A 536,773-nucleotide genomic window follows, 5' to 3' on the forward strand; every position below is an offset into this window, starting at 1 on the left:
TTTGGAAATATATATTTTAAAATCTGGTGTATATATTCCCACACATCCTTTAATGTTCTTAGAACCGTCTGAATATGTTTTAAGGTAATCACAATGCGAGTTTCTTAAATATGTTTATCTTTACCCCTACATAGTCATGTATAGGAGACGCGTGAAACGCATCAAGCATCTGCATTCACAGTGAAAGCAGATGAACTACAGTGTGTGGATAGGCGATAAACGGTGGGGGGAAAAGTACTCCATATCAACTTATGTCTTTATTTCCAGGCAAAAAGTAGTCCAAACCATTTATCAAAAAATAACAAAATAAAATACACAAATCATCAAGTAGGTAAAAATTACACATCCGCCACATATATCCTAATATATATAAAAAAGCTAAAAGTATCACTAATATCACTCTATTTTGCAGTTGTCAGAGCTCCTAAGTTGTTAGAGACATACAAGTGGCACATACATTTATAAATGATTTTTTATATCTATATAGAGATATCTATGTATAACTATATCTATCTAGAAATGTATGTCTGTATATACATGTTCTAAAATAATAGTTTTTAAAAAATCCATTAATGGCCAACCAAAAATAGGTGAGGGTCTAACGTATATTGCAAAGTGAAAACAATCCAAGACATTGTTTAATATTTATTACAGTGAATCTGTGTGAGTTAAATGCCTAATTGTCATTTTTGTGTTATGTGAAAATTCAGTTCACAATAATAAAAGAACACTTTCCCCACCATATTTTATGTGGAAAACACATTTCACCCATGTGGGTTCTAAAGAGAATAAATAATACATTTCAAATTTTTTCACAAGTTTGGCTTCAACGCAGTCCCCGGCCTGTATGAGTTTTCATGTGACTGTTCAAATTATCCCTTCGACTGAATCTTCTCCCACATGTTTGACAAGGAAAAGGCTTCTCACTTGTATGAATCGTCTTGTGACGATTTAAAATACTCATTTGACAGAAACTTCTTCCACATGACTGGCATGAAAAAGGCTTCTCACCTGTATGAATCGTCTTGTGACGATTTAAAATACTCATTTGACAGAAACTCTTTCCACATGACTGACATGAAAAAGGCTTCTCACCTGTATGAGTTCTTTTGTGGTCCTTTAAATGACCATGTCGAGAGAATCTCTTTCCGCATAACTGGCATGAAAAAGGTCTCTCACCTGTATGAGTTGTCTTGTGACATTTTAAAATATAACTTAGAAAAAAACTTTTTCCGCATATTTCACATGAAAAACGTCTCTCACCAGTGTGAGTTCTGTAATGGTTTTTCAATTTATACTGTTGTGTGTAACATCTCCCACAAACATCACATTTGAAAGATCTTTTCTTTGTACAGGTACCAGACTGACTCTCTGACACAGAGGAGCTGCTTCCTTCCTGATCTTTGCTCTCAACCACTGGAGAGATATGAAGGGAAAGCTGCTCTGTTCTTCTCTCTTCTTCATTCATATCATCTTCCTGAAGAGTAGGAGTCTCAATCAAAGCAGCAAACTGCTTCTGGACAAGCTGCTCTCCCTCCTGACTGCTGCAGAGGTTCTTCTGGTCCTGTCCAGTTGGTAAATGTTCTGGTGGCTGCTGTTCATGTTGAAGCACTGAAGACTCTAGTTCCTCTTTTCTTACATATGTTAGTGGATATTCTATTTGCTCATGTTTGAGAAGTGCAGGTTCTGGTTCCTCCTCTTCTTTTTTAATCCATTTTGGTTCTAGTTCCATATGTTCCTCTTCAGTCCACTGATGTTGTTTCTGGTCATAACTGGACCTACTTGCCAGGCTCCAGACTCGTTTAATGGCAGAAGCTTCTTCCTCATTGGAGACACTTGGCTGTTGGAGGTCTGTGGGAACAAAGGATGACATCATTAATATAATTTAATTGATGACTATCTCATGGATCAGCCTGGTTTTTCCTGGAGATTCTGGTCTGTAGGCATCATCCAGTTAATAACAAATATGTTTGTAGAGTTTAATAGAAAAGCAGGTAAAGTGTCCACCACACTAAATTACAGCTGTGGCAAAAATGCTCTAAAGATATTAATCCAGAAGTACAGTTTCATACAGATATTATTTTTACAATTAGATGTTTAATTTTAGGGCATTCATACAGTAAAGAACTCATCTTACCTTAAGATAATAGATTTTTAATTTTACGTGTAACCTCACTTTTTAAAGTTGATCAGACTGTGTAGAAACTTAAGTCAGTAAAATATGGCATTCTGTTTCTCTGGCTTATAAATGTGATGAGTAAACCTATAACGTAAACCACTGCTCCGACTGTGCATCTAGATTAGTAACTGGAAGTGTGAGAGATGAGGTTGGATGAGTTTCTCTCAACAACACACTCTGAGGGAGATGGTGGGTGTTACGACCCGTCTAGGGGTGGCCAGATCATAACATGAAAGGTCCCTCCTCGTCCCATCCCAAACAGCCAACACATACAAAGTTAAACATTTTACAATGATATTTATTAAAAAATATATGTTTGATTTAAATATAACAAAAATGGAGCATATAACTTCAGAATGAGCTAGTGCCAAAACAACAAACAAAAGGAACTATCTAAATAATAATCAACTTACCTAACCGAAAATAAATAAACCAAATGACAAAAACTTACCTCCCTAACTAAAAAAACAGAAAGAACTAAGGCAACATAAATGGCAGCTCACTCCTACAAACTCCAAACCAAGATGTTGAACAAACAAAACAAACAATGTGGCCGGTTGAGATGAGCAGAGGAGGGATCTTCCAGCAAGTCCACGTCAGCCGCTTTTATACTCCTCACATCCGGGAAGCCACCAATCGGACGTCCCCCGTCGTCCTCCAGGCACCAATCAAAAACAAGTACCTGCACACTCATTTACATAATAACATTTAACAACTCCAGTCGTAACAGTGGTGCAGGACAAAACATCTCCAGGTCTCCCTGGCCAGGTCCCAATGCTGCACCTTACACCCCCCTATGAAGTGTGGACTCAGTCAAACAGCACACAAGGGTTTCAGTCTGTAGATTTCAAGCGTGCAAACATTTGAGAATTGGGACAGTTCGCTCCTGCGTGTTCTAACTTCGCCATCCAAAATGGTGGGACTAGTCACTGTTTAGGTATTTGTGCTCCTAAAAAGTACAACTACAACCAAAAATTGACTTTATATGTACATTATAGGTATTTTTTGCTGGAGATATTTGATTGTTTAAATGTGTTTTGTTATAACTTCAATCAATCAATTTTATTTATAAATCACCCTTCACACTAAAAGCAGCGTACAGATCAATAAAAAACAAACACCCTGAAAATGCACAGGCTAAGCAAAAATGAGTCACTTCAGGAAATACAATTAAAAAGATGGGTCTTGAGCCCTGTCTTAAAGACAACAACGTTTTCTGGAGCCCTCAAGTTCTCTGGCAGACCGTTCCACAAACGAGGACCAAACACTGGAAAGAAGTTTCACCCTAAGTGTGTGTTCTGACTCTGGGAACAGTTAATAGTTCGGTGCCAGAGGACCTCAGGGTCTGCAGGAGTTCGTAAGGTAATAGCAGCTCTGCAAGATAAGATGGTGAAAGACCATTAAGAGATTTAAAAAAACAGTAAACGAATCTCAAAATCAATCTTGAGACATACTAGGAGCCAATGCAACGATTTTAAAACAGATGTGATGTGAGCCTGTCTTCTGGTCTTGGTTAGCATTCGGGCAACAGAGCTTTTATTCATGCCAAAACCTCTGTCGCTTTGGGTCTTCTGCTTGGGTCTTGCCCCATGCTGAAGCCAGTGTGTTTGACTGGATTCCCCCGCTGGACACAAGTTGCCAATGGCCGACGGTGAACCAATGGCTGGAGGATCACTGACCACATTGTGAACCACAGGCGCAGGGGTGGAACTCCTGGGTTGTTTGTCAACCTCTACAGGTATGGTGTCAGTCAGCTGTGCAGTGGTCACCGTCTGAGTCTGGTCAATCACCACGGTGTCCATGAAGTTCTCCGCGTCCTGTGTCCTACGTAGCATTAATACTTTACGCTCCAGTTCAGTAACCTTCTCAAAAAGTGAGAAACAGCCTGGCATCTTGCTGGAGAAGTTTCAAAAGCCATTGGAAGAGACTTGATCACAGATGACTGCCACTTCTCGTTGGGTTTACTCTCAGCTGACGTGGCACATAGTCCAGTTTTCCAGACGGCTTCTAGTACAAAATAATTTGTTTGTTAGTATTTGCTTCCAAAGCTGACCGTACAGTCCTCTTTCAGCTCATAATCACCTGTTCGCCCCAAATTCTTAAAGGTTTACGCAGCTTTGTGTAGTGCCACCATGTTGAATACAGAGCAAAATTTGATTTAATCACATGTTCAGCAAAGTGAAAAACAATTATTTCAATTCTTTACTGTTAAAAAGTGACCTTTTTCTCTCTTTTGCAACAGATACAGCTTGCTCTGTGAACATTGCCATATTTCCAAGTTGGCAAAAAATACACATTAAAATGCATCAATATACAATTTAAAAGTCTTGAGGATTTTGCATTTTTAGCATCAGCTGGTCTGAGAAGGGATTACAGCTTTGCTCTGCGAGATCAGGGCTGTGCAACCTCTGCAGCTCCAGACATGCAATTGGCGCTGTGGCTCAATTATTATAAGAAACAATGAAATATTGCACGTTTTTTGTTTCATACATTTGTTCTGTGCCCCTATGAAAAAAACAACACAGCTCATCCTTCCTCCCTTCTCTCTTTCCTAATAACCTTCACCGCAGTAATCAGACCTGGAGGTGTGTGGACGGACATCATGCAATTATTTATTTTAGCATTTACAAAATTACGTACGAGCTTATAAATGAAGAATTTACACACTATATTCCAGAATTTACAGCACTGATAATACTTGGAAATATATATTTAGTCACGGGGCTTGAATGATCTCCATCAGGTTTTCAGAGACTCATAAACAATTTTTCTGTTGCAACATTTTGTCCTGAGCTCCAAAACTATCAGCCTCTGTAGCATCAGAGCTAGCAGCTAAAGCAGTTTCTGTTCAGCCCCGTTTAGCAGCAGCTGGAGCTGCAGCAACTATCGCCGCTGACGGATCTCTGCTGTCTTCAGTGAAAACATCAGCACCTTTATCCAGACCTACCAGAACTTTGTCTCTGCAGCTCCGAACCGACTCTGTGTAGCTTAATTTCTGGTTTCCAGTTGATCCCCATCATCCTGCGCTGAGCATCGAGCTCTTCCTCGTAGCAAATGATGGTTTTTTCAACCTCGGTGAAGATTTCTTGAGCAGCAGCAGTTAGTCTCTCTCTGATAAACTCTCTGAGATGCTGAGCTGAAGACATGGTTGCTGAAATATTAGCAGGAATGGGACAATGCAGCAGTTTTCTAGCTTAGCGTATGCTAGCTTCTGCTTCTTTTCTGTCATTGCGGATCGGAAGCAACTTTAAGCTATACCGCCACCTACTGTACATGAGTGTGTAGCAACATGTTATATTTTGAAGAAGAATAAATAATGCTTTACTTAATCTGTAAATATCCACTATGTTTTCTTCATTTCCCAACATTCCTGTCCTCCTAACCATTCTTCTCAATCTCTCCCGTTCTCCTCAACCTACTGAAGGTTTGGTATAACTGCCACAATTTCTGCTGTAAAAACAGATAATTGGCCTGATAATTGTTTGGAAATATATATTTCAAAATCTGGTGTATATATTCCCACACATCCTTTAATGTTCTTAGAACCATCTGAATATATTTAAGGTAATCACAATGTGAGTTTCTTAAATATGTCTATCTTTACCCCTACTTCATTTGAATTCCAATCATTTTTCATTTTATGAAGTCTCATGTCTATATTTACCTCATTAAATAGTCAAGGAGGAACAACACTAATCAGATTAAACTTCATTATTTCCTTGTTCTCTAATCCATACATTTTAGCGCATTTTTCTACAATCCACCCAAATCCACAACTATGGAAATTTGAATATTCCCAACAGTTTTGTAAAATTGTTGAAGTTACATTTTGTTCTATAATTTCCATCCTATATAGAGATAATTGTATTCATCTCATTTCCATTGGAGTCTCTCCAGTCTCTATTAAAAGACCATTAATAGGTGTCGTTTTCACTTTAAGACTCGGTAGTTGTGGGTTTAAGTATTGTTAGCAATCTCTTCCAGTAACATAATTACTCAGCAATATTTTTATTTTTCCTGTCGATGTAACATTTTTTACCATTTATTAAAAAAATAAAATACACAAATCATCAAGTAGGTAAAAATTACACATCTGCCACAAATCGCATAAACAGTTATTCCAAAATCTATAAAAAAGCTAAAAGTATCTCTTTTGTTCACAGATATGCTCTAAAATTTGAAAAAATCCAATAATGGCCATCCAAAAATAGCTGAGGGTCTAATGTGTTTTGCAAAGTGAAAACAATCCAAGACATTGTTTAATATTTATTACAGTGAATCTGTGCGAGTTAAATGCCGAATTGTCACTTTTGTATTATGTGAAAATTCAGTTCACAATAATAAAAGAACACTTTCCCCACCTTAATTTATGTGGAAAACACATTTCACCATGTGGGTTCTAAAGAGAATAAGTAATACATTTCAAATTTTTTCACAAGTTTGGCTTCAACGAAGTCCCCGGCCTGTATGAGTTTTTATGTGGCTGTTCAAATTATCCCTTCGACTGAATCTTCTTCCACATGTTTGACAAGGAAAAGGCTTCTCACCTGTATGAGTTCTTTTGTGGTCCTTTAAATGACCAAGTCGAGAGAATCTCTTTCCGCATAACTGGCATGAAAAAGGTCTCTCACCTGTATGAGTGGTCTTGTGACATTTAAAATATAACTTAGAGAAAAACTTTTTCCGCATATTTCACATGAAAAACGTCTCTCACCAGTGTGAGTTTTGTAATGGTTTTTCAATTTATACTGTTGTGTGTAAAATCTCCCACAAATGTCACATTTGAAAGATCTTTTCTTTGTACTGGTACCAGACTGACTCTCTGACACAGAGGAGCTGCTTCCTTCCTGATCTTTGCTCTCAACCAGTGGAGAGATATGAAGGGAAAACTGCTCTGTTTTTGTCTCTTCTTCATTCATATCATCTTCCTGAAAAGTAGAAGTCTCAGTCAAAGCAGCAAACTGCTTCTGGACAAGCTGTTCTCCCTCCTGACAGCTGTAGAGGTTCTTCTGGTCCTGTCCAGTTAGTAAATGTTCTGGTGGCTGCTGTTCATGTTGAAGCACTGAAAACTCTAGTTCCTCTTTTCTTACATATGTTAGTGGATATTCTATTTCCTCATGTTTGAGAAGTGCAGGTTCTGGTTCCTCCTCTTCTTTTTTAATCCATTTTGGTTCTGGTTCCATCTGTTCCTCTTCAGTCCACTTATGTTGTTTCTGGTCCTGACTGGATCTAATTGCCAGGCTAAAGACTTGTTGGATGGCTGAAGCTTTGTCCTCATTGGAGACACTTGGCTGTTGGAGGTCTGTGGGAACAAAGGATGACATCATTAATATAATTTAATTGATGACTATCTCATGGATCAGCCTGGTTTCTCCTGGAGATTCTGGTCTGTAGGCATCATACGGTTAAAATCAATTATGTTTGTAGGGTTTAACGGAAAATCAAGTAAAGTGTCCACCACACTAAATTACAGCTGTGGCAAAAATGTTCTAAAAATTTTAATCCAGAAGTACAGTTTCATACAGGATTACAGCTTTGCTCTGCGAGATCAGGGCTGTGCAACATCTGCAGCTCCAGACCTGCAATAGGCTCTGTGGCTCAATTATAATAAAAAACAATGAAATATTGCACGTTTTCTGTTTCATACATTTGTTCTGTGCCCCTATTAAAAAAACAACACAGCACATCGTTCCTCCCTTCTCTCCTTCATAATAACCTTCAGTGAACTCTTCAAAATGGTTGAAGTTACATTTTCTTCTATAACTTCCATCCAATATAGAGATAATTGTATTCATCTGATTTCCATTGGAGTCTCAACAGTCTCTATTAAAATAACATTAATAGGTGTCGTTTTCACTTTAAGACTCTGTAGTTGTGGGTTTAAGTATAAATCTCTTCCAGTAACATAATTACTCAGTAATATTTTTATATTCCCTGTCGATGTAACATTTTTTAATACAAAAACACAATGGATCACAAATTGGTGCAATAACGCCCCTAAATGAACTACAGTGTGTGGATAGGCAATAAACGGGGGGGAAAAAAAGTACTCCATATCAATTCATGTCTTTATTTCCAGACAAAAAGTAGTCCAAACCATTTATCAAAAAATAACAAAATAAAGTACACAAATCATCAAGTAGGTAAAAAATTACACATCCGCCACATATATCCTAATATATATAAAAAAGCTAAAAGTATCACTAATATCACTGTACTTTGCAGTTGTCAGAGCTCCTAAGTTGTTAGAGACATACAAGTGGCACATACATTTATAAATGATTTTTTATATCTATATAGAGATATCTATACATAACTATATATAAATATACAGTATATCTATACATATATGCTCTAAAATAATCATTTTTTAAAAATCCATTAATGGGCAACAAAAATAGCTGAGGGTCTAATGTGTTTTGCAAAGTGAAAACAATCCAAGACATTGTTTAATATTTATTACAGTGAATCTGTGTGAGTTAAATGCCTACTTGTCAATTTTGTGTTTTATGAAAATTCAGTTCACAATAATAAAAGAACACTTTCCCCACCGTATCTTATGTCGAAAACACATTTCACCCATGTGAGTTCTAAAGAGAATAAGTAATACATTTCAAATTTTCTCACAAGTCTGGCTTCAACGCAGTCCCCGGCCTGTATGAATTTTCATGTGACTGTTCAAAGCATCCCTTCGACTGAATCTTCTCCCACATGTTTGACAAGGAAAAGGCTTCTCACTTGTATGAATCGTCTTGTGACGTTTTAAAATTCTCATTTGACAGAAACTTTTTCCACATGACTGGCATGAAAAAGGCCTCTCCCCAGTATGAATTTTCTTGTGGTCATTTAAAGTACTACTTCGAGTAAAACTTCTTCCACATGACTGGCATGAAAAAATCTTCTCACCTGTGTGAATTTTCTTGTGACGATTTAAAACACTAATTTGACAGAAACTCTTTCCACATGACTGACATGAAAAAGGCTTCTCACCTGTATGAGTTCTTTTGTGGTCCTTTAAATTACCAAGTCGAGAGAATCTCTTTCCGCATAACTGGCATGAAAAAGGTTTCTCACCTGTATGAGTTGTCTTGTGACATTTTAAAATATAACTTAGAGAAAAACTTTTTCCGCATATTTCACATGAAAAAGGTCTCTCACCAGTGTGAGTTTTGTAATGGTTTTTCAATTTACACAGTTGTCTGTAACATCTCCCACAAATGTCACATTTGAAAGATCTTTTCTTTGTACTGGTATCAGACTGACTCTCTGACACAGAGGAGCTGCTTCCTTCCTGATCTTTGCTCTCAACCACTGGAGAGATATGAAGGGAAAGCTGCTCTGTTCTCTCTTCTTCACTTGTATCTTCCTGAAGAGTAGAAGTCTCAATCAAAGCAGCAAACTGCTTCTGGACAAGCTGCTCTCCCTCCTGACTGCTGCAGAGGTTCTTCTGGTCCTGTCCAGTTGGTAAATGTTCTGGTGGCTGCTGTTCATGTTGAAGCACTGAAGACTCTAGTTCCTCTTTTCTTACATATGTTAGTGGATATTCTATTTCCTCATGTTTGAGCAGTGCAGGTTCTGGTTCCTCCTCTTCTTTTTTAATCCATTTTGGTTCTGGTTCCATATGTTCCTCTTCAGTCCACTGATGTTGTTTCTGGTCATAACTGGATCTACTTGCCAGGCTCCAGACTCGTTTAATGGCAGAAGCTTCCTCCTCATTGGAGACACTAGGCTGTTGGAGGTCTGTGGGAACAAAGGATGACATCATTAATATAATTTAATTGATGACTATCTCATGGATCAGCCTGGATTTTCCTGGAGATTCCGGTCTGTAGGCATCATCCAGTTAATATCAAATAAGTTTGTAGAGTTTAACGGAAAAGCAGGTAAAGTGTCCACCACACTAAATTACAGCTGTGGCAAAAATGCTCTAAAGATTTTAATCCAGAGGTACAGTTTCAAACAGATATTTTTTTTACAATTAGATGTTTAATTTTAGGGCATTCATACAGTACAGAACTCATCTTACATTAAGACAATAGATTTTTAATTTTACGTGTAACCTCACATTTTAAAGTTGTTCAGACTGTGTAGAAGTTTAATCAGTAAAACATGGCATTCTGTTTCTCTGGCTTATAAATGTGATGAGACACCAAGACTTGTTTCACTAATCTGGTGTTCAAAAGAAGAAAGAGAAGAGAGCATTTTCTCTAAGGCAGATATGTTGATGTTCAAAAGGAAGTGGATCCAAGAATATACTGAAATGACTTGCCTGAAATGTAAACCTATAAAGTAAACCACTGCTCCGACTGTGCATCTAGATTAGTAACTGGAAGTGTGAGCAATGAGGTTGGATGAGTTTCTCTCAACAACACACTCTGAGGGAGATGGTGGTGCAGGACAAAACATCTCCAGGTCTCCCTGGAGAAACACTGGAAAGAAGTTTCACCCTAAGTGTGTGTTCTGACTCTGGGAACAGTTAATAGTTCGGTGCCAGAGGACCTCAGGGTCTGCAGGAGTACGTAAGGTAATAGCAGCTCTGCAAGATAAGATGGTGAAAGACCATTAAGAGATTTAAAAAAACAGTAAACGAATCTTAAAATCAATCTTGAGACATACTAGGAGCCAATGCAACGATTTTAAAACAGATGTGATGTGAGCCTGTCTTCTGGTCTTGGTTAGCATTCGGGCAGCAGAGCTGCCAAAACCTCTGTCGCTTTGGGTCTTCTGCTTGGGTCTTGCCCCATGCTGAAGCCAGTGTGTTTGACTGGATTCCCCCGCTGGACACAAGTTGTCAATGGCTGACGGTGAACCAATGGCTGGAGGATCACATTGTGAACCACAGGCGCAGGGGTGGAACTCATGGGTTGTTTGTCAACCTCTACAGGTATGGTGTCAGTCAGCTGTGCAGTGGTCACCGTCTGACTCTGGTCAATCACCACGGTGTCCATGAAGTTCTCCGCGTCCTGTGTCCTACGTAGCATTAATATTTTACGCTCCAGTTCAGTAACTTTCTCAAAATGTGAGAAACAGCCTGGCATCTTGCTGGAGAAGTTTCAAAAGCCATTGGAAGAGACTTGATCACAGATGACTGCCACTTCTCGTTGGGTTTACTCTCAGCTGACGTGGCACATAGTCCAGTTTTCCAGACGGCTTCCAGTACAAAATAATTTGTTTGTTAGTATTTGCTTCCAAAGCTGACCGTACAGTCCTCTTTCAGCTCATAATCACCTGTTCGTCCCAAATTCTTAAAGGTTTACGCAGCTTTGTGTAGTGCCACCATGTTGAATACAGAGCAAAATTTGATTTAATCACATGTTCAGCAAAGTGAAAAACAATTATTTCAATTCTTTACTGTTAAAAAGTGACCTTTTTCTCTCTTTTGCAACAGATACAGCTTGCTCTGTGAACATTGCCATATTTCCAAGTTGGCAAAAAATACACATTAAAATGCATCAATATACAATTTAAAAGTCTTGAGGATTTTGCATTTTTAGCATCAGCTGGTCTGAGAAGGGATTACAGCTTTGCTCTGCGAGATCAGGGCTGTGCAACCTCTGCAGCTCCAGACATGCAATTGGCGCTGTGGCTCAATTATTATAAGAAACAATGAAATATTGCACGTTTTTTGTTTCATACTTTTGTTCTGTGCCCCTATGAAAAAAAACAACACAGCTCATCCTTCCTCCCTTCTCTCTTTCCTAATAACCTTCACCGCAGTAATCAGACCTGGAGGTGTGTCGACGGACATCATGCAATTATTTATTTTAGCATTTACAAAATTACGTATGAGCTTATAAATGAAGAATTTACACACTATATTCCAGAATTTACAGCACTGATAAGACTTGAAAAATATATATTTAGTCACGGGGCTTGAATGATCTCCATCTGGTTTTCAGAGACTCATAAACAATTTTTCTGTTGCAACATTTTGTCCTGAGCTCCAAAACTATCAGCCTCTGTAGCATCAGAGCTAGCAGCTAAAGCAGTTTCTGTTCAGCCCCGTTTAGCAGCAGCTGGAGCTGCAGCAACTATCGCCGCTGACGGATCTCTGCTGTCTTCAGTGAAAACATCAGCACCTTTATCCAGACCTACCAGAACTTTGTCTCTGCAGCTCCGAACCGACTCTGTGTAGCTTAATTTCTGGTTTCCAGTTGATCCGCATCATCCTGCGCTGAGCATCGAGCTCTTCCTCGTAGCAAATGATGGTTTTTTCAACCTCGGTGAAGATTTCTTGAGCAGCAGCAGTTAGTCTCTCTCTGATAAACTCTCTGAGATGCTGAGCTGAAGACATGGTTGCTGAAATATTAGCAGGAATGGGACAATGCAGCAGTTTTCTAGCTTAGCGTATGCTAGCTTCTTCTTCTTTTCTATCATGGCGGATCGGAAGCAACTTTAAGCTATACCGCCACCTACTGTACATGAGTGTGTAGCAACATTACATGCATTAAATTTAGTTTTTTTTAAATGTTGTATTTTGAAGAAGAATAAATAATGCTTTACTTAATCTGTAAATATCCACTATGTTTTCTTCATTTCCCAACATTCCTGTCCTCCTAACCATTCTTCTCAATCTCTCCCGTTCTCCTCAACCTACTGAAGGTTTGGTATAACTGCCACAATTTCTGCTGTTAAAACAGATAATTGGTCTGATAATTGTTTGGAAATATATATTTCAAAATCTGGTATATATATTCCCACACATCCTTTTATATTCTCAGAACCATCTGAATATATATAAGGTAATCACAATGTGAGTTTCTTAAATATGTCTGTCTTTACTTGAATTCCAATCATTTTTCATTTTATGAAGTCTCATGTCTATATTTACCTCATTAAATAGTCAAGGAGGAACAACACTAATCAGATTAAACTTCATCATTTCCTTGTTCTCTAATCCATACATTTTAGCGCATTTTTCTACAATCCACCCAAATCCATAACTATGGAAATTTGGATCTTCCCAACAGTTTTGTAAAATTGTTGAAGTTACATTTTGTTCTATAATTTCCATCCTATATAGAGATAATTGTATTCATCTCATTTCCATTGGAGTCTCTCCAGTCTCTATTAAAAGACCATTAATAGGTGTCGTTTTCACTTTAAGACTCGGTAGTTGTGGGTTTAAGTATTGTTAGCAATCTCTTCCAGTAACATAATTACTCAGCAATATTTTTATATTTCCTGTCGATGTAACATTTTTTACCATTTATTAAAAAAATAAAATACACAAATCATCAAGTAGGTAAAAATTACACATCTGCCACAAATCGCATAAACAGTTATTCCAAAATCTATAAAAAAGCTAAAAGTATCTCTTTTGTTCACAGATATGCTCTAAAATTTGAAAAACTCCATTAATGGGCAACCAAAAATAGCTGAGGGTCTAATGTGTTTTGCAAAGTGAAAACAATCCAAGACATTGTTTAATATTTATTACAGTGAATCTGTGTGAGTTAAATGCCTAATTGTCACTTTTGTGTTTTATGAAAATTCAGTTCACAATAATAAAAGAACACTTTCCCCACCATATTTTATGTGGAAAACACATTTCACCATGTGAGTTCTAAAGAGAATAAGTAATACATTTCAAATTTTTTCACAAGTTTGGCTTCAACGCAGTCCCCGGCCTGTATGAATTTTCATGTGACTGTTCAAAGCATCCCTTCGATTGAATCTTCTCCCACATGTTTGACAAGGAAAAGGCTTCTCACTTGTATGAATCGTCTTGTGACGATTTAAAATTCTCATTTGACAGAAACTTTTTCCACATGACTGGCATGAAAAAAGCCCCTCACCTGTATGAATTTTCTTGTGGTCATTTAAAGTACTACTTCGAGTAAAACGTTTTCCACATGACTGGCATGAAAAAAGCTTCTCACCAGTATGAATTTTCTTGTGGTCATTTAAATGACTACTTCGAGTAAAACTTCTTCCACAAGACTGGCATGAAAAAGGCTTCTCACCCGTATGAATTCTTTTGTGGTACTTTAAATTACAACGTCGAGAGAATCTCTTTCCGCATAACTGGCATGAAAAAGGTCTCTCACCTGTATGAGTGGTCTTGTGACATTTTAAAATATTACTTCGAGAAAAACTTTTTCCGCATATTTCACATGAAAAACGTCTCTCACCAGTGTGAGTTTTGTAATGGTTTTTCAATTTATACTGTCGTGTGTAACATCTCCCACAAATGTCACATTTGAAAGATCTTTTCTTTGTACTGGTACCAGACTGACTCTCTGACACAGAGGAGCTGCTTCCTTCCTGATCTTTTCTCTCAACCACTGGAGAGATATGAAGGGAAAGCTGCTCTGCTCTTCTCTCTTCTTCATTCATATCATCTTCCTGAAGAGTAGAAGTCTCAATCAAAGCAGCAAACTGCTTCTGGACAAGCTGCTCTCCCTCCTGACTGCTGCAGAGGTTCTTCTGGTCCTGTCCAGTTGGTAAATGTTCTGGTGGCTGCTGTTCATGTTGAAGCACTGAAGAATCTAGCTCCTCCTTTCTTACGTATATTAGTCGATATTCTATTTCCTCATGTTTGAGCAGTGTAGGTTCTGGTTTGTTTTCTTCTTTTTTAATCCTTTTTGGTTCTGGTTCCATCTGTACCTCTTCAGTCCACTGATGTTCTGCTTCTTTCTGGTCCTGACTGGACCTACTTGCCAGGCTCCAGACTCGTTTAATGGCAGAAGCTTCCTCCTCATTGGAGACACTTGGCTGTTGGAGGTCTGTGGGAACAAAGGATGACATCATTAATACACTGCCTGGCCCAAAAAAAAAAGTCGCCACCTGGATTTAACTAAGCAAATATGTACAAGCCTCCTATTGGATAAGTACTGCATAGGCGATTATCTTTCAGCTGGCAACAAGTTATTTAACCCCAGCTGATGCAATGAGTAACTCCTCATTTCTTAAACAACCATGGCAAAAGACACATCCTGTGGTCGTGGAAAAGACGTTAGTCTGTTTAAGAAGGGTCAAATCATTGGCATGCATCAAGCAGAGAAAACATCTAAGGAGGTTGCAGAAACTACTAGAATTGGGTTAAGAACTGTCCAACGCATCATTAAAAACTGGAAGGATGGTGGGGAACCATCGTCTTCCAGGAAGAAATGTGGTCGGAAAAAAATCCTGAATGATCGTGATCGGCGATTACTTAAACGTTTGGTCAAATCAAATCGAAGAAAAACAGCAGAACTCAGGAGTATGTTTAATTGTGAACGCAAAAGCATTTCCACACGCACAATGCGAAGGGAACTCAAGGGGTTGGGATTGAACAGCTGTATAGCCGTAAGAAAACCTCTAATCAGTAAGGCTAACCAGAAAAAAAGGCTTCAGTTTGCTAGGGAGCATAAAGATTGGACTCTGGAGGAATGGAAGAGGGTCATGTGGTCTGATGAGTCCAGATTTACCCTGTTCCAGAGTGATGGGCGCATCAGGGTAAGAAGAGAGGCAGGTGAAGTGATGCACCCATGATGCCTAGTGCCTACTGTACAAGCCTGTGGGGGCAGTGCTATGATCTGGGGTTGCTGCAGTTGGTCAGGTCTAGGTTCAGCAACATTGTGGCCCAAAGAATGAGGTCAGCTGACTAGCTGAATATACTGAATGACCAGGTTATTCCATCAATGGATTTTGTCTTCCCAAATGGAACGGGCATATTCCAAGATGACAATGCCAGGATTCATCGGGCTCACATTGTGAAAGAGTGGTTCAGGGAGCATGAGACATCTTTTTCACACATGGATTGGCCACCACAGAGTCCAGACCTTAACCCCATTGAGAATCTTTGGGATGTGCTGGAGAAGGCTTTGCGCAGTGGTCAGACTCTCCCATCATCAATACAAGACCTTGGTGAAAGATTAATGCAACACTGGATGGAAATAAATCTTGTGACACTGCAGAAGCTTATTGAAACAATGCCACAGCGAATGCAGGCTGTAATCAGAGCTAAAGGCGGTCCAACAAAATATTAGAGAGTGCGACCATTTTTTGGTGGCGACTTTTTTTTTGGCCAGGCAGTGTATAATTTAATTGATGACTATCTCATGGATCAGCCTGGTTTTTCCTGGAGATTCCGGTCTGTAGGCATCATCCAGTTAATATCAAATAGGTTTGTAGAGTTTAACGGAAAAGCAGGTAAAGTGTCCACCACACTAAATTACAGCTGTGGCAAAAATGCTCTAAAGATTTTAATCCAGAAGTACAGTTTCATACTGATACTTTTTTTACAATTAGATGTTTAACTTTAGGGCATTCATACAGTAAAGAACTCATCTTACCTTAAGGCAATAGATTTTTAATTTTACGTGTAACCTCACTTTTTAAAGTTGATCAGATTGTTATGGGGCCCAAAATTCTTGACAACGCCCAAGGAACAGGAATGAATCTAAAACCTGCAGGACATTTAATGTTGAGCAACTGTGTTGGAGAGTTCTGGACTTTGCAATTCCAACTCCATCATTCTTACATACTTGTTATATATTTGTTTCATGTGCAAATTCAGTTTACCATAATGAAAGACATTTTTCATCCCATATTTCATGCGAAAACCGTATCTCACCCATGTGGGTTCTCCTGAGTATATCTAAATGATCAATTTCACAGAAAACTTTTCCACAAGTTTGGCTTCAAAACGGCCTTTGACTTGTATGAGTTTTCATGTGACAAATTACTTATTTTGTGAGAAACTGTTTCCGGATGACTGGCATGAAAAAGGCAGTTCACCTGAATGACTTTTCTTATGACGATTTAAACTTCTAGTTTCACATGAAAAAGGCCTCCCATTTGTATGAGATTTCTTGTGGTAATTTAATTGACTCAGTTTAGAAAAACTTTTTCCACATGATTCACATGAAAAAGGCTCCTCACCTGCATAAATACTCCTGTGGCGATATAAATTGTGAATGTGAGAGAAGGTTTTTCCGCAAGACTGACATGAAAAAGGCTTCTCACCTGTATGAATTTTCTTGTGGACTTTTAAATCACAAATTTGTGAGAAACCTTTTCCGCATGTTTCACATGAAATATTCTCACCAGTGTGAGTTCTGTAATGTTTTTTCAACATCCACTGTCGTGTGTAACATATTCCACAAACATCACATTTAAAAGATCTTTTCTTTGTACTGGTACCAGCCTGACTCTCTGAGTCAGAGGAGCTGCTTCCTTCCTGATTTTTGCTCTCAATCACTGGAGAGTTTTGAAGGGAAAGCTGCTCTGTTCTCTCTTCTTCACTTGTATCTTCCTGAAGAGTAGAAGTCTGAATCAAAGCAGCAAACTGTTTCTGGACAAGCTGCTCTCTCTCCTGATTGCTGCAGAGGTTCTTCTGGTCCAGTCCAGTTGGTACATGTTCTGGTGGCTGCTGTTCATGTTGAAGCACGGAAGAATCTAGCTCCTCTTTTCTTACGTATTTTAGTGGATATTCTATTTGCTCATGATTGAGCAGTGCAGGTTCTGGTTCCTTCCCTTCTTCTTTAATCCATTTTGGTTCTGGTTCCATCTGTTCCTCTTCAGTCCACTGATGTTCTGCTTCTTTCTGGTCCTGACTGGACCCATTTGCCAGGCTACAGACTTGTTGGATGGCAAAAGCTTCTTCCTCATTGGAGACACTTGGCTGTTGGAGGTCTGTGGGAACAAAGGATGACATCATTAATATAATTTAATTGATAACTATCTCATGGATCAGCCTGGTTTTTCCTGGAGATTCTGGTCTGTAGGCATCATACGGTTAATCTAAAATTAGTTTATAGAATTTAACTAAAAATCAGGTGAAGTCTTCCTCACTAAATTTGAGCTGTGGGCGAAATGTTAAGATTTCAACTACATTCATATTTTAACCCAGAAGTACAGTTTCATACAGATTTTAAATTTCTTTCACAATTAAACGTTTAATCTTTCGGTCTTTATACAGTGACGAACTCGACCTACATTAGACATGTGTTTAATCTCACATCATTTCCATAAACAAGGCAAATGTGTTGATATTAAAAATGACATGGATCCAAGAAAAGATAGAAAAAACTGGCCTAAAATTAAAACCCATTCATTATTGCTCAAACTGCGCACATAGGGAAACAACTGAATTTATGAGAGTTGAGGCTGGATGAGTTTATCTCAACACCACACAGTGAGGAGGATGGTGGAGCAGGTCAACACATCTCCAGGTCTCTCTGTAAGAGAACTGCAGCCAAGAGGAACATCCTGGAGGCATCAGGTCTCCATAGCAACCATCAGACACTGCATTCATGAAAACTGGATGTTTGAGAGACATAACGCAAAGAAATAATTTCCTGTCATCACTGTTGGAGACACCTGATCCATTTAACTTAAACATGTCCCACAGAACAAATTTGGAGTGACAGAGAGATATTTCAGAAATGTAGATGTGAAGAAAACCATTTGCATGTTTCTACTTGGACAGTTTACCAGTCTCCTTATATAACTGGTCTGGACCCCTGAACTGAAGTGAGAACACTACATTAATGTTTTTACCAGTCCTTTAGACTGATTTTATTTTTTACATTTAACAATAAATTAAAATGAAGATGATGCACTTTTAGCTTCAGCTGAATAGAGATCACGGGCAGAAATCCCAGGAGGCTCGGGGGGATCTGGACCCCCGTCAATCTTAGAAAAGTCTAGAATTGTGCCTCCCTAAAAAGTTTTTATTTCACTTCATTTATTTATTTCAAACATCATAGAAATATAAGATCACATGCATGAACAAGGAATGCAAAAGTAGGCCTGTCATGATAAATCTAGCTGAACTATTGTCTCAGAAATTATTGCAATAAACAATAGTATTGTTTGAAGACCATTTTAAACTGTAATAACTGTAATGCAAGCACATTCTGCCAAAAATAAATACACTTTATGTTTAAAAGAACACTTAACACTGGAACTGGTAAACAAAATAAACAAAACAACCAAAAGCAAAAATAAAATGGACTCTCAGTCGCCATTACAAAATGCACTTCAATAAAAAGTAAACACAACATAAAACCAAAATGGAAATAAAAACTACATTCAACCAAAAGAGTACAGATTATGAAGTCTGTATACTATATCAAATTTAAAATTTTTGGTTCCCTCTCCGGTCAATGATTCAGTCCAATGTGTAGGAGGAGCAATAACTGCGCTGAACGGTACAGGCTCTCAGAGCCGCTAAAGTCAGGAGCTAGCTGTGGCTCTCCAGCACAAACAAAAGCCCCTCCAGTAAGTAAATACTTACAGCAAAAGACATGTAACACCTTTTATTTACTTTCACTGCTCAAGAGGAAGAAACCCATTAACAATTGCTGGGTTGCAGACACGTGACCCGGATGCCGTGCAAAATTCAGATGGGGGTCAGGAAGTGAATTTCTCCAGTTGAGGACAGAACATAATAGATACGAAGCAGAGACCTAAAAAACAGAGCAAGCCTCAAAAAAAACCTAATGGAAATACTCGCAAAGCAAGCCGAGCAGAGCTGAGCCCAGCCGGTGGAAAAGGGGCATAATGTATATTACCTTACTGTCCAAGTGTCTAAGTAAGTGTCCAATAAAATATCTGAAAATACAATTTAAACAATGTTATCCTTAACTGTTAGAAAGTGGGCTCTCCAAGCTCTGGCACTGCAACTCCGGTTTATAGCCATAGATTGTCGATCCACTTTTCTTCTCTTTTGTTGATCTGCCTCATTGGAAATAAAAACTGGCTACATTGCTTTAATAGACTTGAGCTTTTTTGTCAAAGGTAGCAAATGTTTCAGTCATATTTTGCTCTCTAACTTTTACGTCAATGAGAAGAGTTTGAAACGGGCGGGAGGGGCTGAGCGTTACAACTAGCTGACAGCTCTGTGTGGGAGCCGAGAGAGAAAACAGAAAAACTGAAAGGTATGCTTTTATTTCTTGCCATCATCAATTTTTTTAAAACCACAAAAAATTTAATATTTGTCCTTAAAATCCCTGGTGCTTTCATCGTTACGTTTAAGTTACGATACTTCCAAGCAGGGGCGGAAATTCAGGGGGGGCAGGAGGGGCTGCGGATGGGAGGCAGAGTATGACTTCATGGATCCAAGCCTTTATCACGTCAGAGCTGGAGAAAGCGGCCCTCTCCTGTTGAGTATGATGTATGTAGGATTATATAGTATGGTGCCCCAGTCAATGTTGACTCATGGTTGCTAAAAACCTTACAAGACCGACTGATTTTAGTGACATAGTGGGTGTAAAATATTGAATAAAATGTGCTACAGGACTGGTTTTATTTACATTTAACTTTCTGACACACAAAATTACAAGTGGATCGTCCATATTGTCTCCAAGTGTATTCTGGGTAAAGCTGGTCACCGGCCGTCCACCAATGTCATCATCAGTCACTTGGCAACAGATGGCAAACTAGCTAGAGCATTTCTACAGACTAAGTTAACATGAGTGGAGCTCCAAAGTGGAAAGGATGGAAAAAACAGAGCAAGGAAAAGCCAAAAACTGAACGCATATTTTGTTCCTCGTCTTGGGAGACGAACCGAACCCTTTTGTTGGCAGCGATTCAGACCCGTCAAAACTGGCAGCCCAGCGAAGGAGCTGGACTAGTTACAGGTAGCAACTCTGACATTATTCACAAATGTGAGTTAACTGTAGACTGATTGTAAACTGGATCAGCCGAGCCGCCGAGCTTACGTCCCCTTTTCTCTCTGTCGGTGGTACAGCGGTGATGTCAGGGACAGACGGCTGAGTTATAGTCGCTTTCAGCAGTTCGGGTTGAGCGTTTTTGAGCCAAGACAGCAGTATGGTGTTTATAGTTAAGGTTTTCATTGGAGCCGCCTTGAAGAGCATCTTCCAGATCGTCTAGTTTGTGCGAACGGCAGCGCGTGATCCGTACCAAGTTACAAACATCCAGATGTGCGCGAGGTGCTGCGACATACTGCGCATGCGGCGCGAGCCGCTGCGTTCCTGCTTCAACGCGTCAACAATAAACCTAGCTTCAGCAGTTGCTAGCTGCTCCAGGCTCTGAGTTGAAATTGATAAAGTGTCAAAATGATCCGAACCCATCCGCGGTTCGTTGTTGTACTTCATGACAGGTGGATTTTGAATGACAGTTTCTCTCTGTGGTGGTGAAACTTGTAAGATCCGCTGTTGCGGGCATGTCTATGTTGTAAAGTTAAATTATCATGAGCTTTATTATTTGGGTATAAATGACCCGGTCATTAGCCCCGCCCCCCGGCTGACTTTTTCAGTTAGTGCTTCCAAGATTTTCATTAGTTCTGCATACATATAGGTTCTCAGTCAACCAGGACATGGCAATAAAAAATGTTTATAAATAAAGCAACTTAACAAGTTATAATTTAAATAACACATAACTTGTATCGAGAGCCACAATAATAAATCTACATTTATGGGAAATTTGATCAAGTGGAGTTACTCATTAAAACTTGTTTTTATTTAGAGCCTTAAGTTTTTGTAAAGGTGTAGCAGAGATTAGATCTGTGACACTGAACCAAACTCATAATTAAACATTTAAATATTAGTTTGACTAAATATGGGTCTCAACAGTTTGTTTACTGAAAAAGACTCGTTTGATGTGCATTGCCACTTGCAAGTCATTTTTAGTCTTTCAACCTGAATACATAAAAACTTTTTAAATCGCATTTTACAATATATGTAACTTTGAGGAACTCCCCTTGTTTATGGTCCCCCCAATAATGAAATGGGATTTCCCCCCATGATAGATAGGACCACAGGTTTGATCTGCTAAATCAGGGCTGTACAACCTGCAACTCCAGACCTGCAAGTGGCGCAATTATTACAATAAACAATGAATTATTACCCTTAATTGATTAATCCATTTATTCTGTGCTCCTATGAAAAACAACACAACTCGTCCTGTGTCTCCCCCTCCCCTTCCTAATAACCTCCACTGCTCTACTCTGACCTGGATGTGTGTGGATTATTATTTTTTTTAAGATTTACAAAATCACGTATCAGCTTACAAATGAATACTTTACACCTTATATTCCAGATTTCCAGCATTATAACAATTGGAGTAATATACTTAGTCAGGGAGCTTGACTCAAACACGTTTTCTGTTTGTCCTGAGCTACAAAACTATCAACCTCTGTAGCATCAGAGCTAGCAGCTAAAAACAGTTCCTGTTCAGACCCGTTGAGAAGCAACTGGAGCTGCAGCAAATATCTGTCTGCAGAGAAAGCATCAGCAACTTTATCCAGACCTACCAGAACTTTGTCTCTGCAGCTCCGATCCAATTCTGTGCAGCTTTATTTGTGGTTTCCAGTTGATCCCCATCATTCTGGGCTCAGCTTCCTTCTGGACAAGCTGCTCTCCCTCCTGACTGCTGCAGAGGTCCTTCTGGTCCTGTCCAGTTGGTAAATGTTCTGGTGGTTGCTGTTCAAGTTGAAGCCCTGAAGAATCTAGCTCCTCCTTTCTTACGTATATTAGTGGATATTCTATTTCCTCATGATTGAGCAGTGTAGGTTCTGGTTTGTTTTCTTCTTTTTTAATCCTTTTTGGTTCTGGTTCCATCTGTACCTCTTCAGTCCACTGATCTTCTGCTTCTTTCTGGTCCTGACTGGACTGAATTGCCAGGCTCCAGACTTGTTGGATGCCAGGAGCTTCCTCCTCATTGGAGACACTTGGCTGTTGGAGGTCTGTGGGAACAAAAAACGACATAATTCATATAATTTAATTGGTGACTATCTCATGGATCAGCCTGGTTTGTCCTGGAGATGGTGGCCTGTTTTGTAGAGTTTAACTGAAAAGCAAGTCAAGTAACCGCCTCACAAAACTTTTCTTCAATAGCTTCTAGGTCATGTATTTTTTCCTCTTTCCTACTTAACCCTCTGATGCGTAAGTGGGTCCTTTTTGACCCAGTGAGGTCATCTTTTTGCAATATCTTTGTAATGAAAAGTCTTCATCACTTTATATTCCAGGTACAGTGAACCCTCGTTTTTCGCAGGGGTTGCGTTGCGAAAAGAACCATTTAACTATAAAATAATCATTTTACTCATCAATACGAAGTACAGTAGGACAAATTGTGACTCGTGTATTTCACTGTGCCTCTGACTGTGACACTGCGGCCTGACTCCGCTCTCCAGTGGCTTTTTCTTCTGAAGCCTGAGGTGCAGGTGTGTTTTTTCGAGAGAAGAACATAATTATCGGTAGTTGTTGTCACTCTTTTTTCTTCTGGGCAAAAATATTTGCCAAAATTTGCCAAGCTGTATTAAGTATATTTAAATACCGTAACGTTATTGGCACACAGGTAGAGAAGAAGCACGAAGACTGTTTAGCCAATCAGGACGCAGAACACAATGCACTGTGAAGAAAAACTGAACAAAAAACTCTGCGAAGCAGCAAAGCCGTGAAAGATGAACCGTGTTATAGCAAGGGTTCACTGTATTAAAATTTTTAATTTACCTTTTAAGAAATATTCTGTTTTATGTTACTACCCCATTCTTCAGCGAGTGGGTCAAAAATGACCTGCATTAATTTCCTATGGAATTTAATGGGGAATTTTTGTTTCTTACCAACTGTGACTGTCAGAAAAACATTTGTCTGTGAACCATACACACTGAGTCCTAAGTGTCACCCCTGAGTAATGATACTTTACACAGCAAGAACTTTTACATATTATCTCTTTTTTTTTTTTTTTATCTCACAAATGTGTGCGTGAGTCAATCATGAATACTGACAGTGTTATTGTCCCGAATCAACATATTAGCCTTTTTTGAAGTTAGTTAACACTAGTTATCCAACCAAGCTAGGTGACATTACTGTCTATATTTTATTGTGCATGTGTATTATTTGTGTGTGCGCGTCTGTGTGTGTCTGACACCGTGGATGATGTGTTGAATGACAAGCAAAACCTGTTAATCAATGTGTTCAAGGCTCTTTCTTTTATCATCTCAATAAATAAAATAAAATTCATAGCCATATAAATGAATGCATAAATAAATGAGCTAGAAAAGAATGGAGTGCCTTCTCCAGGCCAAGGGGGATGTTCTGCCCCAAGTAGAGGAGTTTAGGTATCTTGGGATATTGTTCACAAATGAGGGAAAAATGGAGCGGGAGATCATAAAAACTATTTTATGTAAAGCGCTTGATTTACCAGTTGATCCAAGTTCCTACCCTCATCTATGGTCATGAGCTTTGGGTCACATACGAAAGAACGAGATCACAGATACAAGCGGCTGAAATGAGTCTTCTCCATAGGGTGTCTGGGCTCTCCTTTAGAGATAGGGTGAGAAGCTCGATCATCCAGGAGGGACTCAGAGTAGAGCCGCTGCTCCTTCATGTCGAGAGGAGCCAGTTGAGGTGGCTCGGGCATCTGGTTAGGATGCCTCGATGGTGAGGTGTTCTGGGCCCACTCTCACAGGGAGGAGGCTCTGGAAGACTCAGGGCACGACTAGGTTTCCCTGCTGGCCTGGAAATGCCTTGGATTTCCCCGAAGTTGCTGGAACAAGTGGCTAGGGAGAGCGAAGTCTGGGCCTCCCTACTTAGGCTGCTGACCCCACGACCTGACCCCGGATAAGCAGAAGAAGATGGATGGATGGATGGACAAATAAATGCACAAATACATATACACATAGCAGTAATGTTAACTAGAACATGACCTTTCTCACATATGTACTGCTCACACACATAATGGATATTGACATTATCCCATTGTTGTAAAATTGCCATTTCATTTTAAAATATTCTACAAACTGTCACAAATGTTCTACAAATGAAAATATTTCAAACAAGAAATAATTCTTGTGTGAAATAAAACACTGTAGAAAGTATTATCCAAAGCATTATTTTGAATTAAAATGACAAAAGTAGCATAAAAACACATTGATTGCAACACGGGTCAAAAAAGACCCACTCACGGAAGACTGTATGGTCAATCACTCACGCATCAGAGGATTAAGGAAAGTTTCTGCTTGAGTCATAGGTTTGTGGTCCATTTCTATCCTAATGAAAAAGATTATAAAACTTCAGATACTTCATAACGAGATATAACATACATAGAAAAACTTCACGAAAGCCTCATATTATAGCAGAAAGAACGATGGACACCGTAAGAAAGGCGTACAGGATTCAATTATGCCGCATGAACTGATTATTGCGAGGAAACGCAAAAGAAAAAAAATCCCCATGTCCTTTAGGGGGCTCCGTAGTGTGGACGGACAGCATGTAGTTATTTTTTTTAAGATTTAAAAAAATCACATATGAGATTATAAATGAAAAATTTACACTTTGTATTCCAAATTTCCATCATTAATAACAATTGGGGTCATATATCAGTCATGGGGCTTGACTCATAAACACGTTTGTGCTAGCCTCTGTAGCTAGCAGCTAAAGCAGTTTCTGTTCAGCCCCGTTTAGCAGCAGCTGGAGCTGCAGCAACTATCGCCGCGGACGGATCTCTGCTGTCTTCAGTGAAAACATCAGCACCTTTATCCAGACCTACCAGAACTTTGTCTCTGCAGCTCCGAACCGACTCTGTGTAGCTTAATTTCTGGTTTCCAGTTGATCCCCATCATCCTGCGCTGAGCATCGAGCTCTTCCTCGTAGCAAATGATGGTTTTTTCAACCTCGGTGAAGATTTCTTGAGCAGCAGCAGTTAGTCTCTCTCTGATAAACTCTCTGAGATGCTGAGCTGAAGACATGGTTGCTGAAATATTAGCAGGAATGGGACAATGCAGCAGTTTTCTAGCTTAACCCATGCGGTCTTCTTCTTCTTCGTTGTTTTCTTGGCGGCTAATATACAACGAAATTGTTGCAATACTGCCCCCTGCTGAACTGGTGTGTGGACAGGCAATAAACGGGGGAAAAACAATTTCGTATTAATTGATAAGTCTTTATTGAGACAAAAAGTAGTCCATACCCCTTAGAAAAAAATAAATAAAATATTTAAATCATCAAGTAAGAAAAGACACATCCATCGCAAAGCAGATAAACAATTATTCAAATAGTTTTTAAAAAATCTAGAAATATATCAAAAATTGGTATTTATTGCAATTGTCAATGTTTTTATTTTTAAGATGTTTGATACATCCAACTTTTGGATGTATCAAACATCTTGTAAAGGGTCACACAGACAAAAAGTAATGACAGCAACTCCCTCCGCAGTGGGAGCCAATATTTCTGGCTCCCTGGGAGCAGGGATGAATCTAAAACCTGCAGGATATTAAATGTTGAAGAATTGGGCTGGAGACCTCTGGAGTAGGCAGTTCCAACCTGATCATTCTGATGTATTTCAGAGTACTTGAGACTCTAAAATGGTGTCTATTTTAACAATTCAAATACCTAATGTACCGTAATACACACGAACATATTTAGTGGAAATAATTTTGGCACAACTAAAGAAACTAACATCAAATGTTTTCCTTATATCTGCTATTGGGGTACAGCCAGTCAGCAGAAAAAAAAGTCTGGCTTTTGGATTTACTACTTTGCAAATGTAGGCAAGTAGCAGGTCAAGTAACATAACACCTCAATATCTGAACTTACACATCAGTTGAAATCGTCTTGAATATTCTATAGTCCTTTTTTAGCAAACTCGATAGTATAATTACCAAATTTCTCTGGAATGGGAAGGCCCCTCGTATACGCACTCAATTCTTACAAAGACTTAAAAGGCTTGGGGGGATGGCCTTGCCAAATTTTAGATATTATTATTGGGCTTCAAATATTAGACTTTTTAGATATTGGCTCCAGTCAGATAGCCCTTCTTCTCCAGCTTGGCTTGTTATGAAGGCCAACTCTGTAAAACCTGTGTCCTTGGCAGCCTTACTACATTCACCATTACAGTCCTCAACTAAACCGTATACTTCTTCTAATAAAATAGTTGATGCATCCTTGAGGCTGTGGATGCAATTTAGACGGCATTTTGGCTTGCAATCTCTTTCTGTCTATTCCCCTATAGCCTCAAATCATACCTTTCAGCCGTCTCTCACAGATGGTATCTTCCTGTCGTGGCGGAGAACAGGAATTTCAACTTTTCATGATATGTATATTGATAATACTTTTGCCTCATTCCAACAAATCTCTGAAAAGTTTGATATCCCGCGCCATCATTTCTTTAGATACTTGCAAGTGCGCAGCTTTGTCCGCTCTACTTATTCAAATTTTCACACCCTTCCCAAAGATTCACCTTTAGACATTTTTCTAAAACCTACTGTCAAATTGAAAGGAGCCATATCTTTTATTTACAATCAAATCATGCTTCTACCCCCACAAACCCTGAATTCCTATAGATCACTTTGGGAGGAAGACCTTGGACAGACCATTTCAGAGGATCTTTGGACACTAATCCTGTCATTGGTGCATAAGTCCTCTATTTGTGCCAGACATAATCTAATTCAATGCAAACTTGTGTATCGCACTTATTATACTAAAGCACGTCTGGCCAAGTTTTACACCAACGTTTCTTCTGCCTGCGATAGATGCCAACATTCTCCAGCCAATTTTATCCACACTATCTGGCTTTGCCCTCAGCTTTCTAACTATTGGTCCAAAGTTTTGCTATTCTGTCGGAAATTTTTGACAAGAAATTGGAGCTTGACCCCTTGACTGCTTTGTTTGGAGTTGCACCTCCACAGTCCACCCTGTCCTCCTTTCAGAAATCCTCCTTGGCTTTCTTGACTTTTTTGGCACGGAGAGTGATTATAATAAAATGGAAGTCGCCTCAACCTCCAGCATATACCCACTGGCTTTGAGATACACTGTATTTCATTAAACTTGAGAAAATCTGTTTTACTTTAGGAGGCTCTTCTACGAGATTTTTGGGTTTGTGGAGCCCCTTATTAAGAACCCTTAGATTAATTTCCCTAATATTCCAGACTGATAAGGTAGTACGTATGTAGCTGATGTTTATTATTCTAATCAATATCTCTTTTTCTTTCATCTTTCTTGAGTTAAGTTTGGCTGATACATTAACAGTGTCCTCTGGCACCTGATTTTTTTTAAATTTATTTATTTTTAATTTTTTCTTGTTTTTCGAGTGTGTGTTTGTATGGGTTGAGGGAAAGAAATGTACATATATTTAGTATTGTGGTCCTTTTTATTTTATTTGTTTATCTTATGATGTATCTGTTTCTGTCCGCCAACGCAATATGTTTACTTTGACTTGATCCATTTTATGTATTTCGTGTAGGTGTATATATGTGGGTATAATTGGGCTTGTTCTAGCACAATTATGTTTGTATTTAAAGGTACACTGTAACTGTATAAGTATTGCATTACCTTTACACTGTACCTCATGTTAAAGCATAAATACATTTTGGAAAAAAAAACTCATCCTACATTAAGACAATGTGTTTTTAATCCCACTTTAATTAGTAAAACATGGCATTCTGGTTCTCTGGAATATAAATGTGATGAGACACCAAGACTTCTTTCACTAAACTACTGTTCAAAAGAAGAAAGAAGAGGGAAGGACTGCTGCAGAGGTCCTTCTGGTCCTGTCCAGTTGGTAAATGTTCTGGTGGCTGCTGTTCAAGTTGAAGCCCTGAAGAATCTAGCTCCTCCTTTCTTACGTATATTAGTGGATATTCTATTTCCTCATGATTGAGCAGTGCAGGTTCTGGTTCCTCCTCTTCTTTTTTAATCCATTTTGGTTCTGGTTCCATATGTTCCTCTTCAGTCCACTGATGTTGTTTCTGGTCATAACTGGATCTACTTGCCAGGCTCCAGACTCGTTTAATGGCAGAAGCTTCTTCCTCATTGGAGACACTTGGCTGTTGGAGGTCTGTGGGAACAAAGGATGACATCATTAATATAATTTAATTGATGACTATCTCATGGATCAGCCTGGTTTTTCCTGGAGATTCCGGTCTGTAGGCATCATACGGTTAATATCAAATAAGTTTGTAGAGTTTAATGGAAAAGCAGGTAAAGTGTCCACCACACTAAATTACAGCTGTGGCAAAAATGCTCTAAAGATATTAATCCAGAAGTACAGTTTCAAACAGATATTATTTTTACAATTAGATGTTTAACTTTAGGGCATTCACACAGTAAAGAAATCATCTTACCTTAAGACAATAGATTTTTAATTTTACGTGTAACCTCACATTTTAAAGTTGTTCAGACTGTGTAGAAGTTTAATCAGTAAAACATGACATTCTGTTTCTCTGGCTTATAAATGTGATGAGACACCAAAACTTGTTTCACTAATCTGCTGTTCAAAAGAAGAAAGAGAAGAGAGCATTTTCTATAAGGCAGATATATTGATGTTCAAAAGGAAGTGGATCCAAGAATATACTGAAATGACTTGCCTGAAATGTAAACCTATTAATTACTGCTCCAATTGTGCATCTAGATTAGTAACTGGAAGTGTGAGAGATGAGGCTGGATGAGTTTCTCTCAACAACACACTCTGAGGGAGATAGTGGTGCAGGACAAAACATCTCCAGGTCTCCCTGGCCCGGTCCCAATGCTCAGACTGCACCTTACACCCCTCTATGAAATGTGGACTCAGTCGAAGTGTACATACAGAGTACGTAGATTATAAGCTTGCAAACATTTGAGAATTGGGAAAGAATTTGAGAAATTATTCTGACTTTGTAATCCAAAATGGAAGGACTGGTCACAGTTTAGGTATTTGTCCTCCTAAAAAAATGACTGCCAAAAAAAAAAAAAACATACTAGGAATTTTTGCTTACAAATGAAGAACATACACTTTGCATTCCATAATTGCCTGCACTGATAATAATTGAAGTAATATATTTAATTACGGGGCTTGAATGATGTCCATCTGGTTGTCAGAGACTCGTAAACACGTTTTCTGTTGCAACATTTTGTCTTGAGCTACAAACCTATCAAACTCTGTAGCATCAGAGCTACAGTTCCTGAAGCTGCAGCAACTATTGCCGCTGACGGATCTCTGCTGTCTTCAGTGAAAACATCAGCACCTTTATCCAGACCTACCAGAACTTTGTCTCTGCAGCTCCGAACCGACTCTGTGTAGCTTAATTTCTGGTTTCCAGTTGATCCCCATCATCCTGCGCTGAGCATCGAGCTCTTCCTCGTAGCAAATGATGGTGCAATACCGTCCCCGACTGTAGTGGAGTGTGGACAGCCGAAAATCAAGTAAAAGAAGCAACTTATTATTAATTCATAAATCTTTATTACAAGACAAAATGTAGTCCATCCAATTTAGAAAAAAAATAAATACACAAATCATTAAGTAAAAAACATCACAAGGCAGATAAACAATGACTAATAGTTAAAAATGTTAGAAATATCTAATTTCACTATATGTTGCAGTTGTGAAGTTGTTTAATACATTCAATCAGCACAAATTTTTACATGAAATTCTTCAGGAAAACATTAAAAGTTGGTATGCTACTCATGGCAAACAGTTGACTTGCAGAAGTTCATCGTGGAAATCTGAGGAGGATTCTGAAAGCGTCCTGATTGGCTACTTGCAGTTTCTTCATCATAGTTTTACTGTATTTACACCACAGATGAGCTATATACAACGCGGTGCAATATGTTTCAAAAAGGAACATTTTAACCTTAACTGGACAGATGCTAATTTTCAGTGCCAATACATTAGCTTGCATACAGGAAGGAAACGTTATGATAATCCCAAAGGCTTTTGACCGACAGGGGTTCATTTTTATATAAATAGAACAAATATTACTGCCTCTGTCTATAATATAATTTTTTGTTTTACTTGGTTATAGCAGTACAAATTAAAAGTTACCATTCCCAGATCAAAAAGCAAAGATCCATATTTACTCAACAGCCCTGTGGATCTGTATTAAATGGTTTGCTCCTGCTTAGTGAACTTGTAGGCAACAGTGTTCAGCAGCAGCCAAAGACTACAACGACTGACTGGAACAATGCAGCCAAGAAAATAACATCCAGGTTTTCAAAGAAGAGAAAAAAAGAAAAGGACAAATGAAAGGGTTTCTCTTTATAAGTAACTTTGTCTATAAGAAACATGGATAGACTGTAGTTTGAATCCAAGAGGCTCCCAGACCTCTTGCTCCTCCTCACCAGGCTTTATGCTACACTGTGTGGTAGGAGACAAGGAGCCCAGCAGGTAACTGAAGTAATGGTCACACGATGACAGGAGACGGCGCTTCTCCCTCTTATGGAGATTGCGTAGTGAGACGACAGTCGCTAGCTCTCATCCAGCCGAACAAAAGACACAATTCATGCATGTGACATTTCTAGCTCATACACCTATAGACGCTATGCAAGAAAGTTGGAAACCTTTCATCTTTTTTTGTTATCGCTATCGTGTGCCAGGTGTTCAGTTCAGCCAGAGTGGAAGAAAATTGACGCTTTTAGCTCCCTGTGTGTTTAGCCGCTACCAATAAAATGAGAGGGAGGAAATAGCAGGAGGCACGGGAGTGAAACTTTTTCTCATCCAGTTTCTTTGTAGAAGGAGAGACAATAAAAACAAAGAAGTAATATTATAGCCATCATTTTATTATTAAGCATATATTTATTTACTGCTGATTGATTTATTGTTTATCATGAGAACCCTTCTCACCTGTATGACTTATCTTGTGATGATTTAAGTTTCTAAGACGAGTGAAATTCTTTCTGCATGACTGGCATGAAAAGGCCTCTCCCCAGTATGAATTTTCTTGTGACGATTTAAATGACCACTTCGAATGAAACGTTTTCCACAAGACTGGCATGAAAAAGGTCTCTCCCCAGTATGAATTTTCTTGTGACGATTTAAATCACTACGTTGAGTGAAACTCTTTCCACATGACTGGCATGAAAAAGGTCTCTCGCCGGTATGAAATTTCTTGTGGTCACTTAAATGACTAATTCGAGAGAAACTTTTTCCACAAGACTGGCATGAAAAAGGCCTCTCACCTGTATGAATTTTCTTGTGACGAATTACATTTGTCATATTAGTGAAACTTTTTCCACATGTTTCACATGAAAAAGGCCTCTCACCTGTATGAATTTTCTTGTGACGAATTACATTTCTCATATTAGAGAAACTTTTTCCACATGTTTCACATGAAAAAGGCCTCTCACCTGTATGAATTTTCTTGTGACGAATTACATTTGTCATATTAGAGAAACTTTCTCCACATGTTTCACATGAAAAAGGTTTCTCACCTGTATGAATTTTCTTGTGACGATAAAAATTACTAATATGAGAAAAACCTTTTCCACATGAGTGGCATGAAAAAGGTCTCTCACCAGTGTGAGTTCTGTAATGGTTTAAAAAATTACTCTGTTGTGGGAAACATCTCCCACAAATGTCACATTTGAAAGATCTTTTCTTTGTACTGGTACCAGACTGACTCTCTGACTCAGAGGAGCTGCTTCCTTCCTGATCTTTGCTCTCAACCACTGGAGAGATATGAAGGGAAAGCTGCTCAGTTCTTCTCTCTTCTTCATTCATATCATCTTCCTGAAGAGTAGAAGTCTCAATCAAAGCAGCAAACTGCTTCTGGACAAGCTGCTCTCCCTCCTGACTGCTGCAGAGGTTCTTCTGGTCCTGTCCAGTTGGTAAATGTTCTGGTGGCTGCTGTTCATGTTGAAGCACTGAACAATCCAACTCCTCTTTTTTTACATTTGTTAGTGGATAATCCAATTCCTCATGTTTGAGCAGTGCAGGTTCTGGTTCCTCCTCTTCTTCTTTAATCCATTTTGGTTCTGGTTCCATCTGTACCTCTTCAGTCCACTGATGTTCTGCTTCTTTCTGATCCTGACTGGACCTACTTGCCAGGCTACAGACTTGTTGGATGGCAGAAGCTTCTTCCTCATTGGAGACACTTGGCTGTTGGAGGTCTGTGGGAACAAAGGATGACATCATTAATATAATTTAATTGATAACTATCTCATGGATCAGCCTGGATTTTCCTGGAGATTCTGGTCTGTAAGCATCATATAGTTCATATAAAATTGGTTTGTAGATTTTAACTAAAAAGCAGGTGACGTGTCCTCCACATTAATTTGCTGACATGGCAAAAATGTTTAAAAGATTTCAAATACATTCAGATTTTAATCTAGAAGAACAGTTTCATACATATTTTTTATTTACAATTTAATGTTTAATTTTCAGGCATTCATACCATTGAAGATCTCAAAATACATTAACAAAATATGTTTTTAATCTCACTTGTAACCTTATGTCTAGCCTCACTTTTTAAAGTTGACCAGACTGTGTAGGAATTTAATTTAGTGAAACATCACAGTCTGGTTCTCTGGGTTATAAATATGATGAGACAGAGACGCGTTTCTCTAAGCCACTATTCAAAAAAGAAAGAGTAGACATCATTTCCTTAACAAAGGCAGATGTGTTGATGTTCAAGAGGAAGTGGATGCAAGAAAAGATCAAAAGGACTGGCCTAACATTGAAACCTATTCATTATCGCTCTGACTGTACATTTAGTTTAGTAACTGATTGTGTGAGAGTTGAGGCTGGATGAGTTTATCTCAACACCACACACTGAGGAGGATGGTGGAGCAGGTCAACACATCTCCAGGTCTCTCTGTAAGAGAACTGCAGCCAAGAGGAACATCCTGGAGGCATCAGGTCTCCATAGCAACCATCAGACACTGCATTCATGAAAACTGGATGTTTGAGAGACATAACGCAAAGAAATAATTTCCTGTAATCAGTTGGAATCATTTGATCTATTTAACTTGACTATGTCCCACACTACTAATGAGCAGCAACAGAGACATATTTCATTAAACACATTTGAGAAATATAGATTTGGACAAAATCATTTGCATGTTTCTACTTTGACACAGTTTGCCCATTTCCCTGTAGAACTGGTCTGGGTCCCTGAACTGAAGCGATAACAGTAAATATTTTGTTTTACTAGAACTAACTGATATCTTAGTCCAGCTTTATTTTCTTAACTTCAAGAATTAAATAAAATGCAGATTTATCGTTTTTATCTGATATATCAGGGCTGTGCAACTTGCAGCGCTGGACCTGCAAGTGCCTCTGTGGCTCAATTAATATAAGAAACAAACAAATATTCTCCTATTGTGTTTCATCCCTTTGTTCCGCGTCTCCATCATAATACTCTCCACTGCTCTGACTTACAAAGTCATGTATGAGTTTACAAATTAAGCATTTACACCTTGTATTCCGGATTTCCATCATTAATAACAATTGGGGTCATATATCAGTCATGGGGCTTGACTCATAAACACGTTTGTGCTAGCCTCTGTAGCTAGCAGCTAAAACAGTTTCTGTTCAGCCCCGTTTAGCAGCAGCTGGAGCTGCAGCAACTATCGCCGCTGACGGATCTCTGCTGTCTTCAGTGAAAACATCAGCACCTTTATCCAGACCTACCAGAACTTTGTCTCTGCAGCTCCGAACCGACTCGGTGTAGCTTAATTTCTGGTTTCCAGTTGATCCCCATCATCCTGCGCTGAGCATCGAGCTCTTCCTCGTAGCAAATGATGGTTTTTTCAACCTCGGTGAAGATTTCTTGAGCAGCAGCAGTTAGTCTCTCTCTGATAAACTCTCTGAGATGCTGAGCTGAAGACATGGTTGCTGAAATATTAGCAGGAATGGGACAATGCAGCAGTTTTCTAGCTTAGGCCATGCACAATTCTTCTTCGATGTTTTTGGAAATTAGCAAACAAGGAAATTGGTGCAATACCGCCCCCGACTGTAGTGGAGTGTGGACAGCCGAAAAACAGGTTAAAGAAACAAGGCAAGGCAAGGCAAGGCAAGTTTATTTATATAGCACTTTAAAACAGTACCACTGACCAAAGTGCTGTACAATCACAAGATTAAACAAATAAAGATCAAAATTAAAACACATAAAAACCAACAATGCAGTGACATAAAACACTCTATATAATACATAAACATACCCAGATAAATACAGAAAAGCAGCATCTCAAACTGAATCAAAGGCCAACCGAAAAAGGTAAGTCTTAAGAGCAGATTTAAAAATTGCTAAGGAGGGGGCCTGTTTTACCAACATAGGTAAAGAATTCCAAAGTTTGGGAGCTGCAACAGCAAACGCCCTGTCTCCTCTCTGCCTCCTGGAAGTCCTTGGCACCTCCAGGTTCATTTGGCTCGCTGATCTAAGAGCTCGAGGAGGACAGTGTATATGTAGCAGCTCAGAGAGATAGGAGGGAGCAAGGCCATTTAAAGATTTAAATACAAATAAAAGAATCTTAAAATGCACTCTGAAATGTACCGGCAGCCAGTGCAGAGAATATAAAATCGGGGTAACATGTTCTCTCTGCCGCGATCCAGTTAAGAGCCGAGCAGCCGCATTCTGGACCAGCTGAAGACGGGACAAAGAAGACTGGCTGACACCCACATATAAGGAGTTACAGTAATCCAGTCGTGTTGTGATAAAAGCATGGATTAATATTTCAAAATAATCCACTGGTACAATATTCCTAATCTTAGCAAGCCGTCTCAAATGGAAAAAGCTCGTTTTCACAACGGCTCTGATTTGTTTATCCAACTTAAAATTTGCGTCCATTACAAAGCCCAAATTTGTAACAAATGGCTTTACGTAATGTGATAGCGGACCCAAATCCACAGGAGTGGACTTGCAGGTAGTACCAGGGTCAAAAATAATAACTTCCGTCTTTCTTTCATTAAAATTCAAAAAATTCAGAGCCATCCAAGTTTTTATGTCATCAAGGCACTCCATTAAAATTGGAACTGTATTGACTCCCTTACGATTGAGAGGCACATAAATTTGTGTATCATCCGCATAGCAATGAAAAGCAATATTATGTTTCCTAAATATTGACCCAAGGGGAAGCAAATATAAAGAAAACAAAAGAGGTCCAAGTATCGAGCCCTGCGGTACTCCACACAATAAAGGAGCAGACGATGATCTAAAATCATCTATGTCAACACAGAAAGACCTATCCGTCAAATACGACCTAAGCCACACTAAGACTGTGCCTTTGAGACCTACCAACTTAGTATTAATTCATAAATCTTTATTACGAGACAAAATGTAGTCCATCCAATTTAGAAAAAAAATAAATACACAAATCATCAAGTAAAAATAATCACAAGGCAGATAAACAATGACTAATAGTTAAAAATGTTAGAAATATCTAATTTCACCATATGTTGCAGTTGTGAAGTTGTTTAATACATCCCATCAGCACAAATTTTTACAGGGGTTCAATTTTATATAAATAGAAAAAATATTACTGCCTCTGTCTATAATATAATTTTTTATTTTACTTGTTTTTAGCAGTAAAAATTAAAAGTTACCATTCCCAGATCAAAAAGCAAAGATCCATATTTACTGAACAGCCCTGTGGATCTGTATTAAATGGTTTGCTCCTGCTTAGTGAACTTGTAGGCAACAGTGTTCAGCAGCAGCCAAAGACTACGACGACTGACTGGAACAATGCAGTCAAGAAAATAACATCCAGGTTTTCAAAGAAGAGAAAAAAAGAAAAAGACAAATGAAAGGGTTTCTCTTTATCAGTAACTTTGTCTATAAGAAACATGGATAAACTGCAGTTTGAATCCAAGAGGCTCCCAGACCTCTTGCTCCTCCTCACCAGGCTTTATGCTACACTGTGTGGTAGGAGACAAGGAGCCCAGCAGGTAACTGAAGTAATGGTCACACGATGACAGGAGACGGCGCTTCTCCCTCTTATGGAGATTGCGGGGTGAGAAGAGAGTCGCTAGCTCTCATCCAGCTGAGCAAAAGACACAATTCATGCATGTGACATTTCTAGCTCATACACCTATAGACGCTATGCAAGAAAGTTGGAAACCTTTCATCTTTTGTTGTTATCATCGCAATCGTGTGCCAGGTGTTCGGTTCAGCCAGACTGGAAGAAAATTTACACTTTTAGCTCCCTGTGTGTTTAGCCGCTACCAATAAAATGAGAGGGGAGGGAATAGCAGGAGGCACGGGAGTGAAACTTTTTCTCATCCAGTTTCTTTGTAGAAGGAGAGACGATAAAAACAAAGAAGTAATATTATAGCCATCATTTTATTATTAAGCTCATATTTATGTACTGCTGATTAATTTATTGTTTATCGTGAAAACCCTTCTCACCTGTATGACTTATCTTGTGACGATTTAAGTTTGTAAGACGAGTGAAATTCTTTCCGCATGACTGGCATGAAAAAGGTTTCTCACCTGTATGAATTTTCTTGTGACTATTTAGATGACTATGTTGAGAGAAATTCTTTCCGCATGACTGGCATGAAAAAGGTTTCTCCCCAGTATGAATATTCCTGTGACGATAAAAATTACTAATATGAGAAAAACCTTTTCCACATGATTGGCATGAAAAAGGTCTCTCACCAGTGTGAGTTCTGTAATGGTTTAAAAAATTACTCTGTTGTGGGAAACATCTACCACAAATGTCACATTTGAAAGATCTTTTCTTTGTACTGGTATCAGCCTGACTACCTGACACAGAGGAGCTTCTTCCTTCCTGATCTTTGCTCTCAACCAGTGGAGAGATATGAAGGGAAAACTGCTCTGTTTTTGTCTCGACTTCATTCATATCATCTTCCTGAAGAGTAGAAGTCTCAGTCAAAGCAGCAAACTGCTTCTGGACAAGCTGCTCTCCCTCCTGACTGCTGCAGAGGTTCTTCTGGTCCTGTCCAGTTGGTAAATGTTCTGGTGGCTGCTGTTCATGTTGAAGCACTGAACAATCTAACTCCTCTTTTTTTACATTTGTTAGTGGATAATTCACTTCCTCATGTTTGAGCAGTGCAGGTTCTGGTTCGTTCACTTCTTCTTTAATCCATTTTGGTTCTGGTTCCATCTGTACCTCTTCAGTCCACTGATGTTCTGCTTCTTTCTGACTGGACCTACTTGCCAGGCTACAGACTTGTTGGATGGCAGAAGCTTCTTCCTCACTGGAGACACTTGGCTGTTGGAGGTCTGTGGGAACAAAGGATGACATCATTAATATAATTTAATTGATAACTATCTCATGGATCAGCCTGAACTTTCCTGGAGATTCTGGTCTGTAAGCATCATATAGTTCATATAAAATTGGTTTGTAGATTTTAACTAAAAAGCAGGTGACGTGTCCTCCACATTAATTTGCTGACATGGCAAAAATGTTTAAAAGATTTCAAATACATTCAGATTTTAATCTAGAAGAACAGTTTCATACATATTTTTTATTTACAATTTAATGTTTAATTTTCAGGCATTCATACCATTGAAGATCTCAAAATACATTAACAAAATATGTTTTTAATCTCACTTGTAACCTTATGTCTAGCCTCACTTTTTAAAGTTGACCAGACTGTGTAGGAATTTAATTTAGTGAAACATCACAGTCTGGTTCTCTGGGTTATAAATATGATGAGACAGAGACGCGTTTCTCTAAGCCACTATTCAAAAAAGAAAGAGTAGACATCATTTCCTTAACAAAGGCAGATGTGTTGATGTTCAAGAGGAAGTGGATGCAAGAAAAGATCAAAAGGACTGGCCTAACATTGAAACCTATTCATTATCGCTCTGACTGTACATTTAGTTTAGTAACTGATTGTGTGAGAGTTGAGGCTGGATGAGTTTATCTCAACACCACACACTGAGGAGGATGGTGGAGCAGGTCAACACATCTCCAGGTCTCTCTGTAAGAGAACTGCAGCCAAGAGGAACATCCTGGAGGCATCAGGTCTCCATAGCAACCATCAGACACTGCATTCATGAAAACTGGATGTTTGAGAGACATAACGCAAAGAAATAATTTCCTGTAATCAGTTGGAATCATTTGATCTATTTAACTTGACTATGTCCCACACTACTAATGAGCAGCAACAGAGACATATTTCATTAAACACATTTGAGAAATATAGATTTGGACAAAATCATTTGCATGTTTCTACTTTGACACAGTTTGCCCATTTCCCTGTAGAACTGGTCTGGGTCCCTGAACTGAAGCGATAACAGTAAATATTTTGTTTTACTAGAACTAACTGATATCTTAGTCCAGCTTTATTTTCTTAACTTCAAGAATTAAATAAAATGCAGATTTATCGTTTTTATCTGCTATATCAGGGCTGTGCAACTTGCAGCGCTGGACCTGCAAGTGCCTCTGTGGCTCAATTAATATAAGAAACAAACAAATATTCTCCTATTGTGTTTCATCCCTTTGTTCCGCGTCTCCATCATAATACTCTCCACTGCTCTGACTTACAAAGTCATGTATGAGTTTACAAATTAAGCATTTACACCTTGTATTCCGGATTTCCATCATTAATAACAATTGGGGTCATATATCAGTCATGGGGCTTGACTCATAAACACGTTTGTGCTAGCCTCTGTAGCTAGCAGCTAAAACAGTTTCTGTTCAGCCCCGTTTAGCAGCAGCTGGAGCTGCAGCAACTATCGCCGCTGACGGATCTCTGCTGTCTTCAGTGAAAACATCAGCACCTTTATCCAGACCTACCAGAACTTTGTCTCTGCAGCTCCGAACCGACTCGGTGTAGCTTAATTTCTGGTTTCCAGTTGATCCCCATCATCCTGCGCTGAGCATCGAGCTCTTCCTCGTAGCAAATGATGGTTTTTTCAACCTCGGTGAAGATTTCTTGAGCAGCAGCAGTTAGTCTCTCTCTGATAAACTCTCTGAGATGCTGAGCTGAAGACATGGTTGCTGAAATATTAGCAGGAATGGGACAATGCAGCAGTTTTCTAGCTTAGGCCATGCACAATTCTTCTTCGATGTTTTTGGAAATTGGCAAACAAGGAAATTGGTGCAATACCGCCCCCGACTGTAGTGGAGTGTGGACAGCCGAAAAACAGGTTAAAGAAACAAGGCAAGGCAAGGCAAGGCAAGTTTATTTATATAGCACTTTAAAACAGTACCACTGACCAAAGTGCTGTACAATCACAAGATTAAACAAATAAAGATCAAAATTAAAACACATAAAAACCAACAATGCAGTGACATAAAACACTCTATATAATACATAAACATACCCAGATAAATACAGAAAAGCAGCATCTCAAACTGAATCAAAGGCCAACCGAAAAAGGTAAGTCTTAAGAGCAGATTTAAAAATTGCTAAGGAGGGGGCCTGTTTTACCAACATAGGTAAAGAATTCCAAAGTTTGGGAGCTGCAACAGCAAACGCCCTGTCTCCTCTCTGCCTCCTGGAAGTCCTTGGCACCTCCAGGTTCATTTGGCTCGCTGATCTAAGAGCTCGAGGAGGACAGTGTATATGTAGCAGCTCAGAGAGATAGGAGGGAGCAAGGCCATTTAAAGATTTAAATACAAATAAAAGAATCTTAAAATGCACTCTGAAATGTACCGGCAGCCAGTGCAGAGAATATAAAATCGGGGTAACATGTTCTCTCTGCCGCGATCCAGTTAAGAGCCGAGCAGCCGCATTCTGGACCAGCTGAAGACGGGACAAAGAAGACTGGCTGACACCCACATATAAGGAGTTACAGTAATCCAGTCGTGTTGTGATAAAAGCATGGATTAATATTTCAAAATAATCCACTGGTACAATATTCCTAATCTTAGCAAGCCGTCTCAAATGGAAAAAGCTCGTTTTCACAACGGCTCTGATTTGTTTATCCAACTTAAAATTTGCGTCCATTACAAAGCCCAAATTTGTAACAAATGGCTTTACGTAATGTGATAGCGGACCCAAATCCACAGGAGTGGACTTGCAGGTAGTACCAGGGTCAAAAATAATAACTTCCGTCTTTCTTTCATTAAAATTCAAAAAATTCAGAGCCATCCAAGTTTTTATGTCATCAAGGCACTCCATTAAAATTGGAACTGTATTGACTCCCTTACGATTGAGAGGCACATAAATTTGTGTATCATCCGCATAGCAATGAAAAGCAATATTATGTTTCCTAAATATTGACCCAAGGGGAAGCAAATATAAAGAAAACAAAAGAGGTCCAAGTATCGAGCCCTGCGGTACTCCACACAATAAAGGAGCAGACGATGATCTAAAATCATCTATGTCAACACAGAAAGACCTATCCGTCAAATACGACCTAAGCCACACTAAGACTGTGCCTTTGAGACCTACCAACTTAGTATTAATTCATAAATCTTTATTACGAGACAAAATGTAGTCCATCCAATTTAGAAAAAAAATAAATACACAAATCATCAAGTAAAAATAATCACAAGGCAGATAAACAATGACTAATAGTTAAAAATGTTAGAAATATCTAATTTCACCATATGTTGCAGTTGTGAAGTTGTTTAATACATCCCATCAGCACAAATTTTTACAGGGGTTCAATTTTATATAAATAGAAAAAATATTACTGCCTCTGTCTATAATATAATTTTTTATTTTACTTGTTTTTAGCAGTAAAAATTAAAAGTTACCATTCCCAGATCAAAAAGCAAAGATCCATATTTACTGAACAGCCCTGTGGATCTGTATTAAATGGTTTGCTCCTGCTTAGTGAACTTGTAGGCAACAGTGTTCAGCAGCAGCCAAAGACTACGACGACTGACTGGAACAATGCAGTCAAGAAAATAACATCCAGGTTTTCAAAGAAGAGAAAAAAAGAAAAAGACAAATGAAAGGGTTTCTCTTTATCAGTAACTTTGTCTATAAGAAACATGGATAAACTGCAGTTTGAATCCAAGAGGCTCCCAGACCTCTTGCTCCTCCTCACCAGGCTTTATGCTACACTGTGTGGTAGGAGACAAGGAGCCCAGCAGGTAACTGAAGTAATGGTCACACGATGACAGGAGACGGCGCTTCTCCCTCTTATGGAGATTGCGGGGTGAGAAGAGAGTCGCTAGCTCTCATCCAGCTGAGCAAAAGACACAATTCATGCATGTGACATTTCTAGCTCATACACCTATAGACGCTATGCAAGAAAGTTGGAAACCTTTCATCTTTTGTTGTTATCATCGCAATCGTGTGCCAGGTGTTCGGTTCAGCCAGACTGGAAGAAAATTTACACTTTTAGCTCCCTGTGTGTTTAGCCGCTACCAATAAAATGAGAGGGGAGGGAATAGCAGGAGGCACGGGAGTGAAACTTTTTCTCATCCAGTTTCTTTGTAGAAGGAGAGACGATAAAAACAAAGAAGTAATATTATAGCCATCATTTTATTATTAAGCTCATATTTATGTACTGCTGATTAATTTATTGTTTATCGTGAAAACCCTTCTCACCTGTATGACTTATCTTGTGACGATTTAAGTTTGTAAGACGAGTGAAATTCTTTCCGCATGACTGGCATGAAAAAGGTTTCTCACCTGTATGAATTTTCTTGTGACTATTTAGATGACTATGTTGAGAGAAATTCTTTCCGCATGACTGGCATGAAAAAGGTTTCTCCCCAGTATGAATATTCCTGTGACGATAAAAATTACTAATATGAGAAAAACCTTTTCCACATGATTGGCATGAAAAAGGTCTCTCACCAGTGTGAGTTCTGTAATGGTTTAAAAAATTACTCTGTTGTGGGAAACATCTACCACAAATGTCACATTTGAAAGATCTTTTCTTTGTACTGGTATCAGCCTGACTACCTGACACAGAGGAGCTTCTTCCTTCCTGATCTTTGCTCTCAACCAGTGGAGAGATATGAAGGGAAAACTGCTCTGTTTTTGTCTCGACTTCATTCATATCATCTTCCTGAAGAGTAGAAGTCTCAGTCAAAGCAGCAAACTGCTTCTGGACAAGCTGCTCTCCCTCCTGACTGCTGCAGAGGTTCTTCTGGTCCTGTCCAGTTGGTAAATGTTCTGGTGGCTGCTGTTCATGTTGAAGCACTGAACAATCTAACTCCTCTTTTTTTACATTTGTTAGTGGATAATTCACTTCCTCATGTTTGAGCAGTGCAGGTTCTGGTTCGTTCACTTCTTCTTTAATCCATTTTGGTTCTGGTTCCATCTGTACCTCTTCAGTCCACTGATGTTCTGCTTCTTTCTGACTGGACCTACTTGCCAGGCTACAGACTTGTTGGATGGCAGAAGCTTCTTCCTCACTGGAGACACTTGGCTGTTGGAGGTCTGTGGGAACAAAGGATGACATCATTAATATAATTTAATTGATAACTATCTCATGGATCAGCCTGAACTTTCCTGGAGATTCTGGTCTGTAAGCATCATATAGTTCATATAAAATTGGTTTGTAGATTTTAACTAAAAAGCAGGTGACGTGTCCTCCACATTAATTTGCTGACATGGCAAAAATGTTTAAAAGATTTCAAATACATTCAGATTTTAATCTAGAAGAACAGTTTCATACATATTTTTTATTTACAATTTAATGTTTAATTTTCAGGCATTCATACCATTGAAGATCTCAAAATACATTAACAAAATATGTTTTTAATCTCACTTGTAACCTTATGTCTAGCCTCACTTTTTAAAGTTGACCAGACTGTGTAGGAATTTAATTTAGTGAAACATCACAGTCTGGTTCTCTGGGTTATAAATATGATGAGACAGAGACGCGTTTCTCTAAGCCACTATTCAAAAAAGAAAGAGTAGACATCATTTCCTTAACAAAGGCAGATGTGTTGATGTTCAAGAGGAAGTGGATGCAAGAAAAGATCAAAAGGACTGGCCTAACATTGAAACCTATTCATTATCGCTCTGACTGTACATTTAGTTTAGTAACTGATTGTGTGAGAGTTGAGGCTGGATGAGTTTATCTCAACACCACACACTGAGGAGGATGGTGGAGCAGGTCAACACATCTCCAGGTCTCTCTGTAAGAGAACTGCAGCCAAGAGGAACATCCTGGAGGCATCAGGTCTCCATAGCAACCATCAGACACTGCATTCATGAAAACTGGATGTTTGAGAGACATAACGCAAAGAAATAATTTCCTGTAATCAGTTGGAATCATTTGATCTATTTAACTTGACTATGTCCCACACTACTAATGAGCAGCAACAGAGACATATTTCATTAAACACATTTGAGAAATATAGATTTGGACAAAATCATTTGCATGTTTCTACTTTGACACAGTTTGCCCATTTCCCTGTAGAACTGGTCTGGGTCCCTGAACTGAAGCGATAACAGTAAATATTTTGTTTTACTAGAACTAACTGATATCTTAGTCCAGCTTTATTTTCTTAACTTCAAGAATTAAATAAAATGCAGATTTATCGTTTTTATCTGCTATATCAGGGCTGTGCAACTTGCAGCGCTGGACCTGCAAGTGCCTCTGTGGCTCAATTAATATAAGAAACAAACAAATATTCTCCTATTGTGTTTCATCCCTTTGTTCCGCGTCTCCATCATAATACTCTCCACTGCTCTGACTTACAAAGTCATGTATGAGTTTACAAATTAAGCATTTACACCTTGTATTCCGGATTTCCATCATTAATAACAATTGGGGTCATATATCAGTCATGGGGCTTGACTCATAAACACGTTTGTGCTAGCCTCTGTAGCTAGCAGCTAAAACAGTTTCTGTTCAGCCCCGTTTAGCAGCAGCTGGAGCTGCAGCAACTATCGCCGCTGACGGATCTCTGCTGTCTTCAGTGAAAACATCAGCACCTTTATCCAGACCTACCAGAACTTTGTCTCTGCAGCTCCGAACCGACTCGGTGTAGCTTAATTTCTGGTTTCCAGTTGATCCCCATCATCCTGCGCTGAGCATCGAGCTCTTCCTCGTAGCAAATGATGGTTTTTTCAACCTCGGTGAAGATTTCTTGAGCAGCAGCAGTTAGTCTCTCTCTGATAAACTCTCTGAGATGCTGAGCTGAAGACATGGTTGCTGAAATATTAGCAGGAATGGGACAATGCAGCAGTTTTCTAGCTTAGGCCATGCACAATTCTTCTTCGATGTTTTTGGAAATTGGCAAACAAGGAAATTGGTGCAATACCGCCCCCGACTGTAGTGGAGTGTGGACAGCCGAAAAACAGGTTAAAGAAACAAGGCAAGGCAAGGCAAGGCAAGTTTATTTATATAGCACTTTAAAACAGTACCACTGACCAAAGTGCTGTACAATCACAAGATTAAACAAATAAAGATCAAAATTAAAACACATAAAAACCAACAATGCAGTGACATAAAACACTCTATATAATACATAAACATACCCAGATAAATACAGAAAAGCAGCATCTCAAACTGAATCAAAGGCCAACCGAAAAAGGTAAGTCTTAAGAGCAGATTTAAAAATTGCTAAGGAGGGGGCCTGTTTTACCAACATAGGTAAAGAATTCCAAAGTTTGGGAGCTGCAACAGCAAACGCCCTGTCTCCTCTCTGCCTCCTGGAAGTCCTTGGCACCTCCAGGTTCATTTGGCTCGCTGATCTAAGAGCTCGAGGAGGACAGTGTATATGTAGCAGCTCAGAGAGATAGGAGGGAGCAAGGCCATTTAAAGATTTAAATACAAATAAAAGAATCTTAAAATGCACTCTGAAATGTACCGGCAGCCAGTGCAGAGAATATAAAATCGGGGTAACATGTTCTCTCTGCCGCGATCCAGTTAAGAGCCGAGCAGCCGCATTCTGGACCAGCTGAAGACGGGACAAAGAAGACTGGCTGACACCCACATATAAGGAGTTACAGTAATCCAGTCGTGTTGTGATAAAAGCATGGATTAATATTTCAAAATAATCCACTGGTACAATATTCCTAATCTTAGCAAGCCGTCTCAAATGGAAAAAGCTCGTTTTCACAACGGCTCTGATTTGTTTATCCAACTTAAAATTTGCGTCCATTACAAAGCCCAAATTTGTAACAAATGGCTTTACGTAATGTGATAGCGGACCCAAATCCACAGGAGTGGACTTGCAGGTAGTACCAGGGTCAAAAATAATAACTTCCGTCTTTCTTTCATTAAAATTCAAAAAATTCAGAGCCATCCAAGTTTTTATGTCATCAAGGCACTCCATTAAAATTGGAACTGTATTGACTCCCTTACGATTGAGAGGCACATAAATTTGTGTATCATCCGCATAGCAATGAAAAGCAATATTATGTTTCCTAAATATTGACCCAAGGGGAAGCAAATATAAAGAAAACAAAAGAGGTCCAAGTATCGAGCCCTGCGGTACTCCACACAATAAAGGAGCAGACGATGATCTAAAATCATCTATGTCAACACAGAAAGACCTATCCGTCAAATACGACCTAAGCCACACTAAGACTGTGCCTTTGAGACCTACCAACTTAGTATTAATTCATAAATCTTTATTACGAGACAAAATGTAGTCCATCCAATTTAGAAAAAAAATAAATACACAAATCATCAAGTAAAAATAATCACAAGGCAGATAAACAATGACTAATAGTTAAAAATGTTAGAAATATCTAATTTCACCATATGTTGCAGTTGTGAAGTTGTTTAATACATCCCATCAGCACAAATTTTTACAGGGGTTCAATTTTATATAAATAGAAAAAATATTACTGCCTCTGTCTATAATATAATTTTTTATTTTACTTGTTTTTAGCAGTAAAAATTAAAAGTTACCATTCCCAGATCAAAAAGCAAAGATCCATATTTACTGAACAGCCCTGTGGATCTGTATTAAATGGTTTGCTCCTGCTTAGTGAACTTGTAGGCAACAGTGTTCAGCAGCAGCCAAAGACTACGACGACTGACTGGAACAATGCAGTCAAGAAAATAACATCCAGGTTTTCAAAGAAGAGAAAAAAAGAAAAAGACAAATGAAAGGGTTTCTCTTTATCAGTAACTTTGTCTATAAGAAACATGGATAAACTGCAGTTTGAATCCAAGAGGCTCCCAGACCTCTTGCTCCTCCTCACCAGGCTTTATGCTACACTGTGTGGTAGGAGACAAGGAGCCCAGCAGGTAACTGAAGTAATGGTCACACGATGACAGGAGACGGCGCTTCTCCCTCTTATGGAGATTGCGGGGTGAGAAGAGAGTCGCTAGCTCTCATCCAGCTGAGCAAAAGACACAATTCATGCATGTGACATTTCTAGCTCATACACCTATAGACGCTATGCAAGAAAGTTGGAAACCTTTCATCTTTTGTTGTTATCATCGCAATCGTGTGCCAGGTGTTCGGTTCAGCCAGACTGGAAGAAAATTTACACTTTTAGCTCCCTGTGTGTTTAGCCGCTACCAATAAAATGAGAGGGGAGGGAATAGCAGGAGGCACGGGAGTGAAACTTTTTCTCATCCAGTTTCTTTGTAGAAGGAGAGACGATAAAAACAAAGAAGTAATATTATAGCCATCATTTTATTATTAAGCTCATATTTATGTACTGCTGATTAATTTATTGTTTATCGTGAAAACCCTTCTCACCTGTATGACTTATCTTGTGACGATTTAAGTTTGTAAGACGAGTGAAATTCTTTCCGCATGACTGGCATGAAAAAGGTTTCTCACCTGTATGAATTTTCTTGTGACTATTTAGATGACTATGTTGAGAGAAATTCTTTCCGCATGACTGGCATGAAAAAGGTTTCTCCCCAGTATGAATATTCCTGTGACGATAAAAATTACTAATATGAGAAAAACCTTTTCCACATGATTGGCATGAAAAAGGTCTCTCACCAGTGTGAGTTCTGTAATGGTTTAAAAAATTACTCTGTTGTGGGAAACATCTACCACAAATGTCACATTTGAAAGATCTTTTCTTTGTACTGGTATCAGCCTGACTACCTGACACAGAGGAGCTGCTTCCTTCCTGATCTTTGCTCTCAACCAGTGGAGAGATATGAAGGGAAAGCTGCTCTGTTTTTGTCTCGACTTCATTCATATCATCTTCCTGAAGAGTAGAAGTCTCAGTCAAAGCAGCAAACTGCTTCTGGACAAGCTGCTCTCCCTCCTGACTGCTGCAGAGGTTCTTCTGGTCCTGTCCAGTTGGTAAATGTTCTGGTGGCTGCTGTTCATGTTGAAGCACTGAACAATCTAACTCCTCTTTTTTTACATTTGTTAGTGGATAATTCACTTCCTCATGTTTGAGCAGTGCAGGTTCTGGTTCGTTCTCTTCTTCTTTAATCCATTTTGGTTCTGGTTCCATCTGTACCTCTTCAGTCCACTGATGTTCTGCTTCTTTCTGACTGGACCTACTTGCCAGGCTACAGACTTGTTGGATGGCAGAAGCTTCTTCCTCACTGGAGACACTTGGCTGTTGGAGGTCTGTGGGAACAAAGGATGACATCATTAATATAATTTAATTGATAACTATCTCATGGATCAGCCTGAACTTTCCTGGAGATTCTGGTCTGTAAGCATCATATAGTTCATATAAAATTGGTTTGTAGATTTTAACTAAAAAGCAGGTGACGTGTCCTCCACATTAATTTGCTGACATGGCAAAAATGTTTAAAAGATTTCAAATACATTCAGATTTTAATCTAGAAGAACAGTTTCATACATATTTTTTATTTACAATTTAATGTTTAATTTTCAGGCATTCATACCATTGAAGATCTCAAAATACATTAACAAAATATGTTTTTAATCTCACTTGTAACCTTATGTCTAGCCTCACTTTTTAAAGTTGACCAGACTGTGTAGGAATTTAATTTAGTGAAACATCACAGTCTGGTTCTCTGGGTTATAAATATGATGAGACAGAGACGCGTTTCTCTAAGCCACTATTCAAAAAAGAAAGAGTAGACATCATTTCCTTAACAAAGGCAGATGTGTTGATGTTCAAGAGGAAGTGGATGCAAGAAAAGATCAAAAGGACTGGCCTAACATTGAAACCTATTCATTATCGCTCTGACTGTACATTTAGTTTAGTAACTGATTGTGTGAGAGTTGAGGCTGGATGAGTTTATCTCAACACCACACACTGAGGAGGATGGTGGAGCAGGTCAACACATCTCCAGGTCTCTCTGTAAGAGAACTGCAGCCAAGAGGAACATCCTGGAGGCATCAGGTCTCCATAGCAACCATCAGACACTGCATTCATGAAAACTGGATGTTTGAGAGACATAACGCAAAGAAATAATTTCCTGTAATCAGTTGGAATCATTTGATCTATTTAACTTGACTATGTCCCACACTACTAATGAGCAGCAACAGAGACATATTTCATTAAACACATTTGAGAAATATAGATTTGGACAAAATCATTTGCATGTTTCTACTTTGACACAGTTTGCCCATTTCCCTGTAGAACTGGTCTGGGTCCCTGAACTGAAGCGATAACAGTAAATATTTTGTTTTACTAGAACTAACTGATATCTTAGTCCAGCTTTATTTTCTTAACTTCAAGAATTAAATAAAATGCAGATTTATCGTTTTTATCTGATATATCAGGGCTGTGCAACTTGCAGCGCTGGACCTGCAAGTGCCTCTGTGGCTCAATTAATATAAGAAACAAACAAATATTCTCCTATTGTGTTTCATCCCTTTGTTCCGCGTCTCCATAATAATACAGGTCCTTCTCAAAATATTAGCATATTGTGATAAAGTTCATTATTTTCTATAATGTAATGATAAAAATTTAACATTCATATACTTTAGATTCATTGCACACTAACTGAAATATTTCAGGTCGTTTATTGTCTTAATACGGATGATTTTGGCATACAGCTCATGAAAACCCAAAATTCCTATCTCACAAAATTAGCATATTTCATCCGACCAATAAAAGAAAAGTGTTTTTAATACAAAAAAAGTCAACCTTCAAATAATTATGTACAGTTATGCACTGAATACTTTGTCGGGAATCCTTTTGCAGAAAAGACTGCTTCAATGAGGCGTGGCATGGAGGCAATCAGCCTGTGGCACTGCTGAGGTGTTATGGAGGCCCAGTAAAAGTGCGGCAAACTAGCGGTATTGTAGAGGGCCGCACTGGGTTAACGCGGTGAATTTCAGACTGTCCGACGCGTGCTTCAATACACTCCAAGTCGCTTCAGGTTGTTGTTGCAATCATCAATTTATTCCACTTGACTGTCATACTTCAGATTTTACATGGACTGACACATACTGCCCAGGCTAAACCATACGATGTGGCTAACAATAAGCGACATTACAACACGGTCAACAGAAATTATGACCACCACCGGCGCACCCACTTCCTCATACATACAAATCAGCGCGCCAGTATGGCTCCCATTCATACCTTAGTGACAGTCACGCCCACCTCGACACACCCACCACCCAGGTGTCAAAGCCGTGTGGTCCTGCCACATCAGTAACTGCTCATTTCAACCATAAGGCTCTTACACCCAGGATGCTTCGATAGCAGCCGTTAGCTCATCCAGAGTGTTGGGTCTTGCGTCTCTCAACTTTCTCTTCACAATAGCCCACAGATTCTCTACGGGGTTCAGGTCAGGAGAGTTGGCAGGCCAATTGAGCACAGTGATACCATGGTCAGTAAATCATTTACCAGTAATTTTGGCACTGTGAGCAGGTGCCAGGTCGGGCTGAAAAATGAAATCTTCATCTCCATAAAGCTTTTCAGCAGATGAAGTGCTCCAAAATCTCCTGATAGATAGCTGCATTGACCCTGCCCTTGATAAAACACAGTGGACCAACACCAGCAGCTTACATGGCACCCCAGACCATCACTGACTGTGGGTACTTGACACTGGACATCTGGCATTTCCTTCTCCCCAGTCTTCCTCCAGACTCTGGCACCTTGATTTCCGAATGACATGCAAAATTTGCTTTCATCCGAAAAAAGTACTTTGGACCACTGAGCAACAGTGCAGTGATGCTTCTCTGTAGCCCAGGTCAGGCGCCTCTGCCGCTGTTTCTGGTTTAAAAGTGGCTTGACCTGGGGAATGCGGCACCTGTAGTCCATTTCCTGCACACGCCTGTGCACGGTGGCTCTGGATGTTTCTACTCCAGACTCAGTCCACTGCTTCCGCAGGTCCCCCAAGGTCTGGAATCGGTCCTTCTCCACAATCTTCCTCAGGGTCCGGTCACCTCTTCTCGTTGTGCAGCGTTTTCTGCCACACTTTTTCCTTCCCACAGACTTCCCACTGAGGTGCCTTGATACAGCACTCTGGGAACAGCCTGTTCGTTCAGAAATATCTTTCTGTGTCATACCCTCTTGCTCGAGGGTGTCAATGATGGCCTTCTGGACAGCAGTCAGGTCGGCAGTCTTACCCAGGATTGGGGTTTTGAGTGATGAACCAAGCTGGGAGTTTTAAAGGCCTCGGGAATCTTTTGCAGGTGTTTAGAGTTCATTCGTTGCTTCAGATGATTAGGTTCATAGCTCCTTTAGAGACCCCTTTCATAATATGCTAATTTTGTGAGATAGGAATTTTGGGTTTTCATGAGCTGTATGCAAAAATCATCCGTATTAAGACAATAAAAGACCTGAAATATTTCAGTTAATATGCAATGAATCTAAAATATATGAATGTTCAATTTCTATCATTACATTATGGAAAATAATGAACTTTATCACAATATGCTAATATTTTGAGAAGGACCTGTACTCTCCACTGCTCTGACTTACAAAATCATGTATGAGTTTACAAATTAAGCATTTACACCTTGTATTCCGGATTTCCATCATAAATAATAATTGGGGTCATATATCAGTCATGGGGCTTGACTCATAAACACGTTTGTGCTAGCCTCTGTAGCTAGCAGCTAAAACAGTTTCTGTTCAGCCCCGTTTAGCAGCAGCTGGAGCTGCAGCAACTATCGCCGCTGACGGATCTCTGCTGTCTTCAGTGAAAACATCAGCACCTTTATCCAGACCTACCAGAACTTTGTCTCTGCAGCTCCGAACCGACTCTGTGTAGCTTAATTTCTGGTTTCCAGTTGATCCCCATCATCCTGCGCTGAGCATCGAGCTCTTCCTCGTAGCAAATGATGGTTTTTTCAACCTCGGTGAAGATTTCTTGAGCAGCAGCAGTTAGTCTCTCTCTGATAAACTCTCTGAGATGCTGAGCTGAAGACATGGTTGCTGAAATATTAGCAGGAATGGGACAATGCAGCAGTTTTCTAGCTTAGGCCATGCACAATTCTTCTTCGATGTTTTTGGAAATTGGCAAACAAGGAAATTGGTGCAATACCGCCCCCGACTGAAGTGGAGTGTGGACAGCCGAAAAACAGGTTAAAGAAACAACTTAGTATTAATTCATAAATCTTTATTACGAGACAAAATGTAGTCCATCCAATTTAGAAAAAAAATAAATACACAAATCATCAAGTAAAAAACATCACAAACAATGACTAATAGTTAAAAATGTTAGAAATATCTAATTTCACCATATGTTGCAGTTGTGAAGTTGTTTAATACATCCAATCAGCACAAATTTTTACAGGGGTTCAATTTTATATAAATAGAAAAAATATTACTGCCTCTGTCTATAATATAATTTTTTGTTTTACTTGTTTTTAGCAGTAAAAATTAAAAGTTACCATTCCCAGATCAAAAAGCAAAGATCCATATTTACTGAACAGCCCTGTGGATCTGTATTAAATGGTTTGCTCCTGCTTAGTGAACTTGTAGGCAACAGTGTTCAGCAGCAGCCAAAGACTACAACGACTGACTGGAACAATGCAGTCAAGAAAATAACATCCAGGTTTTCAAAGAAGAGAAAAAAAAGAAAAAGACAAATGAAAGGGTTTCTCTTTATCAGTAACTTTGTCTATAAGAAACATGGATAGACTGTAGTTTGAATCCAAGAGGCTCCCAGACCTCTTGCTGCTCCTCACCAGGCTTTATGCTACACTGTGTGGTAGGAGACAAGGAGCCCAGCAGGTAACTGAACTAATGGTCACACGATGACAGGAGACGGCGCTTCTCCCTCTTATGGAGATTGCGTAGTGAGACGACTGTCGCTAGCTCTCATCCAGCTGAGCAAAAGACACAATTCATGCATGTGACATTTCTAGCTCATACACCTATAGACGCTATGCAAGAAAGCTGGAAACCTTTCATCTTTTGTTGTTATCATCGCTATCGTGTGCCAGGTGTTCAGTTCAGCCAGAGTGGAAGAAAATTTACACTTTTAGCTCCCTGTGTGTTTAGCCGCTACCAATAAAATGAGAGGGGAGGGAATAGCAGGAGGCACGGGAGTTAAACTTTTTCTCATCCAGTTTCTTTGTAGAAGGAGAGACGATGAAAACAAAGAAGTAATATTATAGCCATCATTTTATTATTAAGCTCATATTTATGTACTGCTGATTAATTTATTGTTTATTGTGAAAACCCTTCTCACATGTATGACTTATCTTGTGGGCATTTAAATGACTAATTCGAATGAAATGTTTTCCACATGACAGGCATGAAAAAGGCTTCTCACCTGTATGAATTGTCTTGTGGTCATTTAAAGTACTACTTCGAGTAAACGTTCTTCCACAAGACTGGCATGAAAAAGGCCTCTCCCCAGTATGAATTTTCTTGTGTTCATTTAAATTACTACTTCGAGTAAACGTTCTTCCACAAGACTGGCATGAAAAAGGCCTCTCCCCAGTATGAATTTTCTTGTGGTCATTTAAAGTACTACTTCGAGTAAATCTTCTTCCACAAGAGTGGCATGAAAAAGGCCTCTCACCTGTATGAGTTTTCTTGTGACGATTTAAAACACTAATTCGAGAGAAACTTTCTCCACAAGACTGGCATGAAAAAGGTCTCTCACCAGTGTGAGTTCTGTAATGGTTTAAAAAATGACTCTGTTTTGGGTAACATCTCCCACAAATGTCACATTTGAAAGATCTTTTCTTTGTGCCAGTATCAGCCTGACTGTCTGACACAGAGGAGCTGCTTCCTTCCTGATCTTTGCTCTCAACCACTGGAGAGATATGAAGGGAAAGCTGCTCTGTTTTTGTCTCTTCTTCATTCATATCATCTTCCTGAAGAGTAGAAGTCTCAATCAAAGCAGCAAACTGCTTCTGGACAAGCTGCTCTCCCTCCTGACTGCTGCAGAGGTTCTTCTGGTCCAGTCCATTTGGTAAATGTTCTGGTGGTTGCTGTTCATGTTGAAGCACTGAACAATCTAACTCCTCGTTTTTTACATTTGTTAGTGGATAATCCAATTCCTCATGTTTGAGCAGTGCAGGTTCTGGTTCGTTCTCTTCTTCTTTAATCCATTTTGGTTCTGGTTCCATCTGTACCTCTTCAGTCCACTGATGTTCTGCTTCTTTCTGATCCTGACTGGACCTACTTGCCAGGCTACAGACTTGTTGGATGGCAGAAGCTTCTTCCTCATTGGAGACACTTGGCTGTTGGAGGTCTGTGGGAACAAAGGATGACATCATTAATATAATTTAATTGATAACTATCTCATGGATCAGCCTGGATTTTCCTGGAGATTCTGGTCTGTAAGCATCATATAGTTCATATAAAATTGGTTTGTAGATTTTAACTAAAAAGCAGGTGACGTGTCCTCCACATTAATTTGCTGACATGGCAAAAATGTTTAAAAGATTTCAAATACATTCAGATTTTAATCTAGAAGATCAGTTTCATACATATTTTTTATTTACAATTTAATGTTTAATTTTCAGGCATTCATACCATTGAAGATCTCAAAATACATTAACAAAATATGTTTTTAATCTCACTTGTAACCTTATGTCTAGCCTCACTTTTTAATGTTGACCAGACTGTGTAGGAATTTAATTTAGTAAAACATGACAGCCTGGTTCTCTGGGTTATAAATATGATGAGACAGAGACGCGTTTCTCTAAGCCACTATTCAAAAAAGAAAGAGTAGACATCATTTCCTTAACAAAGGCAGATGTGTTGATGTTCAAGAGGAAGTGGATGCAAGAAAAGATCAAAAGGACTGGCCTAACATTGAAACCTATTCACTATCGCTCTGACTGTACATTTAGTTTAGTAACTGATTGTGTGAGAGTTGAGGCTGGATGAGTTTATCTCAACACCACACACTGAGGAGGATGGTGGAGCAGGTCAACACATCTCCAGGTCTCTCTGTAAGAGAACTGCAGCCAAGAGGAACATCCTGGAGGCATCAGGTCTCCATAGCAACCATCAGACACTGCATTCATGAAAACTGGATGTTTGAGAGACATAACGCAAAGAAATAATTTCCTGTAATCAGTTGGAATCATTTGATCTATTTAACTTGACTATGTCCCACACTACTAATGAGCAGCGACAGAGACATATTTCATTAAACACATTTGAGAAATATAGATTTGGACAAAATCATTTGCATGTTTCTACTTTGACACAGTTTGCCCATTTCCCTGTAGAACTGGTCTGGGTCCCTGAACTGAAGCGATAACAGTAAATAATTTGTTTAACTAGAACTAACTGATATCTTAGCCCAGCTTTATTTTCTTAACTCTAAGAATTAAATAAAATGCAGATTTATCGTTTTTATCTGCTATATCAGGGCTGTGCAACTTGCAGCGCTGGACCTGCAAGTGCCTCTGTGGCTCAATTAATATAAGAAACAAACAAATATTCTCCTATTGTGTTTCATCCCTTTGTTCCGCATCTCCATCATAATACTCTCCACTGCTCTGACTTACAAAATCATGTATGAGTTTACAAATTAAGCATTTACACCTTGTATTCCGGTCTTGTGCGCTATTCAGTTCCCCTGCGAAAATCTGTTCCCCCTGTGTCGGGAGCGCGCATTGCAGCCGGAGAGGCGGATTTGACCATTTTCACGGCGCTTCTGATCGATTTCTCGGTAAAAACAACTCAGTGAATCATGTCAAGCTTGTAACATTTAGTTTAATCGGCAGCTGTTGTTTGCAAAATTGTAAAAATAATTAAATAAACGAGGTCTTTTTACGCTGTTTTGTGTTATTTTAAACGCCAAGAGAATCGGTCTTTTTCTAACTTTTGTCACTTACGCCTGACAGAAATAAAAGTCAGTCACCAAAACACAGTTTTTCAACACTTAGTGTGTATTTATAATTTTTCATTGCTGATATAAGACGATTGCTGAAAGCATGGCACAAATATTAAGACTTCCTGAAAAGACGAGAGCGTGGACTTTCTGGTAAATGCCGTTCTAATGTAAAATATGACAGATTACTGTAGTAAGGAAATTTCTAGTTTACTACAGGCTATCACACATAACAATTTTTGAGAATTTGGCAACAGTTGCCCTTTATTCCCAAACGTTATGGGGGGAGGAGAGTAGAGAATGAATATTTCAGCTGCCTGAAATAATCTGTTCCCCCTCCATAACATGGGAACAAATTAATTCACCAACAAGTCTTTAACTCTGTTTATTCCTCTTATCATCAACAATGAATCCTGTGAATTTGGTAACATTTGCTCTTTATTTGACAAAGTTATGAGGGGGGAACCATATATTTTAGTAACCTAATATAATCCGTTCCCCCTCCATAACATGGGGAGAAAATAAGCAAATCCTGTGAATTTTGAAACTGTTGGTCATTATTTGTCTATATATCGTTTGAAGCAATTAATTATTTGATATTTTGAAATCTAAGATGGTTATAATAAATATTACTGTTGATTTGATTATCTTTATGTAATGTATGCTCTGTTTAAATGTGTATCTTCCAAGTTACAAATATGTTGCAGATTTTACATCTAACAATGCACCTTACAATATAAACACATACGGTGTTTTCTAGAAAGTCAAAAATCACGTGGTGCTGTTGCTCCAATCAATTATGCAAATGTGCAGGTGTTGGGCAGATTGTTCGTCACGTTTTGCTTTAAGTTAAGCCAACTATTTGAGTAAGTCTACACTTTTCTTAAATATGGACAGTGTTGAATATGAAACGCTCTTTAACTATAAAGTTAAAGGCGAATATCCACCGCAGTCAACGAAGGAAAGAAAATATGTCATTGGAAGGAAAGCCTCGTCGTACAAGATTGAAGGTAATTATCTTTATCTTCCAGATTGATGCATTGACGGTAACCTCTACTTTAATATGTAGCAAATAGTGGAATGCATAAGTTATCTAAAAACAGTTAGATAACATTCAATGTTTTTTTGTTATTGATTTTTCTGCTGCATTTAATTTCGATTAATATGTGTGCACACACGAACGTTACTCCACGTTATAATGCAGGAATAACGCACAATGTTCTTGACTGCAGTTGTTATTCATGTGAATTACACTTGTACTCAGTTCTATTTCTAAGTTGTGTTGTAGATTTATTCATCAATAAAAGAAACAAAATCTAGCAAAGTGGACAATTGTGAATAAAAACCATTACGTCAACAAATTCACAGACATTACTCCTTCAAATGAGCACTGTTTATTTTTTTCTCCAAAAGTAAAATTTTAAAATAAATATGCATTTGATAATGTCTTTCTTCATGTTCTGTTTGTTGCATGCTTCTTGTTTCAACTTCTATGTATAACTCAGTAGTAGTAGTATACATTTGCATATTTGTAGAATTATAAATGTATTTTAATAATAGAATTTCATGCTTCGGTCATATTTTTATTGGTGTTCTTTATCTTTTCCAAGGAAATGACCTCTTCTACGTTAAACACAAAGGCAATTTGTCCTCAACAAAGGTCAAAGTTGTTAAAGGTGCTGAGGAAGCCGAAAGAATATTTGTTGACTCCCATGCCAGCCCTACAGGTGCACATTGTGGACAAACAAAAACAACAGATGCCATCTCAAGGAGATTTTATTGGCCAGGAATGTCTGTGGACATCAAGAAATGGGTATGTTACATAAGCAGTGGACTAAATAAATAATTTTCTTTCGTAATACCAAATACAAGATTTAAATTTTAGGAAAATAAATGTGTAAGCCTTATTTGTTTTACCAATATGAAACTATAATTGTCCAATAATGTCAACTTTGCATGTCTTAAATTCTTGTTGGTTTTTGTGTTTCACTCACTTCCCAGGTCTCTGAGTGCTCATCCTGTCAGGCCAGTGCCCCAGCACTGAAACAGCCATCAGATTATACTCCCATAAAGGTAAATAATTCATAGTAAAAAGAAACAGTTTTAGTGAGACTACATGGTAGTGTGCAGCAGTGCAGTGGTTGGTTCTCCTGCTTTGTCCATGTTCTCACAAAGGGCCTACATTTTGAACAAGTTGATGTATAAAATTAAGGAATGTATTTTTATTATACTAAACATTTTACAATATACTGAGAACATATTATTTTAGCTTGACAAAATACTGCTTATGAAGCTGCTACCCCCGCGACACGACCCCGGATAAAGCGGAGGAAAATGAATGGATGGATGGATATACTGCTTTCAAAGATTTTCCTGTTCTATTTTTTTTTTTATTTATTTATCTATTAAATCTTTCATTTAAGGTTACCCATCCCTTTGAATTAATTGGGATGGACCTCATTGGAAAACTGGCCGAAACAAAATCTGGACACAAGTATATTTGTGTCATGATTGACTATTTTACGAAGTGGCCACAGGCATATCCACTAAAGAGTAAATCAGCACCTGAAGTTACGGAATGCATAATTAAGTTTGTGCATCAGTTTGAAGCCCCCAAAAGGATTTTGACAGACCAAGGACGAGAATTTGTAAATTCTGTAAGTATTTATTTTGAATCTCTTAGAGAAATTTAACACAATGAATGTCCTCCTTCACACTATTTTGTTCGATATGTTGTTTAAATATGCAGTCTATTTTGTCAGAGTTAATTGTTTATAAATTTTCAGATAAACCAAGAAGTGTGCAAAATTCTCAATATCAAACGAAGTCTGTGTTCCCCATACCATCCCCAAACAAATGGGTTGGTTGAAAAAATGAATGGGACCATTCAAAGGTGAGTACTATCTCTAATCTATACATTTTCAAAGAAAGATCACAAAACAAGACGTGTATTGGCTAAACTACTTACAAAATAAGGCTAATTGTAAGAAATCACGTGTTATGTGTGACATCTTACACTTTTCATGTATTTTAGAGCTCTGAGGAAGGTTGTGGATGGCCATCCACACACCTGGGAGGAGTATTTGGATGCTGTGATGTTTGGGATACGCACCAAAAAACGAATAACCACACAGTATTCCCCATACTTCCTCATGTTCGGAAGAGAGGCACGCTATCCCTCGGAAGTCCCTGAACATTACATGGTAGGGTTATGGTCAATCTTTCCATTTCATGGTATTGTATTTAAGTAAAAAATTCTATTTTTCAGTTACCACTTGAGTTTCTTCAAAAACATTTAATGTTTTCTTGCATAGTCAGGAAGACTTTGCATCTGAATTAAATTTCAGTGAGGTCATGAATTTATGTAAAGCATCTACTTTAAGTGCATCTTTCACAAAGGACTTTATTCTGAAAAGGTTTTCAGAATTTTTTCTATAAATGTGAAAATTGTGTAAACCATTTCAAGAGACATTGTCAGTATACTCTTTTCCAGAATATATTGTGATATCTCACTGTAGCATGCCATAAATATGATGAGTGTATACTTTCTAAATGACAGATTTGAACTGACACTTGAAATATTAATTTTGTGTTGAAAGATTGACGGTGCTGTGGAGGACATCGTTGGAGTGGAGGAGTTGGCAGAGGACGTCAAAATACAAGAAAGCCTGAGGAGCATTGTCAGCGACAGTGTTTCCAAAAAACAGGAGAAAGCAAAGGGCAGAGGACAACACATTGGCACTGTGTTTAAACCTGGTGACCGAGTGTGGAGGCAGAACATACGCAGTCAGCAGAGAAAAGGTGGGAAATTGGATGTTGGTTTTCTCTGACCCTTTACAGTCATCAGTATCCAAGGCAAAAATGCAGATATTCAAGATGATAACGGTGTGATATTCCGGAAGATAAACACTGACCATCTGAAAATCTGCATTAGAGAGAGTCCCCGACTGCCACATTGTTTAAAAAATCAAGGAAGCAAAATAAATTTTGCTCAACCCCTGGCTGATGCAGCACTACCGCCTTATGATCCAGCATCACCCCCCTCTGCTCCAGCATCACCCCCCTCTGCTCCAGCATCACCCCCCTCTGCTCCAGCATCACCCCCCTCTGCTCCAGTATCACCCCCCTCTGCTCCAGCATCACCCCCCTCTGCTCCAGTATCACCCCCCTCTGCTCCAGCATTATCCCCCTCTGCTCCAGTATCACCCCCCTCTGCTCCAGCATCACCCCCCTCTGCTCCAGCATCACCCCTCTCTGCTCCAGCATTATCCCCCTCTGCTCCAGTATCACCCCCCTCTGCTCCAGCATCACCCCTCTCTGCTCCAGTATCACCCCCCTCTGCTCCAGCATTATCCCCCTCTGCTCCAGTATCACCCCCCTCTGCTCCAGTATCACCCCCCTCTGCTCCAGCATTATCCCCCTCTGCTCCAGTATCACCCCCCTCTGCTCCAGCATCACCCCTCTCTGCTCCAGCATCACCCCTCTCTGCTCCAGTATCACCCCCCTCTGCTCCAGTATCACCCCCCTCTGCTCCAGCATTATCCCTCTCTGCTCCAGTATCACCCCCCTCTGCTCCAGCATCACCCCCCTCTGCTCCAGCATTATCCCCCTCTGCTCCAGCATCACCCCTCTCTGCTCCAGCATCACCCCTCTCTGCTCCAGTATCACCCCCCTCTGCTCCAGTATCACCCCCCTCTGCTCCAGCATCACCCCTCTCTGCTCCAGTATCACCCCCCTCTGCTCCAGCATCACCCCCCTCTGCTCCAGCATTATCCCCCTCTGCTCCAGCATCACCCCTCTCTGCTCCAGCATTATCCCCCTCTGCTCCAGCATCACCCCCCTCTGCTCCAGCATCACCCCCCTCTGCTCCAGCATTATCCCCCTCTGCTCCAGCATTATCCCCCTCTGCTCCAGCATCACCCCCCTCTGCTCCAGCATTATCCCCCTCTGCTCCAGCATCACCGCCCTCTGCTCCAGCATCATCTCCCTCTGCTCCAGCATCACCCCCCTCTGCTCCAGCATCACCCCCCTCTGTTCCAGCATTATCCCCCTCTGCTCCAGCATCACCCCCCTCTGCTCCAGCATCACCCCCCTCTGCTCCAGTATCACCCCCCTCTGCTCCAGCATCACCCCCCTCTGCTCCAGCATCACCCCCCTCTGCTCCAGCATCATCTCCCCCTGCTCCATCATCTGCTACCCAGAGAAAATCTCTAGCAGAGAAATGTACATTTTATTTTAAATTCACAAAAACTGTCTGTCTTTGTACTAATATGCTTTCGTCTTGTTTTAATGAAAGGAATAATTTCAGTCAGTCAGTGCAACAAACTGCTTGCTTTATTATTAATTCCTATGTAAAAAATAGCTGTATGAATCAGTGAAGTTAATACTTCCTCAGACTCCAATCATATGATTTGCATAATATGGATAACATATCAAATGTTTTGTAAAATTAAATGAAATGGGTGTCATGACAATGAAACTAATCTTTAACTTTTTATTTGTTTTCCACTCCTCACCCCATCCTCATCATCAGATGTGCATGATGCTTTTACTGGAAAAAACGTCTTTGTCCTTCTGTCAAAAGTGAATATTATAAGTTGTTTTACTTTGACATTAATAAAATTGGTCCTGACATGGAACTGGAGAGTCAGGTAGGTACAATGACTACATTGTTTTCAAATATCACAGCTGTTACAGTATTTAACTAATCTTTTTTCTTGTAATACATTTGCAGTCTATTAATGCATTTCTGGCCGTCATCGTGAAGGAATACAACAGCAAGAACAAGACAGGCTGTGTTCATAGATTCATTTGCAGTGACAGCAATGTGGCAGGGAAAAAGTCCTAGATTAAAAAAGGTAGATCTTACACATTCCACTGTGCTTCTGTGTTACTCTTCCATGTGTTATTAGTATTTTGGAATCGATGAAAAGAAAATGTTTTGACTTTTATATGATTTTACAGATTTTTCTGTATCACCTATAAAAAAGTATAATCTCAGTGCCATGTGTGTGTTACTAAACATATTTTGTTCTTGATATGAAAAAATCTATGTTTTTTTTTATTATTCACAGATGAACCCAATGAATTATGAAATAATTCTGGGAATCAACAATCAACACCACCACTGGACTTTAGTGGTAATAAATGTTTTTATACTCTAAAAACAATCTATATCATACTTATCTCATAGACAAAAACCACATGAAAACTGTCGAATGCCCACTTTCTAGGTGATCTACCCACAAGACAAAAAGTCTTTGTTCTTGAATCCACTGGGGGAATCAAAACAAGACATCCAGAAATGCTTGCAAATCACAAGGTATGGTTAAAAATTTAAGTTTAACTCAAGTATGAAAATCAAATAAAGTTGTTCTTATTAATATATCTATATTTACAGGGCATTTATGAGGAAGAAGGGGTGCAATGTCTCACGTTGGACATGTGACACAGTCAAGCATCCAAAACAACAGGATACTACATCATGTGGTGTATTTTCACTGAAGGTGCATACATATTGTCACACAGTGTATGACTTTAGGATTTTGATATATATTTTGAGACATGTACAGTGAATTACTTACTTTGTTACTTAAATTTAAAGACATTAAATGAAGCTGTTCATTTCAGTTTGCAGAAAAAATCCTGTCAAAAGAGGTTGTGGATTTTCCTGTTTCCAGAGAGGCGGTCGACAGCATGAGGTTGGAAATTGCTGTGAGACTAATCCTTAACAGTGGTGAGGATAACATTAATATTCTTATTTTGAGTGTTTATGACAATTGTTATCATGATTACTATTATTTGTATGTTTGGCTAAAACATCTGTACTTAGCAAAACTTAATACATTAACATGGACTCTGAAAACATTTATTTAAGGAAATTGTTTGTCTACAAATTAATAAGTACAATCATTTCATCTTCTATATTTTTTTCATAAATAACTGTGTTGGTGCTTAGCACATCCTGTGTAATAGTTTTATACACACACAAACACACATATATACGGGCACGATTGTACATGTATAATCGTGTGTGTGTGTGTTTTTATACTTTTGTTGTTAACAGAGGACCTAAAAGACTTGTGTCACTTCTGTGGAGAGATGGAAAGTGACACGGATGTGAACTGGGTAGGAAAGTTTTTAGAATTATTCAAAGACTTAGTGTTAGTAAACTAAATGAAGAGGACAAGTTTTATCTAATCTTATCTTGCGTAAACAAGCTATGATATGATCCTCCAGCAGTTGGAATATAAGGGAATCTAAAATGATTGATTATATATTGTAATTGTAAAGACATATTTTTCTAAAAAAAATCTGATATTTTTGGTTTCTTTCCTAGATCCAGTGTGACGTGTGTCTGAGGTGGTTCCATCATGCGTGTGTGGGAAGCCCACCAACTGAAAAAACATATCACTGTTTTGCGTGTTTGCCTTAGTTGCCTTTGTTCCTGAGTTTGCTGTGGTGTGCTTGTTTATGTATGTTGTTTAAAGGTTAATAAATTACATTTTGAAAACTGTTTGATATTTATACTTACAAGACTTTGATATAAGGCAGCTATGGAAAAAAGTTTAAATCCCAAGGCCCCTTATAACTTTGTCAAATAAAGAGCAAATGTTACCAAATTCACAGGATTCATTGTTGATGATAAGAGGAATAAACAGAGTTAAAGACTTGTTGGTGAATTAATTTGTTCCCATGTTATGGAGGGGGAACAGATTATTTCAGGCAGCTGAAATATTCATTCTCTACTCTCCTCCCCCCATAACGTTTGGGAATAAAGGGCAACTGTTGCCAAATTCTCAAAAATTGTTATGTGTGATAGCCTGTAGTAAACTAGAAATTTCCTTACTACAGTAATCTGTCATATTTTACATTAGAACGGCATTTACCAGAAAGTCCACGCTCTCGTCTTTTCAGGAAGTCTTAATATTTGTGCCATGCTTTCAGCAATCGTCTTATATCAGCAATGAAAAATTATAAATACACACTAAACTGTGTTTTGGTGACTGACTTTTATTTCTGTCAGGCGTAAGTGACAAAAGTTAGAAAAAGACCGATTCTCTTGGCGTTTAAAATAACACAAAACAGCGTAAAAAGACCTCGTTTATTTAATTATTTTTACAATTTTGCAAACAACAGCTGCCGATTAAACTAAATGTTACAAGCTTGACATGATTCACTGAGTTGTTTTTACCGAGAAATCGATCAGAAGCGCCGTGAAAATGGTCAAATCCGCCTCTCCGGCTGCAATGCGCGCTCCCGACACAGGGGGGCAGATTTTCGCAGGGGAACTGAATAGCGCACAAGACCGGATTTCCATCATTAATAACAATTGGGGTCATATATTAGTCATGGGGCTTGACTCATAAACACGTTTGTGCTAGCCTCTGTAGCTAGCAGCTAAAACAGTTTCTGTTCAGCCCCGTTTAGCAGCAGCTGGAGCTGCAGCAACTATCGCCGCTGACGGATCTCTGCTGTCTTCAGTGAAAACATCAGCACCTTTATCCAGACCTACCAGAACTTTGTCTCTGCAGCTCCGAACCGACTCTGTGTAGCTTAATTTCTGGTTTCCAGTTGATCCCCATCATCCTGCGCTGAGCATCGAGCTCTTCCTCGTAGCAAATGATGGTTTTTTCAACCTCGGTGAAGATTTCTTGAGCAGCAGCAGTTAGTCTCTCTCTGATAAACTCTCTGAGATGCTGAGCTGAAGACATGGTTGCTGAAATATTAGCAGGAATGGGACAATGCAGCAGTTTTCTAGCTTAGGCCATGCACAATTCTTCTTCGATGTTTTTGGAAATTAGCAAACAAGGAAATTGGTGCAAAACCGCCCCCGACTGTAGTGGAGTGTGGACAGCCGAAAAACAGGTTAAAGAAACAACTTAGTATTAATTCATAAATCTTTATTACGAGACAAAAAGTAGTCCATCCAATTTAGAAAAAAAATAAATACACAAATCATCAAGTAAAAATAATCACCAGGCAGATAAACAATGACTAATAGTTAAAAATGTTAGAAATATCTAATTTCACCATATGTTGCAGTTGTGAAGTTGTTTAATACATCCAATCAGCACAAATTTTTACAGGGGTTCACTATTATATAAATAGAAAAAATATTACTGCCTCTGTCTATAATATAATTTTTTATTTTACTTGTTTTTAGCAGTAAAAATTAAAAGTTACCATTCCCAGATCAAAAAGCAAAGATCCATATTTACTGAACAGCCCTGTGGATCTGTATTAAATGGTTTGCTCCTGCTTAGTGAACTTGTAGGCAACAGTGTTCAGCAGCAGCCAAAGACTACAACGACTGACTGGAACAATGCAGTCAAGAAAATAACATCCAGGTTTTCAAAGAAGAGAAAAGAAGAAAAAGACAAATGAAAGGGTTTCTCTTTATAAGTAACTTTGTCTATAAGAAACATGGATAGACTGTAGTTTGAATCCAAGAGGCTCCCAGACCTCTTGCTCCTCCTCACCAGGCTTTATGCTACACTGTGTGGTAGGAGACAAGGAGCCCAGCAGGTAACTGAAGTAATGGTCACACGATGACAGGAGACGGCGCTTCTCCCTCTTATGGAGATTGCATAGTGAGACGACAGTCGCTAGCTCTCATCCAGCCGAGCAAAAGACACAATTCATGCATGTCACATTTCCAGCTCATACACGCGGGGTTTATAGACGCTATGCAAGAACGTTGGAATCCTTTCATCTTTAGTTGCCATTATCGCTATCGATAATGGCTGAACCTGTGCCAGGTGTTCGGTTCAGCCAGAGTGGAAGAAAATTGACGCTTTTAGCTCCCTGTGTGTTTAGCCGCTACCAATAAAACGAGAGGGGAGGGAATAGCAGGAGGCACGGGAGTGAAACTTTTTCTCATCCAGTTTCTTCATAGGAGAGACGATAAAAACAAAGAAGTAATATTATAGCCATCATTTTATTATTAAGCTCATATTTATTTACTGCTGATTGATTTATTGTTTATCATGAAAACCCTTCTCACCTGTATGACTTATCTTGTGATGATTTAAGTTTCTAAGACGAGTGAAATTTTTCCGCATGACTGGCATGAAAAGGTTTCTCACCTGTATGAATGTTCTTGTGACGATTTAAATGACCACTTCGAATGAAACGTTTTCCACAAGTCTGGCATGAAAAAGGCCTCTCCCCAGTATGAATTTTCTTGTGACGATTTAAATCACTACGTTGTGAGAAACTCTTTCCACATGATTGGCATGAAAAAGGCCTCTCACCTGTATGAATTTTCTTGTGGTTATTTAAATGACTAATTCGACAGAAACCTTTTCCACAACACTGGCATGAAAAAGGTCTCTCACCTGTATGAATTTTCTTGTGGTCATTTAAAGTACTAATTTGAGAGAAACTTTTTCCACAAGACTGGCATGAAAAAGGTTTCTCACCTGTATGAATTTTCGTGTGACAAATTACATTTCTCATATTAGTGAAACTTTTTCCACATGTTTCACATGAAAAAGGCCTCTCACCTGTATGAATTTTCTTGTGACGATAAAAATTACTAATATGAGAAAAATCTTTTCCACATGATTGGCATGAAAAAGGTCTCTCACCAGTGTGAGTTCTGCAATGGTTTAAAAAATGACTCTGTTGTGAGTAACATCTCCCACAAATGTCACATTTGAAAGATCTTTTCTTTGTACTGGTACCAGACTGACTCTCTGACTCAGAGGAGCTGCTTCCTTCCTGATCTTTGCTCTCAACCACTGGAGAGATATGAAGGGAAAACTGCTCTGTTTTTGTCTCTTCTTCATTCATATCATCTTCCTGAAGAGTAGAAGTCTCAATCAAAGCAGCAAACTGCTTCTGGACAAGCTGCTCTCCCTCCTGACTGCTGCAGAGGTTCTTCTGGTCCTGTCCAGTTGGTAAATGTTCTGGTGGCTCCTGTTCATGTTGAAGCACGGAACAATCTAACTCCTCGTTTTTTACATTTGTTAGTGGATAATCCAATTCCTCATGTTTCAGCAGTGCAGGTTCTGGTTCCTCCTCTTCTTTAATCCATTTAGATTCTGGTTCCTCCTCTTCCTCTTTAATCCTGTTAGGTTCTGGTACATTCACTTCTTCTTTAATCCATTTTGGTTCTGGTTCCATCTGTACCTCTTCAGTCCACTGATGTTCTGCTTCTTTCTGGTCCTGACTGGACCTACTTGCCAGGCTACAGACTTGTTGGATGGCAGAAGCTTCTTCCTCATTGGAGACACTTGGCTGTTGGAGGTCTGTGGGAACAAAGGATGACATCATTAATATAATTTAATTGATAACTATCCCATGGATCAGCCTGAACTTTCCTGGAGATTCTGGTCTGTAAGCATCATATAGTTCATATAAAATTGGTTTGTAGATGTTAACTAAAAAGCAGGTGACGTGTCCTCCACATTAATTTGCTGACATGGCAAAAATGTTTAAAAGATTTCAAATACATTCAGATTTTAATCTAGAAGAACAGTTTCATATATACTTTTCATTTACAATTTAATGTTTAATTTTCAGGCATTCATACCATTGAAGATCTCAAAATACATTAAAAAAATATGTTTTTAATCTCACTTGTAACCTTATGTCTAGCCTCACTATTTAAAGTTGACCAGACTGTGTAGGAATTTAATTTAGTGAAACATGACAGCCTGGTTCTCTGGGTTATAAATATGATGAGACAGAGACGCGTTTCTCTAAGCCACTATTCAAAAAAGAAAGAGTAGACATCATTTCCTTAACAAAGGCAGATGTGTTGATGTTCAAGAGGAAGTGGATGCAAGAAAAGATCAAAAGGACTGGCCTAACATTGAAACCTATTCACTATCGCTCTGACTGTACATTTAGTTTAGTAACTGATTGTGTGAGAGTTGAGGCTGGATGAGTTTATCTCAACACCACACACTGAGGAGGATGGTGGAGCAGGTCAACACATCTCCAGGTCTCTCTGTAAGAGAACTGCAGCCAAGAGGAACATCCTGGAGGCATCAGGTCTCCATAGCAACCATCAGACACTGCATTCATGAAAACTGGATGTTTGAGAGACATAACGCAAAGAAATAATTTCCTGTAATCAGTTGGAATCATTTGATCTATTTAACTTGACTATGTCCCACACTACTAATGAGCAGCGACAGAGAGATATTTCATTAAACACATTTGAGAAATATAGATTTGGACAAAATCATTTGCATGTTTCTACTTTGACACAGTTTGCCCATTTCCCTGTAGAACTGGTCTGGGTCCCTGAACTGAAGCGATAACAGTAAATAATTTGTTTAACTAGAACTAACTGATATCTTAGTCCAGCTTTATTTTCTTAACTTTAAGAATGAAATAAAATGCAGATTTATCGTTTTTATCTGCTATATCAGGGCTGTGCAACTTGCAGCGCTGGACCTGCAAGTGCCTCTGTGGCTCAATTAATATAAGAAACAAACAAATATTCTCCTATTGTGTTTCATCCCTTTGTTCCGCGTCTCCATCATAATACTCTCCACTGCTCTGACTTACAAAATCATGTATGAGTTTACAAATTAAGCATTTACACCTTGTATTCTGGATTTCCATCATTAATAACAATTGGGGTCATATATCAGTCATGGGGCTTGACTCATAAACACGTTTGTGCTAGCCTCTGTAGCTAGCAGCTAAAACAGTTTCTGTTCAGCCCCGTTTAGCAGCAGCTGGAGCTGCAGCAACTATCGCCGCTGACGGATCTCTGCTGTCTTCAGTGAAAACATCAGCACCTTTATCCAGACCTACCAGAACTTTGTCTCTGCAGCTCCGAACCGACTCTGTGTAGCTTAATTTCTGGTTTCCAGTTGATCCCCATCATCCTGCGCTGAGCATCGAGCTCTTCCTCGTAGCAAATGATGGTTTTTTCAACCTCGGTGAAGATTTCTTGAGCAGCAGCAGTTAGTCTCTCTCTGATAAACTCTCTGAGATGCTGAGCTGAAGACATGGTTGCTGAAATATTAGCAGGAATGGGACAATGCAGCAGTTTTCTAGCTTAGGCCATGCACAATTCTTCTTCGATGTTTTTGGAAATTAGCAAACAAGGAAATTGGTGCAATACCGCCCCCGACTGTAGTGGAGTGTGGACAGCCGAAAAACAGGTTAAAGAAACAACTTAGTATTAATTCATAAATCTTTATTACGAGACAAAATGTAGTCCATCCAATTTAGAAAAAAAATAAATACACAAATCATCAAGTAAAAATAATCACAAGGCTGATAAACAATGACTAATAGTTAAAAATGTTAGAAATATCTAATTTCACCATATGTTGCAGTTGTGAAGTTGTTTAATACATCCAATCAGCACAAATTTTTACATGAAATTCTTCAGGAAAACATTAAAAGTTGGTATGCTACTCATGGCAAACAGTTGACTTGCAGAAGTTCATTGTGGAAATCTGAGGAGGATTCTGAAAGCGTCCTGATTGGCTACTTGCAGTTTCTTCATCATAGTTTTACTGTAGTTACACCACAGATGAGCTATATACAACGCGGTGCAATATGTTTCAAAAAGGAACATTTTAACCTTAACTGGACAGATGCTAATTTTCAGTGCCAATACATTAGCTTGCATACAGGAAGGAAACGTTATGATAATCCCAAAGGCTTTTGACCGACAGGGGTTCATTTTTATATAAATAGAACAAATATTACTGCCTCTGTCTGTAATATAATTTTTGTTTTACTTGTTTTTAGCAGTAAAAATTAAAAGTTACCATTCCCAGATCAAAAAGCAAAGATCCTTATTTACTGAACAGCCCTGTGGATCTGTATTAAATGGTTTGCTCCTGCTTAGTGAACTTGTAGGCAACAGTGTTCAGCAGCAGCCAAAGACTACAACGACTGACTGGAACAATGCAGTCAAGAAAATAACATCCAGGTTTTCAAAGAAGAGAAAAAAAGAAAAGGACAAATGAAAGGGTTTCTCTTTATAAGTAACTTTGTCTATAAGAAACATGGATAAACTGCAGTTTGAATCCAAGAGGCTCCCAGACCTCTTGCTCCTCCTCACCAGGCTTTATGCTACACTGTGTGGTAGGAGACAAGGAGCCCAGCAGGTAACTGAAGTAATGGTCACACGATGACAGGAGACGGCGCTTCTCCCTCTTATGGAGATTGCATAGTGAGACGACAGTCGCTAGCTCTCATCCAGCTGAGCAAAAGACACAATTCATGCATGTGACATTTCTAGCTCATACACCTATAGACGCTATGCAAGAAAGTTGGAAACCTTTCATCTTTTGTTGTTATCATCGCTATCGTGTGCCAGGTGTTCAGTTCAGCCAGAGTGGAAGAAAATTTACACTTTTAGCTCCCTGTGTGTTTAGCCGCTACCAATAAAATGAGAGGGGAGGGAATAGCAGGAGGCACGGGAGTGAAACTTTTTCTCATCCAGTTTCTTTGTAGAAGGAGAGACGATAAAAACAAAGAAGTAATATTATAGCCATCATTTTATTATTAAGCTCATATTTATGTACTGCTGATTAATTTATTGTTTATCGTGAAAACCCTTCTCACCTGTATGACTTATCTTGTGGGCATTTAAATGACTAATTCGAATGAAACGTTTTCCACATGACAGGCATGAAAAAGGCTTCTCACCTGTATGAATCGTCTTGTGGTCATTTAAAGTACTACTTCGAGTAAACGTTCTTCCACAAGACTGGCATGAAAAAGGCCTCTCCCCAGTATGAATTTTCTTGTGTTCATTTAAATTACTACTTCGAGTAAACCTTCTTCCACAAGACTGGCATGAAAATGGCCTCTCCCCAGTATGAATTTTCTTGTGGTCATTTAAAGTACTACTTCGAGTAAACCTTCTTCCACAAGACTGGCATGAAAAAGGCCTCTCCCCAGTATGAGTTTTCTTGTGACGATTTAAAACACTAATTTGAGAGAAACTCTTTCCACATGATTGGCATGAAAAAGGTCTCTCCCCCGTATGAGTTTTCTTGTGACGATTTAAATCACTACGTTGAGAGAAACTCTTTCCACATGATTGGCATGAAAAAGGTCTCTCCCCCGTATGAATTTTCTTGTGGTCATTTAAAGTACTTATTCGAGAGAAACTTTTTCCACAAGACTGGCACGAAAAAGGCCTCTCACCTGTATGAATTTTCTTGTGACGAATTACATTTCTCATATTAGAGAAACTTTTTCCACATGTTTCACATGAAAAAGGCCTCTCACCTGTATGAATTTTCTTGTGACGAATTACATTTCTCATATTAGAGAAACTTTTTCCACATGTTTCACATGAAAAAGGCCTCTCACCTGTATGAATTTTCTTGTGACGAATTACATTTCTCATATTAGAGAAACTTTTTCCACATGTTTCACATGAAAAAGGCCTCTCACCTGTATGAATTTTCTTGTGACGATAAAAATGACTAATATGAGAAAAACCCTTTCCACATGATTGGCATGAAAAAGGTCTCTCACCAGTGTGAGTTCTGTAATGGTTTAAAAAATGACTCTGTTGTGGGTAACATCTCCCACAAATGTCACATTTGAAAGATCTTTTCTTTGTGCCAGTATCAGCCTGACTGTCTGACACAGAGGAGCTGCTTCCTTCCTGATCTTTGCTCTCAACCACTGGAGAGATATGAAGGGAAAGCTGCTCTGTTTTTGTCTCTTCTTCATTCATATCATCTTCCTGAAGAGTAGAAGTCTCAATCAAAGCAGCAAACTGCTTCTGGACAAGCTGCTCTCCCTCCTGACTGCTGCAGAGGTTCTTCTGGTCCTGTCCAGTTGGTAAATGTTCTGGTGGCTGCTGTTCATGTTGAAGCACTGAACAATCTAACTCCTCGTTTTTTACATTTGTTAGTGGATAATCCAATTCCTCATGTTTGAGCAGTGCAGGTTGTGGTTCGTTCACTTCTTCTTTAATCCATTTTGATTCTGGTTCCATCTGTACCTCTTCAGTCCACTGATGTTCTGCTTCTTTCTGGTCCTGACTGGACCTACTTGCCAGGCTACAGACTTGTTGGATGGCAGAAGCTTCTTCCTCATTGGAGACACTTGGCTGTTGGAGGTCTGTGGGAACAAAGGATGACATCATTAATATAATTTAATTGATAACTATCTCATGGATCAGCCTGAACTTTCCTGGAGATTCTGGTCTGTAAGCATCATATAGTTCATATAAAATTAGTTTGTAGATTTTAACTAAAAAGCAGGTGACGTGTCCTCCACATTAATTTGCTGACATGGCAAAAATGTTTAAAAGATTTCAAATACATTCAGATTTTAATCTAGAAGAACAGTTTCATATATATTTTTTATTTACAATTTAATGTTTAATTTTCAGGCATTCATACCATTGAAGATCTCAAAATACATTAAGACAATGTGTTTTTAATCTCACTTGAAACCTATATCTAGCCTCACTTTTTAAAGTTGACCAGACTGTGTAGGAATTTAATTTAGTAAAACATGACAGTCTGGTTCTCTGAGTTATAAATATGAGGAGACAGAGACGCGTTTCTCTAAGCCACTATTCAAAAAAGAAAGAGTAGACATCATTTCCTTAACAAAGGCAGATGTGTTGATGTTCAAGAGGAAGTGGATGCAAGAAAAGATCAAAAGGACTGGCCTAACATTGAAACCTATTCATTATCGCTCTGACTGTACATTTAGCTTAGTAACTGACTGTGTGAGAGTTGAGGCTGGATGAGTTTATCTCAACACCACACACTGAGGAGGATGGTGGAGCAGGTCAACACATCTCCAGGTCTCTCTGTAAGAGAACTGCAGCCAAGAGGAACATCCTGGAGGCATCAGGTCTCCATAGCAACCATCAGACACTGCATTCATGAAAACTGGATGTTTGAGAGACATAACGCAAAGAAATAATTTCCTGTAATCAGTTGGAATCATTTGATCTATTTAACTTGACTATGTCCCACACTACTAATGAGCAGCGACAGAGAGATATTTCATTAAACACATTTGAGAAATATAGATTTGGACAAAATCATTTGCATGTTTCTACTTTGACACAGTTTGCCCATTTCCCTGTAGAACTGGTCTGGGTCCCTGAACTGAAGCGATAACAGTAAATATTTTGTTTTACTAGAAGTAACTGAGATCTTAGTCCAGCTTTATTTTCTTAACTTCAAGAATTAAATAAAATGCAGATTTATCGTTTTTATCTGCTATATCAGGGCTGTGCAACTTGCAGCGCTGGACCTGCAAGTGCCTCTGTGGCTCAATTAATATAAGAAACAAACAAATATTCTCCTATTGTGTTTCATCCCTTTGTTCCGCGTCTCCATCATAATACAGGTCCTTCTCAAAATATTAGCATATTGTGATAAAGTTCATTATTTTCTATAATGTAATGATAAAAATTGAACATTCATATATTTTAGATTCATTGCATAATAACTGAAATATTTCAGGTCGTTTATTGTCTTAATACGGATGATTTTGGCATACAGCTCATGAAAACCCAAAATTCCTATCTCACAAAATTAGCATATTTCATCCGACCAATAAAAGAAAAGTGTTTTCAATACAAAAAAAGTCAACCTTCAAATAATTATGTACAGTTGTGCACTCAATACTTGGAATCCTTTTGCAGAAAAGACTGCTTCAATGAGGCGTGGCCTGGAGGCAATCAGCCTGTGGCACTGCTGAGGTGTTATGGAGGCCCAGGATGCTTCGATAGCGGCCTTTAGCTCATCCAGAGTGTTGGGTCTTGCGTCTCTCAACTTTCTCTTCACAATATCCCACAGATTCTCTATGGGGTTCAGGTCAGGAGAGTTGGCAGGCCAATTGAGCACAGTGATACCATGGTCAGTAAACCATTTACCAGTGATTTTGGCACTGTGAGCAGGTGCCAGGTCGTGCTGAAAAATGAAATCTTCATCTCCATAAAGCTTTTCAGCAGATGGAAGCATGAAGTGCTCCAAAATCTCCTGATAGATAGCTGCATTGACCCTGCCCTTGATAAAACACAGTGGACCAACACCAGCAGCTGACATGGCACCCCAGACCATCACTGACTGTGGGTACTTGACACTGGACATCTGGCATTTCCTTCTCCCCAGTCTTCCTCCAGACTCTGGCACCTTGATTTCCGAATGACATGCAAAATTTGCTTTCATCTGAAAAAAGTACTTTGGACCACTGAGCAACAGTCCAGTGCTGCTTCTCTGTAGCCCAGGTCAGGCGCCTCTGCCGCTGTTTCTGGTTTAAAAGTGGCTTGACCTGGGGAATGCGGCACCTGTAGTCCATTTCCTGCACACGCCTGTGCACGGTGGCTCTGGATGTTTCTACTCCAGACTCAGTCCACTGCTTCCGCAGGTCCCCCAAGGTCTGGAATCGGTCCTTCTCCACAATCTTCCTCAGGGTCCGGTCACCTCTTCTCGTTGTGCAGCGTTTTCTGCCACACTTTTCCCTTCCCACAGACTTCCCACTGAGGTGCCTTGATACAGCACTCTGGGAACAGCCTGTTCGTTCAGAAATATCTTTCTGTGTCATACCCTCTTGCTCGAGGGTGTCAATGATGGCCTTCTGGACAGCAGTCAGGTCGGCAGTCTTACCCCTGATTGGGGTTTTGAGTGATGAACCAAGCTGGGAGTTTTAAAGGCCTCAGGAATCTTTTGCAGGTGTTTAGAGTTCATTCGTTGCTTCAGATGATTAGGTTCATAGCTCCTTCAGAGACCCCTTTCATAATATGCTAATTTTGTGAGATAGGAATATTGGGTTTTCATGAGCTGTATGAAAAAATAATCTGTATTAAGACAATAAAAGACCTGAAATATTTCAGTTATTATGCAATGAATCTAAAATATATGAATGTTCAATTTTTATCATTACATTATGGAAAATAATGAACTTTATCACAATATGCTAATATTTTGAGAAGGACTTGTACTCTCCACTGCTCTGACTTACAAAATCATGTATGAGTTTACAAATTAAGCATTTACACCTTGTATTCCGGATTTCCATCATTAATAACATTTGGGGTCATATATTAGTCATGGGGCTTGACTCATAAACACGTTTGTGCTAGCCTCTGTAGCTAGCAGCTAAAACAGTTTCTGTTCAGCCCCGTTTAGCAGCAGCTGGAGCTGCAGCAGCTGGAGCTGCAGCAACTATCGCCGCTGACGGATCTCTGCTGTCTTCAGTGAAAACATCAGCACCTTTATCCAGACCTACCAGAACTTTGTCTCTGCTGCTCCGAACCGACTCTGTGTAGCTTAATTTCTGGTTTCCAGTTGATCCCCATCATCCTGCGCTGAGCATCGAGCTCTTCCTCGTAGCAAATGATGGTTTTTTCAACCTCGGTGAAGATTTCTTGAGCAGCAGCAGTTAGTCTCTCTCTGATAAACTCTCTGAGATGCTGAGCTGAAGACATGGTTGCTGAAATATTAGCAGGGATGGGACAATGCAGCAGTTTTCTAGCTTAGGCCATGCACAATTCTTCTTCGATGTTTTTGGAAATTAGCAAACAAGGAAATTGGTGCAATACCGCCCCCGACTGTAGTGGAGTGTGGACAGCCGAAAAACAGGTTAAAGAAACAACTTAGTATTAATTCATAAATCTTTATTACGAGACAAAATGTAGTCCATCCAATTTAGAAAAAAAATAAATACACAAATCATTAAGTAAAGATAATCACAAGGCAGATAAACAATGACTAATAGTTAAAAATGTTAGAAATATCTAATTTCACCATATGTTGCAGTTGTGAAGTTGTTTAATACATCCAATCAGCACAAATTTTTACAGGGATTCAATTTTATATAAATAGAAAAACTATTACTGCCTCTGTCTATAATATAATTTTTGTTTTACTTGTTTTTAGCAGTAAAAATTAAAAGTTACCATTCCCAGATCAAAAAGCAAAGATCCATATTTACTGAACAGCCCTGTGGATCTGTATTAAATGGTTTGCTCCTGCTTAGTGAACTTGTAGGCAACAGTGTTCAGCAGCAGCCAAAGACTACAACGACTGACTGGAACAATGCAGTCAAGAAAATAACATCCAGGTTTTCAAAGAAGAGAAAAAAAGAAAAAGACAAATGAAAGGGTTTCTCTTTATAAGTAACTTTGTCTATAAGAAACATGGATAGACTGTAGTTTGAATCTAAGAGGCTCCCAGACCTCTTGCTCCTCCTCACCAGGCTTTATGCTACACTGTGTGGTAGGAGACAAGGAGCCCAGCAGGTAACTGAAGTAATGGTCACACGATGACAGGAGACGGCGCTTCTCCCTCTTATGGAGATTGCATAGTGAGACGACAGTCGCTAGCTCTCATCCAGCTGAGCAAAAGACACAATTCATGCATGTGACATTTCTAGCTCATACACCTATAGACGCTATGCAAGAAAGCTGGAAACCTTTCATCTTTTGTTGCTATCATCGCTATCGTGTGCCAGGTGTTCAGTTCAGCCAGAGTGGAAGAAAATTTACACTTTTAGCTCCCTGTGTGTTTAGCCGCTACCAATAAAATGAGAGGGGAGGGAATAGCAGGAGGCACGGGAGTGAAACTTTTTCTCATCCAGTTTCTTTGTAGAAGGAGAGACGATGAAAACAAAGAAGTAATATTATAGCCATCATTTTATTATTAAGCTCATATTTATGTACTGCTGATTAATTTATTGTTTATTGTGAAAACCCTTCTCACATGTATGACTTATCTTGTGGGCATTTAAATGACTAATTCGAATGAAATGTTTTCCACATGACAGGCATGAAAAAGGCTTCTCACCTGTATGAATTGTCTTGTGGTCATTTAAAGTACTACTTCGAGTAAACGTTCTTCCACAAGACTGGCATGAAAAAGGCCTCTCCCCAGTATGAATTTTCTTGTGTTCATTTAAATTACTACTTCGAGTAAACGTTCTTCCACAAGACTGGCATGAAAAAGGCCTCTCCCCAGTATGAATTTTCTTGTGGTCATTTAAAGTACTACTTCGAGTAAATCTTCTTCCACAAGAGTGGCATGAAAAAGGCCTCTCACCTGTATGAGTTTTCTTGTGACGATTTAAAACACTAATTCGAGAGAAACTTTCTCAACAAGACTGGCATGAAAAAGGTCTCTCACCAGTGTGAGTTCTGTAATGGTTTAAAAAATGACTCTGTTTTGGGAAACATCTCCCACAAATGTCACATTTGAAAGATCTTTTCTTTGTGCCAGTATCAGCCTGACTGTCTGACACAGAGGAGCTGCATCCTTCCTGATCTTTGCTCTCAACCACTGGAGAGATATGAAGGGAAAGCTGCTCTGTTTTTGTCTCTTCTTCATTCATATCATCTTCCTGAAGAGTAGAAGTCTCAATCAAAGCAGCAAACTGCTTCTGGACAAGCTGCTCTCCCTCCTGACTGCTGCAGAGGTTCTTCTGGTCCAGTCCAGTTGGTAAATGTTCTGGTGGTTGCTGTTCATGTTGAAGCACTGAACAATCTAACTCCTCGTTTTTTACATTTGTTAGTGGATAATCCAATTCCTCATGTTTGAGCAGTGCAGGTTCTGGTTCGTTCTCTTCTTCTTTAATCCATTTTGGTTCTGGTTCCATCTGTACCTCTTCAGTCCACTGATGTTCTGCTTCTTTCTGGTCCTGACTGGACCTACTTGCCAGGCTACAGACTTGTTGGATGGCAGAAGCTTCTTCCTCATTGGAGACACTTGGCTGTTGGAGGTCTGTGGGAACAAAGGATGACATCATTAATATAATTTAATTGATAACTATCTCATGGATCAGCCTGGATTTTCCTGGAGATTCTGGTCTGTAAGCATCATATAGTTCATATAAAATTGGTTTGTAGATTTTAACTAAAAAGCAGGTGACGTGTCCTCCACATTAATTTGCTGACATGGCAAAAATGTTTAAAAGATTTCAAATACATTCAGATTTTAATCTAGAAGATCAGTTTCATACATATTTTTTATTTACAATTTAATGTTTAATTTTCAGGCATTCATACCATTGAAGATCTCAAAATACATTAACAAAATATGTTTTTAATCTCACTTGTAACCTTATGTCTAGCCTCACTTTTTAATGTTGACCAGACTGTGTAGGAATTTAATTTAGTAAAACATGACAGCCTGGTTCTCTGGGTTATAAATATGATGAGACAGAGACGCGTTTCTCTAAGCCACTATTCAAAAAAGAAAGAGTAGACATCATTTCCTTAACAAAGGCAGATGTGTTGATGTTCAAGAGGAAGTAGATGCAAGAAAAGATCAAAAGGACTGGCCTAACATTGAAACCTATTCACTATCGCTCTGACTGTACATTTAGTTTAGTAACTGATTGTGTGAGAGTTGAGGCTGGATGAGTTTATCTCAACACCACACACTGAGGAGGATGGTGGAGCAGGTCAACACATCTCCAGGTCTCTCTGTAAGAGAACTGCAGCCAAGAGGAACATCCTGGAGGCATCAGGTCTCCATAGCAACCATCAGACACTGCATTCATGAAAACTGGATGTTTGAGAGACATAACGCAAAGAAATAATTTCCTGTAATCAGTTGGAATCATTTGATCTATTTAACTTGACTATGTCCCACACTACTAATGAGCAGCGACAGAGACATATTTCATTAAACACATTTGAGAAATATAGATTTGGACAAAATCATTTGCATGTTTCTACTTTGACACAGTTTGCCCATTTCCCTGTAGAACTGGTCTGGGTCCCTGAACTGAAGCGATAACAGTAAATAATTTGTTTAACTAGAACTAACTGATATCTTAGCCCAGCTTTATTTTCTTAACTCTAAGAATTAAATAAAATGCAGATTTATCGTTTTTATCTGCTATATCAGGGCTGTGCAACTTGCAGCGCTGGACCTGCAAGTGCCTCTGTGGCTCAATTAATATAAGAAACAAACAAATATTCTCCTATTGTGTTTCATCCCTTTGTTCCGCGTCTCCATCATAATACTCTCCACTGCTCTGACTTACAAAATCATGTATGAGTTTACAAATTAAGCATTTACACCTTGTATTCCGGATTTCCATCATTAATAACAATTGGGGTCATATATCAGTCATGGGGCTTGACTCATAAACACGTTTGTGCTAGCCTCTGTAGCTAGCAGCTAAAACAGTTTCTGTTCAGCCCCGTTTAGCAGCAGCTGGAGCTGCAGCAACTATCGCCGCTGACGGATCTCTGCTGTCTTCAGTGAAAACATCAGCACCTTTATCCAGACCTACCAGAACTTTGTCTCTGCAGCTCCGAACCGACTCTGTGTAGCTTAATTTCTGGTTTCCAGTTTATCCCCATCATCCTGCGCTGAGCATCGAGCTCTTCCTCGTAGCAAATGATGGTTTTTTCAACCTCGGTGAAGATTTCTTGAGCAGCAGCAGTTAGTCTCTCTCTGATAAACTCTCTGAGATGCTGAGCTGAAGACATGGTTGCTGAAATATTAGCAGGAATGGGACAATGCAGCAGTTTTCTAGCTTAGGCCATGCACAATTCTTCTTCGATGTTTTTGGAAATTAGCAAACAAGGAAATTGGTGCAATACCGCCCCCGACTGAAGTGGAGTGTGGACAGCCGAAAAACAGGTTAAAGAAACAACTTAGTATTAATTCATAAATCTTTATTACGAGACAAAATGTAGTCCATCCAATTTAGAAAAAAAAATAAATACACAAATCATCAAGTAAAAAACATCACAAGGCAGATAAACAATGACTAATAGTTAAAAATGTTAGAAATATCTAATTTCACCATATGTTGCAGTTGTGAAGTTGTTTAATACATCCCATCAGCACAAATTTTTACATGAAATTCTTCAGGAAAACATTAAAAGTTGGTATGCTACTCATGGCAAACAGATGACTTGCAGAAGTTCATTGTGGAAATCTGAGGAGGATTCTGAAAGCGTCCTGATTGGCTACTTGCAGTTTCTTCATCATAGTTTTACTGTAGTTACACCACAGATGAACTATATACAACGCGGTGCAATATGTTTCAAAAAGGAACATTTTAACCTTAACTGGACAGATGCTAATTTTCAGTGCCAATACATTAGCTTGCATACAGGAAGGAAACGTTATGATAATCCCAAAGGCTTTTGACCGACAGGGGTTTATTTTTTATATAAATAGAAAAAATATTACTGCCTCTGTCTATAATATAATTTTTTGTTTTACTTGTTTTTAGCAGTAAAAATTAAAAGTTACCATTCCCAGATCAAAAAGCAAAGATCCATATTTACTGAACAGCCCTGTGGATCTGTATTAAATGGTTTGCTCCTGCTTAGTGAACTTGTAGGCAACAGTGTTCAGCAGCAGCCAAAGACTACAACGACTGACTGGAACAATGCAGTCAAGAAAATAACATCCAGGTTTTCAAAGAAGAGAAAAGAAGAAAAAGACAAATGAAAGGGTTTCTCTTTATCAGTAACTTTGTCTATAAGAAACATGGATAGACTGCAGTTTGAATCCAAGAGGCTCCCAGACCTCTTGCTCCTCCTCACCAGGCTTTATGCTACACTGTGTGGTAGGAGACAAGGAGCCCAGCAGGTAACTGAAGTAATGGTCACACGATGACAGGAGACGGCGCTTCTCCCTCTTATGGAGATTGCGGGGTGAGAAGAGAGTCGCTAGCTCTCATCCAGCTGAGCAAAAGACACAATTCATGCATGTGACATTTCTAGCTCATACACTTATAGACGCTATGCAAGAAAGTTGGAAACCTTTCATCTTTTGTTGTTATCATCGCTATCGTGTGCCAGGTGTTCGGTTCAGCCAGAGTGGAAGAAAATTGACGCTTTTAGCTCCCTGTGTGTTTAGCCGCTACCAATAAAACGAGAGGGGAGGGAATAGCAGGAGGCACGGGAGTGAAACTTTTTCTCATCCAGTTTCTTTGTAGAAGGAGAGACGATGAAAACAAAGAAGTAATATTATAGCCATCATTTTAATATTAAGCATATATTTATTTACTGTTGATTAATTTATAGTTTGTCGTGGAAATCCTTTTCAAATGTATGACATCTCTTGTGACGATTTAAATGACAAATTTGAGTGAAACTCTTTCCACATGACTGGCATAAAAAAGGTTTCTCAGCTGTATGACACTTGTTGTGACGTTCTAAGTGACCCAGTCTAGAGAAATTCTTTCCGCATGACGGGCATGAAAAAGGCCTCTCTCCTGTATGAGTTTTCTTGTGGCGATGTAAATGACTAATTTGAGAAAAGGTTCTTCCGCATGATTGGCATGAAAAAGGTTTCTCACCTGTATGAATTCTCTTGTGGCGATTAAAATGACTAATTCGAATGAAACGTTTTCCACAAGACTGGCATGAAAAAGGCCTCTCCCCCGTATGACTTTTCTTGTGGTCATTTAAAGTACTACTTCGAGTAAAACATCTTCCACAAGACTGGCATGAAAAAGGCCTCTCACCTGTATGAGTTTTCTTGTGGTCATTTAAAGTACTACTTCGAGTAAACCTTCTTCCACAAGACTGGCATGAAAAAGGCCTCTCACCTGTATGAGTTTTCTTGTGACGATTTAAATCCCTAAGTTGAGAGAAACTCTTTCCACATGATTGGCATGAAAAAGGTCTCTCACCTGTATGAATTTTCTTGTGACGAATTACATTTCTCATATTAGAGAAACTTTTTCCACATGTTTCACATGAAAAAGGTCTCTCACCAGTGTGAGTTTTGTAATGGTTTTTCAATTTACACAGTTGTCTGTAACATCTCCCACAAATGTCACATTTGAAAGATCTTTTCTTTGTGCCAGTATCAGCCTGACTGTCTGACACAGAGGAGCTGCTTCCTTCCTGATCTTTGCTCTCAACCAGTGGAGAGATATGAAGGGAAAGCTGCTCTGTTCTTCTCTCTTCTTCATTCATATCATCTTCCTGAAGAGTAGAAGTCTCAGTCAAAGCAGCAAACTGCTTCTGGACAAGCTGCTCTCCCTCCTGACTGCTGCAGAGATTCTTCTGGTCCTGTCCAGTTGGTAAATGTTCTGGTGGCTGCTGTTCATGTTGAAGCACTGAACAATCTAACTCCTCGTTTTTTACATTTGTTAGTGGATAATCCAATTCCTCATGTTTGAGCAGTGCAGGTTCTGGTTCCTCCTCTTCTTCTTTAATCCATTTTGGTTCTGGTTCCATCTGTACCTCTTCAGTCCACTGATGTTCTGCTTCTTTCTGGTCCTGACTGGACCTACTTGCCAGGCTACAGACTTGTTGGATGGCAGAAGCTTCTTCCTCATTGGAGACACTTGGCTGTTGGAGGTCTGTGGGAACAAAGGATGACATCATTAATATAATTTAATTGATAACTATCTCATGGATCAGCCTGAACTTTCCTGGAGATTCTGGTCTGTAAGCATCATATAGTTCATATAAAATTGGTTTGTAGATTTTAACTAAAAAGCAGGTGACGTGTCCTCCACATTAATTTGCTGACATGGCAAAAATGTTAAAAAGATTTCAAATACATTCAGATTTTAATCTAGAAGAACAGTTTCATACATATTTTTTATTTACAATTTAATGTTTAATTTTCAGGCATTCATACCATTGAAGATCTCAAAATACATTAACAAAATATGTTTTTAATCTCACTTGTAACCTTATGTCTAGCCTCACTATTTAAAGTTGACCAGACTGTGTAGGAATTTAATTTAGTAAAACATGACAGCCTGGTTCTCTGGGTTATAAATATGAGGAGACAGAGACGCGTTTCTCTAAGCCACTATTCAAAAAAGAAAGAGTAGACATCATTTCCTTAACAAAGGCAGATGTGTTGATGTTCAAGAGGAAGTAGATGCAAGAAAAGATCAAAAGGACTGGCCTAACATTGAAACCTATTCATTATCGCTCTGACTGTACATTTAGTTTAGTAACTGATTGTGTGAGAGTTGAGGCTGGATGAGTTTATCTCAACACCACACACTGAGGAGGATGGTGGAGCAGGTCAACACATCTCCAGGTCTCTCTGTAAGAGAACTGCAGCCAAGAGGAACATCCTGGAGGCATCAGGTCTCCATAGCAACCATCAGACACTGCATTCATGAAAACTGGATGTTTGAGAGACATAACGCAAAGAAATAATTTCCTGTAATCAGTTGGAATCATTTGATCTATTTAACTTGACTATGTCCCACACTACTAATGAGCAGCGACAGAGAGATATTTCATTAAACACATTTGAGAAATATAGATTTGGACAAAATCATTTGCATGTTTCTACTTTGACACAGTTTGCCCATTTCCCTGTAGAACTGGTCTGGGTCCCTGAACTGAAGCGATAACAGTAAATAATTTGTTTAACTAGAACTAACTGATATCTTAGTCCAGCTTTATTTTCTTAACTTCAAGAATGAAATAAAATGCAGATTTATCGTTTTTATCTGCTATATCAGGGCTGTGCAACTTGCAGCGCTGGACCTGCAAGTGCCTCTGTGGCTCAATTAATATAAGAAACAAACAAATATTCTCCTATTGTGTTTCATCCCTTTGTTCCGCGTCTCCATCATAATACTCTCCACTGCTCTGACTTACAAAATCATGTATGAGTTTACAAATTAAGCATTTACACCTTGTATTCCGGATTTCCATCATTAACAACAATTGGGGTCATATATCAGTCATGGGGCTTGACTCATAAACACGTTTGTGCTAGCCTCTGTAGCTAGCAGCTAAAACAGTTTCTGTTCAGCCCCGTTTAGCAGCAGCTGGAGCTGCAGCAACTATCGCCGCTGACGGATCTCTGCTGTCTTCAGTGAAAACATCAGCACCTTTATCCAGACCTACCAGAACTTTGTCTCTGCAGCTCCGAACCGACTCTGTGTAGCTTAATTTCTGGTTTCCAGTTGATCCCCATCATCCTGCGCTGAGCATCGAGCTCTTCCTCGTAGCAAATGATGGTTTTTTCAACCTCGGTGAAGATTTCTTGAGCAGCAGCAGTTAGTCTCTCTCTGATAAACTCTCTGAGATGCTGAGCTGAAGACATGGTTGCTGAAATATTAGCAGGAATGGGACAATGCAGCAGTTTTCTAGCTTAGGCCATGCACAATTCTTCTTCGATGTTTTTGGAAATTAGCAAACAAGGAAATTGGTGCAATACCGCCCCCGACTGCAGTGGAGTGTGGACAGCCGAAAAACAGGTTAAAGAAACAACTTAGTATTAATTCATAAATCTTTATTACGAGACAAAATGTAGTCCATCCAATTTAGAAAAAAATAAATACACAAATCATCAAGTAAAAATAATCACAAGGCAGATAAACAATGACTAATAGTTAAAAATGTTAGAAATATCTAATTTCACCATATGTTGCAGTTGTGAAGTTGTTTAATACATCCAATCAGCACAAATTTTTACAGGGGTTCAATTTTATATAAATAGAACAAATATTATTGCCTCTGTCTATAATATAATTTGTTATTTTACTTGTTTTTAGCAGTAAAAATTAAAAGTTACCATTCCCAGATCAAAAAGCAAAGATCCATATTTACTGAACAGCCCTGTGGATCTGTATTAAATGGTTTGCTCCTGCTTAGTGAACTTGTAGGCAACAGTGTTCAGCAGCAGCCAAAGACTACAACGACTGACTGGAACAATGCAGTCAAGAAAATAACATCCAGGTTTTCAAAGAAGAGAAAAGAAGAAAAAGACAAATGAAAGGGTTTCTCTTTATCAGTAACTTTGTCTATAAGAAACATGGATAGACTGTAGTTTGAATCCAAGAGGCTCCCAGACCTCTTGCTCCTCCTCACCAGGCTTTATGCTACACTGTGTGGTAGGAGACAAGGAGCCCAGCAGGTAACTGAAGTAATGGTCACACGATGACAGGAGACGGCGCTTCTCCCTCTTATGGAGATTGCGGGGTGAGAAGAGAGTCGCTAGCTCTCATCCAGCTGAGCAAAAGACACAATTCATGCATGTGACATTTCTAGCTCATACACTTATAGACGCTATGCAAGAAAGTTGGAAACCTTTCATCTTTTGTTGCTATCATCGCTATCGTGTGCCAGGTGTTCGGTTCAGCCAGAGTGGAAGAAAATTTACACTTTTAGCTCCCTGTGTGTTTAGCCGCTACCAATAAAATGAGAGGGGAGGGAATAGCAGGAGGCACGGGAGTGAAACTTTTTCTCATCCAGTTTCTTTGTAGAAGGAGAGACGATGAAAACAAAGAAGTAATATTATAGCCATCATTTTATTATTAAGCATATATTTATTTACTGTTGATTAATTTATAGTTTGTCGTGGAAATCCTTTTCAAATGTATGACATCTCTTGTGACGATTTAAATGACAAATTTGAGTGAAACTCTTTCCACATGACTGGCATAAAAAAGGTTTCTCACCTGTATGACACTTGTTGTGACGTTCTAAGTGACCCAGTCTAGAGAAATTCTTTCCGCATGATGGGCATGAAAAAGGCCTCTCTCCTGTATGAGTTTTCTTGTGGCGATATAAATTACTAATTTGAGAAAAGGTTCTTCCGCATGATTGGCATGAAAAAGGTTTCTCACCTGTATGAATTCTCTTGTGGCGATTAAAATCTCTTGTTAGAGAGAAAATTTTTCCACATGTTTCACACGAAAAATGTCTCTGACTAGTGTGGGTTCTGTAATGGTTTTTCAAGTTACAATGATGTGTATAATATCGCCCACAAATGTCACATTTGAAAGATTTTTCCTTTGTGCCAGCACCAGACTTACTCTCCGACACAGGGCAGCTGCTTCCTTCCTGAATTTTGCTCTCAATCACCGGAGAGATATGAAGGGAAAGCTGCTCTATTTTTGTCTCTTCTTCATTCATATCATCTTCCTGAAGAGTAGAAGTCTCAATCAAAGCAGCAAACTGCTTCTGGACAAGCTGCTCTCCCTCCTGACTGCTGCAGAGGTTCTTCTGGTCCTGTCCAGTTGGTAAATGTTCTGGTGGCTGCTGTTCATGTTGAAGCACTGAACAATCTAACTCCTCTTTTTTTACATTTGTTAGTGGATAATCCACTTCCTCATGTTTGAGCAGTGCAGGTTCTGGTTCCTCCTCTTCTTTAATCCATTTAGATTCTGGTTCCTCCTCTTCCTCTTTAATCCAGTTAGGTTCTGGTACATTCACTTCTTCTTTAATCCATTTTGGTTCTGGTTCCATCTGTACCTCTTCAGTCCACTGATGTTCTGCTTCTTTCTGATCCTGACTGGACCTACTTGCCAGGCTACAGACTTGTTGGATGGCAGAAGCTTCTTCCTCATTGGAGACACTTGGCTGTTGGAGGTCTGTGGGAACAAAGGATGACATCATTAATATAATTTAATTGATAACTATCTCATGGATCAGCCTGGATTTTCCTGGAGATTCTGGTCTGTAAGCATCATATAGTTCATATAAAATTAGTTTGTAGATGTTAACTAAAAAGCAGGTGACGTGTCCTCCACATTAATTTGCTGACATGGCAAAAATGTTTAAAAGATTTCAAATACATTCAGATTTTAATCTAGAAGAACAGTTTCATACATATTTTTTATTTACAATTTAATGTTTAATTTTCAGGCATTCATACCATTGAAGATCTCAAAATACATTAACAAAATATGTTTTTAATCTCACTTGTAACCTTATGTCTAGCCTCACTTTTTAAAGTTGACCAGACTGTGTAGGAATTTAATTTAGTAAAACATGACAGCCTGGTTCTCTGGGTTATAAATATGAGGAGACAGAGACGCGTTTCTCTAAGCCACTATTCAAAAAAGAAAGAGTAGACATCATTTCCTTAACAAAGGCAGATGTGTTGATGTTCAAGAGGAAGTAGATGCAAGAAAAGATCAAAAGGACTGGCCTAACATTGAAACCTATTCATTATCGCTCTGACTGTACATTTAGTTTAGTAACTGATTGTGTGAGAGTTGAGGCTGGATGAGTTTATCTCAACACCACACACTGAGGAGGATGGTGGAGCAGGTCAACACATCTCCAGGTCTCTCTGTAAGAGAACTGCAGCCAAGAGGAACATCCTGGAGGCATCAGGTCTCCATAGCAACCATCAGACACTGCATTCATGAAAACTGGATGTTTGAGAGACATAACGCAAAGAAATAATTTCCTGTAATCAGTTGGAATCATTTGATCTATTTAACTTGACTATGTCCCACACTACTAATGAGCAGCGACAGAGAGATATTTCATTAAACACATTTGAGAAATATAGATTTGGACAAAATCATTTGCATGTTTCTACTTTGACACAGTTTGCCCATTTCCTTTATGTCGTTATTTATTTCTTCCGTTTCTTATGTGCCCCAATGAAAAAATAACAGCTCATTCCGCGTCTCCATCATAATACTCTCCACTGCTCTGACTTACAAAGTCATGTATGAGTTTACAAATTAAGCATTTACACCTTGTATTCCGGATTTCCATCATTAACAACAATTGGGGTCATATATTAGTCATGGGGCTTGACTCATAAACACGTTTGTGCTAGCCTCTGTAGCTAGCAGCTAAAGCAGTTTCTGTTCAGCCCCGTTTAGCAGCAGCTGGAGCTGCAGCAACTATCGCCGCTGACGGATCTCTGCTGTCTTCAGTGAAAACATCAGCACCTTTATCCAGACCTACCAGAACTTTGTCTCTGCAGCTCCGAACCGACTCTGTGTAGCTTAATTTCTGGTTTCCAGTTGATCCCCATCATCCTGCGCTGAGCATCGAGCTCTTCCTCGTAGCAAATGATGGTTTTTTCAACCTCGGTGAAGATTTCTTGAGCAGCAGCAGTTAGTCTCTCTCTGATAAAATCTCTGAGATGCTGAGCTGAAGACATGGTTGCTGAAATATTAGCAGGAATGGGACAATGCAGCAGTTTTCTAGCTTAGCTTATGCTAGCTTCTTCTTCTTCGATGTTTTCTTTGCGGTTGATGTAGAACGAAATTGGTGCAATACCGCCCCCTACTGAACCGGAGTGTGGACAGGCGATAAATAGGGAAGAAAAAACAACTTTGTATTAATTAATCTTTATTTCGAGACAAAAAGTAGTCCATGCCATTTAGAAAAAAAATGAAATGCACCAATCATCAAGTAAAAAACCCCATCACAAAGCAGATAAACAATTATTCCAATAGTTTAAAAAAGCTAGAAATATATCTAATATATGTTTATGTCAGGTGTCAGAGCTTTTATTAAGTTGTTTGTTACATCCAAGCAGCACATAAATTTACACATGAAATTCCTCAGCAAAACATGAAAAGTTGGTATGCTACTCATGACAAACATTTGATTTGAAGACGTTCATTGTGGAAATTTTAGGAGGATTCTGAAAGCGTCCTGATTGGCTACTTGCAGTTTCTTCATCATAGTTTTACTGTAGTTACACCACAGATGAACTTAAGGCACAACGCAGTGCCTTAAGTTCCAAAAAGAAACATTTTAACCGTATCTGCACATTTGCTAATTTTCAGTGCCAACATTTCAGCTTGCATACAGGGGGGAAAGTTAGGACACGTCTAAGGGTCTTTGATCGATAAGGTTTTTTTTAGGTTTTTTTATAAATAGAAAAATAGTAGGGCCTCTGTCAATAATATTGCTTTTTGTTTTACTTGTTTTTAGCAGTAAGAATTAAGTTACCATTCTGAGATCAAAAGCAAACCTCCATATTTACTGAACACCCCTGTGGATCTGCTTAGTGGACTTGAAGGTAACAGTGTTCGGCAGCAGCCAAAGACTACAACAGGTTTACTCAAATCCAGTCCTCAAGAGCTACCACATGCAACTTTCAGATGCATCCCTGCTCCAACACACCAGGATCAAATGAATGGCTCATTACCAGACCTGTTCTGAGCTGATATGTTGGAGTAAAACAAACAGAGCAAATACTGAGACACAAGCTGTTTATGCAAGTGGATTTTAATTACTGTTGTTTACTGTTCAGTCCAACAGATGAATAATTCCTTTAAGAAGCTTTTATCTCCTGGTGTTCCCTCAATGCTGCACGTCACAGAATGTGTGTTTAGGTGTCATAAATTATCACATGTTGAACAACTTTATCAGTTATTCTCTCTTTGTGCATCAGATTCAGCGGGTCACAAGCTCGCGTTGATTAAGTCCCTGCCCTTTGTACACACCGCCCGTTGCTACTACCGTTTGGATGGTTCAGTGAGGTCCTCGGATCGGCCCCGCCGGGGGTCGGCCACGGCCCCTGGCGGAGCGCCGAGAAGACGATCAAACTTGACTATCTAGAGTCAAGTTTGACTCTAGATAGTCAACTCTAGATAGGAGTGTCTAGTAATCACTCCTTTAATTACTAGACATCACATAAAAAATGCATCCAAGAAGTCCGACTCGAATTTGGAATGTTGGAAGCAACATAACGGCTTTATTTTGGAGTTGAGCCTCCAAAAAGTCAACAACACATGAAATTGGCTCACGTCCACAGTGAAACGACTGTTATTTAATGTGTCAGAACTCAACAAAATGTGTTCAAGAATGCTAAAAAAAAAAACTGGTTTTACTTTTTCCAACTTAAAGAATCATTTGGTATTTTATTACAGTCTTTGCTGCTAAGAACAGCACAGAGTGAAAAACAGCAAATGAAGGCTAGGCGTAAATTCACTCATTAAGCTTCATCCAAACAGCGCTCATTCAACTATGCTGCATGGGGAAGCAGTGTTAACTTCTCAATCAAAAATTACTGATTTGCTACAAAGGGGAAGATGTGATGACAGAAAAGCAAATGGCATTACGCAGAAAAATTGCAACATAATCCAAAAACTAGTGCACTTCATGGAGACCAGTTTTACCAGTCCTTTGGGAACAACTATAACCACCTGCTAAGAAGCATACTACAACAGTCTACTATGGGACTTTCAGGCAGACCCTAGTAGCTTGGATTTTTCTGATGCCATTTTACCGGTTGGCTGTCATAGGACTTCTCTCTCAGTGGACGTCTCCACAGAGATCAATCTGTTTCTACCACAATCAGTGCAGCCTTAACAAGGACTAAACATCATACCAACAAAGACTCTAACCTCACTACGCTAGTCAAAATGCTAATTACAAAAATTCCAACTAGTCCAGAGGCCCCGGTCTGGAACGGGACCAAAGCACTACCTACAGTTACTTAATTTGGTCTTAAGTAACCAAATTTCAAATGTAAAAACTGAGATGTATTTTATCTAGGTGATGTAGAACACTTGAGACTTTGAAACACATAAAACTGCCTATTTTGATAGTTAAACACCAAATATACCTTAAGTGTAAACAAGTCTTGGCATGACTGCAGTAGCCAAAATCCAAGGTCTTTCTCATCTCGGCTATTGGGGAAAGGAAAGGAAAATTACTGACACTTATGGATTGGCTGCTTTGCAAACATCAGATATATAGAGTTTGCAAACATCAGTTATATATCAAGTAGCATCTCACTTAGGCATTTCAGTTTCCCGTCTAATATTGTCTTTTGAATATTTTATTAATATGCGCAACAGAAAGAAAACATTAATAGACGTCTCCCAACTAATCAGGGGTCGACGGTGGTATGAAAAAGACATTTGTCCATTAGGTCCAAACTGCTGATGTTCACAGACTCAGAGAGGTTTCCTAAGACCTGGTCCGAAAGGTGTGATAAACCAAATATCCCAAACCTCACTCCTAACCATGTTTAAACAGAATTTCTGCCTTTTCCTTTTCTGATATATTTTCTGATATAAGAAAAGCTTTAATATGTATAATAATATGTATAATAAAAAATCTGTGTGAGATAAATGACTATTTCTCACTTATGTGTTTTTGTTTCTTGTGGTAATCCAATTTACTAGCATACATGAAACGCTTTCCGCAAATTTCACATGGAAAATCCCTCTTACTTGTGTGTATTTTCATGTGTGTGTTTAAATGATGAATCCGAGAGAAGCTTTTTCCGCATGTTAGACATGGAAAAGGCTTCTCACCTGTGTGGATGCTCTGGTGTTTATGTAAATGATCAATTCGAGAGAAGCTTTTTCCACATTTTTGACATGAAAAAGGCTTCTCACCTGTGTGGATTCTTTTGTGAACATTCAAATTTGCACCAATTGTAAAACATTTTCCACATGTTTCACATGAAAAAGGCTTCTCACCTGTATGAAGTTTCTTGTGCAGCTTAAAATAAAAACCGTGAGAGAAAGTTTTCCCACACGTATCGCATGTAAAACTCTTCTCACCTGTATGAATTCTCTTATGAACGTTTAAACATTCCATTCGAGCAAAGGTTTTTCCACATTTTTGACAAGAAAAAGGCCTTTCACCTGTGTGGCTTCTCTTGTGCTCATTTAATCTATACATTTGGCTGAAACTTTTACCACATGTTTGACAAGAAAAAGGCTTCTCACCATTATGGGCTCTGTAATGCCTTTCCAAGTTGCACTGACTTATAAGACTTCTCCCACAAAGATCACATGTGAAAGACCTTTGCTTTTTGTTAGTAAGAGACTGACTCTTTGACACAGAGCAGCTGCTTCCTTCCTGATCATTGCTTTCAACTCCAGGAGAAATTTGAAAGGAAAGCTGCTCAGTTGTTTTTTCTTGTTCACTGAAATCGCCTTCCTGAAGAGCGGATGTTTCCATCACAGAAACATCCTGTTTCTGGACAAGCAGCTTTCCCTCCTGACTGCTGCAGAGGTTCGCAGAGGTGCTTCCGGCCCTGTCTACTTCGTAAATATTCTCTTCATGTTTAAGCACTGAAATATCTACTTCCTCATTTGTTCCATGTATTGACAGAGATTCTGGTTCTTTTTCTTCCTTAATCTGTTTAGTTTCTGGATCTTTCCATTCTTGAACCAGTTCTGGGCCCTTCTTTTCTTCTTTAATCCATGGATGTTCTGGTTCCCTTTTTTCAGTCACTGGAGCTTCTGCTTCCTCCTGGTCATGACTGGACCTCTGCCACTGGTGACAGACATGGTGGACGGTTGAAGCTTTCTCCTCAAAGGAAACTTGTGGCTTTTGGAAGTCTGTGGGGAAAAATGAAGACAGCATTAATATAATTAAATTGATTACTGTCTCATTCATCAGCCTGCTTGTTCATTGAGATCTCTTGCTGTAGGTGTGAGATGGTTAGTTCAAAATTACTTTGTAGTGTTTAATTGAAAAATAGGAGAAGCTTGCAGGTTAACGTGTCATCCACACTAAATGGCAGCTCTGGTAAAGATCTTTAAAATATTTAAATAAATCCTGATTTTATTCCAGCACCAAAATTTCATACCTAAAAAATATTGAACAACTAAACCTGTAATTTGAGAGTATTTATTCAGTGTTAAACTCACACCACATTTAGAAACCTTTAACAAAATTGCCACTGCCATAGCTGTTGTCACCACAAACAATTCGACTATACACTTACTCTGACTTATACAGTTTAATCAAAATATTGCTTGAATCACAGAGAATAACTGTACATCGCAGTCAGGGACCACAAGGACAAAATAGCTGAGATCTGACAAATACCCCTTTTTAATTAAAAAGAATTAAGAGTATGAAAATATTTTAATACAATCAATAAGGTGGTACTTAGCATTTTTGTTGCATGTAAACCTTGAGCAAAAATGAACAGGAAATTGTAAAATCACAGAAAGGAGATATTCAGGCGCCTGAGTCGCCATAAAGTCAGGGCATTGAGAGAACTGGGGTTGCCTGACTGTTGAAGGCAGAATGTAGATAATTTGAGGACGTGTGTGTGTGTGTGTGTGTGCGTGGGTGTGTATTTACTGGGCCCCTCTGACCTGAGAGTCAGGAAGGAATTCAGCACTTGGCAAGAAGAAAGATTATTTAGTTGTGTTTAAGCAGTCATGTTGGCTGATAGGAAACAGATGTTATTCCAAGAGAAATCTCACAGGAGTCCAACAAGAGATCTGTGTCAGCCAAACAAAGGACTGGATTGGTCGAGAATTATAAACACACACACACACACACACACACACACACACACACACACACACACAAGCTCAGAGACAAACATGCACCACTCAGTATGGAAAGCTGAAGGCTCTCTGAGATTTGTGTGAAATGTAACTTGTATTTTGAGAGTAGGCACGTCATTGGCCAGTAAAGCAGACAGAAAAAGTTTTGTGTGAGAATCTTTTTTTTTTTGCCATATTTTTCACTTCTTATAGAAGCATCTAGTTTTATTTTGAGTAAATTAAACAGAGATCTACAAATACAGATTACCACTGAAAACATTTTTAGCTTTAATAAGATGTATGAAAGTCTTAATTAGAAGTGGCACAGTAGGGCTGGGCAATATGGCGTAGGTTTCATTTGTGGGATAGTAATTATGTTATTAATTAATAATCATAGCTATGCAGTTTCAGTCAGTGTAATGTTTCAGATCATTCTGATCTGGAAAGAATGTGTTTCTGTAACATAGCAAACCACCCTGGCCTGAAAAGTCAGGAAGCAATTCAGATTTGGAGAGATGTGGAAATAACAATCACAAAAGTGCTGCAATCAATTTTGAAATCTCCCAGCTGTGGACTATTCCTGGAAATGTTCACTAGACTCCAGCAAGAGATTTGGATCAGCTAAAGAATGGAGTGAAGAACTACACACACAAACACACACAAGGCAGACAGGCTCTGGCATAAATACGCCCTACTCTATGTGACAGTCGGCGGTTCTGAAAGATTTGACCCTAAGATTGACCCTAAGAACTCTTTCTGCTTCATCTGGCCCAGATAAAACAGATAGAAACTGTGTGAAGATTAATCTTAGTTATTTGCCATTTTCACTCCCCTACATCTACCCAACATATTCACTGAATCACTGTCACTGTGGCTCTGGTACCTTCACTTTGAATTAAGTCTACTTTGACCCAAATGTTAACATTTGCACTTGATCTTTAGAATGATGCAAAAAATTTATTCTGTTTTCATTTGAGATTTAAGATCATTTCTAGAATCTGCTCCCAGTCTGCTGCATAGAAATGTATTTCTAAATCTCAAATGAGTAAAACCTAGCAGCAGGTACTGTTGTGGTCGATCAGGACCAAAACCTGCAAATTCAAGCTATTTATTGGTTTTGACTATATGCCTGAAATCAGCCGCTGGCTGCAGAACCACCAGAATCATCTACATTCTGCTAGTGTTCAAACCTGCAGAGAACCAAAGTTTCACTGGTAGCTCAGAGCTTCATACCCATTCTGTTGCGATTAGTGTGGGAATTCCAGGAGATATCCAGCAGTCTGGGTTCTTCCTGGTACCAGACCACAGTAGCTCCAAGTTCTGGTTCCTCTGTATCGTCTTTAATCTGAAGATGAGCAGGTTCCTCCATAATGTCTTGTATCTTTGGAGGTTCTGGCTCCTCTTTTATCTCTAGAGGTTCTGGTTCCTGTTTAATCTGTAAAGGTTCTGACTCCTGAATGGAGCTCCTCCGCTGGTTCCAGATCTGTGGCTCAGGAAGAACTTCCTCTTTGATGCTGACATGTTGCTTTCGCTGATCTGTATTTAGAAAAAAAGGTCCAGACAGTTAAGAATGTTTGGTGAAATATTCATGGAGGAACAGAGCTTGAGGTTTCTCTAGATTTGAGCAAAATACACTTAACAATATCTGGACCTATGGAGTCTCCTGGACTGAACAGCTGCCCTTTTTACTGGTTACCATGGCAACATCTATAGAGGTTAACATTAAAAGGTTAAAAAGTCAGGATGAAACATTGTTATCAGCAAGATGCTCAAACTGAGATGCATCAGGATGTGATGGTGATATTAATTTGAAGCTCAAACGTAACTATTTGCTCTGACTTAAAGCTCAGTTTTTAATTATATTTTTAGAATCAGAACTGTAAGCAAAATAAAATAAAGGTTTGAGATTCACAACAAATTCCCACCACGAGTGCATTTGATGCGTTTCCACAAATAGAATAAATATTTAGGTTATAATATCAAATAATTCAGTTATGTAGTTCCAAAAACAATCATTTTTACTACAAATGTAGAGAACAAATAAATTAAAAGGAGTGACAAGATAGTAATAACTACCGTACTCAGACTTATTTTCAGAAAAATATGAAACAATACTCAAGTCGCTTCAGAATAGCAGACATTTATGAATGAATAACAAAACTATCTCAATTAGCATTACATTGATGCAAAAACATAACCTGCAGTAAAATAGCAAATATATCAGTGTACTGTAGAACCAAAAACAAAGAAAATCAAGCTCACACCGCAGATTTTATTCTCTTCTCAGTTTTGTAAACATCTGTAAACTATGGAGGAATTTAAAAGTGGCTAACAAGGAACATCTGAATAGGAAATGACACACAGGACTCTGATTCTTCATTTACTCATAAACCAAACGAGAGAGATTTTTAATACACATCTGCGGAACCAGAACATTACATTAACATCTTTCCAGAAATCCAAAATCTCTCCTTCTATATGTGACATCAGTTTTTTATAGAGTCTCAGTTCTACTGGTGTGTATTGGGAAGCTTTGACCAGTTACTGGACTTAATTTGCGTAGCAATTCTGGCTCCGTTTTACACCGGATGTATAATTTAGAAGTTCCAAGAATTAGGAGTCGACTTCCTGGAATTAAATCTGCTCCATCAGAAGAACTATTAGTCAAACTGTTTGTTCCTTATCTGTCCAAACAGAGATTCTTTCCCAAGTCCTGGTTTCTGGCCCAGTTCCTTCGCAGACGAGCAGGGGAAATGATGGATACCAGAACTTTCTTCTTGTACATCAGCTTAAAACTAACATCTTTCCTCTCTTCTTATTCCACACCTCTCCAAATCTGAATTCCTTCCTGACTTTTAGGTCAGATTGACCCAGTCCATTTGACACAGTCCATTTCTTTTAGGTTAAAACGTATCTTAGTGCGAACCAGCCAAACAACATAATTTTTTATTTTATGTACCCCTCCAGGGGGTCTTTTGTGGGCTCTGGTGTCCCTTATATGACAGCAGGCTGACAGGAAACGGGGAAGGGGAGGGGGGAAGACATGCGGCAAATATCGTCGGGTCCGGGAGTCGAACCCGCAGGACTCAAGGCCTCCAAATATGGGTCGCACTATCCACTACGCCACCACGGCACGCTCCAAACAACATAATTTGTAACTATTAATATAATTATATTCCTCTACAAAATCATGGTGACCTCACATCCTGGATGTTATGCTGTGCCTATTGTCTTTTATTGGATTTTTATTCTTAACCTTAAAGTTATTGTTGACTTTTTGTTCCTCCATAAATTACTGAAATTGTTTTTACTGTCCAACACAAGTGCAGAGTCGTTAAATGCAGCAGAATAGGCCTTTAGCCTCGCTCAACTAGATACAAACTTTAGCATCTGCTAAAGTCAACAGCTGGACGGTGTTATGCCGAGAAACGCGTCTCCTGTCGCGGGAGCGCGCATCGCTCTAAACTCTCGCATATTGATGAGAAAACGGACTGAAATATGACCGAAGACGAAACTTTTAAAGATATTCGTAACATTATCACGTTTCTTAACCATGTAAGCCCTAAAACGGTGGGTTTTATTTCGAAGATTAATTGAAATAAATACGGTTTTTACACTTTTATTGAGACATATGAGTTGAACGTTTTTCAGTCAGAGTCTGATGAAAATGTTTTCCGCAGTTGGTTTGAAATTCCCCGATTTTTCTTTTAACACCATAATGGCTTAAAGCATTACAAAGCAGAAGCCCGTTATATAGAACATTTTATATCATCCTCAATAATGCAGGGGGATGCATTTTAATTTTTGAGCCTGCCAATATTTGTCTATTGTCCTGTTGATATGAAACTTATAGCAGAAGCTCAGAGAACAAGTGTCATTACGTAGAAAAGGTGAAATTCCTCTTAGCTCTTCATTTCTTCAAGTTAGCAGGGGGATGCATTTTTTGGCATAGAAAATTATTAGCTTGCCAATATATGCAGGCCCTAAATATTTTCCCCAAATATAATTCTGTTGATATAAAACTTATACCAGCAGTTAAGGGAAAAAAATGTGATTATGTAGAAAAAGTTATTTCACTCTTAACTCTTTATTTCTCCATGTTAGCAGGAGATGCATTTTACAGCAAAGCCTATTATTAGCCTGCTGATATCTGCATGCCCTCTCTATTTTCCTCAAATATTATCCTATTGATATTTGAAGAAACGTGATAATGTTACAAGTATCTTTAAAAGTTTCGTCTTCGGTCATATTTCAGTCCGTTTTCTCATCAATATGCGAGTTTAGAGCGATGCGCGCTCCCGCGACAGGAGACGCGTTTCTCCCAAATGGGCTCAGGAGGGCTGGGTGCTGGTTCCCCTCTCCAGCTGACGTGGGGTACACCCTGGACAGGTCGCCAGTCTGTCGCAGAACAGCCGCCATAATAACACCAAAATCTCAACCAAGAACTTGATTTTAAATCTCTTTGATTTTCGGAGCCTGAACTAGCCTGGGGCCGTAGCTTCTTACCGATTCGGTTGAGTTTTATCTGAGGTTTCCAGCAGATTTCCAGCAGTTTGATGTCGTCCTCGTAGCGGATGATGGTTTTTTCAACCTCGGTGAAGATTTCTTCAGCAGCAGCAGTTAGTCGCTCTCTGATAAACTCCCTCAGATACTGAACTGTAGACATGGTTGCTGAAACTACTGAAATATTCAGCTGAGGTACAACAACACAACCGCCTTCCAGCCGCGTCCTTCTTGCTTAACACAAAAGAAAAAAGGAGTCGGGGTTTATGGAGCCTACCAAGCTCCGCCCACAACCGACCTACAAAATCCCACGTGACTCACAATCTCACAAACAAAGCCTCGCGGCGCGTTGTTTCTACGTAAACATGATTTGATTATTATGGAAGAGGATTAGGGCCACTGAAAAAAAAAAAAAAAAAAAAAATTATGGCCCAGAAATCAAAAATCTCAGAATTCTCATGTAAATGCGGGGGAGGATTAGTGCGTCATTTCTACCGGATTTTCACAATATATCAGCTACTACAATGGGCAGAGGAACTAACAAGTTCATGTCATCTTTTTTGGATGAGATCAAGGTGTTTGAGCCTCCAACATTGTTCACGTCACAGCAAAATGCTTTCATTCTATGAGGAAAACGGCAGATCTACACACCCATCATGGGAACCCAAACTTCTTGAGATCAAGATCTACTTTTTCTCTCCCCAGCCGGCTGAGATCTACCTCATGACACGAAGACATAGAAATTGTAAATTAAACTCTATTTACTTATTTTATATGCAAATATACATCAGTTATAGAGAACCTACTACAGTTTCTTCCTCAGTGAGACTCTGTCACTGGGAGCAGGTTACTGGTTTCTCAGTCACAAGCTGGTTGCAAACCTGAGGCCAGCAGGTGTCAGTCAGTTATGGTAGATCTGAACTTTGACCTCAATATGAGAAGCTACAGCCTGATAGGAGGAGCCAAAGAGCTCTGTAAAGGTAAAGGCAAATCTTCTGAAGTTGGGATATAATTCATTTAATTTCACATAATTACCGCGGTAGAAGCCATTTGTTTGTTAAAATTTTATGAAATATATTTGTTCTATTTGATGTTTGTTGTGAATGACGTAAACTCACAAACGATCGAGGTAATTAGTCCAACGTTTAGAAACTACAGCGGCTGTAATGCGCCACAGCAAAGGGAAACAAAGGTAAAATAACCTGAACAGGTGATCAACTCAAAACCACTCCTACCTTTTTACTCTCTCTCTCTCTGTAGTTTAAGCACACCTGTTACCGTGGCAACCGCCTGCGCCCCGCAAGACGAGCAAAGATTACATTAAAAACATAACATTCAGTCCGTTACGGTATCAAGTTTCCAGGCTTGATATTTATTTCTCGATTATTAATCAGCGCTTCCCTGAACACAGCGATGGTTGATTGACTAGCAGAGCAGGAGTTTAAATTAGCTAGTCGGTCTTTGAGTCGCCTTTTTTGTTGTTGTTGTTAATTTAACGCAGCCCTGCTCTACATCAATAAAGCTGTGGACAAGGTCACTGATGCCTATTGTTCTTGCAAGGCTGGGTAAATCAGGCATTCATCGTTTTGTAGGTAAGGTCCATCCCGCTTGGTGCCACATTGAGACAAACAAGCTGATTGGTCCATTTCCGCCCCCTGCTGGACTGAACCGGAATAGCATTTTGGCCGCAAAAATAGACTACATTCTCTGAACGTAGTCCAAAACGTTTCTAAACGGAAGTTTCTTTCTAAACTTATTTCTAGAATGTCTATCTTATTTTAATCAATACTGTTTTCTACAGTAAAATGTGTTTATTTTACTGGTTACAATATCTGAATCCTCTATGCTTTTAAAATCTGTCTTCCTGGAAGGCTACACAGGGACATGACTCAGTAGCAAATTAGCTATTGCTATAAACATGTATTCATAGCATCTAGGTCTATTTAAGAGCCAATATTGAATGTATTTGACCTTGTTAAAAAATAACCATATAAAAAAATATTTACTGTGTTTTGGACATAAAAGACTGTTAGAACAGCAAAGCATCAGTTTGTTTCTGTGGGTTTAAGCCACCATCTTGTAAAAGGCAACCCACTCTAAATTCACATTCTTTGCATTCCAACATACTAAATTACATACGTTAGTCCTGTGACTGATCAATAGATTAAGAATCAATTGCCCAAACAGTTATTGATTTCTGTTTCAGCAAATTGATAAGACATTACATTAGAAAAGATGCCGTCACTTTGTAAGTAATCAGCAATCATTTCCGGATTTTTATCTATTAAGCAGAGCTTACTTAAAGCTTGTACCCATAGAGACAATGCCAAGTGTTTAACCCCTGACAAATTTTAATTTTACCTTAATACCTTTGATCTGCAAAAAGAACTTGAAGAACTAGAACCCAGATTATTGTGAAGTGCCTGGTAATAACCATCCCCTCGTTCTAAGCCTTGTTTCGTAGAGACTCTCTGATCTCGGCTATTGAGAAGCGATTGCTTGCTGGAGTTTTGAACTCTGTTGAAGTTTGAGACAATAGGATCTGATTTTACCCAATGGCTAATGTCTGGAAGAGTGGCCAAAATGGTCTGAACGGCTTCGTTTACATCCTCAGTTCCCATTTCAAAACTACAATTCTAAAACAATGCAACCGCTCCTTCTGTTCGCCAATTTCTCCGGTTGAAATTAAACCAGAAAAATGAAGTTCAATGGTAGAAATCTTAGACAGAGATCTGGAAGGAGATGAGAATCAAGCTGAAGCTAAAGATTTATTGGTTCATGCCAGAAAAACTTTGATGAAAACAAACAGTATTCATGTATTTAAATTCAACATTTCTTGAAAAAGTTTAACTTAATTTTTTTTTTTTACAGTAACATGAAAAACTTAACTGTTCTAACATTTTGGTTTTCACAAGTCTAAAACAAATGTTTCAAATATGTGAAAAAGTTAAACACTTTGAACAAAAACATTTGAAAATCAAATGAACAAACTTTGTAAATTTGAAACACATCAACAACAATCAGTAGTTTGTTACAATCCTCAAAACTGAAAGCAGAAACTTTGATCTATTTAAAATCTACAAAAAAACAAAATCAACAAAAGGTAACTTAGTTTAAACAACATTGTTGGAGATCAACTTTCACTCAGTCTTCTTTAGAACCATGCTTTGGATCATTTAGGCTCAAAAAACAAAATCCTCTCAGTACAGCTCTATGGAAATCAAGATTTCAGTAACGTTAAAGTCTGGCCTTTGACTAGGCCATTTGAACCCTACAATTGTTTTGGTGTTGTTGTCCTGTTGATGACCCAGATTGGACCAAGCTTCAGCTGCTTGACAGATGGACCCACATTTGGTTCAAGAAGAGTTTGGGACAAAGACGATTGTTGAACCAATCAACAAGCCCACATCATCAGCTTCCACCACCATGCTGGATAATATCTACGAAGCATTTGTTTTCCTCAAGCAAACATTTCTCAAAACTCTCTGCAGCTTTTCACATCAAAAATTGAAAAAGTTTAAACAGCATATACATCTTTATATGCACTGAAATATACAGAGGAAATTGTACAATCTTGAGACGACCTCAAAATCAGAGGACTTCATTATCTCCACTATTAAGAGTGCAGCCAATCAGCAGCAAGGGAAATAAATGGTGCTTATACAGTGGCTGCTTTGCAAATACCAGCCAATAGTGTGTCCAGTAGCACTTTGTCAAACTATTTTAGCCTCCCATGCAGCATTTCTTTTAAATACTTCATAGATACTCCCTATGAAAACAAGAATCTGTAAATAGGCATAACCTGAATAACGTGAGTGGACTGTAGCACAAAATCTGACATTTGTTCATAAATTCTGCTGATGTTCACAGACATAGAAGTCTCTTAAGACTTGGTGAAAAAAGCCCTTCCTAGTCCAGTATAAAGATTCAAATAAACGATCAAAAAAATGACTACAACTCCACAATGATATAATATTCTTCAACTGGCAAAATAACATGGAAGGCTAAATTAGCAAAAAATTAAAGTTCTCTTCCTTAACTTGCAAAATATATAGTATTTAGGAATATCAAACTAATGTGTGATAACCTACAATTTAACGCTGAACAAAAAGCAGTCTAAATTCTATCAATACAAAGTTTTTGAGAATAAACTAATGACACCAGACAGCAGAGGCCTTTCAACCTAAACAAACAAAAACACACTGGTATATAACGAAATAATCATGGCTACAAACAAAAAATTAACCCAGAAAACTGGAAGACTAAACCAGGTTCCGATGAAACCACAACAACAAGCAACCACAAACAATTGGCTATTTAGCGGAACATCTGGGGCACTACTCAGAAGTGCCACAAAATTACTTCATTTTCATAAACTGAAAACTGCAAAGAAAGTTTAAATATTTATAATGTTAACTGTGTGTGAGAGTCAAATGTCTCCCTCTCACTGTTATGTTTTAGTTTCATGTGGGAAATCAGATTACCAAGACGGAGAAAATGTTGTCCGCATGTCTGGCATGAAAAACTTTTTTGTTGTGTGTGAGTTTTCCTGTGAACATTCAAATTACTTTTTCGAGTGAAACTTTTTCCACATGTCTGACAAGAGAATGGCCTCTCATTTGTGTGGATTCGTCTGTGGACATTTAAGTCCGAGCTCTGAATAAAAGATTTTCCACATGTGTCACAAAAAAAAGGCCTATCACCTGTATGAATTTTCTTGTGAAGCCTTAAATGACTAATTCGAGAGAAACGTTTTTCACATGTTTCGCATGAGAAAGGCTTCTCACCTGTATGAATTTTCTTGTGAAAATTTAGATGATCTACTCGAGTGAAACTTTTTCCACACGTTTCACATAAAAAAGGCTTCCTACATGTGTGGGTTCTGTAAAACTGTGCCTGTGCCTCATTATGAGAATGACTCTCTGAAACAGTGGAGCTGCTTCCTTCCTTATCTTTGCTCTCAACTACAGGAAATATCTGAAAGGAGAGCTGCTCAGTTTGTGGTCCTCCATCACTCATGCCATCTTCCTGAAGAGTAGAAGTATCCATCAAAGCAACAAACAGCTTTTGGACAAGATGTTGTCCCTCCTGACTGCTGCATAGGTCATTCTGGTCCTGCCTGGTTGGTAAATGTTCTGGTCCATGCTGTTCATGTTGAAGCACTGAATAATCTGGTTCCTTCTTTTCTACAATTATCAGTTGAGGTTCTGATTCCTCCTCTTCCTTAATCCATGTATTTCCTTGAATGTCCTGTTCATCAATCAGTGGTGATTTGGGGTCCTCATCTTCCTCTTTAATACATGGAGGTCGTGGTTCCCTTAGTTCTCCAGTCCATTGATGTCCTGATTCCTCCTGGTCATGACTGGACCTCCTCCCCTGGTTACGAACCTGTTGGATGGCAAAAGTTTTCTCCTCAATGGAGAAATGTGGCTGTTGGAGGTCTGTGGGGATAAAGGAAGAGATCATTAATATAATTTAATTGATGACTGCTTTATGCATCAGCCTGGTTGTTCTTGGAGATCCGAGACTGTTGGCATCACACAGTTCATCTAAACTTAGTTTGTAGTGCTTATTTATTTTCAGGAAAAACTGTCCACACTAATTGGCAGCCCTGGCACAGATGTTTAAAAAATGTAAGATAAATTCTGATTGTATTACAGTAAAAAGAACAATTAAGCCTCTAATTTTGAGACATTTATTCAGTGGCGAACTTTGTTACAGTAACTGATGCCACAAACAGTTCCTACACAATAAACGTAACTGAAGTATTTAAAACCTCAATTTTTAAAGTTGACCAGACAGTGTAGGAACTTTAATTAGTAAAGCATATTATTCTTTGGAGTGTAAATATGACATTTGTGGCATGGCTGATGACTAACAACATTCTTCAGGATCTACAAGGTCCTGAATGAGCTTATTAATGAAGAATTTACAGAACTTGCTGCACTTGGCCGAAATACTTATTCTGCTGGCCATCTGCACCACTATTCTCTGCATGAAAATGCAAAGACAACAGTCTTCCCAGCAACCTTCATGTGTCCAAAACAGAATATATTATAGATCAGACCTAAAACAATCCAAACGCACCCGGTCCGAGCAAGATCCAACTCAGCCAATTAACTTTAATTAGAGGCCCGAACTCGAAGTAAACCTACATAAGAAAGAAAAGTGCCACATTTACTACATTCCATGAAGCCAAAGTATATCTTCCTGTTGTCAACTACCAGCTTAAAAATACTTCCAAACCTTTGATTTTACCTCTGCTAGCACAGTAGTCTATTACTTAACATATTCCAGGTCCATTTCGTCGCTTATTGTAACTGCAGTAAACATCCTCTGGGATGTGTGATTGATGGGAGCGGAGCCAGGTGTGCATTAGTTGTGCAATGCGCTGCGCTTGTTACAATCTAATTAACTTCTGCACTGCTTTTCTTTTTTTCTTCAGCAGGATAAAGTACTTACTTTTCTATTTAGCCTTTCATAAATAGCTAAAAACTAATTACATTGTGCATTCGCATCTAGTACTATCTGTGCTGTCATATGCTTATTAAAATGCGTCACAGAAGCCAAGTTGGGTCAGATTCAGCTCAGGCGACACATCTAAAATCTACAACAGGCTTGATGTGAATCAGAAAGCTACACATGTAGCCCCAGCCATGTAGCAGCAACATAACCTCTCTCTCTGGAACATGATGAACATGATGAACCCAAGCAGTGTGACTCACATTACAGTAAACATACACAGCAGTATAAGTTAATGTGGGTCTGAATTTTGCTATTAATTGAACAGTTTGTCTGAAAACATTTACTATTATTTCGGGCATCGTTTGCATTAACATAATTAATTATGGGGCTTAAATTGTTTTCAGAGACTCTAACAAACATTTTCTAATCATGCAGCTACATTTTGTCCTGGGCTGCAAAACACCGAACCTCTGTAGCATCGCAGCTAAAAACAGTTCGTGTTCAGCCCTGATCTGACCTACTTTATCCGGACCTACCAGAACTTTGTCTGTGCGGCTCCGAACCGATTCTGTTGAGCTTTATTTGTTGCTGCAAGTTGATCCCCATCATCCTGCGCTGAGCATCGAGCTCTTCCTCGTAGCAAATGATGGTTTTTTCAACCTCGGTGAAGATTTCTTGAGCAGCAGCAGTTAGTCTCTCTCTGATAAACTCTCTGAGATGCTGAGCTGAAGACATGGTTGCTGAAATATTAGCAGGAATGGGACAATGCAGCAGTTTTCTGATGAGTTAACAAAAGCTGCAGCTGGCGCCGTTTTATTTTCTTTAATTTCTTTTTTTTTTCCTGTTTTTTTTTTACTTCCGCTCGGGTCACACTGAGACAAAAGGCTGATTGGTCCATTTACCACCCCTTGCTGGGCTGGAGTGGAACTGCAGCTTGTCAGCAAAACAACACATTAGCTGAACTGGACCTTTAGTGCATGTTTCAGTCTTCATTCTATCCTAATGTGTTACATTCTAATAACCAAACAAAACCCGCTTTTAGTTCCCTGTATAACTGTTGCTTCTTTTTACAACTGATGTTCTTAACTGTCCTTTTACTTTTACTTGGTGGCTTTGAAGCTGTAGTTAAAGATTATTCACTTTTATCTTTGACGCTGCTTGAAATAATGTTTCCACTGACTGTGAATGAGATGCAGCAAAACAGCACAATTCTCAGTTTATTATTAAAAACAGGTTTTCAATAATAATAGGAAATACTGATTGATTGTTTCCAGTCAATCAGAAACCAACAAAGTCCACCTGAAACACTAGCCTTCATTTGTCTGTCTGTGTTTCCATAGTGCTGGCTGCCACGGCAACACAGTTTTATATATTTATTTATTTCGAAGAGACAAAAAGTAAAAACAGGGAAAAGTAATAAAACACATGATCATGCCCATTTCAATCATTATTACATAATTTGTTAGAAAAGGAACCCTTCTCATACCCATCAACTTCCAAATATTTAAATCTCCCCAGGAAAACTCTTAAATTCGTCCCATGTTGAATGACATGCTAACCTCACATTCTCAACCTCAAATGTAAAATTATACATTTTTAATATCAACAATAGTATGTTTGGTCTTTGAGACGCCCACCCTATACAACATATTTCCCCATAAGCTCATTTTTGAACTGCTTTTCAACTTAAATTTATAATTTAATACATTCCATAAATCTACTCCACACACTGATGTACAAAAAACTCTTTCTGGGTGTTCTAATACATTATTTCTTTTTTTAAATTTCCTTTTCCTCTTAAATTATAACCCCCTAATTTGTCACAAAACGTTTTTTGAATATTGTGTGGACGTTGATGGTTTCTTACTGTTGGTTTTATGATGATTTAACTCTGAGCAGGAGAGTCGATCAGAACTCTATGGAGAAACTGGATCATGTGGTTATGTTGATGTATTTCCCATATAAAATATTCTGGAAGTGTTCATGTATAAATCAAAGCTTTATTTATTTTTATACAAAACACACAAACACAGAAATGATAAAATAATAATTTGGTTTACACAGATTCATTCTCTATATATTAATGAAACAATAATAAACATTTCCTGGACCCATTGTCATGTAAGAACGAAACATTCCTGTAGGGGGCAGCATCCCATCACCAACACAGCTTAACAGTGAAGATTTGACATGACAGTTTTATTCTGAATGTTTTCCGCCTAAGAATTAACAAAACATGTAACCAGCTTAAGTCCACATAAGACAATATATGTTGTCTCATTAATAAATATTAATTTAATTGGTAAATTAATATATTATCAATTTGTTGGTAATTAGTAATATTATAATTGGTCATATTCATTGGTAAATGAGTTAAAACAATAACATTATCAATGCACTGATTTCACTTTTTCAACTTGAGGAGTAGTATGTCGTTTTATTTCTGAGTTCAAAGCCTGAAAGTGGAAACAGTAAATATTCTTGTGCTGATCAGCTGTTTTAAAGAAAATCGGACTTTAAGAAAAACCAGTGCTTACAATCTCTACCTATTGATTTATATGCAGTTTAGAAACAAAATAACGACAATCAAGAACAAATCTGTTGCAGGATTAAGATTCTGCATCAAACCCACAGAACCTTACGTGGGTTCTGTCTATTTGGGTTCACAGAACTCTGCATGGCATGCAAACCCAACCCAAATTCCAGCGTGTAGCGGCTCAGTGAATGTGGTCTGGACTCTGTGGATCAGAGTCATGGATTCAGAGACGCCGTAGAAGGACAGAACACCTGCTCTGTGATCCAGGTACACTCCGACTCTGGAGGAAAACGGACTTGAAATGGAGGTCCAAATGTTGTTGTGACCAAATTTATAATGGGTTTGGTGACAATCTAAAGCCCAAGATTTGTCATTACCTCCAAATAAGCTTTCATTCCCACTTCCTGCTCTGCTGATATTCTTGTATGCGACTGCTACATAAACTCTCCCTCTTTTCTCCACCTCCCAGTAACAACGTCCAGTGAAACTCTCTTTACTCAGAACTTGGCGCCAGTGAGTGAATCTTTCTGGGTGACTAGAATAAGACTGATGTTGAGCCTTTCTTGTCACCTTCCTGTTTTCCCTTGACAACACCAGCCATTTGTGAGCTGTGTTTGGATCCAGAGTGATTTCACACGAATATTTTAAGTATCCATCTCTGCTAGCTGGTTCTGATTCTGACAGTAGAACATCCACCTCAGTGAGTGTCAGTGAGCTTTGTTTCCACGTTTCTCTCAGGACGTCCTGTAGTTCAGCTCTAAGCTCTGACACAGCTGCTGTCACGTCCTCAAAGTGTCTCAGACGACGAACCTTGATGCTGGATGAGTGTGTAGACTCACTGAGTGCTGGCAGTGAGGGGTAGTTGAGGAGAAACTGGTTGTGATCCTCTGTGTGTGAGAGCTGCTCCAGCTCAGCGTCTTTCCTCTTCAGCTCAGTGATCTCCTGCTCCAGCTTCTCCTGAACATCTTTGACTCGACTCACTTCAGTTTCCTGCTGGGATCTGATCTGCTGCTTCACATCAGAGCTTCTTTTCTGGAGGAGACGGATCAGCTCAGTGAAGATCTTCTCACTGTCCTCCACTGTTTTATCAGCAGAGTGATTGATGGCCTCCACCTCCTGTTGAAGCAGATTCATGTCTTTCTCTTTTTCCTGGAGCACTTGTTGGATTTTCTTTTGTTTCTCCTCCAGCTCTCTTTGCCTCTCAGTCCTTTCTGCTGCAGCTGACACTGTGTCATGACCTTTATGTTCCTCTATTAAACACAAACTACAGATACACTTCTGATCAGTGCGGCAGAACATTTTCTTCACCTCATTATGACGAGAGCAGATGTTCTCCTGGAGGTTCTTGGACGGCTCCACCAGCTTGTGTTTCTTAAATGCAGATGAATCATAATGAGGCTGAAGGTGTTTCTCACAGTAAGAGGCCAGACAGACTAAACAGGACTTGATGGCTTTCAGTTTTCTTCCAGTACAGAAATCACAGGCCACATCTTCAGGTCCAGCATAGCAGTGGTCAGCAGCAGTAGCTTGGAGTCCAGTCTTCTTCATCTGATCCACTAATGCTGCAAAGACGGTGTTTTTCTTCAAAACAGGCCTCGGTGTGAATGTTTCCCTGCACTGAGGACAGCTGTAGATTCCTTTTTGATCCTCTTTATCCCAGTGGGATTTAATGCAGTTCATACAGTAACTGTGTCCACAGGGAATAGTTACTGGACTCTTCAGTAGATCCAGACAGATGGAACAGGATAGGGTTTCTTGATTCAGCGGATTCTCCTCCATTTCTCTTCTCAGTTACAGAGACTGTGTGATTATGCCTTTGAGAAAAAGTGTTGTGAGCTGTTGTTTGTTCAGAAGAATGTAGTCTTGCAGGTCTTACACTTATTTACAGGGTGGTAACGCCCATCCAACCTCTGGTTTTGCAGGAAGGATTTAGACAGACTGGAGCTGCTGAGAAGAGGTGATTAACGAGGGAAATATTTGTGTTTCAAATAATGTTTTCCATTTCTAGACCAGCTCAGAGCTTTGTTTATTCTCGAGATATAATCTCGATGCTAAATATGATGCTACCCCCACAGATAGCATCATATTTAGCTAAAGGTTATTTGATATTTATCAGTTAAAAATATGACTGATACTGTCATAATCAATGCAGATGGAAGAAGATCCAAATGCAGAGAAACTGGGGTGACAAACTGATTTGAAGATTTAATGAAGAAATAAGAACAAAAACTTACAAAAAAACCATTGGAGCACAGGGAGCCAGAGGAGAACAAAACTCCCCCAGAAATCCAGGGAAAATAGACAGCAGTGTAACACGAGGAAGAGACAGGATTAAAAGGGACATAATGGAAGCAGTTGGCAACCATGTGGAAGCAATTTAACTGTTGAAACAGCTTTTTCAATGATTTTACTGACGAATGGAAGGTTGGAGATCAGCCTGTGATTCTGCAGTAGTGATTTGTCCAGAATATTCTTTTTTATCAGTGATTTGATAACTGCTGTTTTTAAAGCCTGGGGGAAAACAGCTGATGAGAAAATGAGAGAATCAGATCATTTTCAATGACAGGCGGTACTTTCTTAAGGAAAGCTGTGGGTATGATATTTTTTCTGCATTTGTTATGTCTGGGCATAGCATTGGTATTGGATTTAGCATTAACCCTCAAATTTTTAACATTTTCTCTGCAAAGAAGTTGGCAAATACACCAACCATCAACCCACATCAACCTTTGGAGACAAAACCAGGAAAGGAGATTATTATTGATTTCACAGACATGGTAGTGCAAGTGAGAGGATGCAGGTATGTGCTGATGTGTAGTACCTCAAAAGGCACTAAAACGTTCACATGATTACTCTGGATGGCATGAGGGTTGGCCTACCAAAAGAGAGGACAGTAAGTCAGTGATCAAATATCTCATTAGCTATTATATTTCAAGACACAATTTTCCTGAAAAGGTGAGATCTGACAATGAGACAGATCTCATTGCAAAATCAGGATTTGCAGCAGGTTTAAACAATGTTGAAGCATGCATTTGGTACAGTCTACCATCTCCTGTCACGTAGAAAAGTGGAGAGAATGAATCAAACCATAAAAACCAGAATGGCAAAAATATGTGCACAGACCTTGGTTGACGCTTTTCAACCAAGGTCGCGCTGATGTCTGCTAGGTGTTCTGTCAACCAGGCCACTGGTTTTACTCCTCACAAGCTCCAAACCAGGAGGCTTTTTCCAGGGCCCTTGACGAAACTACCAGGGCTTGACTCACAAAGCATTTTTTAGTGAACTTCAGACCTTGGTTGCAGCGTTCTCAAGACAAGTGGCCAACAAACAACAGGCTCCTTGAAGTCAGCGTGCAGCAGTGGAATCACAGCGCCCACTAACTGAGGTCCAGGAGAAGCTCCAGGTCCAAAGTTCTGAACCAGCTGGTGCAGAATTAACAGCACCAGACTTGTACTTTAGAATAATCCCCTCTTGTGGTGTAGAGGTGTCAGGGCAATCTACCCTAGTGGCAACCATGTTGGGTTGCTGGTTTGATCCCCACTCCACCCGCCTCTGTCATTGTGTTACTGCCTGCTGGTGGGGATGCATGGCGGCCTCACTTCTGTCAGAGAGGATAATCTGACAGAATCTGCCAGCCAACATCAGCTTGTGTGCAGGAATGGGTGAATCACTGTAGTGTGACTTGATAAGGTGCTATACAAGTACAAAGTTATTTACCCTAGACATTGAAGAAAGAAGTCAACAATAGACAGTGCTGGAGTGGAGGAGGTGAAACGGTGGTCTTTCTCCAATGGAAATGGACTGCAGGGTTTGGCTTATTGTCAGCAATAATTGTAAAAAAAATTTTGGCTTTGTGATTTCAAAGGTGTTTGATCCATTTGACACTTTATTCACATCAGGTTGAGGTGATCTCTTAGCAGAGATCAAAAGGGGAAATAATTGTGTATTAATTCTATAATTTTATTGATTTTATATATAGGGTGTGCAGGTTAAAGGTTAACTTGAGGTCTCACTGTTCACAGTGCGTCCTGTCCTCCACCAACTGCAGTCTGTAAGATAGGATAAACAACTCCATATTAGGCACAGAGAGCATCTTTGAGAACCTTTCTGTTATACAGCTGGGGGTGCAGGACAATATATTAAAGGGTGAAGTCCCCGTTTGATCAGGTCACTTTGCAGCCGAGCTGAGATGGTGTTTCTCTGTGTAAGTGTGATCTCCAAAGATATATCGTTGCATTTATTGGAATAAATTGGTTGATGATTTCATTCATTGATTGTCCTTTTTCCTCACTCCAACAAACTCAGAGGAGAATAAGTGTTATCTCTGTCCGTTCTGACCTTCAAGACATCCACCTCAGTGAGTTTCGCTGAGGTTTTTGTCCACATGTCTCCTAAGATGTCCTGCAGTTTATCTCTGACATAGCTGCTGCCAGTGTGAGTTTTATTTCCTTAACTGATCTTTTTGATAAAACCGGTTTGTTCTCCCAGTCACAAAATGTTTGTTTATACCAGCCTCTGATCTGCCAATCTGAACATGAAAGAACAAGGAAACAACTTTTTTGACAGACTGGATCTGCTGCATTCAGGGGAAGAAAGTAGAGGCTAATTAAAACAGAAACTTGTCATTGTATTTATTTCGAGAGGCTAAGATTATCTAACATATTCTAAAAGCTACTTTACATTTATTGTTTTCCAAAGATGTTAGCTTTTTTACTTTGAGTTTAAATCTTAAATTCTTTAGGTTTGGACCACTGCAGTTTATGAGAAAATATGTGATTAGGCTCTGCTTGCAGTTATTTTATGCTGAGGTTTCTCTCTTACTCTGGCTGGGATAGCAGGGATAACAATGTCAGGAATTTAAGTTCCTCCTTCATTAAAAGACAGACTTTCATGCCAAAACTAATTTTAGCTGATAGAATGTGCATCTTTTAATTATTTCTTTCCCACGTCTTTCTAAAAATAGAATACAATTCTCAGGAGCAGCTGAGAATTGCAAGTACATGCTTTTTTAAGAAGTAGCTTGTATTCTCAGGAATAGCTTGTACTTGAATAACGCTTATCTAATCCAGCGGAGCACAAAGCACTTCACACTACATTCAGTGATTCACCCATTTATACACAAAATCACACACTGATAAAGAAACAACTCACAGTGGATTTTGTTTGTTTGGGTTGCTTGCACTAAATATAAACCGAACCAAAGTCCAGCCAGTAGCGTCTGAGTGAATCTGGTCTGGACTCTGGAGGAGAGTCATGGTTTTAGAAATGCTGTACTGTGGTGGATGCTCCTCCCACCACCACATCGTGTTAGTATTTTTTCTTTATATTACATTACAGTTTATACGTTTAAGTTAGTTATTTCATTTACACATATATTTTCTAATGGGTGCACACTTTATTTAATGTTTGTCTGAATGGTTTATTTACACTTGTCTTTTGTTTGAGGTGCTGCTGAGACAAACCAGCTGGAGGAGGAAACCTGGAGCATACCATTTGTTTTTGAAAGACTGAAGGGGGAAGACTTGTTTCAAGTTGTTTTTATTTAGTTAATTTTGTCACTTAAATATTCACTTATTGTTTCTGCTAAGTAAGAGTTAGTTTTGCTTTATTTATTTCATAGAATGCTTTAGTTAATTTTGTATTTATTTGTTCTTTTGTTATGTCGTGCCTCCCTCATGTGGTAGATTTAGGTTACTCCACCCCTATTTAAGCAGCCTTTTGTTCTTTGTTGGCAGGTCAGTTTTGTTTGTGTTCAGTTAGAATTCAGTTGACCTCAGTTAAATTGGGCCCAAAATTGTTATTTATTCTTTGACTTATTTTTGCATTAAATCTTTATGTTTTGTTTGCTATTTTGGAATAATTAAATTGAATTTTTGCTACTTTGAACATTTTTTTGTCCTCGTTTGAGTCTGGTCCCTCACAGTTGGTGCCAGGAGTGGGATCTTTTTCCAAAATGCCTGGAAAGGGAAGAGGACGAACAAGAGGAGAACCCTTTTCTGAACTGGATGAAAGAGTGGCTGTTGAGGAAGGTGGAGCTGTTGGTGGAGTGTTTGACATGGAAGAGGAGAGGAGTGAACCAACACTAGCAGACTTGGCCAACCTTCTCAGAGCCCACATGGGACATCAGAAGGCCAAAGAGGATCACTGGACCAGAGAAACTGCTAAGCAACAACAGAAATTTGAGGAACTACAACAACAGTTCAGATTGTTTAAAAGGGAGAGCCAACCTGAGACCACTCCCACTGCTCCACAGACATCACCAGTGCGGCCTACACAACCACCAGATCCTGGAGTGGCAGCTTCACCTCAACATAGTCAATCAGGTGACCTATATTCACAGGCGCATGTTTCTCATGCACCTAAATTACAAAAATTGAGTGAAGAAGAGGACATTGAACATTTTCTCATTACTTTTGAAAGAATAGCTGCTGCCTGCAGGTGGCCAAGGACTGACTGGGCTTTCCATTTAATACCTCTGCTAACAGGCAAAGCTAGAAGTGCCTTTGTGCACATGGATGTTGATTTGTCTATGAACTATGATCAAGTTAAATTAGCTGTTTTGCAGAAGTATGACATTAACAGTGAAACCTACAGGCAAAGATTCCGCTTGCTTCAGGTGGAGCCAGAAGAAACTCCAAAGGAGCTCTACATAAGGCTGAAGGAGTTGTATATCAAATGGGTGCAACCTAATGGTAAGACAGTTGAACAAATCAATGAAATAATGATTCTTGAACAATATTTAAGAATGTTGTCACCAGAACTTCAGGTTTGGATAAAAGAACATAATCCAAAGACTGCAAAGGAGGCTGCTGAACTGGCTGATGTGTTTGTGGCTGTGAGGAGGAAGAACTCTTGGGCTTTTCAAAGCTGGAAAAAAGATGGCCGCCATCAATCTCCAGCCCAACCAGTTTCAGCTGTGGGTAAACTACCTGAAAAAGAGAGATTTGGCTCAAAAGGTCAATGGAAAAAACCCACTTGTTTCTTATGTGGACAGGTGGGTCATACTAAACCAATGTGTCCTCAAAATGCTGTCAAGTTGTCCCAGATGTGTTTTGTGCCCAGGAAAGAGACTCAAAATGTTGGAGCAATGAATCAATTAATGGAGACCTTTGTGGAGCTCAACGGTCAGGCACTGAGGGCCCTGATTGATACAGGGAGTACACGGACTTTGGTCCAGCGCAGGTACATCTCACCCCAGCTTGTTTGCACCAGTGAGACCGTTCCAATCTGCTGCGTCCATGGTGACAGAAAACAATATCCAATAAAAATATGACTGATACTGTCATAATCAATGCAGATGGAAGAAGATCCAAATGCAGAGAAACTGGGGTGACAAACTGATTTGAAGATTTAATGAAGAAATAAGAACAAAAACTTACAAAAAAACCATTGGAGCACAGGGAGCCAGAGGAGAACAAAACTCCCCCAGAAATCCAGGGAAAATAGACAGCAGTGTAACACGAGGAAGAGACAGGATTAAAAGGGACATAATGGAAGCAGTTGGCAACCATGTGGAAGCAATTTAACTGTTGAAACAGCTTTTTCAATGATTTTACTGACGAATGGAAGGTTGGAGATCAGCCTGTGATTCTGCAGTAGTGATTTGTCCAGAATATTCTTTTTTATCAGTGATTTGATAACTGCTGTTTTTAAAGCCTGGGGGAAAACAGCTGATGAGAAAATGAGAGAATCAGATCATTTTCAATGACAGGCGGTACTTTCTTAAGGAAAGCTGTGGGTATGATATTTTTTCTGCATTTGTTATGTCTAGGCATAGCATTGGTATTGGATTTAGCATTAACCCTCAAATTTTTAACATTTTCTCTGCAAAGAATTTGGCAAATACACCAACCATCAACCCACATCAACCTTTGGAGACAAAACCAGGAAAGGAGATTATTATTGATTTCACAGACATGGTAGTGCAAGTGAGAGGATGCAGGTATGTGGGATGTGTAGTACCTCAAAAGGCACTAAAACGTTCACATGATTACTCTGGATGGCATGAGGGTTGGCCTACCAAAAGAGAGGACAGTAAGTCAGTGATCAAATATCTCATTAGCTATTATATTTCAAGACACAATTTTCCTGAAAAGGTGAGATCTGACAATGAGACAGATCTCATTGCAAAATCAGGATTTGCAGCAGGTTTAAACAATGTTGAAGCATGCATTTGGTACAGTCTACCATCTCCTGTCACGTAGAAAAGTGGAGAGAATGAATCAAACCAGATTGGCAAAAATATGTGCACAGACCTTGGTTGACGCTTTTCAACCAAGGTCGCGCTGATGTCTGCTAGGTGTTCTGTCAACCAGGCCACTGGTTTTACTCCTCACAAGCTCCAAACCAGGAGGCTTTTTCCAGGGCCCTTGACGAAACTACCAGGGCTTGACTCACAAAGCATTTTTTAGTGAACTTCAGACCTTGGTTGCAGCGTTCTCAAGACAAGTGGCCAACAAACAACAGGCTCCTTGAAGTCAGCGTGCAGCAGTGGAATCACAGCGCCCACTAACTGAGGTCCAGGAGAAGCTCCAGGTCCAAAGTTCTGAACCAGCTGGTGCAGAATTAACAGCACCAGACTTGTACTTTAGAATAATCCCCTCTTGTGGTGTAGAGGTGTCAGGGCAATCTACCCTAGTGGCAACCATGTTGGGTTGCTGGTTTGATCCCCACTCCACCCGCCTCTGTCATTGTGTTACTGCCTGCTGGTGGGGATGCATGGCGGCCTCACTTCTGTCAGAGAGGATAATCTGACAGAATCTGCCAGCCAACATCAGCTTGTGTGCAGGAACACCTCCGATGTCATCACCCTCAGCACAGGCTCCCCTCAGGGCTGCGTCCTGAGCCCTCTGCTGTTCACTCTGATGACACACGACTGCGTCCCCAGGTTCGCCACCAACCACATCGTGAAGTTCGCGGACGACATAACGGTGGTGGGCCTCATCAGAGACGACAACGACCTGGACTACAGAGAGGAGGTGGAGCAGCTGGTGGACTGGTGCAGAGACAACAGCCTGATCCTGAACGTTGACAAGACGAAGGAGATGATCATCGACTTCAGGAAGAACCGGCCCAGCCACGCTCCACTGCTCATCAACAGCTCGGCTGTGGAGGTGGTCAGCAGCACCAAATTCCTGGGGGTGCACATCACTAACGACCTCACCTGGACTGTGAACACCACGTCTCTGGCCAAGAGGGCACAGAAACGTTTGTATTTCCTGCGGAGGATGAGAAGAGCCCACCTGCCCCCGCCCATCCTCAAGATGTTCTACAGAAGCACCATAGAGAGCATTCTGACCAGCTGCCTCTCTGTGTGGTGTGGAAGCTGCAGCGCCTCCGACTGGAAGAACGTGAGGAGAGTGGTGCGGACAGCAGAAAGGATCATCGGGCCCCCCTTCCCTCCATCCAGGACATTTCATCCCAGCACTGCGTGTCCCGAGGCCGAAACATCGTCAGTGACCCCTCACACCCCCACCATGGACTGTTCTCCCTGCTGCCCTCTGGAAAGAGGTTCCGCAGCATCCGGTGCAGGACCACCAGGTTCCGAAACAGCTTTTTCCCACTTGCTATCAGACTGCTGAACTCTTAACTGGACTGCACTTAAAATCTGGTCTCCACTTTATACCTTGCACATGTACAGAGCTAAATAACTTATATTTTACTGTCATTCCTGCACTTTATATTCTATATTTATATTCATATTTTATACTGTATTTTATTTTATTCTGGAGTAACCTCACAACATTGAAAGCTCAAAACATTGTCCTGAGCCGTATGCAACGAAATTTCGTTCTGTATTCACCATGTGCATGCAAAATGACAATAAAGTCAGTCTAAGTCTAAGTCTAAGAATGGGTGAATCACTGTAGTGTGACTTGATAAGGTGCTATACAAGTACAAAGTTATTTACCCTAGACATTGAAGAAAGAAGTCAACAATAGACAGTGCTGGAGTGGAGGAGGTGAAACGGTGGTCTTTCTCCAATGGAAATGGACTGCAGGGTTTGGCTTATTGTCAGCAATAATTGTAAAAAAAATTTTGGCTTTGTGATTTCAAAGGTGTTTGATCCATTTGACACTTTATTCACATCAGGTTGAGGTGATCTCTTAGCAGAGATCAAAAGGGGAAATAATTGTGTATTAATTCTATAATTTTATTGATTTTATATATAGGGTGTGCAGGTTAAAGGTTAACTTGAGGTCTCACTGTTCACAGTGCGTCCTGTCCTCCACCAACTGCAGTCTGTAAGATAGGATAAACAACTCCATATTAGGCACAGAGAGCATCTTTGAGAACCTTTCTGTTATACAGCTGGGGGTGCAGGACAATATATTAAAGGGTGAAGTCCCCGTTTGATCAGGTCACTTTGCAGCCAAGCTGAGATGGTGTTTCTCTGTGTAAGTGTGATCTCCAAAGATATATCGTTGCATTTATTGGAATAAATTGGTTGATGATTTCATTCATTGATTGTCCTTTTTCCTCACTCCAACAAACTCAGAGGAGAATAAGTGTTATCTCTGTCCGTTCTGACCTTCAAGACATCCACCTCAGTGAGTTTCGCTGAGGTTTTTGTCCACATGTCTCCCAAGATGTCCTACAGTTTATCTCTGACATAGCTGCTGCCAGTGTGAGTTTTATTTCCTTAACTGATCTTTTTGATAAAACCGGTTTGTTCTCCCAGTCACAAAATGTTTGTTTATACCAGCCTCTGATCTGCCAATCTGAACATGAAAGAACAAGGAAACAACTTTTTTGACAGACTGGATCTGCTGCATTCAGGGGAAGAAAGTAGAGGCTAATTAAAACAGAAACTTGTCATTGTATTTATTTCGAGAGGCTAAGATTATCTAACATATTCTAAAAGCTACTTTACATTTATTGTTTTCCAAAGATGTTAGCTTTTTTACTTTGAGTTTAAATCTTAAATTCTTTAGGTTTGGACCACTGCAGTTTATGAGAAAATATGTGATTAGGCTCTGCTTGCAGTTATTTTATGCTGAGGTTTCTCTCTTACTCTGGCTGGGATAGCAGGGATAACAATGTCAGGAATTTAAGTTCCTCCTTCATTAAAAGACAGACTTTCATGCCAAAACTAATTTTAGCTGATAGAATGTGCATCTTTTAATTATTTCTTTCCCACGTCTTTCTAAAAATAGAATACAATTCTCAGGAGCAGCTGAGAATTGCAAGTACATGCTTTTTTAAGAAGTAGCTTGTATTCTCAGGAATAGCTTGTACTTGAATAACGCTTATCTAATCCAGCGGAGCACAAAGCACTTCACACTACATTCAGTGATTCACCCATTTATACACAAAATCACACACTGATAAAGAAACAACTCACAGTGGATTTTGTTTGTTTGGGTTGCTTGCACTAAATATAAACCGAACCAAAGTCCAGCCAGTAGCGTCTGAGTGAATCTGGTCTGGACTCTGGAGGAGAGTCATGGTTTTAGAAACACTGTAGAATGACAGAAAATACTCTCTGTGATCCAGGTACACTCCGTCTCTGGAGGAAACTGGACCTGAGAGGGTGGTCCAGATGTTGTTGTGACCAAACTTAAAACCATTTTCTTCCAGGCTGCTGAAAATGAAGTTGGTCATTGTTCAGAAAATAAGTCAAGTGCAACTTTTCGGACCGGAGTGACAGGAGACCACAGTTCTGCTCTGCTGCTGCCCAAGAAGTCCAGGATAATGTTTTGTCTCACTGTTCTTTTCACTTTTGCAGCTAAGGTACAATTCATAATTTTTTGTTGTTATTGTTTTTAATGCAATTTATTTGCAACATCTTATTATTCAGCATAAGCAGTTTTTTGTCAGTGTTTGCTGTGAACATTTCTAAAAAAGCCTGTAAGTTGCTGTAAAACATTCTCACCTCCTTCCTATAATGTCACAGCAACCAGTTTAAGCCAACTTGATTTTCAACATGTTGAACTTGACTTTGGAAAATTAACCAACGTCATGCAACTTTTGGGTTCTGCGACGGACTGGCGACCTGTCCATGGTGTACCCCGCCTCTCGCCTGAAACGTTCGCTGGTGATAGGAACCAGCACCCTCCTGACCCCATTAGGGACATGGGTGGTAGAAAATGGATGGATGGATGCAACTCTTGGCTTGCATGTGATTTCACACAGACATTTTAAGAATCCAGCTCTGCTATTTGGTTCTGGTGCCGACAGTAAAACATCCATCCAAGTGCCATCAGTGGACTTTTTGTCCATGTGCCTCTCTGCATGTCGTGTAGTTTATCTCAGACTTCAGACACAGCTGCTATCAGTAACAGAATGAGTTTTATTTCCTTGAACAATAAACCGATTTTATTTCCCCATGAAACAAAAAGAATGTTACTTATCTGTTTCCCAGTCACAAAATGTTTAAACCCATCTCTTGCAAATTTGAACGAGAAAACAAATCTTGTTTATTGGTTCCAAAATCAGACAAAACTTTTTGGTTTTGTTCTGATTTCAGAAAGGTCAATAACATAACTAAACCTGGTTCATACCCTCTGCCTCTTATGGATGACTGTATTGACCAAACTGGAAATGCTAAATTCATCAGTAAGATAGACCTACTGAAGGGTGATTGGCAGGTCCCTTTATCTAAAAAGACACAAAAAATCTGTCTTCTTTACACCTCATGGTTTGAATTCATACTCATACATAATTCATATTCATTCCAGTTTCCAGTTGAGGAATGGGCTGGGAACTTTTGACAAATAAAGTTGTTGGGCATTTAGAGGGTTGTGCTGTGTATTTGGATGACATTGTTGTGTATTCAGGTACCTGGTCTTCTCTCCTGGAACGACATTGTTTGACCTTCTGGCAGATGTATAGCTCCAGTGAATGCAGCCAAATGATTTTTATTTTATTTATGTAATTGATGCCAGTCACGTTGGTACAGGGGGGAGTCCTTTTGGAAATGGGTGGTTTTTCAATTAAAAGATTTCTTTTCTAAGAAATTTAATAGACATCAGCTGAATTACTCAGTTATTGAAAAAGAGACCCTTCCTCTTATTTGGTCTTTACAACATTTAGTGGTCTATGTGGGTTCAGGGCCTTTACAGAACATTAGTATACAGTTAGATATGTTATCACTTTCTAACATTTTGCTTTATGGTTGGCTTTCCTCACAGAACTGAGGAATAGTTAGAGAAAACAGTTTAAGTTGAGACATGAAGAGTTAGAGCTGAACAGCAATACAAAATGTTTGGAGCTCCTGGAAGTTTGGATCCATGTAGATTTATTTTATATTTATAGGACATACAGCACACAAATACAGAAATAATACAATGAGCATTTTATTTACAGTGATTAAACAAAGATTTATTCTACATTACCAATAGTAATAAAGCAATAATAAATAATATCTGTACTCAAAGTCATGCAACAACCCAACCTTCCTGTAAAAGGCAGGGGTGTCCAAAGTCGGTCCTTGAGGGCTGGCATCCTGCATGATTTAATTCTAGTTATTACCTTCTCAGCATGTCAATGTTCTGCAGAGGCCTGCTAATAAGCCATCATTAGCAGGCCCCTGCTTGCTTGTGTTTAACCAACATGCAGGATCCCAGGCCTTGAGGACTGATTTTGGACACCACTGCTTTACTCCTATTTGGCAGAGGATAGAGAACTGCAGGCTGGGAAAAAGCCCACTTTCAAAGGGCAGTATTATATGTTGCTCAGCCACATAGTGCCATTTTACAAGCATAATCAAATAACTATGTTACCTTAATTTGTTACAGAAATACTACATATCAAACATAACTTAAAAGAAATTTGACTTCCTAATTTAAAGCCTTGAAATTATGCGTCTGTCTCTTTAAAAACTCCTGTTCTTTCTGCCTTCAGGAAGTCATCACAACATGGCTCCTCTATAGGCTTTACTGAGAAGTAGCTTGTACAATGAGCTAAGTAGCTGTGCAGTTCCACCAGATGTTTGCTAATTGCTGCTGGCTAGTCTAAAGGAGTTCAGTTAAAGAGTCGTGGTAGTGCTGCGCCTCGAAGGCGGAGCTAGGTCCACCCAGGTGTTTTGCACAGCTGAATATCTGCCATGGAGACTAAAGGATTTCTCAAACATGCAAGAAAGAATCAAGATAAAACTCCAGGTACATCTTTGATAAGTGAATAACAATATAACATGATGTAAAACTCAAAACGTCTATATTACATAGTACTGTCCCTTTAAGAAAAGTTGCACATTGCACAAAGCAAACGTCTGTGACAATCATCCATTTTCTAGTGTTTTCAGTGAAGTGATGTTTCTTGCTATGTCTAATGAGGTGAACAGGGGGAAGGAGGAATGCATGCTATTCATATTATATCTGTTTGTGTCTGACTGTATGACGGTAATGGTGGGAAAATGTTTGTTGCTGTGTATGTTTGTGATGATGTACTTTTTGTGACACATCTATTAATTCAACTTGGAAAATGTAATGACATGAAAGAAATGATCCCTTTGGGAAAATAAAGTAATCTATCAATCTATCAATCAATCGTCTCTTATAAACATCCAAATTAAAAGCAGAAACTTTGATCCATTTAAAATACACATACATAAAATAAAATGTAAAATGTATTGAAGTTCAGTTTACAGATATGAGCAAAAGATGGACCGAATTTTTTTTTCTAGAAGAGTTTAATACAAAGAAGACTTCATATTGAACTAATGCGTTTAAAACAAGCCCACATCATCAGTCCTCCATCACCAAGCTGAACTACATCTATAAGGCATCTACACAGTTATGACATTTTATTTCCAAACTTGACGCCAAACTCAGCTCCCTAAGCTGCATTTTTATATTGTAGATATGCTCGTATCCCTAATAGCAGAGGTGAATCAGTCAACCACAGTATGAAAAAGGTGTTTGTCCATGAGGTCCAAGTTGCTGCTATTTACAGACTTGGAGAGGTTTCCTATAACCTGGTTTAGTCAATTTTCTTTTTCTAATATACTTTGCAAAGATAACTACTACCAGGAAAAGTTAAAGTATTTATAATAGTTAATCTATGTGACAGTCAAGTGTTTTTGTTTAATGTGTAAATTCAATTTCCATACATTAATGAAGCTTTTTCCACATGTTTCACATGTAAAAGGTTTCTCACCTGTGTGAATTTTTCTGTGATCATTCAAATTTGAACTTGTTTTAAAACATTTTCCACATATGTTGCAAGAAAAAGATCTTTCACCCGTGTGAATTTTCGAGTGTACATTTAAATGATCAATTCGAGAGAAAGTTTTTCCACATGCTTTACATAAAAAAGGTCTCTCACCTGTATGATTTCTCTTGTGACTGATTAAACTACTAATTTGAAAGAAACTCTGTCCGCAAGTTTGACAAGAGAAAGGCTTCTCACCTGTATGAATTCTCTTATGAATGGTTAAACTACACATGTGAGAGAAACTTTTTCCACATGTTTGACAAGGAAAAGGCTTCTCATCTGTATGAGTTCTCTTGTGGACATTTAAATTACCAATTCGAGAGAAACATTTTCCACACGACTGGCATGAAAAAGGCTTGTCACCTGTGTGAGTTCTCTCGTGGACATTTAAATCACCAATTCGAGAGAAACATTTTCCACAAGACTGGCATGAAAAAGGCTTTTCACCTGTATGAGTTCTCTCGTGGACATTTAAATCACCAATTCGAGTGAAACTTTTTCCACATGACTGACACGAAAAAGGCTTCTCCCCTGTATGAATTTTCTTGTGTCGTTTTAAAGCACTAATTTTAGGGAAACCTTCTCCACACGAATCACATGAAAAAGGCCATTCACCAGTGTGGGTTCTGTAATGGTTATTTAAGTTATCCTGATTTTTATACCATCTTCCACAAATGTCACATTTGAAAGACCTTTTCTTTGTGTCAATATGAGACTGACTCCATGATACAGAAGAGCTGCTTCCTGCCTGATCTTTGCTCTCAATTACATTAGATATATCAAAGGAAAACTCCTCAAGTTTTGGTTCTCTAATCAAATTACCTTCCTGAAGAGTAGAAGTCTCAATCAAAGCACCAAACTGCTTCTGGACAAGCTGCTCTCCCTCCCGATTTCTGCAGAGATCTTTCTGGTCCTGTCCAGTTGGTAAATGTTCTGGTGGCTGCTGTTCATGTCGAACCACTGAAGGATCTGGTTCCTCATTTCCTTCATTTATCAGTGGAGATTCTGTGTTATCCTCTTCTTTTTTAATCCATTCAGAATATTCCCATTGTTCAATAAGTGGAAGACCTGATTCCTCCTCTTTCTCAATATTACATGGATGCCCTGGTTCTGATGGTTTAACCTGCAATTGTTCCGGGTCGACCTCTTCCTCTTTAATCTGTTTAGGTTCTGCTTCCTCCTTGTCATGACTGGATCTCCTCCTGTGGTGAAATACCTGGGGGATGGCAGACATTTCCTCCTAAATGGAGATTTGTGACTTTTGGAAGTCTGTGGGGACAATGGGAGATATCATTAATATAATTAAATTGATGACTGTTTCATTCATCAGTCTGGAGGTCCAGGACCTCCAGGAACCTCATGAAGAACTGTCCTCCCAGCAACTGTCACGTGTCCACAACAGAAAAATTTATGTGAATCAAAAAGCTGCACATGTGACTGCAGCCAGGTAGCAGCAAGATAGCTGTCGTCTCTTTAAAGCAGTGGCCAGTATACATTTTTGAAGGTACAGCTGGCCACACACCCCTATATTACACATACTTTCTCTGAAACACATACATAATGAACAAAGGCAGTAAGACTCACATTGCACATATTTTACTATACATACATGCCAATGCAATTTACACTGAGTTTAAATTTTGATGATAAATAAACGTTTGTCTGAAAACACTACTAAGACCATTGGTAGCATTGATATGTTTAATCCGTGGATATAAATGAACTCCATGTGGTTTTTCAGAGACTAACACATTTTCTGTTTGTGCTGCAACATTTTAGCTTGAGCTACAAAGCTATCAACCTTTGTAGCATCGGAGCTAGCAGCTAAAAACAGAGGCTACAGAAATATCGCCGCTAACGGATCTCGGTCTGCAGTGAACGCATCAGAACCTTTATCCAGACCTACCAGAACTTTATTTCTGCAGCTCCGACCCGATTCTGTGGAGCTTTATTTGTGGTTTCCAGTCAATCCGGTCATCATCCTGCGCTGAGCATCGAGCTCTTCCTCGTAGCAAATGATGGTTTTTTCAACCTCGGTGAAGATTTCTTGAGCAGCAGCAGTTAGTCTCTCTCTGATAAACTCTGAGATGCTGAGCTGAAGACATGGTTGCTGAAATATTCAGATGAGATACAACACAATCGTCCTTCTGCTAAGACAATACAAGCTGCTGCCTTTTTGTTTTACTTCAGCTTGAGGTCACAATGAGAGAAACAAGCTGATTGTCCCACTTCCGCCCTCTGCAGGTTTGGACTGGAACAGCAGCCTGGCAGCAAAAACAAACTCTCATTAATGGAACAGACGTTAACCAAGAATACTTGCTTCTTTAAAATGTATTTTCCCACAATCCTCATATGTGTTACATTCTAATGTGGAAACAAAATTTGTGTAGAACAAATAGAAATTTGTTTGTGCTACATTTGTGCAGATAAAATGTTCATTTGTGCCACTATAATTTTAAAGATATTAATAAAAAAAGGTTTCCAGAGAGCAGAGGTTAACCAGCCACCACACACCTACTCCCCACGTTAACATAATTAAGCATAGTTACAGCCTGCATCCATAGAGACAATATTGAGACAGTGTTCATCTGCAGACAATCTGAAGCAACTGAACCCTGATTTTCCATCAATCTGGGGCCTCTAAAGTGAGTCACAATGAAGCTGGCTACTCATCTCAAACACCAACACCTAAAACAGCTTTTTCTATAAACCTAATGCTCACTGGAAACTTTGCTATCTGCAAACATTTAGAATGAAAGTAAACTGTCTTCATGTATTTTAAACATTTATTTCATGTCTCAGACTATAAATTTCTTTTTTTACAAAATGAAGTGCTAAACTATTCCAACATTTTGATTTTCACCATAAAAATCGCAAAATGAATGCATCATGTGTGAAATTAAGTGAAGCATTGTGAAGAGAAGCACTGAGAAGTAAAACGAACAAACTATAAACATAAAACATGTCAACAACCATCAGTATGGTGTTACAAACCTCGAAACTGAAACCAGGAACTTCGATGCATTTAAAACACACAAAAAAATAACATGAAGCCCATTTCAAATAAATTAGTACAATTTTCAGAGATCAACAGAAGGTAGAAAAGCTTCAACAGCATCATTGTTATAGTGCAATGATGCTATAACATTATGCAGTCTTCTTTTGAACCCTGCTTTAGACTAAAAAAAATATTTAGCACAAATCTCTGGACATCCTGACCAGTTCACGAATTGCTTAAATCCACAAATACTTTAGACTCTCAAAATACTTAAAACTGCCTATTTTAACATTTCAAACACCAAATATACTTTGATGTTTGATCACCAAAGTATATAGTAGTAGTACTAGAAACTGTCCCGGAACAACAGAAACCGTTTCTTGGTTGTTCTGATAAACAGTTTCAGAACAACCACAAAAGCGAACAAAGTTTTTCCTAACCTCTAATATTGGGGGTACAACATATCAGTAGAAAGGAAAATAAATTGTGTTTCTGGATTAGCCGTTTTGCAAATGGCGGCCTATAGCATGCCAAGTAGTTTTAAATCTATTTAAGCTTCCTTACAAGCATTTTCTGTAGAACATTTTATATGCTGTGTTTGTTTTTTGTGGAGATTCAGTTTTCCAGGATTAATGAAAGCTTTTCCACATATTTCACATGAAAAAGGCCTCTCACCTGTATGAGTTTTCTTGTGGAGATTTAAATTACTAATGTGAGAGAAACTTTTTCCACATGTTTGACAAGGAAAAGGCCTCTCGCCTGTGTGAGTTCTTCTATGAACATTCAAATTTGAAACATTTACAAAACATTTTCCACATGTTTCACAAGAAAAAGGTTTTTCACCTGTGTGAGTTTTCATGTGAAGATTTAAATGACTAATTTGAGAGAAACATTTTCCGCATGATTTGCATAAAAACGGTTTCTCACCTGAGTGTGTTCTCTGATGTACATTTAAATAATGAATCAGGGAGAAACGTTTTCCACATTTTTGACATGAATAAAACTTCTCACCTGTGTGTATCTTCTTGTGGAAATTTAAATTAACAACATGAGAGAAACTTTTCCCACATAATTGGCATAAAAAGGGCTTCTCACCTGTATGGGCTCTCTTGTGTGCATTTAAATGTTGAATTATAGAGAAACTTTTTCCACACATTTGACATGAAAAACACCTCTCGCCTGTATGATATTTTTTGTGTACATTTAAATTACAATTTAGAGAAAAACTTTTCCCACATGTTTTGCATGTAAAGGGTCTTTCTCCAGTATGAAGTTTTTTGTGCACATTTAAATGACCAATTTGAGAGAAGCATTTACCGCATGTTTCACATGAAAAAGGTCTCTCACCTGTGTGTATTCTCATGTGAACATTCAAAGTTGCTTTCTTTAAGAACAATTTTCCACATGTTTCACAAGAAAAACGCCTCTCACCTTTGTGGGTTCTGTAATGCTTAACCAGGTTGCACTGATTTTTAAGACTTCTCCCACAAATATCACATTTGAAAGAACTTTTCTTTGTGTCAGTATGAGACTGACTCTCAGACACAGTGTAGGTGCTTTCTTCTTGATCTTTGCTCTCGACTACAGGAGAGATATGAAGGGAAAGCTGCTCAGTTCTTGGTTCCTCTTCAGTCAAGCCATCTGCCTGAAGAGTAGAAGTCTCCATCGAAGCAACAATCTGCTTCTGGACAAGCGGCTCTCTCTCCTGACTACCGTGGACGTCCATCTGGTTATGTCTACATGGTAAATGTTCTAGTTCCGGTTTTTCACAGGGAAGTGCAGAAGTATCTGTTTTGTCCTTTTCTTTGTTGATCAGTGGTGGTTCTGGTTCTTTTTTTCCTTCTTTCAGTGGAAGTTCTGGTTCCATCTGTACGTTTTCAGTCCACTGATGTCCTACTTCCTCCTCGTTGTGACTGGTCTTCCTCCCTTGGTGACAGACCTGCTGGATGGCAAAAGTTCCCTCTTTGGAGACACGTGGCTTCTGGAGGTCTGTGGAGACAAAGGAAGTGATCATTAAGCTAATTGAATTGGTCACTGTCTCATGCATCTACCTGGCTGTTCCTGATGATCCTGGACTGTAAGCACCACTTTTTGCATCTTAACTTATTTTGTAATGCTTAATTGAAGAGAAGGTGACGTTTGCAGTGTAAAGTGTCATCCACACATTGGCAGTCCTGGTAAAGATGATCAAGAGATTTAAGTTAAATTTATATTTTTTGCTGCAGCAGCACAAATTCACACCAAATTTAATTTGAGGACATTTATTCCCCAAACTTGCCCATATCTACAGCCCATTGCAAGTTTCTATCTACTTCACAATTGTTGAGTTTTGCTCGGACCACATGGGAACTACAACCACTGTGGAAGCTCAAACCTGGTGTTTCAGTGAAGTTACCCACTGCTGCTACCTCTGAACTTAGACAGACCGAATGAATTGAACGGAGATGGTGAGATCTCTGTTACACGCTTAATGGAGAATCATGCATTTATGCATGATTTTCACATTAGTTAACCCCAGTTATCCATTTCATACAGGGGGACAGTTCGTGGTGAGTTTGACTTGTCCTGCAACACTTTAATCTGAGTTGCAACACTATAAAACTTCGTAGCATCAAAGCCAGCAGCTAAAAAATGTTCAGCCCCGTTTAGCAGCAGCTGGAGCTGCAGCAACTATCGCCGCTGACGGATCTCTGCTGTCTTCAGTGAAAACATCAGCACCTTTATCCAGACCTACCAGAACTTTGTCTCTGCAGCTCCGAACCGACTCTGTGTAGCTTAATTTCTGGTTTCCAGTTGATCCCCATCATCCTGCGCTGAGCATCGAGCTCTTCCTCGTAGCAAATGATGGTTTTTTCAACCTCGGTGAAGATTTCTTGAGCAGCAGCAGTTAGTCTCTCTCTGATAAACTCTCTGAGATGCTGAGCTGAAGACATGGTTGCTGAAATATTCAGTTTAAATACGATAACACAACCATCTTCCAGCTCAGCCCACACAAACTGCTGAGGCCATTTTTTGTTTAACTTCCGCTTGGTGTCATGTTGAGACAAAGCAGTTGATTGGTCCATTTCCGCCCCTGCTGGACTGGAGTGGAACCGCAGATTGGCAGAGAAGGACCTCGCTGCAGCAAACAGAAAGGGGCGGGGACGGACCACTGTCAGTCTCATACCTTATTTGGAACAACACAACTAATCTAATTACATTACTAAATCAGAATACCATAAAGTCTTTATTATTTACTATTAATTTCGGGATTTCTGGCACCGTAAAAGATAAATTATCTTATAAAACACCATATTTTTTTATTTTCTTAAGGATGTAGAGCTAATTAAATGACATAAATAAGACCTGAAAGTGATTCCAGTTTCACTTGATGGCCAACCTGTTGAAACTGTGGCAAATTTTAAATTCCTTGTGTCATTCCTGGACAGTCAGCTCAACTTTGCTGACAACACTGTATCTTTAAGAACTGGACAATTTGGAGAATCGTTTAAGCTAAATTACAAGAAAAACAACAACAAAAAAAACCCCATCAAAATTCTCAGTTATTTTGACGCTTAAAAAAAACAGACTTTCAACTAATCAAAAACTTGGAATTGTGGAAGATCTGCTGACTATAAATTATATTTGCACAAGGATCCCTAGCAAATATGCCACATTATGTACTGTTGTTTTGTTTTTGCAAAACTTCTGTGACTGTCATCTCATTATTATTTTTCATTTATGCTCTCCCTAGATAATCCCCTGTTGCTATGCAAACATTTATATGTGCTGTTATTCAGGGTTACAAAAAACAAAACAAAATAAAAACAAATGAAGTATGTGGATGACTTAAAAGGGGAGCATTTGACTTATAAAAATATGTTTTTTTACATTCTCTCTTTCTATATACATATATCTCCATGCATCCATCCATTTTCTAACACCCTTGTCCCTTGTGGGGTCAGGAGGTGCTGGTGCCTATCTCCAGCGAACGTTTCAGGCGAAAGGCGGGGTCAACCTGGAATTGGACCAGATTTGGACAAAAGAATTGGAGAAGATTTGACTCATTCTAAAAAAAAACAAACAAACAAAAAAAACAGTATTCAAATGTGCAACAGGTAGCCTGGATGCACTGATGCAGCAGAGCCAGTGACTGTGAGGGAGGAAATAAAGGCAGTTTACCTACAGCAACTGCACTTTTATTTGATAATAATATATCTATACATCTGTTTTGGTGGCAAAAATGACCCTCGTTGGACACGTCGCCAGTCTGTCGCAGGGCAACACAGAGACAGGAAAAAACCATGCACACACACACACACCTAGGGAGAATTTGGAGAAACCAATTAACCTGACAGTCATGTTTTTGGACTGTGGGAGGAAGCCGGAGTACCTGGAGAGAACCCACCATGCACAGGGAGAACATGCTATATACATATATATATCATCAGCTTTTTCTAAAAACATAAAAGTCAAAGGAAGCTGCATACAGAGTAATTTATTGTAATTTTTCTCATGTTTACAAAAATCTTTTTCTGCACAGCTCTCTGGATTTCGGTAAGTTTGAAGTCTTGCCTTTGACTAGGCCTGGAATCTCCAACCCAAGTCCTGAAGATCTATTGCCCTGCAGGTTTTAGATGCATCCCTGCTCCAACACACCTGATGAATGGCTCATTAGTTGACAGCATGGTGAAGACGAATTCAATCATTTGATTAATCTGTGTTGGAGCAGGGATGCATCTAAACCTTGCAGGACAGTAGACATTGAGGACTAGGGAAGGAGATCCCTGGACTAGGCCATTCCAACACTGTTATTCTTTTCTTGTCCTGCTGGTGACACAGTTTGGACCAAGTTGGACCAAGGTCCTCGAGTCATATGATGAATTGTTACAGACCCATTCCACATTAAAAATGCCCTCCCTGTGTGGCTTCTCGTGTGTATATTTAAGTAATGAATTTGAGGGTAAACTTTTCCACAGATTTTGCAAATGGCTCCTTAACGTGTATGAATTCTCTTGTGAACATTTAAACTACTAGTTTGAGAGAAGCTTTTTCCACATGTTTCACAAGAAAAGGGCCTCTCACCTGTGTGAACTTTCTTGTGTGTATTCAAAGAACTAAGTTGAGTGAATTTTTTTCCGCATACTTGGCATGAAAATGGTTTCTCACCTGTATGAATTCTCATGTGGACCTTTAAACTGCAAAACTGAGTGAATTTTTTTCTGCATGACTGGCATGAAAAGGGTTTCACACCTGTATGAATGTTCTTGTGCCGTTTTAAAATGCTAATCTGAGTGAATTTTTTTCTGCATACTTGGCATGAAAAAGGTTTCTCACCTGTATGAATTCTCATGTGGACTTTTAAATTACAAACTTGAGAGAATGTTTTTTTACACACTTGGCATGAAAAGGGTTTCTCGCCTGTATGAACTCTCTTATGGACATTTAAATTACCAACATGAGAGAAGCATTTACTGCATGTTTCACATGAAAAAGGCCTTTCAGTTATATGGGTTCTGCAATGTGTTTTAAAGTTAAGGTGATTTTCAAAACATTTCCCACAAACATCACATTTGAAAGACCTTTTCTTTGTGTCAGTATGAGGCTGACTCTCAGAAACAGTGAAGCTGCTTCCTTCCTGATCTTTGCTCTCAATTACATTAGAGATGCAGTCAGTTTTTGGTTCTCTACTCAAATCACCCTCCTGATAATTAGAAGTATCCATAAAAGCAACAATCTGCTTCTGGACAAGCTGCTCTCCCTCCTGACTGCTGCAGAGGTCCTTCTTCTCCTGTCCAATTGGTAAATGTTCTGGTTCCTGCTGTTCTTGTTTAAGGAGTGAATAATCTGGTTCCTCATTTTCCTCATAAATAAATGGATGTTCTGGTTCCTCCTCTCTAGTCCCTTTAGGTTCTATTTTCCAATGATCTTCTATCAGTGGAGGCTCTGTGTCCTGTTCTTCTTGTTTAATCAGTGGAGGTTCTGGTTCCATCTGTTCATCTTCAGTCCACTGAAGTCCTGCTTCCTCCTGGTCATGACTGGACATCATCCCATGGATATAGACCTGTTGAATGGCAGAAGTTTTCTCCTCAATGGAGAAATGTGGATTTTGGAGGTCTGTGGGGGCAAATGAAGACATCATTAATATAATTAAATTGATGACCGTCTCATGCACCAGCCTGATTTGTCCTGATGATCCTGGATTGTGAGAAAGTCAAATAAATCTCACAACACTGTCTATATGGGTGTAGTGACGGACTCAGGCCTGAATCGTCAGAGTCACGTAAAGACAGTTATAAAATTGACCTTCTATCACCTGTAGAACATTTCCAGGATTAAAGGACTAATGTCCCAGCAAGGTCTAGAGAAACTTGTTGATTACTGCAACAGTGTCTCCAAAGGTCTGCCTAAAAAAATGTATTAAACAGCTGCAGTTGATCCAGAATGCTGCTGCTTGGGTTCTCAGCAAAGCCAAGATGATAGAGCACATCACATTGGTTCTAAAGTCCTTCCACTGGATCCATGTACCTCAGAGAATATACTTTAAAACACTGTTTTGGTTTATAAATCACTGAATGTCTTAGCACCAAAATACATTAAAGATATGTTGTTGTTGTATCAACCTTCCAGATCACTTCTGGTTCTGGTCTGCTCTGCATCTCAAACCAGATCCAGTTCAGTTGGAATAACAAGGATCTTTCTCAGAGATCCAGCATTGATTTTGGTTCATCAGTGATGAACCAGTTTCCCGGAAAGCGCAGAGCTTCATATAATGACTCTGTTAAGCTTCATGTGGGGATTCCAGCAGATATGTAACAGACTTCGGTGCTCCTGGTTACAAAACTGTGGGTCAGTCTGAACTTCCTCTTTGTTGCAGACATGTTGCTGTGGCTGGTCTGTAGGAACAAAGAGACAGATTTGCTTTGAAGTAAAGATCTGGATAGTTAAGAATGTTTGGCGAAACATTCATGGAGCAAAATCTGAAATGTAGATTTCAGCATCATCGACTGAACAGTGTCTGGACCTATGGAGTCTCCTACGCACTCAATAGGTGTCTGCTTCACTGGTTACCATAGTAACATCTATAGTGTCTAGACCAGGGGTCTCAAACTCCAGGCCTCGAGGGCCGCAGTCCTGCAGTTTTTAGATGTGCCACAGGTACAAAACACTGGAATGAAATGGCTTAATTACCTCCTCCTTGTGTAGATCAGTTCTCCAGAGCCTTGCTAATGACTTAATTATTCTATTCAGGTGGTGCAGCAGAGGCACATCTAAAAGTTGCAGGACTGCGACCCTCGAGGACTGGAGTTTGAGACCCCTGGTCTAGCGTGTCCACTTCAAAAGTTTTGTGACAGGTTATTATCTGAGCATGTGATTGTCCATCACACGCTCAGACTCAGAGGCAGCAGGATGTGATGGTAAACATTAGTTCAGAATCCAGGTGATAAACCCTGAAGGACTGGAATTTTGGCATCCCTGGTTCAAAGAAATTTAATTCTGCGCTAAGGAACTGAATGGTTTTGTTTCATGTGTTGGAATCCTGAACGATGCTGAAGTTAGCAACTGATCTGGTGTTTGACTAAAGGGATATTCTGCTCCTTTACAGTACTTACTATGCTCTGGTCAAAGGTAATAAGACTTAGATTACTCAACAATGACCTGGATTGTTTTAGAATGAAAACTGGAAGCAAAGGAAAAGAAAACACTTGTGATTTACAACAAATTTCCTAAAAAGATAGAATACTGCTTTTTTTCTTTTATCTCTCTTTCTTAAAGATGGCTGTCTCTGTTTTCGGGACTACTGCGGAACCACTGGAGATTATGGTGTAAAGAAGTATTTTATATAATCAAGAGTATGAGGGACAGTCTTGAGCATGCTTTTCATGAGACTGAAGTACAATAGCAGCGTCTTCAGTTAGAGGCTATAGCAGTTGTTACAACAACATATAATTTCTTCTTGGGATCAATAAGACATTTCTTAATCAAATTAAAAAGTGCATTTTATGAGTTTTCAAAAATATGAATGTTCACTTAATATCAAACGAGTTTGCCATTTTGACTCCTAAAATAATACGAGTTTGACTACAAGTGTAAATTAAAACTGCAAGCACCGTTGGGGTGATGATGATCAGTCACTGACAGTTTGGTGCCTCTGTGACTTTCTGTGTAGAAGATATAACAGTTTCGTGGCGAATAGGCGAACTTTGACCCATGGCAATGCCCCTTGAGCATGAACGAAAACTCACCGTTTTTCTAACTTTTAATCGGACATGTCTAATGAACAATCTGACCAAGTTTGAAGTTGATCGATCAAAATCCCTAGGAGGAGTTTGATCAAATGAAGAGGCTGCAAATGGCCAAAATGGAGTCAATCTAAAATGGCCGACTTCCTGTTTGACTTGCACTATGAAATTATTTGTATTTTCGATGCGTCTTGGGGAGCTCTACAAGTGTACCAAATTTCATGTCTCTACGATAAACTAAGGTCAATGCGGAGGATATTTTGAAAGTTGACCGGTGGCGCTGTCCAGCCATTTCTTGTAACGACCTTAAAATACGTAATTTTCACGCAGACTTGACGCGTCCGCCAAGTCTGGTGAGTTTTTGAATATGATAAAGCCCCCCCAACCCTAATTCATCTGGTGGAACCATAATAAGATTAAGAAACAATAGGCCTTCGTAGCGCTTCGCTGCTCGGGCCTAAAAATGTACTTATTTAATTTTCCCTGCAAGTTAATGACTCGATGCAATCTGCTGGGTTTACATTGATATAAACTTTTTCATCCATTTTTAATAATTAACTGAGACTATTTGATAACTAGGATCAATTGGAACGTGATTGAAGTGAAATTTGTTTTTAGTAAAGCTGCTGAACTGAATACAAACTTTGGCATGTGCTAAAGCTAGCAGCTGGACGGTGCTAACAGCTACCATGGTAACAGGGGAAAAACAACATTCATTATTATTTTATTACTTTCTCTATGATATTCGGAGCCTGGTCTAGCCGGCTTCTGTTACTTCTTACCGACTCTGGTGAGTTTTATCTGAGGTTTCCAGTAAGTTTCCAGCAGTTTGATGTCTTCCTCATAGCGGACGATGGTTTTCTCAACCTCCGTGAAGATTTCTTCGGCAGCAGCAGTTAGTCGCTCTCTGATAAACTCTCTCAGATGCTTAACTGAAGACATGGTTAATTAAATATTCAGCTGAGACACAGCACAACCGTTTTCCAATCGAGTCCACACAAGTTGCTGCTGAAGCCTTTTTGTTTTACTTCCGCCGGAAATGAGACAAAGTAGCTGATTGGTCCATTCACCACCCCTGCTGGACTGGAGTGGAACCGCAACGTGGTAAAAATAAATAAATAAATAAATAAATAAATAAATAAATAAATAAATAAATAAATAAATAAATAAATAAATAAATAAATAAATAAATAAATAAAAATAAATAAATAAATAAATAATGGAGCAGATATTAACCAAGAATAGTTTCTACAGTAAGTTATTTTCAGCTGTTTCAGTGCTTGTTTCCGAGTCTTACTATCCTCATATGTGTTACATTCTAATAATACTTGTGGGGACGTGAGTCAGTGTTTATTTCCACCTTTAATTCTTCAAGGATATCTGTCACTTGTTTTTTGAACTAATGTTTCTACAACTGTACTACATTTACCTAGCTTTAAAGCTACATTAAAATATTATTCACATTGCACATATCTTAGAACAGACACAGAAAGGCAAATTTTAATTTACGTTGTTTTATTTTGGTAGAAATGATAATGTCACTTTGTAATGAGTCAAAAATAATTTCTGGATTTGTGTTTAGACCTCTTCTTTACTCTATATGTAAGACGGCAAATGTTCTCCCTCTGAGAAATGTTTTTATCAATAATTTGGTATATGGACAATTAATTAAAAAATGGTCAGACTTAATTTTACAATTTAAAACATTATGCTGTATTATGGCAAACCATGTTACTGTATTTTTACAATGAGGCTTTGTCAACCAGAGCTATTGATAATTTCTTATAAGTTTCTTTACAGTGCCTATCAGCTCTGCTGAAGCTATTTTATTGCACTTTATATCTTTGTTTTATGTTTGGTTTTGTCTCTATATATTTTTTGATATTTGATATAAATCCATATAACTGCTTCATCACAATTCCTCATGTTGGAACATTTTTTAGTATTTCCTTGCAATACTGACTTGATGTTCTTTTTTATGACAAAGACAGATGGCTGATGAAGATTTTATTATCAATCCAAATGAAAAACAACTTTTAAATTTGACTTTATATTTATAGACACAAAACACAACCACAGAAATAATTAATTCGGAATTGTATTTACAGTGATTAAAACACATATTCCTTCCCTATAACTAATAATAATAAATCAATATCAAACAACCCTAGATTCAATGCCATGTAAAACCGCAATCGTCCTGTAGGGGGCAGCATCCCATCACTAACAGAGCTAACCAGTGAAGACATGTGACAGCTTTCCCCCCCCTGAAGTTTCTCCTTTAAAAAATCAACAAGACATGAAATCAGCTTAGATCCCCAGAGACGATATTGTCTCATGTCTGTCAGGACTCAACAAAATATATCAAAACAAAATTTTAATCAAAAAACATTTTTCACTTTTTCAATCAGAGGAATAATTTGTCATTTTATTACTGAGTTCACAGTTTTTACCACTAAAAGCAACAAGGAGTGAAAGATAGCAAATAGTCTCGTGTTAATCAGCTGTTTTAGAGATGTATGTAGAAAAAATAACAAATTCAACAGAACCAAATTCAAAGACATCAGGTTTGAAGACACACAAGTCCTGATAATCTCTGACTATTGATGTCTGATTAATTTAGACACAAAACAAAAACAATCAAGAAAATCTGTTAGAGAATTAAAAATCTGCTTGAAATTCACAGAATTTTTTGGATTCTGTCTATTTGGGTTCACAGAGCTCTGCATAACATGCAAAACCAATCCAGAGCCCGGCATGTAGCGGCTCAGTGAATGTGGTCTGGACTCTGTGGATCAGAGTCATGGTGTCAGAGACGCTGTAGAAGGACAGAATACCTGCTCTGTGATCCAGGAACACTCCGAGTCTGGAGGAACGAGGACCTGAGATGGATTTCCAAATGTTGTTGTGACCAAATTTAAAATTGTGTAAACAACAATCTAATGCCCATGATTTGTCATTAGCTCCAAATAAACTTTTATTACTTCTTCCTGCTCTGATCATACTGTTGTAAGCAACTGCTACATAAATTCTCCCTTTCCTCTCCACCTCCCAGTAACAACATCCAGTCAGACTTTCTCTACTCAGGACCTGTCGCCATTGAGTGAATCTTTCTGGGTGACTAGGAAGAAACTGAGGTTCACCCATCCTTTTCACCTTTCTGTCCCCTTGTGATAGTACCAGCCATGAATTTGCAGTGTTTGGATTTAGTGTGAGGTCACATGAAAGTCTTAAAAATCCAGCTCTGCTTTTTGGTTCTCGTTCTGACAGTGAAACATCCACCTCAGTGAGACTCAGTGAGCTTCCTCTCCATGGGTCTCTCAGAATGTCCTGTAGTTCAACTTGGAGCTCTGACACAGATGCTATGACATCCTCAAAGTATCTTAGAGGATGAATATTGATGCTGGATGAGTTTGTAGACTCACTAAATACTGAAACGGAACTGTAACCGCTGAGAAACCGATTGTGATCCTCTATCTTTGAGAGCTGCTTCAGCTCAGCGTCTTTCCTCTTCAGCTCAGTGATCTCCTGCTCGAGCTTCTCCTGAAGATCTTTGACTTGACTCACTTCAGTTTCCTGCTGGGATCTGATCTGCTGCTTCGCATCAGAGCTTCTTTTCTGGAGGAGATAGATCAGCTCAGTGAAGATCTTCTCACTGTCCTCCACTGCTTTATCAGCAGAGTGATTGATGTCCTCCACCTCCTGTTGAAGCAGCTTCATGTCTTCCTCTCTGTCCTGGATTCTCTGCTTGATGTTTCCTCGTCTCTCCTTCAGCTCTCTCTGTCTCTCAGTCCATTCTACTGAAGCTGACACTGTGTCGTGGCCTTGATGCTCATCCATTAAACAGAAGCTACAGATACACTTCTGGTCAGTGCGGCAGAACATCTTCATCACATGATCATGCTTAGAGCAAATGTTCTTCTTGAGGTTCTTGGTGGGCTCCACCAGGTGATGTTGCTTAAATGTGTCTGAATTATAATGAGACTGAAGATGATTCTCACAGTAAGAGGCCAGACAGACTAAACAGGACTTGATGGCTTTCAGTTTTGTTCCAGTGCAGAAATCACAGGCCACATCTTTAGGTCCAGCACAGCAGTGGTCAGCAGGGGTAGCTTGGAGTCCGGTCTTCTTCAGGTCCTCCACTACAGTTGCAAACACAATGTTTTTCTTCAAAGCAGGCCTTGGTGTGAATGTCTCCCGGCACTGAGGGCAGCTGTATATTCTCTTCATATCCTCCACATTCCAGTGTCTTTTAATACAGTTCATACAGTAGCTGTGTCCACAGGGAATAGTCACCGGATCCTTCAGTAGATCCAGGCAGATAGAACAGGAGAATGTTTCTCGGTCCAGCTTATTCTGCTCCATTTCTGCTCTCAGTCACAGTGACTGTGTGAGTTTGACTTCCAGAAAATGTGCTCTGAGCATTTATTCCTTCAGAAGAATGTAGACTCTCAAGTCTTATACTAATTTGCATAATGGTAACACCCACCTTCAACCGTCAAGTCTAAAGGAAGAATGTGGATAGACTGGAGCAACTGTGAGGAAGTGGTTAAACAGAGACACGTTTTTCAATAATGTTTGTTTTTACCAGACCCACTGACGGTCTTGCCCATTTGAGATGCGACCTCACAGACTACATTAAATAAACAGCAAAATATCATTTGATATTTAAAAGTTAAAGATATGACTGACACTGCATTCTGACCCATGATTTGGTTGTTCATTCTTTCTTCTCGAGAAAAATTAGTCATTGTTAATGATTTCATCACTATGCATGATATCAACAACAGAAACATGGTTTGACATCTTTCAGTTCAGTTTCTGTGCTCACCATGGTACTGAGATGGCCCGTGTCAAAGTGTTTAATGAGATCCACATAAATGCAAACTGTGAAAGAACCACAGTGATGGTATTGTTGAACCTCAGTTCAGCAAATGAAACTGTCGTCCATGACATTATTAAAGTGACTGCAGAGTTGAGTTGTACAGTACTTGACAGGTGTAAGTCTTACCTAAAAGACAGGGATTCTTTGTGTTAGCAGGTAGATTTTTATCAGAGTGTAAAGATAAGACATGTGGACCTTGGTAAGCTGGGATTGGAGGCACTGAACCTCCAGGTTTCAAAACAAGACCGGAGACTGCTGGATTCGTTTTCTGCCTTTCATTGAACTAAGATAACATTTTGGGATTTCATTGAAATTGACAAACTATGTTGAACAAACTGACTTGACTGACTGATGTTATGGATTCTGTGTTTTCCTCTATCTCTTTTATCTACTGACTCGTACACTGCTGCTGCTAACATAACCACATCACATAAGACTTGTGACAGTCACACATAAAGAAACTGAAACTGATTGACTACCCTTTAGGAAGGAGTGTCAGGATCTGTGTTTTTCTGTGTGTTTATTTTGAGTTTCCTGTGTGTCTGTGTCTCCGTGTTGTCCTGTCTCCCTTTGATTAGTCCCCAGGTGTTTCTCGTTCCCTGATTACCTCTTGTGTATTTAGTGTCACCTGTGTCTCTGTGTCTTTGTCGGGTCCTTGTCGATATTTGCCGCTCTTGGCATTTGTTTGTTCCGTGTGCCCAGTCTGTTTTCTCGTCCCTCGTTTACCGGTTGCTACCGGCGTCGAGCCCTGGCTTCAGCTCGGCCATGCTGCCCGGCTTTGGGACCGTTTTTGGACTGTGTTTATTTCATGGATTATTATTAAACCGCCATATCTCATCTCATCCTGAGCCTGCTGCGTTTTCCTCACCACCATACACCACCATTTCATGACAAGGAGAGGAGAACAATAAATGCTAAACTTGGATACTTTTTGTTGTAGAAGTGCATAATAATTTTTATCATATGTATTTTTAATTTTACAAAATTAGACTAGTTGCAACTACAACATTGGTCTGAAATCCAAACTTACTTGCCCACCTAGTATTTATGAAGTACAGCTTAGGTTACACAAAGTGGCGAGCCAGCCAGGAGGATTCACTACACCAAAAATATTCAGTGTATTCCTCACGCACCAAAACCATAACCGTTAAAATTATATATAGTAAAATCACAGTCCAGTATGAACATGTATTTTTAAAGACCAAGGATTGCATTGAAAGATTTCGCCAGTGGCACATTGACAAAATAAACACTTTACAATGCAAAAGACAAAACATTACTTCAAAGAAGTAATGTCTTCAAAGAAGTAATGTCTCATCAATTTTTGACTGATTAACCCATTCAATCTTGATTCTTAATCTATTTATCTGTTCCCACATTGATCACTTAATAATTTGGAGTAGCAAAATGGCAAACCGGGAGCATGTTGCCACTCACAAAATGGAATATTTTTGTTTTGCTTTTTATCGCCCCGCAAGGGGTCTTTTTGTGGGCTCTAGTGTCCCTTTTTATAAAATAGGCTGACAGGAAAGGGGGAAAGACATGCGGTAAACGTCGTCGGGTCCGGGAGTCAAACCCGCGACAGCCGCGTCGAGGCTTTGTTGCCTCTGAATGTGGGTCGCGCTAACCCCTCCGCCACCACGGCATGCCCCTTGTTTTGCTTTTTAATCAATTTCCTTGAAGCTTGGAACACCGTAAGTAACAATATTAGCTGTTTATGAATGTCATTAACCTGCTGCGGTGGACTATGCTGTTGATGAAAAGCCATGTTTAAAATATTTAGCATTTAGAGCTACCTGTATCTTTAGCTTGAATAAATGTGAGGATTTAGGTTTCTGTATTGTTTTTTGGTTTATCTAGTCCCCGTGGCTGTCTTGCCCTTGATTGTTCCCAGCTGTATTTTGTGTTCCCTGATTACTCTCTGTGTATTTAACCTCACCTGTGTCCCCTGCTCCCTGTCGAATCCTTGTCGTGTGTCTACTGTGGTATCATTGTTCATCGCTGACTTGTTCAAGTGCTACCAGTGCCTGAGTTCCTAGCCTCACTGCTCACCTGTGCTGCCTGGATTTCTGTTCACTCTTTGTGTTCATCATTAAAACTATCACTTTTCATCACAGCCTGTGTTCAACTGTGTCCATCCTCACCACAAAGCCTACAACTCATGACAATAAAACTTTTCTAAATGGAGAAAGCGCATGTCACATAATTAAATATGACCTTTTTATCAAGCCTATCAGTACAACTATCAGTAGTGTTGTATTGATAGCCTATTTATAGGCTACCAATACAACAGTGTAGCAATAGTCTATGCCACAGGTGTCAAACTCCAGTCCTCAAGGGCCGCTGTCCTGCAGTTTTTAGATGTGCCACAGGTACAAAACACTGAAATGAAATGGCTTAATTACCTCCTCTTTGTGTAGATCAGTTCTCCAGAGCCTTGCTAATGACCTAATTATTCTATTCAGGTGTGGTGCAGCAGAGGCACATCTAAAAGTTGCAGGACAGCGGCCCTTGAGGACTGGAGTTTGACACCCCTGGTCTATGCTATCGATACACTGTTGATAGCAGAGGCTCTGTGCCCTGTTTGTACCCAAGGACAGGCAAGCTTGTGTTACCACACTGTTGATGATCAAATTGGTATCAGCTGTGCTGCCTGGCCCGTGGCCAGACTCGGTGAAGCTGCGTTTCTCAGGTCTGGAACAACCATCAGCTATTATGCTTCTCCCTCAGTGTGGTTTCAACAGCAGCCTCGGAGAACCTGTAGTTATAAGGTTCTTTCTGCAGAATTCTGAGCAAACCATGATCAAGGTATATTCCTTTGATCGAACAGTGCAATACAGTCGCCTGCATAGTTTTGATGTCCAAAGGTCCTGCAGTTCCAGAAACAACCTCGCTCCGCCAGCGAAGAAAGAGGTTTGCACACGGTCTCTCCTATGTTACCCTCCTGGGTGGCACACAGACAAACAGCTCAGGACTGAGATTCAATTTAAGACTGAGGAACTCTAAGGATCAAAATAAAAATATAAACACTGATTCATCCAAAACAACTTTTAATGGACTGATGGACACAACCTATTTATCTAAGACTTTTCACACAGGAGAATCTGTATAAGACCATGACTCAACATTTTCATCAAGACAACAGATCAGGATTGTTTTCCAGAGACATTGTTCAGTTTGTTAAAACAAAGCTGGAAAACTTCACCTTCACTAAAGTAACATCCACTGAAGGCAAGTCCAGCTTTTTCCTTTGACTTAATCTATTTCTAACTCTTTGCAGATTATAACACAATACTTGTTTGTATGTCCATGTCAGACTTCTCAGAACCTTATTTTTTCTACATAGTAAGACTTTACTGCATGGTTTACACATTAACACTAATGTAACCAACTTTCTGAGATTTCCTGGGCCACAAACCAAGACCCACATCCTGCAGAGCGTTGCTAAACTGCTGCATTGCCTTCTGGTAGCGCCCAGCAGCCATCTTGGATGCCTGATAAGTCGCTGTGGTGGCACCAGGACCCGAAACAGGAGTGTTTAGCTGTAAAAGAAGAAAAAGTAGCTTACTGAGGACCTTTAATATTACTGAATAACTGAGAAGTTCACTGTCCTTATAAATTTGAAGAGAGACATCTAGTCAGTCATGTTGTGCCCTTGAATGTTGACAGTGGCAGCATTAGAACGTCTTCGGGTTTGAAGATGGCAGATGCTGCTGTTCAACTGATCAACCCAAAAGGTAAGGAAAGTATTTTAAGACAAAATATATTTTGTATTTTCATTTAATGGTGGCTTTAACCTGGCTCTTGAATTGGAAGAGACGGCTTATATCTTCTTGAAGAAATAAAGTATAGATGGCTAATCATGAGCTTCTCTGAGTCGGACAAGTTCTAGTCTGTACTTTTCTTGTCTGCAGATCTTACAGACAAGTATTTGAACCTACTTAGACAATTTTACTGAGCTTAACAACAACAATCCAGAAAAGCTTCTTAGGGGCGATAATGGTGGTGGATCATACTTTATCCTTGCATGTAATTTTAACTGAAAGCAAGAGCTCTCTCCTCACTTTATTCCTTCAAAAAGAGCTTAGTTGTTATTTTTCTTTTTCTGTTCTGTTATTATTCTTTGAGCACCCTCTGAGGGTTTTATTGTAACTTCCAGTGCTCTTGACTCAACCAACTCAATCACAAATTTTAGCAGAGAGAATTTTATTCCAGTTTAAACAAGAGGTAAAGGAATCTTCAAGAGTTGAAGAGAAGAGTCTGGAAGAGTCTGAAACTCTTCTCTGATTTGGCAATCAGCCTTCACTGATTGCCAAAGCAGCAAAATGCCTGAAGGTATCACTTCCAGGAACAAACAAACCTGTTCATAAATTACCTACTGATGCATGAAATCTTGAGAGATCTTGTGCAACGCACCTGTAACTACCAGAGAAAACAGCTGTTTTCCCAGAAGTAACAGGCTGTCAGGAGTCTAACTTCTTCTTTTATGCAACTCAAGACAAGTTTCTTTGTAAAGCACATTTCAGCAACATGGCAGTTTACATGATAGAATAAATCTAACATTAAATGCTGCTTCTCCTTGCCCCCAATGCTGCTGAATTTCCCCACTGTGAGACAGTAACGAACCTTTCTATTTCTGACTTTTCTACTAAAAATCGTCAGCTGAGAGACAGGGTTGATTAGACACTAATTTCCTCCATAAAATCACGACTTGTTACTGAAAACTATGTCTTTCAGTTCTTCCTTTCCCACGTTTATGAAAAAATATATAAAGTTTTAGGAAGTAAGAAGCAACATTTTAATGATTCAGTAGTTTATGCTGTTTGTTTGGGTTTACAGAACTCTGAATTAGATTTTAACCCAACCAGATGTGAGTGTTGTCTGTAACTTAGAAGATACCTGCTCTGTGACCCAGGTGCACTCTGACCCTGAAGGTTGGGATAATGTTGTGGCCAAATTTAAAACTATTTTAGTGACAATCTTTTTTGTTTTTATGACCAAATTTACAATCAATTCCACTTCCGGCTTTGCTGACACTGTTGACTGTGTGACTCTCAGGATGTCGTGTATTTTCTCTCTTTGACCTCTGACACAGCTGCTGCTGTCAGTTACTGTCAATGTGGGACTTTCTACTAATCAACAAACTGATCTCTGTCCAACGAGTCACAAAGAATGCAACCAGTCGGGTCCTGTAGTCACGAAATGCTTTTCAACTTTCACCTTTTATTTGTCAATCTGAACAATAAGAAACAAGGAAACGCTTTTAAACGCCGGATGCTCCACATTTGAGAAAGAGCTAAGACAGAAACTTGAAACTTTATTAATTTTTTTTATTCTCAGACTGAAGAGTTCATAATTACTAAGTAATTCACTATTTGTTTTATTTAGTCTTTATCTTGAGCATCAGATAAATGTTCATTCAGTGAAACTGCAGTAGTTTCTGTTATCACCTTGTTTTCCAGCCTCAGCCAGCAGCTGAACAGGAAGCGTCTGCATATTCGTGACGCCCTCCCTGAATCTTTGCTCCTCCCTGTAAAGCTGCTGATCTCCTCCAGAGTTTGTTCACCGAAACTCCAGTTCACACAAACATCGCCTGCTCTTCCAGCTGGGCGGACCTCTCTGCTGCTCAAACCTTCAAGACAGAAGAAAAAATATTACGTCACAGTTCTTTTGAAAATTTAAGAAACCAAAGGAAATAGTCACACACTTTTCATGCTGTAATGTTTTTTATGTGAAACATATATGGCTCATAAGATGGGTTACTGGAGATGATTTTTTTAAAAAGAGATGCATAATTTTTATTTATTTATTTGTTTTTGTATTCCATAAGATTCCTATTTAATTTGATCTCAGGTCTAAGAAAATATTGCTCCTTTGGATGAGAAAATGTGAAATTACGACTTTCTATCTCTTAAATGTGATGTTAAATCTCATATTTATGAATGTAAATCTCATATTTATGACTTTATGAGTTTCCATCTCATTGTAAGTTGAATTTATGACTTCTTGTTGGGCTTTTATTTTTTAATTTATGGTAGAAATGGATTTCCATATTTAAATTCACATTGAAACACAAACGTTTTGGCTTCATATACTTGCTTTTACATTTATGTGTGTGGCTGTCTTGTAGCATTACAATGGTGTTGCAGTTCTATTGCCGAAACTTGTCACGGTTCCAGAACGTGTCATTTTTAGGGAATTACCCTTACAAAAAAATCCCAAGAAATTCACATGCGGTCTAATCTCCTTCCAACGAATCACAAAGAATGCAACCTGTTGGGTCCTGTAGTCACGCGATGCTTTTCAACTTTCACCTTTTATCTCTCAATCTGAACTATAAGTAACAAGGTAACAAATTCACATGTAGTGGAAACATGTGAATGTTTAATTTCATGGGATTTTTTGTAAGGGTTGGCATGTTGTAAAAATGGTCGTTGGTTTCAGGTGAACCTACAGCCGAGGAGCAGCTGCTGTCGTCTGTAGAGGGACGGCAGGTGCTTGACCCGAGCCAGACGGCGGGTCACGGCTCTGCCCAGGTGACCCGTGTGGCTCAGCCTGCCCACTGTCAGGCTGTGCAGGTAAATCGGCTCCACCAGTTGAGAAAGGAGCGCCCCCTGGAGGCCAGCCACACTCCATCTATCAAAACAGTTTTTATTTTATTTTACTGGACATTTTTTATTTTATTTTACTGGACATTTAGGTGCAATAGAATATTGAAATACACAATGAATATAATCACTTTGCAATTTTGTCTGTGCAGGACATGCTGGCCATGCAGACATGTTGACCCAGTGACACTCCGGTCCATTTCTGATTGGTTCTGGTTGAGACGAGAGGCAGAGTCCCCTCGCCACCATTCACCTTCATCCTGAGGTGGCAGCGAAACCTCCTGCTGGGATCTGACAGAGAAGAAAACCAGTTCAGACCAAAATGGTCTCATCCACTGCTAACATTTCTTCTACGTTCTCCTCACTTAAAGGAAAACTGCAAACAGCTGAAACACTGACTAGAAACCCACCTGTTTAGATTTGCTCTTGAACCATAATAAATGAAACCAACATGATGACTTTGTATTCTTGTGTTTTTATCATGTGAAGCACTTTGGACTGCCTTGTTGCTGAAATGTTCTAGACAAATAAACTCGACTTATTCCTTTTCTTAATGGGTTTTATGGGATTTCTCACATGCGGGTGCGGTTTCGTACGGGCAGTTGAGTCGAGCATCTCCACACGGCGACAAGCTGACGTACATGTGGAATCGGATTCCCTCCCGCAGTCGGAAACGGTGAGTCGAGTCTTTATCTGGAACGAATATCGACGGGTCCTGCCCCTCCGTTCGCTGCTCACTTCAGGGACAAAATACTAAAAGATATTTTATTCTTTTACGTTTTACAGCCTAAAACAAAATTTAAGTGGTGAAAGATTAGACCTGTGTAGAGCTGCTGGAACATATATGATGTGTGTTGATGAATTTTATGATGCACTCAACAAAATGTTATGTTTGTTTCTCAAATTGGTGACTGTGTGATGCTTTTATTTCTATTTTTATGATGTAAAGCACTTTGAACTGCCTTGTTGCAGAAATGTGCTACACAAATAAACTAAACAGATTTTTGGTAAAATAGGTAAGGTAATTTTTATATATATATAACATTTTCAGCAACTAGGCATTTCAAAGTGATTTACATGAGCTAGAAGGAAATACAAACAAAACAGTACACCAAAGGAAAGAGCAAAAAGAGTAAAAACAAAACAAAAAGTAGCCATAAAACTAAATGTTGATTCTCCATGTTTGATTCTGTGAAGTAAATGGTGCTAAATGTTGATCTAAAGTATAAAAACTAAATGTTCCTGTTCTGGAAGTAGTTTTGGTGGATTCTAAGTTTGTTCTAATTCCTGTTCTGGGTTTCTGAGTAATTATAAGCACTCCATAATTTATAAGATAGAAGTAGTTTCTCTGGAAAAACTAATACGAGTTTCTCTGCATAATAATCTAAAGCATTATGTTGGTCTGTGTACTCCACAATTTCTAAAAGTAGTAAAATAACCTAGACAGACAAGGCAAGAAATTAATTCAAATAATACAGATTTGCTAAATCTTTATCATATTAACTTTTTTGATGCTCAAATCCAAACCTTTGATCATCTCCATGTTTGATAAAGTTGAGCTGACAGGAAGAAAACAGATTTTACCAAAGCAGCAGCTCCAGCTGAGAGTAGAAGAACAGAACCAGCGCCCGTCTGCTGAGAACCTCGGCGTGGCAATCTCTCAGAGTCCATCCGTCTTCATTCAGTCTGTCCGAGTCCAAACACTTTGTCCCCGTGGCCAGAGACACAACCTGGGCTGATCCGAGGTCAAATCCTGAGAATAAAAGAGGAAAATGAGATAAAAACGGGGGTGAATATGCAGGTGATGGGCTGACAGAGTGTTAAATTTGACAGGAAGGTGGACTGAGCTAAATTCTGGATGAAAAACTGTCAGATGCTACAAAACACATGACTGGGGAAGATGGGCAAAACTTTTTATAATGGGCCAGTCAAAGTAAGGCCTACTTACAAAAGATCTGTGGAAAAACTTGAAAACTGATGTTCACTGATGCTCTGCATCCAATCTGACTGACCGTAAGTTTAGATCTCTTTCTGTGAAGCTGGCGCCGATATAAATACTCGTCATTTAAAGATTTGTATTAGCAAAAATATAATGACAAAGAACTCTATTTAGGTGGGAAGATGGAAAGTATTACGTCTTCAGTTGTTTTGTAATATTAATGGCAATCATTTTAAATACTTAAATACCTGATCTGTCTTAAAATTTCATTTGGCAGATTTGAAGTGAGTCACAGTTGAAAACCATGAATTGAAAGATGATAATGTCAGAAAAAAAGTCAACTGCTGTAGAAAAACAGAAATGATCAAAGGTTAGAGAGGCAAAGAAAAACCAAAACTGATCAAATCAGACGAAAAAGAGCAACTGCAGAAGAGTTTTTGACACGTAGAGCATCTGACGACACCTACAGGACAGAGCAACCTACTGCAAAAGAAAAGACCAAAATCCAAATACTGAGAGTCAAAGAGAAACATGGAAGCCAAGACAACCTGAAGCTAAAAGCTAAAGATAAATTTTGAAAAATTATTCTGTTAATTTAATGTGAGAGCTTCTGCAGGATCAGGTTTCAGATTCCTGGGTTTGTTTTCTCTCACCTCGGGTCATTACGATGCCGGCCAGCACCTTGTGACGGCTGTGAGAGGAAGAGGAGCAGCCGTCACTGAGCTGGGAGTATTTCTCTCTCACTAGGCGGTAGATTGATTCTGCAAAAAACTGCAGAAGAAGAAATGTTACAGCTGACAGAAGAGCATGCACAAAAAACATGTTCTTGTCTTCTTGAGGTCAAATATGTATTTATTATAATCCGACCACCAGAATCTCTGTAAATTGAGAAACTTATCAAACTTTATTTATTATCTTTTAATGATGCCTGCCTCATTTTGGAAACATAGTTCCTGAATGAAAAATAATGTTAGATCTGAATGTACCAGTGGTGCGAATACTTAAATCTTTAACTGTACAATTTTAACAAAATACGTAAGAGAAGCAACTGAGGCTGCCAATAAATCTGGGAAGGGTTGAAAGGTCATTTCTAAATAATTTGCCATTCATCGTTTTACGGGGAAAAAGTTCATTCATAAACTGAAAACGTTTGTGCAAAAACACAAAATCTTACCAAGTATTTTATTTAGTTTTTAGATATCGTATTACATTCTAAATAAGAGAAAATTAACTTATACATAACTTTTGAGAAAGAAACAGGAGCTTGTTTTAAGGCAGTAATTCCTTAATGTTGTCAAGAAAATCCGAGCTCATCCCACTTCCCCATGCTGGAGATTTTAGTTTAACAGTAATAATAAATAAAGTTATCTTTAAAATGAATCACTCAAGTGACATCAAGGCCCAGCAGTAGACTTAAGTGTCAATAAAGTTAGTTTAACAGTAATAATAAATAAAGTTATCTTTAAAATGAATCACTCAAGTGACATCAAGGCCCAACAGTAGACTTAAGTGTCAATAAAATAAATCTGGTTGTGTGTGTTGTTTTTGTCTCATGCAAACTTTGCTTTAATTCTACTTTTTTCTATCTAATCATAAGAAATCATAGTCAGTCAGAGAGAGTCATTAAACAGGAAAAGCAGGTTTCCTGGAAAAAGAGGAAGTAAGTTTCCAGCCTGCAGATTTATAAAAATAGCTGAGACTATTTCTTATTTTAAAACATGAAAGTTTTAAAGAATGAAATCTAAAACATTTTGGGTAATTTGATAAGATTCAAAGTAAAATACTTATATTAATATTGGTTTACTTGTAATAATATTTACACGTACATTTGTGGGAACACTTACAAGAAAAACAAGTAACTGTAACTTTGGCATCAAATAATTAGAATCATGGATTATTCTTGGTTTCTTTTCAGAAAACATCTGTAATAACTCACATTAGGATTATAATGAGAGTAATTAATAAGTTATGGTTATAAAATCATAAATGAATGATAAATCAGAGAAGCTGAAGAAAATAAATGTGATATAAGTTATGGTTATAAAATTATAAATGAATGCTAGATCAGAGAAGCTAAAGAAAATAAATGTGATTTTGACATTGAACTTGAAATGGTGTAAAAGGTGTAACTGCAATTAAACATCACTAATATGTTGTAGGTAGATAGTAGGTGAAAGGTGAAAGGAAGGGAAAAAGGGGAACTAACAGGAGAGCAGAGATGATCACCGCCTTATTTAGGTAAAAGGTTGTGCAGGCAATGGACATAGGAGGTTGAGCAACTCTGAGACATTAGCACAGACTTCAGGACATAATGTCTGAAGGACAGTGATGGATGTGAGATCATCTGTCTAAGCAGACAGCCAATGAAAACGCACCAAAAGGGTGGATAAACCCTATATAAGGTGGGTGCAAAAGAGGAACCTTTTGTTGGATCCTCCGGGCAGCTTCGAGCCAAGAGATGGACAAAGAACTCTGCAGCTGAAGAAGAGCCGGAGCCACAGAGCCGAAGACTGTCCCGCTCATGGAGACCAACCGGTCAGGCCCACAACCTGTGGCTTCACATCGCACTTCTCTCATCAGCTGGGTTCAGACCCCAAAGACAAAGATGAAGACAAAGGCAAAGACAAAGAAGAAGAACTGGTGCCTTTTTTCCTGCCAGCACCAAGTCCTGTGTGACCTCACCATCCATGCGGAGAGGAGGCTCATCAGACCTGCGGAGATCCTGACCTTCATCGATCAACTTCCTCCTCCTGCTGCAGCACCTTCTTCATCATTAGACCTACAGAGATTCCTGCCTTCGCCGATCAACATCTTCCTCCTGCTGCAGCACCTTCTTCATCATCAAGCCAGGTCTGGGGTTCGAAACGTCAAACTCCGTCCGTCTCTCTCAAAGGTTCCTTTTTTTTTAGTTCTTAGTATCAGCAGTAGGGAAAGATAGACTAGATGATTGATTTTACTTATTTGATTATTTCTGCTACTGAATTAAGCTGTACTGACCCTTGCAAAAATGCCTTACTAATAAAATATTTAGCATAAAGAAAATCTAAAAGATGTTGTGGACATTCAGTTAATGAGTCACCTTAAAGTTCTTTGATGGTTGTAAAATAGCTGTGATGTTTGATTCTGGAGAGGAAAAAGTTTAAAATGTTTTTAGGTTGCTGGTAGCCCAAATTTAAAACGTCATCCTTGGGACTCACCCGAGTCACTAAAACCTACCTGGTTCAATAAGAAATGCAAGTTGTAAAATAGAGAACGAGCGACCGTTAACAGGTGTGCTCTGTGAAACTAGTTGGCTGTAGGCTGCTCAGTCTGGCTAATTCACAGGGGGAAGAAGGGTGGGACACCTGGATGTAGGCCGTCAGAAAACCAGGCGAATCGTTTCTCGAAACCAGCTTAAACAGAGTTTACTTCAGTTCTGGACAGGGTAAATCCCGGCAGATTTAGGAAACTCAATTAACCCGTTAGAAGGAGAGCTGGTAGCACATCTCCCCTCTCAGAAGAGGAAGTAGAGAGTGAGACAGTAGAGACAGAAAGGAGGGGGGGGGTGTTGCGCAACAACAAGTGGCGCCCAACGTGGGGCGGCGCACAACTGAGTAGGCGGGCCCCAAAGACACCAAGTCAGTGAAAACAGATGTGAGACTCTGAATAGCTCACTTGGGTCACTAACTCTTAGGGAAGAGAGTTAGTGGTGACTGATAAGGCCATCAGTCACAACCCTCGCAGTAACTGTATGGCATACAGGTGAGGGAGAGCTTCTACTGAGGATAAATGACCGGATCCAGACAGTGAAGCTAGTAGCCAACATAGTCTAGACCCATCCCTGCTCGAAAGCGCAAAGAGAGGCTTTGGGGGATAGACAACTCGAACCGACAGAGAGACGGAGTGATGGATGATCACTTCGAGGAGGAAAATCTGGGGAAGAAACCGGAGGAAGCCGGCCGCCCAGATCGTTTGGAGAAAGAGGAGACCTCAACAGAACTGCATCAGTTTCTGCACAGTTACTGTGACTCAGACCTGAAGCAAGTGGGGAAGTTGGTTCCAAGAATGAGGAACTGAAACATCAACCCCTGACAAAGAAAAGTTGGCTCACTCTTGCTGGAGTGGATCGTGATGTCATGTTGACAAGAAAAGAAAAGACCAGCCTGCAAGCATGCACAAGAAACACAGAAAAGTATCATCAGCTGACGATGGATGAGGAAGCACACCGCGTCCTCCACTGCAGCCATCGAGAAGACATCCGGCAACAGAGGAACAAACACCAGCAGCTGACATCATCACACAGACGCAGACATGGTTAAAGACATCCTGCTGGACCCGGAGCTTGAAATTGGGCCAGCACAACCCACCAGTAAGAAACGACCGCAAGCGACATCTGAGGAGCCAAGACAACTGGAATGGACAGTCCACACCGATGGATCCAGAAAGGGGTCCGACCAGTCGGCATACTGGGGATTTATTCTGAAGCAAGACGGCAAAGAGAGATGCCGTCAGAAAGGAAAAGCTCTCGGTAGTGCTCAAGCCGGAGAAGTGACGGCAGTACTGGAAGGATTGCTGGAGCTGGTGAAAAGGAAAATCAAGAGTGCCAGGTTAGTAACTGACAGTTACTACTGTGCTCAGGCCCTTAGAGAGGACTTGGCCATTTGAAGAAAATGGTTTCGAGACTGCAAAGGGCAAGCCCGTGGCACACAAAGATTTGTGGAAGAAGAAAGCAGAACTGAGGCTCCGCCCGAAACTTGAGGTGCAGCGACAAGGCGCACACCTGAGAAGAAGCCCTATGGAGGGGCAAAGATGACGACCTTTCGTGCCACTAAGAAAGGTTGTCTCTGCCGGTGTCGAGGTGGGACAGAACACCTAAGGACAGGTGGTCCTAGAGTAGCACGGGGAGCAGGTAGTACGGTGCGTGCATAAGGCCCTCGAATATGCAGGCGTGCTACACCCCCGTGAAGAACTGAGCAAGCAGGACTGCTGGATGTCCCTTCAGCCCATCCGATGCAGCTGTGTGACTTTGAGGTATGTGGTCGATACGCAGGGCACCCAGGGCAGCGGATGGAAGGTTTGTTCATCAAGAGCACAGTCCCATGGGGTTCAGTCTGCATGGATGTAGCAGAGCCAATGGGGACAACAAGAAAGAGAGGTGAGAAGTACCTCTTGGTGCTGATGGACACAGTGACAACTGCTAGAAGAGCAGGTCTTCCCCTGCAGAGGAACTCCGTTCACGTCACAGAAAGCAGGGAGGCGAAGACACTTCTCCTTTTTGCTCAGAGAAGAAAAAGGGAAGTTGCAGCTCGAAGTGTCACTGAAAACAGGGCAGAGAGTTTGGATTAAAGCTCAAGATAGGCCTGCAGCTACGGGGATCAAGCTGAGATTCAACGCCCGAGATTTTGAAAAGCAAGTACTAAACTTCAACACAGTACTACTGATGAAGAAAGGGGTCCATGAGGAAGCAGTGCTCAAGCCAGTTCTTAGCTACAGCAAACCAGAACATTACGAGAAGATGGCCAGAGAATCAAGCACCATGCCATCCTACAGTAGACTGGCCACTATTACAGGAAGGTTGCCGTTCAAAGAACAACTTCAAGGCTTTGGACTGGGAGGGCCGTGAAGAAATTGGACTATGCTAAAGAAGAACTCCTGTCACCACCTGATGGATTAAAATGGAAAAGGATCATGATTACGGATAAAGTGTCATGATGCTTATGCTTTTTGCTTTGCTCTGCTGAACAGCCAGAATTTTTTTTTTTTTTGAGGCCTTCTGTCTCAGCCCATCTTCCCTTCCCTAAAGAACCATCCCACATCCTGAAGAACCGACAGTTCATCCAACGAAGGTTCCTGTAGAAGAATCAGAGCGATCCAAGTTTTCTTCGACATTCATCACCTCATGGGGGAAATCAAAACTCCAAGGAGGGGGTGTCAAGAGAAGTGGAGTTTTGATGACTACACTGAGCCCTCTGTGACAACTGAGGATGAAGAATCTGCATCTTCACATCCCAGACGAACCTCTTCTCTTTCCAGGGGATGAGGACGGCGAACTGCAGGAGGGTGATGGACTCCCAGCATGTGAAAGGTCTGACCTCGTGGAGGGGGTGTCAAGAAAATCCGAGCTCATCCCACTTCCCCATGCTGGAGATTTTAGTTTAACAGTAATAATAAATAAAGTTATCTTTAAAATGAATCACTCAAGTGACATCAAGGCCCAGCAGTAGACTTAAGTGTCAATAAAGTTAGTTTAACAGTAATAATAAATAAAGTTATCTTTAAAATGAATCACTCAAGTGACATCAAGGCCCAACAGTAGACTTAAGTGTCAATAAAATAAATCTGGTTGTGTGTGTTGTTTTTGTCTCATGCAAACTTTGCTTTAATTCTACTTTTTTCTATCTAATCATAAGAAATCATAGTCAGTCAGAGAGAGTCATTAAACAGGAAAAGCAGGTTTCCTGGAAAAAGAGGAAGTAAGTTTCCAGCCTGCAGATTTATAAAAATAGCTGAGACTATTTCTTATTTTAAAACATGAAAGTTTTAAAGAATGAAATCTAAAACATTTTGGGTAATTTGATAAGATTCAAAGTAAAATACTTATATTAATATTGGTTTACTTGTAATAATATTTACACGTACATTTGTGGGAACACTTACAAGAAAAACAAGTAACTGTAACTTTGGCATCAAATAATTAGAATCATGGATTATTCTTGGTTTCTTTTCAGAAAACATCTGTAATAACTCACATTAGGATTATAATAAGTATAATTAATAAGTTATGGTTATAAAATCATAAATGAATGATAAATCAGAGAAGCTGAAGAAAATAAATGTGATATAAGTTATGGTTATAAAATTATAAATGAATGCTAGATCAGAGAAGCTAAAGAAAATAAATGTGATTTTGACATTGAACTTGAAATGGTGTAAAAGGTGTAACTGCAATTAAACATCACTAATATGTTGTAGGTAGATAGTAGGTGAAAGGTGAAAGGAAGGGAAAAAGGGGAACTAACAGGAGAGCAGAGATGATCACCGCCTTATTTAGGTAAAAGGTTGTGCAGGCAATGGACATAGGAGGTTGAGCAACTCTGAGACATTAGCACAGACTTCAGGACATAATGTCTGAAGGACAGTGATGGATGTGAGATCATCTGTCTAAGCAGACAGCCAATGAAAACGCACCAAAAGGGTGGATAAACCCTATATAAGGTGGGTGCAAAAGAGGAACCTTTTGTTGGATCCTCCGGGCAGCTTCGAGCCAAGAGATGGACAAAGAACTCTGCAGCTGAAGAAGAGCCGGAGCCACAGAGCCGAAGACTGTCCCGCTCATGGAGACCAACCGGTCAGGCCCACAACCTGTGGCTTCACATCGCACTTCTCTCATCAGCTGGGTTCAGACCCCAAAGACAAAGATGAAGACAAAGGCAAAGACAAAGAAGAAGAACTGGTGCCTTTTTTCCTGCCAGCACCAAGTCCTGTGTGACCTCACCATCCATGCGGAGAGGAGGCTCATCAGACCTGCGGAGATCCTGACCTTCATCGATCAACTTCCTCCTCCTGCTGCAGCACCTTCTTCATCATTAGACCTACAGAGATTCCTGCCTTCGCCGATCAACATCTTCCTCCTGCTGCAGCACCTTCTTCATCATCAAGCCAGGTCTGGGGTTCGAAACGTCAAACTCCGTCCGTCTCTCTCAAAGGTTCCTTTTTTTTTAGTTCTTAGTATCAGCAGTAGGGAAAGATAGACTAGATGATTGATTTTACTTATTTGATTATTTCTGCTACTGAATTAAGCTGTACTGACCCTTGCAAAAATGCCTTACTAATAAAATATTTAGCATAAAGAAAATCTAAAAGATGTTGTGGACATTCAGTTAATGAGTCACCTTAAAGTTCTTTGATGGTTGTAAAATAGCTGTGATGTTTGATTCTGGAGAGGAAAAAGTTTAAAATGTTTTTAGGTTGCTGGTAGCCCAAATTTAAAACGTCATCCTTGGGACTCACCCGAGTCACTAAAACCTACCTGGTTCAATAAGAAATGCAAGTTGTAAAATAGAGAACGAGCGACCGTTAACAGGTGTGCTCTGTGAAACTAGTTGGCTGTAGGCTGCTCAGTCTGGCTAATTCACAGGGGGAAGAAGGGTGGGACACCTGGATGTAGGCCGTCAGAAAACCAGGCGAATCGTTTCTCGAAACCAGCTTAAACAGAGTTTACTTCAGTTCTGGACAGGGTAAATCCCGGCAGATTTAGGAAACTCAATTAACCCGTTAGAAGGAGAGCTGGTAGCACATCTCCCCTCTCAGAAGAGGAAGTAGAGAGTGAGACAGTAGAGACAGAAAGGAGGGGGGGGGTGTTGCGCAACAACAATGTTTATAAAAAAAGTGCTCAAGACATTTTTTGCTATTATAAGTGTAATAATCTACCAGTGAAACATTTTTCATCTTGATTAAGGAATTATTGACTATATCTTTTTGAAAAGCTGTTAGTGAGTTTCTCCTATTCCAAGTTTACTAAGCTATTTGCAGAAGAAACTAAACCAAACATACTTGGTAAGATTTGGTATTTTTGCAGCGTGATTATAAATAAAACTATATTTTCTCTGATTCTCAGTGTTTTCTGTCAGATAAACAATTATCTGATGATCATTTTGCCCTTCACACCATCTTCCTGCTCCACACGCGTCTCCTTGGTCTGCTGCTGCTGCTCCATCCCTAATGCGCTGCAGTAATGTTCATTAATGCGTCGCGCTGCCTGACGGACACTGAAGCAGGGAATAAACAGACTCAGGACGCTCTGCACAAAGCTTGCAGCTTTTTTAAGTTTTCTGATTTAGACCATTAAATTTAGACCGCTTTATCTCTTTCAGCCTGTAATAAACTTTCTATATATTTTTGATTTCAAGTATTAGATCCACATACTTCCACTCTGGAGTTGCCCAAGGTGAGAGGCGTCGGGCAGGAGTGGGCATACTTGTTGCTCCCCATCTCGGCGCCTGTACGTTGGGGTTTACCCCGGTGAACGAGAGGGTAGCATCCCTCCGCCTACGGGTGGGGGGACGGGTTCTGACTGTCGTTTGTGCTTACGGGCCGAACGACAGTTCAGATTACCCACCCTTTTTGGAGTCCTTAGAGGGGGTACTGGAGAGTGCTCCTCCTGGGGACTCCCTTGTTCTGCTGGGGGACTTCAACGCTCACGTGGGCAATGACAGTGAGACCTGGAGGGGCGTGGTTGGGAGGAACGGCCCGCCCGACCTGAACTCGAGCGGTGTTCTGTTGCTGGACTTCTGTGCTCGCCATGGATTGTCCATAACGAACACCATGTTCAAGCATAAGGGTGTCCATATGTGCACTTGGCACCAGGACACCCTAGGCCGCAGTTCGATGATCGACTTTGTCATCGTTTCATCGGATCTGCGGCCGTATGTCTTGGACACTCGGGTGAAGAGAGGTGCGGAGCTGTCCACTGACCACTACCTGGTGGTGAGTTGGCTCCGGTGGTGGGGGCGAAAGCCGGTCAGACCTGGCAGGCCCAAACGTGTTGTGAGGGTCTGCTGGGAACGTCTGGCGGAATCCCCTGTGAGACGGAGCTTTAACTCCCATCTCCGGCAAAACTTCGAACACGTCCCGGGGGAGGTGGGGGACATGGAGTCTGAGTGGACCGTGTTCCGTGCCTCCATTGTCGAGGCGGCCGATCGGAGCTGTGGCCGCAAGGTTGTCGGTGCCTGTCGCGGCGGCAACCCTCGAACCCGCTGGTGGACACCTTCGGTGAGGGATGCCGTCAGGCTGAAGAAGGAGTCCTATCGGGCCTTTTTGGCCTGTGGGACTCCGGAAGCAGCTGATGGGTACCGGCGGGCGAAGCGGCATGCGGCTCGGGCGGTTGCTGAGGCAAAAACCCGGGCGTGGGAGGAGTTTGGAGAGGCCATGGAGAAAGACTTCCGTACGGCTTCGAGGCGATTCTGGTCCACCATCCGGCGTCTCAGGGGGGGGAAGCGGTGCAGCACCAACACTGTTTATAGTGGGGATGGTGTGCTGCTGACCTCTACTCGGGACGTTGTGGGCCGGTGGGCAGAGTACTTCGAAGACCTCCTCAATCCCACCAACATGCCTTCCACTGAGGAAGCGGAGCCTGGGGACTCTGGGTTAGGCTCTCCAATCTCTGGGGACGAGGTCGCCGAGGTGGTTAAAAAGCTCCTCGGTGGCAGGGCCCCGGGGGTGGATGAGATCCGCCCGGAGTTTCTTAAGGCTCTGGATGTTGTAGGGTTGTGTTGGTTGACGCGACTCTGCAATGTCGCATGGACATCGGGGGCAGTTCCCCTGGATTGGCAGACTGGGGTGGTGGTCCCCCTGTTCAAAAAGGGGGACCGGAGGGTGTGCTCCAATTATAGAGGGGTCACACTCTTAAGCCTCCCTGGCAAGGTCTATTCAGGGGTCCTGGAGAGGAGGGTCCGTCGGATAGTCGAACCTCGGATTCAGGAAGAGCAGTGTGGTTTTCGTCCTGGTCGTGGAACGCTGGACCAGCTCTACACCCTCGGCAGGGTCCTGGAGGGTGCATGGGAGTTCGCCCAACCAGTCTACATGTGTTTTGTGGACCTGGAGAAGGCGTTCGACCGTGTCCCTCGGGGAGCCCTGTGGGGGGTTCTCCGGGAGTATGGGGTACCGGGCCCTTTGATACGGGCTGTCAGGTCCCTGTATGACCGGTGTCAGAGTCTGGTCCGCATTGCCGGCAGTAAGTCGGGCTCGTTTCCGGTGAGAGTTGGACTCCGCCAGGGCTGCCCTTTGTCACCGATTCTGTTCATCACTTTCATGGACAGAATTTCTAGGCGCAGCCAAGGTGTTGAGGGGATCCGATTTGGTGGCCTTAGGATCTCATCTCTGCTTTTTGCAGACGATGTGGTCCTTTTGGCTTCATCAGATCGTGATCTGCAGCTCTCGCTGGAGCGGTTCGCAGCCGAGTGTGACGCGGCCGGGATGAGGATCAGTGCCTCCAAATCCGAGGCCATGGTCTTGAGCCGGAAAAGGGTAGAGTGCCTTCTCCGGGTCAGGGGGGGTGTCCTGCCCCAAGTGGAGGAGTTTAAGTATCTCGGGATCTTGTTCACGAATGGGGGAAGAAGGGAGCGGGAGATCGACAGGCGGATTGGCGCAGCGTCTGCTGTCAAGCGGGCGCTGTACCGGTCCGTCGTGGTGAAGAGAGAGCTGAGCCAAAAAGCGAAGCTCTCGATTTACCGGTCGATCTACGTTCCCACCCTCATCTATGGTCATGAGCTTTGGGTCATGACCGAAAGAACGAGATCGCGGATACAAGCGGCCGAAATGGGTTTTCTCCGTAGGGTGGCTGGGCTCTCCCTTAGAGATAGGGTGAGAAGCTCAGTCATCCGGGAGGGACTCAGAGTAGAGCCGCTGCTCCTTCACATCGAGAGGAGCCAGTTGAGGTGGCTCGGGCATCTGGTCAGGATGCCTCCTAGACGCCTCCCTGGTGAGGTGTTCCGGGCACGTCCCACCGGGAGGAGGCCCCGGGGAAGACCCAGGACACGCTGGAGGGACTATGTCTCTCGGCTGGCCTGGGAACGCCTCGGGATTCCCCCGGAGGAGCTAGAAGAAGTGGCTGGGGAGAGGGAAGTCTGGGCCTCCCTTCTGAAGCTGCTACCCCCGCGACCCGACCTCGGATAAGCGGAAGAAGATGGATGGATGGATGGATGGTATTAGATCTGTACAGACACAGGATATTTTAAAATCACTACTGAAGACTCACTTTTATGAACTGGCTTTATACATGTTACAGTTGTTTGTTTGTTTGTTCCTGTTGTTTTATTGCCTTTTAAAAAATTTTTTTGATTTGGTTGTGCCACTGATATGTATTTTTCTTGTTTGCATTTATTTTGTGAAGCACTTTGTGCAGTTTGAGCCGTTGGAAATGAGCAATATAAATAAATTTGATGGTGTGCAAAAGACTCACATTAACATGTTATGCAACATGTAACTAGTTACATTTACTCGATTACATTAACCTGAATAACTTTTATGAAAAATGTACTTTTAGCAGTATTTATACCATGCTATACTTTTTACTTTTACTTGAGTAACTTTATTATAAAATATTGCTACTTTTACTTGAGCAAAATTTCTGGATTTTCTACCCACTGAATGAAAATCAAACATGTTTTAACCAAAACTTCAGCAGACCTAAACACACACCTGCAGTTTCTGTTAAAGTTTCATAAGATTTCTGTTGATTTGGAAAAATTGTATTTTGCCTGATTTTGTAATTTTTTGATACTTAATATCTGAATTATTGTAAACCAGAATTTCCACTTAACTTTTTGGTCCATCTGATGATGTAATTTTAAAATACTGAATAACTGATAAGTTGATCGATTACTCAGTACTTGAGTAGACTTTTGTACCAAATATTTTTTTACTCTTATTTGAGTAATTTCTTGGATAACTACTCTTTACTTTTACTGGAGTAAAGATATGTTGAAGTCTTGCTGCTCTTGCTTGAGGACAGTTTTTACACCCACCTCTGCATCACAACAGTTATGAACATGAATCTTCATGAAAGTCGTCATGAAGTGTCATTTGTTTCTTTCAATGCAACTTTGCATTAAAAGTGTGCTTAATCTTCCAAAAGACACTTAGTGAAAACTGACTCTTTCATGTTTATGTCAGTGTTATGCACGCTCCTTCAAACAAACGGTTACCAATTTCACATTGACTTTTGACATTGTTTTGCACATTTGAGCCACATCCCACCTCAGCCTCTGGGAATCAACATGAGAATAGGGACATTTCGGCTCATAATGAAGCTGTTTAGATGCTGCAGAGGAGCAGACATGACACCGTCCACCATCCTCAGGGCCAAACTGAGGATGGCGTGCCATGCACCTCAGACTCATCTAACTGGACAGTTTAGGAAAGTGGAAAACGTTGAAGAGACGAAGGTCAAACTCACATCAGGGCATGAAGTTGATTCTGTGCTTCAAGGTGAGTAAAATGTGTCTGTAATGCTTTACACTGCAAAAACACAAAATCTGAACCAAGTATTTTTGTCTATCTTACTAAACTTGACATAAGATAAAACTAACTTACATGTAACTTTTCATCAACATATAGGAGCTTTTTTTAGTCAGTGAAATCTTAATATTGATGAAAAAGTTCTAGTTCCATTGGCAGATTATTTAACTTATAGCAAGATATTTTCCCCATGTTATAAATGAAATAATCTTCCAATGGAACTAGAACTTTTTCATCAATTTAACAATTATTTTCTGTAATTGTAAGTTAGTTTTGTCTTATTTCTACTGTACTAAGATATGTGCACTAGAAACTAGACCAAAAATACTTGGTAAAATTGTGTGTTTTTGCAGTGTAGCAGGGCTTCATCAAAATTTCATATTCTTCATGGTTGTTTATAAAGTCTGAGAAACATTTAATGTCTTTTTAAATCACCCTGAGGTTGCTTCTACAACCTTGCTACTTTTAATTGTTTTTTAAGAAATAAATCTTTGGAATTTCCTAAACCATATTTTAAGCAAAAAAGTCCAAACCCAAATAACTGCAAATAGGAAATAAAGAAGTTGCTATTTCAATTTATGGATGCAAACTCGACTAAAAACCTTCCTGTTTGGAATTGTATTTGAAACGTAATCAATTACAAATTTATTGATGGAACTTGACTTAATGTCGTGTTTTGATTATTGATTCTATGTTGCTTTGTGTTTCTGTGTTTGATATGATGTAAAGCACTTTGAAATGCCTTGCTGCTGAAATGTGCTATACAAATAAAATTTGATTGTTTGATTGATAAATTGATCTTTAATCTTGAGCAAAATAAAACACAGCACCGAATAGAATAAATGGTAAACTCACCAATCAGCTGTCATGATTGGGGACAACTGATCCCCAAGAGGTTGCCAGAGGACAACCTATTTTTGTCCTCTTGCAAAAATAGGTTGAAATTCCTAAATTTATGTTTTTAACTGTCTGTATAAACATACTCTGGCTCCTTCCTGGTGACAGATTAGATTTATTAACAAATACTTTGCGTTTTACTAGCAAAAGAAACCTAAATTCAGATGTGCCTACCTGAGGTAGCTGACATTCAGTCCTGCCTCCAGGCAGGGTGATCAGTTTCCTCTCTGGCTTCAGGTTTATGCTGTAAAGAGCCTGAAGGGCTGCAGCCGCCGCCTGAATCTTGGCCTGATTTTTACTGTGAGCGCAACCTTCAAACACCTTCCCTTCCAGTCTGACCACCATGATGAAGTTCCTCACTGGCGTACCGTGGACTCTCTCCACCTGACACAGGTATCTGAGTCCCGGTCGCAGCTCGTTGAGCATCGCCACCGGATTCAGCTGCCCTTTTGGACTTGCTGAGGAAACTAAGTCCAGGGTGAAATTACGAGTTTTTCTGTTCTTGTTGACGTTGGGAAACATTTCCGTCTTTGTCGTCTTGTTGTGCAGGAAATTACAGTTTTCAAGCAGCGACGGTTCGAACTCTGCTAGGAAAGAATCTGCAGTGAAATCAAAGTTCTCCATGACGGTGTGAGTCTGAGAGAAGTTCGGGAACTGGATGAAGGACTGCAGAGCCAGCTCAGCTGCTCTCATCTTCGCCTGCTTTTTTGAGGCTCCCTGACCCTCAAAGTGGAAACCGTCAACCTCCACTCCCACAGAGAACACCGGGGCGTGCAGAGGGCCGCTTTTAGACTCGACCTGATACTGCAAGCCGGGTCGTAACTGGTTGAGCTGCACCACTGCGTTCCTCTGAGACTCTGTCCAGGCTGATGTTTTACAACATGGCTGCTTCTGGAAACACCACCGACCTTTCCCAAACAGAAACGATGGATTTCTCTGCTCATGTTTGGAGGAAACAGCACAAACTGCTGATGGCTGATATCTGCTGAAAAAGTCACGAATCCCAATCACTTCTCTATTCTCTTTCACCTCTAAACTGGTCTCCCCTGTTGTGAAATAAAAACACAGAGCATCAATATATTATGAGGTATTTTTCAGTTTATATTTCGAAAACATTTATCTGTGTAAAATGTGAATTTTCATCTGAGAAAAAGGAAAAACTCACTTGATTTTTCAGCAGCTTTGGCTGGATTTGCAGCAGTTTCACAGAGTTTTGAGGTTCTGTTGAGGGTTGATACCAAATCACTCCACCCTGAATCAGAAAAACAAAAACATGACAGTTTTTAAAAGTAAATTTGGATTTTCCCCAGTGAACTGGAGGCATTTATGTCTACACCAGTAATAAATACATTATTTTAAGGCTTATTGTGTATCTTTACCTGTGGCTGCATTAAGCATGAAGGTACTGAACATCTAACTTTAAAAACTTTGCATGAATTAAATTGATTATTTTTTTATTGTTGTCAATCAACATTGTTAAGTCAGGATTTGTACAGAATCTTTCCTCTTGTATCATCATCCTAAATCTTATTTTTCTTATTTTACAGCTGAGCTAGAGGGAAAAACACTGCAAATACAACTTCCTTTATAAATCACTAAACCAGTGACCCAATTTGGTCCAGATTAGATTTGTCTCCTGCCCAGACACAGTCTGATATTTCTGCTTGTTGAAGGAAATTATTCTCTGACTCCTGGAAAGAGTTTGTATGACATTGAGGTTATTTGGTTGCTGTCATTTGGTGTGAGCGAGTGCAGGGTTGATTTTCTTGTTAGACTCTGTGTTGTCGATTCATTCAGCAACTTTTAGATGAGCCACTGATCCAAGAAAATGAATCAAACTGACTAATCACTTCCTCGGTTGGCTGTGAAGTCCTCCAGAGTCCTGTTACTGATCTCATTATTTATACAGATGTGTTGATGCAGAGATGCGTCTCAAAGTTTCAGGCATGAAGATGAAGACTGTTTGTCTTAATTTTCCCAGTTTATTTCTCCACACATTCATATTTTGTTCCTTGACTACATTATTTAACACCCAGCTGTGATGGCCGAGCGGTTAAGGCGTTGGATTAGAAATCCAATGGGGTTTCCCCACGTAGGTTCGAATCCTGCTCACAGCGATTTTAGACTACAGGGTCCAACACACCTGAATTCATTTAGCTACTAATCAAGGGAGAGCATCCAGCAGCTCTGAAAATCTCCTGATGTTGTTTATGACTACAGTGACTTTTTACATCCATGTTCTGATCGTTTGCCATGTATCACAATATTCAGCTGTGATGGCCGAGCGGTTAAGGCGTTGGATTAGAAATCCAATGGGGCTTCCCCGCGCAGGTTCGAATCCAGCTCCCAGCGATTTTAGACTATAGGGTCCAACATATATGAATTTGTTTAACAACTAATGGATGGAGAGCATCTGAGATCTCTTGGTTTAGTTCAAAGTTTCCTTCATTACTCCAGTGACTTATTACATTCATCTTTTGCTCCTTGGTTACATGTTAGAATATGCAGCTGTGATGGCCGAGAGGTTAAGGCGTTGGATTAGAAATCCAATGGGGTTTCCCCGCGTAGGTTCAAATCCTGCTCACAGCGATTTTAGACTCCAGGGTCCACCATATCTGAGCTATTTGTTTGGTTGATGAAAAGCTGCAGAAAAACCATGGTTTATTTCAGATTTCATTTTCAGTAATACGTTCACTTGTTGCTTATTGAGTACATGTCAAGGCATACAGCTGTGATGGCCGAGAGGTTAAGGCGTTGGATTTGAAATCCAATGGGGTTTCCCCGCGTAGGTTCAAATCCTGCTCACAGCGATTTTATACTACAGGGTCCAACACACTTGATGCTGTTTAACAGATTAAGGGAGAGCATCTGAGATCTCCCGATTCAGGTCATGTTTGTTTTTATTACTTCAGTGACATTTTACATCCACATTCTGATCGTTCGCTACATATCACAATATCCAGCTGTGATGGCCGAGCGTTTAAGGCGTTGGATTTGAAATCCAATGGGGCTTACCCGCGCAGGTTCGAATCCTGCTCACAGCGATATTAGACTTTAGGGTCCAACATATATGAATTTGTTTAACAACTAATGAATGGAGAGCATCTGAGATCTCGTGGTTTAGTTCAAAGTTGCCTTCATTACTCCAGTGACTTATGACATTCATCTTTTGCTCCTTGGTTACATAATAGACTATCCAGCTGTGATGGCTGAGTGGGCAAAGCGTTAGATTTGAACTCCAATGGGGTTTCCCCGCGCAGGTTCAAATCCTGCTCACAGTGATTTAAGACTACAGGCTGCAACACATCTGAAGATATGTTGATCAGATTAAGGGAGAGCATCTGAGATCTCGTGGTTTAGTTCAAGATTGCCTTTATTATTCCAATGACTTGTTACATCCACGTTCTGATCGTTGGCTACATTTAACAATATCCAGCTGTGATGGCTGAGCGGTTAAGGCGTTGGATTAGAAATCCAATGGGGTTTCCCCACGTAGGTTCGAATCCTGCTCACAGCGTTTTTATGCTACAGGGTCCAACACACTTGATGCTGTTTAACAGATCGAGGGAGAGCATCTGAGATCTCCTTATGTAGTTTGTTTGTCTTTAATACAAACATCCACATTCTGATCGTTCGCTACATATCACAATATCCAGCTGTGATGGCCGAGCGGTTAAGGCGTTGGATTAGAAATCCAATGGGGTTTCCCCACGTAGGTTCGAATCCTGCTCACAGCGATTTCAGACTACAGGGTCCAACACACCTGAATTTATTTAGCTACTAATCAAGGGAGAGCATCCAACAGCTCTGAAAATCTCCTGATTTTGTTTATTACTTCAGTGACCTTTTACATCCATGTTCTGATTGTTCGCTACATATCACAATATCCAGCAGTGATGGCCGAGCGGTTAAGGCATTGGATTAGAAATCCAATGGGGTTTCCCGCGTAGGTTCGAATCCTGCTCACAGCGATTTTAGACTCCAGGGTCCACCATATCTGAGCTATTTGTTTGGTTGATGAAAAGCTGCAGAAAAACCATGGTTTATTTCAGATTTCATTTTCAGTAATACGTTCACTTGTTGCTTGTTGAGTACATGTCAAGGCATCCAGCTGTGATGGCCGAGAGGTTAAGGCGTTGGATTTGAAATCCAATGGGGTTTCCCCGCGCAGGTTCAAATCCTGCTCACAGCGATTTTATACTACAGGGTCCAACACACTTGATGCTGTTTAACAGATCGAGGGAGAGCATCTGAGATCTCCTTATGTAGTTTATGTTTGTCTTTAATACTTCAGTGACTGTTCACATCCACATTCTGATCGTTCGCTACATATCACAATATCCAGCTGTGATGGCCGAGCGGTTAAGGCGTTGGATTAGAAATCCAATGGGGTTTCCCCACGTAGGTTCAAATCCTGCTCACAGCTTTTTTATACAACAGGTTCCAACACACCTGAAGCTGTTAACAGATTAAGGGAGAGTATCTGAGATCTCCCGATTCGGGTCAAATTTGTTTTTATTACGTCACTGACTTGTTACATCCACGTTCTGATCGTTGGCAACTTTTCACAATGTCTTGCTGTGATGGCCGAGAGGTTAAGCCGTTGGATTAGAAATCCAGTGGGGTTTCCCGCGTAGGTTCGAATCCTGCTCACAGCGATTTTAGACTCCAGGGTCCACCATATCTGAGCTATTTGTTTGGTTGATGAAAAGCTGCAGAAAAACCATGGTTTATTTCAGATTTCAGGTTCTGTAACAAGTTCACTTGTTGCTTCTTGATTACATGTCAAGGCATCCAGCTGTGATGGCCGAGCGGTTAAGGCGTTGGATTTGAAATCCAATGGGGTTTCCCCGCGCAGGTTCAAATCCTGCTCACAGCGATTTTATACAACAGGTTCCACCACACCTGAAGCTGTTAACAGATTAAGGGAGAGTAATTGAGATCTCGTGGTTTAGTTCAAGATTTCCTTTATTATTCCAATGACTTGTTACATCCACGTTCTGATCGTTGGCTACATTTCACAATATCCAGCTGTGATGGCCGAGAGGTTAAGGCGTTGGATTTGAAATCCAATGGGGTTTCCCCGCGTAGGTTCAAATCCTGCTCACAGCGATTTTATGCTACAGGGTCCAACACACTTGATGCTGTTTAACAGATCGAGGGAGAGCATCTGAGATCTCCTGATGTAGTTTATGTTTGTCTTTAATACAAACATCCACATTCTGATCGTTCGCTACATATCACAATATCCAGCTGTGATGGCCGAGCGGTTAAGGCATTGGATTAGAAATCCAATGGGGTTTCCCGCGTAGGTTTGAATCCTGCTCACAGCGGTTTTAGACTACAGGTTCCAACACACCTGAATTTTTTTAATAACTAATGAATAGAGAGCATCTCAGATCTGTTGGTTTAGTTCAAAGTTGCCTTCATTACTCCAGTGACTTATTACATTCATCTTTTGCTCCTTGGTTACCTATTAGACTATCCAGCTGTGATGGCCGAGCGGTTAAGGCGTTGGATTTGAAATCCAATGGGGTTTCCCCGCGCAGGTTCAAATCCTGCTCACAGCGATTTTATACAACAGGTTCCACCACACCTGAAGCTGTTAACAGATTAAGGGAGAGTAATTGAGATCTCGTGGTTTAGTTCAAGATTTCCTTTATTATTCCAATGACTTGTTACATCCACGTTCTGATCGTTGGCTACATTTCACAATATCCAGCTGTGATGGCCGAGAGGTTAAGGCGTTGGATTTGAAATCCAATGGGGTTTCCCCGCGTAGGTTCAAATCCTGCTCACAGCGATTTTATGCTACAGGGTCCAACACACTTGATGCTGTTTAACAGATCGAGGGAGAGCATCTGAGATCTCCTTATGTAGTTTATGTTTGTCTTTAATACAAACATCCACATTCTGATCGTTCGCTACATATCACAGTATCCAGCAGTGATGGCCGAGCGGTTAAGGCATTGGATTAGAAATCCAATGGGGTTTCCAGCGTAGGTTCGAATCCTGCTCACAGCGATTTTAGACTCCAGGGTCCACCATATCTGAGCTATTTGTTTGGTTGATGAAAAGCTGCAGAACAACCATGGTTTATTTCAGATTTCATGTTCTGTAATACGTTCACTTGATGCTTCTTGATTACATGTCAAGGCATCCAGCTGTGATGGCCGAGAGGTTAAGGCGTTGGACTAGAAATCCAATGGGGTTTCCCCACGTAGGTTCAAATCCTGCTCACAGCGATTTTAGACTACAGGGTCCACCACACCTGAAGCTGTTGATCAGATTAAGGGAGAGCATCTGAGAACTCCTGGTTTAGTTCAAGATTTCCTTTATTACTCCAATGACTTGCTACATCCATCTTTTGCTCCTTGGTTACATAATAGAATATCAAGCTGTGATGGCTGTGCGGTTAAGGCGTTGGATTAGAAATCCAATGGGGTTTCCCCGCGCAGGTTCAAATCCTGCTCGCAGCGATTTTAGACTACAGGTTCCAACACACCTGAAGCTGTTAACAGATTAAGGGAGAGTATCTGAGATCTCCCGATTTAGGTCAAATTTGTTTTTATTACGTCACTGACTTGTTACATCCATGTTCTGATCGTTGGCAACATTTCACAATGGCTTGCTGTGATGGCCGAGCGGTTAAGTTGTTGGATTCGAAATCCAATTGGGTTTCCCTGCGCAGGTTCAAATCCTGCTCACAGCGATTTTAGACTACAGGTTCCAACACACTTGAAGCTGTTAACAGATTAAGGGAGAGTATCTGAGATCTCCCGATTTAGGTCAAATTTGTTTTTATTACGTCACTGACTTGCTACATCCATGTTCTGATCGTTGGCAACATTTCACAATGGCTTGCTGTGATGGCCGAGAGGTTAAGGCGTTGGATTCGAAATCCAATGGGGTTTCCCCGCGTAGGTTCGAATCCTGCTCACAGCGATTTTAGACTCCAGGGTCCACCATATCTGAGCTATTTGTTTGGTTGATGAAAAGCTGCAGAAAAACCATGGTTTATTTCAGATTTCATTTTCAGTAATACGTTCACTTGTTGCTTATTGAGTACATGTCAAGGCATCCAGCTGTGATGGCTGAGAGGTTAAGGCGTTGAATTTGAAATCCAATGGGGTTTCCCCGCGCAGGTTCAAATCCTGCTCACAGCGATTTTATACTACAGGGTCCAACACACTTGATGCTGTTTAACAGATCGAGGGAGAGCATCTGAGATCCCCTTATGTAGTTTATGTTTGTCTTTAATACTTCAGTGACTGTTCACATCCACATTCTGATCGTTCGCTACATATCACAATATCCAGCTGTGATGGCCGAGCGGTTAAGGCGTTGGATTAGAAATCCAATGGGGTTTCCCCACGTAGGTTCGAATCCTGCTCACAGCGATTTTAGACTACAGGTTCCAACACACCTGAATTTTTTTAACAACTAATGAATGGAGAGCATCTCAGATCTGTTGGTTTAGTTCAAAGTTGCGTTCATTACTCCAGTGACTTATTACATTCATCTTTTGCTCATTGGTTACCTATTAGACTATCCAGCTGTGATGGCCGAGCGGTTAAGGCGTTGGATTTGAAATCCAATGGGGTTTCCCCGCGCAGGTTCAAATCCTGCTCACAGCTATTTTATACAACAGGTTCCAACACACCTGAAGCTGTTAACAGATTAAGGGAGAGTATCTGAGATCTCCCGATTCGGGTCAAATTTGTTTTTATTACGTCACTGACTTGTTACATCCACGTTCTGATCGTTGGCAACTTTTCACAATGTCTTGCTGTGATGGCCGAGAGGTTAAGCCGTTGGATTAGAAATCCAGTGGGGTTTCCCGCGTAGGTTCGAATCCTGCTCACAGCGATTTTAGACTCCAGGGTCCACCATATCTGAGCTGTTTGATGAAAAGCTGCAGAAAAACCATGGTTTATTTCAGATTTCAGGTTCAGTAACAAGTTCACTTGTTGCTTCTTGATTACATGTCAAGGCATCCAGCTGTGATGGCCGAGAGGTTAAGGCGTTGGATTTGAAATCCAATGGGGTTTCCCCGCGTAGGTTCAAATCCTGCTCACAGCGATTTAAGACTACAGGCTGCAACACATCTGAAGATGTTGGTCAGATTAAGGGAGAGCATCTGAGATCTCGTGGTTTTGTTCAAGATTTCCTTTATTATTCCAATGACTTGTTACATCCACGTTCTGATCGTTGGCTACATTTCACAATATCCAGCTGTGATGGCCGAGAGGTTAAGGCGTTGGATTTGAAATCCAATGGGGTTTCCCCGGGTAGGTTCAAATCCTGCTCACAGCGATTTTATGCTACAGGGTCCAACACACTTGATGCTGTTTAACAGATCGAGGGAGAGCATCTGAGATCTCCTTATGTAGTTTATGTTTGTCTTTAATACAAACATCCACATTCTGATCGTTCGCCACATATCACAATATCCAGCTGTGATGGCCGAGCGGTTAAGGCATTGGATTAGAAATCCAATGGGGTTTCCCGCGTAGGTTCGAATCCTGCTCACAGCGATTTTAGACTACAGGTTCCAACACACCTGAATTTTTTTAACAACTAATGAATGGAGAGCATCTCAGATCTGTTGGTTTAGTTCAAAGTTGCCTTCATTACTCCAGTGACTTATTACATTCATCTTTTGCTCCTTGGTTACCTATTAGACTATCCAGCTGTGATGGCCGAGCGGTTAAGGCGTTGGATTTGAAATCCAATGGGGTTTCCCCGCGCAGGTTCAAATCCTGCTCACAGCGATTTTATGCTACAGGGTCCAACACACTTGATGCTGTTTAACAGATCGAGGGAGAGCATCTGAGATCTCCTTATGTAGTTTATGTTTGTCTTTAATACAAACATCCACATTCTGATCGTTCGCTACATATCACAATATCCAGCAGTGATGGCCGAGCGGTTAAGGCATTGGATTAGAAATCCAATGGGGTTTCCAGCGTAGGTTCGAATCCTGCTCACAGCTATTTTAGACTCCAGGGTCCACCATATCTGAGCTATTTGTTTGGTTGATGAAAAGCTGCAGAACAACCATGGTTTATTTCAGATTTCATGTTCTGTAATACGTTCACTTGATGCTTCTTGATTACATGTCAAGGCATCCAGCTGTGATGGCCGAGAGGTTAAGGCGTTGGACTAGAAATCCAATGGGGTTTCCCCACGTAGGTTCAAATCCTGCTCACAGCGATTTTAGACTACAGGGTCCACCACACCTGAAGCTGTTGATCAGATTAAGGGAGAGCATCTGAGAACTCCTGGTTTAGTTCAAGATTTCCTTTATTACTCCAATGACTTGCTACATCCATCTTTTGCTCCTTGGTTACATAATAGAATATCAAGCTGTGATGGCCGAGAGGTTAAGGCATTGGATTAGAAATCCAATGGGGTTTCCCGCGTCGGTTCGAATCCTGCTCACAGCGATTTTAGACTACAGGTTCCAACACACCTGAAGCTGTTAACAGATTAAGGGAGAGTATCTGAGATCTCCCGATTTAGGTCAAATTTGTTTTTATTACGTCACTGACTTGTTACATCCATGTTCTGATCGTTGGCAACATTTCACAATGGCTTGCTGTGATGGCCGAGAGGTTAAGGTGTTGGATTCGAAATCCAATGGGGTTTCCCCACGTAGGTTCGAATCCTGCTCACAGCGATTTTAGACTCCAGGGTCCACCATATCTGAGCTATTTGTTTGGTTGATGAAAAGCTGCAGAAAAACCATGGTTTATTTCAGATTTCATTTTCAGTAATACGTTCACTTGTTGCTTCTTGAGTACATGTCAAGGCATCCAGCTGTGATGGCCGAGAGGTTAAGGCGTTGGATTTGAAATCCAATGGGGTTTCCCCGCGTAGGTTCAAATCCTGCTCACAGCGATTTTATACTACAGGGTCCAACACACTTGATGCTGTTTAACAGATCGAGGGAGAGCATCTGAGATCCCCTTATGTAGTTTATGTTTGTCTTTAATACTTCAGTGACTGTTCACATCCACATTCTGATCGTTCGCTACATATCACAATATCCAGCTGTGATGGCCGAGCGGTTAAGGCGTTGGATTAGAAATCCAATGGGGTTTCCCCACGTAGGTTCAAATCCTGCTCACAGCGATTTTAGACTACAGGTTCCAACACACCTGAAGCTGTTAACAGATTAAGGGAGAGTATCTGAGATCTCCCGATTTAGGTCAAATTTGTTTTTATTACGTCACTGACTTGTTACATCCATGTTCTGATCGTTGGCAACATCTCACAATGGCTTGCTGTGATGGCCGAGAGGTTAAGGTGTTGGATTCGAAATCCAATGGGGTTTCCCCACGTAGGTTCGAATCCTGCTCACAGTGATTTTAGACTCCAGGGTCCACCATATCTGAGCTATTTGTTTGGTTGATGAAAAGCTGCAGAAAAACCATGGTTTATTTCAGATTTCATTTTCAGTAATACGTTCACTTGTTGCTTATTGAGTACATGTCAAGGCATCCAGCTGTGATGGCCGAGAGGTTAAGGCGTTGGATTTGAAATCCAATGGGGTTTCCCCGCGCAGGTTCAAATCCTGCTCACAGCGATTTTAGACTACAGGTTCCAACACACCTGATTTTTTTTAACAACTAATGAATGGAGAGCATCTCAGATCTCTTGGTGTAGTTCAAAGTTGCCTTCATTACTCCAGTGACTTATTACATTCATCTTTTGATCCTAATATTACCTATTAGAATATGCAGCTGTGATGGCCGAGCGGTTAAGGCGTTGGATTAGAAATCCAATGGGGTTTCCCCACGTAGGTTCGAATCCTGCTCACAGCGATTTTAGACTCCAGGGTCCACCATATCTGAGGTATTTGTTTGGTTGATGAAAAGCTGCAGAACAACCATGGTTTATTTCAGATTTCAGGTTCAGTAATACGTTCACTTGTTGCTTCTCGATTACATGTCAAGGCATCCAGCTGTGATGGATGCCTTACAGCGACTTTTTACTGTAAGAAGTTGTAGATCAAATAAATGAAAGTTTAAGTGTGACAGGTGTGTATTAGATTGCGATTAATTCTTATTTCCACATGAAACAAAAGCAGATATAAAATCCTGAACTAAAGATGACACAAACTCTTGTTTGTTGACTTTCACAGATGTTATCCTGCATTTACCAAATCTCAGTTTGTTCCCTTGGGTTCGATTTAATCTTCTGAAATTGATGCACAGATTTTAAAAAGTTGAACTCTCCGTGTTGTCAAGTATCATCAGGATCTTCTTTACCCCTTTTCACAACCTTTTTTATTCCACCTATGTGTTTCTTAGTATTTACAGAACCATCATTTACTCCCAGTTTTGGTCTCCATCTAATTCCACTTTCTCATCTGTTTTTAGAGGATTTTATCATCCCAATTAATTATTTCTTTCCAAAAATTGTCTTTTTCCTCATCCCTCCCCTTCCAACCACTTAAATCCCATCTATGTTTTTTTATGCAGATTTACGTAAGCTTTAAGCAGCTGTGATGGCCGAGAGGTTAAGGCGTTGGATTTGAAATCCAATGGGGTTTCCCCGCGCAGGTTCGAATCCTGCTCACAGCGAGTCATTTATAAATCATCCTGGGAAGGTTTTTGTATTAAAATGACCAGGATTTCAGAAAATACATCTTCTTAATATCACTTAGGAAGAAACTTTGCAAATGAAGTTTTTTCCTCACGTGTTTTGAATCCTGTTCACAGTGATTTCATCATATATTTGTCTATAAATGGACAGTATTGACAATACGTGGAAAATACAAATAATCTTTCTTAACACTGATACTTAAAAATTAAATATTATTCCAGACCCAGAGAGTTGAAATGATTTGAATAACTTTTTAAATGTCAGACATGTTGTGCTCCTGATTCTGAAACTGAGCTTAGAAATCTGAATAAGTTTTAATTATAGTTAATAATTATTGTGTTGTTTTTTAAATGAATTTCTATGTTTCTGGTGGTTTTCTTGTATAAGGTATACATTATTGCTATTATTTAAGGAGACTGGATAACTTCTTGAGCTCCAGTCTGCATGTTCTCCTTCTGAATTTGTGCGTTCTTCCTGGGTACTCTGGCTTCCTCAGGTAATGCAAACACAACAGTTACGTTAATCGGCTGCTCACTTGGGTAATTAATTTTAATGAATTATTTTTTCCTGTTTCTTGTCCAGACTGGCGACCCTAGAGGACTTGACCTCTGGCTTGGATCATGTTGGATTTATTTTTCCTCTGATTGAGAGGCAGGCACCTGTGATGGCCGAGCGGTTAACTCGACTCGAAATCTAATGGGGTTTCCCCGCGCAGGTTCGAATCCTGCTCACAATGATTTTAGACTGGGAGAATCAGTTGGTTTAAAACACTAAACCAATCAATTTTCTGTATATTAAAGTAAAACATGAATCGAGTTCTTCTGTCTTGTTTTATTTGCAAAGAATCCAAAGACTAAAACCAGTTTCTATCTGGATTTTTAATATTTATCTCAATAATATAAAAGTTACTCCAAGTGTCTGCATCCATTTCAGTCCTCTCTTCAGTTTCTCATCTCGCGTTGTTCCTTCCTTTATGTCCCTCCTTCAGGTTTTTATTCAGATGTAAACACTCGTAGCTGTGATGGCCGAGAGGTTAAGGCGTTGGACTCGAAATCCAATGGGGTTTCCCTGCGCAGGTTCGAATCCTGCTCACAGCGGAGTGGAAACTATTCTTTATCTGTTAAGCTGATGTCATATGAAGGTTTTACTCTGGGATGAAAAGATAAATCCATATCTGACTTCTGGTTGTGTTTGGGATAATTAAGTTAGACATGGTGGGAGGAAGTCCTGCTCTCGGTTTGGGGTCTGACAGCTGTGGATAATTTCATTTTCACACAACAATTAATGGCAAATTGTCTCATCTACCTGCAACCTGGACTGCCCTTCCACAAGGACACAGGAATGTGGAAACTTTTTGGATTAAGACCCATTTGCAGCGTTATGTTGTTTTTATAGACAGCCTCATTCAATAAATAATTTCATTTAGTGAAAGTTTCACTGGACGAATGCAATTAAAACATCTGACCTGTTCTATAATTGGTTCATTCATTCGTTCACCAGGCTATGAAATTATTGCTGCATCAAGCCGTCCCTCCATTTTTCATTAGAGTAATGATATTCTGAGACAGTTCTGTCCAAGCCTGTACATATTTTGTGCATATAAGTTAAATAAAGTCACATCTTGAGTTTAAACATTGCTGATAGTTGGAGAGATGCATCATAAACAGATTCAACGTCAGATAACACACCTCAGAGGAGTTGATGCAAATAATCTGAGCTTACTCACTGTGACACTTTTTAGGTGCAAATAAATGTTTGCTCTCCTAATCCTGATAAGAACTTTGTTCGCTGTGAGCAGGGCTTGAACCTGCGCAGGGAAACCCTATTGGATTTCGAATCCAACGCCTTAACCACTCGGCCATCACAGCTTCACGACACTGAAGGAATAAAATAATAAAATGAATCTATCCTCAGCAATGAGAACAGGATGTAGGTCACTCAGAGCACAAGTCAGCCAAGTTTTAATGTGGCTGTTAAAAGCATTAGAGTAGATGTGTTCTTAGTTACCATGACAACAGAAGGAAACCAAATGACCACTTTGTGTCGCATCTAATATTTTTGTAAGTAGATTTTCATTTAAAAGTTTGAGTTTTTGTCCTAATTTCTTTAATTTTGGTCCAGGGGCCGTACATGACATTTTAAACACCCTGTGGTCTAATGAGAGCAAACTTACATCTGTTCCAGAAAAACATAAGTCACTGCTTGTTAATGATTTCTAATTCTCTTATTTCTATTTAGTATCAGCGATTTCTAGGTTTAAATGCACCAGAGTTCTTCCTTTCCAAGCAATAAAAATATTGTTTTGCAGAGGATTTATGACATTATGTGGAATGAGCATGAAAACCATCGCGCTAATGTTCCCAGAGGAGTGAGGGCCATCGTAGCGCCCATCAGCGGGGGTGTGCGTTGAAACGCCTCAAAGGTCTGAAGGCAGCGATGGAGACACTTATCCAAAATACATCCCATCCATGAAAACGTCCAAACGCAGACAGACGCGGAGGACAGCAGCTGTTGGCCGGTAATCCTGCCTGAAAGCGGGACAATCCAATCATTTCCCCGAGACGCAGCGGCCAGCGAATAACAGCTCGTTCGTTTGACTTTAAAATGCAGCAGAAGGGTTTTTATTGCAGCCCAAACACTTTTTTCCCTAAAATCTCACAATGATCTCATGTTTTTATCTGTTTTACTAATTCAATCATGTCGTCACCTTGTCCAGCAGCGTCAGCTTTACGGAATTAATTTATTTTATTATGAAATGGAAGAAATCGTCCTTTCAAGTTGTTAAAAAAAGCAAAACAAAAATTGCTTTGCGTATTTATTTATTTAACTCGTGGAGTTTTTTCTATACCCGTTTTGATCAAATCATTAAATAAAATCGCCTTAAATGTGAATCTTCAGCAAAACCATATCAAATAAAACTGCTCAACTAAAATGCGTAAATCAACATTAAAACGCGATTTTCATTACATTTTCTGTGACTTTAACGGTTTCAGTTTTAATGATTAAAAATCTGAGTTGTGTTTTTAAAGTTGCATTTAAGTCTCTTATTTAAACCAGAAGGTTTTTGTTTTGAACAGGAATGAACTTCTGTTGTTTTCATATTATGGTGTTGCGTGACTCCGCTCCAGCAGAGGGCGCTGTGATGGCCGCGTGGGTAAGGCGTTGGATTCGAAATCCGATAGGGTTTAAAAGTTTGAGCAAGTTCAAACTCTGCTCACAGCGAAAGAAGCAGATTATCATAAAAAAAACATCTAAAATGATGTTTAATGTTGAGATTCTGCATCAACTTGATTGACCTTCTTGTAGAAATTTATGATTATTCACAATGCAATGATGGAGTAAATAAAATGTACAAATGAATGTGACCTGTTTAGCAGAACTTCTTGTTTTATGCAGAATATTTTTATTTCACAACAGAATCAAATGGATTTCTCTACAGGCTCAGAAAAAACCTTTCTTTCATCTGGCATGAAAATTTGATGATCTGTAGTCATTATTGTAATGAAAAGATGAAATTACACAGTTGGTGACATTTTATTTATTTTATGTGACTCTGAACTGAAAGATTTTTTTTAATCCTTGTGTCACAATAGTAATTTTCCTCAGTGAGAAAAAGATGCCGTCATTTGTAAAATACCTGCTGCAAACAGAAGCGTCAGATGTTTAAAAACCACATAATTTTATGGACTGTGCAGAGTAATGATTCCTGGAGGGCTTTGTTTAAAGGAAGCACTCATAAAAAGGTTGATGGGTCTTTAATAATAGTGGAAAAAGCTTAAAGCATTTAAAGTAAGAACTGGATGTGAAACTGCAGTCATGACGGAGTAATCTGTAGCTTTTAGAGGATCAACATGTGCAGAACAATGGCTGCTTCATCAAGCTGACCTGTAATTATGACTAATTCTGCTTCCAGCTTATCTCCATCAGATAATACGTTTATGCAAACAGCACACAGAAAATCCAGCATTTTGACTTTTGCTTCACAGATTTAACCTCTGAACTCCTTCTGCTCATCTGTTTAAACAGTGAAATATTAGATTGTTTTTAACAATCTGCAGAATAGTTCAGGATGAAAATTAATTATTGCTTTATATTATTCTGGTTTGTGGTGCATAAATATTAGATATTCCTTTTCTAAACTACTATTTGAAATTTCTCTGTGAGTTTGCTTAAATTTCCTCCCAACAAAAAGTTTCATCAGGTTGAATTAAATCAGATAAAATGTTTAAAAACATCCCAACAGACCCAAGTTCTCATTTTTTCCTCTGGCTGAGACGGTCTAACCTGCGTTTGGTTTCTGCACCTCAACTGCCAGTTCCAGTCATTCACCAGTTTATGGACAACATGATAGAAAAGTTTTCTGTTTTTCTATAAAGATCGTTGCACACCGTCAAGTTTGGCATCTTGGAGCAGAGCTCTGCATGCATGTCTCGGTGAGGAGGAATATTGCACGTAAATCACATTTTTCTTTTTAATTGATAACTGTGTGTTGATCATACAGCGTCTGTGAAGTCTCGTCATTTTTCTGAGCTGACAACTTTTCAACAAACCCTGAAGCCAATGTGATATTTTTGCCTCTTCTTCCACCTTCATTTTTATAAAACAGTCGCCTTCCTTCTGTTTTAGTTAAAACTGAATGAAACCTGTTGATTTGTTTGTTAACATGAATGAAATTTACCAAAATAGCAGCTGGAATTATGTTTCCTGCATACTTAAACTTTAACAACTAACAACAGCATCCAAAACCATATTTGACAGAGTGAAACATGAGTTTACAGATGCAGAAAACTGGATGGCGATGCTCAAAATATCGATGTTGATATTCATCATGCTGTAGAAAAACTAACATGCTTATAAATCAGACAAAAACTGAACTGAGTCCGACTGTAATACATTAACAACACGGGACTTTATTTACTGCAAAAACACAAAATCTCAAGTGTTTTTTCTAGTGAAAATATCTTAGTGCATTTGAAATAAGACAAAACTAACTTTGAAGTAAGAGTTTGTTTTAAGTCAATAATTTCTTAATATTTATAAAACGTTCTGGGTTCACTGGTAGATTATTTCATTTACAACATGGGAAAAATATGAAATAATCTGCTAATGAAACAAGAATCTTTTCATTAAGGAGATTTTGACCTAAAACAAACTCCTATGTCATTCCGAAAAGTTACTTGTAAATTAGTTTTTATTTTATTTTAAGTGTTCTAAGATATTTTCACTAGAAACTAGACCAAAAATATTTGGTAGGATTTTGTGTTTTTGCAGTGTTGGAGACCTAACAGCTTCAGAGGGAGAAACAAGTTTATCTTAGTTAAAAAAGTTTCATTTAAGTAATTAAGTTTATTGTAAACAAAGATTAATAAAAATGTTTCAAACAGACAAAGATCAGCCTGCAGAATCTCATTCTAACAGAAACTGGAATAATAACAGATGTAACGTTCAGTTCGACTCAGTGTGAGTTTAGATTCTTGACCAACCTTTGGCTTTCCTTCTCCTCTTCCTCCTCCTCTTCCTCCCGGACCTTCTGCTCACGTCACCATCTGACCGCTGCAGGCTCCTGCTGCAGGTCTCCTGCACCGGTGCCATCGCTTCTCCTTCTGATCGACACGCAACAAGAAAAACCTCCAAACTGTTTGGCAGAGAGGATGACTTCTCTCCCCGCCGCTCTGCTGCTGCTGGAGGCTTTAGCAGGCAGTGACATCATGAGGAGGAGGAGGAGGAGGAGGAAGTGGAGGTCACAACATTTTTGTTTTCAAATCTAAGAGCAGAAATCCATGTCTTCTTCTTCTTCTTTTGTTGAGTTCAAAGTTTCTGTTCTTTAAAGTTTTGTTCTGTTGCTTTGTGAGTTGCTTTCAGTTGCTTGAAACGTCCTTCAAGAACAAACAATAGTAAAAAGTCTCTTCTCTGCTCTGTTTGTGTTTTTGATGCAGAATTTCAGCTGCTTCATCCAGATTTAAAGTCGCAGCCAGTCGCTGCTGATCATCAGCAAAACAAAAGCCATTATTCTTTCTGCAGCATGTAGAAAAACCCAACAAACATTTAGGACCAGCTTCCTAGAAACAAATGTATCAACAAATTCACCGATGTCTTTTCTACACTGTTGGGCACGGTGGTGGAGGGATGGTGACTGAGGGATGCTTTTGTTTCCATGTTAAGGAAATGTTGGGCACATATTTCTAAAGATATTATCTCAGACATGGCAGGATATTATTCTCTTCTTTTATGATTTACATCTTGCCTTTAAAGTTTTCTTGAGTGAAAAAAATTAACCTGACAACAACAGATTTCATTTTTATACTGCAATACCTTCATTTTGAACAACTTTCCTAAACATTTTTTAACTTAACTTGCTTCCCGTATTAATAGAAATAATGCAAAACTCCACAGAAATATCCTCCATATGTGCAGCTAGAAAACTCTTTAAAATCCAGATCAACATTTTAATGAAGATTTAACAGAAGAGTCGAATTCCTAATTTTTATTTTATTTGTTTGACTGTATTACCATTTCTTGTACAATCATGTCACATTTCAGCTTGTATTTAATCAGTCACAGAGAAATAAAATCATATTTCAACTATTAGAAGTATCAGATAATATTGGACAAAAATGTAAAGTTTCTCCCACTGTGCAGCATTAAAGAAGCAAAACTTATTAAACTGTGAAAACATCACAAAATATTCAAACGTCTGATGAAAAAGATGAAAACTCATTTTCAGCAATGATTTCAATTAACAAATAGACCAATTCTCTCTTATTTAAAGTTAATTTTTATAGCTTCATTTATGGATAATCTTTTTGAGCTATAGGTTCCAGACATGTAAGTTTAAGATGATATAAGTTTGCAACAGGTGAAATGTGGGACAGAAAAATATTTTCAATCCTTAAAACTTTTACATTTTTTAAAATTTGTTGGTAATAATTTTCTAAGTCGGTGCAAAGTTTTTGAAAATACATGTAGACTATCTAGTTTTTTTCACCCTGATAAATGACACAATATGTGACACCAGACTATTTTCTCCTCTATTTGCATAATAATACGTGTTTTGCATAATCCTCTCTCCTTGTTCTCCGCTCCTTCGCCTCCAACCACCGCAGGTCGCTTAATCCCCGTCAATCATCTTCAACAAGTGGATCATCTCTGATAGAGCAACTTGTATTTGCATTTTTATTTACTTGTGTTTTATTGATAAATTGATTTTTAACCTTTTAAAAAACTTATCTTCTTTTCATTTTTAAATATTTATCTAGTTATTTAATTGTTTGTTTTGTGTCACTAACTCATGAAGTTATGCAGAAAAGTCTTTACAGATGATTCTATGCATATTTTGGATCAATTTGACAAAAGAAGTCACTACCAGGAATTTATTTTACTTTAATTTCTTTTATTTTTTATTTGGCTATTATTCATTTTTATTGTTTCTTTTTCCACATCATTTTTATTTTAATAGTTTCTGTATGTTTTTTTCTTTGCGCCATGGCTGGACATTAAAGCGTAAATGAGGCCAGGGTCGTTCTGAGTTATTAACTCGGCTGTGAAACATGCAGGAAAATCTTGCAGCAGACTCTCCCGATGCGACGCCGGGGGAATCAGAGGAAGCTGGCGATAAAGTCAGATGTTCTCACATATGAAGCACCTGGACGTTTCCACGGTGTGCAACCATTTCATGTAATGTGGTAAAAAAAACAATATGCGCTGTATCTCCTCCTGCCGCTTCCTGACATTCAAACTCAGATAAAGTAGATAAGATCACGCAGACACAACACAGAGGTTATTACTGCATCTGATGGGAAACACAGATTTCACAGATTGTTCAGCCTGTGGCTAAAACCCCGCAGGGCACAGGGAATGAGGTGTTGTATGAAATGAGCTCAGCGTCCCATCAAATCGCTCTTCGATGTTCTCCTCAGGCCAGACATTACGGAGCGCCGCTGTAAGAACCTTCTGCAGCCTTCAGGCGAACTTCCTGCCGCTTTGTCAAGCAGGTTTGGCTGCAACTGGCTGCATGAGAGCATGAACTGATCCCAAGTTTCTCACTGTTTGCTTTGAGTTTCTGTCCAGATTTTTGTTTTTCAAATACATTTAGAAGAATTTGAAGTGATTCTATCATCATTTAAAATGTTTTATTCCATAGGGAAATGGGGAAGGATGTGTGTGTTTATTTATTCTCTTGGTTTCATTCAGATTTAAGAAATCACTTAAACTATGCAGATGATACACAGCTTTACCTTATAAAACCAAACATGGAGAAGCAGCATCCAGCATTTGGAACAAACTTAAAAAAAACTGCAAAACTGATGAAACGCTGAGTTCCTTTAAATCAAGGTTAAAATCCCTCAACTTAAAAGTTTTTAGACTTAAAAGTAATTAAAAACCCTTAGACTTAAATAACTTTAAAGTGTTTTTCATACTTAAAAACCCTTCAATCAGAACCTGATTTTGATTTATGGATGATTTGTTTAGATTTAAATCAAGAATTTTTGTTAACGTTGTCTTTAAATGATAACAAGAACATTTATTAATATATTTGATGTATATTTTGATGACATTTGACAAAATGTCATGTTTGTGTCTTGTTTCATAATTGGTTATCATGTTTTTATCTTGCAAAGCGCTTTGATCTTTCTTATTCTAGTCAAGATCACAAATTAACTTATCAGCTCCAAATCTGTCTCTCTGTATTTTCCCCAGTTTTTGGTTTTATTGGTTTTAATGTGTTAAAAAAACAATCAAATAAGTTTTCTGCTCTCACTGAGCATCAACTCTGTATTTTAGGCTTTGCCTTAATTTCCTTTTGGTTTGTTTCTAACTGTCTGTCATGCATTTAATGTTAACCTTTTGAGACGTTTTGGGCTCATTGGGTTGGATATTAAAGAAATTCCAGTTTTTTCTGTTTAAACACTTAAACATTTCCACCAGACTCTGCATGCCAGTTGCATTGTGTCTTTTTGTGTTTGAGGCTGGAGCCCTAAAGTCAGCCACCCTTCACTGAACAGGCGTTGAGTTTAATTACGCCGTGAGAAAGTGACACCGTGATTAAGTTGATTAGATTTCATGAGTTTCTGAAAGGCGAACCGAATGGCTGATTAAGTATTTATTGTTGGTTTCCTCCATGACAGACCGGCAGATCAAATCTCACCTCCCAGCGGGGCTCACTGTGTGGAGCAATCCACCATCGGGTCACTGTGAACCGGGCGTCCGGCTGTCACTTTTAATCATGTTTACATCAGATGAGCCAACATAAAAATCCAGGGATTTATGCATAAACCAAACAGAAGAGCGTAAAGAAATATGATCAGCCTGGAAATATTAATACACAAGTTGGAACAATGACTCAATGTTAGGAGGATTACAGGTTATTGATGATCTACTGGAAATGGCGACATCTAGTGGTGACATTGTGTCATGCTGAGATTTTGTTGGTGTTTATTTAGCAAAAATGTGAAAGAAAAATTTGAACGTAAAAGTTTTTAGCCGTCTACGAGTTTCTGTAGGTCAATCAGTCATATTCAGTGAAAATTCACAAAGTGTTTTGTCAAGAAAAATGGCATGGGGTTGTGAGATCTTTCCAGGTTCTCGCAGAAAAGGTGCATAAAGGCCTGAAAAAGCAATCTTGTGAGATGATTAAAATAACAATTAAGTTGAATATGTATGAATACAATTGGTAATATGAGTATAAGTAATCACTGAATAACTTTCTGAAATGTATTCCTGCACAATGATCTGTAACAGTAACAACAATGGTTGATGATTTATAATAAGTAAGAGATATGATTTATAATGAGTAAGAGATATGGTTAAGTCTTAATGCATATCAAAGTTGTGATGATTTGAAATCAATTCAAATGTTTAATGTGTCGAATGTGTTTAATGGTTGTAATGAGAGAAAATAGTGAGTTATAGAAAAGAGAGGAGAATAAGGTTAAGTCAGCAGGATGGGTGCAGTCCTGCTGGCAGGAGATGTCGCAAGTGGGGGAAAGAGGGGACTTTCCACAAGACTCAGCAAACAGGGTGGGGACCGTCGGGGCTTTCCATGTAAAAAGCAGAAGTTCAGAAAAAAAAAAAAAAATAGTAAGACCAAGCTCCCAATACACATATATGGGAGTAAAAAGTATAAAAGAAGCCTGAAAAGAGGAAGCAACCGTTCTTAGTCCGCGGCGTTGGAGACGAGTCAACACGGAGAAGCAGATTGAGGAACAGCAGCGGACCGCACTTCGGAGCCACGGGGAAATCGAGACTCCGCGCCGCCAAGAAGGGACAAGATCCTACCGCCCCAGCCCTGGTTCCTGATTCGACCGTCGGCCCTGCCTCAACCCAACGATCTCAAACTCTGCAACAGACTTGGAGAAAAGACCAAGATCCCTGAGGGAGAAAGAGCTGGGTTTTTCAAAGGATTTGGACTCGTTCTGCTTGCGTCTATTCTGAGGAGGATTTTTCCACACAAGGACAAGAGACTCTGACCAAGGATTCTGGACGTCACTGTTGCCAAAGATCCACCATCACCTGGGTGTGAGTTGAATCTGCTCCCAAAAAGTTCATCTTAGGACTTGCGACATAGGTTAGGGATAAGAGTCAGGATAGTATGGTTATACATGTTGATTTTATTATACTGCTCTTGAATTATATACAATTGATTATTGATTTGTATGTCACTTATCCCTGCTTAAGCTTGCTTAATAAATTTATACTATAAAATTCTAATGAGGTTGGTGGACATTGGGATTATTTGAGTCATTTAACTAATTTTCAGTTCCTTTAATTGTGGTAAAACCAATGTGCATGATTCTAGTAAATAGGAGGCTTCATAATTTCCTTTGGTGAGGATAAATAATGACCCTGGGACTTATATCCAAGTCACTAAAATTAATCTAGCCGGTTCCAAGTGCGAGTTATATTTTCAGAAGGCGAGCTACCGTTAACAGAAGTGGTTATTGGAATTATGCAGCTGCGAGGGCTACTCAGCTGATTGTTTCTTAACTGTAAAGGGTCGTAGCTTCTGGATCGAAGGTAGTTAGAGCTAGACGAATCGCTTTAGCCACCAGTTTGAATAGATTATCTCTTATAGACCTCGTTCAGGGTAATACCCAGGGCTCAGAGATTTTCCGGACCTGTTAGACGGAGAACTGGTCAGTAGTCAGCCCAGGAGAGTTGTGAGCAGTGGGCGGGGCTGGCTATTGCATAATAACAGACAGTTTTTATTTCTTTGCCAGATGAATCCTTACCTCCTGTGCTCCTCTTACCTAAAACACATTAGCTGCCAAAACTTTCAGCTACGTAAATAAATCTGGTATTCCCCCAGTTCGTTACATGCAGGAAATAAATAAAAATAAGCAGCAAAATGCATCAATGTAACTCTGGAAATTTCACCTTGTAGTGCAATTTCATGTAGCAAAACCAAAAGTGAAATAGCCAAATATCAAAGTGAGGGAAGACACATATACCTAAAACACAGATATGGATCCTCAAGAGAGACTCACTGCATACATTGAGCAAAACTTGCTGTTTAAATCAAGACTCTTTCTGTGTGAAATAAATAAAGTTTGTCCTTAAATCAATGTGTAAATGTGTCTCTGAATCCCAATAGAGCATCGCTGGGTGACATCAAGATCAGATGTGTTCCCTTGATGTCACATCTTTTAAAAACACCACCAATCAGTTTTAAATTCTCAGAAATTGTGAACTGAACGAATGGATGTGTTCATCTGCACAACACTGCAGATCTACAAGCAGCTACATTAAAAAGGTCTCGAGGAAAATAAACCAGCAGCTAAATTTATGTTGCAACACTGGACAAATCTAATTTCACAGGTCTGCAGAAGGTCAAGACAAAAATTGAAGTTTATCAGGAGTGTCTTATGTAATTCTGGAGAAGATAAAATATTTGATTTCCCTTTCAGTTATAAAGACCACATTCTCCTTACATTTAATCATAGTAAAGTCTGACAAGAATGTATTGGGAAACGTCAACGTGAGCTAAACATATTGTTTTAAAAATCCTCAAAATAAGGAACCAAGAATTTATATGACTCAGTAAATATTTAAACTATTGTAAATGAGGAGACAAAGGTCAGACTTAAAGCCCTGCTGTTGATTCTACAGGCTATAACAAGTTGATATTCCTTCTTCCTCCTCTTAAACAAACCTTGAAGCTGGGAGGAAAAAACATCTGCTGACGGTGAAAGCTGATTGGCTGCAGCCTCTCTGCCCTGACACGTCATTCATAGATCAGAGCTCAACCCAGTTTCTGTTTTCAGGAAGTGAAACTCACACAGTCGCTGTGACTGAGAGCAGAAATGGACCAGAATCAGCCGGACCAAGAAACTCTCTCCTGTTCGATCTGCCTGGATCTACTGAAGGATCCGGTGACGATTCCCTGCGGACACAGCTACTGTATGAACTGTATTAACAGCTTCTGGGATGAAGGTGAGCAGAAGAAGAACTATCACTGTCCTCAATGCAGAGAGAGATTCACACCGAGGCCTGTTTTAAAGAAAAACACCATGCTAGCAGCTTTAGTGGAGCAGCTGAAGAAGACTGGACTCCAAGCTGCTCCTGCTGATCACTGCTATGCTGGACCTGACGATGTGGCCTGTGATTTCTGTACTGGAAGAAAACTGAAAGCCATCAAGTCCTGTTTAGTCTGTCTGGCCTCTTACTGTGAGAAACACCTTCAGCCTCATTATGATGTGGCTCCTTTAAAGAAACACAAGCTGGTGGAGCCGTCCAAGAACCTCCAGGAGAACATCTGCTCTAAGCATGATGAGGTGATGAAGATGTTCTGCCGCAAGGATAAGAAATGTATCTGTTATCTCTGCTCTGTGGATGAACATAAAGGTCATGACACAGTGTCAGTTGCAGCAGAAAGGACTGAGAGGCAGAGAGAGCTGGAGGAGAGACGAGGAAACATCCAGCAGAGAATCCAGGACAGAGAGAAAGATGTGAAGCTGCTTCAACAGGAGGTGGAGGCCATCAATCACTCTGCTGATAAAACAGTGGAGGACAGTGAGAAGATCTTCACTGAGCTGATCCGTCTCCTCCAGAAAAGAAGCTCTGATGTGAAGCAGCAGATCAGATCCCAGCAGGAAACTGAAGTGAGTCGAGTCAAAGATGTTCAGGAGAAGCTGGAGCAGGAGATCACTGAGCTGAAGAGGAAAGACGCTGAGCTGGAGCAGCTCTCACACACAGAGGATCACAACCAGTTTCTCCTCAACTACCCCTCACTGCCAGCACTCAGTGAGTCTACACACTCATCCAGCATCAACATCCGTCCTCTGAGACACTTTGAGGACGTGGCAGCAGCTGTGTCAGAGCTCAGAGAGAAACTACAGGACGTCCTGAGAGACTCATGGACAAACATCTCACTGATGGTCACTGAGGTGGGTGTTCTACTGTCAGAACCAGAATCAGGACCAGAACCAACGACAAGGGCTGGATTCTTAAAATATTCATGTAAAATCACTCTGGATCCAAACACAACTCACACAAAGCTGGTTCTATCAGAGGGGAACAGGAAGGTGACTTGGGTGGATCAACATCAGTCTTATTCAAGTCATCCAGACAGATTCACTAATTACTGGCAGGTTCTGAGTAAAGAGAGTTTAACTGGACATTGTTACTGGGAGGTGGAGTGGAGAGGGAACATACGCGTATCAGTCGCATACAAGAATATCAGCAGATCAGGAGGTGGGAATGAATGTATATTTGGACGCAATGACAAATCTTGGGCTTTACATTGTAACAGTTCCATATTTGGTCACGACGACATCTGGACCTCCATCTCAGGTCCAGTTTCCTCCAGAGTGGGAGTGTACCTGGATCACAGAGCAGGTATTCTGTCCTTCTACAGCGTCTCTGAATCCATGACTCTGATCCACAGAGTCCAGACCAGATTCACTGAGCCGCTACATGCTGGAGTTTTAGTTGGTAAAGAAAGTTCTGCAAAGTTCTGTAAACCCAAATAGATGGAATCCAGTTCAGTGAGTTCGATTCAGATTTTTATTTCTACAACAGATTTTTTTTACCTTTGTTGTTCTCTCTCTCTCTCTCTCTCTCTCTCTATATATATATATATATATATATATATATATATATACATATATAGCAGTTTAGCTTTCTTCATTAAGACAACTTGAGTTGTTTTAATGAAATGCAGAAAGTTTTCTCTTCATTATTACAATAAATTGTGAGTTGCTTTTGTCTGAAGTGCAAACACATTTCCTTTTCATTTGATTTTATAAAGCCGTCTGTCAGTGCAGTGAGAAATACCATGTTGCACAAAACCTCTGCTCTCTGGACCACAGAGCAGGTATTCTGTCCTACAGCGTCTCTGATTCTCCTACAGTCCAGACCAGATTCACTCAGCCGCTGCAGGCTGGGATCACATTTCATAGATCCACAGGAAGCGCTGCTTGATCATTAAGCATAATTAGGAAGCTGATGGCCAATAAATAATGATTTAATTAGGTTTTCTTATGAATTTAGAAAGAGTGGAATATATAAAGTTTTATTACTCTGGGATTTATTGAAAGATTTGCTGTCAGTTCACACTATTGGCCACTAGAGGTCACTGTCTTGTCTTTGCTTATTGTAAAATGTGTTTATAATCTTTTTGTAACATTAATGCTCATTTCCTCTTAGTAAAAACAAAACTTTCTTTTCCACATATTGATAAAACACATTTTTTATTTTTACATTTTGGTCACTTTTACTTAGTTTTACAGAAAATTGTATTTTTGAAATTCTTTTTGCAACCTTTGAAATGCAAAAGAAATTATGTTTAAAACTCCAAATTATTTTTTTGTTCTTGTGATGATTTTACAAATAAATGAATTCAGTTTTTATTAATTTACTTTATGTTTGCAGTGGGATCAGTTTGGATTTGCGTTTCTTCAGCTACAAATGAAAATTTTAATCTGTATTGTAGAAACAAACATGCACCATATAAAAAGTGTGAAAGGTGTTTTACTTTACTAATCTAAAACATGTTGAAATTAGTTTTTCGTTATAATTAATCACATTATTTACATACTTTTCTTCTTTTTATTAATAGTCACATTAATGCTTAATAATGCTTTTTTAAGAATTGGCAAAGTTTTAGTACTTTTTTGTGATTTAAATATTTTGTAATTATACACAATAATGATTTTTATTAAGGTATGGTTTGAGTGGAAAATATAAACTTCAGGATTACTAGTCAACCTGCTTTTATTTTGAAGAAAAATATTCGGTGTTTCGTTTTTCTCTGTCATACAGAAACTTGATAACCTTCAAGAGAAATATTTAAAAGGAGATATTTTTTATTCTAACGATTCTTTTTAATGATTTCACCAGTAGACATTTTGTTTGATTATTATTTAAATTTTAAATAAACGTCTAAATTACATCCCGTCGTTTTAGAGGCAGGACTCAATGTTTTGACGCTGAAGGCTCGCTGTGGATTAACTTTCAAAATAAAATGCTTGATTAAGTCGTTCTTGTTACATTGTTCTTTATTTACTTAAATATAAATAAATGTATTTATTTATTTTAATAGGTATAAAATATTTTTCCCATAATAGATTAGTGCTTTATTTATATAATCTGCTAATTTATTATTTATAAATAGATGCATTTCTATATCTATTTTAAAGCTATCCAATTGTACTTTCAGCTTCACTTATTTACTTTTTTATTAAAAGGTGCACAGTAATTTCTCACATTATACATTCTGCTTTATTCACATATAAATAAAAATATTATAAATTATTTTCTTAAAAAAGTATAAATGATTGTAGGAAGTAGCATAGAAAGAGGAAAGTAAAAACCAACAAAGATGAAAAAGAGGAAAAGAGGGGATGGAGAGAAAGAATATTGTGTATTTAACCTTATTGTGCGTGTATTATGACGTAATCGTCCCTCTGGGGTTAAATAGATTTTGTTTTAATTTAACTGAAGACAGATGAAAGAAGAAAGAGGAGAATAAAATGAAACAGAGGATCCTGTCCAAAGCTTTCTGCTTTTATTTCGAAGGGCTGATACTGTACTCCCGGGTGTCGGAGCTTTAACTTGCCTCACTTGTTTTTGAAAACCGAGCAGCTGAGCGGAGCACTGCGGATCGCTGCAGTCCTGCTCCGTCCTCTCCGGTTCCCCCACACCGACCCTCTCCTCCTCCTCCAGCCGCCGACAGCGCCTCATCCCTCCGTCTGCGGAGGAGCGCAGGAAGACCGATGTGCCGCGAGTGACCGCCTCTGCGGGGTTGCCCTTGACTCGGGGAGGACTTGGACGGGGCTGATGGAGGTGACATTGTGACGGAGCTGGAGCGCCGGGGATGCTGGCCGGGTCCTGGTCGGAGCAGCAGCAGCAGAGTCCCCGCTGAGGCTCAGGGGAGGTTGGGGGTGGAAGTAGGGAGGCCTGAGTGGTCTCCACCTCCGGATCAGATCCAGCCAGACACAAGGCAAGTGTGCATGAGCAGATAAACAAAAGCCACCCCAGGCTGGTGCGTCTGCACTGCAGATAAGCTGCAAGCTTCCTCTTCTAAACATGACGGGCAGCTGTGGTCTCGGACTGTGAGTTTTGGGTTGTAGAAGCGATGGCCGAACACGAGGAAGCGGAGTCTCTCAGGAAGGAGGACGAGGAACCGGCCGCCAACCTCAAATCCAAAAGTCTGCCCGTCTTAAACGAAGCAGCTCCCCAGGAGAAAACCTTACTGGACAGCTCGACCCGCTTGTCCATAGCAGCCGAGGAGAGCTCCGAGTTCATCCAGCTGCCGGCCCGGACCGAGTCTTTCCAGGCCGAGTCCCCAACCAGAAGCACCTACCTGCCAAAGCCCGGGAAGTCGGCTCTGAACAGGCCGAGCTCCTACCTGGACAACCCGGAGGTCCGGAGGAGTAAGTCCAGACTGGCTCAGATCCGCCTGCCGAGCAGGAAGTACCTGCGGCTCATCCTGCAGGACTCGCGCTGCTTCCTGTTCTGCATGTGCTACCTGACCTTCATCCAGTCGCTCATGGTGTCCGGCTACCTCAGCAGCGTCATCACCACCATCGAGAAGCGCTACAGCCTCCGCAGCTCGGAGTCGGGCCTCCTGGTCAGCTGCTTCGACATTGGGAGCCTCGTGGTTGTGGTCTTCATCAGCTACTTTGGCGGTCGGGGTCAAAGGCCACGCTGGTTGGCGGTTGGCGGGATCTTCATCGCCGTGGGCGCCGCTCTCTTCTCCTTACCTCATTTCATCTCCCCGGCCTACCAGATCCAGGAGCTGAACTCTTCCTCGGCCAACGAGGGGCTGTGCATGAACAGCAACGCCAGCGGCAGGGACCGGGTTGACATCACTTCCTGTCCTAGGGACCAGGACGGAAACGAGCACCGCCTGTATGTGGCGCTGTTCGTCATCGCGCAGATCCTGGTGGGGATGGGGTCCACGCCCATCTACACGCTGGGTCCCACGTACCTGGACGACAACGTGAAGAAGGAGAACGCGTCGCTCTACCTGGGTAAGGTTGCTTATCGCCTGGCCGTTGCCTTCCTTCGCAACTCCGCTCAAAACAAAATTCCTGCTTCCAGAACAGTCTGGCTTTTCTCCCCTTTACTCGAATTGTCTCTGGTCGGATTTTTCACCGGGCCAATCAGCATCAAAAGGAGAAGCTCGGAATGATGACGTCAATTTGCTGCTGTTTTAAAATTGTAGCTTTAGCAATGGCAGCGGAGGACGTAACGAAGCTTCCAAACATTGAATTAACATTTAACACCTGCATCCTTCGGATCGGCCCTTCTCTAGCAGAGTAGAATGGTTGCTTACTGCAGAGTCAACTTCCGGTAACCTTCATTGCTACGAAATGGCGCATTTACAAAGGCCACGGGATTTAAAACTGCACCACAGCCCGGGTTTCTCAACAGCTTAGAGTCCAGACCCTCTGCACGAAGAGGCGCTGATCTTAATGCGTTTTACTTGTTTTATTTAGAAGCCCAACTGCTCCAATATGTGGAGTTTCATTGGAGGTTTTACACCAGCTATCCCTCCCCAATATGGAGGCACAATGCCGTTCAGTCTCAGCTTACTTACTTTAACATGATTCCCAGTCGACATTGACTTATATCTTATTATAATCTCCCACAGTATTTAAAAGTAGTTCAACCTCACTGTCTGTTCACACAAATGAATCTCCTGGCGCCATGTTTAATTCCTAACAGGAAGTCGTGGTTCTTTTGAAGCATTGTGATTGGCTGACAGGTTTTAGCTTGGTGCTACACTGCCCCCTGTAGGTTTGGCATGTTTAAAACAACGCTCAGTAGCGTCATTCAGCAGGTTGGTGTGGATGAACACTTTTCTTAAACCGATCAGGTGCGGACGAGATTATTTAATATTATTATTTTATTTTAAGCCCAAGTCAATTCGCTTTCTCCCATTGACTTTGGTGCCTCTGGTAGATTTTATCCCGGGCCAATCAGCGAACAGAAGGAGAAGTTTTGAACGATGACGTTGATTTTCTGCATCCTATCTGCAGGGATTTACTCCTATTTTCTGCAGCAGGGTCCAGCTCTGATTTCAGGTGGTTTTAGAAAGCTCTTTGTTTCCTCTAAAATTTGCTCCACAAAGTTCTGCAGCTACTGTAAGCACATTCACATTCTACCCCAGAAATTCTCGCCCCAGTAGCCTCAAACAAACTCTGCGGTAATTAAACCAGCTAATGGGAGCAGGGTTCATGAAGGAGGCCGAGGGAGGTGGAGCGAACAGGGAGGTCTGCTGTGCTTCTCCTGTAGTCGGGGGCAAACATCTGAAATCCCATCAGAGGGTTGGACTCAGCTGGAACTACATGTTCTTTTGGAAATGACCAGAATAGTAACAAGGCTGAGTAAAGTCCGCAGGAATGGTCGAATTTATTTAATCCTGACCTGAAGTAGATATAATGCGTAAACGTATGCGAATGAGGAAATGCAAATGTAAAGCCAAGTTTGTTCTTAAGAGATTATCAAACCGCAGAATCTAACTTTCTGTGACTTCAGAAGCATTTCTAGGCGTCTACAATCCTCTTCGATTCTCAAATAGAGGGAAAGTAGAAACAGTAAATCACGTTATGAACTGTGAACAGACTATTGCAGTTTTAAACCTGACCTGCTGATTCTAACTTCAGACTTGTTTCATCTGAAATTGTGCTAAATAAAGAAAGTTGCTATATCAACAGCAGGGTGACTAATGTTAGCTGCAAATGTTCAGACATGACCTGATATAATAAATAAATAAACCTTTGCTTATTTATTTTTTCCTTAACATCCCAGTTGTTTTGTGTGTTTTTGCTATATTTTAATATTTACTAACTTATTATTATTTTATTAAATATTCGGCTTGCTTTCATTTTTAAATTTTGTTGTTCTTTCTTTTGTGCACATCGACAATAAAATGAATTCTGATTCTGATCTTTCAGTCAAACTTCTCTCTGAGCCGATCAATAGAGGACGGTGTTGAGTTTTAAACCTTCGCTGAGGTAAATAAGATCGGCTTTACAAACAAGTATTGACCGATCTCCAAAAATCAAGAATATTTTATTTATCGAGAACAGACAGGAAGTGCAGCTTCTACATCATTTTCTAATCACTTAAACAATGCTGGTTTTTTCAGATGAATCTTTCTTATAATTTTACCTTCAGAAACCCCAACGTTTTTAAAAGCATTGTTGTAAACAGAAGCAGCGCTTTGAAAACTTGGTGGTTCTGTTCATATCGGCCTGTCAGGGTCGGGAACTGGACCTGAGCTTTTACTGATTCTGTAAAAAGATACAGTCTGGAAATGGAACGTGTTTGTACTTTCAGACCTTTTTCTCTGTTTCTGTCTAAATATTGAAGAAAAATTAACTAAAAGTAAAAAAAACTTTGGTGTATTAATGATGCTTTTGTGTTTTTATCAGCGGTGCATTTAGTTTAGTATGTAAAAAAATGAAAAAGCTTTTCAGAGCAGCATGTCGGGTGTTTCGAGCTCTGGCTGCTGATAATAACTGTCCAGATTTACACTGTAGAGATTATTTGTTTTTAATTTTTACTATTATTCAACATTAATCTGAATGTAGGCTGTAAAGAGGAGCTGATTGTTTTAATATGGCAGCAGCAGAACGGGCTTAGCAGGGAGGTGCTGCGCTGTAATCCTGTTGTATTTCAAGCAAAATGTGTCACAGAACAGGCATTTCATTAAGACCCCAGAAACTGTGTCAGCCCAGAACAGCAGAAAAAAAAATCCTGTGCATCCGCTTTAAACGTCAGGGAACGCAGCACGGAAAGTAAGAACTGAACGCATCGCAAGTTTTCATAGTTTACTTATTTCTAAAGGTGATATTGACGTGAAATTTTCACCAAAAGTTGGTAAAAACCCAAGTAATCGATATATAGAAAGTAACCAAAACAAATGCATTCAGAAATTAACCCTTTAATGCCAAATGTATCATTTTGGATATATTATATCTCTAATAAAGTATTTTCCTTTTTATTATCGCAAAACAGATTTTTTTGGTAAAGGTTGTTAAATAAATATAAGTAGTCAGATGTAGTCTGAAAGTCTGATGTATTAATTATAATAGAAACAAATTTAGAAAACAATTTGAGTCAAAAATTATTTATTTTGTATAATGAAACACATTCAATACTTAATTTAAAAGAAAAATCTGAATATTCTGATAATTGTTTCATGTTATCAGGTTTCAACGGGTTAAGTTATGTGAAAATGACAAATTATTGAACTGATTTGGTTTCTTTCTTGGGTTATTACCAACATGTCATGTCAATAACACCTTTTGAAATATGTTTACTCTAAAAATGATGATGTGTTCAATACTTATTTTACCTGCTGCTTCATGTTTTACATCTAAAAACTGAAGCACCAACATTTTGTTACTAAATTTTCTGCAGCAGTTTTGACAAGTTCTGGTTATCATCATAACTATTTGTTCTGAAATTTGCAGGGTTTTAAGTCCAAAATGTTGTAATTTAAAGAAAAATAACAGATATGCATGAAAAGTGAGGCTGTTGGAAAGTGTCTGGCTGGTTTAGATGGTAAACTCTGCTAGTAAATCTCAAAACACTTTCTGAGAAGTTCTAGAGGAGAGCGGATCTGACATTATTTGAAAATGAAATTATGTATTAGTCTTTAAACTTGTGCAGACAGAGAGGAGAGTCGCTCTACCCGCCATGTTGGCCGGCTCCCAGAATGTTTTTGTCTTCCTTGATCCACTCGGCCCGTTTCCGTTCAGCTGCTTTTGTGGCCGGTGAATGCCAGAGTTTTTGTCTCCATTTGACAATCGGCGGCTGCTGGACGTCGCAGAGAGCTGCTGCAGACAGTTTGGCTCCAGAAACGCGTCGGTTAGGCTAACGGCTGCTGACAGCTTCTCCTGTACCTGGAACGGAGCTGAAAATCAGCTTTTAGTTTTTCATTTCACATCCGAACAGGAAGCAAGTTCTGTAGCTTTTCATATTATGAAATCAGTATTTAACCCAAAGTTTAATTATGAATGCATTTTCCTCAGTAGATAACCTCCAGATTACTGCCACATTAATTGGTTGACTGATTGATTGGGCCGATTATTTGCTATTTTTAAATAATCTGCTAGAAAAAGCCGATGAAGTAAAATTTTCAGAGTTAAATTTTAATTCAAAAGGAGACACAGAATAAACTCTTTAGCATATTTCTCAGTTTATTCCCATTTCATAGAAGCTTTTTTAAAGGTTTTACTTCACTAATAGGACGATTTGGGCTTTTTTAATATGTCGTTATTTATTACGTTTCACCTCTGAATTTGTAACTGTGCAGATTTAGCAAGGATCAGTGGTTAAGTCCTAAGTGCCTTGTCTTGTACATATCTAATTTTCTTAATAAATAACATTTTTTAGACTGCACTATGTTTAAGCAGATATTTGATCAGGTTATATCAACAGCAGCTCATTTAGAGCCTTGGGTTCTCCAGTCAGCAGGAATTCGGTTTTGCTGCCACTCTTTTGGTTTTTCATGCATTTTGTGAATTTCCTGGATGTGTTTTAAATGGTGGAACCTCTTTGCAGCTTTTACAGAGTTATTGTTTTATATCTGATGCATTGCATGAGTGGAAACCTGAAGTGTGTCTGAAATCGACACAAAGAGCTGACTGTACATTCATTGGCCTCTTATGCTACTTATCCTTCTGGGGTTATTACATTAGTTGCAGAGCTTGAGATAAGTGACGACAGATTATGGATTTATTTAATCTGGAGCCATATTGTGGAATGCTACACATACAGACAGTTTACTGACCTGCTTTACCTTTTTAAATCTTTTAAATGTAGAAGCAAGGAACAAATTTCCTGACACAGACTTGCGTTTAAACATATTTCGACTCTGAATCAAAGTGTGTTCTGATTTTTTTTTTCTGCAGAAAATGCTGACTGGGACAAAAGTTTTAAATAAAGAGTCATGTAAATCTTAAACCACATGGTTGAGCCTCCTGGGAGCATGGCCAGCAGCAGCACAAAGAGGCTTTTTATTTTCAGATCTGGGTTTTATGTTGGGCGACTCACACAAAGAATCCAGCTGCTGGTACGTTTGCATCAGCTTTTAGAGCTCTACAAACACTAACGGTTCTACTTTTAAAGGATTAGACCAGACGTTAGGAAGCAGAGGCCTCAGAGGTCTGGCTCAAAAACTTTTCAGGAACTTGGAACAAAAATTCAAATAATTTACCACCTGAAGACGATGTTTCAGCTCTACGAAACATTTACAGTTTTTACCAAAATGTTACGATTTCTTGTTGAACTTCTATCCTGCTGCTACTACATTTTAAAACCTTTTACTATAAAGTGGAAGTTCAAGTAGGTTTTCTTCCACTAAGCTTTCCAGTGAAAAGAAAATGTACACATGGCATCTTTGATTGTGCTTCCTGGTGAGACGGATCTTTAACCTGAATAACTAAAATGATCTAATTTTTTCCTCTTCCTGTAAAAATGCAGTAAAAACATTTCACTGCGTCTCATCCGACGTTGGCAGATCTCATCAAAATGTGTCTCCAGAGATATTTTCCTTGTTTCCACTGCCACAGTTTAAGAAACCACGACTTTACAGATCATTAGATACGACAGTTTTGTGTCAACATTTTGCACGTCAGCATCTCAACTGAAGTTCAGGTGAAATGAGAAAAGACAAAGTCACTGATCTTCCTCTCATTTTGGCCGATTTGAGCTTTTCTTTGTGTCGACCTCGATACGCGTCGGTGCCTGAAGGCTCGGCAGACGTCCGCCAGAATAATTCAGGACAATATTTCTTTGTGACCCCAATAAGAGACGCTCTGTTTGGCCGCCATGGAGGCAGGAATACTTTAAAAATGAATCTGTAGACGTGGAGCGGCCCTGACTGGCGTTAACAGAGCAGAACCGGGTTTTCTAGGTTCTGCTGCTCTGTACGGCGCTGTCATCAACAATACTCAGTAATGAACATCATCCAATGTTGCTGTTTAATTAGATTTAGGTTTAAAGTAGATTACAGCAGCTTTTGTTTTTGACTTGACTTTGATGAAGCTTTGTCAGAAGACACAGAAAGTTGTTCTTCTGTCAGTTAGATCCCATAAATAAGGAATTATTACAGAATGACCCATCATGGGGGAAGATGGATCAATAAATAAATGTGATTTCTGCAAGTCCCAAAACATGCAATGCATTTGTTACTTACTCTACCCTGAATACATGAATTATTAAAAAAAATATATACTTTGTGAGATTCTGACTTTGCTTAGTGAAGGACTTTTATTATCATCACAAAATATACATTAAACATCCATGAGATGCAATAATAATGTTTAACAGAATCCATAAAACATAAACTTTTCAGATTCTTAATATTCTAATATTTCTGATTTTAAAGCTGTGCAAGAAAAGTAATTTTTTTTTAAACGGTCCAAGAAAAGACAAAAAAGAATAACAAATGTAAAAAAAGTAAAACTGATATTTTGCTGCATGAAGCAGAAGGAAAGTTTTGATTCAGATGTAATTTGGTACAAATATACATCAGTGATGGAAACGCTGGAGATTCAATTAGCAAAGAGCTAGTTCATCTAGAACAGAGCATAAACTAGAGTGATGGTTTTATCAGGCGGTATCCTGAGCGTCTGACAGTCAAACAGAGACGCCAAGAAAACCTTCTGGATCAGGATCTGCAGCATTTACAGTCTAAATAAACATTTGTTTTTGAGCTTGTCACTATAAGCAATAAATAAATTAAGTGCATAATTAATTAAAATGAGCTCAATAATTTCCATTTGCATGATTTATCGTTTTTCTCTCTTTCAACCAAAAACTGGATGATAAAAGTTTTCAGTCTGATCAGGACAGTTTTGTTTCCGAGACTTCACAATTCATTTTATTTGTTGTTTCTGTTGTTTTGTTTATTTATTTTGGATATTTAAATTGTGAAAAGTCCAAAGAACTTTGCAGATCCGGAGCTGCAGACTTCTAGTTTGGATTTTCTAGGCAGCGTTTCCAGAACTTGACAGATTAAGTTTTCAGTTTTCACGAAGCCGACCTCATGGTGGATTCTCACGGTTTCCCTGGGAGTCGTTTGCCCAACACTGGGCCACTGTGTCATCTGTGTAGCCGAAATGTGGGGCAGTTACACGGCAGAACCCCCAGGCTCCATAATGACCCACAATGCAACAGTTATTTACCCCAACCAACCGGCTGAACAGCAGCGCTTCCAGTCCAGCCGACCAGCTTCAGTCACAGCTCCTTAAAAATCAGATTATTTATGGACTCATCAAATTACATTCCAGTCAGACTGCTGAAGCGTTTCTGAGCTAATCAAGTTTAATGCCCAGAAAGATGCACTTTTTTTTTTATTAAAAAGAGAATTTGTTTTTAACATTTTTTATTTTATTTATTTTATTAAATTTATTTTTTTAATTAAGAAATAAATTTCTTTTAATTAACATTCCTCTGTACTGGAGTGAACTATTTATTTGGTATTTATGTTGAAATCTTGCCCGTACTGTGCAGTATTTTCATTCTTTAATCTGTTTTTATGTATTTTTTATATTTGTTTGTGTGAGTCGTTGCTTTGCTGCCGTTTCACAGAAAGTTCTCCACTATGGGACAATAAATAATATTTATATTTTATTCTTCTAAATCTGTTCTGACCACAATCCACGTCCCATGGAGCTCACCTAAAATTCATAAATAGACTTTACTTCACAATCCTCTCATGCTGCGTGTAGCCCTGGTGCTTTTTCCTTCCACTAAACTTTCTGTGAATATGCATTATGACTTTTTAACAGTGCAGCTTTGTGACTCAGCCTCATGTCCAGCCCCTCCTTGCTCTGGTGGACGTTAAGTTACTCTAATGTATAAATGGTCAGCGGTCCCTTCTGCCCTGTTATTATGGTTTTCAGCCAACATGGAAACGTTTATGCTCAGTTAATCATCACTTAAACCAAGAAGTCCTTCATCATTGGAACACCGGACCCAAATAATTAAGAACTAATCTGACAAAATTATATTTTTCAGAGTTCTTGTTGGTATATTTAAATTATTTATGTTTATTTTAATGTTTATATTACAGTGAAGCACAAACTGTTGTAATAAATTGGCAAGTAAAGGAAATTCCTTCAATGTTTTTATAAACCATGAAGTTCCTGCAGTCTGGAAGGACTTGCATGGGAAAATGAAACATTTTTCTCTCAAACAGCTGTTTGTGCTCCGGTTCTCCTGCCCTGAATCGTCTTCATGTTTTCAGCTTCATCAGGACGCAGAGTTTCAGTTATTGCTTCAGTTTTATCAGTCGGTGTAAATGGACAGCAGAAAGAGTCAGAGCTCCTAATGGCTTCAGATAATCAGCCTGTTTTATTTCTTGCCTCTCTAGAACTTTCAATCTAGTGAAATCTGTGTAGGGTCTGTCCTAGGAGGAAGAATTGCATTGTAGTTTATATATTTGGGTCATTGTAGAGAGAAAATGGCTCGAATTTCCTGCAAAAAGTTTGCGAGTAATCTCAGAAATTTTCTATAAAAAAGCATTTCTGAGCTCCAAAAGTAAAAAAAAACTGCAGGCAAAAACTCAGAACGTTTGAGTTTTAATCTCAGAAATATTGTAGGAAAAAACTTCAAGAAGTAGAAAATGTGCAAGAAAAACTAAGATTTAGAAATCAATTTTAGAAATGTTAAAAAACTGGGAAGTTTCTCTGTTTCAAAAGTTGGAAATATTTGAGAAAAAACTCAGAGATTTGAGATTAATTTAGGAAATTTCAGCGTTTAATCTAAAAATTTCATTTTTGGGGGGTAATTTACTCCTTTTTTCTGTCCTCAGTGGCCCGACCTCTGTAAAACCTGCCTGAAACGACCCAAACCCAAACCAGGCCGCGTGGATTCACAGCCAAATGCATATCGGAGAGCAGAGCTGCTTCAGGAAATGATCCGTTTTAAATATCAGATCTGGTTTCTTTTGTACTTTGAGTCAAATTGTTAAGCTGTTGCCCCTGGCAACAAGAAATTCGTCAGGAAAGTCCTGGTCGGTTAAAAACATCAGGTTTCTTCTCAACAGTCCTCATGGGTTTTGATGCTGGAGTTGTGAACTGGTTGGTTGGTGACGTTGGACGCAGACTGCTGTGTCAGCGTTTCATTGTCTGCTCCCCGTTTCCATCTCGACCCGGTCGGCCCGTCTCACAAAGCCGCATGGCTCCTCGCTCAGCGTTTACTCTGACTGTTGTGCAGGAAAACTGCTGCGTGTCATAAATAAACCCGAGCGGAGAGGCAAACAGCCAGGGAAACATTAGCCGATTGAAAGCTTACAAGCTTTTTAGCTTGTTGAATGACTTTTGCATACAAACACGCAGCAGTTTAAAGTGACGCTTTACATTTCTGATCAGCTGAGGCTGCATGCATTCCCTGGTTCGGGCTCATCCAGGCCGTACGGCCGCAGCTGGAGGATCGAGGCTCTCCGCGCCTTCATGATGCAGCAGCAGCAGCAGCAGCAGCAGCAGCAGCAGCAGCAGCAGCAGCAGCAGCAGCAGCAGCAGCAGCAGCAGCAGCAGGGCTGACTTTAATCATTTTAGGGAACAGGAATGCACCGATTAATTGGGCCGAGTAACCAGGATCAGCAGATTCTGTGAAGGATCCTCTAACGCAGCATGTTGTTGGAAAGGAAGTTTTAAATGGTTGAAGATCCAAACGCAGCCGTTTAGATTAATGCTGAGGTGCAAAAAGATAAATGTCTGTCCTTAATGTTGCTGATTTTTACCTTAACTTATCACAATATTTTGTGGCCGAAATTTATTACAATAAGCAATAAATCTATTAATCACGTTAAATTAAAACAAACCCAATAATTTCCATTTCAATGATTTATCATTTTTTCTATTTTCTCTCCCTTTTCACCAAAAACTGGACGGCACAAGTCTTCAGTCTTTTTTTATAGGACAGTTTTGTTCACAGTGACTTCATAATTAATTTTATTTGTTGTTTTGTTTAATTATTTTAGATACTTAAATAGTCTTCATGGTTCATGGTGCAGCGCCCCCACAGGCGAGGAGGGGAACAGGTTTTTCAAAGGGTTTTGTTGCTTTTGCTCAGAGCAGCGAGAAAGAGCCGCAGCAGCTGAGAAGGTGGCAGTTTTGGCCCCTGATGGGGTGTGACCATTTCTGAAGAAAACCCCATGGAGTCAGAAATGAAGGTTTGTTTCTGCTGAAAACCAGCCCAACGTCATGGTGAAGGTTTTGGAGTTTGATTGTTTCCTTCATTTTAAAATACATCTAAAAATAGATTTTTGTTTTTACTCGGTTTCTGTTTGTCTGTTTTCAAAACTTCTCTGATGATCTGAAATATTTAATTATGAACAACCAAAAATATATTTTTCCTTAAAAAAGAAAAGACAGTCATTCCTTCTGAGTCTTATGACATAAAGTCACATTCAGTGAATTAAAATAGATTCATTTTATTTATTATAATAAAAGCACCTTTAAGCAGGTATTAAACAAACCCACATTAAAAATGTTTTTTTTTAATCTGATGTAATATTCTAATTTTAAATGTCATGTTTTCATTAGCTGTCAGCTGAAAATAATTATAATTAACAGAAATAAAGGCTTTCCAACATGCACCTTTGTGTAATGTAGATAATGTTTCACTTGGTGATATAAACGGCCTTCTCAGTAATATTTTATTGAATGGGTTTGGAGTGAACTCGTCTCCAGCAGAAGGTTGCATCGTTTTGGACCTGCTTTCAGCCAGAAGCTGGTTTCTCCAGCCTGGAAACATGAGTCACGCCGCAGCGCCGACTCAAACCAGATCCGACCAGATGGGACTGAATCTACCTGTTGTATAACAGGAAGCATGTTCAGATACTCTTTGTAACTCCAGCGCTCTGGATGCAGCGGTGAGGAGGTTATATTTATGCGCTTGAGGAGGAGATTATAGTTTGGATGTAAGGCTGTTATATCAGACTGTTTAACCTCTGAAGCGTATGGTCCTGGGAAAATAAGCAGAGGAGTCAGAAAACTGAACTAAAGGATAAATATATACATCTTTTCAGTGCAGAAGAGAAAAAAGCAAAGCAATTTTGCTGCAATAAGACAAGAGGAGAATGCTGCTATTAGCCCCGTTTAGCTCCTGTAAAACCCAAAATCATCATTTCAGATGAAATGTATTGTTTATTCAGTTCAAATATTTTGTTTTGATGCGTTTGGGATCAACTTCCTGCTGAACATCGAACTGTTCGGGTCTCAAGCATCTAGCTGTTGGTGTGATGTGCAGTTTATGGTTGTTTTTACTCCTGATAGACTCAGTTTGGTTGGGAACCAAAATTGCAACATTTGTTACATTTTTAGCTGCTGTGGTTATTTTATCTCTCTGCTCTGAGTCAAACCAATAAAACAATTTGAAAAACTTGTTCCCCTCCGAACCTGTGGGGGCGCTGCATCAAGAACTACGGAAGGAAACAACACAAAAAAGACTGAGTGCAATTTCCTTCTTCATGAAATGTATAAAGAAATGGAGTAGCGTCAGATTTTATTGGTCCTTGGATTTATCTTTTGCTGTTGGTAAAAGACCACGAGCCATTTCTCCCGCTAGCGTTAGGCTAGCTCGTTTGTTTTGGTTGTATTTACCCAGAATGCTCTGCTCTGTAGTCCACTTCCTTCTTTTGGAGGGATCTCCGATCTGCTTTGCATTAGTACCGCATCGGAGTTCACTTCAACAGAACCAAGAGTGAGATCGTCCCTCATAGATCGTGAATATTGTCACCAATACCTGATCTAGAATTTTCTTAAATATTGTGATCGATTAGATATTGTTATTGGATTGGTGCATCTCTAAAATGACTAAGATGTTAATGGAAATGAAGCGGTGGTCCAAGGTGGATAAAGAACCCAAAAATGATTGTACTCAGGTAAGAGCAGCACTACTTCAACATACTTTCACTCAAGAAAAAAAGTATTTGGTAAAAAGTCTATTTAAGTTTTGAGTAAGTCATCAAAATATCAGTCAACATAAACGTCATTTAATATTTAAAATTACATCATGAGATGGACCGAAATATAAAGTTTTGTGGAAAGTTTAGTATTTTAAGAATCACACTGAAAATTATTCATGTAAATAACATAATTACAAAAAATTGTAAATAGAAAAGTTTGTTTGAACAAACAACTTATGAAACTTTAACACAAACTGCAGATGTGATTCTGTGTCTGGTGAATTTCTGGTTAAAACATGTTTGTTTCTCATTCAGTGGGCAGAAAATCCAGATGTTTTTCTCAAGTAAGAGCAGAAATACTTCATAACAACATTACTGAAGTAAAAGTAAAGTACAATAATGCTACTTAAAATATTTTTTTTCCGAAAAAGTTACTTACGTAAATGTAGCTGAGTAAATGTAACTAGTTACTACCCAGCTCTGGAGGTGGTGTCAGGAAACCGGATCCTCTCTGCTGCTGACCTGTAATCGGGTCACGCTCCAGTCTTTTGATTGTGGCCGATGTTGACCTACATAGATTCAAAGAGAGACGATTAGGTTCCGGTCCGATTCCCTGCTCACACATTTCATCATAAATGACTCCATCATGGAGGGATGAGGGGACGGCCGGGCTGCAGAGTGGAGGCGGCGCTGCAGGAACCAGAGACCTGTTGGCTGGGATGGACGGGAACAATGAGGCTGAATATCAGGGAGCGATGAGGCTGAAAATCAGGGAACAATGAGGCTGAAAATCAGGGAACGATGAGGTGAAAATCAGGGAGCGATGAGGCTGAAAATCAGGGAACGATGAGGCTGAAAATCAGGGAACGATGAGGCTGAATATCGGGGAGCGATGAGGCTGAAAATCAGGGAACGATGAGGCTGAAAATCAGGGAACGATGAGGCTGAAAATCAGGGAACGATGAGGCTGAATATCGGGGAGCGATGAGGCTGAATATCAGGGAACAATGAGGCTGAAAATCAGGGAACGATGAGGCTGAATATCGGGGAGCGATGAGGCTGAAAATCAGGGAACGATGAGGCTGAAAATCAGGGAACGATGAGGCTGAAAATCAGGGAACGATGAGGCTGAATATCGGGGAGCGATGAGGCTGAATATCAGGGAACAATGAGGCTGAATATCAGGGAACGATGAGGCTGAATATCAGGGAACGATTAGGCTGAATATCAGGGAACGATGAGGCTGAATATCAGGGAACGATGAGGCTGAATATCAGGGAACGATGAGGCTGAATATCAGGGAACGATTAGGCTGAATATCAGGGAACGACGAGGCTGAATATCAGGGAACGATGAGGCTGAATATCAGGGAACGACGAGGCTGAATATCAGGGAACGATTAGGCTGAATATCAGGGAACGACGAGGCTGAATATCAGGGAACGACGAGGCTGAATATCAGGGAACGATGAGGCTGAATATCAGGGAACGATGAGGCTGAATATCAGGGAACGATGAGGCTGAATATCAGCTGCAACCGAGGCTCTTTACTCTCATCAGAGTTGGAGAGTAACTAGGTACATTTACTCGGTTACATTTACTTGAGTAATTTTAACTTTGAAATGTGTTTTAAACCAGAGGAAACATGAGAAGTCAAGCAAAGGAAATAAAATGCATAATTTGTGGTGTAAGTCCAGAACACATGAGAATCAGTTGGAGATTTTTTTTGTCCTTCTTATTTCGTGAAAAATGATTTTTTGGGAGATGTATGGGAGAAAAAACCTGCTGAGGTTTTGTTTTTCAGAAATGTGTACATGTGTGTTTTTATTTTATTTTGGCTTCACAAAACTCTGCACTGCTGCTATTTTTAATTTCTTTTGCAGCCTGACCTTCATGCTTACCTCAACATTAGAATAAACTAAATAAATCAGCCTGTGGTAAAGAGCTGCACTTAACTGTTGCTGTGTTGAAACTCCTGCATATTTAAAATGCAGGAAAATTATTAAAATCTTTAATTTCTGGTGTTTTTAGATCATAAAACTTTTTGTTTCTGATTGATTTTCTCACTAATTTTTGTTTGTGCCAATAAATGAATACATATCAACAAGCAGCAGAATTATTACAGAATCAGTTTATGATTTATTCCCTTTAAAGTGATTTGCAGGATTATTTATCTGCTGCAAAATGAGGATCCAGCATAAAAAACCATTTTAATTTCAATGTTTTATTACAAGGACAGAAAATACTGCATCGCTTGCCGTCTTTAGTCTCTGTCCGGATTATTTATCACGTTCCCCGTCCTGGGCGTTTGTCCGTCCTCACGTTTCTGTCAGCCTGGTTCTGTCTGATCCGACCCGACGCTCTGCAGCTCGTTGCGTAACGCGGCTGGAGGCCGACGCAGGGTTTCCCCTCGTTCCCCCGTCCAGGATTATCCTCCATGCTGCTGAAGGCCGAGCCGTCGGCGCAGGCCGTATGTTTTATCATCCCGAGCTTCGCTTGTCTGTCAGGGCATGCAGGAGGGCCAGGAAGCAGTTTGGTTCTGATTCTCTTGCATCATGAGACCGACCCAAATATAAAGCTGTTTCTGGGATATTTTCACAGTTTTAAGTTGAAAACTCAAAGCTGCTTCCTTGTTGAATAAATTAAATATTCTGTAGAATCTGTTGAATAATTTCTCCTCTTAGTGTTTTTAGTTTGCTCTTAGAATGACAAACATGTTGATTTGCTTTCTTCCCTTTAATAAAAGCAACACATGAAGTCTATTTATTTAACATGGAACATAAATCTGATTTCTGTCTGACTTTTTAAAACACAATTTCATCATTTTGAAAAGGATTTAAGATGTGCCAATTTATCATTTATCTATAATATTTCAGTTTTTGTCGTAAAATATAAAATGAATCATTTCTTGGTCTGTAAAATGTTTTTTAACCTTAGTTTAAATAAGGCAGGACTATAGAGATAAACTCTTTTTCTGGATCAATCTGGAGAGGAAAACTTTTACAAAAACTTTACATTTGATTATTTTTGGCCAAAAAATGTTTAAGCATGTTTTTGGTGTCACCAATAAAAATTAAATACTAAAAACCTTCAACTGCATTTCTCCACAACTTGTAAAATACAAAACTAAACAATTCATGTTTTACACAGCACAATAACATCAATAAATAAAAGCTGATTTACAACACAACACTTTCAAAATAAACGAGTTTTATCTTAAATTTTGCATTAATTGTGCATTTAATAAATTACTGACATATTTAAATCTTTTTTTTTGTTAATGTTTACAAATTCATTAAACTGACCATATATAAAAATAATTATTTAACTGTTTATTTGTTGAAATGTTGAACTTTTTGACCATATTACTGTTCATAACTTGAATTAAGATCAGTTTAGCAGTTTGACATCAAACTACTGAGATCCACTCAGTTGTACGAAAAATAAAAGTATTACAGAAATATCATAAAAATCCCCTTTTCTAAACAAATTAAAAATACAGAAAATAAGATGTTTTGTTGTTATAGGTGGAAAAAATCTGCATATGAAACTAAAACTACTTAAAACAAATTCCTTTATCCTGTTTTGTCTATTTGAAATGTATTAAGACGTCTGATCTAGATTTGTTGTTTTTGCTGAAAGAAAAGTATTTCAGAATTATCTAAGAAAGACTCAGGAGTCAGAAATAAAACCATTATTGAAAGTAGACCATCATCGGTGACATGAACCCAGTGCTCCCAGTGGGTTTACTGGACCGGTTAACTAAGCCTCAGTCTGGTTCTGTGCCTGGCCCAGCTTTGAGTTTTAAGTCACGCCATCACATTTTTGTGTTTGCTTTCAACCGGAGCCAGGGATTTATCTGCTTTAATTCCCTCTAATTGGAGAAATCTTAACTCCCAGCCTCCAGCCGGGCCCTTGTTGCTCCGTCATATGATCTGCACACATGACCGGCTCCTATTGTTTGAGTAGTCATGGTGTGAATTGTTGCATAAATCCAAAAAACAATTAGCAAATGTCACTGAGTTTATGAGCAAATTGATGTCAAAGGTCCTTTTCTGTAGTTCTGAGGAAGAAACTGATGTTTTCTCACATAAGACGCAGAAAATGGACGGTAGTCAGTAAACCCTATGTTGAACTCGAGGCTCAGGGGCCAAATCCGGCCCGCCATAACTTTTTATGTGGCCCCCTTGACTCCAGACACACAAACAGAACCTTAAAGGTAACATTTGTGTCTTTAAATATTATTTTATTAATCAAATAAAGCAGTTTTTACCTCTATAGTTCCAAGTTACATCAATCAGTTCCTCCAGTTTTTCCAGATTTTGCGATTAACAAAATGTCACATACTGTCATACATAAGTGGAAATATTAGAAAATTAGCACCACAAAATCTTTGATTTTCATTGCAAAAAAATCACAAAAACAAAAGTATTTTAATATTATATAACTTTAGGAAGAACTTAAAAAAATGCAGAGACAACTATTTATTAATATTTTCACGGCAACATGGGCTTAAAGTTTTATCACAATATTTTGTGGTACTATTGTTATGACAATAAAAGTGACAATAACCATTTATTGTGATTTGTATCACTAAACTTCACACAGCATCTGCATTTAATCATATTTTCACATTTATTTGTGTTAATTGAGGCTCTACTTGAACACAAAAGTGGATAAAATATTGAAACTAACAATCCCAACAATACAGATGGTTTTAGGGTGTTTAAAAAACCAGAACTAGAGGAAACAAGAACCAGAATTAATCTACTCTTTACCATTCTAGCTATAAATGTGTATTTGCGCCCCCTAGCGGCAGTAAAGGTAATAAATGCGTGTTTGTGTTTGTTTCTGCCCCCTGGTGGCGATGAAAACCGTAATAATTTAATGTTTATGTGTTTCTGCTTGCAGCCATCATGTATGTGATGGGAGCTCTGGGCCCGGCGGCCGGTTACCTGCTGGGCGGAGTCCTGATCGGGTTTTACGTCGACCCAAAGACCGTGGTGAACATCGACCAGAGCGACCCGCGCTTCATCGGCAACTGGTGAGACCAATCAGCTGCTCTGTTGGGGAGGAGGTCAAAGGTTACAGCAGGAAACATGTTTACCGTCAGACCCAGGGCTGAACTTCTCCTGGCCGCAGGATCCATGTTTTTACCAAAACAATAAACAAATAACTTCAGAATTTTCAAATACTTCGGTTTTTGTTCATATTCATAAAAATCCCAAAATATCTACACAAGTCACCTGAGATGGATGACGAGTGGCATATAAAATACGATGTTTACAAAACATGATTCATTTAAAGAAAAAAAAAGTCTGACCAAAGCAGGACGGAATATTTTAGGATTTATTTACTTTTGTAAATATGTTTAGTAAACATGTTTTTACAGGCCTGGGATTTAATTTGATCCCATCTTCATTTTATTTTACTGATTAACTTGAGATTTAAGTGAAAAAATAAGCAAAACTTTATGAAGAAAGTCCAGTTCTTAAATCATCCAACCGTCCGTCCATCCATCCGTCCATCCGTCCGTCCGTCCGTCCGTCCATCCATCCATCCATCCGAATTGAACAAAGCCGTTTTCTATGACGGTTTTCTTGTTTCTTTTCTGTTTCTGAAGCTCTAATCATTCTGAACTTTCCGTTTGGATGCGTTTCATAAATCGTTCTGTCGTTTCTCTGAACATGCCGCTGCTGATGATTCAGATGTTCAGAGCTGCTAGCGAAGCCGCCGTCTCTCCGCCTGCGTAGCCGGTGACTCAGCAGGAAGCGGCCGTCGGGCTTCCTGCATGAATTACAGCCGATGAAGGCAGGACGGGTGTTTGTGAACGGATCGGCTCATTTACGCCCAATAACATCCAGATCGCCTCTGTTCTCGCCTCGTGTCTCTGATCAGAGTTGAGGCTAGTCGCTTCACACCTGGGGTGGCGGCGTGTGTGTGTGTGTGTGTGTGTCTGTGTGTGTGTGTGTGTGTGTGTGTGTTTCCTGATCTCCCGTTGCTTCTGTAAATGAAAACAAACTGGAACATGTTGGTAATGTTCCTGCTAAATCTGCTCCCACTCTCCAGATTCAAAATGTTAATCTGAGGTGTTTTAAAAATGTTTGAGTCGCAATAATTTGGCTCCAATATTTAATATTCGTGCAGAAGTATTCATACCCCGTAAACTTCTTTGCATTTTATCACATTACAACCAAAATCTTCAGTTTTCACCTACCAGCAAAGAACGCTAAATCTTTCTGAGTTTTTATTTTTATTTTCCTTCCTTTTCACATTTCTGCACCACTTTGTGTTGGTCTATCACAGAAAATTATTTTTGTGTACAGAGGGTTTTTTTACAACAAAGTATTTGGGCCATACTATTAAAAAATGAAATAAAATCACAGGAATAAACCTGCATGAGAATAAAATCATAACATTATGAGAAATTAATAACTTTATCAGAATTCTCATAATTCTACAACTTTACTACAACTTTATTAATGTATTTCAACTTTATTCTCGTACAACTTGAGTGTATTATGAATCTTCATCTGGGTTTTTTTTAATTGTACCTCACAATTTAAAAATGATGTGAATGGTTATGAAATGTGATCTAACACCAGAGAGGCGTTTCTGGTTTCTGGTTTCTGGTTTGGACGACTGATTCGGTTCCTGTTCCCCAGGTGGAGCGGCTTCCTGCTGTGCGCCGTCGCCATGCTGCTGGTCATTTTCCCCATGTTCACCTTCCCCAAGAAGCTCCCTCCTCGGCACAAGAAGAAGAAGAGGAGGAAAAAGCTGAACCTGGACGACATGTCCAGCGACGACGACGTGCTGAAGGAGAAGAGCAACAACAGCAAGCAGCAGACGGTCGCCTCGTCCATGGGCTTCGGGAAGGACATCAAAGGTTTCAGCCGGCCGCCATCTTTCTTCTGTCTTAGAGACGCTTTCAAGAACAAAAAAATCTCTGCTGCGATGCAAAGTACCGAGAAAAAAACTAGTGGCTATAATTTCATATTCAGTTTCTTCAATGCTTTTTTCTATTAGTTGAGAGAAATAAGAGTTTAATTTCTTTGTTTGTAGCTTTAGTTCAGGTTTTGCACGGATTGAATCCTAATAAAGTGCAATTTAATGTTTGATTACAGCATAATATTAAAACATTATGTACAGTTGAAACCAGATATTTTCACACTTCTAGAAAAAAGATGCAAACATATTTTTTTTACTCATTATGTGAAGTTAAATCTTGCTAACGTTTAGTGTTTTAGGTTAATTACAATGACCAAGATTATTTCAATTGGCTAAATGCCAGAAAAATTAGCAAGAAATATACAGTATATATATATATTTTTTAGATATTTATTTTTATATTTAAGAATTTAATTTGAGCAGGAAGGTCATTTACCTTTTGAGCAATTGTTTCAACATAATCAATATTTATTATTATTAATGGTTTAATTACTTATTGATCTGTGAAACTGAAATAAAAATTTAATTATATTTTATACATAAAAAATGTTATTAAAATTAGGAGATTTTTTGTTAAATAAGTGTTTTGATCTCCTACCAGGTCATGTGTGTGAAATAAAACAGAAAATTTTGTTTTATTCTATTTTCCATTTCCTTACAACAAAATGTAGAAAACTCTCACAAAACATGATTAATAACAGTAATCAATAATGTCATATATATTTTATCTTTTTTTAGTTTCTTTATGTTAATTTTATCTCCAAAGTTTGGTGCTGGAAAAGTTTGAAAACTTACCTTGAAAATGCTTGATTTTCATTGAGCAGAAGAATTAGATTGGGAACAAACAGAGAACCAGTTTTAATTTGATATGAAGCAGACGTCATAATAAAATCTACATCCTTGATGTTTTGCAGATTTCCTCCTGCAGAACTTTATTATTTTTCCACAGATGATTTTTTTAGTAAAACCAGACCTTTTCTTCTCGTTGTCTTGCAGATCTTCCCAAAGCTGCGGTGAGGATCCTCAGCAACGTGACCTTCGTCTTCGTCAGCCTGTCCTACACGGCGGAGAGCGCCATCGTCACCGCCTTCATCACCTTCATCCCCAAATTCATCGAGTCGCAGTTCGGGATCCCGGCCTCCAACGCCAGCATCTACACCGGTGAGCTGGAGAACAGCACAGCGCTCCATGAGAACGGAAACGTTTCTTTATTTAACGTCTGAGATGCAGACAGCGGGACAACACCCTGCTCTGCTCTGCTCTGCTCCGCTCAGCTCATCTAAGCTGCTCTGCAGAGACGTCCAGGGCTGCAAGCCAGCAGTAATAATAAAGAAACTGCTGGTCTCCAAATGAAGGCGAGCACAGAGGAGACGGAGCTGCAGGACTGCTCTCCAAATATTCATAAAACTCCCACAAACAAACACAGATATGTACAAAAACATGCAGTTAAATCAGCATTTACACTGTTAAACTTCTTACACTTTATAAGATTTAAACTCAATTTACCTGCATGATTACAGGAAAGGTACCACTGAGAATTAGGGCCATACTAAGAAAACATAAAAAATAAAATTACATCAATAAAGCTGAAATAATACGAGAATAAAATTGTTATATATTTTTGAGAATAGAGTTGTAGAAAGTCGAAATATTTTGAGAATAAAGTCATAATTATATGAGATGAAACTCATAGTATTACGCGAATTAAATCAAAATATTACGATAAGTTATGACTTTTTTCTCGTAATATTTCAACTTTATTCTTGTAATATTATGACTTTTTAATAATATTTATATAACAAATAAGTATATATTTAATACTTTTATGTTTGACCACATGACCAATCCTCTCTTCTCCTCTTCCAGAAGATAAAAATAAACACGGGTTATTTAAAACACCAGTTTTACCTGTCAGAAACCAAAATGTTAAAACACCGACGTTAATTAATGCCGATACATTATGCACCGCTACTCCAAAATATCCCGACATAAATTAGAATAAATTTTGAATCTGTAGAGTTAATAAGTGTTGGTTAGCAGCATTGGGAATATTAAATTTTAGTCAAGCCATAATTAAATGTGGAAAATTCCAAGTTAGGAAAGAAAATAAGGCAGCAGTAGTGTGGAGCAGAAAAGATGTGTTTTTATTGTGACGTTGTGAAATAGTGAAGCATCACTAAATGAAGCTTCAGGCTTCGTTTCGGTGTATTTTCCAGCTAACCCAGCATGCAGCTGGTGACTTTTTCTTTGTTCCAGTTTGTTAAAACATCTGTTGTTAAATCCAAATAATGCTCAGAGTGGTTTTGTTTTTAGGGATAAAAATGTGGAGCGTCCATTTTAAAAGGAGGTTAAAGTGAAGCATGTTAGTCGCTGAATCTCTTCATGAAGTTTATAATTAAGTTAAACGTTTCTGAAAGATTCAGCTCATGAAGTCACACCTTGGGAGGCTTCTGTTATCTGAGATCTTTAAGCATTTGGTTGCATAACCGTCTCAGCTGGACCAGGAGTGGGCTGTGAAGTCGTGGTTTAATCTGCCACTCAGACACAGACACTTTGATTCCCACTTTATGCCCATCAGAGTAAAATCCGACCCAGAGATCAGCTTTTACATTTAAAAAGCTCTCCTGTCCTGAAACGTTGCATCTAATCCTCCATTTTAGCACATTTATTTTGGTACAGATTTCTAAAAATCCCAAAAATAAATAGCATTTTTTAATTGCTGTATAGTAATGTTGAGCTGAATGTTTTCAAAAAACCCAAACTTTAATGGAGGAAATACATATACTATGTATTATTTGCACCTGATTCTTATCCTGTTGAAGTAATTAAGCCAAAGCTGTACATAAGTCCTACATATTTGCATATAAAATAAAGAACTATCTAAATCTATCTAGAACTCCTTAAATAGAATCGATTTAGCATTAGCTGGTTCAAATTCTGTAAAAACTAAATCTCCTATTAAGTATTGTAAAGTGTCTTCGATTTAGTCTGTTATTTCATTCATTAGCATCTCTTGCTATCTAATTATTAATCAGTTCATCAAAAAGAACCTGCAAATGATCAAGTGTACACTAAAGGAATGCTATGTTACTGCATTTAGACAATAAAATGAACCGAATTGTTTGTTTATTTCCATATGTTATTGTATTTCTGATATTTTATATAAAAATGCTTATGTGGTTAAATGATCCGTTATCCGATTAATCAATAACTAAAATAATTGTAACTTAAAGCCCTAAAATATATATTTTTTATAAAGCCTATTGAAAATATCCCTAAAATATAAAGCTGATAATCCTACTTGATGTGCTATTGGTTGGCGTTTGTAAAAGCAGCCAATCCTAGAACAGCATTCATTTCCCTTGATGCTGATTGGCTGAGCCCTCAAGTTCGAAATAAGGAAGACCGTTGGTGTTAGCTTCTGCGGCTGCGCTGCGACGGTTTCTGCTGTGTTGATGCATATTAAGGTATATTTGGTGTTTTAACTTGTACGATAGGCCGTTATAAGCACTTTCTTCACTGTTGTGTTACAATGTTATTATTGTTATTATTGTGAAGTTATTACTGTCCTCAGTTGGTCCTTCAGCTCATATCGCCTGCTTGGTGTTGGTCGTGAACTGTGTGTCGGAAGCTGGAGGCTGTGTTCAGCTTTCAGGTTTCTAATTCACTGGAGGATTAATGACGCAGATTTTTATCTGTTTTCACCGGACATACTTCACACCGCCAGGCATTTGTGATATTAGCCACACTGACAGTCACTAAAAACTCATAAAACTGTTATCTTGTCAGAGTTACAAGATAATGTAACTTATCTAGTTTCTAGTGCAAATATCTTACTGCACTAGAAATAAGACAAAACTAATTTACACTTAACGTTTCAGCAAAATATAGGAACTTATTTTAAATCAGTAACTCATTAATGTTGATGAAAACGTCCTAGATCCACTGGCAGATTATTTATCTTACATGTTTTCATATAAGTGAAATAATTATTTTCCTATATCTGGCTGAAAAGTTATATTTTAGTTAGTTTTTATCTTATTTCAAGTGTATCTGCACTAGAAACTAGACCAAAAATACTTATCAAATTTGTGTTTTTGACATGTATTTAATTTATGGTCATCTTTAAACATTTTATTAGTTTACTAATAGAGGCTGATGGGATTTGATGCATGCAGGGAAGAAGCTGAGAGGCTCCACGCTCGCCGTCCTGCGTGGCCTCCCACTCGCTGTGTGCTGCCATGGTGATGCCTGGAGGCTGCGGCTGGGATCGCTCAGCTGGTGGCTGTTTAGGGCAAACTGACGGCTGCAAAAAAACAAAAGCAGCTTGGAAAAGTTGAACTTGACAGAAATTAATGGGAAAATGGATCAGAGCTCTCACATCACAGCTGGTTTGTCCAAAAGGAAACCAGATAGTAATTAAAAAATAAAAGCTCATGCAATAATAAAAGTAATGACTCGACAGACAAACATTTTCCCTTAAAACCCCCACAAAGTTTTGACAGAAACCACCTGAAACTGAAAAGAAGTTTTAACCGAAAAAACAAATCTAAAACTGAAAAACAATCTTGAATCCAAAAAGTAGTTTTGAGCATTTTTTTCCAGTTTCAAATATATGTATGTTTGTTTTATCAGTTTTAAATCTTTTTTTATTAAAACTTTTTTTCTGTTTCAAGTTTTTCTCTTTTGAACAAACTTTATGGCCCCAATTTAGCTCCATAAAAAACTAACAAACCGCCCTGGTGTTCCTCAGACCACATTTGTGCTTCCATCTCGGCCTTATTTACATTTATGATGGTCAGGGAAGAGAGTTGTAGTTATATTTTTGTCATTTCTAATTATTAATGAATTAAAATCCTACAAAAACATCTATCTTTGTGTTTGTAGGACAGGAAAGTAGAAGAGGTATCGCGTCCTGTCATATTAATGTAGAAACAGTTAAAGTCCTGCTTGTAAACAGGATTACTGCGCCTTTGTTTGAATTTAATTTAGATAAATTCATTGTTGTGTTTCTGTTTTCCTTCCTGGACAAACAGAGGCTTGGATTTACTATCTAGAAACAACATTTCCTGGGTAGTAAAATCAGAAATGACTGATATGTTCTCCATTTTACTCTCCTTTCTTTGGCTTTTAGCTATTTTTAGACATTTTTTGACTGTTGCAAAGCTTATATGTTGCATTTTATGCTCCAAAGTGACTTTTGAAGCACAAAAGCAAAAACTAAGGAACAGAACCAGAACAATACTTCTGTTGTCGGCCAGTTTCCCTAAAAATATTAATTTAGCTTCAAAACGTTTAAATTGTTTCTGCTTGTTTGATCTCTGACTGCAGAATGCAGAAACTAAGTTTCTACATTTCTATCACATTTTGCACATAAAAATAAACACGCTGTATTTGTGTTTGTGCATCAGATTAACAATGGACTTTACACTAAACACATCACATCCAGCAGAGAATTAGGAATTCAGATGCACAGACTCTGGTATGCAAACATCTTTGTGAATTTGCTCCACAGTGTTGTTAGTCCATTATTAACATGGTGCATCTGCAATTAAACAGCTAAATATAATTTGCACAAAAATGTACTTAATTCTGGATATTTTTAAGTTGTCTGACTTGTTTCTTGTTTCTGCTCCATTATTTTGTAAGTGAAAATTCACTGGACTCTCTTTAAAATGCATCATTAGGCTCAGCGGGCGGCGCCAGCCCGGTCTTCTGATGCTCTGGTACCGTTTTGTCCCCCAGGTGTGATCATTGTGCCCAGCGCCGGCGTGGGCATCGTGCTGGGCGGCTACATCATTAAGAAGCTGAAGCTGGGCGCTCGGGAGTCGGCCAAGCTGGCGATGATCTGCAGCGGCGTGTCGCTGCTCTGCTTCTCCACGCTCTTCATCGTGGGCTGCGAAAGCATCAACCTCGGAGGAATCAACATCCCCTACACCACCGGGTGAGGAGAGACGCAGAGACACACAGGGAGAGATGCTTAGAGATGTCGAGTCGTTTCAGACTCGACATCGTCATAATAAGGTTTTTTAAAATGTTTTCCTAATAAAAAATCAGAAAAGTGTGGCATGCATCTGTGTTCAGCCACCCTAATTTAGAAATAATTACACACTGCAAAATCATTCAAAGTATTTTTATCTAGTTTCTAGTGCAAATATCTTAAGACAAAACCAACTTACAAGTAACTTTTCAGCAAGATATAAGAGCTTGTTTTGAGTCAATTATTCCTTATTACGGATTTTTAAAAAGTCCCAGTTTTAAGTGAAAAAAGTTTTTTTTTTTCAGATATTTATTGTCATTTAAATCTTATTTTTAAGGAAAAAGCGAGGGATGGAAAATCTTTGGATTAAAAAGATTGTAGATTTAAATTTGAAGCTATGTTGCCGTGCTGCAGTGTAGCTGACTGACTGAAATACTTCTGCACTGGTTTCTGAATACAACCTGCAGACATTTTAAACAGCTTTTTGCTGTTTTTGCCTCACCTCTTCTCGCCTCCACTGGTAAACAGAAAAGGTTTTAATCTAATCCAGTTTGGCCCCTGGGTCCATTTTATTATCAGCTCATCTGTAAATTCGTGGAGTCTGCAGATCAGAGCAGAGATGCTGCATAACGAGTCGGTAAACGGAGGCGTTTTCTGTTTGGACGCAGCGTCTCTCAGGGAGATTACATGACTCAGATGGAGAGAGTCCAAGGACAGCTTGGGACAGACGCTCTGGATTGCTGCCGGGTCTTTTCACGTGTTTCTTCCTCCTTCATCCTGCCTTTCTCCTTTCATCTTTTCTTTCTCCTCCCTTCTTACTCTATGCTCAATCATTTTTTTTTGCTAAATCGTCACTAATTCACGTGTTTCTTGCTGCGTCCTGCTCATCTCCCCTGTTATTAGTCTTGCCTCTCAGTGTGTTTTCCTCTCTGCAGACCGACGCTCACCATGACTCAGAGGAACCTGACAGGAGGTTGTAACGTGAACTGTGGATGTAAAATCCACGAGTACGCGCCGGTCTGCGGCTCCGACGGGATCACGTACTTTAACCCCTGCCTGGCCGGCTGCGGCAGCGTGGCTAACGACACAAACGGGGTAAGAAACAGGGGTGGGAGGGGGGAAATGCACATGCAAATGATGTTTTACTATTAATATTTCAGCAGCAAACCTTAAAAATATGGAAATTAAAAAAGATAAGTCAAAAGCTTTGTCAGAAATACAGAAAAGTTTCTTTTTATTCTACTGAATACAAACTTAAAATAACAATTCCTGAAAAATGGACAGAAATAATTATAAAACATATGCAATCAAAGAATTTTAACAATAGGAACTGGTTGCAGAATTTTGTCAAAATTATACAGAAAGACCCGAATATTAGCATAATATGCCCTCTGGCATTAATATTATGTTAAATGTCTTCTAGCAAACATGCTTTTCTTGTCATCTAAAAGTTTTTGTCTTCATTGTGACTGGATGCTTTTGGGTCTTATTGGCAGATTTTCTAGAGTTCAGATAAATTGGTTCGTTTCCTGGAAACGGGTCAGGGATTAGGTAAAAATATCCAGAAAATTAACTTTAGCCAGCCTGTTACCTAGCAACCGCAGCCGAGCCCCAGAACGTTTGGTTTTCTGGTATTACTGTTGTATGCTCCGTACAATGGCAGCTGGAAAAGAAAAAGAGTTTTGTTGTTGACTTACCATCCAGAAATCACTTGCTGCATTGTTGGTTGTGCAGGAGGCTCCACTTCTGCTTTTCAAAGATGTATGATTGTATAATTGCGCATCTGTTTTCAGCCATTTTCATGTGAGTGTAAAGTTGAGTTTGGGGGCGTGGCCAGCAGCAGATTCTTTGGATTCTAAGGAAGTCATCATTAAAAACTCTAAATAAATGCTACATGTATTCCCACCATCAGATTATGTGTCTTGCTCCACACCTCGTCAGTCTTGTTTTCCTCGTGATATCTGAACCTCCAGATGTGTCGTTGTGTCGTTCAGATCAGGAACTACTCGGACTGCGCCTGCGTCCAGAGCCGCCAGGTCATAACGCCGTCGTCCGGCGGTCAGGGCAGCAACCAGCTGCAGCTCGTCATCGTCAAAACCTACCTGAACGAGAACGGCTACGCCGTTTCAGGGAAGTGCGACCGAACCTGCAACACCCTCATCCCCTTCCTCATCTTCCTCTTCATCGTCACGCTCATCACCGCCTGCGCCCAGCCCTCCGCCATCATCGTCACCCTCAGGTAATTCGCTTTCTCACTTGTGCTTCTGCTCGGTTATCAACAGAGCAACAGAGTTAAAAACTTTACAATGAAATACCCTGAAGCAGTGTACCATTTCGTTACGACCCCCTAGGTCGTAATGAAAACACTTTTGGGTCTCAAAAATTATCCATGTTAATGGAAAGTTACTTGGAAGGAAAAAGTGTGGGAACCCCCACCTTAACAGGGACAGTGAAGTATAGCAGTAAACACAAATTTTACCAAGTATTTTTGTCTAGTTTCTTGTGGAAATGGCTTAGAAAACTTGAAATGAGATAAAACTAACTTACAGTAACTATAACTATAACTCCTCTAACGCTTCAGCGAGATATAGGAGCTTGATTTAAGTCAGTGATTCCTTAATACTGATTGGAAAAACACTAGTTACACTATCAGATTATTTCACATATAATATTGAAAATAAGTGAAATAACGTGACAGTGGAACTAGAACTGGTAAGATTGTGTGTTTTTGCAGTGTAACACAGCGCTGCTTCTTGTTTTTTTTCTTAATTTTTACATTTCTGAGCGTTTTTGTGTTTTTGTGCTGCAGGTCTGTTGCAGAGCAGGAGCGACCGTTCGCTTTGGGGATGCAGTTTGTTCTCCTCAGGACTCTAGGTGAGCAAAAACAAACTCATTGTTTTCTTGTTGGTTAAGTTTTGTTGGGTTCTGTCTTCTCTTCACATAAATAACGAAATAATTCCTGAATCGATTCACAATGCTAAAAAATGTATTTTAATCTGCTTCATTCTTTTGTAAAATTTAATTTTAGATTATACTTTGATATTTCTTTATTTAAGAAAAAGCCAGGCGGCTACGCAAAGCTTTAAATAAATAATCTTTTTATTTACAGAAGCTGCTTTTCCTTTACAAATGTTTGCAAATCTTTGTCAATATTCCTCTGATGGCGAAAAATCAGTTTTGCAATTGCAGTGTTTCCATGAAATAAGTAACAGAGATAAAATCACACATGAATAAGTTTGATCACCTGATAAGACATTAAAAACATGCAAGCAATGATTATCCCACCACTTCCTGTTTTCTTCTTTGTGGTTTCCATCAGTGGTAACATTTGGTTGTCGATCATGTGACTCTCTTGCAAAATAAACCACATTTTAAACCACCTCATCATAGCATCATAACATTTTATCAACAGAACGAGAACTTTTGTGAAATTGGTGTGTTTCCTTTAGGAGAATTTATTTTCAAAATTTGAAGTTGTGCAGTTATGAAACGCAGCTTCTGTGTTTTCCTCTCGTCAGCCACATAATTCAAACAGAATCTCTAGACCGTCTGAAAAGAAAAATTGGTTTCTGAATCTTCCTCTTCCTCCCAGCCTACATCCCGACGCCCATCTACTTCGGCGCCGTCATCGACACCACCTGCATGCTGTGGCAGCAGGACTGCGGCGTTCACGGCTCCTGCTGGGAGTACGACGTCACCTCTCTGCGCTTCGTCTACTTCGGCCTGGCCGCCAGCCTCAAGTTCCTCGGCTTCCTCTTCATCTTCCTCACCTGGTACTCCATCAAGTACAAGGAGGAGCGGGTGGAGCGCTGGCTGAAGCGCCACCTGTCGCCTGTCGACACCGTGGGAAGCCTCGTGTGCCACCCGGGGGGCCACAAGGGCCACGCCCGCACCCGCTCCTGCCCCGTCAACATCCCCCGCACCGACCCCGCCGCGCCACACGCCGCTAACGCCCTCAACCGAGGCGTCAGCACGCAGAGTTGCCCCGGCAACGAGCTGAAAGCAATAACTCCTCCCCCTGCAGGTCCGACTGCAGCCGCCCCAGCCTCTACCCCGGCCCCGACCGCGGCCTCTACCCCGGCTCCGGCCTCTGCCCCGGCTCCGGCCCCAGCCCCGGCCTCTGCCCCGGCCCCTGCCCCGGCTCCGGCCCCTGCCCCGGCCTCGGCCCCTGCCCCGGCTCCGGCCCCTGCCCCGGCCTCGGCCCCTGCCCCGGGCCCGGCCCGCTCGCTGGAACACGTCTCAGTTCGGGTTTAAACCACCGGAGGCCCAGATTCATCCACATGTTTTAGTGAGCGGAAAGCTTTGAGCTTTTCTGACAAAAGAAGAGAAAAATCTGCTGGATTTCTTTGTGACATGGAGAAAAGCTCAGTCGGCTGTTTGGACGGACGGCGGTTCACTGCTCATAAACCCCCAACACTGCAAAAACACAAAATCTTACCAAGTATTTTTGGTCTGGTTTCTAGTCTGGTTGCAAATATATTTTTAGCTCTTAAAATAAGACAAAACTAACTTATAAGTAACTTATCAGCAAGACATAGGAGCTGGTTTTAATTCCTTAATTTTGATGGAAAAAATTGGCAGATTATCTCACTTATAATATGGGAAAAATGTTTTGTTATAAGTGAAATAATCTGCAAGTAAGAACCTTTCCTGCAATTTTAATACATTTTTGACTTAAAGTAAGCTCATATTTCTTGCTAAAACATTATTTTTATCTTATTTAAAGTGCACTAAAATATTTGCACTAGAAACCAGACCAGAAGTAAGATTTTGTTTTGCAGTGCGCCCTGGCTACTGGTGCCTTCTGTCGCCTCAATCCTCACATGAACAGAACAAGCAGAAATCTCCCCATCAGACTGCAGGACTCTCCCGAACGGATACCTCAGCTTTCTCCTCACTTCCTCCGTCTTCTTCTTCTTCTTCTTCATTTCTTCACCGTCACGCGAGCGATGTTCGTCCTCGTCTAAGAAAAACAAAAAAAAAACTCCTGGAAATGTGATACAGGATGATTCAGTGTTAGGAACTGGAAACCGATGGCATGGTGCTACTTGAAAACAGCGTTTAGAGTCCAGCTTTATGTTTGTTTCTGTTTTAAACGGGTCGGTCGGGCCTTTTGTTGCTCCGTACAACCCATCCGTACGTCTCAGCAGCCCAGCAAGCAGCTCACCCTGAACAGGATCAGCGTTTCTCCTCCAGTTCCAGGAAGGAAATAGCTGAGATATTTCAGACAGAACAGCAGCAGATGCACTGAAAACAAGCAGCTGATCTCCATGTGGCTCCAAATCAAGTTGTCTCTCTCAGCTGTGACAAGAAAAATGTCTGAAACAACGAGATTAAATTCTCTGCATCAGTTCGCTGCACTTCACCGCTCTCCTCTGGAGGGAAGTAAATATAGAAACCTCTTCATGACACTCCGGCGCTGCTAGTGATCGCAGAATAGGTTTAGCTCCACTGAGATGCTCTCCTCACCACACCACCTCATTTCTGCTCTAGCTGAACTTTATCGCCACCTGCAGGCCGATTTCTGCTCTTTGGTCTCAGCGGGTGAACAACAGCTTCATCACTCGGAGGGACTACAGAAGGAAATGAGCATTTTGCTAAATCCGGTATATTTATGACAATATTATACGTTCTTTAATATACAAGGACCAAAATAAAAATAAAATTCAATTCAAGCAATCAGCATAGCCAAGCTATACACAGGGTTTTGTTTTAGTCTTTTAAAGAGTATTAAAATTAGTAACTGACAGTGGTGGGCACTCTTTTGCTAATCTGCTAATGCGCTAATAGCAGAGCTAATTTCTCTTGTTTAGCATTTTTGCTAGCGCGCATAGCTTCCCCTGAATTAATTTTTCTGGATAAATTCTCAACCTCTGATTTATCTAGCTGTTCTGTAAATGTTTAATCGAATAAAGTTCAACTTTTATATTGAAGTTTTGTTTATGAACTTCATTTATGTAGATGTTTATCTACATGCTCTTATTTTGAAATAATTTATGCATTGATTTCTTTCCCTCACCTCTATTTTTCTTAAAGAAACTTTTTACAAGTACTGCAGCTCTCCAGTAAGCTCTTTAAAATCTGATCTGCAACAAACCGCCGACAAAAATCAGCAGCAGAGTTAGCAAAACTCAGCAACTATAAAAACTATAAAATTTGTTCCAAAGAATCACAACAGTCATCCTGAAGAGGGCGACATGCTACGCTGGGTCACTGACTTTAGCGTGTTAGCATTAGCTTCCTCTAAATACCATGTTAGTTTGTGGCACTAGCATTAGTGGAACTAATGTTTCTGATTAGCGTTTCAGTGTTAGCGTAGCTAGCTCTTTAGCTTGTGGTGCCCACCACAGGTGACTTCACAATATTTGTTCTGCAAAACTTTAAATTCAGAATTTTATTCACATGTTTCTGCTTAATATTATCTAATAAAATCACATTTAAATCTAAATGGTCTCTAAATTACAGGTAAAGACCAGCCTGGAACTGATTCTTTGCAATTATTGTCATAAAAGTAAACGATTCTGCTTTTTAATAACGGTAAAAAAAAATGTAAATATGTTTTTCAAAAACAGTTGAGAGAAATTCGGCCTGAAGTGATTTAGACAGGAGGGACGTGCTGTAGAGATTTCCAGGTTAGCAGCTGCAGCTCTGAGATCTTTCCACGCTGTCCCACTTCCCACAGCAGAATCCCAGTGTTCCCAGCTGTAACAGGAACTTCCTCAGGCTCTCTCCTGCTGAAGGTGTAAACAGGAACCATGAACAAAGTCCGGACCTCATTCCTCGGCACATTCCTCCAACATGTTTCAGTGTTTCTGGTGTAAAAACTGTGGATCCGTCTGCCTGAAAGAGATGATGGAGTTTTCCGTCATGAAGTCTTCAGGCAGAAACTGCTGATTTAAAAACAGTTAGATAAAAATCACGCCTGTAGGTTAGCTTCCTTACCAAAGCCCCAACTGAAATTTAATTGGATATTTTATTGATTTGTGAACACAAGGCCCAGATAAGGTTAATGTTTTGATTTTGTTTCTTCTTTTTTTGTTGTAAATCATTCAAAAACAGATTAATTTTGTTATTAGTTGCAAACATTTTCTATAAATCCTAAAATTGAAGGTGCACCATTGGTCCATCATCGCCCCCTGCTGAGTACAATCCCTACATTAGCAGGATAATCAAAACTAAATTAAAACATCATATGTAATCAAATGTTTCTGAATCTGAATCTTTTAAATTATCAGCACCGGGTGACTTTTTTTTGCGTGGAAATATAATGAACTGGATCCACTAAATGTGCCACATTTAAGGAAATCTGAACAACTCAACCATAAATTTTAAGATTTTTAAGTTTAGAACAAATTTGTGAAATTTATGAGATGAGTTAAATGTTGGCATTTTGTCTGTAAAATAAAAAACAGCATTTAAAATTTTCTGGAAATACAAATCTCTAAATAAAGTGTTTTCTGAGGACACCTGCTGGTCACGTTGGGAACTGCAGGCAGATTATCAGCAGAATTACATCTAATCTGTTTTACATTTATCATTTGAATTTATCTGCAAGTTTTCTTGTCTAAAAACAAAAGATTCAGTTGGAGAATGCAGACTGCTGTTTAGACGCTGCACAGTTGGAGATAAAAATACTTTTTCCTGCTGTAAAGACAGTTTAATTTTTAATATTTATAAATTCATTACTCAGTCCAGCTCTTTCGAAACAGAAAACTGCAGATAAATATCTAAATCTGAAGCTTCTGATGATAATTCAAACATTTATACTAGTTTTAAACTGAAGAACAGAAAACTGCAGTTTATTAATTAAGGTTTAGAAAGTTAGAACTTAAAAAATACTTTCAAATCGACATAATTTTTAAATAAAATATTCAAAATCATGATTACTTCCTCATTATTTGGACATTTTGCAATAGGTTCTATATTGATTAATAATCTGATATTTTCTTGATCTTGATAACTGAATTTTAGGACAATGAACAGATATTCATACTTTACCCTTAAAAATCAAATTTTTACAGCAACAATTTTAAAAATATAAATTTAGATTCTCTTATTGGAAAAGTCTGTTCTGCTCATTTCCATAACATGTTTTAATGTTTAAATTAAATTCCAATTTTTAGTTTCTGCCTTATTAAAAATCAGACAAACTTATTGAGTTTGATATATTTAAATTATTTTCTGCTGTTTTGATGAAGGTTTGCAGCTGCTTGTTGTGAATCAGCCATTATGCATCTGCACCATTTTATTGCCCCTTTAGGGTTTTAATTCCTTTAGAATTACCTGTTCCATGTTTTGTGCTGATTGTTTTGTTTAAAATTAATGTTTCTGCATCACTTTTCATTTTTGCAAGTTGAGATTTTAACCAAAAATCTGCAAAATGTCTCTAACTTTTTATTTTGGAGCAACGTGTTGCTGAGCTCAGCGTTCCGCCTGGATTAAAAAGTTTCTGGTTTTATTTTAATGCAGAAAAAATGAATCTAAACATTGATGCATATTTGTTCACAGACGCAGGATGAATGTCACATTCAATGCAACCGGAGATTTTAAGATCTGATGGAGCATTTTTGTCGTGTCTGAGACAGTGATCATCTCATAATGCTGTAAAAGAAGAAAAAATGAAACTTGATGCTTAGTTTCAGTGACACTTTAGAAGCAGAATGGAGTAAAATGTTCAGCACGACTGTCTTCGTGTAGAAAAGAGCAGGAAATAGAAACTTTTGTCACGTCTGTATTTAAACTGCTTCAGCTGCTCATGTCTCATTTTTTAAACGACGCTCACAGGATGAAGGATCTCATGTCTGAAAACTCATCAATAAAAACAACAACAAAGGTTTACAACGTTACGTTCTGCACCTCAAAAGTCAAATTTTTCTCTGTCGTTTCTGGTTCATCTCATCGTTTCCAGACTGATCAGGGATCAGACGTAGGTTAGTAGTTTTTCTTTTTTTTAAGAAGTCAGCATCCTATTTATTTTGGAGAAAAGTGTTTTTGACGCAGCACTGATGAGAGGCAGGATGCGGATGTTCACACCTGCCTCCGATTCTTGACTTCTGTTGATTAAAAATGTGACAAACTGAATAAAACAGTATTACAGAAAACCAGTTTTAATTGTATTTAATTATTTTAAAGTCTTTAAACAGCTGCCCTGTTTTAGTCTCAAAGTCTCTAAAGATTTTTGAAAATTCAGTTGAGGAAAAAAACGACCCTGTGTTTGGAAACAATTATCTAAAACTCAACGACTTCCTGTGTCACTGACAGTTTTCTTACCACTATTCAAAATGGGAAAGATAAAAGAACATGCTGTTCTTGTTTAGAAGTCAGGAAATTATTTCACCTAAACAGTCCCACATTAGATCCTAACAAAGTGTCACAAACAAAAGAAAACAAGGTTTCACCTTTTATTGGTTCCATTTTACAGACAAGCTTTCCATGAAAACCAAACAGTTTGGATGGCATGCATCAAGGCGTGTATAATTACATTGTTTGACTTTTTCCTCCTCCAACTTTTCCTCCTCAGCTTTTAAAAGCAGTTTGATATATAATATATATATGATACATACAGTGCAGGTTCCTTCAAGTGGCTCATTTTCCCTTAAATACTTTTATTCAGTCTCTTTAAATCAGTGATCTGCTTGTTCAGACTTCGTTCTGCTGCTACAAACTGGTCCTTCACTCATTCCTTCACCCAATTACAGGATTTATGTCACAGTAAAATCAAAACCAACCAAATATTACAGTAAACATGGTGTAAATTTAAGACAAGCTGTCCAAAAACGTGTAAAACAAAACGTGAATCATGGCTGAAATCTGAAAAGGCTCTTTTTAAAAACAGAAAAAAAAAAAAGATCTTTTTGTTCAACCAGACTTTAAGTTAATTTTGTATAAAAATGAATTCCCTCAAAGCGTCCAAAGACAAAAAGCCGTCTGGAAGCAGAACTCGGACGGCGTTGAGCAGCGGCGTGTGCAGAAGGCTGATGTTTGACTGCAGGTCCAGAGAGGAGCAGGACGTTTAAGGCTGGAGGAAAACCTGAAGAACGAGCAGAACAAACCCACTCATCCAGTGAACTTTAACCTTTTAAAGGTCAAACTCAAGCAGCTTTTCCTCAATTGAATACATTTAATCTTAAAAATACATCAATAATCAGTGAATGCTGCCTTGTATCGTCTGATTTTAGCTGATAATGAGTTCTGTGGTGGAACATTTTCATCAGATTATATTTATTATGACTTTATTAATCTGATGTCAAATAAATTACCAGATCATTTTTCCACCTCAATCCCATCTTTTGTTAGGAAAGCAGAACGGTTTCTTCTTTTTTGTCAAAACTTTTTCCATTTCTGGCTTGAGGATTAAAACTACTTGATCAATTTGACTGGCAGCCAATCAGATGCATTAAAATATTACATGGAAAAAAAACAAACTGCATATTAAATTGGCAAGAAGTGTGGCTACCACAGCTTTAGGAGCATTGGGAACACTGGTCTGTTCTCACCACTAGAGGTCTCTCTCTGCTGGACGATCTGAGTTTTGTAATTTGTAATCAAACATCATCTGGCTGTTATTTTTTGGTTTTAAACTTTTAATCCTCCTTCTTAACATCTTAAATCTGTATTTTTTGAGTCTCGCTGCTGTTTTTGTCCACACAGAGATCAGCTCAACATCAGAGACACTTTATCTGCTGCAGGAAGAGTTTTCTACCCGTTAGGAGACTTTCTGGATCAGGCATTTTTCTGGGTCGTGTTTATCCTCCAGATCTTCATCAGAGTCTGAAAACAGGACAGAAAACAGTCACTGCGACGATCCAAACGGCTTTAACAGAAAGACAAACCACATTCAAGAGGCTACAGGAAAGTTCTGGTTCTTCTCTCAGAAGTAAATGTTGGTTTAGGATAAGTGACCTGCTAGAGACTCGGGTGGAGAGTAAAACTGCCCGTCGGATAGAGGACCAGGACCCATGAGAGGAGCGCGCTCAACGGCGTCCAGGAACGACTGATATCCTGCAGACGGGACAAACGTCGTCAGCAGGTCTGACATGGAGTTCAGGTTGTTAATCTGCGGCTGACCAGCAGACTCACTGCTTTCGTCCTCGTTCTCCTGCGGCAGCACCTTGAAGTCGAGCAGCCAGGTTTCTATCCAGGCCAGGATGAAGGAGACGATGGGCAGCAGGTAACCGAAGGCGCCCTGGAGGAGCAGCTGCGCTCACAAACAAACCAACAAACCGTTTATGGAAATCAGAAATTCAGTTTACTGAATTTTTTTAAACTCAACTTTATACATTTTTTTTGTTAACATTCATCATAAAATCTAGATGATTTGACTGTTTTATTATCTGAAAGTTCCACAAAATATAAAGCAAATTGGCTTCCAATACAGCACTGATGCAAAAGGCTACTTAACTGTTAGCTTAGCATCTGGACAAACATATAAGCTGCTTCATAAAATGTGGAAGATTCAGATTTGTCTGAGCTAATATCACTTTAAGGTCCAGGATTTTAGTTTTTTTATGTTTGTTAATGGTCATAAAATGTCAGTCTTACGGCTTAATCTAAATATTTTAGAATATAAAATGTTGTATTTATTTAAATCAGTTTAATAGGTGGGTGAACACCGAGCTTTAATAAAGGTTGAGATTTTCTTTGGTAAAAACTGAAATAAGTCCCATGATCAGCAGAGATGGAAATATTTAGCAGGTCATAATAGAAACAGACTCTTTAATAAACCTGATATTGTATTAATATCTGATCAATTCATTCTAAAAATATTTGCATGAAGTTTTGGATCAGCAGCAGCAGCAGCTTTATTCTTCCTCTTACCTGAGATAAAATGACTTTAACAATCAGGAACGCACAGCTGACTGCAGTGGTTATCTGCACAATGAGAAAAACACACACAGTCTGTAATATGTATATGAATCCATCAAGCTTTTTGCAGGAACTTAAAATTAAAATAATTCAATAAAATAAACAAATATAGAAAATATGAAACACAAAAGCCGTAAACATCTTCACTTCCTTTTAGATGTGGCTAAAAAAAACAAAGTTGTACTTAGTTTGTTCGGATCTTTTCTCCATATATGTTTTGTAAAATAATCTGATTCTGTTCTAGTTTAAGTAATGAAAAACGGGCCTAAAGGCAGAAACACTTACAGCGACGGCCCACCAGTGACGCAGCTTACAGATGGCGTACGCCAGGATGAGAGCGGCGAACCTGAAGACGGCCAGCAGCTGCAAACAAGGAGTCAGGCAGTCAGATTAAACAAAAAGATAATAAAATAAAAAATAGAGTAAAAACTAGAGACGGCCTTACAAAAATGTCGAAGAAAGAGGCATGGTAGTCGTAGTGCAGCACTTCCTTCTCCAGCTGCGCCTGAACGCCTCCGCTCACCTGCAGCGGGAGAAACGGGAACCTTTTGGGTTTTTGCTCAATAAAATTATGTTAAATTATTAAACACTCTTAATATTTTCATCATATTACATGTAAAAGTTTGGCTCCAACCAAAAGCATCACTCAAAAATTAACAAACCCTAATTAGAAAGTATGATAAACATGTTTAATAGTAAATATATTTTAAAGTCTGCAGCTTTTCAAAACAGAGCAAATGTTTCCATCTAGATCTGCAACTAAATTATTTTACTGAAGAGTTGGAGCATTCAGACGATAAATCGGATTCAAACATTGACACATTCTGCAGATTTTTAATTAAGCCACCCATGTCTTTTTATACCATATTAGAAATACATTAAAATACGCAAATACATATATTTCTTTCAATAAGAAAAACATGTTATTGCCTAAAACGCAATAACAAACATTCCTTTAGTTTACTCTTAATCATCTGCAGATAAAATAATATTTCTAACAGCAGCATGTGAAAAGCTCACATGACGTAACACTGACAGTGTTACGGATTAGTTTTCAGATTAACTAGTTAAAACTTGGAAAGCAAAATGTTCTAATAAAATGTTTCTGTTTTATTTTTAATTTATTTGAGAGAATTTGAAGTGAAAACAAACTCTGAGTAAAATATTTACAGACAAACAAGTTTTAAATACTTTTTTTGTAAAATCTACATATATTTTGTACAGTTTTGGTTTAATTTCTGCTCTGAGTGAGTCGTTCTTTCAGCATACGGTCTGTGTTTGAGTCCCAATGCTCCAGTTAATGATTAATTGATTACTAAATTAGTTGATTATTTCAATAGTGGATTCATTTGAATTAATCCAGTTATTGGTTTCAGCATCTTGGGGACTTTATCCTTTTAGCCGGAGTACCCAGAGAGGAAATGCAAACTCCACGCAGAAAGACTGTAGGCCGGGATTCGAACCCAGAACCTTCCTACTGCAAGGCAGCAGAGCCACCAGCTGCGCCGCCCTTCTGATGTCAGAAAAGGAAGTAGCAGGTCAAAAAGTCACTAAAACTGTTTATAACAGAAGTAAATTCACTTCGGTCTGATGAGTCACTGCTGACGTCCAAACAAATCAAAAAAAGAAGTAATTTTGAGTTTTTTTCAGTGTTGGAGGTTGAACCAGTTGTAACTGGATCTTTTTAAGAGTCTGAGGAAAAAATCCCAAATATTTCCTCAATCTGAGCAGAAGCCTGACCTTGATCTGCTCCTCCACAGAAACCCTGACCTCCTTCTATCCAACCCCAGTCAGACGACCAAATCTGCAGCTCCAGTTTTTACAGCGAAGCTATAAACCCAACAAGGCAGACAGTAATTCAGCCTGTTCCTGGATGTGTGACAAGTAAATTATTTACTTAGTAAAATGGCTTCTAATTATATAAACTGACTTTTTTACAACATGAGCTCCTGTGACTTTGACTCTGAAGGTTTTATGTGTTTCAGACGACATAAAATTTGCATGGAGCCATTTTAGAAAGCAGCAGAACTGAACTATAAATCGTTCGCTTTGGTTTTTCAAAGTTCAGCTGCAAGATTAGTTACAATCAGTGATTCTTCAATTTGTTCCACGTTAAAAAGCTTTGAAAATGTTTGCTGCACAACAACAACACATTAACAGTAGGCCTGTCAAATAAGCAATAAATCTATTAATTGCATGATAAATACAATTTTTTTTTTTATTTTCTCTCTACCAAAAACTGACAAACGTCTTCAGTCTTGAGTTTCGGTCTTTGGACAACCTGGTTTACAGAAACTTCATAATTATTTTTATTTGCCGTTTCTGTTTATTTATTTTGAATATTTAAAATGAGCTTTGAGAATAGGTCCTTGTATTATTATGCCATTGCCATTGTATTACTTGAAAATGATTTTAAAGCAACAATATTATCATTTATAGCAATAACGTCTTTTCTTCTGGGAGTCAATAATTAACTCCAGTTTAGCTGGATATAATTTAAGCTGCAGTTTTAAATCTGCTAAAGTTTCTCTGGAAAGTTTTTGCTCAAAAACAACAAAATAATTTGTTTAAAATCAGTATTTTAGGACATGCAGTGTTTCCGACACACAGTGCAAAAACTCTTGTCTTACGTTTAGCTCAATAATCCAGAGCAGAGTGATGAACAAGAGGTCAAAGGTGACGAAGAGGCAGAATGTCCTCCGGACGTCTGAGATGCATTTCTTCTCCCCGGCTTCGTACGACTCCACCCTGGCAGACAGCGGCGTGCTGCTGACCGACCCCAGCCCTCTGCCGGTCAGCCGCGAATCGACGCTGCTGCACCTGCTGTCCATCGCTGGCCCCGCCCCCGGACAGGACAGGCCCCGCCCACTGCTCAGAACGGCGCTCTCACAGGCGGCAGCGGTGGGTCATGTGGCGGTTCGCAGTCAGTTTGTGGAGGAAAACGGCATCACAGCATCTGGAAGAATAAAAATGTTACATTTATTAGTTTTTTGTCAGAGTGTACATTTAAATTCTTCATAGTTCAGCTGAGTTGTGGTGTACCACAGGGATGTGTCCTTGGTCCCCTTCCATGCTCTATAACATTAACATGTTTTCTTTTAGTCATTTCAGTGATAAGCAGAGGATATTTTTCCATTTTCATACAAATAACAATTTAGTGTACATGCAAAAACAACAAAAACCCACCTACAGTTAGTATCTGTCGTTCTGAGACTAAATACTGAATGACTGTGTTTTCCCACCTTACAGTCCAGTAAACTCCACTTGATCAGGGACAATTATAGACCTTTAGTCTAAAGAAAATCAACTCAAATTAAGGTAAAATGTTCAAATATCTTATTTTGTCTCAAGATAATCTTAAATTTAGAAACATTTCGCTAACCACTGCAAATTCTAGATAGAAAAGAAACAGAATATCATCTGTCAGAGTTACAGTAGAGACAGAGGTACTGCTGCAGTTCTGCTTGAAAACTTATTTAAAACTAGTGATGTACATTTCCCTCAAACAAATGTTTCTAGTTTTACTTAATCAGTTTCTGTTTGAGTTCTATACTACATATGAAAATTAATAAACATGTAATAGCTTTGAATGCAAGAGAAATATGTTGAATATTTCAAACTTTATAGTTTAGTCCTTGAAATTAACTTCTTACTAAAATTAAAGATTTTTATTAAACAGAAGTATCATTGCTGTAACAATTGTTCAGCAGCAATAAGCTTAAAATTTTAATTTTTGGAACAAATACGGCTTCTGTTTCAAAATATAAGGTGCTGCTACTGTCCTTATGTTGCTACTGTCCTTATACTCTGAATAAAACTAGTGAGTCATTTCTTTGATTTAATATTTTAAAACACATAATTATACAGAAACCCAATACAGCAATCATAGCTACTGTTTCACCTCAGATAATGTTTTTCTGTTATTTAATTTAACCTTAAATAAATATAACCTTTAACAGCAATTTCCTCAAACCGTCAAGCTGCAGTTTCACCAAGTTTAGCTGGAATATTTATATTTTACATGAACAATGAAAGTATCTTTTCCTGTGACTCAGGAAGCTATTAGTGAAGCTGTAACTCCTCGGCTGTATTTGCTCAGCGCCTTGGGGAAGTGAAACTAGCTGTAATTTTGCATCAACTGTTAGCAGTTTTCATACAAAGTAACAAAAAATATGTTTCAAACTCCAACAGTGTTTTTGCTTATGATGCTGTTTCCTTCAGGTTCACAAAACCCACATTTTGCAAAAAATCTGAGACAAAAGCTTCAAATTTTTGCATAATAAAGACTTTTTTTAAAAGTCCCATATATATATATAATAAATATAATAGCAATAATACACAAAACCTATCGAGATCTGCATGATCCAAACCCAGATCTTGAACCAGTGAGATAAAACCAGAGCAATAAAACGGTTTTGATCTTCTCTCTCACATTATGAACAGTCAGTTTGTAGCTTCCTCTTCGTCCCTCTCAGCCCGCAGAGCAACGTTACGTTTTAACTGGTTTAACTCTGACATGGCCAACAAAATTCATCTTATTAATTTAATAGAAAATAAATCAATATTATGGATCCAAATTTGCTAAATTATGGTTGATTAAAGCTGCAATATGAGCTGCTGAGGTTTGACACAAATATTTCAGGCATTTTTAATTTTAAACATGTTATAAATTTAACAAAGTATCACAGTTGGACTCTTTTATTCTAACGCGTTCAGATAATTTGAAAAAGTTTGAAAAGAGACAAGCGTTCAGAAAGAGAACCGGTGAGCAGCTTTCCCAGCATCTGATGACCTAATTAAATATTCCCCAATGTGGGAAGTTACTGTTAATGAATTCATGTGATGAATTCGTTTCTACCAACAGGAAATATGACCTCTCAACTTCTCATTTGTGGCTGCATTCAGTCTTAAAACACGTGCTGAGCTTTCGTGGCTAATAAAAAACGTTTCAGTTGCAGGTTGGTTGATAAAGACGAGCTAGAAAATACAGACTGAAGTATGGATATTTATTTCCATGTTATTTTTGCACAACATAACAAATGTGAACTTTTTGAGAGAAAAATAAGTTTTTAGGAACATTAATAATAAAAAAAAGCCAAACATTTTTAATTTTTTTTTTTTGTAGCAGCTTTTGAGATGAGTCAGGAGAGGGGCTTGTGTGTGACAAGCAACACACACCTCCAAATTGCACCTTACCCAGAGGTGCTGGCTTCAGACAGACTGAAGGAAATTGTCAAAGAAAACTTCTACCATCATATCCAAAAACAGTAAGAGCATAAAAGAGTGAGCAGAAGCTCATAGAGATTTATATATATAAAACAAAAAACATTGGAGTTCAAAGAGTTGCTCTGGTGACAACTCTGAATAACCTCAGCTGCTGGAACGCTGCACTAAAACAAACACTGATCTAAAACATCTGAGGAGAAAACAATCCCAGTAAGGATGATGGTAGTGCAGGTGTAACTGGTTTGATCAAGCAGCTACTTTAACAAAACCGGATTGTCAGAAAAACATAAAAATAACTGGATGGAGGAGGAAGAACACAACAAGTACAACAGCTCTGATTTTTACTTTTAATATTATTACCTTAAGAGTTTTCTATTAAATGCTAGTGAAATAATACTGTAAGACAGTGGTGCCCAAACTTTGTGACATTAGGGCCAAAATGTTTTAATTTTTTTCTTTAAATTAAAACTGAAAAGATTTATTTATTAAGAAATTGACTGTGGACAATAATATACTAAATAGACGATATTTTAATAAAGAAAATATTTTAATAAGTAGGAAAGGAATCTGTAAATCATTCGATCCAAAATACCAACACAATCTTGAACAGTTGCTGTTTTAAATGGCAGGTAAATAAATATAATTAAAAAAATATTTGTCTGTAAAAATCTCAAATTGAAATTTGCTACATTCTTGAATTGTGGACCGACGGGCCAAACAAAACCATACAGAGGGCTGCAAATGGCCCCGGGGCCACACTTTGGACATCCCTGCTTTAAGAGATAACTACATGACAAGAGAAGAGCCTCAAACATTAACATAATTGTAATAATGTAGTAAATTAAGATGAAATATACTGACGTTGCTTCACGACTCAGCCTTCCAGGATGTGTCTGGACACACCTGTTTACCAGGTAACCAGGAACCTTGCAAAGCATTTTTACTGGGAGGGAACAGATTATAAAATTAAAACTGTGATTTCAGTATTCATGTAAACAAACTCTTTGAAAGTCTATATAGACCCAGATATTTTACATCAGGTTTAAAAATTAGGTTTATTTACATCTTCAGCAGCTGACGGATATAAACAAGCTGACAAGGCCTCTAAAAAAACACAACACTTCGGAATGTCCCTTTAAAGGGTCATCTGATCTGAGTCACCTGGCCAGGTAGGAAAACAAAAAGCGACTAAATAAACAGATAAAATGAGATTAACGACCCCTGATCAGCTCTCCGGCCGTTTTTACCTGCATCACTGGGCTCATTTGACAACTAGCTAGCAAGAAAGCGTCCTCCGGGTTTCCTTTAAATCTAATATTTGACTCCGTCACAACTCTTACCTGTTAGAGACGCTCAGACAGGATTTAATGTTCTCTGGATAAAACAGTCGGACGTGTTTTTGCGGCTGATTTCAGGCGCGGGGAGGCGGAGAAGTCATCTGTTTCCTCTTCGTCTGCTACTCTGGAAGGATGGAAGTCATGCTAGCAGGCAGGTTGGAGCAAAGGATTCTGGGAATTAAAGTCTGCAGCTGGAACCGGAAACGGCCTCAATGCAAGCGGCAGAGCCCTCTGGTGGAGAATAAATATCACTTATTTATTGCCTATTTATTCTTTTTTTATTTGCTATATATTCATTTGTTGATTTATTTTATATTTTATTTACTTTGTTTAATGTGTTTGTTGAATAAAATATGAATATATAATATAAATAAACTCTAAAAAAAGGTAGAGAGACTGTTTTAAGATGGACTATAAGGAGGTAATTAAAAGAAAATTGACTTTATGGAGGAGTCAGAGGAAAGGAGGAACCAGAGGTGATTATGCACTATATGAATCTATGTGGAACCCAAAAATACTAAACATTCTTTACACCAAAATGTCTTCTTTGTTCTGTTTATACAAGACAAGCTGTTTAAATGAATCACAATGAGGTTGTTTCTTTCTTCTAGTCTAAATTTTGGAAGGCAGTTTTATTTTGCTAGAAAATTAATTATATTCAATTCATATTTTTTTTCATCACACCTTGGAAAATCGTCAAACCAATTTTATGTATTTTTATGCATACATTTCAAGAATTTTTTTGAAAACTTTTTTATGAATCCAAAAAAAAATTTAAGTTTGAAAAATAACTGAGTTACATTTTTAGCATTTCATGACTAATTTTGTCCCAGTTGATGGGAGAAAAATAATGTTTATCAGAAAATCCATGGTGACAGAGGGAAGCTTCCGCTACAGACCTGGCAGCAGGTCTGCAGCGCCCTCTTCTGGTAGTTCACCTGATACCGCAGTTGAATAGTTATATTATTGTTCAGAGTCAGTTTATTGGAGTCAAAACCTTTAATATTTATGATGCACTCATTAAACTGTAAAATCTGACTTTTTTCAGATGAGCTATTGTTAAAAAAAATTATTAATAGCTTTATAAATCTGGTATAATCATAAAGAAAAACATTTCCAAGAAAAGTTCTGAAATTCAATTAAATTTAGGAATAGGAATATAACTGAACCTGTTTTGTGACAACATATCATGAATCTGCTAATATTCAGGAGTTTTTTTTTATTTCTAAACACCAACGATGCAAAACATGAAAATAAAGATTTTATTTCTGGACCCATAAAATACAGATATAGCCAAACAACTGAATGTCGGCAAATTTAAAAAAGGAAGAAATTAGTTTACATTTCTATTTGAAAAACCATGTTTAGAGGAAAGCAGCAGCAAACTTATACAACTGGCTTTCAAAATAAAAGCAAAGAGAACCAAACATTTTATTTCTGAGCGGTTTTTTTCTTCAGCTTGCAGAACTCGGCAGAATTTCTGTAGTTAAAAATCCAAACTCCAGCATGTAGCAGCTCAGTGAATGTGGTCTGGACTCTGTGGATCAGAGTCATGGTTTCAGAGATGCTGTAGAAGGACAGAATACCTGCTCTGTGATCCAGGTACACTCCGACTCTGGAGGAGCAAGAAACCGAGATGGAGGTTGGCTTTTTCTTGTGCCAAAATTCCTATTTGTCTTGGTAACAATACAAAGACCAAGATTTATTATTATACCCAAATTCACTTCCATTCCCCACTCTAAATATGTTTTTGTATCAAACGGCGATATAAATTACATTCCCTCTCCACTGCACCTCCCAGTAACAGCGTCCAGTCAGACTCTCTTTTCTCAGGACCTGGAAGCATTCAGGGAATCTACCTGGGTGACTTGGATAAGACTGGAGTTGATCTAGCACCGTTACCTTCCTGTTCTCCTCTGATAAATGCAGATTATTATGTAAAGTGTCTGGATCCATTGTGATTTCACATGAATATTTTAAGAATCCAGTCCTTGTTGTTGGTTCTGGTCCTGATTCTGGTTCTGACAGTAGAACACCCACCTCAGTGACCATCAGTGAGATGTTTGTCCATGAGTCTCTCAGGACGTCCTGTAGTTTCTCTCTGAGCTCTGACACAGCTGCTGCCACGTCCTCAAAGTGTCTCAGAGGACGGATGTTGATGCTGGATGAGTGTGTAGACTCACTGAGTGCTGGCAGTGAGGGGTAGTTGAGGAGAAACTGGTTGTGATCCTCTGTGTGTGAGAGCTGCTCCAGCTCAGCGTCTTTCCTCTTCAGCTCAGTGATCTCCTGCTCCAGCTTCTCCTGAACATCTTTGACTCGACTCACTTCAGTTTCCTGCTGGGATCTGATCTGCTGCTTCACATCAGAGCTTCTTTTCTGGAGGAGACGGATCAGCTCAGTGAAGATCTTCTCACTGTCCTCCACTGTTTTATCAGCAGAGTGATTGATGGCCTCCACCTCCTGTTGAAGCAGCTTCACATCTTTCTCTCTGTCCTGGATTCTCTGCTGGATGTTTCCTCGTCTCTCCTCCAGCTCTCTCTGCTTCTTGGTTCTTTCTGCTGCAGCCGAGACTGTCTTGTGGCCTTTATGTTCATGCAATAAACAGAAAGCACAGATACACTTCTGATCAGTGCAGCAGAACATCTTCATCACCTCATCATGCTTAGAGCAGATGTTCTCCTGGAGGTTCTTGGACGGCTCCACCAGCTTGTGTTTCTTTAAAGGAGCCACATCATAATGAGGCTGAAGGTGTTTCTCACAGTAAGAGGCCAGACAGACTAAACAGGACTTGATGGCTTTCAGTTTTCTTCCAGTACAGAAATCACAGGCCACATCTTCAGGTCCAGCATAGCGGTGATCAGCAGCAGCAGCTTGGAGTCCAGTCTTCTTTAGTTGCTCCACTAAAGCTGCTAACATGGTGTTTTTCTTTAAAACTGGTCTTTGTGCGAATGTCTCCCTGCACTGAGGGCAGCTGTGGATCCCTTTCTGATCCTCTTTATCCCAGTGGGTTGTAATGCAGTTCATACAGTAGCTGTCTCCACAGGGAATAGTTACCAGGTACTTCAGTAAATCCAGGCAGATGGAACAGGAGAAAGTTCTCGGTTAAAATGATCTCCTTTCTGCTCCATTTCTCGACAACAGTGAGTATTTTATTTATCAAAACAGAATCTATAATCAGTCCGATCTTAAATCAAATTATTAAACTACGAAATAAAAACTATCCGGTCTTATAAGCAGTCTATCACAGACAGACGACGTAGAGCCACTTTGTAAAAACACAAAACAAAACACTGTTTTCATACCCGCCGCCATAGCTTTTTGAGTCTGCGCACTACGCAGCCAGCACCAAATCACGTGACGTTGAAGAACCTCTTTTAGCTTAGCTAGCTAATAGCTCAGGAGAGAGGTAACCAAGCTGATATTTCTCCGAAAATTACATCAAAAATAAAAGTAATGTGTTTCGGTTCTCTTAATATGTTATTATGCATATATCAATGTAGTTTATTGAGGTCAAATCATTACAAGTCATTAAACAACTAGGGCAACTACTGGTTAGCTTTTAGCTTGTTGGATGTAAAACATAAACCGGAAGTGACGATGGTAGGCGTCTCTCACCTCATTTGCAATCACTGTTTATGTGCTCGAAGTATGAGAGAAAACAAGAAACTAACTTTTTTGTGATCAACTATTTATTCTTAAACATGTTTCACATTCACAAATATAAATAGCTAACAAGCTAACCGTTATTTTCTATTTCTAGAAAGGAAGTTGAGTTTATCTGAATACCTAATCTACCTGAGACCTTTAAAGGTGCAAAGACATTAAAAATGTGCTCTTATTTAATATATTAATTACTTCTGACCTGGATGAATATTTGTTTTGTATTTAATTTGGTAATATCTTTTTCTATACTCATTCTTCAGTGGCAACCTTTTTTGTTTTAAATGTCTTTTTGGTATGATTTATATTAAAAATAAAATGAATAAATAAATATCTTGTAGATTATCTTATTAGATGCAGACTAGTCTGTTGAAGATAATTTTCAATGATGATGAATTGCATCAACCAAAAATAGTGGATGTTTTTTGTGGATATTTTTTCTTTCCCACTATGAAAAAAAACATGTTTACAGATAAAAAAAACAATAAAGAAAGTGGAAATAGTTCTTTCCAAGACGTTTGCTGTGCATTGGGTTGCTGCCATGGTGAGTGTCCATCCAAAAGATATTTATATGCTAGAGGAGAAATTCCTGACTGCCCCCAGTGAGGATTTGTAAAGTCATCTTCACGTTTTAATATGGCCACTTCTCACATTAACAGTCATAAGATGTGGTGGAAAATGTTTATTTTACAACACACGCATGTAAGAGTGCATCTAAAATCAATGTTCCATGTAGTGCTTGCAAATGTAAACTGAATATGTTGAAAGTGGTGTTTGCCTGTGGAAACTAAAGATTAAAATGATGTTTGAAACAGGTACTGTCCACACGGACGCCGCCATTTTGAAATCCCAACTTCTTCGTCAATGGCAACTGCAACACTACTACTTTGGATGTGACGTCAAACCTGCTCCAAGTTCTGACTTCTGAGATAAAAGGAACAAAGCCTGAATGTTAAAACAAGGTATGTGACAAAAAAACCTTCCTCCTCACTTCTTATTTTCTCCAAGTGACCATAAAACTCAGTTTTACATCCTTCATGGAGACAAAGGAGGCTATTGTTGTGAAAAAGTTTAGATAAAAAATCGTGTCCAGTTTTTAAAATGACAGTTTTCACCTCGGCTTTCAGGCTACATTAGTTAAAACTCATGCATGCTCTGCATGACAGACTGCTGCAAAGTTAAATACTCTATAAAGGGCATTCATTGTCACAATCCTCAGGAAGTGGCATTGCTGCAAAATCTTGGTGCAGTTACCTTTTTCCTGAGATAAAGCCCTTTTTCTAAATGAGGTCATTAACTGATATTGCCTGCCAAGCTTGTGACAAAAAATAAAATATCTGTATGGTTTAACATAAAGTGTTTTATCATCAAAATAAAAAATGTAAACATGTTTTCTCTTTCAAAGAGTGTTGTTTACATGTCTGTAAAATTGATTTTAGCAGTTCAGTGTAGTATGATGATCAGTCCACCAGCAATAACGTTTTGATATGTCCTTTGCAGAAGGAATTCAACTGGATACCTGGCTGGACTTCAATACTTTTCCATCATGTGCCAGCTTTAAAAGTTTCTGATCAACTTCTGGATATTCCTACGGTAGGTAACGTAAAGCAATTCATTGTCCATATTGTCAAACATATTTTCCAAAATCACTTCCACATAATTCAGGATCAAATCGTATTCCTTGACCGGAATACAGACACAGATTACTGAATATTTACGTTGGATCCAGAGTTTCTTCAAAGATGCTTTACTTCACTTTGTTGACCTAAGAAAATGTTCCTTCCAATGCAGCAATCGTGTGCAAAAAAACCTGATTTCCTTCAGGAAGGGGGTTTTGTAAAAACATGTTGTCATGTATTCACACAGTGCAATTCCTCCTCTTGCTGCTCCTAGAAACTGAAAAGGAGTTGGTGAGGTGCATTCTGGGATTCAGAGTTTTATTCCACTGGCCCTGTTGTCTGTGTGGAGTGCAGTTCCACACAGTTGTAGGCACAACATATTTATGTATTTTTTAGAATTTTCTTTCAATTTAAATTAGACTAAGTAAAGAAAATAAAATAACAACATAAAGGCTAAAAAGAGACATCAGTACAATAAATCCCAGTCAACAATCTGAACAAAAATTTATTTGGGTTTACAGAACTCTGCAGAGTTTCCAATGTTCCAAATCCAAACTCCAGCGTGTAGCGGCTCAGTGAATCTGGTCTGGACTCTGTGGATCAGAGTCATGGATCCAGAGACGCTGTGGAAGGACAGAATACCTGCTCTGTGATCCAGGTACACTCCGACTCTGGAGGAACGAGGACCTGAGATGGAGGTCCAGATGTTCTTGTGGCCAAATTGATAACCTTTTTGGGAACACTTCAAAGCCCAGGATTTGTCATTACCTCCAAATTTACATTCATTCCCACTTCCTGCTTTGATATTGTTGTATGCAACTGCTACATAAATTTCACTCCCTCTCCACTCCACCTCCCAGTAACTACATCCAGTTAAACTCTCTTTACTCAGAACCTGACAGTAATCAGTGAATCTGTCTGGGTGACTTGGATAAGACTGATGTTGATCCATCACTGTCACCTTCCTCTTTCCCTCTGATAGCTTTAGATAAGTGTGAGCTGTGTTTGGATCCATTGTGATTTCACATGAATATTTTAAGAATCCAGCCCTTGTCGTTGGTTCTGGTTCTGGTTCTGGTTCTGACAGTAGAACATCCACCTCAGTGACCATCAGTGAGATGTTTGTCCATGAGTCTCTCAGGACGTCCTGTAGTTTCTCTCTGAGCTCTGACACAGCTGCTGCCACGTCCTCAAAGTGTCTCAGAGGACGGATGTTGATGCTGGATGAGTGTGTAGACTCACTGAGTGCTGGCAGTGAGGGGTAGTTGAGGAGAAACTGGTTGTGATCCTCTGTGTGTGAGAGCTGCTCCAGCTCAGCGTCTTTCCTCTTCAGCTCAGTGATCTCCTGCTCCAGCTTCTCCTGAACATCTTTGACTCGACTCACTTCAGTTTCCTGCTGGGATCTGATCTGCTGCTTCACATCAGATCTTCTTTTCTGGAGGAGACAGATCAGCTCAGTGAAGATCTTCTCACTGTCCTCCACTGTTTTATCAGCAGAGTGATTGATGGCCTCCACCTCCTGTTGAAGCAGCTTCACATCTTTCTCTCTGTCCTGGATTCTCTGCTGGATGTTTCCTCGTCTCTCCTCCAGCTCTCTCTGCCTCTCAGTCCTTTCTGCTGCAACTGACACTGTGTCATGACCTTTATGTTCATCCAGTAAACAGAGACTACAGATAAACGTCTGATCAGTGCGGCAGAACATCTTCATCACCTCATCATGCTTAGAGCAGATGTTCTCCTGGAGGTTCTTGGACGGCTCCACCAGCTTGTGTTTCTTTAAAGGAGCCACATCATAATGAGGCTGAAGGTGTTTCTCACAGTAAGAGGCCAGACAGACTAAACAGGACTTGATGGCTTTCAGTTTTCTTCCAGTGCAGGAATCACAGGCCACATCTTCAGGTCCAGCAGAACGGAGATCAGCAGCAGCAGCTTGGAGTCCAGTCTTCTTCAGTTGCCTGTTACGTCCACAAAGGGCACAACATACTTGAGGACACGAAGACAAAAATGAGGATTCAAAAGTAATTTTTATTTTCAATTCTCTCGAGCTTTTCTTTAAGATGGGCTTCTTTTGATTTTTCTGTGAAGAAAAAAGAGAATTAAATCCTCGGTTCCCCGTGTCCCAAAAAGAAAGAACACAAAAATCCCAAAGTATAAACAGAAAGTTGGACCTGATGAGCCGGTCAAAAAGAACAAAATGGTACAGCAGGGGGCCAACCCTATACAGGGCCGTCGAAGCCCCTGCTAGTACCGGACTACAAGAAAAAAGAAACTACTGTTAAAGAAAAATCGAAAACAAGACAACCGGTCCCACCAGGTCAAAAATTACAACAAAAAAACATCAACCAAACAAACAGCTAACCAAAACTACCGTGTGGCAGGCTGGAGACGTGCGCACTGCGTCAGAACGCATCCTGGGTGTTGGTTGGGAGTGGGCGTCGCCTTTACCTGGCGCAATCCAGCTTATTTATAGGCTGTCCAACAGCGTCACAAATTAACGGACCAATTACAAGAAAGAATTATCAAAACTCCAAAGTATATTAAACAACAACAACAAAAATCATACAACTAACTTCTATACAAAATAATCCAAGTGAAAAAAAATAGACAGAAATAAATACAATGTGCCGGAGCACATAACACCCCCACACAAAGACTCTGAATGGGGATTGAGGCAACCTTGAAAAAAAAAACTCAACCCATTCAGAAAAAGAAAGGTAAACAGACTAAAGTCGTGAAAGAGCGTCGGGTTGGAATGTCTGCAAACAGCGATCTACAAGACTGGATCAAATTAATGACATCAGCCTGCTTGAAAAAATCAAGGTGAGACAACAGGAGAGGTAAGTCCCCCAACACCTCCGAATTTGGAAACTGTCCTTCTGAGGCATCCGGGAAAAAGACGTCACCTTCAGGGTCAGCACTGGACAGCTCCTTCCGTGCGTCCGCACCGACGCATGAGACAGCTCGTCCACTGGAAACGCAACTCACCGCCTTAATCACAGAGGGCGCACGCTCGATGTAAGGCTCCAGCATGGTAACATGACATTGGCGTGACGCCCGCCTCCGATCAGGAGTAGAGACCACAGAATCACTAGCGCTGACCTTACTCTTGATCACATAAGGACCACTGTAGCGTGCTTGCAAGCTGGAACCAGGAACCGGAAGTAACACCAACACTTTGCCACCAGGCTCAAAAACCCTCACGGCCGCCTTTCTGTCAAATAACGACTTCATTTTAGCCTGTGCAGTTTGAAGATTTTCTTTGGCTATCTCGCACGCACGGCTCAGCTTCAGTCTAAAATCACTGACGTAGTCCAATAAATTTTGGTCAAATCTTTCACACAACCACTTCCCCTTCAATAGTCTTAAAGGACCACGAACAGTGTGAACAAAAACCATGTCCGACGGGCTAAACCCCAGAGACTCCTGAACCACTTCCCATATAGCAAACAGTTGTAAACGTACCCCTTCATCCCAGTCCTTTCCGAACGCCAAACAGTAGGTGCGAAGCATTGTTTTTAACGTTTGACGGAAACGCTCGAGTGCGCCCTGACTTTCCGGGTGATGGGCACAAGAATGACAGTGCTTTACGTCAAGTTGATTTAAAACCTGTGCAAATACTTTAGACATAAAGTTAGACCCCAAGAACTTACTCCCCGCTTTGGTTCGAGGCAACGGACCCACACAGTCAACCAATACTCGTTCAAATGGTTCAGAGATGGCTGGAATGGGATACAACGGAGCAAGAGGAATAGTCTGATTGGGTTTTCCAGATTTTTGACAGAAATGACACGAATTACAGTAGCGCACGACATCACTCTTCAACCCTGGCCAAAAGAAATGACGCAAAATGCGATCATAAGATTTCTGTATGCCAAGGTGACCAGCTAGTGGACTGTCATGTGCTAGTCGCAAAATCTCTGGTCGATATGGGGCTGGGACAACAATTTGTTTCATAATACTCCATTCTTCAACAGGGGAGACAGTCAAAGGCGTCCATTTACGCATCAAAACCCCATCATTTAAAAAATAACCAGTAGACATGAAGTCAGACTCATCAGTTAATGCATCGTTAAACAAAGATGCTAAGCTTTCGTCAGTTTTTTGGAGCGCCATCAGCTGCTGTCTGGACAATGACAGAGCCTTGACATCAAACATGTCCTCCTCCACACTTTTCTTTAATGGGACCTGTTCGGGTTCAGCGTTGCACAGAAAAGTTTCACTCAAATCCAGGTCATCAGTATCTTCCTCTTGTTGACGCCTAAGTGCTGCGCGCGTAACTGCGCACGACGCGAACACATCCGGGAAGATAAGAGCAAGCTCATCCGGACAGGTGCGCAACACCGGGACGGGTGTAACGTCTGGAGTAACTAACACTCGACCCCCAGCCAAATCGTTGCCCATGATCATGGAGACGCCGGGTATGGGGAAACTAGGGCGCACTCCAACCACAGCGTCACCAGACCACAGCTCAGACTGGATCACGACTTTGTGCAGAGGAACACCAAAGTCTTGCATGCCAAAACCACGAACCGGCACATCCGAACCAATAGCAGTGTCATCATCCAACGGCAAAATCCCCTCCAAAATAAAGGATTGAGAAGCAGCAGTATCCCGCAATATTTTTACAGGGATTTTCTCACCCGCAGGAGACACAGAAACAAATCCGTCCATAACGAAAGGCTTAAAATCAGCATACTCACAAGACTTTTTATTTGAATGTGACTGGGTAACGTGATTTACCGTTTGAACTAGAGCGACCGGCTTAGTGGTCTTCTTCTGTAAAACCGGACAATCGGCCACAATGTGCCCTCGCTTCTTACAATAAAAACACGTCACATGCGGTTTCAAATCCAACACAAGGTCTGACTGACATTCGACGCCATTGAGCGCAGCAGGTGTATCTGATTCCACGAGTGAAACAGATTTTACACACCCCTTCCCGTTATTGTCTGATCTGTTAAATATATCAAAAACATGTGATCGCTCAAAATTAGCTTTGTGCGTCAACATGTACTCATCAACGAGCACTGCCGCTTGCGACACGTCTGACACTTTATTTTCATTCAAGTAGGTGGTAACTCTGTCCGGCAAGCTATTTTTAAAATCTTCCATTAAAATAAGCTGCTTAAGTTGTACAAAATCCGCAACATTTTTAGCAGAGCACCAGCGATCAAAGAGAATTTCTTTGTCTCTAACAAATTCCACATAAGTCTGATTATACTGTTTCTTTAACTTACGAAATTTTTGGCGATAAGCCTCAGGCACTAATTCATACGCCCGCAAAATAGAATTTTTAACCTTGTCAAAATCAAGGCTATCTGCCACAGACAGAGACGCATATGCCTCTTGCGCTTTGCCACTTAATGTACACTGCAACAACAAAGTCCACACCTCTTTAGGCCATTTAAGTGTGAGCGCCACCCTTTCAAACAACGTGAAATATTTATCAACATCTCGCTCATTAAATGGAGGAACCAAGCGAACATTTTTACACACATCAAAATCATTTGATTGGGATTGCGAAGACGCAGCACCAAACTCAAGTTCTTTCAAACGCAGTTCGGCTTGTATCTCCACTTTCCTCTGTTCCAGATACAGCTCCTTCTCTCTCAAAGCAAGCCGGCCTAATTCAACTTCAAGTTCCTTCAAACGAACCGGATCATCTGGCCAAGAAGCTCTGGATGGAGACCCAACAAGACTTTTCGGTAAACTTGTAGCAGGAAAAATCCCAACCTCAACCAGTGCTGCCAACAACTCAGCCTCAATTGTTCCTCTTTTAGCACGTTTATTTACCGTAACCTTGAACTGATCGGCTACCAACAGCAACTGATCCTTTGTGCAGGTACCCAAGGACTCAAACGTGGGCTTCCTAACAAACTCATCCAGGTCAAACTCCATGTCTAGACCACAGAATCAAGCCACACTCCGCGCTAAAAGCCCACGCACAAACAAAAGCTACCAGAAAACCACGCCCACAATCTCAATTAAACCACCGCAACTCACACCAGCTGTTCCAAACTGCAGAGAAAAACCACACAACCGGAACAAACGCAAAACAAACTCAGGACACAACTAGGCGCTAAAGGTAAACCTTGTTTAGACGAGCCCCCATAAATATGTTACGTCCACAAAGGGCACAACATACTTGAGGACACGAAGACAAAAATGAGGATTCAAAAGTAATTTTTATTTTCAATTCTCTCGAGCTTTTCTTTAAGATGGGCTTCTTTTGATTTTTCTGTGAAGAAAAAAGAGAATTAAATCCTCGGTTCCCCGTGTCCCAAAAAGAAAGAACACAAAAATCCCAAAGTATAAACAGAAAGTTGGACCTGATGAGCCGGTCAAAAAGAACAAAATGGTACAGCAGGGGGCCAACCCTATACAGGGCCGTCGAAGCCCCTGCTAGTACCGGACTACAAGAAAAAAGAAACTACTGTTAAAGAAAAATCGAAAACAAGACAACCGGTCCCACCAGGTCAAAAATTACAACAAAAAAACATCAACCAAACAAACAGCTAACCAAAACTACCGTGTGGCAGGCTGGAGACGTGCGCACTGCGTCAGAACGCATCCTGGGTGTTGGTTGGGAGTGGGCGTCGCCTTTACCTGGCGCAATCCAGCTTATTTATAGGCTGTCCAACAGCGTCACAAATTAACGGACCAATTACAAGAAAGAATTATCAAAACTCCAAAGTATATTAAACAACAACAACAAAAATCATACAACTAACTTCTATACAAAATAATCCAAGTGAAAAAAAATAGACAGAAATAAATACAATGTGCCGGAGCACATAACATTGCCCCACTAAAGCTGCTAGCATGGTGTTTTTCTCCAGGTCAGGCCTCAGTGTAAAGGCTTTTCTGCACTGTGGACAGCTGTGAACTCCTTTCTGATCCTCTTTATCCCAGTGATCTTTAATACAGTTCATACAGTAGCTGTGTCCACAAGGTATACCCACTGGTTCCTTCAGTAGATCCAAACAGATCGGACAGGAGAAAGTTTCCCGGTCCAGCTGAACTGCCTGCTGCTCCATTTTCTCTCTGAGTCACAGTGACTGTGTGAGTTTCACTTCCTGGGAACAGAACAGGTTTTTTCTCTGATCGATGAATCACATGTCAGTGCAGAAAGGCTGCAACCAATAAGCTTTCAGCTTCAGGAGACGTTGGCTCCGCCCACCTCCAAGGCGCTCAGAGCAGGAATGAGATGGAGGAATATCAGGCTTCTGTTCCAGAGAGAAAGGCTTTTAAAGTAAAAAAGTCAAAGTTTAATAGTCATCTGTTCAAAACAACTGACTGAGTTACCAAATGTCAGATCTCTAAAATCTAATCTCTCTACAGAGAGATTAGATTTAAATGAGACTCATTGCTGCTGGAGAAATTAGATAACTGACTTGTATGATGGGAAACAATTAATTTAATTGCTCTATCTGCTGTTGAAGAGATAAAAAACCAACATATTTACTGTTTATTATTAAATTTATACGTTAGATAATTCAGTGTTATCTACCACATAAGGGCGTAAATCCCACCTCATTTTTTGGGGGGACAATAAACAGGAACATTTCTGAAGAGCAATTTTGTGGGAGTCGACAAAGTTACATTGAAATGCAACAAGCTGCAGGACCAAAGATGACTAGTAAATCACATCAAACGTGTTTTTCTTGGTAAGCAACCTGCTGAGAAGTAAAACTAAAATTCAGATGTTGCTTCTATATAAGTTTTGTTCAGTCTCACTGATCTAATCTCTGCTACACCTTTACAAAAATGTAAGGTTTTAAATAAAAGCAAGTTTTAATGAGTAACTCCTGTTAATAAAATTTCTCCTAAACTTTGATTTATTGTAATTTCTCCTCGTACAAGTTCTGGGCTAATTAAATTATAACTTAAGTTGCTTTATTTTTAAACCTTTTTTAGTTTTGTCATGTCCTGGATGACTGAGAACCAACAAGTAGATAGAAATGAATATCTGTGGAGTATCATAACTTAAACATAACACTTAAAGCACCAGGGTTTATATAGAAAACTTTCAGATTTTATTTTGTGGTTTTAAAGTCTCTACGTTGAAGACGGTGAGACATAAAGGCAGCTTTCTGTTTTTATTTATCTGTTCTCTCTTCTGTTCTCGGCTCCCAGACAAAGTGCTTTACAACGTAAAAACACAAAAGTTATAAAAGACACCACACTGTAAACATTATATTTTGCGAAGTTCCGTCGTTACACATCAAATGTTGATCAGTGTTTGTCTGTGTTAGCCTGGGAACACCTTTGGTGCTGACCAGAGGGAAGTCTGGGTCTCTCTGCTTAGGGTGCTGAACCCAGAACCCGACCCTGGACAAGCAGAAGACGATGGATGGATGGATGGATGGATGGAGTCATCAGTGTTAAAACAGCGACTGCAGCAGTTTGTGTGGATCTTTGAAAGGAGGATGAGTCTGTGCAAATCAAATCCTCACAACTGGCTGAACTTTCCACAAATTTTGCCGTTTTGGTTTGTTTCAAAGATCAGACTTCTGTCTCCGTATCTGGGGGTTTATTCTACTAAAGCATGTTTGTTTTCATCCCAATATATTTCAGCCTGATTGGAAAACATGGAGATCAGCAGCACCTTGTTGCTCCTGTTGTTCCTGTAGACATTAGGTGTGTTAGAGGTGAGTGTCTGTTTTCAGGTCTTTAGAGGTCAGAGAGGAATTGAACCCAGATTTAGAGCAGGAAGACCAGGGAGCCTTATCAGGTTTTTGCAACCTGCAGAATAAAGAGCAGAATTGGAAATTTAACCTTTGACAAAATCCCCTCCCAAAAAAGATGAGAAAAAATTGTGGTACCACCAAAAATCTAGCAAAGAAAAATAAAGTCTAGATCTCACTGGGAGCGACTTTCGCTGACGCACGCGGACCTTTTTATTTTGTTATCCCAACCAGACCTAAAACCAGCAAGATGCTGCACAAATAATCAGTTTTAAAACAGTGGAAATTTAGGATAATTTTTAACAATGAAATGACAGAAACTGTTCTGAAAAACCGTTTGATATATTTACTCTTTAATGCATTTATTAACAAACATAGTGGTTATGCTACAAACAATTTATTTTATTGATGAAAGTCAAAGAGACAGAACAGCAAACATTTATTTTCTTAATATAAATGAAAATTATTTAAAAGCAATGATCAGCGTCAGTTCAAAGGTGATATTAGTTTCAGTTTCATCTTTTATCACAATAAAGAAAACAGAAGAAAGTTCACTTCAATCTCAACTGATTTAAGGAAGAACAACATTTGTTCTGCAGAGCAGAGGAAGAGAAATTAGAACATAAAATTAATCAATACAAACATAAAAGCTAAACCATTAGGGCCCAGAAAAGTTTATATTTTCATGTAGAGAAATATTTCTGTCATACAAGAATGAAAGAAAAAAAGCACACAGAGAACGATATTTAAACCAGAAAAATAAAGAACAGAGCAGAGACATCAGAACAATGAATCCTGATCAACAATCAGACAAAAGAGAGAAAATCTAACTGGGTTTGTGGAACACAGCAGAGTCACCGTTGTTACAAACCAAAACTCCAGCATGTAGCGGCTCAGTGAATCTGGTCTGGACTCTGTGGATCAGAGTCATGGATTCAGAGACGCTGTAGAAGGACAGAATACCTGCTCTGTGATCCAGGTACACTCCCACTCTGGAGGAAACTGGACCTGATCTGGAGGTCCAGATGCTGTTGTGACCAAAACTAAAACTGGTTGAGTTACAATCTACAGCCCAAGATTTGTCATTACATCCAAATACACATTCTTTCCCACCTCCTGCTCTGCTGATATTCTTGTATGCGACTGATACAATAACTCTCCCTCTCCACTCCACCTCCCAGTAACAACGTCCAGTTATACTCTTTTTACTCAGAATACAAGTATAATGAGTGAATCTGTCCGGATGACTGGAAAAAATCAGATGGTGACCCATTTTTGCTATCTTCCTGTTTCCCTCTGATAGTGCCAGTTGTGTGTGAGCTGTGTTTGGATCCAGTGTGATTTCACATGAATATTTTAAGAATCCAGCTCTGCTCTTTGGTTCTGGTTCTGACAGTAGAACATCCACCTCAGTGACCATCAGTGAGATGTTTGTCCATGAGTCTCTCAGGACGTCCTGTAGTTTATCTCTGAGCTCTGACACAGCTGCTGCCACGTCCTCAAAGTGTCTCAGAGGACGGATGTTGATGCTGGATGAGTGTGTAGACTCACTGAGTGCTGGCAGTGAGGGGTAGTTGAGGAGAAACTGGTTGTGATCCTCTGTGTGTGAGAGCTGCTCCAGCTCAGCGTCTTTCCTCTTCAGCTCAGTGATCTCCTGCTCCAGCTTCTCCTGAACATCTTTGACTCGACTCACTTCAGTTTCCTGCTGGGATCTGATCTGCTGCTTCACATCAGAGCTTCTTTTCTGGAGGAGACGGATCAGCTCAGTGAAGATCTTCTCACTGTCCTCCACTGTTTTATCAGCAGAGTGATTGATGGCCTCCACCTCCTGTTGAAGCAGCTTCACATCTTTCTCTCTGTCCTGGATTCTCTGCTGGATGTTTCCTCGTCTCTCCTCCAGCTCTCTCTGCCTCTCGATCCTTTCTACTGCAGCTGACACTGTGTCATGACCTTTATGTTCATCCACTGGGCAGACATAGCAAATAAACTTCTGATCAGTGCGGCAGAACATCTTCATCACCTCATCATGCTTAGAGCAGATGTTCTCCTGGAGGTTCTTGGACGGCTCCACCAGCTTGTGACTCTTTAGTCCAGGGACATCATAATGAGGCTGAAGGTGTTTCTCACAGTAAGAGGCCAGACAGATTAAACAGGACTTGATGGCTTTCAGTTTTCTCCCAGTACAGAAATCACAGGCCACATCTTCAGGTCCAGCATAGCAGTGATCAGCAGCAGCAGCTTGGAGTCCAGTCTTCTTCAGCTGCTCCACTAAAGCTGCTAGCATGGTGCTCTTCTTTAAAACAGGCCTTGGTGTGAATGTCTCTCTGCATTGAGGACAGTGATAGTTCTTCTTCTGCTCACCTTCATCCCAGAAGCTGTTAATACAGTTCATACAGTAGCTGTGTCCGCAGGGAATCGTCACCGGATCCTTCAGTAGATCCAGGCAGATCGAACAGGAGAGAGTTTCTTGGTCCGGCTGATTCTGCTCCATTTCTGCTCTCAGTCACAGCGACTGTGTGAGTTTCACTTCCTGAAAACAGAAACTGGGTTGAGCTCTGATCTATGAATGACGTGTCAGGGCAGAGATGCTGCAGCCAATCAGCTTTCACCTTCAGCAGATTTTGGCTCCTCCCAGCTTCAAGGTGTGTTTAAGAGCAGGAAGAAGTGGGAGGAATATCAAATTTTTATTCCTGGAAGAGGAAAGCTTTTCAAGTTTAATAGTTAACAAAACATTGTTCTGTTCAAACGACTGACGGACTCATCATATTCATATCTGTTTATTTTGGTGTTGCTGATAATAAAACTTTATAAAACCTGTTAAACTTTTACACCACAAAGAGCTGACAGGCTCCAACAGAACATTTCTGGCTAAAGTCCAAGTCCTGGAGATTTTTAACTCCAACATCCAGCATAACTTTTCCAGTGTTGTTGACTTTATGAATAAAGATTTCAGGATAATTTCCCTGCAGGACTCGAGTTGGGCACCTTGGAGTCAGCTGTTCTCTTTGATCCTCTTGCTTCTCCTTATTCCTGCTCTGTAATAAATATTCAAAAGTTTTCATAAAATTATTTTAAATCAGAGGAGCAAGCAACATTCTTTGTCCCAAACAATTTTTTTCTTTTTAATCAGTTACACAAACTCTGTAAAGCAAAAGGTTTTTTTTCTGCTGAAAAAATATTGAAAAATTGATTCCTGCTTTCATCGCCTCTAACTTGGACGACTGTGGTTCTGCTCACATTGGTTTCAAACCATCATTGGTTTACAGTTGGTCCAAAATGCTGCAGCTTGTTTATTAACCAGTACCAGAAGGCCTGATAATCTCACTCCAGTTTTCTACTTTCAACTGGTTTCCTGTTTTTGCACTGATTTTAAAATTATTTTACTCACCTTTAAAGTTGTAAATGTTTTGGCTATGATTTATTTAACTAAACTATTCAAGCCATTTATCCTTAAAAGATCCCTTTGGTCATCCAACCAGATGTTTTTAGTGTAGCCTATGTCCATATTATAGAATAAAGATCAGGATTATGGTCTGGATCGTATTTATGATTTGATCTTGCACTTCTAGAGGTCAGCGTTTCACAGGTTTATGGGCAAAGATTCAATTTCTATCTGGTTTTGAAAGTGTTGGTTCAGTTGGGAATAAAACTATGAATTACTGTGCAAGGAAGTAAAATTTGCTGCTTTGCCGAACCGCAAATTACATTAAGTCAATTTCTTGCTTCCAAACATGCTCACCATTCCATGTCTGATGGACCATAATCATCAAACTAAGATGTTTTCAAAGTCATTCATTTGCTTGAGTCTATGTCTTGCTCCAGAAGCATACAGATTAAGAATACAGGGAGTAAAACTGTGGGGTCATGTTTCTTAGATGGGTATGGAGAAGTGAACAAGATCAGGTAGGTTATGAATTCTTTAGGTGTTATTTTCATGGTTGCAATGATAATTAATGCGCTATTGAAGCGTCTTCACAGTAAAGAAATATACAATATGAAGATGTGTGTTTAATTGCAGGAAGAAGCTGAATCCGATTCCCGTTTTCTGCTACCCCTGATGAAAGTCACTTATCTGGATGCAATCTCATTGTATATCTGTGATGAAGAACCAATCTATACTTCTCAGACATCCTGCAATCATTTGCAAAGACTTTGAAAATATTTTCAAATATTTTGGGCTTATCAAAGCAAAAGTCTTGCCACTATAAGTCTTGTTTTTTGACCTCAGTGGTCCAGAGGTGGGGGCAGAGGTAACAGATACACTTCTGATCAGTGCGGCAGAACATCTTCATCACCTCATCATGCTTAGAGCAGATGTTCTTCTGGAGGTTCTTGGACGGCTCCACCAGCTTGTGTTTCTTTAAAGGAGCCACATCATAATGAGGCTGAAGGTGTTTCTCACAGTAAGAGGCCAGACAGATTAAACAGGACTTGATGGCTTTCAGTTTTCTCCCAGTACAGAAATCACAGGCCACATCTTCAGGTCCAGCATAGCGGTGATCAGTAGGAGCAACTTGGAGTCCAGTCTTCTTCAGCTGCTCCACTAAAGCTGCTAGCATGGTGCTCTTCTTTAAAACAGGCCTCGGTGTGAATCTCTCTCTGCACTGATGGCAGCTGTGGATTCTTTTCTGATCCTTTTTATCCCAGTGGGTTTTAATACAATTCATACAGTAGCTGTGTCCACAGGGAATAGTCACTGGATCCCTCGGTAGATCCAATCAGATCGAACAGGAGAAATTTCTCAGTCCGGCTGATTCTGGTCCATTTCTGCTCTCAGTCACAGTGACTGTGTGAGTTTCACTGATTGATTGAGAACATTAACAGGTTTAAGCTCTAATCTATGAATCACATGTTAGCACAGAAAGGCTGCAGCCAATCAGCTTTCACCTTCAGCAGATGCCGGTCCCCCCAGCTTCAAGGTTTGTCTGAAAGCATGAAGAATGAGGGTTAATATTAGGCTCTGATCCCAGGAAGAGGGAGGCTCATAAAGTAATGAAGTTTAAAGTTTAACTGTCTTTCTAACAGTTTTCTGTTCAAAACATCTGACTTATTTACCAACCCACTGGTCTCTAACATGTAATCTCTGATGATCTTGCATCTTTTTAAAAAACCTACAAAACTTTTACGTGACTCTCAGCAGAGCCAGATTCCTGGAGATCTTTTTCTCAAACCTCCAGCAGAATTTTTCCATTATACTTGATTTGAATCTGTTTCTCATGATAAGAAAGGATTTTGGAGGAGTGTGAATACAATCTATGCAAACCTTCTAAATGTAATGTATTAGACATTAAATGAGTTTTAGTTTTATTACAATGTGTAAATCCTATCAACACAACCTGTTTTTGACAGTAACAAATGCAACATAACAAAATATCATACAATGTACCCGAAGATTCTGGGCCATACATCACATTGTGAGCATGTACCACAAACTATGTAAGAAGTGTGTTTCCTTGACACTAGCTGTGTTTCCATCAAGGCTTTTTGCAAACAGATTTATTCTCGCTTGAAGCGGTTTTTGAAATTTTCAAAAAAAATAAACAAACAAACAGTTGATGCACAAAATGGGAGATGGAATCCATCCATCCATTTTCTTACACCTTTATCCCGTTGGGGTCGGGGAGGTGCTGGTGCCTGTTTCCAGCCGTCAGCGGGCGAGAGGCGGGGTCAACCTGGACAGGTTGCCAGTCCATCGCAGGGCAACACAGAGACAGACAGGACTAACAACTAGGCACACACACACACACACACACCTAGGGAGAATTTAGAGAGACCAGTTAACCTGACAGTCATGTTTTTGGACTGTGGGAGGAAGCCGGAGAACCCGGAGAGAACCCACCATGCACAGGGAGAACATGCAGCTCTGTGCAGAAAGACACCAGGACCTTCTTGCTGCAAGGCAACAGTGCTACCATGTGCACCACTGTGCAGCCCTGACATGGACTCACTTTTGCTAAATAGGTGCTGATGTAGCAAACCTTCCTATCCACTGCTGGATGTGTGCACAGATCATTTCCAAGTCCAAACCTTGGATGTGATCCTGGAGTGTCCAGCTGGAGGCGCTCCTGACATTTTCTCTTTACAGACTGAACACAGTGCTGTTGTGATGTTCCTGATAAATCGGATCAGATGTCTATAATGTGCCTGCATACACATCAGAGAGTATGTGGTCACACACCTGTATTAAGTTGCTCTGCATTATTTTGTGCCAACTATTTACTGATGTCACAATGCCTTGACTCTGTAATAGTTAGTGAGTAATGACTGACCTTAATATTGGCTTGACGTTACACTTCCCTTTGTTTGCTGCATTTTCATCTGTTAGTTAGGAAATGATTCCCTTTCTTTACAGCAACAGTTACATCCATGTGAGGCTTATTGTATTTTTATGCTACTGGAACTTATGGAGGGTTTGATAAGAATGGAGCCTCAACCATTGTCATGGTTTTGAAGGTCTTTGTCCTGATGAAGCATTAGTTTCCAGACTTCAGGTAAGAAACCATGTGATAACCTAAGTACAGAAGGTGATGACTTTCTGCCTAGTTAGAACAGATCAGACTGAACAGACACTGAGGATGTTTTTTTTTGCTGTTCTCATTTTTGCAATAAATAACAAAGAGTTGCTTGAGATCAGTAACTACAGTAGAAGTTTGTTAGGAAAAACTCCTTTATCCTTCATTTAAATTTTTTTTATTGTAAGTCGGAATCACAAACAGAATCTGTTCAACTGATTTTTTTTCTGGGAACTGTTGTCTATTGTCTGGGTTTACTGTGTATGGATGCTGTTTCAGTTTTACGTCAGTTTTTTGCGTTAACACATTAGAATGTGTCAGAAAACAAACTGCAGCTCCCAGTGAAACACAGATGAGCCTCGAAGGTTATTGATGGTTTTCTTTCTTTAAACTTTTCCAACATGTGACATTCTCCACCCAAAAAATTGAATCTTACAGAAAAACTGTTGAAACCAGATCAACAGTCTCCCCTGCAGTTCTATAACTCACCACCAGGTGGCGACCAGCCAATGGTTTGTTCTAATGTGACTCCTTATTTGTTGACAAACTGAGCCTTACTTGTTTTTATACTTGTTTGTTTAAAAGTTTTAAAAAATATATTCCATTATTTAAAAAAGAAAATAGTTTTTTTGCAATAATGAAAAGAAAACTTTCCACATTTCTTTTTTATCAAGTTGTTTTATTGAAGGAAACCAGAGACAGAACAGCAGACATTTATTTTTCTGATCTACATCTAAAGAATTGAGGAGAAAACAGCATCAGTTCTAAGTTGATGTTAGCTCCACTTTCTTCTTTGGATTACAGAAAATAAAACAGAAGCAACTTCAGTTCACTTCAATCTCTTCTGATTTAAAACAACTTTCTGACGAACATAGGAAGAGAAACCAGAACATACAAATTCATCAATTCAAATATTAAAGCAAAACTATTAGAGCCAAGAGAAGATTAGATTTTCATCTGGAGAAATATTTCAGAGTTAAATTGATAGGTTTATTTTAATTCCTAACTAGCAAAGATTCAACCAGAGGCATAATTGTCTTTTCTGCAGAAAGGAGGGAAGACCCGAGACACGGAATACCGCTGTAAAACACTGTCTGGGATCAACTCTGCCAGATCTTTCTCTGCACTTGGCTTTATTAGAAAATACAAGGAAGGAGGTTGGGCCTTCTCACATAGTCACACAAAGAATTTGACCAATGACCTTTTTCTACAGGGTGCTCTGGAACCTTCTGTGGGCATGCCCTTAAAAGGGCATGGCTGACCACAACTAATCAGTTACACATGGAGCTGATAACACAGGAATGTGTAAAGTCTCTAGCCTCCAGGCAAACATCCTAAAAATGGTTAATAGTGTTTCACAGAAGAAAAGGAGTCACGTAAACATCAAACAAAATAATAATATGAAAACATAACCTTTCAAATAAACTGACAAGTAAATGAACTTAGATAATTTTTCTAACATAAATAATAGTGGAAGAAAATTTAGCTGGGTTTACAAATCTCTGCAGAACCTGCATTGTACCACACTAAAACTCCAGCATGTAGCGGCTCAGTGAATCTGGTGTGGACTCTGTGGATCAGAGTCATGGATTCAGAGACGCTGTAGAAGGACAGAATACCTGCTCTGTGATCCAGGTACACTCCGACTCTGGAGGAAACTGGACCTGAGATGGAGGTCCAGATGTTCTTGTGACCAAACTGATAACCATCTGAGTAACAATTTACAGCCCAGGATTTGTCATTACCTCCAAATTTACTTTCATTCCCATCTCCTGATCTGCTGATATTCTTGTATGCGACTGATACATGAATCCATGTCGCTCTCCACTCCACCTCCCAGTAACAACGTTCAGTCAGACTCTCTTTACTCAGAACCTGAAACCAAACGGTGAATCTGTCTGGATGACTAGAATAAGACTGATGGTGACCCATTTTTGTCACCTTCCTGTTTCCCTCTGACAGAACCAACTTTGTGTGAGCTGTGTTTGGATCCAGAGTGATTTCACATAAATATTTTAAGAATTCAGTCCTGCTCTTTGGTTCTGGTTCTGACAGTAGAACATCCACCTCAGTGACCATCAGTGAGATGTTTGTCCATGAGTCTCTCAGGACGTCTTGTAGTTTCTCTCTAAGCTCTGACACAGCTGCTGCCACGTCCTCAAAGTGTCTCAGAGGACGGATGTTGATGCTGGATGAGTGTGTAGACTCACTGAGTGCTGGCAGTGAGGGGTAGTTGAGGAGAAACTGGTTGTGATCCTCTGTGTGTGAGAGCTGCTCCAGCTCAGCGTCTTTCCTCTTCAGCTCAGTGATCTCCTGCTCCAGCTTCTCCTGAACATCTTTGACTCGACTCACTTCAGTTTCCTGCTGGGATCTGATCTGCTGCTTCACATCAGAGCTTCTTTTCTGGAGGAGACGGATCAGCTCAGTGAAGATCTTCTCACTGTCCTCCACTGTTTTATCAGCAGAGTGATTGATGGCCTCCACCTCCTGTTGAAGCAGCTTCACATCTTTCTCTCTGTCCTGGATTCTCTGCTGGATGTTTCCTCGTCTCTCCTCCAGCTCTCTCTGCCTCTCAGTCCTTTCTGCTGCAGCTGACACTGTGATGTGGCCTTTATGTTCATCCACAGAGCAGAGATAACAGATAAACTTCTGATCAGTGCGGCAGAACATCTTCATCACCTCATCATGTTTAGAGCAGATGTTCTCCTGGAGGTTCTTGGACGGCTCCACCAGCTTGTGTTTCTTTAAAGGAGCCACATCATAATGAGGCTGAAGGTGTTTCTCACAGTAAGAGGCCAGACAGAATAAACAGGACTTGATGGCTTTCAGTTTTCTTCCAGTACAGAAATCACAGGCCACATCTTCAGGTCCAGCATAGCAGTGGTCAGCCGGAGCAGCTTGGAGTCCAGTCTTCTTCAGTTGCTCCACTAAAGGTTCTAACATGGTGTTTTTCTTTGGGACAGGTCTTGGTGAGAAGGTCTCTCTGCACTGAGGGCAGCTGTAGTTTTTCTCATCACCTTCATCCCAGAAGCTGTTAATACAGTTCATACAGTAGCTGTGTCCGCAAGGAATCGTCACCGGATCCTTCAGTAAATCCAGGCAGATCGAACAGGAGAAAGTTTTTCGGTCTTGCAGATTTTGCTCCATTTCTGTTTTCAGTCACAGCGACTGTGTGAGTTTTGTTTCCTGGAAACATATACAGGATTAAGCTCTGATCTAGGAATCATGTTTCAGCGCAGAGAAGCTGCAGCCAATCAGTTTTCACCTTCATCAGGTTTTAGTTCCACCCAGCATCAAGGTTTGTTTGAGAGCAGGAAGAAGAGTGAGAGATATCAAGTTTTAATTCCAGGAAGACAAAGTCTTTGAAAGTATTACAGTTGAACAATGTCCACAAGAGTTTTCTGTTCATAACAACTGACTGAATCACCAAAACTCAGACATCTAAACTCTAATCTCTCCACAGTATCAGTTAATAAAATTAAAGAATCATTGTTGCTGCACAGACTGGATGTGTTTTAAGGGAAATCTGTTGAATTGGTCTGTCTAGATTCTCATTAGGAGTGTTTGGGTGCGTGTGTGTGTGTGTGTGTGGGTGCGTGTGGGTGTGTGTGCGTGTGTGTGTGTGTGTGTCTCCGTATTGTCCTGCGATGGACTGGTGATCTGTCCAGGTTCTGTCCACGCTGCAGATAAGCGCTCAACAGCAGCACGTTGGATGTTCAGGGTGACATTCTTTCACAAAAATGTAGTTTGTGGTCAGAAAAGTTGAGATAAAAATATTTTTGAAGCATATTTATGCCTCTACATACTGTAAACCTGTGGACAGAATATGAACAGGGAAGCCTGAGAAGACATTAAGTTGGCTGGAGTCAGTACTCTGCAGGCTGTGCTTAGAAATCTGATGTTTGCGTTTAGATATAAATGAATCTGAAAATAAAATGATCACGGCCGTAGTAAACCCACGGTTGAGCTTTATTTTATTCACAGCTGTGGAGCACTGCTGCAGCTTCCTGTCACTAAACTTCATGTAATTTTCATTTTACATTTGATGTAATTTTATTTTTATATGATTGTGGATGTGTATATCTGTTTGGTTGTTTATTTAGTTGTTTTTCTTTGTGGACCTCGAGTCTGAACCAAAGTTTTCTGATCACAAAACCTTTCAGTTTTTATAAGATATTTATTGCTTAAACACTTGAGATTGTTTAGAAGTTGTATTTTCTGTGGTTTTGTTATATTTATTGCTTAATATTGATCAGAGTCTCCATGCAGTGAAGACGGCTGATTTCTGATCAGTTTAACCAACGTTTGTTTATGCAAAACACTGAGTAAAAAACTGACATTCAAATCTGATCCTGGTCAGAAACTTCCTGTAACACTCTGATTACCAGAGCTGGAGAGTAACTAGTTACATTTACTCAATTACATTTACTTGAGTAACTTTTTGGAAAAAATGTGCCCTCAGAAGTATTTTTACTACGCTATACTTTTTATTTTTACTTGCGTAGTTTGATCAGTTACTCAGTACTTGAGTTACTTTTTACCAAATACTTTTTTACTCTTACTTGAATATTTTCTTGGATGGCTACTTTTACTTTTACTTGAGTAAAATATGTTGAAGTATTTCTACTCTTACCTGAGTACAGTCTTTGGGTTCTTTGTGCTGATTACGTCATGAGAGTTACAAACAAGTTCCCAGTGAACTTCTGTTTGGATCAGCACCGGTTCTGCCTTTCATTAAAGAAGAATCCTTCATTTGGAGGTTCTGCGTCTGGCCGGCCTTCTTATGGCATGTCTGAACCTTTTCTAAAGAGTTTAAAGCCCTGTGTCCAACAGACCAACACACTGAGCTAACACAATTAGCCCTCAGGCTCAGGCAGCTCATTCATGCATAAACTGACTTTCACAAAGCTGATTTAAGCAGTGATGTTTCTGTTAATACCTGATGACACAAACTATTTTAATCTTATCCATCTTCTTCTTTTAAGGCACCGTTCTGGTTGTAACTGGATAAGAAGTAGCTGCCAGGAAGTTCTGCATCCGCTCCCAGAAATGTAAATATGTGAGTATGCAAACTTTGATATTTTCTCCTTCTAACTTAGACAAAGCAGGCGCTGCATGCAGTTACGTTAGAGTCATTTGACTGTCAAATCATCTTGTGCTTTTCTCTGAAGAGCACAGGCTGCTTCTTTACAAATGTTTTCACACTGGACTGTTTTTCTGGATAGTAACACTAAACCTTTGCATATTTTAATGTGTGCAGACATATAATCTTTACCTACTGAATGTTTTTTCTCTGTTTCAAAAGATTTAGTCAATGTTTTTCTTTAAAAACTTGTTTGTTTGTTTCTGAGCATTTGATTCATCAAGGAAGTTCATGAATAGATGCTATCATACAAAAGAAGGAAGTGTTAACACACATTCACATGCAACCCCATCTGCAGACTCGGACAAATGTGTAAAAACCTTCAATAAATAAAATGTTTATTCCAGTAAAATACTTAGGTTTGCTTTACTTTCTGACTCTATTCACCACAGAGGACTTTGACAAGCTTCTCCAGAGATTTGACCTGATAGAAATGAAGGTTGATGGACTTGAGGTGAATGTTGAGGTGACATGTTGCCCCAATAAAACAGAACAAAATACTGACAATTCTTTATGACCGCCCAATAGCTGAGAATTTAACCATTCATGCTAATAATAACTCCAAACACAAACATGAAATTCTGAAAAATGACTTCAATCAACTGCTGAACACAACCGGAAATCTAAAGATAAGCAGTTGGTTGTTGGCTCAAGTTTGAAATGTTTCACAGCTTTGACCGTCTTGGGGATTATCTCCTACAATTATTAAACTGTCATAATCAATGCATAAAACAGATAAGAGTTCACTAAAGTCACTGAACAAAATTACCACATATTTTGGGATTTTATATAAAGTTAGTGTCAGAGCTTACGGCCTTTTACCTCAATCCCCAAATCTTCAAGAGTCAAATTTTACCAGAAAAACCTTTTACAGTTTAGTGAACCATGAAATATTTTAGGAAGCCTTATACCATCTTATGCTTTCTGTTCAAACATAAAAATAAAATTAGAAGGCGCTGATTGGGTTTTTAATTTTTTCTAAGCTCAACACGGCCTAAAACACCCAACAAGGCCGTAGAAATCACCTGCAGAGGCTTTCAGACTCGCTGGGTCTTAAACCTCAGTTTGACATAATAATAATGACAAACCATCTCTAACGCTTACAAGCTGGGGTTAAACTGGGATTTGGATGAAAATATGTTAAAACTGGGAGTGTTTGCTCATATCTGTGTCTCATTGATGAATCTGAGCAAAAAACTGTTAAAGACCAGAGCTGGAAAAATCAGGCTTTCAGGCTTTATGAACTGAAAATGACTCCACCTTTTCTCCCACTTTTAGAGACCAAGATATTTGTGAAAAAACGTCAAACCAAGTCGTCACTACAGAGGGTCAAAAGGACACATGACTGTTTATCATCCGGCAGCTTTACCGGGAACAAACCTGAGACTGTTCTCCTTTTTCTCACTTAGTTCTCAGTGAGAAGTGAGCAGATCTAGATTTGATTGTTGCTTCCTCATAATCTGTGGCGCTTTGTTTCCACATCATCCAACACCTGCAGATGTTCTGCCACTGAAGTTTCAGGAGCTCAGAAATAAATGACAAACCAAATAAAAGTCTTTTTCTCTCTTTATTGAGCAATGTAGTCAAGTCTTTCTGCTGGTATGGTAAAGTTTTTGCAAAACATACAACATTTAGTTGATTCAACCCACAACAAAAGAGTGATGAAGATAAATCTACGCATGAATAAAATGCTCAAGCCATTTTACAAACAGTAAATTACAGTTTACATGATTATTGTATTTGCTAAAACATTAGCAGTGGTATATTGTGTCATCTACATGAGCTAAAAACACAGAATGGAAACTTAAATGAAAACAATATTGCAATATACTGTATATTAGTGCTAATTACACCCAGTAACTGATAAAGAAGACAGACGTAATTAAAGTTTACTGAACTCCGCAGCGCTCCCACAGATGTAAAGCCAAACTCCAGCGTGCAGCGGCTCAGTGAATCTGGTCTGGACTTTGTGGAGGAGGGTCATGGTTTTAGAGACGCTGTAGAAGGACAGAATACCTGCTCTGTGGTCCAGGTACACTCCGACTCTGGAGGACTGAGGAACCGAGATGGAGCTTGCAGTGTTGTTGTGCCAAAACGTGAAACTATTTTGGTGACAATCTAAAGCCCAGGATTTGTCATTTCGACCAAATCCACATTCATTTCCTGCTCTGCTGATATTCTTGCATGAAGCGGCTATATAAGCCCCTCTCCCTCTCCACTCCACCTCCCAGTAACAGCGTCCAGTCAGACTCTCTCTGCTCAGAACCTGCCACCATGAAGTGAATCTTTCTGGATGACTGGAATAAGACTGAGGTTGATCCAAAGCTGTAACCTTCCTGTTCCCCTCTGATAGCTTTAGATAAGTGTGTGCTGTGTTTGGATTCAGAGTGATTTCACATGAATATTTTAAGAATTCATCTCTGCTCTTTGGTTCTGGTTCTGACAGTAGAACATCCACCTCAGTGACCATCAGTGAGATGTTTGTCCATGAGTCTCTCAGGACGTCCTGTAGTTTCTCTCTGAGCTCTGACACAGCTGCTGCCACGTCCTCAAAGTGTCTCAGAGGACGGATGTTGATGCTGGATGAGTGTGTAGACTCACTGAGTGCTGGCAGTGAGGGGTAGTTGAGGAGAAACTGGTTGTGATCCTCTGTGTGTGAGAGCTGCTCCAGCTCAGCGTCTTTCCTCTTCAGCTCAGTGATCTCCTGCTCCAGCTTCTCCTGAACATCTTTGACTCGACTCACTTCAGTTTCCTGCTGGAATCTGATCTGCTGCTTCACATCAGAGCTTCTTTTCTGGAGGAGACGGATCAGGCCAGTGAAGATCTTCTCACTGTCCTCCACTGTTTTATCAGCAGAGTGATTGATGGCCTCCACCTCCCATTGAAGCAGCTTCACATCTTTCTCTCTGTCCTGGATTCTCTGCTGGATGTTTCCTCGTCTCTCCTCCAGCTCTCTCTGCCTCTCAGTCCTTTCTGCTGCTGCTGTCACTGTGATGTGGCCTTTATGTTCATCCACAGAGCAGATGTTCTCCTGGAGGTTCTTGGACGGCTCCACCAGCTTGTGTTTCTTTAAAGGAGCCACATCATAATGAGGCTGAAGGTGTTTCTCACAGTAAGAGGCCAGACAGACTAAACAGGACTTGATGGCTTTCAGTTTTCTCCCAGTACAGAAATCACAGGCCACGTCTTCAGGTCCAGCATAGCGGTGATCAGCAGCAGCAGCTTGGACTCCAGTCTTCTTCAGCTGCTCCACTAAAGCTGCTAGCATGGTGTTTTTCTCCAGAACAGGCCTTGCTGTGAAGGTCTGCTCACACTGAGGGCAGCTGTTGCTTTTTTCCTCTTCATCCCAGTGGGTTATAATACAGTTCATACAGTAGCTGTGTCCACAGGGAATCGTCACCGGATCCTTCGGTAGATCCAGACAGATCGAACAGGAGAAGGGGTCCTGGTTCATCTGATCTCCTTTCTGCTCCATTTCTGCTCTATCTAATGGTGACTCTGTGCCTCTTCTGCAACACTGAGCTAGTATTTGCAGAAGCGTTGGTTCCTGTTTACAAATTGTTTGGCTGTGCAAAATGAATGAACCTTTGCAGCTCATAAATACCCGAGAGGCATGTTAATAGCCCTCATTTGCACACCTGACTTGGAGGCAAAGAGGAAAATATAACTAAACAATACCTACTGTGTGTTCAGAGAAAGAAGAACCATTAAAAACATCCCATTCGTTTAGGGAATTTGATGTTCTGGTTTCTGTTTAAAGTTTTGTTTCTCACACATCTCATCAGCTGTCAGTCATTTATTAATGTATATGAAAAACATTACTTTGAACTTCCTTATAATCCTATCCAGGAATACCGAGTAGTTTTGGCAGCATCCACACTTCTCTTGGAAAATGGAGAAGACAAACAGCAGCATGTTCTGTTCCCTGCTTGTGAGGCACTAAATCAACGTTCTTGATGCCAACAGGAAGTTTTTCTCAATAGATGCACAGAATTCATCCCACACCCAGGGTTCAGCATCCACAACAGTAACCTGCAGCGACCTGGTTGGTGCCTGTCGGTTCAGGTCAAAGCCCAGCGGTGGGGATGGATCCCCTGCATCGAACTGAACCGACAGGTACCAGGTCCGTTACCCTCGCACCCTGCTGCAGCACACTTCCTCGTTTTTCTAACTTACTGCAGAGCGTGCACGCCACCTTTCACTCCATCTGGACGGTTTGGAAGGTGTGTCTGCAGAGCAGGTCCACCTGCACAGGCATTCATGTGATCCCTCTATGAGGGCTCATTTTCAGAGAATACAGGATAAAGGCATCTGTAAAGTGGACTGGCGATCTGTCCAGGTGTCCCGCGCCTCTCCCCTGTTCACTTTGGGAAACCCTGTAAGGACAAGCATGTTGGATAAGGGATGGATAGATGCATTAAAAAAGCCACACTGCTTCCTCAGTTGTCGTCCACTTAGAGCAAACTTTCAAAATCACGGCTGGTGTAAAGAGGAACCAACAGACCTCTGGACTCAGCTCGTTCTGGAAGGCATGCCGCGGTCAAGGCCTTCTCATAAAGATGGCTGACTCCATTCTGGAGACTACTTGAGTATTTTCAAAATAATGTACAAGAAAATGATCTCAAAACTCACTTTTCATTCAGATTAACAATGTTTTTTTTATTATATGGGCATCACATATTAAAAAACATTAAGAATGAAATCAGTAGTTTCTTTCACTCTGAAAAGCAACAGATTACAATAAACCAGTGTTTATTTAGGCATCTTTGTCCCACAGCAGTGATTTCAGAATTTATTCATTCAGATTTAAATTAATAAAGTAAAGTTTCAACAGAAGATCTTGGCATCATTAGTGACAGTTTCTACAGCAGCTACATGTGTTTTGTTCTCTTAGTGTTTATTATTGTACCAGGAAGCAGCTACAGACTGAAAAGGCTGTTGATTATCGGTGAAGGCCTCAGCAGTAGAACCCGGCCATCCTCTCCGGCCGAGACGACTGGCAGGTGGAGGGCGGGGTGAAGACTTTGGGGTCGCTGATGCCCAGCTGCAGGCTGAGGAAGCGGGTGGAGGTGGTGACGGTGCTGTTCTTGGTGTAGGTCTCCTGCACCGGGTAGCAATCCTTCAGGGTGTAAATGCCAACCCAGGTCTCATCTGGAGGAAAAATGAGCAGATGGTACGAAGACCAGGAGATGAAGGAGAATTTAGCTGTTCATTCTGAAGTCTGTAACACTTTAAACAGAAAATTCAGCCAGAGTTTTAACATCAGGTTTAATTTTCCAGCTGCAAATGTCGCCCTCTGCTGGTGGACTGATAACATGCAGGCTAAAGAGCAAAATGCTACAAAAACATGCTAGGAACTGCAAAAACACAAAATCCTACCAAGTATTTTTAGTTTAGTTTCTAGTAAATATTATAGTACAGTTGAAATAAGACAAAACTAACTTACAAGTAACTTTTAAGAAAGACATATGAGCTTGTTTTAAGACTATAATTCTTTAATTTTTATGTAAAAGTACTAGTTCATTTTAACAAGACATTTTTCTCATGTTATAAGTGAATTTATCTGCCAATGGAACTGGTACTTTTTCATCAGTATTAAGGAATTGTTGACTTATAATCCTATATCTTACTGAAATGTTACATGTAAGTTAGTTTTGTCTTTTTTAAACTGTTCTAAGATATTTGCACTAGAAACTTGACCAAAAATACTTGGTAAGATTTTATGTTTTTGCAGTGCAGATTTGAACTGTTATGTATTATTTCTGTTATTATCTATTGATTTATTTTAGCTCAGTTTGGAGTCGTCTGAGAAGCAGCTGGTTCTGACCAACTACAGTGACTCAGCATTTAGTTCGTTTTCCCAGATTCAGTTCAGCCTTTATGTTTTTTCAGCTTGGCGTGGCGTTCTTACGCTGACGAGCCGGCTTCCTGTCCGACCACTCCTGCACCTCCACGTTGTCCCCGGGGCCTCCGATGAAGTACTGATCCTCGAAGGTGGAGTTAATCGGGATGTCGAAGGGATCCCAGGCCTCGGTCAGAGCCACCTTGGAGCACTCTTTGGTCTTCTGGTCGATCTGGAACATCACCTTGCTCTGGTACAGGTAGATGTACTCAAAAAACCTGCAAATACAAGAAAACAAAGGAGATTTGGAGTGCAAACATTAGTTGTCTGCAGTGCAATATATTTTTTGGAAAAGCTGCATTACAAGCATGTTTTTATTGGCTTTATTGAGTGCAGTGATGTCAAACCAAGCTGCACACTAAGCAAACTAACGCTGATTAAACAGGCTGAGCCTTTGTTTATCTGCCAGACGCCGTTTCACAACTCAGAGCCACAGAGACTTTGTGCTTGTTTACTCCTGCAGCGCCGCTGATTATTAGACAACAGACTCTGCAGAAATGCAGCCAGCAGAGGTCTGAACATGGAAGAAAGGTGATAAACATGTATTACTACAAACTAAAAACTTTGCTTATATTGTTGTAAGTGATTAATAATCAATAAATCAGCTATACTTAACATCAGCTTATCTATTTTTCACTTGGGAAGAAAATTAATTAGAAATTAGATTAGTTTTATGTATTTTTATTTGATAAACTTCTTCAACTTTTTCTCATATAATAATAAAAACTATTATTAGTTTTAGTGTATTATTAGTGTAGCACATAAAAACAGACGTTGTTTAATGAATTCAATAAACAGAAGCAAGATAACAATAAGAACAAGATAAATACAAACATAAGGTTAAAACAAAATAAAAATATACTCCAAAATAATCCATTTATTTTCCTCCTAAATAAAAAATAGAGTAATTTATTAATTATTATTTATTACCTGCCACAATATTAGCAAATTCTTAGTTCATATAATAACAGTAATAAGCTTATCTTAAAACAAGACTTATAATGAAGTTATTATTTTTATCAACTTTTATGTATGGGGAAATTTAAACATCCAAAGTGATCAAAGTTATAAAATAAAATAAATATTGACCGATAATAAATGTTTCTACAACAGGAAACTTTACCAGGATCTTCTGGGGACTTTATTAGTCATTTTCATTCAATGCTAAATATTTCTAACTGGTTGATTTTTAAATTTGTTTCCCGCGTTATAATTCAGTCGTATCACTTTAAAATAACTAACCTACAGAGTTTGGTGGCTGTGACAGAATCAGTTTCAGTTCTTGTTTTATTGCTGATAATTACAGATTTTAACGCCTGACATGTGGGAGGAGTTTTGACTCTGTTCTGTTTTAGTTTTTACGTGGAAAATCTGGTGGATAAATCAAAGTTTTTGGAGAAAAAAGATTCATATTTGAAACTTATCTGTGTCTCTAAGACAGATTCATTAAACCTCATCTTGGTTTACGACTAATTCACGTTTAGGAGTATCTTCATTTGTGATCTAGCAATTATTAATGAATCAACTGCAATATGTTGCTCTTTTGTTTATACAATCGGTGAATAAATACTGGTGTTTTTTAGTTATTCAACATGTTGATCAAATATTTGTTAGTTTAATATTTTTGCTACAACAAAAACACCAACTTGCTCAGTGGCATTGGAAATATTACCTGATTCAACTTTGTTAAATATTTTGGTCTTTTTCAGATACTTTAAATTGATATTTAAAGTGAACAAGTGTATATATTAACTTTAATTAGTTAAAATAACAAAATATGAGATAGATTTTTTTTTTGGAGCATTTACAATAGATTAAAACTCATCACCGAACCACGACTTGTTTGTACCTCTGACACGGAGTGTGTTTCTTGTGCTGCTGCAGGACTCGGATCCGCTGGTTCTGGCCGTCGTAGGACACCGCGGCCCGGCTGTTTCTGCCCGTGCTGTGGTCGTACAACACCCACTTTCCCTCCCACTGCAGCGGGGCGTCGCAAGGCTCGGCCGCCGGGGAGGCGTCCAGGCGGGGGAGGCCGAACCCAGAAACCCCGACGGCGGCCACAAACGCTAGCAAGAGTCGGTGCATTTTGCCCGGAGTCCCGTTATTCGCTCCGGTGGTAGCTGATGATGGAAACGGTCTGCAGGGGCTGCTGACAAGATAACCAAAATAAGCTGCAGCGCGACTTCCGGTAGAGTTATTTAGCTTTCAGAATAAAAGCATAGATTCGAAAAGTTGCCGTCATCAATGTAGTGAAATAAAATAAGAAAAAATAAATTAAAAAGGGTTTAAAAAAATGATTTAAATAGGTATATCAACATCTTGAAAAAGAAAATGTTTTACTCTTTAATGAGGAAAACCTGAGCGTTAATGAATTAAGAAAGATGTGAATGTAGGCCTGTCACGATAGCAAATTTTGCTGAGCGATTAATTGTCTCAAAAAATTATTGCGATAAACGATAATATTGTCTGAAGACCTTTTTACACTGATTTAATGGAAATGACGTAATAATGCATGCGATTTCCTGCCAAAGATAGATACACTTTATTTTCAAAAGAATATTTAACACTTGAGCTGATAAACTAAATAAACAAAACAACCAAAAACAAAATGGATTCTCAGTCTCCATTAACAAAAAATGTACTTGATAAAAACTAAACAACATAAAGCCAAAGTGGAAATAAATACTGCATTCAACCCAAAGAGTGCAGATTATGAAGTCTGTATATTATGTTGCCCTTCAGTAATAATTAGATTTAAATAGAGAAGACGGGCACATCGACTACCTGATGCAATAGTTCACACTACATGATTTTTTGCTCCTATTTTTCCCCATACAACAATCTTAGACCTTTGGTCTTTCTAAGATTGTGTGGTGTGTTACGGTAGATCCTCGTTGCCGCTCCGATCTAAATCAGGGGTTTTTCCCCGACTGGGAGCTTAACGCAGCCTGTTGAAAGTGACAGGCAGCCAATCAGAAAGCGCGGATTATCCTCTGAGCTTTCTGAGGGGAAATTACGTCGGGGAATCCCAAACAGCTGACACGGAGCAACCCGAAGTCCAGCCGACGTGGAAACAACATTAATGTTTATTCAACATGCAAAGAATATAGAAATGACAAGAGGAGGAGTTGGAGCGAAATTACTACCGCAGTTGATAAACCCGGTAACTTTTCAGCTGTTCTTCGTTAACGTGACGTAAATAGGTTCTAATGATTTTCATTCAGTCAGGACTTTACGCTGACACTAGCCACATGCATTGCAGGTAGATTGTAGTAAAGCATTGATTAATGCCTGGTTTTAAAATTAGTTCACTGAACTTGTAGCCATTATTTTGTGCCCATTGTTGGACACCACACGGCAGGAACGAACCGATCGAACCGTTATACCTAGGATTTCTGTCGGCTCATGTGTGGTCTGTCAGGTTTTGAAAATGGGCCGACAATCGGCCGACAGCTCTAAGATCGTGTCTCTGCGCTGGGCTTTACACTAAGGAAATGAGGAAGGGAGGGTCAGTGGAGAGCACTGGAGTTGAGCCTTTTTTCATTCGGTGTCATTAACAGAAAGAGAAAAAGGTCGGGAGAGACGATAATGCCGATAATTGAAATGACGTCGATAGTTTTAATTTATCGTACGATTAATCGATTTATCGTTTATCGCGACAGGCCTATGTGAATGCAACTTTTATATGTTCTTATTGAATAAAATTTTTAAAAATCAATAGTTATATATTGATATAAAGAATTACTATAATTAATGTTAAATAAATTATACTCATTTTAGAAATGTGCATTTTATAAGTTATTTGTAAATATTACTTTTGTATTTATTTTTTTTTAATAACACATTCAACATCAGAGAAGCTGGTTTGTAGTTCTGTCTAATATAATTTTATTTAAAATAAACTTTTTATTTTATTTCTTTATCTAACAAGGTGAATTATTAATAGCAACTTCTTATAATAACGACCTGGCGAGGAGGGAAGAACATATAGAACAAACCACTTTGGGGTTTTATTATTTTAAAATACATGAAAATATATATTTTAAAATACAAATACATGTAAACCAACTGGTATAAAAACTACTATTTTTAAGTTATGGAAAATAAATGACTTCATAAATATTTAAACGTAATGAAAAATCTTTTTTTCTACTGTAGTTCTTATTTACGCCATTAGGGGGCAAAGGTTTCCCACCTGTCTTCTGTCCAACGTCACGCTGCTGCGCGAAGAGATGATGTCACTTCCTGGGGACCCTACAGAGAGGGACAACATGGCGAACAAACAACGTGGGGAATGCACTTCTTTGGAGAAAAAGGCAGAAAATAAAAAAGGTGCCGATGATTTCAACTTGGCGCTGGATTCTAGCGACGATGAGGCACCGGAAGAAGTAACCTTTGAGGACTCGAAGGCCCGTGCCGTGGAGAGCCTGAAGCTGGCGCTGGACACGGCCAGAAGGTGGCTAACACTCAGTTATCTCCGAAGCTCCACCGAGTCACGGAACTCCGTTCAATACATTTCACCTTTTAGAGATTTCTTTGATAAATAACCGGAATTAAGACTGAAAGATCAACTTTATAAGACAATCAGATTTAACAATCAGTAACTCGTTTCATCGGCAGCGTCTAATTTAACTTATTTTAGTAATAATTAGAAATGTGTTAAACTCGAATTTAAACTTATAGGAGTTTGTATCAATTCAATTGTTTTTTGTTTCAAGAGAGAAGGAGCTGCTGAAGGAGAAAAGGAGGAAGAGACAAGAGTTTTTCCAGGAACAGAAGGTTTGTTTAACTTTTTTCTCTTGCATCATAAATATTTCATTTTTATATAAATTAGGAGTTCATTTTTACTCCATTACCGCAATGTGAAGCACAAACCTCAATAGTGGGTTTAGTTAGATTAGAAATACAATATTTATTCAGTGCTATATTATCTGATTTATTATTAGTTTTAATATTTTATTTTGAAAAGGTAAGGGAAAAACCCCTACAAAAGTATTTTATTAAGAAAAGTGCATTCATTTAATTAACCAGTTAATGTAGGCACATGGTTTCAGGAAACTAGTTGTGATACTGAAAATTGTGATAAACACTGGTTATAGTTCATCTTAATTTTAACTCCTTCAAAGTTTATTTTTCAATTATTTTTTTGAAACGAAACCTTTTTGTAGAGAATAAAGAAACATTAAATCAATTTTTTAAACATTTATTCCATTGTCCTCACAGAAGAAGAAACTCCTCTCAGCCGACGTGTTGGAGGAAATCGACTCGGTTCCTTCAAAGTGAGTAAAACTCCTGGACTCATTCAACCGTTTGTCGTTTCACTCGATGTTTAATTTTTTTTTTTCCTTTCAGGAAACAGAAACAGGCTGAGGATAAAGGTACGGTATAATCCTGTTGGATTGTAAATATTAATGTCTGTTAATCACTAATTCATGTTGTTCTCACTCAGATGAAGAGGAAGAGAAGAAGAAGAGGAAGACAAAGAAACCCACAGGAGTCAGAAAGTAGGAAACAAAGCTGTTAGTCTGATGATGCGTAAAAACATTTTTTAAAATCCAGGAAGTGAAATGAGGAACTCTCCTCCATCCTAACAGATTTCTGCTCATTTTAAATAAATCAGATCAGATTAACGTCTTTCCTCTGCTGCTCTGCCTCGCAGCCTGAAGGGGAGCTACACGGTTTCCACGGTGACGGATCGAGGGCAGAGCGACTACCAGCGGCAGGCGGCGGAGGATTTCATCCAGTCCAGATTGTACGGACCAGGAAGCTGCAGGAGCTCCAGTAAGAAGACGATCCTGTCAGACTTTTCTGATTCAAACCTAGAGATTGTTGAGATTTTTCTGGATTTTCTGACATGAATCCTTTGACGGCTGTTTTCAGTTTTTATTTGGTAAAACTTCTATAAGTGCAAGCTACACTCTGTGGCAGAAGTCTGCAAAGACGATGATCTGTCTCAATTTGAGCTTTGCTACAGAAACTTCCCGCCTCGTGTCTCCGAGGCGTCCATCTGGACGTCCCGCTGGGGACACGGCGGGGACATCCTCCGCGTTCAGGCTGACCTCCAGACTCTCAGGCTCACGCTTTGTTTTCCTCCTGCCAGATAACGAGATGCTGTCCCTGCAGAACAAGACGAGGGCGGATAAGAGTGCAGCCGTGCAGTTTGTTAAAAAGGACTGGGGTGCGTTCAAAAACACGATTAACGAGCCGCAAACAATGTTATAAATTCAATAGTTTAGGGTTTTTCATTATTGTTTAGTTTTATTTTATTGTGACTTTTTGTCTAATTCAGTTTAGTTTTTAGTGTCTGCTTGTTTTTATTAGTTACATGTTGCTCGGTTTCAGTTTAGTTTTTATTAGTTATAGTAGTATTAATTTTTTTCAGACTGGGTAATTTGTAGGGTTAGAGTCAGAGTGTTATTGTATTCTGATCATGTTTACATCAACTGGGTAATGAATAATAAACAAAAATGACAATTTTCAAAAACAATTTGTTCAACAATAAACCAACTCTGGAGTTTTATTTTAACTTTTGTTGTCACTATTATGGAGGATTATGGAGGCTGTAATTTACTGGTGATGTAAACTGGTTGTGTTGGGAAAAATAAATCAATTTCACGTCAATTTGAAAGGCTAATAAATCGATTCATAAACACAAAAATAGAAGATATTATATCTATAAGTTCAGTTTGGTTTTGTTTTATAAATGTATGATGTAATTCCAGTTAGTTAGAGGTTTTCCCCATTAATTACCATTTTTATTTCAGTTAACTAAAATGTTTTTTCAATTTCAGTTTTTATTTTAACTAGAAAGACCTTAATTTGACCTCTGCTCTGATTTTTGCAGCCTGTAAGGAGAAAGCTAAAGCAGAGAAGCTGAAGAAGAGGTGGATCCACAAGCAGCAGATTCCCACCAGCTGACCGGAACGTCAGGATGAAACCGCAGTGACTCATCCAACATGGCCGCCGTGACTCATCCAACATGGCCGCAGTGACTCATCCAACATGGCCGCCGTCAGAAAGCTGGAGGAAGAATCTGCTGGAGCTTCTTCACCTGAACTGAAAGTTTCAGAAAAACAAACCTGGATGGACTTTAAGCCTCGTTTCCGGACCGGAAGCTTCACATGGAGAAATGATCTAATGGTTCTGCTTATGACATGTAAATATTTTTTAACAATAAAGGTGAACTTTATACTTTATAAAAATCAAAGTTTTTAATCCATGAAAAATATTTATTGTCCTTGCTGGTCAGTGCTTTACATATTGCTGCTGGTTCTATAAACCAAAGTAATCTAATATTTCATACTTGTTGCTTTAAATCTTCCAGGGGTATGAATAATTTTGGACTCATCTCCATCTTTGTTTTTTTCATTCCAGCATTGATCCACACAATTGATGTTGGCGTGTCGCAATAATCAATTAATCACCTGATAAAATGATAAATCAATCATTTCCATTATGAGTTATGTTTTATAAGAGCCATTTTGTTTACAGAATCATAATCCATTTTATTTATGCTTTCAGTTGTAAGTTTATTTTATTTCTTTTATTGTTTTTGGTTGTAATATTTTGCAGCTTTCAGAGTCTGAGTGAACTTACATTATTATGTAATTATCAATATGTTACTTGAAAATGGCTTCAAAACATGAATATAGTTTAACACAATAATTTCAGGGACAATTTTATTCTGCCATCGTTATCATTTAAGGAATTGTTCTGGGTTATTGCAACTAATTCATAAAGTTTTGTAGTTTATTAAAATTTGGTTCAAAAAGTTTGAAAAACTTGGAATCTTGCAGCAGCAGCATTTTTCCAAATATTAACCTTCAGCATGAAAGTTAGAAAAATGTACAGGAAAATGTTAATATTTCCTCTTGAAAAAGTCCATCCATCAGTTTGAGCATAAATCATCTGTCAGTCCAAACATCATCGATACACAGACAGATTTATAAAATATGTTTTAGCATTGTAGCTTAAATGTCTGTTAGCTTGATGCTAACTGAGCAACAACTAAGATTTCTGGCAACGCAGCAATTCAAAGAATCTTTGAAGGAAAAAAAACAAAATTTCAACAAGTGAGTTTTTCTATAGTATTTTCAGAAGAGCAACATTTTCGTTAAAATCATTTCTGTCTGATTTCATTATGCAAAGCTTCATAAAGGGATTTTTCTGGATTATTTCTGGGATTAAACTGAGCAAAAAAAAGTTCTCGCTTCCAGCCTCATGCAGCATCCACACAAGTTGCTCTCATCATCATCATCATGGTTGTTTTTAATATAAATCTTTTCACCCTCACACAAATTGCACATTTTTTAATCATCTCCAATGGACACACAGTCAGCAGTGGACAACTTACTGGTTGACATCTTCCTGGCTAAAAGGAGGAGAACCGAAAGAAAGGAGACATCTAGCTGGATCTTACCACCACTTTACTATGGCATGCATAGGTTCAGACCTTACTCAGAAAGAGACAACAGACACTTCGTCTAAAGATTTCTTTTTTTTTTCTGACTGCTTGTGAGCTGCAAAAAATAAGGATAAAAAAAGAGGAAAACAGAAGATGATACAGAACAGATTAGTTCCACCTGGATGAGTTCTGGGAACCAGACGGATTAAAACACAGCGGAGCCGTTTCCTTCCAGAACCGATTGGTTTAAAGTCGCTGGACGCTCGGGCGACCCGTCGGGTTTTAGAAACGGTTTCTTTTCCTGCTCCTGTTGTTTTCAGAACATGATACTGCCACCACCGTGCTTTCCAGTCGGTTAAATCTCATCACTGCAGTCAGAAACTGGATGTTCGATTCAAAGAAGAGATGGTTTCGTTTTTCTGGAGCTGCTGCTTCTATATAAAGGTTCATCTAGATCTACGCTGACTTGGACCAGGAGCTGATGAATTCAGATGTTTATGATCAGATTCTTCAATCTGCAGTTTTAAAACCTCAAAGATAAAATATCATCCTTCATGAATTTCCTTTGGATTTGCTTCAACTTTCAGACCTGAGATCTGTACTTTGGAGCAGGATTAAGAGAAACTTTATTCACATTTTCATTGTTTTTATGATTTTGTTAAATATTCAGAATAAACACAGAAGAAACTGATTTAATTTAATGTTGGTTTATGTTGAGATGCACCTTCAGTAAACTAAAAAATGAATTCATCCGTTCATCTCTTGTTAATTTATCAAAGCTTTATGTATTTAATCATCATATATTCGTTAATTTCTCTTGAGTGTTAAAGATTTAATCAATGCTGGAGCAAAAAAAATGATCAAAAAGCTCAAATATCACATTTGACTTAATTATTTTATCTTCCATTCTGTTTTGGTTGCTTATGGTTCTGATCCGTTTGGCTCTGTTGACTTTAGCTCAGCGTTCATCTTTGGTCAAACCATAAAATTTGATGAATCTATCTGAAGTATTTCTGAGTTTTTCCCCATAAATGAATCCAGACCTGGAGAGTGAACTTCTTCCAAACATCTCCAGGATCTAAAAACGCTGAACAAATCCAAAGTTTGCATCATTTCTCTTCCTACATTTCACTCTTCAGTCTCAAACTTTAATTGTTATTAATGTTCTTTGAACTGGTTTAACTTTATCTTTGTTCCTTATTTTCATCAAAGTTGTTATGGATGAATTTAAACAGCATCAAACCATGAAAATGATTCATTTTATTAAATTTCTCCAATCTGCTATCAAAACATTAAAGAAGAAAAAAGCTCAGATTTTAGAAACTAAACAGTAACTAATGTTGATGGTGCAGAACCATCAAACTGTCAGAGGTTGGAAATAAATTCAGGATGTTTAAAAGATGAAAAACTGATTTAAAACCAAAAAGTTTCTCATTTGAACAACATATTAAAATTAACATGAAGTGTTTTGGCTACGAGTCTGAAAACTAAATTTAAAGTTTAAATTTAAACATGATTTTTATTAGAAATATAATAATCAGGATGAACACAGACTCTGGTTTGAGGTTTATTAAATAAATGTAATAATTATTACTTTGTAACAATGTAATAATTATTACATTATTACAAAGAGCTAATTGGCACAAAATGTAATGGTTCCTATGATTTTACTCCATTCTGCATTAATTACTTAATGCAGTTTTTGTGACGTTTTATTAGATTTTGAGCCAACTTTTGTTACATTGCTACATTGTGGCCATTTATGTTGAATTTTATCAATCTAGTTTTTATTTTAGGCAGTTGGAAAATACTTAAGTTAGTTTGGGACCAAAATCTGTAATTAATTTTTATATTTGGAATTGTGTAGATTATTTTTTTATAACTTCCAGATCCTCCTAATTATTTAAGAGATTAAGAAAACAACTAGCTGCAGCTCTAGAGGGATTTTTAAAAATAATTTCTTTTAACTTGTAAAATCAGATTAAGTTAACTTTCGTTTAAGGTTTCAAGAGATTTTTAGTTATTGTTTTCTCTACAGTTTTGCATATTTTTCAAACAATCAAGGTGGAAGTGAGCTCTTTCTTGGAAAAAATGTGGAACTTAAAGTCCGTTAAAGGGTAATCCTGCCTGGGAGTACAGGCCTCAGGTCTGTGGGTTCTGATCCTAACCGGGTTCTGATCCAAACCGGGTTCATGTGTACGGATATGAGGCACACATCAGCTGATTGGTTGGAGGAGAAACTAAACGCCACTCTGGCTCCTGAGTTCTTCGGGGTCAAAAAGCAGAAAATAAACCAGGAAAACAAACGATGGCTTTAAACAGCTTCACAGCCGAGAGCGCTGGGCCTGACGTAGTCGTCCCTTTACTGCCTGCTCAGAAACCCTGGAGCCAAACTGGACACAACCAGCCTGCTTCAGGGGTCTGCTGGTGTCAGGAAAAGTATTAAAGGTTTCTCTCTCTTTTTTATTATTTTGGTAACTAAATATGTCGCTCTATTGATATATTTCCACTTTGTAATATAGAAACGTTTACATGTACACACGCTGGTCACTGGGGAGTCGGTGGAATCGGGACCTTTATTATAATAAGTCGGTGGAACTCGCTCTGGCTGGCGCTCAACAAATATACTGTGAATGCAAGTAACAATAATTATAATGATAATTAGAATAATAATAATCATCATCATTATGGTCTGCACCATGCCTTGTAAACCTGGAAAACAAACAAACTAAAACCAAAACAAGAGGCGGCAGGTGACCCCTCCTCCACAGCGCCCCCTACCCACAAACTGCTCAAAAAAAAAACAAACAAACAAACAAAAAACTAAACAGAAGATTAAAAACGGGACAGTCGAGACTTGCAGATTCTCTCCGGCTTCCTCGAGTTCCCGAGTCCAAAGCGCCGGGCCTGCGCCGCGTCCCGGGGTGAGTGGAGGGTGGGGGGTGCAGAGAGGGTGGAGGGCTGCGATTGGCTGCGGCGGCAGAGCGCGTCCTCAGCGCTCACTGGGAACCTTTTTTTTTTTTTTCTTAAAGTTTGATCAGGTTTTTTTGTGTTTCGGCTTCGAGTCACGAGTTCGCCTCTCAGAGTATTTCTTTTATTTTGAAAGCCAACCCCCCCCCACTTCCTCTCCCTGTCAGAAGGATGCAAACATGGCCGCCTCTGAGAGACCAGGGTGAAGGTTATTATTTACGACGATGGAGGTGGTCGGTTCGTTTTAATGTGGCGATCTCTGAAGGTCCATCCAGAAACGACCTCTGACCCCGCCGGGTACTCCAGCAGCGAGGGGAGGAAGCTTTCTGGGTGAGCCTTCAGAGTGTGTGTGTGTGTGTGTGTGTGTGTGTGTGTGTGTACACGTGTGGCTAGTGCAGGTAATCGTCCACAGAGGCGAAGGCGCAGGAGCCGATGCCAGTCCGTGCCATGATGGCGAGGCACTGGGCGGCCTGGCCCACGGCCTGAGCCAGGGGGGGCTGCTTGGGGAGGTTGTGAGTCTCTGCAGACAAAAACACAGAAGAAGAGAAAAACAATGAATTAAAATAACACAACTCCAGATTTATGCTCAACATGTCGCCCGTAGTTTGCATCATGCAGAGCTTTTCTCTGATTCTGCTGCTCAACATTTAAATGTTGTTTTATGCTTTGCTAAAGTTTTTACAGCCCAGAAATCTGGTCTTTATGGAAGAGTAAGAAAAAAAATTATTGATAAAACTTAAATGGTTAAAGGAAAATCAGCAGAATGTGCCAGATTTTCTGATCAAGCATCAGAATAATCAATTAGTAAAATAATTGATATCTGAAGCTCTATAACAGCACCCTACTCCTGTACTCTGATCAGTCGGATCCGCCCGGTTCCGGCCCGGTTGGAGCGGACCCCCCCGGTTCCGGCCCGGTCGGAGCGGACCTACCTAATATTGCACTGTTGAGAGTGGAGCAGACCGGCTCTCTCTGGACGGCGTCCAGCTGGTAGCCCACCGGGCTGCTCCAGGGGTCGGAGTACGCCAGCAGGCTGAACGCATCCTGCAGCAGAACACAAGAAGAAGAAGAAGAGACGACCGGATCAGAACACAGAGGTTCTAACATCAGAACACGACCAGGTTCTGCAGAATCATCATCTACATGAAGATCAGAGTCTTTGTTGCTGCTCATGTTCTGGATGTTTTATAATCATCTGTTGAATCTCAAGACGGATTTAAAAACTGATGATTTCAATAAAAAAAATAATATTTTGGTTCCATTTTAAAGAACACAGTTTGTCCAAAATATTTGCTGGATTGTCTTTTTTTCCACAATGTAAAAACACCTTTTCTGCAGAAAACGGAAAAAATGTTGACATTTAGTTGAGAACAATCAGAGGAAGAGCAGTAAATAACCGGGTACGGTTTCCGAACCTTCAGCATCTTCTTGTTGGCGGAGTTCTTGCCGCATTCCCGGCGGAGGTGTTCGCTCATGCTCTGCAGCTCCCTGCCGAAGTGGATCATCCTCTCGATGGCCGCCTGGCTCCCGCCACACAGCTGCCTCTTGGACTGGGCCGACTCCACCTCTGCAGAACCGCGGCCGGTCCGTCATGCAAGACATGCAGAATTTACACGTCACCTCAGTGATTTGGAGCTTTTACAGTCCAGGGTTTAAAGAACAGCTATGACCAAACGGTTTCTGCTGTTTTGTTGCGTTTGGAGTATCTTACACGCAGCTCATCGTTACAGTCTGACGCTGGAAGAGAAGCTGCTAACATAGAAAGCTTCATTAATCAGGACTGAAACTCTCGACAGAAACCAGGCAGCAGCACGGATGCCGAATGTTGCGTTTAAGCATCGAACCCACCCATGTCTGCGTCGCAGTCGTCGGGCTCTGTGGCGTGTTTGGAGGTGCCGTTCAGAAAGCCGTTGGAGGAGGACTCGGTCACGCCGTTGGTGAAGTGGTCGACCTCCATGTCCACATCGTTACTGAGAGGAAACAGGAAGTGGAGTGAGAACGGCGACGCTGCGTTCCAGAGAACAAGGAAACAACCTGACATCTCATCTGAGATCATCTAAAGTGAAAATAATCCCTCTGTGAAAGAAAGCGCAACTCCACCACCAGACAAATTTAGAAAACAAAATGTAGGGCTGAACAGGGGTCAGAGGTCGTACCTGGTGAGGGGCTGCTGGCTGCGGCTGCCGTTCAGGCTGACCTCAGAGCCCTGCAGGGCGGCGCCAGAGCTGGGGGGGCAGGGCTTGTGACTGAGGGGGGAGGAGCTGTGGCTCTTATTGGACGTCACGCCGTTACAGCAGTTGCTGTCAAACCCTGCAGAGGAAAAAAAGACAAAGGTTGAAAATATTAAACAGCACATCATATAAATACATCAGCTCCACTTATATTCTCAACAAGGAGAGAAAAGTAATCCAAGTTTTTTTGTTGTAATTAATATTTTTATGGCTGTGTTATGTTAAATGCGTCATCCGTTGTGTGTGAAGCCCAGCTGATGGGGGTAATAAACTATAACCAGTAAACCTGCCGCGCCCAGCAGGGGGCGTACCTGTGAGGTAGGGCTGGGAGCTGCTGGCTTTGTGGCTGGGGCTGCTAAAGGGCCGGGGGGAGCCGGGGTAACTGTCCTGAGACTTGGGGCTGCGTCCCCCGAGACACCTCACCTCGCTGTCCGTCCCGTTCACCATCTCTATGAACTGTCTCACCCTGGAGACACAAAGGGGCGATCAAGGAGACGACATTTTAACTACTGACAAAAAATATAAAATCTGATTTTTAAGGAGAAGTTCTGGAATCAGGATCTGCATCCACATTGGTTATTTTACAGAAACGGCTCCTCTGAGTCGTACTTGAGCATAAAGAGGAGGTCTGGGTTCCTCTCCAGGAGGTTGGGGTACAGCTGCTGGGTGGTCTCGATGGCTTCGCCCATTCTACCCGACAACACCAACTTCTGGATCTCTGCAACCAACAAACACGTCAGTTAGAGGAGACATTTCCTTTGTTTCCATTAGAAACCCGTTCATGTTTTAGACGTTTCTAAACTGATGTAAATCAGAGTTCGTTCATTTTTCCCACAGAAAATTCAAGAGCTTTTCAAGAACATAAAGTCAGCAACAGCGAAAAAACCCAAATGATCTGAAAAAAACCATTTCAATTCACAAATAAATGACCATTTATTACCGTCATTAATAATGTGGACAATGGACAAGGTAAATGAAAACATTTTATGTTTTGAAATGTCTGTCGCACACCTGATTGCTCCGAGAACAAAACACTGATTTAATGTGTCCAATAATTAATCGAACTATTAGAAATAATTCATATCCTTTATTTTAAAACAATCCAAACAAATCGTATTAAAGTAAACGACCTTCCTGCTCAAATTGAATGCTTAAACACAAAATTAAAAAACAGTTACAAAAATATAATAAAAAATTGTTTTTGCAAAGTTTTCTGGCATTTATTCAGTGGAAAATATTCTGGAAATTTTAACTGAACTAAAGGAAGAAAAGTTTAGCGTCACACGAGAAAAAAAAAACAACTTTTAATTCAGTGTATGAAAATATCTGGGTTCAAATGTAAATTTAGACTTTTTATCACACGTTGCATTTTGAATATTAAACATGTTCAAGGCTTTGTAAAAAAAAAAAAATCAACACTTTAAAAACCTTGAAAACACAGAATTGAAATTCAAGCATTTTCAAGGACTCCAGGCAGCCACTTGAACCGTGTTAAATATCTGAGCCGTCAGCAGGATTCAGCAGAACCACCTGGAGCCCCGGTTACCTGGACCAGGAGAAAACGAGAACATTTCTCCTTTCTCTGTTGTGAAGAGAACATTTCCTGAGCTGCTCCCAGGCGGAGTAGGAAATAAACTCACTCTGTCTGTTTTTGATGGAGGCGAGTTCCTCGTGCACGGCCTGGTCGGTGGACTTGGCGAAGGCTTCGGCGGTGGCGCAGTAGCTGTGGTGCACCAGGTACGAAGCCACCATTCTGCAGAGAAACCAAACAGACTCAGCGGTTAGAGACTCGATGAAACTCCTTTAGATCTGTAGGGAAGCCCAAAGTCTCAATGTCACGAGATTATTCCAGCTCACAGCTGAAAAAACGGTGGGAGTTACCTGCTGTGTGTTGCAACGGATATCAGCCGTTTATTAGAGCTGTAACCATCAGGAGTGTAGGTGTGTTTTCACATGAGGAGTTTAAAACTAAGCCTGGTGCAATAAATCAATTAGTTGCTTGATAAATTGCATGGCCATTTGTTCCTGATTTCTCTTTAACCAAAAACTGGATCACAAAAGTTTCCAGTCTGCTGCATTGGTTCCAACTACAAACGTTTTTAAAAGGACAATTTGTTTACAGACACTTTTATTTATTTATTTAGCTATATGAAATGTCTTCCAGTGCTAAATGCTTGTTAGAAATGAAAGTTTATTGATCTTTAGAGGCTGTAGTTGAATTATTTTGCCGTCACCAGGAAATGAAGCCACCTTCGCGTCACTCAGAGGATTTATTTGACCATTTCAGAACCTGAAGGCTCATGATTTTCTCAAGATTTTCTGATTTACTCTTAAAAAGAATGAAACTGAAAGCAGAAACTAGTTTGCACCTTTTCTATTAGTCAACAGGAAAACTAGAAGCACATTACAGCTGAAAAACAGACCCATTAAAAACAGGAAGTCAGTTTGTAGGCAAAGGAAAGTCTGCATTTGTTCTCACTTCCACGTTGTTTTCCGACTCCAACTAAACTGACCAGCTGATTTCTTACATTTCTTCACAGAATCTTCTCTTAAAACAAAAGGTTTTCCTCTTTGTGTTACTAAAACAGGTCTGTTTGCACCCAGCCTCCCTTCCAGCTGAAATCTGCACCAAATGGAGATTTAATCGGTTCAGGACCAGCCGTCACTGCAGCAGCAGACTAATCCCATCAGTCCAGCAGATCCGACAACATCAGACTGATATCATGTAATCTGAACAGCAGCAGGCTAGTAATGCTCAACTAAAGCTACAACATAATAACCAGGAAAAAGTTCTAAAACACTTTTAAGAACCAGAAAACTGAACAAAGAACCTCTGAAACATCCAGAACAGAATAATTTGTCTTTGTTTCCTCCTCTGTTTAGCTTCAGTGGTTTAATCTTCTGCTTCAGGATGAATCACAACTATTCATGATCTTTAAAAAAAAAAAAAACCATAAAAAAAGTCCCCCATGTAGTCGAGCCAGAGAACAGAGAAATTTAGCGACATGTTGTTAAATCTACCCAGAAACACTTAAAACATCTGCTGTTCCTGCAGGAATCAGTAAAAGTTTATGATGTTTGAAATGACAGATTAGACGGAGAAATGAAATGTTCAAACAGTCAGTGAGTTTAAAGGATGACGCTTCATTAAAATTAGCAGATAACTGCATCATTAATGGAAAATATAAGAAAAGTCTTATACATAAGACATAATACGCCTTATATCTGAACCAGCAGCAGATGAAGATGCTTTGTTTGGACCAAAGCAGGGAGAAAGTTTCAACAGAAACAAAAGTGATAAATATCCGTCAGCCAGCAGCCATTTTGTGTGTGTAGACAAGCAGCACGGGGTCAAAGGTAAATCAACTTTCAACTGCTTCTTCACGTCAATTCAAAAATGTTTTATTTCAAACATGAATTTGTTCCATTATTTCACCTTTAACATGGGAAGAAAATCTTGTTATAAGAGACGATCTGCCAGTGAAACTGATACTTTCTCATCAGTGTCGACTGAAAAAGCTCCTACATTTTGCTGAACAGTTGGATATTTTTTTCTCGTTTCAAGTATACTAAGATATCTGCACTAGAAATTAGACTAAGAATACTTGGTGTGACTTTGTGTTTTTGCAGTGTGATGTCTACACTTTAAAACAGAAACGATGAAGGCAGGGTGAGAAGCCGCCCACTTTAGGAAACTAAAAAACTTTAGCAACTAAAAACAGCCACTATGATCAATGATTTGAATTCTGATTGTCCCATTAGTTTTTACATGACGACGGTTCCTACAAAACGTTCAGAGAAGGACTTTCAAGCTGTGAAAAGGTTTAAACGGGAAGAGTTTGGTGTTTGAAGCCCCTTACTTCTGGATCATGGACTGCCACTCGCCCTCCCGCTCTCCGATGGGGCATCTGTCGATCTGGGCCTGGATCTTCGTCCTCCACTCTCGCATGTAGTCCTCAATGTCAAAAACGAACGGGTGCTGGCCGAAGTTTGCGTCCACCACCTCGCCTGGCGTCTGAAGGCCGACGGTTGGGTACAGGTTTGGCTGCAGAGGACGCACACAGCCATGACGGGTTAAATGTAGGTAGAAGTGGAGGAAACTGTTAGGAATTTAATCTGGACAATAAATCAAAACAGGAAGTAATGAGAGGGAAAAACAGGAAAGAGGAAAACTGAGGAAATAACATTTTCACTGCAATTAACCTTAAAATACATAAAATACATCTTCAGCATAAAATCCAAAAATAAAACTGGGAGAGATGAGAAAAAAACAGGTCAGGAGTGGTAATTATTTTTTTAAAACAGAATAAAAACAAATGTTTGGTGTAGATTTTCTGTCAGGAAACTCTGATATCGTAAGGAACTTCAGATATACATGAACTTTATGCTGATGCATATTTATGGAATTAAATGTTCTTAAAATAGAACAGGAACATTTGTACTCAAAAATGAGCCTTTCCAAGATCCCAGAATGAATCTTGGAATAGTGGGAATTCAGACTGGGAAAGCTGGAGGTTCAGAATCCAATATGGCTGCTGTGCAGAAATTACAAAAAAGCTGCAAATATGAACTGCACATTTGCACTTAGTTTGCTTTTCATCAAACCACATGAGCTTCACTTGTTTACATTTATTTTTAGAAATGGGACAAAACACATTAATTAACATCTACATGTAAATACATGAGATTATAGCCAGATGGCTAATTATCATCCTATTGGCATGTTGAGGTTATAAAGACAGGACTAGAAAACACAAAACTACAGAATAAGAAATGCATAAAAAGAACCTTAAAATCAAAGTATTTATCTCATTAGAAGTGAGATAAATACATTGATATAGTTTGTTTTGCTAACAGCAGCTTAGAAAAGAAATCTGACTGATTCTCCAACCAGAACAAGACTGACTCCTGAAACAAAATTGAATGCAGCATAAATGCAGTGAATAAACGCTGGACGCGTCTCCGTCACACTCGTCTTTGTCACAGATCAGTTGCCAGAAAGGTCAGCCGTGCCGAGGTGACGCACTTCACTGCACAACTCTGGAGGAACATGAATGTCAGGCTCAGAGCCAAGTCTGTTGTGCAGCTCAATAGATCACTGTTGGGGCCAAGGCCACTTCTTCTCTGAGAAAACAGACCCTGTGTTTTCATTTTAACCCGAGCATGCAGGGGAAAAAAACCCTTTTCATTCTCAGCTCAGTTAATGAATGCATGAATGTCAAAGGAACCTCTGCCTGCTGGGTGTAGGAGTTCCTCACCATAACAAAGCAGGAGGAGGAGGATTGAAAAAGGGCAATAAAATCTCTAAACATTCAGTTTCAGACTAATTCCCACTGGGTCATGCAGTGATCCTCTGGGGTCTTTCGTACTCGTCTATGAAAGTCATGTCTATTGTCCTGGAAAAAGTTACTGTGGAGCCGCTACATACCAACAATAATATTTTTATAATCTGCAGTAAGGATATCCCCCTTTATGCCTCAATAAATAACATCTTTTAGGTTGGAGCTGCTTTGATTTGATCACGGCTCATAAATCCGTCATTCCCAACAACTCAACTGTCTTACACAAGAATAGGAGCTTAAGGTTTCAGAAAATATCAAAATTATACAGAATAAAGATTGTTTAAGTAGGAATTTTGACTCACTGGTGAGAAATTGCCACTTATGAATTTTTCATTTTTGGAAAAATCAGATTTCTTTTTGACCAACGCACTCCTCTGGGCTTCCGTAGTTTATGACAGCTCCCCCGGAGAAACTTTTTGGAAATATTGTTCTCATTTGTAATTTGTTTTTAAACTAAAATAAAATCGGAAATTGGATTTGGTAGAATTAAATAAAAATCAGAGATTTTACTTAACAGATAAAAAAACACTCCGTTCCCAAAGCGTATTAAGTAATTTTTAAAAAAGAAATTTAGACTGCATTTATTATCTCAAGTACAAAATGTAAAATACTTATATTTGAAAAATAACAAAAAGTGTAAAACATAAAAACTAGTGAGTTTGACTTTCTGACAAACCATTTTAGATGAATTATTAACAAAGCAGGTTGTTTTATACCAATCAGTAATATGCGAAGGATTTATTCTTGAATAAATAACATCAAATTAAAAATTTTCCATGAGCAGGAACATCAGATGGGTTCCTACTCAAAAGTTCAACTTTAAACCAAGTTATTTTACACAGATTCTCCGTCTTTAAACGCAGTTTGTGATTTCTGAAAGCTCCTTATGATTTGAAAAGATAAAAACTCAGTTATCTTAAAAATACTATTAAATCTCAGCATTATGATCAAATCTCTCTGATCCCTGGAGGTGGGATAATTCAGAGAACCATGATAAATGTCTCACCTTCTCGCCCCCCGTGGAACTACTTTTAAGCAAAATATTTTTCAATATTCACAATTTTTTTAAATAACTCGTACTCTTGAGTAATTTAAACAATGAGCAGTTTTACTATTAACTGAGGAAAGAGTATGGCACAGGGCTGTCACGTAAAAATGATGCCTGGGAAGAAAAACTAGTAAATAATGAAGAGCAAAGAGCTTTTAGTTCAACAAAAAGCTGAAAATATTAATAAATAAAACAAAAAGGATTCATTAAAAATTCAGCACTTCCAGCTTGTGGATCTCAGCACATTGTGATCCAACAGCTGACCAGAGCCAGAGGTCAATAACCAGAACGCAAAACATCCTCTGAACTAAAACTCCCACAAGTCGTCATAAAATCCACAGAATACAAGCAAATACAAACAACATCTGTTGAAACAGCCAAATAAACCATTAGCAAAGAAGAAAAAGCAACAGAAGCTGGTACTTACTGGCAAGTCTGTGAAGGCGATACCTGCAAAGAAAAAACAGAAAGTGTCAGCATAAACAAAAGTTTCCTCTCCATGTCGGAAAGCAGCAGAAGGCCTCAGTCTGTTTACATGGGATCATTATCTTTCAGCTGTAGCTTAATTTAATCAAAGCTGTGCAAACCAGGCAGACTGTTTCAGTCATGAAGAATAATCTGGTTTGCAGCTGAACACAGATTTCTACAGCGGAGAAATTTATCTGGAAATCTGGAATCTGTTCAGGAGAAACCAGAGTCGTCTTCTCTGCAGAAACACCCTGCAGTTCACCAGTTTAACATTTAACTAACTGGGTTTAAACCAGAGTTTGTGACTGGTTTGTGTCACTGCTGCAAATATGAGCTGAAGGATGCACAGCATAAGGAGAAGAAAACGTGACCATTTGATGTAAACGTGCTCAAAATGTTTTAAAGAATGGGAGCTCCAGCCATTTTATTTGTCTTCACGCTTCACAGAAACGTTGCTTCAGGGAGTTTTAAAGGTCTTTTTGGAAATTAGCTTCGGAGAGAAAACGACGCCCCCTGTGTTCATGTGGACGTATGGAGATCTCAGAAAAGACAACTGACCAACTGTTAATCAATAGTTAACAGTCGATTAATAGTTTATAAATTTGTTCCATTCAATTAACTGATGACATCCTCTCAGTGTTGTAGATTGGCCTCCATCCAAAAGCAGCAAGTTGTACAGGAAATAATCGTGGCAGAGGCATCCCAGAACAGCAAAACAGCAAAATGCACACCGTCTCTTTGTTCATGTTTTTTTTTTTTCCCCAAAACATCTTTTGGAAAAAATTACACGGGTCAATATTTGGCAAAGATGAATTTTTCTCTTTGGTATTTAAAGATCCTCTGGATTCAAAACAAATTCGTGTTTTTTAATTGCTTATCACTTAATTGTTAGCCAACCCATCAACTTCAGATTAACTCATTTGAGAACTTGCATTCCTACTTTATATTTAATTCAACAGAAACATTTCAACTCCGTTGGAACTTGGATCAAAGATTTATTTAAACATTTTTCCTCTGTGCAGAATTCAGGGAAGTCATTGTGGTAAATAACGTGTGAAGCTAAAACCAGAGAAAGTCTCAGAGCTCCAACCGATTTGATCTGCAGCTAAAAGCTTCAAGAAGACGACAAGCATTACAATCTGTCCCTTTCTGAGCTGAACAGAGCCGCAGGCAGCAGCGCATGTGACCAGGACAATCAGCCCATCATGGAGGTATGCAGCGCTATCTGGCTTTGCAGTAAAGAGACCCAGAGCCACATCAGTGCAGCTCCGCTGTTTGTTCCTTAAAGTGGACCCAAATCAACTTCATCTGCACTCACAATTATTGTTTTGTGTAAATATACAGACAGTTTTGCTTAATGCCAAACAATAAATCTTGACGTTCAGCTTAAATATGTTTTAAATATGTGATTCTCTCCTGCAGCCGGTGCAGATTCAGCCTTTTGACCAGATTCCCAGCAGCACAGAGAGAGAAGCAGCCGTTTGGTTTCAGGAAGTAAAACGCATCCAGTGAAACAACAGGAACGTAGTTATGGATCCTACAGCGGGCCAGAACGGGCCCAGAGCGGGGACACAGCGGGGAACAGAGCGGGACCAGAGCGGGGACCAGAGAGAGACCAGAACGGGGACCAGAGCGGGGACCAGAGAGAGACCAGAACGGGGACCAGAGCGAGACCAGAGCGGGGAACAGAGAGAGACCAGAACGGGGAACAGAGCGGGGAACAGAGAGAGACCAGAACGGGGACCAGAGCGGGGAACAGAGAGAGACCAGAACAGGGGCCAGAGCGGGACCAGAGCGGGACTCACCTAGGCTGTGGCCGTTCTTTGTGTAGAAGCAGGTGTTGTTGATGAGGTTAACGCAGCAGCCAATCACGTCGCCCGTTGTAAACGTGGGGCCGTAGGGTTGCCCGGTGCCGGATGAGCAGAAGGAGTGGCCGTCGTCGCCATGGTAACCATAAGAGTGCTTGTCCCAACCTGAAGGAAGAAAGCAAAACGAAGGTGAACGGTGGGAAGGCGAGACGCAGTGATGATGCAGTCAGACAACAGATTTCATCAACAGGAGGAAATCAAAAAGTAATAAACACTGGAAGTATTTAAAAAATATATAAAACTCTTGATGGCATCAGAATGAGGATCAAAGAGAGTGTCTGAAAGAAAACTGCTGAGGTTGCACCTGAATCAATCTGCATAATTATCAATGAGCAGCAGCCAGAAACTCTGCAGGGAAACAGAGAGTCCAAATATGTTGACGAGGCAAGAAAAATACCACAATTCATGCTTCAGCACGCTCCGCTGTCTTTAGTCATTAGAGGTCGTAATTGGTAACGGGACAAAAAGGCAGCATCAGAAACGTGGAGGGATTTACAGGCTGTATTACCGCTTCTGATAGTCTGGTAGATTCAGCTCAACTGGGGATCAAAGTTACAACATTTGTTACATTTTCAGCTGCTGTGGTTCTCAAACCAACCAAACCCTTTGAGAAACCTGTTCCCCTCCTCGCCTCTGGGGGCGCTGCACCAAGAATAACTAAAGGAAACGACAAAAACCTCTGAAGAAAACACCGAGTGCAACTTCCTTCTTCATTAAATGTAAGCAGACATGAAGTGGCGTCAGATTTTAGCAATTGGACGATTAGTCTTTGGTTAAAAAAAAAAAAAAAAAAAACACGAGATATTTCTACCACTAGCAGAAATGGCTCATGGTTTTTTTGTCTAGCATGTTTGTTTTAGTTTCATTTACCCAGAATGCCCTGCGCTGTAGTCTGCTTCCAGCTTTTAGAGCAGTCTCCGGTTCGCTCCGCATTCACATATCCATTCAAATCGCACCGGAGTTTAAAACCGAACACAGACCGAGGTTTGCAGGCAGACGAGAATTTGATTAGCATTCACACCTCAACAAACGAACCGGATTTTCTAGGCAAACGGACTGGAGTCGCATTAAGTGGACTAAACTGGGGTGGTGGGAATGATGAACCCCACATCTTGCTGAAGGACTCTTCTGGGTGATTCTACTAAAAAAAAGAAGATAAATAAACCTTTGCTGTTTTTACCTGGTATGTTCTTAATGATAAAACATACCATCCTATTCACATTCAGGTTTTCCTAAAATGAGGGTTTTCTAAACAATCCAACCTTATTTTACCCAGCAGCTAGCCTCTTTTAGTTGCATTTACCCAGAATGCAACTGGCTTTAGTTGAGCTAAAGCCTGAGCAGTTGACCTCATATGGCTGTTATTTGTGCCGTTCCTTTAACAGGTGTGTCCAGTGTTTCCTGTTGGTTTTTAATGAGTGACGAACATGTCCCAGTTTCCCTGAACTGGAGCTAAACTTGAACCAAGTCCATTGTCCTCTGAAGAGGACGCCACTTTCAGCCCCGCTGGCCTCAGGCCGCTGAGGCTGGACGTTCCAGCGCCGCAGCACAATGTAATCCAGCCCGGCCTGCATGCGGCTCTGCTGCAGCCGTTCTTCAGTTACCACTCCTTCATTAGCCTCCATCCATCTCTGGCCCCCCTGTTATCTCTGGGTGGGTCCAGTTTTAAACTAATGAAAGGCTGTCTGGGCTCCTGCTCGCTCTGATAACCTCGCTGGATGACGTTGATGAAGCGGTGCCGTGTCTTATGGACCCGCTCACAGGAGGAGAACCCTCTTATAGAAACAAGAAGTGGGTGACTGTCTTAGAACTGGATCAGAGCCGGGTTACGGCACCCAGAAATAACACCCAGGGTGAATTTAGGATCTATTTTGTTAATTTAAATCTGTAAAATTTGCTCCCTGAAAACACATAGTGCTCTTAAAAAAAAATTCACATGTGAGATAATTGTCAAGACTCCAGTTTCATAAAGAAGGGTGATTCTTACCACTAAACTTCATAGTAACTGCATTTAATCATATTAATGGTGCACTTATGGGACAAACGGTGGCGAAAATAAAGAATACAACAATAAATTGGCCCAGATTCCCTTTATCTTTACAAATCGGAGAACGGCCGACGTGAAGTCGATCTTATCTACTGATCTCATCTAAAACATCTAAAATTCATCCATTGTCCTTTTTTGAGAGGTTTGACTGACCGACCGGCCCACCAGGTCAGGTCTGCATGTTTATAGTTAACAATAGTCACTCCACTTTTATCAACTCAGCAACTTTCTTGCTATGTTTAGCAACATTTTAGAAGAGGGGAAAAAATTTAATAGAATCAGTATCAAAATGTCAGGCCTTTAAAAAAAAAAAAAAATCAGCAATCAACCAGAAAAGTGGAATTAGTGCACCACTAGAGAAAATAATTATTCCAGACAATACAATCAGTTTTTACAATTTTAAATACCAATAATGAGAATTTATATATTTTTAAAAAACTTATCTGGGCTGCACAATATTAGAAAATACTGCAATGACAATATCAAGTGAGATATTTCCTCTCTAATCTTCCTAATCCATGTGACCTTTAGCATTTGAGTCTAGTGTGAGTTTTGCAGCCATGACACTCTGTCCTACTAGCTAAATGTTGCATTAGCATAAATTATACAATTTCAGAATTTACTAACTAAACCAACAATTACTGCTCTCCAAACTGTCCTTTGCGATACAAATATTGTGATGACGATATATTCATGATTTATTGTGCAGCAACCCTGCTGACGGCAACAATAAAGCTCAGATTCAAAAGCTGACGTCTAATCCGCAGCTTTAGTGCGTTTCTGTTTATTTTCTGGGTAGTTTGAGTGAGAACACAGTCGGCTGAACGACTTTCCCTCGTTCGTCTTCCTGCTGTCTGCAGCAGCTCCTATAAACACCGTGTTCCAGCCTCGCCAACAGAGAACATGCAGATGTAATCAGATAATTGAAGTTTCCTCTCAAAGAGACGTTCCTCCTGCTCAGCAGAATCCTCACAAGCAGAAGAAAACCAACAATTACACACACAGTGAACTTACCAGGGAGTCTGTTCATATTTACACCCTGAGCTGAGAGGCCGATCCCCATGTAGCTGGAAGAAGAAACAACAAATAACTCAGTCCTGACATGTAAGACACAATGTTTATAGAGGACACAGAAGAATAAAAACGCTCCTATGGCTGCAGCTGCTTTGATTCCTGCTGCACTGACTTCAGTTCATCCCCGCTTACCTGAAGCTCTCAGCAGAGAGCCGTTATCACGGGCAAACATTCTGGTTCAAGACGGAGGACAAAATGGTTTAAAAAGGAACAAAGAGGGAAGATGAAACTCAAGTCAGTTTGTTTCAAAGTGTTGGCATCATCAGCACAAAGGTTAAACTAACTTAAGAAAAAAAATGTAAAAACCAAACAGAAAAATGCTTTTAAGGTTTTTTTTTAATGTAATTTTCAGTTGGTCTCAGTTTTTTTGTGGTTAACCAGATCAGTGAGCTAAACTCTTTTTTTTTTTTTTTTACACCAACATGTCTAAACATGTAGACCAGTGGTGTTCAACCTGCGGCTCCGGAGCCACAAGTGGCTCGTTGGACCTTCCACAGAGCTCTAAATGAAAACATGTAGGACCAACCATTTTTAAGAAAATATAGATAAAAACAGTAAATGCTGATTTTTGCAACTGAACTACATTGAATTTCAACAAGATTACCATAAAACTATTTTGCTAAACTATAAACCAGCATTTCTAACATTCTGTTCTGTTGCAGCCAAACTATGACTGAAACGTTGCTTTAAAACAAAAAACAATGTTTGAGATGAATTCTGTCTTAATGTTATAAGATTTTCTTCCACACCGAGACGCTTCAAACAAAGCCGACATGTTGGAGCATAAAACTGAACTGCAGCGTCGTTTTTATTTCCAGCGTTGCTCCAGAAAGCTTTGCAGCTTTTCTGCACTTCCTCCAACACATAACAACAGTTACACATCAAAACAGAAAAATCTTTGAGTCATGTATCATTTTTCTTAGATCCTAATGTTAGGCTCATCTTCAGAAAGTTGTGACACTTTATAAAAGTTAATGCAAAGCAAAGTTAGGGTTATAACCATACAAATATTTTTGTGTCTAATCACAAACATAACTCAGAACCAAACTATACAGATTCAGAGCTTTGATGTCAAGTCAGATAAACCAGAGTGGAGTGACAAGCAATATATTGCTTTTTGATTTTTCTTAGTCAGCGCTTCTCATTTCAGGTCCTCAGGCCCCCTGCCCTGCATGTTTTAGATGTGCCTCTGTTTCACAACAGCTGATCCAATGATTGCTTTAGGTGTTCCTCTGCTGCCACACACCTGGATTGAATCAATGGGTGATTAGCAGGCCTCTGTAGTACTTGATGCCTGCAGAAGAGGTAATGCAATCATTTGGATCAGCTGTTGTAAAATAGAAGCACATCTAAAGCCTGCAGAGCGGGGGGCGCGCGCCGCGAGGACTGGAATTGATAAGCACTGATCTAAGTGTTGTTTTTAATTTAATCTTTTTTTAACATGATTAAATAATTCCTTACCATTATTTTTGTTGTTTTTTAAGAGGATTTAAAACTCAATAATTTTGTGATGCTTAGCTCTAAAAACCACAGATTAAAAACTGGATGTTTCATTTCTGCAAACTCAAAATCTAATCCAGACATTTTGTTTGTTGCTTGCTGCATAATCTGGGAAGAAGTTGGAGATTACTGGCCTTTAATCTAACATAAAACATAACTTGTGCTTTTATTTTTCTAATAACTTATTAAAGAACAGTCCACCATCCCAGATGAGAATATTATTAGAGTTTGAAGGTATTTTTTTCATTTGGAGGGTCTGAAGCTAATTGCATGAGAACTCGGCAGGAGGAGCCGTTCTTCTTTTAAACATGCAAATTAAATCATTCTATTATCATTTCAGCTTAACAAGATAAAACTCTGCAGGACTAAAATAAACATTCTGATGCTTAATGTGAAACAGAGGGGATTTCTTTCCATCTAATAAATGTACTTTCACACAACTTGCAGAGTAACGATGACTAAACTTCTATAATGCAACAACTGCAGTAAAATCATTTCTTCCAACTGTAAGTTGACAGAAAACCTTTATGTCAATTAACTTTACAGTCAGTTTAAACTAGATCAAAGCCACACTTCTGCAATATTTAGCTGTCTCTTACCCATCTCGGCCTTTACTGATGATCTTCACCTCAAAGTAGTAGACACCGCAGGCGGCGGGGATGGGGTGGGTGGCCCGCACAGACGCAGCATCCTTAGGGGTTTTCCCATGACCTTGGAAGGAGTAAACAATGTTTTATTATTAAAAATAAATGTCTATCAGGTCAACCTCCTATAAATAAAGACGAAAAGCTTCTCCTCAACTACAGTAAAGCCTGCAGAGGGATTGTATGCAGATTTAAATTGATCGCTGAGGTGTTATCCTCACTGATAACGAGAAACCCAGATCACAGGTATCTGATCCAGCTTTCATCCCGTCACTACAGTTTGGACTCGGAGCCAAACCCACTAATAAACCTTTAACAAATCAGAGCAAGAAGTACTTTAAATGTTTTGCACAATAACCAAAAACATACATGAAGCTGAAATTATTTTTTACTGTAGCTGGTTCCTTTATCTCTAATCATTTTCTCCTGTCTTTGCTAAAAATGTGAGATTTCTATAATAAAACAAAAAGAAAATCAGATTCAACGCTTCTGGTTATTTAAAATAGACTTTCTCTGTAAGATGTGGTGAGTTTACATGTATGGTCTGAACCTCATGTACTGATTTGTGAACCTGCTCATGCTGGCGGTCTTTAAAGCTAACATTAGCTCAAGCAGCTGGATGAGTGCATCATTAGGGGTCAAATATCAGCCATGTTTACACGGCTGAATATTAGACAGGAGCCGTTTGGAGCCTTTGCAATATGTGGACAACAAATATTCCCAACATACTGAGTCATTGCAATGACGAAAGCAACAAAATATGCTACATTTACAGTTCAGGTGGTTGCTTTGTTTGTTTTGCTTTTTCTTTTTTTGCAATTAAATCACTTAAACCCAAACTACATGATGAGGATTTAATGTTCATATTATAGGAGGCTGCCTTCTGTGAGCAGTAAATGTCAGCTCTGCTCCAGGCTCAGATTGCAATAAAATACCTAAACCCACATGCAAATTTTTAGATTTGTTCTCCTGTCCAAAGCTTCTGAGATGGAGTCGCATTAAAGAAGCATTATTAATTAATTATTAATAAATGATTAAAGTTTGTAATCTTTCCAGTAAAAATAACTTATGTCTTCCAGGAGTGAGAGCAAGATTTGTTCTTGTTATAGTAAAACTGTTTCATTGTATTAAGTTGATAAAATAACTGGTTTTCAATATTTACTCCAATCTCTAAGCATTTTTATTTACAGTGCATTTGTGTAGTAAATCTGATGATTCAACAGTATATTACCAAATGCAACACAAAAATGTTATTTAGCATAAACACTAGAAGGATACATTTCTCCTTTATTAATTTCCTGTTTAGAAAATAAGTGCACACTAGAAAACTTTCTAGTGTTTTTTTCCAGGATTTCCAGATTTCTAATGATTTTACTGTAAATTGATATTTAACAGTGAAGCCTTAAGATTTGATAAAAGGCTTAGTAAAATACTTACAGACTAAATCCAAAACAAAAAAGCTTTATAAAGCAGATCCTAAACAAATAGGTCTTAATTAAAACTAATGACTTGCAAAACAATTTTATATAAAATCAGCAGATAATTGCAGATTTAAATCTGGAAATATGCTTTGCTCCCCGGAGATAAAAAAAATAAAAAATACAAGCTTTGTATTATTGTGTGTAAGGATGCTGAACATTTGCAAGCTTGCTATGTAGGATTGGAGTGAATTTGTTGTGGAAAGGGGGAAAATATTCTGGCTGCAACAAGGAAGAGGATGTGTGTGTGTGTGTGTGTGTGTGTGTGTGTGTGTGTGTGTGTGTGTGTGTGTGTGTGTGTGTGTGCAGAGGCCCGGTCAGACCCAGAATAGCAGAACACACCCAGGAAGCACAGTTGCACCTTTTTTTTTTTTAAAGCCCTAGCCTTTTCTTCTAGGCCTACACCTAAAACCTTCACTATGATAGCTTTGCTAGGCAACTAGCCCAACCAGGATGTCAGACAAGACACTTGATATTAAACCCTCAGCAGCAAGGAACTAATCTAACATGTCATCATGGAGGCTTGAACCTAACCTCGACATTTGACACTATTTTCTCACATTTCTAATCAACCTGTAATGCTAAATTAGCCTGCTACAGTTTGGCTTTTTCTGACCTGTCTGAAACAGATACAGTCTGTATTCAATCAAAAATGTTTATTCTGGTAGGTTATTTATTAAAGAATATGACAGGTCGACGGACTGTCAGCACAGGAAGCTTCACGGAGACAGTTAATGGGGTTGGCAGGCTGGTTAACTGGTAGCAGCGAAGCTAACGAGCAGGGAGGTGAATTTTGGCAGCGGCTGCACCTCGCCAGCTGGTCGGGTTGCAAGATGTCCTCTCCGCCTTGTTGTTGATCAGGCTACCCAGCCTACTTTGTTTTTAGCCACAAACAGCAGCTGCCTTCGCTAAGCTAGCTGTGAAGTTAGGCTAGCATGTTAGCATAAACTAAATAAAGTGACAAACTCTGAACGTGTCTTTTTGTCATACCTTTATAGTGAACGCGGAGGTTGTTCTGAGACAATCCGATGTAGCTAAACTTGTCCTTCGGGCTCCAGGAGCGTGGAAGCGGGGTCTCGTTTTCGTTAACGGCCGGATAGAGCCGTCGAAGTCGCTGGTTTAGCTCTTTTTCCTGCTCGTTCAGAGCCGAATCTCCGTGAACAACGACCGACATCAGAAACCCACAGCCCGTCGACTGTCCAGACATGGCTACCACACGGCTTTTGGTGAAGTGGCTTGTCAGTAACAAGCCAGAACTGCTGGAGTCGGTCAGTGTCGAGTTTTAAAGGGGGGTTAGCAAAGCTAGCTAGCTAGGAGGCTAAGCTAACTGGCTTCGCTGGTTCGTATTGAGGCTGCCAGAGCTGGTTAGCCTAGAAGCTAACCTGGCTAACGTGTTTAGCCGAACTGATCGCTGAAATGGCTCAGGTTGACATTAGCTGACACAAAGCCACAACATAGACACTACGGAGAACAATATCTGCAGGGAAGGATCTGATGAGAGCGGCTGAGACACAGACGAACGGGTCCGGGTGGATAGCAGGTAACAAAAGCGTTAGTCCAGGCGGATGGACTAAAGTATAATAAGCTCGGCTAGGCTCGATCTTTTGTTTGTTGTCGGAGCGTGTTCCGCGAGTCTGATTGGCTGAGAGCAGCTCCACTCACTTCCTATGGGAATGTGAAGTCAGTAACTGTGAATGTGCAAAAACAGATGAACAGACAAATCTGCAGTCAAAAAACCGAGCTGTACTTTTACAGTCAGAGACTGTTACGTTTTGTTGTCCCACTACTGCACTTGGTCTGTATTATAAACGTCAATACATCAAATTATTAATAATTAAACAAACTTTTTATATGACATGAATAAAAAGTCATTTTATTTGATTTATTCAAGTTTTCACCAATTATCCCTAATCCACATACATTGTTTGTTTTTCTTCCACTCAACTTTCCATTCAAATGCTTGGATGTTTTTTTAATATTTAACCAGTATGTAAACTGGTTTAAACTGCATTCCTCATTTGTCTGTCTGTCCTCATTCTTGTGTTGCATTTATTTGAGGTAGTTTAACTCTTGTAACGACAATTATCAGTCTTATTGTAAACCTCAGCTGAGCTTCAGTTATGTCAGACAGTTTAAAAGATGCCCCATCATGGCTTCTCAAAATAAATGTGTGCTGATAATATCTGATTTGGTTCTGGTTTCATTCGTCTGCTTCTTTTCGGACTCTTTCCGGCAACCAACCAGCTCAAACATGAACAGTACTTTGCTGTCTGAATGACAGAAAATCCTGAGGATGTTTAGATGTAAATTCATTACTTTTAGCTTACATGGACTTAGTTAATATGCACAATAATGACCTGAAGCACACAAGGAGGCCCCATCCAAATGGGTTAAGAACTAAATGAAGTTAAAACAATTCTGCTGTATTTCCCCCAGAATGACAGTAAAGACAAAAACTAATTGACTTAGGACTCCTAAGTCAACTCTCCTAAGTTAGGAGACTATTAGTTTTCTGCACAAGGTCAGAATGGTTTGGAAAATATTTTCCTTTAATAAATGAACTCATGATTTAAAAACTGAAATTAGTATTTGCTCAGATTATCTATCTCTAGTAACCAGAAACATCTTAAAGACATTATTTGGCCTTTAAAGCTCAGCTATGGTTTTCTAAAGGTAAACATCTTCTGCATCACCATTATTTTTGCAATGCTTGATGTTAAAAAGTTGCAAAAATTACTTTGAAAATGAAATTAATTGCTTAAAGACAGTCTAAAGTCAATGTGGAAGGGAAAGGTCTATAATCAATTAGACCAAAACTGCAATAGTGAAAGTGATGCAGGTACAACATATACATCTGGCGTTTTTAATCAAAGTAGTAAAGTGAGAATAACATCAGTCCTGCAGGTCGTCTTGTTGGGCCTGTTTGAGCCAAAACATTCTGGTGTGAATAATAAAAGTGAAGCACAGACAGAACGTTTCCTCCCTGTTTGGTTTAGCAGCCTGTGAATGTCCCTCACAACACAGCAGCATGTGGGAAAATTCATTTCATCACTATAAAGGAATGATGAAGTGATGTCTCACTCCCCGTTGGGAAACATTTGCTCGGATTTAGATCAGGACCTCTGGAAACAGGAGGGATTGATTCTAATCCGTGAGATCCATGAGCAAAAAGAGACCAGTTGTTCTGGGAACAGTTCTCGTGTTTGGAGAACGCGTCTGAAGGGGTGAAACTTTCCTAAAATGTTCCTGTGAATGAAAAAATAAACTTCTTGAAAAATAAATTACTTCCAAGCCTGCTAACTTGAATATTGGGATTTTTTTGAGAAAAATTTCTAGAGAAAATCTGAGAAGCATACTCAAAATATCTGAGTTTTTTGGGGGGAAATTTAGTCTTTTTTCTAACTACAATTACACTAATACTAATGCTAATCCACTCAGCTAATGCGGGGATAAAGATGTTGGAGAGCAGTGGATTGACCACAGCGCCCCCTGGTGGTTTAAGCTTATACTAAACGCCTGCACTAGAGAAAACAAGGTCAAACTTTGGATATATGATCAATTAAAACGACAGTGAACAAAACTGAGGACTTTTATAATTATTAAAACAATCTGTGTTTGTCAATAACTAGGAACTCCAAGCTAAACTACAAGCTGGATTGATCCAGATAAGATAAATGCTGATGGTCTTCAAAAAGGTTTATTTGTTGCATCTTCTTAGGCTCCAATCAGCTAACAGTATTCCAGTACTTGTAGAGGAGAAAGAGGAAGGCAGCCAGGAGAACAGCAGAGAGGATGTGTCTGGATGACTTGAAAAACAAGATGCCTTGGTTCAGTGTGCACACAAACACCAAGATGGTCGACATGACAACAAGCAGCAATCTGATCAGCTTTTCGAGGATAATCTGTGCTATGCTGTCTTCGTGTCTCACAATATCCATCTCTTGCTGCTGCTGCAGCTCCATCTTCAGGAGATGGCTCTGGCATTTTTCCAGCGCCTCCTACAGAACAGAAAAGATAAGATAAAGTGGAAATAACATTGTTGGAATGAAATCTGGTGCTGAACGCTAAATTGATAATATTGCAATAGTTGCATTATCAATGTCTAATACGTCTGATAAAATTCTCAATACTTTCACAGATCAGAACCGCATGGATCTGGAAAGGCTTTTAGCTCAGCTAGGTGAGTGGAATCAACTAACTCACTCACTCTTTGGTTGCCTAGCAACAACCTGTCGAGTAACTTGCACAGCAACAGTTTCATGCTGTGCCTCAAAACTGCTTAAAAATAAAACACAATGTTGTGGAACGAAAACTGTGGATAAAACAGAAACGATCACATCACCAGTTTGGCATATTTCAGATATAAAAACAACAAATCAATAGCTATTAAAGTCGACTAACATATCATGATAAGTTTTTCAGTCATATTGGGACCCCATGAAAAATTATTGTAGAAAAAGCTTCAAAGCATATTCATCTTTTACTGGAGCATCAAAATCTCAAACTGAACATGTTAGAAATATCAAGTGTTTAATTTGAATGGAAATAAAACTGAAGTTATCTGGATCTACAGAGGAACGATCTAGAGTCACCACACAGCTTCAGTTATTACAACTGGAAACTAAAGGTCAGCCTTCAGTCTGGGTGTGGTGATGGACTCAGACCTGAACATTCAGAGCAACATAAAGACAGTTACAAAGTCAGACTTCTAACACCTGAAGAACATTTCCAGGATTAAAGCAAGATGTGATTCTTTGAGCATAAATACCATGTACAACATAAGAGTCTCCCGTAGGGAATTAAAGGTACATTTTTAAAGAAAAAGTTGGAATTTTCAGAAAATCTGGAGTATTAAGGCAGGAAGTGAAACATGGTTCTCAGTGATGCATGAAAACCTTAACTGGTTGCTTACAGAAAACTCCTCTGCTTTGCTGTTATACCGAATGTCAATGATTTTCTTTGTGCTGCTTATCTCCTCTTTCAAGTTCGACGTTTCCCTCTGATGGAGCTCAGTCAGGTAAGCGAGTTCCCGCTCCAAACCATTCAGCCTGCCAACCCAAAACACCGCATCACGAAAACAAGTCAGAACTCTGAATTATGAGGTAAAAGTGAGAATTCTGATTATAATGTAGTCAATATTCAGAGGTTAAAGTCAAAATTCAGAAAAAAAGTTAGAAATCTGAGAGGAAAACTCTTAATTCTGAGATTAAAATCTGAATTCTTAGAAAAGTCAGAATTCTGAAAAACATTTTGACAAAAAATTCTTAATTCTGAGATTATAGTCAGGACTCTGAGGGAAAAGTCTGGTTCCTTTCTTTGTTTTTGCAGTGGCAGAACTGACCTTGACCTTTCTTCCTCCAGCGCATGCAGCATCTGGTTGTGGTCCCGCTGGTACTCGGTTCTCAAGGTTTTCAGGGATTTCTCGAGGTACTTATGGGTTTCTCTGATGTGCTGGATGTCAGTGAGCGCAGTATTCACAAGTGCGGTTTTGTTCTCACTGTGAGACTTCACAGTTTCCCTGGAAGAAGACCTGCTTCTGGTGCTGCTTGCCTGGAGCTTGTCTACAGAAGATGAGGATGACGAGTGCCTCCGGCCTCTAGCTTCACCTTCGTGGGTTTCATGCATGTCCTTCACTCTGCCAGACTTACGGATGGAGAAGGAGAATTTCACTGATTTAAATTTGTCTGTTAAAAATAAAACGCCTCCAAATGCATCAGCTTGTGTTGAGGGATAAATTTGTGTGATTCTTGAATTGGAGTCAGGAGCCGCACAAAATCAGTCCACCGGCCAATAAAGGCCCCCGCGCCCCACTTTGGACACCCTGGTATAGATTTGAGTAATTTTGTTGCCCCTTTCATCCCCCCAGATTTTCTTAGTTTGTTCCAAAAAATAATAAGATGCTTTTATTTTGATAATCCGGTGTTGAAGTCCTTCTTCACGTTATTTAAATGTGTTTAATATTAATTAATCTGCACAATATAGTGTTTAATTAAAAAAATTCAGCTCTTTTTTATAGCATCAATCAGACATGCTCAGCATCTCCGTTTTGAATCGTTTCCACCAACAAACAAAAACGGATCTGGAGACGAAAATGAGAAAAGCTGAACTGAATTATGATTTCACTCACCTGGCTTCAAACCGGATCATCCGAAACGGGTCAGGGTTCGGAAATGGATCATAGTTTGCGCCACCTGACTGACGCCGCTGAACTGTTGAACTACAGCCACGTTGCTAGGCAACAAATTGTTCGAGTTACAGTTGGAAAAAGGCGATTTATTGCTATAAAGGATCATTTTTAGCAGAAGAACATTGAAAAAGGATTTCTAACACACATGTCTACTTTTCTGAATAAAGAAATGGAAAAACAAAAATAATCGAGCCTTTGAGGAGCACAGGTAGGGAAATGAAATCCAGGTGTTAAAATAATGTGTCACAAGTAAACATGGGAAGTGACGTGTTAATTAAAAAAAACAGCTAAATGAAGAAAATGAGAGCAGATTTTAAACCAACTTCAGGACCGTATTTTTTCCAAGGATTAAATCTTTTCCTGAAATAATGAGGCAAAAAAGACCGACGGCCACTTCCTGTCCCCACATTAATAATTTCTTTTACAATAATGTGAATAATTTTGGAAGTATTGCTCAATTTATTGAACTTAAATTCTGTAAAGTTAGATTACATTTCAATCTTCTCCTTCCTTTTGTTTTCCAGATTTTTTGAATCGAGACTCTTCAGATTTGTATATTTTGTCGCCCTCTGCTGGTGCTTTAGGAGGATTGGTTGTTCGTCTTTCTGGTGTTTAATTTTAATAAATAAAAAAACTTCTAATTCAAATGAATTAAAACAATATTAAACTTTTAAATGTTCTTGTCATTCTTGCAGACAACATTAAAAACTGATTGACCACTGGCCTTCATTGTTCCAGTGTTTTTAAATGATTTGATTTGTTTTATTTCTACAGAGGCAGAAAACCCAAAATTATACTCAAGCAATAGTAGCACCACTTCAACATGTCTTTACTAAAGTAAAAGCAAAAAGTATCCATCCAAGAAATTATCTAAGTAAGACAAAAAAGTTATTTGATAAAAATTTTACTGGTCAAATGATCAATCATTTAATAGTTAAAAATTACATCATCAGACGGACCAAATTATAAGGTTAAGTGGAAATTTTGACATTTTAAGGATGAAAATCACAATAATTCATATAATTAATAAAAAAATAGCAAAATCAGGCAGAATAATTTTTTTTCCAAATCAGTTTCTTTCAGTTTCTGTGTGAAAGTTTGGGTAAAACATGTTTGTTTTTTAAAAACCCACCTGTTTAGGATTGTATTTGAAACTTAATCAATTATGGAATTTGACTTAATGTCGTGTTTTGATTATTGATTCTATCTTGCATTGTGTTTCTGTGTTTGATATGATGTGAAGCACTTTGAAATGCCTTACTGCTGAAACGTGCTATACAAATACAATTTGATTTGATTTGATTTGATTTTTATTTCAGTGGGTAGAAAATCCAGAAATCTTACCCAAGTAAGAGTAAAGATACTTCATAATAAAATTACTCAAATAAAAGTAAAACAAACAGTATAGCAAAAATACTGATAAAGTGAATTTTTTCAAAAAAAAGTCACTAAACTAATTGCAATTGAGTAAAAGTAACTAGTTACCCAACTCTGTATTTCCATAACTTCTGAAGGAAACACAGTTAATTGATTGTGCTATTAAATGGTTCCATGTTCCTGGAAAATACATTTAAACCCAAAGTTAATAAAAACAAATAATGTCCCACTGAACAACCAGCAAGTGCGACTGAATGTTTGACTCTCTTTGGCTGAAATGATGAAGTGGAAAAGTTCTGAGTTCAGAAATCAGAGCTGGTCATGGACTGATTACAGATCCGATCTGATCAGTCAGAATAATTCAGATGATCTCAACCAACCAGGGGGAAATCTTAGTAACCTTTGCTTTCTGCACACGGCCCAGTCTTTGGTGTCATACTGGTGATTTAGTCCCAGAATTTTATTTTTTGTTCACCTGTAACTGTTTATTTCTGTAAATATATAGTGGAGAGAAGGTGATTTCTCTGACTCACATCATGCACAAACACTGACAGCGGAAATCATCTGATGACATGGATTCATATTTTCTTGCACTTTCACTCTACACTCTGTAATCAGGAATTAAATATGCTTCCTTTGTGTGTGTGTGGGTGTGTGTGTGTGTGTGTGGGGGTGGGGGTGGGGTATCTGTGTGTGCATGTGTGTATGTGTGTGCGTGTGTGTGTGCATGTGTGTGTACATGTGTGTGTGTGCATCAGGCACTAATTGGACTGAATTTCACTGAGTAACAAAAGATCAGACTCGAAAATTCCAGCTCCGGTCTGCACAGGCTCGGCTTTGTTGTCGTTTCGCGGCTGTTTGCTGTGTTAACAGTTATCCCTTCATCTCTCTCTTGCTGTCGGAGTCTTTTTCGCCTTCCCTCTCTTTTTCTCCTGCAGCCCGTGAAAGGATTTGGTTCCCTCAACCTCGGCACAGTCACCTCAACTTGTGAGGAGCTTCAAAGCAAACTTTGAAATCGCCTTTTTAACCCAGGAATGGACTGTGGGTTTCCAGTGAAGTGGAGACTTGCGTCTCTCGATGTGAAGCTGGTTGAGGTTTAGGTAAGTCTGAGATGCTCGAGCTGCAGAACCTTGAGGATGTTAGCGGCGCCGGGCCCCACGCTGATGGGCTCGGTTCTGATGAGATGGAGTGTAAGATCTGCTACTCTGCGTATAATCTGGAGAGCTGCAGGCCGAAGGTCCTGGAGTGCCGCCACCGGCTTTGCTCCAAATGTCTCTGTAAGATCCTGGACCTGGGTGAGTCGCCGCCGGACGCCCTGGTGTGTCCGTTCTGTCGCTGTGCCACCAGGTTCCTGGAAGGGGCTGTGAGGAACCTGCCGGATGACTGCAGCCTGGTGGCGAGGCTGGCTCTGCAGAGCAGGAATCAGAGGAACCTCCGGATCCAGCCGGACTCTGAGGCGGAGCTGCTGCTCAGCCCGCGGCGCCTGAACGCCCTGATGGGGAACAACCCGTCCTACTCTGCCTCCAGCCTCCCCTACTCCAGCATCAGGAGCTCTCCTAACTTCGTAGTCATCACCTTCATGGAGCCTCCACCGGCCGCGGCCCAGGACCTCCGGGTCGGCTCCTGCAGACTGACCCGGGACTCATCCAGTTCGGACTCGCTGGCCTCCGCCTCCCAGCAGTGGACGGTGTGGACCTGCACGGCCCTGCTGTGCCAGACCTCGGCCCGGGTTCTGGTGTGGGTTCTGGGGCTGCTGTACTTCAGCTCGCTGCCCATGGGGGTCTACCTGCTCATCATGCAGCGGACCACGGTCGGGGTGCTGCTGGTGAGCCTGGTGCCCGCCAGCCTCGTCTTGATCCTCATCTACGGCTTCTGTCAGTGTGTCTGCTATGAGCTACGGCACTGCTTGCCACCGTGACGGGCAGAAGAACCGGGTCAATCACAGCTCTGAAAGTAATGTGGATGTTTCCGCCTTAGACACTGAGAGAACGACCTAAATAAACCTCATTTTTATCCCCTTTAGTCTCACTTCATAACCCAGTTACTAATTCTCTAAGGAATCTGCTTCAAAAACCTTTAAATATCCGTGGATTTGTTATCTTATTGTGTATCGATATAGATGAACCTTTTAATCGATTAGGACCTTTATTGATAGAAAAAAAGGAGGAATACATTTCTGTCAAAATATTGAGATCAATCTCAATTTCTGAGTTTGAATAGTTGAAAATCTCAAAGTTTTGTAGATTAATCTGATATTTTTGTATTTTTATCAGGCAAATTTTTGACTTTTGAAACTCTTAAATATCAACATTTTATATAAACATTTTTGGAGATTAATTTTTTTTATTATTATTATTATGACTTTTGGAGCTCAGAGATTTCTTTGTTTTTCCAGTAAAATTCTGGGACGATTTAATGATTAATCTCAGAATGTTTCTAGAAAAAAATCATAAAGTTCTGAGTTTGAAAAGTCAAAGATTTGCTAAAAATAAAAATCTCAGAAGTGTTGAGATTAACCTAATAATTTTTTTAGACTTTTTTTTGTTCTGAATTTGAAAGTCACAGATGTTAAACTTTTTAAACAGAGAAATTTCCAATTCTTTTCTAGAACATTTTGAGATTATTTGCAATAAATTTTAAAGTTAATTTCACATGGTTGATGAATGCAACTACCAATTTCAGGTTCAGTTAAGTGCTCTCGGCCGCCCCCTGCTGCCCAGGAGGCCACATGCAGCTCAGATGTAATTTACAGAATATTCAAGGTTCATATCTTCATGTGTTCACTTTGATTTTATTCTGACAGGCTATTTGTTTCACGGCAAAAATATTTATTTTATATTTAGTTAAAGTCTGATCGGTTTTGTTGTTTTTCATTGGTGCTTCTGTAATTACCTACATTTAATATGTAGTTACTTTATTTCAGTTTGGCTCTTTATTTCACACCATGGCGGATGGCAGTGCGTGTTTATGGTGAGACATAAATGAATGATGTTGCACTCCAATAAATAAGACAACAAACAACAAAACCTGACGTCATTGATCTGACACACAGCCAGAGAATCAGCTGAACGAGAAACTGCAAGCTGGCGGGAATTAAAGTCAATCAGATGGAAAGTGTAGCAAAGTTCCTTTCACAATAAAATAAATTAATAGTTTAAAAATGAAATGAAAATACATTGAAGAGATGAATACAATTCTGGATGCTCCTTTGATTCTGTAATTTGGTAAATTACTGTAATATCTTTTGTGAGACTATAAAAGACAGAATTTTGTCCCAAATTGATCAACAATGTGAGAAATGATAGAAAAGTAACAGGTTCTATTATCTTATTATTTTAAATTATTATTAATAATAATATTATGTGTTTTTGTTTTAGAATGACATTTTATTTTTGTTGGTCATTATTTTATGTAACCAACTCAGATTGTCGTCATAATAATACTTCAATAACAAGATTTACACTTTATTCACATTAATAATACAAATAAAACATTTTGCATTTTAGATTCGCATTATTTAGATTACATAAAGTTTCAACTCTTATTATTTCCCACTTTATTTAATTTCCCTTTGGGATTAACAAAGTGCTTTTGAATTTTTATTTTGTTTAAACGCAAACACGGAATTTTATTTTGAAACCCCAATCCGGAAATGGCCCTAGTTAATACAGGAAATTGACACCATGCTACACTAGGTGGAGCGCAGCGGCAGAGAGCCGTTAAGCAATGCTGGGCAGCCGGGAAGCAGGCGCCGCTGGCGGACAGGAAGAGGCCCCCGGGTCGGTGGGTCCCTCGGGGCCCCTGAACCCGGAGCACCGCGGGCAGGAGAGGCCTCCCGGCCGGGCAGGGTGGCGTGTCAGCGGGCTGGTCAGCTGGAGGCAGCATCGGGTCAGGACGTCAGCCCTGTTTGCTGCAGCCAACGCGGTGATCTGGTAGGAATCATGACGCAGCGACAAGCAAACCTGTTAAAACATCAAGATTTTAGATCAAATTTAAAATATGAAGCCGATCAACATGATGTTTAGATTCATTTATAAACTTGGTTTGAACAGTTTTCATTAAGAGTAAATATTCCCAAGTCTAATTTAAATAAAGTATACTGTTCTATAAATATTTTTAAGGAGTTCAAACGTTGATATTACAATAAATTAGTTTATTTTAATTTTAAAGTTGCATGCATTATTATGATGTGTGGTTGTAATAAATACTTAATAAAACTTTTAAAAAGTGTTTTGCTATTGAGAAATGTCACAGTTTTCCACTAACGGATAATAGTTTCATTATTCAGTTCAGCTCTAGGATAAGAACATTTTATATTATTATTACTTTAATAACTGATTATTCTGAAAATGAATACTTTAATCTGATAAACTGACATTTTCTACAAATTTTTAATTGAATTTACTTAACCTTATTTTTATACAATATTACAAATACATAACATATATAAATAAAAACTAATCATTCAATCTCTTTTTGAAATAAGAAAATAAACAATTTATTTACTGAAATTGAAAATTCAGTAACAGCTTTCCTTTAGTGAACACTAACAGCTGCAGCTAATCAATACGGTGTAGGTCTGGTGATTTATTTTTTGTGTTATTGATTAATAATTGGATGCAGGAGGTACTCAACAGGAGATTTTATTTAATTTTTTTCAGAATTTCAACCTGTAGGTGAAACTAAGACTATGCTACTTTCTGGGTATAACTTATTTACAGACAAAGAATTTTCATCTTAAAAGCAAAATGTAGTTTTTCTTTCTTACAGTTTTGGATTAATTATTGCTCTGATTCTTTTATTCTTTCAGCAAATAACTTATTTTAAAGTCTGTACACTCCAGTTAGTGATTAATTGATTGCTAAATTAGCGGACGATTACTTAAATAATCGATTAATCCGATTAATAATTTCAGTCCTAATCTCACTGACATGTTTTCTTTTGCACAATCTGTAAAGTTGCATTTAATAGAAAAAGTTTAATTTGGTCTTTTGTTTCCAAATGTCTTTATATTTGCTTAAAAAGAACATAAATTTTACACAAGTGGAAAAAAATATAATTTAGTTTAATGATAATTGATCAGACGTAGAAACTATAAAGTACTATATAAGTTTAAATGGTGTAACAAAAGTAACTGTTATTTGACTGAAACAATATTGTACAGGTATAAATATTAGCATGATGGTTTATTTAGCATTATCTCTTCTTTTTGCTCCTTTTTGAACAATAAAAACAATTTAAATGAGTTTATTGTGACACTTTTTTAAACCAAATTGCCTCTTTTGAACTAAAACTCAGACTTGTGTCTCTCCAGGTTTGTTGCCTTCAGTTCTTTTCGGATCTACAGCCTTATTTCCATCCTGTTGGTTCTGTTGGTCGTCACGGTAACCGCAAGAGACGCTGTTTGGACCAGGACCAAAGGTTTCTTTCCTCCGTCTATTATCTGCACACTTACACCTTTACAGAGACCGATGAGCCTAGCAGCCATGTTTGTAACTGTGGGAGGAAGCTGGAGTACCCAGAGAGAACCCACAGGGAGAACATGCAAACTCCACGCAGAAAATCACAGGACGGGATTTAAACCCAAAACCTTCTTGTTGCTAGGCAACTGCCCCACCGTGCATGAATTGATGTAATTTTTGGACATCATATCTCAGGTGCCAGTCATTAACACTCTGCATGCACATTGTTTCAGTGACATGTTAAGATTTCTTACCAAGTAAAGCAGAGCTGGAACGATTAATCAAGATGACTCGATTATTGAAATAATCATCAATTAATTTAGTAATCAATTAATTTTCACTAGAGAAATTATTGTTCTGCTTTTGAGACATTAAAAAACTCAAAAAGGGAAATTTTTTTCAGAAAAAATATGCCAAGACCAGAAATCAAGCAAAACTACGCAAATAATAAATGATTTTAATTTAAGACTTCAAAGTTTCTTGGTCTGTGAATCTTTTCTTCCCACAAATCTGAAAGTGGCAGCTTCAGCTTCGCCTGGATCAAATTCAGGAAGAAAAATCTCCCATGGAGAATCTTTTGCTGCGGCTGGAAATAAAATGATCATTTTCTTATTTAAAAAATGAATTGAATTATTAGTGTATTTGCACAATTTAATGTATTTATAATATTGTTTAAAAATAATTGGTTAGTTGAAAAATTTTCAGAATGTAATTTTTTAAAATCTGACTAATCACTGGACTGGATTTATTGATTGGTTGGTTCAGTGAATTGTTGATGGATCAATTAAATGAACTGTTCCTGTTAAGATGCTTAGCTGAGCTTCAGAAAGAATATTCTAAATATTCTAAAATACTTATAATTTTTAATGTCTCAAAACAAGTTTTCATGCTGACATTATTTATATTCTGTGTTCATATTTACTAAGAAATAGTAAAATTTTCATTGTCTTCCTGCAGTCATTAAACATTTCTATTACTTGGTCCAGTAATTGGGCCGTTTCTGGACGGGATTATGTCTCAGTGTTTGTTGTCAAAGGTTATAAAAGTTAAAATTAATCATCCTGAACATCCTTCTGTTAATTTTCTCTGGTTAGATGTTTCAAACTACAGGCAGGTCCAAACTCAGGTTCCTCCACTGTTAGATGATTTCATTCAATGTTTCCTCATTTTTATCCTGATGAGTAAAGTTGAGGCACTGAAACCTGAAACCTGTGGAGTCTCGTCGGTAATGCATTCCTCTTTAAAGAAGGAAAAATGACTCTACTTCTGCATTTAGTTCAGACATAAGAGCTGAAAGTCTGTAGCTTTTTATCCCCCTCATATTACCTGGATAAATGTGTTTTAGGTTGATTTTTTCATCATATTACTGTTGTTGTTGGTCATCTTTTCCATTAGTTGTCACTAATAAAAAACAACACTGATATATTTAAGGTAGTTAGATTATAAAGTACCATTTATGTTCAGAGCTGGATGGTAAATTCTGATTTTTCCTCCCACAGGAGCTCATGTGTGGCGCAGAGTGACCAGCAGGTAAGACAGGATTCAACCTCTGGACAAAAAACAGGAAATGTTTGTTTCACCTGGAAGAGTCAAAAATCCAGTCAGACTTTTCCCACAAGCAGCGGTGATGGGATAGCAGAGGCTGTTTGTACATTTTGACTGGATCAGAGAAAAACCCAAATGTGTCATTAAATCCCCAAATGAATCAAACGTTCATACTGAAGGTAAATATCTGATTCTTCACGGTGAAACGGATCCTGTTTGCTCTCAGGCTGCCTGATGTAAAAACCAAACACCTTGATTGAAACATGAAGCTGATCATGTTGACATCACATGAAGGAAGGTCTAACCGGATAAATGTGACTCCAAATTGGAGTTACATGATCCAGTAGGTGGAAGACGTCTAACTCTGCTGGACGGACAGAAACGCTGGGCTGCAGGGAGAATTGAGTTAATTTTCTTCAGCTGGATCAGAACACCGAGTGCAGAAAGCAAACTGAGACTTCTTCTGTCTTCTAATCGCTTCTTTTTGTTGTTTACATGTGTGAACATTATAACCTGGAGGAGGTTTTACCTCCATCATGCACAGATACAAAGCTGCTGCAGAGTTTGAAGGAAGGTCAGCCTGACCAGCTTTGTTTTAGCAGCTGAGGCAAATACTACGCACTAATCAGTAGCCACAAAGCTTTATCATGCAGACAGCAGCCCTGCATTGAAATGTCCATATTAGCAATTAAAAGCTATGAAAGGCAGGAGATAAAGATGTGGTGAATCAGGAGGAAGCTCACTCCCCTGGATAAAAATTAAGTTTTTAAATGAATTTATTAATCGTACTGAAGGAAGTTTTCACATTTTCTTCAGCAGGATTCATCAGAGGACGTAGTTTTTCTACAACTCTCCAGTCGTCCGTTCTTGTTCCTCTTCAGAGTTTCAGTCTGTCCCTGTTTGCTTGTTGGGATTTCTGGCCTTCTGAGTTTACTGCACTTTTATTACTTTGTGTGCAGAACTTTAAAAGTTCACACATTTACAGCTGCAAATTGAGCAGGACAGAAAAGTTTCATGGTGATTTTTAATTACAGAACAAAATATATTTCTAGTTAGGGCTGCATGGCGGCATAGTTGTACTGCAAAAGCACAAAATCAAGCATTTTTTGTTGTTGTTTCTAGCGTAAATATTTGAGTGCACTTCAAATAAAGCATCAGTTCCACTGCCAGACTTTTTCACATGGGAGAAATGTCTACCATAGGAACTAGTTCTATTTTAAATTGATATTAATTGTTTGTTTGATTGAAACAAACTCTTATATGTGGCTAAAAAGTTACTTGTTAGTTTTATTTTATTTCAGGTCTACTTAGATATTTGTAGCAGAAACTAAATATAGTTGGTGAGATTCTATGTTTTGCAGCGTTGCTCTGTTGCCTTGCAGAAAAAAGGTTTTGAGTTCAAATCCTGGCCTTTGTCTTTCTGTGTGGAGTTTGGTTGTGTGTCTCTGTTCCCCTGTGATGGGTCAGTGACCTCTGACCTCTTCCAATGGCTGCTGGAGACAGGCACCAGTTCCCCCTGTGACCCTGTGAGGACAAGCAGGTAGAGACTGAATGGATAAAAGTTGGTTTCAACGTTTCGATCCCTCAGAGCCTTCAGCTTGATTCTGCCTGCCACTTTAAAAATCAAGTAAAAACATCTTATCTTCTCACAAACCGCGTTTGTACTGAAGGTCAGAGCAGTTTCACAATCTGCAGCAGATTTAGTTTGAGAAATTTATAGAAGCTTCAGATCTGGCATCAGTTCGTGCTCTTATTAGATCTTTCTGAAATCTAATAGATCCATAAATAAGAGTTAATTTGATCAAAATGTAACCAGTTTATTTACATAAACTAGAGGAAGTCAGGTCCTGCATGCGATTCAGTCTAAATAAATGTTTAATTAGCTCAATGATCCTGGCTGCAGATTTTATTGATTTGGATTTGATTTCATAGATTAAATTTTTTAATACTTCCTGCAGACTTTTTATGCATAAATGTAACACTATGGCTCTCAGCTTCTGCGTTAAAATTCAGCGACTTTAGAGTTTGTGCAGCTAAAGACTTGATTGTCAAATGAGTCATAAATCTAAACAGGAAATCTGAGTAATGAACTGTAAATAAAAATGACTGTTAAAGTGTTGAATTGATCATATTTTTAATCATTTGTTCTGCTTATGATTACTTTTATTAACAGCTCACTTGTTACTCCAGAACATTTTGAGGTAAAAATCTAGAGAAATATACAGTTGCGTTTTGTTTCTGTTTTTACGTCAGACTTGCAGAAAATAACCTGATTTCCTGTTTATGAAGAAAACAAACGTTGGTCTGTGTGAGCAGATGTCCCAAACAGTCTGAAGTTTAGTTTTTTAAACATCCCTGACATCCTACGATGTTATCGTCCTGATATACACACACCAACAAATCCAGAGTAACACTTTTAAACATATTTATCTGTTTCCGTCTGAGGAAAGTGATTATTTTACTTTGTTTGACTATATTTGACTCTACTTTTTCATGCCTTTCTGTAACACTGTTTAAATAATTTGATTTAAATTGAACTGGTTTTGAATTGGCACGCAAATGACACAAAGGGATTGTTAACGCAGTGAGACGTTTTCCACTTGGATTCTATTAGAACGGATAGAAATAAAATGGATTCTGTTTATCTTGGTTAATCTGAAGATAAAGACCCTGAGCTGTTCGGACTTTGACGTTTTTGGATCTGAATTTATTATTTTTCTTTTAACAACACCTCACAGTAAGTCTTTCCTTTCTGACACAAACACAGATTTCATTGCATTTTTCACATCCTGCCCACCTAATTATACAGATTCATGACAACCTGGACTGCAGCTCCAGAGCTGATGGATCACATATGACCGTCTAATCTAATCCTCTGATCTGAGGCTGAATCATGTGATCAGCATAGAAACAACCAGAACAGAGACTCAACCTCTGAATGACTCACTGATTGGTCAGTTAGCAGATCGATTCATTGACAGTAAGTAAATATTCAGAGAAATATGTTTTTGCTGCTTCCATACAGTTAAACACTGAAAGTTTAATGAAAGCTACGATATTATGCTTACACTGCAAAAACTCTAAATATTTTTGGTCTAGTTTCTATTGCAAATTTCTTAATACACTTGAAATGTAACAAAACTATCTTACAAGCAACTTTTCAGTAATAAATAGATGTTTGTGTCAAGTTAATAATTCCTTAATATTGATGACAATGTATTTGTTCCTTTGGCAGATAAATTCACTTATAACAAGATATTTATCCCGAGTTAAAAGTGAAATAATTTGCCATCTTTTCCATCAATATTAAGGAATTATTTACTTAAAACAAGCTCCTATATTTTGATGAAAAGTTACATATAAGTTAGTTTTGTCTCATTTCTAATGTATTAAGATATTTTCGCTAGAAACTAGACCAGAAATACTTGATAAAATTGAGTGTTTTTGCAGTGCAGGATGGTTCCTGTGACTCCTCCTCCTCCATCCTTCAAACAAGATTTTCACCATATCTTCTTTACTGCTGCAAGTCACTGAACAGGTTGTTGCTAGGTAACCACATAGTGAGTGAGTTGCTAGGTAACCACAGTGAGTGAGTTAGTTGAAGCCACCTTTTTGCTTTGCTAGCTCTGACAGGTTGAGTGGCTAAAGCTTTTCCTCTGCCTACATCTCCCAGAGTGCCGTGCGGTTCTGGATTGTGAAATTATTCTATCAGAGGTTTTACCTATTGATGCTGATCATGTGTCTGTTGGGGTAGATATTGTTATTGACCTATTGTTCAGCCTTACTCCTCTCACCTTGGCCTGAGTTATGACCGTTGCTGAGTATCGCAGGCTGCTCTCCGTTGGAACGGCGTCCGGTGTTTGGTTCGTCCGTTCCTCCCGGACACAGCTGGCTGCTGGCTGGGATTCAGCAGAGGTGTCAGGGATTAGTGGGCGCCACGCTGGATGCAACACATCAGCCTCATGTAACAGACCGATGGGAGAGTTTGGGGTCAAGGATGATCCAGGTTGTGCTTGTTAAGAGATAAAAACAACATGGCTGCTGCTTTACAAAGACTGAAGTTGATCAGGTTGCCATGGAGACGGCTCTGTTGACGGTGGGAGGCCATTTGAACGAGCGCCACCCATTGTAGCGCCGTCTCTATGTCAGTGTGACATTTGGCTAGCAGGATGGGATTGTGCCGCCGCCACCTGCTGCTGTCGCTCCCTGTTGCATTGTGGGTAACTCTACTGGAGGCTTACAGCAAGTTCAGGAGATTAGCTGCTGATCCGAAATGCAAACTGACAGCTGCAGGATCGGAGCCATCTCTCTGTCTACGTGCCTTTTTATGTGCGTGTGGAAAAGCAAAAACCTGCTGGGGAAATCTTTAAAATTGACCTTATTTGGCTCGACTGCATTAATGCTAATAATGCTGCACAGCCTTCTACATGCAACACTTACTAAACAAACGGATTAATATTTTAATGTTTAATATACAACGTGAACCACAAACCCATTGTTGTAGATTTCTGATCTAGCAGATAAAAACTGATCTGATCATAATGCTGTAACACTTTGATTTAATTCACCGTTAAAGTAAAACTGTGAAGATAAAACACAAATTTAGTCCAAGTACTGTGCCAGCGCAAATCATAAGAAATTAATGTAATTGTTCTTCAGTCCAGGGGACACAGCAGGGGCCCGGACCTGTTCTTTGGGGCCGTGGCCCCTAACGGGCCCCGTCTAAAACCGCCCATGGTTTTCGTGTTTCAGCTCATTTCTTTGTGTTCAGTTTTCTTTAGATCTTTATTTCCTCCTCAGCTCATGTTCAGGCACATATTGGCAGATTAAAAGCTAAAATTTCATGTCAACAATATCAATATTAAATAGAATATCTTCTAAAGGAAATGTTGTGTAATATTCCCATACATTGAATTTCATGTAGTGATCTGTAGAAACTGCTAAAAACCAACACAAACTCGACTCCAAGGACACAAATCTCCAAGGAAAAACAGAAAACAAATCAGTTCTCTGAGCAGAAAACGACACAAAAACAAAGACCTAACATGACAGCAGGAGTGAAATAACTGTGTGACAGGTAGAGGGCGCTAGAGAGTATATCACAAATCTTTGTCCGTTGTGAAGTAATAGTTTATTTAAAGCAAGAGTAAAATATCAAACTGCCTTGAATACATTAGGATCTCGTTTTATAGGGAACCACGAGTAGTTATAAAAATAGACCTTATTTGGGAAATATTTATCTTAGATGTAAAAACAGTACAGTAATAATACTGTCGATTATTTAGTTTTTTAAAAATGGCGACCTCCAGGGTGACAATTATAACGAAAGATTGAAATTTTTTAAGTAATTATGAGTTTTGGGGTATCACAAACAGCAATTTCTTAGGTAAAAGGAAAATTGCAACACATTTAGGCCGACATGGATCCTTTTAAGCTGAAAAAGGAAGAGAGAAAAAGAATTTTTAATTTGCCACACATTGTAACTGAGGTCACCCAGACTTCAACACTGTAATGTTTTAACAGCAGTTTTTAAATTTGTCAGTATTTCTCTGGAAGTCCGTTCGGCCTGTAGCGGTTTGGATCTCCTCCGCTTCGTCCCCAGCGATTGGCCGCCTGATCGGCAGCTTCGTCTTCAGGACCCTGACCCTGACCGGTCCATTCGTCGTCTCTCTGAGATCACTGAAAAGGCAAATCCACAATATCACTATTCAGAAACAAACTTACAAAAATGAAACAAATTGATCTGTAGACGGTTTCATCCATTATTCCTGCCGGCTGTAAACAGAGCGCTGCTGTGTGACAGCTATGTTTTCTTTTAGCAGTCGATAAGCCGTTCACACAGAGGTTTAATCAGTAGCATGAACAACCACGCAAAAAATATCGGATTTTATCAAAAAATCTGAATTGAGCATCAAAACCTTCTGTCTGAATATTTAGGGGATTTTTCTCTGAAAATGTGGTTTTCTTGGGCTAAGATTTTTCACAAGGTGGATGAGATTTATATAAGTGTTATAAGAGGAAACCACATCAGTAATTAACATTTGAGTTATTTTTATATTGGTCCATGTTGTCCAGGGTTTGCATTACCATAAGACTGAGCTGCAGAATCATTCCACAAATTCTTGTTCTTAACATAAAACTGCAGTTTAATACTTTACATTTGAACAGTTCTGCACATGAATGCATCACATCACGAAACAATGATCTTAAAGTAATCATCTGGTCTCTCAGTCGGATCTACGTAGATTATAGATCTTTGCTGGAGTTTGACCTTTGAAGACTCTTTCTCACCTGATGACCTCTGCAGCCTCCTGGTCCTCTCTGCGCAGCGTCACAGTTTCCTCTGGCATGGAAATATTTATCACTGTTAATCCATTTGGTTTCTTCAGGTCCTGATAGGCTCTCCACATGTCATGAGCTCCTTAACAGAAAATAAATCATCAGATATTCATTGAATATAAACCTTAAGACTTTCAGTAACAACCCCAGGACTGACTGTCACATTTCCTACCTTGAGCAGCTTGAACAGGAAAATTATATCAATCAGCTTCAGATCCAGCCATGAAAATTAGAACAATTCCTGCTAAAAGCAGCTTCATTGTTGCAGAAGTCTGAAACCAAAATAAAGCTGGAAATACACCAACATATGCAGAGGGTTTGGGTAATTTTCTAAATTAAGTATTTACTTCTCAGACTGTGCAGACGTTTGGTAAAACCTCGAGGATTCGTTCTTCTAACTGCAGATACGGGTTCCTTTTATGGTCTGTGGCAACAAAATGGGCTGTATTTCAGAACCGAGGGAAATCCAGATTATTTTTTACAAGACCTGACTGGAGGAAGTGAACGGAGAGAGCATCACATCAACACAGAAACAAACCATGTTACCCTCGGGGTTTTTCTTTTTATTTGGTAGATTCAAGAACTGAGTCGTTATGATGCAGTTTTTCCACAGCAAGAAAAAGTGAAACTGGAACGGTGTGTAGGTGTGTGTGGGTGGGTGTGTGTGTGTGTGTGGGTGTGCGGGGGTAGGCGTGTGTGTGTGTGCGGGGGTAGGCGTGTGTGTGTGTGCGGGGGTAGGCGTGTGTGTGTGTGTGTGCAGGGGTAGGCGTGTGTGTGGGTGTGGGGGTGTGTGTGTGTGTGTGTGTGTGTGGGTGTGCGGGGGTACACGTGTGTGTGTGTGCGGGGGTAGGCGTGTGTGTGGGTGTGGGTGTGTGTGTGTGTGTGTGTCCCATTTAGGACCATTTCTAGCATATTTGAAGACCAGTGGCCCTTATGGAGGCCAAAGCCCAGTTCTAGTACAGAACCATGGACCCCCTTGTATAAGGTCAGGGTCAGGTTTAGTGAATTAAGTTTTGGTTAAGGTTAGGGTTAGGAATAGACTAGTAATGGTTAGAGTTAATGAAAATGTCTGTGTTAGTCATCATAAATATTTTATTTTATTGATATTACAGATAAAGTTTGCCAAAACTGGTTTATTCATTCTTCAAATTCATTTTTGTTCCGTCAGAAAGTTATTTTCTCCTGGCGTTTACTGATGTAAAAGTTTTGTCCTGTTGCTCTTGACAGTTGGCGGTTACCATAGCAACAGGTGACGGTCAGCTCCTCCCCTTTTTCTGTTGTTGTCTCTAACTGTGTTGTGCGTTAGGATCAGCTCTGTGTTTTCTTTACAAATGTTATATTTTAACATTTATCTCAGAGAAATGTAGTTATATACACAGTTTTATTTTGCCATGTTTTGTTTTTAACTGTTTGTGTGAATTTTAGCTGTGAACAGTTACTAACATTGACAGTAACAGAGAGTATTTACTTGACTATTGTACATTTTTGAGTATCTTCACTTTACTTGAGCATTTATTTTCTGAGAGACTTTCAGTTTCACTACATTTCAAAGACAATTATGTCACTTTCAACTTCACTTCATTTAAACCTGCCCTTTCGGCCATAACTTTGTTGGTTGTTTTTTTGTTTTGCTGTTTGTGGGACAAGAAAAAATCTCTCCTGCTTTTCCTTTTTCTTTTCTCTGGGATATTTTTAATTACAATAATAATAAAAAATAGCTGACTTTCCTAATTGCATATTTATGCTGAACTTTTTACAGATGCGTAGAGTTTTTGTAGCAGAATGGTTCTACATGAGTAGAAAATCCCCTCTGGATTAACCAGATTACCGCTCAGTCAGTAGCTTGTTTTGAGAGCGAGTGCCTCTGATTGGACCTCAGGATGGTCATTAAAACTGAGTAAATCTGACCTTTTTCTCTAAATATTTATAAAGAAAACTGTGAATAATGTCTAAAAATTTAATTATCCACAAAACATTATTCTATTATAGTTAAATTATGTGAATTGGTAAAATGTTAAAAAATATTTTTATATTCAGAAGTTTATAACCTCACGCTCACTAGCAGTGTAGCTCCTGTAATCAGTCCTTGTCCAAGTGTCACATCATGCAATTCAGACTCTAGCCACTAGATGGCAGTTCTCAAACTCAGTGATTTTGCATTAGTAATTTTACCCTTTTCTTCATGTCGTTGCGATATGAGTAAAATGCCCTGAGCAAAATGGCCGCCTTTTGCTTTGTCATAAGGAGCTCAGGTCTGGTTGTGTAACCTGGTTGTATTTCTCTTTTGTTATATTATTTGTATTTTCCTTACCTGACCGAAACACCTACAAAAAACTCTGTCATTGTTTTAACCGCGTTACTTTAAGATCTGAAGCCCCTCCTTTTTATTTCTTCTTCTGTGGTATTGTCTTTAAAAATTTTGCGCCCCTTAGATCCTCCCCTTAAAACATGTTTTGTTCTGTTCTAAATATTCTGTTGCGAGAAGGGAAGAAAATAGATTACAGTTAAATATACAAGATATTTTGGACAAAATTTCTATTTCTGAATATTTTTGTCCTTTAATGAAATACCTTAAGAAAACGGAATTGATAGAAAGGATATAATTTTTATTTATTTATTTTATTTTTTTATTTGGTGGGAGAATATATATACAGTTTTTTTTTATTCGCATCCTGATCCACACCAGTAGATGGCGGTAACGCACATCAGTAAGTTGTTTGCCAACCGCCATAAAAAAGAAGTCATGTTGCCCTGCGGGAGGAGTGTGTTCTGTTTATTTTTCCATCTAAATAATTTATAGATTCATTAAGTAATTTTTTGTTATGTACTTCTGCTTTGTGTAGGACTCGGAGCGGGAACCTATAACTCGGTTGTTTTCTGTTTGTTGTTCTCGTCAGAATAAATCCAGAAATCATCCATTTTAAAGACAAACCGTGTCCCGGCCTGATCACTCAATAAAACCAGCACAACGCAGAAAGGATCCGGTTAGATTTGCGCAGGTTAAACAGGTTATTCGGTTCCTCCAGGAAGCTGCAATCTCATAACTGAAGCACTTAATGCAAATTCATCTGTGGATGTTGCCTGGACTTCAGGTTTTCACCAGTCATTTAAACTTTTCCACAATCTGACCAATCACTTCCACCTTTTCTGTATTTTCTTCTTTTCTGACAAATCACTGCAACTCGGCTGAATTTGGACCAATCCCCTAAACCCCGTTCTTATTTAACTTCCTGTTTCACTACGTCTCTTGAAGATCTTTTGTAGGATTTGATTAGACTAACACCAGTTTATGTTAACTTGAATGACCAATAATAAATTCTTCTTTTGACATGATTTTATTGGCAATAATTGTGATATTTCAAGAAGGTATTTGAAAAATGTTATTTGCACTTTTAAATAGTATTGTGTTAAAATTCCAGTCTTTTCTTGGAAGGTTTATAGAATAGAATAGAATAGAATAGAATAGAATAGAATAGAATAGATGTACTTTATTCATCCCAGCAGCGATTTTAACTTTTTTATAAGCTTATTATGGCAAAGATATAGCATTAAGAAAATTTGCAGATTTCTCTGAAGTTATTTGAAAAGGAAGCCACAAAAACTGTAATTTTATGCTACAACAGTCACGAAAAAACATCCCATCATCCTGGAGGAACTGATTGTTAGGAGTGTGTGTGGACTGGGGATTTGCCCGGGATTTACTCTGCGTCTCATCCAATGGCTGCTGGATACGGGCTCCAGCCCCCTGTGACTGCATGGATAAATGGATTCAGACATACGGATGGATGGAGAAGTTGAACCTGCGGATAACATTGTCAGAATGTGAGACAGAGTTGTCCTCTCATCAGTCCATCCATCGCTGTCACTGGGAGACGTGTGTGTGTGTGTGTGTGTGTGTGTGTGTGTGGGGTCATGTTGATGTTGGGCAGGTGGGTGGGTGTTGTTGGTGGTGGCAGCTGTTTCATGAAGACCCCCCTCCACCCTGAGCCCCATTCCTCTGTACTCCTGACGGCTGCCGGGCGGAATGCAGCGTGACCCAGTTATTTTTAGACGAGCCCACTTGAAATACTCCAAGCTGGGTTTCATTGAGGATAAACAGAATCTGCTGTCAGACTGTCGCCTGCTTTGCCGTGATTTAGCTGCTGAAAAATCCTACCAGAAAACTTTGTTCTTGTAGTTCCTTCAACACCTCTGGAGGCTTGTGCTAACATCTGGAGATGTCTCCTGAAGATCGCGGGGCAGGACTAAGGTACAACGCTTTGCTATGACAAAGAGCTACTGTCTGATCGATACGTGATGCTTTTTGGTTTTTCTTGTCTTGTGAGCTCTTGGATTTGAGAGATTGGGGGATGATAAAACTGCTTCCATCGCACATCTTTATTCACCGTTGTTGAGCTTTTTATGCTTCGATGTAATTCCTGGAAGTTGGTTCCCTATAATTAGGATATTTATGACCTGGTTTCATGGTAGAACTAAAGCAGCGTTATTGCATCCCAGCTCTGCGTCTCCCCATCTCTCTGAAGTCTTGAGTTACTCGTAGGTTTTTGGTCTCCAGTGTCGACACTCGCTGGTTGGCTTTTCCTGTTGACGTTTACTGGGAATCAGATCAGCCCGTTCCGCCCGGTTACTGTATGTGTGTCTGTATGCAGAACATAAACAGGGATTAGTTGCATCAGAGGCAGGGTTGCTGTAGCAAATAACCACACAAACATGCGGGTAAACATATTAACACCCGCCTCCAAGCCGCATCATAAGATAACTCTGCTACCATTAGTCACATTGTTTGTCTTGGGTCTATTTTAGAAAGTGTCATGACCGGACTTGTCAGAGGCTGAGCCGTGCCGTCCTCTCTGTTGTTTCTGAGGTCCTGATAGGGTTAAACAGGATTTCCGTCCAGCAGCTGCTCCTCCCTTTGTCGCCTACGTCTGGCTACCAAGGATCAAACCCTGACGAGGTCCATCCTTTCACTTTAAATCTGGATTTACAAACAATTTCAGAACCAGCTTGGTTACAGAAAGAAGGAGCAGATGCTTTTCATCCGGCGCATGCAGCTCCAAGTGTTTTGCAGAATCATCCCTTCATGTTCGGCTACATCACGCTCTCTGGAAATCAGAGTCTAACAGGCGCGTGTGCTTGGAAGTCGTGCGGTGGGCCGGGTTTCAGCGGACATTTCGTCATAGGAGTTACTTGAGACGCCGACGTTTGGGTCAGGTGGGTGCATATGAGACACTTCGGCTTTTTGTGGCCACCTGTGTTTGTTTCCAGCAGCTTCTTAAGTAAAGTCCAGCAGCTTTTCTTTGAGGAAAGAAAAAGTCCTTCTAAGGTCTGTTCTGAGTCTCCAGAAAATGGAAACAGTTTGTACTTAAAAAACAAAACCTGTTTGTCAGATGTGCTAATATGGAAATTACATCTGGAACATGACATGTCAACTTAAATCAGATGTGTTGATGAAATCATTGAGAACCAACCAATAAACACTGTAGAAATATCTCTGCATTATATTATATATATTTAGACCAACATGCTGGTTGATAGTTTCTGTTCCTTTGCTTTCCTTTCCCATTAAATGCTCACCAGGTCCAGTGGGTCCGTGTTTGCCTGAATCCTCACTGCACCACTGCTGTGGTTCCTCCTGAAGTTCCTTCCTGTTAAAAGAAGCTGTTGCTGTCCACCGTCGCCCTCTGCTGACTCAGGATATGTTGTTGCACCATCTTTAAAAAGAATAAAATAGAATTTGGTTTTGTAAAGTGTCTTGAGAATAAGAAACCTATAAAAGGGCTAAAACAGCAAACAAAAAAGCTTGACCATTTGTGATGAGGTTTGTGGAGGAGGTCAGTGGCTGTGAGGTTCAGAATAAGCTGAAGGGGCTAAAGCCAGCTTCTAATTTAGCCAAAGCAAATAAATGGGAAAATAAGAAAATGCGTTGGCATTGGAGTTAAGTGGCCATTCTGTATGTTAGATTGGAGAGCTATGAATGCTCAGATTAGCCTGAGTTGTTGAGCAACTGATAGTCTGGCAACTTTAACCCCCCCGCAGCCCACCGCTCGCCCAATGAATGCTGGAGAGGCAGAAGCATCTCACCCTCCTGGACTTCAGGGTTTCAGTGATTTAGATAATGAATGGAAAGATGCAGCAGTTCGCACCACTAACTGAAAGGTTAGCAGCGCTAACACTAAGGAGCTAATTATAAACATTAGCTCCACTAATGCTAAGTAGTTATACTAACGTGATATTTATGGAAACTAATTCTAAAGCATCAAATACAACCATCACAAGACTAACACAAAGGCTCTGAAATGTTCATTTCTGCTTATAAAGTGCTAAACAGACATTGTATTTATCTGATGCTAATGCTAAAATGGAATACCAACATTGTATTTAGCAGGAGCTATACTAGAGTGCTATATCAACATGGTGTTTAGTAGAAGCTAGTGCTAAATTACAAAACCAACCTTGTATTTAGAAAATATGAATACTAAAGTGCTATATTAAGATTATATTAAGATTATGCTAAAGCGCTATATTAACAAGGCATTTAGCTAGAGCTAAAGCGCTACACCAACAAATGTATTTAGCTGGAGCTAATGCTTAATGATTATGTAAACAAGGTATTTAGCAGACGCTAATGCTAAAGCTCTAAATTCAACCATGTTGCCCAGGAGAACAGGAAGAGGCTCTGAAAACAATTCATATACAGTATGTACATGTTTGAATGTATTTGTATAAAAGTAACACCCAACTGTTCAGTGAAGTGTTGAATTCTTCTGTATTCATTATTCGCTCGTTTGTTGTAAACAGTTGGGGTGGAAAATGTTTGTGTTTAGTAAATATTTGCGCGTTTTGATTCAAGAACCACATTGATGTAAAACCTGAACTTCTTTGATTAATCACAGCAAATCCAATTAACTGAGTCTTATAAAAAATATATACAAACATCACCAACCAATAAACAACCATCTAAAGTGTAAGCAGTGAGTCGTAAAGACCAAGAGGAGATGACTGAGTTGTTGCTGCAACTTGATCTTCATGGTGATTTTGCAGCAGTTGTTCGCTGTTTCCAGGACAGCTGCTCACACAGGACAGGAAGTTTCCATCCTCAGCTGGACTTAAATTTAGTGCTTAGTCATTTCACGTGATGAACACGACCAGAACAACAGCTCGACAAATTTAAAAGGAACAATCAGGCATTAAGCCAGAAACAATTCCACTTGGCCTGGGTTAAACTACGCAGTTATCTTCTGTTCACTCTGTTCCCCACATATTGTATTTTAAACATAGTTTTAGCCAAAAAGTAACAACTCTTGATGTAATAAAATTTTTACATACATTAAAAAGCCTCTCATATATTTCATAGCTGACCTGGGGTTGGATCATTGTTCATCACAGCATGACCAGAGTATTATCACGTCCAGTGTGTTGGGTTGGCTTTGAAACAAGGACAGATGAAGGATCAACATTCCAGCGCCTGGATTTAAGGAGGAAACATGCCTTACATTTTACACTCTTACCTGGTTTTTCCCACACCAGTCACGGTTTATCCTTGTTATGTAAAATAAAAACACAAACTGATGCGAGGGAACTCCCAGGAAAGAAATGAAAGTTTTATATTTCAGCTGTCTCTGAATTCCCATCTTACTCTGGAAAAGTCCGTCTCCTCCCGGTTTCCGTCCGACTCCTGTTTTAGCAATCATCCTCCTGTTGTTTCATTGGACATGACTAAATTTAGTGGTGACACCGGATTTTGACAGGCTGTTTTACATGCACTAAATCCTCAGCTAAATATATGCATCAACATCAATTATGCAAAGAAAAAAACAGCAAGTGATGTTCATACACATCAGTTCAAGCCTTTCTTTCTGTTATTTATGATTTTCCACTTAGAGCTAATTAAAACATGACCATTGAGGTTATAGTATCACATCTGATCAATACAAACTGTTTTTAATAACAATAATTGTGCTTTTACATGTCTTTCAAAATTGTTTTTCCTACAGTTGCATTTTTATGGTGCATTCAAGTACATCGCTTGCATTGGATTATCTAAACATCAAAACACCTTAAAAGTGATGTATACATTTTTATTCTCAAATGTCTGCACAGTCTTGTTTAAAAAACATTTTTTATTTGTTTCTAATTATTAAAGGAACCAAAAACCTTGACTTTATTTTTTTTGTGTTACTACTCTAATATATACAAAGTTAAACTGCTTAATGTAATTTGGTAAAAATCTGTCCAATAATAAACAGACGCCTGTTTTATCGACATCAATCCCTGGTTGTGAAAAACCTTTTTAACAGTTCAGCCGTTTTGGATCCTCATGTGATGAAGGGACACATTTTCAGCTTCAGTGACTGATTCTGGTTCCTGGGTTTGTGTGATTCTAGTTGGGAGATCATTGATTCTGGGCAGGACAGCCGGTCCAGAACCGGGCCTCAGCTCGGTGACTCCCTGAGACTTTTCATCCAGGAGATGTCGGCGTTCAAACAGCAAAACCCTGGCAAGGTGAGGCTGACAACCTGGCAACCTGAGCTGGAGTTAAAATCAAAAAACAGAAAGAAATCAGAAAAACCAGGAGGAGGAGTGAGGATGTTCTGTTTGTGTTTTTTCTGCTGTAGTTCTGCCTGCTGGTTTGCAGCCTCTGCACCTTCTTCGCTGTGTTGGGTCGCTACGTTCCAGGAATCGTTATTTCCTATATCATATGTGAGTGAAGCGACCTGTCGCTCTTTTCTATTGATTTTATAATTATTGTTGCATCGATCGTTGTTGTTTCCTTCCTGTAGTGCTAGGTATTTTCCTGTGGCCTTTGATTTCATCTCAAGACAAAAGTTTGTGGCTGAAGCCAGTTCTGCAGAAGCTGGACTTCGGCATCGGGCAATTTTTTAATAAAATCAAGCAGAACCGTGGTAAGTACTAAACACTATTTTTCTTTAAAATAAGCAGACTTATTTGTAATCTGTTAAAGTCTGCAGGCCTTCTGGACATCTTTGACCTTTGGCTGATTTTTTAAATGATTTTACTCTGTAGTGGGGATAACATGCTCCCCTCTGCAAACCCGAACCTGAATATTGAATCCACATATTAAACAATAGCAGCCATAATGTATTTTTAGATAAATGCAGTATAACTTTATTCGTTTTTTGTAAAAACTTCTTCCCAATAAGCTCACAAATAAAGGAAAATATTCAATCCATGAAGATGTTTTTCATTGTCTTTTCTTTTTAAACAAAGTTGCATTTATTTGAATTTAATTTGATCCTTGATGATTCGATCTTTTCAGAGAAGAGACTCGTTCAGGCTGAGATGGAGAGAGAAGGCGTCGAATCCGACCTTTCTTCAATGTTTCCCAAGGTTTATAATTGATTTTCGCCTTTTGGATCTGATTCTGTTCACTAACAGGGTCCAGTTAGAACAACTGGAATTCACCACTTATGATCCTGATGAGTCTCGTTAGCTTGTTAAACCTCCAGCGGGAGTCGGGGGGGTTGTTGATCAAATATGTTCAAAGTCAGAGTTTTTTCCCTACATTTTATACAACTGACAGCTTTTAGTGCAAAAGGTAACATTTCTGTGTGTTTCTGGTGAGCCAGCTCGACTCCACGGTGTGTAAAGACATGTCGGTGTCAGATACTGAAGTGTCTGACGTGACCTGGACGGATAACGGCACCTTCAACCTGTCAGAGGGACACACTCCGCAGACGGAGAACTCGGAAGGTCAGAATAACAGAACCTGTTTATGTCTTTCTTAGTCTGTGGATCGTCAGTTTATTGACATTTCACAGGTTTGTCCTGCAAGAATATACACTTAGTGCCATCTAGTGGTGGAATTTAGATATTACAGCACATGCAGGCGACACAAAGCCTGGTTTTCTCTCAGTAACACGGCAACCTCTTAAGACTGAGTTGGTCTTTGAAAGCGCTGCTGGTATGTTCTCAAATTTCCAATTGATATTTCTGTTGATTAAAAATAATTCAGGTGTTTGTTAGAAAGCAGCATTTCTTTTATTGAGACTTTTATAACTTTGAGATAAATATTTTCTGAGAACATTTATTGTACATATATTTAAGTGCTGTATTGTTTGTTACTGTGTATTATTTCTGAAAGTCTGTATGTTCACAGCTCAGTTCTGCCCTCCTTCAGCTGGTGATGGAGGATGAAGACATGACAGTCCTGGTTGGTTATTCTGTGCTTCTTAATCATTTCTTGGTCCAACTCTGCTTCTTTCAGAACTTGATAAAGAGGAATTGTTCACTGCTGGTCTCCCAGATTTTCCTTCCCTTGATAACGGCACAACAACCAACGGTGACGACGACCTCAGTCTTGACCTTTCCTTACCTCCGCCTCAACAAATCAAATCAAAGCGATTGCCTCCTCCGTCACACGAAGGCCAACCGGGCGACAGCGCCCTGGAACTGGTCAACCAGCTGGCCGGCAACGTCATCGCCGCCGCCGTTACGTCCGCCATCCAGGAGAGGATAGAGGCCGCAGTCGGCTGCTTGGCTCTGAGCGAAGACCCCAAGAGGTCAAGGCCTCCGGATTCGAGCCGGCTGCTGGACCTGGCCGAGGAGTCTGACAGCGAGGTGGAGGACTTTGAGCTGCTGGACCAGTCTGAGCTGGAGCAACTGGAAGGGGAGCTGGGGTTGGTAGAGGAGAAGACGAAACCCAAAGAGGAGGAACCGGCCAAGACCGACAAACCAGCCTCGTCTGGATTCTTCTCTAAACTCCTCAGACGCCACTGATTGGTGAAAAGTTTGGCAGGGAGGGTAGATGGTCACGAAGGACAGTCAGAGTTTCTGTCACTTTTGGCTTCATTTTGAGGAGAAAATATTACAATTTGTATCTTCTAGAGCTAGCATTCACATTTGAAACATCTATTTCAGCACATGTGCAGCAGAGGCTCATTTACTTTAGTACAAATGTCGATCTCATCACGATGTGGAAGTTCTTAAAGGAAACAACCTGTGATTTGAGATCTGTCTGCAGTAAAACAGCCTGGATAAAGAAAAGGAAGCTAGGAATGTACAAGCCTATCATTGTTGTTCCACACTAGATTCTACAAAGTTTAAAAAGAACTTAAAAGCCTCACAGTAGGTCAGACCGTCAACCTTTAAACAAGTTAGTACTTGTTTTATGACATTTCTCATCAAATAAGTTTCTGCACCTCCACAGTCAGTGTAAGCCATCCTGCAGCAGCCAGTCAGAGGAAATCATGAACCTCAAAACAACATTTAATCTTTCTCAGGTGCTCATACTGAGGCCTTACAGTCTGAGGATGTTTTATGGCTGGTGCTGCAGGACTTCACATTATTAACATGCATTACAACTCTATCATAAACCCAATGTCACTTTCCTGCTCCTTATTTCTAACAACAATACTGCAGGTTTATCTTTGACAGGCAGGCCAAACTTATTGTTAAACTCTGAGCTTCTCTGTCTCTCACCGATCAGTACAGCAGATCCTGGGTGCAATTTGGAGGTGTGTGCATTGCTTCTCAACTGGGAACTCAACATATCCCAGTTTCCTTTAGCAAGGAGTCGGAGGTTACTGGGGTGCTTGTTCTCATGAATACTGTAGTGTGGATTACTCGTTGCCAAGAGGGAATTTATCAGGAGCAAAAATGACCAGAAATGTTGATGTGAAGAGAGTTGGAGTTTTATTCACCTTTTGCATGTTTTTCTTCTTCCATTTGGGTCTTGAATGCTTCTACAAGCAGCCTGAGCGCCTGAAAAATACACCCAACCATTTTTTGGCAATAATTTAAAGCTTTTTGGTGCCCAGAAAAAGAGTCATTTCAAAAACATACCCCGATTTTTAAATCACAATCAACAGGCACTGCACTGTTAGCAACCCCAGCTGAGCTCCAACACATTTGGTCAGCTGGCTTTCCCAATTCTTGTGCTGTACAATGGCTGCTGGAAAAGAGAAGTGTTTTGTTGTTGACGTGCCATCCAGAAACCACTTTGCTGCATTCTTGTTGGTTGTGCAGGAGGCTCCACTTCTGCTTTTTAAAGATGTACGGTTGTATAATTGCAGATCTGATTTCAGCCATTTTCAGGTGAGAGACTAACTGAGTTGGGGGGGCGTGGCCAGCAGTATCTTATCTGGATTTAAAGTAACAGGACGCGCCGAAACAGCTCATTGTGAAAGGAGATAAAAAATAGGCAGAACGGAGCAGAATAAAATGTCTTTATCTAAGAATGATTTTGTTAGATCTATCCTAACCTGCTCATGAAAACATAATTGACCACCTCTCATTTGGTGTGAAGCTGTTCTCCCTGGCTGCCAGCTTGCTTGTACCCTACAAAGTTCTTTCTTTTCGTCCAGTATGAGGTTGTGAAATTAGTTTTTTGAAAACAATACAGATAAGACACTGACTACTCATACTTACTCCACAGAAGCAATCCTAACCAGTCGCCTGAAATCTGGCTTAGTTCTTTCAACTACATTACCCAGAAATCCAAAGAAGTGAGCGAGTTAATGGTGACAATCACTGCATAGTTACATTTTTCAGGCTGAGATGAAAACGTTGTTCATGACTGGATGATTGATGATGAAGGTTTAAAGAAGATAATCAGGCTCATTGTATCTCCTGCGTTAGGATCTGAGTGTTCCTTACTTTATCAAACATTTTGCAGCTTTTTCACTTGTCTTTTGATGCAACGTGCAGCTGGTCTCAGAATAATATGCATGAATATCTAAAGAAACATCCAACAGAGGAACTTTAGGAGATTTTGTGGATTTATGGCGGAGAGCTGCTGGGACAGACGGGATCCCAGTGAGGAAAAACAGAGAAATTAGACTGACTGTGAATTCTGTTGGAACAATAAAAGAAACAAAGTTTGATAATATAATTGTACTGACTTTTATTATCCACAATATTATCCTCTTTCATTTGTTGTTTCATTTTTATTTTTGATATTTGTTTCACCTTATGATGTTAGTTCCAGCTGTGACAGTTTCTGCTTTAAACTGCAAGGTCATATGAATGCAAAATAATAATAAAGGATCAAGATTACATTGTTTTTTATTATTTGACCAAACAAATCCAGCAATTATTTCTGACCACATTAATCAGAAGTGATGCATCTCAATTATTTTACCAGCAGATGGCAGAAAATGGAAAACAAATTGACTTATTGTGACCCAGAATGAGGCGCGATAATGTGAAAACTCCCAGCCTGTATTTCCCCCAGGCCACTGATTGCTATTTATTAATTTCTGCCATAATTCAAAAGCTCAGCTGTGTGAATTTGGATTAGCTTACTGCATGGGATTTAAGGAAAAAATATGATTGAGGTGGAAAATAATTTAAAAATGCTAAAATTTAATGTACTTTAATGTCGTTCAAGTCATTAATTCAATAAATTATTTTAAAGCATCCTGTTTGATCTTAATTATATTTTTATTTGTAGACATGAGGGAATATTGTTGATTTTTATTTTAGTTTATCTAATTATATATATATATATATATATATATATATATATTTTTTTTTTTTTTTTTTTTTTTAAAGCCACCAATGACAAATGAGGGGATTTCCAGGAGTTATAGTTCTTCTTTCTAACTTGATCTAACATCAAAAAATTAAATGTCAACAAAACAAATACAAGAATAACAAGAAATCTCAGTTTGAGATGTTTATATTTTATTATTTCAGTGGGCTGCTGCTGCCAGTATTTTTGTCAGCAGATGGAAATCTTATGATCTTTGCTCCTCATAAAGATTTCTGTTGAGTTGCTGTTTAGGATGTTCACCACAAGGGGGAGCTGCAGACCCGGGAGCCTGTAATGTTGCTTAAATCTAAACAAACAAACAAAACATCGCAGTTTGACGGAATTAAAAACTAAATTTATAGAGTCATTACTCAGAAGTTAGGATTTAGTGACGTTTATAAGTTCTTGAGGTTTTCTATATTTTGTCATTAAGAAATGCTTTCTGAACTAAACTCCAGCATTTAAAAAAAAATCAGCATTTGGTTTTTTTAGATGGGGAGAAAATTTTATTATTATTATCCAGTAAATGTCTAAAAGAAGCTCATAATGAAATTTAATGGACAGTAGAACTGATTGACAGAAAACCTTCAGGTTGAGTCTTTACTCAAACAGAAACACGTCACATTTTACTGTGACCAAACCTGATCAACAGCTCTACTCTTGGTATTCCCACCATTTCCTGTCAGGTCACATATTTGCTTGTTCCTTCCCCTTCTGTGCTCAAGTTTAAATATAGGTATGACTCAACAGTCACAGTTACAGAAAACAGAAATGGAGCAGCAGGCAGTTCAGCTGGACCGAGAAACTTTCTCCTGTTCGATCTGTTTGGATCTACTGAAGGATCCGGTGACGATTCCCTGTGGACACAGCTACTGTATGAACTGTATTAACACCCACTGGGATGAACAGGATAAGAAAGGTATGTACAGCTGCCCTCAGTGCAGAAAAACCTTTATACCAAGGACTGTCCTGGAGAAAAACACCATGTTAGCTGCTTTAGTGGAGCAGCTGAAGAAGACTGGACTCCAAGCTGCTCCTGCTGATCACTGCTATGCTGGACCTGAAGATGTGGCCTGTGATTTCTGCACTGGGAGAAAACTGAAAGCCATCAAGTCCTGTTTAGTCTGTCTGGCCTCTTACTGTGAGAAACACCTTCAGCCTCATCATTATTCAGCAACTTTCAGGTACCACAAGCTGGTGGAGCCGTCCAAGAACCTCAAGGAGAACATCTGCTCTAAGCATGATGAGGTGATTAACATGTTCTGCCGCACTGATCAGAAGTGTATCTGTAGTCACTGCTTAATTAATGAACATGAAGGTCATGACACAGTGTCAGCTGCAGCAGAAAGGACTGAGAGGCAGAGAGAGCTGGAGGAGAGACAAGGAAACATCCAGCAGAGAATCCAGGACAGAGAGAAAGATGTGAAGCTGCTTCAACAGGAGGTGGAGGCCATCAATCACTCTGCTGATAAAACAGTGGAGGACAGTGAGAAGATCTTCACTGAGCTGATCCGTCTCCTCCAGAAAAGAAGCTCTGATGTGAAGCAGCAGATCAGATCCCAGCAGGAAACTGAAGTGAGTCGAGTCAAAGATGTTCAGGAGAAGCTGGAGCAGGAGATCACTGAGCTGAAGAGGAAAGACGCTGAGCTGGAGCAGCTCTCACACACAGAGGATCACAACCAGTTTCTCCTCAACTACCCCTCACTGCCAGCACTCAGTGAGTCTACACACTCATCCAGCATCAACATCCGTCCTCTGAGACACTTTGAGGACGTGGCAGCAGCTGTGTCAGAGCTCAGAGAGAAACTACAGGACGTCCTGAGAGACTCATATAAAATCATCTCACTGAAAATCAGGGAGGTGGGTGTTCTACTGCCAGAAGAAGAACCAAAGAGCAAATCTGACTTTTTAAGATATGCATGTAAAATCACATTGGATCCAAACACGGCTCACACACAGTTGGTGCTATCAGAAGGGAACAGGAAGGTGACATTGATGAATCAACCTCAGTCTTATTCAAGTCATCCAGGCAGATTCACTGGGTGTTGTCAGGTCCTGAGCAGAGAGAGTTTAACTGGACGTTGTTACTGGGAGGTGGAGTGGAGAGGGAGGGGAGGATTTGTAGCTGTTTCATACAATAATATCAGCAGAGCAGGAGGTGGGAATGAATGTGCATTTGGTCGGAATCACAAGTCTTGGGCGTTGGATTGTTACCAGAAAAAATATACATTTTTTCACAAGAACATCAAAACTCCTGTCTCAGGTCCAGTTTCCTCCAGAGTCGGAGTGTACCTGGATCACAGAGCAGGTATTCTGTCCTTCTACAGCATCTCTGAATCCATGACTCTGATCCACAGAGTCCAGACCAGATTCACTGAGCCGCTACACGCTGGGGTTTGGATTTATTACACCAAAGACGCTGCAGAGTTCTGTAAACTCAGATAGACTGAGTTTGAATTTCTCTGTGTTGAATTTTTCTGTGACGTGTTTTGTATTGCTGTTTTATGCATTTGGTTGTACTTGAACTAAGAAAAAAAACTGTGGAGAGTCACTTTCGTCTATTCTTAAAATTTTTGGACATGTTATTTTACACTGTTTGGAAATTCAAAGCAAATGTTTTCATTGCTGCTGTCTGGGGTTTCCAAACTTTTCAGCCTTGTGACTTAAAGTAACATAGCCAGAGATTGGCGACCTCATAAAATACATATAGTTATTTAATTGTATAAGTTTTTTAATGAATTTATTTTATAAAAATCATTTTGGATTATGTACTTTAATCACTTAAAATGCATATTACATTATTTAATGAGACACTTAATGGTAAATTTATTTACTTAATTTTATTCATTTAATTAATTTTGTCTCTATTGGCCCTTAATACACATCAGGGCTCACATTCCTATGACAATGAAAATTATTTCACGATACCCTACTTGGTGTCTTTTGTGAAGCCGTGATCTAGCAGTATTTTTAACTGATAACTAAAATGTAAATATAAAAATGTAGCTTATCAGAAGCTTTCTCCTAAAAAAAAAAATTACTATTGCATCAGATATATCTGTCTGTAGAATTTGTCATTTAAATCTTCTCAACAAAACAAACTTGAAAAATGAGTGTAGTTTCCTTCAGATTTTTTCCCAGGTGAGATTTTGTTGCACCTTATTTTGATTTGCATATTGTTCCGTGTTTGTGTCAATGAATGTGAATCTTTGTTCTAAATGCTATTAAACCAAAAGTGAATTAAAAGTCAATTTCGCTGCTTGCTTTAGTTACGAGAACAACTTGACACTCACAACATGGCGGACGTGCTGACGTATCAAGCCTTTTTCTATGATGAGAACGTCGGTATCTCCTGAAGGGGGCGATAGAGCGCCGTTCGGGATTCGGACGGAAGTTCAAAGAAGAAGTTTAAAGCTCAGTTTCCCCTCGTGTTTACAAGAATAAACGGCTCGGACTCTCAGTCTTAGCAGCGAAAACGTTAAATAAGTAAGTAATTACTGGATGTAAAAGCAGTTTTTCTAAGATGGGGTTGAAGGTAGAAAAGGTTCGAACTTCAGTTATTTATCGGCTGTTTACCCTAAGCTGGGAGTTTGGCTAGCTTGTTGCTAACAGATATCAGGGCAGTTTATCTAAACTTGTATCGTTTTATGGTTAATCTTTTCTAAGTAATCGCTAAAATGATTGATAATCTGTTTAACAGATTGCTAGCTGAGGTGTAAAAGTTTTCAAATTTCTTCTGAAATAATGTGATGAAAGAAGCTGCCCAGAAACCGTTTTATTATTTCAGCCGGTCTTTATCTGCTGACATTACAGAAATGGGTCTCAATTAAATATAGAAACAACCAAAACAGCAACAAAATGTAGTAAGACGAGTTTAACTGATGCTGACTGACATCAGGGAAGCGACTATATGTGATTTAAACCAGGGATCACATGATTTTAAGGTCTGGGTGGCTGTGACTGCATGTCCCAGCATTCATAGCGCCACAAACACAAATATTATTATTGAAAAACATTTCTCTTTGATATAGGCTTCTTAAGGACTCAACTTACTTAAAATAATAATAATAATGCAACAAGTCATTCTCAAAGATCAATAAACTTTCAATTCGAATGGACATTAAGCACTGGAGCTGGAAGACATGTAAATATCCACAAATAAATAAACAAAACAACAGAAACAATAAATAAAATAAATTATGAAATCTCTGGAAACAAAATAGTCTGTTTCAGCAGACTGAAACTTTTATCATCCAATTTAGTTAGAATGAGAGAAAAGATGAAAACGATAAATAATACAAATGGAAATTGTTGAGCTTGTTTTAATTCATCATGTGATTAATTGATTTATTGCTTATTGTGACATGCCTATTAATAAAGAAAGGAGGACTAGGGTTAGGGCAACCCTAACCCTAGTCGTCCTCTTCACTGATTTCAGTTTTTGTGTGAAATCACTGCAGCTGAAATTAAGTATATCTTGGTTTTTATTCATATCAGTTTTTGGTCATTTTTAACAAACTTAATTTTATTTTCTGTTTTATCATCTGTCTACCTGTGATGTTGTGATTGTTTTGAAGCACTGAGGTTGTAAATGAGTTATAGAAATAAACTTTCACTTGACTTTTTTATTGTCAACAAGTTTATTTTCTGGTTAAATAAAAGTAATTATTACATTTGGTTTGAAACATTTCAAACAGAAACTTTTAGACTGATTTCTGTATTTTAATCTGATAATAAGAGTTATATTTTGGTCTTTATTGTGATTAAGAAGTCTAAACATGAGCGATGTGTCCTTCAGGTCGCCATGGCGTCTTACACGTGCATCAGCTGCCGGGTGGCCTTCGCCGACGGCGAGGTGCAGCGGGCGCATTACAAAACCGACTGGCACCGCTACAACCTGAAGCGCAAGGTGGCCGACATGCCACCGGTCACCGCAGAGAACTTCCAGGAGCGTGTGCTGGCGCAGCGGGCCGCCGCCAACCAGCAGCTGACCCACGCCGCCGCCACCGAGAGCTGCGGCGTCTGCAGCAAGAAGTTCTCCAGCGCCAACGCCTACCAGAACCACCTGCAGTCCCACAAGCACCAGCAGGCGGAGAGGCAGGCGCTGCTGGCGGCGCAGAGGAAGGTGGAGAGGATGAACGAGAAGAACCTGGAGAAGGGCGTCTGCGACGAGAAGGAGGACAACGACGCCAAGAACGAGGCGCTGCAGCAGGCGCTGAGGGAGCAGCACAGGCCCGACCCGGCCAAGATGGCCAAGGTCCAGACCGCCGCCGCGGCGAAGGCGGAGAAACCGCCCCGCTTGGTGTGGCTGGAGGAGCAGGTGAAGAGACGGGAGAGAGAGGAGGGAGGAGAGGCAGCAGCAGAAGGTAAACAGAGAATAAAAAACATTTAAATGTTTAAATGAAGAAGATTTGTTGTTTTCAGGGTTGGTGCTTGAAAATCCCAGACTTTCTATTAGGGGTTTGGAAAGTTTTTGATTTCTATGTGAAGTCCTTGAAAGTGCTTAATATTCAAACTGCACAGTTTAGTAATAATGTGTAATATAAAGTTTCATTAATAAACTAAATTTGGAAATGTACAGTTGAAATCCCATCATAAAAAGACTCATGAACATTTTTTCTAACTGTCCAAAATTAAATCAGACCAAATGTTTCTTATTTTAGTTCAGTTAGAATTACTAAAATTATATTTGCTAAACACTAGAAAGCTTAGTGAGGACATTTTTATCTTCTGTTTGGACTTTTTTTTTCTATATTCTGAACATTTAATTTAGCATGAAGGTGATTTATCTCAGCTCTTAGATTGGATTGTTTCAATATAATTAATATTTATTACTCATAATGGCTCAGAGACTTATTGACCATCTTATATTTTACACATTAAAGTCATTGAAATTTGGGGAATTTTTTATTCAATTAGTGTTTTGTTCAGGATGTGTTTTAGACAGACATGTTATATTCAAGGATTCAAGGTTTTTTTATTGTCATACCAGCTTCAGTTTGTGGTACGAACTTTGAACTCAGGTCCCAGATTAAGAAATTTTCAACACACAAAAATAAATTGATAAATAAAAATATATAAATTTCACTGTGGGAAAAGTGTCTGACCTGTTTGTGTAAAACCCTCCAGAGGAGTGGGAGGATGTCGACGAGGATGACGATGATGATGACATGGAGGAAGATGTGGATGAAGAGGAGCTGATGGAGGAGGAGGAAGGCGGCTCTTCGGGGACGTCGGGCCCCCTGCCGGGCTCGGTCCCCGTCACACACTGCCTGTTCTGCTCCCACCGCTCCCGCTCGCTGCTGAAGAACGTGGCTCACATGACCAAAGTCCACAGCTTCTTCATCCCAGACGTGGAGTTCCTGGTGGACCTCAGGGGCCTCGTCCGGTACCTGGGTGGGTCCCACGGACATCGCTGCACATTCCTCATCATGCTTTACATATTTAGCTTTATATATCAGATACTGAGTAGATTGATCTTATCAACTGTTAAGTGTCTATTTTCTTAAACCTGACTTTTCTCTTGTTTGAAGATTCTATCCAGAACATAAAGGGTTAAATTTTTCATTTGCTGAGTAAAAAAGAAACATTAAACTTGAACATAATTTAAAAGGAGTGGTACATTTCTGCCAAAAAAAACATCTAATTTTGAGATTAATCTTAGAAATGTTTTAGAAAAAATTTCAACTCAGAATTTTTTTCTAGAAAATTTCTGTCATTAATCTAAAACTTTGTTTTTCCTTGCATTGGTTTGACTTTTGGATCACAGAAATCTCCTTATTTATTTGAGTTTGTTTTTTTTTTTAGATTATTTCAAAAATATTTCAGTTTTATTTTGCAAAACAAGAAGATTTCTGAACTTTTTTTTCTCAGGAGAGAAAGTCGGTGCTGGGAACGTTTGCTTGTGGTGCAACGAGAAGGGGCGTTCGTTTTACTCCACAGAGGCGGTGCAGAGTCACATGACGGATAAGAGCCACTGCAAGCTGTTCACAGACGGAGACGCCGCCCTGGAGTTCGCAGATTTCTACGACTTCAGGTGTTTCTCTGGTTTAGATGTTTTAAACCTTCAGTTTGAGGCGGTGAACTTTACTGTTTCCTGAAGTTGGAACAGATTTCCTCCTTTGCTTTGTGGAATCGTGATCCGATGTGCTGCTGCTGTTTGTCCAACAGGAGCAGCTACCCGGACCGGAGCGACGGAGCGGTTGAAGGGACGGACGAGGATCTGCCGGACGAGAAGAACCTGGAGTACGACGATGAGACGATGGAGCTGACGCTGCCTTCAGGTGACCTTCGGTTCCAGCTGCTGGTTTTGGTCTGGAAGCCGTTCAAACCGCTGCTTGTTTCCTCAGGTGCCAAGGTGGGCCACCGCTCCCTCATGAGGTACTACCGGCAGCGGTTCGGGACGCAGCGGGCCGTGGTTCCGGGCCGCAGCGGGAACGCCGTGGGCCGGGTCCTGCGGCAGTACAGAGCCCTGGGCTGGGCGGGAGACGCAGGTGAGACTCTGCTGCGTCACTGCAGTAAAATATGACGAAAAAGATCATTTATCAAACTTTGGAGGCTGAATCCTCAGTTTGATGCTTCTGGGTTAGAAATGCTTCATGACGTGATTTTAAAAAAAACGCTTCCTTTTTTTGTAGCAAAATTTGGCTTGTTTACTATTAATAATAGTAACAAACAAATATTTTTTATATCCTAAACAATAATTCATCCTCCTGTAAACTTTTTTCTTTAATATATCAAAGTATAGACAGCTGTATATACCAGACCCAGTAAAAAAGTTTATCCATTTATTTGATCAAATAGATATACATTATAAAAAGAACAATTTTAAAAATATATGTATCTTTATATATTTTATGAAAAATCTTTATGAAAAATAAATATTTTATAATAAAATAGGAAAAGGAGGCAAAGAGCCTTTATGGTTGAAACATCCTGCAGAAGTCGATCAGTTCAGGTCTAAATGTAGGTTCAATTACCTATCAGCTCTTCTGGATCTATCATTGTAACCATAGCAGCCAGACCATAACCAGTTAATCATGATTCATATTTACAGCAGATTTGTGTTTTTATCATTGAAACGCAAAACATCTACATAAAACCAGCTGTGACGTCAGTGAACTGTTTGTGATTCCCTGACTTCCCTCAGCAGGACGTTTGTCCTCCTGTGTCTTTAACAAAATGTCTGTCTGTCCGTCCAGGCGGCTCGGTCCAGCAGAGACAGAGGGACATGCAGTACGTCCAGAGGATGAAATCCCGCTGGATGCTGAAGACGGGGATGAGCAACAACGCCACCAAGCAGAAGCACTTCAGAGCGCAGGTTATGTTCTGAGAGGGAGAGGAAGCAGCTGCGACACAGACTGCTGCAGCTGCGACACAGACTGCTGCAGCTGCGACACAGACTGCTGCAGCTGCGACACAGACTGCTACAGCTGGATGATGGCTGCCGGGAAACGAGGGGAACGCAGACTTTTCTGTCTCGTCTTGATTGAAAAGCAGAGATGAGCTGAAAACGAACCGCAAAGCTGAAAAAAGGAGGAACTGTTTTCCTGAACTGAACTGAATCTGATCAGCTTCGTTAGAAAAACAACCGTTAAAGTAAAAATAAAGAGCAAAACTCAAATTCATCAAATTATTCTTATGTTTTACTAATACAGTCACACATATAATATGAAAATATTCAGGAGTTCTCCTCCAGGTGAGGCTTAATTAGATTAAAAATTATTTCAAACTGATGATGCTACTGAAATATGATTCAACCTGGTTTTTAAATTCATTCACTCATTGAGTAAAAAATTTACACCAAATTTCCTTTCATCATTTTTTTCTGCAGCTGTTTGAGGAAATTATTTTTGTCTGAAAACTTTAAACTGAAACTCGTCTCGGATCAGAAACTGTTGGATTAAATCCATGAAGTGTGTTCATGTTTCACTCCTTTGAATCTTAAATTTAAATGTTAAACTATTTAAAATATTTTAATGTATGTCTTCTGAAACCATTAAATTAAATTAAATTCCCAATAAACAGGTTAAAGTCCTAGATCTTTGGTCTGTGTTAAAATGTTAGCAGCTGCTTGGTTCTCTTATTCCTTGGGTCGGCTCTGAGTGTGACCAGCGTTACGCAGCCTGTTTTTAGCCGATAGCTGAATACTGAATTATGTAATTTATATCAATATTTGTTTGCTTTTTATGACTATATAGTTGTGCTTAAGTATCGTTAACCATATCTTCCAATAACACATAATTAGATAATCATATTTCATGTCAACTTTCAACATTTTTAACACAAACATGGCGGCTGCTGATGGTCTGCCGTACCTCCGGACTGCAGCAGCAGGTAAAGATGCAGCATGTAACTTTTGTTAAAATATGTATATTTTTACATATTTATTGAAATAAATAAGTAAATTTGTACATAATGTGTGAAAAAACCAATCCACTCTGCCGTTTCCCAGCGCTAACTAGAAACAACCAATCAGAGCCAGGAGGCGGGTCTTAGCGTTGTCAATCAGCTTCGCTCTGTCAGCATACCATGCTGTGAATGCTAATTCTGGTTAGCATAGCCATCAGTGACGGTGGGTAAACAGTTTTTCTGTAACAGTAATTAGTTTCTCCGCCGTTAGCACATTTAGCAACATGTTCACGAGGATGATTGGCGGCGCTAAGTCCCTCCTCCTGGCTCTGATTGGTTGTTTCTGACCGGAGCGGTGCATTCATTCAGATGACAATAGCAGCCCAGGAAATGATCTGTCTCATATTATACTGTCAGGACATGGTAACAATTTTAGCTAATATATAAAAACATATTTTTAATAAAAGTTGCATTAATTTGGTTTGTTTATATGATAAACATTTAGTTTTTCAACATTTAGCCGTTACAGCCTCAGAGAATCCACCGTGTCTATAATAGTATTATTTATGACTCGGACCCGTTTCTGTTAAATGATGAAAATAAAAGCCGAACTTCGTCTCTCCCTCCTCTTCCTCGTACGTCAGATTTGTGAATGAGCGTGAGCCTGGAGCGGATGATGTCATGGCGACCCCTCCGCGCTGCTGCGCCGCATTAATGAGCTCAGTTACTCCATTTGTTTGCGGTTCTCCACTTTATATTTGGCAGCCGCTCCACTTCCTGAGTGTGTTTGATGGTTTCGGAGGTTTGGGGCACTCTGCCCGGGCGCACGCCGCCGCTGCACACGGCCGACAGGAAAGGGCCGCGGAGGAGGGGCGGCGCAGACAGGCCGACGGCGAGGAGGAGACTAATTGATCCGGACGACGTGGGAGAGAGATGAGGCATTAGATCTGTGCGAGTCAGAGAGGAGTGATGGATGTCTGAGGGCCGCAGCGGCTCGTTTACGACTCAGATGCTGATTTATGAGACGAGTTTCACCAAGAATTTATGAGCTTCCTTCAAAGTCTTTAAGTTGCTGTTTTTCTGACATCCTGCTGTTAATGAAAAGTTTAAATTGATGCTTGGAAACAGCATGATTGAGTGGATTTGGTGCCTTGTTTTGCATGATTGCATGAAATGACAAATCGTTGTATAACTCCTGAGTTTAGACAATTTCTGTTATCAGCAAAAACTTTCCTGTGCAAACTTCCTCTGAAGCGTCTGATCCTCAGGGGAAATCCGCAGATTATCACCACATTATTCTGGATTGATGGAAGAAGTCCCACATGGAGGAACATTTATTTATTTATTTTTTTATTTGACTTGGTAGGAGACTACGGATTAGGGTCACCGGCAAAAAAACAAAACAAAATTTTGACTTTAATCTTGTGAGATCAAAGTCAGAGTTTAGTCAAAATTTGGAGGAAAAAAAAGTCAGAATTTGGAAAAAGTCAGAATTTGGAAACCAATCCCAGAAAGTTTCAACACAAAACTTGGAAATTTATGAGCTTGAAAAGCAGAAAATATTTTACTTTTGAAACTCTGACCATTTTCTATTTCTGAGTTCAGAAAATTTCCAGTTTTTTTTCAACATGTTTGAATTTGTTTTCTGGCAGATTTCTGAATTTTGAACTCAGAAATTTTCTAATATTTTGTAAAAATATTTCTGACATTAACATAATTTTTTTCTCTTGAATTTTCTTTTACTTTTGAGCCCAGAAATGTCAAAGTTATTTCTAGAAAATTTCTGAGATTAATTCTGAGTTTTGGTGGAACTTTAGTCCTTTTTTCTATCTACAGCTTCACATCTGTTGAGACTGAAAGAATAGTTTCAGATCAAAGCAACATCTGGCATTTCATAAAGCTTGTCTAGATATTCATTTATATAGATATACACACATAGTTCTAGTTTAAGTAAGATGGAACAGTGAAGTTCTAATTAGTGCAATATAAAAAACTGAATAAGGAAAGAATTCACTCATATAGAACTGAAAACTGAATCCAGGAGCTGAAGTAATATTAGTAATATGAGTAATATTAGTGATAATAGTGATAATAGTGAGTTAGTTCTCATCCCTTCTTCAGTCTGCATGATCCCGGTCTCCCTCTGAGCCCTGGGGACCTGGTATTGATCGGCGCTGTGTAGGTAGTGATTGGACATGAGTGGATAATTTCCTTTGCTACATTAGAGTCCATTACTGGACCCGCTCTCCGGAAAGTGAAAGACATCCTCAAAAGAAAAAAAAAAAAAACGACAGAGAATGTTCTTGGAAATGGATTCTTCTCACAGAAATGATTTAACGTCTGAAGATCCTCAAAGTTTCTCTTCAGGTTTGGAGACGATGACGGAGTGAAGCGGCGTGGAGATTCCTGCTGGAAACGCTTCATTTAGCTAAACCCAGCTGGTCTTTCCCATTTATTCAGAGGAAACTTATAACAGACTTTAATTTAGAGAGGCAGCGCCACACAGCTGAATGTTTACTGGGGTCCGATCAGAAAAACCAGAACACAGTACAGGGGAGATGGAGCAGGTCAAAAATGTAACAAATTAACTGTTGGCTTTGCTTTGGAGGCTGATGTTACTAACACAAGAAGAAGAAATTATTTGAGGATTTGGTCTAATTAGACTTTTTCACCTGCTGATGTAACTTCTGACATAAATACTGAGAAATTGTTTCTTGTGATAAACACGGATTAGAGTCTGGAAAACGAATCATTTAAAATCTGATGAGTCTGGAAAGATGGACTCCAGATTTAATTCTCCTTCCAGGTTTGTGTTTTTGTTTCCATCCAATCAGCTTCCAGTGTTTATTTATAGAAGTCAAAAAGGAGCAACAGGAACCCAGAGCAGGAACATCGGCTGTCTGACCTCACAGGGTTCGGTTTGTGGGAGCCTTGGCTTCATAGCTAACTTTTAAAAATGTTGAGAAAATGACTGAGAACTCAACTTTGACCTGCAGAACTGGTACAGACAGCAGAAAAAACTTGGAAATTTGAACTTTTTTGTACTTTTTGAGGCGTATGGGAACACAGTACAGGCGTGCCTCTGTTATAGATGTCATCATTTACATACACGGCTGCTAAATACAGAAAATGCTAACTACATTTTACACCATATTCTGGCGCCCCCTCTAGGGCAGCGCCCCTGAGGGTTTACCCATTTTTATCAAAACAGTCACTTCCAATAACTTCCAGAAACTCCTGAATTTGCGGCCAAATTTAGTATTTAGTTATTCGGGTCTTAATTCCTCCGCTGGGTGAAAACTGGTTTGTTTTGGATGTTTTGAGGTCTGAGCAGCAGCAGCTGATGATGATGATGATGATGACAGCATCTGCGCGCCTGCAGGTGACTCCTTTAAGACCAGGGGGAGGAAGAGGAGGAGGAGGAAGAGGAGGAGTGCAGCGGGTCGCCACGTTTCACCACATTACATTTTCTCTGCCCGGTGACCTGGAGCCTCTTCCTGCTGGTCCTGATGCCGCCGCCGCCGCTGCTGCTGCTGCTGCTGCTGGGGCCATGAAGCAGCTCTTCCCTCCCTCTGGTTGCCTCGGGAAACTCGCCTCCTCCATCATATTAATGGGATAATAATGTGATTGATTGGTCATTTCCGCGGAGAAATGCTGTTTGCTGCTTCCTGAGAGCGCAGGGTCTTCAGAGAACTTTCCTCCTGCTGGTGAGGAGGAGCCGGACAGGCAGGAGATTCATTCAGGTTTTATTTCCCAGCTTCTGCTCCGAGGAGGAGGAGGAACATGGAGCGCCTCCGCGGCTCTCCGGAGCGCATCAGGCGGTTCCAGCAGCGGGAGCTTCCGGCTGCTGATGTGCAGCTCTGCGAGCGGACCGAGCTGTAGCGGAACCGAACCGAGCCGGCTTTCAGCGCGTCGCAGTGGAGGAGGGGGGGAGGAGAAGGAGGAGGAGGAGGCATCTATGCAATTTTATTTTGACTTTGCATTTTATTATGAGCGCAGAGGAGGGAGATGCTGGACCGGCGGCGGGAGATCCGGCCGCCAAGCAACGCCTCACCTGGGAGGAGAGCGACCCGCTCGGCTCCCAAGGACGTCCGCAGCCCGACGGCGAGGAGGAGCCGCAGCCGGGAGAGGATGAGGATGAGGAAGAGGAAGAGGAGGCAGAGGGCCGCGCGCGTGCGGCTGACGCTGAGAAAATCAGCGGGGAGGAAAACGGGGGCAACACTTCCAGCGAGGAGGGGGCGGTGGGGGGCAGATGTGGCAAAACGCAGGCGATGCCTTCAACCTGCAGCAGCGAGACGTGCATCCCGACCCCGAGCTGCAGGATCTGCTTCCAGGGAGCGGAACAGGTAGGCTGCTGGTTCTGCTGGTTCTACTGGGTCTGCTGGGTCTGCTGGGTCTGCTGGGTCTGGTCGCACATCTGTCACCTGCTCGACCCGATCAGATCTCAAACTGCGGTTCTGTTGGTGGTGAAGTGAGGCTGAAGGTGAGCGTGCTGCCCTGTGATTGGCTGACGGCAGCAGCTCGTGCCGTTGAGGTGAAGCTGCTGATTGGATACTTTCAGTTCTGCTGAGATCAGAGGAACCAGAAACACGAACCCAAACATTCACTGCTGGAAGTCGATGCCTATAACCTGTCTGAAGTGACCTCTGACCTCTCTGATTTACCACAGCAGCTCGTTGAAGACGTTATTTTATAAATTAGAATATGATAATTGAATTTATTGTTATTATACAGACTGAGAAAGCCAAGGTAGTAACTAAAGACAGAGCAAAGACAAAGTGTGTGTAACTATATAAAGACATAAGTCTATATGTACTAAATAAGCCGTTTGTACTTAAATACTCCAATAGGTGTTTATGTGTATATTCCCATGTATATTCCTATACCTATAGGTTTATACCTACATCTACAGATATATCTATATACAAAGTAGGATGTTTGTATACATATAAACGTACATATAAAGAGAGAGATGCATAATTCTCTAGATGTATAGATCTATACATCTAGAGATCCATGGATCTATAGAGATTCATGGATCACATATCATATGTTCTTCATCTGTTGTTCTAGACATGTACATCAGTATAACTATAGAATCACTGTGAGAGTTCTGGATGATTGTTTTTATATCGGGAAGAAATCTTTAAAAATTATTAAAATGAATAAAATTTTTAAAAACTGAAAATGTGTAGGAGGCGGTTTCAGTAAGATTAAATATTTAATTAGTCCATCGTTTACAGAGCCTCGCAAAAGTCGTTCTAACTTTCTGAACTTTTTCACTTTGTGTGACGTAACATTAGGGACGAGTTTTTAATCATATGGTTTATCATCCATCAGGATAAGATTGTCATTATTATCAAGATTTTGATTCTTCAGAATGATAAACTCGGGTGCAGATTATCGTAAAATAAGTAAGAAAGTCATAAAATGTGTTGTAAAACCCTGAGCTGCAGGGTATCCGTCACATCAGGACAGCGACCCAACCATAATCAGGTTAAAATCTCATCCCAAAGTGACGCACCAATTTGTCTGCCCGTCTTCCTGAAAGCGGATGGACAGACGTGGACATGCAGGGACAAATGGACCGTCAGTCCAGGATGAAACCTGAGACGCTGCAGGCCTGTGACAGCAGATGAGGGACGATTCATCGCTGCCACAGCTGAAGGGAAGCAGGAGAGCGGGCAGCAAACGCCTAAGTGGACATCCTGTCTTCCCAACGTGGGCTCCAGCCTGTTAGCGGATCAAATCTAATAACTCCGCCTCCGGGTCCAGACTCATGGCTGCTGTGAAGGCCTGGAGGCTGGGAAAAGCTTAGTTACCTGCTTTTTAAAAACTCTGATAAAATCCACAGCTTGACTTTTTCTGCTGCCTAAAGTTGCATCATTAGATCAGTTTGATGAATTAAACTGTAGCTTTTCCTTTAGCATCCACGTGTGACAAACTTTTGATCTATTCATTAAAATGCAACATTCCTGTCAATAAAAGCCAATATTTCATCTTTTATTATAAAATGAGCTTTTTGAGATTTTTTTTATTGATTCCAGATCTGACATTTAGAGGTTCTGAAGTTCAGTTAGATCACTTATAAAACTATCCATCTACACCTTGTAAAACTTTTCATACCTCCATAACCTTTCCTCATTTTGTTTAGTTACAACCACAGACTTCAATCTGTTTTACTGGAATGTTATATGATGGATAAACACAAAGGAGTAAATCGGTTTAAACATTTTTACATGTAAACGTCTCCACAGTGAAGCATGGTGGTGGCTGTGTCATGCTGTGGGTTTTATCAGCAGGAACAGAGAAACATGTCAGAGTTGATGGGCAAGACGAGAAAATATGGTGAAGATAATATGGAATTTCTTAAGCTCTGAGCATATTGGTTAGCATGGCCTAGTCAAAGTCCTGAGGTAAAGTTTGTGGTAGTAGTTGAAAACAGATATTTACAGGTGCTAGCAAACCAAACTGGGCCCTCCAACTGCCAAATTACGGGAAAGAATTTTTATTTTCGACAAAGATTTCTGAATAAAAACGTAGGCTTGATGTTTAGGTTATGAAAAATGTTGTTATTTAATTTAGTAATCATCCTCGCAGTAGCAGGAAAAACTCTTCCATCTCTCCCCACTAAACACAGAAACGCTTCTGACTTACATTCTGATGAAAAAGGAAGAGGCACAGATCAAGTCTGATGTCATCAGTGATGGCCAGGAATGGATGTGATGTCATCGATGACATCACAGGCTGTTACCTCAGAAGCCTTTGAATAAAAGAGCTGTTAGCTTAGCGCAGCATTGCTACCATGGCACGTAGGCGACGTCGTAGACGACGCTCCTCCTACAGACGCAGGAGGAGGCGCTACTACAGGCGAAGGAGGCGCCGCAGCGGCTACTATCGCCGTAGACGCAGGAGATACCGCCGGCGTCGTTATTACTAGTCGCTGACGTTGACCATGTAGCAAGCAATTAAAAAACTACTAAAAAAATATAATAAAACAATTTAGAAAAAAAAACAACCAAAAAACAAAAAAGACTTTTTTTATTTCTGAATTGTTTTATGATTTTTTTAAAAGTGCTTCCTAAAATATTGCACATTAAAACATTTGAGGCACAGCAATATATGAGTGACATCGCAGACGTTCATGATTGATGTAATCTATCCAAAGATTTCAAATGCAATCTGCTTTTTGCTTAAACCCGTTGCTAGGATGCCGGGTGAAACCCTCCACAGACGGCGCTCCACGCTGTCTTAGAAAAACGCATCAAGTTCCCAATCCACGGAAGAGACATTCAACCAAAATGATCTAAACAGGGGCGCAACTGCATACTTTCTGAGGTATGCGAGCATGTCATCTGTCCCCCCCCTGTCCCCCAACGGCATAAACTTTTACAACTCATTTTTAATTAAAGTATCAATAATAATAAATGTACATATATGTGAATAAATTGCTGCCTACAGGGCAATTAAAAAACAATGAAACAAAAAACAAGGCAATATTTCATCATTTAACATATAAATGAGCCAAAGAGACACAGGCTAACGGTTCTGTTAGCTTGTGTCCAGAACAGATGCAGGTCTGAGGCTTTTTGTTAGCATGTTTTCTATCATTCTTATAGCTTGATAGGAAGCCTGACCCAAACTGGCAACCTACATTAATAAAATGGTGAAATAATATTGACCACAAAACACTATTTATAAAAGATATCAACGTTTTTCCTACACAATCCTAACAAACTTTTTAATGTCGAAAAAAATAAACTGTTTCTAGTCTACACAATATTTATTAATTTATTTATTAATCTATTTGTATTTTAAATATTCATTTATATTATTTTTAGGTCTCTGGAAATGACTGAGGGATGAAGAGACTGATGTCTGGTTCTTTAGCTTCTTTCGGTTCTTTAGGTTCTGCGGTTCCTCTCCTGACCCATTCTGTCTGATATCAAACAACCCACTGAATATCGCCGACATATTTGTTTTAAGCCCTTATTAAACGTCACTGTGGTTGTTTAGCCTGTATCTTCCCACTACCGTCTGTATTTTTGCCAGAGGTTTTACTTTAGGACGGTGTTTTATCGGGCGGACATTTTAAAAAGACGAGGGTTGGTAGCAGCTCACTGCGGCTGCGTAGTGTCCGTCTCTAGGTAACCATGACAACAGCGTCAGTTCGCGGGGTCCTATTTAGGTTCCGAAACTACCATTTAACTGACCCTAATATTTCCTCTGTTTTGTTTTGGTCATTATTATTACACTTATTGTTGAGGTGTGTGTGGTAGGTGCCTCTATCAGACATTTGTAGCAATACGGAATAAATCGCGTCCCGTGTTGGACAACAACCGCCTGTCATTGTAGCCTAGCTTATGCTAACCTGAATATTTACAGCTCTCTTGTTGATACTCTGATATTACTCACCTTCTGTCTTTCAACCACTTTGAAAAGCTTTTCTTCGTCTCTCCAACATCTTTGTCTTTCCCCCTCTTCCGTTTTCTGTTTTGTGCCCCGGAGTTTTTTTCTGCCGCCCATCTTTATCTCCCTGTTGTCGAGGCTTTACTACAATTCAAATTTAAAAGAAAAACCGCGGCTGGTAGGAGGGGCGGGGCGAATAATCTCTGCTGTTACGTTCATAAAATGCTCGCTAGAAAAAAAAACCCGCATCGTTTTTGCGCCCCTCTAGTGCGGCTACCATTCTGATGAAAAAGGAAGAGGCACCGATCAAGTCTGATGTCATCAGTGATGGCCAGGAATGGATGTGACGTCATCGATGACATCACAGGCTATTACCTCAGAAGCCTTTGAATAAAGGAGCTGTTAGCTTAGCGCAGCATTGCTACCATGGCACGTAGGCGACGTCGTAGACGACGCTCCTCCTACAGACGCAGGAGGAGGCGCTACTACAGGCGAAGGAGGCGCCGCAGCGGCTACTATCGCCGTAGACGCAGGAGATACCGCCGGCGTCGTTATTACTAGTCGCTAACGTTGACCATGTAGCAAGCAGTTAAAAAACCACTAAAAAAATATAATAAAAACAATGTTTAAGAAATAAAAATAAAGATTAAAACTCTGGAGGCACAAATGATGTCACAGATGTTAGCCACGTCACAGCCATTCCTGAGTGATGTCATCTAAACATGTAGCATTTTAATCAGAAATAAGGAAAAATGTAAAACATAATCATTCAATATTGGAGTAAGTCCAACATTTAGTGATTTGTGTATTTATAAATGCAGTATGTAGGCTACATGTGTTCCTCTCCTCCATTTGGTTAAATAATTCAAATTTGTTGGTGTATTTCTTGAGTGAAAGAAAAAGAGCTGCATGCCTGGAGACAGATCTTTCACGGTTCCCGTTTTATAACTGAGTTTTGCTAACTCTGTTATTGCTTTTATCTAATTGACCACGGTCGGCTTTGGTCAGAAATCCAACCGGACATCAGCAGATTTTAAACCGCTAACTGCATGTCAAACTTAAGGCCCGGGGGCCAAATCCGGTCCGCCGCAACTTTCTGTGTGGCTGAGGGCCACATAAATATAACTTTAAAGATAAAGGTTGTGTGTTTAAATATATTTTATCAATTGAATCAAACCTTAAATGTTATTTATTTTCAAGAAGCAGTCATTGAATGCAGAAACAGCTATTTATTAATATTTAGTTTAGTTTAGAACTGAAGGATTTTCTTGTTTAACACAGCAACAACAACAAAAAAACGTTTTAAATGAAGCTAATCTACCATTCTGATGAAAAAGGAAGAGGCACCGATCAAGTCTGATGTCATCAGTGATGGTCAGGAATGGATGTGATGTCATCGATGACATCACAGGCTGTTACTTCACAGGCCTTTGAATAAAAGAGCTGTTAGCTTAGCGCAGCATTGCTACCATGGCACGTAGGCGACGTCGTAGACGACGCTCCTCCTACAGACGTAGGAGGAGGCGCTACTACAGGCGAAGGAGGCGCCGCAGCAGCTACTATCGCCGTAGACGCAGGAGATACCGCCGGCGTCGTTATTACTAGTCGCTAGCGTTAACCATGTAGCAAGCAGTTAAAAAACCACTAAAAAAATTTAATAAAAGCAATGTTTAAGAAATAAAAATAATAATTAACATACTGGAGGCACAGATGATGTCAGGTCAGATGTTATGATCTGATGTTTTCCAATTGCTGGTGGCTAGTCTGAAGGAGCAGAGTGGAGGCTGTAGCTCTGAGGAGGAGCTCTGTCCTCCCAGGTTCAGGGTTAGGGTTGCACACCTGAGGAGGAGGAGGTGTTTTTGCACAGCTGAATGGTTGCCATGGAGACTGAAGGATTTCTTCAACATGCATGATAGAATCAAAAACATACTTCAGTTAGGGGTTTGATGAGGGAATAACATTATAACATGACGTTAAAATGTTAGTCCTGCTAACCCGAGAGACTGTGTCAAACTGAAGGCCCGGGGGCCAAATCCGGCCCGCTATAGATTAACTAGGCCTTGTCTTGGTAGGTTTACAGTTCAGTTTCTGGATGATAGATAGTTTTTGCTAGTGGCTTGTATTTTTTGCGACAGTAGGCAGACAGGAAAGAGGGCGAGGAGAGGGGGGAAGACATGCGGCAAAGGCCACCGAACCCGTTACGTCCGCGTCGAGGACTAAGGCCTCCAAACGTGGGGCGTGCTAACCCCCTGCGCCACCACAGCACAGCCCGGGGAAATCTGTTTAAATCATAAATCCACAGCTTCTCCCTGACCTGCCTGCTGTGCTCCTTCATGATGCTGTTTGCTCCCAATAATCTGTGAGGCGTCACACAGCAGCTGGATTTCTACTGAGATTAGATTAAATTAGATTACATAACAGCTGGACTCCAGTCAGTCTTTAGCAATCATCAGGCAACTTCTGAAGGCAACTGGTTTCACTCAGAAAACGGGGCTGAATACGTTTGCATGTTGCACTTTTAATTTTTTTTACTTTAATCAAATATAATTTTCTTCCTACTTCATGATTGTAAACCACGTTGTGTTGACCTTTCACATAAAAGTCCAATAAACATGTTTATGTTTGTGGTTATAATGTGAACAAATATGGAAAAATTCATTGGTCATGAATACTTTGGTAAGCCGCTGTGTGTTACATATATATAAATATGCAGCGTACACACACATTATATATGTATCTCTCCTGAAGGCCATGTTGTAGTTCCTAGCTTCGCCATCAGGTGGCGCGGCCGTTAGTGGGTGGTATTTGTTTTTCATATACCAAAAGAAGAAGAAGCCGTGCAGGTCAGTGGACGGTGTTTGAGGGTTTTGTGATTTTGTGCGACTGTGCGTCCATATGAGTGGTAGGTTACAGTGTATTTATGTTTGAGTGGCATTATATGTGTATTTTAGTACTTTGAACATTTTCTGTTGTTAGTTTCTTCTTAGAATAAGACTAAGCTAATTTCTATTCTAAAATGGTAAACCATGTTATGTTTAGTTGTATGTATAGTAATGAAACAGACAAATAATATGATTATAATATGTTTATAAATGAGTATCTGTGTTCATGTATTTATTCATTGTTTTGTAGAACCACACACATCCGGCCTGTAACCCAGTTAACCTGCTGATTAAAGCCAAACCATCACGTGGCGCCATTATTGGCTCATCTGGGCCAATAATGGCGGCGCGCATTCTGCGGTCACCATTTTAACAACATTACAACATTATCTACAGACATTTTTGAATTGTTTTATGATTTTTTTAGTAGTTTTTTAACTGCTTGCTACATGGTCAACGCTAGCGACTAGTAATAACGACGCCGGCGGTATCTCCTGCGTCTACGGCGATAGTAGCCGCTGCGGCGCCTCCTTCGCCTGTAGTAGCGCCTCCTCCTGCGTCTGTAGGAGGAGCGTCGTCTACGACGTCGCCTACGTGCCATGGTAGCAATGCTGCGCTAAGCTAACAGCTCTTTTATTCAAAGGCTTCTGAGGTAACAGCCTGTGATGTCATCGATGACGTCACATCCATTCCTGGCCATCACTGATGACATCATCTGAGCCTCTTCCTTTTTCATCAGAAAGTAATTTAGCTTCATTTTAAGCTGCTTGTGATTTTATGCTAATTCATGCGGATAGTATTTTTTAAGTTTAGGTGTTTAAGCAAATCCTTCCTCCTCTTTGTTGTGTAAAATAATGAAATTTTGTCTAAATGTCATTTTGTCCTTTAGTTCTCTCCTATTATAATAGTTAAAATAGATCCACTGTAATAAATCAGGAGTTTTCAGAGCCTCATTCAGATTTATTAAACGTAAATGTTACAAACATAAACCTCAGTGGATGAAACTTTATCGTATTAAATTACATTTATTCTGTTCCCAACAATTTATAAAGCTGAAAACAGGACAAATAGTTAAACTTACAGAGAAAGCCATCATGCTATGCTTTATTAGTGATGTGGTTATGCATATAGACATGCACTCTGTACGTATACGAAGACATATACACGTAAACACCTTCAGGCTCATTGGAAATACAATGAGCCTCGCATGAATGCATCTACTGCTGCAGCAGGAAGTGCATATTTTAAGAATAAGAAGTTATTTTCTAAAATTCCAGTAACAGTTTCTGAACTCCAGGACTCCATTGGGCGTCCACTGTGAAGAAGGACAATGATGCAACCTCCAGGATTTAACATCACAAATCAGCAGGTGTTTAGGTGTATGTCTTCGGAGACGTACAAACTGTCTATTATGTCATAAACATATGACATGATTCTTATTATAATTTTAATATGAATAGAAATTAAAAAGAAATGAACATTTCTTTTTAATTTTTATTAGTTTGGGACAAAATACCGCAGCGTCCTGAGCTCCCGTCTGCCCGTGAACACGTCGGCCTCACCTCACATTTCACTTTAAATGAAGCTAAATTACTTTCTGATGAAAAAGGAAGAGGCTCAGATGATGTCATCAGTGATGGCCAGGAATGGATGTGACGTCATCGATGACATCACAGGCTGTTACATCAGAAGGCTTTGAATAAAAGAGCTGCTAGCTTAGCGTAGCATTGCTACCATGGCACGTAGGCGACGTCGCAGACGACGCTCCTCCTACAGGCGCAGGAGGAGGCGCTACTACAGGCGTAGGAGGCGCAGCAGCGGCTCCTATCGCCGTAGACGCAGGAGATACTACCGCCGTCGTTGTTAGTCGCTCATGTTAAATATGTTGCAAGCAGTTTTAAAACCACTAAAAAAAATCTTAATATTGAGATTATTTGGGTAAGGAAAAAAAATTATGATTTAAAACAGAGATAATAACAGGTCAGATGTCATGAGTGACATCACAGCTATTTATGATGTCAGCAGTATGTTTTCAGTCCAAAGACAATGATTTTGTTTAAAGCCACGTTGCTGAAGTAATTAAACTTTTTAATGGTGCAGAATCAACTTTCTCTGCGCTGATTGAATAAAATGGTTCCTGCGATCGAAACAGGTATAATAATAATCTCCATAAATGTTACATGTAGCATCAAAAACTTAAAAAGTTGCTAAAACTTTGTTGATTTATTGTTATTTTTTGGAGCTGAGCATTAATGACATTATTATGACAGAAAATTATATTCATTATATTATATCATGACTCTTGTTAGCATGTCTGAAATCGTCTCCAACAGGATAATATTTATCACTATGCTGTATAATCTAAGAATAAAAAATAATCCACAAGGTTTGACATGATGAACTAATGATTATTTCAGTAACTGATTATTCTAACGATTATTGGACAAAGAATTGCCAAAGTCTTCAGATTTTTCATTTAACCACTTCAGCCTTTTTTATTACTACATTACAAATACAGTAAAAGATGAAAATAAAGTATTTCAGTTATTTAATTTAATCATTTTTATTTATTTAATTTAATCATTTTTATTTATTTAATTTAATTATTTTTTTAAAATAAGAGAATAAACATTTTATTGCCTAAAATGCATTTCTTTAGTGAAGTATTGATCATTTATATTAAGGTTTCCTTTAAACTCAACGTTTAAACAGAAAATGTGAAAAGTTGAGCCATTTCTGCTCCACTTGACGTCAGTACAACGTACAGCTGATTATTTTTTACAGTATTTAAATCAGGTGAAGATAAAACTGAAACTAGAAGAGCTCTGGGTAGACAAAGTTTATATCTAGATCTATCTATATAGATCTAGATATATATAGTGCAGTTTTTACTTAATTACTGCTGTTTATTTGTTCAGCAAATGGCTGTTTTGAGTTTGCCTTACTGAAGTTAAGGGTTAATCCATCACTAAAGTAGTTGAGGATTATTTCAATAACTGCTTCATCACGGTTAATTCATTTAGTTCTGATAACTTTATCTGCTTTCAGACAGGGATCATAAATAAACTCTGTTCTCTGGGATCTTTAGTTTCTTACAAAAACACGACTTTTCATCAAACCGTCCTCCATGGCAGTCCGACCCGCCTGAACCAAAACCCTCTGAGGTCGTTTTAAACCCACAAGGTTAATAAGACCAGATAAAAATCGAGCTCTCTGACCGCTGACCTTAATGTCCTGTTAATATGCCGGACACGGCCGGCCTGCGGGTCGGGCCTGCGGGTCGGGCCTGCAGGAACGTCTGCGCTGGAAAAACCTCCAGGAAGGAGGAAAGAGAAATAAATAGATACGGCTGTGATGATTAATGCCAGGCTGCGTCCTGCTGTAGCTTTGAGAAATGATCATTGATTTTACGCCCTCTGGTGGACAAGTTATGGGTTTGCTTTGATGGATCACCTGCTGGGGGAGAACGGAGGCGAGCTGAGGCTGGAAAACAAAGCATTTCTTAACGATGGGGAAAACCGGATCACGGAAACGAATGGAGGATTAATCCTGGGCAATCGATGGAAAGCAGACAGTTTCTCTCTGATTCTGAAGCTTATTGAAGGGGCTGGAGAAGCAAAATAATACACAAAAAACTGTAACTTTGATAGATGCAGATATTTGATCCTGCTTTCCATGACAGCAGTGAGGATTAAACATGGAAGGAATCAGGTTTGTTTCCTGACAAAAGGAACTTCCTGACACGACCTGCTGCAGTCTGGAAGTCTGGAAAAAGAGGTTATTGTTCATTTATTTCAGATTTCACCAAGCCGCTCGCTTGTTTTCCTGCCTTCCAGACACCTGCAGTAACTGGAAACAATAGTTGCTCTGAATTATTTCTACATTCAGTGTCGTTCCAGAGTTTCTGTTCAGAGAGCGATGATGTAGCGTGTCTTTGTTAGCGCTTAGAGAAACTAACCAGGCATTACTGTCAAACTCTGCTAAACCAAAGACTGAGGAACTCTGCAGTCTGCAGCTTTTCATTTCACGTTTTGTCTTCTGGCAGCTGAATTCACCTCCCAGGAATCACCTGTTCAGTTCATCAACGAGGATCAGGAGGAAAATCTAAACGTTGCCTCCAACGTTTGACTCTAGAGCCATGAGATTTCTAATTGTGTTGCAATAACAACAGATTTATTTGGAGCTTCGTCACTTTAGAGGAGAAAGCATAAAAAGTTTGGATGAAATCAGGAGCAGACGTTGTGGATTAGATTATCACCCAGATTAACTCTCTGTTGCAGCAGTGAGATACATTTTCCTTTTGTTGCTGCTGTTTGCTGAAACTTCACCCAAATATTGTAATTCTGGGGGATAACATTGAAAATTAACAAATTATTCTGTTTTTTTTTTACTCTGTCACCTTGTAACATTTGAAGTTGTGACTTTTTCCCCGTATTTTTTCTTTCTCCAGATAATCTCTCAGATTTTCTGTCAGGTTTATGTCTGGCTTCTGGATTTATTAAACTTTAATTTTAATCATAAAGTCATTATTTTGTCGGTCTGTGCTCAGACTCACTATGATGATAAAAAAAAACTCCACTTCTTCTTCATATTTCTAGAAAACACCTGAATGTTTTGGACCAGAACCGTTTGGTATTTAAATTTATTCATAATTTCATCCAGTTGACAATAACTCCTGGATGATGCTGCCATGTTTCTGTGTTTTTGTGTGTGATAATAAACACACCTTAAGATGGATTTTGCTTCCCTGTTAACCAGCCTGTGTGTGTGTGTGTGTGTGTGTGTGTGTGTGTGTGTGTCGGGCCGCAGGGCGACCTGTTGAACCCGTGCCGCTGTGACGGCTCGGTCCGCTACACCCATCAGCAGTGTCTGCTGAAGTGGATCAGCGAGCGCGGCTGCTGGACCTGTGAACTCTGCTGCTACCGCTTCCAGGTCATCGCCATCAACATGAAGAGACCGTGGCAGGTAAACAGGAAGTGCTAGAAACACGCAGAGCTGCAGCTTTCTGCTGAGTGCTGGAGCTCAGTCTGACGTTATGTAAATTAAATTTGTGTCAGCATCACCGTTTTAAACATCCCGACTAATATTCACATAAATTGTCTTTTCAGGTCCTAAAGTGAAACTCTTAGTTTGAGCTGATATTGAACTGAGCAGCGATTAAATGATAAAAGATAAATTTATGACTCAGCAGGTTTTGCAGAGTCTAAACAAAACGACTCTCAATTCTCACATATAAGTGAATTATGTTTATTAATTCATCTCTGAAGCCAGCTGGATGTTAACAGGAGTTTTAAGCACTTTTACTTTTCAGGCTGTTTGTGAAACTTTCTTAAATCAATGCCTCGTTTTCCTTCTACCTCGCTGCTTTTTGTTGCTACGTCAAATAAAATCCCAATAAAATACATTAAAAAACTAAGGTTTTATTCCCAGTGTAGATGAATTAATGTCACGTTTGCGTAGAGATGTGAAGTTTTCTGTGTCCTGCTCCCTCAGTGGCAGCCCATCACCATCACGCTGGTGGAGAAGGTCCAGATCATCGCCGTGTTCCTGGGCTCGCTCTTCCTGGTGGCCAGCATCTCCTGGCTGCTCTGGTCGGCTCTCAGTCCGCAGGCCGTCTGGCAGCGCAGAGACGTCCTCTTCCAGATCTGCTACGGCATGTACGGCTTCATGGACCTGGTCTGCGTAGGTCCGTCCGCACGCTGAGGAACGAGTGGAACGTCAACACGTTCATTTTCATTAAATCATCGATTAGGTTTTAATGCATTAATTAGCATGACCCTGATGACAGCGGATAAACTCTCCGCCATCAGCACATTGAGCAGCATTGATTGGCAGCGCTAAGCCCCTCCTCCTCCATCTGTCCACAGACTCTCATAACAAACTGTCACAACATGGTGACAGTCTTTTTCAAATATGTAAAAAAAAATTTTTTTAAATTAAAGTTACAACTTTCATCTTATTATTCTGACTTTTTTTACGTTCTGGTAGTTTGGCTCAAAGCAGGTTTGTGTTACATGAATGGTGTGAATTTTTGTCTTTTTGAAAAGTGATAGAAAATATTATCTTCTGTTCCACATCATATTTATATCACTGGAAAACAGGAAGAGATGGATTAATAATTAGAAGTTTAGTTTGTGTGGGCGTGCCGTGGTGGCGTAGCGGTTAGCGTGACCCGTATTTGGAGGCCTTGAGTCCTCGACGCGGCCGTCGCGGGTTCGACTCCCGGACCCGACGACATTTGCCGCATGTCTTCCCCCCCTCCTTCCCCGTTTCCGTTTCCTGTCAGCCTGCTGTCATATAAGGGACACTAGAGCCACAAAAGACCCCTGGAGGGGTAAAAAAAAAAAAGTTTAGTTTGTACCTGGTCATTAAAAAAGGGTTAATTTTCCATGACAGAGTTTTAGAAAGTAATAGTAATAATAGTAAATGATAATGATCATTTAAAAATAATACTTAAAATATTAAAATAAAGTCAAAATATTAAGTTTTATTAATATTTCGAGAATAAAGTTGAAATGCTTGTAATTTATGTTGTGATTTTATTTTCATTTTTTAAGTAAGGCCCTAAATCAGTCGTAATAAAGCCGTTATAGAAAACATTGATTTATTGTGATTTCCTGTCGTTGCAACAGGCCTGATTGTCCACGAGGGGGCAGCAGTGTACAACGTGTTCATGCGCTGGCGGGCGGTGAACCTCCACTGGGACGTCCAGAGTTACGACAAGGCCAAGGACATGGAGGAGACGAGCACCGGCCCCTCCTCGCTGGGCCCCAGGACGCTCTGGTTGCCCCTGGCAACGTTCGGGCCCAGCGGGCCGCTGCACCCCACCCAGCTCGGGCCGCGGCCGTGGACCTGCCTCTGTCTGGCCCCGTTCTGCCCCGGGCTGGTGCCCGGAAACAGCCTGAGCCAGGACGCCGACTCGGGGGAGGTGGTCATCCGCGTGACGTCGGTCTGAGCCTCGACAGGTGAAACTGTACCTGACCGTTCATCCGCGTGACGTCGGCCTGACCTCAGTTCATCCGCGTGACGTCGGTCTGATCCTCAGGTCATCCGCGTGACATCGGCCTGACCTCGGTTCATCCGCGTGACATCGGCCTGACCTCGGTTCATCCGCGTGACATCGGCCTGAGCCTCAGTTCATCCGCGTGACGTCGGCCTGACCTCGGTTTATCCGCGTGACGTCGGTCTGACCTCAGTTCATCCGCGTGACGTCGGTCTGAGCCTCAGTTCATCCGCGTGACGTCGGTCTGACCTCGGTTTATCCGCGTGACGTCGGTCTGACCTCAGTTCATCCGCGTGACGTCGGTCTGAGCCTCGGCAGGTGAAACTTTAGTCTGAACGTTTCTGCATTTATTGGTTGCTGCTTTTCCGGTGTTTGCGATGAGTTGGGCTTGTAGTTTGTCCCCAAACCAACCTCAGCCAGATAAAGATGGATCTGTTCGGTTGGCACTGTGACGTATTCCTCTCATCCATCATGAACAGTTTACATCGTAGCATATAAGACCAAACTGTTGTGTTGCATCCGGGTTCTCTGGTACTTTAACGCCGCATCAGGAAGATCATTTCAGTCCAACTGAAGCACAAATCAGTCACTGTTTTAGATTCCTTTGAGGTCATCAGGACAAGCAGCTCCTAAAGGATTTAAATGAAAAACACCACAAAAAGGTTGAAAACGTTTAGTGCCAAGAAGTTTAGTCAGGAATTCGTTGGCTGTATTCAGATTTTAAGCACTGTGAGGCAGAACGACGTCAGAAACTCATTTTTCTTCTTCTCCGAGGAAACGACTCTTTTGGTTCTTGCGTTTCACCTGTCAGGTTGTAATAAAAATGTTTCTTCTGGCTCAGATTTGTAAAGGCACAATTTGGAGTTTGGTCTTTGACTAGGCCACTGCAACACTTCATCCTGCTAACTGCGTCCTGACATGGACGTGTCGAGTTTCTGTGAATATTTTGCCTCTGGGATGATTAGCAGCTTCCTTAAATGATTTGTTAACATAATAAACTTTCCCTCTGTATTCTGATGGACCTGAAACATTTAGGAAACGACCTCATAATTTTTAACGCGCCTGTGTGATCCAGAGTGTAACGATGATAAAACTCCTGCTTTTACAGACGGTTTAAGCTGCTGACGGTCAGTTAATCTGTGTACTGGAGGTTAGAGTTATATCATTTTACAGAATGATGAATAGATTAGTTTTATGTTCTGACAGAGAAAATCTAAAGACTGAATCTCTTCATCATAACCTCTCTTCCATCTGCCACATTCCTGAGCAAAAACAAAATCTGAATCCATCTTAGTCACGATTGAGACGTTTTCTGCATGGAAGCAAAGATGACGAAGAAATCTTAAATGGTTTTTCAATTTAGTTGTTTTTTTGTAAATCCCAGAAGAAATATGCGGGAAGGAAAACTAAATTTCATTCCCGCTAAACCCTCGGTGCAATTCTGCAGGTGGCCACTAGAGACAGGCTGGAAAACATCTGCAGACTGAACTGGATCAGGCTTAGAAACGAACCGGATCTTTAGAAAAATGCCAAACTGATTATAGTTCATCCAAAAGAAGACGGCTGAGATTCAGAAGCCAGTTTGGCTACAATGAGCACAAACTGACGTCAGAATGGTGTTGATTTTCATTTATGATGCAGGAAGTCATTTATGTTCCTGTTTTCCTTCATCGGCTGGGATATGTTGCTATAGCAACGTTCGACATAAAAGTGTTGGGATAAATGAGACGTTTGGGCTCGCTGGGTTTTTGGTTCTGGGGGATTTTGGATCATTTTGGTTCTTTTGGTGCCTTAAGAGGCTGAATATTAACGTCTCATTGTGCAGCACAGATATGACTTGAATGTGACTGTATTTGTTTCCTTTGTATGTAACCTGGTTGTCATGTATAAAGAATGTTTGTACACAGACAGAGAAATGTGAGTTACTTTCTTTAAGGCTCCAAACCATCAGTGAGATGGAAAACATGAAGAACCAGGTCCGACCAAAACGATCCAACTCTCTGGATGCTGCAGACGCCGCTGATTATTGTTGATGTTAAAAAGTTTGCATTTTACATTAAAAAAAAAACAAAACACTCCACTTTTCCTTGCAGAATAGTTTTAACCCGGCTGTTCGTTCAGCCTGCTTCCTGTTGTCAGACTGTTTCCAGGATGTGATCAGTGAAACTGAGATCAGGGGCATCAAACAAACTTCAGCTAAACGAAGTTAACTCATGATTTAACAGGGAAGGGAACATATTTTCACACATTTCCAGGTGGGTTTGTTTAGTTTGTCTCATTTTAAAACGATATATATATTTTTTCATCTAATCTGGATATCTTTGTCAAATATAAAAAGTTTTTTTGAAAGAAAAAAAACTGAAGAAATTGGTAAGGAGACAAATTTTTCACTTTACGTTTTCATCCAGTCCAATGAAGAACACGCAGCCAATATGGAGACAAAACTACTCACATCTCTGGACTAGAATATTCTGTAAACGTCCTAAATCAAGAACAACTTTTCAAAAACATGCAAAGTTCTGCACATGTTTGTTCTTCCATTTGGGATCCAGCTGCTAAAAACAAACCAAGCTCTTAAAAAAGAACCAAAAATGAGCCGTTTCAAAAACATCTTTAACGTAACGTCACAAATCAGCAGGCCCTGCCCGTTACCTAGCAACCACAGCGGAGTTACACCGTAACCTAGCAACCAAAACTAAGCTCCAGCGTTTGGCTGCTGGTTTTACTGTGTGCTGAACAACGGCTGCTGGGAAAGACGAGTTTTGTTGTTGACTTGCGTCCAGAAGCCGCTGCGTTTTTGTTCAAAGATGTTCGGTTGTATAATCGCGCGTCAGTTTGCAGCCATTTTACAACGCGAGTGCAAAGGTTGAGTTGGGGGGCGTGGCCAACGGCAGCTTATTTGGATTTAAAGTGACAGTCGCCCTAAAACTCATTCTGAAAGCTCCTTGTAAAATTGTAAAACTAACTTAAACACATTTGAATTTTTTTAAGGTTTTTTCCAGATTGTAATAAAACGTCTGACTGAATATTTTTATTTATTTATTGTAAATCAACACATAATTCTAATTCATATTCTAACACATAATGATAATTCAGATTTAAAAAGATACAAAAAAAGATGCAAGAGAAAACTGCTGGCATAATAAATCAGAAGGCAAAAACCTGAAATGTACAGTCCACATGATTATATCACATATAATATATATATATATATTACATTACACATTCTACCAAAAACCAATCTGCATGTAAAACAGGAAGTGTACAGAATTTACAACAAGGCACTGAACTGTGGCAGGAACCTGCAGGTCTTGGTCTTTGGATGGATCTGCCGCCCGCGGAGCTCCAGGGAAACGTGGGAATGTTGCGCTGCCGGACCGGGTCTGGTGGAGCGGCTCAGTCAAGCTGAAGCAAAAACTGCACAACAGTCACCATAACTGTTACTTTACCCATGTTTACCACAATGTTCCCAAGTTTTTACCACTAATTTAGGAACCTTTCCTTTCAGAAATCTCAAAAGCCCTAAAAATGTTAGATTTTTGGATTTTCTGTGGTCCACAACAACAGATTGCCTAAAACTCAGTCAGGAAGCTTTAATATTTGGGTACTGATTGCTTTGCATGAGAGAGAAGTTGCTGTTTCTGAGCTCGTGCAGCAGGACCGGTTCAGAAACATCGGAGCGCCGTTTTTATTCCTCAGCAGAACCTCGGACCCGATCGGAGTTCATCCGGATGGAAACAGGCACTTGTGATTTCTTCATTGTCTGCTAATCAGTTATAAAAGAATCAGAATCGGATTCAGGGTTGTTGTTTTGTTTGGGACGGGAAGGAAAATACATTCAAACAGTCTCTTCTCTAAAGAAACAATTCATGACAGTCACAGTTCCACAGCCAGAAGCGTCTGAAACGGTAACGTCTCCTGGCGTGTCTTCTTGTCTTTCCCATGTTGAAGAGTAGCTAAAAGTCAGCAGAGACTCGATGAGTTCTGGTTTTCTTTGGTAGCTTTTGTTCCATTCTTTTTTCTTTTGGGTAATATTTAGTTTCTTTCAGAAAGTTTCCTCCTGCCACTGGAATTGAACCGAACCACAATCCGCTTCTCTAAAAGCATCATTTCAGGTGGTCCAGATGGAAAATGTTACGTTTTTCTGATGAATTTTATTCCAGACTGATTGTTGATGAGAAGCACTTCCAGGTGGAAATACTCCGTTTGTGTAGAGACGCGATGCTTTGGTCTGAGCTCAGGTTTCCATGGAGACTCGCAGCTCGACTTGGACCCGGTGGAGAAACCTCAGAGGTTTTCTTTTTGCATAGCCTTCATGTTAGCCTTCATGTTAGCCTTCATCCTTCATGCTGCAGGCTGAGTGAAGCTGGACCCACCTTCTTTAAATTAAATGAAACTGGTGTCAAACGTTTCTGCAGCAATAATTAAACGACGGGTTGATGTCTGGTGACCTTTGGAAACTCTTTTCTATTAAAAATCTTAAAAATTATAACGGTACAAACAAACATTTTGATGCAAAATTCAGCACAAACGAAGCACAATTAATTTATATCAATTTGTTCTGATTTTGTTAAAGGGCAGGTTGACCTCTAGTGACCTCTGAAAAGCTAAAAAATCATCTTAAAAGTTAAAACAATACAAAAAATTTTGCTGCACGATTAATTTCTATCAGTTTTGTTCATGCGTGGGGTCAGAGGTCGCTCGGCAGATTTCTGTTGACCTCTGGAAACGTCTTTTTAAAAAAAAAAAATCTTAGAAATGAAAATGGCAAGAACAAAAACATTCCTGCACAAATGCAGCACAATTAACTTACATCCATTTTGTTTGATTTAATGTTGAGATAAAAATGGAAACTTTATTTATGGAAACTAGTTTTTTCTTAAAAATTATAACGACACAAAAAAACATTGCAGCGCAAACATTTGACACCTATTTCATATAATCTGAGGAAGGAGCGGGTTTCATCTCGACTCGGGTTCGGTTCTGGGTTCGGTTCTGGGTTCGGTTCTGGCCCTGCTCCGGCCTGCGGGCCCCTGAGGCTCCGTCCGGCTTCACCAGGCGCTGCCTTTGCTCTCATGGCTGCTGACCGACTGACTGTTGCTGTGGCGCTTCTTCACGATCATGCTGATGTACGCCTTCATGAGCTTGGCGATGTCCATGACCTGCAGGGGGCGACAGAGAGCAGCCATGAGCCACAGAAAGCTTTTCACAGGAGGCAGCAGGTGGAGTTCATCGGCACCGACCATCTGGGTCTCGAACACCAGCTCCCGGCCCTCCACGGCGATCTTGTAGGCGTTGGGCAGCGGCGCGCCGAAGGACAGGATGAGCTCGTAGGGGAAGACCTCCAGGGGCCACGGCTCGCCGCGTTTGTACACGGAGATGGACTCCCGGCTCACGCCGAGCCACAGCTCCGCCGGGAAGGCTCCGTCACAGCTCTGGAACCACAGAGGTCAGATGGGGTCACACGCTGCGCTCCATCAGCAGATAATGATTTCATCTTTATAATAATCACATTATGAATGAAGGCTTAGAATAAAACAAACAGAAAAATGAACTAAAACTCTGTTACACACAAAGCCTGAAGTCGGATGACGGAGTTAATTTATCGTTACTAATATTAATACATTTTTCCTATTATTAGTAGTATTGTTATTTTTGTTAAAATTAATTATGTAACGAAAAACGTTTCTGCTTTTTTAACTCTGGACTCATTTATAGATTTATTTACAGATTAACATATTTCCATAAATATGCTTTTTATTATTTTATTTATTTTATAGGCAAGTCATATTTAAATTTCTTAGAATTTGCTTATTATATAAATTATATATAATATAAATTGCTTATAGTTATATTTGAATTTTCCAATATTCAACACTTTGGATGGAGTTTCTGTTCAACAACTCAGCAATTTCCTCTCTGGGATCAATAAAGATTATTCTATTCTATTCTATTCTATTCTATTCTATTCTATGTTTTTGTCTCTGCCGTATCAACAAAAATATGAATATTTAAACTGAACTGCTTATTAATTTTGCACATTTCGTTTTCTTTGTTTCTTTAATCTTAATCATTTGATTTATTTATATTACAATAAATAAAACCCAGAGCTGCTCAGACTAGAGCAGTGGTGTCCAAAGTGCGGCCCGGGGGCCATTTGTGGCCCCTGGAGTGATTTGTCTCTGCGGCACATGGAGCCGCTGCAGATGAGATGGACACTTAATTAGATTTCCATTTAAATCTGAAACGTTCAACACAAACAAATTTTCTTTTATCAGCAGATCAGAGCATGAAGCCAAAACATCCTGAAACTTTTTACCTGAAACAAACGACAATTTTTTTAAAGATTTAAAAGTTTTTTAAAAGTTTTAAAAGAAAAGCAAAATCAGCTCAGAGACCAACAAGACGAGACGACTGGCCTAAGAATGAAATAAAGGAAAACATTAAGGCAAAAGTCAAACTAATGTTGGTTTGAGTAAAACATTTCTAAAAGGAGAAAATTCCCAATACTATTATTTTTAATAATATTATTAATATTACAAAGATCATTTCAGCCTGTTGATTTTGGGTGGGAAGCGTTTGGACCAGCGCAGCTTTAGCTTGGCGCTCACCTCCACGTTGAAGAGCGTGGATCCGTAGCCCTGCCACTCCTTGACCAGCGCCATGTACTTGACCATGGCCTGCTGCTGGCTCACGCCCTGCAGCTTCCTCCACTTGTCCAGGACGCTGGTCCGGACGGCGGCCGCCTCCTCCCTCAGCCAGGCCTCCAGGCTGTTCTCCTCCTCCAGCCTCTGCCGGCTCAGGGAGCCGCTCCGGAAGCTCCGCCGCAGCGTTCCCTCCAGGAAGCTGGAGCGTTTCCGCTCCGCCGTCCCCGAGCGCTCCGCCACAGAGCCGGCGCCGGAAAACGTCTTGGCCGAGTTCTGGACCCGGGTCCGCAGTCGAGCCATGGGGAACACCTGGGACATCTCGGGCACGGTGCTCTGGGGGTTCTGGTCGCCCAGGAGGTACTGGAGCCTGAGGGCGGCCAGGAACTGGAGCGTCTCCTCCGGGGCCGGATAGTGGCCCTGGATCACTGCCTCATGGGCCTGAAACCAGACGATCCGTCAATTAAAACGATGCTGTAAGAAATCATCGCTACATTCAATCAGAAGCAAAAACCAGAGATTCATCTGAGAGTAAAATGACTGACTGGCGGTTTATGTGGAACATGGCAGATGTGTTTCATGAAACGGACTTTTGCTTTTCACCTGTTCGAACATGAAGGCGAACTCCACGCTGTCCTTGGGAACGCCGTCCGTGTCCAGGAAGCAGTACAGTTTGAAGTACAGCTTCCAGCCCGTGTTGCTTTCCTCTGAGCTGGCTGAAAGTCTGCGGAGCAACGATTCAGAACATTAACTGGACCCGCAGAAGAGAAAAATCATTTAGGTCAGACTGAAACTCACACAGAGGGTCTTACTTTTCAAACTTGGCGAGAACGTCGGCCACCACGGTCCGGCTCTCGATGGCTTTCTCTGAGGCGTCGTTGTGTTCGAACAGAGCGAACATGTTCCTGCTGTCCTCCATGGCCAGGCCGCGGATCAGCTTCTCCACCACCTGGCAGACGGACGGAGTGGGATGAACGTAGAAATAAGAACATCTTTCTGATTAACTTCTGGAACTTATGGCTTTTAGCCAAAGACAAAAGAGAAATCCAACAACAGCTAAAATCTGACGGGACTCTAATTCAGCTTCCATCTGGTGAAGAAGGAAGTTGCTCTCAGCGTCTTCAGAGGTTTGTGTGTCTTTTCCTTCTGTGTTCTTGGTGCAGCGCCCCCACAGGCCAGGAGGGGAACAGGTTGGTTTGACTCAGAGCAGATAAAGTGAACCGCAGATGGAACAAATGTGTCGATTCTGGTCCCTAATTGATCCGAGTTTCCTGGACCATCAGGAGGAAAAACATCCGAAGTTGAATCCTAACAGCCTTTCCTGACCAATTACTTGGAACTAAAACTTTCTTCTTTTCAAATGAATCACTGAACAAATCAGAACAAAAATCTATGACCAAACTGAGATTTGATCGTTTCTGTCAGAAAGCATCAGTGGACTTGTGATGGTAAATCGGTTTTGGATGTTACTGATGATGTTGGGTGAGGAACCCACCTCCCCTGCAGTGGTGTGTGAGTTGATGGTGATCTTGCAGGAGCCTCCGCCGTGGCAGTGCACTGTGGTGCTCATGTCCTGCCGGGCCACGACGGAGCGGATTTCCTCCTGCGACGGCACATTCTCCCTGGACCGAGTCTTCTTCAAGGAGTCGAAGGCGAAGGCGGCGTAGCGGTCCATCTCTGAGGCGGGGAAGAGCTCTCTGGTCCTGCAGAGAGATCACATCCAGGTCACAGGTCAGACGTAAACTACACGGGTAAAACAAACCCATCTAGACCTATGATCTGACAATGCAGAATTTAAAGGAGACCTGTCAAGCATTTTGAATGTTTTTCCACCTCAACTTGACTAGAAAAACTCAAACAGGGCTTCCAGCCGAAAGGCTTAAAAGAACATCCAGTTATTTTTCTGGTGTCCGGAAAATGAGCTGTTTCAGGACGGAATGTAACGTCACAAATCAGCAGGCTCAGCCTGTCGCCTAGCAACCCCGACTAGGTTCAGCCTGTCGCCTAGCAACCCCAGCTAGGCTCAGCCTGTCGCCTAGCAACCCCGGTTAGGCTCAGCCTGTCGCCTAGCAACCCCAGCTAGGCTCAACCTGTCGCCTAGCAACCCCAGCTAGGCTCAGCCTGTCGCCTAGCAACCCCAGCTAGGCTCAACCTGTCGCCTAGCAACCCCGGCTAGGCTCAGCCTGTCGCCTAAAAGGCTAAATTGGGGCCATAAAGTTTGTTCAAAAGAAAAAGAAAAATTGAAGCTGAAAAAATGTTAAAACTAATTTTCGTATTAAAGTATTTTTTCTTAATGTTCAAACCATCTGAGGCCCCGCCCCCCTTGCATGGGGGTGGGGCCTCAGATGACAAGGTGTGGAATTATGACATCACAGTTCATGTTCTCTTTTCTATAGGATAAGTATTTTGGTGTTGAGCATTTTTTAAAAATTAATTTTCTTCTATCTTAAAAATGAGATTTTTAGTTTTCCAAATGAAGGGAAAGACGTTAAGAGCTGGTAAAATCAAAACCAGTAGTCTGTTTCATTTGTGCTACTGGTAATATTCGCCTCTAGTTATAGATTTCTTAAAGTTTTTTCATTTCCACCATAAATGTACTTTTTGGGTTAATAAATATGGTAGGAGTTTGTGAAATAGCAAAGCAGCGCTGTGCTCACCTCTTCAGGTGGAACTTCAGGTATCTGAGGACGCTCCGTGAGGGCATGAAGGTGCAGCACATGCAGGCCAGGATCTTCCAGCTGCAGAGGTTCCCCGGGCCGCCGGGCTGCGGCGGCCGGGCCGTCTGCTTGATCAGCTGGCAGTAGAGCTCGTCGCGCAGCGGCTTGAGCTCCTGCCCCGTCTGCAGGATGCCCTGGATGATGGCGACCGGGTCGGCCACGCCGTCCAGGTGCTGCAGGGAGCCGAACACCCGGAGGGCTTCGTCCTGCAGGGTGGTGTAGCTCCGGCTCCGTGACGCTGGGTGACGGAGGAACAGGAAGATGAAATTCACTCTCCAGTGAAGCAGGAAGATTAAGTTGTTTTTTCTTTATAGAAACAACATTTTCCTCTGACTGGCAGGTTTGTGGCTCACCGCTCAGCTGGATGTCTCCGTACGGCAGCGGCAGCAGCGGGGAATGCAGCGGGTGGTGGCTGTAGCGGAGGATGGGGTTCCTCTTGTAGATCTGCTCCACCACCTCCGAGTTCAGACAGTTCTCCTGCAGACAGAACCACATATCTGGGTCAGAACCTTTACTTTGCCTCGCTAACTGAAAGGTTAGCTATGCTAACCCAAAAGCACTAATCATAATTAATTCAGCTAATGCTAAAGCACTACACCAACAAGCTGTTTAGTGGAAGCTAATGCTAAGGCGCTAACTTCAAACATGTTGATATCCATCAGGTGCTAGGACAGCATATCGCTTCTGAATATTTTATTCATATCTCGGTTTCTACTGTTTGTTTCTGAATGTTTCAAAGACAAAGTGATGAGAGGAAACGGAAACTCTGCAGTCAAAATAAGAGCGTTAATGTAAAAGACTCACGACTTTAAAGTATTTTTAACAGCTGATGACCAAAACTTTAACACAAATGTCAAACTTTTACGAAAAGTGGAAAATTTACAAAAAGAGCCAAATAAATTTATTAGAATTTATCCAGAAAAGTAAATTTAAGGGAAGCTGAATGCCGCCAGCTGTTTTAAAATGTTTCTTTAACCACATGTGACTTTCTCTCTGGGATTAATAAAGTATTTTCATTCATTCATTCATTAAATCCAGCTTCAGTCACACAGAGCAAGATGTGTGTTTTCAAAGTGCGGGACTCAGAAATCTAGAGGGAAGAAAAAAGTTTCTGTCATGAAACAGACAGAAGAATTACAAACAAACCTAAGAGCTGATGGCCGACTAAAACAGAAGGTATGAGGCAGCATTTATGAGATGAATGTAATAATTATTGAATAGTGAATAAAAGTGAGAAAAAAAACATTCTGAAAGTCGATGTTTCTTTACGTATTTTGTCCCTGGAGTGGCGGTGAGGCTGTTAAAGCCTCGTTAACCCAGACATGGAGGAGTTTTTCTCCTACCCTGATGTCCTGGATGAGCTGCTGGGTCGGCGTGTCGATGGGAGCTTTGGTGTCGATGACGTTCTGGATGGAGCTGGCCCAACGCGTGGCTTCGTTCAGCAGCTTACAGTAGAGCCGGTACGAGTGTTTCCGCCCGTAGACGATCACGTTCCAGTATCCTGCCGCGGAGCAGCCAGAACACGAGAGTCGTGTTAAAACAAGGGGAACCGGGACATAAACCCCGTCAGAGACGCTCTAACCCACCGGTCTCCTTGTAGAGCTTCTCATCGGGCTGCACCACGGAGCAGAGGCTGTTCAGAACCAGCGTTCCCAGTTTCAAGGCGTTCCGCTCGGAGCTCTTATAGTAGTCCAGGGAATTGTGGGTGAGCAGGAACCAGCGCTTCTTCAGCTTCAGCGAAGCCTTGGTGCTGTTTTTCATCTCTTTGTGCAACCAGCCTGGAGGAAAAACGCCATTTCATGTCCTTTAGTGTTTACCTGCATAAAACTCCTGCTTCGTTTCTCACACATCTTAGTTTCTCTTGCAAAACATTTTTTCAGTGTGAAATATTTATTTTCTGTTTACATTTTTTTTTCCAGTTGTTTTTCAGTTTCAAAATAATTTTTCCGTTTTAAATATTTTTTTTTCAGTTTAAATTTTTTCTTTTGAACAAACTCTGTTCTGGATGTAGCTCCATACAGCAGCAGCTTTTTAAACCCTCCAGCTTTGACGCAGTTGGTTTTGCTCAGACATTGAGCTCAAATATCATTTTACTGACTAAAGTAGGTTTGATTTTTTTCCATTTCTAATTATTTTTATGGTCTATGTGAACTTTCTGCTTTTGATACTCTGGGGATATAACAAAGGTAAACTTTAAAAATACAAGCTACAAAAGAAAGAATAAAGTCTATTAACCGTATAAATCCACTTTGAATCTCCAGCTTGTGTAAGACCTTAATGAACAGGTTCTGCTCCAGTAGCAGTCTGTGCTGCTTGTCTCCATCCTGAATCGTACCTCTGATGATGAACTCCTGCCCGTCGACGCGCGCGTCTCCTTTGGAGCGCTGCAGCAGAGTGATCCAGTGGTGCATCTCCTCGGGCGTGTCGGCGTTGCAGTGCAGCACCCGCTCCGCAGTGATGATGACAAAGGAGTTTGGTCTAATTTTAATGGGAGAAGCTTAGAGTCAGACAACAACCAGATCTGGGAGTAATATAAAGAGTTTGACCTAAACAAATCAACAACACACCTTTCTGGATTATCTGACGCACAAACCGAGTCGATCATGCCCACATCCAGCGTTCCCTGAAGACAGACAGGTGAGGCGTTGAAGGATTACAGGTAGAAGAAGTTGCGTCTTTGCTGGATTTGTTTTTCCTCCTGGAGGAGGCAGATATTCTGCTCAACTCACCACGGCGTTCTGCGGATTGGCCTGCTCGTCGTGCATCTCGCTGATCTCCTGTTCTGTGGAGCCGTGGACCTGACTCAGCACGCTGAACCACTGACTGTAACCATGGAAACACAATCATCATCAATAGGTCACAGCAGCAACAACTCTTTCAGCTGCAGAGGCCATTTTTGCAGAACTGCTGGCAAAAACACCATATTAGCAAAAACACCTGATACCAACTGCAGAGCACAGCAGTGGCGAGGTGGTGATGTGGGACACTTTTAACCGGGTCATTCGATTGACATGCCTGCAAAACTGAGTGAACAGATTTATGTACAGTGGACCTCCGACTAATCAGCATTCATTTTTCTGACTCATCTGTTCATAGATGTTCTGTAGAACATAACTCCTAATTATTTGCAGAAAATTCACTTATTAGCTGATTTCTTTCATAGTTAATGTTGAAAATTGGGTTCATTTTTCAGGTTGAAGCATTGGCCTACTGTTTTCAATAATAAAGCTAAAGAGAGGGAGATTATTATATAAACAATCCTCGATATAAGAGTTTGTAAAATCAGACTAACTCTGACAACATCAAGCTTTTAGGTTTTCTCCCGTCTCAGACTGGATGTGGTCTTTACTGTTGGAGTGTGAACGGTGTGTGAACACACACCTGGCGTCCTCAGCAGACTCTGCGATCAGGTGGTAGGTCCTCTCTGGCATCACGATGTCGATACCGTTCTCCTTACCCGTGTTATCAACGATTTCTCTGCAGAAATCAAAAAAGAGTTCTTAGAAGCATGACCAGGATTTGATCATGTCTACTAAAATTGCCCTTTGACCTTACTTGGCACTGTGCATGTCAAGCACTCCCTTCATCTTCTCCTCGCTGTCGTTCTCAAAGTACATGAGCCGGCTCTGCCGCAGCACGAACCAGCGGCGCTTCCAGTTGCGGCGGGACAGCGTGGAGGAGCCGCCGCCCTTCTTGTGCAGCCAGCCCTGCTTCAGAGCTTCCTGCTTGGCCCGGAACCACAGGAAGGTCTCGTCCTTCAGAACGCACCAGCGCCGCTTCCACGTGTTCATCAGGCCCCCTGAAGACGAGACGACAGGACTGCAGTTCCTGCTACAGCGAGGAGAACGACTCCCAAAGTGTTCAGAGCGAATTAAAGGAGCTACCTTTGATGAAGAGGAAGCTGTGGAAGTACGGCAGAGTGACGCAGCTGTAGACCGAGTCCCGTCGATACGATAACTCATCGTCTGTGTCAAACCGGTCAAAGTCGTCTTCACTGTCCTCAAACTGCAACAAAAGCCAAAGGAAATGATTCAGCAGTTTTCTACTGAACTCCATGGGATTTAAATGAGAGTTTTAACCCTGTTGAAGTTAAGTGCCTTGCTCAGGGGCAAAAGTTAGGTTCAAAAAGCTGCACTTGAATGAAGCACAAGACACCCAGAACAACGTAATCTGATTCAGAAAGATGTTTGATCATTGTGCATCTCACTACAAACAACTGTGACTAGCTGTTATGCATGGTGGTGGAGGGCTGATGATGTGGGGTTTTGACAAGCAGTGATTCAGCCATGAACTGGATTCGTATGTGGAGGTAACGTCTGTCAGTCTGACCGTTCAGGAAACGTGACTCACCGACGACTGAGCGCCTTCGGAGCTGAAGCGGTAAGCCCCTGAGCCGTTGTACGTTCCCACGGAGCCCCGGTAATCCGGAGACCACTGCCCGCTGCGGGAGCTGGAGAACGCCACGCTGCCGCTGGACACGATGGCGCCCTCGTCGTAGTCGTCCTGGTCGTAGTCCGAGTCCTCGTCTGGAGGAATCAGCTCCACCAGGTCGTCGGACGGCGCCTCGGACGACGCCTGCGGGTGGCAGAAGGCGGAGTCGCCACTGGATGAGACGCTGTGGGCGGCTGGCGGTAACGGAGGCAGCGGCTGGTGGAGCAGGGTGGTGAGGGGCATCGCCGGGATCGGAACATCGTTGGCGTACGGGTCTTCTTCAGAGGAATCGTCGCTCGTCCGGATTCCGCTCGTCCGCTGGCCGTCGGAGTGGCCGTGCTCGCTGGGGTTGGGAGAGTCTTTGAAAGCCTCGTCGTCGGCTCCGAACCCTTCATCGACCTCCTCTTCGTCATTGCCTCTTCTCCCTCCGTTCTCCTTCTCCTCTTCCTCCCCAACGCCCAGGGAGCTCTCAATGTTCCTCACACACTCATCAATCTCGTCGAAGTTGAGCGAGTCCAGGAACTGCTGCGCCGCCTTGCAGGCCTCGTCCTCCAGCCGCTGCAGCTCCTGATCCCGGAGGCGCTGCAGGCGGTGGAGCGATGCCTCCGTCAGGGACAGCTCCTGCTGCTCTTTCTGTCTCTGCAGAGCCTGGATCTCTCGCTCCAGCCGGAGGATCTCCTCCACCTGGGACGCCTCCTGGGGGCGGATCGCCTCCTCCTCCTCGGCGGCCTCCTTGAAGACCGACTCCAGCTCCTCCGGTGTTTCGGGTAAAGCTGCAGCTGCTTCCTCCAGCTGAGACTGAGTAAAAACTAGAGAGGTGAGCTCCATGGCGCGCTGCAGCTCCATGGCGCGCTGCAGCTCCTGAGCGCGCTGCAGCTCCTCCAGTCGCAGAACCTCCTCAGCCTAGAAACAGAGGAAAACCATGAAACTCTCTGATGGAAACACATTTTGGACAATGGTGAGTTAGCTGAGATGGTTTGTTTATAATGTTTCATCTTTGACAGCTTTCACTTTCTGAGGACAATTTGGAACCAGTAGTAGTGATAATTTTAAAAGATTTTAAAATAATTATTCACCCCCGAAATATTAAACATGGATTAAAAAATATTTCCATTATCCCCAAAAATATTTCAACTCCTTTAAGAAATGTTTCTGTTTATGCATCTTTTAGGTCTGTGACTTTAACACATTCCTTTTGATGAAATAATTACATAGATTTAATGCAGTACATTTTTTAGTAAATTATTAGTATTTTTTTCATAACCATAACCTTTGTATTCATGCGTTTCTCGTACAGCGAACCTCATTTTGTAGATATGTTTAGGATTAAATTGTCAAAATTAGTTAGACTCTACATTTAACTTGACTAAACTCCACCAGTATCTTTCCTGCTCCCATATTTAAACTTTGAAATAAAAAATATGATGTTTTCCACCTCTTTGGCGCGTCGCTCCGCCTCCAGTCTCAGTCTCTCTCTGCACAAACAGAAACAGCCAAACGTCAGCGTTTATCAGCAGGCGGGTTGGAGGAGCAACTAGGACGAACGTCACCTCTCCATCTCTTCCTCCATCTTTCTGCGGCGCTCCTCCTCCTCCTCCCTCTTCCTCCTCTCGTCCAGCAGGCGGCCGACGGCCCGGCGGGCCAGCTGGCCCCGCAGGCGCTTCTGGAAGGTGAGCGCGGCCCAGCGGAGCAGCAAGAACTTCCTCCTCCAGTAGAAAGCCCGGTAGTTCTTCTGAATGACCACAATGCACTGCAGCAGCTTCCTGTACTGCTTCCTGGAGGCGAAGCCGCATAAAATGATCATTTAATGTGGATAAAAGCTTTTTAGAGTTTATGAGTGAACATGTAGAGAGCGTACCGGGCCACGTAGCCCAGGACGTGGGCCTGGATGATCATGGCTGCTTTCAGCACCTCCACCTCCCTCTGCTTCTCCAGCCGCTGCTCCAGAGACTCTCGAAGGAAAACCTGAGAAGGCAGGAAAACACAATTCATGAAGGATTCTGCTTTTACTCTCTTCATCTTCACAACATTTAATGGCAAAAAATGCACAATAATTATCCAAATGATCCAAGAACTTCCTAAAAACTATGAAGGAAAAAAGCCTCATTTATGCAAACATCTCATGTTTGAATAAATGTCTCAATAAACACAAACATTCAGCTGGGATTAAATGTTTACGTCCATTTGACCTGAAATCAAGGCAGGTTCATAATTATTCATACAGGCTCATATATATACATATATCCAAAACCTGTGGAAATAAAAAAATTATTAATTAATCACATAATAAATTTAAATTAGCTCGATTTATTTCTAACCATCTCTTCTGTTTTACAAATCCAGCAGAATTAAGAAACTCCCTTCCAGAAAATCAAGATCTGAACAAACGTTTGGCGTTAATCTGTCAGGATCTGTGTTTTTCTATGTATTTATTTTGAGTTTCCATGTTGTCCTGTCTCCCCTTGATTGTTCCCAGGTGTGTCTCGTTCCCTTATTACCTCCTGTGTACTTAATGTCACTGTGTCTCTGTCGGGTCCTTGTCGTTTGTAGTGTCAGTCTGTCTTTCTGTCCCTTCGGTTATCCTGTCGCTACCAACATTGAGCCCAGGTTTCCGCTCAGTCGTGCTGCCAGGTTTTGTGGACTTTGTTTTACTATATTCATCATTAAAATCATCATTTTCACCTCAACATGGGTCCACCGCGCCTGCCTCACCACTCATCCACCGCTATTCATGGCATAATCAAGCCTGGAACCTCGTAAGTCAGCAGATTACAGCGGCGAGGCGTTCCTGCCACAGCTCCGTGTGAAAAGGCCGAACCTTCAGAGCAGCTGGCCGTTTTATGAGCCAAACCGTCGATAGAGGAACCGGGCCCACCGGGCCGGCCGGGTTAATCCGAGTAGGGAGGAGGAAAATGAGATACGGGACACGATCTCCGGCGGCCGATACAGCGGGGAAATATCCCAGGACTGGGAGGTTCAACAACAGATTTCTCCTGTTGAATGAGGAGCTCAGTGTGTGTGTGTGTGTGTGTGCGTGTGTGTGTGTTGGTGGATCCTGAGCACTGAGGCACTAAAGAGATTTTCTGAGGAGACGTAACCTCGTCTGGATGCGACTTGCATGCAGGTTAATTAACTGCTGCATTACATGCATGAACATGAGGAGACGTCATCCAACCGTCATGGAAGTTTTGAGCAAACTTTTAAAAGGTAATAAAAAGAAAAAAAAGAAGTGAATCAACTGGGACTCAGAGCATGATTTCATATTGATGCTGCGTTAACATCTGGATGTTGATCACATGACTCGTGTGATGCAAAAAAAGTATTTCCATTGCTGTTTTTTGCAAACTGCAATAATTTCTACACAGCTGAAAAACCACTTCCTCCTAGAGGAAACTTTTATTTTTGCTGTTGTGAGTTTATTCAAAATTGATGCATTTCCATTAAGCAAATTTATTTTTGTTATTCCAATTTGCACAGTTGTACAGTTAATGGAAATGCATCTATTTTTAATTTGCCGTTTCCACCAACTGTTTCTAATGCGATGCTTTAAAATGCTCATGAATAAAAAACGTTGATGGAAACACAGTTAATGTCAGAGCAAACCTGCTTTTTCTGCAACCTGCACAGAACCTCAGCCAATCACAGGACAGCAGAGACAGTAGCAGCTTTTATCTGTAAAGATGAACGTCAGGAGGGAAGTCAGACCCAGAACAAAAGAAACCAACAGAAAGCAACAAACCCGTCCTGGCCCAACATGGATCAGCATGAAAACACGCAGCCTCCCTGAACAACTGCACACATTTGCATCCTGATGAGTCGCACAACAAAAACTCTTTAATCATTACTGTGTTAATTAGCACAACAAAAAGCTCGGCTAAGCCTCGCTGCGTTTGATTCTCGCTGCTCCGGGTCGGGTCGGGTCGGGTCGGGTCCTCAGAGGGAACAGAGCCACGCGGCGCCGCTTCCCGTCCACAAAATTAAGTTTCAGGCTCTAAAAGCACAAAGCAGAGCACAGAGGCAACAGTCAGGACACGAGCCGACTGAAAGGAGCTGCAGGCCGTAAATCTGTCTGAGGGACAAAGTGGACGAATCCCTCAGAGGGACACAGCATTGATTTAACAGCGACTCTGTGGCCCAACGACAGCAGGAGGCAGGAAACAGTCAGGTGACATCACAAATAAGACCTGATGTTCAGGTTTCACACCGGAAACCTTCAAACTGCAAAAAGAGAGAAGTTGAATATGTTTGTACGGTTGGCAGCCATGATGGCTCAGATCTCTACAGCTTTGTGAAGTGTCTACTGCACAGCGCCCCCGGTGGACAGACTGATGAATGGTGTCTCTGAGGTGTGTTAACATGTTGGAGGTTCTTTCTGGTCTTAAACCGGTTCTGCCAACCTGCTGGACACTCTGAGTTTCTACTGCAAGAAAACTGAACAGGAAATGAATAAAATCTCTACTTAACTTTTATCAGTGATTGTTGGAGTTAATATTACACTGGAATATTAGTCATGCAGATTCTTACAGGTCTTTTCTTTTCCAGATTTCTCCAAACTTAACATTAGAACTCGGTCACCTCAGCAGAATATTTTGTAAGTGTGTGAGTAAGTCCGGGAGGAAGTGCAGAAGGATGTGTGGCGTAAGGAAATGTGGATGAAAATTCTGATGCATGGCAGGAAGAAAGGAGGAAGTGTGGAAGAAGGAAAAGCTTTTCAGACTTTGAAAATATCTAAATCAAATTTCATATTTTTTCATGTTTTTATCTCTTCCTTGCGTTCCAAGCCAACATCGACACACACAGGTTTCTCCCTCCTGCAGCGTCACACAGTCCTGCTGTGGTCGGTGGTCTGTGTCCCCCATCTGTCACTTTCCCACCGCAATCACACAAACTCACCCCGAGACACACACACGCCCACACACCCCGCACACACACACACACACACAAACACACACCCCCACACACACACACCCACATACACACACACACACTCTGGCAGTAGCCATTCGTCCTGATCCGGTGTGGTGGAAGTAGAGAGTGACTGAAATGTGGATCCAATAACTGTGGCATTCCACGCTTCAGGTGATGCTGACCTCGGTTACTCACACACACACACACACACACACACACACACCCCCACACACCCCCCCCCACACACACACAGAGGCAGCGGCTCTGAATGGCTCCATGGAGCTGAATTTGTAGGACACATGAAGCCAAATTAAGCCTGGAGGGAGAGAAGCCAGAATGGATTGGCATCTCTCCGGAGGCGGCCTGAGTCTCCGTCCAATCAGGCTCTGTGTTGGCGAGGAGAAGACGTTTCCACCGATGTTAGCCGGAGGCAACAAGGGCGGTGGAGCGTTCAGGAACTCAGCGCTTAACAGCAGAGAGTCGATTATTCTGCAGACTGAGCAGAAGGCACGGAGCTCACAGCTGATAGGCAGGAAACGCAAATCCACAGAGAAATGTTTGATGAAATTAATTTTCTGGCTTCAGTTAGTGTTTAATAAGCCCAAGAAGAATTAACCAAGTAAAAATATTCTTCTGGTGTTGTTTGAAGCCACTCAACTGTTTAATTCTTTTTTTCTAAATTACAATAAAACCCTCAGCTTGACTTCAGTTTCAGCTCAAAGAAACAGGGGAAAAAAACGAATTTTTTTGGTCAACTTTCCTGCAAAAAACAGGAATAGAGAGGGAAACTGAAAACACCAAAAGGTTTGGGCCTTACTTTGGTCTTGCCGAGCTGCCAATCTGCACTGCTGCTGTCATAGAGGTGCAGCAGCTGCCTGCAGCGCCCCCTGGGGTCATCTGGAGTCAGGACGCCCCTCATCAGGACTTTGTACCTGAAGAAGAGCGAAACGTTGAGCTAAACAGAAATGTTTAGCTTAAAGACGTGTTCATCTTCTTATGGTAACAGGTCATTACTGGTGGTAACACATCTATTATTTCTATTTTTTTAGCAGTAGCATTTTGTATTAATTTTGGACATGAAAAAAACAAGATAAACAAACACACATATAAATGAACAAACAAAAACAAAGTAAAGCAACAATCAAAATAGACAACATAACAGATGTTATATTATTTAATTCTACATCAAAACTATTAAAATAATAAACTAAACCGTATGAGTCTTTGTTGAAGCAAACAAAATCAGTTTTTTAATATAAAACATAAAAACCTGTAAGGCATACGCTGAACCTTTGGGGAAGTTTACAATACTACAAAATACAACAAATGCAAAAACATGAACAATGAATAAAAAACTTGAGTTGCATCAAACTTTTGTTGTATTTTTAAGAAGATTTTATTTGTCTGTAAAATTTGTCAATCTAAAAAAAAGCATAAAAAAACAAAAAGTCCATTTGCACCAATCGTTAGCTCGCAGGTTATATTTGCCTGACTCCAGAACTTTGGTCAGGGGCCGCACAAAATCATCAATGGGGCCACAAATGAGCCCCTGCACCACGCTTTGATACCCCTGAATTAGTAAAAAGTAGAAACTGATTGTGTGTTTAAGTATTTCTGCTGCGTGTCTGAGTGTTTGGACTTGTGTAAATCTGGTTCAGACCTGGAGCAGAAGTCCTGGAAGGATCTGCGGACTGGGAAGCCGCTGCGCCGGATCTTCACCGTTTCCAGCATGCCGGAGTACCTGAGCTGGTTCAGAACCACCGTCTGGTCGAACTGGTCAGGCATCTGCAGGAGAAACAGAAGAAACATCAGGTTACTAAATGACCCCGCCCCCTGCTGGAGTAACAGGAATCTGTGTGTTGTTATCTAACAGGATGTGATCATAATCACAGGCTGATCTATGACTGCTACTGGTTGACCTTTTCAGCACAGCGTCGGACGTCGTTTTTGTGAGGATTGATTTTGGAGGTCTGGTTTGACTCAATATCACAGCCACAAACACTGTGCTCTCTGGGTATTATGAGGCTGATAATAACACGTCTGGAGGTGATGAATGGAAACAAAGAGACAAAAAACACAAAACATTAAAGCTGCAAGATGCAACTTTTATAAAAATATATATACTTTTTTTTTAACGTATTTTTAAAAACTGTAACCATGTACAGACAGTTTATTATGAGACAGATAATCTGTGAAAAGATTGATCTCCTCCCTGTTCTATTATTGCTGTTATAATAAATGCACCGCTCTCGACCAAAATCAACCAATCAGAGCCTCAATTACAGCCTTTGCATTCACAATGACTGACAGCGCTAAGACCCGCCTCCTGGCTCTGATTGGTTGTTTCTAGTTAGGCAGGGAGCTTGATGTTTTCACACATTATCTGTCTCATACTAAACTGTCACAATATAGTGACAGTTTCAATAAATATGTAAAAAAAATATTTTTTATAAAAGTTACAGACTGCAGCTTTAACAGTTTTATAAACCTTCAGACCAGTCAGACCCCAGCACACGGAGCACTGAGATACCAGTGACAGAGCGGCATTCAGAGGAAGCCTTTCTCTGAGGCGACGCTCGTCACCCTGTAACCCCGGTGGGCGTTAGCGGGGTGGGGTTAGCTCCATATAAGTGGGAGCTTTCATTCCCACTGGAAATGCCCCCTTTATTCAGCAGGTCTCCCCTGATAGCCGCTGATGGCCCATTTGGGTCGTCTAGAAGGGAGGCCAACTCACCAGCAGACCCTCCCTGACCGATTGAATGGAGCCATTTAATGCCACCGGCCGCAGGGAGCGCTTCGTTAGCATAATTAGCATTTGCATACGGACGGCGATGCAGTCGTACAAAGGCGGGCGGTGTCAGGGCGACGTCCTCTGACTCCCGGATCTGTTTCATTCACCGTCGTTTCCTGTTTCTGCTTCGCCTTCAGGGAGTTCAGAGATCCTTCCCCTGGTCATAACAAGACTCCATGTCCCACATCCAGATCCAAAAACCTCAGAGCTTTAAAAAAATCTATGGCAGATATTTCTATGCAAACAATGGCTCAATATCAGCTGGACCAGTAAAAGTAACATTCAGGGATGTTGATGGATCGGCGTACTAATGGATGGATGGATGGATGGATGGATGGATGGATGGATGGACCAAAGAATGGATGGAGGGATGGATGGATGGATGGATGGAGGGATGGATGGATGGATGGACCAAAGAATGGATGGAGGGATGTATGGATTGATGGGATGGATGGATGGATGGATGGATGGATGGATGGATGGATGGATGGATGGATGGATGGAGGGATGATGGAGGGATGGATGGTTCCAGTCTTGAACCTTTTTCAGATGAAATGAAATCTCGTTTTCTATCCTTCCAATATAATTTTGCTCATAAATAAAAATCTTAACCAGTTCTTCCCTTGTTGGCATTTAGTTGGTCTGCAGTAACAGGAAGTAGTAATAAGTAACGACAGAACAATCAGGCCCTCCAGCAGAGAGAAGCCTCTGGTCCTCTGCTGACTGACGGATGACAACAATAGCTGCTGCCTCAGCCTGACGTCTCCAGAGATCGGTGCATTCACAGGAACAAACGGGGGCGTGGGGGTCTGCTCCTGGGGGGCTGGGGTGGCAAACGCCAAACCTGGGGGGGCAGCTGAACTCAGGGTTCGCTGTCCATCACTCAGCCCAGTAAGACGGCATGGAGAGCTGCAGAGCTGTTTCCAGTATCTGATGGTCAGCAGAGACTCAAAGCCTCCCAATAATCCACTGATCAGATAACAGGATTCACTCTGAAGTGTTGGCATGTAAAAAAATCTAATTATCTCATGACATTTCAAAGAACGCCATTTTCCTTCCCCGTCTGAGACTTACAAAGTTCACGCTGTCTCATGGGACAAAATTTAAATAAGTTATCACCAAACTGAAAATCCATCTGGTTCAATTGAAGGTTAATTAATGCAGGTTCAATCTAATAACATCTTCAATACGCTGTGAATAAAGCAACACGGTTTTACCAACAGAAGAGTCTGCATTGACGTTATTGTAACCCTTAAGTTTCCAATATGAGACACAGCTGCACATTACAAAGTAATGTTAAAAGTAACTTTATTACCCACTGTTAAGGTTTAAAGTATGAGAGAAGTTTCCACATTCCTGCTTTGACCCACAAACTGAGAGCAATGAAATTCCTGAAGCTGCTGTTTGTGAGACACTCGGTTCTGATGGAGGGATCCATCAGAACCCTGGAAGATCAGTCCAGCTCAGCAGGAGGAACAATGGCGCTGGGCGTAAAGTGCAGATAAACCCAAACCAAACGGCCTCTGTTGGACTTAAAGACGAGTCTGTTTGAAGAAGGACTGGATAGCTTAAAGCAGCGACACTCAACATACCTGCAGGGGGCGCACTGTGCAGGTTAAAACCACAGAGAAGCAGCAGCTCAGTTTGATAGAAACACTGGATGGTGATATTATGATCAATATGTGGTATTGATCATTAACAATAACAGCTGGATGTCAACCTGATGGACAGAACGGAGAGGAATATGAGGATGGATGCTGATGGCTAAACATGGATGGATGGATGGATGAAAGATAGATGGATGACAGAAAGAAATTCAGATGGATGGAAAAGTGGAAGAAAGGATGAATGGAGACTATTTTCTTCCAGTCTAAAACACAGAATAATTTTGCTGTTCTTGTTGTTTTTGCATTTGATTATTTTTTCTCTCCTTCCCTGAAACTTTTTCCAGTTCGAGCCTCAGAGGATCTGATGTTTGATCAGATCAAACCTCCAGGTCTGAGGCTGGCGATAGAAAATCATCACTAAAGGATTTCTGTGGTGTCCAGAAATGAAACTGGGAATCCAGTTTCTGCAGCTGCAGGTGAAATCAGCAGATTGCTTGAAGGCTGAACAGCAAAATGTGATGACAGAATTCAAATAATTAGATTTTTCTTCCACTAATATTGGGCTGGACTAAAGAACATGTCTGTGTTTTTTAAAATAAATTATCCAAAACTGTACAAGTAACATTTTAGAAAGATAAAACACTGCAATTAGGTAATTATATCCCAATATAGCATCACAGATTGATAGTGTAGGGAAAATAATCTGCTTTAAGTAGAAGTGTAATCTCATTAGAAAGAGAAGAGAACAGAATGCCACTTCCTCTTCATTAACCTGTCATTTACCGAACAGCCGGCTCATCCCATATCCAATTTCATTAATTTCATGCCCCCCAGGCCTGATAATAATCACAAAGATAAGCTCACTGGCTTCATCTCAACTATTATAAATGACCATGCATCACTTCAGAGCTGAAAGCCTTCATGTTCAATTATCCTAGAAAGGAAACAGGGAACATCAGAGGAGCCATGTGCAGAAAAATGCACCAAACACTTTCAGTTTTGCAGCTTTGATTCATGTTTCAGTTCCAAACACAAACTCCAGGATGTTTCTAGAGGCTCGGACAATCTCCCGCAGCTTGATGCTAACGCCTAACAGGTGATAGTGAAAGTTGTAGAACTCTCTTCAGACATCTAAAAGCTCACATTTTATAATCCAGATAAAACTACAAATTACAACTTTCAGACAACGTAAGAAGCCTGCTTTGTGTCATAAACACAGATTCATCCTATTTTAATATCACAGCTGCAAATTTAAACCCTGTTCACCTCAGATCTGCATCAGGTCTCACCTTGCATCTTAGCTTCTCCTTTCCCTACAGGATTCCTTTCTTTCCAGATCCGATAGAAACTTCCCAAAGCTGCGGCTCATCTGCGCGTCTGCTCCTCCAGCACACTGACTCCTTCACGCACATTCATCCGCCACGGAGCCAAACAAAGGCTTTCAAACCCACAGCTCCACTCCCCCTTTTAACGTGGGGAGGGAGGGCCGTGTTGTCATGGGGACGCATCTCCTGCTGAGGCTAATTTGTGCTGGCCACTTGTAGGGTCTGACTGCATGCGTGTGTGTGTGCGCGTGTGTGTGTGTGTGTGTTTGAGGGAGAAAAAGGGCTGGCTGTTTACATTCAAACGTGTCCAACCAGAGCAGCTGACTGGTCTGATGGAGTGGTCAAACTGGGCCGAGTCGGGACAGAAAATACTGTCATGTCTGATCTAATGTTGTTTGTGTGAATCTAAAAAATGTTTCAGTGTAAAAGTTTCTTGCAAACCTAGAATAATATCTGAATATCATTTAGCTGTATTTAAAGTTTATCGTTTAAAACTAAATGGAACAAATTGCTGAAACACTGAGTTGCTCTAAATCAAGGCTAACACCCACCTGGTAATGCTGCTTTTGAATTTTAATAACTGAACATTGACCAACATATTGGTCAATGTTTCATAATTAGCATGATGGTTTTATTGATGTAACGCTCTTCGAACTGCCTTGTTGCTGAATCGTGACCTTAATTTTCTTCATCAGTTTCATCTACATTTTTACATCATTTACATTTTCCTCTTATTTTTACTGTCTACTGTGCAAAAGGCCCAGACCTGCTGCTGGTCCATCATTATTACTGTCACTTCACATATTAACACAAAGACTGTTGCGCTGCCAGCAGACCAAAGAGTTGCTATGGTGACGCGTGAGCAGCTGTTGTTCTGACAGCTTTTAGGAACCAGAGAGGTTTTTTAGTTGTTCTGTTTTCATCGTGTCTTTGTGCAGAACATCCTGTCATCTAGACAAGCTGGATGTCAGCGAACACAGAGACAAAATGAGACACAAAGGCTGAGGTGGAGTTCTTTTGTTTCCTCTGAAATCATTTATGACTGACGGTCCAGAGGATGTCGGCTCAGGAAACAAACTTTAGTAATTATTTTAAGGAGGAACTAAAGATTATCCTGGTTGCTTTTTGGTTTTTATTTTGCCATTTTTCAAGCTAGAAAAGTGTGAATATCATTCAGAAATCTGCTTTGATGGTAACTGTCCACTAAAACACTAACACCTTGTTAATTGGAAGATGCACAGTATCTTTCCATGATTATTTTAAACTTAACTGAAAATGTTTAACATATTTTTTTCATGTTCAGCTTTTAATCACACTCAAGTCTTAAATCTGCTGTTTTGCAATGCAGAGTAAAGCAAAGCTTCAGTTTTGTCTGTATTTTCATGCCCTTCTTTAAAGCCTGACCTTTAATCTGATTTTAATAAACATCGATGAATAAACCCCTAATTGCTGAACATTCAAAATCTTTTGAAACCACTTTCACTTGAACCCCCCTGTCCTGCTTTGACACCTGCTCTGCATCAAACAGGCAAACTGGGGTCCCTCTCAGGGGTTTGGGGGCCAAGTTACTTTGACCCCTGTTTCCCCCCTGGGGAGACGCTAACATCCTCTCCACCTCTGTACCTCACTACATTAAGCTCCACTCAGAGGTCATCATCCAGGCCTGTTTAACATTCGATCTGAGGAAAGGTCCAGATGGCCGTTCTTCAAAAAACAGGCTGGCTGCACACATTTAGCAGAAACAGTAAGGACATTTATTTAGTTTGATCAAGTATTTCTTTGTTGCATCACAGATAGCACACTACTGGGGAGCCTTTTTAATGTATTTATTTGAACAGCAGAGGTCAGCTTGTGGGTTTCCATGTCAAATGACTGAATGTAATGTGAAATGCTTCGGAGTCCTTTTGATTTACTAATCATTGGAGGCGCCATGATGATGGACAGAAGTGAGAGTGAGGGATGGGATTACGGTACAGAGTGAAATTGTTTTGCAAAGTTTTTTGGCTCTGGAGAGCGCGATGTCACATACAGAGGGTCAACAGGCTGACCCCAGGCTTTTTGCATTTTCTTTTTTTTAGAAAAAAGCAGGGGGTCCATTTAAAGCTCATCCACATCTATTCTTGATAAATGTGTAAAAGACGACCACGTAGGATCTCATCGATGACATCACAAAAACGATGTGGTGCGATGGCCTTCACAGGCTCTCGCACCACGTGAATTATATAAATATAATTTGTTTCAAAAACAATGAAATACATTAGTAAAAATAAGTATTGAAGACTTCCAGTGGTGCCATGCTCTGAGATGGCTGCATTGGGTGGAGGCTCCAGTGAGATTGATGATTAACTGACAAATTGATGATTAACTGACAAATTACATAATTTTCTGGACATCCCCTTAAAAAACAGCAAATAAGAAATCGATGCCAACAAGAATCACCGTTGGTAAACAATAAACTGAACAAAAAGCGTCCAAAGAGAAGAAAGACCAGCAGCAGGCTAACAATACAGCTAGCTAGAGAAGAAAAGCTAACGAAGCTAATGAAACGGTAGCCGAAGTCCTGCGTGAACTAAAGGAGTTGTGGAAAGAAAATCAGAGTGTGTTTGCTGAGGCAAAGGCTGCTCTAACAAAACTGGAAACATCAGTATGAGACCTGAAAGAGCGTAGGGACACCCTAGAGCAGGGGTGTCAAACTCCAGTCCTCAAGGGCCGGTGTCCTGCAGTTTTTATAAGTGCCACAGGTACAAAACACTGGAATGAAATGGCTTAATTACCTCCTCCTTATGTAGATCAGTTCTCCAGAGCCTTGCTAATGACCTAATTATTCCATTCAGGTGTGGTGCAGCAAAGGCACAACTAAAAGTTGCAGGACAGCGGCCCTTGAGGACTGGAGTTTGACACCTGTGCCCTAGAGCAACGCATGGAAGGAGCAGAGAGTAGAAACGGTAGAAAAGTACTCAACTTTTTCTACTACTTTTCCTTCACAGGCCAGGTCCTTGAAGGATCCCTGGCCTTCACAGGCCACCGCATCCACGTGTCGGTGCCAGGGCCTTCACAGGCCCTCGCATCCACGTGGCGGTGCGAGGGCCTTCACAGGCCAGGTCCTTGAAGGGTCCCTGGCCTCACAGGCCCTCGCATCCACTTGGCGGTGCGAGGGCCTTCACAGGCCAGGGCCTTGAAGGATCCCTGGCCTTCACAGGCTCTCGCATCCACGTGGGGGTGCGAGGGCCTTCACAGGCCAGGTCCTTGAAGGATCCCTGGCCTTCACAGGCTCTCGCATCCACGTGGGGGTGCGAGGGCCTTCACAGGCCAGGTCCTTGAAGGATCCCTGGCCTTCACAGGCCAGGTCCTTGAAGGATCCCTGGCCTTCACAGGCTTTCGCATCCACGTGGTGGAGCGATGGCCTTCACAGGCCTTCACATTACCACGTGGTCGTCTTATTCAAGTACTTCTGAAGGAACAGCCTGCGATGTCATCGATGACATCACGTTCGTTTTGATGATATCTGTGCCTCTTCCTTTTTCGTAAAAGGAAGAGGCACAGATGTCATCAGGTCTGATGTCATCAGTGACTGTCAGGGACGGACGTGATGTCATCGATGACATCGCAGGCTGCTACCTCAGAAAAAATATTTTTTATACCTACATTATTTTTTATTCTAATTTGTAAGTGCTCTAAAACGTTGTTCACGTCATGAGTGACATCACAGCCATTCTTAAGTGATGTCATGAGCAGCTCCAAGCCATGAATGGCTGCATTATGAGTGTATTTTTTTTAGTGCTTTTCCAATTGAACTAAAACTTCGGAGGCACAGATCATGTTAGTTCAGATGACAAACACTTTCAAACATTTAAAAATGTAAAATGTAAATCCACAAATTAAAACAAAATCCTAACAAGACTTAGAATGTATGTTGGCGTAAATTTTCACTCACTGAATAAATTATTACAACTTATTAATTAATTCTCCAATGAAAAACAGTTAAAATAGAGATGCACATTCTTATACTAGACTGTTTAACAGCATTCACTTTTCTAGATGTTTTATTATTAGAAATGACATTGCAACATTCTTGACCTATTTAAGCTTGTGGTTGAATGGCTTCTTAATACTTTTCTGCAGACCCAACTGTTCTATTGCTGTCAGGAAAAACAGATAGGAGAGGCTGCGGCATCCTGAACACGATTTATCCAGATAAAAATCATAATGAGGTTTATAAAATGCCCCCTGTCTTCACATGTCCGAGGTTCGTCTGTGGTCACATAGCCATTTAGCAAATACTATAAAAGCCACTGACCAGTATTTAGAAAGTAATTAAAATTAAAATTATTATACAAATAATTAAATTGAAAAGAATTAAAATCAGTTAAAAATTCTTAAAATAAGAAAAATTATGACAGTCATTGGCAAAAAAATAAATAAATATCAAATATAAATGTTTTCAAAAACAATGAAATACATTAGTAAAAATAAGTATTGAAGACTTCCAGTGGTGCCATGCTCTGAGATGGCTGCATTGGGTGGAGGCTCCAGTGAGATTGATGATTAACTGACAAATTGATGATTAACTGACAAATTACATAATTTTCTGGACATCCCCTTAAAAAACAGCAAATAAGAAATCGATGCCAACAAGAATCACCGTTGGTAAACAATAAACTGAACAAAAAGCGTCCAAAGAGAAGAAAGACCAGCAGCAGGCTAACAATACAGCTAGCTAGAGAAGAAAAGCTAACGAAGCTAATGAAGCGGTAGCCGAAGTCCTGCGTGAACTAAAGGAGTTGTGGAAAGAAAATCAGAGTGTGTTTGCTGAGGCAAAGGCTGCTCTAACAAAACTGGAAACATCAGTATGAGACCTGAAAGAGCGTAGGGACACCCTAGAGCAGGGGTGTCAAACTCCAGTCCTCAAGGGCCGGTGTCCTGCAGTTTTTATAAGTGCCACAGGTACAAAACACTGGAATGAAATGGCTTAATTACCTCCTCCTTATGTAGATCAGTTCTCCAGAGCCTTGCTAATGACCTAATTATTCCATTCAGGTGTGGTGCAGCAAAGGCACAACTAAAAGTTGCAGGACAGCGGCCCTTGAGGACTGGAGTTTGACACCTGTGCCCTAGAGCAACGCATGGAAGGAGCAGAGAGTAGAAACGGTAGAAAAGTACTCAACTTTTTCTACTACTTTTCCTTCACAGGCCAGGTCCTTGAAGGATCCCTGGCCTTCACAGGCCACCGCATCCACGTGTCGGTGCCAGGGCCTTCACAGGCCCTCGCATCCACGTGGCGGTGCGAGGGCCTTCACAGGCCAGGTCCTTGAAGGGTCCCTGGCCTTCACAGGCCCTCGCATCCACTTGGCGGTGCGAGGGCCTTCACAGGCCAGGGCCTTGAAGGATCCCTGGCCTCACAGGCTCTCGCATCCACGTGGGGGTGCGAGGGCCTTCACAGGCCAGGTCCTTGAAGGATCCCTGGCCTTCACAGGCCAGGTCCTTGAAGGATCCCTGGCCTTCACAGGCTCTCGCATCCACGTGGGGGTGCGAGGGCCTTCACAGGCCAGGTCCTTGAAGGATCCCTGGCCTTCACAGGCCAGGTCCTTGAAGGATCCCTGGCCTTCACAGGCTTTCGCATCCACGTGGTGGAGCGATGGCCTTCACAGGCCTTCACATTACCACGTGGTCGTCTTATTCAAGTACTTCTGAAGGAACAGCCTGCGATGTCATCGATGACATCACGTTCGTTTTGATGATATCTGTGCCTCTTCCTTTTTCGTAAAAGGAAGAGGCACAGATGTCATCAGGTCTGATGTCATCAGTGACAGTCAGGGACGGACGTGATGTCATCGATGACATCGCAGGCTGCTACCTCAGAAAAAATATTTTTTATACCTACATTATTTTTTATTCTAATTTGTAAGTGCTCTAAAACGTTGTTCACGTCATGAGTGACATCACAGCCATTCTTAAGTGATGTCATGAGCAGCTCCAAGCCATGAATGGCTGCATTATGAGTGTATTTTTTTTAGTGCTTTTCCAATTGAACTAAAACTTCGGAGGCACAGATCATGTTAGTTCAGATGACAAACACTTTCAAACATTTAAAAATGTAAAATGTAAATCCACAAATTAAAACAAAATCCTAACAAGACTTAGAATGTATGTTGGCGTAAATTTTCACTCACTGAATAAATTATTACAACTTATTAATTAATTCTCCAATGAAAAACAGTTAAAATAGAGATGCACATTCTTATACTAGACTGTTTAACAGCATTCACTTTTCTAGATGTTTTATTATTAGAAATGACATTGCAACATTCTTGACCTATTTAAGCTTGTGGTTGAATGGCTTCTTAATACTTTTCTGCAGACCCAACTGTTCTATTGCTGTCAGGAAAAACAGATAGGAGAGGCTGCGGCATCCTGAACACGATTTATCCAGATAAAAATCATAATGAGGTTTATAAAATGCCCCCTGTCTTCACATGTCCGAGGTTCGTCTGTTGTCACATAGCCATTTAGCAAATACTATAAAAACCACTGACCAGTAATTTGAAAGTAATTATTAAAATTAAAATTATTATACAAATAATTAAATTGAAAAGAATTAAAATCAGTTAAAAATTCTTAAAATAAGAAAAATTATGACAGTCATTGACAAAAAAATAAATAAATATCAAATATAAATGTTTTCAAAAACAATGAAATACATTAGTTAAAATAAGTATTGAAGACTTCCAGTGGTGCCATGCTCTGAGATGGCTGCATTGGGTGGAGGCTCCAGTGAGATTGATGATTAACTGACAAATTGATGATTAACTGACAAATTACATAATTTTCTGGACATCCCCTTAAAAAACAGCAAATAAGAAATCGATGCCAACAAGAAACACCGTTGGTAAACAATAAACTGAACAAAAAGCGTCCAAAGAGAAGAAAGACCAGCAGCAGGCTAACAATACAGCTAGCTAGAGAAGAAAAGCTAACGAAGCTAATGAAACGGTAGCCGAAGTCCTGCGTGAACTAAAGGAGTTGTGGAAAGAAAATCAGAGTGTGTTTGCTGAGGCAAAGGCTGCTCTAACAAAACTGGAAACATCAGTATGAGACCTGAAATAGCGTAGGGACACCCTAGAGCAACGCATGGAAGGAGCAGAGAGTAGAAACGGTAGAAAGGTACTCAACGTTTTCTACTACTTTTAAATGCCTTCACAGGCCCTCGGATACAGGTGCTGGTGTGAAGGCCTTCACAGGCCTTGGCATCCACGTGGCGGTGCGAGGGCCTTCACAGGCCAGGGCCTTCAAGAATCCCTGGCCTTCACAGGCCACCGCATCCACGTGTCGGTGCCAGGGCCTTCACAGGCCAGGGCCTTCAAGAATCCCTGGCCTTCACAGGCCCTCGCATCCACGTGGCGGTGCGAGGGCCTTCACAGGCCAGGTCCTTGAAGGATCCCTGGCCTTCACAGGCTCTCGCATCCACGTGGTAGTGCGAGGGCCTTCACAGGCCAGGGCCTTCACGGACCATGGCCTTCACAGGCTCTCGCATCCAAGTGCTGGTGCGAGGGCCTTCACAGGCCTACCATCCACGTGGTGGAGCGATGACCTTCACAGGCCTTCACATTACCACGTGGTCATCGTCTATTCAAGTAATTCTGAAGGAACAGCCTTTGATGTCATCAACGACATCACGTCCGTCCCTGATGATATCTGTGATTCTTTCTTCAAGGAAAAAGGAAGAGGCACAGATAATATCAGATCTGATGTCATCAGTAACAGTGATGTCATCAGTGGTCGTCGGGAATGGATTTTTGTCTCTCGAGAGAGTGATGTCACATTCATTTTTTTTTAGCCAAAAGCATGTTGTCCTTTTAAAACTTATTGTAAACATCTACTCTTGATAAATATGTAAAAGACGACCACGGCGCACGTCATCGATGACATCACATCCACGTGGTGGTGCGATGGCCTTCACAGACAGAAGAAGTTAGCCAGAGAAACGAGAGAATGCTTCGGTACTTGCTGAGACGCGAGGCTTTGCTCACTAATCAATGTGATGACCTACAGAACATTCTGCGCCGTAACAATCTCAGAATCTACCAAGTCATGGAGAGAAGTGAGAAACAGGACATGATTGGCTTCGTAAAGGAACTAATCAGAACCTCGCTTCTTCTGCAGGAGGGTATATGCATTGAAAGAGCATATCGAGTGCTAGGACAGAGGCCGGCTGACACGAATCCGCCACGTTCCATCATTGTCCGTTTGATGGATTACACCATAAAAGAAGCTGTACAACGACAGGCCTGATCACAGAAACAAATCGTCCTCCAAGGGAAAAGAATATACTTTGAACAGGATTTCACTCCAGAGGTCCAAAAGAAGAGAGTGCTACTGCGGAGTATAATCAAACAACTGAAAGAAAAAGTCAATACAGGCAAAATGTCGTTTCCTGGCTCAACTCAGAATCGATTTGAAAAGCGGCACGAAAACCTTCCCTACACTTCTCGACGCAGTTCCGACGTTGGAGAGGTTGGGTGTGCCGGTGCAGACGAGTGAGAGAGAGAAGATGGAGGCAGCTCTCCAGAGAGGCCTGGACACCGAGAGTCAACAACAGGGGACATGGAAAAGAGGGGCTACCCGATGCAGATCTAAAAGTTTACATTTAAAACTGCCATGAGAACAAAATGTTCATAAACAGAGGAACTCTTGTGGGCTGTAAGGTATGTTCTGAGAGAAAAAAGATGTTAAATGGGAGAAGAAGACATTATCAAAATAGCCAATGTCATTTTATGTAGTGAATTTGTATTACAAATGTTTATTATCTCACAGGTAGTCAGTAACACCATGCTTTACTATCGTTATCCCTTCACAGGCCTTCGCATCCAAGTGCTGGTGCGATGGCCTTCACATCACTTTTTCAACATAAAACGGGGGTAAGGCAAGGAAGCCTGATCTCACCTATTCTATTTATATCCTATTCTATTCTATTAGAATACTATTCTATTCTTTTCACCATATGTATTGAGCCGTTAGCAGAACTGATTAGAACGAACAAACACATAGAAGGTATAATAGATAAGGGAGGTACAGAACATAAGATATCTTTATTCGCAGATGATATCCTCCTATACATAAAAAACCCATCAAATTCAATACCCCTCCCCCCCCCCCCTTTTTTTAAATGCCTACACACATTTGGTTACATCTCAGGCTATAAAGTAAACGAAATTAAATTGGAAGCTATGATGATGTCAAGACTGGCCAGAACATCTGGAGAAAGAAGTGAAATTTAAATGGCCAAAAGCGGGCCTTAGATACTTAGGAGTCACTCTGACCAATCATTTTTCCCAGCTATACAACGCTAATTACAACAAGCTTATATCTCAAAACAGATTTGGAAAGATGGCAGATTCTCTCATTATCTCTAGTAGGCAGGGTGGAAACGATTAGGATGAATGTGTTTTCCTCTTTAACTCCCTCCCGGTCATGGTTCCCAACACCACCTTCACGCTATTGGACAAACTTATATCAAGATTCATCTGGCAAAACAAACGCACAAAAGTGAGACTTAAAGTTATGTGTTCTTCCAAGAACGTGGGAGGCCTGGCACTTCCACATCTTGAGAGTTATTATTGGGTGGCACAGCTAAAGGCACTTGTTAAATGGATTAGGTTGGATTTGGATGCAAAATGTATACAGCTGGAACAGGGTTCCACAGCAGGGATCATCTCAATAACAGATTTACCTTTTTTCAGTAAAAAACAATGACGAAAACTTAAGATCCAAAATGAGTGGGTGGTGTTTACTTTGAGAGTGTGGGATAAAGTTCGGAAGAGATTAAAACTACCACCCTCCCTATCATGAGCAGCTAGAATAAATGGCAGAGTCGACTTTAAACCTAACAAACTTGATGGGGGATTTGGGAAATGGAGAGAAAAAGGTTTAATAACAATAAACCAACTGTTTACAGGAATAATATTAAAAGCCTTCTCGCAACTTCAAACTGAATATAACATCGCTGAGGACTGTCAACTTGATGGAAGAACTAACAGCAACTCTGTTGCAGGAGACTGCGGAAAGAGATTTATAATAAAAGATGGTTCTCCGTAAATCTATACCTGGAAAATAGGGCCTGATTCTTTGTGATATTGTAGGGAGGGAGAGGAAGGGGAAGATTTGGACTACGCATATTTGAACGTTGTATCTGTAATTATGCTGCAAAGTAAAAATACATAAGTGTGGACTATGCCAAGGAATTGTTCAAATAAAAGTTTTAAAAAAAGTATTGAAGACATCTCCATTTTTCATACAAGTAGTTTTACAATGTGACATGAAGTTTTCACCGGGTGTTGTAACAATACAGCTAATCCAGATGTAGAAAGAAACCAAAAACATTTAAGTTGCAATAACATGGAATGATTCGTACTCATATTTATTCAATACTTTGTATAAAAAGCCTTTGTTGTTGTTGATGTGATGTCATCAGTAACATCACGTGGTAGCAAATTTGTTCCAGTTTCATTCCTTATTTGTTTTTCTGATTTGTATTTTTATTATTTTTCAGTGTTTTTAACACCCGAGCAACTACTTACCACAGCTACACTTCCCTCGCCCGCGGCCAGTGGAGGCGTTTTTGCGCCTCTTCTGGCTGCGGGCTTTGGGATTTTTGCGGTTCCTCTTACGCCTGGGGGCGTCAGAGGATGAGCGCTTTCTGCGTCGTGCTTTACGTGCCATGGTAGCAACGCTGTGCTAAGCACTATACTCTTTTATTCAAGGACTTATGAAGTACTGGTCTGTGATGTCATCGATGACATCACGGTGACAGCCGTGATGCCATCGATGACATCACAGCCAAGCTGGACTACTGGTGATGACATCACGCCTGATGCTAGCTGTGCCTCTTCCTTTTTCATCAAAATGTAGTTCTAAACCATTTAAAGCAAAACATTTGCTCATGTATCAGGTTAAAGGTTAAAGGTTAGGATTTTACATTTATTTGTGTGAACAGTTATTTCTATCTTTAAAATCTTAACATTACTTATTTAAAAATACATATTAACCTATTCTACATTAAATTATTATATTATTAGAAAGCACTAGTTTTTCTTTTTGACCTATTGTCACTTTATGGAAATAATTGCTATAAATTAAAAACCTGCCATAGATCGCACAGATCCTGCCATTTATGGGCCAATTGACATGACTTCACCTGTCAATCACTCCAGCGGGTTTGACCCAGCCACGACCCATCCTCAATGCTTTAACTGAGGTGAGGAATCAACCCAGAACCACACAGGAGGAGCTGGTCGATGACCCGAAGAGAGCTGGCACTGTTTCCAAGGTTACTGTGGGTAATACACTAAGGCTGCGTTCACACTGCAGCCTGAAGTGACCCAAATCCAATTTTTTTGACCTAATGCGACCTGTCTTTTCATGACAGTCTGAACACAGATCCGATTCAAATGTAACGTAACGTCCAGGTCGCATTCCTCTGACTTTAATGTCAAGATACTCAACAAATGTCCCTATTTTGCGTCCTAATACATGCGAGCGGAAAGAAAAACAACAGCCACAACGGACTGTAATGAGGATTAAATTGTTAATGTGCTGCTCCGGTCGGAAAACAACTTCAAATGTGTAAGCTGTGCTCCACTCATGTCAATTGTTCAGAGAGTTTGAACTTTTTATCTCCCTGCCTGCTGGTATGATCACCTGAGCTGTAAAACTGGGGGAACCACAAAAATTGCCGTCTCAACTGTTTGCTGAAAGAATATGGAAGACGGCAAGGAATATTTTCTTTTTCATCACTTTGAACCTCTGAGCTCATGAAGGCATTATTGGGTTTAATAAAATAATTTTTTCGCAGTGCAATAACAATTTTAAGCCAAAGTAAATGACAACATCTACTTATAGGTTTTCTTCTTGCACAAATTGTAGCTATTGTGATTCCGAAGGAAATTTTCCACTTTGGTGAAAATAAAGTTTTTTCTTATCTTACCTTTTATGTCCATATAATACCATTTATAGTGTTTTAAATATTTTCATGTATTCTGTACAGCATTTTGGACCGTTTGACAATTTAAACTGGAACTATGTTACTTTCAGTTGTTATAAAAAAATATGTATATATTAAACACTGGTGAAATTGGGCCTCTGTCTCTTTAAGTAGCTTGTGCTCTTTTTGTCAAACACTTTATTAAGTCTTAACACAACAAAGGGTCTTTGTTGTGTTAAAGTAACAGAAATTATGGATAAAACACAGATGATGTCAGGTCAGACGTCATGAGTGACGTCACAGCCATCCATCTAGAAGAGATGACGTCACTCATGATGTCTGACCTGACATCATCTGTGTTTTAATCAGAATTTTTTCCTTTTTTAAAATTTTTTTAGTGCTTTTTTAACTGCTTGCTACATGGTCAACGTGAGTGACTAGTAATAACGACGACGGCGGTACCTCCTGCGTCTACGGCGATAGTAGCCGCTTCTGCGCCTCCTACGCCTGTAGTATCGCCTCCTTCTACGCCTGTAGGAGCGACGTCGCCGTCGTCGTCTACGTGCCATGGTAGCAATGCTGCGCTAAGCTAAGTGATCTTTTATTCAAGGTCTTTTGAAATAAGAGCTTGTGATGTCATCAATGACATCAGAAATGGTGACATCACATTTATGTAAATTGTGATGATGTGGAGTGATGTCACCAATGACATCACTCCATAGATGTTTTAAAGTGAAAAGTGACGTATGATCAGCCTGGGTTTTATGCTAATCATCATCTATCTGGAAATTTATTTCCTGCAACATTTCTATTTGTAAATTTGTATAAATGTTAGTATTTTTTATTGTGTCTTTTATTTCAATTGCTTTTCCACCATAATATTCTTCTTTTAATAATTTGTAAGTCATTTTAATTTTAAGAATTTTGTCAAAAATTAAATTAAATTCTTCTATTACTTTTCCGGTGAGAGTTTTGGTCTAATGTGAGCGGCTAATGACGACGGCCACACCACATCGGCGAACAGAGTCAGCCATGGTTTACATCCGAATTTACCACATCTAGTTTCCTCTGCAATGTTTCTCATTGAGCAGTTCATGTTTGTTATAAGGGAAGCATCTCACTATGCTGGTGGAGATAGTGTTGTTTACACAGAAGTTTATATAATCGTGGCTGGCAAAGAACAATCCGATCTGTAACCTCAAAACAACCCTGTAGGCCTTATTGGTTGATATACGTTTCAATTTTTAAAATCTTAGACTGAAATGCTACATGTTGAGTGCTGGTGGTTAAGGATGAAGGACAGACATCCTACATATACGGTCAGATAAACGGTACGTCCTGTTTCTACGCCTCCTACGCCTGTAGGAGCGTCGTCGCCGTCGTTGTCAATGAGCCATGGTAGCAAAGCTGTATCGAGGTAATGGGTCTTTGAAGAATTTTTAATTAATATACATTACAATAATTTCCCTTTGGATCAATAAAGTATTTTTGAATTAGAATTTAATTGAAGAACTTTTAAAGTAACAGCCTGTGATGTCAACAGTTACATCATATTTCTGACAATCACTCATGACATCACACCTGACATTATCTGTGCTTCTTTCTTATTTTGCATGACTTTTTTAGTGCTTTTACGTGCTTGCTACATGTTTAACGTGAGCGGCTAATGACAGCAGACATGCCTCCCTCGTCTACGTACGGAGGAGACGTTTTGACGCCTCTTCCGGCCGCGGACTTTGCGATTCTTGCGACCCCTCCTACGCCTCTGAGGGTTTTCGTCATCAGAGGAGGACGATGACGACGAACGTCGTCTGCGTCGTGCTCTACGTGCCATTGTAGCAATGCTGCGCTAAGCTAAGTGGTTTTTTATTCAAGGACTTCTGAAGTAACAGCCTGTGATGTCATCGATGACATCACTCCATTCTTGTCCATCTCTGATGACATCAGACTTGACATAATCTGTGCCTCTTCCTTTTTCATCAGAATGTAGTTCTAAATAACTTAAAGTGAATCGAGAGGTGTGACCGATCTCTTGCTGAATATTTGGTGTGTGGGAATATTTGTACCACATGTTACTGCTTTACAAAGAAACTGAAAGGAAAACAGATTTGCAATGTTTATTATTTTGGACTCAGCATTACGCTTAAATCTGTGATTTAATCCTGTAGCATACAATGTAATGATGACATAATCCATCATACAGGTTGTAGTTATGCTGTTGATCACTGTAGTACTCAGCTGCTCATGAGGCATTTATACATCTTTTACAATTTTCCAGACTGTTTGGGTTTTGGAAATGGAATAAACTCTATTCTGCCCTCTCAAATGGATGTTCCCTGCTGACAATCAACTATTTTTTTCTGATTACTTTTCATCAAATCTCGATGAGCACATCCCGTTCACAGTGATAAGCCCCAATAGCCTTGACTGAGATTCAGTTCCTCAAGGTCAAAGCATGTTTAATTTTTCCAGTCAGACCCAGAAACAGAGGAAGTGGAGCATCCCGCATCCAGCAAGCGGTTTATGAATGGTGAGAGAACAAGAAAACGCTTCGGCTTTTCCAGCATCCATTGTACAGCGAATACAGTCGGAAAACTTGCTGACCAAGTTTAAGATACAGACTCAGCACCTCAATGCATATGTGGCAATATCTGGTGATTTTAATCACTCTCTTCTACACCGCCATCATTTCAAAACACTTGCTCTAGCAGAGAAAACAAGACATTGATTCATAAATCTCCAAATCAAGACCTCCTCTGGTGAAAACAGATCACAATCTTGAACCAACAGATTGGATTTCCCTTTGCCAGCCAAATGGAGATGACATCAATGTTATGACTGAGTGAGTCACAGATTATATAAACGCCTGTGTGGACAGCACCATCCCCACCAGAACAGTAAGATGCTTCCCTAATAATAAACTCTGGATCACCAGTGACCCAAATGAACTGTTAAACAAGAAAAAAGAACCTTTATGGAACAAGGGAGTTATTGATGAGTATACAGAAGCAGCTCAAAGTCAAGTACAGGAAGAAGCTGGAGGACAAACTGCAGAGGAACAGGATGAAATGTGGTCAGGGATGAAGAAGATCACAGGCTTCAAGCAAAAGGAGGATGAGAAGTCTGGACACAGCCAATGAGCTGAACACATTCTTCAACAGAGTCAGTTTAGCTCATCATCTCTTGACATCCCACAAGGTCTTGGAGAGACTCCTGCTGGTGTTCATCTGGACAATAGACTGGACTGGACTGGAGACGCAACACTGAAGCATCTATAAGAAGTGCCAGTGCAGACTGGACTTCTTGAGGAAGCAAAGATCCTTCAAGGTTTACAGAAAGATGCTGCAGATCTTCTGCCAGTCTGTTGTTGAGAGTGTCATCTCTTCCGCCATCATCCTTTGGGGCATCAGTATCAGAGCCAGGGACCTAAAAAGGCCCAATAACCTGATAAATAAGGCTGGTTCTGTTCTGGGGATGATGACGGGAAGAAGGATTTTAGATAAAATCACAGAATTCAGTGTAATGCAGACCGCTTCAGGAGATCCTCTCTGAATACAGTCTCTTTAATTAAAATGAGTTAAGACATTTATTTTCCCTTGGGGATCAATAAAGTATTTTTGAATTTGAAATGTGCTGGAGCCTTGGGTAGTGGTTGCTAGGTAACGGGTTAGTGGCAGCAGATTGTGACTTATTATTCGGTATGTTTTTAAAATGGCTCATTTTCCAGACATGAAAAAACTTTAATTTATTGCTGGAAAACAGTCGTGTGTTTTTTTAAGCACTAGGACTTTTTCTAGGAGCCGTAAAAACCCAAACTCAACCACAAATATGTGCAAAAAATGAATATTGTATAATAAGGTCCTCTTGAAACAATCCAGACACGGAGACACTAATAAAACCTGCAGGACAGCCTTCCTGGAGGACTGGATTTGAGGATCCCTGATCTACTGGTTGTTTGACAAGGAGGAATTTACAGAGAGAAAAAAAAGAGAAAGACAAAGGGAACGCTTTTCAGTTGAAAAGCACATGCTACATGTTTCTCGCTTACCAGAAACATGTAGCATGTAACATGTAGCAACAGGCCTACCTCATGCGCCTGCGGACAGAGGAGGCGTTGTGGCGCCTTTTATGGCCGCGGACCTTGGTAGGTTTGCGGGCTCTCCTGCGCCGGTAGGCCTCAGAGGATAGCCGTCTTTGTCGTGATCTACGTGTCATTGTAGCAATGCTACGCTAAGCTAAGTTGTCTTTCATTCAAGAATTTTTTAAAGTATAAATTACATCACATCCATGCCTGACTATGACTGATGACATCAGACCTGACAATGTCTGTGCCTTTTCTTTTTAAAACGTATTTAACGTGAAGTGTGACCAACCTGACCGATACTTTGCCAACGATTTTGTCTGTTTGACAGCAACAAATCTGACTTTCACTAAAATGGCTCCAATTCAAAACTTCCACATGTGCATCATCACAGTTCCTAGACGGCTGATGGTACAAACACGAAACGTGACACGGTTGTTCACCGAAGCTTCCTGCTAACCTACGGTGTACATGTCACATCAATGGCAATTTTATTTTCTAAGTTAGAGGATGTGGTTTGTAACCAAGTAAAAACAGTTTTCAGCATTCATCCATTTTCTCCCACATCTCTGACATCGTAATGTGACGTTAATATTGTATTTAAGCAATTAAAGAGTAGCTCTTTGGACACTAGCTTTTAAACTAAAATAAACTAAAGTTGACTTATTAAATTAACTGAGTTAATGTTAGCCATCATGTTAGTGTAAGCATAATAGTAGCATTTAAGCTAACAGTTTTTTTGTTTTTAGCTAATTATAAATCAGAATATACTGATTGGATCAAGTTACTGTTACTCAGCATGAAATTGTAACCATTGCGGTTGTGAAAGAGGGAGAAGAGTCACGTGATAAGACTACTTTGTTGTTGACTCACAGCAAAATAAAGGGCACTAGAGTCAAATCACAATTTGAAAAAAAGGAAAGAAAATAGAAGAAAGAATAGAAAAAGAGAAAGAAGAGAAAAAGGAAAATAAAAAAGTGCATGCTACAATTGAACGAGAGCGACTAATGACAACAGACTCTCCCACGTCTGCAGACAGACGAGGCGTTTTGGCGCCTCTTCCGGCTGCGAAATTTGATAGCCTTACGAACTCTCCTACGACGGGGCGCGTTGGAGGAACGCTGTCTGCGTCGTACTCTACGTGCCATTGTAGCAATGCTACGGCTAAGCTAAGTGGCCTTTTATTCAAGAACTTTCGAATTCACAGCTGGTGATGTCATCAATGACATCACATCCATGCATGACATCAATCCTGACATTATCTGTGCCTCTTCCTTTTTCATCAAAATGTAAGTCAGCATATTTTAAACCTGTTCGCTAATGAATCAGGTCAAAGGTTAAGATTTTAAATTTATATGGTTAGTTCTTTTTTTGCTAAATTCCTCTTGACATCTTTTCTTGAAAAAAATTTATACAGAAGTTTATTTTCTCAAAACTTTTTCATATTTAAATTGGTGGAAATGTTTGTTAACTGTTTAGTTAAAATCTGTCTCATAACTGTTTTCTGCTTCCTGCAGAAGAAAAGACATAAAACAGCGACAACGCCCGAATGGGTGGTTGTTTGACAAGAAAGGATAAAAAAAAAGATGGAGAGAAAACTGAAACGTGCATGCTAGTGCTGGGCGGTGGTGAAGGGATAAAGCACGCGGCGCCTCAGTCGTAGAGGCCTCAGTTCTCTATGCAGAGGTCACAGGTTCGAGTCCGGCCTGTTGACCTTTGCCACATGCCTTTCCCTTCTCTCCTCTCTCATAACACCGTTTTTTGTTTACACTCAGTCAAATAAAGGCCACTAGAGCCAAAAACAAAGAAAAAAGCGCATGCTACATGCTTAATGAGAACAACTGACAACAAGCCTACTTCATGCGTCTGCGGACAGACGAGGCATTGTGGCGCCTCTTCTGGCCGCGGGCCTTGGTAGGTTTGCGGGGCCTCCTGCGCCGGTAGGCGTCGGAGGACCGTCGTCTGTGTCGCGATTTACGTGCCATGATAGCAATGCTGTGCCAGGCTAAGTGGTCTCTATTCAAGAACTTTCGAAGTAACAGTCTGTGATGTCATCAGTGACATCACATCTATTTGTGACTATACCTGACATCACACCTGACTTGATCTGTGCCTCTTCCTTTTTCATCAAAATGTAATTCAGTGTCTTTTAAAGGGAAACGTAAGGTGGGACCAATAGGTTTTATGTTAATTTATATGGATAGTTCTTTTTTATTTCCTCTTTTCTTAAAACCTTTCTATCTGATAACAGTTGAATAAACGTCACCGGTGCCGAGAAGTCATGAAGGGGCAGTGAATGTACAGATTTGTTACGTTCTGCAGGTTTTATGAAACAGGTCATTTTCCAGAAACCAATGGCCAAAAAACAGCCTGGAGTTTTTTTAAATACTTGGGTTTTTAGAAGCAGTATGGACTTTTAAAAATGTGCAAAATGTGAATTTTGCTTAGTCCCTCCCCTCTACAGCAGCCTCCCAGTCAGAAACAATTACCACAGTGCAGATGGAATATCCCAAAACCAATTTCTGTATTTCAGCTGTCTGCCAAAGCCCTGCATGCTTCACTACCAGAGCCGGTTGCTAGGAAACCTGGGGCTAAAGGTCATCAAAAGAGCCAGACATTTTTTTTCCATCTACCTCGTGGAGGGGGGAGGACTGTTTAACGATTAAATGACAACCAGTTCACACAGACTGTCAGCACTGTGACATCCTGACCCACAAACATTTGCTCTCTGCGGTGCATGTGGCCGTGTGTGAAGCACCAGGGACTCACCTTGTGTGTGTTTGGTTTGATGCACCGGATGAAGTACGGGTTGGACGTGCTCAGGGTGGCCATCAGGGAGTGCAAAGAGTCCTGGAAAAACAAGAACACTCTTATTTCTTACTTTCTATCATCCTTCTTAGCTCAACAGATTCAACTTTTAATTTGTACTTTTACTGATGTAATTAGTGGAAACTTCATTACTGTAAATATATTAACAAACTTCAAAAAAGAAAATGTATGTATACATATATGTAGATTTATATGTATATAGTATGGAGAGTAGTATTCAATGTGTAGTATTCCCCGGTATACTACAAAGTATACCAGGGAATGGTATTCTGTATTTTCTACAGAATTCTATATTCTGCATATTAGTAAGAAAATTTTCTATAGAAAAAGTACATAGAAAGCTCCTCTGCTGTTTGCTCCCAGTTTGACTTGCCTTGAACTGGGAGCTGACGGTGGGCCGTCTGTGCTTGGTGCTGCTCTTCAGCGTGTCCTGCTTGTTTCGGCTCAATACGTGTTCAAACAGATCATAGACAAAATCCAACCTGGCAAACAAAGGGCGGAGTCAGAAATCAGGTGATAAAAGTCAAAAACATTTTTCATCCTGAAAATCCCTCCGGTCTGTAAAAACACTCAGCCGACCTGCTTTCTCTCAGCATGTTGAGGATGTCATCCCTGAAAGTGTCTCTGTTCTTCTCCAGCATCCCCCTCACGTCATACACCACCTGGAAACGGCCACAAGGGGGCAGCGCGGTTTTACAGGAGCAAAGCACAGCAGAGAAGAAACTTTTTTCTCCTCACAATTTTCAGATCTCAATAAAAACACAAAGTCAACAGCAGTAAAAACATCAGAGGCGGTTACCTCTCCTGCATAATGTCTGACTCCGAATAGGTGCACTGCAACACGAGGTTTCACATAAAATGGATTTTTCTGCAGAAAAAAGAAAAAGTCAATTATTATTCCCAGGTAATAAGCTTCACAAAGTCAAACTGGACACACTAGATATATAATTTACCCTTTTTACATTAATCTAGTGCTAAATCAGAGCTTATTTTATTCAAATTTTAAGTCTCATTTTTACTATTTGGATAAATTATGAAGCTCTTTTTTGTTTTTTTTTAACAATCCATACAAATAAAATTAATATTGACCATGCGTAGCTACTGAATAACATAAATTAGCCTGTTTTTAAAATGGGAAAGACAGGAGAACATTCCATTCAGGTGGGATAAATATGTAAAAATGTGATTTAAGACTTTTGACTTTATACTTCATTCTTCCAGTTATTTCATGACAAGTTGTGCGTCTCGCATGAATATAAAATGGCTCCACACTAAAAAAGAGAGGAGGATGCTGGAGACCAACCGAGTGCTGGCTGTGGAGCTTCTCCAGTAAGGTGTCGTCTGTGGCTTTGGGGAAGTGACTCTCCTCGTTCATCAGCGCCAGGAGACCCAGTTTCTAAGAACAAATGAAAAGTTTGACATTCAAACTGTTCCTGCAGAGTTTAGAGCAAATAATAAATAAATGTTTATTACCAAAATAAACTTGATTTGTCTCATTAATTCACATGTGTCATTTTAATCTGATGTAAAATTGTTTTACAAACTTTAAAAATAATCCTGTTTGGAGTAAGAAATCATCTGCATACCTTCTCAATCAAATCCAGACACTCTCCATTGTCCATCCAGTTGATGTCGACCCAAACCAGGCCCTCTCTGCAGGAAGAGCAGGAACAAATGAACAGTTTTGTTTTCCAGAACAACAAAAAACAACAGAGAGCTGACAGGAAAATTACGTTGGACTGTTTCAGTTCAAAATGAAACATCAAGCGTTTTCCTTCGACACATTTTACATTTCAGCTTCTCACTTCCCCAGATGGAGGCTCCGTTTCCATTAAATATTCTACATAGATACATTTATGACCTTTTAGAAACTCAGTGTATTTATCTGCATGTCCCAACAGCTGTTATAAAACCCAAAAAGTGAATGTAAAACTGCTACTCTATCGCTTGAGACACAACCGAGTCTCTGTGTGTCACAAACAAAATATCCCCATTAAAACCTTAAATTCAAGATCTGAGGTTCCCATACACATCCACTGTTTAATTTACTTTAAGATCATCCAATTAGATTTTTTTCAAAATGTGAAACAGCTGAAATATTTTAAAATGTTTTTCCATCGTCTGTTTCCCTTCTTTCCATTTCAACCCAGACCTGAAACGGCTGAAAAAGAACGAAACGTTCTGCGTGGAGGAAAACAAACGAAGCGTCGCCACCTACTTGTTGTATTCAAGTTGCTCCAGGGAGAAAATGTGCTTATTGAAATATTCCTGAAGCTTCTCGTTTGCATAGTTGATGTTGAACTGCTCAAAGCGGTTCACCTGCGGGGAGCAAAGCAAAATACTAAAATCATGAACAGTAAAACATTCCTGAGGTTTGTACATCAATCCAAAACTAAATACACAGATAATACAGGAATACGATGAACAGAATTACAAGATCATGTTATAAAGTGTTTATTATTGATCTCACACATCAAAGACAAGGTAAATGCAAACCTCAAAGTTCTCAAATCCAAAAATGTCGAGGATGCTGATGGATTTGAAGTCCTCCTTGCCCCGGATGCGGTGGTTCAGCTTGTGAATGATCCAGTTGAAACACTGGGAATAAAGTGCCATGGCCATGGAGTCCCTGGAGTCCACCGCCTTCAAAAACACAGATTATTAGAAAACAGATTACATTAATATTCACTCAGGCAGACATGAATCACCACAGAAATAAGCAGGACTGAAGCTGATGAAACTTATAAGTTAATTTAGAATAATAAAAAAGGATTTTTGCTGTTTTCTGGGGGTTAAAAAGTGTAAACTAACAAGTATCTTAAAGCCAGTGGAAGGCTTTAGAGCAGAGGTGATGTGCTGTAATTTCTTAGTTTTAGTGAGAAAAGGCCGACTTTGTAACTGTGTTTATGTGACTGTGGAGGTTCAGGTCTGACCCAGATTTCAGGCCTGATCAGTAGTTTATAACTGAATCAGTGTGATCACTCTTGATTGTTCCTCTTTAAAAACAATAATTTAAGTTTAATTCCCGTTGAGCTGAATAAACATCGACTTGTCTCTGAATCAGAGCTTCAACAGGTTTGTGATGTTAACATTGTAATGTCTGTATCTACGTAGTTATGGTAACAAATCTTGTTTGTTATAATTAAAAGCTTTTTATTGTTATTTAACTTTTTAACCTGAGCTTCATCACTTGCTGGACTTCGTCAGGAACAGCTCAGAACTTTTGTTAAAATAAAATAAAAGCATTTTCTCCGTATTTCATCCTACATGCATTGACCTCTGACCTGTTCGACTGTTAGCGGCGTGGAGATCTCCTCCCCCCTGAGGATCATGGAGCGGTGAGTCAGGACTTCTGCCAGCTGATCCGAGTTCAGGCCCAGAAGTTCAGACGTCCAACTCAGAGCTGCAGAATAAAAACAAAACCCACAGCTTTCACAAATATCAAGTAAACTCAGAAACTCTGGAAAGATTTCAAACATTCGTTAAAACATTCGTTATGCATAATAGATTTTTACAACACAATCAAAAACTCTCAGATATGATTAAAGATGCAGGATGTTTTTTCTGTCAGGACAGAGACGAGCTGGTAGAGAAAATGGCAACGTAAAAACAGTGAACAGTGGAAGGCAGGATGAATTTTCCAACCTGATTTGGAGGCGACCTGAGCGCCTCCAGCCGTCATGAACTCGATGTTTCCTGCATGGAGAATCCCCGCCAGGAGGCGCAGGATCTCCCTGATGTTCTCCTCTGTGAACTGCATGGTTTGCATCGCGTTCTGAAAACCACAAAGACACGAAGGAGACGCAGCTGAAAAACCTCAGCATGAATACCAGCCGATCTGCTGCTGAGTTATTAAATAAACTGGTCTCATGTCTTTGTGTCGTTTGGCATTATTTACAGTCAATATGTTCTCAGTTTTGAGGTTTTCACTGGTGGAAGTTTATCAATAACTTCTTAAACATTGATAAGATACAACCTACGTACACTGAGGTGGGAAATAAAAAAGACAAGCAGTAAACATATACACTGAAATTAAATTAGAATAAAACATATAGACAAAAAAATCAGTTATGTTTAAACCACCCTTAAAGTAACAGCACAGAATAAAGATAATTTCTCTTCCTGATGTTGAAGATTTCAGACTTTTCTAATCAACTATGTGCTTAAACTAGAAGTGCAGGTGAAGTTTAGGTTTTGAATGTGTTTGCTCAGAGAGACTCTGTGTCGGTACCAGAACGTCCTGAAAGGTGCCGCTGTCGTTGATTGTCTTATCCTCCATGCAGTTGGACTGTCTCAGGTAGTGGTAGCTTTCAGGACGCGTCAACCCAAACGCCTCTGCAGAAACAAACAGAAAAACAATCTGATCCTCCTTCACAAAGCAAAATGTTACACAGCGATGACAAAACCCAAAGAAACTGTTTTCAAATAAATGTCTTTTCTTTTCTTATCTCACCTCTTTGCTGGTTGTTGGCTCCTGCTAATATGGCGTAAAAGATGTGATAGTTTCTCTCTCCTGGGTTCTGCCGAACAACTCGATTCTGAAGAGGATAAATACTGGTCAGAATATTATCATCATTTATGTTTGTAAAGTCAAAACTTTTTGCAGAGATGACTAAGATTTCCAGACAAATGAGAAGTTTTCCCAAAGTTTTTGTGATACTTTCTTAGTCTAAGTTTTAACGTTTAACATCACTTGAGCTCCGGCTGTTGCTTTAATCAGCTTTCAGACCATGAAGACTTAAACATCAGTGCTACACTTTAGCAGAAGTTGAGACTTGGAAGAATCATAAGCACTTACTTTCTCTAGCAGATCTTTCATCAGAAAAGAATCAGTTAAGGTACAAAACAGTCAAATATCTCAGCAGAGTTACAAAATTCATCAAAATGTCAGAAATGAATCCACAGACAAAGACAATAACACCTCAGCAGTCCAGCACATAATACTAACCATCTATCAGTCATAAATAATCTGGCTGCAAACCATAAAACTAAGGCTTACAAATATTAAAAACTGATTTTAACAAATCTAAAAGCTATTTCACTTTCAACAGATATCTGGAGGAAGCCTTTTCCGACTTTAACCTCTTCCTACTTTAATTTCTCCAAAACCTTTTCCAGGTATAAAAAGAGGAAATGAGTTTCTGTCCATCTAACCCTGAGTGTGTTTGAAAGGATACAGTCAACAATTCTTCCTCCCTGGATGTTTCCCTTCTGATTGAAGTGCAGCTGGACGAACTTCCCGAAGCGGCTCGAGTTGTTGTTGTAGACGGTCTTGGCGTTTCCGAAGGCCTCCATGATGGGGCTGAAGAGAGAACGAGTCGTTAAACCATCAGGCAGAAGGTGAAGTGAGGTGGGAAGCAGGGAGAGTTAGCGTTAGCCGGGATAACGACCTGCTCTCCAGCAGCGCCTCCTCCACGTGCGACGTTTTGTCTCTGCAGGAAACCTCCAGCGAGTGTTGGCTCATGGCGGACAGAAACCTCAAAATCAGCTTGGTGCTTTCGGTTTTACCAGCTCCACTTTCTCCACTGGGGACAAAAGAACAAAAAAATATATATTTACAGTTTATAGCTATAAAACTAGAATGGCAATAAAAAAAAGCATAATTTCAGGTCAGCTCCAGGGGATTTGTGTTTTGTTTCCTGGGTCATTGCTTATTTTCTTTTATCTCAGGTGGAAAAGTTATTAGTAAAAACCATCACTGTATAGAAGCACTGCAGGCCGCTATAAAAAATACAAAAAATGATACAAACATATATATATGTTCATAAAGCACAACTCTGAAATTGAATAAAATCTAATGTGGTCCAATTTGATTTTTTAAATAACTTTTATAAAAATCTTTATCTGTTCCATTACCAGCCTCCAGGTGGCGCCATAATGCTTCCCACCTGGCATCATCCATCATATTTACTGATACTTGTTTACATTTATCACCATCAGAAGATATCAGAATCTGCCTGTCAATTTTATTTGGCAAGAAAAAAAAGTTAAATAAAGTTACACAAACACAAGTTGTTACTTCACCAGACAGAAAATCTATTTTTTGATTCCCAAAAATCAGAAAATCTGGAAGCAGTTAATGATTAAATAGGAAATTAAGACTTTGCTCATTTCTTCCTGACATGGCTCTCAGGCACTTCTCATCTGCTGGATTCATTTTGAGGCCTTTAAATCCTCTGTCCTTCTTTGGGCCTCAACTTGTCTCCTTCACCGTTAGTCTGAACACACAAAGTTCACTGAGATATGGAGTAAAATGAATAAAAACAGCCAAAATCAAAAGCAAAGCCTGAAGGAGCACCGGTCTGGACCAGGGTAAGGAACTCTTTGGACCTTCAATAATCACTCTTAATAACTTTGGCTAAAATTACAAATTAAATGTAGATACTGAATGCAGGATTCAGCAACTCTTCAGTCTTTTTATGGTGCAGTTGCGGCTCTAAATTAGCTTCATTTTGCTGCTGAGACCCAAAATGTTTCTTTGGATTCTAAGAGCTGCAATAAAACTTACAGAAATGAAACTTGTTTTTGTATTGCAACAGTTAAAAGGACAAAAATCAGATATATTCATCACCATTTCAGGCTGAAACACAAACAAAAGCCATAAACTGCGGGTTACACTAAGCTGGCACTTAAAACAGCTACTCTCCTTTCACTGCGTTGATTACTATGATTCTGCATGTCCAACCATCCAGTCAGACACGTTGGACTGGTCTGTAATCACTGGTGCAGCGTGTCACTCCCAGTTAATCACTTACTGAGCGGACACAAGTCAGTTCCACGACCAAGACATGACGCCGCCTGCTGGCTGTCTTCGTTCTGTTCTTATAAAACACAAACCTGCTTTTCATTTAAAACAAAGCAGGAACATTGAAACTCTGAGTAAGGAGAGAATCTCCCACCAGAGAAGATGAAGTGACGACTTCTCCGATGCTGCAAGACTCCAGAGCGCCATGGATGAACAAACCGCCTAACCTGAGCTCTCAGTGGCACAACCAGGCGGACTGAAGGACTAAATGTTTATTCCTTCATCTTCTTTATTGAGAGAAATTCTGTCTTTAAGCCGCTGACTTTAAATTAAAGCTACGTTCAAATGAGTGCTGCCTTCAGGTTTGTAAACATCTTTTTACAGTAAGTGTGACTTATCTGACTCTGCCCGTCTGGATAATGGTTGGGTAGATCCTTATAAAAGATAAAGTGGGAACTTTAAAGGTGTCAGTAAGGAGGGAAAGCTGCAGAAAAAAGAACGTAAGAAACTCAATATCCAAAAAATATTTAACATGTACAGACCTTTAGTCCAGTTTTAATCCCTCTATTTCTATAGTTTCTCTATAAAATATAACAAACAGTAAATAGTGTTTCACTGCTATGCTGATGATACTCAGCTGTGTTTATGTGTGTAGCTAGAAGAAGCTAACAGTCACTAGCTTCATTTCCATCCAGTTGTTTTGCAAATTCTGAGTAAACTTTTAAAATGTCGCAAAAAAAGAAAGAAAGTTGGGTTGTTTCCATCTACAAGTTTGGACCCAATTAAACTAAATTCTCAAAGTGCGATTAGCAGCTTAAGCACTTTGTTTATGTTAATGCTACATGTAGCTGTAATAAACAGGAAGTAAAGTTTGCAGACTAGCAAGGAAACATCTCAGAAAAACTGAGAACTGGAATTGGAGGCCTGAAATTTCAGTTTTCAGAGTTTTGTGCCTCTGGTAAGGCACAGCCCCACTGGTGGATGGAAGCATTCGCTACATTAAAATTTATTCTTACTCCCCTTTAGTGAGTTATCTGCTTTTGGGAAAAGCCATGAACCATCTCAAGCAAGTGTAAAAACTTTTTGGCGGCTCCATCGATCTTTTCTAAAAACCGACGGTAACGGTTTAAGATGCTCACGTTTGTTTTGATGACATTTTCTCTCCTGAATGTTCTGCAATCTTCCTCTGTGAATATGAGCCTTTTTTAAAACTGATTTATGATTTAATTGTTTTGTGTTCAAAGGAGTCATATCAATAAAAATTGGGCTAGCTCCAGCAGAAAAAAAAAGTCTAAAAGGACTGAGGGATCTGAAGATGTTAAAAAGATGTGAAATTATACTTTATCATTACGTCTGAATAACGTGTAATGGTTAGATCCAGCCAGTAGAGAAGTATTCCCTACTAAAGTGGTGAAAACTGCTGTAATCTGCATGTTGAGGCGTTTGCATGTTGTCACAGTTCCAACATGTGCCTTGGGTTAACTGGTGTTATTACACTCCATGACGCCTCGTTCCTACAGGAGACAAAATGGGTTCAGATAAAGCAGAGCAGACATTTCTAACAGCCTTGTGGAGCAGGAACAGACAGAACTGCAGCAGCCAAGCAAACAACTCCAGCTGAGTCGCAGCGAACGCTCATACCTGACGGCCTCTGAGCAATCATTCATGACTTTAGGTTTAAAAATGAAGCTGAACTTTCACCTGTAAGCTGTGGATCAGGAAAAGGTTACGGTCCTGATGGAGAACAGGACCGAGGATGAAGTAAACACTCAGGGTTTCTGGCTGCAGCTGAGGCGAGGTGGGATGTTATGACAGCAGAGACGGAGGTTTGGAAACACGCAGGCATTCAGGCTTTAGGTCACCAAGCAGCAGGAAGACCCACAGAAACGTCCCGACAGCTACAACCGTCGCACTAACGTCACTTTTAAAGCTTTTTTTTGTTAAAAAATCTATTCAGTAAATTATTATGCTAGAAAATTAGTTGTTTTTAAATACTTGGAAATGCATCTCTGACCGGCGACTTTACTTTAAAGTGATCTTAATCCCTGAGATTTCTGGATGTTTTCAGAGTTTTCCTTTGGACATTGGATGATTTCTCAGTTTTTCTTGTGCAGTTTGTCTCAAAAACAAGAAATTAGAGGAAAATATGAAATTGATTTGTGACTTTCAATCAATGCTACATGACCCAAATTACTTGGATTTTTTTTTTTTACAGTGTTTGACGTTTTCTCACATGTTTAGTTTTTTGTAAATAGTTTAGACTATTGGGACGTCGGCTGTAACAGAGGTCCTTAAAGGTAACTCATTTAAAGGGCTTCTGGCGGTGAACACACACACACACACACCCCACACACACACACACACACACTCAGATCCATCTAAACAGCAGGCGGTCTTTGTGCCGTTCACTGGACCGCCACACGATGTTGCCACCCAAGGTAGAAACCCCCCACCGGCAGGAAGGAGGGAGCCTTTAGACCCACCAAACAGCATGTTGGACAAAGTGCCTGCACAGCTCTGGACCTCACCCAGACTCTTTGTACAAACACAGAGCTGCAGACTGAGTCCACTGAAAGAGTTTCTCAGAAAGTGAGTCGAGTCGTGACTGAAAGTGAGAGCGGTGTTATTCGACCGTCTGCTCAGGGAAAGAAAAGTGTTTTACAAGAAAACAGTGAAATGATCTTACTGAGATAAAACACCAGCTTGTTAGGCAACAAAGAAGATTAAGATTAAATTACTTCTTGCATGCACAGCTAAAACCCACTTTGCCCCTCTGCGGGAGGCGGACGGCATCCGACCCTCTGTTCGGATTTAGGGAGCAACTTCCTGGTTGCTGAGACGCAGGCAACAAAACACAAACAGAAACTGTTTACACACAGAGCCAAGACCCAAAGAGTGGAAGAGGCTGAACCTCAGCTGGCTTCCTGTCCCACAACAAGCTCCATTCAGCTCACAAAGACCTTCACAACAGGCCTTCGCTTACCTTCCCAACCATTAGCAACCCAACAGCAGCTTCCAAAACGCCACAGAAACAAAACGCCTGGTTTGACTTCACTCTGGTATAAAGTTTGATTCAACAGGAAGTCATTTAGGTTGTTGAATCTTTTTATTTGCTTCTGAATAAAATAGGAAATAATAATTAGCTCTTCACAGTGAAGAGCTAATGTTGGCCAATTACCTGTATTTATTGCCTAATTTCCGAAAACATATTGGTATAAAAATAAATCAAAACAACAATCTTTATTAAAAAACAAAACATGAAATAAAATGAAATACACAATTAAACTTTGCTGACAGCAGCCAGTTCTTTTATATGAGAGAAAACAATTTAATCTACAACAATTATTGATATTTTACAAGTGATCAATTTGTCCCATTTTTGTTTAAATTTCACTTCTTTCAGTTGTAGAATAACAGTAATTTTTTTCAAATATAAATATTTTCTGCAAATCCTGATTAGGCAGTTCAGTGGAGACTTTCTGGTACAGAATAATTCAACGTTTTACACACAGCTTTCCTCTTAATGCTGTGTAGCATTCAGTGTCTGACAGCAGCTGAACTTCATTCCAAACAATTCAGAGAAATAATAAAAAAATAAACATTTGAGAAGTTCACTTTCTGAGTCTGCATTATTAATGCAACCTTTATGTGAGCAACGAAAAGTGAATCAGATATAAATTAGATTCCAAGTAAAAGACACTAAAGCTATTATTGTTGTGATGGATCATAAAGCATGACAGAGTTTAAGGCCTTTATGGAAGCTTCTATCTTATTAAACCTTTTTTAATAACCTGGGAGTTTGGATTTGGCTCAGAATGTATAACTGCTGCCCTACCGACGTAATTAGATTATGGAAATGAATGTTGAGCAACTTCTTGTAGAAAGTGAACTTTCACAACTGTCTTTAAAACAACAAGGACTCTGCAGCATAAAAACTTTATTCTTACTATGAGGTCAAACTTGCTTTAAGAAGTTATGAATGCATTAAAAATGCTCCGTCCGTCTCATGTTGCACCTAAAACCAACACGGTGGGACGTTTTTTTGAACGCCGTACGGCCTCCTTTGTTCTGGTCCATTCCTTCCTTTAGTCACAGTTAACTTGTGACTCCCAGTGGAAACGAGGCAGAACAGAATCTCAGCAGATCCCCAGAGGAAAGCTCTCAGGCATGTTTTCACAGAGCTTCGCTGCTGGGCTTTCCTGACCCCAGATGCCTGACTAATTAACCAGGATCGAGACTATTGCGTTGACCTCACGCTCCACCTCTGGGGTCAAGAGGTCAGGGACAAAGTGCCGGGTCTGGATCTGATGACTGTGCAGGCTAACAGCCATGCAGCTCTGCACTGGAGGCTGTCAGCTTAGATCTTATTAAAATGAGGATCCAGGATGTTTCTCTTATTAAAAATAAATAAATCCTGATGCTTTCCAACAGGCTGTAACCAAAGCCTGTTGGAGGATTTAATGAACCCTGCGGAGGTCCGGCTGTCTGTGTTTTCAAATAATTAGCAACAATGAACACATGGTGTGGAATTATCCCTTACAGTTTGCATATCCGGCGTACATATGTCAGCGCAGATTGAGTTTCATCCATGTCGTTTTAATCTTAAGAACGTTTTGCAAAGAGCTTTAGCAAAACTGAGCTTACGTCTTCACTCAGGGAGATTCCTGCTGATGATTCATTTAGACGGAACGGGTCTGAACTCGGTTCTGACGATCTCAAACCCAGCAGGAAATACAATTTCTGGGCAATAAAGAACAGGATGTCACTTTTCAAGTGAAGTGATAAAGTTCCTGTGTTGCTCCGTGTTTAAAGTGTTATTTCTGAGTAAAGTTGTTGTTTTTCTACAGACTTTGCACAAACACATGCTAATAAATAGAGTTGGAGGATTCTCCAAGAAATCAGCTGGTGAGCGAAACTGACCGACTCAAAAACAATCTTTTCTGATCAGCTGCACACTGCCACACCACTCTTCAGTGTCAAAGTATTTACTGAGGGAACACGTTAGCTATTTTATTCAAAGGATGGCCACAGTCTGTTTAGGTTGTTTCTAAATAAGTGTCCAACCTAACTTAAATATTTCCAACAGGAGATGGAAACCATTTGGGATTAGCTAATCGTTGTTCTCACTGAAAAGGCTAACTAGCAAAACAAGCTAATAAAGCATTTCTTCTGTATTTCACGTAATTAAACAGAATAATGTTTTGTCGTTGTACAGTTTGTGTGGGATTGGATTAGGACGATTCAGTGTGAAAAAGCAAAACTGTAGATAAAAAGTTTTCTGTTGTGTTTTGTACGTCTGGCAGCCATATTGGATTTTGAGACCAGGTTTGTTGACAAGCCTTGGACTCTTAAAGTCAGAACTACAGCAGATATCACTTGGGTTTATTTCTGTTAACTTTTTAATGTGCGTGGATTTGCTTGAGACTTTCCCAACTGAATATCTGATTTCTCCGTTTTTCATGAACTTTTGAGCTGAAACCAGAGGATGAACAGAACCAGGCCTGTCAAAACGCCGTCTTACCGCCAAACTTAGTTTTTAAAGTTTTTAAAATACTGGAGGCCAAACAGGAAGTAAAGCTGAGTTTAAAATGCTTCTATCAAACTGACTCCTGAATAGTGTATGAATTTAAATGTGACAAAAGCAACGGTAAATATTGTTGTAGGAGAAATATTCCTTAATTTAGAAAACATTCCAGCACCAAATAGACAATTTAGAGGGAAGTTATAAAAAAGGATGTATGTTAAAAGATAATAAGTTTGAATATCTTCCTCTCTCAGTCTAAAACCGAAGCTTAGTTTGCATGAAAGTTCCCCAGTTGTTCTGGTGTTGACAGCTGGTAAAACAGAGATTAAATGAACTTTTTGTTTTGATGAGGAGGTCCGATCTCCAGTCCAGGAAAACCTGCAGGACCCACATCAGTCCCTAAAGCACACCCAAACAAACGGGAGCTGACCCAGCACCCTGATCCTAAACGCTCAGGGTGCTGCTGCTGTCCTGGGTTCAACCTTTCAGCCAGATGTTGGACCCTGGCTCCGGGGATTAGCCCAGTTCACCCACCAGAGGCTCTGGGAGGTGAAGGCGCTGTGTTGGCAGATGTGGCGTCTCACAGTTTCCCCTGAAGGTTCTGGGTCTGGAAAAGTTCAATTAGGCTCTTTTGCACCAAAGAGGCAGAACTTTTCCTTAACCATCCGGTTTTGTTCTGTTCAGCTGAGCCAACAGAGAGATGCTAACGCAGGACCTGCTGCTGTAACAATGTACCTTAGAGTCTGAATCTGCTGTTTATTGCTCAATTAGCGAGAAAAAAATGCCTTTGCTGTGCTTGGCGAATTTTTGAAGGATTTCCAAGAAATTTTGTGTTGAGGATGGCTTTTTGCTTAAGTGTGCAATAAAATCTCCCCAGGACTTGCGCTTTAAAGCAATGTGGTTGGTTGCAGGTAGGTACCGCATTAGTGGAAACGCAGACTGGCATTCATGAGCTTTAATGAGCAGATGGTCTCATGTGAGAGCTGGTTTCTTCATCCTCCTCCTCCTCTTCTTCTTTTACACCAGCTCCTGTTTCATTCGCCTGGATCTGATTACCAACAATCCCTAAATCCGAAGGGAAGGCTTCCTGTCTCGGCTGAAAGTGCCAGCTTGCAGATTTATAGCTCCTCTTCCTCTGTGTAAGGGGGGGGACCCGGCATGTTCCTCGTTTTATGGGGGGTCCGCTCCGGGTTTTCCTGGCCCGCCATCAGCAGACATGTTTCTGAGGGTCAGTGATCACCGGAACCGGTTCAGGTTCTGGAGCAGCTGTGCAGAACTCTGAACTCTGAGGCAAAACGACTGCCAGACTGACAGAAACTGTTAAAAATAAAACCAACAGCAAACCCATGAGGGTTCAGGTCGCGATCCAAGCTGCACAGTAACACGCAACATGTCGCTAAAGCAGGGCAGCCATGTTCTCCAACAGAACCAACCAGAACCACAGAGCTGTTTGGAAAACACGAAAAGACTTTCAAGAATTGAGGAGGAAACGATGTTTGGTAAGACAGACGGAGAGTAAAGAAGAGTAAACATCGACATTTATGCACCAATCAGTAACTACTGCTTTAGTTAAATGCACTTAATCAATTTATCTATTGATTGTTACTTTTATTGTTTTAATGATTTAATTCCCTTTTTTATTATGCTAATATATTTATATACTTCTATGTTTTTTCTATTTAGTTTTTTTTTACATCTACTTTTTAAGATTTTATAAATTACTTTGCTTAGAAAATTATTAGTTTGGAATTATCCGATAATTATTTTTAGATATCTATTTTGTTTATCTACATATTTATATTTTTTGTAATCTTTTGTAGGGCTTGGAACCCGTTCATAACTGCTTGCTGTTGTAGTTTTTATTTGATTTTGGAAACTATGTTTGCATTTATTCTTTCCATTTAAAAATTGTTCATTTACATAATTAGCTCTTTTGTTTTTCTTAGTTGGTTTTTTACAAAACCTGTGTTGAATTTAACTAGGACTTAAGTTTTCTGTTTGTTTTTTACAACTTTGAATTCCACATGTGGAGCATCTGCACCGATACAGCTGTTTTCCCTCTGTTCTTTCAGTGTCTTTGTTTTATAATCACTGTTTAAACCATCAACCTCATGTTGCTCTCTAACTGTGAGCAGCCTAGTTAAATCCTCCACAGATTCAGTCAGAGGTCGGACCTCCTTGCCAGGCAGAAACCCTCAGGCTGTTCTGGGGGTTTCTGCTCCGCCCTGCAATTATTCTCAGCTTCACACATCCGTCATTTACAGACCAACTGAAGCTCCAGAAAGTTTCTCTGTTTCTTCCCATCAGGATGAATTCAACAGGTCCAGATCTCCACTGTTAGTTTAACATTTTGTTGAGGATTAAGTTGAAAATCTGGCCAACAGCTCTACATGTAAAGACGAGTGTTTTATCAGGACAAGTTTGGGTCAAAGGAAACAAGAGATAAAAAACACAGACCTGATAAATTTACATCCACTACACAACTGGAAACACATTTATCTAATTTTCTGCTTACATGTTTGATTCTTGCTACCACATCAAATCAAAGTATTAAAAACAACCATGAAAATTAATCTAATCTTATATTTACATATGCAAAAATATCAATGCCATAAGCAGGCATTTAAAGATGATATGTTTAAGTTATTTACAGAACATATGGTTCAATTTATCAGATTTTGCAAAATTATATGTTAATGTTCACCTCTTGCCCAGAAGAGGATGTCAGCTGTTTGTTATTATTGGTAATTTATATAAAATCTCTGAGAGCTCGTCAGGCGTCTGGAGTTCTCCAGGGCTCCGTCTTTGGCCCACTTCAGTTCCTTCACATTTATTTTTATTAAAGGGCAAAGATGAAACATTATATGTACAAAACATTTAAATATGCAACATTTAAAACATATTTTACATTGAAGTAACTGGACTAAAGGGTTGGTGAGGAGTTTTACAGCCGTGCATTGGAAAGCTCAGTGTGACATTTACTCTGTTTTAGCAGACAGTAAACCACCAGGTTGTGTTTTAGCTGAAACTATAGTAAAAGGTCACGACTGTGGTCTGTGGTTTCTCCTTCTTGGCCGACCTCACCGCTCTGCTGTCATGGAACAAAAACACAACCAAACTCTTTTCTTCCTCTTCAGGTCATTCTGTGGTACACTAATAGTTTTATAAACTCCAGGCCTCTAAAATGAGTCTAAAATGTGTTAAATCCATAGGAAATAATGATTTCCTTCCTGAAAAGCAGAAGCTTTGTTGTAGCGATAAAAGTCAGAGGAATCAGTGAGATGTGAAGGAACACAAAGCAGATCTGCAGACAGAAACGCAGCTTTGTGCCGCAGTGGGACATGTTTGTGTTTACGCCTGCTCTGCCGCGCCACGGCGCATATTCCTCCCACTGACCGACATCCTGCCACACAAAAGGCCTTTCTGCTCCCTTAACAGAAGGACGGAGGCAAATGACACCAGCAGACGACCGAGGGAACATGAGGAGAGACTGCATGCGGCGGCACGCAGCTTTCAGAGCGTCTCACTCTCAGCAACGCAGGACAGAAATTCTACTGGGTTTAACTTTTATCGGGTCAAATCAAACCTCACAGACTATTCCTCATGTCCAAGATAAACCTCAATGTTTAAAAACGATTAAAAACATTAAATGGTTAAATGTGATGGTAATAATTTCCTACAAATGGTTATTTCTGTAATAAACATATTAGAAAACTTCCTTTGATCATTTTATGTGTGAAAAAAAGTTTTTAAGTTTTTAAATGCATTTGTTTCTACATGTTTTGATGATGAAGTTAGTTGTTATTTATTTCATTTTTCTTTTAGAACTTTATCTCATTTACATACATGCTAATATTTTTATTTTTCATAAATTACTTTTGGAATCATATTTAGTAAATTAGATTAAACATCCAGTTGAGTCTCATTTGTCAGATTAAAAGAACTTTTTGAAAATAAGAACCTTTTATGACATATTAAACTAACTTTTCATCACGTTTCTGTAATTAAACAGTTTTTTTGCTGGTTTGTTGTAATATTCTAAGTTTGATGTTCTGTTTTCAATAACTAAGTGTAAAACAGACATAATTAACAGAAATAAAGGCAAACATCCATTTGTGTGTAATCTATTAAATAAATAGAATTTTTAATAATATTAAAATTTATTGTATTATTTTGTAGAGCAACAAACTTACAACTTATGTTATTTTCTATCTTTTTGTGTGAGTATTTTATTAATTTGTTAAGCAGAAACTGAAGCAGCTGTTAACTTTATAGGTTGTAAAACGTGTTTAGGTTGATTTTAAAAGTGCCACATGTGTCTGATTATCCGATGAAACGGCCGGCTTTCAACTCAACGGCGGCTAATTGTCAGAAAACTGCTGGACTTTCGCCTCGAGCAAAAGGCTGAGACTCACCGACCGTCTCCAGCGTTTCAGTTCCAGCCAAAATGACCGACAATAACACGACTTACCCGCCTAAACAAGCCGAAATAAATCATCTGCAGTCACCCACAGCCGACGCATCGACTTCCTCCCACCAAACGGACAAACGTCTGGTGGAGGGACAGGCTTACGACGCCACAGGCTGCTTTTATGCACACTTTTATATAATCATACGTATTTTGGGAAAATTACAGCTGTTTGCAGCTTTTACTGAAAGTTGGCGTAGAAGAGACCACACAGCTGGCCTGAGAGCGAGCTGCCAGGGAACAAGTATTAGCTGTTAGAGATGCCAGGTGAGGTTTGGTGGAGAAAAGTTTTATTTCTGTTAAAAAAAAAATCTGAAGGGGCAATTTTACTAAAACTTAGCAGATTTATCCTCATTCAGATCAAGTTACGTTTATTTACGTTTACGTTAAACAAGGCAGGTCGGATGCCATAAAGCATCATAAATGTCAAATATATTGATCAGTGCTAAAGTTACTGCTAATCAAAAGCAGCTCTGACCAGGTGGGTTTTTAGCCTCGACTTACAGGAACTCAGTGTTTCGGCTGTTTTGCAGTTTTCTTTAAGTTTTGCTCCACCAGCAGCAGATCTTTAATCCGTTCAGTGATTCATAAACTACCAGCAGTAGTTTAAGGTCTATTCTGTCAGTGAAGAACTGGGTGATGTGCTGGTTTTAGTCAGAACGTCGGCAGCAGCGCTCTGGATTTTTTAGGCAGACCTGAACACGCTGTTGCAGTAATCAATGTGACAGAAGAAACTCAGAGATGAGTTTCTCTGATGCTGAGACATCAGGCCGACTTTGCAACTGTCTTTATGTGACAGTTTGATTAAGGTTCCAATTAAACAATCCAGAGCGATTCTCAGCTTTTATGTATTTGTTTTTCTGAGTATCGGTGATTCAGTGGAAAAAGACCGGGATGACCCACCTGATCAGGACGCACTGGTTCTGCTGCCTCCTCCACAGCGAGCGGTAGCAGTCGTTGGCCACGGCGAAGATGTGTGGAGAGATTTCGCCGAGGTGGTGGCGGCTGTAGAGCTCGATGGTGGGCCGGTCGTACAGGCCGGGCAGCGGCTGGTACGGGTTCACCGCGGCCAGGATGGAGCCGATGTACGTCTGAGGAGCCGCAAGGAGAGAGGAACGGTGAAGACAGGCAACATGCAGCTGAGGAACGACTGGAAATCATGGTGTGAAAATGTTCAAGGGTTTAAAGTTACAAAAGTCTTAAAAAATGTTTATGTTACTGTGAAGATGGAGGAAGGATTGTCCCATTATTTCCCAGCATATGAAAACAGAAAGCTAGAAACTCTGAGGTTCTGCACAAAGCCTGAGCGACCAACATTCAGACGTTTGTGACCTTTAGCTTTTCTTTTTTTCCCAAACCTCTGCAGCAGCAGATTGCTCCAAACCAGCGTCACATTTCAGAGTTCAAAGAAAAACTAACCAAACTGCTGAAATAGAAGCTTGTGAAGCCAAAATATGTCTTGGCTGCAGCTTCGGTGCTGCGGTGGTGACTAAGAGGTATAAAAGAAAGCAAACATCTGCATGCATCTGGGAGAAAACGGCTGGATAATGCTCTGAAACGCTGCAGCAGCAGAACCAACCCAACCAGAAGCAGCTGTTCTGAGAAGACTTTGCTTATTTCTAGGAGGACATCAGAGGAAAACAGCAGCAGGAAGGACAAGCATGAGCTGTCCACTCCATAATCTGGTCTGAATGACAGAGTGCTAAGAATAGAAACGTCAGACATGTGGAAGACGCTGCTCAGGTCGGGTCAGACACTAAAAACAGAGGAAATCTGGCAGAAAACATGAGGGAGACGTTTCTGCAGTGGAAACCTGAGTCTGAAATTCATTTATTGCTTCTCTTCAGCAGGGAAAGAGAAGCTGGTAAAGTTGGATGATGGATGGAGTTAAACCCCGGAGGTGGAGGCTCACCTTCCAGGGACTCTAAACATTTTTTACATTAGCAGAATATCACAAATGTTTTGAACACATTTATAATAAAAACACAGATATAAACTGTTTAACTAGAATGAACCTGGTGAGTTTTCTCCAAGTAAACAGTGTTTTTATCCTGTTATTGTTAACATTTCACCAGGTTCTGTTCTGATCAGATCTAGGATGTTTTCTATGATGCAACCTGGACTGAAAGTGAAAATCTCATTACAGCAGTAAGTGCACACTGTTCCCATAACAACAGATTAAGGCAGGGAGAATCAATCAATGCCTCAAGGAGAAGAAGAAGAAGAAAAAGAAACGCATTATGTAGGAAGAGCAGGTGGGAGATTTTGATCTGGAGATCATCCAAGTTCTCTGAGGTCAAACAGTTCGACGTTCTGAGACCTGAAACCGTCTGAGACACAAAGAGACAAACAGATTCAGACAGACTGGCTGTTAGCTTCTTCACTCTGCAGCGTTGGCTTACACCCCCAGAGACAGAGGTTTTCTGCTCAGTATTAATATTTCATTCCTTTCAGGGAGTCAGACCTTCAGAGAGCATTCCTTCAGCTTCCTGAGTCCTCCTGTAAGATCAAACCGCTTTGTTCTGTTTTTTATGGCGCAAACTGTTCCAGGAAGAACCGACTGGAAACACTTCAAGGTTTCCTCAGGACAGAAGCAGCAGCTTCTTTCTGCCTGGTGCCTGTTTTACAGATACAGACTAAACTCTGCAAGCATCCACCCACAGCGCCCACAGCTCCAACTGGTGAGGCACCAGCAGGAGCTGCAGAAAAACCCGCCAGCAGACGCAGGATGAATGGATCTGCTGCTGCTGAGGCACGGTGGAGGAAACCTTCCAGAGAAACACAAGTAGGAAGGAGGAGGAGCTAAGAAAAAAGAAACTGCTGCAAACTCAACCTTCTTTCAAAAATAAAAATGAAGTTTCAGGTGAATGTTTCCACTGACTGTGGGTTTTTTAACTTCCTTAGGCTTGTGAATCTGATAAATTCCTATGGGAAATAAAAGAATCTCACCTGGTGGTCACAGTCTAGATCATCTGGCTCTGTTGCTAATTGCAGCTGCTGGTTGCTAACTCCTAAAATTTGGTCCCTTAACTCAAAACATTTCTTAGATATTAATCCCTGATTCAGACATTGTGACCATATTTCATCCTGACAGATAACAACACGCTGAAACTCTGCCGGAGCAAATAGATCTCATCTACAAAGCAGATTCTATCTACTGATGTTCTACGTTTTTCTGCAGCTGCATCAGTTTTATTCTCCTTCTTGTTTGGTTTAATAAACTAATGTTTCTGTAGCAAGCCTGAGTTTTACCTGAATACAGTTTGTTTTTACCTCTTATTATAAAACAGCATTTCAAGCTTTGCCACTTAGACTGAGCGAACGTCACATCTTCAGTATTTAAATGTTAGTTGAACTTGTCACACAATTATGAACATTTTTTCTTTCTCTAAGGATTACTTAATTAAACTGTATGAGAAAACTACAAGAAAATTTTTGATTTGATTGCAGAAGGAAAACAATGTTGCCATGAACTTTCAGACTATTATTTTGAGGCTGTCACCATCCTGGTCTGTTTTATAAAGAACATGAGAAACAAAGCAGTCTAAACTTCACCTGTGTTACTCATTTATGTTGGGTTATATTTTTATATAAATGTATTTATCAGTCTACCATCTCACACTAACATTGCTGTAATAGTCTGAAATAGAGAAGCTGAACATAATAAAACATTTTTTGCTTCATTCCTTTCACAGCAAATCAAAAAAATCCATAAACACATAGTTTCATACATGCTGTGTAAAACAGCAGGTGAGTGTAATTTTTATGCCCTTTTATTTCCTGGTTTTGAAATGAAAACTATTTATGAGTGAACATGAAGCCAGAATTCGTCCGGCTCTGCTCTGAGGTGGAACGCCTCCATCGTGGCCGACTGACCTACATTCAGCCCAGATGCAAATCCACTGGAAGGAACGTTGAGCTGACGTATTTACATGACAAACTCAGGGCCCGGACAGCGGGGGGAGGTCTAAACCGACGCATAATGGATCATAACTCAGGCAGAGCTGCATGCAAACACAGCGCGGCGTCTCAGGTGACAGAGTTAAAGGGACAAAGCCGAGACGAGTTTCCTCTGCAGGAAGTAGAAACAGGTGGCAGTTGGGCTCTGAGGGCGGAGTCTTTGAGCAAATATTTGAGCAAATGTTTTTCAGGATTTCAAATCCTTTTTGGTAGTAATTAGCAAAAAACACACAAAGAAATATCTGGTAATTAGACGCCATCATGGTTGGTGTTTGTTTACATTCTGGATGCTTTCAGCCTGGATCCGATTCACAGTTTGACTGAAATGATAAAAGTTAAATGCAGGTTTAAAATCAAAGCTTGGTGTCCACAGGATTATATTCCATGATGAATAAATTATGCATTAATATCCACAGGCAGACAGAAAACTCAACTTTTGACAAGTTACCCAATCAAACAGTGATGCACGTTGATACCAGCAAACAGCAGCAGCTTTGCTGGTTTTTATGAATCAATCTCACTTCACACCTGCTCCCCGACTCGGATGTGAATACTTTCCTTAACAGCCTCAGAGAAATAAAACTGAAATGACCAGAAGGAAAATCAGACCCTGAAAAAGGTTTCAATTTAGTTTTCTATTGTGTGATTTTGCTTTTTAAAGTATCCATGAAGTTTTTCCAAAAAGAGAAAAAAAAAAATCTGACAATATTTAGAAAAATACAAGCTGACTGATTCATTATAGAAGTTACAACTGCAGGAAGGTTTGCTGAATAAACAAACTGGCTGTTATTAGATCCTTAACTATAAACGTCAGTTAAAGGATTTTTACAAGCGGATCATTTTTTTCAGAGTGAATCTGAATCTGCTGTCCATGCAGTTACAACGTTCAGTCCTGACAGAGTGACATGTTTTTAAATGTTGCAGAAAAGTGTCAAACATTTTCTGTTGCTTTAACTGTAACGATGATCCGAGTCGTTTTCAGGGAGAAACGGATCCAATGATCTGCTTCCCTGAACCTGAACCCACTGGGAAACATTTCAGGAAAGTCACATTTGGTTCAGCATGCAGCCATGAAGCCTCTGTGTTCACGCTGAGCGTTCGCCAGAGCAGAAAGCTTCGGTCTGACCTTAGCGTGATGAGTTACCGACGGTAGGACCCTGATGTGGGTCCGACTTGGTACCGGTTCCTCTCAGAACCTCCAGGCTCATTAACTGCAACTTTAACTGGACCGAAACTTTTCCCCCTGACGGCTCCAAGACTCTCAGCCGAACATCAGATAAAACCAGGAACTTCAGATCCACTTGTTAAAGTTTGACGTGTTTCTGACAGTTGAGACGGTTTTAGTGGAACGGGCCACCGTCCCGCCTCCAGAAACATAAACACTGGGAATTTTTTGAAGTTTGTATTTTCAAGTCTGAACAACTTCATAAGTTTCATCCACAAATTAATCTAAAGTTTAAAACTGAGCTGGTTTTAAAGGCTTGTTTGCAAACATGTCTTTCTTGTCACTTTTACAAACAATTTACTTGTAATATTTATCATCTCATTATGTTATGTTCTTTATAATCTGCATTTAAGTTGGTTATTCTAATAATGCATTTCATTTTTTGTTCTTGGAAGTCTAAATTTGATCATTTCCTAGTCAAAAAACAAAATTTGATCTGGACATTCCTTACGAACTCCAAACACTAGATCTAAAATGGCTGCCGAGTTAATTAAACCTGATGATGGCTGCAGTGAAACATTTCAGCTGCAGATCTTATGGTTTGTTTCTGTGATGCTGATTAATGCTGATGGAGGCTGAATCTTAAATTTCTCCTCCCTTTCATCCAGCTTGTCAAACTCGGTTAAGTCTCTGGTATTTGAACAATGTTTTACTAAGAAAAATCTCAGTTTCGTGTTTTATGTTTAATCCAGCAGTGACACTGATAAATGGAGAGATGCGGTCAGGCGAAACACTGGCTGCCCTTTTCATAAGGGATCAGATTAATGGAGGTGACCGTAGAGCAGCTCTGTGTTTACAGAGAGGCGTCAGTCGCTGCTGATGGTGGCGGAGCTGCAGATTCATTAAACATCAGATCTGCCTGAGAGCCAGAGAGGGAAATGGAGACCAGATGGAGAAGGAAAACCTGACTGACAAAAAGACAAAACGGACGGGGGCTTCATGATGAACACGGTGAAGTTACCGCAGACATTCCTACAGTTGCTACATTTGAAGCGCTCTCGATGCGCCGCCTGGTTTCACTGTCGATGCTGACGGACGTGACAGGCCGGCTGCTCCGGGGGAATGAATGGATCTCTTCTGGTTTTCACAGGTTTCCTGACAACATGAACCTTTCAGCAGATCATAAAACACGTTTACTGAACGGCAACACATTCAAATTCTGTTTTTGTTTTCAAACTGGACCACAAAGTGACTTTACAAATGTGAAAACGAAGTTAAACTCATTTCACCACATGAGCTGCTGCACAGATGAAACTAAGTTCTGCAATGTAGAAAAAAAGCATGTAGAATGTAAAAACATTAAAAAAGGCTGCAGCAGATTGGACTCACTGGACAAAATGTTGTGTTTGTAAAATAATGAAATAAAATAAAAGATCAAAACTGGAATAAACAGGAACTGACAGTAAAAATTAGGAATAGTTACTGGGATTACATCCAAAATTAACAGCTGATAATAAAAGTAATAGATTACAAATAAATTAGGATTATAGTATGCATTAGGTTTGCCTGTCAGTGCATTTAACACGCACAATACGATGCAGCATGTCCAACACAGGTGAGTCACTGATATTTGCATAACGTACTCAAATATCACAACAACTAATTCAGATGCAACCGTCTGCAGACACTCTGTCTGCGCTCATGAAGATTAACACGCCTCTGTAAGTCGGATGCTTGAAACTGAAACTGACAGCTTGACCTACTTTATGGTCGGTAGATCCTTGAATGTGTGAAAAAAGAAAAGATAACGACGACAAGGAAAAGTAAAGAATCCGGATGCAGTTTAACATTTTACACCTTCGATCCCAGGATACATGAACTGTTCACAACAGATTCTTTATGACACACATGTCAAGATATGAAACAGTCTGACGGCAGTTTGAGAGCTTTTTTCTTTCTTGGACAAAAATGTTTTGTTTTTTTTAGCATTTAGTAACTTTTTCCAATAAATCAGACATTACAAACTCCTGAAAACACATTGACGCCTGGTCACATAAAATAAGGTAAATGCTTTTATGTTTCAAGTTAAAATAGTTACAAAATGTATAACAACCATCACTCCATGTCCAATTTCTACAAATAATGTAAAGTTTTTGTATTTTTAGCCAGGAAAAGAGCAGCTTGAGATGAGATTATTGTGTTTGGAAGCTCAAAACTGAAAACATGCCAACAGAGATCTGGTCAGTAAGTAAAGGAATGGGTCTGATTTGGTTCCAGAACCACCAGAACTGAACTGACAGATCAAATCAAACGAAGGAGTCTCGCTCCAGACAGAAAGACGATTTAAATCTCTTTCTTTAAGGGTTTATTTTAAGAAAACGCGTCTCCCAGGAGCTGGGTAAGCACTCCTCCAGATATTATGAAAGTCAGATTTGGATCCAACTAAAGCATGGACTGTGCCGGTCCCAGCGTCAGTCCAGTTTGGTTCTGTTTTGATAGCAGAACCTGTGAAAGCGGAGCAGCCGCTGCCTGCTGCCTGCTGCAGTCCGTCTGTCAGCGGGCCGACAGCAGAGACTCGTGAAAAAAACCCAGTTACTCCGATCCACTGACAACGCCGACCTGGAAGAGCCTTCATCACCACCATCACACTGGGATGATGAAGAGGAGGAGGAGAGCCCAGTGGGTTTTCACGCTGGTGCTTCATGAAGGCAACCCGAGCGTTTCACTCTGACCTTCCATCGGGACGGTTTGAGTTCAGCTGAAAGCGCTTCCTGTTCGCTCTCTGTCCTCCGGCCTCCTGCAGAACAAACACTTTCTGTCCGACTCCACGTCTTCAGTCGTCTCACATTTCATACAACTAAAGCTCACAGGCATATTTTACATTTCCCAGATTCCTCCCTAATCAAGGACGTCTGTGGGAAATTTGTACAAGATGTTCTCTCACATGTTTCCAGGCAGAACAAAACATTTTAGGACTATTTTTAAAGCACCCCCATAATTACTGACACCCTGAGAAACGACGTGTAAAAGACCTGAAGGGAGCTGCAGCTTTACTGCAGAACAAACATCTCACACTGGAAAAGTCAAGAGCTCAGACATTAAGGAATACTTTCCAACAAAATCACAAAACTGTTCACACCCCTGCTGTCAGACGTTAAACAGACACACAGCAGGTCTCAATACAACTATCAACATTTCTAACAGATTAAGCAATTAAAACATTTGACTCGATTAAATAAGCTGATAAAACATGAGCTAAAAACAAGAGTGAGCTTCATTAGAAGATTTCTCTTTTTGTCTTTAAATAAATCTAAATTGTTGGAAGAACTCAAAGTGGAAAGTTTCAGATCCTGCAGTTTTCCACGTTGATGGAGAGGAAGAAGAAAATACATTTTCCAGTTTCTGATTTAATTTGCTTGTGTTTGGATGTAAAACCAGGAGTGGAACATTTGGGATGTGATGCCTTCACTGACACAGGATTCCTTCATCAGTTCACAATTATAACTTTTATACAATATTTACATCCAGATTTACCGTCCGGCTTCTTCTGGTGCAGAATCATGATGCATGTGATGCAGCAGACGGATGAAAAGCGACATGAGCGTTCAGACTGCAGACCATTTGTGATTCTGCTCCACATCTGGAAGTGAATTAAATCTGATTTTGGGGGTGAAAATGTCTTTCCTCACTTTGATGAACTGAGGTGGAAACGTTTGTTTCTGTTTTCCACTTGCAGAATAATTTCACTGCATTGAGGAGCAAACTGATGATGAAATCTTCAGTTGTCCTGAACCAGAACGTTGAAGACGGTCATGAATGAATCTTCCTGCATGAAAACACAATGAGGAGCTGAAGCCGGTTCCGACTGAGGCCACGGACCCGTCCGTCTCCAGACTCTCTGCTTCAGAGTGAAGGAGACGTTTTGCTGCGAACTTCTGGCCCTTTTTACTGAGGATGAAACACTTTCCACTCTCTGATGTTCAAATTAGATTTTCTGAATGGATCAAGTTGTAAAATGAAACTGGAACCAAAACAAGATAAACGATTAGTCATCTGAATGTTTAGACTGATTAGTTATCAGCCATATTAGAGCCTTATTTTGGTAGTTTTGAAAGAAGAATGATTTTAAATCAGTTTTTCTGTTTGTTTTTATTCTGGTGAGAAACGGAGCCAGAAGCTGCAGTTCCACTCACATCATCCACTGCTGGTTACCAGTGGGAGAACTGGGAGCAAAATCTAATTAAAGCACCAATCAGACAAAGAGGTCAATTAAAGACCTCTGTGTGAAAACCAACAGCCTGATGAGGAGAAAAGTCCATCAGAATCCGTCCCCATCATGCAAACAGGATCCCAAACCAGTTTATTAAGAATTCCTGGAGCTTCTGACTGGACTGACCCCCTGCAGGCGGCCGGGGGGTCCGGCCCTGAAACGGATCCAGAGGGCCGCATTCCTCAGCGTCTGTCTGCTCAGAGAAACGTGAAGCGAACGGAACCGACAGGCTGAAACAGAAACATGTGGGACGGAACAACCAGAGAACACGGCTGTCGGTGCGAGCAAGAGACGCACCATGTGGTACGGATCAGGTCCGAGAACCGAGCGGGGGGACGGGGGGAGAACACGGAGCCTCGCTCTGCTGGAAATGTGTGTGTGTGTGTGTCTGCGTGTGTGTGTGAATGCTTCCACTAGAATCTGCAGAGGAGACGAGGGAGGCCACCGGTCGACAGCACAGCTGGTTGCAATCACAGTGGCTAAAGATGTTACACACACACACACACACACCCACACACCAACACACACACACACACACCCACACCCACACACACACACACCCACGCACCCACGCACACACACCCACACACACACAAAAAGGTCTCGCAGTGTGCAGGCTTGTTTCGCTACACTGAAGATTTTTAAATTTATCCAGAAATGAAACTTTGAGACGTTTTTCAAACTCACTCAAAGTTAAACTTCACTGTAAAACATTTGAGCCACATTTAGTTGTGTCTACTATCTTTAAGTCAAATAAATTTAGCAAGTTTTAGATTTTGAACTTAAATGTGAGTTTGTGAAAGATAAACTTATAGTAAGTTGTGTTAACTTTTCATAAATTGTGTCAAACCTCCAAGAGTTTTTTAGGTTAGCACTTTAAAAAAATGAAAGAATAAAAGGACAGGAGTGGGAACTATTTCCCAGAATGCTTAGCGGCGTGTTGTTGTACCCTGAGATGGGAGTGTGTTACATTCATCTGACTCTTGTGTGTGTTATTACGCTAAATGTTTATTTTACATTTGCAAAGTGTGAGGATAATTCTCTGTTCACATCAAATGTTTTAAAGCAGAATTCGTTGAGATGTTTAATTAAACTTATTACCAGATCAGAAATCTTGTTCATGCAATTTGAAACAAGAATTTAAATTATTCTGAAGTAAAATAAATAGTTATTTTGACTTTTCCAGTTTTTCTAACATTCTGGGCTTCTTATTACAAAAAATATGGGGAGGTTTTTTTTTTTGCATGTCCCCAAAATGAGGTTTGATTCTGTTTGTAGAAGTTTAAATTCCTGGACATCATAATGCTTTGTTATGCAAGTCGAGGTGAAAATCTTAAACTTGGAGCATCTGGAGGCCAAAAGACATCAAAATATGGTTTTAATGTTTTTAAACTCTGGATTTTTCTCTGTCACTGGTGGGATGAATAAATTAGCCAAAAACTCAAGCTGTGATGCAGCAAATTAAAAAATTAAGGACTTCTCGGGAAGTTATTCAGAGAGAAAACATTTCTGTTTCCAGGCTGGAAACAGTCAAACATCTGGTTCTTTTACAGGCTAGTTCTCTTTGTTCAACTTTACTAGGTACTGGTTAAAAATATTTTAGAACTAATCCTGAAATTCTAAAGTTGTGACTCACGCTCATTTCCATCAGACACACAACGTGTGTGTGTGTGTGTGTGCGTGGGTGTGGGTGTGTGTGTGTGTGCGTGTACGTTAGGGGTGTGTGTGTGTAGCCACTCTCTTTGGTTCACCACAATCCACTTCACCAAATCTTCCCGTCCAATTTTCCCTTTTCTCAGCTACCTCTTTCCAAAAAGAGAAGAAACGAGTCGGGCTGCAGATCGGCCGGCTGTGATGAATTGATTGGATAATTTCAACCATACGGGAACATTCAAACGTCATTAAAGCAACAACATGGCATTTGTCAAAGGTTACTTCGCCTGATGCGTGCCAACTGCAGAGAACAAGGCCGGCTTTGTGTTTGTTTTGCTGCGTTAAGTGTCGGGTCGGGATTGTTCATTAATCCAGGAATTCAGGAACAGGACAGTAACGAGCCGTTTGTCCCGCATGACTTTTGTTTTTCTAAACCAAATATTGGAATTTGTTTTCAGAAAAACCAAAAAACAGGAAAATATTGTAATAATCAGCCACATTGTTGATAAAAAAGAAGGCAACTTAGTGGCACCTACAGGCAACAATCCAGATTGCAATAAAAATAGCTTCTACTTTCTTGCACAAACTGCTGGATACATACATTTTGAAGCTTGATCTTTTCTTCCCAGTTAAATATTGCAACATTACGAACAGTCAGGGCCCTTGTGATTATTCCTGCTGTGTCTGAACATGTTTTCCTGGATGTCACGGCCTAAACTCAGCAAATTCAAACATTTCCTCCAGGGACTTTACGAAACATTCCCAGGAACAGAACAAAGTGCCCAGTCAGGATGCATCATCAGAGACAGGAAGCTGGACGTTTTTTGACACATCGGTACCAAACCCTGCATGACACACGTTTCCCGTCACTTTAAAAGCCGCACTGCTTTCACTTTCCCTGCCAACATCCAGCCGGTTATCAGCGGCGTTACGCAACAGGGCTGAGCCGTTTCAGGCTGTCAGGGTGATTCCAGCAGAGAGCAGGTCAGAGAGGGCACTGTTCCCGGGCAGCTGAATCACTGATGGCCATGATTGGACTCTTCTTCATGTCAGGTGGAATGATTTCCTTCATGTGTGAACCTTTAATTTATCAGGTTTTACATTTTAGAAACTGGAAATACGACTTCTTCGATCCAGATCCATTTAAATCACATTTTTAAAGGAAATTTATGTTTGTTACCATCCAGAGGCGGCAGAGAACCCAAAGACCAATGAAGTAAGAGTAGAAATATTCCAACATGTTTTTACTCAAGTAAAAAATATACATCCAAGAAATTACTCAGTAAGACTAAAAACATTTTTGGTAAAGTCTACTCAAGTCCCAAGTAACTGATCAAATTATCAATCAATTAATTAGATGGACCAAAACATAAAGTTAAGTGGAAACTTTGGTGTTTTAAGGACGAAAATAACAATAATTCATATAAGCAGCGACGGCTGGTATAAGTGGGGCTAAGCCCTCCCTGACAATTACAATAAAGTTGTTAAAATAAACAACTTTAAAATATCTACCTAAAAATAAATTTTTTTTATAAATAATGTGTCAAATTTTGTTAAATTTTCAACAAACCTGGTGTCAAACCGCCTGGGGAAAATCCCGGGGTCTTTCCGAAGGGCTAACTTCTGACAGCCCCATTCAGCGTCACTGTCTGTCAGACTGACTGACGGCTCAGACTGACTGACGGCTCAGAATGACTGACGGCTCAGACTGACTGACAGGTTCAGACTGACTGACAGGTTCAGACTGACTGACGGCTCAGACTGACTGAAAGGTTCAGACTGACTGACAGGTTCAGACTGACTGAAAGGTTCAGACTGACTGACAGGTTCAGACTGACTGACAGGTTCAGACTGACTGACGGCTCAGACTGACTGACGGCTCAGATTGACTGAAAGGTTCAGACTGACTGACGGCTCAGACTGACTGACAGGTTCAGACTGACTGACGGCTCAGACTGACTGACGGCTCAGACTGACTGACGGGCTCAGACTGACTGACAGGTTCAGACTGACTGACGGGTTCAGACTGACTGAAAGGTTCAGACTGACTGAAAGGTTCAGACTGACTGACGGCTCAGACTGACTGACGGCTCAGACTGACTGACGGCTCAGACTGACTGACAGGTGTCTAGCCACGCCCCCTCTGTTTGCGGCTCATTGGGGCTAATTTTGGTCAACCCAGGGATTCAACCAATCAGGATGGACTTTCCTTGAGCTCGAGTGTGTGTGGGCGTGGTTTGGCGTAGACTGAGAAGGAGCGATGGCGAGCCATATTAGCATAAACGTTATGATCGCTATCCGCGGTTCTGAACTGATTTGAATTTGTGTTGTTTCATCATTAGTGACCAGCAGCCTGATGTTTCTGTTCTCTTGGTTTGTTGTACTTCATTTCAGAATGACAGTTTCTCTCTGTGGTGGTGAAACTTGTAAGCTCTGCTGCTGCAGGCATATCTATGTTGTAAAGTTAAATTATCATGAGCTTTATTATTTCGGTATAAAGAGCCCAGTCATTAGCCCCGCCCCCCGGCCCGACGCTGACTTGTTTCGCTAGTGTCTGTGTCTGGTGGGTTTTGGTTAAAACATGTTTGTTTTCATTCAGTTACTCCAGTAAGAGTAAAAATACTTCATTACTTAGGTAAAAGTAAAAAGTACAATGTAGTAGAAATACTTTTTTCCAAAAGGTTACTGAAGCAAATGTAATTTAGTAAATGTAACTGGTTACTACCGAACTCTGGATCCAACATGAACACAAGGAAAAGAGGATATAATTGGTGATCTGGTAAAAGCAGGCAAATCTACAGAGGAATTTGTCATTATTGATAGTGATTAGTGAGACCTCTGGGTCTGGTTCTGTCTGAAGTGAACTCACATAGATCTGCCTCTGATGGTATCGCTGGTAGAGGTTGTGCATGATGGCGCCGTCGTGAAGGTCCTCCAGCGTGGCCATGTCCTCCACGCCTCTGACGCTGCTGTGGTGCATGGGCTGCACCTTCTGCCTGGTGAGGGCGTTCTGCTTGTAGGTGTAGACCTGGACCAGAAAACACTGGGATCAGACCCAGACAATGACAGGAACCCTGGACCTCATTCAAACCTTCAACGGTTTGCACCAACCAACTGCAGCTCCTGAAAACGTTCATCTTCTGTGTCAGAAGAGTTAAACTGTGATGTCGAATTCAGAAGATTCACTGTGATGCTAAATTTATTTTTGAAAGGAACATTTGAGTTTCTTAAGGTCTGGAGTTCATTTTGGAAACTGCCACACCTGGTAGTCCAGTAGACTCAGTTACACTGGAGACCAAAATTGTAACATTTGGTTATTTTTTTAAAAAGCTTAAACTGACAGGCGCCATGATGGACGTCTGAGTGAGAGACGGGACTACTGAACAGAGCAGCTGAAACTGTTTTCCAGAGTTATTTTTGTCATTTTATTCCTGGTTGTTGTTTGTTCCAGTCGAGCTCATCTGTCTGTGAACGTAACTCGCCTGGTTTGGCTCCTATGCGGCGGGATTTACAACAGTTGGAAACAGCTAGCTTAGAAACCGACCCGAACCTCCTCCCTCCTGCCGTGATGATCAAATTACCGACTTTGCCTGAATTCACACCACATGATTTATATCGCTGCCATAAACTTCCTTTTACACCGGAGCAGGATTAAACACGTACAAAGAGGAGATGCTAACCAGTTCTTTCCGTACATGCTAGGCTACATGACGGTGCGGCTCTGTCTCCATGGTTACTAATAGTTAAACCCGTACCTTCTCCATAATGCGATATTTGATATTTTTGTTATCATACTAACTTATGAAGTAAATTAATGTTAGACTTCTTGCCTTGTAAAAAGAGTTCGCCACCAATCAGCTCCCAGTCATTATTACTGACATCCATCCATCGCCTCCATCTTTCCTCATTAAGTTAAACAATAAAATGACAAGTTTGGTTTGCATCCTTCTCTGTTTCTGCAGCTGAAATTATGATGTTTCACTTTAAAAAGATCTTTAAAATGATATTAGGTTACAGGTGTCTGTTTTCAGACTAGCTTTAAAGGAGCGTTTTGGTCCGTCATGGCGGAGTGGGCGGGGCTCCGGAGAGCGTGACGTCACGTGCAAAGAGTCAATGACAGAATTCTTCTTCTTTTTTTTGTATCGGTTGGCAAACAACCGCATTACCGCCATCAGCTGGAATGGAGTGTGGATCGGGAAGCTACTTATATATTCTCCCCTCCTAAAAAATACAAATAAAATAAAAATAAATAAATAAATAAAACTTATATCCTTTCTATCAGTTTAATTTTCTTAAGGTAATTTATTAAATAACAAAAATATTAATAACAGACATCTTCTCTGAATTCAAGCTTTGACAGCAGCCAGGACCAGGACTTACTTTTACTTGAATATCACTTTATCTCATCATACATCAGGAAACCGGATCGTCCCTGGATCAGTACTGAATCTGATCTTCTGCTGTCTTTGCTTTTTGTTAAATGTCAGGAGCCAAATATACTAAACAGGTTATGAAATGTGTTTGACTAACAGTCAGAAGTCAAAACATTTGTCTACTTCTGTTCACCTGTGAAGTAAAGACCCGGGATGCAGAGAACCTCCTCATTAGCAAACGTTTTGCTGCTCGTCCCGGTGAACCTGCTCACGTCTCCTGTTACGTTTCTCCTTCCACAGCGGTGACATCTGGCAGGCAGCGAGGATACATTTGATCCTGAGCTGCAGAAGACGACTCTGAAGCTAAACGCTGCCAGAAAAAGGCTGATTCTTGTTCAGGTTTAGGAGAAAGTCTGAGTCTTTTCTAAAAGTTTACAGGAAGCAGGAGAAACTATTCACTCACAGATCAGTTATTTTATTATGACTGGACACTGAATTACCTTTTTCAGATCCCGATAAAACTCACTTTTATAGCATATATACAAATTAAGTAATTAAAATGTAAAAAATAAACATATTGAATGCAGTTATTTATTGTTCTGAGGAGAAACTGAATTATCGAGTATTTGCAGGGTAAAGTTTTTATGAAAAACAAAATGGATCTCATTGATCCGGACTGACCAGTCCAGTTTTCATGTTTTAGACACACTGAAGGAACGATCCGATTTATTTTGAAAGGATCTGGCATGTTGAGAATGTCTGATGATTCAAATATGATGTAGATTTTCTGTAATAAAATAATAAAGTGGAGCTAACACCGTGAAGCGGGGGCCGGCTGTGGCCCCTCTGTGACCAGCTGCGGTCCACCAGTTCAGAGCAGCGACTCCTGAAACAAGCCGGTCTCTGTCCGAGGAGTCAGTCACCTCTGACCCCCGGCCCCCCACGCACACTCACACATTAACAGCAGAGAAGCCCCCCAGCATCCTGTCGGCCTTCGTTTCTCACATTCCTCCCGCTGTGACGCGTCAGCGACAAACGGGTCATCACTGAAGCTCTTCCAGAAGAAAGCGCTGCGTTCTGCGGCCGGCGCCCGGAGCTGACTGATCAGGAGATGACGGCAGCAGAAACCCAACAGAAAGCCTCACTGGTCCTGGTTTTCATCAGGTTCATTCACACCAGGGAGAGGCTCTTACAGCAATATTACTGACTTGTTCATGACCTTTTGTTGGTTTACTCAACCAACTAAAGGTCATGAAGTTCAAGGATGTAAGAAAAGTTCAAACGCAGAAATCCCTTCAAACAATCCCAAACATTCCCAATCCGGAGACATCCCAGAATTAGAGCTCCGTCAGCAGCACCCCAGATTTTCACTTAATTGCGTTTCTATATTTAGCTCATTTATCTCTCTGGAGAGTCAACAGAGATCTGCAGCTCGACAGAAAAACCTGGGGGCCGGGCGCTAAGCCCAGCAGCAGATGCCATAAAGGGTAAATCTCTGGGCCACAAAGTCAGCAGGCAGGAGAGAGCTAACTGCCACTGGTTAGCATCCTAATGATGCTAACTGCCACCAGTTAGCATCCTAATGATTCTAACTGCCACCAGTTAGCATCCTAGTGATGCTAACTGGTGGCGTATCCTAGCTATCCTAACCGGTAGCTAGGATGCTAACCGCTACCGGTTAGCATCCTAATGATTCTAACCACCACCAGTTAGCATCCTAGTGATGCTAACCACCACCAGTTAGCAACCTAGTGATGCTAACCGCCACCAGTTAGCATCCTAGTGATGTTAACCGCCACCAGTTAGCATCCTAGTGATGCTAACCACTACCAGTTAGCATCCTAGTGATGCTAACCACCACCAGTTAGCATCCTAGTGATGCTAACCGCCACCAGTTAGCATCCTAGTGATGTTAACCGCCACCAGTTAGCATCCTAGTGATGCTAACCGCTACCAGTTAGCATCCTAGTGATGTTAACCACCACTAGTTAGCATCCTAGTGATTCTAACCGCCACCAGTTAGCATCCTAGTGATGCTAACCACCACCAGTTAGCATCCTAGTGATGCTAACCACCACCAGTTAGCATCCTAGTGATGTTAACCGCCACCAGTTAGCATCCTAGTGATGCTAACCGCTACCAGTTAGCATCCTAGTGATGTTAACCACCACCAGTTAGCATCCTAGTGATGTTAACCGCCACCAGTTAGCATCCTAGTGATGCTAACCGCTACCAGTTAGCATCCTAGTGATGCTAACCGCTACCAGTTAGCATCCTAGTGATGTTAACCGCCACCAGTTAGTAGCCTGATGATGCTAGCTACTGACGTCATTAGGATTTGCTTTTGGATCCGTCAGGATCAACTTTGTTTTAGATGAGTCCAGGAAGGAATTTACACTTACAGGAAAAACTAAAGAAAATACTTGAAAATGAGCAAAACAGACAATCTGAGTTTCTACACTTCTAGTTTAAAAACGCTGAATATTTTTAGCTCAAAACATTTAAACATCTAAAAGACATGAAACAATGGATGGATTGAAAATACATTAATTAACTACGACTGAAACAATTAATTGGTTTACTCGTGATTAACCGATTACTGAAAAAAATCAACGCCTAATTCAGTAACGAGTTAATTGTTAACTGGCTTATAAAGACTTAAAAAAGGAATTGAATCATTTGTTTATTTTTTGTGCATTTCCAATCTTACAAAAAATAAACTGAAGTGGTTAAATGAAAAATTTGCTGAATGTTCCAGTTTTTCTCGATGAATTGATTATGCGTCAGAATCTATAATCGATTATTTGCAGCTCTGTTCTCCAGCCTCTCAGACTTCGTATCTATCGATCCTCTGAGGAGACAGTCATAATGGCGGCTGTCTGAATACTCTAAATGCTTTCTTTATCTCCTTAAATGTTGCAGCAGCTTTACTTTTTATCAAATCTTACAGTAAAATATTCTCATTTTTAGTATTTCTTATTTTCCTCAGATTATTTTTTAATAAATGTATTGAAACTGATAAGATATGATTGACATTCACTGATATCAGAGGAAGTAGTGTTCTCAGTTTGTATTTTGCTTTTTGAACAAACTTTCATCTCCTGCCTTAAACTCCTTCAGGTGTTTTTTCCTGACAGAACCTGGAGCGGCCGATCGGTCCAGTAACGTTTAACCATCAGCTCATATTTCACGCTAATAATCATCGTGTCAGACGGGCAGAATGACGGGGAAACCGAGCCGTGTCTGTGTGTCAGCGAGGTCGGCAGGTAAGCCTCCAGCTTCTCCTTTCTGTCAGCATCAAAAGCAGCAGCTGCTGTTCGAATCACCATTCATCTGCTGCTGCTTTGTCCTGCAGCAGCAAGAGGAGGAGCCTGTCTGCACAAACCCTGAAACCCGAGGAAGACGAGCTGCGACTCCAACGCCTCTGAAAAAAACTGCAGGACAAACGTCACTTATTCACTGCTAATATCCGAGTTTAGATGCACAGACAGCTCAGAGCGACCAGCTGCACTGGTTACATCTGAAAAACACCAGAGTCTCTGTTTAAATCTGCCTCTGGAAAGACAACAAGTTATTTTCTTGTCTGTTTTTCAGGTAAAACTAAAGTTTATCCACCAACATCCAGACGTTCAGGTCGTCTGGTGATAAAATCCCACAGATTTTGTTTAATGTTTAAAACACGAGTGGAAAAACTTTGATGTTGTGTTGAATTATTTATTTTATTATTTTATCATTTGCTTGTTGATTTCTTTTGTTTGTTTGCATTTAAATACATTTTTTATTTTATTTGTGAGATTCGGGTTGAAGATGCTGGAAGCTGCAGTTCATCACTTCCTGCTGCTCAGTAAAAACTTCCTGCTCCAGGTTTCATCCCGGCTGATCACATCTAAATATTCACTTTCCTTTATATCCAAAACATAAATGACCGACTCTAAGCGTCCTTCACCTTCCTGTCTGTTTCCACAACACGGATCAGCGCCGTGAGGCAGAACCAGCCGAGCTTCAGCGGCTCTGCAGCTGATCCATGTTACCAAACGGATCCTCTGAAGACTCCGTGCTGCTGAGTCGGGATAAATGTGGGAACAACGTTTTCGTTCAGCTCCGCAGAAAAAGCTGAAGCTTCTTATAAAAACGACCCAACAGAAACGTTTCCAGATTCATTCATGTGGAATCAGATGAATAAAACGTCTGCAGCAGCTGAGTTCTGCTCAACGTAGATCCAGTTAGAACCCCGGTTCTGTTAGAACCCCGGTTCTGCTTAACAAGCCAAGTCCTAAAGCAGGACGACAGCTGAAAGAGGCAGAACCGGTTAGAGATCTGGACCCAGAACCGGTTAGAGATCTGGACCCAGAACCAGAACCATAAAATCTGCCTGTTGATCGTTATGTCCATGTTGGAACATTTGCTTTATTTGTTTTTGTCAGAGTTTATGCACAATTAATATGTTTTATTGTTTTTGCATCACAGAAAGTTGCTTCAATAAAAACAGAAATAAAAACATCAGAGGGATTCAATCCTGACAGAAACGCTTCTTCTCTCTGAGGCTCAAGGTCACTGGGAATGTTTTTTATCTTTGTGCAGATTAAGGGATTTCTCCTTGACCCAAAGCTAGACTGACGTTACTGTCAGGGTTTATGACTCCCGTCAGAAAGAGCTGAGACGGGTTTCAGACAGAGTTCGGTCCGGTCCGGCCGGACCGGCTGAGGTTTCTCACCTGGCCGTAGTCTGTGGCGAAGACGACGACGCCTCCAGAGCAGGAAGACACGCAGCCGGGGAGGAACTGCTCCTCCTCCCGGAGCCACACCCGATCCCCCTGGAAACAAGAAAATTATCACGGTTACTAAAAACCAACCAGTTGCTGCTTTAACTGTGAAGCGTTGAAATCTGGAGCCACCAGGAATCATCTGTGATGTTCCTGAGGTCAGGCGTCCTGAGCCTGAAGCTTATGGGAAGACTGGCAGGATCTGCGGCTGCCATGGCGTTACCATGGCGTTACCATGGCAACGACCTTCAACCAGGAGGGCATTCCAGGTGAAAGCCAGGGCAGTGTTGGGTTTCGGACCCGATCCGTTCAGGAAAACCTCAGCAGGATTTCATGTTTGGGTCAGAATACCAGCTGATCCTCAGAGTCTGGAGAAACCCGGACGGTTCGGACCGTTTGCTCCTCTGTTCTGCTTCAGACGTGTAAATAAAACCGTCCTGGTCGACAGCTTCGCCTGGCTGCTTTCATTCAGCACAAACCGGCGTTTCCAGTTAAATATTGACGATGGACCCCTGCTGAGCCACATGCTGTGGGGCTCATCAGCGGACGGATGGGAGAAACACCTGCCGTGCTTCGGAGGAGCCCTCCCGCCTTCCTCCTCTCTCTGAACCTCCAAAACGAAACGACCTTTGACCTGACGGCCCCCAGAGGCTCCTGGTAGGAGGGAGGCCAGCAGATGAATGTAAAGCTCAGGTTTGCAGCGTCAGCAGCAGATCAGAGGGGCCCGGGCCCCCCGGAGCCCCTGGAGGCCCCCCGCTCTCCTCTCTGACTGAACGTTAGAAAAAATAATCCGTCGTTGCAGATTTACAGAATTTAAAAAGCCGCTGTACCGACGTTAACATTTCCCTTCAGCTGATCCAGGTTTTCTATCCACAGACATTAAAACCTTTAAGGCGTTTGTATATTTTTACATCCTCGTTAAACCTCAACCTGTGGTTTGAACTCAGAGTTGTGCAAAAACAAATATTTGCATAACTCAATAAAATAAAGCAGCGTGGGAATAGGAAGCGCAATCAGATGTTTCCATGGCGACGCACGAATCTGATGAAGTCACACAGAAAAGAAACACAGCAGGTTAAGGGGCTTGATCATAGGGTGTACTTAGTTTTTTATAGATATTCCCTTCGGCTTCATATTTTTATTATAATAATAATAATAATGTGGATGCAGGAGTGAGAAAAAGATTTTCCCCTCTGAACTATTTGAACTTCTGCCAGTCAGAAGCTAACGAAGGGAAACGATGGGATGATCTCCTGACTCAAAGCAGACGTTGGTCTTCGTTTGCTTCGCTGCTCTGCAGTTTCAACGTCAGACAGGCTGAAGGTGGAAAAGCTGTGAGTTTCTGGTCAGAAGTTCCCGCTGGAGAATCGGTTGGATTCAATCTGAACAGAATCGTCTCTGGATCAACCTGTTAGAGGTCGGAGCAAAGCGCTCACTTTGTTCTGCTCTACATGAAATTCATTTATTTTACACCTGAACAGTTTAGCAGCAGGTCGTTAGTTTTGGACTGAAGTCAAAGGAGAGAAAGTGAGGAAGTTCTGATCACAGCTGCTGTATGAAACCAGTTTTAAAGTAAAGACTCCACATGGAATCATATTTGAAAAGGAAAACAAAAAGAAAGTCATGATGATGACAAAGGTTGATGGTTGTTTAATGATCCATAAAGGAGCCAAACAAAGGAAGGAGCACAAAACGCGGCCGGCGCTGTTTACCAGCAGAAACATTCCTGATGTGCAGCGGCGCAGGAATCCGCTGCGACCGGAGGGAAGGCCTCAGCGTCCCTCCGCCCCGCAGCAACACGCGCTCTTCACGTTACCCCCACCGTCTGAGGGCGCGTTGTGCCCCCTCTCCTAATCCACTCAGCCCTCCCTCTCTTCTTCTTCTACACTTTAATCCAGCAGGAGACTCTCTAAACACGTCTGTGAGCCAAACGTCTCCCTCCCTCATTCATCAGCGCTGACGGCCTGAACTCACATCAAAGTCCCAGTTTGGAGTTAATGATGGACTAAAGACGGAGAAAAGCCGAGCTGCTCATCCCGTTAATGGATAAAAATCCCAGTTAAGGAGCAGATATCTGCCCAGAGCAGCTGATAAAGAAACCGCCAACATTTCTGCTGCAGAGTAAAATCCAGAACAAACTGAAGCCAAACAGACTGAAACGTGACCCGAACGGAGAAACGACTTTTCCCATGATGCTTTTAAACGCTGCGTGCTCAACCAAATGAACATGTTTAGACAGGTTTGTTTGGAAATGTTAAAAATGATTCAATAAATTTAGCGAATGATGTTAGAAATTCATTTACCTGAGAGGCTGATGCAACTAAAATATGAAGGAGTCTATTTTAATACATACATTTTAAACATTTTAAAACATGCAGCCAAATATTATAATATACTAAATTACTTTTAAAATATCAGAAATGTACAAGATCTCTGATAGTTTGAATCTTCTACTTCCTGTTTATTATAACCGAACGCAGCATCAACATCTGATGAAAATACTCATAACCCGGTCCGTTTGCTCCAAACCAGTAGGTGGAAACACTCCGAAGTCAGATTTTCTATTTTGCAACAATTTAAAAGTTTGCATGACAATTTGATGAAGACGTAGCTGCAAACATCCATCCTGGGTCCGCTGATCCATTCAGACTGGATCACACTGGATCCATTCAGACTGGATCCGGTGTGAACACTCAGAACCAGCGGAGGACGGTTCGGTTCTGAACGTCTTCATGCTGTTGGCAGAGCAGCGAACTCGGTCGGTCTGCTTTCTGTCTGAAGCAGGCAGGCTGGACGCCAACATAGAAATAAAATATCAATAAATCTGTTGGAAATGGAAATAAATCTAAACAAAGAGTCAGTTTAATGCACCTTTTATAAAGAAAATAAACCAAGAAACTTTGTAGAGATCAGCTAAAATGTTGAGCTCATTGTTTGACAGCGACATGAAACTGGAGCCTTAATGGAGGAAATGTCAACACCAGCATAAGAAGTCACTTTAAACAGACTGGGAGCTGTGGACCCGGACCCAGCTGCTGCAGCACAGCGGAGCTCAGAGAGCCGCCCTGCAGCAGAAAACGACTCAGGCTGCAGCAGAAAACGACTCAGGCTGCAGCAGAAAACGACTCAGGCTGCAGCAGAAAACGCCTCAGGCTGCAGCAGAAAACGCCTCAGGGCTGGAGGGAAGAAACACGGCGTCATCAGGAACAGCAGGTCACTGGACGGTTCTGTTCTTCTCCATCCCGACACCAAAACACCAACCGACACCGCCGCCCCGCGGGCCGAGGCGACGACCCGCCGCCCTGCAGAACCTCCACATGTGTGGCTGAACGCTCAGGGCGCTGAGGGGGGCGGCGGGGGCGTTCGTACGCCATCGGGGTCGGGAATGAGCAGCTGTCCGGTCTGAGATTCCACTTCCTCTCCTGCAACAGACTGAGTCTTGTGCTCGGCCACAGGCGTCCTTTCTGTCGCAGAAACACTGGACGGTTTTTTCTTTTCTCTGAGCGCTGAAGCTGCACATCGCCATGGCGACTCGTTCTCTGACTCCTGGTTCTGGATCGACCCTCGGCTCTGAAGGTCACTGCTAAAACCAGCCTGACAGGTTGAGGGGTCCAGCTGTTTCCCAGTTACAATCAGAGCCCAGAGTTCCTGCCACTGACCTTTGACCTTGTCTGAACCGGCTCTGATGGAGAACAGGAACGTCTTTAACAGCTGCGGTCCAAAAACACCCGGCTGAAGGGACAGAACCACAGACTCAACATTTACTGAGCTAAAATAATAAACATGGAAATAAAACTTTTAGTTCTTAAAAGAAAAAGAAGCAAAACTGTGAAAACTTCCTGAAACTCCGACTTTTATTCCTTTATTCTCCGTTTTATCTTTTGTTGTTTTTCAATCCTTCTCAGTTTAATTTAATGAATTTTAAAATGTTTTATAAATAAAATGGCACTTTATTATAAACGTTAGCTCAACTAATGTTTATGATTGGAGCTAACTGTTAGCATAACACCTTAGTTAGCGCTGCACACCACTTTATAAAATCCTTCTTTACTCTGATACCCATAAATAAAACCCAGCAGGGGGAATGGGAGGAGTTCAGCCATGAGAAAACTATTTTTGGTAAATGTTGTATTATGTTTACACTCAGTCTGACTGAACGGATCCACAACGTCATAAATACATGCAGAAATAAACTAGCAACCAAACTGATGATGCCAAACATGGCAGCTAAATGCTGTGGGATGTTTTTCTCCAGTGAGATTCAGGAGACGAGTTTAGATGTGACTGAAGTGCTGCTTGACTTTAGAGTGGGACAAAGAGGCAGCAGGACACACACACCCACACACACACACTGTGATGTTTATCAGGAGTGTGTGAAGCTGCAGGTTGTTTCCTCTGAGTTGGAAAACTCTTCACCAACAATCATCAGAGAAAATCTAACTAAATTCAGCCGACCTCTGACCTGCTCAGGAGAACTGAATGGGTGTAATAATCTGACTCCTCAGGGCATGAAAGTTCAGTCAGTGATTCAGCAGCTGCTATAAAACTGTCCATCCATTCAGTCAACACACACCCCAGTCTGAACATGAAGCTGTGGTTTGACTTCAGAGCCGTTTTGTTTTTTTCATCATTTTTCCTCTCAGGTGACGACAAACGAAACGTTTAAAGGCAAACAGGCGTTTCCAGCAGATTCGGCGTTTTCTGCAGCTTTTCTTTGTGAAGCGAATCGTTCCGCCTGCAGGGTTTTCCTCTGCGTGTAAAGCTTTGTTTTGTTTTCTGCAGATAAGAGCCGGATCAATCATCAGGTCACATTAATTATTAACTACTACGTTTTACAGCCGAGGTTAAAAGTGAGCAACGGTCTCTCCTCACCTGCTCTCCTTCTGCATCCTTTGAATTTGCCTCGTCAGAAGGAAACAGATGAAACGTTTCAAATATAACTGCTAAATAATTTTAAAAATTATTCATTTTTATCAGAGGAAATTAAATTCTTTCAATCATAAATTAAACCTTCAAGAGATTTTGAAGCAAACAGAATTTTCCCAGATTTTGCAAAAGAAAAGAGAAATTATCTTTAAAATCTCTGAAAATACTAAAATTATCCTCCACATGATGAAACCGCAGGCTGGGAACCAGCAGTAAGGAAGTCCATGACCCGCCACCTGACTGCCGCACCGACCAATCACTGAGCAACGGCCTTGGAGGGAGCCAATCAGAAGGAGTTATTTGAATTTGAAAGTCTGGAAATGTTTGACAGTGTAAGCAAATAAAGATTTTAACTGGATTAAAGTGAAGCAGGAAGCAAACTCATGATGTGATCAGATGTTCCCGTGGGAATGAAGCATAACGGCACCCAGATGTGTGAAAGCATAAAAACATAAAGCATAAAATCGTTTTACATGCAGAAAACAATCCGACAGACAGTATTTATATCTGGATTATACAAACCGAAGGTCGCTTTGAGTCAGCCAACACAATGAGTTCAAACCACAAGTTTACACACAAGATACAAAATGACTTCTTTTTCACACTGAAGTAAGTAATAAAAATCACCTTTAGACATTTTCTCTGTCATTATTCTGGCATTTAGAAAATAGAATATTTCTGTTAATCCTAACTGACCTAAAACAGGAACATTTATTCTGATTTATCTGGAAAAATGCATATTTAATATGGTGTATATGCTTCTGGTTTTAACTGTCCCAATATCAAACATTTCTCCGGTTGGTACCAGAAGCTGAAATAATTTTGAAAACGTCATGAAAGGCAGGAAGGAATTAACAGAATAAAAGATAAAAATTCCCAAAGGGTAAAACTCAATTTTCCGCTTTATTAGCAGGAAAATGTTGACTTGGTCTGTCAAAATAAGAGCTGCATTTCTCCAGCTCCTCCTCATTGAGTTTAATGGATCCAAATCAAGCCGTTCAGAATCAGAGTCATGTTGGCTGTCAGGAACATTTCTGCTTCATCCGAAACGCATGAGGAGGATTTATAACTGCAGCTTCCTGAAGGAGAGGAAACGGAGCGAAACACTTTGGATCCGTCTGTGAGAAACACTAAAACAAAAACTCCGGATGAGAAACACGACCGTTAGCTTGTAGGTGATTAAGTGAAACCGTGTGTGTGGCATCGGCTCCGTCCAGCTTCTCCTCAGACATTTCTTCCTTAATCCACCAGAACTTGTTTTATTAAAACACGCAGAGACCGCTGCTGACGCAGAAACTAACGCTGATCCCAGATCAACAAGTGTTTAGAGATGTTTTATGAAAAAGCTTTTTGCTTGGAAGCAGACATTAGAGGCATAAAACTTGTAAATCCTCCGTTGGCGTTCCCAAAGCAGGTTGTGTTTACAGGGATTGTATGGAGGGAGCGGCAGGGAAAGATCCGCAACGATGGGAAAGAAATCACAGCGGCCGCGCACACATGACCCGGATCAACACCAGAACCGGCCAATCAGCCGCTGACTGAACTGCTTTTAAAACCAGAATTATTAGTTTTTTACAGGCTGCAATAATTTGACTGCAGTCCACGTATGAAGCCGTTTAACGAGGCCTTTATGGACGAACTGCACACATGTAGCTGCTTACATGTTTGGGTCAATTTAGTTCCTGCTGACTGCAAACTTTAGCAGCGTTATCTTTATGACGAAGCACAGCAGCAAGCCCTCACCATTAACACTGTAAAACCGAGGGAAACTTGTGATTAAGCAGTTTACATTTACAATTAATAAACCAGAGATTATAAAGAATGAAAAGGATTTCTGTAAAGGAGCTAATGGTGATAATTGGGGCTTAAGGCAGCAGCAAATAGAACAAGTAGGAATGACGTGAAGAAGGATAACTTACAGATTAAAACCAAAATGGATAATCTGGATTTACACTACATGCTGCTCCGCTCAGAGGGAAACGCAAGATTCCACAAAACAGTCATAAAATAACGCACTTCTCAACTTCCAAAATGTATCTTTCTTCATCTGTCGCTCTAAAGCTGTGATTAGAGAGAGAAAATATGACAAGGTAGAAAAAAATCCACATTTTATTTGCATTATGTCATAAATGATCGATTTTGATAGGAATAAATATAAATAAACCAGTAAATGTATTAAAATAGAATTTTGAGAAAATGTAGCCTTGTTTTTGGTACTTGAGTTACCGCCCCGCCTTGTGTTACCGCCCTGAGCCACCGCCCTGCGACAGTATAACCAGTTTAATACCAGTCTGCTTTCACCTCCATAGGGAAACATGCAAACTGGGATTTGAACCCAGGACCTTTTTAACCTTTTCCACCATGCAGCTCGTGTTAAACCGGGATCTGCTCTGACTCTGGGGTCTGAATGCCAGGTGTTAGCACCACAGCGCCCCCTGTGTAATCAGCTGAACATGCCGGTTTCAGATGGACCGTGTAAACACATGTTCTGTGTCGATTGTCCAAAATGTTCCGGGTGAAACGTTACACACCGTTCTCGTTTTAACGGCCAATGAGACAGAAACTGACGGAAACTTTCCACAGGATTCTTTGTTTCACATTAAAGGGCTGAACTGAGGAGAAATCCGGGAAGTACAAACAGCTTCCCCTGAAAACGTCGTTTGGACCTAAACAAAAGGTAATTCTTCCAGAAACCCCATCCAGACGTTTCCAGCTGCAGCGACCACAGGATCTACTTTTAAACAACCCTTTCACTTATTTGCCTCCGCGCCTTATTCTGCCGCAGATTAACGTCATCGTGAGCTCAGATGCTCTGCGGTTGGAACACATTTAGAGGCCGGACTGGACTTGGAGACGATGTGTGGCTGGAGTCGCTCTGCAGAGTTCAAACCAGGAGAGTTCGTTTTGTTCTCAGCTGATTTCTCAGCGGCAGAACAAGCAGAGGCTCGAGTTACAGGACGTTTCTGTAGAGAAACTGAGGAATCTGATCCCGGCACACACCGGTGCAGAAAAATAAAATCATTCTCAGTCCAAAGGAATCATTTATCTAAGCTCAGTCAGGAATCTTTCCATCATATTTCTTGAATTTTTCTTAATCCAAGCCCAGTTTTCTGCAGACTGGGCTGAACCACAGCGAAACCAAATTCACAGTTTCAGTCCTAAAACTTCTTCACTTTGTGGCAACAGAAGCAGAAAAAAGTTTGTAAATCAAGAAGTTTAGGGAGCAGAAATGACATCATTTCTGTCTAATATTCAATCCTGCTAAAGCAAAGACAAACATGCAACTCTAAAGTCAAAACCAGATCTGTTAATGATTTTAAACAGATTTTTGAAAAATAAAGAAACGTTTCCCAACGAACGTCTGTCAGGATTTTATAGGAAATTAAAAACACAACTGAACATGAGTTCACTGAACTGACATCCAGATTACGATCCATGACATTTCCTCTGGGCTGTGGAGATTTGTGATTTTATCAGGTTGACATGGAGAAAGTGTTGAATCTGTTCCTGCTGGAGTCAGAGAGCAGAGAACAAACTGGTCACAAGCTTTAAACTTTAAACCTGCAAACAAACATGAAATATTCTGGGTATTTATGAGAAAAACGTTTTGAAAAATCCTCCCAACTTCAGACGCACCGATCAGGTTCTCACTCTCCTCTCCTAACTTCCTGACCTGCTGGTTCACGATGAATCCAAACTCACTGCGCAGTTTTACCTTAATTCAACAAACATTGACGATAAAAAGGTAAAACTGACTCACAGCGTCACTGAGAGGCCAACGCAGAAAATGAAGCGTTTACAAACAGTTTCTGTCCTATAAGAACCTGCAGCAATGACACGTTTACAGGCTAAAGGACACAGTGGGAATTTACAGTTTTGATGGATGAACAGAATCAGTTTTAGATCTGCTGATTATTGGTGAACTAAATGAAGCATTTCAGGAAACAACGTTATGGTCTCCCAAAGTAAAGCAGTAAATATCAACATTTTGAAGGTTTATGGATTTGAACTCTTCAAAATGAATAAAAAGTTAAGCTAAAACCTGCTAACGCCTGGCAGGCCTGAATTATTAACATCGGGGTCAGAGGTCACATCAGGGTGTCAGGAACAAAAAGGTGAGGCTCAGCAGGAAGCAGTTCGGCGGATCGTCTTCCTCCTGTCAGCGGATCAACAGGCTGAGGGACTGATTATTACTGATTATTACTGATTATTACTGATTATTACTGATTATTGTTGATTATTGCTGATTATTACTGATTATTGCTGATTATTACTGATTATTGCTGATTATTACTGATTATTACTGATTATTGCTGATTATTACTGATTATTGCTTTTCAAACGTTTCCAGTTACTGATCAAATGTTCTGATCGCCTTCAATCCATGAAAACGGCGGAGAGTTTTCCACGCTGCGCTGTGAACGCCGCAGCTCTCAGTCCTGCCTGAGAGCAGATCCAGCCGACCCGGCAGAGACGTGAGCAGAACCAGAACCAGAACCAGAACCAGACCGGACCCGGAAGTCAACCGCCACGGCCTCCATGGTGACAAATCAGCGGCTCAGCAGAAACAGAAGAACCTACGACATTAGGGTTGCTGTAGGTAGAACCAGGACGAGAACATTTCAAAGAAAAATTTTTTTGAAAATTCAGAAATTTTTGAAAAACAAGAATATTTTTGAGCTTGAAAAGAAAAAATATCGCTAGTAAAAAAACTCAAATTTTGAGATTAAGCTCAGAAAATTTTGAGGAAAACGACAATTTCTGAGTTTTTTCAAAAGTAAAAGAAAAAAGTTTTTTTTTTCCCCCAATTTTTTTTAGAAATTTTGAAAATTTGTCTAAAAGATTCAGAGTTTTTTCTAGCAAATTTTCAGCTTTTCAAAATAAAAATAAAAAAATTTTCTTGAAAATTTCTGATATTTTTAGGCAAAAGGAACTCATCTTTTCTTTTTCTATCCTGGCCCGACGGCGCTGTGAGAACCAGCTCAGTTCTAAGGAATCCGACATTCAATACGTCTCTCTGCAAACTGAAGGTTTGTGTCAAGTTTTCACAGCAAAACCTCCTGAAAAGATTTTCCTGCAGAGCTAATCCCGTCCTCTGTGAGCTGCTCATCACGAAAGGATCCAGGTCTGAACACGTCTGAAGGTTTCTGGACGGGTTTTCAGTTCTGATGATGAAACCTGATTGACTCAGCTGAGGAGCAAAGCTCCCAGAAACACCGACGCTGACGGAGAACTTAATGAATAAAGAGTCAAACTTTGGCTGCTGTGGTTGAAAACTGAGTGGAATAATAACAGCAACAACCGTCTCCATCGATGTGACCCAACAGGACACTTGGACAATGAGGACAAAATGAAGAGCTGGACTCTGATGATGAACAGATTTTATTTTTCAGGAGAAGGAGCAGCTTTTCCTGAAAAACGCTGGAAACATTTCTAGATGCTCCACCTTTACTTAAAAACCCCCAAACCTTTGCAAAGGAGGAATTTGTGGATTAATAACATATTAATCTATAAGGTCCAACATGTTTTTAAAATTCAATACTTTTCCAAACTTTTGAGTTTCAAACCAAATTCCAGAGAATAAATAGGAAGGTCACAGAGACAGAAAGACGAACAGATGATGAAAACGGCTCCACTTTGTTTCCATGGATGTTTTAAACACAGGAACTGGAAAAAGGAGAAAAGACTTTTTTCCTGGCTCTGTTTTCATTTCCTGCTTGTTTTTAGTTTTTTGTTGTAGCTTTTTTTTATCATTATTATTGCAGATCTGACTGTTCTGGATTTTTTCAGACAAATAAAATAAAGGTGAAAAACATGTCAGGCGTTTTAAGACGTCCTGTACGAACAAACAGATATTTACAAGTCTGAGTGTTTTGATGAAAACCTGATGAGAAGCAGCTCTGCTTGTCCTGAACCTCCTGACGAGTTAGTCTTTCCCTGTTGCCATGGCGACGCTCTGGTAACGCGCTCCTGACTCGTGCATTCGCTCCAAACTGCCCTGAATTACCCATCATGCACTTCAGGCGGCCGGCTCCTTCCGTCTCTGAGCGTGATAATGTGGATGTGGAAACATTTTCCTGCTTGGTGAAACTTCAGGGCTTAATTTACAGCAGAAACGAACTTTGCTCAACAAGCCGGGCAGTGATAGAGGCTCAGCAACAACAAACATCCAGCCTGTCTGAATGTGGGACAGATTAGCCCAAACCAAACTGTAATTACAGTCTGAAAAGGAAGAAACAAACAAGCAGAAATGAATAATTGTGCAGAGAAAGCTTGTAGAGAGACGAGCTGTTTGGGGGTCGGATGTGAATATCTGACGGAGGTGGGCGAGTTGGAGCTGATGGAGGAAACAGCTGCTTGATTTGAAAAGTTCGGCTTCCAGAGAGCCTCTGTGAGCCGAAGCCAAACGTGAAAAACAGAAGAGTTGCTGTTCAGCTATTTATTCAGGAGTCATATATTTACAGCCGACGTGTCAAACTCAGACATCATTTATTACAAACACTAAATAAAGTCGATACGCAGGATGTGGGAGGAAATGCAGGTTGTGATCTGAAGTAGCGGCAAAATGGTGGAAATTTGTGCCGAACCATCGTGGAGAGAACAAATCTGCACCAGTGGTTCAGCGCAGCCGTCCTGAAACGTTTAGCTGCTGCGACAAACACGAACCAAAGGAAGAACTGTTCCTGAAGGGCCGAGTCGGTTACCGATCATTTGATTAAATAGCAGTGGAAACGTAGAGAGCACTCCACACCAAACTAATGCAATGATGGCCGCTGACAACAACATGCCAGGCTGAAGATCTGACTGGTTTAACCAGCAGAGCTCAGTGGAGCTGCAGCAGCAGGGAATGGAAAACACAAAGGTCACATAACAACACTAGGATTTATTTAGCAGCGTAAACAGTCGGTCGGAAACCGTTTTTTAAACCTGATGGCATGAAGACATCAGAAGTCATGAGGTAAATGATGAGGTTTGTTTTAAACTCTGACAGAGCGCCGGTGAGGGACAGTTTTTAGCTCTCGGTGGATGCAGATCATTTTAAAATCTCCGTTTCCTGTTGACGTTTTTCCTCATGCGGCTCTCAGGCGGCGCGGCCACCTGGACACTTTGACCTTTCGCTCGTTCGCCTCTCAGCAGAAACCTCCTGGTTTTCTTTGAATCGCCTCGTTATTCGCTGCCAGCACCTGGATGCTGGCGCTGCTTCAGACGATGCTTTGGGTTTCCTGTTTCAATGCAGCCACATGAAACAACAGAGGGCGAAAAAATCAGCTAAATGTTCAAACCCGAACATAAACACACTTATCCTGTGCACGCTAAAGAGCTGAACTGGTTCAAAAGCGACGGCCTTTGAACGCTAACGGCTTTGAAGTGAAGAATTTCCCGCTTGCTTTTCCTGTCTGGAGGCAAAGTTTCAGATTATCTTCCTGATCTGAAGTGGAGGATTTTTATCCCAGCAGTGACTTTGTCTCGGCTGACAGCAGGAGAGCTAAAACCCGAGCGTGGAGGTTTCTAATGTTCTCTGACAGACTGTCGCTGGATCCTGTTTGACAGAAACTACCCTGCATGCCAGCAACTAAAAACAACTTTAATCCAGAAACAACCAGCAGATGTTTCTGGATGAGTCGGGCCGTTTTGGGCTTCTTTTGGGTTTGCAGAACAAAGTGAGCGGGAATGCCACAAACCCAGGCTGTAATCTCCGCTCTGCTTGCAGGGCAGATCCTTGTTTTTGTTCCCATTGATGCAAACATGCAGCAGCCACAGAAACGCAGCAAACGGTTTTAGGGTCGGCCGAATTCTCCCCATTCTGTCAATGAATCCCTTCCCTCTTTCATGCCGATTGTTTCCGTGCAGAAAGTTCCCATTAATCTTGTTGTTTACAGTCTTTTTATTTTGCGTAGATTAGCAGAGTGAGAGAAGAGGAGGCTGATTTCAGTGGCATGGAGGACAGATTTATGTTTGATTCAACCTTCATGTCTAAAATTATTCCACAGAAATAACAACATGAACGCTGAGTGAGAGCAGCTATTCTGGGCCGGCTTTCATCCTCTGCTTGATGCCTTTCCAGCTCCTGGACAGGAGTGGGACTTTCCTCTGATTCACCGCTAGAAAAACTGAGCTGGGCTGGAAAAGCACAACCAAAACGACGAAAAGCAGAAAACAGAAAGAAAAGCTGAGCGGGATTTACAACCAGCTGGAAACAGAAATCATTTACGTTACAGAAGCACAAAGATCAGGTTTCCTCCTGGACCTGCAGAGTTTGATGAGCAGATGGATAAACGATGATCGATCAACTCTGAGGAAGCATGAGGCGACAGTAGGCAGGAAAGACTGCTGCTTACCAGGCAGAACCAGAACCAGTAAGAGCCAAGCGGGTCCGGCAAGCAGCCAAACGCCGACAGGTCCTTTAAATGTTGCCCCTCCCCCACCTGCTGCTTCACATGGAGGGGGAACGGAAAGAGGCATCCCAACCAATTAAAGTCGAACTCTTAGTAAAAAAAACTTTCTGGTTTAACTTAATGAACGTTTTAATTCAACTGGAATAAAAATGTAAACAGATTTAAATAAAGTTAAAAACTGTGAATTTCTAGTTTGGTGGTAACAGTGGAGAGAAACAGTTTAATAATTCACTGAGAGGTTTAACCTGAATGGATAAAAATAAGATCATTATAACTAATAATGACTGATTATTGCAGCATGATGAGTTTTTGTTTTTCTGTTTAGAATAAAAACATGATAAATGCGTTTCCTGTGGTTTGTGGTTTACTGTGATGCTGTGGACGTTTTTCTCGAGGTTTCGATGCCGTGAGAATCTCAGAGGAAAAGATTATTGTAAAGGTGGCCCAGCATTAAATCTCCTCACACGTCATTCCCAAAGTTCATTAGAGGTTTTCCAAGAAGTTCAGCCCACAAAGTGGCTCAGCAAATAAACACCAGGACGACCGAACCGCCGTCACTGTCCTTCATTCCACCATCGCTTCTCTTCCTGCTGCTGCAGAACCGTCAGATGATACTTTCCAGATTTGCTGAAGCCGGACCAGACCGCAGGAAGCCCAACGAAGCCGCTCTGCTGCCGGGTCGGCTCCAAGCTGGGAGGTTTATGTCGTTATTTCTGCCTGAGGAGTGAAAAACGAGGTGATGTGACGTAAACATTATCTCTGGGAAGGAAGCGTTCAAACGGATTTTTATCGGCTGCTCTTCCAAGAAAATCAAACTCATGTGAGATGAGTTACAGATTCAAAGCATGAACAGGAGGCTGCGGCGTGGAGCCCAACAACGAGCCGACAGGAAGCTAACTGGACCTCTACTGGTTCCCATCGCTGAGGATCGCCGGGTCCAAACGTCTTTTAAAGGCCAACCTGACCTACTTTCCCTGCAGTGTGTGTGTGTGTGTGTGTGTGGAGGGAAGTGTGTGTCTGACTGTATTGTTCTGTTGTTTACAGAAGTGTGTGAAAGTGAGACGGCCTGAAGCAGAGAGCATTGTGGGTCGGTGAGCGCCATGTGTTCCCCAGCTGTGGCGGCCTGGCATCGCCACAGAGCAGGAACATGAACACCGTCTTCATTTCTCCTGGACCAGCAGCAGGCGGCTTGTCCAACAAAACGCAGCAGCGAATTAAAGCCGTAACTCACTGTGGCCCGAACACGTCCACAGGAATTTACTCCTGCTGCAAATTAAAAGATTTTACCGAGAAACGCCGTCCGTCGTCTCACCCAGTCACTGCAGAGATCAGCAGGAAGAGACGGAAAACCTTGGAAACATCAGCAGGTTTCAATGTTTTCACACGTCCAGATTCTTCTGCCACAATTTAAGTTTCTTCTGCTGCATTTTTCCTACTTTCTTTCATACTTTAAGGATGATTTTCTGCACAAAATCAAATTATTTTCTGCTCATATTTCTCAGTTTGAGTCTGAAAAATGGATCTGAGATATTTCTATACTTTATTATAGTTTATCAGCATCACACATTAAATAAAAGGTCAGAAACCCACAAACGTCATGAAGCTGCAAGTCCTTCAAGCTCAAAATCTATTTATTCACTCTGCATTAAAACAGAAAAGAAACGTTTTTTATATTCAGGTTTCTCATCAGCAAAGTGACAGGAAATTTAAAGAATGTATAAAAGTAAAATATGATAAAAAATAAGAGACTGAAACAACAAACAAGAAAGAAAAAACATTGAAAACTAAGAAAATTAAGACTCAAGTGAAGACTAAGACTCAGTCATATAGATTTTCTAAATTTGTAATCATGAATAAAGAGTTCAGATGAGCAACTTTCTGAAATGTACTTTTAGGAGTATTTTTACTACGCTGTACTTTTTACTTTTTTTGAGTAATTTTGTTATGAAGAATACTTCATAGAAATATTATTTTAATTATATTTCAAAATTTCTGGATTTTCTTCCCCGTGAATGAAAAACAAACGTTTTAACCAGAAGCAGACTCAGACACACAGCTGCAGTTTCCGTTAAAGTTGATCAGTTTTTTATTGAAAGAAACTAATTTGGAAAAAAATATTTTGCCTGATTTTGTTACTTCTATGAATTATTGTCATTTTCATCCTTAAACACCAAAATTTCCACCTATTTTTATATTTTGGATCCACTGATGATGTAATTTTTTGATGTTAAATTATTGATAATGTAATCAGTTTCTCAGTACTTGAGTAAACTTTTTACCAAATACTTTTTTACTCTAACTTGAGTAAAACTGTGTTGAAGCAGTGATACTCTTAGCGGAGTATAATTTCAGGTTTCTCTGCCTCCTCTGGTCTTAAAGTCTCTACCTGAGCTCAGGTAGGAAAACTCTGACATTCAGGAGAAACTTTCAGAGCTGCTGCCTGTTCTGGTCTCAGGTTTCACTTCCTCTCCTCCGCCTCCCAACTTCCTGCCTGCTGTCATCAGCAAACATCCAGAGAGAAAAGGCAGGTTGGCGTCTCCAGTTTACCTGCAGGAGCTTTAACTGGAGCTGGAGGTTCAGTTTTGTCCTGATGCAGCAGAAGATCTGCAGTTATTACTCAGCAGACAGGAATCCAGTTTGGCTTTGATCCCTGAGTCAGAGAGCGAAGGTCTGTCAAACGATGTGGGTTTGTGACTGAAACAGGAGCAGCATCACGACACAAACATGCACAAATCTGCCCTGCATTCTGCTGCTGAGCAAGAAATTCAGTTTTTATTTATACAACTGATGATTTAGCCGTTTGAAACTCTACAAACCGGATGTGTTTTTAATAAAAACTCCGACTCAGAGTGGAGTTCAGCTAACGATGGGAGACGCTCTGCAGCCTGACGCTGCGAACAAACATCACTGAACCGCATTCGATCACATCCTCTCCTGCTAATAGCGCAAATAAAACACAGATTAATGAACCATTAAGGACTCTGAGCCGCTCTCAGAGGAGAAACCAACATCCTCACTGGCAGCAGCATCGCATGGGAAGGCAGCTAATTGGTGGAAATGGATGTTTGGGTTTTTTGGGGTTGTGTCTAACCAGGATTTGTGTTGTGTGTGAGTGTGTGTGTGCGTGTGTGTGGGTGTGTTGTGTGTGTGTGCAGTCGGGGGTTTTCCAGGAAGTTGCATTCACATTGGATCAGATAACTCTCCTCCAGCGTCTTGTTCAGATCTGATCAGAAACAGAACTGAACGACTGAGGATGTCCAAAACAATAAGCAACATCCTGCAGCAGTGAAATGCATGCAGGCAGATTTCATATTTTAAAACATTATTCCAGCTTTATCTGCTCTGGTCTTTACTGAACCACACAAAGCAATCTGCATCTTCACAGGAAAGCAATAAACTGAAGCAGACGTTACACTAATGAACTCATTTAGACGTTTAAACTTTAATTAGGAGGAAATTTTCCTGATTGATTCTAAACAACAAACCGAAGCAGAGAAACTGAAGAAAGTCTCTGATTTTTATTCTCTTGTTCCCACAAATATAAATAATTTCTGTCAGGTTGATATTTTTAAAAATAAAAACATCATAAAGTAAAGTTCCCAGGTCCTTTAAAAATGAGTGGGAAACGTTTTGAAAAAGCTGGCAGTTCAGCTCTGACTATAAAACCTTCATGATTCATAACTGGTAAATGTGTCACAGTCTTATTCTGTTACACACAATAAAACTGAATGTTACTGCGCTTTCCTCTCCTAAATAAACAAATTAAAATAAAATAATAAAATGCTTCACGACTATTCCTGAAGGTCTGAACGTAGAAAACGTCAAAGCACAGCAGGGGGTCAGGAGGAGAAACGGAGGTAAAGGTGTTCGGTCACCAGGTTTGGATTGGAAGAGGAAAGTTATGTTTGAAAAGTTTTTACTGCCAATGAAACTACGACTGACCTGGACTTAAGAAGAACTGATCAATGGAGTCAGTTTTAACTCAACAGAAATCAAAAAATGTCCCAGTCAAAGTTCAGCATCATCTTTAAATCCAGATCCAGTGGAGAAGACCGGATCTGTTCGGTAACCGACTAATCCGTAGAAACAGCAGTCAGACATCACCTGCCTCTGACGCCTCTTCAACACGTTTTCCTCGGTTCGTAAAGAGAAAGTGGAAAAATCGTTTCCTTCCTGCAGCTGCTGGCCGTCGAACAGACGGAGATTTTCTGTCAGGTTGTCAAAGCTTCAGGTAGATCCGAACCAAACAACATCCACTCAAAGAAACGTGTCTCCACATCAGGAAAAACCAACTAAACACGTCTGGATTTCTAGATTAACTGAATGTTTGTGAAGTTCATCTGTGAAGTTCATCGGGTCGGATCAGAACCTCTGAGATCCGTTTTAATTGAACATTTCATCAGCAGGAATCTCAGAGTCCAGAGGGATTAGTGTCAGCACAATTTCATTTTTATTTCTTAAATATCTGATCTGTGTTCAGTTTCACTGAGCTGAACGATTCAAACATCCTTCAGGAAACAGGAAACGTTACAGAAATTATATTTCAACCAAGATATTAAAAAACTACAAAGTCACAACAGAACAAAGGTCAGTTTAACTCAGGCTGCAGCATCACCAGGTGAGATGTTTGATTTATTTGGTAATAAAGTGAATCTGAAGTGTTATTTGTTTAGGACAGACTGGAGTTTGGATCAGATTTCATCCTTTATTAAAACTAATTCACAGTAAATCCAAGAGAACTTTGTTAAAACAGCAATAAAGTTTCCTAAATCAAAGCATAAAAGCTGCACTAAACCAGAACTGTTTGAAATGTTGCATGTTTGCATAAACTCCTCTGCATTCTGCATGCTGAGGCGACTGAATCTTCACAAGTGCAGACAGAGCGTTTGCGTAGCGCAGCATGAGATTAGGATGTGCTGCTGGATCGTTTCCAAGCCGTGGTGAATATCTGTGACATATTTTACATCTCTAGTTGTTTCACACGTTCAGCATAACGAGTGGCAGCCGGACAATAAAACAATAAAAAGAGAAATGTCTCCAAGGAACAATTAAAAAACAAATCCAGAATTAAGATCAACTGCTGCAAAAACATGTTGGCATCAGAAGACTGTGAGGAACTGTGGTTCATCAAACAAAACCCGTCCAGTCCAAATTAAAGTCTCAAAGAGCAGAACCGTCGATCATAAACCAACTCTGGTTTTATCTAAAGACAGAAATAAATACGTTTTGTTTTCCTCCATGAGACTCTGATGAATTCAAACAAGAACATGTGGACGGAGTTGGACCGGGCCAGGAGTTAGGAAGCGTCCGGATCCAGAGGAATGTGGAAGCTGAGAGTTGGACAGGAAGCCAAGATGAGCTAAAACGGTCCAGGAGAAGGAGAGAGGAGGCAGAAACAAGACGAGGTGATTTAATCCTTCAGCTGATATCAGCAAGTTAAATAGCAGAGAAAATAATTCCTGCCTTGTGATGATTCAGTAACTGATACGTTTGAATCAAAACAGCAGCTTGTTGTTTTAGTTTAGTCCGTGATAGAAACTTAAATACTTTCTGCCTCCAGCTGGAAGGTGAATGAAGTTTCTGTCTGAAGTTTTTCCCCCATTCAGGCCATAAAGCTGTAAAGAGGTGAAGCAGAAAGAGCTGCTCGTGTTAAGACAAATAAAATAACGCTCAACCTTGAGTCCTAATCTTCACTGCGACGTGTTGATAGTCAAAACATTTAGAGACGATCCGGGCCCGACTGGAACCAGCAGAACGCAGGAAAAACCAGCAAGAAACAGACCAGAGCAAACAGATTAGAGCAGAAACCAGATTAGAGCAGAAACTAGATTAGAGCAGAAACCAGATTAGAGCAGAAACCAGATTAGAGCAGAAACCAGATTAGAGCAGAAACCAGATTAAAACAGAAACCAGATTAGAGCAGAAACCAGTTTAGAGCAGAAATCAGATTAGAGCAGAAACCAGATTAGAGCAGAAACCAGATTAGAGCAGAAACCAGATTAGAGCAGAAACCAGATTAGAGCAGAAACCAGATTAGAGCAGAAACCAGTTTAGAGCAGAAACCAGATTAGAGCAGAAACCAGATTAGAGCAGAAACCAGTTTAGAGCAGAAACCAGATTAGAGCAGAAACCAGTTTAGAGCAGAAACCAGATTAGAGCAGAAACCAGATTAGAGCAGAAACCAGTTTAGAGCAGAAACCAGATTAGAGCAGAAACCAGATTAGAGTAGAAACGAATCATCTTAAATAAAATAATCAGTCAGAAGAGGAAGACGAAGGAATCTGATGATGAAGGACAACTGAAGGCGACATTCTGATGTTTTGTGATAATGAGAGAGATTAGGATTAAAAACTGTTTGTTATTCATTTTTATGTAACTACATGACTGAATATGAGGCAAACTACATCTGGTTGCTTGTACTTGTGACAGTGCAATGACAATAAAGTTGAATTCTGTTCTATTCTAGTTGCATTTGAAACGTAATGAATTAGAAATTTAACGAAGGTTCTTGACTTAATGTCATGTTTGGATTGTTGCCTCCATGTTGCTTGACTCTGTTTCTGTGTTTCTCTGTTTCTCTGTTTCTGTGTTTCTATGTTTCTGTGTTTCTGATGTGAAGCTCTGAAATGCTCCTGAAATCAAATCTGATCTGATTTTTCACAGAGCAGCTGCATCTGATCAGTTTTTAATTTACTGATTTAAATTTGTGGAACAAACTGAGGAATCAGCACAAATAACATTTCTGATCACAATGTTAGTGTTTTTTATCTACAATCAATAACTGAAGTTTATCAAGACGATAAATGATGAATGATTTGATAAATTCTCTTCGCTCGGCTGCAGCTGCTGAATAACGTTTATTCTGGTTGTTTATGGTTTTTGTGTTAAAAGAAAAACAAACGTCTCAATAATCTGGATTTTATTTAATGCAGAGCGAATTTTTATTCTGTTCAGCTCATTTTATTTATAAAGAGAAAATTCACAGAAAAATGTTTTCTTGGGAAACATTATAGAAAAAACCTGAATTTATGTCTGTTTATGAAATTTACTTCTGGGTTTTATTATGATTATTGTTTTTATTTTTGCCCCTTTTTTCTCTCAGTCTTTCTCTCTTATTCTTACTTTCTAATCCCATTTAATTCCTTTAAATAATCCAACAAACTGAACTTAGAAGGAAATTTTTAACTCTTAATTGATTCAATGTTTAATTTTATTTACCTGCTTCTTACAGATAATTGATTTATTTATTATTATAATCACTATTATTACTTGATTGTTGTTGTTTTAATTTCTTTACAGTTTTAATTAATTCATTTCACAATCAACACACACACACACACGCACACACACCCACACACACCTACACTGTCATTAATATTGATTCATTAATCCACCATAGTTTTTTATTTTTTATTTTTATTACTATTGTTATGAATATTGTATTATTATGTATAATAAATACTTTCTTTTAAAAGAAAAAAGCAACAGACAACCCCCCTCCCCTCCCCCAGCTGTTGCTGCATCCTGCCTGTCAGCTGGCTGAAAACGCTCCATCACTTCGGTTGGGTTCATATTTCTTCATCTTTCTCAGACTGACTCGGGACCAGAGGGCAGTGGAGCATTTGGACTGGTTTTGCCCCCAGCGGAGGGAACCGACCGGCTTCCTGTCTGGGTTTCGGTCTGGACTCGCAGCCTTGACTCTGTTTGGTTTCCCACAGCACCGTCCGCCTCCCTGCAGCACTTACTGCTGCAGCAGCGCGGCCAGCTTCGGGCAGAGCGCAGCCCAACATTTAGACTGCGTGCCTCTTCAACTACGTGTTATTTTAACAGCAGCACTTAAAGCCAGCAGCTGAACTCAGCTGCCTCTTTTCCCACTGGCAGAAATAAAAATGATGTAAGAAATCAGATCCCAACGCTCCGGCGACAGGCTTGTTCCAAACATAACCAGACGGCTGCAGACGTGACATTTATAGCAGAACTGCTGTTAGTGAAGCAGCTTCAGTGGAGAAGTGAGAGAATATATCATCTGTTGTAGTTTTACCCAGTTCACACACAAAGAAAACCAGTTCCCAGGTAGGAACAGGATGACATTCCCAGTAATGAGTCGGTGGAATTCGAACCATTCAGTCGACTCGACTCGGAGTCGTGGTGTTTATGCTAATGAGTAGAAATGCTCTCATACGCGACCTCTTGACCCTGAGCATCAACCACCCTGAGGAGCCATGATGGACGTCAGGAGCACTGAACTATTTCCTAAGTTGATTTTCCCAGTATATCTACGGCTTCTACTGGTTCCAGCTGATCCAGTTCATCTGTAGCTCACCTAGTTAGCCGTATCTTAAACAGCTGGAAACAGCTGGAAACCTCCTGACTCGTTTGTTGATTTGAGAAAAAGACTTTGCCTGAAAGTTTTCTACCGTTTTGTCACAAACGTTGTTTCCTCACTGGAGCAAACGCTGAACTACAGACCAGCTCATTTCGTACATGCTAGGCTACATGGTGGTTTGGCATTTTCTCCATAGTTACTGATAATTAGACGTGGACCTTCTCCATCATGAAATATTTAATTGCATCTTACTAATCTTGTTTAAGTATTAGATATTTGAACATTAACCTTCATATATTAAACATTTTCTCTGCAGCCAGTCCTCACCATGAACAGCTTTTCATCACCGTCTTCTTTCCTCATCAAAATGTTTATGATAAAATTACAAGTTTGTTTTACATCCTCGTTTTTTTGACCCTTTCCTCAGAGAAATCAACTTAATAAAAGTGACATTAGGAGGCTAACGCACAGACAGGTTGTTTTATACGTCCACCATGGTGCAGCGGGACGCTGACATCACGTCAGTGACGCCTGCGATTCATCACAGCAGGAAGTCAAAGAGCCAAAATGATGATGTGCATAAAGGAGCCGAGATCAGAGGACGCAGGTGTGACGCACCAAAAAACATCTTTACTGCTGTCTAAAGGTTTTAGGTCGATCAGGATTCTCCCGTCTCAGTTTCGATGGTTTCCAGGCTCATCCTGGGACCTGAACATGGCAGAGGAACTGGACTTGTAGATCGGGTCCTGCCTGGAACGCTTTGGGATTTCCCACAACGTGCTGGAACGGAGAAGTCTGAGTTTTATTCCTGGACTTGGAGAAGCAGAAGACAGATGGACGGATGACAGAGGGACGGATAAATAAAGAACAGCAGCCCGGTCTGGAGATCAGCTTATTGTGTTTCTTTTAAAAAGTTTGCTGACATCAAATTAAACCACACAATGGATTCTGACATCAGATGATGCTGTTGCTTCTGCCGCCAACCAGTAAGCTACGCTGAGAGGTCATCCAGCAGGAAAAACCAGGAAATGCTGATCTAAAAATGTCACTTCTCCAAGGTTAAGGACAAATCCTTCAGCGCACGCAAAGCGACGACATCAAAGGTCAGAAAGTATGTCAGTCATTTGTGTCTAAAAACGCCTCAGACTCCCAGCAGTTACTCATCAATGTTGTCTAAAAAACCCTGATGAAGACAAAGACCTGAGCAGTTTGGTTGTTCATGTTGGCGTTGGACAGCGGAGGCCGTTTAAATTCCTTCCAGCTCGGGTTTTCGGCTCCACAGGTGTCGTGTTTCAACATTAAAACAGGCCATGAAGCAAAGGCAGGAGGGAAGAGAAACTGTGTGGCTCCGTCATTAAAACGCTGCTGCAGAACGAGGGCAGGGCTGGCCTTTGTTGCGGCGAGCCGATTAACGGCGGTGATTGGGCCGTTCCTTTTTATGGGTTTTAATGAGAAATGCAGCTGAGGCTTTTAGCAGCAGGAATAAAACCGACTCCTTGAAAACCGGAGCGTGGAGCAGAAGTGGGATTCTCTGAGCTCGTCTGGGTTAAGCAACTTTTCTTGGAATCATAAAGTGCTCAAATATCGTCTCCAGAACTGAGCTTGGACCGCCGGAGCTGCAGCTGCTGCAACCGTTCATGTTTGCTTATCATTTATCTTCGACAGGGTTTATTTTCTGACAGCATAACTGCAACACAGCTGTGCCAACTCGGACTATAAACCTGCATATTCCCACAAACCTCCAACTAACACCGGGATTCGCTGATATTACCCACAATGCATTTCACTGACAGGAAACATGATCAGGATCATTTTATTTTCTAGACTCAAATTCACTGATTTCTGCATCAAATTTAGGTCAGTTTTGACTCAAAACAATCCCAATGTTTCTGAGCATCTTTGGGATTTTTATCTTCAAAACATCATAATAATTATTATCTGATATTCAGGAGAAATAAACCGAATGGATACAAAATGATTTGTTTCCAAAAAGCAGGATCAGGTTGGGATGAACGACTCGTCAACCAGGAGACCAGAAACTGGAGGAACTGATTGCAACACCAGGACAGGAGAGTGTTTACTGAAACAACCTGCTGCATTCAGAGCAACAACCAAGTAAAGATGATCTGAGGATTATTTCTCTGATTAATCAATGAATAATTAGATTTAAAAGGTTTTAATGGGAGATTTTACAGAATCTGAACCTGGTGAAGCTAAAACTGTGACTGGTGGAGTTCTGGATTTACAAACAAAGATTTATTTCATGTTAAATGCAAAATAGATTATTTTGAATATTATATTTCCTGCTCTAACTGTTCTGTGTAATCAGTTACTAAATTAATTAGCGATTTTTTAAATAATTGATTCAACACAATAAATCCAACTTTGTGTTTCATAAATTCAGTTTGCAGCTTACAAGAGAACCTTGCTGCTGTTTTTTAAACAGTTTATGGAAATGAATCGTCCGCCGGTCGGCTGCCAAACACTCAGAAAACTACAAATATCAAAATGTTTCATTCAGTTCAGACCCTGACCTGACCTTTGACCTGTCCTTTGACCTGTCCTTTGTAACGTTGCTGAGCGACTTTACTGTCACTAATACTGTGATCATTACAAACACACACCTGAGGCAGAGCTGCTCTCTGATTGGCCAACAGCCGAGGCTCCACGCCTTCAGGTCAAATAAAAACAAACCGACTGACTGCGCCATGTCAACACACACACTCCAGATGAAACACACTCCAGGTGAAACACACTCCAGGTGACACACACTCCGGGTGAAACACACTCCGGGTGAAACACACTCCGGGTGAAACACACTCCGGGTGACACACACTCCGGGTGAAACACACTCCGGGTGAAACACACTCCGGATGAAACACACTCCGGGTGAAACACACTCGGGGTGACACACACTCTGGGTCAGCGCTAACCGACCCGCTGCCGGCTCGCTATTGGACACAATCAGACCAGAACCAGCCAATCACATCATGTTGCTGTGCAGCCCTGATGAGTCGCCTGATGAGACTTTAATTAAAACGAGACACAAGTTTAAAAACGTTTCAGACTCGTTTCCTGCAGGAAGCTTTTCTTCTTCAGATGGAATTTAAACATGTCTGACGTTTTAATCTGTTGCTTTAATTTTAAAGTTTCTCACAGGTTGGAGAGTCCAGAACCTGAGCCAAGACCAGAACCGACCAACATCCCTCCACACACTCCTCTCTTCCTAAAACTACGATGGCATATTACTGCCACTCAAGATTTAAAAAATGAGTTCATTACCAACAAAAAGCTCAGAAATGTCTGAGATTAAACTCAGAATTTTTCTACAAAAACCTGGAAATTTCTGAGTTCCAAAAATCAAAAATTTGCAAGAAAAAAGTCTGAAATTTTAAGACTAATCACAAAAAAGTTTCAAAAATTTTCCACTTTTGAAATTCAGAAAATGTCAAAAAGTCTAAAAGTTTTGGAATTTTAAAACTGAGAAAATTGCAAGATTTTTTTAGACAATTTCTGAAATTAATCTCAAAACTTCTGAGTTTTGTGGTAGAAATTTCCTCCGTGGTTTTTTTGAATCGGCCCTAATATGCCGCCGTATGAATCCTTTCTTCATGGTGGAGCTGAAATCTGCAGCAGTTTTATGGGTTCGGGTCTCTCAGCTCAGAACCTTTCCTGTAAAAATCCACCGGGGGAAATTCTGGCTGATTGTCGCTGTACTGGAAAACGGCTTTTTGTTTAAATGGCAACGTGATGAAAAACGGCGCTGTGGATTTGTGGAAACACTATTTATAGAGGCAGCGCCGGCTCCGGTCCAGACTGTTGTGGCTGCAGCTCAGTAATTAGAGACACGCAGGGTTCTGCTGAAGGTGGTGACACCGCGGTGTCGCTGAGGCCATGCAGCAGCAGAGGTCTGTGTTCCTGCTCAGTGAAGAAAATAACGCTTCCTTTAAACCTGCTGCATTTCTCACCACAGGCAGAAACCCAGAGGAAACATCACACACCCTGCAGCTGAGGCATTTCACACCGGACCGGGCTCACAATGCTGCTGCTCTGTGATTCTGGTTCCGAAGCCAAATGGAAGATAAAGAAAGAAAGTGGAATGAACATCTGTGCAGAGTTTGAGTCCTGCAGAACAAAACGATCTCAGTTCTGCTCAGATTCATCAGTTTCAGTCTCTTCTTCTCTCCTTTTGGCCCAGAGTTTCCAGTTTTACCGTACAAAACGTTCCCAGGCTTCAGAGAAGAATTAAACAAATAAAGCATAAAAATCAAACAAATCCTACAGAAAAACACAATGAAATAAACACACTGAGAGGCATACTGTCAGGCTGGTGCAGAAACATCGTCCCCTATTCTCTGATCAAATCATTTTACAGCCAAGCTGCATATTGATACTAATGGTGAAGATTTTTTCTTCCCAAAAGTTTCTTTTTCCAGCATCTTGGAGGAAAATGTTTAAAAGAAAGTGAGTTTTTGTTGTTTTACTTCAAAATAAAAGCACCAATGTTGGATGAAGTATAACAGCCTCAGTATAAGAACTCCAACTGAACGAGTTTTCTCTGCGTGTGACCGACTGAACAACAACTAAAACTAGATTGTGGCTTTTTAACGTCCATATTTCATGCCACGCCAGGCTCTAACACTTCTGTCCTGGAAAACAAACACAAACACCACAAACTGCTATTTATGACCGGATGCGGATCTGCAGCGACTGTGAAATTATCCCCAACTCTGGGATTTGATTTGATGTTTGAAGAACTGCCTTGCTTCGTGGATCAGGCAGGTCGGATCAGAAGAATAAACTGTAGTTATATGAACCTCATTCTCACAGACTGTAGTTTTAAAAGCAGCTGCTTCACTAATGATGTGACTGAAATAAAATGTTTTAATGCGATGATCCACCGACCAGAACTATAAAGTCAAACTCCAACATCTTTAACTGACTAAATAATCTGCTGGTTTTTGGTTTTAAACTTTCATCACTTCCTGTTGCCATGACGATCCTAAATAATCACTGGAAAGGGGAATAAAAACTTCTGGACAAAATTTGGTATCTTTTAAAGAAAGTTGTTCATCCTTTATCAAATATGATGTCAGACAGTATTAGAAAATAACAAATAATGTAATAAACTAATACTATAATCATCCTGTGTAGCTTTTACTAATAGTTTTGCTTCAATAAGTAAACATGAACAGTTTTTAACTATATTAATTATACCAAAAAATAAGCTTTAAAAAACAACAGGGCTTCAAAAGCTGAAAAATAATAAAAATATCAAAAGTCTTGAATAAACTTTGATATAAAGTCAGAAATAAAACAATTAACAAGATTCTAGAATATAAACTAAAAGTTTTTGATTAGAGGAACAAATTCTGTTTTACAATTTATTTTATTAATAAAATGTCTATTTTTTAAAGAACAAAACATTTTGAAATTCCTGGATTAAACTTTTTTTATATTTTGTAAAAAATAAATAAATAAAAAAAATAAACACCAAATATATGAGTGAGGAAGACTTTCTAAAATGCTAATAGATTTTAAAAATTCAGAGGTTTGGATGAACAGAACGTTAAAAACAGATTTTATTAATTCACAATCAGCTTTATTTAAACTTTATAACAACTAAAGCAGAGAGAATAAAAGTTTCCTTCCAGCTTGCTGCCTGATTCTTCCTCACTTCCTCGAACAAAGAGTCCAGTTCCTTACAGACTGGACTCTTTGTTCCGGTTCTGATCAGTTAGCAGACATAAAGCCAAGCCAACGACATCTGAAACTATTGTGCACGTCTGCCTGCTTCTGGCTCTGAAGCAGGAAAAAACCCGTACCTGGTGGGCCGCAGCGCCGGCGCCACGCTGCACTGCAGGGGAAACGCTCCGGTACCGCACTGTTTGCTTTACACCCGCACCTTTAAGTTCTCATGACCTCTGACCTTTCATTCCACTAAAAACTCCTTCTGGATTTCAAAACCAGCTCAGCACCAATCAGAGCACAGGAAGGGCTGTGAACCAGGAAGTCAGAGTTAACGGCCGTTACAGATCTAGATGAGGTAGAACTGGTTTTAAAATCCGTTTCCCTGCAGCTGAACGACTCGACTCGACTCGCGCTCCACCTGGATGACATCATCACTACCAGGTGGTTCATGATGTAGTAAAACCAAATGGATCAAACAGCCTCACCTGCTCTGCCAGCACTCATCTCCCAGCCGCTAACTGGCCTAGTTAAAGGAAAACATTTCCAGCAAACGTAAAATGAAATCCATTAAAAAGGTAGAAGGTATTTTATGTCATTCTGAGTCCAGGAGGAATATGATCAACGGTTCGGTTTGGACAGAATCTCCTCCAGGTTCAGTCAGCAGAGGATGAAAGAGTTGGCATCTGAAGAAAAGCGTCAGTCATCAGGCAGTAGCCTGAGCTTCCAACTGTTAAAGTTCAATCTGTGTTTATGATGTGATTCATCAATTAATTTCTATCAAAATGTTCTGTAAACCATCAGTTTTAACTTTCAAGCATCTCGCATGCTGAGGTCAGCCAATCATCATCAATGCAGAAAACTGAGCAAACTGGAATTATGAAAATAAATTTACTTAATGAAAACATGCAAATTTCTAAACATAAATAAATAAGTTTTGATGCAAACTGTTTGGGCAGGACGAGGTTTTGTTTTCTTCATCTTTTTCATATCTGTAAACATTTTGCCAAACTGCAATAACATCATTTTTTCTGCATCACGTCAGTTTGTTTACAGCAGTAAAATGATTATTTGCAGGCAACTTATCAATTATTGCCCTGGGATTTTGATCACATTTCTCATTTAATGGAAACAGCAAAGAATCTCTAGAAGTTTTGCTGGCATTAAACCTCAGCGACCGTCGCAGAGTTCATGTGTGACTGACCTGCTGAGAATGAAGCAAATGAGCCTCATGCTGACAACGTGGCTCCGTTTCACCTGCATGAAGCTGTAATGGGTTTTAAACGCTCGTCTCCTTCTGCAGTCACTGTCAGGTGCTTCGGAAGCTGCCAGATGACACGAACCTCTACCTGCTTTGACCTGACGCCACCGGCGCAGAACTGCAGGGGAAACGATCAGCTGGACCTCAAAGCATCCAGAACCAGAACCAGAACCAGAACCGTCACTCATCAGGTGGCTGCAGACCCACTGAGCTTCAGAGTCTAATAAAAGCTCTAAGGGACGTTTTTACTCCGTCTTCTCTCTTTATTGGAGGAAACCAGAAAATGAGGTGCGGAAATACCAAAGACCCACTGGGACCGGACCCGAACCGAACCTCGTTTGAGGTACTCCATGTTTCAATGAAACCCCACCGAGCCTCACTGGACCGGGTCACGGGTTTACAGAAAATAAAAAGTTTTTATAAATCAGCAGGAGGAAATAAATTCAGGATCTAAAATCTCATCACATTTATACGTTTCACAGAAACTATGAGAACCAAGCTGCTGCAGCAGGAGTTTCCTGATCTGCTGCAGCAGGAGTTTCCTGATCTGCTGCAGCTTTTCTTACCTCTGTGAAGAAGTTATCCATCGCTCCTCTTTATTTTAATCCCAGAGGATTCCCTGTGTGGACGCTGATCCAAATCATTCCAAGGTAAAAGTTAGTGAGAGTTTCAGCGCATCCTCTTCATTCCTGCCAGCCGCTGCGGGATGCTCCTGCCCTCCGTCACATTCACTCTTTGTTTCCGGAGTTTTCATCCGGTGGGAACAGTCAAAGCCCGCCTGGTCACACTCTGCGTCCTGCTCACGGCGCGCCGCGGCTGCGCGTCTGGATCCGACCGAGGTCCGTTTGTCTGGAGCAGAGAGGAGCAGAAGCGGCTCGCCGCGGAAACTTTGGACGCTTCAGTCCGGGACTCCCTGAGCCCGACCCGCCGGACACTGAAGCTCCTCCCCCTGCTCTTCCTCCTCCGGCTCCTCTTCCTCATGTCTCACTGACTCCTCCTGCTGTCAACATGTGGACCAGGAGACACTTTAAACATCCAGCATCCAGAATGGAGGACGACAAATGGCAAGTCAGTTTGTCATATAATCAGGATCGACCGACCAAATATTTACATAAACCATAAAAATAAAAAAAACTTTATGTTTATGAATCATTTTGGAAACATTTTATTTTAGGTTTCACTACACTATATACTTTACTTCTACTTGAGTAAAATGTCAGTTTGAGTTGTGAGTAATTTATCTGAATAAAGAACAAAAATTACCAGAAAGTCCAAAAGTTTTGTCAAAGTGAGACATCCTGTTTGAACACAAAAGCTTTGTTGTTCTAATGTTATTTTCTACTGGTGAACTGGACAAACTTTACATTTTCTTATCTTATTTATGAATTATTTTTATTTTAGTCTTCAAAATACCAAAGTTTGCACATAACTTAATATTTCTTCCATCTGATGATTTGAGTTTATATTATTAAATAATTGTTATTTCAATATATTAAATATAATAGAAATATTCTTTATTGTCCTACAGTGGAAAAATTCACACAAAGATAAAAATTCACACAATTAAGAACATCATACTGTACAGTAAAACTACAACATAAAATGCTATAAAATTAACATAATCCTGTCCAAACAATGTGTAGCTGGGGAGGTTAATTTAATAAAATGTGTATTTAAACATTAAAAACAGACTAATTATTATAAGTGACAATGAAATTGTGCAAACATCAGAAATATTTTACACAATGTTTAACTTCTTTCCTCTTTCTTGATTGATTTCTTGGATGGTTATTTTTTCTTTTACTTGCATAAAAACATTTTGAAGTAATGAGTTCAATCTTCGTTAATCCAGCCGCCTCTGCTGGATTAACGAGGGGGATTTAAAAGTTACAGTAAAATGATTAGCAGCAATATTCTGGTTCGGCCCGTCAGGATAAAAAACATGTTAATTTTTCAAAGTCATATTTTCAACATGTTATTCAAATCTCAAAGTCCCAAACTAAGTATTTAATTCACCAGCTAAATATTTAGTTTACCAAATAAACATCTATCTTTCAAATGTGTTCAAATATGTAAATAAAGGATTAGGCAGGTTGGGTCAGACTTACAGCAGGTCTGTTACCTGCAGGATGCAGGAGCGTCGCTTCCTGCTGCTTGATACGGAAAACCTGACATGTTTTATGAGATCATTTCCTGGTTCATGTGTCTCTGGGAGCTCCGCCCACCTCTTTGTCTCAAAGGTGTTTTTAAACCTAACGGCTCTACACAGGTCACCGGGCAGGACACCGTCACCATAGCAACACCTGACCTGTGATGACCTGCAGCTCCGCCTGAGGGTTCAGGGAGAAGCTGCAGCAGGAAGCTCCGCCCTCCTTTAGTCAGACCCTCATTAAGATGGCTGCAAGCTCCGCCCGACATAAAGCATGTTGTCTGTTTCTGAACTGGCTCCCTGTGTCAGACTTGGCTGGCTATCAAAAAATCTCCTGGATGTTTTGTAAACATGATGCACCTTCCCACCTCACTCCCCTCTGAAGACCACCGTGTGACTGTGGAGCAGAGCGCTCCCAAGGACTTGCTCTTAGATAAGACCATCGTATCAGACTGTTGCCTGGGAGACCGCGCTACACGGTTCATGGGCATACACACACATGCGCACACACAGCAAACAGATACACTCCATGATTGTCAGCGCCTTTCGCTGGCTCCAGGTCTGTTCCTTATTTCTTCATGTTGCTACATGTGCCTATTTTTCCTCACTAATCTTACCTAACATGGAGAACAAACATTTAGTTTCATCAGAACAAGTATCCAGAGAAACTCCTGCTAGTTTATGAAATATGGATTACTTATTCTTACTCTTATTAAACACGGGGAACCAATATGTAGTTTTATACTTTTACATTTTTGTCTTTCTTTTGGTTTGTTATTTTGTTTGTATTTCCTTCTAATTCATGTAAAACACTTTGAACTGTCTTGTTGCTGAAAATGTGCTTTATAAATAAAATGACTTTATCTGAGTTCCAGGAACCATAAAGGATTTAATTACTGATGTTTTCTTTCATTCTTATATGACAGAAATATTTCTCTATGTGAAAATCTAAACTTCTCTGGGCTAATAATAGTTTTGCTTTAATATTTGTATTGATGGGTTTGGATGTTCTGGTTTGTCTTCATCTGTTGGAGAACAAATGTTGTTCTTGTTTAAATCAGTTCAGATTGAAGTGAACTGAACTTTGAGATCCAAAGAAAAAACTGAAACTAACATCAAATTCAAACTGATTTTCTAAATTCTTTCAATGCAGATCAGGAAAATAAACGTCTGCTGTTCTGTCTCTTTGACTTTCTTCAATAAAACAAAGTGATTAGAGAGAAATGTGGAAAGTTTTCTCTTCATTATAAATTGTGAGTTCTGATGTTTGGTTTCTCCTTCATAGAGAATAATCTGCTTTATGCTGCAGAAACAATAAAGACATAAGCATCTATTATACTGATCAGTTAACCTGTCAGTGCAAACATACGTCAAGTCAATTAGTTATTTTTATCTATAGATGAGTGGAATATAATACTCATCTTGATCTAGTTTATGATTTATGTTTAAAATGTTTAAAGTAAGACTAAATATTTGATCCTTGTGAAGTTAAAGGTTTTATTTTAAGGTTCAAGGTGAAATTAAGAGAATAAACTCTGTAAATATTTAACTATTGATTGTAAATGAGGAGACAAAGGTTAGATTCCCAGTTCTGCTCCTTGTACAGGCAGTAAAATCCTGATAACCCTCCCTCAGCGTCCTGATTTAAATCTGCTGAAGGTGAAAGCTGATTGGCTGCAGCCTCTCTGCCCTGACACGTCATTCATAGATCAGAGCTCAACCCAGTTTCTGTTTTCAGGAAGTGAAACTCACACAGTCGCTGTGACTGAGAGCAGAAATGGAGCAGAATCAGCCGGACCAAGAAACTTTCTCCTGTTCGATCTGCCTGGATCTACTGAAGGATCCGGTGACGATTCCCTGTGGACACAGCTACTGTATGAACTGTATTAACAGCTTCTGGGATGAAGGTGAGCAGAAGAACAACTATCACTGTCCTCAATGCAGAGAGACATTCACACCGAGGCCTGTTTTAAAGAAGAGCACCATGCTAGCAGCTTTAGTGGAGCAGCTGAAGAAGACTGGACTCCAAGCTGCTGCTGCTGATCTCCGTTCTGCTGGACCTGAAGATGTGGCCTGTGATTTCTGTACTGGAAGAAAACTGAAAGCCATCAAGTCCTGTTTATTCTGTCTGGCCTCTTACTGTGAGAAACACCTTCAGCCTCATTATGATGTGGCTCCTTTAAAGAAACACAAGCTGGTGGAGCCGTCCAAGAACCTCCAGGAGAACATCTGCTCTAAGCATGATGAGGTGATGAAGATGTTCTGCCGCACTGATCAGAAGTGTATCTGTTATCTCTGCTCTGTGGATGAACATCAAGGCCACATCACAGTGTCAGCTGCAGCAGAAAGGACTGAGAGGCAGAGAGAGCTGGAGGAGAGACGAGGAAACATCCAGCAGAGAATCCAGGACAGAGAGAAAGATGTGAAGCTGCTTCAACAGGAGGTGGAGGCCATCAATCACTCTGCTGATAAAACAGTGGAGGACAGTGAGAAGATCTTCACTGAGCTGATCCGTCTCCTCCAGAAAAGAAGCTCTGATGTGAAGCAGCAGATCAGATCCCAGCAGGAAACTGAAGTGAGTCGAGTCAAAGATGTTCAGGAGAAGCTGGAGCAGGAGATCACTGAGCTGAAGAGGAAAGACGCTGAGCTGGAGCAGCTCTCACACACAGAGGATCACAACCAGTTTCTCCTCAACTACCCCTCACTGCCAGCACTCAGTGAGTCTACACACTCATCCAGCATCAACATCCGTCCTCTGAGACACTTTGAGGACGTGGCAGCAGCTGTGTCAGAGCTCAGAGAGAAACTACAGGACGTCCTGAGAGACTCATGGACAAACATCTCACTGATGGTCACTGAGGTGGATGTTCTACTGTCAGAACCAGAACCAAAGAGCAGAGATGATTTCTTAAAATATTCATGTGAAATCACAATGGATCCAAATACAGCTCACACACTGCTGGTTCTGTCAGAGGGGAACAGGAAGGTGACAGCGATGAATCAACCTCAGTCTTATTCTAGTCATCCAGACAGATTCACTGATTACTGGCAGGTTCTGAGTAAAGAGAGTTTAACTGGACGTTGTTACTGGGAGGTGGAGTGGAGAGGGTCAGTTGTTGTATCAGTCGCATACAAGAATATCAGCAGAGCAGGAGGTGGGAATGACTGTGGATTTGGACGCAATGACAAATCTTGGGCTTTATATTGTAACACTTCTGAATTTGGTCACAACAACATCTGGACCTCCAGATCAGGTCCAGTTTCCTCCAGAGTCGGAGTGTACCTGGATCACAGAGCAGGTATTCTGTCCTTCTACAGAGTCTCTGAATCCATGACTCTGATCCACAGAGTCCAGACCAGATTCACTGAGCCGCTACATGCTGGAGTTCGGTTTTGGTCATCAGAAGGTTCTGCAGAGTTCTGTAAACCCAAATAAATTTCCTCTCTCAGATTTTCTTCTCTTTTGTCTCAAAGTGATTTATAAATCCAGGAAATAAAGATGTTATAAAATGGTCTTAAAGTTTGACTTGTTTCATGTTTTAAAGGAACATTTTCCTCTGAAGTTGTTTCTGTTCTGCTGTTATTAAACTCTTAACCTGAAAACCTTCATGAAACCTCAGATTGTCTGTAAAAACTCTGAAAAGTTTCCTAATGAATGAAAACAGAAGAAAATAAAAGAAATTAGTTCAAATCATCTGAAGTCAAACGAGTCTCTGAGTCGTTTTCATCACAGGCAGAAACTCTGATCACTTTCAGGCAACATAGAGATAAAACCAGATATTTGCTTTTTAAAGAGGGAAATTAAATTATTAAAATATTGAGACAAGACAGAACATTTTCCCATAAATTCAACTGACTGTCAGGATTCATTTTTCTTTCTAATCCCTGATTTTCTCCCAGAATCTCACAGATTTATAAACTTGGTTTTGTAAAAAAAAGACATTTTAATATTCTGTTCACAGTTTGTATTTTGCAGAATGAAAACAATTTTTGCTCTGATGAATCACCAGGTTTTATCCTGGTTTTTCAGGTTCCTGTCATTTAAATCCAAGTTTCACATTTTGCTCCAATAAAATGATTAAAAACATGTTATTATATCCTGACTTCACTCTGGAATTACAGCTGTAAAATTTAATGCAGATTTCCTCATTATAGTCATTAAATTAAGAACTCGGCTTCATTTTTCACACATTAAAAAGCAAAAGTAATTGAAGTTGTTGAGCTCATTTGATCTGTTTTTCACCTTGCATTTGGAAAATCCTTCAGAGTGATCTGTGCTTTATAGTTCAGTCTGAAATGTTGGAGTTTCCTGCAGCAGTTTGTCTGTCATGAACACCTGAACGCAGCAGCGCCTCACAGCTGCGCTGAACGTTTCCTCCTGCAGCCTGAGGCCAGTCTGCCTCAGTGGTAACAACAGGCTGCTCACCTTCAGCACAGAAACTTCAATATTTCTGCTCCTTGTTCCTGCTGAGCTGCAGAAAACAACACAAAGTCATCTGCATTTAAAAATGTATTTATGAAGTTAATGCCAAAGACATGAAGATCAGCAGGAGCAACACGACCTTAACTCAGTTGGTTCCAGATTTCACTGTTTGTTCCCTCATTTATGAGCTATGAAATTACAGATTTTAGTTTTTACTATAAAACTAAGCGCCTCAGTTTATTATTGTATGTTTTGTTAGTATTAGTGACAAAATCAGAATCACTCTGTGACTTATTTACTTATTTAAAAAAGTTATTGAACTTTTATTTTAGTTGTATTAATCTCACATTTGATTGTTTTATGTTTTTAAACTCAGATTTTTACACAGTGAAAATTAAAAACAAACATTTTTCTTAATTAATTTTGTGTCTTTAAATATTTGAGAAACAGATTATCACTGCTGGACACAAAAGATCTTATAATAGTTAATGTATGAATAATTTATTTTCTATCAAAAATCCTTATTTTCATTTCTAGTTTCCTTAGATGAAAGTTTTCAGCATTTCTTCCTTTAAGGAAAACGTCTTAACTTAACGGTTTGTTTGGGTGAATTGACCCTTTAATATAAACTGGCAGCAGGTTCAGAGTTAACAGGATCTGATCAGAAATCCACCATCATTCCTGCTGGAGGCAGATTAAATGTTTCTGTCCTCTCTGCACCTGGATTATAAAATCCTGGATCCACTTCCGGTTTCTCTTTCTGCGTTTGGAAACAACCAGACGTCAGTAGAGACAAAAGCTTCTGGTAAATCTAACATTAGAAAACAAACAGTCAACACACCGGAGATGATGGACGAAAATTGTACAAAAAAACAATAAAAAATCTCTAGATCTTTGCAAATGCCGCCCCCTAGAGTCCAACTGTAGGTAATGCAAAGCAGGAAAGAAGCATTGATGTTTTTGACAAACTTTAACAAACTATTTTCCCAGAGGTGTTTCTTTCTTTTTAAAGAAAAATTAATAATTAGAAACTACTGAACAATTTCCTTAAATGTCAACGTGATTTGACGTCACCTGTCAATCATTCTAGGCGGTTTGTCAGGAACTGACCAATCGATGGTCGCTATTTGTCCCGACGCCCCTTTTCTGGAGGAACTGAACTTCCGTCAACATGTCCGGTCCGTCATCGCTAAGCGCTGCGGGCAGAAAGATTTTGAGGGAAAAAACAGGAAATCATGTCCAAAGCTGTCAGTGGGGAACTTGATAATCCGACAGCCGTTACCCAGAGAGTTTAGAGGACGGATTATAATTTGGTAGATTTCCAAAATCTCTGTTTGGATTTATTCCAGGGTTTACTTATATTTCTATTATACTTTGAATTATTCCTCAAATGACAATATTTTTATACTGCATCACTTATAAAGTCATTAAATCCTGCCACAATGCAGTAATATTATTAGCATTGCTTTTTAGACAAAGTGGAAATAAAAATTAATTTATTGTATAGATATAAAAAATAATTAAAAACCATTTTAGAAAAAAATGATAGATACTGTCATTGATAGGAATTAAACAATCTGATGCCAGCAGGGATTTAATTCAGCCTGACAAACAGATTAACACAAAAATGTGATGAAATATTCAACACATACTAGTGTGTTATAATTTTCTGTAAATTTTAACACATTGTGTGTTGAAATGAACACAAAATATGCTTTAAATGTAATAACACAATAGTAAGGGATTCAAAAACATAAACATGCATAAAATGATAAAAATCGGAGTATTAACCGGGATATTTCCTGGCTGCTGACCTGACCGCTCAGGATCACTGAGGGGCGGGACAAAGGCTCAGTCTGGGTTCAATTTCATTTAGAAAGAGAAATAAAAATCATGCCATTCGTAAACCTCCCTCTGGTATTTGTCTGGCTGAAAGTCCCACTGACTGAAGATGCAGAAGGGAAAGGAGACGCGTTTCCCTCCTTTCATTTTCTGAGGTTTTCAGTCAAAGCTTGGCAGAGAGACTCACAGCTTCCACAGGGCGGTGTGTCTACAGCCATTAGATTAGATCTTAGAGATCTGCGTTTTGGTGACTTTTTCAGTTGTTTTCAGATAAAAATGGTTTTGATGAATGTTAAGCTTTCTTACGTTAAGAGCCCCCCTCTTCCTGGACTCAAACCCTGATGAACTAGTGATGGGACATCTGAAGCCAGGCTTCCAGGCCGGTACCGAGTAAAAAGGGGGCGTGTCGGATGAAGCCCCGTTTCGGAGCTTGTGTCATATTGAGGAAAATCACGTGATCAACAACAAACGAGGCCTCTCGCTACATCTGCCACGTCATTGCTTCGTTTTGCGTCTCATTTTTCAAAATAAAAGCGCGATGAACCCTGTTGCTTCGCGGCTTGCAGTAGGTGGTTTGGTAGCGCGTCAGTAGAAACGTTTTCATCAGCAGTGGTTGAAATGGAGCCGTGAAAAGAGAGAAAAACCTCTCATATCTGGGAGTATTTTGAGATGACAGATCACAATAAGGTTTGTATAAAGTTTGCACAAGATCTGACTACATTTGCACCATTAGTAGCAACTTTGTGTTCACTTCCACATCCTTTTATTTCAGGTGAAATGTTTGCTGGGTGACAGGCTGTTGGTCTACAACAACACATCATCAATACTTAGGCATTACAGGCCATACATGAAAATAAGCTCACTGCAAACACAGGAGACACCAGCCAGAGTATCACATTATCTTATGTTTTCAATTGTTTCATTCATATCATATATCTATCAGTATATTATTGTGTCATTTCAATTGTTTTATATTTATGCGTCTCACAGGGTCCAGGAAGCAGGTCTGGATGAGGCTGTGGTAAATGTGATTGTAAAGGATTCCCAACCTTTTCCAGTAGTGGAGGATGAGGGCTTCAGAGAGCTCATTCATCTGCTGGATCCAACCAACGTTCTTCCTGCTAGAAAGGTTTATATGTGTAAACAATAACAGCTAATGTGGTCATTGGAAATCATTTCAGTTTTTAAAATGAATAATTTTGCTTTTCATTTTAGACAGTGGAAGAGAAATTCTACAAAACAAAAGAAAAGGCCAAAGACGACATCCACAAGGTGTCTGCCGTCAGCCTGACAGCAGATCTGTGGACGTCCATGAATATGGAGGCGTACCTGGCCATAACATGCCACTTCATTGATCCCAGTGACAAACTGGGCATTGTATCAATTGGAGTGGAGCATTTCCCTTCCACTCACACATCTGACAATCTGGCCAGGGTCGTGCATAATCACATGGCGGAGTGGGGAATTACTGATAAGGTGAACTGTCTGGCGACTGATGCTGCAGCTAACATGATTGCATGTGCTAAGGCATTAAAGATCAGGAACTCCATCTGCATTGCTCATGGACTGAATTTATTAGTCCGAAAATCGTTTGACCAGATCCCTGCCCTCGGTGACATCCGCGCAAAGGCTAAAGGAATTGTGGCATATTTCCACTCAAGCACCACAGGTAAAGAAAGACTAGAAGGGACTCGAATACAGATGGGAAGACAATCGCAAAAGCTTATAATCGATGTGGACACACGCTGGAACAGCACTTACCTTATGTTGGAAGGTCTGTTTCAACAAAAACAACCTGTGGCCGCAGCTGTCACAACACTCAAAACTGATATAATCCCTCTGACTTGTCAGGATTATGAGATCATTGAGGAATCCTTGTTGTTCCCATTTTTCCAAGCAACTGCAGAGCTCTCTGAAGAGAAAAGAGCGTCAATATCCAAGGTTATACCGTTAATGAACATGCTGCACCATGCAGTGCTTACAAAGACGGCAAATATCAAAAATGATGTTGCAAGACTTCTGTCTGAAAACCTATTGAGGCGTGTCAACGAGCAAGTCGCAAATATCGAATCATTAAGTGTCATGACAATGGCCACATTGCTGGACCCTCGGCTCAAAACTCTTGGTTTTCTCAGTCAAAGCAAAGCACAAGAGGCGGATCGGCGGCTGAAAGCAGAATGTTCTGCACTGATTGCAGCAATGAAGGAGTCCAGCTGCAGGATGCAGGAGATGCAGGAGAAGCACCAGCAGATCTTGTGAGTTTTTATTTATTTTGAAATTTTCTTGTGATATTTGTACTACTGTATTTCAGCTCTTGGTGTTGTGTATTATCTGTAATGATTTTTTTATAGCTGAACTGTGGTTTCTGTTAGATGCTACAGTGGACCAGAAGAGGCGTCGCTCCAATGCCACAGCAGATGCCATTGTTGAAGTGGAGCGATACCTCGTGTCAAGAAAACCCGAGATCATCCCACTTCCCCATGCTGGAGATTTTAGTTTAACAGTAATAATAAATAAAGTTATCTTTAAAATGAATCACTCAAGTGACATCAAGGCCCAACAGTAAACTTAAACTTCAATAAAATAAATCTGGTTGTGTTTTGTTTTTGTCTCCTGCAAACTTTGTTTTAATTCTACTTTTTTCTATCCAATCATCAGAAATCAGTCAGTCAGAGAGATTCATGAAACAGGAAAAGCAGGTTTCCTGGAAAAAGAGGAAGTAAGTTTCCAGCCTGCAGATTTATAAAATAAATGAGACTATTCGTTATTTTAAAGCATGAAAGTTTTAAAGAATTAAATCTAAACATTTTGAGTAATTGGATAAGATTCAAAGTAAAATACTTATATTAATATTGGTTTACTTGTAATAATATTTACACTTACATTTGTGGGAACAATTACAAGAAAAACAAGTAACTGTAACTTTGGTATCAAATAATTAGAATCATGGATTATTCTTAGTTTCTTTTCAGAAAACATTAATTAATAAGTTATAAAATTATAAATGAAAGCTAAATCAGAGAAGCTAGAGAAGTTATAAATGTGATTTTGACATTGAACTTGAAATGGTGTAAAAGGTGTAACTGCAATTAAACATCACTGATATGTTGGAGGTAGATGGGAGGTGAAAGGTGAAAGGTTAAGGGAAAAAGGGGAACTAGCAGGAGAGCAGAGATGATCAACGCCTTATTTAGAAACAGGTTGTTGAACAATGTAAACGTTTCAGAGAAAAGGTTGTGCAGGCAACAAATGTAGGAGGTTGATCAACCCTGAGACATTAGCACAGACATCAGGACATAATGTCTGTAAGACACTGATGGATATGAGATCATCTGTCCAAGCAGACTGTCATGATTTGGTGGTGAGGCAGAGGCAGCAGACCCAGGGAGAGATGAATAAGATGGTTTAATGAAAATCAAAGTCCAAAAGACCAGGCAGCACAAAGGAGCTCAGGGCAAATGCTCACTACTGGTGACACAGGCAGACTGGACAAACACGACGAGGAGCAAAGAACACAGGTGGGGTTAAATACACAGAGGGTAATCAAGGAGACAAGAAACACCTGGGAACAATCAAGGGGAGACAGGACAACATGGAGACTCAGAGACACAGAAACTCAAAATAAACACAGATAAGGAACAGATCCTGACACAGACAGCCAATGAAACAAGCACAGCAACAGTGCTAGCCAATGCTAACGCACCAAAAAGGTGGATAAACCTTATAAAAGGTGGGAGCTAAGAGGAACCTTTGGTTGGATCCTCCAGGCAGCTTCGAGCCAAGATCGAGATGGACAAAGAACTCTGCAGCTGAAGAAGAGCCGGGGCCACAGAGCCGAAGACTGTCCTGCTCATGGGGACCAACCGGTCAGACCCACAACCTGTGGCTTCACATCGCACTTCTCTCATCGGCTGGGTTCAGAGCCCAAAGACAAAGATGAAGACAAAGGCAAAGACAAAGAAGAAGAACTGGAGCCTTCCTTCCTGCCAGCACCAAGTCCTGTGTGACCTCACCATCCATGCGGAGAAGAAGCTCATCAGACCTACAGAGATCCCTGCCTTCGCCGATCAACTTCCTCCTCCTGCTGCAGCACCTTCATCATCATCAGGCCAGGTCTGGGGTTCGAAACGCCAAACTCCGTCCGTCTCTCTCAAAGGTTCCCTTTTTTAGTTCTCAGTGTCAGCAGTAGGGAAAGATAGACTAGATGACTGATTTTACTTATTTGATTATTTCTGCTACTGAATTAAGCTGTACTGACCCTTGCAAAAATGCCTTACTAATAAAATATTTAGCATAAAGAAAATCTAAAAGATGTTGTGGACATTCAGTTAATGAGTCACCTTAAGGTTCTTTGATGGTTGTAAAATAGCTGTGATGTTTGATTCTGGAGAGGAAAAAGTGGAAAATGTTTTTAGGTTGCTGGTAGCCCAAATGTAAAACATCATCCTTGGGACTCGCCCGAGTCACTAAAACCTACCTGGTTCAATAACAAATGCAAGTTGTAAAATAGAGAATGAGCGACCGTTAACAGGTGTGCTCTGTGAAACTAGTTGGCTGCAGGCTGATCAGTCTGGCTAATTCACAGGGGGAAGAAGGGTGGGACACCTGGATGTAGGCCGTCAGGAACCAGGCGAATCGTTTCTTTAAACCAGTTTAAACAGAGTTTACTTCAGTTCTGGACAGGGTAAATCCCAGCAGATTTAGGAAACTCAATTAACCCGTTAGAAGGAGAGCTGGTGGCACATCTCCCCTCTCAGAAAGAGGAAGGAGAGAGAGAGAGAGTGGGGGGTGTTGCGCAACACAGAAACATGTGCATCCACATTTGTACTGTATGGCGCTGAAGTTCCTCTGTTCACCTGCATCATCAGTGCCTTGTGAACGAGTTTCTTCCAAGGCGGGGGAGGTCATCTGCTGACGAAGAAACTGCCTGAAACCTGAAACAGTGAAAAAAGTCCTGTTCCTAAATAAAAACAATTAAACCTCAAATCCAGAAATTTCTACATTTTCTTTTGCTTGATCAGCAGATGCATCAGAATCACACATCAAAAGCAAACTAAAAGCCACTGGAAGAGGCAAACTGTATGTGTAACTTAATATTAAGAACCAGAACCAGAACTCAGAGGAAGAGATGATTTTACACAAATTCTGTCTTTCAGGAAGCAACTTTCAAGCTCAACGTATACAGAGTCTGCAGCAACAATCACTCAGTTCCCAATACACTAAAGTAACACATATCTTCACTGTTAAATAAGTCCGTGACATAAAAGAAAAGCCAACACAACCACTGATGGTCAAGGATTAGATTGGCTACAAATCATTTTAATAACTAAAACATGACAATTAAATATGATTTAATTGATTCTCCTCTTACTAAACATGAGTTTGATGAAAACTTTGTGACAATATTGCATTTACTAATTTTTGGAAGTGTGATCCAACTGAGTGACAAGCATGTTACAGTTTCACCAGCAGATGTCACTAGTGAGTGATGAATGAAGCATCGAGTAATGAACCTTTTTCCAAAGCAAAGTGTTGGAAAGCTTCATAGCTTCATAAGGATTCATTTGCCCATCACTATGATGAACATCAAACGTCTTCCTGCTCTGAAACAAACCTTAGAGCTGAGTGAAACCAGAATCTACTGAAAGTGAAAGCTGATTGGCTGCAGCAGACGTGCCATTCGTAGATCAAAGCTGAACCCGCTTCCTGTTTTCAGAGTCGGAGTGTTCCTGGATCACAGAGCAGGTATTCTGTCCTTCTACAGCACAGGGGTCAAACTCCAGACCTGGAGGGCCGCTGCCCTGCAGCTTTTAGATGTGCCTCTGCTGAACCACCTGAACAGAATAATGAGGTCATTAAGGTTCTGGAGAACTGATCTACACAAGGAGGAGGTCATTAAGACATTTCATTCCAGTGTTTTGTACCATCTAAATCCTGCAGGCCTCCCTTGAGGCCTGGAGTTTGACTCCCCTGGTCTACAGCGTCTCTGAATCCATGACTCTGATCCACAGAGTCCAGACCAGATTCACTCAGCCGCTGGAGTTTGGGTTAGGATGACTGGGGATTCTGCAGAGTTCTGTAAACCCAAATATATTTTCTCTCTGACTCTTGATCAGGTTTTATTGTTTTCTGTAACTGCTCTGTTGTTCCTCTTTATCTAGATTAAATGTAGTTCTCTGGATTTCTCGAGCTGAAGGCAGACACTACTTTCCTCTCTTCCCTTCCTACCCATCTTCACCCTGATCTAGTTTATGATTTATGTTTAAAATATTTAAAGTAAGACTAAATATTTGATCCTTGTGAAGTTAAAGGTTTTATTTTAAGGTTCAAGGTGAACGTAAGAGAATAAACTCTGTAAATATTTAACTATTGATTGTAAATGAGGAGACAAAGGTTAGATTCCCAGTTCTGCTCCTTGTACAGGCAGTAAAATCCTGATAACCCTCCCTCAGCGTCCTGATTTAAATCTGCTGAAGGTGAAAGCTGATTGGCTGCAGCCTCTCTGCCCTGACACGTCATTCATAGATCAGAGCTCAACCCAGTTTCTGTTCTCAGGAAGTGAAACTCACACAGTCGCTGTGACTGAGAGCAGAAATGGAGCAGAATCAGCCGGACCAAGAAACTCTCTCCTGTTCGATCTGCCTGGATCTACTGAAGGATCCGGTGACGATTCCCTGCGGACACAGCTACTGTATGAACTGTATTAACAGCTTCTGGGATGAAGGTGAGCAGAAGAAGAACTATCACTGTCCTCAATGCAGAGAGACATTCACACCGAGGCCTGTTTTAAAGAAGAGCACCATGCTAGCAGCTTTAGTGGAGCAGCTGAAGAAGACTGGACTCCAAGCTGCTGCTGCTGATCTCCGTTCTGCTGGACCTGACGATGTGGCCTGTGATTTCTGCACTGGAAGAAAACTGAAAGCCATCAAGTCCTGTTTATTCTGTCTGGCCTCTTACTGTGAGAAACACCTTCAGCCTCATTATGATGTGGCTCCTTTAAAGAAACACAAGCTGGTGGAGCCGTCCAAGAACCTCCAGGAGAACATCTGCTCTAAGCATGATGAGGTGATGAAGATGTTCTGCCGCACTGATCAGAAGTGTATCTGCTATCTCTGCTCTGTGGATGAACATCAAGGCCACATCACAGTGTCAGCAGCAGCAGAAAGGACTGAGAGGCAGAGAGAGCTGGAGGAGAGACGAGGAAACATCCAGCAGAGAATCCAGGACAGAGAGAAAGATGTGAAGCTGCTTCAACAGGAGGTGGAGGCCATCAATCACTCTGCTGATAAAACAGTGGAGGACAGTGAGAAGATCTTCACTGAGCTGATCCGTCTCCTCCAGAAAAGAAGCTCTGATGTGAAGCAGCAGATCAGATCCCAGCAGGAAACTGAAGTGAGTCGAGTCAAAGATGTTCAGGAGAAGCTGGAGCAGGAGATCACTGAGCTGAAGAGGAAAGACGCTGAGCTGGAGCAGCTCTCACACACAGAGGATCACAACCAGTTTCTCCTCAACTACCCCTCACTGCCAGCACTCAGTGAGTCTACACACTCATCCAGCATCAACATCCGTCCTCTGAGACACTTTGAGGACGTGGCAGCAGCTGTGTCAGAGCTCAGAGAGAAACTACAGGACGTCCTGAGAGACTCATGGACAAACATCTCACTGATGGTCACTGAGGTGGATGTTCTACTGTCAGAACCAGAACCAACGACAAGGGCTGGATTCTTAAAATATTCATGTGAAATCACAATGGATCCAAACACAGCTCACACAGAGCTGGTTCTGTCAGAGGGAAACAGGAAGGTGACAAGGATGAATCAACATCAGTCTTATTCTAGTCATCCAGACAGATTCACTCATTATTCTCAGGTTCTGAGTAAAGAGAGTTTAACTGGACGTTGTTACTGGGAGGTGGAGTGGAGAGGGAGAGTTTTAGTATCAGTCGCATACAAGAATATCAGCAGAGCAGGAAGAGGGAATGAATGTGAATTTGGATTTAATGACAAATCTTGGGCTTTATATTGTAACACTTCTCAATTTTGTCACAACAACATCTGGACCTCCATCTCAGGTCCAGTTTCCTCCAGAGTCGGAGTGTACCTGGATCACAGAGCAGGTATTCTGTCCTTCTACAGCGTCTCTGGATCCATGACTCTGATCCACAGAGTCCAGACCAGATTCACTGAGCCGCTACATGTTGGAGTTTGGTTTGGGTCAACAGGAGGTTCTGCAGAGTTCCTCTCTCAGATTTTCTTCTCTTTTGTCTCAAAGTGATTTATAAATCCAGGAAATAAAGATGTTATAAAATGGTCTTAAAGTTTGACTTGTTTCATGTTTTAAAGGAACATTTTCCTCTGAAGTTGTTTCTGTTCTGCTGTTATTAAATTCTTAACCTGAAAACCTTCATGAAACCTCAGATTGTCTGTAAAAACTCTGAAAAGTTTCCTAATGAATGAAAACAGAAGAAAATAAAAGAAATTCATTCAAATTATCTGAAGTCAAACGAGTCTCTGAGTCGTTTTCATCACAGGCAGAAACTCTGATCACTTTCAGGCAACATAGAGATAAAACCAGATATTTGCTTTTTAAAGAGGGAAATTAAATTATTAAAATATTGAGACAAGACAGCAACAAGCAACTTTTAGGTGCATACCACCACCTACTGTATGAGTGTGTAGCAACATGACCTCACACCCATTAAATTCTGTTTTCTAATTTTGTATTATGAAGATAATTAAATAATGGTTTCCTTAATCTATAAATATTGACTGTTTCCTCCATTCCTGCTCTGTTCTTCTATTTTTCTCAATTTCTCCCTTTCTGGCTCGTGTATTTTTATAATTAATTATTTCTTCCCTTCTCTTTCTTTCACTAATATTTTGAACCAACACCGTCTGTATTTTATATAAACACCTTTCTTATCTTCATGCCACCTTTTTTCCATGTTTCTATTTCACTTGTAATTATTGCATTACTAGAAACAGAATATTAATTGTTTTGATCATATTAAAAAGCTAGAAATAATCTGATGTATTAAAGTTTATGAAAGCAATCAGAAATTCTTCTTTTCAGTTTTCAGTTTTCAGACGACAGTTTTGTTTGAAGAATAAAAATCAATCCTAACCAATCAGGCACTTTGTGAAAAACTAATCACATAAATATAAAATTATGAATTAAATATTATGAGCCACTTTTTACAGTTTCAGTTCCCTCACAAAAATGATAAATGTGAGTTTGTGCGTTTGGTTCTCACTAGGTTTAATACTTGTGTTATTTTGGGTTGTTAATTATCGTCACTAATGGCTTCCCATACCAGTTCTTTCCTCAGTTCTCCGGTTGCCTGTGTTTTGGTTTAGATTCTTTTTTACGTCCTTCCGGTCAGTTCGTGTTCATCATTCCTTCAGTTTTCCTGCTCAGGTTTTCCTCCAGCTGTTCTGTGTCCTGATTGGTCAGACCTGCTGCTCATGTCATCCACCTCTCAGCTGCTGCAGATTCTTCTCTTCCTGTCTGATGTCCTCCAGCTTCTCCACATGTTTTATTTCTTAAACTCACTCTGATTCAAATCCACATCCATTCTGTCCCAGTTTGATCTGCTGAGGGTGAAATGTTGCATCAACAAGTGCATCCAGTTGACCAACAGGTTCCCAAATCACATCCATGCAGCCAACTGAAGGTGGCGCTCGAGTGCAACAAAACACGCAGCCAAGCAGAGTCTGGACGGAGTTCAGTGGAACAGTTTATTCCCCTCCAGTGAGCTCTTCAGGGTCTGAGTAAATATTTGCACCTGCTAAAAAAAAAAAAAAAAAAAATCTCTGCAGCAGAAAAACGCTGAAAATCTTTTTCTTCTGCTTTCAGACGAACAGATTTGACTCCTTCCCTCCCAACAGGTAGAATCTCATTCAGCTGCTGCAGGAGTGAAAATTAATTCACATTCCGGTCAATATAACTGCTTTCATAGTTTCACTGAAACTGTTGCGAAGTTAAAATGCATGAATCACAAACGAGGAGCGCAGAGACAAACACAGTCCGCTTCCTCAAACGGTGAATTTTTACATGGCGCTTTTGCACATTGGCCGCGCGTGCACGTGCGATCGGGATGCGTGTGCGCGCAGGCGGAGGACCGCCGAGCTGCAGCCGAACGGTGAAGCAGGCACAAGCCGCCGAGCGCGCAGGGAGAGCCGCAAACTGAGACTGAGGAGCGCAGAGGGAGCGTCAGAACTTCAGTCCGCACGGTAAGAGCCCCGCATGCCGCGCCCGGCTCCAGGTCATTTGCCCCTCAGGAAGCTCCTGACGCCTCTGGGGTATTTATTTTTTCTACCTTTTGTCTCTTTTCTTCCCTCCATGTGTCTCCGTGAGGCGGACGCACGGCGCGCTGCTGAACGGAAGCAATCAGACAAAAGACGCAAAAGGTTTTATGACATAAAGTCAAAGAAAAGGGTTGGAAATGTTTTGGGAAATTTCAAAATTAAAGTTTAAAATGTCCAAAATGTGCACGCGCTCTGAAAAGGGGTGTGTCGGTCTGGAGTAACGCGCTCGAGCTCCGCCGCTTTTTTACACTTTTATTGATGAAAATGCGCCTTTACGCGCTGCGTTCAGGCTCCATTAGTAATTTTTATTAATTGAATCAAAGTTGTCTGATGTTTCCATCGATCCCGTTTCCTCAGGCTGCTGGGATGAGATCAGGGCGGCGGATGCTGCTTGATTCCCCCAGAATTAAAGCTCTTCCTCGGTGTCTGGATTCGTGTTTCTCTCACTCTGCGTCTCTAACCGCGTTATGTCACGATTCCGATGAATTATTGATGCCACATTTCTTTTTTTATTGCTCTGGGAAGAGAGAGGGGGAGGATGGAGGGTGATGGGGGGTGGAGGTGGAGGTGGGGGTTCGGATGGAGGCTGATGGTGCACCTGAATCCCCTCCACCTCTTCACATGCATCTCATTGTCTCCGTGCGCTGCGGTTGTTGCTGCATCGACGTGCCGCTGATTTCTGCACACAGTCAAACTTTATTAGCCTTCCTCCGTCCGTTAATTGCCTGGTCCTTTGTTTGCCGCGGCGCGCATGCGCAGTGTGTGCAGGGTGTGGATGGGAGAGACGCCACCTTGCCTATAAAGCAGGATGGAGAGGAGGATGTTTTCCGTTTCATGCTCGGTTTGCTGATTTATTCCAGAAATGTTTGGTTGATGTGAGACTCGGAGCCGTTTGAAGGATCCGGTTCTTTAGAAGAATCTGCTGATGTTCAGGGAATCTGCGTGAACGAGGCGTGTTGTGCGTGGATGCAGCGCGTCAGTCAGAAATGTTCATCACCTGCTTCATCCTGCAGCCAAAAGCCCAAATAAACCGGAACCGCAGAATCACAAATGATCTGGTTATTAAAATACCGAAATAATAATTATAATAATAATAATAATAATAATAATAAAAGAACACAGATTGTTTTCTAAATGCTAACTTTCAAATTAGATCTCTGGATTTTGTGAAATGTACATTTACTTTATTTAAATTGTACATTTGATTTGATTTTTTTATTTTTATTTAACAAAAAACATAAAAGTACAATTATTACATTTGTATTTTCTTTATTTAAACATATCAAATGATTTTAAATATATTAAATACATTTATTGATTTTCAGTCATTTTTAATAAACATCTCAAAATAAATATTGAACTTTTGAAAAAATATTTTAAATGTTTCTATTTGATTAATTTCCCTCTGTCTTTCAGCATCATATTATAAATGTTTGACCCTTGACCTTTGTTTGGCTAATTAAATTCCTTTTGTCGTGTCACAAGTCAGGTGTTTTTTCCTTCTGGTCCAGTTTAAACTTTAACAGGAAATCCAATAAACTCAAACATTTCCTGCAGTTTGAACAAAAACTCAACAGAACTAATGAAGAAAAGATGTTTACTTTTTATTATTCATTAAAACTTGATTCAGGGTTTAGTTATGGTACTGTCTGGAATCCCTGCGTGTTTCTAGATGACTGTTATATGAAGGGTGATATCTGATATAGATCAATGAACCGTCGTCAGTCTTCGTCTTTCATACGCGTCTGAACTCGGCGCCGAGGTTTGCACCTGCTGAGCTCAACAATAGATGAAGCTGAAGGTGCAGAAAAACCTCCAGACCCAAAGCAAACACACCGGAGACGATGTTTGCTCTGAAATCAGGTTCCCTGCAGGCGGACAGGAAGTGACGACGCATCACATCCCCCTGCAGGTGGAAGGGCCTCATGATTGGACCTCATGATCAGAACAGGTTCAGGTGGCCGAACCGTCTCAACCCGATGAGGTAAAACAGAGAAATCTTAGGAATGTTGCACTTCATGTTGAAGCCTCTGGTTCAGGTGGGACATGGAGGTTTGGGAAAACCGCCTGCGACCAAGTAAAATCCATAAATACTTGACAAAAAGTCTAAAAACGCTTATAAATACCTATTTTAAATATTCAAACACCAAATATGCCTTGATGCGCATCCATACGTCCTGAGGAAACTGACTTCTACAGCCTTATGTCACTCTTTGGGGTTCAGCCAATCAGAGCCAAGCGAAATGAATGCTGCTATTTGATTGGCTGCTTTTGAAACGCCAGCCAATAGTGTGAAGTAGCATTCCAGCTTCCCATGATGCATTTCACTTTGAATATTTTAGATGTGCTTTCTGAAAGAATCTGCGGTTTTACAGCTTCGTTGCTCTGCTGTACAACAATAAATCAGACTAAACCTTTTTAATCCAGTCAGCCAGAAATGGAGGATATGTGTTTTTCTTTCTTTAAACTGTGAAATTGACTCACATTATTTTGACAGAATAGCCTTTAAACATCTTTAACTTCCTGTTTTGAGATGTTGCTCAGTATTTTTTAGTTCTTCCTTCACCGTCCCATTAGTTTTGTACAGTGCACCATTCCCTCCTGCCGTAAAACCTCACCAACAGCATGATGCTGCCACCTCCGTACTTTACTGTAAACTTCCTCCTTTCCCCTTCAAAATAATGGTCACTTGCTTTTGGAGTCATGGCTTCTTCCTCTCCGCGTGGCTTTTCAGTCCATGTTGGAACGAAACGTTTTACTGAAGATGACGCCGGCGCCTCGTTGGCTGTTCACCGTTGACTTCCTGATGATGTCACATAAAGGTCGTGTGTCTGTGCTTTAAAGTTCATCCAAGTTTTTACTTTATTTAACTCACAGATGTGAAACTGACCTGGAAATCATCTGGCCTTTCCCAGGGTGGTTACAGAGATTGTAGTCTAACTCTAAATGCAAATTTAAATGTAAATATTGAGTTTCTGGCAAATGAAAAGCTTTAAAAAGTGAAGTAGCGTTATTGTTTTTATTGTGGAAATATTCATCACTTCCTGGTTCTGGGCAGGTGGCTGGAGCAGATGGAAACTTTATTCAGACAAATAAAATCTTCTGAAAATAAAATGTTAGGCACAACATAAATTATTTCAGTTATTATTTTGTGTTGCAGTGACCGTGTTGCTTTTCTAAAACTGACCAAGTTCAGGTGAGAAAATAACAGAAATGTAATAATCATGTTGGCCAAGTTTTTAAAATTGTTGCAACAAGTCTGGATAAATTTGGAAATCCAAGTTTATCAATAATCAGTATGAATAAGTGCTGAGTGGAGTCAGAAAACTGAAAACCAGCTCTGGTTTCTGCACCTCTGTTCACTTTAGAAGCTTCTGCTTCCTTCCTGTTAGCTCTGAGTTTATATTTTGTCGGGGAAGTGATAAGATCTGAGCTTGACGTCCACTATTCTTGCTTCATCTCCTTCCTTCCTTTGTGAATTTCTTGGAAACTGACCACACTTTATTCTGGGCCGAGCAGCAGCTGCAGCAGCACCAGTGGGCTGCAGCAGTGGCTGCAGCTCGGCGTTTTAAAGCTGATAAGCCTTCAGGCTGCATGATGGGGCTTCAGTGTCAGCGCTGTGTGTCGGCCTGGCAGGAATGAGGAACTCTGAGGTTTCAATTTCCTGTTTGAGGAAGCATGACTGTGTATTAAAAGATTGTAAACTTTTTTTGCCGTTTATTTTGGTGGCGTTTCAGCTGATGTACAGTCAGAGTGCAGAGGAGGTTTAAACATGACTGAGGCTGTGACAAGACAGGAGCTACAATACCAGAAACCTTAAAGTCAGTTTATAATCGTATTCTAATAAGAATCAACATATTTTTAATGCGAGTTAATTTTGCTGCTTTTCTCCTCCTGGGTTTTTCTTTCCGTTTTTGTTAACTTCCTTCAGAGGATTGTTTTCTAGTTTCCAGAAATGGTTCATGCACCATAAATATCCTCAGACTTGGATTCTCATGCAGGCACAGAAATATTTCAAACGCAGCTCTGACAGTTTTCTCCCTCCTACAGATTGCTTCTGTTCACATATTTTCATAAATGGAGAAAAATGCAAAATGCACATCAGTCCATTTATTACAATGAAAGTTTTCTAAACCAGCCAGACGTAAAAATCCATAAATAATAACCGGTAGAAAACAGAAACCTAGAAGTTTTTCACATAGTGCTGGAAGAATTTTTAACCACTGCCATGTTACAGGGTTTTTAGGCATGAATAACCTGTCCAAACTTTGACTAGACCAGTCCAACATCTACACTGTTCTTGATATTTGGAGAGATTCAGAGACGGACTTGCTGGTGAACTTTGAATCATCGTCTTCCTGTAAAACCCAAGTTCTCTTGAGCTTAACGTCACTAACCACCATAATACAGCCGCCATGTTTGACTGTAAATAACGAACATTTGGTTTAATGTGAGTTTTTGTTCAGCTGTGGTTTTGGCTGTAGACCATTTCCCCGGTTCTTCTCAGGCCTCCTGGTTGGCGTGTTGGTGATGTTTTGGCGTAACGTCGGCAGGTTGGCCCCTCCTGCGATCCTCCGAGTCCCAAAACCTCAGAAATGATTTGATCACCTTCACCAGCCTGATGGACGGCAGGAAATTTGTTTCTCGTCTTGAGTTTCTTTAGTTTGAGACATGATGTGTTGCCTTTTTCTGCCTACTTCCTGTTGTCAGTCAGGTTCTATTTAAAGGACTTCTTGATTCTATTCAGGTAAGAATTATGACCTTTGACCTTAGAAACGAATTATTCAGCCACAGTTTCTCTGCTTGTAGGACGTTTGAGACAAACGGCCAGAAAATGACAGAAATGGTCAAAAGTTTGGAAACATTTAAACTTCAAAAATTCATCGTTTATCGCAAAATATGTTTAACGAAATGTGAAAATCATACATCTTATAACAGATGTATAAAGAGGTACATTTTGGCTAATGTTACATGTATCAGCTAATCATAGCGGCTAACAGTCATTAGCTAACAGTCAAAAACAACTATTCAGCTTTTACTGCAAGTGTCAAAAATAGTAAAAACACAGAAACATTACAGACTGATGAAGAAGCAAAAACTGAAAAACCTGAAAGGATTTCAAATCTACTGCAGACTGTACACCACGGTGTCCAACTTGAGGCCCTCGGGCCAAAACCAGCCCGCTAAAGCTATTTATGTGGCCATCGATACATCAGAGGGAAACATGAATTAAACTTTGAGATAATTATTGTGTTCTTAATTATTTTATTAGTCAAATCAGTTCAGCTTTCATTTATGTAGAACCAAATTACACCGATGTAAAAAGATGGTGGAATTAATTACGTTTTAAGAATTAAACTAACATTTTACAGGAAGTTGTATCGATACGTTCTGCAACAGCAGCTCTCAGTGAATTCATGTTCTAGATTCAGCATTAAATGAAAATGAGTTTGATAAACCTGCTGGACATTAAACTGAATGTTAATTACTGTTTAGCAATAAAGAGCTGGCTTCCATTTTAAGATCCTTAATCTGCCCATCAACCGGCCGATCAGTTCAACACTGATGTGACTTTCCCTGCTCTGATTTCTGAAGCGTTATCTTCGGTAAAAGTGCAGCCGGATGGACCGCGCTGCGAACCCAGCGACGCCTCGGCGCCGATGCATCATGTCCTCTCTCACCGTGAGCGCCATCTGTCACATCGCGCCTCGTCTTCCAGGAAATTACAGCTCAGACCCAAAGCGACAACATTATCTGATATGTACCCCGGTGGGGCCGCGATGGATGAGCCGGGCTGAGTCCAGCTCCGCTCTGCTGAATCCCAAATCCACTCAGCCGTCCTGCTGGATGTTTAATCAGCGAAGGGGGCAGATAAAGGCCCGACCCGGCCGCCCGCGCCCCGCTGGAGCGCGCCGACTCCATCCTAAAGGCTGAGCTGACGCTGATAACGCTCACAGCCTTAATAGCCAATCAAATCTCATTTGTCTTCCTGAGGACCCCGGCACCTGTTACTGCCTGATTATGGGGACCTGAAGGAGCGTTTCCAGCATATTAAACTCAGATTAAATGCTTTCTCTTAGAAATATGACCTGTGCCTGAGTTGATGCACTCGTTCACCCCTCTGAACGCTGCTCACAAACCAGAAGAGGAGCTCCGGCTTTTCAGGTTTATTTCTGTTATGCAGGAGTTACTAGTTAGCAGCAGGATTTTTCTGATTCAGTAAATCAGAGGGAATTATATACATTAATATCCATTTGAACTCTGCAGACATCCACAGTGCAGCAGCCATTTTGTTTCAGGGACTCTGATCCATTTTTATTTGCTAAAGAAAATGTTTGACAAAAGTCATAGGTTAAAAGTTTAGTTGCAATGTTCGGTTTTACGGCGTTACAATCATGATTTCCTTTTCTAAAGCTATAAAATTACTTCTTTCTATAAATTGAGTTCTTTTCTTTCTTTGGTGCTGAAATATCTCAGTGAGCCACTACAGATCACATCTGACAGCAATGTTGCATAAAAAAGAGTTAATCTGCATAAATTAGTTCTAGTTATGATTAATTTACAGGTTTTTCTCCACATGAGGTTCAGACTGTAAAACTAAAGCGGACAGGCTAGCTGCTGCAGCAGTGGAGCTGAATGAGTCTCGTTTCTGTTGTCTAAGACGGTGAACGTTGAAAAGAGACGTTTACCTAAGCAGCGATAGCAGCTTAACTCGGCCTGATGATGAACGGCCGTCTCTTCTTCTTCTTCTCTCTTTTTTCACCGGGAGTCTGGAGGAGCTGCCAGGCCGCTCGCCGCTCTTTGAGCGAATCTCAAACGGCGCAGAAACGGAGTCTGAAAATAATGAGATGGAACAACGGAGTTTAGAGTCGTAGGTGCTGGGCCCGCTCGCCTCGGCGCTGCAGTCCCAGTTCTGTCAGCTCCCATCAGCGGCGCAGAGACGCAGGAAGAAAGAAAAATTACCAGCAGATCTCTGAGCTGGATTCCTTCCCTTCCTGAGTCTGGGCCGGGATCAGGAGGGATCAGGAGGGATCAGTCAGCGGTGGGATGAGCCGGTTCATACGAGCCGCTTCTGGACCGCGGCTGCTGATGAGCATCAGAGGAAACCAAACCAGCCTTAGACCAAGACTGGGCAAAAACTAGAAGATTTTACAAGAACCCAAAGCATGCTGAGACCAAACATGAATAATAAACTTTAAAGGAAATAAAATAGAAATAAGAGACACAACATGTACATCAGGGGTGTCCAACATGAGGCTCGGGGGCCTTTTGTGGCCCCTGGATGACATAAATTTGTCTCACCATCAGATTAACTTTCTTTCAATTTAGACAAACTGACCCACAATTAAAATGTTCTCACAAAAATGTTTAGATGCAACACAAAGTATTAATAATTTAATAATCCAGCTCCTTTAGAAACAACATCATCATCACACTAAAGCAAACTCAGGCTTTAATGTTTTCATTGTTTATCAGAAACAAACTGAGGGAGGAAACAGTTTCTCATTGTGTCCAGCATGTGTGGGATCTGCAGAGACGTTAGCTGCCCTTTTCCTGACCCTTGACCTTCACAAGTCCTGAGGTCATCTTCGATCAATAAGGACTATTTCTATTTTTGTAATGCTTGTTTATTTATTAAGAATTTATTATTCAGTCATTTTCAACATTAATCTTTATGCACAAAATATAAAACCTTTAAGGTCTTAAGGAATATTTTCAGTTTTTAAAACCAACCACAAAAACATTTTAGAAAACTCATTTGTTTTAAGTATTATTAAATATGTAAGTTGTATTTTAAATTAATATTTGCACATTTACAACATAATTTAATAATAATAATTAATAATTAAAAATGCCATTTTAAAAAATCTGCAATCTCCATGGATTAAAGATGGAAATAAATTTTAATACTGAGATGAGGCCAGTCTACAGACGTAGATACATAAACCTGCCTTTAGTAAAGACCTGAAGCAAAACATCTCAGCCGTTAAACCGGCCCAGTGAACCCAGTGATGAACCCAGTGAACCCAGTGATGAACCCAGTGAACCCAGTGATGAACCCAGTGAATCCAGTCTGACCAGTGATGAACCCAGTGAATCCAGTCTGACCAGTGATGGACCCAGTGAATCCAGTCTGACCAGTGATGAACCCAGTGAATCCAGTCTGATCAGTGATGGACCCAGTGAATCCAGTCTGACCAGTGATGGACCCAGTGAATCCAGTCTGACCAGTGTGCCGTCCAGTCATGCTCTGTGGTGTCGGCTGATGCTGTCTCGGCTCTGACCCTCCGGCGTTTTGGGGTCGTCTGGAGTTCAGACTTGGTCCCGGCTTGCCTTGCGCCTCGCGCTGCTGACTCCTGGTCTGCCGCTTTCTCTCTCTCTGCCTGCGTCTCTGTTGTGGCTGGGGACAGCGGACGCCTGCCACGTCCAATCCGCCAGGCCGACTGTGAGCTGAGGACGCGCCGGTGACGGGACGGTTCAGAGCCGGCGGTCGGTCAGTGCAGACAGAATATCTGAGTCTGCAGTTTGGGTGAATCTGTAAGAAATGGATGAATCTGTGCTGTAAGATGCTGAAGCTTCTTTTTTTTTTTTTTAAATACTTCAGTATTCATGTTGATGCGTTTTAAAGGCCACCGCCATTTTCTTCTCTTCAATCTAAGATGCTAAAGTCACATGACTGAAGAGACGTTCACTCTAACATTACAGGGGTTCTGTGGAGCAGCTGTCATTATCTTACCTGCATTTGGTAGCAGTGGATCTCAGTTTGGTCAAAACTTAACGTAGAGCAGGAGCCATCTGAGAGCAAATTATCATCATCTTAAAGCAGACGAGTTATTCAAAATTCACATTTTGCACATTTTTGTTCTTCAATTTGAGTTTCTGCAGCTTCTAATAGCAAACCGAACGTTTCAAACACATCGAGCCGTTTCTGGGAAATAAGTTGTCTTTTTTTGTCTGGAAAATGAAACATTTGAAAAACCTCCCAAATCTAACATCACAAATCAGCAGTTACAGCCTGTTACCTAGCAACCCCAGCAGAGTTCCGCCCGTCACCTAGCAGCCCCAGCAGAGTTCCAGTACGTTAGCCCAGCTACTGTATGTGCTGTACAATGGCTGCTGGAAAAGAAAAGTGTTTTGCTGTTGACTTACCATTAAGAAACCCTTTGCTGCGTTCTTGCTGGTTGTGCAGGAGGTTCCACTTCTGCTTTTCAAAGATGTACGATTGTATAATTGCAGATCAGTTTGCAGCCATTTTCATGTGAAAACGTTGAGGTAGGGGGCGTGGCCAGCAACAGCTTACTTGGATTTAAAGCAACGGAGATTTAAAACGGCTCATTCTGAAAGGAGCTCCAAAGAAGTAGAAGAGAGAACATGTGATGAACATGTTTTGTATAGACCATAAATGTATCCTAACCTGATCAAGGAAGCATAATCATTCACTTTTAACTGATCAGACTTAGGACTTTGCATTAAGGTCAAATCTCACATAAATTTCAATCATAAAATGTTTACAATTTGTATCTTTTGTACAGCATTAAAATTGGTCACGATTTTTTTCAGTCTAACATTAGCCAGCTAAAAAGTCACACTGTCATTTTCATGGTTTGTAGTTTTTGATCGCCCTGGTGACGGTCGGTCTCAGTTTTCACAATTGGAAGAAAACATCCTCAAAGCTGAGATAAGAATAAAAACCAAAAGAAACTTTTACTTTCAATCCATCAACATGCAAACGACAGTTTGACACGACTGCAGGCATTCAAGTCCTAAATCAAAATATAATTCAACATTTTTTGGTCATTTGGTCAATATTTCTGTGTAGATGAATGGATCCCTGAGCCGAATTGGATTAAAGTATTTAAGCATGAAATCTTTCAAACATGGTGGGAAAGCTTTAACCAGTTCTGAAATATTTGAGCAGAGGTTTTTCTGAGCAGCTCTACTTGTGCATCCTTGCTGCAATTTGCTGCAGAGTGTTACATGTGTGCGGCGCGTGGGCAGCAGCTCCGAGCTGCTGCAGACCGTCAGGGAGTCTGGGTTCTTTAATCTTCATGCGCGATTCTCAGAAGCATTTCAGAGACGATTCCAGGTGCAGGCGGCTCACGATTCGTAAATATGAGAGAAAAATCTCCAGAATGGATTTTTATCTGTGGCTCAGTCAGGAAAAAACTCCTAAAAATCTCTGAAACATGAACTGGAAGTGTTGTTACAGTCAAACACTCTCACATCAAATATTAATAAAGACATTTTAGTTTTTAATCTGAGTGGAGTGGATATTAAAGGGACAGTATTATGTAAATTTAACTTTTTTGAGTTTTACATCATGTTATGATCTTATTCCCTCATATCTGTTGCTTTGATTCTTCATGTTTCAGAAATACTTAAATCTCCATGGCAACCATTCAGCTGTGTAAAACGCCTGGGTGGACCAAGCCCCGCCTTCGAGGCGCAGCTCCTCCTTTGAGCTTCAGCTCCTTCAGACTAGCCAGCAGCAATTAGCAAACCCTGGTGGAGCTGCTGCTCAGAGCAAAGCTAGTAAAAACGTTAAAGAGTTAATAGAGGAGCCATGTTGGGATGACTTCATGGATGCGGAGCATCAGAAAGGACAGGAGCTTCTTAAAGAGACAGAGGTCCAATTTCAAGGCGTTACATTACAAAGTCAAATCTCTCGTCATCACTGAGACGGTTTTAGGTAAGATACTGCAAAATTAATCAAATTTAGAATAAAATATTAAAATTTGCACATAAAGATAGAACCCTTAAATCCTGTTCAGGCAGTTCATTTAGGAGATAATTACACTTAACATTTGGACCACAGTGGTACCATCAGAACCAGCTAAGAGAAAGACAGATGGTTTATTTGTCCAAGTGACTGGAGGACTTCATGTTTCTAAGAACAGATCAGTTTTTATTTTCCCCACTGATTTCATCAGAAAACAATTCCAGGCTGAGAACAGAGTAAGAACTGATTCTAATCTTCCAAACTGTCTTTAATTTGTAGTTAATGAGCTAAAACATGGAAAACAACCAGCAGTCTATTAAAAACATTTTCCTTCAGAACATTCCAGGAACGTTCTCAGGAAAATAAAGCCGACCGCTCGGCTTGGCCGCGCAGCGCCGCAGAGATATTGATTGATGTTGGACCGTGTCTGGCTCCGGCTCGGGCCCCGGGGCCCTCAGGGACCCGAGCAGACAGATGGAAAGGAGGATGGAGCGGGACACGGAGGGAGAGGAGCAGCTAGCGGTGGGCTTAACACTGCAGAGCTATTGATTGACACCAGAGATAAAATCCTCCTGAAGCCGAGCTGACAGCCAGACAGACGGAACGATCCGGCCAAACGGAGCGCGGTCCCGACCCGACCCGACAGATTACATCCACAGCAACAAGATTCTTCAGTATCAATTACTGATATCTGCTTTTATCCACTTTATCTTGTAATGCCGAGTTTTTCTGCAAGGTTTCTGCTGCTGGATCAGAGCAGTGACCGCGTTCAGCTCCGTCTTACTGAAACAATAAAAAGCTTCTCTAACGCTGTTGGAGCACACTGAGGCGAGAAAGAAAACATACTGACAGCAATCAGGGATTCAAAACAGCAGAAACTGAGAATAAAAGTAATTAAAGGAGAGGAAACATCTGAGTGTTGCACTGAGCATTTAATGGGCTCCAGTGTGAGTCTGAGAAGAACCAGCGGCTCAGATTAACGCTGGCGTCAGATAATCTGAGGTTCGTTAATCTAACCTGATCAAACTGAACGTCCTGTCATTCAGCAGGTGTGAAAAATGCAACGTTAAGATAACGCATAGTGATCAATGTGCAGCTCCAACGCAGGTTTTAATGCTTTGATCCTCAAGACTGAAAATCTTTGATTTTGCATCTTTGATTTCTTTATCCGATCAGAACCAAACTGGACTGATTTCCAACCGCAGATCCAACATCCTTCCTCAGCTCAGCTGGACAGCTCAATATGAAGCATCCATTTTCAAGATGTACAAAATGCTAAAAAAGAAAAATTGTGGTTTTGTGCGTAAAATCGCAATCTCATTTTGGAACAGCATTCTGGGAGTTGTAGGCAGAGGAAAGGTTCAGCTGCTCAGCCTCTCATGGTGAGCTAAGGAAGCAACTGAATGGAGTTTCTGAAAATTAAATTTGATTATTACTGTCATGTGAAATAGTGGATGCAGAAAAGGTGGAGCTCTGTTACTGTCAGGGAAACATCTGAAATGTAATCTAACAGGCAGAGACTTTAGATCTGTTCAAACATCCATCTCTAAAATAGGAGAAGTTTTGCAGCTAAGGTGGCCAAACCAAATTATTTTATCAGATCGGCATCAGTAGATGTTTTCTCAGTTATCTGCCTGCTTATCCAAATGTTGTTCCTGTAGCTCTGACAATCATTAAAGCACCTTTTTATGGTCTGACGGCTGCGATTACTTCTGTTTCTGCTGATCAGCCAAGCGACGGTTCCTCATGTTCGACACCGGACACTCCAGCAGGTTCAGGTGACTCTGGATTCCTGCGTTTGCTGGAAACAGAACAAAAAAGGGAAGGTATTCAAAAAATGCACAAAGCGTCTGGCTCTGCGTAGGATTGATAACATGCAAACACAGCTGGGAACACGAAGCGAGTCCTCCACGAGGAAAACCGACCGTCTGCCTCCAGGTTTCACAAAGATTCAGAGAGAAAACTCTGAATGACACAAAACACGAAAAGGCTTTAATAATGTGCTGTAAGTCGACAGCGCTGATGTTTTTAGTGGTTTGTGTGTCATACTGGGTGATCTGGAGCCCAAACTGGAAACCAGTAGCTGCATTTTTATTATGAAAAGGCAAAAAATTGTGTTTTCAATTACAGTGTTTCCTTTAAATAAGAAACAATTAAAACCCCACATGAATGAGCTTTTTAACACGTTAAGTCATTAAAAACATGCAGCGGCGCCAACATCCTCCAACCACTTCCTGTCGTCTCCTTTGTCTTTTCCGCCAGTAGTAACATCTAGTTTTTGATCACGACTTGTGATGCAAAGAGTGTTTTGATCCATCGAGTTACTTTCAAAATCTGCCTTCTTCCGTTAAGATAATTTAACGAGTTTGCTGCGTCGACGCAAATGCAGGTAATAACGGCAGAAGTCTTTCAGTCGACGTCACAGTCTAATGATTTGGTGGAAACCATAAAGAAAACTTTACAGTGAAGAATCCTGATCCAGTCCATGTGAAGGAAGACGATGTGTTCTGCAGGAAGACGATGTGTTGGGCAGGAAGACGACGTGTTGGGCAGGAAGACGATGTGTTGGGCAGGAAGACGATGTGTTGGACAGGAAGACGATGTGTTGGGCAGGAAGACCCAACACATCGTCAGGAAGACGATGTGTTGGGCAGGAAGACGATGTGTTGGACAGGAAGACGATGTGTTGGGCAGGAAGACCCAACACATCGTCAGGAAGACGATGTGTTGGGCAGGAAGACGATATGTTGGACAGGAAGACGATATGTTGGACAGGAAGACGCAGCCAGCTGCCCCAACAGTTTGAGTCTTTGAAATGACTAAAATATCCTCAGCAGCTAACGCTCCGCTGGGCTTTCAGGGTTATGATTTCCACTTTATTTCATGTTTATATTCCTAAAATATACATGAAATGGCTGCTTCAGGTTCACCAGAGAGGAAAGGAGAATCAAAACAAAAAGAAACTATTATCTGATGATGATGTTTCTCACTGAACCAGGAAACAGAGACAGAAGTGAAAATAAATCCAGGAACAACTGAACATCCTCAGCTGGAGCAGTTTATCTGGACAAACAGGAGCAAATGGAGAAATCCAAAAAAAAATGTCTAATATAATAGTATACATGGCACTGGAGGCTGGGAAATCATCAGAGGCTCATAAAAAAACTGACATAAATAAGAAATATTTCATTATTTGTAAAAAGGGGAAACAAAATGCAACTTAATAAATAGTTCTAGACATTTGTTGGTTTATATAGCAACAATTTTCCATGAACGTCTCCAAAGTCTTTAGACAGAAAGGAAATAAAAACAAAACAGTTATTACATAATAGAAGTTAAACAAGACATAGAAGAAAGAGATGAGACAAGAAGACAATCAACAAACAATAAATTTAGTCTTTAACGATCTTTAATCTGAGCAGAAGAATTCAGTCCAGGTTCGACTTTTCTAAATAAAGCAGTTTAAGGAGGTAAAGTGCTTAAAATTTGGAAAAAATGACTTTTTTGTTGGAAAAATTGGTTTCTAAATTTGTTTCTGTTCATTATAGAATAAAACTATGTTTGTCTAACTCTGAGGAGATTTTAATGTCACACTAATAATAAAATGATTATTCTACACATGAAAACATAAAATTAAGATCCATCAGAGTCTCTGAGGATGTCTGCATGGTTTTTATTTTGAGTTAAAGTTGGTCCAGTTCTCTCCAGACTCCACACAAACAGCAAATTAAAAAAAAACTATTTCTGTTTGCTTTAAGAAGACCTGGCACGGATTCCTCCCCGTGTGGCTCGGATCTGTTTGTTTTCCCTTTTGAAACTGAAAGATGTGGCTAATAAAAAAGGAGTTTGAGTCCAGATTAACGCGCTGGGTGTGCTGGCGCCGCTCTGCGGCTCTGCTAATTGAGAGGATTCACATTGAGAGGCTGTGGAGCGCTGCCTGGTTTTTATCGACGCAGGAGGCGCGCTGCCAGACTGGAGAGGCTCTGGGCCGGCGGCTCCTCGCAGGAACGGCCAGGCCGAAGGTTCACTCACGGATCAGTTGTTGAATTATCGCAGTGTGGCCGTGGAACGGCTGAGTCGTGACCTCTGGTGGAGGTCAGGTTGTTTTCAGTTCAGACGCTCGTTAACGTGCTACATGCTACTTTCAATTTGTTCCCATAATCGGCGTTTAAAAAAACCTAACAAGCTTCAAATCATTAGAATATTTCCTCAGGTGTGTTTACATGTTTTCAGAAAGTTACTAGTACCTTTATTATACATAGATTTATATATTTTATATTTCTAGTGGCACAAACTGCAAATTACAGCCAAATCAAAACCCTTTCCAGCTGTGAGTCTATTTCACTCTGTAACAACTTCCACACCAAAGAGTTATTTTGAAATTGTAAAAAACATTTTTTTGCAGTTTTATTATTATGTGAATAAAGAAATTATTCTTGTAAATGTAACTAATTTAAGCAGCAGTCATTAGTTATTTATATCAGGAGTAGAGGCAACGTCACACTGTGTGAGAGGCAGCAGTCTCTGTAAAACTAAACGTCCGCTTTCCTGTCATCTTCTAAAAGTCTTCAGCGAGTTTTCTCCTCTCTGTACCAACTTTCACACTGAAGAGTGTTGTTGTTGCCCTGGCATATGGGGTGTTCACTGACCAGAAAAAGATTGGATTTTGAAACGTTTGCACTGCTGAAGGTGAAAACCATCAGATTCTGATCACCAGCTGCTACCTGGACATTTCCTGTAATAAACCTGAAATCCTCCTCAGATGTTTCTCCAATAAAGCTGCAGTAATGTCACCAGGACATTTCCACAGTCAAACTAAAAGTTTTCCTTTTATTCCTAATGATGAATCCAGTAAAGTCAAACTGAGACGCCAGTCTTTTTTCTTTCTTTGTTTAAACTTCCTTCCCGTCTGTTTATCATGTTTAATTCCTCCGTTTGGACGTGGACCTACAGTGTGCAGGATGACGTTATCTGCACAGAGAAACACCGTCTCATGTTCTGAACAGCAGAGAACCGACTCAGACTCTCTCACCGTGACGCCGACCAGAACAAATGTTGTCTCTCTGCAAGGCTGTTTGTGCTCAACCCAACGTGTCACATTTATTTGTCTGCCTGCTCTCCGACTGTGTGTGTGCAGGTGTGTGTGTGTGTGTGTGTGTGTGTGTGGGCCCAATAAGCTCTTTTTAACTTTGTCTCCCTGCGTTCGGCCCGTTCTGGCCTGGTCTCAGCCCCTGGGAGTGAAGGGATCGTGGTCATAACCAACATGGCGGCCTGACTGGCCTCGCCAAAATAAAAGCTATTTTCAAAATCTGATTTATATGACAGTGTTAGAGCCAAGCTAAGAAAATAAAAATATGAGAATAAAGTCATAATACTACAACTTTTTCCCACAATATGACTATTGTCATCATTTTGATTTTATTCTAATACTATCATCTTATTCTCGTAAAACTTTATTTTCATAATATTATGATTTCTCATGATCTGCGATTTTATTCTCATTATTACGACTTTATTCTCATCATACCACATATTATTCATTCTCATTATACTAAAATTTTATACATGTATTATTTTAACTTTACTTTCGTACAACTTTCTCATAATAAGTCTCAATTCTCATCATTTTATGACTTCTTATATTATAATTTTATTGTTGTATGAGTTTATTCTGGTCATAATTTTATGACTTCATTCTTGTAAACTTTTTTAAAGTGACATTTCATTTTAGTTTTTAAATTATTTCTAATCTTTAGCAGATATGCACAGACGTTTTTCTTGGAGAAATTAATAGAAAAGGTTTTGGTTAAACATTAATTTCCTTCCCTCTAAAGACGCGCTGTTCTGTTCTGGATGAAATGACTGACTATCTGCTGCCTGGTGAGATAAAGTGTGAACACGCAGCGGAGATAACGCCGGTGTCTTCCTGTTGCGTCAGGCTGAAGTTTTCTTATTTAACGACTTCGTTTTGGTCTTTTCCTGTCAGGCCAAACGGATCATAAATAAAGTTTTAGCCTCGAGGTGAATCGCCTCGTCTCCAGTCTTTATGCGTCCAGTAAAATGGTGGAAAGTATTTTACATGATAAACCTGAAAAAGAAAAAGTGGAGGGAAATTTGGAAATTATTATTGGTCATGAAACGGAAACATGGTTAAAGAAACGGAAACACATTAACATGCAATCAGGTCCAAATCTAATCATCTCATCATGTCATAGATATTATCTATATATAGTTAAACTAAATGAAACATGGTTATAGTGGGAAACACGCACATATTTTAGATAAAATAACATTGATAATAATAGTTAAAGAACTCATTGTTCTATCGCCCGAATAATTAAAATAAAATGTTTTGGTTCAACATGAAATTTCAGTCGCTGCATGATTTTTGTCTTACTATTGAGATCCGACTCAACCATTCAAAATTTTTAATCTAATTAGACAAAATGGGCGAGATGCACGTCTAATTCAAAGTGAGATCTGTTATAAACTTCACTATGGCCTAAAATTTTAAAAATAAACTATTCTTCTAAAATTTCCCACCTGAGGGATAATGCATGTTGTTTCTGTTTTCGTTAAGTGTTTTATTTCCGTGTCATTTGTCAGTTCTAAACCTGAGTGAGCGTCGATCACATGTGGCGTTCCTCAAGGCCGTGTTCTCATGCCACTTTTATTCCACATCTGCATCCTCACACAACAGTATTAAAACACATCTGCTGATGATTACACATGAATTTGTACTCCTACTCACCGAGTCAGCGTGTCTGTACCATAAATAATAACTGAGTAAGACTGAACTCATTTTAGAGTAATGCAGAAAAAGCAGAAGTATTTTTGGTTTTAAATATTTTTGTGATGTTAGATCAGCAGCCAGCTGGACTCAGCGACCGAGGAAACCAGAAACCCAAACTTCTTACTGTAGATAAAAAAATCTACTGGCTGCCGTCTGATAAAAACCAGGAAATGTGACCAAAACATGCCAAACTCATGTCTCTGCAGCGGCTCCACATACGCAAAAGGATCGATTTAAAATCATTTTATTGATTTAAGTGACACTAACTGGTCTGGGTCCAACTGTTACTCATCAAATATGAACCAATCAAAGAACTAATGCCTGGTTCATATGACAAGTTTTTAAAATTGGAGCAACACACACACACACATCAATTTCACTCACCAACAAACGGAGGTCAGACCAGAAATCTCACAAAACGTCTCGAGATAAAACGAGAGTTCAGAGTGAACAAACATGGCCGACTGAAGAAGCAGTGGCGATAGTTTCTGGATGATGATCTGGAATCAACTCCATGAAAGCCTGTGATGTTCAGGAACTGTCAAGTTCTTTAAATCAGGACTGAAGGAATTACTGAGTACTTCTAATTTACAGATACTTTCTAAGAAAAGATCATTTCATCCAGCAGCCGGCATGCTGAGCCACTTCTCCACCACCCAGCCCATGTTGGTCCATCAGTCTGTTCTGCAGGTTTTTTACGGGTTTGTGAACTCGTTGTTATCATGCTGCTAATTCATTTCCTCCTAAAAACAAGTCTGTGAGGAAACCTGCCATGGCGTCAGAGTCCTGCAGCTCCTGGAAAGAATCCGTATCGTTGCTGACTGGTTTGGTCTGCTGCTCTTGGAGATTCTTCATTTGGAATAATTAGATTGTGGTTTTCCAGGAAGAGATGTGCTGATGTGTTTTTGAGCTGTTTTTTGTGCGGACACGCTCCACTTTCTATTCCCAGAGCAGCATGATTTCCCAGAGGACTCCAGTCCTCAGAGGCTTCGGCTGCTATTTATGGACTAACAGCATCCAGACAGGTTGACTCTTCCTAACGAGGACGATAATTACTCTGTGATTTTTTTTCTGGCCTATGGCTTCATCATGTCAAGAATACAAATTTAAACCGTTCTCATCCAACATTTTTGCATAAGTCAACCTTCTTTTCTGTGGCATCCCAGAAAACAATCTGGAATATTTTCTCATCCCAGATTTGACCGAGTTCAAGCTGAGCCTTCAGGCTCATGTTCAGGATGAACGGTGGAGATCAGTGACCGCAGACTGAAGAGGGAATACGGACCAACGGATTTAACCATTTACCATCCAGATTTATATTCAGAGCAACCAGATTTACTCTGCTTATTATAAAGACTTTTGGCATTAATACAACTTGGTTTCACAGCCAAAAAAATCCACTTTTCTTGTTTTAACGTTTTCTCAACTCTACTCTTATAAAACCATCTGAGATAAATGCAGGTCTGAGTTCATACTGATTGGTTTCTTCTAATGTAGTAATTAGTAAATACTTGTTTGCAGCTCATGTTAATCTTTAAACAGACTTAGCAGAGTTCTGGATCCTCTTACAGTTTCTTCTCAGCTCTTCCTTTTCTATGTGACGTTTGTCTGCAGACTCAGATGTTTACTGTAGAAATGTACGTCACGTCTTATCTAAGGCCAATAACAGAGACTAATGAACCAACAGTTTTGTTTTTGGACGAGTTGAATAGTTCATGGACACAGAGGAAGAGACGGATTTTAAATCCAGGATCTTCTTGGACCTTTAGAGTAACAGATCTGCCAGCTGTAATCTGCATTAGATCCTCAATAAAGTTAAATCTGGAGCTTTTCTCAGCTCAGCTCACAGGTGAATGTTGTAAAGTTGCCTGGAGAGATTTAACCACATGAAATGTTTAAAGATCCAGAAGCTCTGAAAACCAGCAGGAGAAACTTAAACTGTTTTCCTCGTTCCTGGCTGATTGTGCAGCAGCTGGAAGACGAAATGATTCAACAGGAAAAGCTGCGATTTCAAAAATACTTTCAGCTTTTGCTCTGAGAAAACAATTTTCTTCTCTTTTAATCTGCTTTTTCACCCTCAGAGGGTTTATTTTAAATAAAAATGTCCGGTACAGGCTCAGTGTGCTAAACTGGAGACGTGGCGGCAGAAGAATCTGATTTGGGTTTGTTTTAAAAAGCAAAAACTGAGTTTTCTTTCTCCAAGGTCTCTTTTCATTCGCGGTCACATTAAGTGTTCAGGAGTGTTTTATTGCTGCAGCAGCAGCTTTGACCTTCGTTCTGCTGCCAGACAAAGCAGTCAGTCCCACTCGTCGCCTAAAAGCTCAAATGGAGAAGGTGGCAGCGACATGGCGAAGTCGGAGCGCGACAGGCTGACAGGCTGAACGTCCTGATGGACGAGGAAATCGGATCTAAAACACGACCAGGTCGATGTAAACACAGAACTGAGACGGCTTCGTTCCACTCAGCAGGCCGACAGCGGCGCGGTGTAACGGAGAAGTGTTTAACCCCAGAGCCAAAGTTCACGTCTGTGGGAGGAAGTCCTGCTGAAGAGGAAGAAAAACTTTTATTTCTGTGTTTATCCATCAATAAACGAGATTTATTCAGATAAATAAGTCATGACTAAGCAGTTTTTCCAGTCGATTCTGATCGGAAATAAATCAACTCTTCTCTTTTCTTTAAATTAATATTTATTTCTGCTTTCCTACTAGTCCTTATGAAATTCAAGTAGAAAATTTACTGTAAATCAATGAAAAAAAATTTAGAAAGAAATAATGGATCTAAAAATGGATAAAAGTTTAGAGTGAAATGAAAGTAAAAACACCAGAAAAACAGAAAAGCAATTTCTAATTTTAACTAATAACTGTGAAAGTTATGTAAAGATGTCAATACAGTTAAAAGATTTACGTTTGGATGTATTAAATATTAAAGCCAGTTACATATATTCTTTCTATATATCTTTTTTTAAAACCTTGAAAACCTTTTTAAACATCTTTAAATAGACTTTAAAATGAACTTTGTCACATAAAAGTAACAGATACACAAATAAGCCTCAAATAGGGAACATAATCTGTGTTTAAAGAAGTTTTAACGGGAAAAAGTCAAATAAATCTGTAAATAAATCTGAAAAAAAACCCGACCCAGACATTTATATGTAACGTTAGCTGTGCAGAGATGCTGAGCAAGAAATCCTGAGACATAAATTACATTTTTATTTAAATGAGATTACTTTCTTCCAGCTGAGCTGAGGCGTTATAACCACAGGATCTGTGAAGAGGAACAAAAAGTTCTCCATACCTTCAATCTACAGTTATAGTCTGTTTTAGGTTTTTATTTTAGTTTTGGGAGATTTTCACAAGATTTATAAAGGTAATTTGTCCATTTTGCATATTATGAGTTATTTTACAACGATTACTGGCTTGTTTGAAACAGTTAGGCATAAAGTTTGAGGCACTCAATCAGCGCTGTAACCAGGCGGAGGACTGAAACTGATGCTCACTGGAGTAATGTTTTGCAGCCACATCATATTTTATGCTAAAGATGAATCATTTTCCCATTAAACGCTCGTTTCCCGTAAAACGGAGCGGCTGCAGAGCCGTGAGTCAGACTGAAGCTGTTCAGTCAGCAGTCTGCCGGCGAGCCGCCGCGGCTGCCATCATCCGGCTGGATCTCTGCCCAACGCAGGCGCATCATTACGCTCATAATCTGGGAATAATCTGGGAATAATCTGGGATTTGTTGCTTTAGATATTTTGATCCTGACCTGCCATGATGAAATCTGGCCCAGAAGCAGCCAGAGGTGTAAAGTACTCACATTCTCTAAGTAGACGTACAGATACTTGTATGAAAAATACTCTAAAGTAAAAGTACAAGTTGGATTGTTTTGCTCAAATTTTAAAAAATTACAAGTTTTGAAACATACTTAAGTAGAAAAAATGAAAAGCGATTTTCACCTTCGAGAATAAAAAATGACTTTTGATAAGCCGACTTGACCACTTGAGCCTCAGAGGCGTCCAGATGATTTCTGTGATGGAGATGACCGGGGTTCCTTATAAAACAATTCTGCTAACCTGGACATCGTTTCAGGTTGTTCTGTTTTCTATCAGAACCGCTGCAGTTCAGGACGTATCGGACCTGAACTCCCTCCGCTGCGGGCAGGAAGTCAGAACCCAGTGATTCAGATCAGGATTTATTTAACTTCTTGTTTTCTGCTGGAGTTTTTACTTCCTTTGCCTTCAGCAGAGCAACCAAATCAAACATTTAAACCTGTTTCAGATCATGCGAGCTCAGATTGGTCGTCTGCGATCTTCTCTTAAAGTTCCTAAAACAACTGAAATCATCAACTAACAGTAACTTCTACAGGAACTGGTCACTACTGGTGGACAGCTGCACCAAACAGTTGCAAGTCTCCAAGTCCACATAAGTGTTGGATCACTGGACCAAAGTGTGGCCCGAGGGCCTTTTGTGGTCCTCTGAATGATTTTGTGCGGCCCCTAAGGGGTGATTCTAGAGCGGAGCGAATCTGCACTGCAAAAGTATTTTAGTCTAGTTTCTAATACAAATATCTTAGGACACTAGAAATAAAACCAAACTAACTTATAAGTAACTTTTCAGAAGGAAATTGGAGTTTGATTTAAGTAAATTATTTCTTAATATTGATGGAAAATGTACCTGTTCTATTGGAAGATTATTTAACTTACAACAGACATTTTTTCCCATACAAAGGAAATAATCTGCCAGTGGAACCAGAACTTTTTCATCAATATTAAGAAATGATTGACTTTAAACAAGCTTATTTGCTGAAAAGTGACTTGTAAGTTAGTTTTGTCTTATTTGAAGCGAACTGAGATATTTGCACTAAAAACCAAAACCAAAAATACTTGGTAAGATTTTGTATTTTTGTAGTGAATCCTGGAAGCACAGAAAGTTGATGCAGATAAGATGATTTTCTATTAGGCCAACATTTCTCAATAAAATCTTTCTAAAATAACATTTTAGGTACAACACAACGTATTTATACATGCCAACAATATTACTGAGAGAAAAGATGAATTAACTTCATCAGGGTGCCAGTGACTGTTGGGTCAGAATACAGACCAAGACCAAAAATCAAAGGTTTGACGAGGAAAAGACTCAAAGGTTTTATCTAACTTCTTCTGCTGGATTTCAGGTTCTGTTTGCTAACTTTGAGTTTGCTGAGTTTGTTAAGGTTTGATAGATTGTGGAGAATGATTGGTGTATTCTACATATAAACTCATTAAAGTTTCCTCCACTTTGAGTCGGTTCTGTTTCTGCCTCTCGTTGGTTTATCTGACCCTGACTGAGGAGAGTCTGAACTTTATCTGGACCGTTTGGTCGGGTTTTCATTCTGCTTTACGACCTTCAGACTGACGGATCACCGCTCTGTGTGTCAGAGAGAGAGGAGCTGTGGGCGGGTCAAAGGTCGCATGTTTCTCAGACACAGTGTCCCTATTGCTCATTAATTAACAGGGTGTGTGTGTTTGTGTGTGTACAACCTCTATTGACCTTTTGATGAGATGGATTCATGAATATTTTCATTTAACAAACCGTTTTTATTCTATTCTATCATTGGTCACACACTGATGTGGGACACCGTCCAGTGAGATGTGCTGGTCATTCTGGCTCGACCAGCTCTCTCTCTCTCTCGGGGGTCAGAGGTCAACCCTACCAGTGGCGATGACATAAACATATAATTCACTGCAGTGTAACATATTCAATCCACAACCAGGAACTTGCATTGTTTACAGTTAAAATGTTGTTTTATCTGTCCTTTGAAATTTTTAGTATTATTAAATATAACATCAGTTTGCATTAAATTTTATTAAACCAGGGATCGCATATTTAAAACTTTCATTTCCCAATTTCTGCTCAGGCTTATTAAAAGTTATTAAATTACAGCAACTGTTTTCTAATTATTCCATCCATAAAAACATTGGCCACTTTTTTCACTGATTGCAGCAAACTGTTGCTTTAAGACATAACGCCTGATATTTCTGTATATATTAAATTTTTCCTGCGAGGACAGCCAGTGGACGGCTGCCAGACAGCGGCTCGTTAATCCTTCAGATTAAATCAGACTAACAGAGTGGACACCAGAGGATACAGTGGGTGTAAATGAGCTGCTGCTGTGTGAATGCTAATGCTCATCTGGGGAATAATGCAGTCAAATGGATACATAAAAACACAATATTATAGAATCTAATTCTGATTATTTTTATGCTTTCCACTTCCCTCCATTCATTTATATCAGGTTTAGAAAGGAACATCTTAATTGTTCTGGTTCATTTATCATGATGAATATTGATCTTTAAAAGTGATTATTAGGATCTGTTGCAGTTTAAGTCCCTGGACTTTCCCTGAATAATAACAACTGTCCTCTGAATCGCAGAGTTAATGTCCAAACTCTCAGATTTCTGTCCCAATATGCCCAGATTTCGCTTCCACTTTGTTTCAGAACGGTTGACTTTCTGTTTCTTTTTAACAATGGAGATTTTTCTGAGCTTCATCTGCTGGAAAATTAGAAATAACACTGCAAAAACACAAACTAATACCAAGTATTTCGGTCTACTTTTATTGCAAATATATTAATACACTGAAATAAATACACTGAAGTAAATAATTCCTTAATATTGATTTAAAAAGTAGTAGTTATATTGGCAGATTATTTCATTTAGACATTTTTCACATTATAAGTAAAACAATCTGCCAGTGGAACTACAAACTTTTCCTCAATATTAAGAAATTATTTACTTAAAACAATCACCTATATCTTGATGAACAGTTACTTGTAATTTAAGTTTGTCATAAGATATTTCCACTAAATAGTAGACAAAAAGATAAGACTTTGTGATTTGCAGTGCATGAATTCTGGCTTTTCATTGGATGTTACTAACATCTGCATCAAGTTGGTTTGGAGCGGAGCTGCACAATATTTCAAATCGTAGTGGTAATATCAAAGTGTGCAATATTGCAACTGAAACCGACTGTTAGACACAATATTTATAAAGTCTGACGTTCAGAGCCATGCATGCACATTCTAGATTTACTGTCTGCACGCGATTTGATGTACAGTCTAAGTAAGATGTAAAAACTCCCAAATAACTCAGGGAAATGTGGGTTAATCATATTCCACTTATATACTGCGGTTACATGTTTTACTGCATCAGCAGAAACCAAGGGATCAAATCGTTCTCATTTCGTGCGTTTAACAGGTTATTTGTGTTTTTCTATAAAGAGTCTGTTGTTAACACTGACTCAAAGAAAAATAGTTAGTTTTCACATCTTTATATTTATGTCATATAAAGCAGAGGCTGTTGAAGTCTGCTGAATTGTTGTTATTTTTGCAGATTAAATTTAGATATCAGGCAAACTGTTGTAATTTATAGACATAATGAACAAATGATAGAGAAGCTACATTTTGTTTGGCAGAATTATTTAGCAGGTATAAATCGTCTTTTTTAATATTTTGATTAATCCGTGTCAAGGCGTCTGACATCAACTCAGAGGAAATTCATTGTTTTTGTTGGAATTTCTTTCTAAGTTGGATAAGCTAACGGTAGCTAACGGTGGCTAACTGCTAATATTGACCCTTTGCAACTACGTCACTAAATCATTGAAGGCGCCATGATGGACGTCGGAGTGAGAGACGGGACTACTGAACAAAGCCACTGAAACTGTTTTCCAGAGTTATTTTTGTAATTTTATTCCTGGTTGTTGTTTGTTCCAGTCGAGCTCATCTGTCTGTGAACGTAACTCGCCTGGTTTGGCTCCTATGCGGCGGGATTTACAACAGTTGGAAACAGCTAGCTTAGAAACCGACCCGAACCTCCTCCCTCCTCCCGTGTTGATCAAATTACCGACTTTGCCTGAATTCACACCACATGATTTATATCGCTGCCATAAACTTCCTTTTACACCGGAGCAGGATTAAACACGTACAAAGAGGAGATGCTAACCAGTTCTTTCCGTACATGCTAGGCTACATGACGGTGCGGCTCTGTCTCCATGGTTACTAATAGTTAAACCCGTACCTTCTCCATAATGCGATATTTGATATTCCCTCCAATCATACATACTTATAAAGTATATGGCCGTTAGACTTCTTACCTTGTAAAAAAAGTTTGCTGCAAATCCGTGTTTACACAGAGGGCTGCTGTCCATCACCGCCGCATCTTTCCTCAATAAAAGTTATAAAATAAAATGACAAGTTTGGTTTGCATCCTTGTCTGTTTGTGCAGCTGACCACACTGCATACTATGACCATTTCTAAGGTGAAATAAACGAAATAAAAGCTACATTAGGTTACAGACGTCTGTGTTTAGACTAGCTTTAAAGGAGCACATTGGTTGTTTTAGCTTCCGCCATGGTGGAGTGGGCGGAGCTCTGGAAAGCGTGACGTCACATGCAAAGGGTCAACACCCTGCCAAGTAACCCAGCTAGCTTATTTATATTCATCATGATTAAATGTAAGTTTATCACCAGCCGGCTGGACGATGTTCGCCTTAGCCATTTGCTAACTTCTGTTGCAAACACATTCGAGTTATTTATTTTAAATTTTCTTTTGTACATTTCTGTCAAAATAAAGATTTTAAAAAGTCTTAAAATTGAGTTGGGGAAACCTGCAGGAGCCCTGATAAAAATATTACTCTAAACTTAAATCTAAATATGAATAATTTTGGGCTGATTTGTACATTTTAACCCGGATGGATTCGTAAACCTCCCACCAAAAGGCTAACATTGCTGTAAAAACGGAGCCATGTCTTCAGCTGCGTCCCGCTCTCAGCCTCACTAACAGGTTGTGACAGTCTTGGTTGAATGAGTTCATGCCCCCCCCACGCAGTCTGTCCTCAGTGGGACAGACGCCCGTCCCCGGGAGGACAAATCTGTCCTCCCGGGGACGGATCTGGCTGACACCAGCGAATTAATTCATTTCTTGATAGCGAACTCCAAACAGGAAGTTCCTGGTGTTAATGGAGAAGCCGTGGACGTCCAGATCAGACAGAGATTCTCTGCGGCTTGTTCTCCAGACGTGACTGTCTGCTGCTGGCGGCAGGTTGGAGACCATGGAAATATCAAACAGGCCTTGGGTTTTTGTTTTTTTTTGTCTTCGTCCTCGGTCGCCTCGAGTCTCTTATCTGTCTGAGAAAACAGCGAGTGGGCCGAGGCGGCCAACGCATCTGACAAATCCAATCAGTCACATTAACCGCGGGGCGGACGGGATCGACTGCCTCTGCCTCGGTGGACGCTCTGCTGTGTGTTCATAGCATTCAATACTTTTAGTCTAATTAACACAAGGCTTTATATTTATCACCAGGGTTTGACTTCCCATCTGCTCAGTAAAAAACATAAATCATCTCTGAGCTGCGCTGACTGGCAGAAACCTGAGATCAGGTGAGTTTTGTGGATGTTTCTGCAGAAAAAAACATCCAGGTGCTGTCGAAGCTGAAGCTTCCCCAAACAGAGCCTGAAAGGCTGACCCGGATGTGTCAAACAAAACCCGAACATGCTCAACGTTTTACAGGAAAAACACGGCCAGAGGCTTGCAGCATTTCACAGGAAATCAGGACGGAATGACAGCAGGAAATGTGATGGAAAACGTGTCGCATAAAGGCCTCAGATGGAGACAAGAACATTTTCTTCAAATGTGATCACTTTATGCTTCATTCAGATGCAAATTTTTAATCCTAAACCCTAAATTAAGCTGCCATTTTTAGGCTTTGTTTACTTGAGAACTACTGATATTTTGGGGGGAAAAGTTCCACCTTTAGACGAGAAACCTTGAATCTGCTGTAATTGTTATGCCAGGCCACTATATGGCGCTGTGGTTTCAGCATGTCATTGTAGTGAGAATGCGTTTTGACCCAATGAACCAAGTAAAACATGATATAACATTTATATTTTCCATATCAGAAGATTTATTAGACTGAAAAGGTTCAGTATCACACACAGAACAATCTCCCTGTTATCTCCCCGTGCGTAAAGCTAACCCCACCACCATGCATCCTGCGACTGCGTGTTTTCACACCTGCAGACTCCTCCACACCTCCGGCGGTGATGTTACAGAAAAGTTTCTCTCTGAATCCTGGTTTCAGAAAGCGGCGGTGAGAGACTCCGGTCACTGGCGTCGTGTAAACGAGCAAAAATGTTACGGTTTCTCCGAAAACCAGCTCTCTCTTGGGTTTATTTAGCCATTACTCCAACAAATGTCCATTGTCACCCAGTGCTAAAACATTACAGTCTCACTGCAGACATTTCCATGTGCCATGATCACGTTTCATCACAGCTAAACCATCTGTGCTCTTTGCAGACCTCAGGAGGCGCTGCCATGACTCTGCAAAGACCGACCAAGTTCAGAAAGATTTTATACCATCTTTAAGTGTGACATAAACAGCCAGGATGTATGCGTTAGCCCCAGCAGGTGTAAATACGTTGATTACTGTTGGTACAAGAAACATTGTTTCCAAAAATAATACATAATTTCAGACTAAAATAAATCATTTCTTCTGGTTTTGCAGTCATGGAGGTCGTGTGACTGCCTGAAAGAGACGGGATTCTGCAGAACAAAATGCCAGTGGATCCAGAGAGACGGACATAATCTGTTTCGCCTTCCTGTTTTGTTTTGTCTGCTGTCAGTTTTCTGTGCAGCCAACAAAGCGCTTGGACAGATTTTGTATTCACTGCTAAATGTCTGGGTGGAAAGCGACTCAAAGCGCCTCGCTGGCTTTCATCTCTGCTGAGTGCGTCCTCTGACTCATAAGCAGCAGCTGAACACACAGCGGCTCTCTGCAGCCGGATAATCAATACCCATTTCCAGCACTGGACTTTTCTCAAGCTCTATCAATTTGAGGATTGATCGTCTAAACGCCCACTAATGTATGTGTGTGTTTATCGCCCATTTAAGCACACATGGCTGTGCCTGTGTGGTCAGTGTGTTTTAAGTAAGGCAGTCGGCTCTCCAGGAGCCCCTGGGTAATAGTTATTGACTCATAAGTGATTCCACCAGCTGGCCAAGGTTATGGTCATGGCGGACAGTAAGACGACACCAGATTTTTAGAAAACTGCTTCTTGGATTACCAGATCCTGCTTCTGGCTAAAAATAAAGATGCGAAGGTGTCCAGGAGTCACAGGTTTACTCAGCAGACATCCTCCGTTCTCTGGTTCCTTATACTTCCTTTCCCAGACGTTCCTGGTTGAAGGTTTTCCAGGTTTTCAGAAAGTCTGTCTCTGGACTTTGGCAGCTTCGTTTCTGTAAATTGGTTCAGTCGGGTTTGGCGATAGTTTTCAGAGGAATGTGTTGACCTCTTAATCAACCAGGCTTAAAAACGAATCAGAACCCATTCTATCCGTCCATCTGTCCTTCATTGCTTACCCAACATGATGAAAGCTACAGCTCAAGCAAAGATCCCCAGATGTCTCTCTCTCTCTCTCTTTCTCTCTCTCTCTGTCCAGCTTCATCCTCAGTCCACTATAGTCTCCGTCACCAAACAGTTTCTTCATAAACCTGCAGTCGGTTTCTGGAGATGCAGAGGAGACGAGTTCCACAGTTTGACATATTTCAACCCCCCAAAAATCTGATTTATGCTACTTCCTCTAGTCGTATTAAATCCGATAGTTTTCGAATCATCTGCAGTCTGAACGGTCATTTCAAATTTTATCCAACATTTTCATCATTGCTGTGAGCCGTGCATCATAACAGAAGAATCCAGACAGTTAAACAATGGCTGAAGATGGTAACAATGAAGTGATGAAAGCAGTCAGTGAACGCATCACACCCCGTCTGACTCCACCTCCAAACAGAACCGGGTCAGAAGCTGCGGTCACTGAAGGCAGCTGCTGTTATTTCTGCTTTGATTAGCTGCTTTTGTCGTGTTCTGATCTGCTGACCAACTGCTGACCAACTGCTGACCCCACTGTCGGCTCAGAGAAACTTTAAAATCCATCCAGAGACGACAGCAGCCATCTTTACTGCCGTAAACAGAACGCTGCGGCGGCCATCTTTACTGCCGTAAACGGAACGCCACGGCAGCCATCTTTACTGCCGTAAACAGAACGCCGCGGCGGCCATCTTTACTGCCGTAAACGGAACGCCACGGCGGCCATCTTTACTGCCGTAAACGGAACGCTACGGCGGCCATCTTTACTGCCGTAAACAGAACGCTACGGCGGCCATCTTTACTGCCGTAAACGGAACGCCGCGGCGGCCATCTTTACTGCCGTTTACTGCCATAAACAACGTCTGGACACCAACACACAGAAAACTGTTGAGAAAAATCAGTTTTGAGATATTTTAAGTTGCCAAGACTTCAGTCTAGTTTAAATTCATTCTCCAGTCCAAACCTTCAACCCTCCACATGTAGTTATAAAAATCTTCTAATTCGTTTGTGTTAAATTTAGAAGCTGCATCTAATTACAGATACAACATGTCTGACAGCAAAAATGAAACATGTAGTTTCATCTTTCTTGCCCTCTGAAGGCTTTTCTGCCTCGTTGCTGCTGCTGGTTGCTTCACCTGCTTTAAATATCGATTTTTAAAAATAAACCTAACAGAATATAAATCCAGTCGTCAGCGTTTACCTTGTTTTAATCTCTGGCCTGACGGATGATGTCAGCCTCCTGAAGCTTCTCCAGACTGAGAAATGTTTGTTGGACAAAAATAGACGTAGCCACTGGTCCTGCTGCTTCCACACTGGGGACCAGAACCAATTTCCACAGATGGTGCCGTTTATGCTGACTACGCTGTTTTAACTTCCACTTGCAGCTCTGTCAGTTCAGACTGAGAATGTAGAAAGAAAATACTTTCAGTGAATCTTGTTCTGGATGTTCTTGGACAGTCAGATCTCTAAATTTGAGCGTCTCAGGCTTTTCCTTGTTCCCTCAGCTTCCTCTCGTTTCTCCTCCAGTGTTTTTATTTGTGTGTGTTTGTGAGGTTGGGCCAGATTTTCTGCTCCAGTTTTCCTGCCCATCCTGCACTCGCCTGCTGCTGTTCGGTGAAACTAACTCGCCTTAAATCAGCCGGCTGGAGGAAGTTACGGCGCCGCGCGCTGCTTCCATTCAGAAACAGGGAGGGAGCGCACCGTTCTTCATCTGAACTGCTGAACCACAGCGCTGAGCCGTAAAACCAAACTGTTGCATGTCCTACAGCGGGGCGTTAGGGCCCCGCTAAAAAAATAAAATAAAATAATAAAATCATTTGAGTATATCTTAATATTATGACTGTTAATCACATTTTAAATGGAAACCAGGCAAAATAAGCAACTTTCTCAATTTCAAGTCCTGATCATTCATGCAGCTTCTTTACAAATGTGGATGCTAACATTAGCGTTAGCTGCTACATGTTAGCACTGAGATGCTACTTTAGGTTTCAATAGTTTTAACTTTTAGCACAACTTAAACACAACAGTCTTTCCCAGCGTCCAATCAGGTCGTTTAGAAGCAGAAATGATCCCGGTGCTCTGAGAGAAGCAGCTTTGTCGTCTGTTGTTGTTGTTAGCAGCTGTTAGCTTGTGCATCAGATTTACAGTCGTACCAGAAACTCAATGCAAAGGGTCTGGGTTGAATCTTTGCAGGGGAAAAAAAGTGATTCTGTTAAAAAAAAAAAAAGAACCACTTTAAAATGTATGGAGTTAAATAATCAAAATGATCTCGTTAAAGTTATTCCTCTAGTGACCACTACAACAGAAATCCTTCTTGCTGCCACCAGCTGCTCCACTGTGGAGCCATTTAACAAACAGAAATAAAACAGGAAACTTTAATTTACTGTCAGACAATCTGAAGCAACAGTTCCTGTTTTTACAGTGTACTTCATGTATTTCAGCTGTATTTCCTGAAACATATGTAAGAAAAAACACGAGTTCCTGCGTTTTAAAGCTGCAGGCCTTTAATCAGAACCAGAGAGCTGATGCAGCAGCAGCAGTGTGTGTCGCAGCTGCTCGCTCGTTGTGTCTGAAGCGTTTGAAAATGGAGGTCAGTGTGACACGGAGGGAGAACGTGTGCAGCGTTCCCCCCAGGCTGGATTCACAGAGGGATCCGATCTGTGTCACAGCTCTGAGCAGCATGCTGGCTGGATTAGCCTCCTCTCTCTGTGAGGTCCGCTCTTCCTCTGCGGTTTATCAGCGTTATCCCTTTAAGAAGCTCTTTGAAGATCCAGATAAGCTCATTATAATCCACCAGAGTCACTTCAGCCTTCACACTGCTGGGCGCTGGGTGTTTACTGGTCCAAATGTCAGCTTCCTCACTGCTCCACGTCTCACCTGCATGAGAAACGAGCAGAGAAATTCAGATTCTCTGGAGACGAGAGCAATGAATGCAAAACGCTTCTCTGAAAGAGTTTTCCACTTAATGTATTTCATGTGTAGAAGTACAGCGTCCAGTGAAAGGTGTGTGGACCGTCAGAGGTCCAGCTGCTCCGGTTTCTCCTGCTGTCACGTCCGTTTCCCAGGCAACGCTTCAGAGTGAAAACGCTGCAGCCGCTCGCTGACAGCGCTGACCTTTAAGGTGTCATGTTGGATGGCAGCGACGCAGAATCAGCGAGCTGAGGTTATCCAGAGCCCAGGACCTGCAGGAGCCTCCATCTGCTGGGGGAGGGGCAGGAGGGCAGGAGGGGGGCAGGAAGGTAGGAGAGGGGCAGGAGGGCAGGAGGGAAAACCAAGGCCGTTCTCCATCTTTAACTCCTAAAACTCCACTCTGTAAAATCTAATTAAAGAAATAAATGTTAACTTGTTGCCTAAAAAGTTTTTCTGAAAACTACTGGATTGAAACTTTTCCTGCTTCTGCTTTTTATTTGTTTCTCTGTTCAAACTTTGACAGTTTTCAGTAAAACGAACATAAACATCCGTAAAGCTACGGACATAATGCTAGTTTCTGTCTCTCCATCATCAGGATGCGACCTTTGACCCACAACAGGAAGCTGATGAGTTCCTCTCTTCATTTCTTAACACTGAGGAATTTTTCTCAGCATGAAGATGAAAATTATAATCTCATATAATTCCTACAGAACTGCGTTTACAGATTTCCTTCAGATTGTCTTCTGTTCCCATTTCTACTTGAGTTTTTTTTCTTTCTGCTCTGCAGTTCGTCTTTTCATTTCTGTAAAAGTATAAATATAATCATAAAGTCTCTTACCATTGATCTCCATCATCATAATTTACAATACTTGTAATCAAAACTTTCTGCAGTTTACAACAGAACATCAGATTAATCTGTTGACATGAAGAGTCAATTTGACGTTTATGAAACCAGAACGTCTCACTCTGAAGCACCGACATGTTCGGATGTTTGAGGATTTCCTCGGTGTTTTGCTGTTTGTACGAATTATTTTGAGAAATACATTTACTGTTGATTCAAGAAATGCACCAAAGCGACTGAGAAAAACTGTAACTGTTCATTTTTAAAAGGCTTTAACCCCACAGACCCTCAACTTGTTTAAATCAAGAACCTAGTGTAAGTATGTAAAACAAAAAGTTAAATCCACTTCATTTACTGGATGAAAGTCATCAGTAAACACCCAAAAACTCCCTGGACTTTGAGTGTTGCCCAGTTTTACCCACTCTGATTTTCCAGTTGGCTGCGTTCTGGCTGCCAGTGTTTGGTTGTGGAGCAGGACTGCAGAGTTTCAGCCGAGCCGCTGTGGAGGCGTGACAGATGACTCGCCAGAGACGGTGAGAAGCTGGAGAAGAATCTGAGGAGACGCGGGCCATCTGCTCCTCAGGAAGCCGCCGCACTGCCTCCCGACTCGCAGGACTCGGCCCTGATTGGAGATTAATAATGTTCCATAAATACTTTTCCAGCGAGGGCCGATGTTGCTGCGATCAATCATGCGCTTTGTGAGCTCAGCAGCCTTAAGAGGCCGGGCCTGCGCGCTAACTGCTGAACACGGCGGAAATAAAGCAGGACAAAGTAGCTCAGCAGGTTTTAATCATGTCAGCGAACATTCCTGTGCGGCGCGAGGAGATGCATCATGTTGGAGTTTAGTAAAGTCTGCAAATTTAAAACAGAGTTCACCTTCTAGAGCTCTGCTGCAAACAAACTCCACTGAAGATCTTAAAACAGAGCAGAGGATAACCGAATGTAGGAGAACTGAGATTCAAATCTGAAAAGTGTGGTGTGCATTTGTATTTCCATTACTATGAAGCCAGGAATGAAATTCCAGTGCAACCAGTTCTGTTGATGTTTGTTGGAGAACAAAAAGCTAAAACATGAATTATGGTCTCAGGTTTTCTCCATATTATATTATATGTTTTATATTTACAGAATAAAAACAAAACAGATTTTATTTTCACGCCAAGGGGAAATTCAGGCATAACAGCAGCGTCACGTATGAAGGTCCACACTAAAAAGTTCTTAAAGTTTTAACTATATATAAAAAAACAAGATTAACAATAATATTAATAATATGCTGCAGAAATCTGCAACGGAAAACACGTTTGTCTTCAGCCTACTTCATGTCGTCAGACTGAAGCAAAAACATGATTAAATTCAACAAGAGAGGAATTAATACCTGACTTTAATAAATTATTTGAAAACGGCTTTTTGTATTTATTGAGGTAAAGCAAAACAGTCAAATATGATTCAAAACATAGAAACGGTGCTGTGGCGGCGTAGGGGATAGAGCGACCCACGTTTGGAGGCCTTGAGTCCTCGTCGCGGGTTCGATTCCCGGACCCGGCGACATTTGCCACGTCTTTCCTGTCAGCCTACTTTCATATAAGGGACACAAAAAACCCTCTTGCTTTTCTTCTTTGCTGATGTTTAAAATGACGTCACAGGATCATATTTACTGTCCTGCAGGTTTCAGTTGGTCTTTTGTTGGACTTGCTGTATTTTCTCCAGGTTGTCTCCGCGCCGCCGGAGCCCGTTACACACTGCAGGGCAGTAAAACCACACGGCCAGCAGAGAGACGGCGGGCCGCCGGCTGAGCCGCCATTGTCTCCCGGCTGATTGGGACTCATTGTCCAGCGGCGTCAAACGAGGTGAAGCGCTCCATTGTGGGCCGGAGAAAGCCGAGGCAGGAGCGGCGTTCCTGGCAGACACCAGCCGCTGGACTGTCACAGGAGTTTAGCGTGAATGGTGGACTGATCCAGTCTGCAGCCATTAGCATTTTCAGCGGATTCACCGCTGGCGCTGGTCCATTCAGGGAGTCAGAGACCAGCAGCAGCAGGCGACGTTTCACAGCCTGGGAAGACGATTCATTTAACACACAACATCTGTACGGAAGAGGATCAGGGCCACTAAATAACAGTAAAACAGTTATAATAGGAAGAAGAAAAAAAATCAGTTTTTCTCTCTGAATTCTGAGGAAAAAAGTTAAAATTTTGAGGCAAAAGTCAGAAATTCAGAGATTAATGTCATAATTTTGAGAAAAAAGTCAGAATTCTTTATTTTTTTCAGAGGCATAATTTCTCTCATGTACATCTGGAATACCAAACGGGTCACTTTTAGTTTTCACCATTTAATGAGTTTAAAATAAACTGTAAAACTACCGTTGAAGTTCGACCTCCAGTTTTAGCTTCTCGGTTTCTGTTTTCTGCTCTGAATGCAGAAGTTAAACATCCAGATGTGAACCTGAAGGAGATTCAGAGGCTTTACTTCCAGATTTCCCTCCATCGGTTCAAACCGACACACATTGAGCCGTTTGCTCTGGTTCTGCCTGATTTGCTGCATGTTGAAGTTTCCTCCCCTGTGAAGCAGGCAGATGGTGAAACCTACCTTCAGCTGATTGAGGAGCCAGAAACGTGTGTGTGTGATCTAATCATGAGGTGGTGGTGGGTGTGTGTGTGTGTGTGTGTGTGTGTGAGAGAGATCTAATCATCATGGAAAAACATAACAGAGTGAGAATCCTGTTGGTTGTTTTGTGTCATTTGGTTTGCAAAGGAAATTGTAGATTTCCGTGATGTTTCCCAACTGCATACTTGTCTGTTGATTTGATTTGAATGTGTGTGTGATGGTGTGTGTGTGTTATGGTGTGTGTGTGGTTTTCGTCTTGGTATGCATGGAATGCATTGTTGCACTAAAGGATCTGTATGAGGTTCATTGAGTTCATGGTGCTGCTCTGTGTTTAACGGAGGATAAGCAGACCTGGTTCCTGGTGACCAGAGATGAAACGGATCCGCGTCTCTCCGCTGATCTGAGGTCAGGCTTTCTGTCCTCATGTGACGTCGTTTTACTCCTCATGTTTCCAGGAGCTGATGGAAAACAGACACACTTACATGAAGGATCGGTCCGAGACGAGTTTAATTAGAGCAGAGCAGTGAGTGAAACAAGCAACATGTTGCCTGTTGACGCGTTGCTCTCACATATCCGATGTTTCCAGTGTTTGTATGAATATTTGCAGCTTTGTTTTATCTTCTGCTCAAGTAAAACTGGGTTGCAAAAGAACCAAGTGGTGAAACGTTTCCACCAGACGCAGCTTGAAGTCCAGAACTTCCTCCAGCAGGTTTCGGTTTTCCAGCTCAGCTTCCATCCAAATGTCATCAGAATTATGAGCCGACTTTAAAACGCCACAAAGAAAAAGTTTCCATCTAATGGAGTGAATCAACCAGGCAACGCAAACCTGATTTATCAGATGTTGACGCTTCGCATTGCTGTGATAAACAGGAAGTAGAGGTAAATAAAACCAGCATGGAGAAAAACGGAGGGTTCTCCCAACCGAGCTGGAGGCTTCATGCCTCTGGTACGGCACAGAGTTCGTTACGTCAGAGCTCATTCAGCGAAAGTGTTTCCATCTCCGCACCCTGAAGTGCATCAACTCTTTTTCAGAAAAACCAAAAACTGACGAGAACAAGCGAAAAACGTTTTTGAAAAAACAGAGGGAGTCATTTCAAATGTTACTGTTTCCATCAACCTTTTCTAATGCAAACCTTCAAAATGTACATAAAAACGTTGATGAATGCTCGTTTATTGTTGAACGTTTATGCTGTTAGCTTGTAGCATTGGAGCTACTGAGGCTACTAGCTTTGTAGCACAGACCACAAACTTAAAGCAGCACAAAATATCTGTTACAAAAACCAAAAGTAGTGACAAATATTATACATTCATACAATGAACAAACAGTAGTTTGTCAGTGAACATGCAAACAGAATAATGTTATTTATATGAGTGTGATTTGTTTAACACATAAATGTGTGTGTATGCTTTAAGCATTTATGTAAAACTGCAGTGTGTAAAATGTTTGACTTTTAGAGATTTGACTGAATGCAGGGAAGCAAAACGTTTGAGATTTTAGGTTGTTGTGGTTTCAGGGGCTCTGCAGTATTTTGGTTTTATATTTTATAGCATATTCTAGATTCTATTTACACAAATCAAATTACATCTTGTTCTCATCTTGAGTTAAACGATATGCTTATTGCATTGCATTGCTTGAGATATTTAGCAAACAAGAATGAACGTTCAATCTGCAGATGCAGAAAACTGGTGGACAAAAAAGAGCTGCAGAAAAAAATCACCAGTTTTTTTCCACTTTATACCTACAGATTATTTTGTGTTGGTTTGTCATTTAAATCCCTAAAAAGATAAATGGTTGTAAATATTTAGTAAAGGCCTGGATAACAACCATTTACATTAGAATACTAAGCTTACTTTTTTCTCTCCTTCTGTTTTAGAGGCCAGAGAGTTAAAATGGGAGGCAAGCTCAGCAAAAAGAAGAAGGGATACAATGTAAACGACGACAAGTCCAAAGACAAAGACGCCCAGGCGGAGGGCGCCTCGGCCGAGGAGAGCGAAGCGCCGAAGGACAAGAAGGACGAGGCCCCTGCGGCCGGCGATGCTAAGGAGGTAGCGAACGACACGGCGGCCAAGGAGACGCCGGCGGCGGACGCCGCAGCGCCGAAGGACGAGGAGAAGAACGCCGCTCCCGCCGCCAAGGAGTCGGAAAAACCTGCCGCCAACGCCGAGCCCAAAGCAGAGGCACCGAAAAGCGCCGACGCTGCCAAGGCTGACGACAAACCGGCCGCGGCCAAAGAGGAGCCGGAGGCGAAGGCCGCGGCGCCCGGAGCTGCAGCCGAGAGCAAAGGGGAGGCCGACGCCAAAAAGACTGAGGCCCCCGCTGCGCCGGCGGCCAAAGCCGAGGCGGCCCCGGCGACCTCGCCTGACCCTAAGCCCACAGAGGCAGCGGCTCCCGCGGCGACCAAAGATGGCGCCGCTGCACCTAGTTCTACACCAGCCGCCGACGCTGCGGCCAAGGAGGCGCCGAGCAAGGATCAAACCGTAGCAGTTCAAGATTAATGGACAGCTTCTTTTCCAAAACGAAGAAACAAATGACCTAACAACGATGACAAAGATTTAAAAATGAAATTACTAGCCCGCCCATATTATTATGATAACAATAATAATAATAATTGTAATGATGATAATGATGATTTGTTGAATAAGGAGGACTGGAGACGTTTCCCACCAATGCGTATGATTATTGCTATTATTATTGTTATGTTTTAATCTATTTTTTCTGCTGTAGTATTTGAACTTTGATACGAGTCTGTCGGCCGTGAGCCTTTGCAACGTCACCTTCATCCTTCATCCACTCATAACCTCCAGACTCCCGTTCAGAAGGCCTGCATTCATGCTCTCACCTGCAGCCTCCGCTGCAGAGGAGTGAGAGGTCAAAAGTCATTTCACCAGCTGGATCTGCGTTACATCTGTCCAGTCTTTTGACCCAGAACGTCCCGTTGTCCCGGCGGTGGAGCTGTAACTGTTTTGACTGAGGATGCTGAAGCTTTCTGGGGAATTTGAAAGGTTGAAAATCGCTGGCTTTGCAAATAATTGTAGGATTTTTTCACATAAACTTCTACATTTTGTACTGAAACCCTTAGCTATATTGTAAGAAAACTAAGTGGTTTTTTAGCATTTGTAATACTTTAAAAATTTGCAAAGCCTTGCCAAGAATACCTTTAAAATGTTCCTACGAAGCTTAAAGCAATTCTCTGGTCTTTTAATCCAATAGAAAGTGACATATCCAGCAAACAGGCGAAACAATCTGTGAGATTGTCTGAACGTCCTTATAAGGCTAAAACGGTGATGTTTACTGAGCCAGGATGACGCTCTGGAAAGGACATGTTGAGTTGTGTCTTTCTAAAGACGGCAGACTAAACTGGCACTCAAACATCCTGCGAAGCTTTTCCTCCCCGATCTAAGACAGGAAACGAAATCCTCTCCTGTAAAACTGTGACAGTTCTTCACCGCTAGGTTTTACATTAAATACTCCAGTATTTAGGTTAACCTCTTTAAATATTCCTCAACAGAAAATGAAACCATTTTATCAGGCCACAAAACGTTGATGCAGTTTTCTTCACCTCAACATTCTGGTATTTAAAAAAGAAACAACATAAAATGGTAGAAAGTTCCAGGTTAACTTCGCTTTGGCTTAATATCCTGATATGTTTGTCAAATTTGACACCCAAGATATCCTGCCTCTGAGACTTGATTGTTACCAATTAGTCTTTACAATTAAATCAAGTCAAATATTTCACTCTTGAAGAAACATTTTCTGTTTTCAACAGAAGTTCTGACTTTTCAATCCATCCTGTAACAAACTTCAAACACAGAAACATCTGTGTTGGATTTATGCAGCTGTATATAAAGCAGCAACACCAGCAGACATCTGGAAATCAGCAAACATGAAAAATCATTCATATTTAAATGAAACGTCAGGGGGCCAAGAACTCAGCCTTGAGGTTCACACATACTAGTTCTTGGAAATGATTTCATGTCGTTTATAGTAACACACTGCTCACAATTTACAAAATATAAGTAAGACTTCTTTAAACTTAGATTTGAAGACATCGTTATTTCTGAACGAGTGTCATGAATTAAAGTGCCAAATACGTGTTAAAATCTGAAATTGTTGCTACTCCGACGTCACCAGACCTAAAAATGGATAAAACCCGGAGCTGTTTCCACCAGAGGTACTTTGTTTGGGAAAAGAAACTGATTTGATTAATCCTTTTTGTTAGCATGTTTGTTAGCATCCCATCTGTGTAGCTCTGGAGGACACTGGAAACTAGAAAGTTCAGTGGCAAGCAGGAATCCATGTTGTAGCTTTGATTAATGTTGAATTAAAAAAAAGTAAAATAGTTTATGAAGTAGTTATTCTCCTATCTTTGCGACGTAATGGGTTCAGATTCTGCTTGTGACCCGGTTGTCCACCAGTTCCACCCAGGCTCTAGTAAAACTGATGTCTTTGCATTGTTGGAGAGTAAAATACCGAGAATACCAGCAACCTAAACTCCGACCGCCAGGCCTTCCTGTTCCCTCCTGTGCATAAATGCAGGTTTAAGTGTCGTCACCTCACCGTCCGTCTCCATCCACCGACACACGGCGTCTTCCTTCCAGCACCGTTGAACCGTAGCAGAAACAAACATCCGAGGACGGTTGTGTGTCACTTGATTATGTTTCTTTTCTTCCTCTCTTGACTCAGTAAATTGCATGTCTGTGGTTGGGTGAACCTGTAGTCCTGTCTTTTTGGTCAAGTGGAAAAAAAAAACAAACAAAAAAAAAAATAAGTATTGATAATTTCTCAGTCTGCATCCATGCCAACTGCGATCGATATTCTCATTCCATGTCTCACCGCAGCTATTTCTACATGTTCATTCAAGCAAACAGACAAAAAAAAATGATATGGAAATTGATGCGTTAAAATTATATGTACTTGTATAAATGGTGCAACAGTAATAAAATGTCAGAAATTGACTTAAAGATCTTGTGCAAGTGATTTTTTTTCTATAGGGAACCAGAAGAAGAACTACCTGTGAATTTGCTGTGATGACTATTAATATACAATTAATTAATTCTACATGTGAAGAAAATGTGCTAATAAAGCACCGAGGTCTTTTACAGAAAACAAGAAAAGCCGAACAAAGAACGTTTAAATGTTACATAAAGTTTCACCCAGTGCAGTTTCTGTATTCGTTTGGTGGCACAGAAATAAAAGATGCATGACATCAGCAAAGGTGTAGCAACAGATGCTTTACAGGAACAACATGTAGATGCCAAGTAAAAGTGACCCGAGGGCAGAACCCTGAGGAAGCCCACATGTGACATAAAGCAGCCCCAGCCTGCAAAATAACATTTGCTTTGGATATAAAGGTGAATTATTTTCTGTTCTTTGGAAAATAAACACAAAATTCCAGGGTTGAGTCGTTAATGTGTTTGGTCTTCAAGCCAATGAGCAAAGCCTGAAAGTTTAAAACCCGCTCACTGCAGCAACGACGCAACTGGCAGCGCAAAAAAAGTTGATGGATATTAACTGAATTTTCCAAACGGTTAAAGAGTTGAACTGGAAACCAGTAGAGAGTTTCTGGGCTGGATCAAATCCCGCTCACACCAAGCTGCTCCCTCTCCGTGTCAGTCAGTCAGTCGGATCTTTCTTTACGTTCACTTTCTGCCGAACAACATCTTAACTGTCTGGATGCTCACAAACCAGTGAAGCTTTATAAACACAGGGGAAACGCTGGGCTTTACAGTTAAAGACTCAGAGAATAAATCCTACATTTTTCTCTGGCATAAATTAAAACTCAGCAAAAGTTTGATGAGACCACTGAGATTTTGCTAACGTTGAAAAAACACAAATTCATAATTGCCATGTTTCCATTAAGTAAGAAAAATAATTAAAATCTCACGCGTATAAGTTTGCTCACACAGGAAGTAATAAAAACCTGCAGCACCGTCATCATCCTACCACTTCCTGTCGTCTTCTTCGTCGTTTCCGCCAGTAGTAACGTTCGGCTGTAGATCATGTGATTTGAAGTGTTTCCATTTTGATGCAGCCAAAAATCCTAACACAAAAACATTTAATCTGAAAACATTAGTATTAAATGAATTTATGTTTGTAATTTCAGTTTGTGTAACTTTATGATCCATGGAAACCAGCCGGTGTGGGTTTCCTGTTCTGATGCACAAACTGACATGAACCAGAACAGAACTTGGAGAAATGCCAGAGGAACGGATCAAAGATGGCCGACATGACGGGTCCCAAACCTCATGAATTTACATTCTGGTTTTTCTTCAGCCTGCTTGATTTTACTCAACAATGTAACAACTTTAAGGTTCCTGGTGATTTATTGAGTCACCAATAAATCGGCTGCCTGCTGTTGGTTCACGCTCATCATGGAGGAGGGATTGCTGCAAAGCCACGTTCCTTAGAGAAAAAAAGAAAATGTTTTATGATTGGAACTGATTACATGATGGATGGATCTGGAATATTTTCAGTCTGACTGAAGTTACTGGAGGGAATATTTCTCCCTCTTGTGGATTTCTTCTCTTTTTGAAAGATGATGGAAAAAAGCAGAACCATTAGAAACGTGAAAGGGAGTAAATACTTTTTTACAGCACCGTATATTTCTAATCATAATTTATGACAGAACTCGCTTCCTTTTTATTGTTAATTATAATCAGATAAAATTACAATCAGGTGGAGACGGTTCTGTTTATGTGACTTCTGAAACCAACTGAATGCACTTAAATAGGCAATAAACACAAAAGCAAACCACACTTTTCAGATTTTGATATTTTTAAAATTTGTAATTTTTTCACCTCACAGTTATTTACCAGTTTTGTGTTGGTTTGTGGATATAACAAGTCAAAATATGCATGAAAAATCAGTGAATTATTAACATTCGATAATGTTTTGCTTCTTTTCAGAGAAACAAAACCAGTTTTTCCTTCCTGATGGTATCGGCTCTGTGCGCTCTGACTCATTTTGTTCAGTTGACTCGGATCATTCAGATAAAATATTATTAGATTGTCTCTGAATGTTCCCGCCGCCTCGGCCGGGTTATAATTTTACCGGCTATGAAAGAAAGAAAAATATTGAGGAATGAGGAAAAGTCTGAAGCTTCGCCAAACATCGATGACTGATGGCTTTATCTGCTCAGCCTCCCTGCTGCTGTTAATCATGAACCTCATCTCACACGTCTGATTTATTTCAGCCCAAACGCCGTTTATCAATCATTAAACCGATCCCACATTTTGAACCCGAGGCAGAACACGGTCAGATAAGAGAGGAAGCAAACACAGAAACAGGAACTGGATGAGAACCATCCAGTTCTCCTACCGACCGAGTAAAAACAGAGCAGAACTTTAGATACTTACAAAAAATGTTTTCTTCCTGATTTCCTGATTAATGCATGTTTCTCTCATTTCAGGGTTGAAAAAATGTGAAAAACAAGTTTTAAAAAAGGAAATCAGAAAAGAGCAAACATGTGGAAGCTCATTTCCACCATCAAGGCCAAACAAAAGCTCAACAGGAATTCATAATTATGAGCTTTAAAGTCATAATGAAGATTTTTGATGTCATAATTACGACTGAGATAGGAAGTCATGCTGTATGAAGGCTTCCTCCATTATCTCAAAATTATGACCAGATCTCATAATTCAACTTTTTCTCATAAACGTGACTTTGAAAGTTAAAATTGTGATTTTGTATCTCATGACTATGATTAATAAAGTTGACATTCTAACTAGTTTATCATTTGAATTTGTATATTATAATTGACTTTCAATCTGGTAATTATGACTTTGAATCTCATATTTGCTACTTTTAAACTCAAAATTATCACTTCTGGTTTCAGCTTTTATTTTTCCCTTCCTGGCAGTAATGGGCTTCCATACAACTCTTTTTCACACGTGTTTATGTCTCCGTGTCTCAACATGTGGAGCTTTTAGAGATCCGTTAGTTCAGCTGGTAGAACTGAGAACTGGATGATGAAGTTTGGTTCCAGTTTTATTAATTAAAACCAGACGCAGAAAAAGATCTTCTACTGAGCGATTCTGGACGGGTTCTGGTTGCAGCCGGCAGTGAAACACGTCTCCACACACACACACACACACACACACACACACACACACACACACACACACACACACACCCACACACACACGCACACACACACACACACACACACACACACACACACCCACACACACACGTCTGCCTGATAACTGTCAGAATAAAGCTGGCTTACAGTGGAGCACAATGGAGAAAAGAAAGCTTTTGTCTCTGCTGAGTGTTGTTACAAATTTCACTCCGTCGATCGACGTGAGTGTGAACGTTTCAGATAAAAGAGGCAGACAAGCTGCAATTACACAGGACTCATTTCTGTCACATCCACTGGAAAGAGACACAGAATGCCAAAGTGATTATCTGAATTTAGCTTTCTGCAGCGATTAAAAACCCCGATCACACACCAGGATGTGCTTCTGATACGATTTGAAGCATGAAAGCAGAGAAACGCGGCAGCTTATCAGCAGCATGCAGGCCGGGCGGCGGGTCAGGAGCGGAGTCAAGCATCTCTCATTTCTGGATCTTTGTCTGCCTTTCGTCTCCAGACCCTGAGCGCCATCAGAGACGTTCCAGGACGGAGCATCACACCTCAGAAACCAGAAGATACTTTCTACCAACGATGCTCTCCCACTTCCTGTCTTATTCTGGTGCTGAACTCATTTTTTACAGTTTTAGATTCATACAGTTGCAACCAGATGTTTACACACACTGAATAAAAAGACACAAAAGATTTTTTTCTCACCATTTGAAGTTAAATCTGACTAAAAATTTCCTGTTTTAGTTTATTTTGAATTATCAAAATTATTTATATTTCATAAAATCCAGGAAACATTTGTTTGTAATTTGAACAGTAACTTTAAAACGGCTCAAAGTTTTTGGTTTTCCTTCCTTAAACTTCTGACACATCTGAGTTTATTTTCAGTCATTTTCAGATGAAATATTTCAGCAGATGAAACTCCAGATGAACAAACATTTGGTTTCCTTTAAAAGTTTTCGGTAATTGAATCAATAAATTATACATAAACTCTTGATCTAAGATAAACAGGATCAGGTTCACCTTCAGGAAGTTTAAATGAAAAATAAACAAAAAAAATCCGTTCATGTCGTCATAATTTAAAATCTCTTGCAGGCAGAAAGACGTGAATCATAAAGTGGCTTAACTGAATAATAATAATAAATGAATAGAAGATATAATTTAGAAAGAGTACAAATTATGAGTAAAAATTAAACATGTAAATATGTTTAATATGGGAAAAATGTGGATGAGACAAGATTCATTTTCCTTTTCGAGTTGGATATGAAATTATTATTTTTTGTTTATTTCTTAATTATTTAATTTTTTCTCTCCTATATTTTATTGTTTGAAACGAGATTTGTTTTCATGTTGGATCATCGCCATGTTACACCGAACGATCGCCTGAGGGCAGTCGCCATGGAAACGAACAGATTCATTCCGAAGAACATAAAGAGATCCAAGATGGCCGACCATCAGTTCCTCACAGCCGCACTTAAAAACCAGCAATAAAACAGGATTTATTTAGACGAGTTACATGAAATAATTTAGTGCAAAAACATGAACAAATGTTTATAATCAACAAATTAATATCTGGTGCATCGTAAAGGAGAAAAGTAGGAAAAATAAATCCAATGTACTTATAAACTGAGTTTTATGTGTCAAATTAAAACAGTGGAGCTGAATAAGGTCGTCTGTTTACGACGTTTCCTCTCATTATCTTTCACTGTGAAGCGTCTTTCTCTCCAGAAAATGATCCGAATGTCGTCTTCGTCCCACTGATTTTATGAGCTAGACTTTAGCATCATGCATTATTATGACAGTGTGAAAAATGATTTTTACAGTGAACTTCCTGCAGCTCAGCGTTCGTCGCAGTCCGCTGGGAAAGCAGAAAACAAACCGCGCTACAGAAATGAGCATTCACAGGGTTTTTATCTCCAGCCTCTTCATGGAGCCGGTGAAGCGAAATATTCTCCACTTCCCATGATCCCCCTCGCTCCCTCTGTTCCTGCGTAATCTTACATAATGTTGTGAATATTTAAAGCAGGTTCAGCTGAAGAACGAGGACAATAGTTGGAAACACTCAGGCGGAAAAAAACAGACGTAAAAACACGAGGAGGGAGAAACGTGAGAGATGTTAGGAATATTAGAAATATTAAAAGACCAGAAATATCAAAACATCTGAATATTAAACACAAATCTGATGTTTAAACCTGCAGAAATCTGCAAACATGATGGTGGAAGCGGATGTTAAAGTTTGACATTTAAAATGGTTGAAGGAAGCGGCTGAGGTTTTAGAAACACCGAACGACTTCAATAAATCACATTAAATTCAAATGATTTAATAAGGAAATATAATTCGTCAAAGTCAGTTTGAATTTCAGCTCCAGTTGCAACATTTAGATTTTTTTTTTTAGGTTTTTAGTTTCTGTGATTGTTGGAGGAGTTTGAAATGTTTCTGGTTGTAAAATCATTTTCCAGAAAACTGAAGGAATTAAAAGTTTTACTAGTAAAATTCAAAATTAGAATTATGAACGCGTTTAAAACCCAATAAACTATAACTAACTGAAGAGAGAGGTTTTCAGAATGAGATCCTGGGGTGTAATTAGTTTCACTGACTTTTAAAATATTTACATTAATGTCAGTTTTGACCTCCGACTGTTTAATGTTGACAATGTTCAGTGATTTTCCTTTATGTTATTATTAATAATCACAATAGTAATAGCAAGTCATTTAATATTAATTGAATCTAATTATAGCAAACAAACTGAGTCGTTTTAGTGCAGTGAGATCCTCCTGCGTTTTTACATGAATTCCTGATTTCATTAATAAATAGAGCGATAATTACTGCCATCAAGTAAAAACTGATTTCATACGTTCACACACAATAAAACCAGATTTAATGAAAATATTTTTATCTTTTAACTCTTTCAGAAACATTTAGAGATGAGCCGAAAAGCGACAAAATAGAAGGAAGAAAGAAAAGATGAGAAATACAGAATTAAAGATCATTTCAGCCAACAACGGCCCAGTCAAAGGAGCGCGAGGGTGTGTGTGTGTGTGTGCGTGTGTGTGTGTGTGTGCGTGTGTGCGTGTGTGGATGAAAATAACTGCAGATACCTGCTTTGATGTCCGGCTCTTCAGAACCCCATTGAGAAATCAGCTGGACCCCAAACCTCAGCACAGCGCCTGATTGGTCAGGAGTTCTGCTCCTCCAACGCCATTGGCTGCTGAGGCCACTCTGATGGCGAGGTTCGCCTAGCAACAGGCGCCAAAGCATCTACTGCAGAGCGCCCATTTCACACACACACACACGCTGAGGTGGGTTTATGTGGGTGAGCAGCTGATGTGAAGACAGTAACCACACACACACACGCACACACACACACACACACACACACACACACACACACACACACGCGTGCAGTGATTACAGCTCGCTGCGGCTCGTTTAATTCGTCCATAATGAGCAGCTTCAGCCGGCAGGAGCAGCTGGACGGTTTAAAGCTCTTCACTGATCACTGCGCTCGGCTCTGAAACTCTAAATCAGCGTTTAAAAGCAAACATATGCCGACTTTACGGCTTCCACAAACACAGAGAAACATCCGGATAATCTCTTTTTCTGCTTTATTGTTTCCCATTTCTCTTCAAATGCCGTTAAAAATGGTTCCAGCAAACGATGCGACTCAACGCTGAGAAAAACGACAGGTCAGTTTTTACAGTAAAACAGTAAAAGGTTGATCAAAGAGTTAAAAATTAAACCAAATTACACACTAAAATTCAGAATGAAAACTAAACTGTTCGATATGAAACGTTAAAATTCAGAAACATTTCGGTTGTTTTTCTGGGAATTTGACATTTTCATAAACATCAGCGTATTAATGGACTTTATCTGACAAAACAAAACAAATAATGTTTTATATTCAACAACAATTTTCCTTTTTATCTTCGTTATTTACGGTTTTCAGCAGCAACAATCTGAAAAGTGCGGTGTGTATTTGTATTCAGCCCTCGATTCTAACCTCACCTACTGAGCAGGAAGATGTTTGGATCTGAATGACTCCATCACGCCGCCATCATCCTGACCTTTCACCCCTCTGCAGCTTGTCCCTCCTCGGGGCGCCATGTCTGCCGTGTCAATCCACATCTGGACACTCACTGCATCGCTTTCTCAGGTACTTGGACTACACCACTCTCTATCTCGGCTCATTTCTGTTCTTTTACTGCAAACTGGACGAATCAAACAGGAGATTTGACTTTAAAGAGGTAAAATTCCCCGTCAGTCGTGGATAAAACTGGTTTTATATCTGATGCAGAACCTCAGAGTCGCCTTACATCACCTGCAATCTGTTCCTGGAATGATCTGAGTTCTTCCTCCTACCTAACTTTCTCACCTGTGTTTGAAACATTCACAGTGAAACTTCAGTGTGTTCTGTTGGGCTTTCATGTGACAGACCCACAGAAAGTAATGCCCTGTTAGGAAATAAAGAAAAGTACAAATTATTTCTAAAAAGGTTTTAGAAATAATCTATTTGTGAAACAATATTTCTGTCATTTCCAGATGAAAGTTTTTTGGGGGACTTGATCATTTTTTCTATTGTAAAAACTGAAATTTTTACTCATTTTCTTCGCAAATTAGCTCAAGTTAATTCAGATTGGACACATTTAAGTGTGACTTTGACTAGGCCACTCAGCAACTCAAAAAGCGAGGTGAACCTGAGCTTCAGTCTAAACTGGTTTTCTGTCCGTTTCTTGAAACCACCGAGATGACTTCAGATGACTGTAAAACATGTAACCGCTTCTTTAGACGTCTAAAGAAGCGGTTACATGTTTTACAGTCATCTGAAGTCATCTCGGTGGTTTCCAGGCAGCCAACAATTGCCTCTAATAAGCTAAAGTATTAGCTTCCATTTGATCGGCTTCCCCGCAGCATCATGCTGCCACCAGCTTCACACTCAGATTTTTTTTTTATTAATCTAGAAAAAAAGAGGAAAATTTCTGAGTTTGGAAAGTTAAAAATTCAAAATATTGAGATTAATCTCTGAAAATGTCTAGGAAAAAAAACTGGAAATTTCTGATTTTCCAAAGTTGAACATTTTTGATTTTTGAAACTCAAACTCAAAAGTTTTTCCTAGAAAATTTCTAAGATTTATCTAAAACTGTGCAGCTCTTTCTTCCTACAAAGCCCCTAATTCACAGCTGTATTTCTAAGACTGTTTCTCTTCGTTTAGGTGAAAACTGGGCGCAGCTCTTGTGGTTTTTTCTTCATTATGTCGTGTTTTTAACTGGTTTCAGGCTCGGCGCTGTTTGCTCCACTTCCCAGTATTTTTAGCTGCTTTTGTCTCTTAAAACAGAGACTTCTGGGAAATCTGGACTTAATAAGTCCAGTAATTTCTCCGATGCTCTTCTTTGCTCTCACTGTGCTAAAATTAGTCAGAAGCAACTTCAGGCCGTCAGTTCCAGTTGTCTGATCGCGGCCAGAGCGCCGGACGCTCGCCGGACGCTGTGGGAACGTCTGAGGCTCGACCTCTGACCCCTCAGAGTCCAATAAATCACGGTTATTTTCAGCGAGTCTCGCCGCAGGAAGCACACAGATTACAGCACCTTCTCACTCTGCTTCATTATTTTTTCATGAGTGTAGCGGTTGCTAAGAAACTACAGCGGCGTTTCTGAGTCTGAGGCGCGCTGACGGGAACGATGGCGGAGGAGGAGGAGGAGAAAACGGGTTTGATGTTTTTTTTGCTCAGCTTGTCAGGAGCTGAAAACTCGAAGCATGAAGGTGAAGAATGTTTTATTAGTGAACAAAGCTGGATCAAAGTTAAGCTAATAATAGCAGCTGCTTGTGTCGTCATGGAGCTGACAGCTGAGCGCGCACACACACACACACACATGCACACACACACCCCTACACACACACACCAACACACACACACCCCCAAACACACACACGCACACACACACACCCCACACACACACACACACACACGCCAACACACACACAGACTTATTATCGGTTTATCCTGCAAAATCAACTAAAATCTTTTGTATCTGTGAAGAAGTTAAAAACCACCGAGCCTGAAGGTAAATGTGATTCTTATTAATTATTTGATTTGCTGTTTGTTGAGACAAAATACAGAAAATGAAAATACTGTTAAAGCATCGAATGTTGATTATTTCCACATTGAAGGTGAGTTCAGGTTCTCGTCTGAGAAGTCAGGAAACCTTCACAGCTGCGCTCACACAGCAGGAATAATCAGATTTCTGCTGAAATCTGATTATTTTACGTTGATCATTCTACTAACTAAATGCAACTGTAATCAGATTTCAGTGTGAACGGTTTCCGACTCCGGAGCGACCTGCATACGCAGAAGAAGAACGTAAACGTCACCCAGCAGCGCGTTAAGATGGCCGCCGCCGCCGTCTGGGGATGGATTCATGTTTCTCAGACATCGTTTACGTCCAGATTTATCGTCTGGATTCTTTATGACGCACGTCTCACATCGGTGACATAAAAGTCGGATAAAATGCAACATGATCGTTTGGACACTTTAAAAACTATCAGATATGATTTAGTTCCACGTTTTGGAGGTAAAACGATCAGAATCAGTTCAGACTGCAGTTACAAATTCACAGGACCAGCAGTATGAATGTAACGCTGCATCAGCAGAAATCCATCAACAGACTCTGGAGATCATTTCACTGCATTTACACCTGATGCAGGATTTGTAACTTTCAGAAATCTGTCAGGTTCGGCTCTTTATTCATCTTTTGTTTAAATCGGTTCCACAGACTTTCAATAATCAATTCATTTGTATATTTTCTACAGCCAATCAGGCAGATCCATTAAACACCTTCATCAGAGCAGCTTCACATGTACAGTTAGTTATTTAAAGGGACCAGTGATCAACAACAGGGAACAAAATGGTTCCAACTAGTCAACTAGTTCCAGGCCTGTTGACTTGTGCAATAATAATAAGTAAATATTTTGAGCTCTAATGAGAGTCTAGATCACTATGAGGCTCAAATGGCTTTAATTAATTAACAAGAGCTAATTTTACTCTTTGCATTAACTAATAAGAAACATTATAAATCTACTAGTGGGACTCAATCGTGATTTTTTGTTACTTTATTCATTTTTAAAATCCTTTTTTTACTCACCAGCTCTCCTTGTTTTAACTGCGATGGTGAAGCCCAGTGATTGCTGCAGATTGCTGCAGATTGCTGCAGATTGCCGTCGTCAGTCAACCAGAACGCCATCGACTGTCCCAGATTCGCCGAGTCTCCCTCGACTTCGTCTCCTGGGACGGACAGACAGCGCTCGTCCCCCTGCGTCTCCTAAAGAGGTTTAAGACTCAGGCGACACGAAAAACAGCAAAACTATTTTCAGCTCTTCAGCTCGACCTCCGGGACGCCAGGCTGCTGTCAGAAAATCTTAAGAGGAATTTATTTTTAGTGTAAAATTAGTGAGGATGTTGCTCTGTTTTTGTCTCCCTGCAAGTTGGAGGAGAAAAACTTCCGATCCAAAGAAACGACGGAACAAAGAAAGTAAAAATAGTCAAATGAGTGAAAAATCTGCTGTCAGACGCTTGCAGAGGTAATATTCTGATCGCAGCGCTGTTCACACAAACTGATTAAAATAAAGCACAGCCTCCATCTTGTTTCTGGAACAAACCTCGGCCTTAAAGTCCAAAAACATCCAGAGGACCAGCAGCCTGGAGCAAAACTGATCATCTTAATTCATTCATAAAAACCTTTATTAATCTGAATCAGCTCATCTTAATCTTGGCCAAAGCCTGGACCGTCCGTCCATAACGTCCAGATTTCTGAGTCTCTTTCTGTTAGAAGGAGTTTTGCTATAAAACATATAAATTTATCTCAAACAAGTACAAACTTTTAACTTGTCACTTCTAGCGAATTTCAACCAACAACAGAAACAAAAAACAAACTTTACTTCCAATTTGTGATACATTTCAAGCAACAGACAACAACTAATCAGTTAAGCTTATTTCTAAAATGTAACGTTACTTTTCAGAACATATAATGAAGTAAATATGTAATAAAACAAGTCAATATTGTTATCAATAAGCTGTTATTTATAGCAACAAGTTATAATCAACAACAACTGAAACCGTTTCAAGTAACAAATAAATCATTTGTTGCCGTAAAAAGTTACAGTTTTGAGTGCAACAATTTGCAACCAGTTGCTGCTTTTATCAACTAGTCAGACGTTGTTGCAACCAGAGAAAAACAACAGATCAGTTTAGAATAAGAAATGAATCAAACTGAAATGTTTCGGGTCTTTCTGAAGACATTTCACATGTTTCTGGGAAGAACATGCTAACACGCTAACATGCTAACACGCTAACATGCTAACACGCTAACATGCTAACACGCTAACATTCTTCAGTGTTGATGTTCTGATCAGGTTTTGGTTTCATTATTGCTACTTCTGTCTTGCCCTATTCAGCTGCTCACTATTTTATTTATGTCTTGCCATATCTAGTTGATATCTAACATTCATACAGGGTTACATCCTGCCTCAGTCATGTTGCTATTTATTTCACTGCTTTTGTGAAATTTCATATAATGGGAACAGATTATATTAATCAAACTTTGACTTTAAAAGTTTTCAGCTCCTATTTGTCTCATCATGTTCACTCATGTGATTGTGATGCACCAGAACAGGAAGATGAAACCTGATCTCACTGCAGGACTTCCTGTTGAGTCTCATAACCAGAATAATTAGTTTTGGCCTCTAATGCTAAATATTGATGTGAACTCAGAGATTCTGCACTTGTTATCTGGACTTCATCATTTTTCTCATTTTGTCAGCAAAACATGAAGTCATTTAATTCAGAACTTTGTGCAAAATTCAATTAAATCATGAACGAGTCGGTTCTGTTCAGAACCTGCACACTCAGCCTTTAAACATTTTTATTTTAACAGAAAATGTTTGTTCATGTGGCAGTAAATCTTTCTGCAGTCTCAACTGTTGGATTTTAAACTGAAAGCTTTCTGAATCAGAAGCTCATCATTCAGTTTGTGCATCTCGTTTTGCTGCAGTGATGCTGCACTTGAATGTTTGAGTCTCCTTTAATAGCCCGGCTCTGCCTGGTTCTCTTGCCGCCGCCGTTCGGACCGCCGGCGCTGAGCTCAGACCGGCTCCGGCGACTCTTCGCTCCGGGTTTCTTTTTTCTTCTTCCTCTGCGGTTTGTCTCGCTTCTTTTGTCCTCGCTGACCCATTTGAAGTCTTTCAGGTACAGCCGCGGCCCAGCGAGACTCCATGATGGGGCTCCGGGGCTTGTTGCCTAGCAACAGCGTGTGTGGCAGCGCCGGCTTTATGTAACAGAGAGTTGATGGCTGAATGTAGGGCGCTCAGCCTTCAGGGGCGGAGAGACGGGATGCTACTGTCTGTGTCCGCGACACACTGAACCAACACACACACACTGAACCAACACACACACACTGAACCAACACACACACACTGAACCAACACACACACACTGAACCAACACACACACACACACAGAACCAACACACACACACACTGAACCAACACACACACACTGAACCAACACACACACACTGAACCAACACACACACACACACTGAACCAACACACACACACTGAAACAACACACACACACACTGAACCAACACACACACACTGAACCAACACACACACACACTGAACCAACACACACACACACACTGAACCAACACACACACACTGAAACAACACACACACACACTGAACCAACACACACACACTGAACCAACACACACACACACACACACACACACACACTGAACCAACACACACACACTGAACCAACACACACACACTGAACCAACACACACACACTGAACCAACACACACACACACACTGAACCAACACACACACACTGAAACAACACACACACACACTGAACCAACACACACACACTGAACCAACACACACACACACACACACACACACACACACACACTGAACCAACACACACACACTGAACCAACACACACACACTGAACCAACACACACACACTGAACCAACACACACACACACACTGAACCAACACACACACACTGAAACAACACACACACACACTGAACCAACACACACACACTGAACCAACACACACACACACACACACTGAACCAACACACACACACACTGAACCAACACACACACACTAACCAACACACACACACTGAACCAACACACACACACACTGAACCAACACACACCACCTTCTGTGTCCCTGAACAATTAGAAACAAAACTCAACACAAAATATATAAAAATACCAAAATGTGTAAAATTGTCATTAAAGAGTTAAATTCAAACAACCACTGAATTTAATTCTGATAAGAAAAACAAAAAGAAAACCGTTTTAGTATTCATGTCCTGGAGTCACTGCAGCCTGAACCAGAACCAGAACCAGAACCAGAACCAGGAGGCTAATGATGCTACACAGATAAGGATGGACAGTGAAGCTTTCAGATTTTAACTTTTATAATCCTTCGTTTCTTCAGGTCATCAGGCTCTAAAACGACGTGATCTTAATCTGACGGCTTCAACGGCTAATATGCTAACAGCTGAGCTTCAGCGCTTTAGCTAGCTTTGAAAACATTTAGCAAACTTATGAATTAATTTTTATTTAAAATCTGGACTAAAGTTTGACGTCAGTTGGAGTTTTTGTTATTGACTGTTGTGGATCTTAAAGTAGTTATACATTTATATTCATGCTCTTATTTTGAAAACTGAAACTGAGTGAAGGTTTTGTCCAGAGAATCAATCCTGAAGGGAGGCCGTACCTGCTGGGTGTGCAGTAACAACACTGGTCCTGGTGATGGCGCTATGCTCTAACAAATGTTCTGTTATTGATATATGGTGGGAATAAAATGGCTGAATTTACCACGTTAGCATTAGCTTTTGCTAAACACCATGCTGGTGCAGAACTAATGTTTATGATTAGCGCTGCTAGCTTTTTAGTTAGCCGCCACTGTGAACAGCCATTGGTTAATTAAAATAAATAACTAGACGCCTGAATTCAACATTGTAATTAATGGACAT

General features: G+C 40.2%; 36 protein-coding genes, 4 long non-coding RNA genes, 42 other non-coding genes and 1 pseudogene across 109 annotated transcripts; 55 read left to right on the forward strand and 28 right to left on the reverse strand.

Annotated features, from left to right (window-relative positions):
• Positions 1 to 244: 244 nt before the first annotated feature.
• Positions 245 to 75,009, reverse strand: LOC116720932 (zinc finger protein 708-like). 9 transcript variants are annotated; one of them, XM_032564436.1, is made up of 5 exons: positions 25,622 to 25,906; positions 22,386 to 22,817; positions 17,048 to 17,800; positions 14,146 to 14,907; positions 245 to 1,011 (listed from the first exon to the last, which is right to left on the reverse strand). In XM_032564436.1, the coding sequence occupies exons 1-5, from the start codon at positions 25,818 to 25,820 to the stop codon at positions 827 to 829; spliced, it is 2,331 nt and encodes a 776-aa protein (XP_032420327.1). In that variant the 5' UTR covers positions 25,821 to 25,906; the 3' UTR covers positions 245 to 826. The 9 variants fall into 9 exon arrangements, with proteins under 9 accessions (XP_032420327.1, XP_032420323.1, XP_032420330.1 ...); XM_032564432.1 differs by having other exon boundaries at positions 245 to 1,095; XM_032564439.1 differs by lacking the exons at positions 245 to 1,011; positions 25,622 to 25,906 and adding exons at positions 24,329 to 24,683; positions 74,970 to 75,009 and having other exon boundaries at positions 13,528 to 14,907.
• Positions 8,230 to 12,574, reverse strand: LOC116720983 (zinc finger protein 771-like). The gene is made up of 2 exons (XM_032564533.1): positions 12,275 to 12,574; positions 8,230 to 9,919 (listed from the first exon to the last, which is right to left on the reverse strand). The coding sequence occupies exons 1-2, from the start codon at positions 12,471 to 12,473 to the stop codon at positions 8,817 to 8,819; spliced, it is 1,302 nt and encodes a 433-aa protein (XP_032420424.1). The 5' UTR covers positions 12,474 to 12,574; the 3' UTR covers positions 8,230 to 8,816.
• LOC116721007 (zinc finger and SCAN domain-containing protein 21-like) lies at positions 30,843 to 39,820 on the reverse strand. 2 transcript variants are annotated; one of them, XM_032564573.1, is made up of 4 exons: positions 39,526 to 39,802; positions 37,122 to 38,003; positions 31,787 to 31,792; positions 30,843 to 31,494 (listed from the first exon to the last, which is right to left on the reverse strand). In XM_032564573.1, the coding sequence occupies exons 1-2, from the start codon at positions 39,722 to 39,724 to the stop codon at positions 37,135 to 37,137; spliced, it is 1,068 nt and encodes a 355-aa protein (XP_032420464.1). In that variant the 5' UTR covers positions 39,725 to 39,802; the 3' UTR covers positions 30,843 to 31,494; positions 31,787 to 31,792; positions 37,122 to 37,134. The 2 variants fall into 2 exon arrangements, with proteins under 2 accessions (XP_032420464.1, XP_032420466.1); XM_032564575.1 differs by lacking the exons at positions 30,843 to 31,494; positions 31,787 to 31,792 and adding an exon at positions 36,058 to 37,003 and having other exon boundaries at positions 39,526 to 39,820.
• Positions 30,843 to 51,983, reverse strand: LOC116720979 (zinc finger protein with KRAB and SCAN domains 3-like). The gene is made up of 3 exons (XM_032564525.1): positions 51,692 to 51,983; positions 32,251 to 32,928; positions 30,843 to 32,166 (listed from the first exon to the last, which is right to left on the reverse strand). Exons 1-3 carry the CDS (start codon positions 51,888 to 51,890, stop codon positions 31,688 to 31,690), a joined length of 1,356 nt encoding a protein of 451 aa, XP_032420416.1. The 5' UTR covers positions 51,891 to 51,983; the 3' UTR covers positions 30,843 to 31,687.
• On the reverse strand, positions 41,133 to 44,896 carry LOC116721006 (zinc finger and SCAN domain-containing protein 21-like). 2 transcript variants are annotated; one of them, XM_032564572.1, is made up of 3 exons: positions 44,601 to 44,896; positions 42,197 to 43,078; positions 41,133 to 42,078 (listed from the first exon to the last, which is right to left on the reverse strand). In XM_032564572.1, exons 1-2 carry the CDS (start codon positions 44,797 to 44,799, stop codon positions 42,210 to 42,212), a joined length of 1,068 nt encoding a protein of 355 aa, XP_032420463.1. In that variant the 5' UTR covers positions 44,800 to 44,896; the 3' UTR covers positions 41,133 to 42,078; positions 42,197 to 42,209. The 2 variants fall into 2 exon arrangements, with proteins under 2 accessions (XP_032420463.1, XP_032420462.1); XM_032564571.1 differs by having other exon boundaries at positions 41,133 to 43,078.
• On the reverse strand, positions 46,208 to 64,561 carry LOC116720992 (zinc finger protein 771-like). The gene is made up of 3 exons (XM_032564550.1): positions 64,282 to 64,561; positions 53,241 to 54,170; positions 46,208 to 47,397 (listed from the first exon to the last, which is right to left on the reverse strand). The coding sequence occupies exons 1-3, from the start codon at positions 64,478 to 64,480 to the stop codon at positions 47,285 to 47,287; spliced, it is 1,242 nt and encodes a 413-aa protein (XP_032420441.1). The 5' UTR covers positions 64,481 to 64,561; the 3' UTR covers positions 46,208 to 47,284.
• Positions 47,334 to 101,887, forward strand: LOC116721093 (uncharacterized). The gene is made up of 4 exons (XR_004339509.1): positions 47,334 to 47,472; positions 66,266 to 66,349; positions 81,333 to 81,416; positions 101,846 to 101,887. It is a non-coding gene; the product is annotated as an uncharacterized LOC116721093 (long non-coding RNA).
• Positions 52,488 to 65,606, forward strand: LOC116721088 (uncharacterized). Its single transcript, XR_004339504.1, has 2 exons — positions 52,488 to 52,908; positions 65,528 to 65,606. It is a non-coding gene; the product is annotated as an uncharacterized LOC116721088 (long non-coding RNA).
• Positions 65,586 to 68,834, reverse strand: LOC116720980 (gastrula zinc finger protein XlCGF48.2-like). Of its 3 annotated transcripts, none has more exons than XM_032564528.1 (4): positions 68,544 to 68,833; positions 66,858 to 67,021; positions 66,275 to 66,788; positions 65,586 to 66,022 (listed from the first exon to the last, which is right to left on the reverse strand). In XM_032564528.1, the coding sequence occupies exons 1-4, from the start codon at positions 68,740 to 68,742 to the stop codon at positions 65,805 to 65,807; spliced, it is 1,095 nt and encodes a 364-aa protein (XP_032420419.1). In that variant the 5' UTR covers positions 68,743 to 68,833; the 3' UTR covers positions 65,586 to 65,804. The 3 variants fall into 3 exon arrangements, with proteins under 3 accessions (XP_032420419.1, XP_032420418.1, XP_032420417.1); XM_032564527.1 differs by having other exon boundaries at positions 65,586 to 66,106; XM_032564526.1 differs by having other exon boundaries at positions 65,586 to 66,788; positions 68,544 to 68,834.
• On the reverse strand, positions 69,068 to 75,218 carry LOC116720943 (gastrula zinc finger protein XlCGF26.1-like). Its single transcript, XM_032564463.1, has 2 exons — positions 74,970 to 75,218; positions 69,068 to 71,834 (listed from the first exon to the last, which is right to left on the reverse strand). The coding sequence occupies exons 1-2, from the start codon at positions 75,166 to 75,168 to the stop codon at positions 70,288 to 70,290; spliced, it is 1,746 nt and encodes a 581-aa protein (XP_032420354.1). The 5' UTR covers positions 75,169 to 75,218; the 3' UTR covers positions 69,068 to 70,287.
• On the reverse strand, positions 80,488 to 87,643 carry LOC116720967 (zinc finger protein OZF-like). 6 transcript variants are annotated; one of them, XM_032564496.1, is made up of 4 exons: positions 87,349 to 87,643; positions 85,849 to 86,012; positions 81,342 to 81,855; positions 80,488 to 81,257 (listed from the first exon to the last, which is right to left on the reverse strand). In XM_032564496.1, the coding sequence occupies exons 1-4, from the start codon at positions 87,545 to 87,547 to the stop codon at positions 80,725 to 80,727; spliced, it is 1,410 nt and encodes a 469-aa protein (XP_032420387.1). In that variant the 5' UTR covers positions 87,548 to 87,643; the 3' UTR covers positions 80,488 to 80,724. The 6 variants fall into 6 exon arrangements, with proteins under 6 accessions (XP_032420387.1, XP_032420388.1, XP_032420389.1 ...); XM_032564497.1 differs by having other exon boundaries at positions 80,488 to 81,173; positions 81,258 to 81,855; XM_032564498.1 differs by having other exon boundaries at positions 80,488 to 81,173; positions 87,349 to 87,642.
• On the reverse strand, positions 87,726 to 97,417 carry LOC116720945 (zinc finger protein 3-like). Of its 2 annotated transcripts, XM_032564468.1 has the most exons (3): positions 97,155 to 97,403; positions 93,882 to 94,184; positions 87,726 to 91,703 (listed from the first exon to the last, which is right to left on the reverse strand). In XM_032564468.1, the coding sequence occupies exons 1-3, from the start codon at positions 97,312 to 97,314 to the stop codon at positions 90,484 to 90,486; spliced, it is 1,683 nt and encodes a 560-aa protein (XP_032420359.1). In that variant the 5' UTR covers positions 97,315 to 97,403; the 3' UTR covers positions 87,726 to 90,483. The 2 variants fall into 2 exon arrangements, with proteins under 2 accessions (XP_032420359.1, XP_032420360.1); XM_032564469.1 differs by lacking the exons at positions 87,726 to 91,703; positions 93,882 to 94,184 and adding an exon at positions 96,815 to 97,046 and having other exon boundaries at positions 97,155 to 97,417.
• Positions 99,901 to 104,472, reverse strand: LOC116720993 (gastrula zinc finger protein XlCGF57.1-like). 2 transcript variants are annotated; one of them, XM_032564551.1, is made up of 2 exons: positions 104,153 to 104,472; positions 99,901 to 102,592 (listed from the first exon to the last, which is right to left on the reverse strand). In XM_032564551.1, exons 1-2 carry the CDS (start codon positions 104,349 to 104,351, stop codon positions 101,556 to 101,558), a joined length of 1,236 nt encoding a protein of 411 aa, XP_032420442.1. In that variant the 5' UTR covers positions 104,352 to 104,472; the 3' UTR covers positions 99,901 to 101,555. The 2 variants fall into 2 exon arrangements, 1 of the variants encoding a protein (XP_032420442.1); XR_004339490.1 differs by having other exon boundaries at positions 100,591 to 102,592; positions 104,138 to 104,467.
• Positions 104,473 to 105,087: 615 nt separating this feature from the next.
• On the reverse strand, positions 105,088 to 108,001 carry LOC116720956 (tripartite motif-containing protein 16-like). The gene has a single exon (XM_032564481.1). It carries the CDS (start codon positions 107,929 to 107,931, stop codon positions 106,270 to 106,272), a length of 1,662 nt encoding a protein of 553 aa, XP_032420372.1. The 5' UTR covers positions 107,932 to 108,001; the 3' UTR covers positions 105,088 to 106,269.
• An 11,430-nt stretch (positions 108,002 to 119,431) lies between these two features.
• Positions 119,432 to 127,151, reverse strand: LOC116720976 (gastrula zinc finger protein XlCGF28.1-like). 2 transcript variants are annotated; one of them, XM_032564521.1, is made up of 2 exons: positions 127,038 to 127,151; positions 119,432 to 122,574 (listed from the first exon to the last, which is right to left on the reverse strand). In XM_032564521.1, exon 2 carries the CDS (start codon positions 122,537 to 122,539, stop codon positions 121,151 to 121,153), a length of 1,389 nt encoding a protein of 462 aa, XP_032420412.1. In that variant the 5' UTR covers positions 122,540 to 122,574; positions 127,038 to 127,151; the 3' UTR covers positions 119,432 to 121,150. The 2 variants fall into 2 exon arrangements, with proteins under 2 accessions (XP_032420412.1, XP_032420411.1); XM_032564520.1 differs by lacking the exon at positions 127,038 to 127,151 and adding an exon at positions 123,212 to 123,538.
• On the reverse strand, positions 124,078 to 127,389 carry LOC116720939 (oocyte zinc finger protein XlCOF22-like). Its single transcript, XM_032564458.1, has 2 exons — positions 127,038 to 127,389; positions 124,078 to 126,292 (listed from the first exon to the last, which is right to left on the reverse strand). The coding sequence occupies exons 1-2, from the start codon at positions 127,366 to 127,368 to the stop codon at positions 124,854 to 124,856; spliced, it is 1,770 nt and encodes a 589-aa protein (XP_032420349.1). The 5' UTR covers positions 127,369 to 127,389; the 3' UTR covers positions 124,078 to 124,853.
• A 1,371-nt stretch (positions 127,390 to 128,760) lies between these two features.
• Positions 128,761 to 133,571, reverse strand: LOC116720988 (zinc finger protein 568-like). 2 transcript variants are annotated; one of them, XM_032564547.1, is made up of 3 exons: positions 133,308 to 133,571; positions 129,642 to 130,399; positions 128,761 to 129,473 (listed from the first exon to the last, which is right to left on the reverse strand). In XM_032564547.1, exons 1-3 carry the CDS (start codon positions 133,465 to 133,467, stop codon positions 129,279 to 129,281), a joined length of 1,113 nt encoding a protein of 370 aa, XP_032420438.1. In that variant the 5' UTR covers positions 133,468 to 133,571; the 3' UTR covers positions 128,761 to 129,278. The 2 variants fall into 2 exon arrangements, with proteins under 2 accessions (XP_032420438.1, XP_032420437.1); XM_032564546.1 differs by having other exon boundaries at positions 128,761 to 130,399; positions 133,308 to 133,570.
• Positions 133,572 to 134,517: 946 nt separating this feature from the next.
• LOC116720955 (tripartite motif-containing protein 16-like) lies at positions 134,518 to 136,929 on the reverse strand. Its single transcript, XM_032564480.1, has one exon. It carries the CDS (start codon positions 136,888 to 136,890, stop codon positions 135,229 to 135,231), a length of 1,662 nt encoding a protein of 553 aa, XP_032420371.1. The 5' UTR covers positions 136,891 to 136,929; the 3' UTR covers positions 134,518 to 135,228.
• A 3,326-nt stretch (positions 136,930 to 140,255) lies between these two features.
• Positions 140,256 to 161,248, reverse strand: LOC116721918 (double-stranded RNA-specific editase 1-like). Its single transcript, XM_032565951.1, has 10 exons — positions 161,230 to 161,248; positions 161,016 to 161,102; positions 160,025 to 160,896; positions 146,611 to 146,728; positions 145,603 to 145,771; positions 144,595 to 144,755; positions 144,150 to 144,309; positions 143,865 to 144,046; positions 142,861 to 143,042; positions 140,256 to 140,952 (listed from the first exon to the last, which is right to left on the reverse strand). Exons 1-10 carry the CDS (start codon positions 161,246 to 161,248, stop codon positions 140,776 to 140,778), a joined length of 2,127 nt encoding a protein of 708 aa, XP_032421842.1. The 3' UTR covers positions 140,256 to 140,775.
• A 637-nt stretch (positions 161,249 to 161,885) lies between these two features.
• Positions 161,886 to 161,967, forward strand: trnas-aga (transfer RNA serine (anticodon AGA)). Its single transcript has one exon. It is a non-coding gene; the product is annotated as a tRNA-Ser (tRNA).
• Positions 161,968 to 162,120: 153 nt separating this feature from the next.
• On the forward strand, positions 162,121 to 162,202 carry trnas-aga (transfer RNA serine (anticodon AGA)). The gene has a single exon. It is a non-coding gene; the product is annotated as a tRNA-Ser (tRNA).
• Positions 162,203 to 162,357: 155 nt separating this feature from the next.
• On the forward strand, positions 162,358 to 162,439 carry trnas-aga (transfer RNA serine (anticodon AGA)). Its single transcript has one exon. It is a non-coding gene; the product is annotated as a tRNA-Ser (tRNA).
• A 139-nt stretch (positions 162,440 to 162,578) lies between these two features.
• trnas-uga (transfer RNA serine (anticodon UGA)) lies at positions 162,579 to 162,660 on the forward strand. Its single transcript has one exon. It is a non-coding gene; the product is annotated as a tRNA-Ser (tRNA).
• Positions 162,661 to 162,812: 152 nt separating this feature from the next.
• On the forward strand, positions 162,813 to 162,894 carry trnas-uga (transfer RNA serine (anticodon UGA)). Its single transcript has one exon. It is a non-coding gene; the product is annotated as a tRNA-Ser (tRNA).
• Positions 162,895 to 163,049: 155 nt separating this feature from the next.
• On the forward strand, positions 163,050 to 163,131 carry trnas-uga (transfer RNA serine (anticodon UGA)). The gene has a single exon. It is a non-coding gene; the product is annotated as a tRNA-Ser (tRNA).
• Positions 163,132 to 163,285: 154 nt separating this feature from the next.
• Positions 163,286 to 163,367, forward strand: trnas-aga (transfer RNA serine (anticodon AGA)). The gene has a single exon. It is a non-coding gene; the product is annotated as a tRNA-Ser (tRNA).
• A 138-nt stretch (positions 163,368 to 163,505) lies between these two features.
• On the forward strand, positions 163,506 to 163,587 carry trnas-aga (transfer RNA serine (anticodon AGA)). The gene has a single exon. It is a non-coding gene; the product is annotated as a tRNA-Ser (tRNA).
• Positions 163,588 to 163,740: 153 nt separating this feature from the next.
• trnas-aga (transfer RNA serine (anticodon AGA)) lies at positions 163,741 to 163,821 on the forward strand. Its single transcript has one exon. It is a non-coding gene; the product is annotated as a tRNA-Ser (tRNA).
• A 139-nt stretch (positions 163,822 to 163,960) lies between these two features.
• Positions 163,961 to 164,042, forward strand: trnas-uga (transfer RNA serine (anticodon UGA)). Its single transcript has one exon. It is a non-coding gene; the product is annotated as a tRNA-Ser (tRNA).
• A 152-nt stretch (positions 164,043 to 164,194) lies between these two features.
• On the forward strand, positions 164,195 to 164,276 carry trnas-aga (transfer RNA serine (anticodon AGA)). The gene has a single exon. It is a non-coding gene; the product is annotated as a tRNA-Ser (tRNA).
• A 151-nt stretch (positions 164,277 to 164,427) lies between these two features.
• Positions 164,428 to 164,508, forward strand: trnas-aga (transfer RNA serine (anticodon AGA)). The gene has a single exon. It is a non-coding gene; the product is annotated as a tRNA-Ser (tRNA).
• A 139-nt stretch (positions 164,509 to 164,647) lies between these two features.
• On the forward strand, positions 164,648 to 164,729 carry trnas-uga (transfer RNA serine (anticodon UGA)). The gene has a single exon. It is a non-coding gene; the product is annotated as a tRNA-Ser (tRNA).
• Positions 164,730 to 164,880: 151 nt separating this feature from the next.
• trnas-uga (transfer RNA serine (anticodon UGA)) lies at positions 164,881 to 164,962 on the forward strand. The gene has a single exon. It is a non-coding gene; the product is annotated as a tRNA-Ser (tRNA).
• A 140-nt stretch (positions 164,963 to 165,102) lies between these two features.
• trnas-aga (transfer RNA serine (anticodon AGA)) lies at positions 165,103 to 165,183 on the forward strand. Its single transcript has one exon. It is a non-coding gene; the product is annotated as a tRNA-Ser (tRNA).
• Positions 165,184 to 165,338: 155 nt separating this feature from the next.
• Positions 165,339 to 165,420, forward strand: trnas-uga (transfer RNA serine (anticodon UGA)). The gene has a single exon. It is a non-coding gene; the product is annotated as a tRNA-Ser (tRNA).
• A 151-nt stretch (positions 165,421 to 165,571) lies between these two features.
• Positions 165,572 to 165,653, forward strand: trnas-uga (transfer RNA serine (anticodon UGA)). Its single transcript has one exon. It is a non-coding gene; the product is annotated as a tRNA-Ser (tRNA).
• Positions 165,654 to 165,793: 140 nt separating this feature from the next.
• Positions 165,794 to 165,874, forward strand: trnas-aga (transfer RNA serine (anticodon AGA)). Its single transcript has one exon. It is a non-coding gene; the product is annotated as a tRNA-Ser (tRNA).
• Positions 165,875 to 166,013: 139 nt separating this feature from the next.
• trnas-aga (transfer RNA serine (anticodon AGA)) lies at positions 166,014 to 166,095 on the forward strand. Its single transcript has one exon. It is a non-coding gene; the product is annotated as a tRNA-Ser (tRNA).
• A 152-nt stretch (positions 166,096 to 166,247) lies between these two features.
• On the forward strand, positions 166,248 to 166,329 carry trnas-aga (transfer RNA serine (anticodon AGA)). Its single transcript has one exon. It is a non-coding gene; the product is annotated as a tRNA-Ser (tRNA).
• Positions 166,330 to 166,480: 151 nt separating this feature from the next.
• On the forward strand, positions 166,481 to 166,562 carry trnas-cga (transfer RNA serine (anticodon CGA)). Its single transcript has one exon. It is a non-coding gene; the product is annotated as a tRNA-Ser (tRNA).
• Positions 166,563 to 166,713: 151 nt separating this feature from the next.
• Positions 166,714 to 166,795, forward strand: trnas-cga (transfer RNA serine (anticodon CGA)). Its single transcript has one exon. It is a non-coding gene; the product is annotated as a tRNA-Ser (tRNA).
• Positions 166,796 to 166,934: 139 nt separating this feature from the next.
• Positions 166,935 to 167,016, forward strand: trnas-uga (transfer RNA serine (anticodon UGA)). The gene has a single exon. It is a non-coding gene; the product is annotated as a tRNA-Ser (tRNA).
• Positions 167,017 to 167,168: 152 nt separating this feature from the next.
• Positions 167,169 to 167,250, forward strand: trnas-aga (transfer RNA serine (anticodon AGA)). The gene has a single exon. It is a non-coding gene; the product is annotated as a tRNA-Ser (tRNA).
• A 155-nt stretch (positions 167,251 to 167,405) lies between these two features.
• On the forward strand, positions 167,406 to 167,487 carry trnas-uga (transfer RNA serine (anticodon UGA)). The gene has a single exon. It is a non-coding gene; the product is annotated as a tRNA-Ser (tRNA).
• A 151-nt stretch (positions 167,488 to 167,638) lies between these two features.
• trnas-aga (transfer RNA serine (anticodon AGA)) lies at positions 167,639 to 167,719 on the forward strand. The gene has a single exon. It is a non-coding gene; the product is annotated as a tRNA-Ser (tRNA).
• Positions 167,720 to 167,850: 131 nt separating this feature from the next.
• On the forward strand, positions 167,851 to 167,932 carry trnas-uga (transfer RNA serine (anticodon UGA)). Its single transcript has one exon. It is a non-coding gene; the product is annotated as a tRNA-Ser (tRNA).
• Positions 167,933 to 168,084: 152 nt separating this feature from the next.
• On the forward strand, positions 168,085 to 168,166 carry trnas-uga (transfer RNA serine (anticodon UGA)). Its single transcript has one exon. It is a non-coding gene; the product is annotated as a tRNA-Ser (tRNA).
• Positions 168,167 to 168,306: 140 nt separating this feature from the next.
• Positions 168,307 to 168,387, forward strand: trnas-aga (transfer RNA serine (anticodon AGA)). Its single transcript has one exon. It is a non-coding gene; the product is annotated as a tRNA-Ser (tRNA).
• A 155-nt stretch (positions 168,388 to 168,542) lies between these two features.
• Positions 168,543 to 168,624, forward strand: trnas-uga (transfer RNA serine (anticodon UGA)). The gene has a single exon. It is a non-coding gene; the product is annotated as a tRNA-Ser (tRNA).
• Positions 168,625 to 168,764: 140 nt separating this feature from the next.
• trnas-aga (transfer RNA serine (anticodon AGA)) lies at positions 168,765 to 168,845 on the forward strand. Its single transcript has one exon. It is a non-coding gene; the product is annotated as a tRNA-Ser (tRNA).
• A 139-nt stretch (positions 168,846 to 168,984) lies between these two features.
• trnas-aga (transfer RNA serine (anticodon AGA)) lies at positions 168,985 to 169,066 on the forward strand. The gene has a single exon. It is a non-coding gene; the product is annotated as a tRNA-Ser (tRNA).
• Positions 169,067 to 169,218: 152 nt separating this feature from the next.
• On the forward strand, positions 169,219 to 169,299 carry trnas-aga (transfer RNA serine (anticodon AGA)). The gene has a single exon. It is a non-coding gene; the product is annotated as a tRNA-Ser (tRNA).
• A 151-nt stretch (positions 169,300 to 169,450) lies between these two features.
• Positions 169,451 to 169,532, forward strand: trnas-cga (transfer RNA serine (anticodon CGA)). Its single transcript has one exon. It is a non-coding gene; the product is annotated as a tRNA-Ser (tRNA).
• A 139-nt stretch (positions 169,533 to 169,671) lies between these two features.
• On the forward strand, positions 169,672 to 169,753 carry trnas-uga (transfer RNA serine (anticodon UGA)). The gene has a single exon. It is a non-coding gene; the product is annotated as a tRNA-Ser (tRNA).
• A 152-nt stretch (positions 169,754 to 169,905) lies between these two features.
• trnas-aga (transfer RNA serine (anticodon AGA)) lies at positions 169,906 to 169,987 on the forward strand. Its single transcript has one exon. It is a non-coding gene; the product is annotated as a tRNA-Ser (tRNA).
• A 151-nt stretch (positions 169,988 to 170,138) lies between these two features.
• Positions 170,139 to 170,220, forward strand: trnas-cga (transfer RNA serine (anticodon CGA)). Its single transcript has one exon. It is a non-coding gene; the product is annotated as a tRNA-Ser (tRNA).
• A 139-nt stretch (positions 170,221 to 170,359) lies between these two features.
• On the forward strand, positions 170,360 to 170,441 carry trnas-uga (transfer RNA serine (anticodon UGA)). Its single transcript has one exon. It is a non-coding gene; the product is annotated as a tRNA-Ser (tRNA).
• A 156-nt stretch (positions 170,442 to 170,597) lies between these two features.
• trnas-aga (transfer RNA serine (anticodon AGA)) lies at positions 170,598 to 170,679 on the forward strand. Its single transcript has one exon. It is a non-coding gene; the product is annotated as a tRNA-Ser (tRNA).
• A 680-nt stretch (positions 170,680 to 171,359) lies between these two features.
• Positions 171,360 to 171,441, forward strand: trnas-uga (transfer RNA serine (anticodon UGA)). The gene has a single exon. It is a non-coding gene; the product is annotated as a tRNA-Ser (tRNA).
• Positions 171,442 to 172,478: 1,037 nt separating this feature from the next.
• Positions 172,479 to 172,560, forward strand: trnas-cga (transfer RNA serine (anticodon CGA)). Its single transcript has one exon. It is a non-coding gene; the product is annotated as a tRNA-Ser (tRNA).
• Positions 172,561 to 173,249: 689 nt separating this feature from the next.
• On the reverse strand, positions 173,250 to 173,331 carry trnas-cga (transfer RNA serine (anticodon CGA)). The gene has a single exon. It is a non-coding gene; the product is annotated as a tRNA-Ser (tRNA).
• Positions 173,332 to 183,718: 10,387 nt separating this feature from the next.
• LOC116720949 (tripartite motif-containing protein 16-like) lies at positions 183,719 to 185,520 on the forward strand. Its single transcript, XM_032564473.1, has one exon. The coding sequence runs from the start codon at positions 183,763 to 183,765 to the stop codon at positions 185,428 to 185,430; it is 1,668 nt and encodes a 555-aa protein (XP_032420364.1). The 5' UTR covers positions 183,719 to 183,762; the 3' UTR covers positions 185,431 to 185,520.
• Positions 185,521 to 187,423: 1,903 nt separating this feature from the next.
• Positions 187,424 to 218,281, forward strand: LOC116720930 (solute carrier organic anion transporter family member 5A1-like). Of its 2 annotated transcripts, XM_032564425.1 has the most exons (10): positions 188,835 to 188,934; positions 189,869 to 189,990; positions 205,748 to 205,880; positions 207,502 to 207,722; positions 208,781 to 208,945; positions 213,530 to 213,728; positions 214,700 to 214,859; positions 215,759 to 216,003; positions 216,574 to 216,638; positions 217,357 to 218,281. In XM_032564425.1, the coding sequence occupies exons 2-10, from the start codon at positions 189,915 to 189,917 to the stop codon at positions 218,016 to 218,018; spliced, it is 1,926 nt and encodes a 641-aa protein (XP_032420316.1). In that variant the 5' UTR covers positions 188,835 to 188,934; positions 189,869 to 189,914; the 3' UTR covers positions 218,019 to 218,281. The 2 variants fall into 2 exon arrangements, with proteins under 2 accessions (XP_032420314.1, XP_032420316.1); XM_032564423.1 differs by lacking the exon at positions 189,869 to 189,990 and having other exon boundaries at positions 187,424 to 188,934.
• A 4,870-nt stretch (positions 218,282 to 223,151) lies between these two features.
• Positions 223,152 to 232,370, reverse strand: stard3nl (STARD3 N-terminal like). Of its 3 annotated transcripts, none has more exons than XM_032564597.1 (9): positions 232,196 to 232,370; positions 228,260 to 228,585; positions 226,075 to 226,152; positions 225,915 to 225,992; positions 225,582 to 225,635; positions 224,844 to 224,961; positions 224,667 to 224,765; positions 224,467 to 224,534; positions 223,152 to 223,794 (listed from the first exon to the last, which is right to left on the reverse strand). In XM_032564597.1, the coding sequence occupies exons 2-8, from the start codon at positions 228,458 to 228,460 to the stop codon at positions 224,470 to 224,472; spliced, it is 693 nt and encodes a 230-aa protein (XP_032420488.1). In that variant the 5' UTR covers positions 228,461 to 228,585; positions 232,196 to 232,370; the 3' UTR covers positions 223,152 to 223,794; positions 224,467 to 224,469. The 3 variants fall into 3 exon arrangements, with proteins under 3 accessions (XP_032420488.1, XP_032420490.1, XP_032420489.1); XM_032564599.1 differs by having other exon boundaries at positions 223,152 to 223,796; positions 224,447 to 224,534; XM_032564598.1 differs by lacking the exon at positions 232,196 to 232,370 and adding an exon at positions 231,717 to 231,782.
• Positions 232,371 to 233,450: 1,080 nt separating this feature from the next.
• LOC116721920 (tripartite motif-containing protein 16-like) lies at positions 233,451 to 235,151 on the reverse strand (annotated as a pseudogene).
• Positions 235,152 to 236,514: 1,363 nt separating this feature from the next.
• On the reverse strand, positions 236,515 to 244,530 carry LOC116720953 (tripartite motif-containing protein 16-like). The gene is made up of 2 exons (XM_032564477.1): positions 244,276 to 244,530; positions 236,515 to 239,426 (listed from the first exon to the last, which is right to left on the reverse strand). Exons 1-2 carry the CDS (start codon positions 244,506 to 244,508, stop codon positions 237,977 to 237,979), a joined length of 1,683 nt encoding a protein of 560 aa, XP_032420368.1. The 5' UTR covers positions 244,509 to 244,530; the 3' UTR covers positions 236,515 to 237,976.
• A 2,009-nt stretch (positions 244,531 to 246,539) lies between these two features.
• On the reverse strand, positions 246,540 to 248,704 carry LOC116720951 (tripartite motif-containing protein 16-like). The gene has a single exon (XM_032564475.1). It carries the CDS (start codon positions 248,647 to 248,649, stop codon positions 246,985 to 246,987), a length of 1,665 nt encoding a protein of 554 aa, XP_032420366.1. The 5' UTR covers positions 248,650 to 248,704; the 3' UTR covers positions 246,540 to 246,984.
• Positions 248,705 to 250,360: 1,656 nt separating this feature from the next.
• On the reverse strand, positions 250,361 to 261,440 carry LOC116721921 (E3 ubiquitin/ISG15 ligase TRIM25-like). Its single transcript, XM_032565952.1, has 2 exons — positions 260,839 to 261,440; positions 250,361 to 250,474 (listed from the first exon to the last, which is right to left on the reverse strand). Exons 1-2 carry the CDS (start codon positions 261,409 to 261,411, stop codon positions 250,361 to 250,363), a joined length of 687 nt encoding a protein of 228 aa, XP_032421843.1. The 5' UTR covers positions 261,412 to 261,440.
• LOC116720952 (tripartite motif-containing protein 16-like) lies at positions 254,079 to 255,846 on the reverse strand. Its single transcript, XM_032564476.1, has one exon. The coding sequence runs from the start codon at positions 255,815 to 255,817 to the stop codon at positions 254,153 to 254,155; it is 1,665 nt and encodes a 554-aa protein (XP_032420367.1). The 5' UTR covers positions 255,818 to 255,846; the 3' UTR covers positions 254,079 to 254,152.
• Positions 261,441 to 262,445: 1,005 nt separating the features above from the next.
• On the reverse strand, positions 262,446 to 265,875 carry epdr1 (ependymin related 1). Its single transcript, XM_032564602.1, has 3 exons — positions 265,565 to 265,875; positions 263,725 to 263,933; positions 262,446 to 262,964 (listed from the first exon to the last, which is right to left on the reverse strand). Exons 1-3 carry the CDS (start codon positions 265,798 to 265,800, stop codon positions 262,771 to 262,773), a joined length of 639 nt encoding a protein of 212 aa, XP_032420493.1. The 5' UTR covers positions 265,801 to 265,875; the 3' UTR covers positions 262,446 to 262,770.
• A 2,057-nt stretch (positions 265,876 to 267,932) lies between these two features.
• On the forward strand, positions 267,933 to 271,159 carry nol7 (nucleolar protein 7). The gene is made up of 8 exons (XM_032564593.1): positions 267,933 to 268,171; positions 268,434 to 268,494; positions 268,939 to 268,994; positions 269,068 to 269,093; positions 269,165 to 269,219; positions 269,375 to 269,496; positions 269,816 to 269,893; positions 270,560 to 271,159. Exons 1-8 carry the CDS (start codon positions 267,948 to 267,950, stop codon positions 270,631 to 270,633), a joined length of 696 nt encoding a protein of 231 aa, XP_032420484.1. The 5' UTR covers positions 267,933 to 267,947; the 3' UTR covers positions 270,634 to 271,159.
• An 805-nt stretch (positions 271,160 to 271,964) lies between these two features.
• On the reverse strand, positions 271,965 to 294,407 carry ranbp9 (RAN binding protein 9). Its single transcript, XM_032564459.1, has 14 exons — positions 293,780 to 294,407; positions 291,267 to 291,378; positions 289,108 to 289,160; positions 285,984 to 286,151; positions 284,138 to 284,160; positions 281,181 to 281,365; positions 278,961 to 279,073; positions 277,930 to 278,038; positions 277,632 to 277,786; positions 277,246 to 277,399; positions 276,938 to 277,059; positions 276,505 to 276,656; positions 276,022 to 276,133; positions 271,965 to 275,609 (listed from the first exon to the last, which is right to left on the reverse strand). Exons 1-14 carry the CDS (start codon positions 293,994 to 293,996, stop codon positions 275,479 to 275,481), a joined length of 1,806 nt encoding a protein of 601 aa, XP_032420350.1. The 5' UTR covers positions 293,997 to 294,407; the 3' UTR covers positions 271,965 to 275,478.
• Positions 294,408 to 294,450: 43 nt separating this feature from the next.
• Positions 294,451 to 299,570, forward strand: LOC116721095 (uncharacterized). The gene is made up of 3 exons (XR_004339511.1): positions 294,451 to 297,891; positions 298,151 to 298,216; positions 298,294 to 299,570. It is a non-coding gene; the product is annotated as an uncharacterized LOC116721095 (long non-coding RNA).
• Positions 299,571 to 301,268: 1,698 nt separating this feature from the next.
• On the forward strand, positions 301,269 to 302,526 carry rnf182 (ring finger protein 182). The gene has a single exon (XM_032564591.1). The coding sequence runs from the start codon at positions 301,465 to 301,467 to the stop codon at positions 302,269 to 302,271; it is 807 nt and encodes a 268-aa protein (XP_032420482.1). The 5' UTR covers positions 301,269 to 301,464; the 3' UTR covers positions 302,272 to 302,526.
• Positions 302,527 to 304,026: 1,500 nt separating this feature from the next.
• Positions 304,027 to 325,316, forward strand: retreg1 (reticulophagy regulator 1). Its single transcript, XM_032564524.1, has 9 exons — positions 304,027 to 304,285; positions 305,668 to 305,774; positions 307,315 to 307,345; positions 322,084 to 322,201; positions 322,315 to 322,399; positions 322,480 to 322,602; positions 322,977 to 323,047; positions 323,287 to 323,410; positions 323,925 to 325,316. Exons 1-9 carry the CDS (start codon positions 304,080 to 304,082, stop codon positions 324,434 to 324,436), a joined length of 1,377 nt encoding a protein of 458 aa, XP_032420415.1. The 5' UTR covers positions 304,027 to 304,079; the 3' UTR covers positions 324,437 to 325,316.
• Positions 304,204 to 314,358, reverse strand: LOC116721080 (serum amyloid A-5 protein-like). Its single transcript, XM_032564621.1, is given in 5 exon segments — positions 304,204 to 304,315; positions 311,155 to 313,028; positions 313,632 to 313,746; positions 313,749 to 313,781; positions 313,872 to 314,358. Coding segments are annotated over 4 exon segments (366 nt in total). The 5' UTR covers positions 313,960 to 314,358; the 3' UTR covers positions 304,204 to 304,315; positions 311,155 to 312,898.
• Positions 317,970 to 321,967, forward strand: LOC116721100 (uncharacterized). The gene is made up of 2 exons (XR_004339517.1): positions 317,970 to 318,910; positions 319,277 to 321,967. It is a non-coding gene; the product is annotated as an uncharacterized LOC116721100 (long non-coding RNA).
• Positions 325,317 to 327,939: 2,623 nt separating the features above from the next.
• Positions 327,940 to 337,164, forward strand: znf622 (zinc finger protein 622). 4 transcript variants are annotated; one of them, XM_032564517.1, is made up of 8 exons: positions 327,940 to 328,110; positions 331,990 to 332,557; positions 333,321 to 333,587; positions 334,065 to 334,227; positions 334,362 to 334,474; positions 334,541 to 334,684; positions 335,393 to 335,557; positions 335,621 to 337,164. In XM_032564517.1, exons 1-7 carry the CDS (start codon positions 328,093 to 328,095, stop codon positions 335,521 to 335,523), a joined length of 1,404 nt encoding a protein of 467 aa, XP_032420408.1. In that variant the 5' UTR covers positions 327,940 to 328,092; the 3' UTR covers positions 335,524 to 335,557; positions 335,621 to 337,164. The 4 variants fall into 4 exon arrangements, with proteins under 4 accessions (XP_032420408.1, XP_032420407.1, XP_032420410.1 ...); XM_032564516.1 differs by having other exon boundaries at positions 335,393 to 335,535; positions 335,599 to 337,164; XM_032564519.1 differs by lacking the exon at positions 327,940 to 328,110 and adding an exon at positions 330,547 to 330,681 and having other exon boundaries at positions 335,393 to 335,535; positions 335,599 to 337,164.
• A 1,046-nt stretch (positions 337,165 to 338,210) lies between these two features.
• marchf11 (membrane-associated ring finger (C3HC4) 11) lies at positions 338,211 to 356,748 on the forward strand. The gene is made up of 4 exons (XM_032564577.1): positions 338,211 to 340,888; positions 352,643 to 352,798; positions 353,327 to 353,519; positions 354,466 to 356,748. The coding sequence occupies exons 1-4, from the start codon at positions 340,532 to 340,534 to the stop codon at positions 354,786 to 354,788; spliced, it is 1,029 nt and encodes a 342-aa protein (XP_032420468.1). The 5' UTR covers positions 338,211 to 340,531; the 3' UTR covers positions 354,789 to 356,748.
• A 1,114-nt stretch (positions 356,749 to 357,862) lies between these two features.
• Positions 357,863 to 464,621, reverse strand: myo10 (myosin X). The gene is made up of 41 exons (XM_032564368.1): positions 464,230 to 464,621; positions 435,019 to 435,117; positions 428,801 to 428,959; positions 415,787 to 415,974; positions 403,537 to 403,671; positions 403,324 to 403,448; positions 402,945 to 402,958; positions 402,600 to 402,684; positions 402,378 to 402,481; positions 401,792 to 401,921; positions 401,431 to 401,549; positions 400,643 to 400,789; positions 400,365 to 400,465; positions 399,733 to 399,799; positions 399,450 to 399,542; positions 398,946 to 399,014; positions 398,726 to 398,808; positions 398,520 to 398,628; positions 398,087 to 398,167; positions 375,197 to 375,321; positions 374,354 to 374,468; positions 370,487 to 370,593; positions 370,179 to 370,403; positions 370,064 to 370,103; positions 368,548 to 369,531; positions 368,082 to 368,202; positions 367,753 to 367,996; positions 367,579 to 367,674; positions 366,927 to 367,020; positions 366,765 to 366,820; positions 366,533 to 366,675; positions 365,784 to 365,975; positions 365,541 to 365,698; positions 364,551 to 364,674; positions 364,138 to 364,435; positions 362,976 to 363,183; positions 362,293 to 362,429; positions 362,084 to 362,204; positions 361,448 to 361,921; positions 360,080 to 360,271; positions 357,863 to 359,998 (listed from the first exon to the last, which is right to left on the reverse strand). Exons 1-41 carry the CDS (start codon positions 464,248 to 464,250, stop codon positions 359,888 to 359,890), a joined length of 6,294 nt encoding a protein of 2,097 aa, XP_032420259.1. The 5' UTR covers positions 464,251 to 464,621; the 3' UTR covers positions 357,863 to 359,887.
• Positions 464,622 to 467,493: 2,872 nt separating this feature from the next.
• On the forward strand, positions 467,494 to 480,580 carry LOC116720957 (tripartite motif-containing protein 16-like). The gene is made up of 2 exons (XM_032564482.1): positions 467,494 to 469,262; positions 480,325 to 480,580. Exon 1 carries the CDS (start codon positions 467,590 to 467,592, stop codon positions 469,246 to 469,248), a length of 1,659 nt encoding a protein of 552 aa, XP_032420373.1. The 5' UTR covers positions 467,494 to 467,589; the 3' UTR covers positions 469,249 to 469,262; positions 480,325 to 480,580.
• On the forward strand, positions 478,623 to 490,077 carry LOC116720958 (tripartite motif-containing protein 16-like). The gene is made up of 2 exons (XM_032564483.1): positions 478,623 to 480,284; positions 483,942 to 490,077. Exons 1-2 carry the CDS (start codon positions 478,672 to 478,674, stop codon positions 484,000 to 484,002), a joined length of 1,674 nt encoding a protein of 557 aa, XP_032420374.1. The 5' UTR covers positions 478,623 to 478,671; the 3' UTR covers positions 484,003 to 490,077.
• basp1 (brain abundant, membrane attached signal protein 1) lies at positions 481,910 to 522,597 on the forward strand. Its single transcript, XM_032564592.1, has 2 exons — positions 481,910 to 482,309; positions 519,510 to 522,597. The coding sequence occupies exons 1-2, from the start codon at positions 482,131 to 482,133 to the stop codon at positions 520,129 to 520,131; spliced, it is 801 nt and encodes a 266-aa protein (XP_032420483.1). The 5' UTR covers positions 481,910 to 482,130; the 3' UTR covers positions 520,132 to 522,597.
• The last annotated feature ends 14,176 nt before the right edge of the window (positions 522,598 to 536,773 follow it).

This window comes from Xiphophorus hellerii, chromosome 6, assembly GCF_003331165.1.
Source record: "Xiphophorus hellerii strain 12219 chromosome 6, Xiphophorus_hellerii-4.1, whole genome shotgun sequence".
NCBI lineage: Eukaryota > Metazoa > Chordata > Actinopteri > Cyprinodontiformes > Poeciliidae > Xiphophorus > Xiphophorus hellerii.

What these genes read in the sequence shown, in the direction of transcription:
- LOC116720930 (XM_032564423.1), top strand. Translation starts at nt 188,037, where the DNA reads ATGGCCGAACACGAGGAAGCGGAGTCTCTCAGGAAGGAGGACGAGGAA. An exon ending in CAACGCCAGCATCTACACCG is followed by an intron (nt 208,946 to 213,529) that starts GTGAGCTGGAGA and finishes TTTGTCCCCCAG; the next exon opens with GTGTGATCATTGTGCCCAGC. An exon ending in TGGCTAACGACACAAACGGG is followed by an intron (nt 214,860 to 215,758) that starts GTAAGAAACAGG and finishes TGTGTCGTTCAG; the next exon opens with ATCAGGAACTACTCGGACTG.
- znf622 (XM_032564517.1), top strand. An exon ending in GGGCCTCGTCCGGTACCTGG is followed by an intron (nt 333,588 to 334,064) that starts GTGGGTCCCACG and finishes TTTTTTTCTCAG; the next exon opens with GAGAGAAAGTCGGTGCTGGG. An exon ending in GGGCTGGGCGGGAGACGCAG is followed by an intron (nt 334,685 to 335,392) that starts GTGAGACTCTGC and finishes CTGTCCGTCCAG; the next exon opens with GCGGCTCGGTCCAGCAGAGA.
- LOC116720988 (XM_032564546.1), bottom strand. Translation starts at nt 133,467, where the DNA reads ATGTCTTCAGTTAAGCATCTGAGAGAGTTTATCAGAGAGCGACTAACT. An exon ending in GATAAAACTCACCAGAGTCG is followed by an intron (nt 130,400 to 133,307) that starts GTAAGAAGTAAC and finishes TTGCCCCCACAG; the next exon opens with ACCTCCAAAATCCACATTTC.
- LOC116720983 (XM_032564533.1), bottom strand. Translation starts at nt 12,473, where the DNA reads ATGTCTTCAGCTCAGCATCTCAGAGAGTTTATCAGAGAGAGACTAACT. An exon ending in GCTGCAGAGACAAAGTTCTG is followed by an intron (nt 9,920 to 12,274) that starts GTAGGTCTGGAT and finishes TTGTTCCCACAG; the next exon opens with ACCTCCAACAGCCTAGTGTC.
- marchf11 (XM_032564577.1), top strand. Translation starts at nt 340,532, where the DNA reads ATGAGCGCAGAGGAGGGAGATGCTGGACCGGCGGCGGGAGATCCGGCC. An exon ending in GCTTCCAGGGAGCGGAACAG is followed by an intron (nt 340,889 to 352,642) that starts GTAGGCTGCTGG and finishes GTCGGGCCGCAG; the next exon opens with GGCGACCTGTTGAACCCGTG. An exon ending in CATGGACCTGGTCTGCGTAG is followed by an intron (nt 353,520 to 354,465) that starts GTCCGTCCGCAC and finishes TCGTTGCAACAG; the next exon opens with GCCTGATTGTCCACGAGGGG.
- stard3nl (XM_032564597.1), bottom strand. Translation starts at nt 228,460, where the DNA reads ATGGACAGCAGGTGCAGCAGCGTCGATTCGCGGCTGACCGGCAGAGGG. An exon ending in GTCACTGGTGGGCCGTCGCT is followed by an intron (nt 225,636 to 225,914) that starts GTAAGTGTTTCT and finishes CTCATTGTGCAG; the next exon opens with ATAACCACTGCAGTCAGCTG. An exon ending in TTAAAGTCATTTTATCTCAG is followed by an intron (nt 224,962 to 225,581) that starts GTAAGAGGAAGA and finishes TTGTGAGCGCAG; the next exon opens with CTGCTCCTCCAGGGCGCCTT.
- LOC116721007 (XM_032564573.1), bottom strand. Translation starts at nt 39,724, where the DNA reads ATGTCTTCAGCTCAGCATCTCAGAGAGTTTATCAGAGAGAGACTAACT. An exon ending in GCTGCAGAGACAAAGTTCTG is followed by an intron (nt 38,004 to 39,525) that starts GTAGGTCTGGAT and finishes TTGTTCCCACAG; the next exon opens with ACCTCCAACAGCCAAGTGTC.
- LOC116720951 (XM_032564475.1), bottom strand. Translation starts at nt 248,649, where the DNA reads ATGGAGCAGAATCAGCCGGACCAAGAAACTCTCTCCTGTTCGATCTGC.
- LOC116720976 (XM_032564521.1), bottom strand. Translation starts at nt 122,539, where the DNA reads ATGTCTGCCATCCCCCAGGTATTTCACCACAGGAGGAGATCCAGTCAT.
- LOC116720956 (XM_032564481.1), bottom strand. Translation starts at nt 107,931, where the DNA reads ATGGAGGAGAATCCGCTGAATCAAGAAACCCTATCCTGTTCCATCTGT.
- basp1 (XM_032564592.1), top strand. Translation starts at nt 482,131, where the DNA reads ATGGCGCTTTTGCACATTGGCCGCGCGTGCACGTGCGATCGGGATGCG. An exon ending in TCAGAACTTCAGTCCGCACG is followed by an intron (nt 482,310 to 519,509) that starts GTAAGAGCCCCG and finishes CTTCTGTTTTAG; the next exon opens with AGGCCAGAGAGTTAAAATGG.
- retreg1 (XM_032564524.1), top strand. Translation starts at nt 304,080, where the DNA reads ATGCTGGGCAGCCGGGAAGCAGGCGCCGCTGGCGGACAGGAAGAGGCC. An exon ending in CGTTATTTCCTATATCATAT is followed by an intron (nt 322,400 to 322,479) that starts GTGAGTGAAGCG and finishes TCCTTCCTGTAG; the next exon opens with TGCTAGGTATTTTCCTGTGG. An exon ending in TTTCTTCAATGTTTCCCAAG is followed by an intron (nt 323,048 to 323,286) that starts GTTTATAATTGA and finishes CTGGTGAGCCAG; the next exon opens with CTCGACTCCACGGTGTGTAA.
- LOC116721006 (XM_032564572.1), bottom strand. Translation starts at nt 44,799, where the DNA reads ATGTCTTCAGCTCAGCATCTCAGAGAGTTTATCAGAGAGAGACTAACT. An exon ending in GCTGCAGAGACAAAGTTCTG is followed by an intron (nt 43,079 to 44,600) that starts GTAGGTCTGGAT and finishes TTGTTCCCACAG; the next exon opens with ACCTCCAACAGCCAAGTGTC.
- LOC116721918 (XM_032565951.1), bottom strand. An exon ending in CGGCATCGTAATGACCCGAG is followed by an intron (nt 145,772 to 146,610) that starts GTGAGAGAAAAC and finishes TTTTATTCTCAG; the next exon opens with GATTTGACCTCGGATCAGCC. An exon ending in TGCACAGACAAAATTGCAAA is followed by an intron (nt 144,047 to 144,149) that starts GTGATTATATTC and finishes CTGTTTTGATAG; the next exon opens with ATGGAGTGTGGCTGGCCTCC.
- LOC116720932 (XM_032564431.1), bottom strand. Translation starts at nt 25,820, where the DNA reads ATGTCTTCAGCTCAGCATCTCAGAGAGTTTATCAGAGAGAGACTAACT. An exon ending in GCTGCAGAGACAAAGTTCTG is followed by an intron (nt 22,818 to 25,621) that starts GTAGGTCTGGAT and finishes TTGTTCCCACAG; the next exon opens with ACCTCCAACAGCCAAGTGTC. An exon ending in GCTGCAGAGACAAAGTTCTG is followed by an intron (nt 17,801 to 22,385) that starts GTAGGTCTGGAT and finishes TTGTTCCCACAG; the next exon opens with ACCTCCAACAGCCAAGTGTC.
- LOC116720992 (XM_032564550.1), bottom strand. Translation starts at nt 64,480, where the DNA reads ATGTCTTCAGCTCAGCATCTCAGAGAGTTTATCAGAGAGAGACTAACT. An exon ending in GCTGCAGAGACAAAGTTCTG is followed by an intron (nt 54,171 to 64,281) that starts GTAGGTCTGGAT and finishes TTGTTCCCACAG; the next exon opens with ACCTCCAACAGCCAAGTGTC. An exon ending in CCACAAGACAATTCATACAG is followed by an intron (nt 47,398 to 53,240) that starts GTGAGAAGCCTT and finishes AAATTCATACAG; the next exon opens with GTGAGAAACCTTTTTCATGC.
- LOC116720993 (XM_032564551.1), bottom strand. Translation starts at nt 104,351, where the DNA reads ATGTCTTCAGCTCAGCATCTCAGAGAGTTTATCAGAGAGAGACTAACT. An exon ending in GCCGCACAGACAAAGTTCTG is followed by an intron (nt 102,593 to 104,152) that starts GTAGGTCCGGAT and finishes TTATCCCCACAG; the next exon opens with ACCTCCAACAGCCACATTTC.
- LOC116720943 (XM_032564463.1), bottom strand. Translation starts at nt 75,168, where the DNA reads ATGTCTTCAGCTCAGCATCTCAGAGAGTTTATCAGAGAGAGACTAACT. An exon ending in GCAGCAGAGACAAAGTTCTG is followed by an intron (nt 71,835 to 74,969) that starts GTAGGTCTGGAT and finishes TTGTTCCCACAG; the next exon opens with ACCTCCAACAGCCAAGTGTC.
- LOC116720955 (XM_032564480.1), bottom strand. Translation starts at nt 136,890, where the DNA reads ATGGAGCAGAATAAGCTGGACCGAGAAACATTCTCCTGTTCTATCTGC.
- LOC116720967 (XM_032564495.1), bottom strand. Translation starts at nt 87,547, where the DNA reads ATGTCTTCAGCTCAGCATCTCAGAGATTTTATCAGAGAGAGACTAACT. An exon ending in GCTGCAGAGACAAAGTTCTG is followed by an intron (nt 86,013 to 87,348) that starts GTAGGTCTGGAT and finishes TTGTTCCCACAG; the next exon opens with ACCTCCAACAGCCAAGTGTC. An exon ending in GGATTAAAGAAGAAGTGAAT is followed by an intron (nt 81,856 to 85,848) that starts GTACCAGAACCT and finishes GAAGAAGAGGAG; the next exon opens with GAACCAGAACCTGCACTGCT.
- LOC116720979 (XM_032564525.1), bottom strand. Translation starts at nt 51,890, where the DNA reads ATGTCTTCAGCTCAGCATCTCAGAGAGTTTATCAGAGAGAGACTAACT. An exon ending in GCTGCAGAGACAAAGTTCTG is followed by an intron (nt 32,929 to 51,691) that starts GTAGGTCTGGAT and finishes TTGTTCCCACAG; the next exon opens with ACCTCCAACAGCCAAGTGTC. An exon ending in TCACAAGAAAATTCATACAG is followed by an intron (nt 32,167 to 32,250) that starts GTGAGAAACCTT and finishes AAATTCATACAG; the next exon opens with GTGAGAGGCCTTTTTCATGT.
- LOC116720952 (XM_032564476.1), bottom strand. Translation starts at nt 255,817, where the DNA reads ATGGAGCAAAATCTGCAAGACCGAAAAACTTTCTCCTGTTCGATCTGC.
- LOC116720953 (XM_032564477.1), bottom strand. Translation starts at nt 244,508, where the DNA reads ATGGAGCAGCAGGCAGTTCAGCTGGACCGGGAAACTTTCTCCTGTCCG. An exon ending in ATGCTAGCAGCTTTAGTGGG is followed by an intron (nt 239,427 to 244,275) that starts GCAATGTTATGT and finishes TGGACGTAACAG; the next exon opens with GCAACTGAAGAAGACTGGAC.
- LOC116720949 (XM_032564473.1), top strand. Translation starts at nt 183,763, where the DNA reads ATGGACCAGAATCAGCCGGACCAAGAAACTCTCTCCTGTTCGATCTGC.
- nol7 (XM_032564593.1), top strand. Translation starts at nt 267,948, where the DNA reads ATGATGTCACTTCCTGGGGACCCTACAGAGAGGGACAACATGGCGAAC. An exon ending in ATCGACTCGGTTCCTTCAAA is followed by an intron (nt 268,995 to 269,067) that starts GTGAGTAAAACT and finishes TTTTCCTTTCAG; the next exon opens with GAAACAGAAACAGGCTGAGG. An exon ending in AAACCCACAGGAGTCAGAAA is followed by an intron (nt 269,220 to 269,374) that starts GTAGGAAACAAA and finishes TCTGCCTCGCAG; the next exon opens with CCTGAAGGGGAGCTACACGG.
- epdr1 (XM_032564602.1), bottom strand. Translation starts at nt 265,800, where the DNA reads ATGCACCGACTCTTGCTAGCGTTTGTGGCCGCCGTCGGGGTTTCTGGG. An exon ending in AAACACACTCCGTGTCAGAG is followed by an intron (nt 263,934 to 265,564) that starts GTACAAACAAGT and finishes TTGTATTTGCAG; the next exon opens with GTTTTTTGAGTACATCTACC. An exon ending in CAGGAAGCCGGCTCGTCAGC is followed by an intron (nt 262,965 to 263,724) that starts GTAAGAACGCCA and finishes TTTTTCCTCCAG; the next exon opens with ATGAGACCTGGGTTGGCATT.
- LOC116720980 (XM_032564526.1), bottom strand. Translation starts at nt 68,742, where the DNA reads ATGTCTTCAGCTCAGCATCTCAGAGAGTTTATCAGAGAGAGACTAACT. An exon ending in GCTGCAGAGACAAAGTTCTG is followed by an intron (nt 67,022 to 68,543) that starts GTAGGTCTGGAT and finishes TTGTTCCCACAG; the next exon opens with ACCTCCAACAGCCAAGTGTC. An exon ending in GGATTAAAGAAGAAGTGAAT is followed by an intron (nt 66,789 to 66,857) that starts GTACCAGAACCT and finishes AAAGAAGAGGAG; the next exon opens with GAACCAGAACCTGCACTGCT.
- LOC116720939 (XM_032564458.1), bottom strand. Translation starts at nt 127,368, where the DNA reads ATGGACCAATCAACTGCTTTGTCTCAACATGACACCAAGCGGAAGTTA. An exon ending in GCTGCAGAGACAAAGTTCTG is followed by an intron (nt 126,293 to 127,037) that starts GTAGGTCTGGAT and finishes TTGTCTCCACAG; the next exon opens with ACCTCCAGAAGCCACGTGTC.
- LOC116720957 (XM_032564482.1), top strand. Translation starts at nt 467,590, where the DNA reads ATGGAGCAGAATCAGCCGGACCAAGAAACTTTCTCCTGTTCGATCTGC.
- ranbp9 (XM_032564459.1), bottom strand. Translation starts at nt 293,996, where the DNA reads ATGTCTGGACAGTCGACGGGCTGTGGGTTTCTGATGTCGGTCGTTGTT. An exon ending in CCTCCGCGTTCACTATAAAG is followed by an intron (nt 291,379 to 293,779) that starts GTATGACAAAAA and finishes ACTCCTTCCAAG; the next exon opens with GTCATGGGAAAACCCCTAAG. An exon ending in TGGCAGTCCATGATCCAGAA is followed by an intron (nt 279,074 to 281,180) that starts GTAAGGGGCTTC and finishes GTTTCTCTGCAG; the next exon opens with AATGGTGGCTTCGTACCTGG.
- myo10 (XM_032564368.1), bottom strand. Translation starts at nt 464,250, where the DNA reads ATGGATAACTTCTTCACAGAG. An exon ending in CCAATCCGCAGAACGCCGTG is followed by an intron (nt 366,821 to 366,926) that starts GTGAGTTGAGCA and finishes GTCTGTCTTCAG; the next exon opens with GGAACGCTGGATGTGGGCAT. An exon ending in GCAGGAGTTCATCATCAGAG is followed by an intron (nt 365,976 to 366,532) that starts GTACGATTCAGG and finishes TTTTTCCTCCAG; the next exon opens with GCTGGTTGCACAAAGAGATG.
- LOC116721921 (XM_032565952.1), bottom strand. Translation starts at nt 261,411, where the DNA reads ATGAGCTGCAAAGGTTCATTCATTTTGCACAGCCAAACAATTTGTAAA. An exon ending in CCAAGAACCTCCAGGAGAAC is followed by an intron (nt 250,475 to 260,838) that starts ATCTGCTCTGTG and finishes CTCCAGAAGAAC; the next exon opens with ATCTGCTCTAAGCATGATGA.
- rnf182 (XM_032564591.1), top strand. Translation starts at nt 301,465, where the DNA reads ATGCTCGAGCTGCAGAACCTTGAGGATGTTAGCGGCGCCGGGCCCCAC.
- LOC116720945 (XM_032564468.1), bottom strand. Translation starts at nt 97,314, where the DNA reads ATGTCTACAGTTCAGTATCTGAGGGAGTTTATCAGAGAGCGACTAACT. An exon ending in GATAAAACTCAACCGAATCG is followed by an intron (nt 94,185 to 97,154) that starts GTAAGAAGCTAC and finishes TTCTAAATACAG; the next exon opens with ATCAGCGAAAGCAACATGTC. An exon ending in CACTAATCGCAACAGAATGG is followed by an intron (nt 91,704 to 93,881) that starts GTATGAAGCTCT and finishes TTTTCCCCACAG; the next exon opens with ACTTCCAAAAGCCACAAGTT.
- LOC116720958 (XM_032564483.1), top strand. Translation starts at nt 478,672, where the DNA reads ATGGAGCAGAATCAGCCGGACCAAGAAACTCTCTCCTGTTCGATCTGC. An exon ending in CCGCTACATGTTGGAGTTTG is followed by an intron (nt 480,285 to 483,941) that starts GTTTGGGTCAAC and finishes CATTTCCTGCAG; the next exon opens with TTTGAACAAAAACTCAACAG.